The 541127-nt window shown below is 50.0% G+C and overlaps 15 protein-coding genes and 2 pseudogenes across 40 annotated transcripts; 9 read left to right on the top strand and 8 right to left on the bottom strand.

The window, feature by feature from the left end:
- The first annotated feature begins 29564 nt into the window (after positions 1-29564).
- RTP3 (receptor transporter protein 3) lies at positions 29565-36261 on the top strand. Of its 2 annotated transcripts, XM_015065676.3 has the most exons (3): positions 29565-29971; positions 31824-32031; positions 34787-36261. In XM_015065676.3, exons 2-3 carry the CDS (start codon positions 31877-31879, stop codon positions 35517-35519), a joined length of 888 nt encoding a protein of 295 aa, XP_014921162.2. In that variant the 5' UTR covers positions 29565-29971; positions 31824-31876; the 3' UTR covers positions 35520-36261. The 2 variants fall into 2 exon arrangements, with proteins under 2 accessions (XP_014921162.2, XP_014921161.2); XM_015065675.3 differs by lacking the exon at positions 29565-29971 and having other exon boundaries at positions 30992-32031.
- A 2886-nt stretch (positions 36262-39147) lies between these two features.
- On the bottom strand, positions 39148-75868 carry LRRC2 (leucine rich repeat containing 2). Of its 2 annotated transcripts, none has more exons than XM_027038538.2 (9): positions 75717-75868; positions 65177-65320; positions 57856-58063; positions 55989-56145; positions 55122-55258; positions 50280-50425; positions 48351-48506; positions 44154-44290; positions 39148-41253 (listed from the first exon to the last, which is right to left on the bottom strand). In XM_027038538.2, exons 2-9 carry the CDS (start codon positions 65299-65301, stop codon positions 41204-41206), a joined length of 1116 nt encoding a protein of 371 aa, XP_026894339.1. In that variant the 5' UTR covers positions 65302-65320; positions 75717-75868; the 3' UTR covers positions 39148-41203. The 2 variants fall into 2 exon arrangements, with proteins under 2 accessions (XP_026894339.1, XP_026894340.1); XM_027038539.2 differs by lacking the exon at positions 75717-75868 and adding an exon at positions 74368-75178.
- Positions 75869-90438: 14570 nt separating this feature from the next.
- TDGF1 (teratocarcinoma-derived growth factor 1) lies at positions 90439-93836 on the top strand. The gene is made up of 6 exons (XM_015065617.3): positions 90439-90458; positions 91224-91282; positions 91366-91503; positions 92135-92249; positions 92348-92457; positions 93612-93836. Exons 1-6 carry the CDS (start codon positions 90439-90441, stop codon positions 93725-93727), a joined length of 558 nt encoding a protein of 185 aa, XP_014921103.1. The 3' UTR covers positions 93728-93836.
- Positions 93837-112104: 18268 nt separating this feature from the next.
- Positions 112105-127235, top strand: FAM240A (family with sequence similarity 240 member A). 3 transcript variants are annotated; one of them, XM_053219531.1, is made up of 3 exons: positions 112105-112273; positions 122151-122296; positions 126511-127235. In XM_053219531.1, the coding sequence occupies exons 2-3, from the start codon at positions 122154-122156 to the stop codon at positions 126641-126643; spliced, it is 276 nt and encodes a 91-aa protein (XP_053075506.1). In that variant the 5' UTR covers positions 112105-112273; positions 122151-122153; the 3' UTR covers positions 126644-127235. The 3 variants fall into 3 exon arrangements, with proteins under 3 accessions (XP_053075506.1, XP_053075505.1, XP_014921010.1); XM_053219530.1 differs by lacking the exon at positions 112105-112273 and adding an exon at positions 125567-125681 and having other exon boundaries at positions 121744-122296; positions 126511-126650; XM_015065524.3 differs by lacking the exon at positions 112105-112273 and having other exon boundaries at positions 122114-122296.
- A 9242-nt stretch (positions 127236-136477) lies between these two features.
- Positions 136478-167100, bottom strand: ALS2CL (ALS2 C-terminal like). 7 transcript variants are annotated; one of them, XR_008297161.1, is made up of 27 exons: positions 163079-163204; positions 162153-162345; positions 161787-161852; positions 161144-161309; positions 160477-160608; positions 159798-159917; positions 158545-158603; positions 158340-158406; positions 157722-157918; positions 156619-156684; positions 156097-156195; positions 155833-155994; positions 154980-155091; positions 153812-153889; positions 152823-152953; positions 151454-151627; positions 151185-151281; positions 150825-150982; positions 150237-150305; positions 149203-149376; positions 147956-147998; positions 147458-147519; positions 147200-147349; positions 146794-146890; positions 138023-146396; positions 137624-137713; positions 136478-137046 (listed from the first exon to the last, which is right to left on the bottom strand). XR_008297161.1 is itself a non-coding variant. In XM_027038540.2 (26 exons), exons 2-26 carry the CDS (start codon positions 163179-163181, stop codon positions 146316-146318), a joined length of 2856 nt encoding a protein of 951 aa, XP_026894341.1. In that variant the 5' UTR covers positions 163182-163204; positions 167006-167100; the 3' UTR covers positions 136478-146315. The 7 variants fall into 7 exon arrangements, 2 of the variants coding, with proteins under 2 accessions (XP_026894341.1, XP_053075503.1); XR_008297159.1 differs by having other exon boundaries at positions 136478-136990; positions 137101-146396; XR_008297160.1 differs by having other exon boundaries at positions 137624-146396.
- Positions 167101-172117: 5017 nt separating this feature from the next.
- TMIE (transmembrane inner ear) lies at positions 172118-181372 on the top strand. The gene is made up of 4 exons (XM_027038543.2): positions 172118-172390; positions 175880-175997; positions 179277-179426; positions 179733-181372. Exons 1-4 carry the CDS (start codon positions 172295-172297, stop codon positions 179834-179836), a joined length of 468 nt encoding a protein of 155 aa, XP_026894344.1. The 5' UTR covers positions 172118-172294; the 3' UTR covers positions 179837-181372.
- A 797-nt stretch (positions 181373-182169) lies between these two features.
- On the bottom strand, positions 182170-187685 carry PRSS50 (serine protease 50). The gene is made up of 6 exons (XM_027038542.2): positions 187206-187685; positions 186935-187126; positions 185505-185667; positions 184175-184458; positions 182891-183057; positions 182170-182533 (listed from the first exon to the last, which is right to left on the bottom strand). Exons 1-6 carry the CDS (start codon positions 187312-187314, stop codon positions 182303-182305), a joined length of 1146 nt encoding a protein of 381 aa, XP_026894343.1. The 5' UTR covers positions 187315-187685; the 3' UTR covers positions 182170-182302.
- A 149-nt stretch (positions 187686-187834) lies between these two features.
- Positions 187835-214301, bottom strand: PRSS46P (serine protease 46). Its single transcript, XM_015065674.3, is given in 5 exon segments — positions 187835-189256; positions 207741-207895; positions 208703-208962; positions 209143-209320; positions 211502-214301. Coding segments are annotated over 5 exon segments (915 nt in total). The 5' UTR covers positions 211584-214301; the 3' UTR covers positions 187835-189016.
- A 5586-nt stretch (positions 214302-219887) lies between these two features.
- On the bottom strand, positions 219888-251862 carry LOC106969108 (serine protease 45). The gene is made up of 16 exons (XM_053220300.1): positions 251248-251862; positions 250752-250908; positions 249867-250129; positions 248794-248954; positions 233590-233674; positions 233112-233268; positions 232188-232453; positions 231029-231192; positions 230241-230471; positions 229890-230018; positions 227659-228289; positions 225775-225849; positions 222555-222702; positions 221717-221991; positions 220718-220881; positions 219888-220381 (listed from the first exon to the last, which is right to left on the bottom strand). Exons 1-16 carry the CDS (start codon positions 251474-251476, stop codon positions 220148-220150), a joined length of 3369 nt encoding a protein of 1122 aa, XP_053076275.1. The 5' UTR covers positions 251477-251862; the 3' UTR covers positions 219888-220147.
- A 22477-nt stretch (positions 251863-274339) lies between these two features.
- MYL3 (myosin light chain 3) lies at positions 274340-279790 on the bottom strand. Of its 2 annotated transcripts, none has more exons than XM_027038550.2 (7): positions 279593-279790; positions 277319-277346; positions 277033-277182; positions 276070-276243; positions 274906-274983; positions 274743-274785; positions 274340-274627 (listed from the first exon to the last, which is right to left on the bottom strand). In XM_027038550.2, the coding sequence occupies exons 1-6, from the start codon at positions 279722-279724 to the stop codon at positions 274757-274759; spliced, it is 591 nt and encodes a 196-aa protein (XP_026894351.1). In that variant the 5' UTR covers positions 279725-279790; the 3' UTR covers positions 274340-274627; positions 274743-274756. The 2 variants fall into 2 exon arrangements, with proteins under 2 accessions (XP_026894351.1, XP_014921003.2); XM_015065517.3 differs by having other exon boundaries at positions 274340-274558.
- A 13749-nt stretch (positions 279791-293539) lies between these two features.
- Positions 293540-320250, top strand: PTH1R (parathyroid hormone 1 receptor). Of its 4 annotated transcripts, XM_027038552.2 has the most exons (16): positions 293540-293693; positions 295899-295954; positions 298291-298413; positions 308900-309002; positions 310945-311079; positions 312686-312796; positions 312900-313018; positions 313174-313268; positions 313468-313663; positions 314170-314323; positions 315853-315913; positions 316294-316360; positions 316636-316730; positions 317350-317491; positions 317609-317650; positions 318156-320250. In XM_027038552.2, exons 3-16 carry the CDS (start codon positions 298339-298341, stop codon positions 318531-318533), a joined length of 1773 nt encoding a protein of 590 aa, XP_026894353.1. In that variant the 5' UTR covers positions 293540-293693; positions 295899-295954; positions 298291-298338; the 3' UTR covers positions 318534-320250. The 4 variants fall into 4 exon arrangements, with proteins under 4 accessions (XP_026894353.1, XP_026894354.1, XP_053075500.1 ...); XM_027038553.2 differs by lacking the exons at positions 293540-293693; positions 295899-295954 and adding an exon at positions 297038-297244; XM_053219525.1 differs by lacking the exons at positions 293540-293693; positions 295899-295954; positions 298291-298413 and adding an exon at positions 298949-299035.
- A 14799-nt stretch (positions 320251-335049) lies between these two features.
- Positions 335050-388677, bottom strand: CCDC12 (coiled-coil domain containing 12). 2 transcript variants are annotated; one of them, XM_015065516.3, is made up of 7 exons: positions 388522-388677; positions 355544-355611; positions 338559-338638; positions 336924-336985; positions 336669-336703; positions 335518-335594; positions 335050-335422 (listed from the first exon to the last, which is right to left on the bottom strand). In XM_015065516.3, the coding sequence occupies exons 1-7, from the start codon at positions 388615-388617 to the stop codon at positions 335340-335342; spliced, it is 501 nt and encodes a 166-aa protein (XP_014921002.1). In that variant the 5' UTR covers positions 388618-388677; the 3' UTR covers positions 335050-335339. The 2 variants fall into 2 exon arrangements, with proteins under 2 accessions (XP_014921002.1, XP_053075501.1); XM_053219526.1 differs by lacking the exon at positions 388522-388677 and adding an exon at positions 379359-379635.
- A 2402-nt stretch (positions 388678-391079) lies between these two features.
- Positions 391080-420865, top strand: NBEAL2 (neurobeachin like 2). 10 transcript variants are annotated; one of them, XM_053219501.1, is made up of 55 exons: positions 391083-391368; positions 399426-399514; positions 399597-399725; positions 399829-399910; positions 400001-400125; positions 400335-400417; positions 402035-402120; positions 402217-402499; positions 402661-402767; positions 403286-403366; positions 404771-404854; positions 405283-405381; positions 405820-406421; positions 406500-406632; positions 406724-406843; positions 407061-407382; positions 407598-407680; positions 407787-407879; positions 408089-408263; positions 408385-408518; positions 408880-409039; positions 409243-409345; positions 409510-409663; positions 409775-409933; positions 410083-410242; positions 410429-410514; positions 410691-411203; positions 411858-412036; positions 412132-412291; positions 412524-412661; positions 412753-413118; positions 413207-413356; positions 413494-413651; positions 413807-413931; positions 414021-414156; positions 414596-414756; positions 414856-414989; positions 415065-415172; positions 415278-415373; positions 415731-415855; positions 415942-416082; positions 416263-416393; positions 416493-416602; positions 416703-416820; positions 416922-417019; positions 417547-417663; positions 418303-418392; positions 418477-418586; positions 418738-418910; positions 419010-419104; positions 419309-419425; positions 419524-419682; positions 419759-419907; positions 420154-420289; positions 420374-420865. In XM_053219501.1, exons 1-55 carry the CDS (start codon positions 391318-391320, stop codon positions 420473-420475), a joined length of 8178 nt encoding a protein of 2725 aa, XP_053075476.1. In that variant the 5' UTR covers positions 391083-391317; the 3' UTR covers positions 420476-420865. The 10 variants fall into 10 exon arrangements, with proteins under 10 accessions (XP_053075481.1, XP_053075482.1, XP_053075480.1 ...); XM_053219507.1 differs by lacking the exon at positions 415731-415855 and having other exon boundaries at positions 391082-391368; positions 415339-415373; XM_053219498.1 differs by having other exon boundaries at positions 414856-415172.
- Positions 420866-421009: 144 nt separating this feature from the next.
- On the top strand, positions 421010-424438 carry LOC106969034 (death domain-containing membrane protein NRADD-like). 2 transcript variants are annotated; one of them, XM_027038560.2, is made up of 5 exons: positions 421010-421318; positions 422571-422711; positions 423386-423569; positions 423681-423823; positions 423922-424435. In XM_027038560.2, exons 2-5 carry the CDS (start codon positions 422621-422623, stop codon positions 424239-424241), a joined length of 738 nt encoding a protein of 245 aa, XP_026894361.1. In that variant the 5' UTR covers positions 421010-421318; positions 422571-422620; the 3' UTR covers positions 424242-424435. The 2 variants fall into 2 exon arrangements, with proteins under 2 accessions (XP_026894361.1, XP_053075497.1); XM_053219522.1 differs by lacking the exons at positions 421010-421318; positions 422571-422711 and having other exon boundaries at positions 422718-423569; positions 423922-424438.
- Positions 424439-427008: 2570 nt separating this feature from the next.
- Positions 427009-525080, bottom strand: SETD2 (SET domain containing 2, histone lysine methyltransferase). The gene is made up of 20 exons (XM_027038561.2): positions 523410-525080; positions 517162-521531; positions 513866-513997; positions 510396-510524; positions 508016-508139; positions 506975-507052; positions 504936-505033; positions 502284-502410; positions 494405-494539; positions 494033-494152; positions 491805-492467; positions 467829-467877; positions 464833-465016; positions 457846-458515; positions 451607-451741; positions 448952-449091; positions 446530-446641; positions 430181-430261; positions 428187-428288; positions 427009-427843 (listed from the first exon to the last, which is right to left on the bottom strand). Exons 1-20 carry the CDS (start codon positions 523449-523451, stop codon positions 427682-427684), a joined length of 7653 nt encoding a protein of 2550 aa, XP_026894362.2. The 5' UTR covers positions 523452-525080; the 3' UTR covers positions 427009-427681.
- LOC106969036 (sterol carrier protein 2-like) lies at positions 483358-484450 on the top strand (annotated as a pseudogene).
- LOC106969104 (phosphatidylinositol N-acetylglucosaminyltransferase subunit C-like) lies at positions 511056-512333 on the top strand (annotated as a pseudogene).
- Positions 525081-541127: the final 16047 nt, after the last annotated feature.

Below are 541127 nucleotides of genomic sequence, written 5' to 3'. Positions count from 1 at the left end.
GGCTCCATCCACAGAGGAAGCTGATACAAGGGAGGGATCTACCCAAAAGACGACGAGGTTCAACTGATGTATTATCAGCATTCATTCATGCATGTCAGAACTGGTGAGTTCCAGGAGGGACACGGAGAAGAGGGGGCTGTCCTTGCCCTCAGGAGCCCACAGCACAGTCAAGGAGCGGGGGCCAGGCACAGGCACCTGGGAAAAGGCCAGGCAGCATAAACAAAGTGAGGGTGCGGACCACCTGGGTGGCTCAGCGGGTTGAGCGTCCGACCCCGGCTCAGGTCATGATCTCGTGATTCATGAGTTCAAGCCCCCCATCAGGCTCTGTGCTGACAGCTCGGAGCCCGGAACCTGCTTCGGATTCTGTGTCTCCCTCTCCCTCTGCCTCTCCCTCACTCGCACTCTGTCTCTCGAAAATAAATAAGCATTTTTTTTTTATCTTAAAAAAAAAAAAAAAGGTGAGGCTGGCAGGAGACATGACCGACCAGTTCCCGTCACGAGGGTTCCAGAAGAGTTCAAGGAAGAACATTTGACCCGGGTGCCTGGAGAAAGGACAGCATTTCTGTAAGGAGAATATTCAGGTGGAGGAAACAGCCGAGTAAAGGCTCGGGAGCGTGGGCACGCCCTGACCAATTAGCTGAGCGTGAGGAACAACGGAAAAATACTCGGGGCTTTCTGGCCGGGAACTCTTCTTGCAAGAAGGATTAACAAAGTCACCTCCTCTATCCTGAGCGCCACACCACGTGTCTGTCTGCCTCTGAACCACTCCTCTCACAGGGCCTGTAGGTACCGAAATTCGGTGCGTCTGAAACGAAACTCATCCACCCCCTCCAGCCCGGTGTCTTCTCTCGGATTTCCTACCACCCTCCACCAAGCCCTCCAAACAGAGAGCCTCAGAGTGGTCCTCAAATCCTCTGACGAGCTAGCCCTGTATGTGTGATGGGCAGCTGATGATCAATACTGGTTGAATGAATGCGTGAATGAATGGGGAGGAAGGCCAGGAAGTGGGGGAAGGATCCTGTTGGCAATGTGTCGAGTCTGAAAGACAGCGAGGCCCAGAGCTGGCTATGCCAGGCTATGCCAGGGCCTCCCCAGAGCCAGTGTGCATGGAGTCATTAATTTGCCCGTTTGCCCGGCGTTGAACAGCGGGGCCAGATCGTGCACAGCCTGCAGGGAAGCAGGGGACGGGTTTCCCAATGCTGAGACGGAGGCATGGCGTGACTATAAGGAGTGTGAAGCCGGGTGGCTATGGTACAAACCGCTGGGCGGTGGCGGGAGCTGGTGTTTGGCAGGCAGGCGAGGGAATTCAACGAACTTCTCCCGCATCCTCGCTTCCTCTCCACCCCTGAAATTCACACGGGGACCCTTGGCCGGGACAAGGACTGGCACAAGGTAAGCCCTTCCCCACAGGCATGCCGTAAGCCCCACACCTTGCCCTCTATGGAGTCCTCTAGCTTCAAACCCAAGAGGAGCTCTGGGAAGAACCCCCGATCTGGGCAGAACCCACTCTAGACAGAATAGACGAGAGAAAAGGAGTTCTTGAGATAGCTACTCACCCGGGGGCTCCAGCCTGGCCAACAGGAGAGACCCCAGACCAGGGATCCTGCCCCTGCCGATGTGTGAGGTTACCGGCTGGGCAGAGAGCCACCTGTTAAATATTTAGGAATTTCGTGGCGGGTTGTTGGACCATCGGCAGCTTGAAATCATTCATGGTGGGAGGATTTACACCATGGAAACTAGCAAACGCTATGCATCAGGGCCTTTTTCCCTCCTGGGAGCCAGTTCACAGCACATCTCTGCCTGGGTCTGTCCCTGTTTGGAGGCGTGCAGTGCCCACGTTAGGGTGGGTATCTGGGGCTGGGGTGCCATCCCAGGAGAGAGACAAGATGATAACCCAAAACCCTGAGTCTCCCCTGAGGCCCACAACCAATCCGTCACCCTCAAGGGCCCAGAACTCCCTGAGAGCTCAGGATGCAGAAGCCGAGATCCGGGGATACCCCTAGCTCTTGATCTCGGCAGGAAGGAAAACCCACAGGTCCTGAGCGCCTTCTGTGGAGCAGAGGCACTATCCAGATGCTTCCGCACATCGGCCGGGGCTTTCGGTCCTCATCGAAGCACCGTGACCTGCCTCATTAGGCCTGCTTTCCAAACGGGGCGGAATCAGGCAAGGCAACTTGCTCACGGTCACCCAGGTGGTCAGATCTAGAAATCCGCCACGGACCCCTGACCCTTATCCAGTGATCCTCTATTGCTATCGACCCTTCCTTTGCTGACCGCCCTGAAGGGAGAGCAGAAAGCGAGCAAAACTGAGGATGAGGTGGACAGAGAACCCCCTGCTCGTTGGCCAGTGTGATGGTCATGATTTCCAGAACAAGGCCCAAACGTTCGGCCCCAAGGCGGCCCCCTGCATATAGCCGAAGGCCCTGGAGAGTCTTCAGGTGTGTCGGTGGGCGGTGGGGGCTGCTATGGGGAGAGAAACTGAGCTGAAGGGTGGCGGGCAGGAAAATGGTGGCTTTATTAACTAATATGTCTTGTTGCCAAACCTTGCCTAATTTACAAAGAACCCACAGAGACAAAGCTTCTGTCTCCTTGGACAGCACTCTTCCTCCTTCTCCTCCTCACCTACCTCCCCTCGCAATCAGGACCCTCCCTTCCTGGGACCCTCCCTGCCCCTCTGGACCCTCCCTTCACAGGGCCAGCACCCCACAGACCTCCTGAGTGCCACTGCACCGTTCTGCCCGATGGTCCAAGGGGCAGTGGAAATTGGCTTTTCCACTTGCAGATTCCCATTCTCCCGGCCAGAATAGAACCCCATGTCCCTGGCAGAAATCCCAACTCCACGAACGCCTAATCACTGTATCCACAGAGATGAGAATGCGCAGCAGGCCAGGCCCAGGGAAAGTCTTCCTGGAAGGTGCCAGCCAAGGGCAGCCTGGAAGGTGGCAGGGGCTGGCCCAGCGTCAACCATGCAAATTTCTTCCCAGCAGGAATGAGGTCCCTGCCAGAGAAAGCCCCGGGGAAGGAAGCACCTGAGCCTGAGGCCACCGCAGCCGCCTGTCCCAGGGGGCCGCATTCTGGCGGGAAGGAGAAGGAGCTTGAGCGGGCTCCCGGAGGAGCCAGGAGCCACTGTCGGTCTCCATCCCGCTGGGCAAGGCCAGCGCTGCTCCTCCCCAGCTCCCCGAGGCCAGGAGTGGCCAGCCCCACCTGCTCCAAGTAGACGTCTCTTCCGCACCCCCCCATTCACTGCTTCACCGGACGGCCTCTCGGGCCAGCGGGCACAGGGACACACGGTTAGAAGCATGGGAGAACCGGCTCCACTCTAAATAGCCACCTGGACCCGTGCTAGTCTCGTAACCTGTCTAAGCCTCAGTTTCCCCACGGGTCAAAGAGGCATAAACATGATACCCACCTCACGAAGTGGGCAGAGTTAAAATCTGGTGCTTGAGATGCTTACGAAATGCTCAGCAGACACTCACGAGGCCCCGATGAGTGGGCTTTGGCTGGGCACGGGCATCCGGGGGGAGCAGGCGGGCAGGGGGAGGTGGCCCCCGGAGCGGAGACCAGGGCAGAGTTATTTTTCCCACATGCCCCTCCTTCTAACAGAGCATGTGGCTGCCCTCAGCTGCCCGCATTTTCTCGAGTGTGGGTCTTACCCCGCCCTCCTCTCCAGCTTCTTCTCCGCGCCCCTGTCTGATCCCGGCCTCTTCCCCTCTCCTCCCTGCCGACCCCGGCTGAGCCTCCTTCTGTCGCAGTGCTTCGTAGCACTGACTCACCTGCCTGTACCTGCCCCCGGATGCCAAGCTCTGGGAGGAAAGGGCTGCAGCGGACCCATCTCTGGATCCTCAAGGACAAAGGTCCACTCATGGCCTGGCTCAGAGGAGAGCCTCGCGGCGGGGGGGGGGAGGGGGGTGATGGGAAAAGCTGGGGGAGAGATTCCTCCATCATGCCCAGCACCCGGCCCCCTCTCCTACAGGGAGGCTAAGACCCCCTTCTACTGAAAGCCCTCTTCCCTCCCCCACAGCCTGAATCAGCTTCCAAAGACGAGGCAGGGGGAGCACCAGGAGAGCACCGGGGAAATAGCAGACATGAGCTGAAAGGACTGCGGAGGCAGGGGGGCCAGACCCCCCCCAGCTCTAATGCACCCCCTTTTCCAGGCCAGAGATACTCTTATTTTAGGGAATTGGTTTGCAGCCAGAGGCCTATTGGCATGACCTCTCCTTCTAGCTCCTTCTCGGTGCTCTCGTCTCTCCAGGGACACCCACCCTTCCCGTCCCCTCACCTCTCCCTCCCAGCTCCAGAGTCAGTCCCCTTCCTCCCCCCCCCCCACCGCCCCCCACCTACTTTGGTTCAGCTGAAACCAGAGGTAAAGCTTGCACTAACCCAGGTCCCTATAGGGGGTGCCTGCACGTGAGGTGCGATATTCAATCCTACAAATGGATATTATCACTGAACTTGCACTCTGCCAAGGGTGCAGAGAGCACTAGCCGGGTTCTCTCTGGGTCACCCTGTTTGCTCCTCCTTAACCTCCTGTGTGCTCACGTGGAGTGAAAGGAGGGGCAGAGGCCGGGAGCAAGATGCCCCCTTTTCCGGATCCACCAAATGGGTCTTGATCCCAAGCAAAATCTTCCTCCGTAAAGTATTAACAACTTCCAGAGAAATCCATCTGGGAAAAGACAAAGCTCAGCCGCCTGCTTGGCCCTCTTGAAGAGAGAGCTGAAACCAACCCCCCATCCTGGCGTGTGTGGTGTTTGAGGGAGGATTGGGGGAAGCTGGGGGGGGGTGGGTGGGGGCGGGGTACCGGAGCAAGGCTCTGACCAATAACATTGTTGCCCAATGTTGCCTCATTCGTAAAGGAAACTCAGCAATCAAAGAGCTTCTCTCTGCTGGTCCTTCCTGCCCCTTCTCCATGCACTCTTGCCCCCTTATAGCTTTCTCCTCCCTCCAGTCTGGCAGGCCTGGGCCTGGCTCCCAATCTCCCTAGATCAATACTTGTGTGTGTTTTCAGATTCCCCCTCTCCTTCACTCGCTCGGTGCCATCTGCCTCCCAAATGCACCCGCATCCTGCCTCTCGTGCCCATGCGTCCCTTTCCATTCTGTGGTCAGGAGATGGTCCTGGACTCCTGCCTCAGCTCTTGACACCCTCCCGCCTCTCTCGACCCCAAGGAACTCTCTGGAAACCACAGACCTGACAGCGGTTCCAAGGCTTCTTTCCCTGCCCCTCCTCTCTTCTCCCTAGGCTCTGTCCCAGAGGAAGCTCATCCCCCCTTCTCCTTTGGATTGAACTACCCTCTCTGTGCTGAACGCTCCCAGGACTGCATTGCCCACCCAGAGCTCTCGTCTCCCCTGATGGAGGTATGCTCAACCATGAGCTGGGCAGCTCAGCCTGGGGGTCCCAGCAGCACCTCAAACCGGCATGTCCGCCTTCCAGTTCTGGATCAAGATGAAGCAGACACATCTCTCCCTACCCCCCCGCCCCAAGTACAGCCAAAAACCCCTGGGGAGGATAGCTATTGTGGCTCAAAACAACACAAATTTATCATCCTAAAGTTCTAAAGGTAGACGTTCAGATCACCCTCAGGGAGCTAAAGAACGCATAGCTGTGTTCCTTCTGGAGATTCTCGGGGGAATCCATTCCCTTGCCATTTCCAGCCTCTAGAGGTTGACTGAGTTCCTTGGGTCTTGGCCTCACATTACCCCTAATTCCGTTCCCATCGTGACACCTCTGTCTCTGACTCCCCTGCCTCCTTATAAAAGCACTGTGATCCCATTGGGTCCACTTGGATAATCCAGAATACTCTCCCCAGCTCAAGATCTTTAATTTAATCATACCTGCAAAGTCCCTTTTGCCACATAAGGTAACATATTTGTCGGTTCTGGGAATTAGGACATGGACATCTTTGGGGACCATTACTCAGCCCAACAAGCCAGTGGATTATGATAAATCGTGTATGCAAAGTAATTCCTAGAGCGACCACTAAGTAAACTATACAAGGAGATACACTCAAAAACACTACAGATAAATCAAAATGGAATTGTGAAAAATGTTTAAGTCACCCACAGGACGGCAGGAAAAGAAAACAATGAAAACGTAAAAACAAAGGAAACAAAAAAATAAAATCGCAGAGGTAACCCTAGTATATCAATAGTTATATCAGATGTAAATAAACACTCCAATTAAAAGACTACGATTGGCAGAGTAGTTTTAAAAAAGACATAACCCAGCTGTCAGCTGTCTATAAAAAACTCATTAGAAAATATAACAACCTAGCTAGGTTGAAAGTAAAAGGATAGAAAAAATATCTATCATGTAAATATTAATAAAAAGAAAGTAGCAGTGGCTGTATTGATACCAGATAAAGTTCAATTCAGAGCAAAGAAGACTGTTGGGGGACGGAGGGACACTGCATGATGATAAAAGGGTCAATACACCAAGAGATCATAGCAATCTTAAACGTGCATGCACCAAAAAACAGGGCTCCAAAATACATGGAGTAAAAACCAATAGAACCGAAAGAAGAAATAGACAAATCCACAATTATAATGGGAGACATCGAACCCCTCTCCCAACAACTGAGAGAACAAAGGGACAGCAGATCAGCAAGGGTGCAGAAGAACCCGACGTCACCATCAACCAACAGGACGTAGGCAACATTTATGAAGCACTCGGCCCAACAGCAGCAGAACACAATTCTTCTCCACGGCACGTTCACCAAGACTAGGCGTGTCCCGGGACACGTAAAACAAACTTCAACAAATATAAAGAAATTGAAATCGTCCAAAATATGTTCTCTGATCAAAATCAAATCGAGCTAGAAATCAGTAACAAAAAGAAGAAAATCTCCAAACCCTTAGAGACTAAGCACTCAAGGGGGGGAGAGAGGGGCCCGGGAGGGGGAGGGGGCGCAGGTAGGACCAAGGACAGAGTGGGAGCTGCTTCCCCACCATCTCCCTCTTGAAGCTGAACCAAGCAGCATGTCCCCCATGCTTGACCCAGGACATCTGTCTTTCTGATCCCTGGTCCCATCCTGTTATCTGTCTGTAACTCTCTGTTGTTCCCACATTCCCTCTCTGGTATCACTTCTAGCTCTTTCTCCATCTTCAGATTTCTCTCTGCCTTGTCCTCTCACTACATCTCTCTGTCTCACTTCACCCCTGCCCCCTTCCTTCAGCCCCACAGCCCCAGTCACTCTCCTCGGCAATGTCTGGTCTATCTCCCAGCCTGCTGCCTCTCGGCTCTCAGGTCCTGCCTCTGCTCTACGATGCCTTCTCCTTCCCACTTGCAAGCTTCCCCGAGCTACGGGGGAAGCTTTCCTGGAGCCCTTGAGGCCACTTGGTTTCTTCCCCAAGAGCTGAAGTTCACTGTATTGGTGACTAAGGACAGGTGACGTGCTTTGCCCATCAGCAGGCAATGGCAGGGGCCATGGATAGCGCCAGGGACTGGGTCCAAGTGAGCCCATGTGAGTCCAGGCCCCGCTGGTTCTCAACCACCGTTCCCTGGTCACCAGGGAAGTGACACCTTGATGGGAAAGCAGCGGCAGGATACAACACAGATGCCAGAGGGCCACTGTGAGGACATAAAGGCAGATGACTTATAGAACGAGGAAGCGGTTGGCAAAGTAGATGGGGACCTGGTAGACGAAGCAGAACCTGATGGCTCTTTGGAAATGGAGGAAAGAGCCAGGGAAGTGAGCAATTTCCAGGATATTTGGAAATATTTTGGCTTGACGTTGCGCCCATGAAATAAGCTGACCAGAAAATCAGACCCTTTCAGAGCTGCATGGCTCCCCTGACACCATTTTAAAAATGGAGCCTCTGTGCACAGAAGGGGCATGTGGCCTCCCCAGACCTGCCCGGGTAGGGCAAGGTGGACTCTGGCCTCCTGACCTCTTGCACGAGGTGGAGAGAGGAGAGTGGGGAGAGGCAGGGTTCCCTTCAGCCAAAGACGTCCTCACAGAGCATTTGCTCTGGGCCAGGCCCTTGTCAAGTGCTGTAGGTCATCAACACGCATCAGACTTGATCCCTGCCCCCAAGGATGACAGACAAGAGTGGTACTGGGGCAGCTCCGGAAAGGGCTGGAAAGCCCTCACACTCCCCCACCCTGGCATCTTCCAGCAACCTCCACACGGTGGGCCTGGTTAGAAGCAAGTGAGCGAGGGAGAGGTTACAGGGACCAGGAATTGGGGGTCCTTGAGAGCAACCGGAAGAACTTTTGCATTCACTCTGGGGGAGAGAGGGGCCTTTGGGGGGCTGGGAAGAGACTAAGGGGGGGGCAGGAGGGGAGCAGAGAGACTATTGTGGGGGCGGCCGGAGGAGCTACAAGAACAGATTCGCACTGCTGAGAATGGGAAGACTGCAGATGGGGAGTGGTAGACCGGAAGTCCCAGAAGTTTTGCACGCTGTCAGTAAGACGGACCTTCAGACCTCTGGGCGGGGGGTGATGGGAGAAGCCCCCTGACCCCCTCCCACCCAGAGTGGCAAAGATAGAAGTCTGGCACTTGACTTAAAATTTACTCTGGAGCATGGGTCCATTTTCTCCCCCAGGATAATGCTGCTGTCTAGCGACGCAAAATACCATTTCTGGCTGCAGGGCTCACGAAACACTCCGCATCCTGTCCGTGGGTCGTTGTCACGGGCTGGGCGTCTGGGGCTCCGCGGCTTTCCCGACCACTCGTTCAAGCCCCACTCTGACCTCCGCGCCCCCCGCCCCTCCCGTGCCCGTGGCCGTGGGGCGCAGACAAGCTCCCGTTCCGGCCTCTGGCTCATCTCACTGGTCACGGACGTCGGTTCTTTCCTTGCACAGGAGCTCCGGAGAAGGCTGAAGTTTTCTCCATCCGGCCCGTGTGGAACGCAGAGCCTGTCTCTTCCGGTTTCACGTCTAAAACTTGTTCGTGATTGATTATTGACCCCACCGTAGCCTCCGCATGAGAGAAAGAGCAGGAAATGGCCACCCCGGCCGCAAGAACAACGGGCACATTCACAAGCCTCAGGGGCTTGTGTGCATTTGGGGACAATGTTTACTCATTAGGTACGGGCCACTCGCTGTTGCCGGAGGATGTCAGTGCACAAAAGAACGTATTGAGGCTGGAACTGAGCGGTGATGCGCAAGACAGGAGGAGTGAACGTGCAAGAGAAGGCTTGAGAAGGAAACAGCTTCCTCAAACCAGGCTTCTGCCCCAGGGACAGCCCCCCTCCCCTCCCCTTTCGAACCCTCGGGGCCATCAGAGGGCGGCCCCCTCCAGGAAGCCGAGCGGCCACGCCTGCACCCCCACTTCCAACAGCGGCCCCGACGGAAGCGGTATTTGCTCATGGAATCTGTTGCCAATAATCACCAACCAGCCCACGTCGGCTTGTTTGCTCAGCCGTCGCCTTAGTTTCTAGGGAACTGCTGGTCCTGAGATGGGGGGACAAAGTACAGCGGAGTTTTGTTGTTAAAAACCCACCAGCAGACACAGACACGGGCAGAACCGTGTTTCGGAGAAGGGTTTGGCAGGCCCGGTGGAACGCGCCCTCTGCTCAGCGCCAGGCAGATCGGCGCTTGATCACGGCTGCTTCTGGGAGTGCGGCTCCAACAAAACCACTGGGGGGCTCATAGTTTTGTTTGTGTTACAATGTAACGCGAAAGAGAGACGGCCTGGAACGTCACTCATTCGTCACCGATGTGAGCAACTGACTTCTCTCCAGACTCAGGTCACGGTTTCCCGAAACTGGAGAGCCATAGCCTGCCTTGCTGCGCCAGTCACAATGTCACCACTGTGGAGGTAGCCCCCTCCAGAGCTTAATCGGCATTATCCACATTTGCTCTATCACCCTTCCCTTAGTCTGACCCTAGACCATCAACCAAACGAGGCATCTATTAAGCCTTGACCGGTAACATTTGCCGAGTGCCGCGGTGTAAAACCTCCCCCGTGGCTGGTTTCACGCCACCGACGTGGATGGTTGTCTCCGAAGAGGGGGCTGGAAAGAGAGAAGTAATATCACCTTATATGGCACAGATACAATAGGCGTAAGCAGCCTCAGGAGCCCCAGGAGTTCAAGGGAAGGAAGGTGAGAAGGGGGCAAAATCTTGCAAATTCTTGACAGTCTAACAGCAGGTTCTCACGAGCCAGGAGGGGCCGGGCCCAACACAGCACAGCTCCTGTCGCAGAACTCCGCCCGACAGACGTGAGCATGCGAGAGCACCCAAAAGGCAACAGGAGGGTGCATCAGAGCTTTCCCCCAACCATCCGAAACGTCTGTGAGTGATAGGCTTGAAAAGACATAAATGATAAAGAAATCAGCAAAATAAATAATAATACTATAAACTTGGCCAGGAGCACGAGGCCCTTGCTGCTACCTGCTACTGTATGGCTGAATCTCACAAATACAGAGCTGAGCAAGAGAGAGGGGACAGAAAGGGGCACTGTCACCTTCCTGCGTCTACAAAGCTCAAGGGCAGGTCAAATCAGCCTGTGATGTCACAAGATACAAGAGTGGGAGGGGAGCCTGGGGGGCTCCGGCGGTTAAGCGTCCGGCTTCGGCTCAGGTCATGATCTCGCGGTTTGTGGGTTCGAGCCCCGCGTCGGGCTCTGTGCCGACGGCTCGGAGCCTGGAGCCTGCTTCGGATTCTGTGTCTCCCTCTCTCTCTGCCCCTCCTCCACTTGTGCTCTGTCTCTCTCTGTCTCTCAAAAATAAAATAAATGTTAAAAAAAAAAATTAGAATAAGACCTGTCTGTTTTATTGACCATCAAACAACCAAAGATGATCTTTAGACTCCGTCAGAGACATGAGACTAAGATATTCTGTTATTCAGAAGACATATGTGCTGGATGTGGGGGGTATGGGTCAGCACATTACACACATTTGGTAGCAGTTACTAGAAAAACTAAACAAGTTGGATTTCTCTAAACAAATTGACCTTCACATGTCAGATAGCTTTCCAGGGAATATTTCAAGTGTGGGTGCTGATTTTCATAGCCCTTGACTATACTATATCAAACATTTGAAATCTCTCTGGATCATCTTTTCATTTAGCTTTAGTTTAGTTTATTTTTTAATTTTTTTAATGTTTAATTTTGAGAGACAGAAAGAGTGTGAGTGAGGAAGGGGCAGAGAGAGGGGGAGACACAGAATCCGAAGCAGGCTCCAGGCCCTGAGCTGCCAGCACAGAGCCTGACGTGGGGCTCGAACTCACGAACCGTGAGATCATGGCCTGAGCCGTAGTCAGACGCTTAACCAACTGAGCCACCCAGGCGCCCCTCATTTAGCTTTGTTTTAGAAGAAGGTTTTGGGGAGCCTGGGTGGCTCAGTTGGGTAAGCGTCCCACTTCAGCTCAGGACATGATCTCGTGGTTCATGGGTTCGAGCCCCACGTCAGGCTCTGTGCTGACAGTTCACAGCCTGGAGCCTGCTTCGGATTCTGTGTCTCCCCCTCTCTCTCTGCCCCTCCCCTGCTTGCACTCTGTTTCTCTCTCTCAAAAATAAACCAACGTTAAAAAAAAGAAGAAGAGTGGTAACTTTGGGGAGTAGGAGAGCAGGAAAGTGATTGACGGGGGCAGGAGTGGGGCTTTGGGGTACTGGTAACATGAGGTACTTGGGTGGTGATCACATGAAGGGATTCATGTCGTGATAACTCATCCAGCTGTACAAATATTAATGATGCGCTTTTCTAGACATTTGTTATACATCAATAAAAGCTTATTTTTAAAAGCCACCAGCGTGAAGGCATACGCATGGCTGCAAGCCTGGCCGCGGCCTCCTTGGTCCCCCACAGGTGCTGCCCATGTTCAGGATGTGTCAGAAATGCTCCTCCAGGAGCCCTCTGGAAACTGCAAGCAAAGCTTTTCCTGAAAAACCACCTCCTCCCTCAAATGTCAACCCTTGCCAGTGCCTGAAGACAGAAGGGATGGGTGGGAGAGAGTAGGGATGAATATTTGTAGATGGACACAAGTTATGGTTGCCCAAGTCACAGTGGGATGGGTGCTTGAGCTGGGGCATGGGCTCTGGGGAAGGAAGGAAAGAAGGAAGGAAGGGAGGGAGGGAAGGAAGGAGGCAGGAAGGGAGGGAGGGAGGGAAAGAGGAGGAAGGAAGGAAGGAAGGAAGGAAGGGAAGGAAGGAAGGAAGGGAGGGAGGGGAGGGAGGGAGGGGGAGGGAGAAGAACAAAGATGTTTGGCAGACCCTGGCGAGCCCCTGAGCACAGGACCAGGCACTGTTTTGGACACTGTGCTTCCACTACTCGTTGGGTCCTTGGCCACCCCTGTGGGGTAGATCCTGCCATCATTCTGCCCATCTCACAGATGAGGAGGTTGAGGCTTGGGAATGAGGGAAGGCTGAAACGTCCCCCCAGACAACCGCAGGTCCCATACCCTCCCCCTACTCCCCTAGAAAACTGCACATCCCTGCTGGGAAGTCAGTGCCAAGAAGGGCCCGAAATGTTCTGCCCCAGAATGCTCTGCCAATGTCCACACTCCTCCCACACTCACACTGAGCCCTTACGATCTGGGGCCCCCAGGATATTGTTGATCAAGATTAACTGTGGTCGATGAAGCAGGGACTTCAAAGGAGCACACAGGAGGAATAAGGAAACAAACGAAAGAAAAATCAGAGTCAAATGTTCCCAGCAGGTGCTGACACCTGTTCCCAGCCAAGGCTGATCCCCGAAGGCAAAGGCACTGTCCCATCTCACACCCCACCCCGGCCCACCTCCTGGGGCAGGGCGAGAGCCTGCGCCTTAGGGCAGAGAGGACAAGACTTCCGCACACTTGGGGGCTGCTGAGTGGGCTCCAGACTGGAAAGAGTCACCATGACCTATGGGTCTGTCCCCTGGGGCCATGCTTCCTCCCAGGCCAGCCTCCAGCTCTCCCGAGCCCAGCCAATTCCGGGAGGAGCCCAGCCAACTCCAGGAGGAGCGGAAGAGCGTGCCTTCTTTCTTTCTTTGTTGATTCAATTCTGAGTCGGTTGGACCTCAGTCCAGGCCCCAGCTGGAGTTTCAGGGAGTAGGAAAGGAGGAAGGTCAGGGGTACAGGCGGGTTGAGCCCGAGGCAGATGGCCCAGAAAGTGATGACAAGTCGGGCTGGCTGGGCTGCAGGCTTTTTTCTCCCAGGTTCCGGGTTCCAGCTGTGCTCTGGGCCCCTGACGGACCCACCGTCCACTGGGCTCCCTGCTGGGGAGGAGTCATGAGCAGGAATGGGGTGCTGGGGCAAGGAGGGAGGCCTGGTGGGAAAGAGGGGCTTCTCCGGCGCAAGATGTCCACCCACAGTTCCCGTGACAGCCGCCGGTGGCTGTGGAGGACGGTTGCCCGCTTCCTGTCAATCACAGAGACACTGAGGTCACAGACAAGGCTGGCGGGGGTGGGGGAGGCTTCCGAGGACCCAACACAGCTCCTAGGGAGAGTCATGGGCCTTCTAGAGAAGAGAGCGGAGGAGGTATCCACCGCCTAGAAGGCCCTCCGGCCTCTCCCTTCCTCTGATTTTACAGAACCCACTCCTGCTGGCTGCCTCCTTTATGCCCATGGGTGTTGGCAGTCACACCCGTAAAGCGGTTATTTAAACATCTTCCTCAAAAGGTCAGAGTTCGTTGCAGTAACGCTGGGAATTTATGGTGCATTAACTGCGGCCACTATTGGCTAGGAGTAGAAACAAAGGCCCAGTCAGGTGGCTGTCGACCCGCCGTTGCCGGGGCCGGGGTCAGGGTGCGTGCTGTGGCCACCGGGTGAAGACCTTCCCTTGGGACTGCGTGTCAGGTCTACACTGCGGGCTCACTTCTCGGATGAGGAGGAAGCTGGGAGGCCCTGGGCGTGACGCACAACGGGACCGCCACCCTCTACGCAAAGGCTCAGGAAGGAGCTCAGAAGAGCAGGTGTCCCAGAGAACCGTCGGGAAGCTTCGGAGGGCACCTGCAGCCCTGGGAGAGGAAAGACAGAAAGGACAGGAGTGACGGGACAGAGCACACGTGTGTTCGTTCCTTCAGTGAAAGGAGGCCGCGGTGTCAAGAAGGAACAGCACATCTGTGCCCAGAAACCCTCTCTCCCGCAGGCCACACTACAGACCCCGGTCCCCTGGCAGGAACAAGGAAGCTCCAGGGATTCCTGCCTCCTGGCCCGCAGCAGTGCCCTCGTGGGCTACGCGGGAGGAAGGCCCAAGGCAGAAATGTTGCCAAGGGTGGGGAGGGATGATCTCAGGCGGGGCAGTCACCCAGAGCCTGATTGATGTAAACCAGCCACAAGGTGAATAGCTGCCTTCAGCTTCCATTGGTGCATCCGGTCCTACAGGAGTGGCATTTCCAGTTTGCCAGTTGGGACCTCAGTTTTCTCACCTCTAAAATGGGAACAGTAATCTCCATGGTGGTGGTGAGGATTGGACAACTTATAAGAAGCTTAACATGGTGTCTGGTGCACTGAGGAAATGTTGGTTCCAGTCTTCCTTTTTGTCCCGTCTGCCGGGCACCCAAGCTATATGCTGCTAGGGTTTCACAACCACTGGGTATAAGAATGAATCAATCAATCAATCAATGAACGAATGAATGAACGAGTGATGAATGCGTCAGTGAATGAATGAATCAACCAGTCAGTAAGGGATGAATGAATGAATGAATCAATGAATCCACGAATGAGTGAGTGAATGAATGGATGGATGGATGAGCAAATGAGTGAATGAGTGAGTGAAAGGAGGCAGGGAGGAAAGGGAACAAGGAAGAAAGGGAGGAGGGTAGACACTAGGAATGCCAACAATACAGATTCCACTTCCAAATTCCTCAGAGCCTCCCTGGGAGTTCCAGGCTGAGCCAGGGCTCCAGGGCCAGGGCTGTTCCCCACCCTGAGCCCTCCCCCTGTCACACCTCAGCCAGAGAGCCTGTCAAAGGCCTGCAAACTTTGCTGAACTTTCCAGGGGGTGGGGGAGGTTCCCAGCAAGAGCCAGGCTGCATCACCCAGAAGCACAAAAGTGCTTGAAGTTCTCAAAGCCTCAATAAATGTTTCTTCGCCTCTGTTGTGGCCCCACAGGTACCCAGAGGGACAAGGGCTTGAGGGACTAGGTCTGGACGGGGTCTGGTCGGCTTTGCAGAAGTGTTCTGTAACTGTGCTATGACTCTCTTTCTCCCTCTCCTCTTCCCAGGCACCCCCCTCCTCCCTTGTCCTCCCCCTCTCTCCCCTTCTCTCTCAAATAGATCAGACACCCTTCCCAGAAGGCAGAGAGCTGTAGGCCCCAGAAGCCTGGACCCCCGCAGGAAGGGCGGCCACAACTTGTCTCTAGAAGGACAAGCCGAAGTCCTATTCCCGATGCCCTCAGCAGAGGGGCTGGAGGCTCAGGCAGCCAGGATTCAGGAAGGTTTTAACAGCAAAAAATAGAAATCTGAAAGGCCTCTCCAGCTCAGCTAGTTCCCTGAAGGTAGAGGGGAGGAACAGGGCGGCTGGCCACCTGCTCTCCTTCCCTGGGGCTCAGACACAGTGGGGGGGACTCCTGCCATCCACTCACTCAAGTGGCATTTAGCAAGTACTGGGCTAGGCGGAGGACCTACCAGTTCGAACACAACCAAAGTCCCTTCCCTCTAGCGGACATTCCGGGCCCAGTGAAGTGGGGAAAGGCAGATGACATCAACATCCTAGGGCAGAAACATGACCGGAACTCTTGAAAGATAAACTAAGGCTGGGGCGCCTGGGGGGGCTCAGTCGGTGAAGCATCTGACTCTTGATTTCAGCTCAGGTCCTGATCTCCCAGTTGGTGAGTTCGAGCCCTGCCCCGGGCTCTGCACTCACAGCGCAGAGCCTGCTTGGGATCCTCTGTCTCCCTCTGTCTCTGCCCCGCCCCAGCTCACATAATCTCCCTCCCTCTCTCTTTTTCTCTCTCTCTCAAAAATAAGTAAACATTAAAAAAAAGATAAACTGAGGCATACTAAAAATTTTAAGAGTTTATCCGAGCACAAATCCTCACCAGGCGGGCAGAGCCAAGCCAGAAGGGGTTAGGAATGCTCCAGCGACAGGAGCAGCGAGCAAAGAAAGGAAATTCTTGAGTGGTTGTAGTTGAAAGTCTCGTTGGCTGTTTGTGATGGGTTGTCCTTATCATTTCGTTGTTTGTTTGTTTGTTTGTTTGTTTTATTTTAGAGACAGCGCGTACAAGCAGAGGAGGAGCAGAGGGAGAGAGAGAGAGAGAGAGAGAGAGAGAGAGAGAGAGAGAGAGAGAGAGAATCCCAAGCAGGCTCGGCCAGCATCGCAGAGCCTGACGCGGGGCTCGATCCCATGACCCAGGATCACGACCTGAGCCAAAGTCAAGAGTCAGACACTCAACTGACTGAGTCCCCCAGGCGCCCGTTCCTTATCATTTTGACTTCAAAACCTTGAGGACTTCACAGGCTCAGACTTTGGATTGCTGGTATAAGGGATGCCCCAGCACTGGAGCCACCTCAGGCTGGTGGCCCCCACGGTCTCAATGCTGCCACGGGGTTTCCTGCAGGGGGCCGTAGCATGCTCACTCAGCATCTCTCTCCACCAGCGGGGTGTGGCACATCCTGGGGCACACAGCCCGAGGCGTGGCAGCAGGGGGGATCCCCGTTGTCCTCACTCACAACTTGGGGCTCTGTCCCTAGAAGGGCTGAGGCTCTATTCCCTGGAAGTAAATCCAGCCAACCCAGAAGAGGGGTGGAGGGACCAAACCAAATCTCACCTCCTGGAGGGGGGTGGGAATCTCTACATATGTTCCTGGGAATTCTTCTGTAAAGATTGGTCTTTCGCTCGTATTTTCAATCCGCCCAATCATCTATTTCTATCAGTGTGAATTCATGTGTGTTTATGTTATACTTTGGGTTATCATCCAATGCTATGCTACTTTGTGGCTCAGATCGTCCCAGCTTTGGCCTTCGGGAGCTCAGTCAGGTTGGTCCCCACCGTGCATCATCTTTCTGGTTTTTAAGCCCTTCCTTACTTTCGGGCACTACACGATGCTCCGGGCTCATCTTGTATTATACATTTCCTACCACCTCACCAAGGAGCCGCCATTCTTTTACTAGACAATGGTATTAAAAACCAAGTTGTGAGCACTGGGTGTGCTTGCTGCTTCCAGAACCTTCCGCAGACCGGGCTGGGTGGATGCGTGCATGGCTAACAAACGCAAGTCTGGACACAGACATACGTCCTCTGTTTCTGCATCTACCCATCTGAGCACACACTGAGCTCCCTGGGACCGTCTCCAGTTCCAATCCAGCCCTCAGGATTCATCCCAGCCTTCTTCCAGCCTCCCTCTCCTACAGTGCGAACAACCTGGCCCCCACCTCTGTCGTCCGTGTACTTACTTGTGTGTTGCCCCCGCCCCCACCCCCACCCCGCACGCCTATGAAGCAACTTCAGAATGCTCCCCTCGGGGAACCACACTCAGCAATTAGATGCGATACCTGCAGACCCTTTCAGCTTGAGCCCGACCATGCCCGGGCAAAAACCTACTTTCCAAACTCAGTTGAATGGGCACTTTTTCCTCCAGGGGCTTCGGGGAGGTTCTGTCACGCATTTGTAGAAAGTTTGGGTCAGTCCTAAAGGAAGGCTCCCACCTCTGAACACACCCTTCAGCGTCCTTTGGAGGGAGCGCGATCACCTTCGAGTAAGCTTTCTCGGTAGAGGGCGCTGGAGGGACACGGCAGGAGGAAACCCTTCAGCCATCTCCAGAGTGGAGGGGGGCGGAGGGAGGGCGGATGTGAGGACTGGCCTCGGGGCTGCCACTTTACAGCCTGGGTCGGGTGCTAACCCAGCAGCCCTCGCAACTCAGAGCTTGGAGCCCCGTTCGACTTGTGTGCCCCGCAGGCCTGCCGAGCGCTGGCACACAGGCTCCCCCCCTCAGGAAGTTCCGTGTGGCCTGCACGCAGTGACCTGTGGCCCCAAGGGTCACAGGGTCACCTGCAGCCCCCCCCCCCCCCGTACAAGCCTCCACGTGGCCCAGGCACCCAGAAGACCTCCTGCCCCCGCAGGTGCCCAGTGAACCACACCTTCTCCAAAGACACCTGACCCCTTCCGAATATGTCCTTGCTTGAAAGTCTCCTCCCGCTCCGCAGTGCCATAGAGAGTGGCCCTCTACCTATGGTTAGTCTTGTGGTATAGTTTATGTTTCTGTATCAACTCCTCTACTACCCTAGGGGCATTCCCCCCCCCCCCCCCCCGGGAGAGAAGGTGGGTCTTGGGCTCAGAGGAAGCATCCTAATTTAATAAAGCTGCCCAAGTATGGCACCCACCCTTAGGTTGTATGAATTTCCTTATGTTTTAGTGCAAGTGATTCCCTACACGACATAGACTACCCTGCTGTGGGGTTCTGTTCTTCCTTAAGGGGTATCATACTGTATCTATTTTCAGCAACTTGAATTCTTTGCTCCACACTACGATTGGGAGATAGGTCCACGTTGATATACGTAGCTCTAGTTCAGAGGTCAGCAGTAAACGGCCAGGTAATAGGTATTTTTCGCTGTATGAAAGGCAAAATGGAGGGTATTATGTATGTGTTGATGTAACAAAAGGGAAACCAGATTTCTACAAAACTTTTCTTGATGCAATTCAAAAGGTAATAATAGTTGAATAAAAATTGTAATATGGGTCTAATAAGAAGACTGAAATTCTCTTCTTTTTTTTTTTTTTTTTTGAGCCACCCAGGCACCCTGGTATTTTTTATTAAACTTTTAATGTCCATCATAATCAATCTGTAGCGATGATGTCCCCACTTTCATTTCTAATATGAGTAATTTGTGTCCTCTCTCTCTCTCCTTTTTTTTTTTGCTCTGACATAATCGTATATTTCCATCTTTGATTACAAAATAAATGCGCATATGCTTAAAAACATCATTGCAAATCTTACAAACATTAAAAAGAGTATTAAGGTAATATCAACATCTTTGTGTTATCCTGATCCTGAAAACATATACACCAATTCTAAGGAGAAAACTATAATATTCCTTCACATAAATACAATAATTCTCAAAATATATTATCAAATCAAATTGGAAAAATGTAGAAAACTAATACCGAATTACCGGTAGCATTTATCCTGGAAAGAAATATTGGTTTTATATCCATTATATACTTCATTGGAATTTGCCACTTTATTTTATTTTTTTTAATTTAATTTAAATCCAAGTTAGTTAACATATTGAAATTCTTTTAGATTAACATCAAAGTTAATGTTCCCTATCTATTGCAATTGTTCATCTTTATAAACCATTCTTGGTTCTTGGGTTGTACAAAAACAGGTGATGGGTCAGATTTGGCTGCAGGTAGTAATTTGCTGACCCCTAGTTCATTCACTTGTACTGCTGTATAAAATTCCATTGGGTGACTCTAAAAAATGCATTCATTTATTCACAGGGAATGGAGGAGTTACAGTTGTTTGATATTAAAATGCTATTTCTACAAACCGTCTAGTTTGTATCTGTGCATTGCATGTATAAGTGTTCTTCTGGGTAGCATACATAGAAGTAGAATTGCCAATAGTTGAATAGGGCATGTGGATCTTTAATACTGAACTGCCTTCCAAGGTGGGTATACTAATTTCTATTAAGTCAGCAGTGTATATGTATACGTGCTGGGCCACATGCGTATAAACACTTGGTATATTATCAGTGTTTTAGGTTTTCCAAATATGTGTATGATACTATGGTATTTTTACTTTAATTTTCATTTCTGGATTACAGGTGAGGTTGAATATCTTTTCAAATGCTCGTTGACCTTTCATACTTTCTCTTCTGTAAATTGCCTGTTCATACCTTTTGCCCATTCTTCTATTGAGTTGTTTATATTTTTCTCATTGATTTGTGAAAGTTCTTCATACATCAATTAACCCCTTTTTAGTTCAAATGTGTTTGTGGCTCTGTGGCTTCTATTTTCCATGTTCAAGAGTGTCCTATGAGGGAAAAAGCTTAGTTAAGTGCATAGCTCTTCTTCTTGTGTCTTGTTTAAGCATGTACTTGAAAAAGTTTTGAAATTTTCCTTTTCATATTTAGGTTCTTAATCTACAGGAAATTAAGGTAGGGATCTAACTGAATTTATTGGATAGCACATTGTCCTGGATAAATGGATTGGTAGCTCCACCATTTCCTAATAATCTTTAGGGCTGTCTCTCTCATATATCACATCTCTACATATGGGTGGGTCCATTCTGGGCTGTCTATTCTGTTTCATTAGACAGTTGGTGAACACTGCTTTGATTTACTAGTTGTGTGTGTTTTAATTAAATGTTGATACCTAATAAGGAGAATTCCTGCCCCAACTTGATCGTCTTTAAAATGGTCTTAGTTACTTCTGTACAAATTTTAGAATCAAACTTGTCAAGTTCTATGAAAAATCTTGTTAGATTTTTTACTGAAACTGCATTAAGCTTTTAGATTAATTTGGGAAATCATGACATTTTTATGCAGACTTACCTAACCTGTTCATATGTCATAGTTCTCCTTTGGGAAATATTTGGGTCTTTCTAAAATGTCTTTTATAAAATTATAGAATTTTTCCATAAAATTTTCAACATCCTTTATTAGATTTATTCCTAGGTCCCTTAATTTTTTATTGTTACTGCTGTTGTAAATGTCACTTTAAAAAAATCTTTTTTTTTTAAGAGCCTCTATAGAAATGCACATAATTTGGGTCTGTGCACCCTATATGTAGAAACCTTGTTGAACTCTTAATAATTCTTATCATTTATCTATAAATTCCTTGGGGATTTTTTTCCCTATGTAAACAATCATACTGTCTGTGAATAATGGCAGGTTTTCTTTCTCTCTTCCTAATCCCTATAACCATTTTGTTAACAACTTATTGGGCTGCCTAGGGCCTCTATTACAATGTGGAATAGAATTTCACATGTTAAATGATGGCTGGTACCCTTGTCTCATTTCTGATTTTTAAGGGTAAACTTCTATTGTTTCAGCTTGGAGAATGATTTTGCTGTTGAGTTTTATTAGATACTCTATCAAACAAAGCAATTCCCTTCTATTCCTAGTTTGCTAAGATTTTTTTTCTTTTTGTCTTACATGGATGTTGGGTTTTACCAAATACCATTATTTTATTTTATACTATTTTGAAGATTATATGTCAATCAGGTGAATTACAATAATAATTTTCTATTAAGACATTCTTGCATTTCTAGCATAAATTCAAGTTGGTCAAGATGCATTTTACAATACATTGCAAGGGTGACTTTGCTGGGTTTTTTGTTATTATATATAGGTTTTTTTTTAAATATATATATGTTAAGTTCTCGGTGACATGGCCTACAATTTGTCTTCTTGACTGTTTTTTAATCAACATTATACTGCGCTAATAAAATGAGTTATCAAGTGTGACTTCTTTTTCTATACATGTAAAAAAAAAAATGTGTAAGGTTGGAATTACCTTTTCCTTGAATGTTTTATAGAACTCACCTAGAAAACAAACGTAGATCACATAACCTAGTCCCAGTTTGGGTGGCTTTCTTTAATAATTATCGAAACAGTCCAATGCTAACTGTGATGTTTTATAATTTTGGCCAGCTATTTGTTTCCTCTGTTTCTTTTTATTTTATCTATTTTAGGTAATATGTATTTATTTTATTTAAGTTTAATATTATCAAAATCTCCAAAGTAGAAAGCTGAAACACATATGTGTCACACACGTAGCTGAAAAAGAACGAATATGGAAGATATATATATATTTTTTTTTTAATTCCAACAAACCAACAAAATAAAGTTAAACCACTCAGTTTTCAAAATGAAGTAAAAGAGGAACCTGGGTGGCTCAGTTGGTTAAGTACCTGATTCTTGATATCGGCTCAGGTGATGATCTCACGGTTGGTGAAATCAAGCCCCATGTCTGATTCTGCACTGTCACCTCAGACAGAGCTGTTGGTACAGCACCTGCTTGAGACACTCTGCTTGAGATTCTCTCTCTCCCTCTCTCTCTGCCCCTCCTCTGTTTGCTCCCTTTCTCTCTCTCTCTCAAAGTAAGCAAACATCTAAAAAGAGTTTTAAATTAAAAAAAAAAAAATGAAGAAAAGACTTGACCAAGTGGTTCAGAATGAGAATATCCAAATTGTCCATCAACATTATGCAAAGATACTCGATTTTCAACAATAATCAGGCAAACATAAATTTAAATCATAGTGAGATATTTCTCCATAACCGCTAGAAATGTCACATTTTAAAATAACAATATCAGGGGCGCCTGGGTGGCCCCGTCAGTTAAGCGTCCAACTTCGGCTCAGGTCATGATCTCAACATGTGTGAGTCCAAGCCCTGCGCCGGGCTCTGTGCTGACAGCCCAGAGCCTGGAGCCTGCTTCAGATTCTGTGTCCCTCCTCTCTTTCTGCCCCTTCCCCACTCACTCTCTGTCTCGCGCCGTCTCTCATAAAATAAATGTGAAAAACAATCTTTTTTAATAATAACAATATCAAGTGTTGGTGAGTACTGACACAATTGAAATATTCATAAACTTTCCAAAACTGTCGTATCTACTGAGGGTTCACATATGCATACTTTATAGCCAAGGGTTTCCACTCTTCGTTGTATACCCACCAAAAAGGCATAAAAAGGCACAAAAAAGATATGTCTAAATATACGGATAGTCTCATTATTCATAATAAGCAAAAACTGGAAACAAACCACACAGGCAACAACAGTAGTGTGGATAAATATATTGTCGTTTTCATTCAATGGAATATACAGGGTTGAGAATGGAATGGAACAGCACGGATGAATCCCACAAGTACACTGTTTTGTAAAAGAAGCATTGAAAGATAAACTGAGGTACACTAACATTTTTCAAGAATTTATTTCAGCCTATACCAATTCCAATCAGGCAGCGCACAGATGCAAAGTGGCTACAAGTATGCTCCATCCACAGGAGCTAGGGGGGAGGTTTTTATAGAGAAGACTGAGAAGCCAAGCAAAGGAATTATTTGATTGGCTATAGCTTAAGCAGTGGCCTTATTTGGGAAAATCTGGTTGGCTGTGCTACATAATTCTGAAGTTTCACTTTCTCAGATTCCAGTGCATTGACCCTGACTTAGGTTTCAGTTTGCTAATATATGCTACCAAAGCATTGAGCCACCTCAGTCTAATGGCCTCCTCATTTAATTAACAGAAGCAAAACAGGGCCCCTGGGTGGCTCAGTTGGTTGAGCCTGTGACTCTTGATTTCTGCTCAGGTCATGATGGCAGGGTCATGGGATCGAGCCCCGGGTCAGGCTCGGTCCTGAGCCTGGAACCTGCTTGGGATTCCCTCTCCTCTCTCTCTGCCCCTTCCTCTGGGTGCTCTTTCTCTCTCTCTCTCTCTCAAAAATAAAGAAACATTTTTTTTAAAGTTCACTGGTGGCCTCTCATTGACTATGCTTGCCATTTCTGGGCAGAAAGAGGACCTTCCTTCCTCTTGCTGGAACTAGGTAAGCTATGAGGAGTGGTAGTGCATGAGAGCGCTCCCTTCATGGCTTCCTAACTCAATTTCGAGTAATATTCTATTTTTTGAATTTGGTGGTATTTATACAAGTATTTGCTTTATAATTACTCATTATGCTCATATATATGTCTTACCCATTCTTCTATTTCATAAAACACTTTTGAAAAAAATAAAAGTCAAGATCTTAGAAGCCACAATGGACAGATATGAATGGCCTAAAGATGGGTACTCACACCTATTTTCTTAAAATATGGTCACAACGGGGATATTCTAGCTGTATTTAGGACAACAACAGCGACTGCGGGCTCAAAAAGATTTAAAGTAGGATGAATGAAATATATCAGAGATTAAACTGGACTGGCTTTCCAGGAGCCAACAGCAGGTGAACTGGGAGGTGTGGCGGTGAAGCCGTGGGCAGTCCCCAGTTCTCTAGCTGGGGATGAAACACCGTAAAATACCTTTCATTCTCTATGCAGTGTTTTATTCGCTCTTCAACCAGCCAAGAACATGGTTAAATCCTCTTTGCTTAATCCTAATAGTGCTGATTTTCATTTAAAAAATTTACTGAGAAAAAAATGTGTTATTTTGTGGAATATGCGTATCTTCAGAATGTCCGTTCTACTTCAGGACAAGTTACTGCAACAGGTGAGGCTCCGCTTCCGGCGAGAGTGGGATGAATATCAAGGGGGCCTGTGAATCCAGAACTTCAGTCCCTTCAATCTGTAACCGGTGGGGACGCAGGTGGCGCGGGGGAGGGCCCGCCAGCCCTCCCCTGCAGGGGACCTGAACGCTGCCTTTTCTTCCCAACGCCGCGAGGCTTGAAGTCTGTTTTGTGGGGTGAGAGGGCACAAACCCTAAGACTTGAATAATCTGAAATATTACGTGTGTTTTGTTCCTTTACGTAGATTCTGGACCTCAACTCATCAGCGTACAGTTCAAATGGAAGGGTCCTGGCTTTTCCCCTTGTCTGAGTCGGTCCCCAATGAGGGTCCTTGGCTCAGAGGGCCAAGCAGCACGCTCCAGCAGCTACTACACACCGCCCCCGCTCCGCCCCCCGCTCCGCCCCCCGCTCCGCCCCCCGCTCCGCCCCCCGCTCCGCCAGGCCCCGCGCGCGCCCCAGCACACTTCCGGCCCGCCGGCCGCGCCCCCTCCATACTTCCGGCCCGCCCCCAGCCTCCTCCGCCTCTCGCGCGACTCCTAGCGAACGCCCCGCCCCCTCGTCCGCCGCCGCTGCCGCCCCCAGTGGTGGACCCGGATCTTTCCTAGGGTGACAGCGAGGGGCGCGAAGCCCCTCGACTACCGTCGCCCCATTTAGCAGCCCAAAGCCAGCACCAGGACCCCCGACTTAAATTCCAATTTCAGACCAGCAGCGAATCAACTAACTTTAGTGTAAAATTCGCTAAGAATATCATTCGTTGTTATTGAAATTGGAAGTTCAGATCCAGACGACCCTGTGTTTCACCTGGCAGCCCCCCCTGGGATCGGCGGGACCAGCGCCCAAGGCTGCCTTGCTGCCTGCCTGGTGCTCCACTGCGGCCGCCCTGTCTCTAGACTATTTGTGGGTGCCTGGGGGGGGAGGAGGGCAGGGAACTGCGGTGAGACCTGTTACTACCAACATATTTTTAAAATAATAATTATTATTATTGGTGTTTGGCTCCGTTTTTCGCCATTAACAACTGAAATAAACGTGTGTTTTGAATTTTAAAAATAAGAAACTTGAAGCCCAAAGATGCTCCAGGAGGGGACAAAGAGACTGAGCAGCGAGGACCACTGCCCACCCTGGGGGTCCCCGTCCTGTGGCCAGCGTAGGCCAGGAGCCGTGCGAGTCAGAGGCCTCGCGGCCTCAAGCACCCCTGTACCCCAGCTATAGCCTGTACACCTTCTTGTCCAGCAGTTCCAGCGTGAGAGGCCTCTGCCTGGGGGGGGGGGGGGGGGAGGAAGCAATTCCTGTGGCCCTGCCCAGGGTTCTGAAGTCACATGGTCTCACGCTGGTTCGGGTCTGTTCATTACCTAAGCCCCGGCCCGGGCTGTGAACCCAGGGGGCTGGGGAAGTTGTGTCAGTGAACAGGTAATCAGTAATGGAAACTTTTACGCTATACCGGATAAGTCAGCCTGTTGTCTTGAAGTCATGAATTCTCTGTTGAATAATAAAACCAGTGGTTCAAATGGAACTTTCAAAAGCCCCAAGAGTGAAATACAGGGATGAGGAGACTGATGAGGGTTTTTTCTCAATCTCTAGAGGAACTAAATTGTCTCTTAAAGGTCTGTTTTGGTTTTATTTTCTCTCTTGCATTCAGCACAGGGACAGCGCAAAATCAAAGAAAAATAGTGGAAGTCATTTTAAACTTGACTTAGCAATTTCCTTGGGGAATGAGATCGCAGAAGCCAGAGTGGTCAGGTTTGAAAGAGAAGAGAGACTTACTTTGACTAAAAAGCTGGGGCTGTAAAAGGGCCTCACCCTTGAAAGCATTTTGTACTTATCCTAATGCAGTACCTACACGCCCGGGGGAAGTGGGGACAGGTACTAGACAACATGGGACAGCCTGTATGCCCAGGAGCCCAGGAAATTATTCAAGTTGGCCAATCTACAGTGAGCCCCTGAAACCTAGCTAAGCCCGCCCTGCTCGCCATATACAAACTGCCCCTTACAGCTCCAGCTTATTGTTACCTTGCCCCCCCGGGGGTGCAGCCCTCTGGCAGCCTTCTGAACTGTAAATCACAAAAAATTCTGCCTTTCATCTGAAGGTCCTCGTGTTGTACCATCCAAAGAAACTTTAAACCATATAAAACAGATCTCATCTCAAGATACTTAATCTAATTATATCTGCAAAGACCCTTTTTCCAAATACAGTCGTATTCACACTTGGGGGGGGGAACACAATTCAACCCCCACTCTACCCTCCTTGAGAAACTTTATATCTCATTTCTTGGATCATCCTCCTCTTCCCAGCTCTATGCAATGGCGGGGGGGGGGGGGCGCGGGGTGTCTCAGGACCGAGCCCTGTGACCTCTTCGTCTCTCTGTGTCAGCGCTCACTGCAGAGATAACCTCATCCACTCCCACGGCTTTAAGACTGTCTATATCTCAGTGACTCCCACGTTTGTATCTTCAGTCTTCAGTCTTCAGTTTGTATAGCTGGGATTCCTATATCCAACCTCCTGCTTACTATTGCCACCCGGGTGTTTAATATACATCCCAAGCTTAGCATACCCCAAACCAAACATCTGATTTTCCCCTGCCCATCCTGTTTTAATCCTTCAATGTCTGCAGCTCATCAAATGATACTTCCATTTCATTTTTCATTTCTGGCTCAGGCCAAAAGGCTTAAAGTATCCTAGACTCATCGTGCTCTTAACATGCTACATCCAAATCATCAACATACCTATAGGTCCTACATCCAAAATGCATCTGGATGACCATGACCTCTGGCCATCTCCCCCATGACCACTCTGGTATACATCTCTGTGGCATCTCACCTGTCCCCCTGCGGCAGCTTCCTGGGAAGGGGGGGGGTCTCCCTACTTTGTCCTTGACCCACTAGGCAAGTCCATTCCGTCCTCAGCTCAATGAGGAGACAGCAGAGAGCCTGAGTGCACAGGTCAGACAGCAAAGATCGCCACGGGAAGTCAGGCCTTATCGCCCTCCTCCCCAAAACTCTTCAGTGGACTCCCGTCACGCGTGGAATAAAATCCTGCAAGTCCCTGCTACCCTCAGCTGTGTCTCCAAACTCATGTGCGCCTTGTCTGCTCGCTTGATTCTGCCCACGCTCGTTTTCCTGCTCCTGCACAGACACACCAGGCTCACTTCTACCTCAGGGCCTTGACACTGGCTATCCCCTCTGATCTGAATGTGCCTCCCCCACATATATGCTTGGCCCAGTCCTTCACTTCCCACAGGTCTCGGTTCAAATGTCATCTCACGTGGCAGCCTTCTAGCACTGCCCCCTTTGAGCAGCCATCCCTCCTGCCACCCAGTCCACGCTCTTCCTCTTTCTAGCCCCTCACCCTGCTGTTTTCCTCCATAGCACTCACGGCTGCCTGACACGACCTTGCACATTTGGCTCACTGTCTGTCTCTGTGATGGCAGTCTTAGTTTTCTTTGCCACTGTACCCGTGGGGTCTAGAACACAGAAACTGACACTAATATATTTGGAACAACGGAGGAACACTCTAATGACGTCTCTTGGTGTCTTTTCATCTACCACATAGTGGACAAATGAGGGAGGCTCCTAGGGTGTCTGTCGGCACCTTGTGACATCACACAGAGGATTTCTTTCTTTTTTTTTTTTTAATGTTTATTTATGAGAGACAGAGAGAGGCAGAGTGCAAGCAGGGGAGGGGCAGAGAGAGAGGGAGACACAGAATCCGAAGCAGGCGCCAGGCCCTGAGCTGTCAGCACAGAGCCCGGCGTGGGGCTCGAACTCACGGACTGTGAGATCACGACCTGAGCCGAAGTCGGACGCTTCACCGACTGAGCCACCCAGGCGCCCCACATAGATGATTTCTTGGGGGATTGAGCAGAGGTTACAGAACGCTCTGCTGTTTGGGGAGAGAGCAGAGAGCACCGCAGGGGAAATGATGATACAAGGAACCTCCAGAAGTGGCCGGATGGCCTTTGGCACAGGGCTTGGAAAGCCCTAAGCTGAGGATGGAGAGGACTTGCTTTCCTGGAATATATAAACCACCACTACCCCCCACCACCCCCCAGATTCCAGGCAATTTGGTACACTGTAGTAAAAAGAAATTGCAGTCTGAAACGGCTAGATTCAGAGTTCCCGGTGCATTCGATCAGTTATAGCCAAAGCGAGGGGTGCACCTTCGGTTAACCACCGGTTCAGAAGCCTGGCTGGTAAGAAAGTGGCACTTGGGTCTCTGGGCCTCAGACTCAGGACAGGAGCCAGCAGAGGGCCTGGAGATCCGGCAGGGGCTAATACTAGAGCTAACTGCACGCGTCGTCAGCAACTTTCTGGACAAAAGCTGGGTACCAGGGGAGGGCAAGGCTCGGAAGTGATTTCGTTTCCCCAAAGCAGCTCCCCCGGTTGAAGGGTGGGAGGGAAGACAAACCACGGGGTGGACAAAGAAAATGCAGCCCTTGTCGCGATTTGCTGCGGTCATAGTCCGTAAAGGTGCCCAAAACACTGGAATAGCAAATGCTGAACCATCGCTCCCAGGGGAAATACAGACTTAGGTTCCCGCCAGCGTCTAGTACCGTTGTGTTCAACTGCTCAATACAGAACCTTATGTTGCTTCTGTCTAAAGACACCTTAGGTAGCAAATATTGTTAATTTATTGACGCTGAACTCGCGGCCGTCGGCACGAGAACGCGTGCCCGAATGGAGCTTATCTAACACGCACATTCTCTCCGTGAGGCGCATCCCAGCCTGCTCGCGCTTAGTGCACTTGAACTTAGGGGCACCAGACAGAGCTTGGGCACTACGCCTCGTGGCCACTTCAAACCACGAAATCACCAACCCCAAACCACAAAACTCTGGAAAACATGGCACTAGTAGACCACGAAAAGGACATTTGTGTTCAGCGCGAGAGCTGGAGCAAGAAGGCAGAGGGTCGTCTTGTTCAAGGTCAGCGGGGCACATCCCAAGCTTTCCGACATGGCGGCCCCCTCCCAGCAGCAGAGCCAGGGCCCAGCCGACGGTCAGAAAGAGTGACAGCAAGGGTCCCTGACCTTTGGGACCTTGGGAGGAGAACGGCCTCTGGGTTAGAAGCTGGGTGTGAGGAGGGACGCGCCCCAGCCATTGCCCACGAGGAAGGGAGGGACAGAACCCTTGCCAGGCAGAGTCAGTGAGATGAGCTCCTGTTTATACACTTAAACCCCCGTTTCCAGAGTGGAGGGGTTTCCATGAGAGTCACCGGCCCAAGCGAAGTCCTGGGAATTGGTTTTGTAAAGCTTCAGGGACCAGCGGTGGCTGCCTTCTGGGCCCTTCTCTGCACCAGGCATGCCTAGTATCCTTCCTCATAAAAGCCCAAAGTGACTTGTCCACCGTCACACAGCCTGTCGGAGCCCCAGACCAAAGACCTGACCACCAGCGCGATTCTGTCCCCTGTCCCCTCACCTGCTTTATAAATCTTCTCTCCAGCTGCAGTGAGGCCAGGAAGGAGGTTGCCAAAGTGGCTTCAGCAAACCCCTCCTGCCTCACCCCTCCTACCTTTCCTTTTCCTCCTTCCCTCCCCTTCCTCTCTCCCACCCCACCCCTGCCTCCTCCCCACAGCTCAGACTGCCAGCGACCCCGCTGGTGGATGCAACCAGGCGGTCTTAGGACAGTTTTAGGCAGTCTTAGGCCTGGCTGATTCAGGCACAGCACTGGGCGGGGGCGCAGGGATGGGGAAAATCTCTGCCTCTGAGTCTGCGATTGCTGGCCAGGACCTGCCCGCGTTGTCTTTCCCTTCAGCCTCCCTGTCTCCATCATAACCAGGCCTTGGAATCGCTTGAGGAGTTTTCAGAAATCTGAGGCCCAGACCAGTTCAATGAGAACTTCGGGGCTGGTCCAAGGAATGTGAATCTCTGGCTGTCTTCAGGCCTGCTCAGTTTATGTGCCTCTTCCTAGGCCTTGACACCCCGCTCCTGTCCCAGACACCCAGAATTTTCTGGAAGATCAGGTAAATGACGTTACTCACGATAGTTAGAGGGAAGACATTTAGCCTATGTTAACGTAAATGTGACAAACTTTCTCACATCATTAAATGCCTGTGTTCACATACTTATATCATTTAAGAATTCAGAATTTTCCAGTTAGAATGTTCTTATTGATGGGGCGCTGGGTAGCTCAGTGGGTTAAGCATCTGACTTCGGTTCAGGTCATGATCTCATGATTCAGGAGTAGGAGTCCTGCATCGGGCTCAACGCTGACAGTGAGGAGCCTGCTTGGGGCTCTCTCTCTCCTTCTCTCTCTGCCTTGCCCCTGCTTGCACTCTCTCTCTAACAGGACAAATAAAAAGAACATTTAAAAAAATTTTTTTAATAAAATAAAATAAATACATAAATAGAATATTCTTAGTAGAGCAAGACGCCAAAGGTAATCTTCACAGGACATAGAAACACCGAGCCATCTGGGGATCTTCAAGGTCTCCTTGCACACTGGCTTTCAAGGGTAGTTTTAACAACACAGAACCACCTATGACATTTTCACACAAGACCTCATACCAGACCCAAAAGTTAAGACAGGCCATTGTCTCAGTACCCTCTGGTCTCCACCTCCCTCTGAATCACCTCTGTGATGCAGAAAAGCATCTGCATTTATACAACTATCCATGGGTGAGATTTCTGGTGTGGGACCTGGGGGTGGGGGGAGGGAAGAGGCGTGGAACACGGAGGATGCTCTATTAGGCCCTGGAACTGGACCTGGGGCAGGAGCCACGTCAGCGAAGGCAGGTGCTCTGCGTGGGGCGAACGTGAGCACAGGACGCGGGGCTGGGTGGCACGGAGTGAGGGGCTGTGGCTTAGGGTGTGGGGGTGGATATGCGCTTGGGAGAGGATGGGTTGGGCAGGGCCAAGGGTGGCCTGTGAGGGCTTCAGAGGCCATGCTGAAGTGCGCTGTGCGCGTGGGGCCTTCCACTCCTCCCCCAGCTGCAATGCGGAGAGTGGCTGGAGCTGGAGTGACTGTCCCCCCCCCTGGGGGGGACACCAGGACAGAGGCTCTTGTGCCGCGAGAGGCTGAGGCCGAGGCCACGCTGGAGGATGGCCAAGGGCGGGGCTTTTCTTTTGGAAAGGAGAAAGTGACGCAGGTCAACACCAGGCTGGCCGGGGAAGAGGTCGTCCCCAGAATCTCACCCACCCTCCCTGGGCCGTTGCCTGCCCCCTGCTCCTCTGTCCTTCCTTTTCAAGCCTCTCCTCCAGGAAGTGGGGTCGGGTGTGGCCCCTGGCCTCTCACCCCCTTGGGGACCTTGCAGCCTCATCTGGACACACAGCTTTGTTTGTGTCAGCTTTGTTTTCTAATGGGGAGGAAGACGAGCCTCAGGAGTCTCCTTAGACAGCTTGGGGGCCGTGAAATCTGGTCCTATGAATGGAAGCAAAGAGCACAGAGCAAGGATGCAGGGAGCCAGGGAGGGACACGATGGCCACGGCCCTCTTCTTTGTGGCTCTCCTCCCCAGTCGGGAGCACAGCAGCCCAACGGATAAGGACTTTCAAGTGCTAGAACCAGAAAGAGCCCGGGGAAGCCTCTATCCATTCCAGATGAAGGGGCAGGTGCTCAGAGCCAGAGTGAGTCCACTTCTCCCAACCCAGGGTCCCGACCTTGCCTTTGGTAATATTTTGTTGGCCAGACCATGCACGCCGCGTCTTTCGAAATTCCCTGTGGAGGCTAGCACTGTTCTCGGAACTGGAAGCCAGACTCGACTGACCTTTGACCTTGAGGCAAAGAGCTGGTCCACGGGCCCAGTTCAGGTCCACAAAGGGAGAGTGGGCCCCAGCCCTTGCTCTGTAAAGCTGGAAACCTCATGTCCTGCTTCCAGATCCAGGAGAGTCCAGGAGATCCTGACGCACCCGGCTCTCCACAGCAGCGGCGATGGGTGAGGACGTGGAGGTATGGAAGCAGGTGTTCCAGGAATTAATTCAGGAGCTGAAACCATGGCACAAATGGACCTTGACACTAGACAAAGACCTTCTTCCCAACACCCTGCAGCCAGGGTGGTCACAGTACCAGCAGTGGGCCTTCGCCAGGTGAGTGGGGAACGGGAGGGGACGTATTCCAGAACATTCTTGTTTATTCGTTGCTGTGTATACTTGCTACTTTTCTTTCTTATTTATTTTTTTTAATGTTTATTTATTTCTGAGAGAGAGAGTCAGAGACAGAGTAAGAGCAGGGGAGGGGCAGAGAGAAAGGGAGACACAGAATCCAAAGCAGGCTCCAGGCTCTGAGCGGTCAGCACAGAGCCCGACGCGGGGCTCGAACACACGACCCGTTAGATCACGACCTGAGCCGAAGTCGGACGCTTAACCCACTGAGCCACCCCGGTGCCCCTACTTGCTACTTTTCTCATTCCATTCTGTGCTTGCAAATTGAACGCTACAGGAAGTAAGATGCCCATCACCCAAGAAGCTTTAGCTTCGGTGAAGGCTTTTTCCTTACTACAGTGAACCTCACACCGTAGCAGGACTGGGCACTGGTGTAGGCAGACGCCTTGATGCAGAGAAATCGGGGGAGGGGATAGCAGTGAGGAAAACTGAGAGAGCTACGTTCCCTGCATACGCTCCCTGCCTCGGGGGACCTGGGGCTCACGACGGAGCCTAGGAGGAAGAGGCCTGAGGAGCCCCTCTGGGAGAGGACAGAGGATAGGGGTAGCTGAGGAATATGCATCTTGTCCCCTCTGCTCCAGGCTGATGGATCCTTCTAAACTAAGACCCTCAGGAGTCCATCCAAAGCCCCACCCTTTTATCCGGGTGGGAAAGCAGAGCTCCAAGGGTCAGGTGGGTGGGGTTGCCCACCTGTCAGAGGGTGGGAGCCCGGGACTTTCTCCTAGGACTGGGGCAGGGGCTCGGTCCCTGCCCACTGCCCTCCTCTCCGGGGCAGGGTCTGGGCAGAGGAAACAGAGCTCTCCTCTCCTGGTGGCCCACGGCTTCCCAAGCCAGGAGCACCCGAGCAAAATCTCAGCTCATTTCTTCTTCCTTCCTTCCTTCCTTCCTTCCTTCCTTCCTTCCTTCCTTCCTTCTTTCCTTTCTTTCCTTTCTTTCCTTGAACTCTGAGCTGGCACATGAGCAGAGCAGCATGACCCAGAGGGAGGGACAAGGGACAGCAGCCAGAAGAGCAGAGCCCAGCGCCCCACCCCCCACCCCCCGAACCACAAACTGTCGGTGATTTGACCTAACACATGGTCCCAGGGTCACCAAGGCGGAGGAAGAAGAGTGAAGCGTTTTCCAAGAGCTTCTGCACTAGATTTGGAAGTAGCCCATGTCACTGCCCACCTCCCATTGGGCAACCGGTCACATTGCCCAACCTAACTGGGCTGCGAAGCAGGAGAGAGCACACAGGCAAGCTGATCAGCATGAGACGGCCCTGCCACCCTGCAGCTTCTGTGTCTCCCATGATGCCCATCGTGGGGGCAGCCATGTGCTTCCCTGCCTCCTTCCCCTCTCTCCATCTCTCCTGCTGTGCGTGTCCAAATATCTGAGCTCAGGAAATTGCCCTCTTCCCTGTGGAGATGAGGTGTCATTCTCTTGTACCCTGAGACCAGGCACACACAGAACCCAACTGGGTTGGAGGGGCGTAAAAGGAGAGACAGCTGGACACTGTGATCTCCCTGTAATACTGGCAGATCAGGGACCCTGGGCAACAGGGCAGAGAGCAATGTTTTTCCTAGGACACTAGACCCTCCCTGATCTGTGGGGCTATGACTTATTGCCTTAGTCTGTTTGGGCAGCTATAAAAAAACAAAGAAAAACAAAAAAACAGAACAGAGCAAAACAGAGGCACCTGGGTGGCTCAGTCAGTTGAACATCTGGCTCAGGTCATGATCTCTTGGTTCATGGGCTCGAGCCCCATGTCGGTCTCTGTGCTGACAGGTCAGAGCCTGGAGCCTGCTTCAGATCCTGTGTCTCCCTCTCTCTCTGCCCCTCCCCTGCTCACGCTCTGCCTCTCTCTGTCTCTCAAAAATAAATAAACATTAAAAAAATTAAAAAAAGAAGAAACAGACTGGGCAGCTTATATGCAACAGACATGATTGCTCATGGTTCTAGGGGCCGGAAGTCCAAGGTCAGGGTGCTAGCTGGTCAGGTGAGAGCCCTCTTCTGGGTTGCAGACTTCTGTTGTATCCTCACGTGGTGGGAGGAGCTGGGGAGCTCTACGGGATCTTTTTGATAAGAGCACTAATCCCATTCGCATGGGCTCCCCCCATGACCTAATCACATCCCAAAGGCCTTCTAACATCGTCCATCACCTTTGAAGGGTAGGATTCCGGCATGTGAATTGCGGGGAGGCATAAACTTTCAGATGGTAACACTGAACCAACACCCATTTGTACCATTGGTGGATTTTAGTTCAGGGTTCTTGGGGGCTGATTTAATGGCTGCTGTTGCACCTGTAGCTTTTTGACTCACTTCTGTCTACATTTGAAGAAGCCTTGGTTTGGGGCCAGGAGCCTGGAGGTCTAGTCCTGCTTCTTACGCCCACTGAGTCTCTGCACACGATTAGTTCCAACACGTGCCTCATCTCCAGCGTGATCGAGTTGGACTTAGAAAATCCCCTCCAGCGCAGACACCTTGTGATTAGCTATTTTCATGACAGACACCTGTGGGTCCCAGGGCATGTTGGCAACACCATGGAGGCAGGAGTGAGGGGCTCGCTGAGTTCTTTCCCCACTCACCGCAGCCCCGGTCAAACCACATCTGTGTGTTGTTGGGTCCCCTTTCTTCCCTCTGGCCCAGCCCCCAACTCAGCCTTCCTGGGCCAAGCTGAGGGCCTCATCTTCTGTCTCCACAGGTTCCAGTGCTCCCTGTGCTCTCGTCGTTGGGCCTCTTCCCAAGTTCATGTCCTTTTCCACATGCACAAGAGTAAGGGGGAACCCCAGGGCAAGGTGAAGATGAGGGTCTTTGCCCAGAGATGTCGGAAGTGTTTTCAGTCTCCATTTGAGGTTCCTGAGTTCACCACAGAGAACATCTCAAGGATCCTGAATAACTTGGTGTTCCGAATTCTGAAGAAATGCTACAGAGAAGGATTTAAGTCGATGGAGGAGCTTCCTATGATCAAGGAAATCTCTCTGGAGGGGCTGCATGACAGTAACAACTGTGAGGCATGTCTACAGGGCTTTTGTGCTCAGAGTGGGGTGGGTCCAGCCGTGCAGGCACCGGTGTCCCCGGCACTTGCCTCCATAAGCTCACCTACCTTCGGGACCATCATTCCCATGCCCTCTCACGCAGGGAGTGGCACCAGAGTGGACGCGGTGAACACCCAGGCCAACAAGGGAAAGCCTTTACCCAGACCCTCATATGCAGGGCCCACGCAGGCTGCCAGCCTCCCCACCCACTGGAGCCCGAGAGCAAACACCTACCACCACGTGGAGAGGCGAGTTCAGGTCACCCGCTGGCGTGAGGGACTCTGTTCCCACAGAGCCCCGAATCCCAGGTGCAGGTATGGGAATGTTTGCTGTTTTTGCCTCGTCCTAGTCATCGTGGTGGTGATTATCGTAGAGACTATTCAGTGGATCTCAACGTGACGCCAAGTTCAAAGTCATGTAGTATGATCCCAAGGATAAGAAATTTCCAGAATAGGTAAATACAGAGACAGGGAGCAGATTGGTGACTGCCAGGGGCTGTGGGGAAGGGGATTAATCTGTACGGGGGCTTTTTTTGGGTGGGGGGAGGTGGTGAGTGGTGATGAAAATGTTTGGCTCAAGATGGAGGAGGTGGTTGTACAGCACTGTGAATGCAGTAAAGGCCATTGAATTGTTCATTTTTAAATGGTTGATTTCATGTGAGCTTTAACGGTTAATTCCATGTTAATTTCACCTCCATTCAATGTTATTTAAAAGACACTGAAATCCTGCTCATTCTCTGTAGACCGAAACCATTATAGCCCACAGAACCATCTGGAAATCTCAGGAGACCCGTGGGTCCTCTCACCAGAGAAGCTTGCCCAGACCCTGTGACATCAGTCTGTGGAGGCACTTGCTGTGGTTTTCATTAGGCTGAAAACCTGGGTCTCAAAGCAGTGGTCTCCACAGCAGGGTCCACACAGCTCAGGGGGGACCAAGGCAGGACCACCTGTGTGGTCAAGGTAGGACCATCTACCCAGGTTGGGGATAGAACCTTCAAACTCCATTTTTTGTTTCTTTCTCCTTTACTTTTTCTTGTTGTGTGGCTTATAATGTATGTTGATGTATGAGTAGAACGGTATTGTGACACAATGTGTAAATAAACAAATATACACCCACTTGGAGCACGTGCTCAGCTTGTCACTGACTTCTTCATTTTCAGAACTCTGTACCCATTAGACGACAGCTCGCGTTTTCTCCCTCCCTCAGTCCTTGCTAACCACCATTCTTCTTTCTGTCTCTGTGAATGTGACTTCCCTGAGGACCTTATATAGGCAGACTCATACAGCGTTTGTCTTCTTGTCACTGGTTTATTTCACTTAGCGTAATATCCTCATGTTTCCTCCACGTTGTAGCATGGGAAGGATTTCCTTCCTTTCTAAGGCTGAATTATATTCCATGGTTTGTATATACCGCATTCTGTTTATCCATCTGTAGAATCCGGGTGGCTCCCACCTCTCGGCTGTTGTAAGTAGTGCTGCTAAGAATGCAAGTGTATCAATAGCTCTTTGAGACCCTCCTTTCAACTCGTTTGGATACACACTCAGAAGTGGAAATGGTAGAACATACAGTAATTCTATTTTTAAGTGTTTGAGGAATTGCCATGCTATTTTCCCTAGTGATTCCACCATTTTACACTCTCACCAACAGGGACAAGGGTTCCAACTTCTCCACATCCTCACCAACACCTTATTTTCTGGGTTGTTGTTTTCTTTATAATAGCTATACCAATGGGTGTGCTAAATTTCTAGAAAATGCAATTTTTTTTTTACAATGGAAGTTTTCTTTTAAGGAAAGATTTTTTATTGTTTTTTTTAATGTTTATTTTTTATTTTTGAGAGAGAGAGCATGTGTAAACAGGGGAAGGGCAGAGAGGGAGGGAGACACAGAATCCGAAGCAGGCTCCAGGCTCCGAGCTGTCAGCACAGAGCCCAACGCGGGGCTCGAACTCACAAACCATGAGATCATGACCTGAGCCGACGTTGGATGCTTAACCGACTGAGCCACCCAGGCGCCCCAGCAAGCTTACTCTTTCAAGGCAATATCAGAAATAATATTTGTACATCTCAGCACAGACAGAAGTATTGGGAACACAAAAGAAATGTGTAGGCAAATTCTTCTGGGGCTTGCTATTTGTTTTCAAATATTTGAGCCCAGTCTGTATACCTATTCAGCAAACTCCAGAAACTTAAAATGTGATAGTGGACAAGACAGTTACAAACACATGTCTAAGGAACAAGCGTACCTAGTAGCCCCATAAACAGCTGGCAGCTGAGTGACCAGTGAGGTAGGAAGGACATGGTGGGTCGTTAATACAAAAAGGGGTTCTGGGGCACCTGGGTAGCTCAGTTGGTTAAACATCTAACTCTCAGTTTTGGCTCAGGTCATGATCTCACGGTTTTGTGAGTTCGAGCCCTGCATCAGGCTCTGTGCTGACACTGCAGAGCCTGCTTGGGATTCTCTCTCTCTCTCTCTCTCTCTCTCTCTCTCTCTCTCTCTCTCTCCCCCACCCCCACCCCCAGTCATGTTGTCACGGTCTCTCTCAAAATAAACTTTAAAAAAAAATTTTTTTAATTTTTAGTGGAAGGCAAGTCATAAAATGTTTAAGATAGAATCAGCCTTAGAAATTGTCTTCTCGGGGCACCTGGGTGGCTTAGTCAGTTAAGCATCCAGCTTCAGCTCAGGTCACGATCTCGCAGTTTGTGGATTTGAGCCCCGCATCAGGCTCTCCGCTGTCAGCACAGAACCTGCTTCAGATCCTCTGTCCCCCCCTCTCGCTGCCCCTCCCCCACTTGCTCATGTTCTCTCTCTCTCTCTCCCTCTCTAAAATAAATAAAACTTAAAAAAATAAAGATTTATTTTACTTTTTACTTCTTGAGAGAGTCCTGGATCCCTGAGTCCCGGTGGTGACCAGACTGCAGAAGAGCCTGGAACGGGCACGTGCGTGTGAGTCCACGTTTGCACAATAAAGAGATTGCAGATACAGGGAGGTGGGAAACACGTGCCGATATCCCTCCCAGAAAGACTCTACTGTATCCAAAGATAGGCGGGATGGGTGGAATGATTTAGTGTATGTCAATAAGGAAAACAAACTAGAGCATGGTAGAAAACTTAGATAATGGGGACATTAAGGGAAGCGGATGTTGAACAACTTGTAAGCTCACTGAAGACTAGAGTCAAGAACTTTCATTTCAAGAAAGAATTGGAAAGTACGTTAAAATCCTAAGAAGTGTTGTTACATGATCAAAAGTTACCCTGATACCAAATATTGCTACTGACAAGTAGGGTGGGGGAAACTATTTGCTGTCCCTGTGCATCAGGAATGGAGCAGACTTAGGACACGGGAAATTAGAACCGAGTAAACCTACACCCACCATAAAACAGTACCTCGAAGTGCGTTTTCCTTCCCGCTCAGGAGTAGTGAGAGATTCAAGAGACACATTGAGGTGGGAAGGAAAGGATACAGAGAAGGAAAGACAGTAACTGATTTCTGGACCTTTCTGTTCGCCATCGTCACGAAGTTACCCTAAACTGGAGTTTGGCAAGCACGCCAACCGGTCGTTCTAGAAAGCTCCAGTCAAGAAATGTGATGAGGACCTTGCTAGTAAGTAAAATGCACTACCGAATGATTTCACCTAAGTGTCTTTGTCCCTTTAACGTCCAATGTATGAAAACGGGTATACTAATAAGCTTTTGGAACCAGAGCATTTTTCTTCTAAGAAGTACATCTTATTCCTTTATTCATATAGCTTTAGTGCTCATACACGTGCCCCACAATGGAAATTCCTTTTCCAAATTATGAATCAGTTCATACGCATCACATCAAATTTTCAAATCTCTAGGGTATTTCCACTAAAATACATATTCTGTGCTATAATCTGGCTGCATTTTTATACATATATGAATAGATTAAGTGGTGTCCTACAAACGTCATATTCAAACAATATATTTGGTTTGGGATATTATGTAACATGAGATAATTATATATTGGTGCAGTACTTTTTCCCTTATATGTAACACCAACACAAGGTTTTCACACAAAAGACTGGTTTTATTGAAATAAATTTTACATAAGTCATGGACAATTTTCATGAAAGCCCCATTCCCCCCCCCCCCCGTTAAGATTTATTTTCTATTTGACTATCTACAACATATACCTTGGCATGAAACAAAGTCTCAAACTTATTCGAGTAGTTCAATTAATAAATTTCAGTCCCATTTTTAAGGAGTTAAAAAGAAAAATATAATTGTTTGCTGTTCACTTGAAGTGATTTCTCATTTTCCTACTCTTTTCATCTCTTAACCTACTTCTCAGAGTTTGTTTCTAACTTAAGGCAATCCTCCGCTGAAGTATTACCATGTGATTCTAGAATGCTCTGCCCGTTTTACATCTGTTGAGGATAAAACACTTGGAATTTTGATTCAGTCTACCAAGACAAAATATGGGGGGTGTCATAGTAGCCCTTCTGATAAGAGAAATTAAAAATAACCCTTTGTTTCTTCCCCCAAAATCCAACTGGCTAGATGTGCGTGTTCAATATGGTAGCCACCTGTGGCAATCTAAAATTAAATTTAATTAAAAATTCTAAATTAATTAAAAATTCCTCAGTTATGCCAGTCATTGTTCAAGTGGTCAAAAAGCACATGTATCTGGGGGTCACTACATTTGGACAGCACAGATATAGAACATTTCCATCACCGCAGAAAATTCTACTTAACAGCACTAAACTAGACCATGTAGGAGTTGATTCATATATAAATATGTGAAATATGCACTTTTTCCTTCTTAGTCACGAGAGCTACTTGTTAAAGCTTATCTTCAACCCACAATCCTGTTGATTTTAGCTCAAGACAATGGTATAAAAATAGATATTTGTACAATTTCTCCAAATCATACGATGTGTTGTAAGAGTCCAAAGCCCTAAAATGAATCCCATCTTTGCCACCATAAAACAGTTTCATGAGCTCCCCGCGGACCACAGCATTATGGCCATGGGCAGAGTTCTCCTGTGGCATCTGCAAGGAAGCCTTGCTAGGGGCTCCTCACCAGTGTGGACTAGCCATCCCTGCTACCCTGTGCAGCCACCTTGGAGGAGGAGTCCCTAAAGGTACTACCTCTGCTCCCTGCTCTAAGGTGGGTCCCAGGACCCCCAAGGTTCCCACTCAGGGCAGGGGGACCATCCATGCAGCCCACGTAAGGCTTCCCAGGACCAGCCAGACCCCGACTCTGTTAGGGCCCCCAGTGCACCCTCTGAATGTCCTGTGCCCAATGCACGGGCAGACAATCCAGCCCTTCTTTCTACAGTCAATGCCCAAATTATGCCCAAAGTCTCTCCCAAGACCCTACACTTACAAAACATCATTGAAACATATGAAAATAGCAGTTTGTATAAGCCCAAGGAAAACTCTCCTCAGGAAAAGAAATCACACATTAAAACTCCTTCAAAATAGGGGTGCCTGGGTGGCTCAGTTGCTTAAGCGTCCGACTTCAGCTCAGGTCATGATCTCACGGCCCGTGTGTTCGAGCCCCATGTCAGGCTCTGTGCTGACAGCTCAGAGCCTGGAGCCTACTTCAGATTCTGTGTCTCTCTTCCTCTTTCTGCCCCTCCCCCATTTGCACACTCTCTCTCTCTCTGTCTCTCAAAAATAAATAAAACGTTAAAAAAAATTTTTAATAAAAAAATAAAGGTAAATAAAATAAAATCTCATTTGACTAACCCAATACAAATGTTCTTTTTACCACCCCTTTCTTTATTCCTGGATTCTTAAAATCAGTGCGATCAACTTCCTAATTTGGTCTTTGAGTTATAATTTTTAAAACAAACGCATTTTCTAAAATATTAAAGGTGGATTGTTTGGAAATAAATATATGCCAATGAACCCTTACATATTACTTCTATAAATCCGTCTATCAACTCTCCAGCCCCCAGAGAGAAGTATTCACAAATGTGAAATTTGAAAACCATTTTTCCTAACTATGACTGTGGTGTCTAGACTTTGTCCTTACGCACAAACCGTTATTCCACAACACGAAGATTGCTGGCTCCACGGGACAGGGAGATTCTGCAGTCTTCTGATGGATGCTATTAAAGCTGAAGACTGAAAGATACTTTGGTGGTATAGCTGGGAACAGATTCTGTAACAAGAGGAACAAGTCGATTCAACCAGTCCCCATTTTATCACCAACTGTAGCTACAAGCCATGGCTTAGGTCACCACACAAGTTACTACTTCATATGTTAAGGGTAGAGATAAATGCACTCTCCTGTCCCCATTAAGGGTGACATTTGCCTTCACCAATCCTAGTCGTGCATTAGAAAACATTTACATCTAGAAGAGAATTCTTAACCCTCATTCTTTTGCAATCTCTCCAACAGACTCACACAGCTGCATCAGGATCTGGGAACCTTTATGACCCTAAAATAATACCAACTGACAAAAGAGAAATCAAAGGCCAAGGACCTGAGACCGTGGACACCAGGTAGAAGGGAAGACGGTTCGGGAGCAAAGTTGGGGCTATTCCTAAGCCAAGTAGGATCTTAGGAAGTATGCCTTTTCTTAGTCTTGCTGTTGATACAGGTTACTGCCCACTCTGTCTTCACAGCCAAATTCTGTCAAAGGATGGTCTAGACCAATGGCTCTCCAGGTGAGGCTCCCGGACCCAAGGCATCAACATCACCTGGGAACTTGTTAGAAATGCACGTTCTAGGCCCTACCCCGGACCTGGCGAGTCAAAATCTCTGAGGGCGGGGCCTGCAGGTGATTTTTTAGGTTCACTAATGCTCAGGACCAGTGAGGAGTTTCACTTCCTCATTATGCTTGAATCACATGACGTTGGAGGGTCACATGTCTCACTAAAGCTACCCTTTTTCCTTACAGCTTTGGACTCTGGGTCTGACTCAGACGTTAGAGTGAAGGGGAAGGAGAGAAAAGAGGGAAGACACCACGATGAAGAAAAGCAAACAAACTTTAAGAATATGCCCAACCACATATAGGTTGAACTGTTAAGAAACTGTCATTTTGGGGGATGCCTGGGTGGCTCGGACAGTTAAGCATCCAACTTCAGCTCAGGTCATGATCTCATGGTTCATGGGTTTGAACCCCACATCGGACTCTGTGCTGACAGCTCAGAGCCTAGAGCCTGTTTCAGATTCTGTCTCTCTTTCTCTGTCTCTCTCTCTGCCTCTCCCCCACTTGCGCACTCTCTCTGTCTCTCTCTCTTAAAAATAAACTTTAAAAAAATGTAAAACAAAGAAATTGTCATTTTTACAGGTAAAAACCAGCTGAATATTGGCAATGTCCTGTGAACCAACATGAACAAATGAAGGATAGAATCATTATAATTATTTAGAAATAAATGAATGAGTTCAAAAGCTATCATCACTAGAGGAGCCTGAGTGGCTCAGCTAGTTAAGCGTCTGACTTCGGGCTCAGGTTCTGATCTCAGGGTTCATAAGTTCAAGCCCCACGTCAGGCTCTGTGCTGACAGCCCAGAGACTGGAGCCTGCTTTGGATTCTAGGTCTCTCTCTGTCTCTGCCCCTCCCCCACTCATACTCTGTCTCTCAAAAATAAACAAACATTAAAAAAATTAAAATGAAAAAAGCTATCAACACTAAAGTTAAATTTTAAAAGCAAATTATGTTATCGCTGACCAACAGATCCAAAGCTAAATACCTGTGTTCTCTAATTCTTTCCTGCATTTTTAAACAATAACTCTAAAATGTAACTATGAACAAATCAACAAAATACAACAATGAAGGTTTACCCAAGAGGAAAATTATACAATCCAAAGATAAATTTTGACGAAATAAATGGTTCTCTATTTGTTTCATGTTTCACACAAATTTCTAATTTATTTCACAATATTTGGTTTTCTCAAAGATTTTTTAGTGTTTATTTTTGAGAGAGAGAGAGAGAGAGCAAGTAGGAGAGGGGCAGAGAGAGAGGGAGACAGAGGATCCGAAGTCGGCTCTGTGCTGAGAGCAGAGAGACCATTGTGGGGCTCAAACTCATGAACCGTGAGATCGTGACCTGAGCTGAGGTTGGACATTCAACCGACCAAGCCACCCAGGCGCTCCTATCTCATAATATTTCAACATCCAAGATTAGGGATGACCGAATAGATCGGAGGTAAAAGTTTTAATTTGACAAATAAATGGTGTCTTCCAGTGCTGTCATGAAACCCCTGAATAGCTACATGTGACCAATCATCTTTAGTCCATGAATGGGGGGTGAGGGGCGGGCAGCAAGCCCACATGCAAATTTTCTGAGGGTGACCGAGGTGCACATTTTCAAAGCTCTGGGGGCCAGGGCCACCTCCTCCCTAAATCCACCTGCGGGACATCTTTCTGGCAGGTCCCTACCTAACTCACAAAAACAAGGGACCTGGAAAAGTAAGAGAGATCTCTCAGGCATCCATACCCAGGAAGCAGGTGGCGATTAGAAAAACAAAGAGTGACTTATGCCTTTTTCCTGTGTTTGTGTGCTTGTGGCAGAAAGAAGGGCTTCTGACATTCCGGAAAAGTCTTTGGAAAACAGCCACTGGGGAAAAGGCTTCCCGCCCTTTCCTGAGGTCCTGTGACCGCCCGTGCTCCTCTGTAATATCACCACCCGTGGGAAAACCAGAGCTAACCCAACCTAGGTACCAGTCTGCCACCTCGCGTTTCTCCTTGTGATTTTTATATATAAGTGGACCTTGATTTATGTAACCCAACTTTTCTAAAGTTGAACTTAAATGGACTTTGAAATGGAATCTTACTTTCCCATTAACTAGGATAGCCTTTTGTCAATGTCATTTAGTTAAAAACTCATATACAGTCAGTAATGCCACGTCTGAAGTGTATGCTCCCTGGCCTGTCAAATAGTTGATGACAAGTACACTAGAAAATGTTAGTATTTTAGAGAAACTATAGATATTTGGTACCTGGAAAAATAACTAATTAGCATGCTGTCGATGAGACTCGTGTCAAATGTGTCGCATGAGCGCAAAGAATCCTGTATATTCATTTAAAAGAATTTTAAAGGTGATTGACGTACCTCTTTCTTTAAGATCTTCAATATAGGCTTTCAAAAATTCTTTATCAAAGTGTTGACGATCTTGTTCACTTTCCATCACTTCCACACCGTCTTCACACTGGGTATTATCAATAGGATTGTCCATAAGGCTTACAAATCTATTCGAGAAAATATGGACAATATCACATTTTCACCTGTGCATTTTTAACCGCAACATTCCTCTCACATGAAGTGAAGTTTTGTGGTACCGAATCGCAAGTTCTTGGTTATCCTTGAATGTCCAACGTGGAGAGAGCAACAAAGTTGTAATTTCCTTTGCAAGCTCTTTCATTGAACTAATTTTATCACCCTTCGCTATCCAGGAAAAAAAAAAAAGCCTGTAGGTTATCATTCTTCAATGTTTTATCCAAGTAATTGCTGTCTGTATTTTATTTTTTGCTGTTTATTTATTCATTTTGAGAGACAAAGAGAACAAGAGCAGAGGGGAAGAGAGAGAGAGAGAGAGAGAGAAAGAGAGAAAGAAAGGGAGAGAGAGGGAATCCCAAGCAGGCTTAGGCCATCAGCTCAGAGCCCGACACAGGGCCTGGATCCCATGAACTGTGAGATCATGACCTGAGCTGAAATCAAGAGTCACACGCTTCATCGACTGAGCCACCCTGGCGCCCCTGTATGTATTTTAGAATTTGATAGGCACGAGGATACTTTTTATTGAAAGCCATAGTCTCTCACCCTGCCTCTGTCTCTCAGATCCCAGAGGCAAGCTCTTCCATTTACTTAACCTGCCGGAAATCTCTTTTACGCAGGACAAATACTTCAATGTTGTTACATCAAGTGGAGGCATCCCTTCTCTTCCCTTCAGTTGCCCGACCCTCCCACCTCCCAGTTTTTACGATCCATACTTCTCCTTTTTCAACATCCTAGTATGAAAATTTTCCAACGTTCAAAAGGGTCGAAAAAATTTTACAGTGAACACCCCCATACCCACCACCTAGGTTCCATACGTAAGATTTTATGGCTTTTGCCTTATCACACACCCAGCCGTCCTCCCTCCATCCACTCGTCAGGCCGTCTTATTTTTTGATGCATTCAAAGCACATCGCAGACATCACGTACTTAGCACATCGCAGACATCACGTACTTTTTACTTTCGCATTAACACCAACGCTGTCCGCATTCTGATCCAAAACCGTATTTAACTTTTCTATCTTGCCTGAAGTTTGATTCTAAAGCTGAAAAATTTGTATTCTTGGGACAATTATCTGGGAAGGCTTGGTGATGCCTTCCCCCTGGGGAGGCTCCAAACACAGAACTCCGGGGTCTTTCCCCCAGGGCCACCCTAGAGGAAACCTCAGGCTTTTGGTCAGGGGGCCAGACTGCGGGGGGTGAGTGGTCTGCCGGATGGAATCGAGGAGGAGATTGGAAGGTGGGGGGGTCATCTGTTTACATGAGATTTTCCTTTATTTTTAGCACCATGTCTCAGGCTGCACCAACACGTGCCTGGAATTTCTGACCTCGAGCTTCTTCGGAGTTCTCCAGGGCAAATGGGCTCAGTTTCTTGGTTTCTAAACTTGAGGCTACTCCATACAATTTTTATCAGTCACCACTGTTCTGTCTGCCATTTGTCTCCCAAAGTTGTGTTATTGTCTCTCATTCTGGGAAAGCCTTCTCCCGCTTTCTTGATCATTGTCGATTGTAGGTTTTATTATTTTCCTCATCTCAGCGGGGTCTCCAGAAGGATAGGTGTTAAATACATGGTCAATCTACCATAATTAACATCTTATTCTTTTTATAGTTTTCTTTTTATATTTAATCTGTGGCTTTCTCTATATGTCTTCCTACATGCTATATACGATATACAGTACCTACGTGGCTATGTGCCATAAGCTGTCTTATGCTATAAAGTGACGAACAGACTTTGTCTTTCCCTGAGTAGCCAACTTCCTTAATGGCGTATTAAGTCACTCATACCTTCCCCACTGGTTTATGAAAATCCCTGTATCATATACTAGGGTTAATTTCAGTACTACCTATTCTGTTCTAATAATTCACCTATGAATCATTGCCTAACACGACCTCATTTTAATTATTACACGCCAGTTTTTTGTTTTTAGTTTATTTATTTATTTTGAGAGGGAGAGAGAGAAAGAGAGAGAGTGAGCATGGGAGGGACAGAGAGAGAGAGAGAGAGAGAGAGAGAATCCCAAGCAGGCTCTACGTTGTCAGCATGGAGCCCGATGCGGGGTTCGAACTCACAAACTGTGAGTGACCTGAGCTGAAACCAAGAGTCGGACACTTAACCCAACTGAGCCACACAGGTGCCCCATTATTCTACCTTTTAAACCCATCATAATTCTCAGTAAGGCAAATTCTGCCCCGTCACTCTTGTTTTCCAAAGTTATCATTACTGTTCTTAGCTTTTTGCCTTCTAGGTATACTTTCACATCAGCTTTTCAAGTTCCAAAAAAATAAATTCCACTGGAGTTATGGTTGGGATCATATTATACACTTAAGTATAATTTTTGGAAGAAATCATATGTTTATAGTCTTTTCATCCAGAAAAGACAGTATGTCTTTCCAAATATTCAAGACCTCTTCGATAGGCTTTGGGAGCACTTTTTAGTTTCTTATAAAGAGCTATTTTGCTAGCATTTTGTCTAGATTTCTTTTTTAGGTTTTTATATTTTTGGCTAATACTATTACTGTCATTATTCCCTTCCACTATTTTTCTATAGGATATTTATAGAAGTCTTAATGCAAACTTATATCTAGGGTTTTTTTTATTAAACTTTTAGGGGCGCCTGGGGGGTTCAGTCAGTTGAACGTCCGACTTCGGCTCAGGTCACGATCTCACACTTCGTGGGTTCAAGCCCCTTGTCAGACTCTGTGCTGACAGTTCAGAGCCTGAAGCCTATTTCGGATTCTGTGTCTTCCTCTCTGTCTCTGTCCCTCCCCCACTTGTGCTCTGTTTCTCTCTCTCAAAAATAAATAAACATTAAAAAAAAATTACACTTTTATTAATTCAAAGAGCTTCCATCTGATTCTTTGAGATTTCCAAGTCCTACAATTATTATCGTTTGACATGACTTTAGTTGCCTGCACACAGGTCAGTTTTACCCTGAGCGGAAGTCTCCTGACCGGAAGTCTCCCTCCTCCCGTGCATCCTTGGTTGAGAAGCTGTCACGCCTGCTCCCAGCTGGCTGAATGTGGAAGGGGCTTAAGGGTGGGTCCTGCCAGCCCTCTCACCAGGGGGCCCCTTCTCATCCAGAAGACATTCCTGGGACAGCCAAGGACAGGGGAGGACCCATTCCAGTGGAAAGAGTATGGTGGGGCAGTGGGGAGATGTCATACCCCATTCATCTTGTGATTACACAGTGATGGATGTAGTCTCTCTCTTTGCAGTTGTCAACTTCTTTATTTCTGTCTGCTAGGCATCTTATTGCCAGGATTGGAAGACGAGGAAGATTTATGCTGATAGTGAGCATTTACCACTGGAAGAATTGGGCGCCCCTGGGAAAGAGCCCCTTGAATGATGGTCTTAGCCAACAACTGGTACTCAAGGCAGGTGGACACTCTGGACACAGTGATGAAATGGCTGTCACTGGAGTGGCCTCGTGTAAAGCTTCCTGGAATGGGTCAAAACGGGCTCAGGAGAGAGGTGATGGGGGGACCCCCAAAGCCTCAAATTCTGGCAGCCGGGAGCCGAGGGGATGTGCCCTGGGGTCAGCTTCAGGAGAGGGTGGAGCGGGGGCTTTTCAAGTCCACTGCCAAGGTAAGAAAGACCGTTCAGTGTCTCACGCCAGATTGGAATCTGTTTGTGTCACATTTGCATGGATGGTTTTTCTGAGCTTGGGGTGGTTTACACATACCTTTAAGGAAACCAGAGAGCGAGGCCACCAGGAAACATTCAAAGCCACTGACCCTCCAGGCTCAACAACAGACCAGGGAGCCCTGGACAACTGCCCTGTCACGCTTCAAACAGCGGTAGCATTTGCCCAGAAATCCTCTGAGTTCTACCTCCCCGTGCCAGTGGCCAAAACCTTCAAAATCCTGTAAAAAGGCATCGGAACCTCTGTGAACCTCTGTGAACAGGGATCAGGTCCTCAGAGCACAAGAACCACCTCATCTGGTTCCTGAAACAGGAGGGCACCCAGGCTCCAGGCTCCAGGCTCCAGGCACTCCTTACCTTGTGTCTGACTGTCTCTATTGGGATCTACTCACTTTAAAGGTGTGGACGAGTCACACAGGGCCGTGGGGAGCTCCACCAAATGGTCCCCACTGACGACTAACAAGGCCAGCTTCTTTAGGTTAAGCAAGGCGTACGGAAGGTAGGTCAGCTTGTTCTTATACAAGATAAAGGTCTGCAGCTCTTCTAGCCTAAGAAGGAGCAAAAGGCAATAAAATCAGGACTGACTTCACAGCTGAAAAACCAAAGCGAATGACACATCAATTCTGGTATGAAATCCCTACGCAGTTTACCTTGTATAGGCGACCCCTGCGAGAATAAGCTGACTTCAAAATTTAAATAGAGTCATGCCAGGTGACATGAATTTTAAGTTTTCGCTGGCTTAATTGGCAGCCGAAGACCCAAAGAGAGCAGCGGGATAAGCAAACTGCACAATGTGCACGAGGCCGAGAGGGGGCCTGACACCCGGTCATCCCTCCAAGGAGCCGTCGTATTCCCCGGGGTCAGCGGGGCGTGGGAAAGGACCCGCCCTGGAGCTGGGCTGAGAACGAACAGATTTGGGCAACATATTGCCTTGTGCACATCTGGAAAGCACAGTATTCCTCCCCCGTCTTATTTCCTATCTTTGAAATGGAAAAGCAACCCGCAGAATGAACAGGAAACGAGCAAACTACGCTCCAGCTGTGTTTCACTTCTTTCCCATTTTATTCTAACTCAGTGACACCCCCCCCCTCCAGCTTTTTCTTGCATTCACTTGCAAAACCTTGACTGATCCCACAAATATTTCAGAGTTCCCCTTGTGTTTCAAAGTAGAGCAGTTCCCACTTAGTCTCACAACCTGGAAAGCACCGATGCATTACAGGTGCTGAGAGTACAGAAAGGTCATATGAGTGACCTTCAGAACTGAGCCAGTTTTGGCCTCTGTGTCATAACAGCTTACTTATTATTATATACTTTAAGTATACTTAGAGTAGTAAGTATTACTTACTTATTACGATATTGTTATAATGAAGACTGTGGATTTAAAACCATGTTAAACTCTGGACCAGCCATGCAGGAGCCTAATATTATTGGTGGAATGAATGAATGAATGAATGAATCTTACATGATCCAGTGTAATTTTTTTTTTTTTTTAAGTAAGCTCTACACTCAACGTGGGGCTTAAACTACGACCCTGAGATCAGGACTCGCATATTCTACTGACTGAGCCAGCCAGGCACCCCAGTGTGATTATTTTTTTAAAAAATGACAGGGGCGCCTGGGTGGCGCAGTCGGTTAAGCATCCGACTTCAGCCAGGTCACGATCTCGCGGTCCGGGAGTTCGAGCCCCGCATCAGGCTCTGGGCTGATGGCTCAGAGCCTGGAGCCTGTTTCCGATTCTGTGTCTCCCTCTCTCTCTGCCCCTCCCCCGTTCATGCTCTGTCTCTCTCTGTCCCAAAAATAAATAAACGTTGAAAAAAAAATTTAAAAAAAAATGACATACAAGTATATAATTGGAAAAAACTTACTAACCGTATCAATTTCGTTTGAAAGATTTGGTACAATAAACCAATAAATAAAACCAATAAAAATGATCCTTACTGATACTATAAACAGAGTGGTAATATGTATAAAAACACAGAGTGACAGGTTTCTATTCCATAGATAATAAGCATGCTTTTCCGTTTCTGCGGAATAAAAGAAAGCTAATGATAGCTTTCTATTGAGGACAGAAGTAAATTAAAGTTCACCAAGACCATGAAGGTGTGTTCAAATGCACATCTATGTGCACACACACGTATGACACAGACTGGAAGTTGTCTTATTATTTCGCACAGACACATCTCCCAGAAACAACAAACTCTTGGGAAGATTCGTTGATTTTGAAGACCATTCATGGGTTACACATGTTTAAAGTGGCGATGGTGTTTAAGGCGTTAGTCACTAATGCACACACACCTCACCTTCAGAACGCGAGTAGCTACCTGTCTATATCTTGGGGCAGGTCGGTCAGGCTATTGTTGCTGATATCCAACCACTGCAAATTCGACATCCTCAGGACACAGATCGGGACACTGGCAAACTTGTTTGCCGCGATATCTACGAATGTCACTTGCTTCAAGTTACTTAACTAGAAAGGAATAACAACAGGTATACTCTAATTACTTTTCTAGAATGAAGTTCGACTAATAATTTCTAGGTGATGTTTCTTCTCAAAGGCACCTCTAGAAATCTACGCAACACGGACCCATATAACATGAATTTTGGAGCACCTATGGATGTGCTCCATGCTGGAGGTACTAAGATCGACGGCGCATAGAGGGCTGCCCTCAAGGAGTTCACACTTTCCAAAATAAGCAATGCAATTTTTATAGCAAGAACTAACGTGAAGAAGGTTTCAACTGGCAGTGTTCGGTAACACAGACATAAGTGGCTAATATGCCAACGTCAAGGTGGAGTAAGGGTCAGGGGTCAGGAAAGACTTCATGGAGAATGGAGTATTTGCACTGGGTCCTGAGTTTCCTCGACAGGTGGGAAGACAGGGAAGGCAACTCCAGGTGGGGAACAGCCTGTGCAAAGTCCCAGAAAACAAAAAAGCACAAGCTTTCAAGAATAGAATGACTTGAAGACAGCCAAAGGAGTTCCAACAAATCTTAAAAAGCCTCAGAAAGGGACAAGACAAATGATCAGAGATCTCTACTATTTCAGGGTTTTTTTTTTAAATATAATTTCGATCTCTACTATTTATGTCTTATCTCCATAATCTGTGTTTTTAACATGGTGACTGAATCTGTAGGGGAATATACTTTTTTCAGTTTATTTATTTATTCTGGGAGAGAAAGTACGAGTGGGGGAGGGGCAGAGAGCGAGAGGAAAGAGAGAGAGAATCCCAAGCAAGCCCCATGCTGTCCGCGCAGAGCCCAACACGGGATTCAAATCCACAACCATGAGATCACGACCTGAGCTGAAATCAAGAGTCGGACGCCCAACCGACAGAGCCACCCAGGCGCCCTGGGAAATAGACTTTTTTTCTTTCAAATGCAAATCTATGAACAGCGAATAAAGCAGGAAAATGTCTCTCATGTTTGGATTTGGTTTTGTAAGTCAGGTCGTGACTATGAAATACATAATAAGGAGCTACCTTTTACTGGCTTATTCTGAGAGTCCACAAATAAAACCTGAGCTGCCTCTCAGAATACATTTTCAAAACGGTTCCACAATATGGGACCAACTGGACCAATAGGAGGAATTACTGAAAAGTAGAGAAGAAAGAAGCAGTAGGTTTATGCCTCTATTTACCTGAATGTAATACCTAATTCCATATTGCCAAATTCGCCCAAGCGAGGCACAGTCCAAAGTGATCCTATTGAATGGGCACATCCTAATTTTGCTCTTGTTTTGAATTTATAAAAAGAAATGTGAAGGGCCACCTGGGTGTCTCAGTTGGTTGAGGGACTAACTCTTGATTTCAGCTCAGATCATGATCTCACAGTTCGTGAGTCTGAGCCCCACATCGGGCTCTGCACTGACAGTGCGGAGGCTGCTTGGGATTCTCTCTCTCTCTCTCTCCCTCTCTCTGCCCCTCCTCCCCTTCTCTCGAAAAAATAAAATGTGCAAGGTATCAGAAAAGGATTTGGGGAACGCCTTAAAAAAATGAGCATGAAGACAGTAATGTGACAGTCAAAGAAGATGCTTTGGGTGCCCACGATTCAGTCTGAACTTCCTGACTGTGTGGCCAGGGTTATCAGATCAGCAGAAAAATCAAGACTGAGCTACCCTCGGTCTCTCGTCTTTCTTCTTTTTACGATAAACGTAGAAAGTACATTTTTTGGACTGTAAAATAAATTACTGGGGATATTTAAAGGAAATAACGTAAGACATCTGTGAAAATTAGAATAAGGAAAGTCACAGTGGTATTCAACTAGCAAGGAGACAGAAGGCCCAGTTCTAGCCATTCCCCACTAGCTACTTTCATCAAGGGCAAAGCAAAACACTCACAAACTCTTTTGAAAGGTAATTCTATTTGTCTGAAAATTCCAGTGTTGTCCAGATAAAAATCTGACGTTCAGTCATAATAAATACAACACGCATTTACACAGCAGTTTCATTATCTTTACCTTTGTCTCAAAATTCCTGACAGTTCCTTCCCGTAACTTTCTATACGTCATTTATCCTACTCGCTGTCTATTTGAATTTGAATTCAGGATTACGTCAATTATTTGTGAGAGAAGCATCCTCATGAAGGCAGGGCACAACAATGTGACGGCATTGAACCCTACTGAACCATACACTTAAAAATGGTCATGATGGGGGCGCCTGGGTGGCTCAGTCGGTTAACCATCTGACTCTTGATTTCGGCTCAGGTCATGATCTCAGTTTGTGGGTTCCAGCCCCACGTCAGGCTCTATGCTGACAGCTCAGAGCCTGGAGCCTCTTCGGATTCTGTGTCTCCCTCTCTCTCTGCCCCTCCCCTGCTTGTGCTTGCTCACTCTCTCTCTCTCAAAAGTAAAAAATGAACATGAAAGAGAATTTTTAAAAAAATAATAAAAATGGTCATGATGGTAAACATAATGTTAGTTTTTTAACCAAAAAAAAAATTTTTTTTAATGCTAGCATTTGGATATGGCATCCGGGCAAACAGTGGTTTCCTGAGTTTGTAGACATCAGAACCTGGGGTGCTGTGTGCTTCCACTGGGTAAATACAAGTTAGACACGTGAGGCTGAGATGCCCTCACAGATGACACTCCCTTTAACATGACCGTGCAGCCTGTCTTCAGGTATATGGTTTTTCATCTATCTTGAATAAACCACAGTTTGAACAGATAGTTGACAATGATGGCCACTGAGAACCATTCAGGAATGAATTCGCGAAGTTATAGATAAGAAGAATCAGGGAACTATTAGAACGCAGCCAACTGGGGAAGCATAACAAATACTGTGCATTTATGGAATCCCATTCAAAGCAAAGAGCCTAAAAAATCTATATCCAGAGACCATTTGCTCCCGCGGGTGTCAATATAGTTTAGGTGAACCAGGTGAAAAACAACAACCCAAATGGTGATTGCCTGGTGCTGCCTGATAGGCCAGCTCATGGGGATTAACTTCGAGGAGGCAAGACAGAATTTCGAGGGCGAGATCGAAATATCCTACAAGTGAATTCGGTGGATCGTACACTTACAATGGCTGAATTGGGGGCCGTATGAATTATATTTCAACCAAGGGGGCAGGCGAAGAGAAGGGACAGAGAAGCAAGCCTAGGAGGCTAGGTCAGGTGATGGACAACACGGGCTTGGACTAGGGTGTTGGTGGCAAGGTGCTGGGCGGGGGTCAGATACAGAATATATTCTAAAGGGCATGCTCAACAGGACTTATTTACAGAGTGGTTACAGGGCGTGGGAGCAACAGAGGTCAAGTTGACTTGGCTTGCTTCCAGCCTGGACAACCGAGAGAAGACTGGGTCCCTTTCTTTCTTCCTTCCTTCCTTCCATCCTTCCTTCCTTCCTTCCTTCCTTCCTTCCTTCCTTTCTTTCTTTCTTTTTTAATGTTTATTTATTTTTGAGAGAGACAACAGCACAAGCGGGGAGAGGGCAGAGACAGAGGGGAAGACGCAGAACCCGAAGCAGTCTCCAGGCTCTGAGCTGTCAGCACAGAGCCCGACGCGGGGCTCGAACTCACAAACCGTGAGATCATGACCTGAGCCGAAGTCGGACCTCAACCGACTGAGCCACCCAGGTGCCCAGAGCCATTTTCTAAACTAAGGAGGCTTGGGGAATGAGCAGTCTTATGAAGGGGGTCACGCCCTTGGGGGGGCACCCCTCACCTGGACCACTGCCGGGCATTTCCTGGGGCGACAGTAGAAGCGACTACTTCCTCCCACCCAGAAGTTTCCAGGCAAGGACAATAACACCCCATCTAGGACTATAATCAGTGGGCGTTGGCAGGACCACATGAGCACTACTGTTTCCGGTGTGTTCATTACCAGTTCGTTACCATGAGATCCATATCTCCCTTCAGCATAAGAAGCCTGTTGAGTTTTATTTGGCAATAAACTCTGCTCCCTTTCAGCTGTTCCATTTTATCAGAATATGATGTTAAATCATGAGTGAATACAGACCAAAAGTAATGAACTTAATTCATTTGATTTCGATTAATGAACTTTTAAAATCCTATCTGTAAGACAATTTTTGTTACCTCTAAGTTTTGATGAATATATAAACTTTAAAAAAATCTTACCCCCTTTATTCCCATTTCTGATTTATTTCACCATTGCAGATAAGCATTACAGACAACAGGAATCTTACATTAAATAGGCATTAAATAAAAATATCCTGTGTGAAAATAGGACATTTTGCCTAGTTTTGTGTAGCTTTTTATTTGTTTTGTTTCTTTTAAGTTTATTTATTTTTGAGAGAGAGACAGAGAGAGTGAGCAGGGGAGGGGCAGAGAGAGAGGGAGAGAGAGAACCCCAGCAGGCTCCACGCTGCCAGTGCAGAGCCCAATGTGGGGCTCAAACCCACAAACCGTGAGATCGTAACATGAACCGAAACCAAGAGTCGGACGCTTAACCAACCGAGCCACCCAGGTGCCCCAGTGTTTGTTTTTGTTTTGTTTTGATAGCTTTTCCGAACTTAAATTCAGCTCCTGGTCTAGTGTAAGAACATTTTCAAGGACCTTCTAATTGCTGGTATAGTGATTGACATGTCAAGAAAGTGTGATATAACAAAGACAGATTTCATCTTGTAAAACATCTTACCCACGTTATAGATCATCCCACGTCATAAGTCAAATAAAAGTAAATCATAGTGCAAACGTGATCGCTTTCTTACTTCAAAGGGGAGCTCAGTTAATTCCAGATTTCCGGAACAATCCAGTTTCTCGAGATTTTCGCAGTCCCCCAGCTCCAGAGGGATGCTCTTCAGATGGTTGAAACTCACATTGAGTTCTCTCAGGTTCTTCAAACGACCTGTCATCAGAACAAATGAACATCCATGGGGTAGATCCCTTATGGTTTTTTAACGGCAAAAGCAAAACAAAGATACAACACGTTTGTACAAATGGTGGGGGGGGGGGGGGAGACAGGAAACATAATTTTGTATTTGTTTTTTTAAGCACTTCACTAAGTGCCAGTTCGTCTTTCATCCTGAGCATGTTGGTCCTTGATCAGAGCGTTTTTTGCTTATTCTCTGTTTAATCCTTCATCCAACTAGGCAGCCGCAGACCTTCACCCCTCATACCCCAAGACAAGGAGAAGCAGTAGTGGTCATCCGGTCTTCATTTTCAGCTACTGATGGAAATTTATCGAATGTTGATCAAAATGACCTACCAGGCTACACGAAACTCATCAATGGACTAATATCCGGGACCGACTATTGTAGTTTATGTTTACAGTGAACATGTCATTGCACGTTTGTCCTTCTAAAACTGAAAGAAAATAGACACGAAGCTCCCAAACACGGCACTGCTCACTCGTGACACTTCTAGCTTCTGCGCAACTGGCCCACGTCTGCCTGTGCCGAGTTCCGCAGGCAGGACGGTGGCGTCGCTGCCCCAAGGGGACACTGCAAGCAAGCCAGCGGCTCTGGGAACACAGGAAACAGCCCCGTCCAAGCAGCCTCCCGGAGGGCCATGCTGCCTGCCCGCCAGCTGCCCGCTTCCCAGACCAGAACACCGAAGGCTCCCGCTGGGGAACATACCAATTTCAGCCGGAAGATGGGAGATTTGGTTTTTTGGCAGATCCAGAATTCTCATCGCTTGAAACAGCTCGATATAGGTAGGAATGATTTGAATCAGGGTATTGCTGATGTGCCATTCTTTTAGGTGTGTCTGCTCCTTCAACGAATCCGGGAGCTCCTGAAACAAAATGAACGACGTCAGTCACAACAAGTTCCTCAGCGTGTTGGGGCTGAGGGGCAGCGTGCACAAAGCCACGTACATCGGGGCATCGATGTAGAAGATGAGAGAGCACGCGGGAGAGCGTCAGGCCTGACCTTCGCCAGCTCAACAGCCACTTCACGAAGCCACTTTTAAGACTGTGTAGGAGCGCCCGGGTGGCTCAGTCGGTTAAGCGTCCGACTCTTGATTTCGGCTCAGGTCACGATCTCACGGTTTGTGGGTTCGAGCCCCACGTCGGGCTCAGCCCTGACAGCGCAGAGCCTGCTTGGGGTTCTCTCTTTCCCTCTCTCTCTCTCTCTGCCCCTCCCCTGCTCTCTCGCTTCCTTGCTCTGTCTCTCTCACAAAATAAATAAACATTAAAAAAAAAAGAAAAGAAAAGAAATCCAGACAGGTACCCAGTACCCACAGATCTCAATGATGGGGGCTCAGGAGAAAGAACACTAGAGGCCATACAGTGATCATCTCTCCCAGCATCAGAGGGCAGTGCAGCTAAGAAATCGGTGTCAGAAAATATCCACTCATTTGGTCGCCGCAACAGCCCTCACGGGGGCCGACACAAGCATTAGCACCGTCTTACTGGGGGGGACACAAAATATGTAAAAGTGGGGTAAACTGCCCCAGGTCACATGGCCAATAAAGGACGGCCCCAGGATCACCCCCCAAAATTTAGTCTCTCGGCCCAGAGCCCCTTCAGCTAGAAGTTGGGGGGATAGAAAGAGATGAAGGGTAGGTCCCAGAGAGCCCTGTCCCCCAGAAAGGGACCACAGCCCAGGTTCACCTGCCCACAGCACAGCAGGTGCCGCTTCCACGAGTAAACCTCGGATCACGGGGCAAGCCCTGGAGGTGCCTCTCCAAGCAAAGCAGCAGGTCAGGGGCGGAGGGAGCAGGAAGCCAATGTAAACACCGGAGGAAAGAAAGGGGGCATCTTTGTCCTGGCCTCAGAATCTCAGAGGAAAAGCAGCTCAAGGGTCTGCCGAAATTCCTTTACTGCTCTGCACACCCTGACACTTCAGCAAAGTCACCACCACCCGCTGGGAAATGTTCGGTGAAAGTCACAGTTCATTTAAAACAAAAACAAAAACAAAAAAAGGCAGGAGCGCCTGGGTGGCTCAGTGGGCTAAGCGGCTAAGCCACTGACTCAGGTCATGATCTTGTGATCTCGTGGTTTGAGCCCCAGAGATGGCTCTGGGCTGACAGCTCAGAGCCTGGAGCCTGCTTGGGATTCGGTGTCGCCCTCTCTCTCTGACCCTCTTCCGCCTGCACTTTCTCTCTCTCTCAAAAATAAATAAACATTAAAAAAAAATTTTTTTTTTTAAGGCAAAGTGATTTTAAAGTCTGGGGGAGAGACGGCAGGATTAAGCATTTAAAGGCTGCGCCATTCTGGGGAGGGCCCACTCCCCCCTCCCCTCCCCCCCAGGTCCCAGCCCCTGCCAGCCTCGGAGGGATCCAAGGGGATCCTGCTGCCCCCTCCAGCAGGACGACAGGGTCTTACACAGAGGGAGGGATGTGAAAACCCGGTTTGGTTCGAAGCAGGCAACAGCCTCCTCCCCATCCAGGGGAAAGCTCTCTAGGGGCAGGAGTGCTCTCTGGGTCAGGGCCAAGGCCAAGGCCAACGCCCTGAGCTCAGCTCAGCAGCGCTCACCGGGCACCCCCTCGCTGCACACTCACCGTCCACTGCTCCCCCGAAAGTTCAAACACAAACGCACTGCTCCGTTTGTCTCTCTCCTTGGAAAGCAAACTCTGCCTGGTGAGAGAGTTCCTTTCGATCTTTTCCAGAAGCCTCACGCTGGTGTCTACGAAGCCATTCTTGCAGTACACAGCCTGGGGGATGCCTTTCCTCCTGCACTCGGCCACGAAATTCCACTCTTCCTTTATCCTAGACGGGCAGCAGAAGCCACAGTCACTCTCCTGGGGAACCGCCCTCACCTCCCTGGAGCAGCGGGCAGGTCAGCCTGGAGCTGGCACAGTCCCTCCCCGGGCCCCACAGCCCCAGCCCCCAGCCCCCAGCCCCCAGCCTAGGGGGACTTAATTCCCTCAGAGATGGGAATTAGCAACTCTGACTTAAAAAGTAGACAAGGTGGGTGGCATGGAAATCCTCCCCAAAATTTCTACCACGTTTACCTATGCATTTGATTCATTACAATTTCCTTGGATATCATGTGATGCTAGCCCAAGTTTTTTGTTTTCGTTTTGTTTTTTTTTTTAACGCAGGGCGAAAAGAACATGCTGATCTTTCAAGGCCATCTGATTTGAACTACACAGGCAGCCCCGGTTCTCCAGATACCTGACAGGCTTTGACAACTCTGTAGAGACCGAGGTGAACTTGTAGAAAACCGACAGCAACACAAATACTTCCCGAGACGGCGGGCACACAAATCGACTCTGTCCGGTGGACGGACGGCCCTCCTCCACCTCGGGAGACAGTCTGTTCTGGGCACGGTTGCGTTTCAATTATCCTGCCACCTAAATGTGTGTGTCCTCTGGGCTCCCCTTGGACCCGGCTGTAACACCTTACTGCTCGTCCTTTTGTGCAACCGTGAGAAAAAGGGGATTTTTAACACACATTCCTTTTATATCTATGGCAGCGCGAGGGCTTCACCTTTTTTAAAAGATGAACCTTTATCACAAGGTGGGTGTCCTCTGAGCGCTCGGGGTTTCAAAGGCTGGGCAGGGGTGCGGTGAGGCGAGAAGAGGAAGCCCAGACCCCTTGCCCTCATCCCTCCTCGGAATGGGACCGGCAGGGCCCAGAGAGTCGTGATCACCTCCTCATTTATGTAGTTTCAGCCGCTTTCTGTCCTGCCTGGCTTTTGTTTGACCCACCAGGCATTCTGTATTGGTTCTTCACTTCACACGATCCTAACTGCCCGCTCCTGACTAAATGCGCTGTGCAGACCCGAGAGGATGAGCTAGCAGGGAAACCACGGGCAAAGCCGCGGGGACGGCGCAGAACTGGCAAAAGAGACCTGACTCGGGGCTGGGACCACGCTTTTTAAGGAATCGCACGTGTTGAAATATCCTAGTAGGTGCTTCACAGACTCTTTCCTCCAGTCAAATGTTAGGAGTGTTAGCAGAGCTTGGTAGCAGGACTAGTGTGTCATTAAATGTCAGTAATCCCTGGGGCGCCTGGGTGGCTCAGTCGGTTAAGCGTCCAACTTCGGCTCAGGTCATGATCTCACTGGCTGTGGGTTCGAGCCCCGCGTCGGGCTCTGTGCTGACAGCTCAGAGCCCGGAGCCTGCTTCATATTCTGTGTCTCCCTCTCTCTGCCCCTCCCCAGCCTGTGCTCTGTGTCTCTCCCTCTCAAAAATAAATGAAAACATTAAAAAAAAAAAAAAACCCTCAGTGTGATTAGCCTGAATGAAAGAATCCAGACCAAAAAAGGGAATGATTCCATTTATAGACAGTGATTCCATTTGTATGGAATATAATAAATGCAAAATACTCTTCCGTGGCAGGAAGGAGTGACTGCATGGGCACTGGGGGCGGGAAGTGAGAGGAAGGAGTCACCAAGAGTGAGAAAGGGGCTTGTAAGGTGACGGATAGGATCCTATCTGGATTGCGGGGATGGTTTTACAGATGTATACCTGGGCCAGACTTTTCAAATTATCTACTTTAAATGCGTACAGTTTATTGGGTGTCAGGTATACTCATCAATAAAGCTTTTATAAAATAAATGTCATGGGCCTCGTTTTAATCGCCTCCTGCATCCCTCCTCGACCCCCTTGCCCCTCTCTTGCTCCCTACTGTGCACTTGGACAAAGCTCAAACGGGTACCCGCTGCTCCCCTGCTCCGCGCCTACGCCCACCCAGTACTCGGGCACAGGGGAAAATTCGCAGCCTTGCAAACTGGCCTCGCTTCGGCCCTCACTCCCTTCGGGGCTAAACCCAGCCCTCCAAGACTCAAGGACTTTCTGCAGGGGCTCTCTCTCTCCTCAGTGTTTCACTTTGGGAGACCATTCCCATCAGCGCATGAGCACGCGGTTACCTCTCCCAGCTTAAAGGGCACCCCCCTCCACCCCTGCAACCTCAGGTCTCCCATGGGGCCCGCTTCTCTGCTCCACCTTACAGTCAACCCTACGAAAGAGCGGTGCTGGCTCACACCCACAATCCTTCTTTCCCACTCCACCCCACCCCCGTTCTCTGTTGAACCCCCTTCACTCACCATCACGGTTCTTTAGAAACTATTCCCAAGGTCATCATGACCTCCATGTTGCCAGGCCCAGCGGTCAAATCCAGTCCTCATCTTCGCGGACCCATCTGCAACATTTGACACAGCCCTTCCTCCCCCGTGAAGCCTGTCACTTGGATCTCAGGACCCCTCTCTCTGCTGACTCCACTCCTGCCTCTCCAGCGACTGGGCTGCCTCCCCCCGCCCCCCATCTCTTCCCAACCTCCAAATCCCCAAGGGCCCAACACCCAGCCCTCGGGCCTCTTCTCGTCTCTCTCTACACTCATTCTTTGGCTGTCTTTCAGTCTCATGGCTTTAAATATATCTGTATGCTATTGATGATCAGTTCTGTTTCTCTAGCCAAGACTTCCTCGCTGAATCCAGCCTCTTTGCTCCCCTGGAGCTTCACCTGAATGTCTAAAAGGCGTCCCGCAAACAACATGTTCCAGACCAAACTCCCGATCCTCACCCTAAAACCTGCCTCTGCCCCATTAAAGCCGTAAAAGCCTTTCAGAGGCTCTGGCTACAAACCTCAGGCTCGTCATTGGCTCTGTGCTTTTTTCATACCTCGTAGCAAACCCGTCGAGGGATGTGATCGGTTCTACGAGAATCTGCACGCCTCACCACCTTCCCTGCTTCCATTCTTGCCCATGTCCCCATCATCTCCTTGCAGGCACCACTGTTGTCCCCCCTACGGTCCAAATGCACCCAGCGGTTCGAGTAAGCCCATCACAATGCCCCCTATTCCTAATCTCACACAGCAAAGCAATGTCCTACAGCACCGACAAGGCCCTGCAGGTCTGTGCCGTCACCTTGCCTGTCTGGCCACTGCACAGTCACTTGCTTTTTCTGGCCCGCACGCTGGCCCCCTTGCTCTCCCTTGAACTCCCACACCAACGCGTGCCTCAGTATTCACATTGCTGTTGTGTCTGCATTGGAACATTCGTTCCTGGATTTCTGCAGAGCTGGATCCCCAGGTTTCTGTGCAGACTTTTTGGTCTTTCAAAACTTTGAGTATCATTGGAGTTTCAAACTTGCCATTAAGCTGGGAGAAAGGGGAGTGTTTGAGAAAAGTATTTCGCCGATGGCCCTGGCTGGCCCAGCTGCCACCCTACCCAGGTCCTAGTCACTGAGCTGAGCTGAGGATAAGCACTCAGCAACCAAGTAGGTAGGGCTTCGGGTTCTACAAAGAAGTCTATACATAATGCAATAAAAGCAACAAACTTAAAAATACCCGCACATGGAGAGAGATGAATTTAATCCTGGGGGAAAGTGATGGGATTGGCTTGGCATTGTTACTTTTCATGATTAGCTCTTCTGCATAATGTAAATATTTTAATACCTGTGATAAAAAGAAATGCAAATACCTGCCCACAGATCTCCATCTGATTGTAGCAGTCAGGGATGTGGGCAGACCCTGGGTCTAAGACATGCTCCCTGAACGAATAGAAGAAATCGCCCGAATTGCCAACGAGCAATAGTACAGCCATCGCCAGGTCTTGGGTCCACCAAGTACTTTTCAGGCTAATGCCTCCAGCTTTTCTACCCTCATTTCTTAGACCAAACCTGAAGGGATGCCCTGCCGATGTAATGAAATGATGCCCATTAAGCCCTACAGAATACACCCTTTCTATATTACACGTTACAAACCGACGTAAGTAGGTCACATATTTTGGTACAGCCAACATAAAAAGGAGAAAAAAAGGATATCAGACAGATTTCATTAAAAATAATCATTTACCACGGGGTGCCTGGGTGGCTCAGTCGGTTAAGCATCCAGCTCTTGATTTCAGCTCAGGTCATGATCTCATGGTTTGTGAGTTCCAGCCCCGTGTCGGGCTCTGTGCTGACAGTGGGGAGCCTGCTTGGGACTCTCTCTCTCTCTCTTGCTCTCTCTCTGTTCCTCCCCTGCTTGTGCACGCGCTCTCTCTCTCTCACTCTCAAAATAAATAAACAGACTTTAAAAAGTAAGCATACACCAAATGTTTTTTGGATTTCTTTTTTTTTTAATTTTTTTAAATGTTTATTTATTTTTGAGAGAGAAAGAGAGAGATAATGCAAGCAGGGGAAGGGCAGAGAGAGAGAGGGAGACACAGAATCCAAAACAGGCTCCAGGCTCCGAGCCGTCAGCACAGAGCCCGATGCAGGGCTCGAACCCACGAACCGTGAGATCATGGCCTGACCCAAAGTCGGACACTTAACTGATTGAGCCACCCAGGTGCCCCATTTGGACTTCTTTTTAAATATTTTATGTCTCATTCCTTCCAAAACCTCATAAGAATATGAGCCCTTGTTTAGTGAGAGTCAAGGTGAACATACAAACTTTTTTTAATTCCATTCCCTTCCTTGAGAGTAATTCAAATAAGTAAGCTGTCTAGCATAATGTATAGAGTTGTCGAATCACTACATCATACACCTGAAGCTAATGTGACATAGCATGCCAGTTACACTTCAATAATAATAATAAAAAATCCGATGGGGAAAAAAGATCAAATGATATCAATAAACTGTCATTGTGTTTACACTTTATCACCCATATAATTGAATAACCTTCCCCTTGAATCAATTTTAATAGAACGTCAAATATGAGCCAAACACGTAAAACAATGCCCTTAGGGTCCTACTAATTAAATCGATCACGTGCAAACAAAACGTTGCAAGGAGCCTCGTTGGATGAGGAAATCATCCCTCGGACCCTGACAGCGACTCCTCTCTTTCTCTCCATCAGTGATTGGATTTCATTCAGGTAGGGATATTCTGTATTATGTCTCTACTTATAACTTCTAAGTTTTGATACATGCTTCATGGAACAAATTCAGTCTTACAAAATAAAGTACCATGAAGGGAGGTCACAGAGCAAGCCGCAGGGTTTGGCCGTTTTCGTGAAATTAAATTAACCAGATAATTGCCTCTTACGATAAGGCATTCATCAGTTTTTCGACGTGTTAATGTCCTCGCAGGAAACAGATCTTGAGAGACTCAAGATTAACCTTCAGATAGTATTAATAATCACAGTATGAATCATATGATGGAAACTCAGCTACCTGCATAAAAAGGTAAATTTACTACCTGTTTTGCAGGTCTTGGGAAACCAAGAAGCTTCCTCCTTGAACACCTACGTTCCTCCCTCCACCATCACCACTTCCCCCTCACCTGCCCAGCCAGTTGGATGGCTCTTTTTCTTATCTTGAGCTAGAAAAGCCTAACAAATCCCTAAAAGGTTTTCTGTTCTTAGGACAAGATAGGACACAGCACAAGCCCAATGACCCCAAGCCCAATTCAAGGCCTACCTGGGGCACAAGAGACATGCGCACCTGTTCATGAAGGCATTTAGCACCACAATGAACGACAGAGTCCAAGAGGCAAACACCACTCCAAAGCAACTGGGAGAAGAGTCTGTGGACCCCAGCTCTCTGCAGATGGTTCCTGCTCCCTTAGAATCCTCGGGGGGTTACATCAGCTACAGACACTTTCCCCAAAACCCCCAGGGCTTGGGTCCCCATTCAGCAAGTTGTCCTACCCTAGGGTAACCCCAGATGCTAGGAGGGAGGAGGAGGGAGGAGAGGAACAGAGCTGAGAGTCACTCTGGGCTCACAGGCCCCTCGTGTAATTAATTCGTGCTAGTGTAGATAATTCGTGCTCGTGTAGATCGCTCAGACCCATTGATGCCTACTCTGAGGTTCTCGTTCTTAAATTCAAGATTCACATCATATTGGATAACCTCAGACGAGTGCAAGTGAAAAGAACATCCCAACTCTCTGGGATTACAGCACGATGCAGGGGGAAGAGCTTGGCCAAATCCTCCCCTTACCAGCTGTATCAACTTGGGCAAAGTCACTCAGGCCCCAACCACCTTGTCTTCAGACTGGGGATAATGATATCCCCCTGGGACAGCGGTGAGGCTTACAGCCACAGCGGAATTATCAAGCATGGTCAGAACAGGTATTTGTTGCGTCCAAATAGTTCAGAAAAATGGAGAGCCCAAGATAGAGAGACATTGACACCTTACGCATTTTGTTTTTTAGCTTCAAGCATAGAAATAGGTCACCAGCTGCCAACTTGAGACAGGGTCATGGACCTCCCCCGAAAATGGGTCTGCCAGTCGGAATCCCATTCTGCCTTTCTTAGGTAAGTCACATCCTTAACGCATCAGCCAGGAGCACCGGTTTGGGTTCCTCCGTGGGAAATAAAAAGTACAGACATGCAAATCCACCCCCATGTGCAACCTTTCCAGCTTGTCATATTCAGACTTGCGCAGTGCAGAGTCCTTTGTGTGGCTCATATTTTTTGTAAATGTAGTTTTTTCCAAAGCACTCGACTTAATTTCATAGACAAGTAACTCTCTTTTCCTCAGACTTCATGAATAGACACGAATAGTTAGTCCAATCACATCATCTCAATTGGAGTAAAAAAATGCACTGATACAGGGACGCTTATGCAGCCTTCAGTCCAATAGGTGAGGGCTGAAATGCATGACGGGGAGTGGCCTTGAGCTGCCCCGGGGCATGGTCACAGGGGCCGCCCAGGTGTGGAGAGCATCAGATGGCCTAGTGAGGCCAGCCTGGCAGCCTTCCACCAAGTTCCCTGTGGTGTCCTGGTGCCCAGTACCGCGCCTGGAAGGTATGTGGGTCCTTATGACACTGGGGGTGACTGTTACAGGAATCGAACGTTCACTAGCCAGGCAACAGCGTGACAGCTCTGAGGTCCCGTGAGCAAGAGTCACTGACTGAGAAATCCCAGAAGAAAGGCATCCCCCTCCACTATGCTGCCTGCCAAGCCCCCGTGTCCCCGAGAAGCCACAGGCAAGTACAGAAAACACATACTTTTCCAAAGCGCTTTTCTCAAGCCTTTCTGCCTCCTTCTTCTGCCAGGCTTTGTGCTTCTTGACACGAGTTTCCCACAAGGCTCTGACGACAGAAATGTCGAATACGACCACTTTGTGTCCCATTTCGGGCGTGTGAAATTACCTGTTTAAGAAACATACGTTATGTCAGCTTTGTACACACAGAGGGAAGAAAATAGTTGTAGCATGAACTTTAAAATGAAACATGAGGGGTGCCTGGGTGGCTCCGTCGGTCGAGCGTCCAACTCTGGATTTCAGCCCAGGTTATGATCCCAGGGTCATGGGATTGAGCCCCACATTGGATGTGGAGTCCGCTTGAGATTCCCTGTCTCTGTCTGTCTCTGTCTCTCTTGTCTCCCTCTGTCCCTCTCCCCCGTTCACACACACACAGTCTCTCTAAAATTAAAAAAAAAATTTTTTTTAATGAATGAATCAATTCTCTTAAGCAATGATGAAATGCCTGTTACTTCCAGGATGGCAGTTTGCTAAAGTTCTTAAAGCCTGATCGTACTCTGGGGAAGTCAAGTTCAACATCACCCTTCAAGCATCTATTCTAGAAGTTCACACTTCTGCCTTTGCCTCTCAGCTGAATTGTGGGTTCCCAGAGCCCCCTGGGCATTCCTTCCTGAAGCCTCATGGTTCTGCCTTCTATTGAATTTCTAGCAACTAATCTTCCCACAGGTTGGAACATACTCAAAGGGAAGTTCGTGAGTTAATCAGAACACACACACACACACACACACACACACACACACAGCGTGTCGGCTGGCCAATAGCAGGGCTGTTGAATACTCTCTGCTCCAGTTCCAGATGCTTCTAAATGGCAGTCAGTGGGGATACAAAACCAAATATTTAATCTTCTGACTCAGCTGTGTCCTCGCCATAAACAGCCTGCCAGTCCGAGGGGGGGACGCAGCTTTCGTCTGTGCAGCCGAGCGCTGAGGTGCCGTAATTTCCGTCTAACGAGCTGAAAATGCTGGCCCCAATTTATTTCCGTCTTTCCCTTCATTTCTGGCATCTGGGACTGTCTTTGGTCTCCCTTAAAACTCTTTTACCTACAGGAGATTTCTGATTCAGGTGCAAACGGCGCCCGTCTTTGTACGGACATGTTTTCGGTTCTCTTGGGTAACTACGTGGGAGCAGCTTTTGGAGGGTCGTCTGATAACTAACTGTGTGTTTAACCTTTTTAGGAACCGCGGGACCCTTTTCCAAAGCAGCTTCATCATCTTACGGCCCCAGCAGCCTTGCTTGGGGCTCCAGCGTCTCCACATCCTCTCCACACTCGTTCTTCTGTTTTCTTCCATCAGAGCCGTCCCAGTGGATGGGAAGTGCTAATTGTTTTGATTTGCATTTGCCTGACAGCTAATGATGTTGATCGAACACCTTTCTATGTGCCTGTTGGCCCTCATTATACCTTCCTGGGCATGCAGATCCTTTGCCAATTCTTCAATTGGGCCATTTGTCTTTTTATTGTTGACTTGTCATAAATACTTCTTTATATAGTCTAAACACAGGTCCTTCGTCACATAGATGATTTGCAAAACTTTTCTCCTGTGTTCGGAGTTGTTTTTTCACTTTCTCAATTCCATCCTTTTACTTTTAACCTAAGTACGTATACGGTTATATTTGATGTGAGATTTTGCAGCTAGAATCTTTTGTTTTTGTTTTTTGTTTCTTGTTGGTAGGCTCCATACCCAATGTGGGGCTCGGACTCCCAACCCTGAGATCAAGAGTCGCATGCTCCACCGACTGAGCCAGCCAGGCTCCCCTGTAGACAGAATCTTGTCGGATCATTTATTTAGACACACTCCAACAGTGGCTTTTAATTGGTGTGTGTGGGCAATTTACATTTAATATAATGCCTGATACTTTGCATTTAGGTCTACATTCGTTTATTACCCGATTTCTGCATGACCCCTCCTTTGTTTTCCTCTGCCTTCTTTTGTGTTTCACGCCTTCTAGTATTCAATTTAGCTTCTCTACTATGTTTTTGACTATGTTTCTCTGTGTCCTTCCTCTTCGTTTTCATGGCTGCCCTCCGGAGGATCAACTCTGGCTTCCCTTCTTATCTCAGTCTATCAGAAACAACATTTCACCACTGATAGTGAGCCATAGACACCTGACTCCCACCAAGGTTCCCCTAGGCTCTCTCGCCTTGGTGCTGAGGTTTTTCCAGGCACCGAACCTGTCAGTGTTCTATTTTTGGCTTCCAATCATGAATCTTATGTTAAAGAATGCACTAGGAGGACGCGAGCCCATCACGTCTACCCTGATATGTACCATATCTGTTGTTCCTCCCACATTCCTGTGGTCCCGTGTCCCCTCAGACAGGGGATGTCTGCTGATAAATGTTCTGTCCTCCCCCATTTGAATATCTCGTTTTCACCTTTACCCTGAAGATTGTGTTGGCTGCCTCTGGAACCCTGAGATAATGCTTTTTCTTCAGCACCGTATAGACACTGTGCCTGTGTCTTCCGGCCTCCGTGGTTTCCCAGGAGAAACGTGCAGTTGTTGGAACCATAATTCTCACCAAGGTGACACATCATCATTCTCTCACAACTTTTCTAGAGCTTTCCCTTGTCTTGGGTTTTCCTCGGTTTAATTATGATTAATCCGGGCATGGATTTCGCTGAGTTTATCCCGTGTGGGATTTGCCTTGCTCCTCTGGTCAGGAGGTTTGATCTGTTGCCAAACTGGGGGATTTTCAGATCTGTCCCAAACTGGGGGATCTGTTGCCAAACTGGGGGAAAATCTTCAAAGATTTTCTTCTGCCCTGCCCTCTTTCTCCCCTCCTTCTGAGACTCCGGCAACACAAATATGAGCCCTTTCACTATTGTTTCGTGGATTCTTGAGGCTGTTCATTCTTTATAAATTTCTTTCCCCCTTTTTTCTCAGGTTGGTATTATCCAGCAACCCATCTTCAAACGTCCCACTCTTCCCTATACCATATCATCTCCAATTACGTTTATGAGCCTATCCAAGGAATATTTTATTTTATTTCTCAAGGTTCCATTTGGTTCTCTATAGTTTCTGTGTCTTTGCTGATACTTCCTACCTCTCCATTCACACCAGAGGGCAGAGGGAGAGTAGCCCAGAAAGGGCAAAACTTGGAAGGGCTTCAGACCTCGCTTTCGTTGTCGAAAGCAAGGAAAGTTTTCTCCACCCTCTGGGGCCTGTAACTCCTCTGATCAGAATGGAAGGATCCCCTTTCTCCAAGCTTTGGGTGACCGAGGTCCTCTGCTATCAACCTTCCCTGTCCCTCCTGTTACCGCAGAATCCTTTGGGGGCTGAAACGTGACAGGATGGGGAAAAGAAGAACAGGGATTTGTGCCCACTCTCTGAGCACTAGGAGTCCCCTTTTCTATTCCTGGAGCACGACTAGGAACCGTTGTGCCCAATTCTGGGCTCCAGGCTGCCTTGGGTCCAGGCTGCGGAACACTGGAGGGGAAAATGGGAAACACACCTCAGGTTCCTGGTACTTGGAATTCTGGTGTCTTTCTCTGATTCTCTTGCAACCAGTTACTTTTCAGAGTCTTCATATTCCATGTATTCCGTCTGGGTTTTATGGAGCTGCCTTTGGTGGGAGAGACACAGCAGAGTATGCCTAACTCCGTCTCACCCAGAACCAGAAACTGCTGCATTTAATTTGTCTTCTATCAGTTTCCTTACTGTCATCTTCAGGTCCGGAGCGCCTAAGCTACCAAGGGCTTAAGGTTTTGGTTTTTGACAAAAAAAAAAAAAAAAAGTTTCCATTAAAACATGCGAGGCACCAGCCTACAAACGAGAGCAAAAGCCCCCTCCTGAAATGGAGAAAAATTCAAAAGAGAGAAAGAACCAGATAGACTAATTGCTTTGAGGCGATCTCTACACATAAACCAAGTCTACACGGAAAAACAAAGCAAAAAGGGGGCGCCTGGGTGGCTCAGTCAGCTGAGTGTCCAACTTCGGCTCAGGTCATGCTCTCACAGTCCGTGAGTTCGAGCCCCACGTTGGCCTCTGTGCTGACAGCTCCGAGCCTGGAGCCTGCTTCGGATTCTGTGCCTCCCTCTCTCTCCGCTCCTTCCCCGCTCATGCCCTATCTCTGTCTCAAAACTAAAAATAAAACATTAAAAAAATACATTAAAAGCAATGCAAAAACTAAAGTAAAGGGAACTTTCTGAGCAGCGTGGACAGCCCAGGCAGTCAAGGGTACTTAAAGCTGAAGGACAGCGTGTGTGCTCTAGATCAACCAGCCGTGACTCGGCCTCTATTGCTGAGTGTCTGTCATTTTCTTAGACCAGCAAATCCTTGGGGAGTAGCCAGATCTGTACCTTAATTGCCCATGCATTAAAACACAAAACCAAAAACCATTGCTCATTAGTTTCCATGCATTCATTTGGAGAAATATGATTCAAGTTTGCATCTTAGAGGAATGGTCTCTTCTTGATGCCTTTGGGTTCTATTTTTAAATGGTTGTAAATCAGTGTTAGTGTCAGTGTTTTGGTGGGAAAGAGTATATCCTGTCTGCCATCCAACCACGTTCCCCATTTCCCCTGCGTCTTGCAAAGCAGTGAAGGAGGTTCTAGTCTTCAGTTAAGAGGGTTTTGAATGTGCCGGGATTTTAAGTCAAGGTCTTGCCGGTGAGACGTTCTGTTTGCAAACGTGTGTGACAAAATGTGGAAGCTCTAAGAACAGTAAGAGATGACCACATTCGCTAGGGGTCTACACATAATGTGAAATCCAGGGAAGCTAAGAAATACCAATGCCTGAAGGCCATGTCCAGCCCAGCCCCTGGTGTCCTGTGCGGGCCAGGGCAGCACGGAGGCCTCCCTAAACAACCGGTCAGGTTCAAAGTTAACCCTTCAGAGAGTAGCTCTACGGATGTGTGCCAGATCCGAGAAGCGGTTTTACAACAAAGCCCATGAGTCATTGAAGGACAGGTAGGAGACCCATCCAGGGACAAAGCCACTTTGGGGCAAGCAGAAAGCAGGCAGATGTCAGGGACCCATGCAGGTGACAGTCACTCAAGAGGTTCAGGAAAGAGAGCCGGTCTCAGGAAAGAGAGACAAAGCTAATCTCTTCTTTGTAGCATGAGTTCTAGTCAACACAACCTTTCCTGCAAATACGCAAAATGTAATTTCCTGAGCATTAACTTTCTCCAGAACTATAGAAATAGCACCATGGTAGACTCTACCAAAGCTGGAGCACAGAGAAAAATTCACCTCTACAGGATCCAGTCTGAGAGACCCTCGTTTCAAAGAAAGCAATATCCTCCTAGAGAAAACTCCACATCCGAGTAGACTGTCCTGAGGCACCGTAAGAAACGCAGGGCTTTAGCGTGAGCCCTCACTGAGTTTTACAGCAAAGATTCACGAATCTAAGAAGACGCCTGATCCCAGTTCCCTGCTGGAGATCTGGCTTTGCACGGTTACAGCAGAATCATAAAGGAACACAGATCCCTAGATTTGGGCTACATGGTCCGCAGCCACAGGGCATCTTCCCGACAAGAAACCACATGGGACTGGAAGAGAGCAGAGGATAAGCATGACGTCACTCATGGCAACAGAAAGGACACTGGGACCGAGTGTCGTCAGGCTCATTTGTGTACCTCTCTTGGTGTCCCGGGTCCTGAGCGGAAACGTCAACAATCAGAGACTCTCCAAGTTTGGATTCCTAGTGGAAAGGAAAATTCCTCCTGGAAAAATCTTTCGCTTTACTCTAGGGGTCAGCAAACCTTTTCAGGAAAGGGCGAGAGAATAAATGCTGTAGGCTTTGCGGGCCAACCGGCAAAATGGAAGATATTATGTAGGCGCTCACATAACAAAAGAGAAAGCTCCTGGCCTGCCCCTCCCGGCTGACTTGGCCATGGGTTGCCCCAGCCTTGAGCTTGCCTCCGTGTTTTGTGATCAGTTGCCACCTGCTGGAGACATACTCAGGACACGAGCCACTGGCCCAAGAGGGAAAGGCCCCGGCAGGCCAGCACGCGGAAGGACGGGGAACGGGGACCTGCTGTGCTCGGTTTCCCTCCCGGCCCCTGTGACGCCCAGATGCTGGTCTGTCCTTCTCTCCTCTGTGTCAGCTCAGGTTGGGTAGCTGGCTGGAGGCTAGGAGGACTTGCTAAGTCACCAGCCCCTGAGCAGAGATTCCATGCTTGGTGCCTGGCATTTGCAACTACAGCGAAATCTCCAACATGTAGGTGGCGACCAGCGTGGGCTTCGGGCAGCCGCGAGATACAGCGGGCCAGGCAGACAGGCACTGAGAATGAAGGGGAATAGGGGGAGGCAGGGGGCGGGGGGGGGAGGGGACTCCAGCTCGGTCTCCATGGCTCGCAGCACCAGCCCCCTCCAGCAGTGCCCGAACGCCATACAAAAACGTGTGCCAGCCCTGTTTGTGCTTCCCGGCTTCGGTGAACAATAAAATGTATTTTGTTTTGTGGAGGTGATGGCTTGCAATTGTACCCACAAATTCCTTGACATTCTTTCCTTTAGATGGGTGGAGCTTGGGGCGCCTGGGTGGCTCAGTCGGTTGAGCATCCGACTTCAGCTCAGGTCACGATCTCGAGGTCTGTGAGTTTGAGCCCCGCGTCGGGCTCTGGGCCGACGGCTCGGAGCCTGGGGCCTGCTTCGGATTCTGTGTCTCCCTGTCTCTCTGCCCCTCCCCTGCTTATGTTCTGTCTCTGTCTCTGTCTCTCTCTCAAAAATAAAAAATAAACATGAAAAAAATATTTTAAAGGGTAGGGCTTGGGGCCCCTGGGTGGCTCAGTCCATCTGACTGTTGACCTCAGCTCAGGTCGTGATCTCATGGTTCGTGAGTTCAAGCCACATATCGGGCTCTGCACTGATAGCATGGAGCCTGCTTGGGATTCTTTCTCTCTCTCTCTGCCCCTCCCCTGCTTGCACTCCCTCTTGCTCTCTAAAAAGGGGGGTAGAGTTTCATTCCTCCCCCCGCCCCCCGAGCGTGGGTTGGATTGTGACTCATTTCTAATGAATAAAATGTGGTCAAAGTGATGGCGTGCAGCTTCTGAGACTAAGTCCCACCAGGCACTGCTCTCTCTATCTCTTGGGTCACACGCTCTGGGGGAAGTCAGCCGCCATGTTATGAGGATGTTGAAGCGGCTGAATAGAGAAGCTTCCTACGGGAAGGAGTAGAGGCCCCCTGCCAGCAGCCATGTGAGCAGAAGCTGTCTAAAAGCAGGTCCACCAGCCCCAGTTGAGCCATCAGATAGCAGCAGCCCCAGAAGACATCTTAAGTGCAACTTCACGACAGACCCTGAGCCAGGACCGCTCAGCTAAGCCATTCCTGACCCTCTGAGAGAGAGAGAATACGTTTTTTGTACTAAGCTGTTAAGTGTCAGGGCGATTTCTTATGCGGCGATAAATAATGAATACAGCGGACAGTGAAATAAGAGCCACTTAAAAGAACTGGTCTCAATCTACAGCGACCTCTAGGGCCTGGATCGCACCGCTTCCTTGACATATCCACCTGGATGTCTCCCACATTTCTCGAAGAAACACAAGAGTTACTCACTTGGAATCTATCCGTCCCCAGCCGCCTTAATTCCTCACCTTGACTCCACCGTTACCTGGAGGTCACTCCTTTACGCCTTCTGTGTCCTCACCCCTCCCGCCATGTGGGCATGAACTCATACACAAACACACACGTTCATTCACACATCCGATCTATCACCCAAGTCTTAGAGGGCAGGCATTTCTCACCACCGATTAGTGTCACAGCTGGCCCCGGTCGTGCAAAATCCTTACAGCTGGCGCCCCGACTTCCCACTCACCCACGTCCAATCCATTTGTCACCCAACAGCGAGAGCCATTTTCCGACGAGGGTGAGATCACGCGGCCACCTGGCTCAAGTGCTCCAGAGACTTCCCTTTGGGATGAAGGGGACATCCCAGCCCCTCACAGGCCCCTGGCATGTCCACCCTCGACTGCTCTCCTCCTCAGTGCCTCGGCCTGGACCCCTTCCCTCGTCCACGGGACTCCCCTGCACCCCATACCCTGAACTCAGTGTTCTCTCCTTGGCGTGGCCTCTTCCTCTAAGCCAGAGCCCCCTGTTACTTTCTCCCTCAGACTGTTGCTTGTTTACCTCACAGCACACAAGGCAAGTTGAGTTGCCCGCTGGTTGGTTGAAGTTCGCTTTGTCCGTAGACCGCACTGAGAAGGGCCCCGGTTTGCTGACGGGAGCAGCCCCCAGAGAGGCCCCAGAGGTGGGCTCCGAGTCAGGCGCGTGCCCCGAGAGGTCACCGGGTGAATGATGGTAGCCCTGGAGGGGGGGTGCAGCCAGGGTCCGGCTCCTTGACCTCAACACAGAAACCCTGCGTATTGGCCCAGCTCCCTTGCTGTGCATTTCTGTCCTTTGATTCCTGGGAACCCCAAGTAACTGACATTTGGGAGCACTCATCAAATGCAGAAGGGTGAATGTCACTGCATCAGAGCTCTCCCCCTGGAGAGGGGAACAGAGGCTCAGAGAGACGGATTTGGCGTGGGGATTTGACAAGGGCGGCTGGATAGACACTGTGGAGGCGGGTTAGGAGGGAGGCCCTCAAGTGTGTGTGGAGAGTGGGGCTCGGGGAAGCGCCACGGGACCCTGAGGAAGGGGAAGGGGACTATCCGTGCAGGTTTGCTTGAGTAATTGTCCACGCTCCCTCTGCAAGCCAGGCACATGAGAATCACTTCGCAGAACCACCCACCGTCCGAGCCAGAGGGCACGACTGGAAAAAACACGTCCCCTAGCACCAGAGCACGAGTCCCCACTCAGAAGACGTATGCCAGCGTTCCAGGCGGGAGGGGGGTACTTTCTTGTCACCTAGTCCTCTCCCTTCTTGTCAAACAGCAGTCTGGACAGAGAGGGGGCAGGGGGTTGGGTAGAGGGCTCCCATCTCTGAGAATCTAAGGTGCAGAGGCCCCGGGGGAAGAGACCCCGCAAAGCCCACAGTGCAGGTGCCCAGCCATTCTGGGTGCCAGGCTGGGGGAGGGACAGTGGCAAGTGTGGGGAGGTGGGGAGACAGGGACAGAGCTGAGGTCAGGAGGTCACCTGAACAGCCATGGGGAGAGGGGCCCGGCCCCTCACCCCGACCTACTCTTCAGAACCCCCGGGCCCCCTCTTTCCCTTGGGCAGACCAGCTCCAGACCCTCCACAGCATTCTTCCCAGTGTATCTACCTCGGGAAAAAGACACCCACCTCAGCCCCACCGGAGCTCAGGGAACAGCCACAACCAGTGGGAATTCTTGGCGACCCCAACGCACAGAAGAGGCAGTAACGTGGCCAACAAGGGGCTTCAGCGTCGCACAAATCCCGTTCTAGCCTCACGTAAGACTACTGCCTGGACCCCAGAGCTGGCACCCAGAGTGAGTTTTCGGCTAGAAACAGTAGGGTTATGAAGGGCTAAGTGCTCAAGTGAGGTCAGTACCGTCAGGATAGTTCAGCCAAATTCTGAATTAAATGACATCTTACGTCACAGGGTCAGAGTTTCCCTGGGAGCACCCATTGCTTTCCTGGTAACTTGTTAAACCAGAAAATCCAAGCAGGGAGGCAGAGGCCACCGGGCATGGGATTAAGAGGAGTCAGCCTGCTTGGGCTGGAGTCCCGCCTCCTCCATTTATGGCTGCGCGCCCCTGAGACAGTCACCTAACCCCTCTGCCCCCCGGTGTACTTCTCTGAACATGGGTTGACAGGGGCACCCAGCTCACGGGACTGGCGACTGGAGCGCGTGTGATCATTTCGGTCAAGTGCGTAAGAGAGTATTTGGCACCCAGTAAAGCTCCAAAAATGTCAGTGATTTAAAGGAAAAAAAGAGAAGAGTTGAAGACGGACAACATCACTTATTAAACGTAAGACACAAACCAGGGGTCCGTGAGCACCCTTGGATTCTTGTGCCCAGGGCATGGTCAGCGGAGGTTTTCTGGGAGACGGCCCCAGCCCCTGAGTTTCCGGAGAGGATTTGGTGGAGAAGAGCCACCAGCACAGCTGAGCCGCTCACAAAGCCAGATGGTTTTCCTCTGGGTCTCCGATCCCTTTCCCACCCTCGCCCTCTCTCTCTGGAGAGCGGGGAGACAATCCCCAGAAGGAAAGTGTCCCCCACCCCCACCCCCAGATGTCAATCATCCCTTTCAGGGCACCGAAGACACAAACAAAGTTGATTTATCTCCCCCTAGACAGCACTTTGGACCGGAACATTTTGAGCTCAGCCGCGGGCACCAGGGCGGTTTCCTGGGAAAGACTCACAAACCAGGAGCAGGAATCTTGGGGACCCCCCGCCACAGCGGCAGCCTTTCTGGGCACCACCCACCTCTGCCACAGTCTCTCCTTCTCCATTCAGTTCCATTTCTTGCCCTAAAACGCAGATAAATTGCTAATCCACCCCCCCCCCCAATGTTCCACCGGGGATGTTTGCCAGGGTCCTGCCATGCACGGCACAGTGGGAAAGATATAAACAAGGAGGCACTGCCCCCCAGCCTCCCACCAGCAGGTGCACAAACCCCCTCGTTCCCATTTCCCCCCACGTCCCCACGCCCACGACGGCCACCTACCCGTGAGAGCGCCGCAGTCCTGGCCCCTGCCCGCTGCCTGTCAGGTGGAATCCGGGCTGTGGAGTATTGTTGACACCCACAGCAGCCACACACACTGGAGCCTCCGGCCTGTGCGCTAACGGGCTATATTTGTCAGTCGAGAATATGATCTGTAGGACATGTGCTGATAAACTATCTATCTATTCTATGTGACTCAGCCCGGCATGAGACAAAACACAGTTCAGAGGGGAGGGCTTGGCCCAGAGCAAACGACGAGCCGGCCAATTCGAGCCCTGTAACCCAGGATTACCGCGCCTCCCGTACAGACCGCACGGCCTTTTGTACGCTAGCCATCCTGGAGTGCATCGAGCCCAACAGGCCAGAGAAACAGGGAAGGGGCCCCGTGCTCTTAGCACTCCAAGCTAAGAACCGAACAAAACGGGGGATCAGAAAGGGATAGGACCCAGGGAAGGTAAAACTGTTTTCCGTGTTTGAAGCCACAGACATCAGAGATCTGGATTTCCCCTTTTTTTCTTTTAAATTTCCTAAAACAGGGGTGCCTCAGTGGCTCAGTCGGTTAAGCGCCCGAGTCTTGGTTTCAGCTCAGGTCATGATCGTACGATTCGTGAGTGCAAGCCCCTTGTTGGGCTCCATGTTGATGGTGTGGAGCCTGCTTGGGATTCTCTCTCTCTCTCTCTCTCTCTCTCTCTCCCTCTGTCCCCCTCTCTCTCCCTCTCTCTCTGCCCCTCCCCTGCTCATGCACCCTCTCTCTCTCTCTCAAAATAAATAAATGAACTTAAAAAAATAAATCAATAAATTTCCTAAAACATATGCGAATTTGGGTTCTCTTTGGGGATCTTACTAATTGGACAAAGATGCTTTGCTAAGAACCAACACTGTGACAATTTGACCATCAGTTCATCAGGAATTGCTCTCACCTCACTGCATCCCCCACCCCCCACATCCCCCACCCAGCCCCTATGCCTGCCTGTTCCAAGAGGTCCATATAACCCCCAATTCATGGCCACAGACTCCTCATACACTTTCATCCGAAACAGAAAAACACCTTTTGCCTACTATAGACAAGATAACTCTAATTACAAAATAGTTGGGTTTTGAAAGGACTATTTTCTGTGTGCAACATCTTCTATTTGTTGGCATTTATAATTAAATTATCATTTTATTGGGGTGCCTGGGTGGCTTAGTCGGTTAAGGGTCCGACTTCAGCTCAGGTCATGGTCTCACAGTTTGTGAGTTTGAGCCCCTCATCAGGCTCTCTGCTGACAGCTCAGAGCCTGGAGCCTGCTTCGGATTCTGTGTCTCCCTCTCTCTGCCCCCCCCCCCTGCTCACACCCTGTCTCTCTCTCAAAAACAAATAAACATTAAACAATTTGTAATTATCATTTTATTAATGCAATCCCTATCCAAATACCAACAGCATTTTTCACAGAATGAGAGCAAACAATCTCAAAATGTGTACGGAAACACAAAAGACCCCAAATAGCCAAAGCAATCTTGACAATGAAAACCAAAGCTGGAGGCATCACAATTCCAGACTTCAAGTTATCGTACAAAGCTATGGTCATCGAAACAGTATGGTGCTGACACAAAAGCAGACACCTAGATCAATGGAACAGAATAGAAAGACCAGAAACAAGCCCCCAGTTATATGGGCAATTAATCTTCGACAAAGCAGGAAAGAATATGCCATGGGAAAAACACAGTGTCGTCAACAAGTGGGGCTGGAAAACCGGACAGCGACATGCAGGAGAATGAACCTGGACCACTTGCTACACCGCATACAAAAATAAACTCAAAATGGGTTCAAGACCTACATGCGAGGCCTGAAACCATAAAAATCCTAGAGGACAGCACAGGCAGAAATTTCTCTGACATCAGCCCTGGCAACATTTTTCCAGAAAAGGAAGGGAAGGGAAACAAGGGAGGCAAGGGCAACAAAAGCAAAAATAAACTATGGGCACCTCATCAAAATAAAAGCTTCTACACCGTGAAGGAAATGATCAAAAAACTAAAAGGCAACCTAGGAAATGGGAGAAAATATTTGCAAATGACATATCCAATAATGGGTCAGTATTCAAAAGATATAAAGAACTTGTACAACTCAACACCTCCGAAAACCAAATAATCCAATTAAAAACGGGCAGAAGACATGAACAGACATTTTCCAAAGAAGACAACAAGATGGCCAACAGACACATGAAAAGATGCTCAACATCACTGATCATCAGGGAAATACAAACCAAAGCCACAGTGAGATACCACCTCACACCTGTCTTAATGGCTAAAATCTAAAACACAAAAAAACAACGAGCGTGGGTGAGGATGCAAAGAAAAGGGAACCTTCATGCGCTGTTGGTGGGAATGCAAACTGGTGCAGCCACTCTGGAGAACAGTGTGGAGGTTCCTCAAAGCATTAACAGTAGAACTACCCTACGGTCCAGTAATCACACTACTGGGTATTTACCCAAAAAATACAAAAACACGAATTCAAAGGGATACATGCACCCGCTATGTTCACAGCAGCATTATTTACAATAGCCAAATTATGGAAGCAGCCCAAGTATCCCTGGAGAGATGAATAAACAAAGAAGCAGTGACATATATATATATATATATATATATATATATATATATATATGATGGAATAATATTTAGCCATAAAAAAGAATGAAATCTTGCCATTTGCAATGACATGGAAAGAGCTAGAGAGTATCATGCAAAGAGAAGCCAGTCAACCAGAGAAAGACAAATAGCATTATCATTTCACTCATATGTGGAATTTAAGAAACAAAACAAATGAGCAAAGGGAAAAGAGAGAGAGAGAGAGAGAAACCAAGAAACAGACTCTTGTCACTGGAATCTACTCCTGAAATCATTATTGCACTATATGCTAACTAACTTGGATGTAAATGAAAATATAAATAAATAAATAAATAAATAAATAAATAAATAAATAAATAAAATTTTTACACGTGATCTTAGCCAAAAGGCCGAGAAGCAATAATAAATAAAATTTTTAAAAAAAGAAATAGACTCTTAACGATAGAGAACACACTGACGGTTAACCAGAGGGGAGGCACATGGAAGGATGGGTGAAATAGGTGATAGGGATTATGAGGACACTTATGGGACGCCTGGGTGGCTCAGTCGGTTGAGCGTCGGACTTTGGTTCAGGTCATGATCTCGCGGTTTGTGAGTCTGAGCCCTGTGCCGGGCTCTGTGCTGACAGCTCGGAGCCTGGAGCCTGCTTCGGATTCTGTGTCTCCCTCCCTCTCTGCCCCTACCCCACTTGTGCTCTCTCTCTCTCTCAAAATAAATAAACATTTAAAAATTAAAAAAAAAAGAGTACACTTATGATGAGCACTGAGTAATGGTGTAGAGAATTGTTGAATCACTATATTGCACATCTGAAACTAATATAATACCACATGTTACCTATATTGGAATTAAAATATTTTAAGGTTTTTTTTATTTTACTAGGCAAAAAAAATCTTAATAAATTATCATTAAAAATGTTTTTATTGGTTATTTTTGAGAGAGAGAGAGAGAGAGAGAGAGAGAGAGAGAGAGAGAGTGTGGGGGAGGGGCAGAGAGGGAGGGAGACACAGAATCCCAAGCAGGTTCCAGGCTCTGAGCTGTCAGCAGAGTCCGTCTCGGGGCTCAAACCTAAGAACTCTGAGATCATGACCTGAGCCAAAGTCAGACGCTTAACTGAGCCACCCAGGTGCCCCAATAAATTATCCTTTTAAATTGTATACCAAGTTGATGAGAATCAGATAAATCTTTGCAACAATATACTTTTTTAATGTTTTGTTTATTTTTGAGAGAGAGAGCAGGTGAACAAGGGAGGGGCAGAGAGAGAGGGAGACAGAGGATCTAAAGTGGGCTCTGGGCTGACAGCAGAGAACCCAGTTCAGGGCTGGAACCCACAAACCACGAGATCATGACCTGAGCCAAAGTCAGACGCTTAACCAACTGAGCCACCCAGGTGCCCCAAATCCTTGCGACAATATTAAATCATACCAATCACGTGCTGGATGTGCTTCTCATTACTTAGAATTTGTACGGTATCCTTCTCCTTTGATACATAATGTAAGTTACCTATTTAGTAATGGTTTCATTTGTTTTTTTTGTTTTGTTTATGATATTCTGAACCAAAGAATATAAATTGAAAAAGGTAGTTGCAGTTCAAACACTGCTAAAATACTTTTTCAATTTATGAGAGGGCTACATATTCAAAAGCTCGATCATATTTAAAGGGGAAAATATTGCCCCCACCCCCAAACACATTCAAATACAATGGGCTTCCTTTATGATGCCAGGGTTAGAGAAGCAGGCCACTGTTTAGCCCAGGCTCCTTAGTCTATAATGTGCACCCAACTAGAACTCAGGAATTTAGCAAATAAAAATACTTTCAAGTTACGTTTGAATTTTGGACAAACCACAAGTCATTTTTTAATATGAGTATGTTTCTAATGTTGCATGAGTCATACTTAGAAAGTATTTGTGGTGTATCTGAAATTTAAATATGACTGGGTGTCCTGTATTTTATCTGGCAACCCTCCACCCAAACCACCTAGGATCTTACCGAAACGCAGAGCCTGACGCAGGAGGCCAGAGAGGGGCCGAGAGTCCGTCTCTCTAATAAGCCGCAGGCGATGCCAAAGCTGCTGGTCTGGGAGGACCACACCACAAGTGGCCCTAAGGACGTGGAATTAGCACAGTCTGGTGCAGTGGTACCTGGGACTGGCTCCTTGGGGGCTTGGCCTGGGTGGACCCCTCCCCGCTGGGAGGTTCTGACTCAGTAAGTCTGGGGTGAGGTCCAGTGGTCCATATTCCAGCATGTTCCACAGAGCCTCTCATTCACAGGTAGCGATATGAATCAGGAAGTATTTTAAAGCACAAAATGCACTTCTGTTAATACAAGGAATTATTATTGTATTGCACTCACCGTGTGCAGATGGCCGCATCTCTCGGCTGTGTCCAGAAAGCATTTCCAGCTTCTGAGCTTCCCGGGGGCAGCACGTAAGACTGTGGCCTGCGGTCTTCACCCGCCAGTGTCCCCCTGAGTCCCTGACTCTCGCATGGTCTTTGTTTTGGTTTTTTTAAATGTCTTTTATTTATTTTTGAGACAGAGACAGAGCGTGAGTGGGGGAGGGGCAGAGAGAGAGGGAGACACAGAATCCGAAACAGGCTCCAGGCTCTGAGCTCTCAGTACAGAGCCCCACGTGGGGCTCGAACTCACGGACCGTGAGATCATGACCTGAGCAAAGTCGGACGTTTAACCGACTGAGCCACCCAGGCGCCCCAAGTTTTCTTTTTTCTAATGTTTATTTATTTTTGAGAGAGAGTGAGAGAGTGAGTGGGGAAGGGGCAGAGAGAGAGACAGACACACAGAATCCGAAGCAGGCTCCAGGCTCTGAGCTGTCAGCACAGAGCCTGACCCGGGGCTTGAACCCATGAACCAAGAGATTATGACCTGAGCTGATGCCAGACGCTCAAACAACGGAGCCACCAGACGCTTGTTCGTGCAATTCAGCCCCCGGGGGCCTGGGAGCCTCTCACGACGTCCACAGACCGCAGCTTCAGCGTCTCCAGGGGAGGCCTACATCTCTGCCTCGTGTGTGAGGGGGTCCCACACGCAAGCACACCCAGGCACCCCCAGGGACTAACTCCATTCCTCACCTCCATTCTGTGGGGACACTGAGTCACACGTACCTCGAAGCCTTCTTCCAAGGAAACCTCTGGTGTCACAAGCCTATCATTCCCGTTTCATGACACAATGATAGAAGGATGAAAAACCCCAAATGGTATAAACTGTTTCATTCTACTTCGGCGACCGTTGCAAAATGCTTCCCACTGACGTAGGGGCGCGCAGTGAGGGCCCAATTCACGTGCCCCGGCCCTAGAAGCCTCAAGCATGGCGCCCCGGGCTGAGGAAGGCTTCCCTGGCCCTCGTCTTACAGTAAATCATACTAACTACGTGATCAAATGCTACTCTCTGGGATCAATTGGGCTAAATTAAAATATATTATGGAAGATAATTTTTTTTAAATGTGTATTTATTTATTTTGAGAGACAGAGAGAGAGAGAGAGAGAACAAGCGAGGGAGGGAGGGGCAGAAAGAGAGGGAGAGAGAGAGTCCCAAGCCGGCTCTGCGCTGACAGCGGGGCTCGATCTCACGAAACATGAGGGCATGGCTTGAGCTGAAATCAAGAGTCGGATGCTCAACCGACTGAGCCACCCAGGCTCCCCATGAAAGTTAATTTTACCCGATTCTCTGCACTTTGCCGAGGTGGCTAGCCAGAAAAGTGAAAATCCCACGTGAGGCTGGCGTGGCATTTCTATTGGGCTGCACGCCCCAAAGAACAGAGCCTAGACCCAGGTGACCCCAGCGGGCCATCCTGATGGCCGCTCCCCTCACCACCAGCATGGGCCACAGAGAGCGCTGAGAACCCAGGATCGGAAAGCGGCACCCTCTCGAAGACTTTCACGGGGTTAGTGTTCCTCTGGGAGGAGGCCAAACCTCTTCACAAATACAATTATTCAACGGCAAGAGGCCAGAACTCAGATCTGTGCCAGGTCCACCGCAGGGAGTCGCGTCATCTGTCATCTGTATGTCGGACGAGAACAAACAGCCCTGTGGTCCACCGGCAGTCAGTGTTGCTGACCAGCGCCCCCTGGAGGAGAACTTTGCCAATGCATCGGCTCTCTAGAAACTCAGGGATGCTTTGGTGGTTCCCACTCAGCCAATCTGTAATTGTCAAGAACGCCAGGGGCGCCTGGGTGGCTCAGTCGGTTAAGCGGCCGACTTCAGCTCAGGTCATGATCTCATGGCCCGTGAGTTCGAGCCCCGCGTCAGGCTCTGTGCTGACAGCTTGGAGCCTTGAGCCTGTTTCAGATTCTGTGTCTCCCTCCCTCTCTGACCCTCCCCCGTTCCTGCTCTGTCTCTCTCTGTCTCAAAAATAAATAAATGTTAAAAAAAAAAAAGAGGAAACACACAAAGTCAAGACAAAATGACAAAACACACTCTTTGGGTGCCTACTATAGGCCAGGCACACACAAATAATTGAGTTTTGGGTGCCTACTATAGGCCAGGCACAGTTCTAGGTGCTTTATAACATATCTAACCTTGGAAAATACCAAAACAAAACAGGAAATAAAATGTACTGCTGTCCTTAACGTGGCAGAAACAGTTCTAGGTGCTTTATAACATATCTAACCTTGGAAAATACCAAAAACAAAACAGGAGATAAAATGTACTGCTGTCCTTAACGTGGCAGAAATGACATTCAGCGTTTTCTGTTCTCTGGTCACATGCTGGCCACGAGACACTGGCAAAGAAGCACTGCTCCGTTCATTTCGCTGACCAAGCTCCGAGGCCCAAGGATTCCCTGTTCTCAGGTGGACATGGGCCCCGGTCTCAGGCCTGTGATGCACAACGCCAGTGACCTTTCTGACATACTGTATGGTGTCCAGAAGCCTGTTTGTGCTTATTTTATACACGAATCTCTTTTTTCTTTTTTTCCTAAGGTTATATATTTATATTTGGGAAAGAGAGCGGGGGAGGGGCAGAGAGAGAGAGAGAGAGAGAGAGAGAGAGGGAAGCCCAAGCAGGCTCTGCATTGTGAGCATGGAGCCCGATGCAAGGCTCGAACTCACAAACCATGAGATCATGACCTGAGCTGAAATCAAGAGTCGGACGCTTAACTGACTGAGCCACTCGGGTGCCTTGAATCTCTTTTTCCTATGCACTTAGGAAACTAGAAACTGCACATTGCCCTTAAAATGCATGACCACTCCCTCCCCGACCCCATCGAATCCCGGCAGACCCTGCAGACTCCACCTTCTCGCCCTCATCCATATCTGCCACTTCTCCAGGCGCACAGCTGAGCATCACTCGAGGCCTCTGCATTTCCTGGCTGCTCTATTGCAACAGTCACCTGGAAGAACTTCTGCTACCAGCCTTAGGTCCCCTGACGCCTAAGAGACCCCCCTAAACACGCAGACCAGCTCAGGTCACTCTCCTGCTTGATTCTTCATAGTGCTACATCGAAAGGCAGATTCATGGGGTACCCAGTCTCTGGGACCCTCCCCCTGCTGGCCTCCCCCTGCCACTAACGTCACCGTCACCGGCCCCCATCACACTTCTCCAGCTCCACCTGCCCTTCCAGCCTCCTCCTTCAGCCAGGCCGTCATGCTTCTGCGCCTTCGCTCTGCAAGTGCCTGTTCCCCTGTCCGACTCCTCCGCCCCCTAGAAAAGTGGCCCCTCACTTCTTCCTGCCACCGCAGCATCATTAACACGGACTCCCTAACGTTGATGAAACGTGCTTAATTACATGTCCATTTCCTCTTGACTGCGACGGCCTGAGGATGGCAACCATCGTTTGTTTGAATCCTGAAAGGCATCACGCCTCGCTCGTTACCTGGCACACGGTAGGAGTGAAGAGTGAATGAATGTGGGACCATCGGTCCACCTGCCTCAGGAGGGAGAGAGAGATAGAAAGGCAGTGACATATGTCAAGTGCCTACATATGCCGCAACTCTAGTAGGTGTTTATCTTTTTTCTTAATGTTTCTTTATTTTGAGGGGAGGCAGAGAGAGGGAGAGAGAGAGAGAGAGAGAGAGCACGAACAGGGGAGGGCCAGAGAGAAAGGAAGAGACAGAATCCCAAGCAGGCTCTGCACTGTCACTGCAGAGCCCGACATGGGGCTCAATCCCACGACTATGACATCATGACCTGAACCGAAATCAAGTCAGATGCTTAACCCTTAACCGGCTGAGCCACCCAGGCGGCCTGATAGTAGGTGTTTTACCTGATAAAGATAAGATAAAAGACAGCTTAAAAATATAAAAAGCCTGTAGTCGGGCATCTCTGTGGGGCAGGTGTTCATATGCCAATTTTATGAGGATAATGCAGGATGACGAAGCTGGGGTTTAGTAACCTCTTCAAAGCAGGTTAAATGTATGCACTCACCTTCCTCCTTTCACCGGCATTAAACGTATTTGTTGAGAAACTCCAAGAAGCATGGCCTTGGGTGTTGGCATCAGTCTGGCACAGCGTGACCTAGAACATGGACGAAAAGAACATCTGCAAATACTCCTTCCTAAACAAGGTCCACGTCAATGGCCAATCTTGATCCAACTACGCCTGAGCCTGTACAGAGCCGGGGGAAGGCGGGGGGTGGGGGTGGGATCCGCTCAGGAACACCTGAATGGCTTATCTAGAGACTGGATAAGACAATGGACTTGAGATCTGGTGATTTTCATGAGTGGATAAGGAAAAAGGTAAATACATATTCAGAAACCGAGATGGGAAAAATGCCCTTTTTTCCCCCTATTATTAAAATCTTGAATTCACCATGGCCTTGTTCTAGCCTGAAGGATCCAGTTCTGGACCAGCTAGTCTGCTTGGTGTCCTGTGCTGTCTTTCCGATTAAGTCCCCTTGTGGCCTTACGCTGTCAGATTTATCGTCAGTGTGTCTGTTCACATACTGTCTCCGTCTGTTCAGGCTGCTGTAATAAAGCACTGTAGACGGGGTGGCGTATACACAGCAGAAATCCATTTCTCACAGCTCTGGAAGCTGGAAGTCCAAGGTCAAGTTGCCAGCATGGTTGAGGGGTGGCCCTGTTCCAGGTGGCAGACTTCTCATTGTTGACCTTGTATCCGATACCCTTGTGAAATCTACTTATTATGTAAGTTTGCTAAGGCTGCCATAGCAAATACCACAGACTGAGTGCCTTAAACAACAGATAGGTCTTTTCTCACAGTGCTGGAGGCTAGAGGTCCAAGATCAAGGCGTCGGCAGGTCTGGTTTCTTCTGAGGCTTCTCTTCTTGGCTTGCAGATGGGCATCTTCTCCCTGGGTGCTCGTGGGATCCTCCCTCTGTGTGTGCACACGCCTCTGCCCTAATCTCCTCTTCTTATAAGGACACCAGTCATACTGGGTTAGGACCCATTCATGTGAGATCACTTTACCTTAACCGCCTCACCAAAGGCCCTGTTTCCAACACTCATTTCTGAGTTAGTACGGGTTGGGACTTCGACATATAAATTTTGGGACAACTTAATTATGCTCAGAACACTTATCAAGCCCCACAGTTCATCTCTAGATTATTGTGGGTTGTCTACATGTAGAATCATGTTATTGGTGAATAATATATTGTGTGTGTGTGTGTGTGTGTGTGTGTGTGTGTATTCTACAAGAAGAGACAGAGACTAACCAAACAGAATAAGGCAACAGAATCAGACATTAAAAAACAAGCAAACAAACAAACAGAAACATGTGAACAAATGATTCCTGATGAAAACAACATTGTAGAGGGGCGTCTGGGTGGCTTAGTCGGTTAAGCGTCCAACTTCAGCTCAGGTCATGATCTCACGGTCCATGGGTTCGAGCCCCACAACCGGCTCTGTGCTGTAACAGCTCAGAGCATGGAGCCTGCTTCGGATTCTGTCTCCCTCTCTCTCCACCCCTCTCCGGCTCACGCTCTTTCTCTCTCAAAAATAAATAAAAATTTAAAAAAGAAAATGGCATTGTAAAGCGGAAATGTAAGAATGATCTTTTCAATAAGTGGTGTTGAGTCTTTGTGCAGATTCAGTGCAATGGATATTATACAGGAATGAACATGAGCGAAGTTCTACACCCAGCCTGGACGGATCTCACCTGCATGATGTTGAGCAGAGAGAAGCAGACATACATACTCACTTATGATCACATAAAGTTCCAAACCCTGGAGAAACCAATCTTTGGGATTAGGAATGAGAAAAGTAGTCGGCTTTCGGGAACTGGGAAGTGGATTTCTGGGGTTCTAGTAGTATTCTTATTATTTTTTAAAAAATTTCTTAATGTTTATTTATTTTTGAGAGAGACAGAGACAGAGTGCGAGAGGGGGAAGGGTAGACACAGAATCTGAAGCCGACTCCAGGCTCTGAGCTGTCAGCACAGAGCCCAACGCAGGGCTCGAACCTATGAACCGTGAGATCATGACCTGAGCCGGAGTTGGACGCTTATCCGACTGAGCCACCCAGGCGCCCCAAGCAATAGTCTTATTCTTGACCTAGGTAGTAGTTATGTGGCACTTTGGAATCATTTATTAACCTATAACCCTTGGTTTTTTGTACATGTTTATGAATGCATGATATACTTCAATTTAAAAAAAGTCTGAAAGTGTTTGCATTCCTTCTATATTGCTGTGTAAGAAATTCTCACAAACTTACTGGGTTAACACAACTTCCAGTGATTGTGGATCACAATTACCATAGGTCAGAAGTCCAGCCTGGCTCAGACGGTTTCCAAAGCTGGGCAAGCTTCAGAGTGCCCAGGGTCATTTGCATAGGGGAAAGCTCACTTTAATCCATTTCTGATTCGGTTTGGGATTTGCATTTCGGCCTTCAACCTCCACTTGCTTTTAATCCACTTCAAAACCATTCAGAGCTGTGAAGAATGCCCGGATGCAATCAAATCCAAAATCCACTTAAGAAGCGCTTTGAAATGAGATTCTCCAGGTCTTGTGACCCCCCCACCGCTCTGCTGGAGCCATGACTCGGTCGGTGTTCCCTCTCCATCAGCATTTTTTTTTTTTTTTTTTTGGAAACTAAAATGGCACTTGGCGTAGATTTCTGGGCTTGTCTTATGACGGAAGGAGCCGGTGATTAGGGTGCCGGAGGTCTCTGTCTCCCCCCCTGCGCTCAGCACACAGTAGCCGGTCAGTCAATATTTGTTGAATTTGATTGGCAGAACAGTTTTGGTGGGAAAGCATTCTAAACCGTAGACATGGCTAAAAGCCTAAATCAGACTTCCGGTAAGCGCATCGAGATTATCTTGTCTTATATACAGTCAGCTGTCCCGAATAAGTTGCCCGGAATCAGCAGAGCGTGGAGCACTTAGGATTTCCTTTTCTTCCCTTCACTGTCCGGGGGAGGGGCATGCTTTGTTGGACTTCCCGGCTCGAGATGAGGCAAGCAAGTTGTCCTCCTGTGGTGCCTCTCAAAGACCTTGCCCTCGCCCCACCCCACCCCTTCCCGAAGCGACGGCTGAGACGTATTTCTGTCACCCAGGGATGGGGCAAGCGGAGTGAAATTGGCCGGAGGGAAGGCAGCCCAAGGTCACGCTGCACAAGAGGCCGGGGAAGCTGCAATGCTGGGCTGACCAGGTCTCTGGACTTCCTCGTCTGGGGAACTAGGCACTGGGGGACGGGTTGGTGAAAGACCTGAAAACAAGCAGCTCACAATACAGTGTGGCTAAGACGAAGTCAACTCCAGCAGCGGGCCCCGGGTCGGGGCTCCGGCCTAACCGGAAGCCAGGGAAGGGAGGACTGTCCTCAGGAAAGGGCTTCCCGGAGCAAATGGCAAGAAAGAGGTCAGTTCAAGTTCGTTCTAAGAACTATCTGGCAGCTCATAGAGAAAGAAACACAACATCCAATAAAACCTGGAGACGATGTGAATGCAAACCACGAGATACTATTTTCGGACGCAGAATTGGTACAAATTAAGGTGCTTTCTGCAGCCAGCTGGCGAGGACAAAGGGGAAGGGAGCCTAGGTGGGCGGGGGAGAGGAGACTGGTGCAACCTTCCTGGGAGAGGATTTGAAGCGCCCACCCTTTAAGCAGGCAATTCCAGGGCCAGGCATTTCCTGGCTGGGAAAGCTTTCTCCCTACCAGCTTTCGTATCATCCGTGTGTCCCCTGGAGGGGCACCTTTCATTGTCCTTCAAGAACTTTTCCTTTTTCCCGTCGCAGTCACAGCTTGGCTAACTGTTGGGCAAAGGAGGCTTAGCTCTCGGCCTATGTCGGCTTTGGACACGCCTTCTTCGCTAAGCGTTTGATTTGAAGGGAAAGACACGGGACTCTTCCCTTGAACACTCAGAGGCCACGGTAGGGTTATTCACTGGCCTGAAGTCAATATTGTGTCTCAGGGAACAGGGAGGCCCGAGGAGAGGGAGAAAGACGGACGGGGGGTGGGGGGAACCACTGGCCAAAGCAATGTTGCCAAAAACCTTCAATTTGTTTAAAAAAAAAAAAAAGGCAGTGTCTGCAAAGCGCCCTGAAGCGAAGCGTGAAAACAGGAGGTGTGCCTGTCTGTACTTTCTTTGCTTCCTGGCAGTTCCTGGGGTTGGGTGATTAGCATTCTCCTCATCGCTGCCCTCCCCCCACATCCAGCTCCCAGAGCTTCCAGCTGAGGCCCCCGTCCTCAGGGAAACTCAGCGTGTCACCCGAAGCATTTAACAAGTCAAAAGACCACACGTCGAGCTGAAGCTCCGAGAGAACTGAATAGCCCCTCAGGTGACTGGGCTGCACCCAACCATTGCTCCGGTGGGGCCCTTCCCCCCCCCCGTAAAAAAAAAAAAAATATGTCAAATTTAATTCCCCCAAGATGCAGGTGTGGAAGCACACAAGGGCGCCTCTCGGCACCTGTGCCATGGCCTGCGCGCACAGGGGACACCGATGCTGAAATGGCCCCGATGCTGCCCACTCCTGCCGAAGTATGAACTCAGTGGACAGAGAAGGGTGAAAACAGAAGCACAGAAAAGCCTCTCACCTGTGTGCTCGCAACGTTAGGCAAATGGCAGGCTTTTCCTTTGGAAATGAAGGGTAGTTGGAAACTACCCATGACTTTGTATGTATTTAGTACATACATACATACATACAAAGTATGTATTTAGTAACGAACGACATCATCCGGGGCACAGAGATGTTAGGTGGGGACTCCGGCTCTGGGACGCGCCTCTCCGGCCGCAGGGTCTGGGGCTCTGAGGAACCACCAAATTACGGCTGGTGGGGTAACACAGGACGCGGAATTGGGGTAGGGGGTTAATTGCAGTGTCATGGGGAGCCCGGAGGAGACTCCACCCCCAATTTGAGCCGCCTGGAATTTACTCTTCCCCGCAGGAGGTCGGGAGCCCCCAGGGACCCCTGGCGACCCTGAACTTCCCCTTTGAGAGTTTCCCCGCCTTTCTCCTCCCACTGGCGGAGACACACCCAACCGGGCCGCCTAAGAACACCCAAGGCCAAGCACTGGACTCAACACACCTTTTTTGGGGGAAACAAAGATGAAAGCAAGTTTCAGGTAAAACCTGACAATTAAATGTCAAGCTCCTTGAGAGACCCATCCGAGGTGTTGAGGGTTTCCTGATTAAAGCAGTCCCTTTCCACTGCTCCTCCAATCTGGAATCACCTACTGGACAGAATAATTGATTTGTTTTTGTTTGTTTGTTTGTTTGTTTGTTTTAAGAGTAAATCTGTTGTTTTTAAATGGCAACTAATTATAGAGGCCTAAGGGTTAGTTAACCAGCTTTATAAGACCCCACCTTTTCTCTCTTTGTCCCAGGGCTTCACCGCCTCCTACCTCAGCCCCCGGGAGGTTTCCATGGTAATGGGCTTGGGTCTCCGCCTCCGAGCCCACCTGAGGGCCCTCCCTGGCGCCCTGCGTGGTTGTTGAGGAAGGAGAGCCCCCAGCAAGGCTGATCCCCGGCTTAGGTCAAAGCATTCCTCAGGACCGAGCTCGGCGATGAGCCCCCAGTCTCCCCGGACATCCTGGTTCCTGCTTCTCCTAAGAACTTCTGGGCAAAGTGTAATTCTCATCTGGGATACCCTTCTTTCTAGATTCCCATTTTTGCTTCAGGAAATCCATGTTTTCCTTTAGGTGTTCTAGCAACAGCTGTGAATTAAAGTCATGCTGACATCGTCCCCCCTAGCGTGTTAGGAGCTGTGGACCGCAGAAGCATGGAGCGCCTCTCTTGCAGGTATGAACCCATCTTGAATGTGAACTTTTGATCGCTAGAGCTTACCAGCTTCAGAGATAATGGTCTGCGCCTCTCTGTCATTTGACTTCATCCTGCTCGAACCTTAAAAGGGCTGCCAGCGGTGATGCTGTTTTTCCCGAGAGACCTGGAACTTCACACTTAAGAGTTCGATCCAGCGTTGCCTGTTGGCTTTGAACTTTTTCAATGGGGGTAATGGCGCCATCTATCAAATGACTAGGGCTTTCCTCTCTTGTGTAAGAAAAGCTCAGTGTCACAACCAAATGAAAAATCTGCTTCTAAAAAGTTGAAAGGCACAGACAGATTCGATACTTGCAAAACCCTGAAGAACGATGGGGGTGGGGAAGGGATTGTCCTAACCTTAAAGTCTTCTAAGTGACTGGTTTAAGTGAAATAGTTTGCGAGATGTGATTCATCAATTGCACAGAATGTTATGGCGTCATTTGTGAAATCGAAGCCAAGAGATTTTCGCCTGCTTAAAATTATGTGTATATGAGGACAGAGCCTATGAAGTCATAATACATATTGGAAGGAACTGGCTTTTAGGCGGCTTTTATTCTCAGCATTCTTTCTGCTGTTTGATGAATTAGCCATTTAAAAAGAAAGGAAAGGAAAACAAAGGTGGAGTTCTACATTTTCTCCCTAGTGGTCTGTGGTCTTGTCCTCGTGTTGAGAAAGCCCAGGTGGTAACTCGAAGAGCTTGATTTGCTTTGTTTTGCTAACGGATGTTTGATTTCCTCCTCCCAGTGTGATTTTGATCGTGGCCATTTCCAAAGCGTTTGAACCGGAATTCGCCGCCGCAGCCGGTGAGGGAAACTTTTATTTTGATCGGTAGCAAGTCTCACGTGGCCTGAAATACTGACCCCACCGAGCTAATTTTGTCCTTCAGGGTTGGGCCACCCCCGTGAACTTGCACGTCCCCCTCAGGGAGACCCCGCCTGGAGAGATAACGGCCTTCGGTCCCTGGAGGAGCCTGCAATTCGCCATCGATCTTTGCAGTTGGTGCCGTCCCTAGGAATCCAGGACAGTAAGACATACCTGCCTTAGATCTACAGCGCGCTCTCCCCCTTCTGGTCCCCCGTGCTTCCTGTCTTTCTGATGCTCTTTCTCCTGAGTGGCCACCTGACGCTGGAGCCAGGTGGATGGTTGGACTGAACTTGGCTCTGGAGGCCAGACCAACAGTGTGCATTTCACCTCCCTGGGACGCGGTTTCCTCCCTGCTTCTCTGGGAACCACCCCCGGCCTGAGCATGAAAAAAAGCAGAGGCGCGATAGCAAAGCAACATCAAAAAAACAGAGTCCTGGGGCGCCCGGGTGGCTCAGTCGGTTAAGCCTCTGACTTCAGCTCAGGTCATGATCTCACGGTTTGTGGGTTCGAGCCCCGCGTCGGGCTCTGGGCTGACAGCTCAGCGCCTGGAGCCTGCTTCCGATTCTGTGTCTCCCTCTCTCTCTGCCCCTCCCCCACTTGTGCTCTGTCTCTCTGAAAAATAAATTAAAACAAAAGAAAACAGCGGAGCCCTATTTTGTAAGGTTCACAATATTTAGACCTCGCCAAGCACTGGGAAGACCAAGACTTCAGCACTGTATTAACCTTTGCTTTTCCAGGACCTCAGCTTTTCAGTTCCCCCACCCTCTCGGCTGCCTCCTCTTCCATTTCAGGTAAGGAGCTGAACAGAACCTGCTGTCTGAACGGGGGAACCTGCATGCTGGGGTCCTTCTGTGCCTGCCCCCCCTCCTTCTATGGCCGGAACTGTGAGCACGATTCACGAAAAGAGTAAGCAAGCCATTAAGGCAGGGGCTGGGGGGGTGGGTGGAGGGGGAAAGAGGTGAGGGTGAAAACCCATATGCGTCACCTTATCTGTTCCTTTTCAGGAACTGTGAGTCTGTACCCCATGGCGCCTGGCTGCCCAGGCGATGTTCCATTTGTAAGTGCTGGCACGGCCGGCTTCACTGCTTTCCTCAGACATTTCTACCCGGGTGTGGTAAGCGGATAGTCCCCTCTTTCGCGCTTTCAAGTTAGGTGCCTGTGGCCACTGGGTTAACAGGGTCTCTCCTCTTAGCTCATGGCTTGCCAGACCCTGGCAGCCAGATTGTGCTTGTGAAAGCACCGAGGACCCCAGATGGGGTAGGCGCGTGCACGTCCTTTCTATTTATTTTATATTCACTGCCTCAGAAATGTTGCCTGCGAGGTGGAGACAGTTATTTCAAGCCTGTTTGACATTTTATCGTATGTGGACTTCTGCGAAAAGTAAACAAGCAAACGCTTGGCCTCTTAAACACCAAGAGATGCTCTCCATTTGGGCAGGGAGATCCAGGCAAGCCCCAAGCAGACAATTCAGTGCCCACCCAACTCCACCTCACGCCCTTGAATTCCACCGGATGCTTGACCTCCCTCTCGCTCCTTGAGAAGCTCATGGATCCTCCAAGGCCCCCGCGTGGCTCCCCCGGGTGAATGGTCTCAACCTTGTCACCTTGCTGATTTGTATTGATTTGAGGAAAACAATAACAAGAAGGGCAGGGACCCAGGGGAGGACAAGAGTTGAGAGGGTTCTCTCCTCGCCCTGACCTGAGCCAGATTTCTAGGTGCACCCAAGTTCAGAGGCCTCCCGTATTCTGACCGTGTAGATGTTAGAAACTGCAAATGGTCAAGTCCAGAAATGAAATGAAGGCAAATGCTTCACTTGAGTACAAGATGGGACCCCCGACCCAGGCGGGGATTGTGGCTTTTCCATTTACATCCTGGATGTCAGGCCCAGGATAGGTAAGCATGGATAGGTGGAGACCATATTTTCTTCCTGGAACTTAGGACCCAAAACGTGCTGTCTCCTTAACATCAGCGCCTAACCAGGTTCGGCTGCATCCGTGCCATTGTCACCGGCTGGGGTACTTTTCCAGGTGTGAGGGCATGTGTCCAGGGAAAACCAAGTTAACGGGAGACCCATGTCAACTTGTGTTGAAAGATGGTTTTTCAGGGGAGTCTGAATTCCACGTAATCGGTACTGTTTGGTCCCATGAGCACCCTGTACTCGCCAAATGTGGGGTCCCAACTGATTTTTGGCGGGTGTAGACATGCCATGTGCGCAGGATCAACTGCAGGAGGGATTTCCTTTAATGACCAAGTGTCCTTACTTTTCAGATGGCCACGTGATGGATGAGCACTTCCTGGTTTCCAGGACTCCAGAATTAGCACCGTCTTCAGGCATCACTTTCTCTCTAGCTGTCATCTGCCTTGCTATACAAAGTTACTGTTAACAGACACCAGCATATGGGGTATTTCCATGCAAACCCCATAACCTGTAAAGGCCGTCACCCTAATGTCCTAACTGGAAGATGATCATTTGTTAGTTGCCTTGAAACAGCGGATGGAGGGGCACCTGGGTGGCGCAGTCGGTTAAGCGTCCGACTTCAGCCAGGTCAGGACCTCGCGGCCCGGGAGTTCGAGCCCCGCGTCGGGCTCTGGGCTGACGGCTCGGAGCCTGGAGCCTGTTTCCGATTCTGTGTCTCCCTCTCTCTCTGCCCCTCCCCCGTTCATGCTCTGTCTCTCTCTGTCCCAAAAATAAATAAACGTTGAAAAAAAAATTAAAAAAAAAAAAGAAACAGCGGATGGATTTTCATCACGGTCGGTAACACTTTCTTAAAGTCCCAACTACTTTCCTCTGCCTTCTCCTCTCCAAAAAACTTTTGTGTAAAAAAAAAAGTCAACCATATCTACACTGTGACCAAGTTCTGTTTCTTGATACATGTTTCTTTACCAAGGGCTTCCTGTTCCCTTTAAACAATTGAATTCTATCTTCAGATTATTAAAAGCTACTCCTATTGTGGAACTGGGGCTAAACTGAGGAGTAGAGTTGACCAAAATCAACCAAGATCTCACCTTTAGGGGCACCTGGGTGGTTCAGTCGGTTAAGCGTCTGACTTTGGCTCAGGTCATGATCTCACAATTCATGGGCTCAAGCCCCGTGTCGGGCTCTGTCCTGACAGCTCAGAGCCTGGAGCCTGCTTCCGATTCTGTGTCTCCCTCTCTCTCTGCCCCTCCCCTGCTTGCGCTCTGTCTCTCTCTCTCAAAAGTAGATAAACAGTAAAAGAAGAAGAAATTATGTTTTCTCCACACCTTGCAAGTATTCTAACTGTTGTAAAAAGAAAATGTCCACAATACATGTATTTGGTTGTAAACCAGGTGGTAAAACTATTTTGTTGTAACTATTTGTTGTAAAGTCCATTTTTAGAATAGATTGTGTGTGTGAGTATGCCCAGTAAAAATGGGAAATCTATGGACCAGAAGGTGACGTGTGCTTATTTCTAGGCAGTGCTGACAGGTTCTTTGTGGTGGTGGGTTTTTTCCCTCGCACCTTTGTGTTTTCCACAGCAAGGGTGTGCGCCGTCTGTTTTCGTGGGGAGGGCCAAGACTAACTACATCACACTCAAGGGCTCAGACCCAGTGTTGTCTCTGGCTTTGGTGTGTGTGCTGTGCTGTGAAGGACAACATTTGCTTCCACTATTCAGGTACCGCTTGGTCCCCAACTCCTTCTCCACCTTAATGCCTTTGCAGATACAAAATCCCAAAGGGGTGGGATTTTTTTTTTCAGTGTCCAATGGCTAGAAGATGATGTGGGGTCAGCAGGAAGCAGTGAGGGGCACCCCAGAGACCTCAGCATGGGGGTGAGCTGCCTGGTGTGGAAGGGTATTCTAGCCCCGCACTGGCTATGGGACCCAGTGTCCCAGTCTGTGCACCTGGGCTAGTCCCTACACCAGTGTTAGAATTAAGAAGCTAAAGCAGAGCACTAGTACAGAAATTCTCAACAAATGTCACAATTCTTCGCTTTGTGCTTGTTTGTTTACTAAAGCGTTTTTGCCCAGAAATGGAAATTAAAAAAAAAAAAAAAGGCAACTTCAGAATATTGAAAAAGCCTTGCCATTTGCATGCAAATAACCTGTAACCACACACCAGTGAGGCTGGGACAGTGTTTTCCAAACTTGGGTATCGCATGCCACCTCGATTTGAGCCACATCATCTGTTTATGATTTTTTTATGATTTTTTATAATTTTTATATACATATATATTTTAAATATACATAATATAAAAGTTAGCATCTCAACCGTTATTAACTACAAAGTTCAGTGGTACTTTTCAGTACTTTCACATTGCTAGGCAACCGTCCCCACTCATGGGGTTTGGGGTGATGGTGGGGTCCGGAGCCGATGGCCGAAAAGAATTTTTGAAGACGTCTTTGGTGCAAAAAGGTGGTTTTATTAAAGCACGAGGACAGGACCTGTGGGCAGGAAGAGCTGCATTGGGGTTGTGAGGGAGAAATGATCATATACCCTGAGTTGGGAGGGGGGGTTAGGGGTAGAGTCAGTCTCTAAGGTATTTGGGAAGCAAGGTTTCCAGAACCTTGAGGCTAGGTGTTGTTAGGAATATGCTATTTATTACCATTTGGTAAAACCTCAGTCATGAGACCCTTCAGATGTATATCAGGGACCATATGTTTGGGGTATGATTGCCAGCATATGTCTTGGGGGAGTTGAGATAAAGGAAGTTTCCAAAGAAATCTTTATATGTTAAAGTAGACTTACAGGATCCTGGGGGGGGGGGGGGGTCAGGATAATTTGAAGCTAAGATTCCCTTTTGCCCCTAGCAAAGTGTCACCATCGAGGCAGCTGAGCTCCTAGAGGGAGGTCACTTTCATTGGGAGGGAATTTCATTTTTCGTTTGCCTTAGTTTCCCACATCACCATGGCAAGCCCTTAAACCCCTTTCCTTTGTTCTTGGGTAGCCAGGAGTGTCCGAAGAAAATCACACACATTCCCCTTGGAGGGAATTGTGAGGTCCTAAATGATTTACACAAGTCTTGAAATTCAAAAGCAGTAATAATGAATCATAACATTCACCTGTACGCCATCTAAAATCATACACCAGATGTACATGTTGGGGAATGGTGCCCCAGGGGATACAAATGACGAGATTCTAACTTCAAAAAGCTTTATAGGCTTTTCAAAGCAAAGTGCCCATGTGATGAGGGCAGTTCCAGACCAGGCGCCCAGACTCTGGGGGAATCAGTGTCATTCATGGTCCTGAGGAGGGAATCCAGGCTTTTGTGGCCATCAGCCCCTTGTGCTGTTGATTCCACTTCCTCCAGGATTCAGATTGGTCCTGGAAGAACTTTAAGAAAAGGATTAGTGGACCAGGCTGCAATCTCCAGGCTCGGGGGCACAGCTGGCTAAGGCAGCCCTCTGCTCCCCCCTCCACCCATTCTATATTCCCTTACCCTGGGCCAGCACAGCTGCTACTTTATGTGGCTCACCTGGTGGAGGGGCTTGGCCCTCGTCCCTGAAGTCTGTGTCCCTGACCTCCATGCCCTTCTCACCTGTGGCTGCAGTATTTGCCCACTGACCATCTAGCTGGGCAAGGAAGACCAAGATATGCCTCCGCGAGTCACCTGGGCTTTGGATCCCCCACAGCAACCAATTGTTAGGTGTTCTGTCCTGGGGAGGAAGCATCTCCTTGTTCTAGGTGGTTCCCTTTGAAAACAATTCCCAACAAGACACAGCTATGAGCCGGCACTCTTTTCTGATTCATCCCCCAGGGAATCCTGCCTCCCCACTCCCCACCGCCTTCTCCAGAAGCACCCACTCAACACTGAGTGGGTCTAGCTGCTTCAGTAACTGTAAATAATTGACTCTTCCCTACTTAATTTTTAAAAATATTTATTTATTTTTTGAGAGAGAGAGAGAGACAGAGCGTGAGCAGAGGAGGAGCACAGAGACAAAGGCACAGAATCTGAAGCAGTCTCCAGGCTCTACGCTGTCAGCACAGAGCCCGAAGCGGGGCTCGAACCCATGAGCCATGAGATCATGACTTGAGCCAAAGTCGGACGCTTAACCGACGGAGCCACCCAGGTGTCCCAACTCTCCCCTATTTATAACTCCAGTGGTCCATAATTATTTATCTTTCTGACTCATTATTTTATGGAACCAGGTGCATATCATTTCACCTCAGGACTTCGCTGGCGATGTTCAGCAAACAATCATTCAACAATAGATGGTTAATTTCCTTACCTCTTTTCACAGCTTAGACATTCATCGGGGAGCATGAGCTACTCCCAATTATTAGCCGGTATCCTCCTCTAGGGATCCCTCTCTCCCCGCAACAAAGTCCTAAAACAACCAAAAACAAAACAAGTAAAAAGGGGGACGGGAAATTCAGGGAGTCTGACCACTCCACACTTTTCCTGCAAGAAGAAACCCCCATCCTGAACGCCCCCACGGCAAGGGTGCTGTCCTCCTTCCTTTCCTCACTAGGCTATAAAAGGGACAGCAGGAACACAGCCTCTCAGGGCCAGAGGTGGGGGGAGGGGGGGGCCTCCAGCTGTCTTCAAACAGAACGCAAGTACATGAGACCTCACTGTGTGGGCTTGGAGGTGCTTGTTTGTTTGTTTGTTTGTTCGTTTTGAGAGACAGAGAGTGTAAGTCGGGGAGGGGCAGAGACAGAATGGGACAGAGGATCCAAAGCAGGCTCTGGTCTCAAACTCAGAAACTGTGAGATCATGACCTGAGCCGGGGTCAGACGCTTAAGGGACTGAGCCACCCAGGTGTTGCTTTTTTTTTTTTTTTTCCCTAAGGCTTCGCTTAAAAAAATTTCCAAAACTAACAGAATCCTTTGGCTCTACGTTGTTGTCTGCACCCGCACTGGAAGAGTATTCAGCTGTACTGATTTTGTAAACCGGACACATGATTCCTTTGATTTAAAAAAAGCAAAAAACATGAAAGAACACTAACCCTGTTTATTAAAGAAGCCAACAGGAGAGAAAGGGAAGGCTCTGGGGAGGGCAATGCTAGAGCCAAGGACCCTGCAGAGCAGTTCAAGGACAAGGCTAGGCATGGCCACCAACTCTTTGCTAAGGAAAGGGCCACGGGCAGGACCAAGGGCAGCCCTGATGAGCATCCGAGACCAGGTGGAGGAAGGAGCAACCCTGAGAAGACTGCAAGGTGGAGGAAGCTTCCGGAAGGGTGCCAGCCATACTAAGCATGACAGAGAAGTCAGGAGGGAATGGATTTGAACCCCGATTTAACCAGGAGAGGCAGCCCATCGTGCACAACAGGAAAGTGTCCTGGACCCCCACCCCCCCCCCTCCCCCGGCCATCCCAGGACTGACAGCCTCATGGGCTGGCCAAAGAGCCCAGCAAGAATAAATTCTACATTCTAAAAGCTGGCATGGATTTTGGTAAGCCTTCAGAAGTGGTCACAAACTTTAAAAATGTAACGCCGCCCCCCCCCCCGCCCCCGTTCCACCCCGTTCTCTCCCCTTCCCAGCAGAGGGGCTGGCCCTGTGTAATCCCAGCATGTTGCATCTGGGAGGTGAGACAGGATCTGGAGCTCCTCAACCCCCTCCCAATTTTCCTCTCTCTCCCACCCCCACCCCCACCCCCACCCCCCCAGGACTGACCACATATGAGCTGAACCCCTGCCACGACAGGCCTCTCAGACATTCCAGAACACTCCATCACGCTGATTTGTTTTCACATCTACTGCCCCCCCACCCACCCCCACCCCCCATTGGTCCCTGAGCACCCTCAGCACCTGTGTGCCAACCGCTGGGGAACTAGAGCTGCTGCGGACCGAGTTAAGGAAGGACAGAGAAGAAAAGGGAGGGACGGAGGGAGGAAAGGAAGAGGGAACGGAAGGCAGGCAGGGAGGTCTTCCTCATTCTCTTCTTTCTCATTAGCAGGTATTCTGTATAAGACCATTAGCACCTGACACCGCCTCCTCCATCCCGCCATGGAGGGAAGATGATAAGAAGGGAAGAACAAGGCAGAGTGCCATTTGGCCAAGGGCGTCCTCAGCATGGCCTGGCACTTCTTCCAGCTCCGGTCGCCTCCCGGAGTCTCTGAGCTTCCTAGCAGACTTGGCCAGCTTCATCCGCCAAGTCAACCCCCATCTGAGAAAAGAAAAAACTACATGGAGAAGTGGACGCAGAAGAGGGAGCTCACATTCTTCTCTTAAGTGATACAGCACCTCTAAGCGATGCGGTTTTTCTTCCGCTGAGTGCATGATGTAAATGAACTGTGCACGGATCGCCCTCTGCTCCTCACAGGAACCCTCTCCATAGCGGAGACAAACACTAGCAATTGAAAGTGAGAAATTACCTAATCCCAACATTCAGGTTTCTTGTTTAATTGGAGAGAAAGAAAGAAAGAAAGAAAGAAGAAAGAAAAGAAAGAAAGGAAAGAAAGAAAGGAAAGAAGGAAAAAAGAAAAGAAAGAAGGAAGGAAAGAAAAAGAAAGAAATGAAGGAAAGAAAAGAAAGAAGGAAAGAAAAGAAAGAAAAGAAGGAAGGAAGGAAAAGAAAGAAAGAAGGAAAGAAAAAAAGGAGGGAGGAAGGAAGGAAGGGAGGAAGAAAAGGACTACAAACTAGATAAATCGGCATATATTCAATGTCAATCAGAAAATTTGACAATCATTAATACAGGATTTTTATCTTCAAAAAAGTCAAATTGACTTTTTGGATTTACCAGTCTAGCCCGTCAAAATAAAACTGGTGCCATGAAAAGAAAACCCAAATCTCATTTGGTTTTGTGAAAGGCAAGACTGGCTTCTCCCTAGTACTTGGAGGTGTTTGGGTAAAAGGTATTTCCCTCTCCGAATGGGGCCCAGGGACCACAAGTTGTACAAAGACATCCACCGCACAGGACACAAGATGGCCTCAGTTAGGTCCCTTCCACAAGAACCTTCCCTTCTCTCCCCACTCAAAGTTGCTGACAGTGAACGCCACCTAGCCCATCTCAGTCTGCCCAGGTGCAATCTCCCCAAGGGCTTCGATCGCCCAAAGTCTAGGACATCGCCCTCTCCTGGCCGGGGAAGGAGGAGGGAGGTCCACAATGCGGAATAATGACCAATAGTTCTGCAACTCCGTGAGCTCCTAAAAGCCCCATCAGGAAGCATCCCATAGATGAGAAGAGCAGCTCTGCTGTGCCCTCCTCCTTCCTGCCTGACCCCCACCCTTCCCTCCAGCCCAGGAAATGTGGGGAAGCTCATCCTCTTCTGGGCCAAAGTCACCCTGAGCAGCTCTTGGGAGCTAGTTCTGAATCGAGCTGTGCGTTACATGGCTTCTTAGGAGGGGAACTACAGCTGCCTCGTGTGCCCTCTGCAGAGCCCAGAACCACACCTACTGGGCAGATTTGGACCTGATTTGACCCTCCTCCCACCGATGGCCTTGTTCCTGGTTGCCAGCCTCCTTCCTAGAAACTGCCTGGTGGGCGGAGTTGATTGATGTTCTTTGAAATGGATGTGGCTCTTCCCCTGGCTTCTGCCCCTCACTGGGGCGGGTACTCTCACCGGGAAGTGAGTTGTCCTAACCACCCACTTAGAAATGGCCCAAAGTAGGGGCGCCTGGGTGGCTCAGTCGGTTAAGCGTCCGACTTCGACTCAGGTCATGATCTCGCAGTTTGTGAGTTCGGGCCCCGCATCGGGGCTCCGTGCTGACGGCTCGGAGCCTGCAGCCTGCTTCAGATTCTGTGTCTCCCTCTCTCTCTTGTACTCCTCTGCTTGTACTCTCTCTCTCTCTGAAAAATAAGTAAACATTAAAAAAAGAAGAAGAAGAAATGGCCAAAAGAAGTCTCAGAACCGTAAACAGGTCAATATATACACACATGCACACACATACATGCACTCATTCGTAAGTGCCCCCAGAAGCCATGCACCAGCTCAGGCAATTTTTTACGGAAGGAGCGAGCCCTCTCCTGGCCCTCGGGGAGAGAACCCTCCTTGTTGGGTTGGGCCTCTGCTGGGAGAAGGAGTAGAAAGAAAGAAGGGTCTTTAAAGAGACAGAGGGGAGCAGGGAACCGCAGACACATCTCCAGCTGCCAAGAGCTGGCCCACCCGACGTTGGTCCTTTGCCCAGCGCAGTGGGTTTGGACTCTGCCGGCCTAAAAACAATCTCAGCCCCACCCAGTTCTAGCAAGCCTCCGAATGGCCTGCGCTCCTGGCCCGAAGGCGGAATGAGGGCGTGAGCGAGCTGTTCGGCGCGGTCTCCCAGCCGTGCGGGTATAGAAGTGATGCCCAGTAACCGTTTTGAATGGGAGGCCAGGGAAGGTCCAAGCGCCGCGCTTCCCAGTAATCCCAGCCTCTTCCCCATAAGCCTCTTCCAACCACTTTCCCACAGCCTTTCTCCTACGTCTGGGCTAAACACCACCCCCCCCCCCCCGCCCACCCCAGGCAAATCACCAGGCGGCATTGAACCCGTGCCCTGGTTCCAAAGCAATGGCTTTAGAAAATAAGCAGATATGGAGAACCTGGGTGGCTCAGTCGGTTAAGCGTCCGACTGCAGCTCAGGTCATGATCTCAGGGTTCACGAGTTCGAGCCCCATGTCGGGCTCTGGGCTGACAGCTCAGAACCTGGAGCCCACTACAGATTCTGAGTCCCCCTCTCTCTGACGTTCCCCTACTCCTGCTCTGTCTCCCTCTCTCTCGAGAATAAACAAACATGAAAAAAATAATAATAACGAATTTTTTTAAATTATAAAAGCAGGCCCTCTTAGAAGTTTGTGGTGAGAATGTAAGATCCTGAGCCAGGACAAGCGGGCAGGACCTGCCTTTGATTTATGTGGCTACGCTTTGATCTTGTCCCATTGAAAGAATTGCACACGTGCATAAGGATGTGCATAGAAGGTGACATAATTCTTAAGAGCAAAATTCTGGACACAGTCCCAATGCCGCTAAGTCAGGGAACGATTACACAAAGTAGAATATATGCACAATGTGCTTGCCGTGCACCTGTTATGAGGAGAGCATCGATCTGTACGCACAGACATGGAAAGAACTTGAAGCTGAAGCGTGCACGTGTCACATTTCATTCGTATCTTAAAAACCACATGTCTTATGCCTACATTTATTTGTACTTATGCCTAGAATGGTCACAAGGATACACACCAGGGGTTTTGTCGGATCCCCTTGGGAAGGGTCATTCCCTACCCACATGCAGCATAAAGGTCAAGAGCTTGGCCTTTAGAGCCCCGATGCCCACCGTGTGACCTAGGGCAAACCGCTTACCCTCTTTGTGTGCCTGAGAGCTGACGTGAGGCCTGATAGAGAGCAAGAACAGTACTTGGCCTAGAAAGCACGCTCTGCAGGTATCATTGTCACTGGGCCCTTTGCAGCTTTAAGGAAGCTATGGCCTCTATTCGGAAAGAAGTGAACATAGGAATGTCCATACCAGGGCTTTCCAGACCCCATGAAGCCTGTTCTTAACCCAAGGTTAAGGACACTGAAACCACTGTGTATTCAAGCTGGAGATGACCTTGAAAGCCCCCCATTTCGCCAGAGGACGAAAGGAGTTTCCAAGGCAGTGAGACCAGCCACACCTTAACTCTGGACTCTCCCACCTGCCCGGTCCTCACCCCCAGACGCCCCCAGCACAGACGTGGATCATCAGGAGAGGGTCAGGCCCCGGGGTGCACCGCCAGTAGGCTACTGGCCCGGGGAGGAGCTTCGAGAACACAGGGTCCTGTCCAAACAGCGGTGGCCCTTCAGTCCTACTGCTGGCATCCCCTGCTGCTCATGTCACCCATAGAACAACAGCTGTCCTCCAGACACAGGGCGTCAGGGCCCCGTGTCCTGCAGCCGTGTTCTCACTCGCTCACCTGCGTTCCTGGAGGAGGAGTGGGAAGGAGTCCCCTCACGCAGTCACTTCAGCCCAAACCCTCTTCCACGAGGCCAGCCTTGGGACTGGCCAGAGAGCCGTTTGCTCTGTGGCCCCCGCTGCCCTTCCCGGGCTGTATCCTTGAAACAGTGAGGACGTGCTTGGCCAGGCGTGACTGGGCTCAGCAGCCTCATTCTTAGTATCTGTAAAGACCCCAGAAAGTCCTTGCTCAAAATAATCTTCCCCCTGGCGCTGCTGGAGAATCTTCTCTGTTCTCACTTGTCTTCAGAGAATGCCCAGGAAGGCTGGTGAGAATGTGAGGGTAATCCAGGGAAGCTTGCTCTCTGGCACTGTCCCCGTCAAGCAGGAACAGCGTATCCGAAGGTAATGGGACACAGATCACATTCATAAGGAGTGGGAAAGGTCAAGCCAGAGAGTCACAAGCCCAGGCCTGGACAATTTCGCAACTCTTTATCTTTTGCAAAGCATGGTCTTATATCGTTTTAAGTTTATCTAAAAAGAGGGTGGGGGAGGGAAAGAGAGACTCCTAAGCAGGCTCTGCACAGTGCAGAGCCCCATGCTGGGCTCGAACCCATGAACCGTGAGATCATGACCTGAGCTTAAATCGAGAGTCGGACGCTTAACTGACTGAGCCACCCAGACGCCCCAGCAAAGCACGATTTTAAATGAAGTCCTTGAAGATAAACCCCTAGGGGGACAGACTTCAAATTCCCTACAGAGTAGTGCATCACAAAGTGGTCCGGCACGCCTGGCCACACGAAGGCCCTAGGAGGGAGGCTTCTGTCAGTTTACAGAGGACATCCCTCAGAGAAGTCTCAATTCCTGGCTCCGGGCCGATGGCGCGTGCGGTGGGCAGGGGTCCTGGCAACCAGAGGCTGTGGGCCAACACCTCTGTCTGTCACATGCTGTCCTGCTTCCACCCAGGCTGTGCTGACCTCAGGGACCTACCCATCCACACACCTATCTCCTCCTTCACTCCTCAGGGACTTCCCATGCTTGCCTTATGTCTCTTATCATTTTTATTGTACTTCTTATCACCTTCCCTTGGTAATTCACTGAAGTAGACAATGGAGTTGAAAGCGCTTTGTAAACTAAAAAGGGTCCCACAAAGTCAGAATTAACTGTTTAGCTTTGTAGGGTCACAGTCGGGACTCAGACTCGTGACACCTCCATCAGCTCAAGAGGAGCCTGGAAGTAAGGGGTCAGGAGACAGAACTGTTGAGAGAAGATGGAGGAGACGAAGGATACTCCACGGCTTCCCATGTCACCACCATGGGTCCCGGTGAGGGGCCAGAGAGAGCAGAGCAGAAGATGACACAACCCTGTGTATACTCTTCACACAGCTTCCAGACTTCCCTAGATTGGGCCGGGCCATGCAGAGACCTCTTTGCTTATGGTGACCATGTTTTGCAAATGGAAGGAAGGAAGGAAGAAGAGGGGGGGAGGGAGAGAAGGAAGGAAGGAGGAAGGAAGGGAGGAAGGAAGGAAGGAAGGAAGAAGGAAGGAGGAAGGAAGAAGGAAGGAAGGAAGGAAGGAAGGAAGGAAGGAAGAAGGAAGGAGGAAGGAAGGAAGGAAGGAAGGAAGAAAGAAGGAAGGAAGGAAGGAAGGAAGGAAGGAAGGAAGGAAGAAGGATGGAAGGAAGAAGGAAGGAAGGAAGGAAGAAAGGAAGGAAGGAAGGAAGGAAGAAGGGAGGAAGGAAGGAAGGAAGAAGGGAGGAAGGAAGGAAGGAAGGAAGGAAGGAAGGAAGAAGGGAGGAAGGAAGGAAGGAAGAAGGGAGGAAGGAAGGAAGGAAGGAAGGAAGGAAGGAAGGAAGGAAGGAAGAAGGAAGGAAGGTGGAAAGAAGGAAGGAGGAAAGAAGGAAGGAAGGGAGGAAGGAAAGTCTTTAAGTAGCAGCATCCTTTAGGGGTAACAGTTTGGAATATTTGCCGTCAGGCCTGTCTTCAAACTATCACATGGGAAGGTCATCATACCTCTGTTGTGCACTTTTTAGCCATCTCTGCTTGGTGGTGTGGTCTTTGGGCTATACGCTTATGAGGGTTTCTTGGTTTCCTGTTCAGTCCTTGGCCACGTCATAACTGAGATAAAGCACTGTTCTGCGTTGCACAGCTAATGCAGTTGAGCTGTAGGAATCATATGGAATAAACTGGCCTCCAGAACCCACAGTCTTAGATGCCAAGCCCTCACTTTCTATTGATCAAGCCCCAAGAGCACCATGCTATTTGGTCATTTACTTGGTCATCTGTTTTTTGTTTTGTTTTGTTTTCCTTTTTAACACTTATTTATTTCTGAGAGACAGAGACAGAGCATGAGCAGGGGAGGGACAGAGAGAGAGGGAGACACAGAATTCGAAGCAGGCCCCAGGCTCTAAGCTGTCAGCACAGAGCCCGTTGTGGGGCTCGAACCCACGAACCGTGAGATCATGACCTGAGCCAAAGTCGGACACCTAACCGACTGAGCCACCCAGGCGCCCTGGTCATCTGTTTTTTAACTGACCACATTGGCCGTATGTATTTTGTATTTAAGTATCAAAGGTTTACCTTTGAATCCCCATCTCCTCCCTGTTAAAATGATAACCAGGCATGTTGACATGTCTTGGTCCCATGTGGCTCGAACTACACAATGTTAATCAAGTTTTATGTGGATATCTACAATTTATATCTTATGTGCCCATTATATGGGCCAATCTCAAGCAGATACAGACACACCAGCTTCAAGAGCGTTTGCCCTGCTCTGAGGTCAGAACGACCCAGGTTTGAGCGTCAGCGGTGGGACCGGGGCCTCACCACCCAGTCCCTTAGCCTTGCTTTTCATGTCTGTAAAACAGGATGGCAGCTGTGTGTGAGACTGTCAGTGAAAGACCAGAACCGAAGGTAAAATCCTCCACAGTGTAGCATGCAGAAGTATCAGTTTCATGTTCCCCTTCCCCTCTAGCCAAAAATCAGGTTTCTCTGCCCACATTGAAGCCTTCTCTCTTTTTACCAATTTGACACGCCTTCTGGCCACGAAGTGTTATCACACTTCTCATAAGTAATGTGCTATGTATAAAGTACTGGGAGCGAGCTCGTGGAGGGAAGGGGGCTCACTCTAGAGAGCCATGAAACAAAACCAAATAGCAAGTGAGGCATTTTACAAAAAAAAAAACAGGCCTATCGTCTTAAAAAACATCAGTGTTGCAAAAGACCAAAACCAAAACCAAACAAACAAAAAGGTTGAGGAAATGTTCTAGATGAACCGAGATTCAAGAGACAAGACAAGTGAACGCAGCGTGTGCGATTGGAGACGAGATCCCATGGGGAGGAAATTGTTATAAATCGCATGGAAACAAATTGAAAAACATTTGTATCTTAGATAATAATTGTTAAATTTCCTAAATTTCGACCACTAGATGATGGTTACATAAGCGTCCTTATTCTTAGGGAAGACTCACCAAAATATGAAGTGTTCAGAAATAGAAGGGCATTATGTTTGCAATGTCCTTTCTTTTTTTTTTTATTTGTTTTTCATGTGTATTTATTTGTGTGTGTGAGAGAGAGATACAGAGCACGAGTGGGGGAGGGATAGAGAGAGAGGGAGACACAAAATCTGAAACAGCCTCCAGGCTCTGAGCTGTCAGCACAGAGCCCGACGCGGGGCTCGAACCCACAGGCCACGAGATCATGACCTGAGCTGAAGTCAGATGCTTAACTGACTGAGCCATCCAGGTGCCCCTGTTTGCTGTGTACTTTCAAACAGTTCAGAAAGGAGATAATAATAAGTAGAGAGGTGATGATAGATAGGTGATAGACATGATAGGTAGATGATAGATAGATAGATAGATAGATAGATAATAGACAGACAGATGATACAGACAGAGATGTAGAAAATACTATAGCAAATGTGGTGAAATTAACATTTGGTTAATCTTGGAAGATTATGGGGAATCCTCTGTGCTGTTCTTACAATGTTTCTATTAAGCGTGAGATTATTTCAAAACAAAAAAAGTTTTAGAAAGAAAGTAAAACATAACAAGTGAAAAAGAAGATAGTGAGTAAAATACATGCCCAGGGGGGTGGGGAATATAAAATGGCACAGCCACTCTGGAAGACCATTTGGCTGTTTCCTGCCAACTTAAACTTAATATGACCCAGCAATCAAATTCTTGGGTGTTTGGGTGTTTAGCCCAGAGAAACGAAAGCTTCTGTTTGCACAAAAAAAGCCTGGACACAGGTGCTCAGCGAAGCTTTATTTGTAATAGCCCAAAACTGGAAACAACCAAACATCCTTCAGTAGGTAGACAGCAGTCCGCTACCCGGGAGGCAGCCCCCACCCAACCACGCGAGCGCCCTGATCTCGGGCTTCAGCCCCCTGAACTGTGAGACTTAAATTTCTGTTGTGTATAAGCACCAACCCCCCCCCCGCCAGCCCCCGTTCATGGTACTTTGTTTGAGCAGCCCCCAAGTGACTGGAGACAAGTACCCGAGCAAAACCAAGGTTTGGCCACAAGGAAGAAGTGGACAGGGGCTCTCGGGTCAGTAATCAACAGCTGTGCCGTGATGGCAAGGAGGCCTCCTCTCACCATGCAAAGCACCTTCTCCTTCTCAACAGGCAAGCTAACAGTTTGAGGACTGAGCCACAGTGCAAACTGCACACGGGATAGGCCAGGGCGGCCGGTCTTTGACAATCACACGGGACATCTGCACGTTTGGGTCAGGACAGGCCAGGTTGTGATGCCACAACGAGGCAGTACCAAAATCTTCGAAACAAGCAAGAACAGCCGGTTAATCTCTTGTTCCAAAACCCCACCACAGGTACAGGCAACTTTGCAGGGCCACCCAAGGTCAAACACAACATCCCTGGCTTATGCAATCGTCTGGCATCTCCCTCTCAGCCTGAGGCTTCAGGCTTCGCAGCCTGGGAGGAGCAAGCTTGGAGAATCTCAGCCCAGCCCGCAAGTGCTCTGGCCTGGAAGCGGCCAAGTGAGACCTCCTTGTCCGAGCCCTTGGCTCGTGCTGGCTCCGTGGCTCTGCCCAGCTGCAGGCAAGTCCAGAAAAGGGAGGGGAGCCAGAAATATCGGTTCGTTCTGGAAAAGTCAACCACGTGCCCTGCCCAGGAAGCCACAAAGGGGCTCCACTCCAGCTGAATGCAGGTGGCAGAGAAGGAACAGGGAGCCAAGAGGCTGGCCCCTTCTTTCCTTGTAACCCTCACTTCCAGTAGGTTCCCTGTAAGTCAGTAGGAGCCCAGGGGGGGTGGGGGGCGGGGAGGGGACTAACTAATTAACCAGAACAATTTGAAATTAAGCCTCAAAGAAACAAATGCAAAACTTTGCAAACACACACACACACACACACACACACACAGATAGAAGCATGGTAAATTGGGAAAGTAGTGGTGCCCTATTGTCTCCAGGCCCCTTTTATCTTGTGAGCCTTGTTAAATACAACTTCAAATGTTTCTTAGCCTATAATATGAATAATACCGGTATTAGAGCAGAAAGGACCTGGCCCTAAGTATCTCTTTCTCCCACATGACCATAAACCCTAAAACGTGAGAAAATACGTCAATGACAGGTCCAACTGAGTGACCTTGGCTCCAGACGAACACATGGCCAGAATCAGTGCCCCCCTCCCCGCCAAAGATAAGCTTCATCCTATCTCTGAAGTCTTCTTAAACTTCCCAAAGAAAGTCTGTATATGGCCTGGGTCCTGGGCACACCCTCATTCTAAATAAGATGCTGGGTTTCACTAGAATGAAGAATCTGATTGAATAGGAGGAGGTCTGTCCATTAAACAAATTACGAATGACAGAATGAAAATTTGGAAATTCAGAAGGCTGTCCATTCAAAATTCGGTTGGGTTGGGAAAATCACAAATGTCTGTCCTTCGACATAAACCAATTATGGATGCTTTGAAATTCCATGCTGGGGGAATGAATAGGTTTTCAGATTGTTGTGAGCCTGGGGAGGGGGCACAACACTCAGACGTTTAACTTAGTAAGTTTTTTCTTAAAGGACGTGTGAATGACTTCAATAAAGTTTGAGGAACCCCATGTAACCAGGAAAGCTTTGCCAGCACTCAGCAGTGGAAAAAAAAAAAAATCCTTCAAGATAATCTTTCACCTATGAAATATTCAGTTCCTGGGAATGCAAGCTGGTGCAGCCACTCAGGAAAACAGTATGGAGGTTCCTCAAAAAACTAAAAATAGAACTACCTTACGACCCAGCAATTGCACTAGGCATTTATCCACGGGATACAGGTGTGCTGTTTCAAAGGGACACATGCATCCCCATGTTTATAGCAGCACTATCAACAATAGCCAAAGTATGGAAAGAACCCAAATGTCCATCGATGGATGAATGGATAAAGAAGATGTGGTATATATATACAATGGAGTATTACTCGGCAATCAAAAAGAATGAAATCTTGCCATTTGCAACTACGTGGATGGAACTGGAGGGTATTATGCTAAGTGAAATTAGTCAGAGAAAGACAAAAATCATATGACTTCACTCATAGGAGGACTTTCAGAGTCAAAACAGATGAACATAAGGGAAGGGAAACAAAAATAATATAAAAACACAGAGGGAGACAAAACAGACGAGACTCATAAATATGGAGAACAAACTGGGGTGAGGGTTATGAGAGGGGTTGTGGGAGGGGGGATGGGCTAAATGGGTCAGGGGCACTAAGGAATCTACTCCTGAAATCATTGTTGTACTAGATGCTAACTAATTTGGATGTAAATTTTAAAAAATAAAAAACAAAACAAGTTAAAAAATATTCAGTTCCACTGTGGATTTTTTTAAAGAGGAAAGGGGTATTTTTATTTTTATTATTATTTCTTAAATGTTTATTTTTTTTTATTTTTTTTCAATGTTTTTTATTTATTTTTGGGACAGAGAGAGACAGAGCATGAACGGGGGAGGGGCAGAGAGAGAGGGAGACACAGAATCGGAAACAGGCTCCAGGCTCCAAGCCATCAGCCCAGAGCCGACGCGGGGCTCGAACTCACGGACCGCGAGATCCTGACCTGGCTGAAGTCAGACGCTTAACCGACTGCGCCACCCAGGCGCCCCTTAAATGTTTATTTTTGAGAGAGAGAGACAGACAGAGTGTGAGCTGGGGAAGGGAGACACAGAATCTGAAGCAGGCTCCACGCTCTGAGCTGTCAGCACAGAGCCTGACATGGGACTCGAACTCCCCAACCATGAGATCATGACCTGGGCCGAGTCGGATGATTAACCAACCGAGCCACCCAGCTGCCCAGGGGTACTTTTTATAAGTGCAGTAGAAATGATTTTTTTCCCCTTCCCTTCCCCCATGGTCTTCTGTTAAGTTCCCCAATTTCCACGTATGAGTGAAAACATATGATATCTGTCTTTCTCTGACTGGCTTATTTCACTTAGCATAATGCCATCCACAGAGAGGGAGGCAAACCATAAGAGACTCTTAAATACAGAGAACAAACCGAGGGGGTGCGGGAGGGCAGGGTAGAGGGGAAAATGGGTGATGGGCATCGAGGAGGGCGCTTGTTGAGATGAGCACTGGGTGTTGTATGGAAGCAATGAATCATGGGAATCTCCCCCCCCAAAACCAAGAGCACACCATATACACTGCATGTTAGCCAACTTGACCATCAAGTATATATAAAATAAATTTATATATAAAATTTATATATATATATATATATATATATAAAATTTAAAAATAAAATTTAAAAAATTTTTTTAAAAAGTGCACTAGAAAATATTTTACTAGCCTTGCTATCCTACCCTCTCTGCTTGCATATTACACTTACCGGCAGGAACGCACAAGGAAAACAGGTATTTTTTTTAAGTGTATTTATTTATTTTGAGAGAGAGAGAGAGAGAGAAAGAGCGAGTGGAGGAGGAACAGAGAGAGAGAGAGAGAAAGAGGGAGAGAGAGAGAATCCCAGGCAGGCTCTGTGCTGCCAGCGCAGAACCCAACGCGGGGCTCAAACTCACGAAACGGCGAGATCATGACCTGAGCGGAAACCAAGAGTTGGACACTTAACCAGCTGAGCAGGCGGCCTGGAAAATGGGTACTTTTATCTTTAAGTGTGCTTTGGGGATTTCAGTGTTCTCATTGTGAAGAAGGGGTGCTTCGAAGAGTGGCTTCCAGGCCTACCTCCCTCCCTCCCCAGGATAAGCCCCACCCGCTGCTCCATCGGGCATCCACGTGGGTACGGAGAGCCTTCCTGAAACAGCTCCATAGAGTCAACGTCGGTGACGCCACCCGGCTTCTCTTTCTTTCTTTCTTTCTTTCTTTCTTTCTTTTTGGGGGGAGGAGGAGGGGGGAGCTTCACTTTCTGAAGATTCACAGCAAAGGATTGAGCTTTGACACTGTGACTCTGGTAAGTAAGTCACACGCACCCATGCATGCTTAATAGTGACCTAGTCGGGTTGAATGATGAGCTGACACTGTTCTCAGGCAGGGACGATTCCAGATGTTTCACCCAAGGACACAATTCAAAATGGCGTGAAGGTCCCTTTCAGCTGGGCAGCCCTTCCCGGTTTGGTGCCCTTTTCTGGAAGATACTCACTGGTGGCCAGTTCCTGCTCTCCCAGGTTGGGGGGGGGGGGGGCGGGGGGGGGGATCCAAGCAGACCTTAAAAGGCTGTCACCAAGTGCCACGTGTGGATTAGCAGCTCCAAAGGACAACACGCCTCTCTAAGTCGTCCTGTAAAGTGACCTCGAAGTGTGACTTGTCACGCCGTCCCGGGCTCTCTCACCCTCCGAGGGGTGGAGGGCGGTTTTGCCTGCTGATGCACAGCAGGTTTGAGCTCATGGATAATCCAGAACATGTTCTGGACAATAACTCCGCTTCCAGCCAAGTCATGGTCCCTGCAGGGCCTGCCAGAGCAGAAGCTTGCTCGCCCTGGGGTGGGTAGGGGGAGCAGGCGATCGGGGCTATTTTTCGCCAGGAAGGAGGCCACCGTGTCCCTGGCATGTGACCTCGGTGATTCTGCTACTGATTGGGTGCACATAACCTTGAAAGGTTGAGGCCTTTCTGTAACTCCTCCGCTCGGCATATAAAGGGTAGGGACCCTGAGGCTTCGGGACCGGGCTGTGACCTCTGTAACCCTCAGAGCTGCAATATTTGCGCTCCTTTCCACCGGATCAAGACAGGCACAGATTCATCTCAAAGGTAAACGATGTTGAACTTGATTGTGCCGGAGGCTGGATGTTCATCTTGCACTTCTCTGGGGCAAGCGAAACGGATATACCCCTTGTGAAAACCTCTTTTTCAGCCCCTGCGATGTATCTTTCCCTCCTATCCTCCTACCTTACCTCTGCTGGGGAATGACTTAGACATCCTAATGGGGCTTTTCCATATCTAAGATATAGATTTAAATGATGCATTCAAAATGAGCTCAACCCGGGGCTCCTGGGTGGCTCGGTCGGTTAAGCGTCGGACTTCGGCTCAGGTCATGATCTCACACTCCGTGAGTTTGAGCCCCGCGTCGGGCTCTGTGCTGACAGCTCGGAGCCTGGAGCCTGCTTCGGATTCTGTGTCTCCCCCTCTCTCTGCCCTTCCCCTGCTCATGCTCTGTCTCTCTCTGTCTCAAAAATAAATAAAAACATTAAAAAAATGAGCTAAACTCTATGAGAAAGCCAGAAATCAGTACCAGTGTTGTGTTCACTTAACATGGCTCTGACAAGACGCAATACTAGAAAGAAAACAGTGCCTGTTGAGGAAGAGATGTGGAAACCTCCAGAACCAATATCCTCGAGGAATATTTAAACAGAGATGCTCAGCCACAGGGGGATTCTCAGAAGGCTGATGCTTAAAAGCACGGACTAAATCTGGGGCTTTGTAATTCTGAGGCAGAGCTTCTGAAACTTTAACATGCACGTGAATCATCTGGGGATTAGGTTAAAATGCAGGGTTTTTTTTAAAATTTTTTTTTAATGTTTATTTATTTTTGAGACAGAGAGAGACAGAGCATGAACGGGGGAGGGTCAGAGAGAGAGGGAGACACAGAATCCGAAGCAGGCTCCAGGCTCTGAGCTGTCAGCACAGAGCCTGACATGGGGCTCGAACTCACGGACCGTGAGATCGTGACCCGAGCCGAAGTCCGACACTTAACCAACTGAGCCACCCAGGCGCCCCTAAAATGCAGTTTTTGATTCAAACCTTGGCCTTGATGAATTCTGCATTTGCAGCAACTTCTAGGTGATGCCCGTGCTGCCGACTCATGGGACAATTGAGTTATCAGGGTTCGGTGGTGTTTCAGGGACAGTAAATGATTTTAAACAATCAATGGCTGAATCTTATCAAATCAGCAAAAAGTTGGGATACATTTAAACCAAAATTTTTTAATGTTTATTTTTGAGAGAGAGAGAGAGAGGATGAGCAGGGGAGGGGCAGAGAGAGAGGGAGACCCAGAATCCGAAGCAGGCTCCAGGCTCCGAGCTGTCATCGCAGAGCCCGATGCGGGACTTGAACTCATGGAACCGTGAGATCATGACCTGAGCTGAAATCGAAGAGTCGGACGCTTAACCGACTGAGCCACCCGGGGCGGGGCGGATGTTTGCCAGTTTTTACCCGTTCGCTCACTGAAGGACTGTTAAGTTGTTTCCACTTTGTGGCAGTTATGAAGGGAACTGTGCACAGGCGTATAGGCTGTTGCTAGAACATAAGCTCGCATTTCTCTAGGCTCAATACCCGGGAGTGGTGTTGCGGTCTTCGTTTCGCTTTGTAAGAAATAATTCTTGTAAGAATGATTCTTGTACCACGTGGCAGGGGCGTCTGAGCCTTCCAATCGCTTCACACCCATCCTGTCTCGCACTCCATGTTGTCAGTGAATCTTATTTGGGCCAGTCTTGGGTGGGGGGGGCAATGGTATCTCCGCCTGGTTTGAACTGGCATTTCCCCAGTGGCTAATGATGTTCAACGTCTTCCACTGGACTTACTCGATATATTTGCATCCTCTTTGATGAAGCGTCTGCTAAAGTGCGCTGCCCATCTGTTAATGGGTCGTTTGCTTTCATCGTGTTGAATTTTGAGAGTTCTTTATATATTCTGGATACAAACCCTTTGTCGTCTCTGTGATTTGTGCATATATATATATTTTTCAATTTGTACCTTGTGCTTCATTCCCTTAACTGCCTTTTGCTGGACAAAGTTTTTAAATTTTGATGAACCCCAGGGTGGCGATTTTTCCTTTCTGGATTAGGCTCCTTTTGGTATCACACTTAAAAACTCTGCCTAGCCCCCGGGGCTCCTGGGTGGCTCAGTCAGTTAAGCCTCTGACTTGGGCTCGGGTCATGATCTCTTGGTTTACGGGTTCCAGCCCCGTATCGGGCTCTGTGCTGACATCTCAGAGCCTGGAGCCTGTTTCCGATTCTGTGTCTCCTTCTCTCTCTGCCCCTCCCCCTTCACGCTCTGGCTCTCTCTCCTTCTAAAATAAATAAACATCAAAAAAAATTTTTTTTAAACTCTGCCTAAGCCCAAGCCCCAAAAACTTCTCTTATCTCTGCCCCTTCCCCTTCACGCCCTGGCTCTCTCTCCTTCAAAAATAAACATCAAAAAAAATTTTTTTTAAACTCTGCCTAACCCCAAGCCCCAAAAACTTCTCTTATGTTTTCTGCTAAAAGTTTTAGAGTTTTATATTTTATATCAGACCTATGATCCATTAAAAAAAATTTTTTTAATGTTTATTTATTTTTGAGACACACACACACACAGAACGCAAGCAGGGGAGAGGCGGGGGCGGGGGTGGGGGGGGGGACACAGAATCCAAAGAAGGCTCTGAGCTGTCAACATTTCGTTCATCAGCACTTTGCAGTTGTTAGCAAACGTACTTTGTACGTGTTTTGTTAGATGTGCCCCTAAGTATTTCATTTCGGGGAGTTACTGTGAATGGTGTTGTGTTTTGAGTTCCGGTGTCCAGCTGTCCGTTGCTGACGTGTATTAATTTTTATGCCGCCATCTCCTGTCTTGCACCCTTGCTAAGAATTAGTTCTAGGAATTTTTTTTTCCATGGTTTGTGTCATGTGCACCAGAAAAGAATCTGTGTTCTGCCACCCTGGGGTGGAGAGATCTATAAATTACACTTAGACCTAGCTGGCTGGTGATGCTGTTCGATTTTTCCAGATCTGTGCATGAATTTCTCTCCGCTAGTTCCCTGTTTCGGTCAGATTCGTGCGCGGGCAGCCCAGAGGCCAGCTTAGGCGTCTGTAAGTAACTTTGAAGTAACTTGTGAGTCCACCCACTTCCATGGTATCCCCGGTAATTTCCAGTTCCCTGGACTCCCCTTTTCAGTCCTTTGGCCCGAAACCTAAGCTTTAGTTACCTGGTCTGCTGAGTGCTTCTGGTGCTGCACTTCTATCTGGGGTCAAGTGCAGAGGGGGCCAAGAGAAGAGCTGCAGGGGTGGCTCCACCAAGAGTACCACAGCCCCTCCTGGCGGACCCAAGTTGTGCTGCCCTCCGGGTTTTGTCTTGATATTGCCAGTGGTCCATTCCACCGCCACACCTCCCACGCCTCGGAACCTCCTGGAGACCAAGAGACTAGAGAAAGGAAAAGCACGTAATTTCCCTCCTTCCCTGAGCATTACGAGTGTCCTTTCTCCCTAAAATCAGGGGATGGGGAGCTCTCTCTGGCTGTGTTCCTGCCTGGATCCCACAGTAAAAACTTGGTGCCATTCAACGGTAATAGGAATTCCGGTTTTCTCAGACCCACCTGCTACCGTTTCCTCTCTAGCGTCTTCCATCAGCTGCCCTGTGTCTTCGTCTACTGTCTCTGGAGCTGCATTCTCTGGAGAGACGGGGGAAGAGCGTTTCCTCCATTTATCTGGGGCCAGAACCCTCCGTTCCACTTCAAGCCATGACCTCCACGAAGCTTGTTGAAACGTGGTGGAAAATTGTCACAAAATGGCCGCTCTTATCAGGTGTCGGCAGCGTAAGAAGTAGCTTGGTGGCACGTATGGTCCGCCATGTGCAACAAGCTGCTCTCGCCAGGAGTCCTGAGAATGACCAGCATAAGCCAAAATTCTTAATAAAAAAAAAAAAAAAGAAGAAGAAGACTCACATTCCTCAATTTAGGTTTAATCCTCCCAGGAACCTGAGGCCTGGGATAGTAAACAGTTTGCAGGGTGTCAGGGCTCACAGGGAACAAGTGCACCTTTGTTCTGGGTGACTCTAACACCAGCTGGCCTTCCATGCAGCACAGAAGCCTCACCGACGTAGAAGTTCCGTACAATTCGTGGAACCGAGGTGCTGTGAAGGGGTTATGTGCCGTCATTCTCCTCGAGCACGAATTGATTTTGTGACCTAAAGTTCGCCATTGGCCCTGAAGTTACGGCTTTTCCGAGCTGGTGACGATCGGCTGGAAATAATGTGACCAATTCTCTCAGTGGGAGTGCACTGGCGATGGTATTCTTGGTGGAGGAGATGGAGAGAACAGAGCCATTTCTTTCTTTTATTTTTTTTTTAAGGTCATTCATGTCTGAGAGAGGGTAAACGGGGGAGGGGCAGAGAGAGAGAGGGAGAGAGAGAATCCCAAGCAGGCTCCGTACTATCAATGCCGAGCCCGACACGGGGTTCAATCCCACAAACTGAGAGATCATGACCTGAGCCGAAAGCAAGAGTCAGAGGCTTAACCCACTGAGCCCCTCACGCATCCTGAGCCGTTTCTTTATCAAGGACAATGCCCTCTGTTTCTAAAGGGTTTTCCAGCTATTCATATTTTCCTTGCCTCGTCCTCAAGGTACAGGAGCTGTATCCATTTTGGAAGCCAGGAAACGAAAACACACACACGCTCACAGGAACACGTGTTACCTGTGGAGCAAGGGGCTAACCCCCCAACACTATGTGCCACCAGAGTCTCCCGAGAGGTTAGAACCAGGGAACTTGGATGCATCTCGAGTCCAAAGGCAGAAGACATTTCTTCTCGGCTTCTACTGAGGCATCACCTATGTGAATAAAATACACCCGGTTCAAGTGTACGATTTGATAAGTTTTGGCAAACCATCTCTAGAAATAAGCTATAGAACATTTCCAGAACCCTAGAAAGTCCCTCATGCCCCTTTGCAGTAAGTCCCCTCCCCTCCCCCCCCCAGGCCACGCCCCTCTGTCTCAGTCGGCTCTGCTTCTGGGGGCTCTCATCACCGGCTTCCACAGGACCTCCTCCCCGCACCCTGGGTGCTCCCACCCACTCATCCTGCAGGCCCTTGAACCCCTCAGACCGGGTCAGGTGACTCTTCCTGTGCCCCACCCCACCCCCATTTCAGCTCCCGTCACAGCTCACCCCCTGTTACACCTGAAGTCCCCTGAGGGGACCCTGAATCATCCTAGTATCACCAGTCCCTGGGGTTGGGGGGTTAGGAGTCCCAGATGTCTTTAACTCCCTCTCTCCTCTCGTAGTTGTGTGTTTTCCTAAAAGTTGTCATTAATTTTGCCTCCTTGATGTTACACAACTGGTTAACGGCAGCCGCCACCATGCTGGTCATATCGGGGATGATGGCTGAAAGTTAGGAAGAGGATGAGGTAGCTCGTCCAACAGCAAGATGCATTTTTTCTTAGAGAGCCTGCTCCTTTGCACCATAGTGGCGTCGGCGTTTTCCAGCAAAACAGCTGGTTAGGTTGTAAAATAACACGGTGGAGACAGAAGTGGAGATAGACGCCAGCGTTCACCCCAGAAGGGACTCGGTTCTCCCTTGGGAACACACGATCAGATCTTCCTTCTTACAAATGTGGGCACCCCCCCGATGAGTGGGCGTGGTGAGGCTCATCTCCGGTGTATCAGAGGTGAAAGGACATAAGAATGACACCGGTCACAAGCTTTTACCAAATGCTCCTCTGAGCGTGACCCTAGATGGGACGTTGTCTAATCTAAAAACCTGAGAAGCTTCTGCCTTGTCATCTAAGTGTCCCTACATAGGAGCCCAACAGACCAGGAACAAAGCCAAATGAATCCTAGCCACGTACGTAGTCCAGAGGCCAAACATTCGATATTACGTACATATAAGGAAAAGTGACACTTAACTTAGGGTTTTCGAATATGCTCTATTCGCCATGGCTAATGACGTCCCTGTGCCCGGCAACAGCCTGAGAAAATCAGAGGGCCACCTAGAAGGATGCTGGACACACGTCTCTGTGAGGCATTTTCAGGAGCGTGATCTGATTGAACCTTCATAAAAATCCCATTTCACAGAAGACAACACGGAGGTGCAGGACGCATAAAGGAAACCCCGAAGCTCTGAGGGGACCGCTGCAGGGTGCCCGTCCTCCTCTCTCTTACCCTCCCGCCTGCTGGGTGGGGAGTCCGTGTCCCGGGAGTGAGCAGGGAACACCGTGCGTTAAGCGGGCAGAGCAGGTACACCCGCACACCCGCTACAGGCGAGAGGAGATTTCACGAATATCCGACGCCGGGAGCTGCGGGGACAGGAGGACAGAAGAGCAGCAGACCAGGACAGCCCTTTGCAGCCCAGGCACAGGGTGTGGCTCAGGGAGGGAGAGGCGGGAGGGGCACCCTGAGTCCCTCTGTAACAAAAGAAGAGAGCTAGAGCGCGCAGGGCGCGCTGAGGAGGGCTGGGGAGCGGAGGTGGGCGTTTGCAGACGGTTTGGGGGGCCAGCCCTGGAGCACAGCGCCGGCACACATCTGAAAGCGGGGTGCAGGGCATTACGTTTATGGCTGCAAACAGGCCCAGTGGGGCCCAGACCCTCTTTTTCCTGCGGCCAGCAGGGTCCAGGAAGAAGTGTTTTGATAAGAAATTCAAAAAAATTTTCAAAAGGGGGCGCCTGGGTGGCTCAGCGGGTTAAGCGTCCGACTCTGGGTTTCCGCCCAGGTCATGATCTCGTGGGTTGTGAGTTCGAGCCCTGCATCGGGCTCAGCGCTGACAGTGGGGAGCCTGCTGGGAATTCTCTCTCTCCCTCTCTTTCTGCCCCTCTCCCACTGGCTTTCTCTGTCTCTCTCAAATAAATAAAAAAACTTTTAAAAAACACGTTTTGAGGGGCGCCTGGGTGGCTCAGTCAGTTAAGCGTCCGACTTTGGCTCGGGTCACGATCTCACAGTGCATGGGTTTGAGCCCCGCGTCGGGCTCTGTGCTGACAGCTCAGAGCCTGGAGCCTGCTTCCGATTCTGTGCCTCCCTCTCTCTCTCTCTGCCCCTCCCCTGCTCACGCTCTGTCTGTCTCTCTCAAAAATAAATAATCACTGAAGAAAAAAAAAAGAGAGAAAGAAATGGAAGCCTGAGGCTGGATGCAGACTGTGCACACAGAAGGGACACTTCACAACTGCTCGCCAGGCCGCACTCGCTGTGTTTGGGTCTGGAGGCTGCCCAGACGCAGACAGGCAGAGAGACAGGGAAACCCAGAATGGAAGCAGGCTCCAGGCTCTGAGCTGTCAGCACAGAGCCCGACGCGGGGCTCAAACTCATGAACCTTGAGATCAGGACCTGAGCGGAAGTCAGACACTTCACCGCTAATCGACTGAACCACCGGGCGCCCCAAGAGCCTTCCCATTTTCTTAAACATTAAAAAAAGAAAAAACAACTTCAGAGTAAAAATGAACCCTCCAAATTCTGTGGGAAAAAAACTCTAATGAGCATTTACTCCCCCAAACTGACTCTCCCCTGCACGCCAGAAACTTCACATGAACTCACAATTCTCAGGATCAGCGGGTTCTTTCCTTTGCCCTCCCCGAGAAACATGTTCTGCAGCCACATTCGCTGGCCAGGTCCACCAGGGCCAGTGGGCAGGCAAAGTGACGTGACAGTGTCCCTCTTACTGTCCCTGCAGACTTCCCCTCGATGCCCAAAGCACTGCAGAGGAATCACTAAAGATAACTGGGTGGGGGGGTGGGGGATTTCGTCAATTCAACAAGTATTTATTGAGCACGGCTATGCGCTCAAGACATTGAGATAAAACAGGAAAGATCCGTTTCTGAAAAATTCTGCTCTGAGGCAGGGGGCTCACTGCAGTCAGTGAGCCCTCTGCTATATTTCCAGGAAAAGTACGAGATCACTGAGTACTTCCGGGGGTAAGAGAGTCACATTCCTCCTCCATGGCCAACAGCTAAGGGCAGTGGATGGAGCCTGGGCCCTGAGTAGGACACCTGCCCCACTCACCCTCTGAATGACTTTGACGAAGTCAGATGGCTACCTCTGAACCTCAGTTTTCTTACCTGCAAGATGGGAAAATAGTGCCTACTTTGCAAGATGGCTATGACTGTTATACTCCTTAGGCCTCTATGCCCAGCCCTCGTCACCTCGGCTTCCTTGGACCCAGCGCCGGACAGAGATGTGACCACAGCACGAGAGGACAGGATTCAAGATGGCAGTTCTCACCTTGGCTGCACCCTGGAATCACAGGGCGGGAGCTTGAAAAATCCCTGATGCCCAGGCCACACCACGGGCCGCTGAAATCGGACGCCCTGGGGATAAAGCCCTGGCGTCAGGTCTTTGTAAAGCTCCCCAAGAGATTCCAACGGGCAGCCAAGGTCAATAGCCGCTGATCCAGAAGGAGAGAGAAGTGGAATTCTTTCTTTTCTATAGAGAGTTGGAGGAGTTATTATTGCTGTTAATTATAGTATCATGCCCTGTGCAATCTAAGGTTGACGAACTATAAACGTTGTCTTTATTCAGAAATTTATACAGTGCTAAATAGTTTCACATCCACGATTACATTGTGATCTTCAGAGAAATATTTTATTTTTTAATGTTTATTTTTGAGAGAGAGAGAGAGAGAGCACACGAGCGGGAGAGGGGTAGAGAGAGAGAGAGAGACAATGAATTAGAGGCAGGCTCCACCCTGTCAGCGCAAAGCCCGATGTGGGGCTCGAACCCACAAACTGTGAGATCACGACCTGACCCGAAGTCGGACGCTCAGGCGCCCACTGATCTTCAGAGAAATTTTAAAGGTGAAGAGACTGAGGCCCAGAGAAATTTATTGACAAGCAGAAGGTGTGAACACAGGTCCACGGTCAATGTCTGGGTTCAGACCCTCTCTCCTTCCACCCCGCCCCACCACCCCAGTCCGTCTCCGCGAGAAAGCTGTGGTCCAGACCAGCAGGCTGAGATCCGGACCCTAGGTCCAGATGCCCGTCTCCCTCTTCCCCCGGGTTGGTAGCACCCAGGCATCTCAGATTCTGCCCGGCATGGCTCAAGGTCCCTCCCCGCGAGCACCCCTCCTCTGCTGCTTCCCATCTTTGCACAGGCGTCAGAGTCTCCACCGACAGCCTCTCACCCGCATTTGGCAGGTGGAGTTGGCCACCCCCCAAGATGCCTTGTGAACCCATCCATTTTCCATTAACCTGGCCTCCACCGCACGGTCATTGCGTCTCTCCGGGCATTTCCAGTAACCCGCTGCTCCTCACCCTGCACCCCTCTCCCCTCCGGTCCCTGCTTCTGACCTGTCCCCCGGACCCAGTGAGGTCTGGGAGTGGGTCAGAGTTTCTTCGTGTAAAACAGCGATCGTTCTTGAGTGTCTGACCTGGAGCGTTCCACACCCAAGTGCATGCACCCACACCCACACCCCCCCCACACACACACCTCAAAGCTGCCGGCTCCACGTGTATCAGACACTGGGACCGTCACATGTGACAAACCCCTTTAGTAAAGGGCTTGAAGACACGCAGAAGTATGCAGCCTGCCTTCTGTTAGATACAGTCATGGGGACACAGGCAAGTTCTGTAACTGGTCACACATCCCCCCTATAAAATGAGGAGGGTAACGCCCACTCACGGGGGGTGCTGCGGGCATCGATAACGAACTAGACTGTGCATCCAAGCCTGGCACGCGTCACCTGCTGATGCAGAGTTGAGGAGGCCCACTCTTCCGGAAGGAGGACGGAAGGGCAGAGGTCTCTGCCCGGCCTCGCTCCGCGGGGGGACTTCCGCATTCACACCACTGTATCCCAACGACAAGCCGTGTGGCCAACCTCACCCCCCACCCCCGTGAGGTTCTGCCGCTGGCCAGGACCCCCTCAGATAAGTGGCAGGGGCTGGATTCAAATAGTCTGTACCCCCCAGAGTCTGAGAGAGCGTGTTCCACGGGGGTTCGACTGATACTTTCCTTTTCAAGGGGATGAACAATCAGTACGTCCGCCGGGAAGTCTTCTGCGGAAACACCTGCCACGAGCTCAAGCGTTTCTGGGAACGGGAGATCGGCAAGCAGACCTACTACCGACAGTCGGAGGAATATCGCCTGGGAAAAAGCGCCCTGAGAAAGTACGTGGCTCGTTTGTCTTTTTTTTTTTTTTTTTTTTTTTACTATTCATTCGATTTTAAGAATAGGCATTCATTTATTTACTTTTGAGAGAGAAAAGAGCATGAGCACGGCAGGGGCAGAAAGAGGGGGAGACAGAGGAGGATCTGAAGCGGGCTCTGCGCCTTCAGCCCGGAGCCCGACGCGGGGCTCGAACTCACGGACCGTGAGATCATGACCCGAGCCAAAGGCAGACGATTAACCGTCTGAGCCACCCAGACGCCACTAAAAACAAAATAGACTTTATTCTTTAGGGCAGTTTTAGGTTCCCAGCAAAACTGAGCGGAAGATAGAATTCCCATATCCCCTGGCCTCCCAGGCACAACCTCTCCGCTGTCAGCATCCCCACCATGAATACACATGGGCGAAGCATTACTGCCCTTGTTTGTCTATTTTTTTTAAAGCAAAATTCATTTCCCCAGAAGAATGCCAGATGGGCATCTTAGAGAACATCATTATTTTAATTTTCCCGGCGTATGTTCCTGCCATCACCTATACTTACGGGCAGCAATTTTTTATGTTTGCTTTTCTTTTTTTTTTTTTAATGTTTATTTATTTTCGAGAGAGAGAGAGAGCACGAGAGTTGGGGAGGGGCAGAGAGAGGGAGACGAAGATCCGAAGCAGGGTCTGCACTGACAGCAGAGAGCCTGATGCGGGGCTCGAACCCACAAACCATGAGATCATGACCTGAGCCAAAGTCGGACGCCCAATCTACTGAGCCATCCAGGCGCCCTTGGGCAGTAGTTTTTAAAATTCTTCTACATTAACAAATGTACCCTTTGATCCGTATCTTTAGAAATGGAAATATCTCCCCTCTGGCACCATTTCTAGTGCATGAGGGTCACCCTAAATTTGGGGAGCAGGTCAGCAGATGAGCCCGTAAAGAGCAATCAAGCAAAGGAGACCGTGACCGATTCTCAGGGCTCATCTGGGTGAAGACATGGGACACCCTGCGAGGTTCTCTGAGGGGGGCTGATGGGCGGTCACCCCTCTGCCGGGCATCCCTCAGGCAGCCAAACCAGTCCACCCAGGGCAGAGCGGCAACTCCTTTCAGCAGACCCAGGGCCGCCATGGCCGTGGGGACCTCGGCGGCTCACCACCCGCACGCGCCACCTCCACTTCGGAGCCAGTGAGGGGACAGGCCCATCTGGGTCCTCCGTCCCCATGGAACAGCTCAGCTGCCGTATGTTTGCAGAGGGCACAGCTTGTGTATGGCCAGGGGGATCAGCCCGACGTCAGGGCCCGTGACTCCACGCTGCCAGTGCGTGCTTGCTGGGCCAACGACATGCACCAGTCTGCGCGACTTAGACTCGCTGTTGCCTTCCAAGCGCCCTCCTGAGTCCCAAGGGGAACCCAGCGTCTTGTACGAATGGAGAGCTGCTGGGCCTCATTCCTGGCCACGGGCAAGGGGAAGCGGGCTGTCCTCGCTGCTGGAGCGCCGTGTTAGGGTGTCTCCTCCGGGGATTGTCTGAGAAGCTGAGGTGGGCGGTCAGTCATTTCCGTGGTCCCTACCACCTTCCTTCCCCAGGCCAAGCCACTCAGCACGCCGTGCACGCGTGTGTCTCCCCCCCCCCCCCAACCCCGGGGAGCACGCAGAAGGCATCAGGTGCAGTGGAACTGCCTAAGGAAGATGCAGAAAGTGAGGTGCACACCGAGGGATGAGCAAACCGGCTCCAGTCTGTTAAAGCATGACAGGGGCACCTGGGTGGCTCAGTGGGTTAAGCGGCCGACTTCCGCTCAGGTCATGATCTCGCGGTCCGTGGGTTCGAGCCCCGTGTCGGGCTCTGTGCTGACCGCTCGGCGCCTAGAGCCTGCTCCGGATTCTGTGTCTCCCCCTCTCTCGGCCCCTCTCCCTGCTCACACTATTTCTCAAAAGAGGAATAAATGTCAAAAAATTAAAACATGACAATGTATATGCGCAGTGTCCGTCTATGCAACTTAACGGAAGACCGCAGGGGGACGCTTTCTGGCTGGTGGGACGGCGAGACTCGAATTTGTTCATCCTTCTCCTCCTCTTCCCATTTGAACCCGGTGGTCTCCTCCAGAGGGTCTCTGCTCTTACCGGGTAATCCGTCTTGTCCCGGCACAAAATGGAGGAGATGGCCCAGTTCATTAGGCCGTTCCGAGGCTGGACAGGATAATGTCAGTTCCTTCTCCCCCGCCCAACCCCCAGCCCCCCCCCCCGGCCCCCGCACGTGGCCACTTAGTCCAGGATTAAATACAGCAGAGACCAGATGCCAGAGGAACGGCCCCAGCCCCTGTGGTCTCTGGGTGAGCCCGCAGATCTCCCCGTGCCTTCATTTTCTCCTTATGACTTTTCCCACGGACACTAGGAGGAGAGGGCTGTTGGAGAGTCCCCGCCTTTCACCAGCGGGGAGCGGTCGGTTGGTAGTGTTGTTCAGAGTTCCACAGCCCTACTGAGGTCTTGCCTCTTGTTCTGAAATGTGGGTATTGAAATCCAGCTGTCGTTGCAGATCTGTTTATGTCTCCTAACAGCTCTGTCGCATTTCGTTTCGTGTATTTTGAAGCTCTGTTTTCACACAAATGTTTAAGATCGTTACATCCTCTTGATAAATTGACCCCCTTGTTGCCAAACGACCCTCTTTCTCTTTGGTGATGTTCTTGGCTGTGAAATCTACCTTGCCTGATATTACACTCCAGCTTTCTTTGATTAGGGTTAAGATAGAATATTTTCCCCTCCTTTTGATTTTAACCTATTGCCACCTTCATATCAAAGGTGACTTTCCTAAGCGCCTGGGTGGCTCAGTCAGTTCTTGATTTTGGCTCAGGTCATGAGCCCAGGGTTGTGGGATCGACCCCCAAGTAAGGCTCTGCACGGAACATGGAGCCTGCTTGGGATTCTCTCTCTCCCCCTCTCTCTCCCCCGCTCTCTGCCCCTCTCCCACTTGCTCGCACTCTCTCTCTCTCTCAAAATAAAATAAAATAATAAAATAAAACAAAAAGCGATTTTCCCGTAGGCGGCCTCTATTTCAATATCATTTTTTATTCAACTCAACATCTTTTCATTTTAATCAGCGGTTTACATCTTCAACGTTAATGCGCATGATTGGGTTTACATCTGCCAGCTTGCGATTTGTCTCCTGTTCGCTCATCTGTGCTGTTTTTCCTTTATCTCTTTTCTGCCTTCTTTTGGGTTCACTAAATGGCATTTTATGATTTCATTTTATCTCCTCTGTTGGCTTTTTAACGCCATCTGTTTGTGTTATTTTCAGGGTCGCTTTAGGGCCTCCATCACCGTGTGCCTTCGAGGGCCGCCTGGTCTCCCGGAGGGAGGGTGTGGGAGGCTTACGGTGGCCCAGCCCCCCGCTCCCCCTCCAACGGTGCAAAGTAAAGTTTCTCTTCCACACACGTCATAAACCCCACGTGACGTCATTGACAGTTTTGCTTTCAGACACTATCTTCTTTTTTTTTTTTCAATTTTTTTCTTTAATGTTTATTTTTGAGAGAGAGACAGAGACAGAGCGCGAGCAGGGGAGGGCCAGAGAGAGAGGGAGACACAGAATCCGAAACAGGCTCCAGGCTCTGAGCTGTCAGCACAGAGCCCGATGTGGGGCTCGAACTCATGAGCCGTGAGATCTTGGCCTGAGCCAAAGTCGGACGCTCAACCGACTGAGCCACCCAGGCGCCCTAAGGAGCTTTAAGTAGTGAGACAAAATTAGTGACATGCACCCACGCGATCGCCCTTCACTGAATTGCACAGATCCCGACTTCCATTTCGGGCCATGCTCCCTCTGCTTGACGGGTTTCCTTTAACATGTCATGTGGGGATAGGCTGCTGGTGCGAGTTCCTCCCGTTTTTGCATGGCTGAAGACAGCTTTACTTCACCTCTGTGTTTGAAAGAAAGCTCTGCCGAGTGAACAATTCTAGACTGAGAGGTTCCCCCCTCCACAACTCTAAAGATGTTGCAGCCCCAAAGGGAAAGTTTGAAGGGTCAAGATTAGAAGAGACTGAACAGAAGTGAGAGCTAAAGATATACCTACAAAATATAAAATATGCATATATTTAAATTTGCAAGTGCTCTGCATACCTTTTAAAACCTGAATGCACACACAGACACCTCCAGGGGGGCAAAAAAAAGGGGGGGGAAGGAAGCATCCCTGAGCCAACAGCCGTGGAAATGGCTGCTCCGTTTGCGTGTTTGGTGTCTATTTCCAGGCTCAGAGAAGGATGGAGGCAGAGACTGGAAGCAAAGCTGAGACTTCAGAACAGCCCAGATGAGACCAAAAAGCGGGCAAACGCTGGCCGGGAGCATCTCGCTTCGCTGACCCAAGAGGATTCAAAGCACTGAGGTCACTGCGCCGGGAGAAGTCCATGCAAATGCCCGAGTCCCTGAGCTATGCCACACAGATGTCACACTGCCCCCGACCCGTGACGGATCTACCCGCATGTCCTCCCGGGTGCCAACTGGGAATTATCAGCCAAGTCGGTCCCCTCCACGTGGGGGCCGGCATATTATCCCAAGTGTCCCTAAAGATGAGGTTATTTAATACCAGAGTTCCATGCAGCATGCTTCATTTCCGTATCGTTACCTTCCGATTTTGACGTCTACGTATTTTAAATTCTAAGCCCACGCGGGGTGCTGATCTTCCTGGTCACACTTTATAAACACCGCCCAGCAGTGCTGTTCCACATCTCTCCCAGAAACAGTTTCATGTGATCCTTTCCCTTGTTTTCTTTTTATGAGACACGTACCCATCTGCAAGAAAAGCAATATTGTGAATAGCCGTAAAGATAAGGTTTGCCCAGAGATTGATCTGAGGCTATTTCCCCCGCATGTGAATTTAATTGGCCTCCTGAACCGTTCGATCAGATCAGGATAACTGTAATAAAACTTGGTTGCCCGGCCACCACGGATGTGCACGCCCTGTGTTTCATTGCTTTATTTTATTTATTATCATCTTTTGATATTTCGTTGTTAAGTGATCTCTACACCCAACTCACAACCCCAAGATCAAGAGTCACGCACTCTTCCAACTGAGCCAGCCGGACGCCCCTCATGGCTTTGTTTTACGTCCCACACGCTGGCACTGGTTAGCTCTCTGGCTGAGGTATATCTGGCCAAAATGTGTTTGCTGTATACATTCCGGACTTTGAAATGGCACAGTCACTCCCCGGCAGAATCTCAGGTCTCCGGTATAGCGTTGCTGCTTCCAGAAGCACAGACTGAAACTGGGCCTTGGCAAGAGTTTCCGGCCAGGGCAAGGGCTCCGAGAGACCATGTTGTAACGTATCTGAAAGCTGGAGGCACAGTGTTACCATGCCACACTGAGGGCAAGGTAGGGACAATTCTGAACAGAGCAGATATGGTGCTTCTGTCCTCTAAGGGCCTTCATGTGCCAGAGAGTGCTTCCATCCACACCCCCAGGGAGCCCAGAAGGCTCATCCTGGCAATGGGAGCCACCTGAAGTTAAGAGGTGCTGGGAGAGGGGCGCCTCGGTTAAGCTTCCGACTTCAACTCAGGTCACGATCTCGCGGTCCGTGAGTTCGAGCCCCGCATCGGGCTCTGGGCTGACGGCTCGGAGCCTGGAGCCTGCTTCGGGTTCTGTGTCTCCCTCTCTCTCTGCCCCTCCCCCGTTCATGCTCTGTCTCTCTCTGTCTCAAAAATAAATAAACGTTAAAAAAATTTTTTTTTTTAAAAAGAGTGCTGGAAGAACATTTGCCCAGGTCCCTTACCCACATGATCCAGAAAACAGGGCTCAGAGCCCTTCCTCCCTCTACAGTATCTCATTCAACATGGGATTCAATTCAACGAATAAACTACGAATTCCAGCTGGGTTCATGTGAGAACACGGTGATGAAAGAGGAATTTTCACGGGGTAGGAGGAAAACAGGAATTACACAGAGGGAAAAAGAGAAGTCAGGGCTCGAAGGCGAGAGGCTCTGGGAGCAAAGCCTTGTTTTCATGAACTGCGGTGGGGCTAAATGCAGGGGAGTGAGGCAGGAAATACAGGTGAAGGTTCTTTCCATGACTCCTCTCCCACGCGTCAGGCACTGTGCTGGACAACCAGAACACCGCAGAGAAACCCAGAAGCGCTGGCCCCGGAGGCTACAGGCTGAGCAAGATGGCAGAAAAGTCAAGGCCATGGAGTGCAGGGGACTTTCACACTGAGAGCCACAGCAGGCAAAGGTGCCCACTCTCTAGGCAACCCGTTCTTCTGGTGTAGGGAGGACGTCTTTTATTTCTTTTTTTAAAGTGTATTTATTTATTTTGAAAGAGAGAGAGAGCAAGTGGGGGAGAGGCAGAATCTCAAGCAGGCTCCACACTGTCAGTGCAGAGCCCGACACGGGGCTTGAACTCACGAACTGCGAGATTGAGCCCTGAGCCAAAATCGAGAGTTGGCCACTTAATGGACTAAGCCACGCAGGTGCCCCAAGGGGAGGCTTCTTAAGAACAGGCTAGTTAAGGGGCATCTGGGTGGCTCAGTCCGTTAAGCGCACAACTTCGACTCAGGTCATGATCTCGCGGTTCGTGAGTTCGAGCCCCGCGTCAGGCTCTGGGCTGACAGCTCGGAGCCTGGAGCCCGTTTCAAATTCTGTGTCTCCCCCCGCCCCTCCCCTGCTCAAACTCTATGTCTCTCTCAAAAAAATAAACGTTAAAAAAATGTTAAAAAAAAAAAAAAAAGCTAGTTAAGTAAACACGACCCGGGTGAAGGTGAGGTTCGGGCTGGTGGGTCCTGACAGCAGAGCTAGGCTAGGAGTGAGGAGAAAGGGTAGCGGGAGCTGAGTTCGCAGAAGTCAGCACCCGGCCTTGCTGGCTGGGAAACCTGGAGCTTTTCCCGAGGGTGTCGGCAGGCGAGTGCCACAACACCTTGGTTTTGGAGGGTGTCCCCGCACCGGAAGGTGGGGAGACAGGGAGGGGAAGCCACCAGGAACTTCTGCAGATACTTCTGCAGATACCTTCTGAGAAGCGAGAAGGTCTACACCAAGGCCTCCGTGCCCTGGCCGTGGGGGGCTGGGAAAGAAAGGGGGAGAGAAGCAGGAATGCCATCTTGTCACGGTGCCGGAGGCGAGTCCACCATCTCAGGGCCAGCGTCGTTTCCTGCCTTGCGGACCGCCACCTTGTCACTGTGTCCTCACATGGGCAGGGGATGAAGGGGAAAGTTCTCTGGGGCCTTTTTAATGAGGACAGCAATCCCATCACCGGGGCCTCACCCTCCTGACCTCACCCAAATCTAATCACCTCCCAAAGGCCCCATCTCCCAATATCAGCACATGAGGGGTTAGGGCTTCAACACATGAATTTGGGGGTGGGGGTGGGGAGAGGAGAGGCCACAGATCCATGGCAGAACGGGATGCTTTAAATCAGAGTATCAAGTCCTGGACACATCCCATTTATAAAACTGACCAGGATCAACACAGCAAAAGCTTTGAGAGCTCCGCTTTGGTGTGGAATCCTGCCCGGGTTTCAGATCGGCCTGTGGGTAACACACAAGCAGCAGCCCAAAAGAGCATAGCAAAGGCTTTGAAAAGTAATTGACATTCAAAACATAGCCCACAAAAGGGGGCCAGGACATGCGTTCCTAATATCAACAGACGGACTGCCTGCTAAAATAGATACGTAAAAAGGGGAGAGTCTCATAACCTTGTCCTCCAAATGCCCAGGATACCATCCAAAATCACTCATAACAAGAGCCAAGGAAATCTCATACTCGAATGAGAAAGGATAATCCGCAAATACCAGTACGGAGACAACACAGATGTCGGAATTATCTGACGAGGATTGTGAAGCAGTTATATAAATGCTCCAACAAGCAATTACAAGCTCTCTTTAAGCAAATGGGAAAAGTAAAAACATCTCAGCAAAGACATGAAAAAGACAAAGAAGAACCAACTGGAAATTTTAGAAGTCAAAGATACAATAACTAAAGTCAGCAAATGACAAAAATAACACTGGCCGAGCGTAAAAGCAGGGTGGAAAATACAGAGGAAAGGATCAGCGAGCGTGCAGATAGCTAATAAAATTATCTAATTTGAACAAGAAGAAAATCATTTTCTTTTTTTCTTCTTTTTAAGTGATCTCTATGCCCGACATGGGGCTCGAACTCACCGCTCTGACATCAAGAGTTGCATGCCCTACCAACTGACTGAGCCAGCGAGGTGCCCCAATAATTTTCATTCTTTTTTTAAATTTATTTAATGTTTATTTATTTTTGAGACAAGGAAAGAGAGTGAATGGGGGAAGGGCAGAGAGAGAGAGAGAGAGAGAGAGAGAGAGGGATAGAGGATCCAAAGCAGGCTCATGGTGACAGCAGAAAGCCCAATGCAGCGCTCAAACTCACGAACCGTGAGATCATGACCTGAGCCAAAGTCAGACACTAACCGACTGAGCCACTCAGGTGCCCCCCCTCCAATAATTTTCTTTTTAAAAAAAGGAACATAGTCTTAGGACCTGTGGGACAATAACAAAAGATCTAAACTTTATGTCACTGGAGTTCCAAAAGGAGAGGATGTCTGCCTTCACCACTTCTATTCAACATAGTGCCACATCTAGCCAGAGCAATTAAGCAAGAAAAAGAAATAAAAGACTTAATCTCTGTTCACAGATGACATGACCTCATATATAGATAACCTTAAAGATTCCACAAACGCTTAAAGATTCCACAAACACACAAAAGAAACTGTTAGAACTACTAATAAAGGAAATCAGAAAAGTTGCAGGATACAAAATCAACATGCAGGGGCACCTGGGTGGGTCAGTCAGTTAAGCATCCGACTCTTGATTTTGGCTCAGGTCATGATCTCACGGTTCTGCCAGCACAGAGCCTGCTTGGGATTCTCTCTCTCTCTCTCTCTCTCTCTCTCTCTCTCAAAATAAATAAATAAACATTAACAAAATCAACAAGCAAAAATCAGTTGCATTTCTAGTACACCAACAATGAGCTGTCTGAAAAAGATTATGAAAACAATTCCATTTGCAATGGCATCAAAAAGAATAAAATAATTAAAAACTAACTTAACCACAGAGGCAAAAGACTGAAAACTACAAAATACTGCTGGAAGAAAGTAAAGAAGACACAAATTAATGGAGAGACATTCTGTGTTCATGGGCTGGAAGACTTGGTATTGTTAAGATGTTAGTACCACCCAAACCAAACTACAGATTCCGTGCAATCCTTTAAAAAATCCCAATGGTATTTTTTTATAGAAATAGAAAAATCCATCCTAAAATTCATATGGCATCTCAAAGAATTTCAAATAACCAAAACAATCTTGAAAAAGAAGAATAAAGTTGGAAGACTCACACTTCCTGATTTCAAAACTTTTTACAAAGCAAAAATAATCAAAAAAGTGTGATGCTGGCATAAAGACAGACATATAGGCCAAAGGAATAGGATAGAGAGCCCAGAAATAAGCTCCCACAGATGTAGTCAAATGATTTTTGACAAGAGTGCCAAGACCATTCAATGGGGAAAAGGACAGTCTTTTCAACAAATGATGCTGGGAGACCTGGATCTCCTCACACAAAAGAATGAAGTTGGACCCTTACCTCACACCACATACAAAAATTAACTTGAGGTGCCTGGGTGGCTCAGTTGGCTAAGCGTCCAACTCTTGGTTTCAGCTCAGGTCATGATCTCACGGTTTGAAAGTTTGTGCCCCACATCGGGCTCTGCACTGACAGTGCAGAGCCTGCTTGGGATTCTCTCTCCCCCGACCTCTGTCCTGTGCTCACTCTCTCTCTCTCTCTCTCTCTCAAAATAAATAAACTTAAAAAAAATTAACTCAAAATGGATCAAAGGCCTAAACGTAAGGGCTAAACCTGTAAAACTCTTAGAGGAAACATAGGGGGGAAGCTTTATGACATTGGATTTGGCAATGATTTCTTAGATATTACTGTAAAAGCACAGACAACAGAAGACAACAAATTTGCCCTACAACAAATTTTAAAACTTTTTTTACATCCAAGGACACAATCAACAGAGTGAAAGGCACCCCATGAAATGGGAGAAAACATTTGCAAATCATACATGTGATAAAGGGTTAGTATCCAGAATATACAAACAACTCCTATAATTCAACAGCAAAAAATAAACAACCCAGTTCAAAACTGGGCAATGGATGAGAATAGGCATATTCAAGTGGAAATTCAATAGCAGTCTCCAAAGAAGATACACAAATGGTCAATAAGTACATGTAAAAATGTTCAACGTCACTAATCAATAGGGAAGTGCAAAATAAAACCGCAAATGAGATACCACTTCACACTCATAGGATGGCCACTATACCCCAAAAAGAAAAAAAAACAAAACAAAACAGGAAATAAGATGTGTCCGTGCGGATGTGGGAATTGAAACACTTGTGCACTGTTAGAGGGGATGTAAAAGGGGGTATGATGTTGCTATGGAAAACAGTATGGTGGTTCTTCAAAAGAATTAAATATAGAATTGCCATAGGATCCAGCAATCCCACCTCTGCATATATGCCCAAAAGAATCGAAAACAGGATCTTGAAGAGATCTTTGTATACCCACATTCCTAGCAGCGTTATTCCCAAGAGCCAAAAGGTGGAGTCAACTCAAGTGTCCATCAACGAATGAATGAATTAAGCGAAACGTGGCGCATCCATACAATGGAATATTGTCCAGCCTTAAAAAGGAAGGAGTATCAGACACCTGCTACAGCATGAATAAACCTATAGGACATTATGCTGAGTAAAATGAGCAAATCACAAAGGGACAAGTACTGGATGATTTCTATCAGGCCCGCATGCAATGGAGAAGGAGCAGTTTCTGAAATAAAAAGTGGGAAGTGTACTGAGTATAAAATAATGACAATCCCCACAGATCCAAGGGGACTGCGACCAAATGGCAAGCACCCACGGGACCTCAACAGACCTCCCTACTGGGGCCCAGTCTCACTCCCACCCTCATCGTCCTGAGCAGACTCTGCCCAGGACTAAACTCATGGGCTGTGTGGCCCCCACAGCAGCCATGTTTGAACCACCCAGCTCGGACCTGACTTGGGTTCAGAACAGAGCATAGGACAGACTCAGCAGACATTTCCCCAGACGGTGGAATGCGACCAAGAAAGAATCTATTCTCTTCCGGGCACCTGACCCTGTTGGTTCATGGAAATCTAACAGCTCTAGGGACCACCGCTGTGAGTGGAAAACTGGAAAGCAGAGAAGTCTAATTGCTAGGAAACAGGAGGGAAGGAGATGCCTGGAGAAAAGGCACAGGAAGGGGAAACAGTACCTTCCAGGCTTCTGGGCAGCTTTCCACTCCGGTGCTTTCCAGGAGTCTGGCTGCTTTCTGGCCTCGGGTTCCATGAGGTACTGCTGAGTTCATGGGATGAATTCCTTTCTTGTAAGCTACCTGAAGTTGATTTCTCTTACAAAATCACAAATAATATAGATTAATGGGGATTTCAGGGTGTTGATCAGGAAGGAAGGCTGTTCTTTGTTGTTGTTGTTTTTTAATGTTTATTTACTTTTGAGAGAGAAAGAGAGAGAGCAAGTGGGGAGGAATGGGGAGGCGGGGGACACAGAATCCAAAGCAGGCTCCAGGCTTTGAGCTGTCAGCACAGAGCCTGATGATGCAGGGCTTGAACTCACAAGTGGTGAGATCATGACCTGAGCTGAAGTTGACACGCAACCAACTGAGCCACCCGGGCGCCCCTGCAATGGTCAAGGCTTTAGGTTCTTTAGAAGCAGGGCCTCCCACATCCCCTGTGACATCAGCCGGAACACGAGGCCCCAGGCTTGGGACAATGGTCTAGGACACCAAGTTACAGCTTAAGGGGAAAACATCGGTCTGAGACATCTGGTACGAGGGGATATTCCTGGGAGGAGACCACCCAGAGTCTGCTCATCCTGAGGACTAAATTCTGTAGACATACTCCTCCTAGTTCCATCTCAAGGGAACCAAATAAGCTGGGCTCTCCAGAGCAATCCCAACTTCAAATGTGCTACCGATATCCAACCCTGTGTCAACATTTTTGGTGAAGAAATATGGTCACCATAAATCTATCCCAAGAGGCTTCCAAAGGTTTTTCAAAGACATCTCTCTCGGGGTGCCTGGGTGGCTCAGTCGGTTAAGCATCCAACTTCAGTTCAGGTCACAATCTCGAGGTTTGTGAGTTCGAGCCCTGTGTTGGGCTCTGTGCTGACAGCTCAGAGCCTGGAGCCTGTTTCAGATTCTGTGTCTCCCCCTCTCTGCCCCTCCCCCTCTCTCAAAAATAAATATTAAAAAAAAAAATTTTTTTTTTTTTAAAAAGACATCTCTCTCAAGTACATAGTACTGCTTACCCCCCAGAGAAAGGACCTGGTGATCAGAAGATTCTGGATGGCAGGTATTTCACAAGGACCAGGGAGCTAGTGCTGCTGTTAGTTTTGAAGCCAGAAAGCACCTTCTGTATTGGGCTAACTTTTTATATAATATAAGTATACAGGAAGAGAATGTACCTTGCATATTGTACATTAAGCTAGGCAAACCGACAGTGACAGTGAGAGGGTAAACAACTGAACAGATCGCGAAGCTTCCATGAATGATAATGTTCAGAGTTACCAAAGGCCTTCCAGTGAGCGCACTTGAAGGTTGCCCCTACATTAGGCTTTTAAAATCAAAGCATTTTTTTCTTCTAAGAAGGTTTTTCCAGAAAGCTTCTCCACCCCCCACCCCCAACTTCCACCAACCCCCAATCTCATTCTCTCTGTAACAGGTGCCCCACCTGCCCAGATACCCACACCAAAACCCAATCACCCCCACGCCCTCCCTTCTCTTAGCCCTCCCCTCTCTCGACTACTCACAAATCCGCAGAAGTACCTTCCAGATGTCAATTCTACCTCCTAAAGTTTACGAGGTTTAGAATCGAGCCACTACACCCTTGAACAAGGGTGACAGTAATTTTAAAGCAGTTGAAATGTATCATTTTTATGCCGCTTAATTTATCAAAGAAGCTCAGAGTCCCCTGTCCTCACTTTCTCCGGGCAGTTGCCACCTCATTTCCGTGAGCCCCTCAGAAGAGATACAAAGGACTGGCCTGGTGGGTCATAGACAGTCACTCAACAAACTTTGTGGAAATAGTGTTTTCAAAATGGAGTGTTTGCTGTTTGTGGGTTCGAGCCCCATGTCAGGCTCTGTGCTGACAGCTCAGAGCCTGGAGCCTGCTTCGGATTCTGTGTCTCCCTCTCTCTCTGCCCCTCTCCCACTCATGCTCTCTCTCTCTCTATCTCTCAAAAATAAACATTACAAAAATAAAATGAAATGAAGTGAAATGAAATAAAATAAAATAAAATAAAATGGAGAGGAATATGGAGGAAGAATCCTATTCCCAAGTCACTGCTCAGACAGTCTAGAACATTACCTCCTCAGGACACTGTTTAGAAACTATAAAAATGGATATCTCAGAGCCTGTCTGTTTGGATGTCTGTCTGGTCTTCTAAATGGGGGATGGAGACTTGGCACAAGTCTTGGCTGCTTCCATGCTGGTCTCCAGTGCAACATGTGTGACCCATCAGAGAGAACGATGAACTCATGGCCAAGGGTATGATGAGTGTGGAAATAGGAGTTTTGGATTTGGAGACCCCATTCCCATGGGGAGGGTTTTATTTGAGGTGTGCTGACAAGTGAACCTGTTTATAAAAGTCCTGTTTCTGAGTATCAAAAAGAGATGCCTAGAGGCGCCTGGGTGGCTCAGTCAGTTAAACGTTCGACTTCGGCTCGGGTCATGATCTGACAGTTCATGAGTTTGAGCTCCGCGTCGGGCTCTGTGCTGACAGCTCAGAGCCTGGAGCCTGCTTCAGTTTCTGTGTCTTCCTCTCTCTCTGCCTCTCCCCTGCTCGTGTTCTGTCTGTCTCTCTCTCTCTCTCTCAAAAATAAATAAACATTAAAAAATATTTTTAAAAAAGGAGATATCTATCTTTTGAAATACCCAAGAATTGCTGACCTTGGGGGCTGTCTCCTTTTCTCAGGCTGAATCTGTACTGAAGAGATTTTTATTGATTGGTATGTTTTGCTTACAAATGTTTTAGATGCTTTTTTTGTAAGGTGCATAAATCCAAGCAGCATGAAATTGCTCTCATAGGACTGATACATAAAGTAAAATGTTCACGTCCACTTGTACGGATGTAACCCATCATTCTTAAGGCTCTGCTGGAATTCTCTTCCAGAAAAAAAAACACATTTTTTTTTTATGTTTATTTATTTACTTTAGAGAGAGAGAGAGCAAGCATAAGCAAGGAAGGGGCAGAGAGAAAGAGAAAGAAAGAATCCCAAGCAGGGCCCACACTGTGAACACAGAGCCTAACTCGGGGCTTGAACCCATGAACTGTGAGGTCATGACCTGAGCTGAAATCAAGAGTCGGACGCTTAACTGACTGAGCCACCCAGGCCCCCCTAAAAAAACATGCTTCTTTGGAACCTGGTTTAGTTCCTGAAAAATAACTGATGTATAACACAGGATTCCTTTGTTCAAGGTCAAAAAAGAGCCTTAGAAGATGTCTCACCCCTTGAAGCCCATCGGTTTCGTTCTGTCCCATTGGCGTGGTGTCTTCTCCGAGGTCTGAACAGTCCTGATTGTTGCTCTTTGGGAAACTCGGCTCCCTGGAGGTGAGGAGACACGGTCTCCTCTCTCTGATGTAGGAAAGGGCCACCAGGATAAAGCACCTGCTGGGCTGGAGGCCAGCTCTGGGAGAACTTGAGAAATGCAGTGGGAGAAGACCTTGAAGGGAGGGTCCAGCTACATGGTCTGGCTATGGGGAAGGGCAGATAAAGTTAGCATGGGGCCGGGAGGGGCCGGGACCCACCTCAGCGGGGCTCAGAGCCTGAAATGGGAAGGCAGAAACTTGGGCTGCCTTGGCATCCGGTACAGCCCTAGGGTCTAGAACAACACTCACAGTATGTTATGAGACACAAAACGTATCCGGTGGATGAATGAATGGAGCGTTTGCCTATAGCACAAGCACCCTGCTTTAGGAGAAACTCCTAAATATAATACCCCATTCAAAGCAGCGCTGATGTCACTCGAGGCTTACTTCCTCCTGCTCTGAGCACATTGCTAGCTCAGTTTGTCTGAGGTAGTCAGCATCAAACGGGCTAACGTTAGTTGCTAAGCCTCAGAGGCTTCCCCCTTTTACAAGACCACTTCCTGACCAGGAAGCTTTCAGTGTTTCATAATTGTCCCAATGTTTCCATTTGGAAACGCCTCTAAAGTAAAGGGCGTTACAAGGGTGTGATGTTTCTGGAAGCTTCCCACAACCTTCCCACCTCCAGGTGTTCAGCAGCTCCTCTGCCTGTAGTTAACAAACAAACGTGACGGGACATTTGTACCTTGAGAGGCTTCAGTGATGGGTCGTCTGTGCCCCATCTTCATGACAGCGACCTCATTCAGATCCTACCATCCCCAGAGTCTGTACAGAACTCGAGACAAGAAGAAGGAAAGGTAGTGAAGAAGGCAGAGGAGAGAACGAAACTGAGGAAGATAAAACCCACAGAGGAGAAAGCTGGCTTCGTTTTCTGGAAAGACTCTCACACAGGAGTTAGAAGAATCCATTCTTGACCCGATTCATCTGACTGACAGAGGCTAGCCAGATTCCTTTAGTTTGATTAGTACAACATGCAACTACGCCAGCTGTGAACAGGACTTCAAGCCTCAGGATGAAGCCATGTCGTCCAGGGTCCTGGACGCAACCAGCGGAACGAATCCCATCAACCGTCAGGGATTTCTACCTAAGAAAGCAGGCGGCTCTCTCCTGAAGTTTCTGTATTGACGGTTCTTGGCCCGAGGGTATTAATCCGGGCTTGGCAGAATCCCGTAGCAACCGCAGACACGTCTTAGCCTGCAAGGAAGAAGGCCAGGGAGATTCCACCATCCAGACCAACCCGGCCAGTGAGCTGAGGCTGCCCTGAATGTCTTCGAGAGCCGAGGAAGTATCACTGATCACTAGTTGATCAGCTTGTCCCTGATCAACTAAAATCAGGGACAAATGTCATATCATCCCATCAGGACTCAAACCCAGATCAAGACCACCATCTCCCAAAGAAAGCGGCTTTCCCGGTTTATCAAGACCCCACGGGGACGGCTCTGGCCCCCACAGACCTATGCTTCTCTGTCCCCCTGGCTGCGGTCCTTGTGGTCTCTGTGAAGGACCAAGACTTTCCCTTGGTCAAGGCCAACGACCAACTCTCAGCTACATCCTGCTCACCTCCCTTTTCCTGTGTTTCCCCTGTTTCTTATTCTTCACTGCCCTCCCAACAAAAGCACCTGCACACTTCATCTGCGCTGGATGCAGTAAGGGCTCTGTCACTGCCTTCTACGGTGTCCAGGGATCTCTAGGCTCCGTGGCCCCGGGGAGCACCGCTGGGGCTCTCCTGGCCAGGAGTCTGCCTGACCCCGTCAATGAAGCCAAGTTCAAGCATGCCGGTGCCCCACAATGTCTGGGTCACCTCCCTCCTCGTCCATCACAGCACCAAGGGGAAGGTCAACGGGGCCATGGAGATCCTTTCTGTCTTGGCCTCCAACGCAGAGCTACTAGGCTGCCTCTTTGCCCCCGAGGGCTTCCTTATTATTTTCTTCCCAGCTCTGGTAAGAACACCCTGCAAGAGGTCCCAAGGAGGATGATCACCCGTTACACGAACAGAGAATTTCACATAGAAGTGTTAACCAGGGTGTGTGTTTTCTATTGCTGCTATAGCAAGCTATCGCAAGTTTAGTGGCTAAAAACAGCACACATTCATCATCTTTCAGTTCCGAAGGTTAGAAATCTGACACAGAGGTCATTGGGCTGTGCTCCTTTCTGGAAGCTCTATAGGGCTTTCTTGGCCTCTTGCAGCCTCTACAGGTTTTCGGTCCCGCCCCCTATCTCTCAGGCCACTCCCCCTCATCACATCTCCCTCTGATCTTCTTCTGTTTCCGACTGCCGCTTTTAAGGACCCTTGTGATGAAGATGGGGCCCACCCAGATAACCCAGGATAGTCTCCCCATCGCAAGTCCTTAACTTAATCACGTCTACAGAGTCCCTTGTGCCATGTAAGGCAACTTATTCAAGGCCCTGGGGATTAGGTCATGGATATCTTTGGGGGACAATTATTCTGCCCACCACACCCAGCAACTGAAGCACTGAAAAGGCAAAACAAGAGTTCTCCAACAATTACAGAAAGCCGCCCCTCTCCCTAGGGCTGGAGGAGGAAAGGAAAGAGGCTAAAAATATTAAAACTTGGAAGCCTGGGAGAGGGGCAGGAACCCAGAACTCTGACAAAGGGGTGCATCTCAGCTGGAGGCGGAGTTCGTGAGGGGGCTCGGCAAACTGGTTCTGTAAGTGCTGGGAAACCCCCAGCTGCACACACCGCCCCCCTCCCCGGGCAAAGGCAACGGTACCAACCTAGATGCTGAACACCCAGTTCTGCTTCCTGCGTTGCTCTATACGATTGCCTCCCTCTTATCCTCATTGATGATCGACTTCCATGTACGTAGGGATATGAAGCTTCCCTTCTTAATAAATCCCAGTGTTTAAAAAGAAGCATATAGGGAGGCTCCTGGGGGGCTCCGTCGGTTGAGCGTTCGACCCTTGATTTTGGCTCAGATCATGATCCCAGGGTGATAGGATCGAGCCCTGCATCAGACTCCAAGCCTAGCTTGGAGCCTGCTTAAGATTCTCTCTCTCTCTCTCTCTCTCTCTCTCTGCTTCTGCCCCTCCCCCTTGCTCACATTCTCTCTCTAAAATAAAAAAAAAATTTTAAAGTCAGATGCTACTCATGCAATGAGAAAAAACTTTTTTTTTAAATGAAGCATATAAAAGTGTTTTTAATTAAATGATGAATAGTGGATAATGGCGAAAGGACTGTTCCGTTCATTTGTTGTCACATTAAAAAGACACCCCCAAACCGTGGCTTGAAACACCAGCGCTGTTTGGTTTGCTCATGAGTCTGGGGCCCACTGGCTAGGCCAGGCAGCTGTTGTTTGTAGGGGGGTCTCCTAAGGTTCCAGTCAGAGGGCGGCCAAGGCTGCAGTCACCCCAGAAGTGTTCTCATTCACGTGCTCAGGGTCTGGGCTGGGAGACCCAAACAACCAGATCCCCGATGAGCTGGCTCCACTGGGCGTCCACCTCTCTCTCTGTCTGCTGTCCCCACACGGTCTCCCCACATGGCCGCTCAGGGTGGCAGACTTCTCTCTCTGTGGTGAAATGCTCCCAGCACGGATGTCCGGGGAACCGGCAGAGGCCACGTGAGCTTCTGGATCCCAGCCTCACAAGGCTGGTGGCCTCTGTCCCACTGCATCGTCAAAGGCCAAGGTTTAAGGGCAGGGGTTTTTGCCTCCGCATCTCGATGGGAAGAGGGAGAAAGAATTGCTGGGTGTTTGACAACCATCATGGGGACAGAGGACAACATCGTAGGAGGGCGAAAATCGGGAAATGTGGGAAAAGGCCCCCACGGGTTTTGCAAGGCTTTCTCACCTTGGGTTTGCCTGACTTCTCCTTGATTCGGTTCCCCGTTCTCCACATTCTGGGAAAGCCGGGCCCTTCTCCACTTCCCGGCCTCTGTCCCTGCCTTTCCTTCTGCCAGGCGTGCCAACCCCCTGCCTGGCAAATTCATCCCTCGAGTTCCAGTTCCACGGTGCCATCTGCCGGGACACAGCCCTCCCTTCCTGCCCTGACCACGAAGACTGAGTGCCTCCTGGGCTCCTTCTGCAGCGAGCAGGACCCCACGCAGGACGGGACACCAAGAGCCACCCAATCACCGATGCCCCCCTTCCTCAGAGGCAACGGCAAGGTTCAGTGTGCAAGCACAGGGTTGGTCTCAGCTCAGAGGCTGGCACCTGCGTTTATCCCTGAGGATCCCTGGGGCCTGGGACTGACCCTTGGCCACACCCAAATGAAATGCACGAACTCGTGATTAAGAGGGTCCTACACTGGTGTCAGAGACAGACCAGAGGCTGCCAGTAAACAGCCTGTCTGCACCATTTACAGAGCGGGCACCAACTGATGGGCTTTTTTGGGTTTTGAGAGAGAGAGCATGTGTGAGTGGGGGAGAGGGGCAGAGGGAGGGAGACAGAATCTTAAGCAGGCTCCACACCCAGTGCGGACCCGACGCAGGGCTCAGGTCCTATGACCCTGAGGTCACGACCAGAGCTCGTATCAAGAGTCAGATGCTCAAGCGACTGAGCCACCCAGGCGCCCCCACCAACTGACAGTTCGCACCTGGTTCCTCTTACGTTCTTTTGGTTCCTGAAACTGAGCCTGGTGCGGCCGTATGACCAGCAGGGTGTAGAAGGTCCCTTTGGATGAAGCAGTGGCCCCGAGACCTGGGTCTCAGGGAGGTCCCGTGTGCATGGCTGGTCCCCTGCTCTCTCTTCCCCCACCACTCGTCTCCTGAGGACTGCAGATGTGGGGGGTGGCAGGGGAGCGCTTGCCTCCGAAGGCAGGCCTGGAAGTGACAGTTGGAGGACTGGGTAAGACGAGCAGGACTGCTAGCCCTTCCCCACACAGACCCAGGCCCCTCCCCGTCCTGGGCATAGCCGCCCCAGCTCAGGACACACAGAGGAAGAGCCTCGATGCTGCCCTGGGCAGACCAGCCTCTGCAGGTCCTTTCTAGCCAGCAGAGCGAGGGAAGGGGTCACTGTCCCCAGGGAAAATCCAGGGGGTCATCTGTCCCCAGCCACCAGCAGCCTTCACCCAAGGGTACCCCAAGCGCTCTGGCTAACTCTGTGTCCCCCCCACCCCTGCACTGCCCAGCAAGCGTCACAGGACTGCTTGGCCCGGGGGTGAGGGGGGCAGCTGAATACTCCCTTAGACCCCCCTTCCCCTTCACAGCCTCTCCCTGTTCTCTGCCCCTGGGGTTCTGATTTGCTGATGAGCCAAGGCTGAGAGATCTCCTGTTTGGCAAACCTCAGATGCGAATTTCGGATAGATACGAGGCTTCAAACCCTCCTTACCACCCCCCGCCCCTGGCGCCGGGGGAGAGAGCCCAGACACCGGCCGCTCCCCAACACAGGGGACCAGCGGGTCTTGCTTACTTCCACCCGTTTGGAGTCCCAGCCACGCTCAATGAATGTTTCTGTTTAAAACCGCAACAGGACGCTGCAGGGGCCAGGCCGTAGCCCCCAGCCTCGGGTGGGTCATGAATACTGTACTTAGTGACTCCAGCCCCATTCTGCAAACTGAGCCCTTCTCTCTAGCGGCACCAGCACCACATCTGGAAGGGGTCGCTGCCCGGGCACCTTCACGGCGCCAGACCCCCAGCCTCACCTCTTGCCCACTCTTCCCTTCCTTCCCCGGATGGCAGAACAGTGGTCTTGCATAGTGAGGGTTCTTAGAGACAGCAAACAAGACCCAGTCTGGGGAGGGACTGGGCCACGGTCACAGGGACACCAAGGCCTTGGCAGCCTGGCCCCCACCCCTGGTTCCGGCCCACAGCAAGAGTCAAAGCCAGAGCTCACGTCCACACAACCCTGGGCGAGGCCAACCAGTAAAGTCCTGACCTGGACCAGGACCCTGAACTGATCTGAACCTGACATTTCCTCTCACTCTAACCTTAACTTGAACTCCAACCTTGACCCTTATTCTAATCTGACACTGACCTTGCTTCTGACCTTAACCCTAACCCCTAACACTGACCTTGACTCTAACCCTGAACTTACCCCTTCCCCAGTGGCCACAGGAGGGCAGTCGCTGCCCCTCACTGGTCCCACGGTGGGCGGCCATCCCTCTGGGAGAGACGACAGCTGAGGCCACGAGGCTCACTTAGGTCCCCGCTCAGGGAGGGCTGGCCTCCCGTCAGCGTTTCTAAGGCTTCTCCAGCAGCCCCGCGCTCCTCTGGCTGCCCCCCCTCCCCACTCTCCCTCCAGCCTTGTCCAAGGCTGCAGGGGGCAAGGGGTTTGTCTGGGCCATGCCCTGGCTCCCAGCACCCTTGGGGGCAATCAGAATAGAGGCCTAGTCAGAACTGGCATCCCTCCAGATGCCCGGCAGCTCCCGTTTTCAGTAGCTGTGGACTCGGCTTCTCCCGCTTCCTCTACTCCCTGCCATTGGTCCCTTTCTGGGAGGACAGCTGGCCCTTCTCACCTGGGGCCTTGTCGGCCACGTCCCAGATTGTAGCCTGTGCAGGGAACGGGGCTGGCATCCAAGAGGCCCCCTGGTGAGGCTCGCTGACTGAGGGAGGGAGGCGGGGGGCTTCGTGGGGCCCCTCTGTGCCCTGACCGATCTCCACCAGCCACAACTGGTCAACAGGTGTAACCTGGCCGCCTCGTGACATTTCCTGCTGTGGGAACGCAACACCCGCAACAGATTAGCGCCCGGAGACAACCTGCTGGACTGGCCACATTGCTGCCGGGTGTGGTGCCCCGGGGACAGGAACCTGAGCCCCGGACAGAGAGGGCGTTGTCTTTTCCCCCCTTTCTCTGACGGTTTGGCAACAACTTCCCGGCTGCTCCTGGCCTGAGCGTGGCCAGCCCTCCGTTCCACGTGGGTCCCTGCCTGTGCTGGTCACACCCGAGGGGCTTCTGTTTTCACAGATGCCAACCCGGCCAGTCTTGAATGCGGACCCGGCCCGGGGCTGGGGTCCTTCACAGTCCAACCTTTCCCAAGTCCACCTGTTTCCACCCTCACGCTCACTGCCATCGCTGCTGGCCCAGGGAGAGGCGGAGGGCGTTGCTGTGCCTGGAGATCGAGGGCGGGGGAGCAGGCACCCACCGTCAGGCACCAGTAACACGACTGGGCCAGGGAGCGGGCCCTGGAGCGGGGCCGGGGGGCTCATTCCTTGGGACATGAGGGCCTCACGTGAGCTGGGCCTGTGAGGATGGAGCAGCCTGGGACCCAGGGGACCGGAGGAGGGCGCGTGTGGGGCACAGAACGACGAGGGGCAGGAGCTGGAGAGCAGGCGGAAGGGAAATGCGGGTGCAGGAAGCAGGAGTTGAGGGGCTCCATGGGAGGCCGCATGTAGGCCCAGGGCTGCCGTGGAAGAGACGGGGTGGTCAGGCTGTGACTCCAACACGTCTGCTCACTGAGAGGTCATTTAATGTCTCGGGTGTCTCTCTCTCAGCCCCAAACCCAGGCCCCCGGGGACAGGGCTGGTGCGGCCCCATGCAGCCTGTCAGAAAGCCACCTGCAGGTGTCAAGGAACGGGGCCCCCTTGGGCTCACAGCTCTCCGGCACAGGGGATCATGAGGTCCTGGTGGGCAACCTGACCTCCCGAGACGTAGGACCCTGCAGCCAAAGGGGCTCCCGCAGCAGCTGGGAGAGGTCCTCGCTGGGGTCCCCGCAGGTGACCCGTCTCCATCAGCCTCCCGAGGCGCCCACGGGGCAGGCTGGCTGCCCGGTTCCAAGCGTCTCTTCTGTGAATGCAGCACTGACCTCGGCTGGCAATGTCCTCACTGTCTCGGGTTTTGGCTGCCACAGCGCGGCCGCCCTCGGCCTCTCCTGTCCCTGTCCAGAGGCTCCAGCTCCGCTGGTACTGGGCAAGGCCCGGCCACAGGGCGGGTGGAGGGGTCCTGGTGAATCGGAGCTACAGTGAGGGTTCTCGGATCCTGACGGAGGCCGGGTGGTGGGGGGGGCTGGGAGGCGCTTGGGGGGGCAGCCTCTGGGGTGAGGCTGCAGGCGTCCTACCACTCAGGGCCGCCTTGAGGCAAGCGTGTTCTACTCGTCAAGGGACAAGAAGGAGCTGGTCACCGTTGAGAGGATTAAAGTAGCAGTGGCAGCGTCCTGCGTAAGCTCGAAGGCCCACGGCATCCGGATATCCTCACTCTTCCTGCCCTCCATCCTCTCAGGGTCTGTGGGTGCCCCCAGCCACCACCAGCCCCCCACCCTGAGACTCCTGGGGGGCTTCCGCCTGGGGCTCAGGAGTGGCTGGGCTTTCTGAGAGCCTCCCTCACGGGCCTCGAGGTCAGTGCTCATTTATGGAGAGCACACCTGGAGCCAAGGACGGTGACCTGAGTTGCTCACGATCCGGGGCACGGTGGCAGGGCGGCTGTGGCGGCTGGGTCCAGCTCTCCCTCCAGGGCTACATCCCTGCATAAATCCACCCTCTCCCCATGCTTCGCCCCTGGACTTCTTCAGATCAGTCACCCCGCTTATTGTCACACGTCTCCTGTGACAGGGGAGGGGGAGCCCCCGCAGGTCACCAGGTGGAAGCCCCTCGATGTGGGGAGAAGAAACTGAGGCCAGGCAGGGGTGAGGCTGCCCCAAGACGGAGCTCCCGTGTCTCTCAGTCCCACACGGAAACCATTGTGGGAACAAAGTCCTCCCCTCCCCAAGGCCCCTGAGACCCCCTGTCCTCCCCTTGCACCTGCAGGGTCTTGAGCCTGGACAGAGCACAGATGGCCCCATGCCACTGCTGTCCCCCTGCACACGGGCCCGTAGGCTCCAGGCGTGTGGCTCTTAGGACCTTGCGGGAGGCCACCCAGCAGGTCAGGGTGGACTGGGGTTTGTCCAGCCCCGCAGCCCAGAGAGACCAGCTCAGTCCCGGGGCAGAGTCAGAAACGAGGCAGGACCCTAGGAGGCCACCCCTGGACAAAAGGCCTCATGAAAAGCGGCCTCACCAGCAACGTGGAGCCTCTGACCAGGAAACAGGGAACACCACCGACAATGATGTGAGAATCTCAGCCCGGCAGCCTAAAAAGTCAAACTTCCAGAAGGACTCCGGGATCCAGCAAGACAGGCGGAAGGCCCGTCACAGACCATCTAGTCCGCTGGTAAACAGACGGCGACGCCGAGGCCCCGCGAGGTCCGTGTGGGAGCCAGGCTCGGGCAGCAAAAAGGCCGGTGAGCCGCAGCAGGTCAGGGAGGTCATCCGACACCGACCTAGGGGCAGGGCGAGGGGGAGGGGGAGCCCCCGGCTCCGGGCCCACGCGTGTCACCCTCGCCCTCGGCCCACTGCAGGCAGCAGCAACGTCTCCCTGGAAGAAACTAACTGCCCCTCCTCTCCGGGAACCGCCTCCAGGGGCCCCTCCTGTCCTCCGCTCTGTGGGCGACGAGGGCCAGGCCAGACCATGGCGGCCCCTCTCAGCTCTGCGGTCGGCCCGGGAGCGGCCGGGCTACCAGGGCCGCCTGGAGTCCCCGCGGCGGGGAAAGCGGTGCAGCCTCATATCTTCCTTCTGGATGTGCTCGTAACAGGACTGGCGGGAAAGAGGCGAGGCTCAGCGGGGAGCTGGCCTGCCAGCCCCCAGCCCCACACAAACACAGCCCAACACCAGGGAGCACAGCCGCCTCCCGGGCCGGGAGCACCATGTCTCCAGCTCAGCCCCCAGCCACAGTCTGCAAGGAAGTGGGGCCTCCCTCTCCCGGTCCGCTCAGGGATGCAGCCTGGAACATGCCCAGGGTCCCGGGGCCCCGGGGCTGGGGTGAACTGCGGGGCCTCCCCCCCCCCCAACAAGGGCAGGCCCGGAGGCTCAGTGAGGCCCGCCCCACAGAAGCACACACGAGCAGTGAATTTGGGTTCATCCCCACCATGCGCCCGGGTCTGTCCCACCGACCAGGGTATTTTGGCCCCAGTCCACCACCTCTGTCCCTCACCTCCAGGGCCGTGAGTAAGAAGTCATACAAGCCTCCCGTGTGGATGGGGTCCATCATGTCACGGATCAGGTGGATCTCGGCTCCCAGGTGCTGGATTCTGGAGGACATCCACCCCCGCAGTGAGAGGGAAAAGGGGCCCATCAGGGGCAGGCACCACGCGGCTGGGGAAGGAGCCCCGGCCTGGGTGGCTGGACACCTGGGAGGTGATCCCCACTCTGCTCCCCACCCGGGACCCGGGGCGGGCCCCTCTGGGCCTCCGCCTCCCGCTTTGTACCAAGAAAAGCTGTGCTCAGAAACCCTGATGTTGAAGGCTTCAGCCTGTGTCCTGGCAGGGGGCCGGGCAGGGTGGGAAGGGATCGTCCTGCAGCCCCCCCCCACCCCAGCTCCCGGCCTGGCCGGGGCTCACCGGGCACGTGACACCACGTAGATGAGCAGCGGCAGCAGGTCGTCCATGGGCAGCTTGTGCTCCTGGCCCAGCACCCGCGACACGGTGGCCTCAATTTCCCCGTATGTCCTCTCCAGCACCTCCAGCTTCTCGCGGGGGTCCACCGTGGTGCTGCAGCAGGGTAGCGGGCTCCAGATCGAGGCCCCCGGGTTCAGTCCCCACCAGAGGCCCCATCACTCCCGCCTCTGGTCCCCCACCCTCCCCAGGGCGCAGACTCACATGATCTTCTGCAAACACTCAGTGGCTGACAGGAAGCACTTGTCCCTGACCAGGGAGAGTCTCTGCATGGGGCGGGGGGGGGGGGGGGGGGGGGAGCGCAGGTTGGATGAGGCCACGGTCTGCCCCCCAGCTCCGTCCCTCTGGCCCTCCCGGGGCTGGAGCTCTTGCCGCCCACCTTTCCCCATCACTGGCTCCAGCACAGCCCTGCCCAGAAGCTCGAGTGACCCAGGGTAAGTCACAGCTCCACTGTGAGCCTCAGTCTACTCAACTGTGAAGTGGGATAAATGGTCTCCAGGAGGTTGGGGGGACCAAAATGGATAGAGAAGATAATTATTCCAGTAGCCGATAGTCACTGGGTCCCTATGGGTACCTATTTCGGTGGCCCCCGGACCCAAGGGCTTGTTGAAACACAAAGAGGCCTGAGCAAACCGTGGGGGGCCCAGCTCAGGGTTCAGGCCTCCCCCCTACCTGGGGCAGCTAACGGACCCACCTTCTCACCTGATTGGTCGTCAGCGTGAGGTCCTTGAGGGGCCACAGGTGCCTGAAATTAAACAAGTATGACACAGAGCCTCTGCCAGGAGGAGGGGGCAGGGTCTGAGGTCAGAGGGCAACCCCCCCATATACCGTGTCCCGTAGCAGGACTGAGCGCAGGAAAGGGGTCCGCAATGGCACCTTGGAGCTCCCGCATGGAGACCAAGGCAAGGGAGGCTGGGACAGATCCCTAGAGAAGACGGCCCCCCCAAAACTTGGATAGGGGTGAGGGGCAGCGCTGTGGGCCAAGGGACCCTATGAGCGAAGTCCCAGGGGTTGGGCCAGACAGAGAATGACAGCAGAAGAGACTGTTCTGGAGGCTCGGTGAGCCAGTGCAGGCTGGTGAACAGGGAGGGATGTGGGTGCCATGCAGTGCAGCACAGGGCAAGGACTTGGGGAAACAATGGAGCAGGGAGGCCAGCATGGAGGAAGCAGCACAGAGGCAGCAGCAAGAGTTGGGGAGGAAGGAAGTTTGGGAAGCGGTTGGCAACCAGGTCTGGGCTGGTGACCAGTCAGATGCAGGAGACATTCACGATGAAAGGGGAAACAGGGTTTTGGAGGGGGTGGGTGGGAAACACCATCGCGGTGTGACAAGGGAGACCAGGTGTGGAAGGAGAGGTCCCATGCCCCCCATTGGGCAGGCGGTCACTCATAGTATCGACGGATGAGAAGGGGCACTGAGGGTAGAAGGGACCTGCTCCCAGAACAGTCCTCAGTTTCCCCTTGAGGATCTCCCTTCCCCCCACTCTCAGTCCAGCTGCTGGGAGCAGGACGCCTGCCCCAGCCCCAGTGGCAGATACTGAGGCAGGCTGGCCGCTGTGGGCCACAGCCAGCATTTAGGGGCAGGCTCCAGACCCCAGCCAAGCCAGTGAGGGACAGCTCCCGCCTGGAGCTGGGAAGGGGACACCAGCTCCCTGGGGCACAGTGCAGGGACTGAGCTGGTAGAGTATAAACCTTGAATGGCTGGTACCCTGTGTTTCACCATAAATGGGAGCCAGAGATACATCAAAAGAGACGGTGTTTCCCTTCACCCTGAGGTGAAATAGCTAGATCCAGCCACACCTGAAACCCGCCACACCAGCATAATCCTAGAACTTCATGGGCACCCGAGCCAATTAGCACCACCCCCTTTTTTGCTAAAGACAATTTGAACTGCATTTCGTATCCTGTGTACATGGGGGCCCTGGCAAACATGGCAAGGAGGGAAGGCTTACTTCTGCACGTCCAGGAACTCAAGCAGCTTGGTGTCGGGGAAGAGGCTCAGGTGGGCAATGCCCTGGCTGTAGAGACCATCCTCCGTCTCATGGAGAAGCAGGTAGAGCGTGAAGAGCTCCGAGTAGAAGCTGGGCAGTATAAGGGGCAGCACCAATCCGTGCACCTGCATGTCCCTGAGTGAAAGTGGCCAGGACAGGTTGGGGCCAGCAGGGTGGGAGCCTAGGGGGTAGGGACCCCTACTTGGGCTGCCCCTCAAAAAGCCCACAGAGCCCCTCGTCCCCCAACAAAGTGTCCCCGCCCCCTCCATTCTCTAGAAAGCCCTTCCTAAGTCTGTTCTTGGTCATTCCCTCATTCGGTTGAAATCTGGGGCCTCCTGATTCTCTCATTTGACTCACAACCAAAATGGCAAGTGGGGTGGGATTTGATCCCCATTTGACTGAAAGCAAAACCCGGGCCCTGGACAGACAAGGGACTTGCGGCAAAGCACTCAGCCGTCATTCCAGGCTAGTCCAGTTCTGCCGCCTGGTTTTCTAGGTTTCCTAGGACTCCAGAGGGGAAGTTCTACCCAACGTCTAGCCCCGTTTCCCACGCATCCTGCAGTGCAGTGACAGGCCTCCCTGATCAGGATCTCTCGGCCTGAAACCTAAAGGCAGAACGGGAAGGTGTGGTCTTGGGGGACTAGGGAGACAGGCTTAATGACACAACTCCCACTCTGCGCGACCTCGGGCTCAGCCCCTGCCAGACCTGTCTCCCCATCTGTGTGCAGGGAGGAGGGTGCCCGGGGCAGCTGCTCACCCCCTGCACACCCGAGAGAGGAGGCTGGGATGGCACATTCTGAACAAAGATGCATTTGAGGCATTGTGGCGGGGCCTCCTCCCAGGTCGCTCAAGGAGCAGAGGTCGTGGGTCATTCTGATCTTCGTGGTCAATGAACAATGCGTGGTCGATAGCATGAGCCCCGAGATTTCCCCAGAAGCCCCCGCCCCCCATCCTCCGAAGGGGCTAGGAGGACCTAGCCCCAGGGGAGCAATCACCTTGTCTCTGTATCTTCGTCTTCCTCTGGAGCCTGGCCCTTGCGCTGTAAGGCCACCTGCAGCAGACCCCTGCAAACCAACGACAGGGAGAGCTGGGCTGCCACCTCCCACGGAACCCGAGTCCCCAAACGACAGGGCAGCAGGCTCTGCATCCGCCCCCACCACCAGAGCCGTGGAGCGTGAGGCCCAGAGCCCCGGCTCCCCAGCCTCTGCAGTTAGGAAGCTGGGAATACAGGGCGTCAGCCTGACAGCGCTGGAACCCCACAAGAGAAGGAACTACAGCATCTAGGGCCCCCATCTGTGACATGAGATGGGGTCTGAGTCCAGAGTCAGGCTCAGCCTGCAGGGGGCTGGAGCTCCCCTGCGGTCAGGGGTCAGCTCAGGGCCCGTTGAGGCTCCGACTCTGGCTCCAGGAAGTCCGTGCTATAATCTCCCTGCCTTCTAACCCCTTTGCTCGGCCTCCGGTTCTTTCTCAATCCAGAGGCACCGTTCCTGCCCAGGGGGCTAGGCAGAGCACCTGACATCCGGGAAGAGCAGAGCTCTACCTCTATAGGGCTGTGGCTGTCCCCAACAGGCCACTGAGCTCACCTGTAGGCGGTCCAGAGTTCCCGGGCATGCTGCTTCACCTCCTCCTGGGCCAGCGCCTGCAGGTGCTTATTGGCCCCGATGCCGGCATACGTGGCCTGGAAGGTCAGCATCAGCGTCCGGAGCAGCTTTCCCAGGGGGTGCAGCGAGTTGCTCAGAGCCTGGCAGGTGCAAAGGCAACAAAGAGGTGACCGGGGCCAGGGGCTGGAGCCCAGACAAGACTCCCAAGAATGCTCCCATTTCACAGATCAGAACACTGAGGCCCTCTGAGCAGAAAGGGTCCCCGGGCTGGCCCCTCAGGCCAGTTCCAGGGGCAGTGAGGAGGCCCCCTCCCCGCAGACCCCCCTGCCCAAGGGCCCTCACCTTCCTGAGGCACTGCCGCAGGGCTCTGGGCTCCCGGTGCTGCAGCAGCTCGTCCAGGACGTCTTCCATTCTGCCCGCGCGGTCCTCGGGCTGGGTCCTGGGGCACCGCGCACACACATCTCTCACCCACACCTGGGTCCTGGCCTGCCCCCTCCAGGAAGCCTTCCTCCCCAGCCCACGCGGGAGTCCCACAGACCCCCAACCCCAGCCCTCCGGATGTCCCGCTGGGCGCACGCGTGCCTGCACTCATGCACACGCCCGCGCCTCACCTCTCGCAGCACAGGTACTCCTGGGACTTGCGAAGCTCCCTCGAGTTCTGCACGTGGAAGCCCAGCAGGGCCTCCTGCAAGTCCCCAGGGCAGCCGGCGCTAACGAAGTCCCGGAAGGGGCCGTAGACGCCCTGCCAGCGGCTCTCCGCGGGGAAGGCGCCCACACCTAGCTGCCTGGGATGGAGGTGGCGGAGGGTGGGAGGCAGGGATTGGAGCCCTGGTGGGCAGGACCCCGTCCGGGCCCTCGGGGAGAGGGGGATGTCCCACCTGGCCTAGAGTCGGAGCCCAGGAACAGGGGGGCGGACTGGGAGGGCTGACCTCCAAGGCTCCAGGAAAAGAAAGGAGAGGCAGAGAGAGGGACAGAAAGAATCTGCTCCCCGGTGGAGAAGAGAGAAAGGGACACACAGGGCCCTGGAAAGGAGACAGAAAGATCTGAAGAGCTGGAGGCCAAGTGCAGACAGCAAGGTCTGGCCCTAAGAGCTAACGGGCCCAAAGTCCAGGATCCCCCTGCCTTGAGACCCTGCTCTCCCTCCCACCCCACCTGGTTCCTTCCTGAGCTTGGTCTTATCTCGGCCAACGGGCCCGGGGGTCTGGCCGCATGTGCCCAGTGGAGCACTGTACTCGCACATCACGCTCACAGATTTTCCTACACCTGCACCCCACCCAGGCTTGGTCAGGCCTCTGGGGTTTGCTGTCTACTCCCAGGTCCTGCTGTCAGGGAGAAGAAGCAAGCAAAGAGGAAGGGTCTAGTAATCAACTCTTCTCCCCGCCCCCCACCCCCACATCTGAAATGCTGTCTGTGATCCGTACCTTGACAGACACAGCAAGAGTCGCCACTTGAACTATGGTCCTCCAAGGAAGAACTCTGTCTCCATGGGAAGAAGTCTATCCTCTTCTCAAATACCCCATGAGAGTGACAATAAGTCCACTTAGCAAGTTTCCTTCTTCACCTTGGCTACCAGGGAACTCAGAGCCAGGTTCATGCTCAGCCATAACCACTGTGAGGCCTATCTGTATGTTTCTTTCCTTGAAGTCCAACTCGCACTTTTATTTTCCATTTTATTCTTGTCTACATGTGTTATTTTACAAACTGTCTTGTAAAAAAAAAAAAAAGCAGGGTGGAAGCAAAGCCTGTGCCTAATATTTTTCTCCGGTTTTGTGGTGTATGAAGTTAGGCCATAGCCCTTGATTCCAAGAGTCTCTGACTTAAGGGCTGTGTGACCTGGGCCCTCGGAACTGAATAAAGAACGAAGAGAACGTACAGAAAAGGCCCTCTGACGAGACCTGAGCCCTTGGGGTGGAAACAGACACACACAGACACACCCCAGTCAGGCTCCAGAATGCACGGGCCGGGCGGCCAGGCTCTTACCTCTTACGGGTGCCACTTGGTTCTGGCGGGAGGGCGGCCGTGTCCAGCAGGCCCTGGGTATGCAGCCCTCCTCCTGGCCCGCTGCCAAAAGAGCCCTCCAGGGTGAAGCCATTGGGGAAGGTGACCTTGCCCTGCAGCCAAGGAAGGAGACAAGGATGCCTGTCTGTCCGTCCAGCTGCCTTCCCATCCAATCATGGCAGGCCTCCTGCTTGTGGGTCACAGAGGCTAGCGTCTGGTGGGTGGCCTTCCCACCATCCGTTCACTGTGCCCCACCCTGAGGGGCTCCTAATCCCCTCACCTTAGAAGCCCCTGACCTAGAGCCGTGCCAACGGCCCAAAGGGTCACCTCAGGTGGGAGACTGGCAGGGAGAGAGAAAGGGACTCTCAGGTCACAGCAGGAGAGCCACTACTGTGGGACTTGGTGGCGGGGGACAGGAGGAGGAGGTAAGTCCAGAAGTAGGAAGAGGCCTAGGCAAGGCCTGAGGGCTTGCTGGCCCTGGGAGGGACAGTCCCTTCCTCATGAGTGTCCCATTCATAGCACTTGGGGCCCACCCATTAGATGACCTTAGTGCCCTCCAGTCACCAGGAGACTGAAACAGCCCCACATTCCCAAAGGTCCAAGCAGGGACCGAACTTCCTTCTGCTGGGTCAGCCCAGGCAGGCACATTCTGAAGGACACTAACTCCAAGGCGCCAGTGCTGGTGGAGGGGGTGGATTCCCAACGAGGGGCCTGTAGGGAGACACGGCCAGGCCGCCAGCACCCTGTGCACCAAGGCAAACCCACCTGTCCCCTCTTGACTCTGACCAGGGTTCAAAGTCCACTTCCACGGCAGGGGGTCACTGTGCCCACCCTCTGGACGCAGTGGACATGGGAGAGGCACCTCCCTACCTTCACCCACCGCCCACACCCTCAGCCCTGGGTCCAAGTGGGGAGATTACAGGCTCCAGCCAAGGCTTGACCAGGAGGGGATAGGTCTCAGTGGCCCTCACCTTCCCCACAAGGGTCAGGTCCCTGGTGAAGGTGCCCTCATACAAGGAGTCGTCTTCAGAGAGGAGGATCCCTGGGCCCTAGGGAAGGAAGCCGGAGAGAGTCAAAGCAGTCAGTTAGGAAGGGCCAGGAGATGGGGCCCGGGGAGGTGCCAGCAGGAGGAGAGGAGGCAGGCATCAACCCGGGTCCTGAACCCTGTCACACCTCCCAGGACCGTGCCTAGGTGGGATGCCAGCCCTTGGCCTGCTAAGCCCCGAGCACCCGTTCCATGGACCTCATCCCTGGGTTATCCTGAATGACTCCCTGGGACCTGGCTCCTCCTTTCCAGTGGCCTCTCTCAGGAGGCCTCCTGGGTGACCTCCCTTCCCCACCCACAGCTCAAGAAGCCCTGGGCTTCTCCTCACCCATCCCGACTTCCCTATCACTGACCCAGGGGGCACAGTGGAACCAACCAGGCTTCCTTGTGGCACTGGCCGCCAGGAAGCTCAGAGCCAAACAGGATCCAATTTGTGTCCTATCTGAATCTATTTTGTGTCCATTCTTATCTTATTGTCCCCCTTCAATCCTTCCCACATAAACAAATGCACAAGCCATAATAACAGTAACAGTCACCAGGCCAGACATGGAGCAGGGCACCTGGCAGGGTGTGAGTGAGGCAGGAGGCAAGGGCTGGTGTGCCCGGGCTCAGGAGACCTGGTGACACTAGGCAGGTTCTCTGACTTCTCTGAGCCTCACATCTGTCAGTCATACACTGGGGACGATGACATGATCCGCGGGACCACGGGGAGGATCCCACGAGATCGTGCTGGGAGGCTGAACCCAGAGCTGGGTATCCAATTAGGAGTCTATCAATGTCAGTTGCAGTGACTGCTGGCATCATCCTCACCATGCACCTCATTCTTGCTGATTTCACTGTGCTTACAGTAAGTAGTTAACCTGAGGTGCTGATGGGGAAACCGAGACGGGAGGGGCAGGGACTCAGTCAAGGCCAGGGTAAGTGGCAGGCAGAATCCTGCTTAGGTTCTGTCTCCCTCTAGCACCTAGGAACCCAGCTTCCGCCCCATCCAGCGCCGCCCAGCCTCTGCTTAGCATCCGGACCCTCAGAGCCGGGGGCTCAGCCCCAGTGCAGGGAAAGGGTGGCTCAGGATACACGCGGGTCACCCCACTCACCACCATCTTGTCCGCCTGGAAGGTGCCCTGGTAGCAGACACCTGCCTGGGTGACCATGACCCCTGGGCCATGGCGCTGGTCAGCCTGCCACATGCCAATATAGCGCTCACCCCTGGGGGAGGAGCCAGAGTTGGATCAGAGTCGTTCCTGGGCACTTTTAAGCCGGCAGGGCTGGGGTCAGGGGGTGAGGGTGGTGAGCGGATAAGGAGCAGTGATATCGCCTGAATCTACTCAACTCAGACATGGGGCAAGTGAGGTCAGGACCTCCAAGAGAAACAGAAAATGGGGGAGGGAGGGAGCCTGCCTGCGGGGCGGGGCGGGGCGGGGGGTGGTATCCTGGCAGGCTTCCTGGGGCGAGGTGGCAGGAAGGATGATGGAATGCAGAGCCATGGAGATAGGAGCCTACAACAGGTACGACAGGTACAAGGGGACATTCAGTGGTCTAGAAGGCTGGTCTAGGAGGGGCACGCAGGCAGCACGGCAGGGGTGAGGTCAGAGGGACAGGCAAGCCTCAAATACAAGGCCAAGGACCCCGGGCTTCCTCTCACAGCCCAGAGAGCCTGGACGGGCTGTGATCCCTACACGGGACTAGACTGGGGGGTCAGAAAGTCCTCCTGGACAGCGCGAGGAGGGGCCAGTCTGGGAGGCTCCTTAATCAAGGAGGTCAGGGCTCCCTCATCCTGAGCCTCAGCAACAACCAAGGCCACGGAAAGGAAGTGAGTGACTTCAGAGAGACTCTGAGGGAGCAAACGGACGGGACGCACTGACCACAGGACCCACGCCCTGCTCAGTCTGGTGTGGGGGGGTCTCCTGAGCCCCCTGACCCTGCGGGGGGCGGCCGTGGAACGCTCACCTGTCACCATCCTCCTCGATGCCGTAGCCGCTCTTCTGGCCCCTCTCCCAGTGGCCCGTGTACTTGCAGGGCTGCGGGGCCTGTGGGGGGCTCTCAAGGACCCCGAATCCGTGCCGCAGGCCCGCCTGGAAGTAGCCTTTGTACACCTCGTCAGTGCTGTACCTGCAGAGGGTCACCAACAGCTGGCCCTGCCTCCCGGAGCTCGGCCCAGGGGACGTGCCCGCCCCAAGAGCCCCCCTTGCCATGGCGCCAAGGGTCACTTACTCACAGATGCCGTAGCCACACATGCTGCCTTCCCACCAGTGGCACTTGTAACAGTCAAACTTGTCCTCGGAGGCCTGGGGCACCAGGCGGATGCCGAAGCTGTCAGTGTGGGTGCGTGGGGGGGGCGGTCAGCACCAGGCTACCACCTTGACCAGACACCCCGTGACACCCCTCCCTGCCACCAGAAGCGTCCCCACCTCCAAGGGGCCTTCTCAGACAATGAGGAGAATCGCCCAGGTGCTCAGCCGTCTTTTCTTCCCAAGGGCCACTCTGAGGACGCCTCCCCCTGTCCCGCCCCCCTGTGCATCCTGGGAGCACCTTCCGGTCCTGACCACTCCTTCCATGACCCACCCCTCCTCGGGGCTTTGGTTTCCCAAAGTGCAATAAGGGGAACCAGACCAAATGGCCTTAAGTTCCTGCTTGAGGTTCGGGGATTTAGGATGGGGCCAGGCTGGTGACGGTGGCGGGGGCGAAAACCACTCCCCCGCCCGCCACATTCTCCCGCATCAGCCCCAGCCTTACCCGTGCTCCAGGCCCTGGCAAAAATTCCCCACGTGATTCCGGCCATCTGGCCACTTCAGGGTGCCCCTGGAAGACAGTTGAAGGGCACACACATCAGGCCCACCCGACCCGTCCTTCAACACGCACACAGCCCCCAGCTGACCTCCACCACAGACACTCTCAGAGCCCTAGCTCCCCCCAGACTGGATTCCCTGCCCCCACCCAGCCCTTCTCTCTGAGCTCCATGACCCGCAGGGGGCTCTCAGTCCTTCTCAACTCCTGGCACAACTAGCCCAGCAGCCTCAGGCACACTCACCACACCCCACAGGGAAAGCTCTGGAAACATCCAGGTTCCCTTTTTCCCTTGACCAACAGGAAGCTCAGAGCTAAACTTCAAGCTTAAGTCAAGCGCTAGCCAGTGGCTTCTAGCATCCTCCTCCCCTCTTCTGACACGGCATTGTTTTTTCTGGTTTTTTTTTTTTGTTCATTTGCTTCCTCAAGTCCTTTCTGGAAGCAGGCAAGGTATCAGAAACTAACGTGCTTATGAGCATAACCTTGGCAAGTCCCTTCTGCTTTCGGGGCCCTGGCTTTTCCAGCTGGAGCATACGGTGGGGCCACAGGGTCTTGAAAAGCCCACCTCCCTGTGACTGAAGCCAGACTCACCCTATAACCTGCCCTGAGGCCTTGGGCAGGTCATGCCAGCCTCTGGGCCTCCAGAACGGGTGATGACCCTCACCCAGGGGGGTCTTGTAAGGGCTGGGGGAGGCCGGGTATCTGCAAACCATTTCCCCCACCAGACGGTGCTACGTGAATATGAGTATTATTCTCCCCCCGCTTCCCCAGAACAGTCACTGCAGCCCTGCAGGCCAGCCGCCTGAAGCCTGTCCCATGCCTTCTGGTGTCATCACCGTCACCAAGACTCTACATGGCACAGACCTACTATGGGCCAGGTCCTGTCCAATAGAGCTTAAGAGAGACCGGGGGACAAACAGGCTTGACCAACTGATTCGGAGCAATAGCCTTTGGTTCGTGCCCTCGGGTGATGAGGTCCATGTGGGTCCCATCTGTCCTCAGACTCCCACAACGACCCCTGCCTCGCTCGGCCCGGAGCTCCGGTCACTCACTTGCCATGGGGCCTGCCCCGGCACCACTCGCCCTCGTAGGTGGCCTGGCAGAGCCGACCCTCGGCGCGGAAGGTGTATGCCACGCAGCGGCAGGTGGGGGGCTCGGGGGACTCCAGGCCCGCCCCCAGCATGGGGAAGTCCTTCTTCCCACGCAGGGCCTGGCACACAGCCTGAGTTACCTTCCACTGCCAGACCATCTGGTGGGGACAGGGGAAACACAGGATAGGTCACTGCTGTGGAGGCAGCCCCTTTAGGAAGCTCCAGATAGTACCCCCGCCACGCCCCTCCCCCTCTGTTCTGTCGTCTGGGGGAAAAGCCAACTAACGGCTCCATGCTGCTCCCTAGGCCCTGCATCAGACCTCGTGTGCAGTTTCGGTGCCTGCCGGGGGAACCAGACAGAGCCGCGGGGCAGGCACCCGCAAAGGCCCCAATCCCGGGCTGTTCTCCACGGCACTCTGAAGCCCGACCCGGGCTGACTGCCGACTCGCTGTGGCCATGGTCCCAGAGCCTCCGGGGGGGGGGAGGGGGGTACACCTGTGCCCTCCCCCTGCCCTCCTGCTGCCTTCCCTCACTCCTCTGGCCCCACCCCGCCCCGATTCACAACCCACCCACACTCACCCGGCCCTGGGGGTCCTTGGAGCAAAAGGAGAGCTCTTCCTCAGGTGTGAGGAGATCAAACGTGCACCTAGACAGATGAAGGTGACGAGTAGGCCCCAGCTCCGCTCCGGAGGGTGTTCCGGGAGGCCCAAGCCCTGGGGTGCGGGCAGTGTCAGGTGGGTGGAGGGAGAGAAGGCCTGGGGTGTGATTGGAGGGGGCCGCTCACCCGTCCTGCCCAGGATCCACCCACACCAGCTTCAGATCAAAGGTGTGGACGCTGTGGCCCTGGAAGGAGGGGGCACTGGTGTCACCCAGGGCCCAGACCAGACGCTCCCCTCCTGCTCTGGGCCAGTCGTGCTCCAGGCACCAACCTGCTGCCACGCGGCCGGGCGTCCCCAGGCTACTCAGTCCAGCTCACCCAGCCTGCTCCCCATCTCCCTTCCCATCCAAGGGCCTGGCTGGGAACCCTGGAGCAGCCCCTCCCTCGCCTCCGGCTCCATCCATGACCCTGTGCTGCTCCTTCTATCTGGAACGCCATCCCTGCTCGGAGAGTTGACCAACGCCCCTTCCTCTACAAGATTGCATGCAGCGACCTCCTGCCTGACTTAGGTCACTGCCTCACCACCGCAGGGGGAGGAGGCACCAGGCCCAGGCCCGAAGGGCAGGAGGAGTGTGCCAGACACAGGCAGGGACAAGAGTGGGCCTGGTACAGGACATGCAAAGGTCCAGAGGTAGGAAAGGGCACAGAGCATTGAAGTATCTCATCGGTGTACCTGGGGCACAGAGTGGAGAGGAGCTCAAAGTGAACCAGATTTCAGGAGATACAGGTTTAGACAGGGCAAGTAGCAGCCCCCGCCTCCCCCCAGGCCTCGGCCTCCCAGTCTGCAGGGGAGCCCCAGCCTGGCATTCTGAGGGGACAGAGAAGACAGCGCTATGGCTATCACAAGGGCCATATGACTTCAAGGGTGGGGGATACTACAGGCCAGGAAACAATCCCAAACCCCAGCCCTGGCTCCCCCCTGACTTCTGCAACGTCCAGAGCCCAGGCCCTGGTTCTACACAGTACTTTTTTCTAGAAGCCTCATGTGTGCCTGGATCCATCCAGCCCTCCTCAGTCACCAAAGGCCACCCCTGGCCTCCCATCTGGGGCTCCCCTCCTAAGTAAGGAAGAGAAAGAACCAAGAGTTGTCCGGCACCTGCTGAAGACCAACTCACTCACAAGTGTCCCGTTTTCCAGATGAGGAAACCGAGGTACAGATGGTTAGCAGCGATGGCAGCCGGGACTGGGACGCACTTCGCGCGGCCTTGCCCGATAGCTCACCCTGCTCCAGGGATGGTGGGGCCTGCCGCCCCCCACCCCCAGCAATGACTGCCTCTCGGCCCCCATCAACGCCCCAAGTTCTCGCTCCCCACTCCTTTCTCAGCCAGGCCCCCGACCCCCGCTGTGGCCCCAGGACCTCTGGGCAGCCCCACCCCAACCTGCAGCAAGACCAGGGCATCATCGAAGAGCAGCACGCGCTCCGCCCGTAGCAGGGTGACCGTCACAGGTATGTCCTGGCTGTCTTGCAGGAGTCTGCGAGCAGGGGTGCAGAGCACATCCTGGGGAGGAGGGCGGGGAGGCACAGGGCTCAGGCGCCCCTGTCCCCCACTCTAACCATCTCCCAGAGGCCCCCAGCTCTGTGACGACAGTGGGGCTCCAAGGTCTGGAGGGGGTGGGGGCAGCAAACTTGTCTCAGAGCTTCGCTTTGAGGCCCGTCCCACCTCGAGCCACTGCCCCCGCGGAGCCCCCCACAACACTCACCGGGGCTCTGCGGTCCCTGCCTCTCGCTGGCGATTCTTGTCCCCTTTCTCTGTTCCCCTAATTCTCTACACTGGGTCCCAGGCCTGCCACACCCTCTCAGGGCACAGGGGGCTCCCCCGCCGACCCCGGTAGGGGCAGTGCGTGCCATAGTGGGTGGTGACATGAGGACATGATCGCAGGGTGGCGTCTCAGGACAGAGTCAGTTCTGACTGCTTTTCCCCAGAGCCGGCTCACGGCCTGGCCCAGGAGGCACTCAGCAAGTGCCTGAGGACGGCTAGACAGAGGGACCTCACAGCCACCTGGCCCCTGCCTGATAAGAGTCCCCTTTCCTGACCCGCCCTGAGGCCTCAAACTCACTCTCAGCCGGCTGCTCAGGGTGTGCCAGAGGGCCTGCGTGGCAGTGGCCTGGTCCAGCGCCTGCCTCATGAAGGACTCTAGGTTCCCAAAGAGGGTGGCTGCGTGCACCACCAGCTCCCGAGTGGGGTGACACTGCAGGGACACAGAGCAGCTGGTGAGTGGGGGACGGGGGTGGGGGTGGGGGGGCCTGTCAGAACCTTCCGCCACCGTGTGATGGTTGCCCCGGCCCTGGCCTGGCCCCAGCTGGTCAGAAGGTCTGGATCTAAGCCAAAGTTTGTCCTTTTCTCCCTGCCAGCCCTTCCTTGAGGGAGAGGCCAGCATGAAGGTGCTTCCAGAGGACCACTGGGTGACACGCCCCCCCCCCAAAGCTGGACCTGGGCCAGGTGTCCTCACACCCAGTACATGATTCTCCATCTGCTTCCCAGGTCTCTGCTGGCTCCACTACAGCAGGGCCATGTACCTCAGACATGCCAGGGCAAGGCCATGTCCCTGCGAACCCCCCAGAACAGGGCCACGTCCCCAAAAGCATGGCTGTGTCTTTCTCAAGCCAGGGTTCCTGAGTCAGATGGGTCCCCTGAGCCAGGACCGTTCCTCTCCTCCCCAGGCATCCCTACAAGTGACAGGCCTATTGAGCAGCACCTGGTCGCCCGACCTCCTTGCTACCTACCTCCCCAACGGTGTCCCCGAGGCTCAGCAGGAGGAGCACGTACTGCTGCACGTGATGGGCGAGCGGCTGGCGGAGCGCCTGGACCAGCGTTGTGCCCACGGAGGCCTCTGAGCTCACGCCCGACAGGAGCTGCCGCAGCGCCTTCCGCTGGCCCCGCCAGTACTCGCTGAGTGGAGGAAGGGCCACACGCTTCCTTCATCCCCCTCCTATGTTCCGTCCCTGCCACCATCCCCCACCCAAACCCAGCTAATGCCCCCAGATCTCAGGAGCAGTCCCAGACCCCAAACCGCTCTCATATCACACGAACACGGTCGCCTGATTGGAGGAGATTCAACGACAATATCTCGGGGTGAAGGGATCATCGAGGACAACCATCCACCCTGAACAGGACGGCCCCTCCTTCCCCTTCCCAGGGTCGGCCTTGGCTAGTGGATATCTGGATTTGGCTCACAGCCTCCATAGACATCCCCCCCGCCTTCCGGTGTGGATCAGCGTGGAATTGTTAGAACCAGGAGTGTTCAGGATGAGTCATGGGCTGTGACACGGGCTGCTGTGGCCATGGGACTTCCCCAGCCTTCCCTCCCGGGCACCCCCACCGACTCAGAGCCCCCACCCCCCCATCCCCGCAGCACCCTGTGCTCACCTCCTCTTCTTTGCTGCCTTCTGAAAGGCCTGCACCACCACGCAGCTAGTGTAGGCTTCGATGTACCTACAGACAGCACAGGAGACACCCTGCAGGCCTAGCCCACGGCCTCAAACCCAAGCCCCTGCCCTTCCGGGGTCCTCGGACCCCACTCACCGAGTCCCCGCAGCCCTGGCCCAACCAGATAATTCTAACTCAGTCTTTCCTCCCTGGGAGGCCCCAAGGCTCAGGTCTGGGGTGTCTGTGATTGTGCCAGGCTAAGGCCCCAGGCCCTGAGGCTGACCCACCCCAGACCGAACCCAAACCTAAACCTGACCCGGGAAGCCCTAGGCCCAGGACGATCCCCCGCCTTCCTCGCCGCCGTACTCTACGTGCACCCGTAGAACGCGGTCGGCGCCGCACAACAACAGCAGGGATTCCAGCCCGGCGGAGTCCTGGTGGCACAGCCTCCTCCTCAGCGAGTGCAGGCTCTCCTCCGTCACCTCCCAGAGCTGCTGGGAGCTCCTGTGTAGCTGCTGCAAGAGCCGCAGGCACTCTCTGCCCTGGGGGTCCGAGGGCTCTGGAGGAGGGGGGGGCGGGGCAACCACGCTGTGAGGGGGCAGGGCCTCTCCGCCTCAAGGGGAGGGGCCCCCACAGCCCAGGAGCCTCGGCCAGGGTTCTGCATCCTCCTGGGGTCTTTGGCTCTGGATAGGAAGCTGATGTGGCCCCCTGGAGCTCAGCAGGGACAGGCAGCCGGAGAGCCGGGCAGCACCCTTGAGGAGTAAGTGGGGCACATGTCCACCCCCCCACTAAGCAGGGACACCACGTACACTAACTCCCCCGAGTCTCTGGACTTCCTGGGGTCTGGGATGCGGGGTCTGTAAGGTCCTATGGTCCCCTCCCTCTCACAGATGAGTGGACAGAGCCCCTCAGTGGAAGGCACCTGACCAAGGTCACTTCACAAGTGAGACCCAAACTGGAAGTAAAAACTCAGCATCCTGCTTTCCAGCCGTGCCCTGGGTGAGAGCAGGCTGAGAATCCAGGCAGAGCATCAGGCCTGTGCCATGGAAGAGGTGGGACTTTGACTCTATGTACAGCTGAGTCTGGGCTAGGGGTCCGTGGCCTGGCCCCTTGGGGTCCCTTTGAGAAGGGAGCAGCCAGCGACCAGAGGCGGAGCCCCAGTCCCGAGTGTCCCCACTCCCGTCTGAGGCTGAGCAGGCTGTGCGTGCCTCGAACAGTCTAACGAGCTAGGTCCCGGGGTCCCAGGATGGTTCCTGCGTCCCCCGCCCTCCCACTGCAGAGCTGAGACTCACCAGCCGTGAGCAGGGGCTGGAGGACGAGGCTGTTGATGCGGGCGAGGGTGGAGGAGAAGACCTCCTCCAGCCGCAGCAGGGCCTCCTCCTCAGGGCTGCACATGGCCAGAATGCTGGACTCGGGGCCTGCGAATGGGGCACAGACCAGACAGAGGGCGCCAGCGAGAGCACGGTCAGTGCCACGCTCTCGGCCCACGTGCCCGGGACTGCCCACAACAGAACGGAGTGGTGAGCCCGGGGCCGCCTCAGAGGGGAATGCCCGGACCAACCACTGACCCCTGCCCTGCTCTGCACCTGGGCCCAGCAGAGGGGACCTGATGGAGAGGCAGTGAGGGCTCAGAACTGCCTAGGGAAACACCTCTTTTTAGCCCAAAAGGCAGGTGCTCCTCAAGCCCAGTTCTGGCCTGCTCATTCCCCTGCTCAAACATCCACCATGGCTCCCGAGGTTCAGAGTAATATCTAGTGGTGCTCTGACCTAGCTCCCCCTCCACAGAGTCTCTGGAAACAAGGACACACTGTCAGAGGAACCCAGCTTTTTTCTCAAGGCCATGGCTCAGGCCATGCAGATGGGCACAGTGAGAGCAAAGGATCATGGGCACAGTGAGAGCAAAGGATCACGGGCATGAGGGCCCAGGCTCCATGCGTGGCCCACAAGAGTGGCCTACGTGGCCAGTGGAGGAGTTATGGAGGATCTCAGGGCAAGGGAGCGTGGTAGGACCCAACATCAGACTTGGGGAGATGGATGTGGTGACAGCTGGAGAGGAGACGGGGCCCAGCAGTGGCAGAGTGAGGTCAGCAGGGGTGAGAGCCAGACCCTCCATGCCCCTCAACCTGGCTGACCCTGCTGTGCCCAGAGGAAAGAGGTAGGGGTTGTGGGGGCGGGCAGGTGGGCTTGAGTCTTTGGACTCCCCACCATGGAGTGACGGACCCACCAAGCAGGCAGGGATCCCCTGAGAGTGTGGCTCTCTGACGAGAGGGAGGGTCAGCAAGGGGCCTGGGCTCCAACCCACCCCCACAGCCAGGCCGCAGCCTCCAAACAGACACAGCGCTCTCCCACCAGAGCCGGGTGCCCTCACGGAGCAAACTTCATCTGCCCAAAGGACCAGACCACACATCTCAGGGTCTCTTAGCCTGAGACCCTCAAACTGCCTGTCCCTGGCTCTGACACTCAGAGGCTCTGCCGTTAGCTGACCTAGGTGGGGTGGGAGATATCATCGGGGTCGCCGGAATGGGCAGGTGACACAGGTGGAGCCCCAGCGCCCTTTCCAGGCCCCTGACAAAACCTACAACTCCCAGGGAACAGGCTCTGGGGCAGCAGGGCGGGTGTCTCAGAACTCTGGCCAAGGGCCCAGGCCCCGGCATTCCTGCCCCACCTTTCCTGCTGCTGCTGCTTCAGGAGGGCGAGGCCTTGGGAGGGACCGACAGGAAGGGGAAGCGGCCAGCTGCCCAGCTGTGGCCTGCTCTGTGGGCCCCTGTGGCAGCCCCAGTACCTCCCCCCACCCCACCTGGGGCAGAGGGACAGGTGGCTCCACGTCAACTCAGGCAGATCCGCAGAGCTCAGCCGAGGGGTCAGGGGTACAGCAAGTGGGGCCCGTCCCCCCCCCCGACCCTCCCCCATAGCTCCAGAAACTGACAGAAGGGAAAGGCCCTTTGGGGGGTGGGGTGACCTTTCCATCCTCAATTGGCAGCCAGTCAGTAGGGGGTGTGAACTGAGAGGCGAGGACACTGGCTAAATAAAGGTGGAGGAAGAAGGTGCAGCCAGGACAGGAGGTGTGGACTAGGAACCAGATCAGGGCGAGTGGGGACCTGCAGTCGGTAGCTCGAGGCCGAGGGGCCCTGAACACCAGGCATCCCCCACACTCACACTGACCTGGGGTCCACCCCAGCCACGTTGCACCCCAGATAGAGCTCTCTGCCCCTCTCCACCTCAGGTGTCCCCCACCCTTCGCTGGGGGGCTGGCAGCTACCCTTACCCTGGGCCCATGGCCCATACCTCAGCTGCTCCCACAGGACCCCCTGCCAACCCCCTACCCACTGCTCAGTCCTGGCCATGCTTGTCCAGAGCCCTGCTCCCCTCTGGGCTTCAGTCACCTCCTCTGTGAAATAGGGGTGCGTTTAGATCAGAGCTTTCAAACTATGTGAGTCCTCCTTAGAAATGATAAACTGGTGTGGGGAGTTGCTCTGGGTGCAGAGACCTGGTCCTCAGCCTCCTTCACCGCTCAAAGCAGCCTAGGGACCCTCCGGATGAGTCTTACAGACCCAGACTGGCATTTACTCCAGGACCCTTCCAGATCTGTGGCTCCAAAGGGACGTCTACCTCTAAGGAACTGAGGTACACTGCTCAGAGAAAAGGCCAGAAGTTAAGCATGGCTGGCGAGGCAGTGGTGGGGAAGGCTGCGGCTGAGGTTGGGGATCTGGTCTGGTGGTGCCCAGGTCCCCGCTCCCCAGCTAGAGAGCTTGGGCCTTCATCCCGGAGGCAACCAAGAGAGTGAGAGCAGGGAGCAGACCACGCACGAGTATGCAGGAGTGTGTGTGTTTGGGGGTAGGGGGAGGTGCTGAGCCATAACGTGAGAGGGACCCAGCAGGAGTAACCCCTGCTCAAACCCATCACACCCCTAACCCACCGGGCTCTGGTCACGAGTATGGCCTCCATACCCTCTCCCTCCACCCAGTTCTAAGGTTCCTTAGTGTTAGGCTGCACATGAAGCACCTATGGAGAAACTGAGGCCAAGGAAGGCAAGAGAGGGCTGAGACGCTATCTGTAGAGCATGTCTGTAGAGCATGTGCACTGCTCAGACCCAGGCCTCTGGCTGCCGGTCCTGCCGGGTCACCTGAGTGAGGTGGTTCAGAAAGGCTGGGCGACTTGCCTCAGGGCACACAGCAAGTTCCCAGCAGGACCCAGCCTCCTACCTCCTCAGGCAGCCTTGGTGCTCACTGTGGGGCAGGGTGAGGACAGAACTGGCTAGTCTTGGCGTGCCCAGGTGAGTCAGCTGCCCTCCCCCTGTCGATCTAACCAGCCGCCAGACCTGCTGTCTCCCCTGCATTCCTGGCCTCTCTCCACGCCTGGTCGCTCTCAGGCAGGGTCACCGAAGCCTCCCTTGCCCTCTCCAAGACCTGGCCCCCGGGGCCCCTCAGGCCCCTGGGCCACACCCTGTCATGGCACCCACTCTGGTATTTCCTGGTGTGGACAAGCAAGGAAGTTTTGCTTGCTCTGGACGTTTTTTTCCTGGGCTGCCCCAGAGACCCCTAAAACAGCCCAGTGGTAGACACAGGACAGAGGAACTGCCCCAGGGTGGGGGTGCTCAACTGTCACAGCTGACCCCTCAGTCTCCACTTTGGCTTCTCCCCCCAGCACTCCTTCTTGGGCTCTCCATGCCTCTAAGCTTCTTGTCCTATACGCCCCCACCCCCAACCCTTCTCAGTCTCTGACAGCTTCCCTGCCCCTCCCTGCCTGGCACACGCACAGTCGCTGGAGTTTCCCAAACATGGGATCCTGTCCCAGCCACCAGGCATTGCCCATGCCGGTCTCACTGCAGGCGTCACCTCCTCCTGGCAGTCTCTCAGGCTGGATGGGGTCCGGGGGCGGTCCTCGCACCCCAGCCCGGGACCGATCCCCTGCGCGGTGCACGAACCCCAGGCGCTATCTCTGCGCTGCCCGTAAATCCGAGCCGGGTAACCGCGGGGCAGGGAGAACGAGGCTGAAAGGCCGAAGGGCCCTGGCACCGGGCGGGGAATGGGGAACGGGGCCGGTGCCTTGGGACAAACTCAGACGGCCCCCATGTGAGCGCCGCCTGGGACCGAGGAGCCGTGGAGGGACGGCGACGCGGCGGCCCGAGGGGGCGCTAGGCGAAAGTCCCACCTGGAGTGAGGGGCAAGCGGGAGCACAGGAGCCCGCCCACAGACGCGCGACCTCCGCCCCGCCCTTACCTGCGCGGTGCCGGTGCCCAGAGCGGGGAGCGTCGCCGCGGCCGCTGGCTCCCCGCCGCCCGCACACCGCCCCCTCCCCGCTGCCCCGGAGCCCGCCACGCCCACTGCCCCGCCCCCTCGCCACGCCCCCACCGCCGGCCCCGCCCACCCCGGGTTGTTGCTCGAGGAAGCTGGGGCGTGAGCCGACCGACCCGACCCGCCTAGCGATCTACGCGACCCCCGCACCCCCGCCCGAGGTCTAGTCCTGAGGCCTTCCCTGGAGACCTCCGGGTCCGAAAGCTCCTGGGACCCAGTGGGAGTGGGAGGTAGGGGCCTGACCCCCTCCGCCGCCTTAAACACACACACACTCACTCACTCAGGCCCAGGCTCGCCTAGCTTCCCAGGAAGGGCTCCCAGGACCGCCCGGCAGTGTCCGGGAAGCGGCCTCGCTTCTTCGTCCTTGCGGGGCCTTCCCGGGCATCCGCCCCTATTCTGACCGCTCTGGGCCTGGGTGCAACCCCATGACCTCCTCCACCCGCACCGAATCCCAGAGGCCAGCACAAGCGCAGCGCTGGGTGGGCTTGAGAAACGTACCGAAAGTGGGGTAAACCGAGGCTGCCCCGCACCCCCTTGGGCCAGATGTGTATGGCCAGCGACCATTTCTTTCTGTGTGACCTTGAGGAAGTCCCCCTGCCCCCACTCCTGGTTCTCATCATGGCCCAGTAGAGCATGCAGCCTGCGCCGGTCTGCTCCAGGGCCTGTGACCTTGGAAAGGGTGGCGGAAGCCTAGTCCCAGGAGGGGGGGTGGGGGCCTGGGAGGACAATGGTTCAGCCTGTAACAAAGGATCCCGCTGTCTGCTGCCTGGTTCCCCTCCAGCCACCATGCCTATGCCCCCCCCCCATCACTTCCCGCGGTACACGGGTTCCAGAGGGTGACTGGAGTCATTTCCCCTTTCAGGGTTGACAACACTGAGGCCAACAGGCCCCATACGGACAGTGGAAGGGCAAAAAGGGTACCCCACCAACCCCATACTCAAATCTGAGGGGGTGGAAGTCATGCCCCACCCTGCCAGGCTGAAGAAAGATCCCCAGTGGAGGGGGCACATGGCAGTTCAAGGGGATCCTTCTCAGATGAGCAGGGTCTTGGTGGGTCTGTGGGTCCTCTGGCACGTGGGTGTGGTCAAGCAAGGGGTTTCTGGGGCTTGGGGGGAAGGGCCAAGGGCCATGGAGACATGGCCACATAGAGCAAGGTTGTCCAGGAGGGTGTGGCGAGCAAGGCAGGCAGGACAGAGCCCTGAGCAGGAGGAAGCAGATTCAGTGAGTGGTGTCTCTGCAGCAGCCCGTCCCCTCTTCGGGCCTCAGTGTCCTGATCTGTACCTACAGCTGAGGGCAGCGCTGGCTGGGCTCAAGCAGGAAGGGAAGGGCCCCTTCAGCTTCATCTCCACAGCCCAGCCTTCCTGTTCGGCCACATCTAGGGGAATCGGAAAGCTGGGGACATCTTCCCTTACCCCCCCCCCGCCACCGACCCCCAGAGTGGGTGACCTCACCAGCATTGCCAAGCCCGGTTTTACTATCTGCCAAGTGGGGCAAGACCTGCCAGGCCTCGCTCCCTCTCTCTCTCGGCCAGGGCCAAGTAATCTGTAGTCCCCTAGTAGTGCCCAAAAGACAGCCTCCACTGGGTCCACCCACCCACACAGCCAAGGGCCCTTGCCCAATCCCACCGCAGATGTGCACACACACACCCACCCCACTCTCGCATGCCCCGCACACGTATGTGATTCCACAGTCACAGGAATGTGCGGCGTGTACATTTACTTGTGCCACACAGACCCATCTACTATGAACACACTGGCAGGACTTCCAAGTTGCACAGCCCAGGAGGCAGCCCTGTACGTGGGCACGGGCAGACGCTGTGCACATCCACATGGACACAGACTTACATACTGCTCCATGGAACACACACTAAGACTCACAGACACACAGAGAGGCAAGTGCAGAGTGTGCATGCACTCCTGTGCACACGAGAGCCTGGGACACGAGCGCATGCTTCTGTATACACAGGTCTCACCAGGCCCGGCCCAGTCCCAGAGCTATTCTGGGCCAGGCCTGGGGCCAACAAGGTCAGAGATTGCCAGCTCCCAGCAGGCCCCAGCCACCGCGTCTCAGGCCTAGACAGCCCAGCCCCCACTCTCAGCCCAGGCCAAGTCCAAGATGTCCTGGATCCCAGCCTGGCTCCGTGGCTGGGAAGATACCTACTCCCGACCCTCTGCTTCCCCAGAGCTGAGCCTTGAGCCCTGGCATTTCTGGCTCCAGGAGAGAAGTGTTCACAGGTTCCCCTGGCCACTGTCGACTGCACTGCCCATGGCTTCCAACCCAGCGGTCCTAGAGACTGGACCGGGCCCCTACAGGAAACCCACAGGAGCTAAAAATAGCACCCAAGGGACAAACAGGGTTCCGCAGGCCAAGCATTCATGCCACCATGCATGGAGGGGACACTGTCTTCCAGGGGAACGAGGCTGGGAAATCTGGGCACCTAGAGCTCTGCCACCCCAGACCTGATGGGCCTTACTGGTAGTAGGGTGCAGGAGAAATCAGGGACCTCATAAGAAATAGAAAAAGTGGGGCACCTGGGTGGCTCCGTCTGTTGAGCATCCGACTTCGGCTCAAGTCACGATCTCACAGTTGGTGAGTTCGAGCCCCGCATTGGGCTCTGTGCTGACAGCTCAGAGCTTGGAGCCTGCTTCGGATGCTGTGTCTCCCTCTCTCTCTGCCCTTCCCCTGCTCACGCTCTTCTCTCTCTCAAAAATAAATAAACATGAAAAAATTAAAAAAAAAAAGAAATAGAGAAAGTACTGGACAGGGGACAGAGGCCTGGGTTAGGGGCCACAGACTGAGTTTGAGGCCTCAGTTCCTGTGTGACCTTATGCAGGGCACAACCCCTCTCTGGCCCTCAATTCCTCATAAGTCCACAGAGGAGAGGAAGAAAAGCCTTCGAAGATGGAAAAGGCTTTAGCTTCAAGGATGTTTCGCTCACTGTGGTATTTCACCTTTTGGAGAATTGGAAAAAACAATGTTTGACAACAGGGAATTGAGACAATACCCACAAGAATCATAACGACTAGCATTTCCTGAAGGCTTGTGATGCACAGGTGCTGTGATACCATAATTATACCCATTTTACAGATGAGGGATTGAAGCTCAGAGAGGTTCAATCTGAGGTCTGAAAGCTGTCGATGTGATCATGCCCCAGGAGTCTTAGTTTTAAGCTTCAGTACCTTTAGAAGTTATAAAGTTTAAAGCTACAAATCTATAGGAAACCTAATTTGAAAGTTTGATTTCTTAAAATTTCTTCGTGCTCATTTAGTTTTGTGAATTGGAGATAATAACTTCAGTTTTGTTCAGTCAACTTTCGCCGCCTTCAGAGAGCGAAAAAGGAAATTTAAATCATTTTTCCAAGCAGGGAAAGCTAGCAACTCAGCACTCCATAATCCTTAGTTCAATATAATCCTCCTAACAGCCCTTTGATGAAAGTCTTGCCCTCTCCATTCCGTAGACGAGAAGTTCAAAGCAGAGAGCACAGAGGGGTAACGGCTTGCCCACGGCCACTTTCAGGCCCACTAACCTCAGCCTAGTCCAGCCAAGGCCTCTCTGACCCTGTGTCCCAAGGGTGACCTCCCGGGTGGTCAGTGCGGCTTTCCCTAGCCTGGCCCATGACAGAGGCATGAGGAAGCAGACGCTTCAGCAAGTCATTTGGGCTTTAATAGAATCCCTATTTGCCTGGCTGGGGCAAGCCTGGGGAGGATGGGGTGGCCCAGCCCACTGAGACCCCAGACTTCGCCACTTACTGTTGAGGATCCCTCAGGCCAGCTGTCCTTTGCCAGTGGCTCTCTTGTTTCCCTGCCCGCCTGTGATTTCCCACCCCTGTCACCTGTGGGTGTCCATGGCTGGCCCTCTGCTCTCTGCTGTAGCTCTCACCTTGGCCCTTGCCATCTGCTGCACCTCGAGGCAGGAGCCCTACGAGGCTCTGAATCTACAGGGTCAGGAAGGAAGGAAGGAAGGAAGGGGAGGAAAGAAGGAAGGAAGGAAGGAAGGAAGGAAGGAAGGAAGGAAGGAAGGAAGAAGGAAGAAAGGGAGGAAGGAAGGAAGGAAGGAAGGAAGGAAGAAGGAAGAAAGGGAGGGAGGGTGGGAAGAAGGAAGGGAGGGAGGGAGGAGGGAGGGAGGAAGGGAGGGAGGAAGGGAGGGAGGAAGGAGAGAGGGAGGAAGGCAGGGAAGAAGGAAGGGAGGGAGGGAGGGGTGGAAGGAGAAGTGAGAGAAAGGATGGACCAGAGGAGTCTCCCCACCCCAGACCACCCTCCTCCTCCTCCTCCTCCTCCTCCTCCTCCTCCTCTTCATCCTCCTCCAAAGCCCTCTGGGTCTCCACAGCTTCTCAGACCCTCCATCCCTGGGTTGTCAAGGCTCATCCTGGGGTCAGGACCAGAGTACATGTGGGCCAGGTTCAGTGCGAGGTCAGGATCATGGCTCAGACTGCAGTAAGAATTGGGGATCAGACTGGGGCAGAGGCTCAAGGTCGGCCAGAGTCAGAAAATGGTCCTCCAACCCTTCCAGGGGGAGTCGTCCCAGTCCCGTGGGGCAGCAGGTGCTGGCTTCTTCAGGAACCTTCCATAGCACCCGGAACTAGCAACTCTGACCATACCATCCCCTGGTCCCCAACCCCCACTCTAGCTCTGGTGTCCAGAGTGACCAGAGCCATTTCTGGGCAGGAAGCCAGCCCAGAAAGCCCAGGACATCCCTGAGCGCCTGTCACTATGGCAACCTGCCTGCCATACCGTCCCCCCACCCCCACCCCCACCCCCTCCGCCAGCCTGGGTCCAGCAGGGTTTTTCAAATTCAGAACGTCAGACTGGGAAGGGCCTCCCAGATCAGCAGATTCTAACTCCTCCCCTTGCCCCAGATGGAGAAACTGAGGCCCAAGTGGGGTAGGGGAGCTGGGGCCTGTTGTTCAAGGACGTGGCCCCAGCCTGTCACTCTCACTCCTCTCTGCCCAGCTGGATCGGGTTAGGGGAGGGAGACCTGGACTCGGATCCACCGGGAGGGGTGCGGGCCCTCCATCCGCGGTGATGTGGGGGCGGGCGGCAGGGAACCAGACACCGACGATGAATAAATGATGCCCACTCGCGGCCTGCGACCAGATCGTCACCGCGAGCGCCGGCTGCCTGGCGGGGCAGTCACCGGGCCAACCGCGCCCGGCCCCCCGCGTCGCTGGCTCCCCCCACCTGCGGCCTCGCCCGCCCGGAACCGCGGGGCGCGAAGATGGCCGGGCAGCGGCGAGGCGCGGGGCCCCTGTGGGCGCTGGGCGGCGTCGCGCTGGGGGTCTGCCTCGCGGGGGTCGCCGGGCAGCTGGTGGAGGTGAGGCGGGGCGGCGCGAGGGGCTCGGGGAGGCTGTGGCCGCGTGGCAGAGGGCTGGGGACGCCCTTCTGCCTTGGGAGCTGCCTTTTTCCCTTCCTCCTGCCCTCGGGGACCTGGATTAATGGGGTGACACAGCCCTCCCCCGAGGGCTTCCAGGCTCCGGGGGCGGGGGGGAGACTCAGCCCCCAGTCTTAGGGTCCCTGGTCTAATGGGAAGGCACAGCCCCTGACTTCAGGAACATTAGTCGGGTGGGGGAGACTCACCCTGATCATAAGGATTCCAGGTCTGACTGGGGATACAGCCTTGCTCAGTCGCTGGGGGACACAACCCTTATCCTCTTGCCTTTGTCCTAATGAGGGCGGGGTATGGGGGGGGGGGTGTAGGGAGAGGCATGATCTTTGGTTTCAGTGACCTCTATCTAGTCTGATAGGGGAGATCTAGTCCCTGATCCTAGGGTCTGCCAGAGGAAAGAGCTTCTGCCTCCAGAGATCCTTCAGGGTCCCCTGCCTAATGGGGGAGACATAGCCTTAGGAAGCAGGCGAGGGCTTTCCAAGCTGGAGGGGAGGGGCAGGAAGAGGAGGAGACCCTTTACAGAGCAGCGGTGTGTTGCGTTCAATTCCATGTGGAGTACTTGGCCCTGGAGGGGAGAGGCAGGCAGGCCAGGACCCAGAGACTCACTCAGGGGTCTTACTTGGTCCTGGTGATAATGGAGAGTTGGCAAAGGTCTCTGAGCAGGGGAGAGTTGTGATGGGTCCTGGTGTGGAAGGAGGAGGGTAAGTGGGGAGCTGCCGTGCGCCCAGCAAAAGGGAAGGAGGACAGCCGGGGGGTTCGGGAGCTCAGCTGGGGCCAGGCAGGGCGGGGAAGGCAAGAGTCGGGGCCACCTGCAGCCTCCCTGGCCCCTCCGTATACCCCATGCTTGCTGAGCTGAGCAGGGGAGCCAAAGAGCAGGCCAGACCCAGAATTCTGAAACACGAGGCCGGAGGGAGAAGGCCCAAGAGGCAGGGCCAGGGAGGAGTGGGGGTTAGAGCCTGTGCAGGCAGAAGCAGAGAGGAGAGGCCAGAAAGACAGAAAGGCAGGAGTCAGCAAGGTGCCCAGGAGAGCCCTCGGGGGCAGGTGCCAGGAGACAGGATGGAGAGGGAGGACAGAGCCTTATCCTGAGGGTCTAAGAAGACACAGCCCTGAACCTGAGGGTCCGAGGGACATGAAGACAGAGCCCTATACCCCGATACTAGCCTGTCCCTGCTGCAGACCAGGGGGTGTGATCAAAATGCTGGGCTGGAGTCGGATGTCAGCTCCAGTGTCCCTGTAAGGGGAGCCAGGCTGGCTTGGGCCCCGCAGAGTGTACCTGGGCCCCTTAGTGGCTGCCCTGAGGCCTCCGGTGCAGAGTTGAGCTGGCCTGGGTGTGGCAGAAGACTGAGGGTGGGTGTTGCATCACTTCTGAGCCAAGGACTCTTCCCCTCAGCCCCCAGGAGCACATCTTCTCCCAGCTCATCAAGGAAAATTGCATTTGGAGTCCATCTGCCTGCCATCTGCCTACAGCCTGAGCAAGGGCCTGGCTGAGCCCAGGGGACCCAGGGAAGCACCAGAGAGATGGGGAGGGCTGAGTCCACGGTACCACCCACCACGATCCCTACAGCCATCATCCCCCATCTGATGGAGGCCGGAGCTCCCAAGCTTTAGAGTTCAGACCCCCCAGCAGTGCCCACCACGAGGAGGTGCCCCACTCTTACGTGTTACCCTCTACGTGAGATCCCTATCAGGGAGAGATCGTAAGCTCAATTCCACCCAGAACAAGGCTGGAACAAGGTGTCAGAAGTGGGCTCTCAGCTTCCCCAAGCTCAGAATCCAAGATCTCTTCTCTGGACCTCGGAGCCTTCCAGCCACACAGCCCAGCCAGGCCAGACACACTGAGCCTTAGGACCCCGGCCCTGACTCTACAGACATATGTCTGACCACACGCTCGTACTCCAACCACACGTGTGCCCTGTACCCACAACTATGTGCCCAAACCCTATGCGCTCCAACCCACACACATGTGCCCTGAACCCCCAGATGTGCCTGACCCCACACACATGTGTCTGACCCTGCAAACGGATCCAGGCCCCTGGGAGGATGCTGAGGAGGGTTATCTTCTTGTCAATTTTCCCACTCTACTTGGGTAGAGAGAGCTTCCCAGAGAACCTCGGAACCACCCCACGTTTAAGTTACAGATGGAGAAACTGAGGCCTAGAGGAAAGGAAACTCCCACCCCAGTTTACCCTGGTTAAGAGAAAAAAGCTGAGGAATCATGTATCAGTCCCAAGCACAGAGATGCCCTGTGTTACCTGGGACAGGTTGCTGATCCTCTCTGAGTGTCCCCAAACATGCCGAAGGGTGGTGTTCATTAGATGAGGAGCTTGTGGTAGGTGCCAATCCATGCTCATGTGCCAGGGGAAAGACTGGACGGATGGTTGAGTTGTGAGTTGCCTTTCCTTCCCAGAGAGCCAGAAAGGACTCCTCAGGTCGGTCCATATTCAGTTAATCAGGAGACAATGAATTCCACAGATGCCCCAGGGTCCTCTCTCCCTCTAAACGTTAACCGCCTCCCCCTCCATCCCTCAGCCAAACTTGGTGACAGAGATAGGGTCATATCCCTCTCGGCCCCTTAGGTCAGGGAGAGGTCCTGCCTAGACCCACTAGGACAGGGCTGTGTCCCCCAGGGCAGGGCCTTGTTCCCTTAGACCCCCAGGGCAGGGCTGTGTCCCCTCAGCACCCCAGGGCAGGGCCGTGTCCCTAGACACCCAGGGCAGGGCTGTGTCCCACTGGGAAGGTGGGAGGTGGCCTGCTAAGCTCTGCACAGGCTTGTTCCAGTCATGCTTATAGCTTTCGGCCTCTAGGTGTCGCTGCCTCATTGCAGACAATTTATCTGGTCCTGTCCCAGGAGACTCTGGCCTATCCTTCTGGTCAGAAGAGGTGACTCTGGCAGGATAGGTGACTGTTGAGGTCACCTGGTGGGGGTCCTGGCCAGACAGCCGAGCCACGGGCCCTGAGTCCAGCTCCACAACCCACCCCACACCGAGGGTGCTTGAGAGCAAAGTCCCCCAGGGCAGCACAGGCCTTGCCTTGCCTCTGGCCTTGGTCCTGAGACCCCATCTGCCTGTGGGGCCCAGGACTGGAGCAGGAGGAGACCAGCAGGCTGCCGGAAGGGGCCTTGAACCTCATTGGGACAAGCCATCCACCTTTGCCCCTTCAGGCCTTGGTGTCCTCAAGCATCCCAAGTACCCTTGTACTCCAGGTCCCTGGCTCCATGGTTCTGGAGCTGCTTTCTTCCCTTGCTCTAAATCCGGAACTTCCCAAGGTCTAGGACGTTGACTGTGAATGTCGAAGACTCTAGATTCTAGGAGATTCCGAAACACTTGCGCTGAGTCCTTGCTGAAACCTGGGCCTCTCTCGGCCCAGCCCCAGCCCCCGGCCTCTGCCTGGCTCATTCTTCTCTCTCCTGACCTGCAGCCCAGCACGGCCCCGCCCAAGCCCAAGCCGCCCCCATTGACCAAGGAGACCGTGGTGTTCTGGGACATGCGCCTCTGGCACGTGGTGGGCATCTTCTCGCTCTTCGTGTTGTCCATCAGTGAGTAGCTGCTCCCCGCCCTCTACCACCCCACGCCACCCCCTGCACCCCGCCCCCGGCACCACCCCCAGGGGCTCAGAGCAGCAATTCCGGGCAGTACAAGCAGGCCAGTCGCCCGCAGGAGGCCCACTGTGGTTTCTGGCACCTCCTGATCTACACAAAGTCCCTGTGGAGGGCTGACAGGCTGGTGGTGACCTGAAGTATTCTGCCCAACTGGGACACAGCCACATGGCAATTACGGTAATTACAGGGGACTCCACTGAACCAGGATGAGGACGTGTCATTTTTCCCTATCGCTGGCCTCCTGATGCTTCTCCTGCTGTTTGGCCAGGCTTAAAGGGCCCACACCCAGAAGCCCCAGCAAGGCCATCCTTGGCCGCAGCCCAGCCTGGAGGCTCCCCAGACACCCGGCAGATGTGGCTCCCAGGCTGCAAACCCTGCCTTGTCAGATCCCGTCCCCCTGGAACGACTCACACCCGCCTCCGTTAAGAGCAAGGGACCCCTTCCTCTCCTGGGACTGAGTTGCTTGACTCCAGCTCGCAACAGAGATGGGCTTGGCGTGCCCCCTTCGGCCCTTCCAGAGCAGGGGTCTGGAGTTGGAGAAAGAGGGCAGAGAAATGTCGGTGGATAGGGAGACCACCAGGGTGCAGAGCAGAGTCTGACGAAGGTTCCTACACGTCAGAGGTTTGGGGGAGACGCAGGCAACGAAGGGACAGAAAACCCCCTCGCCCTGCACAAGCTTCACGGAGGAGGGTCCTCTCCACTGCGGATGCGTGCGGGGACGCATGCGGTTTGGCTGGGTAGGCTGCCCCCCAAGAATTCCAGGCAGAGGGCATGGTGCGGGCAGAGCAGGGACGGAATGGCCTCCACACAAGGTCTCAGGTGACCCCTAGAGGACTTTTACTGTGTGCCCCCCAAGTCGGATAAGTTCGAGCTGGAGCTGGCTCAGGATGAGGTCCCCTGGAGGGCAGCGCCACAGCAGAGGGCCCACCCAGATGTGAGGACTCCGAGGGAGACAGGGACATCTGATTTGCATCTGTTTCTCCTGGCACCAGAAAGGCCCTCCTTGTGGGAAAGTCTCCACGCACACCCCCACCACCATTTCTTCATGGCTGGGGTGGGAGCAGGATCTGAGCAAGGGGCTGCATTTCATTCCTGGCCAAGGTGAGAATCAGTCAGGCGTCTCTCTGGAGGCCCTACTGACACACCGTTGTGGCTACAGCCCCAGCCCAGGTGCTCAGAGAGGAAACCGTGCCCCCCAGCCCGCAGCACCAAGAGCATCTGCCCATAAGGAGCAGTTCAGGGTGCGTGTCCAGGGAGCAGCTCCGGGGCACTCCACGGAGCAGGGGTGAAGGCACTGAGGGGCCTGTAAACACAGAACGGCCTCTCCAGACTCTGCTGGGCCCCGGACAGTGGAGGTGCCCAGGGCCACACAAGAAAGTTTCAATGACAGACCCGAAGAGGGGCTTGGACATGAAGCACGCAGACCAGCCCCTACTCCTCACCCTGCTTCCTAGGAAAGAGGAAGGGAGAGGAAGGGAGAGTCCCAAAGTCTTCTGAGCAGCAAGGCACCACTTGTTACCTTCCATGCAGGGCTCCATGCAGGGCCCTGCGGAGTAGGGATGGCATCTCCCGGAGAGGAAACCTCTTTCCTGCTTTCCCGGCTGCTTGGGCCCAGAACCTCGTGCAGAGGGGCTGGGGTTGGGTGGGGGTGCCTCTGGAGGTCCTTCCAGCCTGGGGACTCACATTCCAAGCCCCTGCCTGGGCCCTGGGACTCGATCCAAAACACATGGTTTTTTTCCCTTCGTTGAAGAGAAGTGACTGGGCCAGGCTGGGTGGGGCAGGCAAGGGGCGGTGTGTGGGCCCTGCTCCAGCTGCCAATGGCTGAGCTCCCTTCAAAGCTGAGGCCTCATAGAGCCTGGGACCAGCCTCTGTGGAGAACTTGAGTAAGCACGGTCAGAGGACGTGCCTGGTGGGGTGGTTGGAAGAGACGGCCCAAGCCGGTAGGACTAGGGCCATAGGCCTACACACAAGGGTCTGGAGAAGACCAGAACCCAGCTCTCCGGATAAGAAAGGTTTGCCGTTTACCCCTGGACAGCAAGGTACAGACCTACTGCTGGGGCCTCGTGCAGCCCCCCAGAGTGCCCGGATGCTGTTAGCTCCCCCCACCCACCCATTCGGGAGTCTAGTTCTGTCCTCAGCAGCAAAGGCTTCGAGGCCATCTCATGCATGTATGCATTCCTTCCTTCCTTCCTTGTTTTTCATTCTATGAACCTGGGGGAGACTTAGCGGGGCCACGATATTTGGCTGAAAGAGTCACACCAGTTGACTCCAAAGGGTGCTCCAGCCCTGGCTACATTGGTCTGATGCATCTTCCCTAAAATAGGCCTGGCTTGTCCCGCTTGGCCGTCCTGCCCCCAGGAGTCTGCCAGGAAGTGATGTCTTGTCATCTGATTTATAATAGGAAGCAGCCCCGTCCCCTCCCCTGAGGCTGGGGCCAAGGTGGTCAGACTGTGGGGCCTTAGAAAAATAAACTCAGTCCAGCCGGGCCCTGGCAGCCCAGCACTGCCCTGCCCATCACTAGACAGTCCAGCTTCGTTCCCTGGCCCAGCTCGCGTGGGCACAGCTGCCCTGAGCCGGAAAACCGCTCCTGGAATAACTGTGGGAGGTGAACGCCCCAGGGCAGGGTCTGTACCCTCTCGTGGGCTCTCGTGGGCTCTCACGGCCAAGAGGAGCTCAGGCTTGTCCTCAGGGGGGTTGAGGAGGACACAGCTACATCCTCCAGTGTCTGAGGTCCTCTCAGGAGCCTGGGGAGGAAAACCTAGGAATTACTAGGAGCTGAGAGACCTGGGTGGGAACACAGGACAGCCTCCAGGTAGCTGTAGCGTGAGTCACTGTGCAGTCCTCTGCCCTGCCCTCCAGGGGCCTCAATCGAGTCAGAAACTGAGACCAGTGACATGATTTAGGATCCAGGGCAAAACGAAAGTATGAGACCCCTTGTTCACAAATTGCTAAGAACATTGACAGCAGAGCATTAAGCCAAGTGCGAGGCCCTTCCAAGAGCGGGCCCCTGTGTGAAGCCAGTCCTGCTCTGGAAATTGCTGAGCTGACCTCGGAAACCCCAGAGCCCACAGGGGTTCTGTCCAAACACAGAGCCTTCTGCCGGAGTCTCTTGGGTGAGACACATTTAGGTAGATGAAGGCAGGTCTGCAATGTGGGCACCATTCCTGGGATGTCTGAGCTCCAGCCTCGGCCAGGCCTGCTCTGTCGTCCCTACAGTTATCACTCTGTGCTGTGTCTTCAACTGCCGTGTGCCACGGACCCGGAAGGAGATCGAAGCCCGGTACCTGCAGCGAAAGGCAGCCAAGATGTACACGGACAAACTGGAGACTGTGCCGCCCCTCAACGAGCTCACAGAAATCCCTGGAGGTGAGCAGACCGGGGAGGGGCCCCCAGCTGCACCACCGCCTGTCCCTGACGAGCCAGCCAGACCCTCAGTCCTGCCACCAAGAGTGGCCCTGCTCCCCGCCTCTGCCCCAAACCTGTCCCTGGAGACCAGAGCACAGAAATGGGCCCGAGTGAGAGAGACCCAGAGGCAAGTAACACCCGGAGCTCTTCTGCAGGCAGGAGAAGTTCGGTAGGAAGGAAGAAGAGAAGGGCTGGATGTGGGAGGCTCTGGTGGGGGCCCTAGGACCCTGCCTCACTCCCGCTACCTGCCTTTCCTCTACCCCACAGAGGATAAGAAGAAGAAGAAGAAGAAGGATAGTGTGGACACAGTGGCCATCAAGGTAGAGGAGGATGAAAAGAATGAGGCCAAGAAGAAGAAAGGAGAAAAATGAGAAGGGCTTCCTGGAGGTGGCAGCTGGGGCTGGATAGCCCTGGGGCTCAAGTCCAGGCCAGGGTCCAGGCATCTCGGACTCCAAGCTCACACGTGGACCACAGAGGTTGCAGAACACCCTCTTCTCAGCTCCGACAGGGTGGCTGAGGCCCCATCGTTACGGCCCGTCAGGGGCAGAGACAGGACTGCCTCAGGTGTCCTGCCTCCCGGCACGGACTCAGCTCCTGTCGCCTCACCCATGTGGCTGTTCAGCCAACGTGGTCTCTGGCCACTGTTGCCCTGCAGATCCAGATCACACCCACCCGGACGTGCCTCTGTCCCTTCCATCAGGAACAGCAGTGGCTCTACAGGGTTGACGGGAAGCAGTTTCCTCTCTCCGAAGGGGATGGCCAAACTGGATGGGCTGCAGTGTGAGGCCATGCCCAGAACAGCCACAAGGAGGCAGAGGGTGTCTGGGGGAAGCTTCAGCTCTCAGACCTGGCTAGACAGCAGCCCTGGTGGCCAGAAAACTGTTCTAGGCCCTGTGGGGGTGCTGGCCAGGATGGTGAACAGAGAGGCCCAGAGGCAGGGGCTCCAGCCCAGCAGATACCCTGTGCCGAGCAACTGCCATGGAGTGGAGGCTGCTGGGGGCCTGAGCGGAAGGCCTGGGGGCTCAGGGCTGGGAGCTGCAGGGCTGGGTCAGGGGTGCAGAAGGCTGAGACCAGCAGGCCAAAGGGAGAGGGGAAGAAAGCTGGTACTTGGGCCCCATCTTGGGGATCCAGGGAATCAAGAAGCCCAGGGGAGGCTTGGGCCGTGCTGGCGGTCCCTTCTCTGTGGTGGCGGTGGGGAGGGGGTGTCAGGGCCCTAGGGGATCATCGCAGAGGGCAGTTAGGGGCCGGCCACCCCCCCGCTTGTGAAACAGAACAGCACACAGCTTCCTCCTCTACCATCTCAGCTCTCATGCCTCAAAACATCACTGCTGTCCCGAAGGGGAAGGCCCAAATACCACCTAGAGACTGAATCTTTGGGGACGGGACACTCAGAGGGGTTTCCAGATGGCAGCGAACCTCTGCTGAGGCGCTCAGGTCTGAGCCTGCAAACCAGAGGCTCCTGAGCTGGGGAAGCTGCTGGAAAATCTCTCGCTGCCTCGGCAGCCTGCAGACACTTGTAAATAAAGCTGAGTGCCTTCTCGTACCCGAGTGACCTGAGATGACCCCTCAGGACGCCCTATCCCTGAAGCATTTATGTGCAGGGTGACGTGGCAGTGACGGGTGGCACCGGCCAAGCTGAAGCTCCCTCCCCTGACTATTCTCCCAGCCTGAGTTAGGATGAGCCGGAGGGAGAGGTGGCGGCCGAGAGAGGCAGAGGGACAGCTGCAGCCAGCTGGGCCTTAGAATGGGGGAGGAAGCCGCCCACTCTGCTCTCCGCTCCCCTCCCCTCCACTTTGTGGCTTTCAGTAGGCCTTCCGTGGCCTGAGCCTTGTGCTGGGGACACGGAGGAGTCAAATCTGGATTCTGACCTACAGCTGGATCACTGTTCTACAAGAAGACGCGAGTCTACAGGCAGACACGAGTCACGGAGCAGCGAGGGGGCAGAGAAATTGCAGAGGACCCGCTGTGGGCGCTGAGAGCTCAGTCCGCCAGGCAGGAACCCTGACTCTGCCCTCAGGGTCCAGCCTTACGGGCTTCTCATACAGCAGGTTCAGGCTGTGGCAAAGGTCATTAGACCCATACAGGCCAGGGCCCTCCTGTGTGGCCCAGGCAACAGAGGCCCAGAGGAGCAGGGGCCACTTGAAGTCAAACAGAGAACCAGCTGGTAAAGCCTCGGGGGTCCAGGCCTGAGCTCCACCTGCCCTGCCAGCTGCTCCCTGGCCTCTGCCCCGGGGCGTCCGCTGCCCTTTTATGGACAGGCATGGCTGCTGGCGGATAATGTCTGGTCCCAGTGGGCACCTGCCCCAGTCTCTAGGCAGGGGGCGGGGCCGGACGATCAGAGTTCACTATGGTGCTTCAGGACAATGACAGGGTGTGTTCCAGCCACCGAAGTCAAGCAAAGTATCACAGAAAAGAACACACTCACCTGCGGGGCCCAGACAGAGCTGCACCTTTACCCCAGCCTCACTCTGCGTCCTGGCAGCCCAGCTTGAGCCCGGACAGAACACTCTAGGCCATCCATCACCCCAGCATCGTCCCTATACACTCCCACCTTCTGCAAGAGCCACCCCAAACCTAGAGATGGAGGCAGACCCGGGGTGGGGGGGGCTCTGCGCTTTTCAATAGAGACGGTCTGGAGTCCCCCCATGAAACCCCCGTGTGGCTTGCTCACCTCCCACTCGAGCGCACCCAGGAAGGAGGAGGCTTGTGGAAGAAAAGTGTTTAATTGAGCAGCTCGTCTCTGCTCCACTTTGCGGGGCTGGGAGAGCTACACCTGCAGCATTCTGGGCTCAGAGGGGGAGGACGGCACCCCCCCCCCCGGGGACGGCACGAGGGTGTCAGAGGGCAACGAGGAGGCTGAGGGGCAGCGCTAGCACCAGGAGCAGGGCCCTGGACGGGGCTGGCAGGGCCTGCCCATTGACGCGTTCCCAGATCCAGTGACGGTAGGAGGTGACCTGTAGGTAGATGGGCGGGGCCTTGCTCTTTTCGCAACCTGGGCCCCAGCTCACCAGTCCCACCAGGTACCACGTGGTGTCCACAGGACAGACCAGGGGCTCACCGCTTATCTCCTGTGGGGAGGGGTGGTGGAACAAAAAGGGTCAGGGGAGCCAGGTGTGGCTGGAGGGAGACCTGCCCCAGCTCAAGGACAAGCAGGGACCTCGCAGCACATCTCTCCCACAGCCCCCCACCACCCTGCCCGGGGGGTGCCCTCGAGATCCAGACTCAGGAGACCCTCCCTCAGAGGGGTTCATCTCCCCTCTCTCATGCCAGGTCCCGACCCCCCGTCTTCCCACCGCCCCCCCTTCTCTCTCACCCCTCCCTCCGTGCTCCTGTCCCTTCCCCTTCCAGCCCCGCTGCCCTGCACCCCAGCACCCCTCCTGGCCATGCACCCTTGGAGGTGAGGGAGCACGAAGAGGAGCACTCACATAGCAGAAGTGTTCCCTGTCGGAGTCCTCGGCACAAACCATCTGGGAGTCCACGATCTGGACCATAGAGGGGACTTTGGAAAACTTGTGGTAGAACCGGTTGCATTTTTTGTTGCTCAGGATGGTGACCTCCTTCTCCTGAATGGTCCGGAACTGGGGCCACATGCCTGTGGGGCAGGCCCCCCCCAGCTCAGGCTTGGTGCTCTCACGGCTGCAAGCCTGGCGGCCCTCCTCCCTGCTCCTGGCCGCTCCTCCAACCTCTCAAACGGCCCCCCATGGACAGCTTGGAACAGGCTGCCCTCAGTCTGGCCTTGTTGGGTCTGCTCTCACCCCGGCAGAGTCCAGTCCGCGGGGCCCGTTCCTGCCTCAGCGGCTTGGCTTCTGACCCTTCTGCTCCCAAGGCCTGCCCGGCCCCACGCCGGTCCAACTCTCCGCTTTGCTCAAGCCCTCCCCGAAGGCCTCTTCTGCCCTCACTAGCCCAGACCCCCCTCTGTGGGCCCCAGGCACTGTGTGCTTCTCTCTCTCCTCCTCCTCCTCCCCCTCCTCCCTCTCACCAGTGTGTCTTTGTCTCTAGCCAGGAGCCCCTGGGGGACAGACTTCCAACCATCCCCAGCCGTTCCCCAGACAGGCCACAGGCAGGAAAGACAAACAGCCACCCCCACCCCCAGGGTGGAGCTGCTCTTTTTAGGCAAGTTGGCTCGGTGAAGCCACAGGCAAGAGCACCTCTCTTGTGAAAAAGAGGAGCTCCCTAAATGGACTGGGCACTCGTCAGACTCCTAAAGAAATGCCCCCTGGGGGGGCCTGGGATGACAGGCTGCTCTTCGGGCCTTGCTCCATCCCTTGGGGGGACAAAGGGAGTGAGGCCCACTGGGGGCAGGAGGCAGCCACACGTGGATTCTGAGTGACTCCCAGCCTTTGGGTGCGGACTGCCCTTAACCAACCATGTGAGGCGTCAGGGGATCTTTTTACAGAACCTCGTTCATGGCACTTCAAGATGGCCTGCTTCAAGTCCTGATGTCCTACGACTGCGTGCAGTCAGCAAGATATTACTCTCCACTCCCTCTGCCTTCAAGGAAGTCCTGTTTACATGCCCCGGCCTGGGGCGGGGGGTTCATGGGCACCCTGGGGCCTCTAAGGCCTAAACGGCCACGGCGCACTCACTGCTGAGACCCCCAAGGGGAAGGAGGTGAGAGCCGGACAAGAAGATGTCTCAGACCCGGGCCTGCACCTGGGTCCTCTCCCACACGCTCCCCACCCACCCAGTCTGGGGAGGCTCTGACTCACCATCAACCCTGGGGAGTCCCCAGCCTGTCACAGTGCAGACAGAGTGATCCTTCACCTGGAAGTCCAAGTTAGGCAGGCAGATGGGCCAGACGTACGTGTTGTACTTGAGTGCCCATGCAAGCTTGACAAGGGCAATGTTGTTGGCCTGGCCCACCCAGGACCAGTACCGATGAGACTGGTACCTCTCGTTCACGATGACCTGGAGTGCTGGAACGTCGGCGGTAGTCTGAGATATCTGGTCAATCCTTGGGCTCCCTGCCCGCACTGAATAGATAAAATCATTCCTGGGAGAACCACGAGGGGGGTCTGTCATCAGCTCCAGGCACCCCACCCCCGCCCCCACCCCACTGTTGTACTCTGAGCAAACCCAGGCAGGCCACCCACCTGCTTCAAGCCCCCCGGGCCTTTCTCTCACGACAGATGTGGACAGGGCCCTGCGCACAGACCGTGTGGTCCAGCTTTCACAACAACCCTTGACTTTGTGGAGAGGAAAACCGAGGCTCAGAGGAGCCCAGCAAACAGCTCAAGGCTACACAGCTAGGAAGTGGCAGAGCTGGGATGTGGACCATTTTTCTCTGGTTCCAAACTCTGGACTCTCTGTCTGGCAGCCCGTGCTGGGCCCTGGAAGTGACAGGGGCCCAACACACTCAATCAAGGCAAGCATCTGTGGCCTCGCCCTCCAGCCTCCTTTCCCGGCATGCCCCTGAAGTCTCCACCTCGGCCTTCAGGCGTGGAGCATGCTTTTCCATGGTCAGCCCTCGAAGCCAGCATGGATGTTGCATCCGGGCTGCTGCCCTGGCCCCCTGGAACATGTGCAGCCCCCTCTCTTGTCCCCACACTGCCCAGACTCCCCTGTCTTCTCATCTGTGTTTCCTGGCACCCCAAGAGGAGTGATGTGTCCCCTCCCTGCCCCCAGCACCCAGGCCGGGGCCTGGCTCCAGAGGAACGTCAAAGGCTTTGAGTCGAACGAGGAAGAAATGAGTAAGTAAAGCAAAGGGTGTGAAACAAAAGAATTGGGAGCTCTTTTCCGTGGACAGGAGGAAGGAGGCCTGCCCTGTGGCTTCCAAGCCCCCCCCCCCCACCCCCGTCCTATCTGTGGCATGACAGCTCAGGATAGGGGAGCCAGGTGAGGGGAGCAAGCACCCGGCTTGAATCCAGAAGGAATCTGCAGGACTCAGCCTCCACCTGCTAAGAGCTGAAGTGGGACTGAGGCTGGGCCCATGGGGTTCTGCAGAGGCCACAGTTGCTGCCGAGGGACCAGCTGCCAGGAATGACTGGGCCCCAGTGGCTCCAGACGCCTTTCTACCCACCAACCTAGGTCCCGACTCACCGGATCAGGCAGTGGGCCACGGTCAGCACCCACTGGGAGGCAATGAGGGTGCCTGCACAGATATGTGTGCCATTGGCCCGCACACTGACCATCCACGGCCACCGTCGAGCCATGGCCTCTGGGTCCCTGAGGGTGGGGTCTTCCTCGAAGGAGGAGCCGCAGGCTGAGGAGGAAGGTGAGAGTTTGATGCAGGATGGGACCTTCCAGCCCCATCGCAAGCCGCCTTCCCACCCCTCCCCTCAGCCCGATTTCCCGCCTCTCGGGCTGCTGGCCCACGCTCATACGGTGATTCTCTTTCCCCGCTGGTCACCCTGTTATGATGCTGTGCACGTGAGGACTGAGGTCTGCAGTCTCCAAAGGGCCTCAGTGCTCCTCAAGTAATCCCTCTCTCTGGTCCCAGGCCCCAGGGCATTCCCAGCCACCAGCCTGGTGCAGCACTGGCCCCTTTGTCCTGGCCGAGAAGCCCCTGAGCTCTGGCCAGAACCTCCAGAAACTCATCCATGTTTCCATCTGGCTCCCCCTACTTTGGCCAAAGCAGACCCCTCTCCCTCCTCTGGGAACCCCTCCTGTGAGTCAGCGAGGAAAACAAACCAGACGACCCAAGAGAAAAAGGAGCCACGTGCATGAACAGACACATCCCGAGGAGGGAACCCCAGCAGCCGGCCAACACAGAAGCTGTTCAGCCCTGTGAGTCCTCAGGGAAATGCAGACTTGCATCACAGTGAGGTTCCGCTCCACCCCACCTGCCAGGCCAACTCCAGGGTCCCTGACACCATGTATTGGTGAGGATTACCGCCCCCGACCGCTCACTCCCCGCTGAAGCGACTGTCAGTGTGTGCAGCCACTTTGGAAAAAGTTTTCAAACTGAAGATGCACATCTCCGACCTCACAGCAGCCCCCCTCCAGGGTTTTTCCAGGGAGATTCGTGGATTGTGAGATGAGGGTGCATGGGCCAGGACCAGCGTTTGCCAAGGCTAACATAGGAGAGGGGAGGTCTGCACGCACTGGGTCCTGTGTGAGAGCCTTTCTGTGGCAGCTAAACTGTGCGCATGGAGTTCCATGGAGTTCCAGGATAAGGAGTGATTCCGCGGGTCTCTGTTCAACATGCTGGAGGGCCACTGCTGCAAGGCTCCCACCCCAAGGCTCCCTGAAACCTATCCTGGAGATCCCCTAAGTCCTTGGCTGGAAGCCTGGGTCAGTTCAGGGACGCAGGGACATGCAGCCCGCCGCAGGCTCCGCCAACTTTCCTGGCCTCCGACCTCACCAGGATGGGGGCCTGGCCCACGGTAGATGCTCAATGAACCCTTGGAAAAGGAACGTCTCTTCCCACTTCTCCCTGCCCTTCCTCCTCCGCGCCCTCCGTCCCTAGGGGTCAGAGGTCCTCAAGACTGCCCCGCATCCTCCTCCCCCGGGGAGTCCATGGTACTCACTGGGAAATAAGCTGATGCCTTCTTTAGAAACAGGGCTGGTCTGGAGGGTCAAGGGCGGCGACAGGACGGTGGGGGCCTGGCGAGGAAGGCGAGGCCCGCCTGAGGGGCAGGTGGCAGTGGGTGCACAGGGGACGCCAGGGTCGGCCGGAGCAGGCTTGGAGGGTGCCCCGGGAGTCTGGTCCGCCAGGCGGCCTGCGGAAGGACACAGAGGGGTCAGACGAGGCCCGGTGAGGGCCCGGGGGAGGGGGACGGGGAGCGGGACGGGGCTTACCAGCGGGCCTCAGCAGCAGCAGCACCAGCAGCAGCAGCAGCACAACGGCAGAGGCCCTGCGGCCCTGGGGGCCCTGCCTGCGGGCCCGCTTCCTGCACTGACGCTCCATCGGGAGTAGCCGCTTCTGCGCCGCGGTGCTCCTCTCGCGACGGCGCCCCCAGTCGGCCTCCCGCGCAGGCGTCTGCTGCGTGGGGAATGCGGGCGCCCCCCAGTGGCCACCCTCGGTGGCGCTCCCCGTGTCCGCCCGGCCCGCGGGCGCCCCCTACTGATTAGCCTCCCTTCCACCCGCACTGTGTCAGGGCCCCAGGGCGCGAGCTGCCGCTGGCGCCGCGGGGCCACGCGCTATCTGGAGTCCCTCGGGCTACCCACAGCCAGTTCCTGCACCTCCTCCCTCCTGCAGCCCACTTGCCCTGCTGGGGCCTGCTTCCACCCTTCCCCTGGTGACATGAGACCCGGCCCCTGGGGCTGGCCTCCAGGGTCTTCAAGTGGCCCGCCTGCCCCTTAGCCTGCTGACTACTGTAGGGCTTTGCCCCCGGGGCACTGCAATTGATCAGATGGAAAGGTTTTCAGGAATGATTTTTTGAAGATTAAAATTTTAAGCAGCAACCCCCCCCCCCCCCCCCCCCGACCATTCAGCAAATGCTCTTCTCTTATAGATCCATCCGCTTCGGAAAGACGGCACAGGAGGTAGGTGAGGTTTCTCCTCAGAGAAAGAGTGATGGTAACCAGCAGAGCCGCTGGGAGCAGAAGGCCACTTGAAGGTGGGTTGGAATTTGGGGAACATTTTGATGGCTCCGTGACACAGACAGATAACACAATTAAAAAGTGTCGTGATGAAATCCTATGGGGGGCTTAAAACTGTTAGGAAATTCTAGGTGACAGTGAAAGCAAGTCAGGACATTCTAACTTTTGCCAGGACCCGCTGTCTTGGGGGACACTCAGGCTGCCCGTTCAGTGCCCCAATCTCTGCGAAGACAGCAAATCACACCCGCTACGCTTTTGGCGCCCAAAGGGCAAGGGCTCTGAACCTGAGGCCCACCGGGTCTGAGCCGACCCCACGCCTACCTCCGCACGGAGGCAGGGCTCTGGCTCCCTGGGGCGTTGATGGAGGTCACTGAGGCGGCTTGGGAGCTCAGGGCGCAGTCACCTCACACGATTCATCCCAGCAAGTACTCTGCCTCCCCCCCCCCCCGTCACCATCCACCTCTGCCAGGGAGGGAGGAGGAACCGGTCAGCTTCTGTAGACCCTTAGGAGGATCTGAAGGGTTGGGAGAGGCTCACAGGTTCTGGAACAAAGTCCATAAATAGATCTGGTCATTGTGAGTTTCTTGGGAAGAGGCCAAATTCTCTTAGGAAGGCCCAGGGAAACTCTCGTCAGAGGCCCCAGGGAGGGCCATGGGGACCCGGGGAGTTGCTGAGGTGGTGACAGGATTAAGCAGGGTTTAGGGGTCACAGAGTCCCACCCCAAAGTTGGCAGAAGGGGAGAGCGCAGCCCCGAGGAGGGAAACATGGCCAGCACAAAGCACAAGTAAGCCCCTCAGGAAAGGCTCCCCTTGAGAGGACAGACAGGCCCCCCGGGGCTGCGGAGGCTCCGGAGGGTTCTGGCCACAGTCAAGAAGAAAGATGATGATTTCTGTGGCGCAAAACTCAAGAGCATCTTCATTGAACAACTCTGAACACAGCAGCTCTTGGACCCTCCCCCAAGGGCGCTCTGCCCTGATGTCACGTGTCCCCTGGGTCTCCACTTCTCCTGAGGGCAGACGGAGGGAGGAAGAAGTGGCCTCCGGGTGGGCCTGCCCTGGAAACACCACTCACAGGAGCCACATGGAGCCCAAGGACACCAGCAGGATGTGGCCAGTGACCGGGCTCAGGAAGGCAGCGCTGGCCCTGCTGATGAACCTCATGTCACTGATCTGCTTCTGGGTCCAGTAGGTGAAGTGGGGGGTGCTGGTATAGATGCTTGGGAAGCGTCGCTGGTTGCAGCGAAAGCTCCAGCTCACCAGGATCCAGGAGTTGTTCACCTGACACACGAGGGGGCTGCCAGAGTTAGCCTGTGGAGGGGAGGGGGGAGACGTGAGGGAGGCGGCAGGAAGGGAGAGCCTCGCTGCAGGCCCTGCCGAAATTCACACCTTCCTGGGCCATAGGCTTAGCATGAGCTGCGTTAGGCAAGTGCTGTCCCTGGTCACATGGCTATGAGCCTGCTCTGTGGCACAGAAGCTCGGCACCGGGGCCCTGGCTCAGGACCACACTGGCCTCTCTCTCTCTTCTCCTGCGACCTCTCTGACCAGAAACCCCGGGTCCTCTACCTCTGTCCTTCCTTAACTCGTGGGAGGCCTCCAAGGTGTTGCCCTTGACCACCTTCTTTCCTATACTCCTGCTTGCAGAGTGAGCGGTTTGAAATGCAAACCAGCCCCCTCCTTGTTGTGCAAAGCATTCTAAAGTTGATATGGAAGGACACTGGGCCATGAATTCCATGACAGGTCTGAGAAAAAAGAGCAAATTGGAGAGTCCGGCTGGTGGTAGATTTGACCTAGCAGAGAGTTAGATATATTTCAAAGCTGTGATTACAGAAACCGGCACTGGCATAAAAATAGGAAAATTGACCAATCATGCAATGGAGAGCCAACCTGATGTCTGCATGTGAGGAGATGTGGCACATGTTCCAGAAAGTTCTGGGAAAGGTGGTCTCTTGTAATGGTGGGAAAACTGATGAAGAAAAATGAACTTGGGTCCTGCCTGCCATAACAAAACCTCAGAGGAATTAAAACCCTCAATGTGAAAAGTTAAAAAGGTAAAGCTCATTAAAAACATGTAGGATCATGACTTTGACTTAAGATGAAGCATATGGTTTTTTAAAATTTTTTTTAACATTTATTCATTTTTGAGAGTGAAAGAGACAGAGCATGAGTGGGGGAGGGGCAGAGAGAGAGGGAGACAAGGAATCCGAAGCAGGCTCTAGGCTCCGAGCTGTCGGCACAGAGCCCGACGCGGGGCTCGAACTCACGGACCGTGAGATCATGACCTGAGCCAAAGTCGGATGCTTAACCAACTGAGCCACCCGGCACCCTGAAGCATATGTTTTAAAACAAAACTCGGGGCGCCTGGGTGGCTCGGTCGGTTAAGCATCTGACTTTGGCTCAAGTCATGATCTCACGGTCCGTGAGTTCGAGCCCTGCGTCGGGCTCTGTGCCGACAGCTCAGAGCCTGGAGCCTGCTTCGGATTCCGTGTCTCCCTCTCTCTCTGCCCCTCCCCCACTCATTCTCTCTCTCTCTCTCTCTCTCTCTCTCTCTCTCTCAAAAATAAACACTTTTTTAAAATTACATAAGACTCAAAACCCACAAACTTGAAGAAGGGAGATGTGTTGGGCTTAAGTACATCAAATTTATGACTGTTCAGTGAAGGACACCATATCGCATTGAAGATAGATGATGAATTAAGATAGGGCATTTATTCAGTCTAAAACCAACTAGAGGTCAATATTTAGTATATGTAAGGACACCCTGAACAGTAACAAACAGAGAAAGAGACTTGGGAGACTTCTGGGGAAGGTGATGGGAGTAGGAGGATCCTGGGCTCACGTCGTCCCATGGATACACCTAGAGAACACCCACATCAGAGTAAATAAACCAGAAAATGACCCAAAGCCTGGCAGAACAGACTCACCAGAGCTAAATGCAGAGAAAAGGTCACCTTGAAGAGGGTAGGAAGGGTGGACAGCCAATCAGGAGCCAAAATGACCTGCAATACTGTCTATGGGAGGAAGGGATGCCACAGGTGCAGGGCAGGGAGAGGAGCAGACCCCACACCAGGCACCCCAGGCATAGGGGATCCCCACTGGGAAAATGAATCATCCTCATACATTTGGCTTTGAAAACTAGAGGGGCCTAACTTTGTTGGTTCTTGCAAGCAGTAGAGCTTAATAGAACTTTAAAAATCAGTGGCTCAGCTCTGGGAGAGCCAGAGGGTAATAGGAAACTGAGTCTTTGCTCTTAAAGAGATGGCATAACAAACAGCCAGGGAGATACAGCACAGAAGGAGCAGCTTAAAAAACACCTAGGGTATATGAAAAGGAGACGTACTTACTAATCTCAGAGTGTGTGCTGGAGGGGCAGGGATCTTTGGGAGACTTCTCCAGGAACAAAAGGGCTGGCAGGTGCCGCCTGCCTCTCCTACCCCCCAGCCTAGATATACAGACACCTGCAGGAACCAGCTCATTGAGAACACTCTCCACCTAGTTTGCAAACTAGGTGCAAACCCCTGCATTCACCCCTGCATTCTCCTATGGACACGCCCCCTCTATCCCAGCTGGCCTCAGCAGTTTTCCCAGGCAGCCACAGCTCACCCTCCTGCAGTGACGAGCACAGCCCTTGCCGGCATTGGGCACCCCACATCACATTCTCCTATAGACACACTCCCTCCAACACGCCCTTGGCAGGAGACAATCCAAAGCAGTGCCACAGCCTAGCAGGGTGCCAGTACCACTCCAAGGTGACTCCTGCCCCAGGGAGAGGGGAAGATAACCACACATACCAGTCCATCAGCGGTCCCAGCAGTGGACTGAGGGCAGACATCTGATCTGACAGCAGGCCCCACCCACTGATGAAAGTTTTCAGGGGATGACACAGGGAAAATACCCAGCGATTCAGTGCTACCACAGTTCTTGCAAACGCCTGGACTGGCTCAACTCAAGCTGAAGGCAGCCCCAGACTGACCCACTAACAACACAGAGACCAAACCCTACCCACAACAGGCAAAGAGGGCCATTGCAGGTGACTGGACTGAAGGCAAACATGGCTCAGCCACAACAGTCGGGTGCACACAACACACATAGGGGACACCCCTGAAATGCCAGGTTCTGGTGAACAGGGGATATTGCAGTGCAGGGCACAACAGGACCTCTTCTTCATAAGTTTGCTACTTTCAAGAACAGGAGACACAGCTGACTTTCCTAACACAAAGAAACAGACACAGAGAGTTAGACAAAATGAGGAAACAGAGGAATATGTCCCAAGTGAAAGAACAGGAGGACAAAATCACAGCAAGGGAGCTACACAAAATAGAGATAATATGTCTGATAGAGAATTCAAAGTAATGGTCATAAAGATACTCATTGGACTTGACAAAAGATTGGAGGACCCCAGTGACCCCCTCAACAAAGAGACAGAAAACAAAAAAGAATCCATCAGAGATAAAAAAAAAAAAAAACACTCAAATAAATGGAATTAAAAATACATTAGAGGGAATTAATAGTAGACTAGAGGAAGCAGAAGAATGGATCAGTGACCTGGAGTACAGAATTATGGAAAGCAATCAAGCTGAACAGGAGAGAGAAAAATACAAGTGGTCAACAGACACATGAAAAGATGCTCAACATCACTCATCATCAGGGAAATACAAATCAAAACCACATTGAGATACCACCTCACACCAGTCAGAGTGGCTAAAGTTAACAACTCAGGAAACAAGAGATGGTGATGAGGATGTGGAGAAAATGGAACCCTCTTGCATTGTTGGTGGGCATGCAAACTGGTGCAGTCACTCTGGAAAACAGTGTGGAGGTTCCTCAAAAAATTAAAAATAGAATTACCCTACAACCCAACGATAGCACCACTAGGAATCTATCCAAAGGATACAGGAATGCTGATTCATAGGGGAACATGCACCCCAATGTTTATAGCAGCGCTATCAACAATAGCCAAATTATGGAAAGAGCCTAAATGTCCATCAACTAATGAATGATGTGGTATAGGGGCCCCTGGGTGGCTCAGTCGGTTGAGCATCCAACTTCGGCTCAGGTCATGATCACGTGGATCATGAGTTCAAGCCCCATGTCAGGCTCTGTGCTGACAGCTCGAAGCCTGGAGCCTGCTTCAGATTCTGTGTCTCCCTCTCTCTCTGCCCGTTCCCTGCTCGTGCACTGTCTCTATACTCTCAAAAATAAGTAAACATTAAAAAAAAAGAAGGAGATGTGGTATATATATACAATGGACTACCACTAGGCAATGAAAAAGAATTAAATCTTGCCATTTGCAACATCATGAATGGAACTGGAGGGTGTTATGCTAAGTGAAATAAGTCAGTCAGAGAAAGACAAATATCATATGATTTCACTCACATGTGGAAGTTGAGAAACTTAACAGAAGACCATGGGGGAAGGGAAAGAAAAAAATAGTTACCAACAGAGAGGGAGGCAAACCATCAGAGACTCTTAAATACAGAGAACAAACTGAAGGTTGATGGGGGTGGACCACCAAGCTAGCCCTATACGAAATGTTAAAGGGGATGCTTTAAGTGGAAAGGAAAGACCATAGCGGGAGTAAGAAAAGTACTTACTTAAACCACAAAAGCAGTAAAAACTATATCTATAAAAATCAGTCAAGGGACTCACAAAATAAAAGGATGTAAAGTATGACACCATCTACCTAAAATGTGGGGTGCTAGCGGGGATAAGAAGAAAGAATGGGTTCAAACTTAGGTAACCATCAACTTCATATAGACTGCTATATGCAGAAGATGTTACATACAACTCTAATGGCAAACACACATCAAAAACTGGTCATAGATATGCAAAAAACAAAAAGAAAGGAAGCCAAGCATATCTAAAAGCCAGCAAACTGTGAGAGAAGAGAGTAAGAAAAAAATCAGAGAACTACAAAAATCATAAAACAAGTTAACGAAATGGCAACACATACACAGCTACCACTAATTACTTAGAATGTAAATGGACTAAATGCTCTGTCACATTCAGTGACGGAACAGACAAAAAAAACAAGAGCCATCTGTATACTGCCTACAAGAGACTCATTTCAGATTGAAAGATGCATGCAGATTGAAAGTGAGGGGATGGGGAAGCAGTGATCATGCATATAGAATTGGGGGAAAATGGGGCACCTGGGTGGCTCAGTCAGTTGAGCGTCTGACTCTTGGTTTCAGCTCAGGTCATGATTTCATGGTTTGTGAGATTGAGCCCCACGTCAAGCTCCAGGGCACTGGTGTGGAGCCTGCTTGGGATTCTCTCACTCCCTTTCTCCTGCCCGGCTTGTGCACATGCCCTCTCATGCTCTCTCTCTCTCTCTCTCTCTCTCAAAATAAATAAACTTAAAAAAAAGAGTTGGAAAAAAAAAAAAAAGCTGAGGTAGAAAAAGAGTTGAGGGAGACACAAGAGTGTCCACTCCAGTTGCCAGCTCCCTGACAGTTTGGCAAGGCAGGGAACCCCTCATCCCCCAGGAGCACTAGAGGAGGGAGATGTGGTCGAACTTGGCAAGGTTTAAATCAAATTGATTTTTAAATCGAGACTTGTAATCAGACAGGGCGTATAGTAACTAAAAGTGACTGAAAACTGTATACTCTGCCCCAAATGATGTTTGGGGGAGGGAAGAAGCTTTGACATAGGACATGTGGAGGGGAGTGACTTGAAAAAATAAAACCATTTCATGTGGATTCTCTAACAAATTGAGACTCCTCAGCAAACAAATACGGGAGGGGATATGTAGCACAATATCATTTATGCAAGTTAAAATACACATTCAGCAACACTATGCATTTTTCAGAGATGCAGACATCTTTAAAGAGATGTAAGACAGAGATTTGAGTAGGTGCCTTTGCAGGGCAAGAATATGAAAGATGAGGGGAAAATCAAGACACTGATAATCAAGCTAATGATAACGTGAGGGCCGTTCCCCAAGAGAGATTTACTGGACTCTGGGAGCTCAGAGAAAAAGAGAACTCAGAATAGTGGAGAGAGAGAGAAATCTCAAAAATGGACATTCTCTTACCACAATGAAATAAAACCAGAGCCCATAACAAAATGGGAACTACCCCATCAAAGGAAAAGTTAATTTTCAAAAATGTTGAAGTAAAAACAGAATTAAAATCCACGATTGTTGTGTAGGGCAAAAAGAATACCACGTGTGGCAAAGTCCGGGGGATAGGGGCCTGAACTGCACACGGAAGAGTCCCAGTCTAAATATTTTTACCGAACAAGAGAGAATGAAACTAAGTTATTCATTATTATCATCAATTATGTATCCCTGCACATTCAGCTCAAGACACTTGAAAAGGAATTAATAAAGACAGAAAGGAGAACATCCATGCATTAGAAAGCAGAAAATCATAGCCTTGAGAAGTTAAATCAAGAGGTCATTCTTCAAAAACAACACAATAGCGGGAGGGCGGGTGGCTCAGTCGGTTGAGCGTCTGACTTGGGCTCAGGTCATGATCTCGCGGTCTGTGAGTTCGAGCCCCGCGCTGGGCTCTGTGCTGACAGCTCGGAGCCTGGAGCCTGCTTCAGATTCTGAGTCTCCCTCTCTCTCTGCCTCTCCCCTGCTCACGCTCTGACTCTCTCTCAAAAAATAAACACTAAACAATTTTTTTTTAAACAACAAAATTGATTAGCACCTTGTAAATCTTTCCAAGAAAAACAGAAAGAGAAGGAGATGCAAATACTTTGTGGCATGAGTAGAAAAGAGGCTAGAACTGCATCCAGGGAAAATACACTCCCTCAGAATCTGAAGAGTGTAACTTCCTCTTTACGTATTTAAATTCTGGATGAAATGAGTAATTTCTAAGAAAATGCAAATCATGTAAGTCCAATAACCATGGGCAAAACAACTTGAAATACTGTCCACAAACTACCCCTCAAAGGAAAACAGGCCCACGTGGTTTCCTGGGTAACTTCTCCCCGGCATTCAAGGAGCAGGTAATTTATGTTTTTCAAATGTTCCAGAACATGGACTAATTATTTTTCAAGGGAAGCGTAGTCTTGATTCTATGCCTTGATACAGGGGGTGCCTTTCTCAACACGCCTTTAAAAGGAGCCCAGCCTCACTGGAGGAAGAAGACAAAACACAAAGGCCGTGTGGGTCGTGCTGTGTGGATGGTGCCCCACGGGACCCTCCCTTCCCAGGCCAGTACCCTTCCTGGGCCCTGCACCCACACTGTCCTGTGCCTGGCCCAGGGCCCAGCACGGGGTGTCTGTTGGATGAAGGAACAAATGAAACACGTTCTAAAACAAGACATTATAAATCTGAATCCGACCTATGAAGGAAAAAAAAGTACACCATGAGCGGGGAGGGCGATCCTGCACGCGGGGGACACAGATCTGAGGGAATCTGTTCATGGAGCTGACTCAGCACATCCCATCAGAGCATGGAGTCATCCTGACAGCTACAGAAAACACATTTTAGGAAGCAGGGCATTCATTCCTGAAGTAAAAATGCCATAGCGGAACAGGAAGGAGTGGCTCTCTCCCTGAAAGACGATATGCCAGATGAGCACCACGCTTCATGATCAAGTGTGAGAAGCGCGTCCAAGAAGGTCGGCAACAAGAAAAAACACAGCTCCATTCCAGGTCGCTCAGAGGAGAAGTGCCCAAGGCAATGAAAAAAGTAAATATCGTGGAAATAAAAGAGGCAACATCATTGCTAATGGCAGCTCATAGGAGTGTAGGCCTGGAAAGCCCCAGAGAGTCAACTAAAAACTCTTAGGTAGAACAGAAGAGCTCAGCTCACCCTTTTCAACAAGAGGAGGAGTCTGGGGATGGAAGTGAAGAAAGTGAAAGTGAAAGGAAGGTCTCATCCTGCTGAGGAGGAAGCTGAAGATGCCAATGAACTCTGGGTGTTCATATATTAATATTAAATGTTAAATATGAGCACGGAAAATGCAAGGTGACCGGTAGCAGACTGAAATTGAGACATGACAAATTGCAAACCAACAGCAGAAAGGTGGAGTGGAAAACAAAATCAACCCAAAAGGCCAGGTGGGGGAACAAAATGCAACATTCTTTTTGGTAAATGGATTAAAGGATATTCTCCAGATGTACCAACAAAAACAGCATCCAGGTTTATGCTGTTGAACAAGAAACAAACTTAAAACAAAATGGCATATGGGATGCCTGGGTGGCTCAGTCAGTTGAGCATCCAACTCTATTTTATTTTTATTTTTTTTAATGTGGATTTATTTTTGAAGAGAGAGAGAGAGAGATGGAGCATGAACGGGGGAGGGGCAGAGAGAGAGGGAGACACAGAATCTGTGTCAGCACAGAGCCCGATGTGGGGCTTGAACTCACAAACCGTGAGATCGTGACCTGAGCCGAAGTTGGATGCTTAACTGACTGAGCCACCCAGGCGCCCCAAGAGTGTGCGACTCTTGATCTCAGCGTTGTGAGTTGGAGCCCCACAGTGAGTATAGAGACCACTTAAAAATAAAACCTTAAAAAAAAAGAAAGAAAAAAGAAATGCCCCCTTTATTATATCCTACATTCCCATCTTGTTTTGGTCTGTTTCTGCCTCTTGCAGTCTCATTCCTTTGCCAACACCACTCTTAAATTATTGTAGCTTTTGAATTCTTGTTTTTCTTTTGTATGTGGTAAGGCAAGTCCTCCTTCATTATCCTCCTTTTAAAGAATTTGCCTGGCTGTTCTCCCACGTTCATTCCAACTGAACAATTTTAGAATAATGTCAAAAAGAAAATCATGTGGCAATGTTGGTGGAAATTAATAGATTAACTTAGGGAAAATAGACTATTTTGTTCTATTTCTTTCTGTCTAGAGTGAGGGGTTTACAGCTTTCTCCATATAGTTACTGCCTGATGCTGCTTAAGTATATGCTTATGTGTTTTGTATGTCTGCTGTGAGCAATATGTTTTCTTTCATTATATTTTCTGCTTAAATATATATACATTTATATATACATATTTATATATATACATTATATATTTCTATATATGTATATATATACACACAAGGTAAATATATTATAAGGTAATATATATATACACAATATATATGTATATGTATATACAAATACATGTATATATATACAAGGTAAATATATATATTTAAATATATATAGTTACAATATGTATATATTCAAGGTAAATATATATATATTTAAATATATATATTTACAATATGTATATATACAAGGTAAATATATGTATTTACAAATGTGTGTGTGTGTGTATATATATATATATATATATATATATATATATATATATATATATAGTGTGTGTGTGTGTGTATTTACCTTGTAACAAGCATCCTTTCTGGATCTAGTTGATTCTCTTTAATTTTGTAGGTCCAGAGACCATCATCTATAAATAGTAATCAATTTACCTCCTTCTTTTCAACATGTGTACTTCTTATTTTTCTTGTCTACTACAGTGTAAGAACTATATTTCAGAACAATTAGTCTGTCTTCCAGGAGACACTGTGCCTTTTTTTTTAAAAAGGAACTTTGTTTTATATTTTAGAGAGAGAGAGCAAGTGCGAGCCAGGGAGAAGGGCAGAGGGAGAAAGAGAATTCCAGGCAGGCTCCACACTCAGGGCTCAATGCAGGGCCTGATACAGGGCTCAATCCCACGACCCCGAGCTGAAATCAAGAGCTGAATGCTCGGGGCACCTGGGTGGCTCAGTCGGTTGAGCATCTGACTTCGGCTCAGGTCATGATCTCATGGTTTGTGAATTGGAGACCCACAACGGGCTCTTAGGCTCTGTGCTGACACAGATTCTGTGTCTCCCTCTCTCTCTGCCCCTCCCCACTCACGCTCTGTCCCCCGTTCACGCTCTGTCTCCCTTTCTCTCTCAAAAATAAATACGCATTAAAAATTAAAAAATAAAAAAAAATAGTCGCACACTCTTCTGAGCCTGCCAGGCTCCCCTAAAGGGGGCATTTCTATTCACTGCCCCAAAACACATTAAAAGCATTCAATAAAAGATAATTTACATAACTGGCTATGTTTAGAGAAAAATAAAATGGATGCCTTCTCTCGACCTTCCAGATGAAACAAAATTAAAATATTTAAAGAAAAGAATTGAGAACACGTATGAGTGAATAATTTGTCTTAGGGTGGGAAAGGTACTTCTAAGCATAGCACAAAAATCACTATCATCAAGGGAAATAATGATAAAATTTTAAATGACCTATGGAAAAAAAATCCACACTGAAAAAAGGCAAATGATGGACAAATAGGGCAAAATATTGTGAACCATGTTATAAATGGTTAAAATTTCCAGTTCCCAAAGTTTTTAATAACTTTTTTATTTTGAAATAATTTGAGACTCACAGAGAAGTTGCAAGTATAATATTTTTACCCAGATTTACTAATTGTTCATGTTGTACCATATTTGTTTTATAATCTTTCCCCATACGTGCATGTGTATATGTATGTATGTATGTGTGTGTGTGTGTGTATAGATACACATATATATATACACCATTTTAAATTAAGTTGAAAAGACATGATGCTCCTTCCTGATAATTACTACAGCATATAATATCCAGAATGTTTACAAATCAATAAAAACAAAAGTAGTTTAATAGAAAATCGTGAGCCAATGGCAGGGAAAAGTGTAAATGGTACACTGAACACAGCAAGCATCTTTATCTAGACTCCCTTTGTCATTTTACAATTGATTTAGAAGGTGAGTTCTTTCTCTGACCCTGGGTAAACACTTGGGCAGAACCAGAAGGTTTTGCTCCCTGTGATTAATGTAATCATAGGCGCTATGAGGACACTGTCTCATAAACATATCTCCGTTCAGAAATCAGAATATGCGTTCCCACACAATAATTACAACGCCAGACTTGATTTAAAGTAAGAACTTTTCCCCACTGCTGTCTAAGGCTTTTGGACGCCTGGGAAGGAGGAAGCCAGATCCGCTCCCCTCTCCCCCCCCCTCCCTTCCTGCTCCTTCCCTTCAGCAACCGCTCCAACCCCATCTTGCTAACCTGTTTCCTGAACCTGCCAAAGTTAAAGCTGGAGGGTGGGGAAACAAGAAAACCAGCTTATCCCCCAGGTACTTCCTGCTCTCTGGGTCTTGAGCAGATTGACAGCTGACTCTGCCCCTGAGTGGGCACATATCACACTCCCTGAATGATCTTGTTGAAACCCCTCCCAGGAGATCTGACACCCCACCCCCATCCCTTAAAGGGGGAAGGGTGAGCACACGGGAGCAGCTCTTTCCAGAGAAATCCTCCTCATAAAATCACCTCCCACTCTACTCTCTTGACCCTTTGGTATGTACACATAGTGGAATGTCACACAACTCTCTTTGAACCCTGATACATACTGTATTTTGATGACTTCACTGAAACTTCCTATTTAATATCCTGTTGCACCAGCAATTTACAAAATTGCTTGATTTCATGAAATTAAAGCAAAAATAAAAGTTTTAGTCTCCCAGAGGAACAAAAGTTAAAATAAAAATAATGCCTAATGCTGATGATGATGTAGAGAAAAGGGCACTCATATACTGTTGGTATTAGTGTAAATGGGTCAAAATATTTGAGGAGGCTAATTTGTCTGTATCTCTTAAAATGTTAAATGTGCATACAACTGCTCTTGTAATTACACTTCTAAAAATTTATTTTAGAGAAATACTTGAACAGATGTGCAAAGATCTATGAACAAAGATTTTTACTCTAGCATGGCAGAAAAATATTGAAATGAGTTCAGATGTCTATCAGTAGAATGGTTAAATAGATCATGACACAGCAATATGAAAGAATTACTATTCAGTATTCAACGAGAATGGAAGGCATTTATATAGATAGTCCAAGACAGTCCAAGATCTATTTCAAGTGCAAGTAAAAAAGTTGAATAAAATTATAATACAATCTTTCATTAAAAATAAAAACTAGAGGGGCGCCTGGGTGGCTCAGTTGGCTAAGCGTCCAGCTTCGTTCGGGTCATGATCTCACGGTTTGTGGGTCTGAGTCCCATGTTGGCCTCTGTGCTTACAGCTCAGAGCCTGGAGCCTACTTCAGATTCTGTGCGTGTGTGTGTGTGTGTGTGTGTGTGTGTGTGTGTCTTTGCCCCTCCCCCGCTTGCTCTCTGTCTCTGTCTCTCTCAAAAATAAATATTAAAAAAGTTAGAAATAAATAAAAACTAGAAAACAACCCTAAAACTTATTTAGGGTTTCATATATGTATAGAAAAGAAATGTTAAGGATAGAAGCTAAATAACTTAGGGTGGAAATTTCTGGAGAGTTTGATTATAGGAGAGTCTCATTTTCTAATTTTTGCATTTATGTACTACTGTTTAAAGGCAATGCATCCATTTCCTTTCAAATCACACCCTATGTATATATTCTTAAGTAAGGTAGTGATAATTGAATTCACAACAGTACAGAATTTAAGAGATGAAACCAACGTTTAGTTAAAAGATAAGTTTTGGGCACCTGGGTGTCTCAGTTAAGCATCTAACTCTCGATTTTGGCTCAGGTCATGATCATAAGATCAAGTCCCGTGCCAGGCTCTGCACAGGCAGTGTGGAGCCTACTTGAGATTCTCTCTCTCCCTCTCTGTCCCTTTCTCTCTCTCTCTCTCTCTCTCTCTCTCTCTCTCTCTCTCTCTCTCAAAATAAATAAAATTTTTTTAAAAAGATGATTTTATGGTTTTAAATACTTCAAATGCAAAACTAGAAAGGGTAAATCCTTTTGTCCAAGAAGACAGAAAAAGAAAACCAAATCAAGCCCAAAGGAAGCAGAAGAAAAATTAATAGAAATAAATAATAATGAAATAAATGTTTAAAACTTAACTGCATACCAGGCTGCCAGGCAAGTTACAACATATTCCATTTAACTGGTATCGCCATAGAGCCTATTTTATGACCACACAGAAATTGGGTTGGAAATCATTAACAAAACAAATAAGTACACATGTATTTGAAAATCAAAAAAACACACTTCTAAATAAGTCATGGGTCAAAATGAAATAAGAATGGGAATTATAGAAAATATTTAGAGCCGGATAACAGTAAAAATGCTACATATTAAAATATGTGGCATTAGGCTAAAGCATTTACTAAGAGGGGAATTGGTATCCTTAAATACTTGTATTAGAAAAGACAAAAGTAAGGGGCACCTGGGTGGCTCCGTCAGTTAAGTGTGAGGCTCTTGATTTTGGCTCAGGTCATGGTCTCAAGATCTGTGAGTTCGAGCCCGGCATAGGGCTCCATGCTGACAGTGCAGAGTCAGCTTGGGATTCTCTCTCTCCTTCTCTCTCTGCCCCTCCCCCACTCACACGTGCTCTCTTTCTCTCAAAATAAGCTTTAAAAGAAAATTAAAAAGTCCAAAACTACATTGGATGTCTTCTTTATCTATTCATCTATGGATGGACACTTGGGCTGCTTCCGTATCTCGGCTATTGTAAATAATGCTGCAATAAACATAGGGAGGCATATGTCTTTTCAAATTAGTGTTTTCACTATCTTCAGATAAATGCCCAGCAGGAGAATTAATGAATCATAGAGTAGCTCTATTTTTAACTTCTTCAGGAAACTCCATACTTATTTCCACAGTGGCTGCACCAGTTTGCATTCCCACCAATGGTGCAAGAGTGTTCCGCTTTCTCCACATCCTTGCCAACACCTGTTGTTTCTTATGTTGTTGATTTTAGCCATTCTGACACGTGTGAGGCGGTATCTCATCGTGGTTTTGGCTTGTATTTCCCTGATGATGAGTGATGTTGAGCATCTTTTCATGTGTCTGTTAGCCATCTGTATGTCTTCTTTGGAAAAAAATGTCTATTCAGGTCTTCTGCTCATTTTTTAAATCAGACTGAGTTTTTTGGAGGGTTTTTTTTGGGGGTGGGTTTTTGGTTTTGGTTTTTGGTGTTGAGTTGTATGAGTTCTTTACATATTTTGGATACCAACCCTTTCTCAAAAATATCATTTGCAAATACCTTCTCACATTCAGTAGGTTGCCTTATCGTTTTGTTGATGTTTTCCTTTGCTGTGAGAAGCTTTTTTAGTTTGTTGTAGTCCCAAGTGCCTTAATTTTGTTTTGCTTTTGTTGGCTTTGCCTGAGGGGGCAGATTCAACAACAAATTGCTAAGACTGATGTGCAAGAGTTTACTGCCTATGTTTTCTTTTAGGAGTTTTATGGCTTGGGGTCTTACCTTTAGATCTTTAATCCATTTGGGGCTCATTTTTGTGTATGTTGTAAGAAAGTGGTCAAGTTTCATTCTTTTGCATGTAGCTGTTTGGTTTTCCCAACATTATTTATTGAAGGGACAGTCTTCCCCATGGTATATTCTTGCCTCCTTGGATTAACTATTGATTTGTATCTATTTTTGTTTCAGTACCATATTCTTTTGATTACTCTAGCTTTGTAGTATAGCCTGAAATCTGGGATTGTGATACCTCCAGTTTTTTCTTCTTTCTCAAGACTGCTTTGTCCATTCTGGATCTTTTGTGGTTTTATACAAATTTTAGTATTTTTTATTCTAATTCTGCAAAAATTACTATTGGTATTTTGATAGGGATTGCATCAGATCTGTAGATTGCTTTGGATAGTATGGACATTTTAATGATTAATTCTCCCAGTCCATGAGCATGGTATATCTTTCCATTTATTTGTGTTATTTTCAGTTTCTTTCATCAGTGTCTTATAGTTTTCAGAGTACAAGTCTTTTACCTTTGGTTAAATCTATTCCTAGGTATTTTATTCTTTTTGATGCAATGATAAATGGAGCTGTTCTCTTAATTTCCTTCTGCTACTTCATTTTTAGTGTATAGAAATGCAACATATTTCTTTAATTTTGTATCCTGTAACTTTACTGAATTTCTTTATTAGCTCTAATAGTTTTTTGATGGAGTCTTTAGGAGTTTCTATACGTAGTATCATATCATCTGCATATAGTGACAGCTTTATTTTTTCCTTACTAATTTGGATGCCTTTTATTTCTTTTGTTTGTCTGATTGCTGTGGCTAATCTTCAGTACTCTGCTGCATAAAAGCAGCAAGATAAAGTAAAAACCAGGTGAAATTTTTAAAAATAAAAAATAAATAAATTGGCAAGTGAACATCCTTGTCATTCCTGACCTTAGAGGAAAAGCTTTCTCTTTCTCACCACTGAGTAGGATGTGCTGTGGGTTTGTCATATATGGTCTCTATTATGTTAAGGTATCTTCCCTCTATACACACTTTGCTAAGAGTTTTTACCATGAATGGATGTTGAATTTTGTCAAATGCTTTTTCTACATCTGTTGAGATGATCATATGATTTTTATCCTCCATTCATTAATGTGGTATATCATGTTGATTGATTTGCAGATACTGAACCATGTTTGCATCCCTGGAACAAATCCACTTGATCAGGTGAATGATACTTTTCCTGTATTTTTTAATTCAGTTTGCTAATATTTTGTTGAGGATTTTTGCTTCTATTTTCATCAGGGCTATTGGTCTGTAATTTTCTTTTTTTATAGTGTCTTTGTCTGGTTTTAGTATCAGGGTAGTGCTGGCCTTGTAGAATAAATTTGGAACCATTCTTTCCTCCTCAACTTTTTGGAATACTTTAAGAAAGATAGGTATTAACTCTTCTTTAAATGTTTGATAGAATTCATCTGTGAAGCCATCTGGTTCTGGACTTTTGTTTGTTGGGAGTTTTTTGATTACTGATTCACTTTCACTACTAGTAATCAGCCTGTTCCAATTTTTTTTTCCTTCCTGACTCATTCTTGGAAGATTGTATGTTTCTAGGAATTTATCCATTTTCTTTGTATTTCTGTGGTGTTGGTTGAACTTCTCTTTCATTTCTGATTTTATTTGAGTCTTCTCTCATTTCCTTGATAAGTCTAGCTAAAGTTTATCAATTTTACATTTTCAAAGAGCCAGCTCTTAGTTTCACTGATCTTTTCTATTGTTTCTTCAGTCTCTATTTTATTTATATCATTCCAATATTCATTATTTCCTTCTACTTTGTTCTTATTCCTTCCTTTGTTCTTATTCTCGTTCCTTCCGGTGTAAAATTAGATCGTCTCAGATTTTGTTTCTTGATGTAGGCCTGCATTACTATAAACTTGCCTCTTAGAACTGCTTTTTAAAGCATTCCCAATTTTGTTTATTTTCTTTGGAAAAACTGCTCATTACTTTCAGTGTTATGTTATTGTTTATTCCGGTCTCTATTTATTTCTGATTTTTTTATCTCCTTCCTCTACTAAATCTCAGCTGTTTCTTCTTTTTCTGGTTCCTTGTGGTGTAATGTTGTTTATTTGAACTTTTCCTCTTTATACAAGCATTTATAGCATAAATTTTACTCTAACATCTGCTTTTGCTGCATCCCATAGGTTTTGGAATATTGTATTTTCCTTTCTTTTGAGACATATTTTAATTTGCCATTTTATTTCTTATTTGGCCCATTGCTTGTGCAGTAGTGTGTTAATATTTACATATTAAATATTTAATATACACATTGTAGATTTTCCAGCTTCGTTTTACCGTTGTTGATCTTTAGTTTTATACCACTGTGGTTGGAAACTATCCTTGGTATGATTTCAGTCTTCTTAAATTTGTAATATTTATTATGTCTCTTTTTGTGGGATTTAACCAGAGGATTCTTCTATGTGTACTTGAGGAAAATGTGTATTCTATTTTTGTTGGGTGGAATGTTTTATATTTATCTTTTAGAACCATCTATTCTGAAATATGCTTCAAGTAGAAAAAATGTTCTTGTTGGAAAAAAGCGGTAACTTTAACTGAGGGTATTCATTTAAAATAAAACATGTCAGAGGGGAGGTGGGTGGGGGGTGGGTGGAACAGATAAAGGGGATTAAGAGTACACTTATCATAATGAGCACTGAGTCATGATGTATGAAATGGTTGAATCACTATATTGTACACCTGAAACTAATATAACACTGTATGTTAACTATACTGGAATTAAAATTAAACACTTAATAAATTTTTTAAAAAACTGCTTTTGCTGCATCTCAAAGATTTTGAACCATTGTATTTCCATTTCCACTTGTCTCGAGGTATTTTTTAATTTCCTCTTTGATTTCTTCATTGACCTGTTATTTATTTGGTAGCGTGTTGTTTAGCCTCCACATTTCTGTTTTCTCCAGTTCTGGTTTTGTTTTGTTTTTTTTCTTGTCACTGATCTCTAGTTTCATACTGTTGTGGTCAGAAAAGATGCTTGATAGGGTTTCGGTCTTCTTGAATTCACTGAAACTTGCTTTGTGGCCTAACATGTGATCAAGCTCTCCTGGAGAATGTTGTATGTGCCCATGAAAAGGAAGTGTATGCTGCCGTCTTTTGTTTTTTGATGGAATGTTCCATATATATTTTTTTTCTGTATATTAAGTCCATCTGGTCTTGACTTCAATAAAATCTAAACTGCTGCTCAGCAAAGGACAGTGTAAACATAATGAAAAGATAAATTAAAGAACCGGGACAAGATATTGGCCATATACACAAGGAACACGGAACCAAGATCCAAAATATAAAATACAATAAAAAGAAAAAGGCAAACAATAGAAAATGTGCAGAACAGCTGAGTCAGTGATTCATAGAAGAAGAGTCACGAATGGAGAATGCACACAGGAAGCGACGCATAGCTGCACTGGCCACTGGGGACACACGCTGCAGCCACAACGGGATACTATTGCTCTGTTTCTCATCTAACAGGATGGAAAACGTCTTATAGTCTGACAATACCAAAGATGTTGCCAACAATATGGAGCAGAATTCTCAAACACTGATGTAAGAATATGGATTAACACGATCCCTTTGGAAAACAACTGGCAGTAACAATTTTAATTTTTTTAATGTTTTATTTATTTTTTTGAGAGAGACAGGGACAGAATGCAAGGAGGTTAGGGGCAGAGAGAGAGGGAGACACAGAATCCCAAGCAGGCTGTCAGCACAGAGCCTGATGCGGGGCTCGAACCCACAAGCCGTGAGATCATGACCTGAGCCAAAGTCAGACACTCAGCCAACTGAGCCACTCAGGCGCCCCTTAATATTTTTTTTCTATTGAGAGAGAGAGAGAGCAGGGAATGGGCAGAGAGAGAGAGAGAGAGACAGAGAATCCCAAGCAGGCTCCATGCTGTCAGTGCAGAGCCTGATGTGGGGATCGAACTCATGAACCACGAGATCATGATCTGAGCTGAATCAAGAGTCAGATGCTCCACCAACTGAGCCCTCCAGCGCCCCAGCAAAAACTATTAAAGATGAAGGCATGCACAGCCTATGACCCCCCAGTTCCCTGCAGGACACATCCTGTCGAGAAATTCTGGAACACGTAAATAGGGAGATGTGTGTAAGAATATTCAGAGCAGCGGTTTGTGATATGAAAAAAAACCCCTGAAAACCACCTCAATGCTATAAACAATAGAGTGTATAAATTGTGACATGGTCACAAGAGAATATCCTAGCTCGAGATGTCAATTAATGAATGAGAGCTACACTTTTCAATAGGGATAAATCTCAAAAACAATGTTGAACCGAAGATGCAAGAGACAGACACACGCTTACGGAACGATGCCATTTATGAAAACCAGTTCTGCCAGCACCGGGCCCCCATCTGGGCATGTGACTGATGTTCAGAAATGTCCAAGAGACCTGAAGAGCACTGCCATTATTACCATTATTGTGGACAGGCACAAGGAGTTTTTTCACCCTATTTTACAGACTTGGAAACTGAAGGCCAAGGAAAGGAGACCTTCCTCAGGTCACCCAGTGCCGTGTGAGAAGGAAGACGCGATCCCTGAAAGTCCCCTGCCTCCCCTGGGCCACACACCCTGCACCTAACAAGAGTCCATGCCCAATTCTGAGGAGGCACACAGCATGTCCTTCCCAATGAACTTCTCTTTCTTCAAGAAGAGAAACTGGTACTGCTGACGGCAGATACCGTTGCTAACGATCCTGACGGCCACAAGACTGTAGGGGCTACTTGAGGTTTCTGAAGAGACAGAGAGAGAGACAGAGAGAGACAGAGAGATCCTGCCTCATCATCCCCTCAACTATCTGACACATCTCCGTCTTGAAGTTGTCCACATTCACCAGGGTTGTGAGACAGGGCTACTGTCCCGGGATGGTGATTTATAAAGGCCCCATCCCACAGCCTGACTTTTGAAACACCCAAACTCCTTAGAAAGACCAAGCAAAAGCCTCCCAGGGGGCTCAGAGCAGCATCTAAGCCCTGAATGAGGACCAGGAGAGACTACTGCAATAGTTCAGGTTTCAACAAGGGTGAAACCCTGCTCCACGGCTACCTGCCAAGGTGTCAAGACCCAGGAGCCCAAAATGTGCCATCCCCTGGAGGGCAGGATCCCACAAACACTCCTCAATTCAAGGGCTCTAGGGTGGCACCAACCAGGGATTATTGGTGCCTCGAGGTAACAAGTATGTATGATGGCTGTCCAGTGCCTCAACACTTCCTGAGATCATGGCCCATGTGCCACTTGTAGACAGGGAATCCCATTAGTGGCCCAGGATTAATTTCCCTGCCATGCTGCAAGGTGAGGGGTTGGCACTGGATTTAACTCTGGGAACTGAGGCCCACATAGCCCATGTGTGTCCTTTACACTAGAGCACTATGGATCTCTTCCTATCAGCAAAGGTCAGGATAGTGTGTAGCAAGCGTAAGTGCTCGGGAATGTTCGCTGAGGGACTGAAAGAGTGAAGAAGGGAATGAACAAACGAGCCCACGTCAGAGCTGTGTTCCGAAGAGGCTGCAGTCTTGGGACCTCTGCCTGCCTTTACTCACCTTGTTCATTTTTATGTCCCCACCCGATCACCCAGCACATGGTCCCGAGCGAGAGCTTGAATTTGGTGTTGGGTAGGCAGACAGGCTGGATGAGGGGGGACCAGGAGATGGGGTCCCTGAGCTTCAGGAGGGCAATGTCCTGGGATAGGAGGTTGTGGAAATCCTCGTGGATCACGATGCGAGTGAGCAGGAGCCAAGTGCCATTTTCTGAGACCTGCTGGACTCCCACCCTCACGGAGTACTTTTTGGGGTCCTTGGATCTACAGGGCCATAGGTAGGAGGCAGATTGCCAGCAGTGAGGCCATACGTGGTTGCAGACACACAGACTGAGCACAGGGTAACCCAGCCAGGCCCCTACTCCCAGATCCCCAGATCTACTGGGCACCATCCCCCACGCCAGAAAGCAAAGCCCCTGGGAACGGCTGGCCACCCCGACTGACCTCTCTAGGCAGTGCGCGGCCATGAGGACCCACTGAGGGTGGATGAGGGAGCTGCTGCAGATGTACGCGCCCAGAAACAAGATGCTCACCTGCCATGGCCACTTGCCTACCTCTACCAGCTTCCCCTTCACCATCTTGCAGGCGATGTTGGTGTGACCACAGGCCTGGAACCAGGGATCTAAGGAAAAAGGTAGAAAGGGGGCCATGCCAGGCCCGTGCAGACTCTCAAGACCACTGCACACGGCAGCAGACTATCGAGGAAGAGAGAGCCCCATTCTGGCCACCACACATGTGGGGAAGGGCTTCGCATACAGCCCTGCAAATGACAAAGGCCTAGAGGCAGCAGATGCCCCACATGTTAAAGCAGTCCCCCACACAATGGGAACTGGACGGCCACCACCCCCAGGGTTTCTCTCTGCCCGCTCGTTTACACAAGCAGATGGCTAGGGGAGTGAAGGAGGAGACTCATCTGAGGAGCAAGTTGCCAGTCAAGGGATAAGTGATGGGGCACGAGTGAGCAGGACGGCTTACGGCTGTGGTCAGAAAGCAATGGACAGTGATGTCGCCTGGTACAACTCCAGCGCCTGCCTTCGCAGGTCACCTCCCCAAGGTGTGCTCTCTGTGACCATATGAGAAAGTGAGTAGAGATGCTTGTCAACACCCTCCTTGCCCCGCCCCACCCCCAACAGCAGGAGTGGGAGAAGAGGGAGCTGCGCTGAACTGGTTTAAGACTGAGATCTTGAACTGGACCATCTCGGACTGGTATTTAATAACTGAACATAGAGGACAGGAGAGGGAGAGATTCTGCAGCAAAGGTTGGAGACCAAGATTAAAGACAAATAAAAAGGGTTTTTTGGATCTAGCCTGCTGTCAAGGTTGGACTGGCCAACAAGCTGCTAACATGCAGTCACAGATCCTCATGGAGGCAAAGCTAGACATGTGTTTATGACGTCAGAAGCTGGCATGATTCCAGAAAGTCTGTTTCCCTCAGCAGCTCAGTGTGCAATGCCAAGCAGGGCATCAGGGACTCAGAAGCAGTAACCAAGGCCTGTCCTTGCCTAGGGAGGGTCCATGACGGCGGTGGAGGGGTCCACTGATAAACAGACAAGGTTAATAGCCTATGATGACCCCGACACATTAGTGGAAACATCTGGTGTGCCCTGCCTCACAGGAAACCCCCCCCCACACACACACACACCATTGATGTTTTGGCTCATTCTGCTATGTCCCAGGGCTCCTGGTACCATCAGGTGTAGATGGTCAGCTCCCTTGCCACAGACTTCCGTGGCTAAATACCTTTACCCTCAACCAGGGTCTTCCCCACGGGCCCCCACATCTTCACTGAGTTTTGTCCTGCCTTGCTTTCTCAAGACTCCACTCTTGCCCATGTCCCTATCCAATGGATTGCTGTCCTATTTTCCATTTACCCCCAAGGGGGTGCCGCATTTCCAGCTCTTCTCACATGCTGTGGTAGGTCCGTGGCTACCTTGTGATTCGGATTACAGCCTGCCCCGATGGGGGCTGTTCCACTTTGGGAGGGAAGAGGAGTTCCAGAGGCTTGCCCTCTCCTTTCTCACAAACCTGAGGGCCCCGTGGAGCTAGGGTCCTGCAGAATGAGCCTCACCACCTAAAAAGTGACAGTCCTAGGGGGCGGGGTTGGGCTTCACCGCCACACTCCGCACCCTCAGTGTGTTCCCCAGGCTCGGGGAACAACACTCCTCAGAGCTCACATCCAAAACACAGACTCCCACCTCCTTACAAAGGATTTGCAGGATTCAGCCTGGAGATGCCAGCACCAAGGACAGCGGTTCAGTCAGAGGGGAGCCATGATGGATTGTTTCGGGGTGTGAGGTGTCGCGGATCAACCTCGCCATAGACACGGCATCACCATCACACACACAGGGAACACTCAGTGGCTAGAGTCTACTGAAAACCAGTATTGAACCCTGGCTCCACAAGCCACCTAAGTCCCCTGGGCCTTGGTTTCCCGTTGTGAAATGGAGACACTGGTAAAGGCCACCTCACAGGGTGTTGAGACCTTACAGAGGGTGAACAGTCACTCATACCTCACACATTGTCATCCTAAGTCCTGGTTCTCCTAGATTGCACCTCCCAAACAAGCTCATCTGATCCCCGTCTGTTAGCTTGTTCCCCGATTTCTAACAAGACTCTTCCCTCGTGTTCATGGTCACCCTTGCCAACTGGAAGTGCTTCGACACTATCTGGGCCCCTAAGTTGGTACGCTGTGCAGTCTGGTGAGGATGTGCCCATCAGGATATGGGCAAATTCAGGAAGGAGGACAGAACCCAGGCAAAGACACCCCCTCCCCTGCCCCTCTCCCATGTCCCAAAAGCCCTACCTTCTGAAAAGAGGGAATTTCCAAGTTTGGCAGAAGGAAATGGAGATGTGAGGCTCTGAAGATCTCCTGGCCCACATGCCATGGCTAGCAGGTGCCTGACCTACACTGGCCCTCATAATAGGATGTGGGGGCAGGGTGGGGCAGAGCATCTCTACTGTGTGAGAATTCTAGAACTCACGGTTTGTTTATTCACGGTAGCAGGGACTGGGTCTCTGCCCCAGGGTTTGGGGCTCACTCAGCTAGGGCAGCGGCAGGATCCTGAGAAGGAGACAGTGCGGTCATGGCAAGGTCCCGCTGGGGCCACAACGGAGGCTGCTGCTAGGCACCTCCCTGGAATGATGCCTCTGGTACCCTGAGCCCATGACAGCACCTGCCATCTGGCCCACAACAGTACCCCCCGGGCTCAGCCTTGGTCTTGATGCTGCCCCTCTATGCCCAATCCTGAGCCCATGACAGCACCTGTGGACCCCAGTGCCCAGTCCAATGTCCTTCATGAAACCCTCTTCAGGGCACCCGGGAGGTGTGGAAACTGAGGCACTGAGAAGGAGATGGCTAGTTCCTGCTGTGGGTGACTGAATAGAACTGGAGTTTTCTTTTTCCCACAGGCTCTGCATTTTCAAGAAAACAGCTCCTGGGTAGAGGGAGGCCCAGTGTTTGGGGCCGTGGAACATGGCTTTCTAAGAGGAAGCAGCTTGTAAGCCTGGGTCTTCAAGAGTCATCAGAACAAATGACTTGGGTCCCCTTCCCACCACCCCACTGAGGTCCCTCCCCAGGGCTCCCATGCTCCTCACACTGTCCTTTAGGACCACTCCCTTCTGCCGCACCCCATCACCACTACTGCCGAGGGCTCAGGGTAACGAAGCTGCTCCCAACACTGCTGGGGGAGGGGGATGGTCCAGGCCACTGCTGTCCCCACTCTGGGATCATTTAGTAAAGCAAAGTATGTGCCCCACAACCTGCATGTCCCCTTCTGCTTGTGTGCCCTCCAAACAGGCATGCACAGATACAGCAGGAAAGATCCAAGAGATGGCTCACGGCAGTGCTGCTGGATAGAGCCCCAACCGGAAGCTACCCGACAGCCATCAAAGGTGGGATGGAAGGGGCGGCTGGGTGGCTCAGTTGGTTAAGCACCTGACAGTTCGTGGGTTCGAGCCCCATGTCAGGTCCCATGTGCTGACAGCTCAGAGCCTGGAGCCTGCTTCCCATTCTGTGTCTCCCTCTCTCTCTGCCCCTCCCTGCTTGCTCATGCTCTCTCAAAAATAAATAAACGTCAAAAACAACTTTTTTAATTAAAAAAAAAAGGCGGGATGGAGGCTCACAATTATTCACCCAAACGAAAGTGGACCACCACACGCAGCAACACAGCCAATCCCATCAACGTACTGCTGAGGGAAAGAAGTCGCACATGAAAAGGTACATACTGTATGAAACCAAAAACAGAGACACATGGCAGAAAATCAAGGAAATGATTATCCCTACAATCAGATTTACCCTAGGGGGAGACGGAGTAGGAGGGAGAGGGGGGGAAAAAAGAAGAAAGAAAGAAAAGAAAATCCAGAGAAGAAAAACCCTATCTACTCTTCTGCCTTTGTGGAAAATAATACTCTGGGGGGATCAGTCAATGAAACAAAGTAAGACAATTCAATGAAGACCATCATATCTATCATCATTACCAATGTGAATACAACCCTCTACTTTTAAAAGTAAAAGATCTTACAGTGGGTAGGAAAAAAGTCTACTCATGTGCTACTTATCAGGGACCCACCTAAAACATACTGACACGAAGCAGTTGAAAGCAAAAAGACAGGCAAAATATAGTAAGTATATACAAGTGAAAATAGAAATGGCAATGTTTATCTCTAGAAATGTGATTCAGGGGGTGCCTGGGTGGCTCAGTCAGTTAAGCGTCTGACTCTCGATCTCAGCTCAGGTCTTGATCTCAAGGTTGTGAGTTCAAGCCCCACGTTCGGCTCCACACTGGGTGTGAAGCTAAAAAAGGAGGAAAGGCAGGAGGAAGGAAAGAAGGAAAGAAAGAAACAAACAAATGTGATTCAGGACAAAAGCTTCAAACAGAAAAAGAAAGTTACTTTGTGTTGGGAAAAGATGAAAATGCCAATGACTACATAACACCATAGAGTTCTGTCCACTGATCACATTGCATCAAACCTAGAAAGCAAAGTCAATCAGCGTTGTGTGACAAACTGAAAAACCTACCTGTAGGGGACAGCCTTCTCCAGTTCCGTCTTTGGGGGATGGAATTTCTATAAAAATCAACCGCACACTAGACTACTAAGAACATCACAATAACTTCCCTAAAAGCTGAACAGTTTGGGCCACACTTTTATACCATGATGCAATCAATGAAACAAAGATTTAATAACAAGAGTGAGCAACTTATCTGAAGTTTTTAAAAATAAACTTCGTTAACTTATTTTGAAGAAATAACATTCTATAAACTCTTTAGAAAAATGTTAGTAATTAGAGCAATGCGTTAAAAACTTACTAGGTGTGTTCAAGGCAAATCCACAATCTTAAAGGTATTTATTATTGAATAACAAAGAATGAAAGTGAATTAAATGCTCAAACCAAGAAACTACAAAAGGTCTAAAATGAATCCAAGGAAAACCTTTAGGAAACATATACAAAACATAAAATTATATATCCCCTCATCAGTTAGAACAGCAGAGTTAGGAATGGATTCTATGATCCAGATCTTTGAAAAAGCAAATACCATCAAAGGCAAATTTTATATGGATAGGGTATAAGCCACCACAATGGTACAGTGAACATGTACTTTGCTCTCTTAGCAACATAGCTTTGAAAGAGAAAGCAAGAATTGCTAGAACTGAAAAAAGAAGTCTTTTTTTTTAATGTTTATTTATTTTTGACAGAGAGAGAGACAGAGCATGAGCGGGGGAGGGGCAGAGAGAGAGGGAGACACAGAATCGGAAGCAGGCTCCAGGCTCTGAGCCGTCAGCCCACAGCCCGACGCAGGGCTCGAACTCACAGACTGCGAGATCGTGACCTGAGCCGAAGTCAGAGGCTCAACCGACTGAGCCACCCAGGCGCCCCTAAAGAAATCTTAACTCTTGTGGTAAACCTCTCAGAAATCAACTGATTATATAGACATAAGATATCTGAAGTGTCGAGAGGATCTGAATAATACGATCAACAAACCTGATTCAAGCAGTTATGGCTAGAACTTTGTTTCAAAAGACACAATGCTTTCATTTCAAACACACATGAAACACTCACTAAAAACTGACCAAATACTAGGCACAAATAAAACCCCAATAAGTTCCAAAACACAACAGTAATTAAATCCACATTGTGATACGAGTTTTAATAGCGGAGAAGAAAGGAAGTCCCCATCCTCCCCCAAACAATCCATCAGGAAATTAAAGAGCACCTTCTATGTACACCTTGCATTAAATAAGAAGTATAGCATGAGGTTTAGCAACGATATTTACTGATAAGTTTTGCCTAATTGTTCCCCGTGTAATCCCCAATTATAACAAACCATCACTTTTTCAGATTAATAGGATATGGTGGAAAGTCTGGGTTGCAAAATATTTTGAAATAAATTCTATACAAAAAATAATCATTCTTTTTAAAGTTTATTTATCTATTTATTTTGAGCAGGGAGGTGCAGAGAGAGAGGGAGAGCGAGTTTCCCAAGCGGGTTCCACGCTTAGCACGGAGCCTGCCATGGAGCTCGATCTCACAAACTGTAAGACCATGACCTGAGCCAAAACCAAGAGTCGGATGCTCAACCGAATGAGCCCCCCAGGCGCCCCAAGAATTACTTCCACATAAAAGAAGAAATATGACTACAACTGCATGAAACAAACATTACATAATAAAGTTTGGATAAAATCTTCCTTAAAAATGTATGTCGCGTGAAATTAGAAACAATATAGAAATGAATCAATGAGGTCACTACCTACCAAATCCTGTGAAATATGGTCAAAGTGAGAGTCAGAGGAGATTTCACACAGTTAAGTGAAAATATCAGAAATCAAAGAAGTCTGTAATAACTGACTAAGCACACTACTCAAGAGGTTAGAAAAAGGACAGTAAAATAAGTCCCCCAAGAGTAGACGGTTAGAATTACTAAAGCTAAAAGAGCTTTAATGAAATAAAAAGCGGCAGCAGATTTGAGCACTAAAACCCAAAGTTAGTGTGTACCATTCAGGAGTCCCCAAATAAGAGGCTTAAAATTTGTCTCCTCTCCTCATTGGTGGTGGCTTCATCCTGAGTTGGTTCCTTTGTTGAAAAACAGTTTGCCAGGTGATGTACAGAAGTGCCGAACCACTATATCGCACACCTAAAACTAATATTACACTGTATGCTAACTCACTGCAATTTAAATTAAAACTTTAAAAAAAAATGGTTGTCAACAGCCCACATCCTTCTGCTTCCTCATCCACATTCACAGAAAGAGTGTGCATGCCCCTTTTCTAACCATGCCTTACGCTGGCTGGGTGACCCAACTGGGGTCAGGTGGCGGGGGCACTGCACTATGCTAACTCGATCAGACCAATGAGCCACTCCTTCTGGGAGCTGGGAGTGTGATAGCTTTCCCCTAAAGAACATGAGCAGCACAGCAGAGGGGGTGGGCCGCTGACCAGGACGTGGGGTAATATGAGGGTCGGATGGATACCATGAAGCTAAGTAATAAGGTATGCCAGATGGATTTCTAAAAACACCTACGAAACACAATAAGCTGGCAATTGTAATCTTTAAGTATTAAGAAAAGGTCAAGAGTACATATATAAATGTTAGAAATGGGAAAGAAGCCATAGGTTCAAATTTTATACATCAGTTTGAAATGTAAGAATCTAAGTTTAAAAAAAAAAAAGAATCTAAGCTAAAGTAAGTGATTATACTAAAATTTATGCAAAAGGAAATGAGAAACCCAACTCAGCCAATAACTATACAAGATAGTTTTTAAAGAGTCAGAGATTCGTTTGTCCTTTAAAAAGCTATTAGGCCCAGTGAGTTTTATGTGCACAATTTATCAGACCTAAGGAATAGATAATGCTGCTGTTACAGACACTTCTCTGGGACATAGGAAAATACCAGAAAGCTTCTCAACATGTTTTAAGAGGCTAGCACAGCAATGACACCAAACTTGAAGAAACAGTACAACAGAAAGGAAAGGTGTAGACCAATCTAACATTGGGGAAGAACTTCTAAACAAGATTCCAGCAAATTGAATTCACAATGTGTTATGGAATTTACCTAAGAAATCTACTAAGATCTGGTAATGAATTTCATTATGAGAACAAATTAAATAAGAGAAACCATATAATCATCTTAATAGTTCATTACTGCATCCGCAGGGCCCCAAACAGTGCCGGACACAGAGAAGTCTCTGTGAAACAGACTAACTAGGAACTATCTGTGAAACAGACGAATACTGAGATACACACATATCCCCCACCCCCCACATCGTGGCTATTTCACACTGTGTTGAGGGTCACAGGCAGAGATGATGAAATAAATGGTACAATTTTCAAAAAGGACAAGACGTAGCTGTCACCATTTTAGGTAATTTGATTAGCCAAAAATAAGGCAAAAGAAATCAACTGAGAAACTGTTGAATTAAGTCAGTTTGGCAAGATGACCAGGAATCAAGATCACTATTTTTTTTTTTTTTAATCAACAGCTTTAGGGGCACGTGGGTGGTTCAGTCCATTAAGCGTCTGACTCTTGATTTCAGCTCAGGCCATGATTTTGCAGTTCACAAGTTTGAGCCCCACATCGGGCTCTGCGCTGACAGTGCAGAACCTGCTTGGGATTCTATCTCCCTCTCTCTCTGCCCCTCCCCCACTTTCTCTCTCTCTCTCTCTCTCTCTCTCAAAAAAAAAAAAAACAACTTTAAATAAGTAAATAAATAAATAAATGGCTTTAAAATACCTAACATATAAAGTTAGAAAACAATAAGGGTGCCTGGGTGGCTCAGTCAGTTAAGCCTCCAACTCTTGATTTTGGCTCAGGTCACAATTTCACAGTCCATGAGTTTGAGCCTTGCATCAGGCTCTGTACTGACAGTGAGAAGCCTGCTTGGGAGTCTCTCTCTTCTCTCTGTCCTTCCTCTGCTCATGCGCGTGCTCACTCTCTCTCTCTCTCTCAAATATTTTTTTTAAATATATAATGGGAAAAGATATCACCCACAATAAACATAACCAAAATTTGTAAAAACCAAACTCAGTATGTTTCCAGACATCCTGGAGTAGAAGAGCTGAATGAATGGAGACATATACCACACCCCTGGCTAGGAATTCAACATTGTGAAAATGATAGTTCTCCCCGTATTAGCCTGTGTGTTTAATTTCAATTCAAATACCAACAGCACCTCTAATGGAAATTGACAAACTGATGTAAAGTTCACATGGAAGATAAACTGTAGATTAGGCAGTATTTTTTTTTTTTAAAGGGGGAGCTTTTGCTACCATTTCACAAAACATAACATAAAGCTATTTGAAACAGTACAGCACTACCCTAGGGACAAACAGATCACTGGGAAAATAACAGAGGTTTGAAAAACATACCATGAATAGATTAAGACTTCCTTATTGTGAATGCAGATTTTCAAATCAGCAGGGAAAAGACAGACTCTACAAGAAATAGTATCAATGGAACTGGCTCTCCAGTTGGAAACAGAGTCAGATCCCCACCTCACACCACACATAAACAGAAATTTCAAATGGATTACAGAGTTATACACACAAAAAAATAAATTTATCAAAATAATAGGAGAAATATGGGAAGACAGCTCTTATAATCTAGAGATGGAGACGGCCACCTTCAGCTAGGTGCAAAATCCATAAAGAAGTAAAGACTGACAGATTTGACTCCATAATAATTTTAAAGGTCTTTATGGAAAAATTCCATAATTCCATCTACTCCACATATTTCCAGAAGACAAGACAATATTTGTAAAATAACTGAGCAGGGCTCAGTATTCAGAAAAGACAAACCCTTTCATAAAAGAAAAGCAACCCAATCTTAAAAATAGGCCAAGTATATGAGTAGAGGATTTACTAGAGAAAAAGTATATCTTTGCATGAGCAAACACATGCAAAGATATTTTTCCAATCAAGAAAATCCAAATTAAAACAGCAATGATACAGGCACCTGGGTGGCTCAGGTGGCTGAGCGTCCAACTTCGGTTCATGATCTCACAGCTCGTGAGTTCAAGCCCCACGTCGGGCTCTGTGCTGACAGCTCAGAGCCTGGAGCCTGCTTCGGATTCTGTGTCTCCCTCTCTCTCTCTCTACCCCTGCCCCACTCATGCCATGTCTCTCTCTGTCACTCAAAAGTAAATAAACTTTTTAAGAATTTTTTTAAATAAAAAAGGCAGCAATGATACAACTTTCTATCATTGGATGGGCACATTTTTAGAAGGTTAATAATATCCATTTTTGGCAAGAGGGGAAATATTCACCCTCCTGTACTGTAGATATGAATGTAAACAGGCTCAGCTTTGGGGAGGAATACATCTGGTAGTACTCATCCAAAATTATTAAATTTGTGTTTCCTTTGATGACCATCCTCCCCTCAGCCCCTCGGGAAGACAGCTGCAGAAATGTTTCAGAGCGTACCATCCCCCACCCCCACCACGCACACGCACACGCAGGAGGGTGTTAATGGCAGCACCACCATCATGCTGACAAGTCAGGACAGCCTAAAATTTGGTGCTGGTTAAATAACGTATGTCACACCCGCGCAGAACCCAGGCAGGAATGTAAAATTATGAATAGCCCTAGGTATTGACATAGAAAGTGTTTTAAGGTGTGTAATTTTTTAGTGTAGGCTATTAATAATACATATATAAGATCTCATTTATTTTTTAAAAATCATAAAGACATTTTATTGAAGGATGCCAGCAGAAATTACTCCTGGGAAAGGCAGTGGCATGGGTGGCTGAGAGGGGGGATTCTTTATATGTATTTCTGAACACTTTCAGTAAATCACAAGAATGTATTCAGATATTACTTGTAATCTTTAAAGAAATTTTTAAAAGCAAAAAAACATGTAACCCTAACCCTAACCTTAATCCTAAATTTTTATAATCAGTTTTTAGTGCCATTTTTAAAAAAAGAAAGCAAGCTATATTTGGAGCACTTTATGTGGGACCTTCCTACTGTCAGCCTACAGGGCATGCTTCGGCTGCCCCCTTCCAGCCGGCCCACTTTACAGATGAGGAAACTGAGACCTGAGGCCCAGGCCCTTTCCCTATGGCCCTGGACTAGTGATATAGCAAAAACCATCAGCCTCCACTCTGGGGAGTCTGCTGGCAGAATGAATTCTAGGAGGCCCTGCCCTCCCACCCACCCTAACCTCCCAGGGTCGCCCAGAAAAAAAGAACAGAGCCAGCTCACATTTGCACAAATTTAATCCCGGCTATCCTGGTCCCCAATTCCAGAGCTCTTCTAGGCCACACGTCCCTTTTCCTGGTCACCCAAGGCCTAGTCATCCACCGCATCCCTCCCCATGGGGAGGCCAAAGCAGGGCCCCATCCTCCCGGGGGCCACTCTCCCCACCTTGACTCTTGTTGAATACCGACACAGGAACTGGGTCTGACCTTGACCTGGACCCATAAAGTACAGGCAAAGCAGGGAGAAGAGAGAAGAGAGATCAGGGGCCCATCTGGGGCTGCAGCAGCCAGAACAGGAGTAGAAGCCAGGCAGAGGTCTGGGGGCCTGAGAGAGCCCCATTACTTATTTGCTGCTTGATCCATTTGCTGTATTTGGTGACACGGGTGTACACGCCAGGATTCTGCGCTTTGGCACAAGCCTTCTCCCAGGACAACACCCCAGCCAGAATCCACTTGCCCTCGACTTCACAAGCCAACGGACCCCCAGAATCCCCCTAAGGCAAAGAGAGAGGAACAATGGAAGCCCTGGGCCCCGTGGGGACCCAAGACCCCAGAGGACCCAGAATGCCCACCCTGAGTTCTGTCTGGAAGATTATTTTGCTCCTTGAGGTCCTCACTACATGGGGCCCTCCTCCTTCAGCTCCTCAGTTGTGGACCGATCCCAGGGTTATCAGGCAAAGTCAAAGTCACAGGGGATGGGAGCAGAGCATTGCCTGGTGATGCTGACAGACAGGGAAAAGCCCAGCAAACCCCTCCCCAGGAACTTCCCCTGCCCCCACCCTGGGAGTCACTGCCGAGAGAAGAGCTGCCAGAACCGCCCAGAAACTCACAGAGCACAAGTTTTCTCCATAATTGGTGGCACAGATCATGTTCCCCAGGACAAGGGGGACAAGGTGGGGGATGAGGGACTTCTTGCGGTAAATCCGGTTGCACCTCTTGTTGTCCATGATAAACACCTCAGCTTCCTGCAGCTCTGGGGTCAGCGTGGAGTTGGCTGTGGAGGAGCCCAGTGGGGTGAGAAAGAACTTCTCACTCCACTCAGCCCTGGCCTCTCCCCAGTGTCCTATCACCTCCATTTCTGACACTCGGCCAAGCCACATCCTTTCACACCCCCGTGCCCACCTTCACCTGTCTGTCTCCCTCCAGCGCGGACCATGTCTGGCAAGCCCCTCACCCTCTGAGGCTTTCAGGATCCCTCTCTGTGGGCAGCAGCTGCTTCTGAACCGAGCAGGCCACAATCCAAGTTTCAATGCAACCACTTACAGCTGGAGACCCCAGCCCCATACTGCTTCTCTCCGGCCTCTGAGCTTGGCACCGGCTGTGCCCTCTGTCACCTGATTAACAGTCGCTCCTCCTTCAGGCTTCTCAGACGCTCCTCCCAGATCCCTCCCGGCTGGATCTCGAGATCACCTGACCAAGTCTCGGCCTCCTTCCTTGCTAGCCTGCGCCCCCACCCCCACACTCAGTTATGATGCCCCGCAGGTAGGGCTCGTGTTCCCAACGCAAGGGGGCTGGGGTGCGCCAGACGCTCGAGGCTCGTCAGGTGAATGAATGAGTGAGTGAGTACATTTATGATTCCCTGACTCTGAGCTTCTGTAAGACACAAAAGATTGTGCCCAGCGCAGGCGTCGCTAGACCTGCGTTAGTGCCCACAGCAGGCCCAGTGGTGTAAACCGTGAGGACCGTCCTAACACATCCAAACAACTGCCCAGAGGTGGCAGCCACAAGCTTCCTGAGAGGCACCGGGAAAGGGTCTAGCAGCCGAGGCCCCAGAAGGAAGGCAGCACGCCCTCTGGTTCCACACCCCACCCTCAGCCCATCGTGCTCACCTGAGAAGCGCTGTTTCACCTGGCCCCAGCCAGTCTCCCAGCACTGCGCCCCAACCTTCAGGTTGTAGCTGGCCTCTGGGAGGCAGATGGGCTGCACGTACTTGCCGAAGATGGCCGGAGTCCGAAGCTGGAGAAGGGCAATATCGCCCATGATGAAGGTCCGGCCCCGGTACTTGGGGTGCATGATGATGTCCTTCACGGGGATCGAGACGCCCTTCGGGAAGTCCACGGGCTTCAGCTTGGGGGTGCCGAGAATCACGGAGTACTCTTTGGTGCTACGGGAGACACACGGCCTCGGCCAGTCGACGTCAGGTTTCCAAACAACGCAGTGTTCCTACCTCCGCCGAAGACCCTCTCCCTCAGCAGAAGCCCTGCCCGATGTGCTCTGCTCTTTCCATCTTGCTAATCCAGCCTGGAGGCCGTCAGGGCCAGGGATGCTGCTGCCTCCTCATTCCCTGTTCCAGTTGATTCAAGCTGGCCTCATCTATGTATGGTGTATGCAAGCGTGCAAGTGTTGCTATACGTGTATGTTCTTGTGTGCATGGCGGGGGGGGAGGTGTCTGAGGACTGGGGGGGGGGGGGGAGGCAGGGGAGTGTATGCTGGGTTTTCCTGTCACCTTGCTCAGGATGCAGTCATGGCTGCTTTGGGCTCCTGCCTCAACTCAGCCCCTGGCGCCCTGTGAGACTTTGAGCAGGGCTCTTCCCCATTCTGGATATCCCTTCCTACTCCCCCTTCAGCTCCCAACTCCCACATTGTTTCACAGAGGAAATGAGGAGGATGGGCTGGGCCCATGGCAACCCTGGGCCCCCAGGCCGTGGACACAGGGGCCACACTCACCCTTGGATGCAGTGGGCAGCAGTCACCACCCAGCTGGGCTCAATGAGGGCCCCTCCACATATGTGTTCATTTTCCAGCCGGAGGCTCACCTCCCAGGGCCAATGTCGGGTCATGTCCAAATCTTCTGACCACCAGGGTCTGCCACAAACTTCAGGAACAAGTGTGCCGGGGAGACACGGTGACCACATATTGGAGAATGAGGCCACCCGAGACCGAGATGCCCCCCCCCCCACCCCAGGACAATTTGCACAAAGCTGTAAATTCAGGGTCTTGTTCTCATTTCAAAGATGGGGAGACAGGGTGAGAGAAAGGCACTGCGCTAGACAAAAAAATGACAATGATAGAGATAAAAGGCTTCAAGCCAGAGACATAAAGACATCACAGGAGAGAGAGAGATACTGAGACAACAGGGAGAGATTAGCTGGGAACCTCAAAACAAGAGAGAAGCATAGAAAATGCCCCAGGACAAGAAATACATTCTCTTGGATCTGGGAGAAGTCCCGAGGCCATGTTCCTAAAAGGCCATAAGCTTGCTGTATCTCTCAGATGCAAAAGGCCTCTGCCCCCACACTACTCAGAGCTAAGAAAAGCTCCTGACTTCTGTGTCAGAAATCTGTACACAGGCCATTCAAGAAAGAGCCTCCACATGGAGCCCACGGAGCCCCCACCCACAGCTTACACGGCCTCAGTTTACACGTCCTTCCGACAATCAAGTTGTACGACTGTATGAGTGAACACAGACGCAAAAATTATAAATAAAATATTACTCAACGCTGTATTTTGAAAAAATGCCCCACAATCATGTAGTGATTGTCTCGGGAGTGCAAGGGTGGTCCCACAATGGAAGAGCCCTTAGTGTATTCTCCACATAAACAGTTCTTTTTCTCTCAAGAGAAAGATCCCATGCTTTTCTCAGTAGACACAGAAAAAGACATTTGAAAAACTCAACACATACTAATGACTAAAAAAAAAAAAAAAAACCCAAAAACCACCTGTTCCTTAGCAAAGTAGGAACGGAAAGGAAGTCCTTAACAAAAGTTACATGCCACAAACCTATAGCAAACACCATATAACATTAAGGAACACACAAGATGACACTATACTGTCAGAAGCCAGGAATGATGGTACTTTGTGGGCAGAGGGCAGGACAATCACCGAGGGAGTAGAAGGGAGCTTTTGGCTCCTGGCATTGTTCTACTTTCTGACCAAGGCAGTGATTACACAGATGTATTCTCTACGGGATAATTTCTTATGCTGGACACTTATAATTTGTGTATTTTTGTGTACGCAGGTAATACTTCAACAGCGGACTTTCGAAATCAACGACACTTCTCTACTCCAGCACAATCCACTAGAAATTGTATTCGAAACAAGATACATTCTCAATAACAAAAAAATCACAGGCACTGAGGAATTAACCTATCCAACACTACGTAAGATTTCTGTGGTGATACACTTTAGACTCTAATAAAGGACACTGAAAATGATCAGCATAAACAGGGAGCCAGCCCTTGTTTTTACATAAACAACTAGACATTTCAGGTGTCATTCTTCCCAAAGTTAATCTATAAAGTCATTTTCCAAGTTAGGATTTTAGGAAACTTTACACTCTACAACTGACATAGAAAAACAAAGGTCCCTGAATAGCTCAGTCTCTGAGAGAGTGGAACATAAAGGGACACTTGTCCTAGCAGATATCTAGACACACACCAAAACCATAATAACAAAAACAGTGTGGTATTGACAAGGACTGACAGATGGAAGTAATGGAAAAGAACAGAGAGCCTGAGGTTGTTCTGGGAACATAGAAATTTAATGTAAATAAAGGAGCCACCACCATCGGTGGGTGGAAGATGCATGTTGAGTAGACGGTGCTGGGAAAACTGACTCACTATAAAGAAAATAAGAAAAACAAAACTGGATTCTTTCCTACCAGCACTCGAAGACTTGGAAAGTGAAAATGTAAAGTTAATGATGAACTGTGTGACATGGGGCGGGAAAGGGCTCCTTACACAAAACTTCAAAACACAGTCCACAGGGGCGCCTGGGGGGCTCAGTCGGTTAAGCATCCGACTTTGGCTCAGGTCATGATCTCGTGGTTCGTAGGTCTGAGCCCCACGTCGGGCTCTCTGCTGTCAGTGCAGAGCCCGCTTCAGATTCTCTGTCTCCCTTCTCTCTCTGCCTCTCCCTGGCTCGCACTCTCTCTCTCTCTCTCTCTCAAAAATAAATCAACATTTTTTAAAAATCCATAAAGCATCAAACTGATTACTTTGATTAATCAAGTTAATGACAGACTGGGAGGCAATATTTGCAATTATCTAAAATCAGCACCAGACTTTCATTAGGAACATACAGGGAACTCTAGGAAATCAACAAGAAAAAAAGAACAACAGACAATAGGCCAAGGATAAGGGCGATTTATTAGAAGAAGAAACTCGAGAGGCCAAAAGCACATTGAGGCATGCTGAAACTCCTTAATAATGAGAAAAATGTCAATTAAATCAAGAAGCCATTTTTCATCTGTTAGATGGGCAAAAACAGATAAAAGCTGCATCTAGTAGGTCTGTTCACAAATGGCTGATAGGAATGCAGAGGGCTGACCAAATGAGATTACGGACGACAGATAAAAGTATGGTATCCATGTAAATGTGTGAAGTTGATAAGTGGTTGATAAGTAATAAGTTGATAAGTTGATACTACGGCTACGTAAAGGAATATTCTTAGAAAATACACACCTACGTATTTAGAGACAAGGAGTCACGGTGTATGTTACCCTCAACTGATTCTGAAAAAATGATGCGTGTGTTCCTTGACCTATCTGTATTCGCACAGTGTTCCATAAGTTGGAGGAAACAGAAAGGGATCTAGAGAAACACCATTTAACGTAAGTTAAAAATACACGCACACAAAACCACAACGTGTATTTTGACGAGACTACGCACAAGCAGAGATATGCACTGGACATACAGGAAAGGCTGGAAGGACGGGGAGGGGAGGATGGCTGTGGGGCATGGACAGAAGCAGGAAGAGGTAACTTAACTGAACAATTTGTAACAAATCAGGGAGGACCCGTGACCACAGAAGGCCTTGAACAGCAGGAGCAACCCACCATCCCCGCCGTCTAAGGAAAAAGGCCCTTAGGAAAGCAGACAGGTCAGACTAAATTCCAGCTTCCCACACACCCAGAAACACTATCTGTGTGACCCTCTTCAGAACACACCCTCCCAGGAGCTGAGGTTTTCCTGGCGCAGGGGCTCACCCTCCCCACCTGGTATGGAATTGTTTTCTTTATAACCTGGAGGAGAAAAGGGGGAACAGAAACGAAGGAAGAGGTCATGAATCGGTTAATTTGTTCATTCGCCAAATATTCCCTCCCCTCTCATTCCATTCCCAGCCTGGAGCCCGAGGCCAGGGAGGGGACAGAGCGTATCCAACAGATACAGGCTGTATGTGCCCTCTAGGAACACCCTGTCCAGCAGGGGAGACAGGAGTAAACACACACAGTCGCCTGTGTGCGATCAATGCAGGGACCAGGTCACAGGTGTCAGGGGAGCCCAGAAGAAGTGGTGGACAAGGACGCTTCTGAGAAGAAGGGTGACTGTGCCAGGTCTTAAAGATGAAAAGAAGGTAAAACAGAAAAGTGACAATGACATTCCGTGCGAAAGAAACACCACGGTGTGTGCCAGAGCCTCCAGAGGATAAAGGACAAGGCTCTATGATGACAAGAAATGATGCCGTGGAGGAAAGTCGGGGTCAGTCACGGAGGCGGGGAGGCTCAGAAGCCAGGCCAAGAAGCAAAGAGACCCTCTGGGAGGAGGGAGGCCAGAGGAAGGGTGACATGGTCAGGCTTCTATTATGAAGAGGAAGTAGGAAGATGACCGACCAGGCAGTGAGATCCCACCAGAGGCTCCGCAGGACACAGGCAAGAAAAGAGGTGGTCTAAATGAGGAAGTGGCAGTGAGAACACGCATGGAGAGCTGGATGTGGGGTGCTGGCAGATGGCTAGGTCTTGGGTAACCCTTACTTTCGGATTTTAGGGAACAATGCCTCCTATCCACCGAGCTGAGGAGAAGAGAATAAGAGAACCCAGTTTGTAGTCAGATGAGAGCCTCAGCTTTGGACCCCAAGGAGTTGGGAGCAAGGGAGTTACCCTGAGGCAGAGAAGAATCAGGAGTTATGGCTGGAGAAACCAAGGGACTGGAAAAAGTGAAAACGGAGGAAGTGGTAGAAAAGTCAGGGACAAGGACAGAGGCATGGCCGGAATGGCTACGGATTACGGGAGAAGCGAGGAAGCAGTGAAGGCAGCACCAAGTGGAAACTGTTACTTGGAGAAACCTGGCAGTGAGGGGAAGGCGCGGGGAGAGGCAGCTCGGCAGACAGGGAGGGAGAGGTTGGAGACCTCCAAGAAAATGACCGAGCAGCGCAGCGCGGATCCAGAGCAGGGTCAGCATCCTGACCTTGAACAGGAGGTGTATCTCTGATAAAGAAAGTGGGGGGGGGGGGGGGCTGAAGAGTGGGGTTCGGAGGGGCCTCTGGGGGCTGGAGGCACTCAAGGAGGACAGCACCTGGGGGCCTGCGTCTTCGGAGGACAAGAGGGGCGCCAACGGGAGGAGTGGGCCGGGGGCAGAAGAGGGGGACGTTGCATCCCAGTTTCAGTGCACGGAGACCACGCGCCTCTGGCCTGCAGCGCCTGCGCAGCGGCCTGGGGTCGGGGAGGCCAGACCACGCCCGGTAGGGCGGCTCGGTCTCGGCCACCAGGCCCGCGTGGACTGGGGAGGAAGTGGCTGCGCATCGGGAGAGAGGAAATGCAGGGGGCCCTCTGCCCTGCAGGTCCCCAGGAGGCGGCAGGGCGGGTGGCACCTGAGGGAGGCCAGGGCGGCAGGAGTCTGGCGCCACCCTGAGGGGTGGCGTGGAGGGCGGGTGACCGTGGGGAGGCGGGGTCCACAGAGTCCCAGGTAGCCAAAGATGGGGCCAGGCCGAGGGGCCGCCCTCAAGGGGGGGGGGGGGGGTGCTGGGAGGAGCAGAGCGGGGACTGGGGAGGGGGAGGTGGCAGAGGACACACGGACACACGGAACGCACGGCCGCAGAGGAGGCTAGGCCTCACCCGAGTTCAGCAGCGGCAGCGGCAGCAGCAGCAGCAGGAGGAGGCGGCAGCTCAAGCCCCAGGGCCCCGAGGCTCCAGCGCAGCTGAGCGGCGGCGAGGCGGCCATGAGGCCCGGGAGGTGCCACCTGCAGGCCCAGGCACGCGGCGCCGCGAGTCCCGACACGTGAGGGCGCCCCTGACGCCCGAGGGCGTCCCCAGCACGTGACGGGGGTCCGGTCACGTGATGGGGCCCCCAGCACATGACAACGCGCCACGCCTTCCCCAACGCCCACGGGCGCGTTTCCGGCATCTGCGCTGGTACACCTCGTGCCTCTTCCTCGAAAATGACCTCGGAGCCCCTGATCTGTGATTGCCCCCCGGGTGGCCAAGCCCATGAAAACACTCCCAATTGCTTTAAGCTGGTGACAGCGTCCCCCCCCCCCCCCCCCCCAGTCTGGGTAGTGAAGGCCCGCCCGAATTCCCAGGACCTGTGAGGCCACCTGGTTGCCCAGCCTCTGACCGCACCCTTGGTCCCCTCCCCGGGCTCGGTGCATTCGAAAGGCTGACAATTTATATTGATTTGAGAGTCTGAAAAGATACAGAAAGCACAAGAAAAGAACATTAAGGCTAGGCAACCCGGGAAGGCGGCATTTCAGCCGGACCTATGACTGGAACAAGGACTCTTGGGGAAGTCGTGAGAAGGAAATACATGCCTCCTCTTCCACAGACCACCAAGGGGATGGTCTTGAAAGAGATGATGGCTTATACCGGGCCTTGGGCCTTCACAGAGCATTTTTCCAGAAGGATATGGTCTCTGCATCCGCTGGGTGTGACAGAGATTGGGACCTGACCACCAAGATTCCACCTTCTCTTGTCTAGTTGGGGGATGGGGGGAGGGGTCCAGCTCCTGGGACCACGTTCCCCTGCCTGGTATCTAAGGGGGTCCATATAATGAGTTCCCATGACTAGCAGGTGAGTAGAAGTGATGTGTGTCACTTACATGTCAAGGCAGTCAAGAAGAGGCTGCCTTCTCTCCTCCTGTTAATGACAGCAGCGTTCTCCAGAGCAGCAGAGGCAGTGCTTGGAACTTGTTAGAGATGTGGTTCTCAGGCCCCACCCCACACCTACAGGACTACAAACTCTAGGAGTGGAACCAGCGATCTGCATTTAACAAGCTCTCCGGGGAAATGTGATGCAGTTAAAGCATGAACCACAGGGCTGAGTGGAGCCTTAAGATGGGGGAAAAGATACCTGCCGACCAAGAACACTTGATTAAGATGTTTTAGGAAGAAGAAGTTAAATTTATTGGGTTAACCCATTTATATTCAGTGGCTTCTTAAAGCTGATGGTTCAATACTTATTAATAAGCTCGGTCCCAACCCCACCCTTCCTCCCACAACATATAGGATTGACACAGACTGCCCTCTGAGCCCACGGATGTATGGGATCTAAAACATTGACCCCTGGAAGGACAGGGGACAGGAGACTGGGAGGAGTTGATCAGAAGCCAGACACAGACAGAGAGATGCTGGGACACCGGACCAGAGAATAAGGGTAATGAACCAGTGCCTCCCACACCGAATCTCCCTTGCCTTCCTCCCTCTGAGAGTACAAATGCTTGTTAATAAAATGGGCAGTGATAGCAGCAAGTGGAAGAAGCAGAAGAGAAGGAATATTTCTCATGCCCTAACTTCATTCTTGCTTCCAGTTTTGGTCTCTTGTGATCCTCTCTTCTGAGCTCCAGGGGCTGTTAAATTAAGCTACAAAGCTCCGGGCAAACATACTGAGTCCGGGGAGCAGGACCCAGCGAGCTAAAACCATGCAGAGGACTCCCACCCGAGCAGGTGGGGACTTACGGCTCCCTCAAGGGCTCCATGAAAACCACGAATAGTTTCTTTGCCACATGGGAAACTAGTTTCTCTACAGAGTATGTCATAGGCAACCCCACAACGTTCAGGAGACCGGAACTTCAGAACAAATAAGAATGCACTGCAAATGTTTATTCATTGACATCTAAGATCTCCACAGTCTCCGCACGACTTGGGGTGAGCCTGGACGTGGCCACTGGGTACTCAAGAAAGGGGGCCCCATCGCGGGGCTGCCCCAGCAGGATCCAGGTGGATCCGCACTGGGTAGGGGGGAACTTCGCCCAGTCCCAGACACCTGGGTCGGATGCGGAACCCCCAGGCCTCAGACCTCAGCAGGGCTGTGGTGACACCGCCTGGCTGTCTCTGCACAATCACCAAGCTCACTGTCAGGTGAAAGCCTGAGACCACAGCCACGTCGAATGCTGTCTCACTGCTCATGAGGTCTCTTCTTTGGTAGAGGCTCTCCAAGGCGTCAGGGAAGCACCGGGCTCTACCTGCCAGGTCAGCTGCCTCCTTCCCGGCAGGCAGAGCACAGCCAAGGTGTGGGTGTGGCCGAGGCAGGTGACTGGGGCATCAGGCTAGGACACTTTCAGGGCTGCGGGCTTACTGCCACTCTCTACTGGGTAGCTCTCTACGGGGTCAGTGGATCCCAACCAGCATTGGAGGAAAGGGCAATGAGGAGGAGGGGCCTCGTGTGAGAGTCAGAAACAGGAGGGGAGTGGGCGGGGGTGATCACGGGGCCACCAGGATGCCCAGGGGCAGCACCACGCACAGAAGTATGAAGAAGTCTGCTGAGTCCCAACAGCAAGCCTGACTCAAGTGATCAATGACCCAGTCCTTGTAGAAACTAACTTCTGTATAAACTCCGGGAAAATTTCTGCGACCACAGCCAAAGCCCCAGCTCACAATCCCCACCTGGACCCATGTTTCATTAAATTCACAGGCCATGGGGCCCCCAGAATCTCCCTGGAGAAAGAGGAGAAAAAAAAAAAACACAGGGATGAAACAAATCAGTATCAGAACTGGCTGATTACACTGCCGGGCCTGGGGAGACGGGCATGCATGGGGTTTCCCTGGGCTTCCACCAGCCCTAGGTTTCTGGGGATATCAGATCAGAGAGTTGAAAACGTGAGCAAACAAAATGCGTATACACACTCAAAAAATCGTGTATAAAGAACGGAATATAAGCCAAGGAAATGGACACACTCTGAGGTAATCATAAGGAGTGAAGTCTTCACCCAAGTATTGCCTGTCACATTAGAAGGGGTTCAAAACACGTGACTGGCATTACTGGTATTTTCTGCCTGAATCGCCCGTCCTCTCCCAGCTCCCTGCAGGCAGCGCAGGTCCTACTGAAGGATCCAGTCGGGCCAGCCTGGCCTTGGCAGTGTGTCCCCTGGAACCCCCTTGACTTGAATGAAGGGTGACCGGAGGGGCTGGTGGATAACACGGGCCCCACTGCCCGTGAAAGAGGAAACTGTGGCGGAACAAGATGCTAAGATAGCGAGGGCCCGTGAACTGACCTGGCAGGTGTCCTTTCCTCGGGAACTGTAACCACAGACAGCCCCTTTTTTCACTAAGTCACTACCACTTTCCATCTGTTCCTTGAGTGCCCTATTGCACTCCTCGTAACGTACAACGTTTAGCTTGGCCTCCTGAAGTTGTTCCGGAGCATCTTCGGGTTTATCTATAGAGAAGATTTAGGAGTTGGTGGATCTGCCTAGCAGACCAAAACCGGAGCCCCGGGTGTCCATTCTTGGTCTCCATACGGTATGTTCACATACAGACACCCCCCGCGGCAGTGAATACTGTCCCCATTTGACACTGGAGGAAAGGAGGCCCAAAGTGGACATGGGGAGGGGAGGAGGTGAGAATCAAAACGAAGACAGGAGGGGCGCCTGGGTGGCTCAGTCGGTTGAGCGGCCGACTTCGGCTCAGGTCATGATCTCACAGTCCGTGAGTTCGAGCCCCGCGTCGGGCCCTATGCTGACAGCTCAGAGCCTGGAGCCTGCTTCAGAGTCTGTGTCTCCCTCTCTCTCTGCCTCTCCCCTGCTCACACTCTGTCTCTCTCTCAAAAATAAACGTTAAAAACAATTTTTTTTTTCTAATGGAGATAGGAGGAGGAAGAACAGATCAGGAGAGAAAGAGGCCTTACCAGCCATGAGAAACCAAAACCAAATGTCTGTCACTCAGGATGCTTAGTAAGAACGGCAGTTGTCCCGTGCATCAGCAGAGTGGCTTTCCTTTGGAGCAGGACCATAAACTCTTGGACAGGTAGTGCCCCAAAGGTACTGAATCCAAACTCTCCCCAGGGACAGGAGGCCCTACCAGCCTCACCAGGAGTTAGTTCTCACGTCTCTTTTCACTCACAGGAAGCCCTCCATCCACCATCACCCAAGCTGGCTTGGGACAGCTCCCATTAGCAGACAGATCAACACCCCCTGGGCTAAAGTCCACCCCAGAGAGAGTCCACCTTGCTTGTCACCCAAGACCCCAGGTCCTGAGATTCTAATCGAAATCTGTAACACCATCAATCGCTCCCTACCAGCATTCTGCGGCCTCCTCCCTTACCCTCTTGCTAGAAAATGGCCTCCCCGCCTCCCCCTTTAGCTCATAGGCCAACCACGGGGCACCAGGCAGCCTCTGGCCTGGCCTGAGCTTAGAGTCTTGCTCCAGTCTCACCTGTTTCTTTTCGTTTTCCCCATCCAGTCACCCAGCACTCCATACCAGCTTCCACCATGAACATCTTTTCAGGGAGGCACACGGGCTGGATGTGCGAGGAAAAATTCACAGGGAACTCCAGCAGGATGAGGGCAATGTCATTCTCAATGCTTCCAACAGGATTGTAATATTTGTGAATAACGATGTCCCGGACCGGCACCTGGATGGCCATCCTGGAGGTATGGTTCACGTGGACGTCTCCCATCTTCACGGTGTACTCCACGTGGCTGCAGAGAGATCCCGGAGGGTCGACACCCCCCTTCCGCATCTTCTGGGCCTTCCCAGCCTGGCCCTATCTCCATCAAACCACTTCCCTCCCTCCAAACCGGGTCCCATCCCCGGACCCGTGGCCAATCCATCCAGTGGTGCTCCAAGGCGGGTTCGCTGGTGATGCATCAGCATCACCTGGGAACTTGTTAGAGATGCGGATTCTCAGATCGCATTTCTGATCTACTGCATCAGAGACACGGGGGGAGGGAGTGGGGACAGGCAATCTGTGTTTTAACAAGCTCTGCAGGTGTTTCCATGCTCATTAAAGCGTAAGACCACTAATCTGGCCAAATTGGTTTCCTACACTCCACTCTTCTTAAGTATTCCCCCTTGCCGGTCTTTGCCCAGACACTGCCTCTCAGCTGGCATCTTGCCCCTTTCTTGCCACTTGGCTTGAAGACTAATTGGCACAAGCTTTGAACCTGATTTGGGGTCTTGCCTTTTCAGGCTACCAAGGGCCCTGCCATCACTTACCTCTGCCTGCAGTCTGAAGAGCAGGGACTATGACCCCCTTCTTCAGATAAGGAAGAGGAAGCTCAGGGAGGGGGACAAGACGGGCTACAGGTCACAGGGCCTGCTGAACAGGAGCCTAAGCCCAGAACCCCAGACACTCACCCAAGTATGCAGTGGGCAGCGGTCAGCACCCACCGGCTGGCAATGAGGGAGCCTCCGCACGTGTGTTTATCCTTGATCTGCAGGCTCACCTGCCAGGGCCACTTCCTCTCTGGGGCAGGTATTCCACCAACTATCCTCATAGACCTGTGGCCACATCCTGGAGCAGGTCAAGGAAGGGAGGGGACTGAAAGTAAAGCCATGACAGCCCCACCAGCAGAGCCGGATAATCCTCAGAAGTCTCAGAACCCTCAAAGCAAGGTCATGTCCCCTCAGAACCCCCCCCCCCCCCCGAGCAGCTCTGTATCCCCCCAAGACAATGGCCATGTCCCCTCCGAGCTCAAGGGCAGGGTTGGGACCACTCAGAGCCTCTCCTCCCCTGGGAAAAACCATCTTCGCGTGAGACCCTCCCCTAGAGCAGAGTCCCATCCCCCTGGGCCCAGGCCAGTTCTCCGCGGCAGGGCCTGGCCCGAAACATCACCTGCAGGAAACAGCGACCTTGCCGCTGGCTGAGGAATGGCCGCAGCCCTGTAGGAACCAGGGTCAACTGGGGTGACCGCCGCCATCTGTGGGGAAGTGGCAGCCTCTTGGGGCACGAGGGTCGCAGAAGATCCTGCAACCCTCGACACGCTCTCGCGGCGGTCCTCGCGGCCGCCCCCGGAGGGGGACGGGGAGGGTGGGGACGGCGCCGACCCGCCCTGCGCCCCACCGAGCCGCGGCTGGAAGAGCAGGAGCCAGAGGAAGAAGCAGAGGGAGCTACCACCCGGGGACGCCATGGGCCCGCCGGCGCCGCGCCTCTCGCAGCGCCCCCTCGCGGCGGCTGGCGGCCCTGCCCTCGCGTTGGCGGGAAACTGCGTTCCGCGGAGATCAGGGTCCCGCCGCGCCCGCTGGGTGGCCTGACGGGTGGCGCAGGCCGCGGAGTCGTGACTCGGGGAGGCTTTTCGTCCCGACTTTGCGAGCCTCCCGGGCACTTGGTGCCCGGGCCTTGGGCCCGCCACAGGGTGCCACCGCTGACCCCGCAGCCACGCACCTGCAGCCCCGCGCTCGGCGTGCAGCGCGCCTCGCCGCTCCTCCCCCCCCGCCGGTTCACGGTCAAGATCAGGACTGCTCAGCGGATACGGACACGCTGCCCTCAACGGCACCCACCACCGCCTTGGAGATGGCAGTGCCACCTTTTAAAAATCAACCTCCACCTAGGGGCGCCTGGGTGGCTCAGTCGGCTGGGCGTCCGACTCCGGCTCAGGTCATGATCTCACAGTTGGTGGGTTCGAGCCCCCCGCCCGTCGGGCTCTGTGCTGACAGCTCAGAGCCTGGAGCCTGCTTCAGATTCTGTGTCTCCTCCTCTCTCTGCCCCTCACATGCTCATGCTCTGTCTCGCTCTGTCTCTCAATAATAAATAAACGTTAAAACAAAAATTTAAAAATCAACCTCCACCTGAACGGAGCCGTTAGCTCAGGACAAATGCAAACCACGATGAGATATCACAACACACCAGCAGACTGGCTAAAATAACAGATCTTGACAACCCCGCTTTGTCAACAAATCTTGACACGGGTGCAGAGGTACACTCAGACATTGTGGTAAGAATGTAAAAATATTACAGCCACTCTGGAAAACAGACACTGGCAGTTTCTTATAAAACAAAATGTGCAATTAGCATACGAGCCAGTAATTGCATTCCTGGGCACTTACCCCAGAGAAATGAAGCTGTATTACACACACACACCTATAGGAATGTTTTTAGTAGCTTTATTTTTAATAGCCAACATCTGGAAACAACCCTGTAATAGACAGAATACGGGCAACCCAAAGATGTCGGGGTTCTAATCCCCGGAACCTGTGAATACATTACCTTATGTGGCAAAAGGACGGTGATTAAATGAAAACTCTTGAGCGGGGAGATTATCCCAGAGTGCACACATAAGAGCGGCCGCAATGCTCTGTAGTTCCTCCTATGAAGAAACGAAGTCAGGCTGTACTAGCCTATCACTTGGGCTGTGTGACCCAGCAAACCCCATCGAGCTAGTTTGCTGGTAAGATTAAAATGCGGTAAGGAGGTAAGGAGTCTCTGCTCTGTCCTAATTACAGAGAGACAGTATAGACTCCCACAGTACTGGAACGAGACCATACTGTCTGCAGCAAAGAAATTGTGAAATTGTACATTCTTTGAAAAGCAACTCCCGGCACGCCACCGCACCCTAGAAAGAAACTAACGGCCAGACCATGGGACATGAAGTGACTGAGAGTCCCATGCCTCCTCTCATAATGTAGATATTTAGCCAGACTCACCAAGTCATAAACTCAGCCACACAAAGCAATTCATCATTCAATGAACATGATATATGTGGAGTTGGGTCATGATAGGTCTTGAAGACAACAAGTAAATTGCACAAAAGCAATGGCCTAGACCTTCATATCACCTACTTGTATTGAATTAAAGCTTCTCTCTCAGTTCATACCCATAGCTTTATAAGGGGTGTCCTATCACCAGCTGATGAAAGAGTAAAAACCTGGGCCTCCCTCACAGATGGGCTCAAAATTTTGGTGCTAGCTGAAAACAGACCGCTGTTTCACTAGAACCTCATTCAGGAGTGGCCCAGAATGACAGCGATGAGGAGAAATCCTGTGCATAGGGCTTCAAATAGTGCACTTGGTCATCAGCTTGCTGCAAAAGGAGAAGTGGCCCGAATAAGAATATAAATGAGCCCCTGAACAACGATGAATGGCTTGTCTGGTTGGTCAGGGGCTTAGAAAGGCCAAAACTCCACAATTTGGGAAAGACGTACCTGGATGCACCTGTGGCAGTGGAAACCACTGAGCCCACCAGTGAGTATCCACTGCCAAGGAGCCACTCAACGGCCAAGTGGATAAGATGACGCCTCCGCTGGAGATCGGCTAGCACTTGCCCTTGTCAACCTCCATGCTTGCACTGTGTCCAATAACAGAGTATTTGTGTTGGCAAGATTGGAGAATATTCGTCCACCCAATAAAACAACATGGGGTTCCTCTTACCAAAGCCGATGTAGCTGCTACTGCTGCTGGATGTCCAACCTGTCAGCATCAAAGGTCAATGCCAACCCTTGAAATTCAATTTCAGCCTTAAGATTTGCTACATCCCTAAAGGAGACCAAGCAGCTATTTGGTAGCACGATTATTATATCCATGTATTTGCACCCTGGAGGGCTAGTGGTTTGCCCTTTCAAGACTCTGTGGGGCAGTATGTGAGGGGGGATCCCACGATGATAACGCAGACGCTCCATGAGTCACTGACAGTGTGCTGAACAGGCATTCTAGGCAGCCAACGCTTTCCAGCTTTCCGATACTTAAATACTTTTCTGACAACGGTAGTGGTAATATAAGTAATTGTGATTTTTGATATTGTGTCATGAAATGTGTCAACAGCGAACCAATATTTTCCGACGATTTTACAAAATTATGGTTGAAAGATCCATTCGAAGTGAAAGACCATTTGATCTTTTCTTAAATTTTTTTCACGTTTATTTTTCGAGAGAGAGAGGGAGACAGAGCGTGAGAGGGAGAGGGGCAGAGAGAGGCAGAGACACAGAATCTGAAGCAGGCTCCAGGCTCTGAGCTGTCAGCACAGAGCCCGGCATGGGGCTCGAACTCATAAACTGTGAGATCATGACCTGAGCCGAAGTTGGACACTTAACCGACTTAGCCACCCATATGCCCCAATTTTATGTTTTTTTTAAGCTTATTTATTTTGAGAGAGAGAGAGAGAGAGAGAGAGAGAGAGAGAGAGAGAGAAAAGCACAGGTGGGGGGAGGGGCAGAGAGAGAAGGAGAGAGAGTTACAAGCAGGCTCTGCAATGCCAGTGCAGAGCCCGACGCGGGCCTTGAACTAACCGTGAGATCACGACCTGAGCCAAAGTCAGTCGCTCAACCGACTCAGCCACCCAGGCTCCACAAGACTAGTTAATTTTAACGTAATGAGTACAAAAAGTTCAAAAAGTTGCATGTTCTACGCTGCCATAAATTTAAAAATGGGAAGAAGTCTTTAATGTTCCCTAATAAAGCTTTTTCGGGCCCACCTCATTTCTTTGCACAGACCAGTTTCCATCTGATATCATTTTCCTTCAACCTGAAGAACTTAAAATTTCTTGAAGTCCAGGAAGGAATTCTCTCAGCTTTGGTTTTTAGAAGTCTTTACTTCAATTTTATTTTTGAAAGGTACTTTCATTTGATGTAGAATTCTACACTGACTGACTTACTTTCAACATTTGAAGATGACCCTCTCTCTACTATCTTCTGACTCTCATTGTTTCTGAAGTGTAGTCTGCAATCATTCTTACTTTATTTTTAAGTAATCTCTACGCCCAGTGTGGGGCTCAAACCCCCAACCCTGAGATCAAGAGTCACATGCTCCACTGACTCGGCCAGCCACATGCCCCAATCATTCTTATCTCTGTTCCTCTGTAAGTAATATGTCTTTCCCCCCCCTGCTTTTAAACTCTATCCCTAGGTTTTGAATAGCAATTCAATTATTATGCTTGGCAGTGTGGTTTTCTTTGCGTTGGCTTGGGGTCCACTGTGCTTCCTGAATCTGTGACTTCTAGTTTTTAATCAATTTGGAAAATTTTTCGGCAACTATTTTTTCAAATTTTCTTGAAGAATAGCATTTCTTCAGGTATTTCTGCTCCCAGTTTTCCTCCACCTTCTGTACTCCAATTTCCTCACATAAGACCATTTGATATCCCAAAGGTCAACTCATCATGGTCTGATAACTGGTTTCAATCTTTTTTTAATCTGTGCTTCAGCATGAATAGTTTATACTGTTGTGCCTTTGATTTCACTAATATTTCCTTCTGCCTCCCAGGCATGGGTCTAGTAATTTTTAATGAACACTGAAGGCTATTAATGTTATGTTGCTATTTGAATTGTATTTTCCTTCTTTAAGGAATGTTGAAATTTGGCAGGCAGCTAAATTACTTTCAGCCCACCTTGGTCCGTTTGAAGCCGGTTTTTAAACTTTGTAGGATGAGTCTTAGAGTAGCTTTTATCCTAGGATTACCCTAGCCTTAATACTAAGGTGTGAGCCTTGTGGGGTACCTCCTGATTGCCTGGGTATTCAGCGAGGTCCTTTCTCCGAGTGGATGAAGCTTGACCCTCCCAGCACTGTGTGAACTCTGTGAGTTGGTCCTCTTCTAGCTCCCTGGCAGTTGTTCTTTGCCCAGCCTCCTGGAAATTTAACCTGTGTATGTGTAGATTAGTATTCAGCCAAAGACTGAAAGGGATTGTTCTGCAGATTTCTGGAAGTTCTTTCTTGGCATATCTCCATCCTATACAGCAGGGATCAGCAACCTTTCTCTGTAAAAGACAGTAAATATTTGAGGCCTTGCAGACCACATGTGGACTCTGCCACATGTTTTCTTTCCCCTTGAGGTGGGGGAGGGGCAGAGGGAGAAAGAGAATCCCAAGCAGGCTCCACCCCCAGGGCAGAGCCCAACGCAGGGCTTGATCTCACCATCGTGAGATCATGACCTGAGCCGAAATCAAGAGTCAAACGCTTAACCGACAGAGCGGTTCTTTTTTTTTAAAGCAACTCTTTGGGGCACCTGGGTGGCACAGTCGGTTAAGCGTCCGACTTCAGCCAGGTCACGATCTCGCGGTCCGTGAGTTCGAGCCCCGAGTCAGGCTCTGGGCTGATGGCTCAGAGCCTGGAGACTGTTTCCGATTCTGTGTCTCCCTCTCTCTCTGCCCCTCCCCCGTTCATGCTCTGTCTCTCTCTGTCCCAAAAATAAATAAACATTGAATAAAATAAAAAAATAATAAAAGCAACTCTTTAAAAATGTGTACATCATTCTTAGCCCTGTACAAAAACTGGCTATTGTGGAATTGGCCCACAAAGCGTAGTATGATAACATCTGCTCTACGGTATTGTGACCCGCAAACTCCAGATGCCTCCCCTTCCTGAGTTCCAATCTGTCTCCTTAACTTAGTGGTGCCATCGTGTTCTGTTTGGGTTCCTTTCCCCATGCCTTCTGAAAACTGCCTGTGCTTAGGAAGCCAGGACCCTCATTCCCCTTCTCTCTGGGGTCGTAGCCCTACGCTGTCCTACAATGCTAACTCTTAACAACTCTACTTTTCCAAAAAAGCGGAACAACCGGTTTTCCATGCATAGTATTGGCATATTTTCACTTTTGATGATGAGTAACTCTGCTTCATTGTGTGTCTTTTGAATGAGCTGTGTCACCAGAATGAGTAATGACCTTGGATGTCAATGATTCGTGTGGAAATGTATTCATTTTGATTTCTTGGTTCATAATGCGAGTTCTCAAACTCATTTCACCAAATGACACTCCTACCATCAGTTTATGGCTCTTCCTGTCACTCTACACGACACTTACTGCCACAGTTCTGTCTTTTCCCACATGGCGGGCATAAAATTATACCTTGTTATGGTTTTCATTTGCATTTCCCTGGAGTATATTCTCATATCTTTTCTGGCCATTTGTGCTTTCTTTCTATAAAATGTTTGTAACGTCTACCCAATTTTATATTTGGGTTGCTTTTGAAGTATTTCTCATTTAGCTTTTTTTTTTTTTTTTTTTTTACGTGTTCTCCTTTGTGGGTAATGTGTGTTCCAAATATCATCTATCATGATTTGTCTTTTCACTTTATTACATCTTTTTTTTATTACATCTTTCGAAGAGCAAAACTTCTTAGTTCTAACGTAGTCAGAAATAGCAATCTTTTCCTTTATCATGTATGTTTTTTGTGTCTGGTTTTAAAAAGCCTTCCCTATCCTGAGGTCTTAAAGGCATCATCCTTTATTTTCCCCTAAGATTTTAAAGTTTTGTTTTTCATGTTTCATCTTGTATCCACATTTTTTTAAATCTGTAGTGTGAGGTAGGAATTCAATTTCATTTATTTTCCATTTAAATTTTTTTTAACATTATTCATTTTTGAGAGACAGAGAGAGACAGAGTATGAGTGTAGGAGGGGCAGAGAGAGAGGGAGACACAGAATCCAAAACAGGCTCCAGGCTCCAAGCTGTCAGCACAGAGCCCGATGCAGGGCCTGAACTCACGGACTGAGAGATCATGACCTGAGCGGAAGTCGGACGCTTAACGGACTGAGCCACCCACGTGCCCACATTATACTTTTATTCAACAATCTTACCAAATTATATTTTCAATTTTAATAATTTGTAGATTCTTTTGGGGTTTCCTATATTGACAACCAGGTCGTGTACAAATAATTGTATTTTTTGTGCAGTGGATATGTCCTCCTTGTTCTTCTTGATACATTCTCTCATTTTGTTGGGGTTAGTCCTGTCTTGATTTTAAAAAGAAAAAAGAAAAAAAAAGCCTACAAACTAGAAATTATTATTGTTTTACACAGTCATGATTTTAGGTATTTGTTATTACTTGTTTCTTTTTTTTAATTTTTTTTAACGTTTATTTATTATTGAGAGACAGAGAGACGGAGCATAAGCACGGGAGGGGCAGAGAGAGGAGGAGACACAGAATCTGAAGCAGGCTCCAGGCTCTGAGCTGTCAGCACAGAGCCCGACGTGGGGCTCAAACTCACAAACCGCGAGATCATGACCTGAGCTGAAGTCGGACGCTCAACCGACTGAGCCACGCAGGCGCCCCAATTACTTATTTCTTTACTCACTGTATTTGTTTGGGTACAGGCTAAAGTGTGTTAACAGAGCTATCTCAAAAAAAAAGTTTATTTCTTACTTAACAGTCCAAATCAAGCCCTGATCGAGGTCTGCCACCCTTAACATGGGCTCATATCTCTGAGTCCAAGATGGCACCTCCACCTTTCTATCTTCCCTTTAGAAAGGGACAGGGCCAAAATGCATACCTGTGTCCCTTTGAAGGGCATCCCCAACAGCACACTACTACTTACATCTAATGGAACATAACTTAAATACATGGGCACCCTAAGCTTCAAGGGAAGCCGAGAAAGGCACTTTTTAAGTGGGTATCAACCCAGATTGCCTGGGATCCATTTTACCTGTTTGGTGTACCTATCTCCCAGCTACTCTGGGCACTGCTGCTAGAAATTCATAGGAGCTTCTTAGGAGGCTTGCCCTTGAGCACATGGAGCCACATTACAAAAGGTGACGAGGAGTTGCATTCTTACCTCCCTACCTCCCTACCTCCCATCCCTCCAGTCAGCCTGTGGCCAATGACATGGTGTTGCAGGGCACAAAAGCCCAGTCTCCCTTGCCTTAGGTCTAGATGGATTCTCTAATGTACGCAGACTCCAGGATCATGCTGAGCCTAGACTTCACCTCTAATCACATTCTTATTAAACTCCTTTGCCTTTCCTATCTGGCTTCCCTCACGTCCATACAGGTTCTTCCTGAAAATAACTCTCTTAATAGGTTACTTGAACATGGATCCCTGTCCCGGAATCTGCTCGTGGAGAAACGACCCAGCGAATGCTGGAGCTGGCTCACGAAAGCCGATTGCAAATCGTCGGGACTTTTATGAGCTGGCTGTCAAACACGGTCATTATTAAAGTTTTAATTATAAAAGCTGTCATTAAAGAAATTACACTCAAAACAGAGGTAGTAAATACTCAAAATTCATTACTTCCTAGTTATTTTCCTGTGTTTTATTATTACCTGTGCTCTTGAGGTTAGGTCTACTGTAGCTGTTATGGTAGAACTCCTTTAGAACGGTGTACATCTCTTCCCAACTCCAGATTCAGTAAAGTCATGTTGGTGTCTCGAAATCAGCCATGGTGGAAGTATTTACACCGTGGATATCTGCAAATCTTATACATCAGGGTTTTCCCCCCTACAGAGCTGCTTGTTCAATATTTGCAGGCACAACACCAGAATGACCTAAGACATCAGGCCATTGCGTAAGACACATATTATGGAAGAGGAAGAGAATGGACGTCGGAGCCAAACTAGAATGTGTCACATTAACCTATTTTTTAACTGAGGAAAAATCTGCATATGGTGAAATACGTAGACCTTAAGTGCACAATCTAATGTTTTAATAAATATACAGATCCATATAACTACCACCTCAATCAAGCTATATACGATTTCAAAACCCCAGAAGGTGCATTTGGGCCCTCTTCAAATCCATCATAAGCAACCACTGATCACCTGTTGTGCCTGTTTGGTCTTCATATAAATGGAATCAAAACTCTGTATTCGTTGGGTCTGGCTTCTTTCACTCAACATAATGTTTTTCAATTTCCATCCATGTTCTTGGGTCAATCAGCAGTTTACTCTTTTTGATTGCCAAGCAGTATTTCATTGATTAGCATTCATCTGTTGATAGACACTTGAATTGTTTCCAGATTCTGGCTATTAATAATAAAAGATGCTATGAACATTCATATGTAAGTCTTTGAGTGGACTTTCTATTTTCTTCCTATTTTCTTTCTGTGGCTTCTATTTTCACTTTCTTAATGGTGTCTTTCAGTGCCTTTCAAAGAGCAGAATATAATCATTTTGATGAAATCCAATCATTGATTTTCTTGTATAGTGCATGCTTTTTGTGTCCTATTTAAAGAATCTTTGCCAACTCAAAGGTCACAAAGACTTTTCTTCTAAGTTTTCTCTAGATGTAGGTTTTACATTTAGTTCTATAATCCATTTTCAGTTAATTTTTACATATAATGCAAAGTTAGGATTGAGGCTTTTTTTTTTCCTTCAGTAGGAATGTCCTATTTTTCCCGTATCACTTACTAAAAAGACTATCTTTCCTACAGTGAATTGCCTTGGCAGTTTTGTTGAAATCAATTGGCCATATATGCAGAGATCTATTTCTAGACTCTATCCTGCTCCACTGATTTATATGTCTGCCCCCTCATGCCAATGCCACACTGTCTTGATTATTACACTTTTATAGTAAGTCTTAAAGTACAGTAGCTCTTTGTTTTGGTTATTCTACATCCTTTACTTTTCCATACACAGATTAGAACCAGCTTGTCAATTTCTACACAAAGCTCCACCTTGAAAAACGTGAAAAAATTAGGAGGTGTAATGCTACCAAATTTCATGACTACCTATAAAAGCTACAGTAATTAGAACACTGAAAAGTTGGGGTAAGAATATACAAATCACAAAAAGGGGGTACCTGGATGGCTCAGTTGGTTAAGCATCCGACTCTTGATTTCAGCTCAGGTCACGATCACAAGGAGATCAGCCCTGAGTAGGGCTCCATGCTGACAGTGCAGAGGCTGACTGGGACTCTCTCTCTCTCCCCTCTTCTCTGCCCCTCCCCTGCACACGCACACACACACACACACACTCTCTCTCTCTCTCTCTCTCTCTAAATAAAAAATTTTTTTATAAATTTAAAAAAGAATAAACAGATAAGGAACTGAATAGAGAATCCATAAATAGATGCACATATACACTGTCAATTAATTTTTGGTGAAGTACCAATGCAAATCAATGTGAAAATAAATGTATTTTCAACAAATGGTACTGGAAGTGGATAAACATTAAAGATATGGAAAAATATACTTGGATCCTTATCCCATACCATGCCCCCAAATGAATTTGTAGAGCACAAACATAAATGTAAAAGCTAAAAGTATAAAGCTTAGGGAAGAAAAAAATAGAAGAAAAATCTTCACAGCCCCCAGCTAAAAAGTGAAAAAAGCAAGTGACAGACTTAGGATTCTATTCAGAACATAAGAAGACTACTTATAAATGAGCAATAAAAAAAAATAATAAGCATCCTAATTAAAAATGGGCAAAAGAATTGAAAACATACTTCACAAAAGAAGATACGCAGATAACCAATAGCACATGAAAAGGTGCTCAGTATCATTAGTTACAGGGAAACACAAATTAAAACCCCAATGAGATACCACTTCATACCCATTAGAATTGGGCAAATAAAAACACCGAGGACGGATGAAGATGTGGACCAACCTGAACTCTCCTTTGTTGCTGGGACTAGCGTAAAACAGTACAACCAATTTGGAAAAGTCTTTGGAATTTCCAATAACGTTAACCATACATCGATTTTATGAGTCAGCAGTTCCGCTCCTAGGTTTATTCCCAAATGAAGTGAAAGTGTATAGATACAAAAAAGTCTTATATTAGAATGTTTACTAGCAGCTTCATTCATAGTAGCCCCAGACTGGCAACAACCCAAATGTCCACCAACAGGAGAATAAACCAACTGTGGAATATTCATGCAAGAATATTACTATTCACCAATAAAAAGGAATGAACTAATGGTACATGTAGCAACATGAATGAATCTCAAAAACAACACGTGGAAGGTAAGAAACCAGACACAAAAGAGCATTGACTATATTATTCCATCAATATGAGGTCTAATGACATGCAAATAATCTGATGATAATCAGAATGGTGGTTATCTCTGGGAGGGGCTGATTAGAAAGGGACACATAAGAGAGCATTCTGGATTAAAACAAACGTTCTCCATCATGATTTGGAGATGTTGGCATGGGGTATACCTCTCTTAAAACTCATAGAATTGGGGCGCCTGGATGGCTCAGTCGGTTGAGCATCCGACTTCAGCTCAGGTCACCATCTCACGGTTGGTGGGTTCCAGCCCCGCGTTGAGCTCTGTGCTGACAGCTCCGAGCCTGGAACCTGCTTCAGATTCTGTCTCCAGCTCTCTCTGCCCCTCCCCCACTCACGCTCTGCCTCCCCCGCCCCCCCCGCCTCTCTCTCTCTCAAATATAAAAAATAAACATTAAAAAAACTCATAGAATTTTCTATGAGTGTACATATATGAGTGTGCAGGGTGTACATTTTACTATAAATTATACCTCAATAAATAACAATACGGAAGTACATTAAGAGATAACAGTCATTCATCAACATAAGCTTTTAACCTTATCAATTTTAAAAACTGAATAGAGAAGGAAGCAATGGTGTATATAGTCAAGTAGGAATTAGAAAGAATTCCTTCTAAATAAATGACTTCAAAAGCTTATATTCATAAAAATCCAGAAATAAAACTCCAGATGATACCAACTGAATTAGTTAGAATGAGGTTTTTATATGAGTAACTGAGACTGAAGATAATAATGGCTTAATTTAAAAAGAAAAAAAAAAAAGAGTGTATTTCTCTGTTGCATAAAGAGCTGTGAGGGCAGAGCGACAAACTCCAAGGAGCCAAGTTCCTTCTAAATTCCTGTTCTGTGCCCTTAGCATTGTTCCTTCTGTCCCATATCACCCGCACAAGCTCTGGTCACCGTGCACACACTCCAGCCAGGAGAGAGCAAAGAGATCTGAAGAAGGGGCTTGTCCTCCATGTAAGGACATTTCCCACAAATCACACCCAGCACTTCTGTTTATATTTTATTGGCCAGGACTTAGTGCCACACGAGCTTAGGCACACAGAACTTAGTGTCTCCCTTAGTGGAAGGCTTGGAAACACAGGCCTTATTAAGGGATGAGAGGTGTCAGAGCAGAATTATCAGTCTTTACCCCAGTCCGCTTCTTTATCCACCCAAATAGTCACCTGGCACTTTCTTCTCACATGCAAAATGCTCTAATCCCCTCCCAAAAGAAAGGAACTTCAAAGTTTCAAGAACAGGGAAGGAAATCTGGAGCGGGGAAGTGCTCTGCATCTCTGCATCCGGACAAAGAGCTACTCTTGGGACCACAGATAATGCAGGACGTGAGCCAGCAGAGACCCAGGAAGCATTCAACCTGTCCTCTCGCTGAGTCTCAGCCCGGCACTCTTCACAGGCCAAGGGAACCTGGTGCTCAAGGCTCTACATAACTCCAGGGGAAGCAGCACAAACAGGCAGAAAATAAGGGTTGCAGACTGGGTGCAGTGCCCTGACCTTTCTCTTGCTTCCACTCTCTCTCACTTCCTCCTCCCTAGAAGCAACGGCCAGGGCCAGCAAATTCAACTACAAAGGTCCCTGCAGAGCTGCTGGCGGCCATGAGGGGCACAGCAGCAGGACCCAAGAGCTAGAACCATCTGTCAAACTCGAGTCGAGGGCCCCCCCCCCCCTTCCCTCTAGGGTTTAAAAAGCATCATGTCGGTGCCTGGGTGGCTCAGTCGGTTGAGCATCCGACTTCAGCTCAGGTATTGATTTTGCAGTCCATGAGTTCGAACCCCACGTCGGGCTCTGTGCTGACAGCTCATAGCCTGGGGCCCGCTTTGCATTCTGTGTCCCCCTCTCTCTCTGCCTCTCCTGTTTTAAATTTTTTTTTAATGTTTATTTATTTTTGAGAGAGAGACATAGAAGGCAAGCAGGGGAGGAGCAGAAAGGGAAACACATAATCTGAAACAGGCTCCAGGCTCTGAGCTGTCAGCACAGAGCCCAATGTGGGGCTTGAACTCAGAAACTGCAAGATCATGACCTGAGCCGAAGTCAGACATTCAACCGACTGAGCCATCCAGGCACCCCTAAAGAAATGCTTTAAAGCAACATCAACACACTCCTAAGTTAAATGTGAGATAACTTCTCAGTGTCCCCCACAGCCCAGACCAGGAGATATACAGAACACAAAAGCAACTCTTCAAACATTTATTCAGTTGACATCTGAGATTTCCACACTCCTTAATGTCTCCACACAACTTGGGGTGAGCCTAGACGTGGCCACTGGGTACTCAAGAAAGGGGGCCCCATCGCGGGGCTGCCCCAGCAGGATCCAGGTGGATCCACACTGGGTGGGGGGGAACTTCGCCCAGTCCCAGACACCTGGGTCGGATGCGGAACCCCCAGGCCTCAGACCTCAGCAGGGCCGTGGTGACACCGCCTGGCTGTCTCTGCACAATCACCAAGCTCACTGTCAGGTGAAAGCCTGAGACCACAGCCACGTCGAATGCTGTCTCACTGCTCATGAGGTCTCTTCTTTGGTAGAGGCTCTCCAAGGCGTCAGGGAAGCACCGGGCTCTACCTGCCAGGTCAGCTGCCTCCTTCCCGGCAGGCAGAGCACAGCCAAGGTGTGGGTGTGGCCGAGGCAGGTGACTGGGGCATCAGGCTGGGACACTTTCAGGGCTGCGGGCTTACTGCCACTCTCTACTGGGTAGCTCTCTACGGGGTCAGTGGATCCCAACCAGCATTGGAGGAAAGGGCAATGAGGAGGAGGGGGAGGTTGGAGGACAGGCCTCGGGTGAGAGTCAAAAACAGGAGGGGAGTGGGCGGGGGTGATCACGGGGCCACGAGGATGCCCAGGGGCAGCACCAGGCACAGAAGTGGAATGAGGAACACCACTGGATACAAAGAGGCAGCCCGGTTTATCACTTCAACTATCCACTTGGAGTAGGCAGCAATGTCTGTATAAACTCCAGGCACATTTCCACGACCACAGCCTAAGCCCCAGCTCACGAGTCCCACCTGGACCCATGTGTCCTTAAATTTACAGGCCAAAGGGCCCCCAGAGTCTCCCTGTAGAAAGAGAAAGAAACAAACAGGCATGCAAGGCCATCCAAGTCAGAGTAGGCTCACTGCCCTGCAAGGCACCAGGGACTCAGGCACATGGGGAAGTTCCCCCAGGCACCTATCAGGCCCAGCTTTCTGCAAATATGAGAACTAAGAACTGAAAAGTTAATGGGCAGGGGCACCCTGGATGGCTCCATCGGTGGAGCATACAACTCTTGATCTTGGAGTTGTAAGTTCAAGCCCCATGCTGGGTGTAGAGATTACTTAAAAGTAAAAACCTTTTTGAAAAAAATAGAAAAGTTAATGGGAAAACTTTAATATCCTCAGGAGGATATTTTAACTGGTCACTGCCCAAACCACAGTGGCTGTGAAAACATTTGGAATATCACCTCTTCTTGGCAGCCCCCTCAATCCATCTATCTAGCTAACAGTTTCTCTAGGACTCCTAACCCATATAGCCAGCTGCCTCCATATTTGAAGATCCCCTCCCAGACATCCCGTATACCCCCCCACCTCACCCAGAGCACCGCACGTCCTTCCCAGACCCGCTCTGATGGCCCCGCACCAACCAGCTCAGACAGAAACAGACAGCCCTCCTAACCTCTCCCTCGTCCCCTCCCTCAACAGCACTCAGTTACCCAAGATTCAACGTCGGACACACCTCCTTCACCCCCTCATCCCCCCACGTCCCGCTCGGGACTCAGCACCATCGCCTAGATGATGGAAACAAACGTCTAGCCCACAGTCCTGCCCAGACGGCGTCTAGAAACTCGGACCAGCACCCCAGGCCACGCGTACTCTGACTCCAACCCTCTTCTCTGGCCACATTTGCCACCTCATTTGGTCCAGACCTGGAAAACATTCCCTAAACGTGACATGTTCCCTGGGACCTCTAAGCTGCTCCACATGCTGATCCCTCTCCCTACAATGCTGTTCTCTTTCCAAGAAATCCAAACACTCATCCTCTAGGAGTCCTGCAAGCACCCACGGGGGAACCTGGAGCTGACATCTTTGGACCTCACCTCACCTGTATAATTGGTACGATGTCTATGCCGCGGGGTTATGATGTGGGTTCACAGAGCTAGTGGGGGTCAATAACCACACTGGCTCACACCGTAAGTGCCACAGAGGAGGAACTGAATTAAAGGGACTTCTGTTATTAGCGTTACCTGCCCCAGCTTCCCCACACCGTGGCAGTGCCCCCAGGCCAGCAAGGACTGCTCCCCTCTGAAGAAACAGGTCAGGCCAGCTCAGGGGAGTCACAAGGGAGGAGAAGGCCGTGCCACTTGCGAATGAGGAAACTGGGAGGGAACAACCTCGCTACAGAGGTAGGAAAGGGTCCGTGAACTTACCTGACATGAATCCTTTCCTGCACCTTTATAGCCACAGAGCATTCCTTCCAGTACGACATCCCTAGTTGTTTTCATGGCTTTCTGAATCATCTCATTACATTTTTCATGGTGGATGATGCCTTGGTCGACCTCATGGAGAACAGAGGTAATAAGGTCGCCACCTACAAGTAAAGAAACTCAGCAGTGGGTGGTTGTGCGCAGATGGACAGTAAGCCCCTAAGCACCTAGAACCCCCTTTGAGAAAGGCAGGGCGGTGGGTATCGTCCCCATTAGACTCTGGAGGAAACTGAGGCCTAAAGTTGACACGGGGATTAAAAGGAGGTAAGAACTAAAACCAAGACAGGATAAAGAAGAACTGATCTGGACAGGAAGAGGCAAGGCCTTACCAGCCTGAGAAATGATCATCAGGCATCTGTTACCCTGAGTATCAGTGGTAATCGTGACAGGTATTCCGTGCATCAGTAACGTATCTTTACTTTCGAGCAGGATCACAGACTCTCGAATGTGCCCCAGGGTTACCAGTCCAGACTCTTCCCAGAGATGGGGGCCCTATAGCCTCAGCAACAGCGACCTTCTGGCTCTGCCTGTACTCAAAAGGACAGGAAGCTCCCTAACCACCAAGATACTTTCAGAGAGGGACAGCTCTGGCTGGCAAACCACTCCTCACCTGCTGAGCAGAAAGCCACCCTGAATAGAATTCCATAGCATCTGGCTCGGTCCCCAGGGAACCTAAAAAAAAAAAAACAACAACCCAAGCCAGCCAGGCATGGTCCCTCACGAATCTCCATAAAGAGATTTCACCCCTGTATTTCTCCTCCTGAGAGTAGCTCCAGTTCCCGGGACCGGTGCCTTTCCTAAATGGCTACCATGAAATATTTGTGTTGCAACAAAAGTCCTCAATCAGTGTCCTCAAGCCAATCAGGAACCATCACCCTGGCTGCTGCTAAACCGCTGTCCCCTCGCCCCTCTGCCAGGCCGTCTGCTTCCCTGTCCCTCTCTTTAGCCTGTTTGCCTAATGCAGGGCTAAAGCTGTCTCCCTCTTCCTGGGCCGGCTTCCTGCCTCACAGTCTCACCATATTCTTCTTTTCTGCCCCAACCGGTCACCCAGCACGTGGTCCCAGCTTCCACCCGGAAAGTCTTCTGAGGGATGCATATAGGCTGGATGGTCATGGTGAAGTTTACAGGGTAGAGGAGCTGGAGAAGGGCAAGGTCCTTTTGAATGGTTCCAACTACTGACAGCTGAGGGTGGACAATGATGTCTCGGACGGGGACCACCACACTTGTGATTTCTTTATAGACACTCCGATCTCCCATCTTGACATTGTAGTGGAAACGGCTGTGGGAGAGAAGAAGATGTGCCCCCTCAGAGAGACCCCAGGAAGCATCCCGTGTGCCTTTTCCACACATGGCAGATGTTTCCCAATATGGTCCCAACCTCCCTCACCACTCTCTCCACTGGCCCAACACCAGGAATCCCTCCTTACCGACTCTCAAAACTGGTCTGCTCATCCAAACGATTGGTTTTGTTCTCCGAATTAGTATTCCTGGTAACCACACTCCCAGCGCAGACCCCACCCATTTTTAGTGGGTGTGCTTTGGCTGGGTTGGGTTGGGCTTGGGTTCTGCCAACTCGCCAGGGCAACAGAACCTACTAGGTATTTGAGGAGAGCAGGACTGGCTTCAAAACTCTCAAGTCTCAGGGTGCCTGGGTGGGTCAGTCTGTTGAGCATCCGATTCTTGATTTCAGCTCAGGTCTTGATCCTAAGCGGGGTGGGATTGTCCCCCTCCCCCCTCCCCCCCCCCCAACAATGCCCAGGGTTCTGCGCTGAGCGTTGAGTCTGCTTGGGATTCTCTCCACCTCCCCCCAACTGCCCCTCTCCCCCCTAGTGCACTCTCTTTCTAAAATAAAATTTAAAAAAAACCCAAAACCTCTCAAGTCTCCACTTGTCACTCCTCACCTTAAAATACAGTGGCCTGCAGTCAGTACCCACTGCTGTGTGATGAGGGAACCTCCGCACACGTGCTTGCCTCTGATCCTCACGCTCACCTGCCAGGGCCACTTCCCGTCTTCAGCCTCCTGTCCTCCCAAGATTTTCGCATTTACCTGGCCACACCCTGGGGTGAGAACAGCGCAGGGGGAAGAACCTCAGAGAAAAAGGCCCTGCTCCCCAGGCTTCCCAGGAAAGGCCCAGGTGCCCCTTGGACACGTGAGAAGGCCACGGCCTCCTTGACTCCAGGACGGTGTTATGACGTCCCCAGGACACGTACCCGCGAGGCCGAGTGGCATCCCGCTCAGACTCCACAAGCGGTGCTGCATTCCTCAGACCACTCCCTCCCCCCCGGGGGGGGGGGGGGGAGGTGGAGGGACCCTGGCTCCCCCACACTCCCCGAGAGCACTGGTTCCCACTCTGGTGCCTCAGCCACCTGCCCAGGGCCCCCAACGCCAAGTGTCACCTGGGATCAATCCCACCAACTGGGAGACTGGGGCAGATTCTTGGGGCTCGGGGGGCATAGACGGTCCCGCAACCTTCCACACGGTGGCATCGGGGTCCTCGTGGCCGCCTCCCAAGGGCGAAGGGGAGAGTGGGGATGGCGCCAACCTGCCCCGCGCCCCACCGAGCTGCGGCTGGAGGAGCAGGAGCCAGAGTAGGAGGCCCGGGGAGCCGCCAGTGCGGGACGCCATGAGCCGGCTGGTACGGCGCCCCCTCGTGACTCTCCTCGCGGAGGCAGGTGGATGGGTCTGCGCATGCGCGCGAGCGACGGACCTAGAGGCTCCCGGATTGGGGGCCCCACTGGCATGCCAAACGTCGCGCACTGGGTTCCACCGGGGCCCTCTCTCCACTCCGTGACCTGCCTTTCAGAGCGCAAGTTAAAGCCTACTGTAGCTGGAGGAAGAGAACATAAACAACTTCTACTCCTAAGGAAGGAGCCAGATCAGACTCTCTCGCCTATGCTGGGAGAGAGTCAAGATCACTGAGAAGGCCTCATCTCTGAGAGCCAAGAATATAGCACCTGCCAGACGGTGAGGCGCTGAGCCAGAAAAACAAAGAATGTCCCACCTCCTCCCTCCCCTACTAGACTAGCAAGTGTCCAGGAACAAGTAACCGCAGTTTACTGCTAAAGGAGGGGTAAAAGTGTGGAGAGACGCCCTCTTTGTCACATAAGCACAGAGAAGACTGTCCCGAGTGTGGAACAGACACCGAGAAACAATCCAACAAATCAACCACCACTCTAAGCAAAAAATAACATAAGAATTTCAAGCCTGGTACACATGGAGGGTAACCATACAACAAAACTGGGCATGACTGTCTCAATACTCTCTACTAAAGAAAAGACGTGACCATTTCTTTTTTTGCTTTTTAATATTTTTATTTATCTTTGAAGGAGAGAGACAGACAGAGCATGAGCGGGGGAGGAGCAAAGAGAGAAGGAGACACAGAATCCGAAGCAGGCTGCAGGGTCTGAGCTGTCAGCACAGGCCCGATGTGGGTCTCGAACTCATGAACCCTGAGATCATGACCTGAGATGAAGTCGGTCACTTAACCGACCGAGCCACCCAGGTGCCCCAAGACATGACCATTTCTGAGCACAGTGTTTACTTAAGTCTCTGTTCGCCTACACAAAATGACTAGTTTTAACAAAAAATGATGAGACACTCAATGAAAAGAAAATTAACAACATGGTGTCAAGAGACAAAGCAACCAACAGAACGAGATGCAGATATGACATGAGGTTTGGAACTATCACACAGGGAATCCTAAATACTCTGATGAACATATTTGAAGACTCTAGTTCAGAGGTCAATAAATGTTTTCTATAAAGAGCCAGAGAGCAAATATTTTAGGATTTTGAGATACAACTGAGGATATTATGTAGGCTTTTATATAAAAAGAAGACAATTTTCCATAAAAATATAGTAATAATCGGGGCACCTGGGTGGCTCTCAGTTGGTTGAGTGTCTGACTTCGGCTCAGGTCATGATCTCACAGTTCATGGGCTCAGGTCATGATCTCACAGTTCATGAGTTCGAGCCTCATGTCAGGCTCTGTGCTGACAGCTCAGGGCCTGGAGCCTGCTTCGGATTCTGTGTCTCCCTCTCTCTCTGCTCCTCCCCTGCTCACACTCTGTCTCTCTCTCAAAAATAAATAAAGATTTAAAAAAATTTTTTTAATTAAAAAAATATGTAGTAATAATAGTAATTGGGTATAATATTTTATCATACAAATCTACCAGTGAGAAGAATGGGATTATTTGGGGGGAGAATAACAATTTACCTAACTGGGTTTAAAATTAGTGTTCTCCAAAAATAAACTCAAAATGGATGAAAGACCTAAATGTGAGACAGGAAACCATCAAAACCCTAGAGGAGAAAGAAGGCAACAACTTCTTTGAGTTCAGCCACAGCAATTTCTTATTTGACACATCTCCAAAGGCAACAGAATTAAAAGCAAAAATGAACTATTGAGACCTCATTAAGATAAAAAGCTTCTGCACTGCAAAGGAAACAATCAACAAAACTAAAAGGCAACCAATGGAATGGGAAAAGATATTTGCAAATGACATGACAGATAAAGGGCTAGTATCCAAAATCCACAAAGAACTTAGCAAACTCAACACCCAAGAAACAAATAATCCAGTGAAGAAATGGGCAGAAGACATGAATAGACACTTTTCCAAAGAAGACATCCAGATGGCCAATAGACCCATGAAAAGATGTTCAACGTCACTCTTCATCAGGGGAATACAAATCAAAGCCACACTGAGATACCACCTCACATGGATCAAAGTGGCTAAAATGAACAAATTAGGAAACTACAGAGCCTGGCAAGGATGTAGAGAAACGGGAACCCTCTTGCACCGTTGGTGGGAATGCAAACTGGTACAGCCACTCTGGAAAACAGTGTGGAAGTTCCCCGAAAAATTAAAAGTAGAACTATCCTATGACCCAGCAACAGCACTACTAGGAATTTCCCCAAGGGATACTGGAGTGGTGATACCTAGGGGCATGTGTACCCCAATGTTTATAGCAGTGCTTTCAACAATAGCCAAATTATGGAAACAGCCTAAATGCCCATTAACTGATGAATGGATAAAGAAGATGTTATTTATATCTACAATGGGATACTACTTGGCAATAAGAAAGAATGAAATCATGCTGTTTGCAGGATCGTGGATGGAGCTGGAAGGTATTATGCTGAGTGAACTAAGTCAGTCAGAGAAGGACAGATATCATATGTTTTCACTCATATGTGGATCTTGAGGAACTTACCAGAAGACCATGGGGGAAGGGAAGGGGAAAAAATAGTTACAAACAGAGAGGGAAGGAGGCAAGCCACAAGAAACTCTTAAATACAGAGAACAAACTGAGGGTGGATGGCGGGGGTGGGGGGGAAGGGAGATGGGCATTGAGGAGGGCACTTGTTGGGATGAGCACTGGTTATTGTATGCAAGCCAATTTAACAATAAATTATATTCATAAAATAACAAAATAAAAAAAACTAGTGTTCTCTATCATCAAAATCAATTGCATATTTCTGTTAATGGTGATCTATAATATTTTATGCATTTAATTTTTAAAATGGCTTTTCATGCAGCGTTGCCAAATGCTGATATTAATCCATGAACCTATAGCTTCAAGCATATTCTTCCCTTGGAAGGCTTTAATGAGCTATTTTAAGTTTTTCTCTTGATACTTGCCTTTCATCATGTCATTACATCGCAAATTAATCACTTCACTGGAATTGAGGTACAAGCCCCTCGACTTTACAGTTAAATGGGTTTGAAATATGTAAATTTCCTTTGCGGCACTTAGGCAGAGGTCCAGAAACTGCTTCTGGAGTGATAGCAGAAAGCTCAGAAAATATATTCACTGCAAATTTGTGTGGGCATGCATATCTTGCTTAGTTTAACTTTGAACAGCACAAGAACTGTATAAAGCAGCTTGACATAACTTCTGATGCAAAAAACATTAGCTATCGTCCAAATGATTTGACTATAGCATAGACAACAATAGAAAACTAATACAGGAATGAGAAAGAATAGAGAGGATACTGTTATAAGGTCCTTGCACTTCCTGAAAAGCAAATAGTATTATTTGAAAGAAGAGGGCAATTAATGAAAGATATATACTGTAAACTCTAGGGAAATCAGGAAAAACAGTTACATAACTATCAATAAGACAACAGCAAAGATAAAATAGAATCATAAAAAATACTCCATTAATTTAAAAGAAAGCAGGAACAGAGAAAAAGAGAAACGACATGGTACAAATAGAAGGCAATTGGCATGATAGATTTTAATCCAACAATATCAACACTTACACTAAAGGTGAATGTTCTATTAAATGAATTAATGCTTCTTTTTTTTTTTTTAAGTAGGTTCCACACCCAGCGTGGAGCCCAACATGGCACCCGAACCCACAACCCTGAGATCAAGACCTGAGCTGAGATCGAGAGTTGGGACATTCAACCATCTGAGCCACCCAGGCGCCTTGAATGAAAGCTTCTATTACGTGAATTAAGACAGTCAAAGTGGGTTTTTTTTAAAAAAAAACACAGCTCAAATATATAAAAACACAGCTTGGGGCGCCTGGGTGGCTCAGTCGGTTAAGCGTCCGACTTCGGCTCAGGTCATGATCTCACCGTCCATGAGTTCGAGCCCCGCGTCGGGCTCTGTGCTGACAGCTCAGAGCCTGGAGCCTGCTTCGGATTCTGTGTCTCCCTCTCTCTCTGACCCTCCCCCGTTCATGCTCTGTCTCTCTCTGTCTCAAAAATAAATAAACATTAAAAAAAATTTTTTTTAAATAAAAACGCAGCTTAAATATAAAAACAGGGAGGTTATAGGGAAAAGGATGGACTATGATATACGGTGCAAACACTAGCTAAACAAAGGAGTGGCTCTATTACCAACAGCCAAAGCCAACCTCAGAGCAAAGGATATTATCAGGGATAAGCAGAGACATTAATTACAGATGATAAACAAAATTCTAAATGTGTATGTACCTAAATACACCTAACAACAGAGCTCAGAATTTACAGAGCAAGGAGAAAAAGACAACCTAACCAAAATTAGAATCTGGAACTTCAACATGTCTTTCTAAAATACTGATAGAACGAGTACACAGAGAACTAGTAATCATATATAAGATCTGCAAAATACTATCAATGAGTTAGACCTAATGGACATTTATAGATATTCTATCCTAGCAACAGCAGGATACACTTTTTTTTCCCAGTATTTGTGAAACATACACCAAGAGAGACTGCATTATGGGCCATTAAAGAAGTGGTCATAAATTTAAAGAACTGAGACTGTACAAATTACATCATGCAGATACAGATCATAACAGAAATTAGAATAACAGAAACATGTCTTGAAAGTTGGCAAATGTTTCGAGTTTTTTAAAACTTGGAGTTTGGACTTCCAGAATGGCTTCGTGAAGAATTTGGTTGATTCTCTCTCTAGAGAAAAAGCTACTTAACTGGTGAAAGTTATTTTTTAAAAACCATGATGTCAGGTGTCTGGAAAAATCCTATGGGCATACAAAACACTGAGAAATATTTATACGAGAAAATCCACAAAACTTGCTAAGAACAGCAGGAACCCAAGGCATTTGAGCCATAACCAGCTCTCATCCCCCCTCCTTAGCTCCATTTTATGGAACTCTGCTATGAATAAGCGGCCAAGACAACGGGATCTCCTTCTCCCCCGGCTAAGATTTCACCTCAGAAGAAGGAGGTAGCTCGTGTCTCTCCTTCCCCAAAGTCCATTTGCAGAAGCCCTGTTCCAACAGGCATGCCCAGGAGGACTGGAGCTCCCTTTCCACACTTTGCTCCTACTCACAGGGCAGAAGGTCAACCCCAGGCACAGCGGGCTGAGAGCACTGGGGCTTCGGGTGCCCCATCCCAGCTCACTCACAGGACAGAGGTTCCACCTGGGGAAGGGCCAGTGAGAAGCCCCATGGATTCCATCTGTTTCCCAGCGCCCACTCATGGAACAGGAGTTTCACTCGAGGAGAAGCAGGCTGCCACCCCCATCCTCGGCTCTGGTGCAGCAGCAGCACAAACATTCTGCCCAGGGGGACAGGCAGGCTGCAAGGAGGGCACTGCAGCTCTGTCTGAAATAACTGAATTTATTTGGAACAGACGTAGAGAAATTCGTACCTAAGGGAGTTGTTTAAAACATAGAGATCTTCCTGATTAGCAAGTAAGAGAGGGTTGATCGCTCCATAACACTGGCCGCGACCAGAGAAATGGCAGACCGGCTGGAAGTTTAACAGAGAAAACTAGTTCAGAAAACTAGAGAGAGCCAAAAAGACCATGCACACACCACTGTGCACAAACTATGTCTTCTAGGGAGTGAATGGACAAGGAACTCCCAAGCTACTAGTCCCTGGCTGAACATGTAGGGGAAAAGTAAATTCCCTAAGCTGTGAAAGCAGTCTCCAAGATAAACACACATATTCAACAGTAAATAGTGAAAATAAAACTGACTAAAGGCGCTTACACACGACCATTGACCAATGAGTGGCTTATGCTGATTCAGGAATCAACCCTAAAATAAGGGGGGGGGGGTGCAGGAATCTGAGCAAGGATATCTCAGAGACTGCAAAATGGAAGGGAAATAGACTTCACAGAATTATCTTACCCAAGTCACTAAACAAATAAACAAATGACCAAACAAACGACATGGCCATAAGTCCGGGGTGGGGCCAGGGGGCACAGAACCAGTGTCCAGATTTGCTACAATATATTACCTGTTGTCTGCCTGTCAGTGAAAAAATTGCAAGACATGCAAAGAAATAAGAAATGCACAGGGAAAAAGGCAGATAATAAAAACTGTCCTTCAGGGGACATCTCAATTGAGATGCAAGAAAGGATTCCACAAAATGTAACACCTTTTCGTGATAAAAACATTCAGTAAACTAGGAATAGAGAGAAATGTCCTAAATATGATAAAGGCCATATATGGAAAACCTACAGTGAACATCACACTCAGTGGTGGAAGATTAAAAGCGTTCGCCTAAGATCAAGAACAAAACAAGGATGCCAACTTTCACCACTTCTATTCAACGTAGTACTGAAAGGTCTAGCCACAGCAATTAGGCAAGAAAAAGAAATAAAGGCACCCAAATTGGCAAGAAGTAAAATTATCTCTGTTCATAGATGGCATGATCTTACCATAAAGGTTTCACAAAAAAGAAGAACCTGTTAGCAATAATAAACAAATTCAGAAAAGTTGTAGGATACAAAATCAACCACAAATATCTATTCTCTAATGCATACACTGACAGTGAACAATCAAAAAGGAAATTAAGAGGGGCGCCTAGGTGGCTCGGTTGGTTAAGCATCTGACTCTTGGTTTCTGCTCAGGTCATGATCTCATGGCTTTGTGGGTTAGAGCAACGTGGAGCCTGCTTGGGATTCTCTCTCTCTCTCTCTCTCTCTCTCTCTCTCTCTCTCTCTCTCTCCCTCCCTCTCTCTCTCTCCTCTCTCTCTGACACTCCCCCACTCTCTGTCTCTCTCAAAATAAACTTTTTTAAAAAATGAAATTAAGAAAACAATCCCATTTACAACAGCATCAAAAAGAATAAAAATAGTTAGGAATAAATAAATTTAAGCAAGGAGGTGAAACAACTGTACAATGACAACTATAAAACACTGCTTGAGGAAATTAAAGACTTTAAGTAAACAGAATGACATCCTCTATTCATGGACTGGAAGACTTAATGCAGTCTTGTTAAAATGATAATATTATCCAACGCAATCTGCAGATTCAATGGAATCCCTACCAAAATCTCAGTGACTTCTTTTGCAGAAATAGGAAAACCTATTCTAAAATTCATATGGAAACTTAAGAACCCCAAATAGCCAAAACAATCTTGAAAAAGAAATCCAAGCTGGAAGACACATTTTCTGATCCTGAGGATGGCAGAGCACAGAGGAGTGAAATATAGGTCCTGGCTGTACGCACCAAAGCCATCTGACATCTGGACTCCTGAGGAACAGCCATCTACTAGTCTCCTTTATACTCAGAACCACATGACATCAGTGTTCTGTTCCCTATCACAAAGCCTCTTCTGATTGTCACAGACATTCTTTTGACTTCCCCTTCTGGAGTCTGTGTATGACCCTCCCGGTCCCCACATCCACATCCAGGTTCCATCTGGGGACAAAGCCTTCTGCCCCTACCCCGGGGGGGGGGGGGGCATCAAAGGTACATGATGGAGATACCTCTCATCAAGTCTCTTTTGAAAATTTAAATTCTCATTTTTATGAGGGGAAAGTAGGAAAGTGGGGAGAAGAAGAAAAAGCAGGGGAAGGAGGGAATTAAATGTGAAGAGTGGTGAAGGGAGGGGAGAGGAGGGAAGGTAAAAGGGGAAAGGAAGGAGGTGAGGAGAGCATAGGGAGGCAAGGAGAAGGGAAGTGGAAGGAGGGAAAGAAAGGAAGAAACTGAGTCATATGCAGGTAGGAAGATACAGAAGGCACTTGCCTTCCAAAACAAATCCAAATGAACCAACTGAAAAATTAATAAAACTATAAGAAAATAGACTAAGAGGGCTGGGAGAAAAGATCAATATACAAAATCAATAACTTCTATCCTGCAGCAATCACAAATTAGAAAATATAATAGAAAATAAGCGATTCCACTAATGATAGCCACACCCATTTTTAAAAATACCTATGAAATGGGGTATCTGAGTGGCTCAGTCGTTAAGCAACTGACTTCAGCTCAGGTCATGATCTCACGGCTCATGAGTTCAAGCCCTGCATCGGGTGTTCACGAGAATTCTCTCCCCTTCCTCTCTCTCTCTCTCTCCCTCTCCCCCTCGCTCACTTGTAGCCTCTCTCTCTAAAAAAATAATAAACAAACAAACAAACCTAGGAACTGACATTACACCATTAGCCCAGGACCCTCTAACCCTTTCCAATCCCTCCCCTCCTCACTAAAGGGGCTCCAGCCTCACTGGCCTCCTTGATGGGCCTCATGACCTCCTGCCTCCTGGCCTTTGTACTGGCTGCTCCCTCTGTCCCCAGATATCCAGAGAGTTCATTTCCTCACCTCCTAGGTCTATACAAGGGTTGGCAAACTTTTTCTGTAAAGGGCCAGATACGAAATATCTTAGGCTCTGTGGGCTAAGAGACAAAATCAAGAATATTATACACATACTTAAATAGAACAGAGAAAACAAACTTCCACAAAATATTTATTGATGAAATTCAAAATATAATCACAACTGGGGTGCCTAGGTGGCTCAGTCGGTTAAGTGTCCAACTTCGGCTCAGGTTATGACCTCACAGTTCGTGGGTTCAAGCCCCATGTCAGGCTCTGTGCTGACAGCTCAGAGCCTGGAACCTGCTTCAGATTCTGTGTCTCCCTCTCTGTCCTTCCCCCGCTCATGCTCTGTCTCTCTCTCTCTCTCTCTCAAAAATAAATAAGCATTAAAAATATATATATATATAAAATAAATAAAATTAAAAAAATAAAAAAATTTTAAAAATTAAAAAAAATATATATAATCACCACTGAGTACTATTTTTTTGTCTTTATTTTTTGGTAATACAGGTTTACCAAGGAGAAAGAATGGAGTTCTTTTAAGGGGATACCATCAGTGTTAAGTGTTCCGGATCGTGGAATTGACTGCAAATGCTCTTCTGTAAGAACCACTCTCAGCTCAGAGGTGGCAGGCCAGATTTGGTCTGTACTCAAATGTCACCTCCCCGATGAGGCTCTCCCAGGACACCCTCTCAAAAGCTGTGCCCTCCACCCAGTCTTCCCCCCTTATCCTTTGATGATCTATGCTGCACTATGTGTTTCACTCATGTATACATCAACCGCCCTCCCCTTTCACGTCTAAACGTTCCGCCTGCAGGTTCGTCTTGCCACTGCTATAGTCCCAGCCCCTGGCACACGCCTGGCACCTGGTAGGCACTTGATACACGTCTGAATGAAAACACAGAATCGTAGCGCAAGAACGTAGATAACTCTCAAGTGCTTAGAGAAGTGCCTGGCTTGTGCTGTGCTCAAGAAGTATTAGTCACTATTATTGTCATTTGCAGGAGGGGCCCAAGCATCTGGACGGTGCAGGCCCCAGAGCCGACAAACAAAATTTCTAGCCACCAGCCACCGCCATGTCCTGCCTACCTGCCTGCGGCATCTCCTCTCTCTGTCTCCCTGCTCCCTCTGCGGCTCCTAGTCTCTGTCCCTCCACTGGATCCTGCGTCCCCCTCTGGCTCTCTCAGTCTTTGTCCCTCGTTTACAGAGGGGACTTCAGGACCAGCTCCCAGGGCTCCTCGCCCCTCAGGCAGAGGCCCCACTCACTACGGAGATGCCTTAGCTCCACTCTCCTCCATTCTGTCCCCCACCCCACCCCCTTAGTGCCTAAAGATTCTGGCCCCCATGTCTCCACGTGACTAGGTGCACCTCTCTGCTGACCCTTCACTGAGCACGGTGACTCTGCCAGGACACCAGACTTGTCCCTATCTACCCCAGGCTGCCAATTCCCCAGGCCCTACCCCTGCCTCGGCCACCCTGCTCCAAGAAGCTCAGGCCTGATCCCTGCCCCCCAGCTTCTGAGAGCCCCTCCCCCTGCCCTCGGGAAATTTCTCGTTGCTGGGGTACAGCCGCTCTCCCTCGCTGGTCCCCTCTCTAATCCCACAACAGCCCCGTCCTACAAGAGAGGAAATGCCAGGTGAGGGGTCGAGCACTTTGCCCACAAGGAGGCAGGGGTGAAGCAGGACCCTGGGCAGGGCTGGAAAGGGCTTCTGGCAGTACAGCAGACAGAAAGCGACGGCAGACAGAAAGATGGACAGATTTTTGGGTGAGCGGCAGCTGAGCTGGGACTAGAAGCCGGAGGCCCTCCTCCCCGCCCGACTTCTCCGCAAGACCAGGCGTCAGGGGCTCACCCGGGAGCCGGCTCCCGCCCCCTGGCCCAGCGCCAGCCGTCATCCCCGTGAGGTCAGCCACCGGCCCGCGATTTCGGGGAAATACCAGCTCCTTATTAAAACCAGGCGGTGGTCAGGCCCCTGCTGCTTTCCCAGTAGAAACTAGGGTGTTTGTTCCGAGAGCAACGAGAGTGGGCAGGGCCTGGCCAGCGCCGCGGGCGGGAGGCGGGAGCCGCAGCACCTACCTGGCCGGGGGTCCGGGCGTCCCGGGGAGCCGGGCAGGGGGAGGGGGCGCACCCCGAGGTGTGGGCCAGGGCCGCGGTGGGGGGCGGGGGAAGCACACAGCACAGGAAAGCGGGGCCGACCGGGGAGGAGGGGCGTGGGCTGGTGGCCGGGAAAGCACGCGGGAGCCGGCGGGACAGCCCCCCCCACCCTCACCCGCCGCGGCTCCGACCGCGGGCGGGGGGCCTGAGGCCCTCCCCTTCCGGGCGGGCGGTGCGCCCCGAGCCGCCCGCCGCTCCCTGCAGGGGGCGCCCGAGGGCCGCGCTCCCGGCCCTGCCGCCGGCATCTGGAGCGAGTTAGGCCGGGGAGGCCGGCGGGCAGCGGCGTGAGCTCATCCCGGCCCGCCCGCTGCGGTCCCGGCGCTGGAAGCGAACGGAACAGAAGCGCCGCGCCGCGGGCCGATCGGGGCAGCGCGGCGGGAGCGCGACTCCGCCCGGAATGTGGGTGCGAGTGGAGAGGCGGTGTTGTGTGTGTCGCTGGCGCGCCGCCGAGGGAGGGCTGAGTCCCGGGAGCCGGCCGCCAGCGTGTGTCGCTGTAGGTCACCGCGTGTCGTGGCTTGTGAGGGTGTGTGTGTGTTCCCGTGGGGCAAACACCGCGTGTGACAAGTTACGCGCATCCCAGCACACAGTCTTCATTCTACCAAGTGCGGAGAGGGGAGAGGGCCGGCTGGACCGCACAAAGCTGGGTCTCCTGGCTCCCTGCCACTGATCCCCTTCTCCGTGTGTGTGCGTGTGTGTGTGTGCGTGTGTGTGTGTGTGTGTGCGTGTGTGTGCGCGCGCGCACGCAGAACAACGAGCCCGCCCACCGTGCCCCACAGTGCCGGCGTCCACCTCCCCTCTGCCCACACACAAACTTACCCTTCCTGGTCACTGCCCCAGGCCCCCACCCCTGCATCCTCAGGCCCTCTCCTCCTTCAGGAGGGAAGGAGAGACCACTTCACACCCACTTCACACCGGGGTCACGGTCACGGCTAACAGTGACACACAGAGACCACACGAGGAGACCTTCATATAAGAAACTCCTTCCTGTTAGCAGGGCTCCCAAGTGGGAGAACCCACAGGCAGGTTGCAAGGTTGTTAGCAGCCTAGAGAGGTCCCTTGGGGAAATGCGCTCATCCCTGCCAACAGGGGAGAGGGGAGCAGGAGAGGCTGGAGGTCACTGAACCCTGCAATGGGCCCTGGGGTTACTGCACAGGGTCTGAAGGGCCTCCAAGGCCCCAGCACCCCCAGGGCCAGGAGCCAGGGTGGGGAACATGGCATTGTGGCCGTCCCCAGACACAGAGTGGGGAGCTGGGGCTAGAGGAGATGTCTCTGAGCATCCAGGGCTCCCCTGACCCATCAGGCTGGTCCTGGCCTTTGACCCTCACCTAAAGGATCAGCTGTGCCAGCTTTGGGTATCTGTAGCCCCAGCTGTGCTAGAGACCTTAGGGGGGTAGCCCTGGCCACCCAGCACCCACCAGCCTTCCTCGCGGGGCTTGCAGCATTGTTATGCTCCCATCCTCCTCCCTTCACCCCACAGCTGGGCAGTGGCTCTGAGACAAGGACCCTGCCTGCAAGATGGGGCACAGGAGTCTGTCCCCCTTCCTCACCAGCTGTTGCTCCTGGGGCCCAAAGTACACGTTTGCAAAGGGTTGGCCAAGAGCTCCAGGCCTCTGAGTCACCTCCGGGCCTCCACCTGTGAGACGAAAGGATGCCGTGGCCTGGCTACGCCTCCACACAGAGTGTAAACTCTAAAGGGACAGGCATCTACTGTAGCCAAAGGGGTCCTCAGCTCCCAGGACACAGGCTCAGCTCTCAAGACACTGGGGCAAGCTGGGTGAGGGTGGTTTTTTGTTGTTGTTGTTGTTGTTGTTGTTGTTTTTAACTGGAATGACTCTGGTTTGTATAACCAGAGCTTCCAAATTACTTAGCAAAACATGTTTGCTTTTTAATTAACATGTGCTTGCAAACAATGGTTTTAATTAAAGTGGGTGGGGGGAGGGAAGGGACGTGGGGGAGAATATTTCAAGGAGCTCCAAGTCCTGGGCCAGACTTCTTAAAAATAAAGTGGGGGGGGGAATGGGGCACCTGGGTGGCGCAGTCGGTTAAGCGTCCGAGACTTCAGCCAGGTCACGATCTCGCGATCTGTGAGTTCGAGCCCCGCGTCGGGCTCTGGGCTGATGGCTCAGAGCCTGGAGCCTGTTTCCGATTCTGTGTCTCCCTCTCTCTCTGCCCCTCTCCCGTTCATGCTCTGTCTCTCTCTGTCCCAAAAAATAAATAAATGTTGAAAAAAAAATTTTTTTTTTTAAATAAAGTGGGAGCTTTGCCCCAAGCCAGCAGAAGCTGGGAGGCCAGGCTCTTTGGGAAGCTCCAAGAACACCCCTACCTGCCTCCACCCCTCTCCAGCTCTTTTGTTGAGAATTCACCCTATTGCTGATGGTTAAGTTACTCACGTACCTACTGTTCCCTGGGCCCCCTGGGAAGGGGTGGTCTTTTAGAAGGCCATTTTGCAGGTAGATGGAGCGGGGTCCACCAGATAAGAAAGAGGGGACAGCATGAGTGGAGACGTGAGAGTGTGGGCTTTGTTGGGGGAATATTAAGTTCACTGGGGAGGGAGAGAGCAGAGGTGGGGGAAGGTGACCTGTGAAAAAGCCAGATTCCCCAGACTGGTGGACTGAAAGGGTAGTGCTGGACTGGGAGGCACTGATGTCCAAGTCCCAAGGAGAGGTGAGCTGGGGCCAGGGTGGAAGGCTGCTTTGGGCAGAGGGATTGGTGGAGGAAGGGGAGGGACTGTGGAGACTAGAAGTCAGGAGGTGGCCTGGAATCAGGGGCCTGGGGCTTGCTGGTCAGAGGCGGCTGCTGCAGGTTTGGTGGGATCCAGCAGGGGGCAGCGTGGGCCCCCTCATCCTGGACTCCGGATGCACCCAATCAGTGCTCTGTTTAGGAAGAGTGAGAATGAAGAAAGAGATGGTCCCTCCAAGTCAGCTACACTTTCTCCCTTTTCTGACTTTTAGAGCCAGTACTGGAGTGCAGCCCAGGGTCAGAGGTCAGCACCGGGATGGGACAGTGCCCCCACCCCCTCTCACATGCAGACAAAGGGAGATTGAGAGGAAGGTTTTGGGGAATAAGGGCACCCACCGCCAAGGCTCAGGTCAGGTGGCCCCTGGCTCCAGATCCCGGGGGCCCCACCAGGACCCTGTTTCTCATTAGGGGCCCTCTAGCCTCCCCCAGCCTGCGCCCCCACATGAAACGTGCCTCCCTGTACTTAATTCATTACGCCAGGCAGGGTGGGAGGCCCAGCGGGTGGGGGTTATTTTTTTCCCCTGAGCTCAGACATTCCTCGCCTTATTATTCTCCACATTTCAAAGCAGCTGTCGCCTCCCGCCGCCCCCCACCGCCCCCAGCCCGTAGCTCAGAGTCCAGAAGGGGCCTCTCCAGGGCTCAGAACGGCAGAGGCTTCCACACCTCCAGCCCAGCACAGGAGAGAGACTGAGGCTCGGAGCTAGAGCTCCAGGACAACCTGCAGGGACCTCCCCCCACAGTCTGCACCTGAACTTACCTCCCCCCAAGCTTGGATCCCCGCTGCCCTGTCACCCTCTTGTAACACTGTCTTCCCTGTCTCTATTCACCCTCTCTGGGCTACCTTCCACACTGATGACCTCAGAGGCCCCCTCTACAATGCAGAGCCGGCCCTGGCGTCTCCTGCCTGGAGCAGGTGCTAGAACAGCCCTCAGGGGCCCCGCCCTGCTCAGGGCATTAACAAACCGAGCTCTGGCTGGGTCAGCAACCTTACAGAGGGCAAGGCCCATCCTGGATCAAGGGATCAGACCAGAGGACGGCAGGGCTGGGGTCAGCCTAGAGAGTCACCTAGAGGCCAGGCCGGGGAGCAACAGTTCTAAGGACCCAGTTTTGGAGAACTAGGAAGGCCCTGGACAAACTGTTGCCCCACATCAGGAAGCTGCCCACTCAGCAGAGACGCCTCAACAGGGGGTGAGTTTCCTGTTGCTGGGGGTGTTCAAGCAAACAGCAGCTCATCAGACTCACCCTGGAAGAAAAGAGGTTGGCCCAGGTGTCTGAGGCCCCTTCCTGCCCAACTTTGAGGTCGGAACCCAAGGCCGGCAGGGAAGGCACCCATTCCAGATGAATGGAATTAGAGGTCCCTCCTCACTCATTCCGGGATGGCAAGACGGGTCTGGAAGCATAGGCTGAGCTGTCAGGACAGGACACTTGAGAGCGGGGCCAAGACCAGAGCAGGACCTGGCAAAGGCATTTTCCTTGTCACCTCACCACAGTGTCCTGGCGCCTGGGGGAGAGCTGGGAGCACAAGCAGGTGATGGTTGTGTCCTGATGAGTTAAATGGGGTCTGACCCAGGCCCTGGTCCCCGAGCCTGCAGGCTTCAGGGCCTCCACCTAAGAGAGGGACTGTGACCTCGGGGGAAACTGAGGCAGGAGCCTAGGCAGGGCAGGCAACTCCGGGGGTGCTGAGGACTGAGTGTGGAAGCCACTCTTTTTTCTGTTTTAATGTTTGTTTATTTTTGAGAGAGAGAGAGAGCACGGAGAGAAGGAGACAGGGGATCTGAAGCAGGCTCCTCAATGATGACAGAGAGCCCTATGCGGAGCTCAAACCCACAAACCGCGGGATCATGACCTGAGCCGAAGATGAACGCTCAACCGACTGAGCCCCCCAGGCGCCCCTGGAGGCCACCCCTGATACCATCTCGCCGCTGCTGACCCGAGAGCCAGGCATGTCCACCCTACGTGTGGGGCTTGATGACCGGATCCTCAGATTCTTCAGAGGGTCAGAGTCACTCTGTGATGTGGCCCTGGAGGGTTCGCGCCTTCCACCCAAGCCTAGGGGCCCAGGGCCTGCCCACACCCCCAGCTCTACTCTTCAGACCTACCCCAGGGACCCCCTTACTACAAGGAAGACACCCTCTGGGGCATGGACTGCACAGAGCCTGAGCTCCTGAGACACGGAGAAGCTATCAGTTAGTCCGGAGCTGGCTTAACCTGCAGCTGTGGATCTGGGTGTGTCTCCCTCCTGGGGGCTCCCAGCCCTGGGCCCCTTTACTCAGATCAGGCCGTGCAGAGGGAACCCCTGAAGCTCCTGGGATGTGCTCAGCTTCCCCCCTCATCTGTCCCTCAGCCCTGAGCACTGTTTCTCTTCCCCGAGTTAGAAACCATTGGACATGTGCCGTCCTGTCTCTGCAGCCACCATCCCGCCCCTGTGCTGCAGCTAGAGACAAGGGGCTGTGGCCACTGGCTTCCCACTCCCAGCTGCAGGTGGGAACAGGTATAGGCATCCAAAGATTTGGGGACACTCCGAATCACAGGGTCCCAGAGTCTGCAATGAAGGGAATGGAAGCGTCTTCCCCCCCTTCCCCCCCCAACCCTGTGTGCCCCCTCCCCCAGCCCCGGCCCCGTCAGTGCCCGTTTGTCTTAAGGGCTCATCTGCACTGCCCCTGCCAAGTCTCCACTCCCTGCTCTGTTCCAACTGGCAGGGCCAGGCCTCTGTTAGCCATCACAGAGGGAGCACAGGCATCTGATGATGACAGGACAGGTGGATGAGTGAATGAGTGAATGAATGGATGGATGGATGGATGGATTACAATGAGCCTTAGACCTAGAAAGGCTAGGCCTCATTCAAGGGTTTCTTTCCAGGGGTTGGGGGAGATGTCGATTGCAGATTTTTCTCTGTGAGATTTTCTCAAAACCTAAAAATTGACTTGTAAGGTCTTATTTTGCCAACTAAAGACATGAAAACAACAGCCACCAGCTACCGTCAGCATTGTTTTGTAAACAAAAGGATATTCTCAAGACAAAAAAAAAAAAAGGAGGCCACATGAGATCTTGGGAGAAAGACAAGCAGGCCTTAAAGATGGATAAATTGAGCTTCATGGAAAGGCCATGGGCCACCAACATGGGCCTTACTTTTTTCTCATGAAAACGTTCTTGGATATTGTCACAAGCTGGGCCCTGGGGCTTGGGGACACCCCAATGCTTCCAAACTCTACCAGCACAAGAACCCCTTTGGCAGCCTTCCTGACTAGAATGGGTTTCCCTGTGCTTGCACACTCCTTGGGGCAAGGTGCTCACTACCTCTCCCAGTTGGCTCCAGAGCTGGGGCTGCCATTCTGGAGCACCTTTAAGTGGCTTCTAGGCTTACCATGGAAGGAAGGGAGGGGAAAAGACCAGAAGACGAACGAGGTGAGGTAGAAGAGATGCTGAGGGGAGGGAAGATCGAGGCCTCCAGACCCAGGGTATGGGACTGGTGGGGGAAAGGGGGAGCTCATCATATTCAGCTGGACCAAAGTATAAAAATCAGAAAGTTGGCCAAGACCTAAGACTTCCCAAGGACCACTGTCTTCCCATCTCTGGAGTTCCAGAGTCTTCCGACATTCCACCCCCAATCCTCTAGAAAGGCTCTGGCGCGCTCATTCCCACCAAGACCTCCCCGGATAGGTGGGTGAGGTACCCAGACCTATAGGCCAGAGAAGGGAACACAGATTGGAAGAAAACTGTGGAATTCCAGGCGTCCTCAGCTAGGCAGGGGAAGAGGGGGCTGGCAGGGGCCCCCTCCCAGCCCTGACCTTCTAGGCCCTCCCCTGTCGGAGGGGCCCTGGGCCCTGGCTGCTGAGACCAGAGGGGGCATGTTGGGCGGTCGGCCCCAGGGAGCCTCATGTACACACACTCACACACTCCCCACATTCCAGCTGTGCTCTGTCAGTGTTTGGGCAAACCAGGATTGTGCGGCTTTGGGAAAGCGGGAACAAATAACCCCCAAACTTGGGTGAGGGCGGGCCTAGGGCTGGGTGGAAGGGACCTGGGAGAACCCCAGGGAGCCACTTCTGTGCCGGGGTCACCGGGTTCAAGGTCTGGGGTTTTCCTGCTGTTCTCTGAGGCGACCGGGCCGGCAGTCCTGGGGTGTGGCTAGGCCGGCACCCACAGGCTCCTCTGCGCCCCCTCCCCTCAGCACTCCCCACCACCCACAGCTTCAGGACGGACAGCAGAGCCTCCCGCCTGGTGTCCCCAAGCACATACTTTCACAGCAATGAGGGCTGCCTGTCACACCCGCCACCGCCTGATTTCTTTGGCCTCTCTTCCTATCTCCCCCACATCCTCCCCCTACCCTGCCTCTGATTTCATACACTCTGTGGCTTGGACCCTTTTACTCCGCCTCTGATTTCTCTTAACATCTTCATCAGCTTTCTGTCGGCCCCTCTGCCGCTGAGTGCTTTGAGCCCTAGCGTCCCCTTTCTCATACCTGCAGCCTGATTTCTTTCCTTCTCGTAAGATTTTCCTTCTCGTAATATGTGATGTCTTCAAGACCCTGCCCGACTTCATTCTACCTCGGCCTGAGATTCTGGCCTTCTCAGCCCCTCACTTAGTGCTATCTGACCCATGTCCCCGTGGTGACCTCACGATCCCTGAGGATGGTGTTTGGAGAGAGGACGCAGGGCGTAGCAGGCTACCAAGAGCCGGAAGCAGCCATGCAGGGACGTCAGAGCAGAGGAGGGACAGTTGGTTCTAGGGTCCTGAGGCTGAACTCTGCCCCTGGCCCCCACTTTTCCCTGGCTGCCCCACTGACTCTCTGGATCGGCCTGGACCAGGACCGAAACCAGAGGGGAATATTCCTGCCACCTTAGAAAGACCTCAGAGGGGGCACCTGGGTGACTCAGTTAAGCATCCGACTTCAGCTCAGGCCATGATCTCACTGTCTGTGGGTTCAAGCCCTGCATTGGGCTCTGTGCTGACAGCTCAGAGTTCCTTCGGATTCTGTGTCTCCCCCTCTCTCTGCTCCTCCCCTGCTCACACGCTGTCTCTCCCTCTCTCTCTTTCAAAATAATAAATAAACATTAAAAAAAATTTTTTTAAAGAACAACCTCAGAGATCAGGCCTCAGACCAGATGGGGTAAGTGAGCCATAGAGAGACCCCAGATCAGGCACTTGAGACATGGAGGGGACCAGGCCAATAAGGGGGCAAACCCTTTGCCCCCTCCCATCCCTTGCCACCGGCCACAGGGCCACAGGCTAGACCACCCTGCTTGAGGGGACAGCTGGGACAGTGTTTGTGCAACTGTGGGAAGGCCACAACCCGGCTGGCAGTGCTGCCCCCCCGGCCCAGCACTGACTCGGCAGAGCCCCCTAGCACATACGCACTTTAACATGCATGCAGACACACACAGACATGCACACGCGGGGGAACACACACGTGCCCATATGCACAGGCGAGCAGCACACACATGTACAGGTATGCACACGGGCAACTCATGCACTCACAGGCACAGACACAAACACACAGGCCCACTTGTGGGCACACGCATGCGCAAACACACGGGGACACACAGAGATACACATTCCACCCAGCCAAGGCAGGGGGGAGAGGGGATGCTGAGTGAGGAAAACTCTCACCCCTGCAGCTGAGTGGCTCCCCTAGAACCCTCCACCCATCCACTGCGACACTTGTACCTATAGCTGGCGGCCGGAGCCCACATGTGGTCAGCACAGCCATATACAAGAGGCAAAAAAAGGCCCAGAGGGGCAACATGACCATGACTGGGATAGAGACATATTCCGAGGGGAGTCCCAACGAGTGGGACCAAACCGCCCCAGCCAGAGCTTATCAGACACAACAGCCCCTGCTGTACCCCGCCAGCCACCTCCAGCCTGCCCCCTCATCCACACAGGAAGACCGGTGGGTTCGGGCTGCAGAGTGTCTTAGGGGAACGCGTGGGACGCTCCCTTCCACTGCCAGACCAAGCCGAGGGGGGTGGTAGCTCCCAGGAACTAAGGCAGGCTGGGAGCCCCGCAGGACCATTCTGGAAGGGGCAGGCATTCTTGAGAGAGCAATGTATCCCCTGGGATCCAGGAGAGACATGAACTTGGAGGCAGGGTCGCTTCTTGCCTGGAGATGACAGGTGTGATCCCTGCCTGCAGGACTCCGGCCCAGGGTGAGCATCCCCAGAAAGAAAAAGCTGGGATGTCCCAGTCCCATGCGGCCCCTGGAGACTTCTGAAAGAGAGCTCAGCAGTTCCCCGGCTTGGCGTCCGGGAATGAGGTGGCTGGGGCAGGCAGGAAGTGGGGGCTGCCCAGAAGGGTATCGGTCAGTCACGTGGCTCCCTGCCCTGATTGTAACCAGCGGGAGGCCCTGCTTTTCTGTGAGGGTCCTCAGCCACCATTTGTCCTGGGAGGCTAGCCAGAGTCCAGCGAGGTCACACGTACTCGGGAGACACCCCCACTAACAGAGGCCACCGCACGCTGCCCCACCAGCCAGCCAGACTCCCCGCCATAAAAGAGCAGGCCCCAGTCCCTCTCTTGCCGCCCCAGACAGGATCTGGGGCTGGGGTGGACTGCGTTGAGACAAGTAAAGGAACCGGAAAGCCTCGAAATCTGCCCAAGATGTTGTTGAGACTGGTTTCAAAGTGACCTGCAGTCTGACTGCCTCTCATCTCCACCGGGCCAAGCTGCTGCCTCTCATCTGTTTTCCTCTCCTGGACCCTCCTACCTTATCACGCTGTTTCTGCTAGTGTCCCCCAGGCTATTCTCCACGTGGCAGCCAGAGTGATGCTGATAAAACATCTCCCCGCAGCACCCACCAAAGCCCATCCCGTGGCCACAGGCCCTCTGTCACCTCTCTGACTTGGGTCCCACCACCTCCCCCATGGCACCGCCTGCTCCCGCTCAGCGTCCTTGTGCCCTCTGCGGGAATGTCTTCCCTCGATGCTGCCCGGGGCAAATGCCGACGTGCCCCACGCGAATGTTCCAGCCTGCCTAGGAGGCCTTGCCTCAACCAGTGAGGACAGGAGTAGCTGGATAGCCTGATTCCCTTATCCCCTCAGTAGGACAGCCAGCCATCTTCTGGAGGCCCCCAGTGGGGCTGAGCCCCCACTGTCCACAGCGCTCTCTGCTCCCAGGCGCCCCACAGAGACTTCCTTTCCTTCCAGCTGCTCTCCCATGCTCCCTGGGGTCACCTCCCAGGGAGACCACTTGCATTCAGGCCCCTGTCTCAGCTGAGACATTCCATCTCTCCTTTCTTGTTTTTTTTTCCTCTTCTTTAACAACTCCCATTCTCCTCTCCCCCTGTAACCGCGTTCTACTTTCTGTCTCTATGAATTTGAGGACTCAAGGTACCTCATTCAAGTGGAATCACACAGCATTTGTCCATACCTGGCCTATTTCACTCAGCAGAACATCCTCAAATTTCATCCATGTTGTAACAAGTGCCAGAATGTCCTTCCTTTTTCGGGGCCGAATAACAGTCCATTGTGTGTATACACCATTCATCCGTCCGTGGGCGCTTGGCTGTTTCAATTCTTTCGGGCATGTACTTAGAAATGGAATTGCTGGAATCATATGGCAACGTGTTTTTAATTTTGCGATGACCCTCCGTGGCGTTTTCCACAGCCGCTGCACCATTTTACATTCCCACCGACAGCACCCACGGGTCCCAGTCTCTCCACATTCTCGCCAACGCTTGTTGTTTCGTGGGTAATCGTCATCCTAATGGGCGTGAAGTGGTATCCCATAGCGGTCTGGATTTGCATTTCCCCAATTAGGGATGTTGAACGTCCATTCACATGCTAATTGGCCATTTGTAGACCTTCTTTGGAGGAATGTCTATTCAAGTCTTGCCCTGTTTTGTTTTGTTTTTTAATTTTAGAGAGAAAGAGTGCCCGTGCGGGAAAGAAGGGCAGAGGGAGAGAGAGAACCTTTGGGGCCCCATCCCAAGACCCTGGGATCACGACCTGAGCCAAAATCAAGAGTCAGACGCTCAACCGACTGAGCCACCCAGGCGCCCCAAGTCTTGCCCATCGTTGAGGCAGGTTATTAATTATTTTGCTGTTGAGTTGTCGAGATCCTTTATATATTCTGGGTATTATCTCCTCTTTTTTTTAAGTCGTTGTCCAACTATTACCTTCTCCGATCATCACCGGCCTCATTATTTAACACGTCAACCGCCTCCTAGCTCTTACACATGTGCACGCACGTGCACACACACACACACACACACGCACACCGCAAAGCCTCTTCCCCACTTTGGGTCCCTCCTCAGCCTTTATCACGTGTTGACACACTTTATGGTTGGTGACTTTGTGAGCTCCACGGGGCAGAGGTTTTGACACTTTCTCCACAACGGTGTTCCCGGGGCCTAGGCGAGAGCCTGGCAAACAGTCGGTGCTCAATAAACTCTGAGAAAATGGAAGGAAGATGAGTGAGGCTCCTGCACACTCACCCCCTCATACATACTGTCTCACACGCGCTGCGGGCGCACTCCCCACACGCGCTTACACTGACAACCCCAGCGCACTTGCAGACAGGACCCCCACCACACCACACCCTCACGCAGCGACTCACACAGCCACAGGCTCACCTCACATGCTGACGCACTCACATGCACAGGAGGCCATGCAAATGCACCCTGATGGCGCTGCCCTGACCTCCTGGGTCCTCCTGGCCTGCGGGCTGTTTCCTACCCTGTGTGGCCCACTCCTCACTCTGAGCCCCTGATCTCCCCCACACCCCCGGTCTCTAGGCCCCCAGCCTCTCTGCAGGGCGTTGCTTTTCCTCCCGATCAAAACCATGTGGATCACCTCCTCCAGGAAGTCTCCCCTCACACTCCCCACTGAACTCCAAGGGGAGGGGAGGAGCCCTAGCCCCAAGCAGGGTGTGGGCAAAGGGACTGGGTTTGCAGGCCGTGTATGTACCTCCCCCTGTCATTTCAGGGACTGTACACTTATCTGCTGCTGAGAAGCCCAGAGCTGGGGAACCCACCAGGGACCCCGGATACTGCCCCAGTAAGGCCTCTTCCTCTGGCCTACAGCCACAACACAGGCAGAGTGCCTCAGTTTCCCCATCTGAGTCAGGCAGGGGTCTAAGGCCCCTTCCATTCTGATAGCCTGGAAACAAAGTTAGCTCCTGCCCTGCCATTCATTCCCAATGTGACTCAGTGTGACTGCTCTGGGCCTCAGTTTCCCCACCTGCGACATGGGCGGCCCTGGGCCCATGCCCCGTGAGTCCCCGATTACTGGTGGTGGGAGGAGACAGTTCTGACACCCCAGTGGCATCCCTGTGCTGGGGGCTACAGCACAGCTCCCACCTCCAGAGGGGAGAGGGGGAGGAGGAGAGGACAAGAGCAAGGGGTGGGGGGGCACCCGGGCTTCTTCCAGCTCAGCCCTACTCCTACTGGTGTCCCTGGACGCAGGCGCAGAGGATTTGGGCACACCGGACAGGATAGTTTGGAGGGGAGAAAGGAGGCAGGATCTCAGCATGACCGCCCTCATTTTGTCCAGGGCTAACCATGTGGGGCTCATACATATTACAGAAGTCAACCAAAGGGCCACAGAGGGGAAAGAAGGAAGGAGGGAGAGAGGGAAGGAAGAAAGGAATGAATGAGGAAGAAAGGAAGGACAGAAGCCGTTTATTCATGAGGCCCCTGGGGTGAAGACAGAGAGGCACAGCTCATAGAGGGAGATGACAGGCACACGGAGATCTGCAGGGCGGTGCGGAGGGAGCTGGTGTAGGAGCCTCGATGCCCTCCCTTGCTCCCCACAACTCCAGGCCACTGGTGTCAGCGCTGAGAGTGGGGGATGAGCGGTCCCCAGCATGGCCTCCCTGGGCTCCCTGAGAGCAAAGGCGGTCACTGGTTACAGAGGACAGGGCGGAGCGAGGCAGCAGGATGCCAACTGAGAACTGGGGTTGGTGGGGATGGGGAGGTAGCGATAAGGGATCCGGATGACAGCGCGTGAGGCCATCTCTGCTCTCAGCAGAGGCCGCAGCTGGTTTGGAAAGAAGTGGGGGGTCTCACCTGCGATGGGAGGCTCAGCTGGCCATGATGTGCTTCACGAATGCTGGAAGGAAGGGGGGAGAGTGAGTGGCAGGGCTCAAGCACTGGGTAGCCAAGGACGGGAGCCTAGGGTCCCAGTCCCCACCCCCGACCCCCCACCGGCTCCTGGCCTGCTGAGCAGCACCTTCGTAGTTGATGCAGCCATTGGAGTCTTCCTGCCCCGCCATCAATTTCTCCACCTCATCTTCCGTCAGCCTCTCACCTGGCGGGGCGGGAGGCTGAGTCAGCACCCCCGGAAGGTGCGAAGGGTGCGGGGACCCCCTGAGCCCCTCTGGGTGGTGGGTCTGCCTCCCTAGTGCTCCCACACCTCACTTTGGCACGGCCATCCCGGCTCACAAGGCCTCGGCCATCACCCCCATTTCCGATTCCAGGGGAATCAGTGACAAGTCAAAAACGGTGGAACCTGGGGTGCAGGCCTGGTGCCCCCTCCAAGCCTGGGCTCTGTCCTTAAAAAGCCAGCTTGGCGTTCAAGTCACCAGCACGCACTGTCCTCTTTTTTCGACGGGCTGCTGGGGGTCCTCCCATCATGAGGAGGCCAGCCCCACCATGTCCCCAGAAGCAGTTCCCCAGGGCGGCCTCTTGAGGCTCGAGGAAGGGCCCGTGGGGTGAAGCTGAGGGCCTTGAGGGGTGATGGTGGAGGAGACCAAGAGACAACACCTCTGTTCTCCAGACAAGTCTGCCACGCTCCTGCCTCTGGGTTTTGTGTGCTGTGTGGGTTCCCTCACTGCGGTGGGGGGCGACCTCCTACCCCCAGCCACACACACAACCCAGAGACCAGCACAGGGCTAAGCACGCAGTAGGAGTTCAGTCAACGTTTGGTACGGGGAAAAGCTGCTTTGAGCAGACATAGCAGGTGCTCAATAAACATTTGCTGTACAAAAAAGCTTCTTTGAGAAGGGGGTGCCCCTGCCAGCCAGATGATGGGGGTCTGGATGTCCAAGAGGCAGGCGCCTAACCTACTGGGCCACTTAGTTGCCGTGTCCCTGGAATGTGACCTCAAGACAACGAACACCGGGACTGAGTTGATCCTGCTAGATATGCCATACTGCCCTACCCTGTCCCCAGAGCTGTCCTCAGTCCCCTGGGGTTCTGTGAGCTGCACCAACACATTCTCTTCCTCCCTACCTAAGTCTCTAAATTCCCCACATTGCTGTCGCCTGCCATAGAGGCTTCTTGACTGTCACTCTCTCCATTTCAGACATGAGACACAGGCTTGCCTGGTGACGAGTGGTTTCTCCCAGGATGCCCCGCGAGGGAGGAGTGGGGGTGAGGAGGACGCGGCCCTCACCTAGAGTGGCCAGCACGTGGCGGAGCTCGGCACCCATGACAGTGCCATTGCCCTCTTTGTCGAAGACCCGCAGCCCCTCCACAAAGTCCTCATAGGTGCCTGTGTCCTTGTTCTTGGCAATGTGCTGGAGCATGGGCAGGAAGGTGTCAAAGTCCATCATCTTGGTGTTAAGCTCTGTGGAGAGATGGTCTTTGGTCCCACGCTCTGAGGGGCGGGATGGGCACACCCTTCCGCTGTCCCTTATGGTGAAGGGCTGTGGCCCTCACACGGTCCCAAAGCACTCTCTACACCCGTTAGCCATTCACAAAGCACTTCACCATCACGAGGCACTTCACAGTCAACGGAGAAATGCATTGTTTACATAATCCTTTGCTGTCCACAAGGATGGCTGGCTGCAGTGCTCTGTCTAGCGCCTCTGCTCTCCTTTGGGGAAACCCTCCTAGATAGTGTCATTTTCAAATAGACCCCACCCTCCCCACAACCTGTGATTGGCCAGCAGATTGGCCAGGGGCCAATCAGAGACCTTCCCTGGGACTTTTGAACCTGGGGAGAGGGCTTAAGTCTCACTCCCTGGGGGCAAAGTAGGCAAACCTCTCTGGCAAAAACGGTGAAGGAATCTGGGGCCCGGAGCCCCAGAGAGACGTGGAGGAGACAAGGAAGGGCCACTGAGCAGAGGGTGGCCAAGGCTGGGTGCCCCCCCCCCCCCCGGCCGCCCTCACACCAGCCGCTGCAGCTCATTTGCACTGTCAGTTTCCTATCTGGCAAATCAGCGTGGGGCCAGATGGCCCAGCAAACTCAATGCTTGTTGCCTCGTCGGCATCGCCTGAGACCAGCTCAGTGTCCTCATCTGGACAATGGGAAGATGTCAAGAGAGCGCAGAGCAGGGAGGGTCCCACGTTGTCCTACCACAGACGGCGCCCCCCCTAGCGGCCTCCCCGGGGCCTGGCACTCACGCATACCAACCTTCTTGCTTCGGTCTCCCCAGGACGCGGAGCACCTCGGCCTGCGTAGGGTTCTGGCCCAGCGCCCGCAGGACATCCCCGCACTGCCCGTATGTGATCTTCATCTCACACTTGGGTGTGCGGTCGAACAGCATGAAGGCTTCCTTGAACTCTGCCAGGAGAGGGCGTGAACCGGGGACACGCCCAGGGTCAGCCCACCCCACTCACGCTGCGCTGGCAGGCAGGACTCTCAGGCTGGGAACCCTGGGCCCCACCCTGCCGCCCTCGGGCTCAAGACCCTCACTCACCTTCAATCTGCTCCGGTGTAAACTCGATCTGAAAGGAGACCCCAAAGATTCTGAGTGCCTGGCTCAGAGGGTGGGACCAGGCCTCCTCCCAGGCACTTCCAGGGGCACAACCCAGGCCTCAGCCTCTTGGCTACCCGACTTGTCCCCGTTCCAGCACCCACAACCTCCTGCCATCGACCCTGGCACCTTCCTGCCTCCTTCCCCCTCCTGACCTGTTAGAACGAGGGCCTTCAGTCTGCATGTGCTCAGACCCTGATGGCGGTGGGGGGAGGCGGCGGGGGGCCGCATCTGGGGAAGAGGTGAGAAGGCTGGCCCGGTGCCCTGAGTCCCCAGCTCAGCCTAGGCCTTACCTGTCACCCCTGGTCCTGGACAGAGGTGTCTGAAGCCACAAGATTTGATCAGACTGGCTTTGCCCCCACCCCCAGCAGGCCTGGGGGCCCAACGGGCAGGACCATCCACAGGAGAGAGACGGGAGGCCTCATCTCCTTGTGGAGGGTGAAAGGAGGGGGAAGGGGGAAGGTCCAGGCCAGATCGTTTCTGTCAGCATGAGAGCATATCCACAGGAATGCACGCGCGTGTGTGAGAGAGATGTACGTGTGTATATTCACACACGTGTGTGCATCTGCAAGTGTTTACATGCGCCTGTCCCGCACAGGGCCCTCAAGGCTAGGCACTGTCACTCACATGGCCCCGCTCTACAATGGGGTCTTACCCACCCCTTCCATAAGCCCGAGGCCACCCCCACCGAAGCAGAGCATGGGGCCAGGGGGTGTGGGTGAGTGTTTGCTGAGGCCACATCAGAGCCACCTGAGGTCAAGAGGCCTCCTGGGACCTGGTTTCCCCCTCCTCACCCGATACCAAGTCTATTTTTATCACGGCAGTCACTCGCCCCAAAGTCAAGGTCACAGGAGGGAAAAGAGCTTGGGGGAGGGGGCGTGACTGGCACCTCTTCCACTGCTGCTCCCTGGGAGCCCCACCGACCTCCACCTCCACGGCACACATCAGCGCAGAGGAACCCTGCCACCTTGTCGTGCTTGTCCCCACCCAGTGCTGGGAAGAACAAGTTGTTGCTCCCGGCCCCCTGCGAGCTCTCTCAGCACCAGGAAGCCTGCTGACATTAGGCTGCCTGGCCTCCTGGCAAAGCCTCCTGCCCTTCACTGGCCGGCCCGAGGGGCTCCCTACACCCTCCTCTCGGAGGGGAGTCTGTGCCCACCGCAGATCCGGGGAGACTGGACAATGCCACCTTGGGCCTGGAGTGGTCGGACCCCAGCAGGGGACCTGTGGGACACGAGTTTGGACACAGGGGGGTGGCTGGGGCTCAGGGAGCCAACTCCAAAGAGCACGTTCTGTGAACAGTTCCTGGTAGCCTGCAAGGAAGGTTTATTACCCCATTTCACATCTGGGGAAACCGAGCCCCAGAGCAGTGAACAGGAGGGAACAATGTTGGGATTTGAACCCGGGTCTTGAGGGACAAGGTAGGTGCCCCGGGAAGGGCTCACGAACGGGAGACGGTTCTGTGCAGTTGGGCCACAGGTCTGGCTGGACAGCAGGAGCTGTGTAGGGCTGGGGGAGCTCCACAGGGCAGGGTGGCAGTGACCGGTGGCCAGCCACGAACAGGGGACAGGCAGGACACGGGGGATGTGCCACTATGCAAATACCACAGGTGGGAGTCATGGCTCTCCCTCCAAGTTTAGACTCTGAAAGAGAATCTCTGGTTCCACTGGTCACGGCTCCAAGACCAATTTCCTACATGATCTACTCAGCCTGTGCCTCAACTTCCCTACCTAAAAGCTGAGGCTTGACTAAGTCTGGGGCTCGGCCACTCTGGTAGGGGTGAGTGTGACCCAGCCTGGGCAGGGGCCTCACTTCCTCATCCTCTCCCCCCAGGCCACCCTGGGGGACTTGGCGTGGACGAGACCCCGCTGCTAGACAAGGAAGATCCCTACTTGGCCACAGGGTTGGGTCCAGGCAGCTCCGGGATTCTCCAAGGATGTGAGGTCCAGGGACAAGGGCAAGAGACAGTTTCCAGAGCCACCAAAAGACTTGCCCTTCGGCGGCACTGGGGGAGTCCTGCCTGATGTCTGACAACCATCCCTCCTGCTGCAGCCCTCCGGATGCCTGAAAGCCCCCAGGGCCTGTCTGACCTCTGCGTGGAGGCTTCCAGGGTCCCCTCAGTGCTCACTTTCTAGAGTCTGGCCTGCCACTGAGTAGGTCCGCTCTGGGATCCACTGACTTGCCCCGTCCTTCCTGCTGAAACCCAGCTCCCACACCCACCTTGATCTTGGAGGCATCAAACTCCACTTCCTTGGGGCGCTCGGGCTCGGGTGCAGGTGCGGGCGCTGGCGCGGGAGCCGCCTTGGCTGCTTTGGCATCGTCCTTCTTGGGGTCTGGCTTTTTGGGGGCCATGGGAGCTGTAAGCACAGAGAGGGATGTGGAGAGATGGCAAGCAGAGAGCAGGGTAGGTGAGGCTCCCAGGCCTGGCCTTTATCCTGTCCGGACACCTCCTGACCCCAGTCCCCCCCACCCCCACAGTGCACAATAGGGACAGGGCCATAAAAGGACATTGGCTAAGCTCAGGGGCTATTTCGGGGCCTGGGGAGGGCATTGTTCGGGCTCAGGAATGGGTGGGGAAGAGGGAGGGCCCTCCCTTCCTCCCAATCACCTGTTGGGGAGAGGGAGGGGGAGGAGAGGACCGAAGCCACTGCTCAACACACACCACTCACCCTCAAATGCACACGCACCCATAGGCACAGCAACCCTGATGCCCCTCGGCAAGTCAATACACTGAACAGGACCCGAAGGCTGGACCGGAGCGTGTTGTGTCGGGACCAGAAGGGCTGTGATCACCTAAGGGCACCTCTTGAGTTAAATTTCCCATCTGTGCACCGAATTCCCGTGTGTGTGTGTGTGTGTGTGTGTGTGCGCGCGCGCACGCATGTGGCTGTTTGTGTATGTCTGTCTGTCTACAGTGGGAGGCGTGTATCTGTGTGTGTTGTCCAGGTGTCTTCATGTTTGGCAGGGGAGGTCCTCGTGTGCGCCTCTGTGTCTCGTGGGGAACGGCCCGTGCCCATCTCCGTGTTGGCTCTGTGGGTCTGTCGGGGTGTTTATACATACGCACATGTCTGTGTGTATCTCTGTGAGCGTGTCTGTGAGTGTCGCTTCCATGTGTTTGTGTCTGGGTGTTTATAAGTATCTGTGTGTGTCTGCTCAAGGCTTGCAGGCAGCTGCGGCCCCGGGCGGGGCAGGGGGGGGCTCCGGGAAGGCCCCAAGTGGCAACGGAATGTGCTGCTCCTTCGAGCACAGTTCAGCAGCCCAGCGGCCCCCACTGCCTCCTTCCTCGGCACCCGGCTGGCCCCTCGCCAGCTCCTGTTTCACCTCACTTCCCATCTCCTCTGCCCCCACTGCCCTCTGCCTGTGGACCACTTTATGCCTCTGAGGGACCTCAGGGAGCCAAGCGAGATTTGCAACACCCCCCCCCCCCCCGCCCCGGCACCCACCCCATGCCCAGGTCTCATCAGAGGGCAGTGACAGAGGGCAGCCTGGCCAGGCCACCACTTGGGAAAGCGGGGGAGGTGGGAAGGCTGAGCTGGCATGAGGCCCCTCCGGGCCCAGAAATGTGAGAGTGGGGACATCTTGTGAGCACATTGGGCTCCCTCCCTCTGTGCCGGGGGTGGGAAGGAGGTGCTCCTTGTTATTTTTAAGTGCCCGGAGCCTTTGATAGAAACTTCAGAGGCAATGCCTCACCCATCCAGACCCCAGGGGGGATTCCTGGGTGTGGAGAGGGGCTGGGGCTGGAGCCGGGGGGGGGGGGGGGGGAAGGATTCACAGGGGCCTCCCCCTGGGGCCCCCCCACCGTTTACCTGCTGAGCCCAGGTCGCTCTGATCCTGTCACTTGTCCTCACCAAGAGGGGGAGAGCAGTGGGACAGACGGGGCCGGGTCCCCCCCCCCCCAGCTGGAACACAGGAAATGCCTCCCCTCATCTGGAGGACAGAACACCCCACATGTGGAAATCTGACAACATCCGGTGCTGTGGGGGGGGGACAAGTTTTTCACTTTCCTTCCAGATGTTTGGCAAAAGTATTGAGAAAAAAAGGGGTGGGGGGAGGGTCCACAGAGACAAGCCAGAAATACCACAAGAGAAGACAGCCAGAGGAGGACACACAGAGAGAGAGGCTCTTGGGCGGCCCTACTGCCCAGGCCCGATGGCCCTCAAGACAACTGACTCTGGATGTCCCACGGGGACTCCAGCCACCCACAGGCACAACCAGTGAGACACTACCCAGTCCCCTTTCACTCATGATGGGTGAAACCAAGACCCAGGGCAGAGGACACACTCAGGGTCACCCAAACTTCTGATCTCGTTCCTTTCGTCCACATATGACTGCCATCTCTCAGAAACCACTCAACACCAGCTTGAACAGGGGTAGGTGAGTGACATAGGGCTCCTGACCGGCAGCTGCCAGGTCCCTGCTACGGGGTGGGACAGGCTGATGCAGCCAGCCGGAGCCACACTGCACCATGTCCTCTGCTTGGGAGAATGTCGGGGGGGGGGGGAGGGAGGCCTCTGTCCCCTTCCCTCATGCACAGGGCAGGTGCGGTCCTGCAGTGGGGACATTGTGCACAGAGCCACCTTCCACTGCCTCCCGAGGGCTTAGACGGAGGCAAGGGCCAGGTCTTTGCTGAGCTCTGGTTCCTGGGAGCCACAGCATCCCCAGGGCTCACCCTGAGGGACCTCTCTCAACCTCAAGCTAATGCCCAGCCCCCAGCAGGGGCTCTGCAGGGATCAGCCTCCTCCATTGCCAGCAGGACAGGCTGTTGAGGCCAGAAGCAAGGCAGGGGGTGGGCTGGTGGGCAGGCAGGTGAGCAGTAAGGAGGGCCACTCTAAGGTTTGGCTCTCCAATCTCTCTCCCAGGTCCCAGCCTGAGCTCTGTGTCCCTTAGGAAGGACAGCCTGCAGGCAAGATCCTGGCAGGGCCTGTGGGGTCTGGAGAGCCTGGCTCTTACCCCTCCAGTGCCCCCAGCCCTGGTGTCTGAGTGGTGACCGGTCTGATGCAGACTCACAGGTACTACAGTCCAGAGCCTTCTGGGGGCAACTACCTTGCCCCCCTCTCTCTCCAGCCAAGGGGAATGCTGGAGAAGATATGGGCCCTAACTTCTAAGGGGCCCACGGATAGAGGCAGAAGACCTCAGGCCACACTGGCCTCCTTCTCAGTTATTTCCAGCCCGCATACCTTTTGCATAGGTTGTTTCCTCCCCTCGTCTGGGACCCTGGCCATGGCTTGCTCCTTGTCATCCCCTGATCTCAGTGATATGTCACCTCCTCTGCGAAGCCTTCTCAGACTACCCTGGACCTGCTCCTTCTTCCTTGTCTTTCACTCAGACTCCCCATCGCGGTGCACCCTAAAACGAGGCTGTTTCTTTGTTGTTTTATCTCTTATGTGGATTCCCACCCTCCCCCCCATCCCATGAGGGTCAGCTGGCACGGAGGAAATTTTGTTCTTTCACATCTGTATATTCCCAGAGTCTACGACAGAGCCTGGTACACAGTAGGCACTCAATAAATGTCGGATGAGCAAATGTCCCAAAACATCTCAGTTTTACCCATTTCTCACACGGGGACTGGGACTTATTGCTAAACTCCACCCATGGGGTGGTGTCAGGGGAGACTGAGGAGGGGGGATTGGCTGGAAGACTGGTAGGAGCCTGGGTCGCTGCAAGGGGCACCCCAGGACAGGAGTACAGTCAGCAGCTGCGGCCACCTCAGCCCAGGCCTGCGCCGTCTGCCACTCCCACCCACCCGCTGGCTGGGACTCCTGTCACTAGCCTGAAGAAACACTGTGACCCCGTGCTAGAGGCAGTGACTTGACCATGAAGACCAGCCAGCAGGGGGCGTAAAAGGGATAGAAACCAGCCAACCCCCAGGACCCAGGATCCCGAACCAGAACCCAGAATCCAGAACTGGAACCTGGAACCCCAAGCCCCGACTCCGGTTTCAAATCTCAGGATCTGAACCCCAAAACTAGAACCTGGAACCCAGAGCCCAGGACCTGACCCCACTGCGGAGACCCAGACTTTAAAACCCGGCATGCCAAACCCAGACCCTCAATCCAGACTCCAGACCCAAGACCCCAGGCCAAGGAGCAGGACTCTCAACCCAGAGTCCAGACCCAGGACTCAAGACCCAGGACCCAGGACCCAGGACCCAGGACCCAGGACCCAGGACAGGGGCTTGCTGGCTCCCCAGAGTGGCACTGCCGACATCTCTGTGTAGACAAGGGTGGGGAAGGGGGGAGGGTAAACGCTTGGCAAACAGCAGGGGTGAGTGCTTGGCAGACCTTCCTGTAATGTTCAGAGGGGCATGAGGAATGTCCCTCATCCTGTCAGAGCCAATTCGGGAGCTCAGAATATGGTGGCCACGTGGAGAGGGTGGTGGAGGGTGACGGGAGGGAGGGATGGACAAGGCCTGGCTGTCCTTTGGGCTCAGGAGCCAGAGGCAGGGAAGGAGGGTCGGGCTCTTGTCCCCCTGGCCACAGGCTCCACAGGCCGTCCTGGCCCGCCCCAGCCCGCCCCTCCTGGCCTGAGGCCTCTGGGCTGGGACGCAGGCCCACACTTCCCGGAGGAGTCGAGAACGCGGCCTGGGCCAGACCCAGAGCCTTAGAAGTAGGTCAAATGTTGCTGTGCAGCAGGTCCTGGGGACCCCGTCCAGGCGTGGGCAAGCCCACAGGCAGCAGCTCACCCACCAGGGCACCCGTGTGTATCCACATAGACGTGAACCCACCACCACGTGTTGGGTGCCCATAAGCACAGACCCCACGCAGGGCCCCCGGTCCCTGCCCAGCTGCACAGATGGGGGCACTGAGGCCCCCCCCCAGAGGGGCAGCAGCTGCCCAGCAACTCTGGCCAGAGGTGGCACGAGGCAGACACGAGGACCAGGAGGACAGGAATTTCTGCACCATTCCATGGCCCTGGAGCCTTGGGTGAAAGTCTGACTCCAAAGAGGACTTCCCAGCAGGGCTGCTATGCCACCAACAGGATGTGGCCTGCTTCCCGGAGCATAGCCCCAGGCCTTGAAAGACGGGAAGGAGTGGCCAAGGGGGAAGCAGGAGACTCTGTACGCTCTTGTGACCCAGGCTGGTCCTGGCTTCTCTGGGCCTCAGTTTCCCCATCTGTACAATGGCCATGGTGGGGCGAGGTGACAGTCACTGCCCCAGAGTCCCAGTCCATCCTCACCACCCCCACACCACACACAGACAACTCTGTCCTCGTCAGGCCAAACACAACCCTCAGGCCCCTCCCTCTGCCCACTGTGCTGACGGGGACCAGATGCTCCAACCTTGTGGTTCTGGGGTGGGGGTGGCAGGACCCAGCGGGCTGGCAGGCAAGCCCTGGGTTTGGCCCAGGGACCTATAATCAGCTCCTGCCCCTCTGATCCCTGCCCAGGACTGACGCTTGGGGCTGTGGTGTCCTGGCCGGCTGTGGCCACGGCCGCTATATTTGGGAGCCCAATTGAGCATGAGGGAGGGGTGGGCAGGCAGGAGCCTCCAGGGACCAGCGCCTCGTGGGAGGACAGACTGGGGGACTGTTGGCCAGGCTTGGTCCGTTACAGAAGGAGGGCAGAGCCCTGACTTTAGGGGCCCGGTGTGAGGGGCGTGCTCCGCTCTCAGAGGCCTGGCCTGGGGGGGCATCGGTCTTGCCCTCCGCAACTGGTCTGAGGAGGTAGATTGGAAACGGGTCCGAGAATACCGAACCCCTTATTTAGTCCAAAGAGTCAGACTGCAAGTTGGGGCCGGGCATACTGAGTGTGTGGGAAAGGGGTGGGGGCTGACAAGGGTGAATGGGAGTGGGAAGGCTCTCCGGGGGTGAGTTTGGGGCTAGAGGGGTCTCAGATGGAAGGGACGGGAGGAGGGGTACCCCTGAGCCGAGCCAAGGAATGGAGAAAGCAAGGCCCGAGGCAGGGGTCCGAAGGAACGGGGCCAGGTGCCGCCCAGTCCCTCGCCGGCATGGCCTGTGGCCTCCCTGAACTGCCTTGGACATTCCCGCCGCTGGGCCAAACCCTGTACCCTCCCACCAGCAGTTTCCCAAAGAGCAAATATTTATTGTCCTTGGAAGAAAAAAAAAGAGTCCCCTTTTAGGATCGGGGTCTGGGAACTGGTACTGAGGCTTACAGGGGCTCGGCGGCGGCCCCAGATGACCAGAGGCCCCACCTAGACAGGCTGAGGGTGGAAGGAGCCCGGCACGGAGGCTGGCCTCGGAGGACAGGGGTCATGGCTGCCCCTGGGCTGCGGGGTGGGGGCTTTGTCCAGGCCCATTTCCCCAAGGCTTCCCCAGAACAGGTCTGAGGGTGGACAGACACTGTCACCGTGGCAGGAAGTGTGAACACGTGCGTGCAGATGTGTGCCATCTCGTGTGCTCACGCGTGTCGCGAGAGGCCGTGACCACACGCGTGTATGAGCGTGTCTGGGGGCGTCCCTCTGTGAGCCTGTTCATCTGCTGGCATGGGGCAGGGTGGGGGCATGTGGACACAACCTCTGTTGAATGGCCAATTCAGTCAAAAATGAGAGTAAATTTAGCAGGGGAAAAAAAAAACCCGTCAGTCAGATGAGGAGTCTGAATTGGGCGGTTGTTTGACTGGATGGACCGACTGTCTCAGGCAAACAGTCCCTGCTGGCTGGGAGGGGGAACGGGCCCCCCCCACTCCGTGCCCATGCAGGCATGGGGGGAAACTGGAGGCGGGGACCCCCACCGACCGCAGCAGAGACGTGACACGGGGACTGAGACAGAGATGGGGACGGATTCAGAGACAGGGCAGGGAGGGTTGTGAGGCAAGCCAGAGACAAAGAGAGAACCCAGGGTGGGAGCAGCTTCCCAGGGCCACCAGACGAGGTGCGCGCGCACCAGGCCCTCAGCTGGGAGCCGGGATACGGCAGGTTCGGCCTCACCCGCGAGCAGCCCAGAGTGGACAGGAAAGGGGCCCCAGACCAGGGTGCGGGAAGAGAGCGCGGCCACAGGCGGCCGTGACAGCGGGGGTGGTGCCGGGAATGTAGGCAGCGCAGGGTTCAGCGATGGCGGTGGCGGAGGTGACGGCAGGAGGGTGACTAGGGGGTGATGGTGGTGATGGCAGAAGAGGCAATGGTGACCGGGAGGGCCTCCCTCCCCGTCCCCTTGCACACGCCACCTAGTTGTGGTGGCCGCACCAGACCCACACACTCCACCCAGCACCAGCTGTGTCCTTGTGCCTCCAGTGGCCACACAAACACCCTCTGTGGCCCAGGGTGTGGAACTGCATAAAAATGGCCCAAGCCCCCAGCCAGGAATAGTTAGGGTCAATTCCGGTACCTGCCTCTGCAGATATTTATATATCCGCCCCACCTACCCTGTCTAAAACACAACACACTCACTCACACACACACACACACACACACACACTCAGAAATACCATAGTCAGGCTAACCTGCTCTTGCTGTGAGTCCCTGTCTGTCTGGAAATACTCACTGGGCCCTAGACACTCCCCACACCACGTGGTCCCTTTCCACCAACGCCAGGGCCAACAGGAATCACACGGAAGCGTGTATGTGCGCACACGCACACACGCCCCGTCCATGGGGGCTTGCACCAAGAGCAACCACGCTCCCATGCGCACACCTGTAAACATAAATCCTCACACAATATAGATGCGTTTGCACAAATGTTTATACACATGTGTACATGCCTGTGCTCACACATGCGCCCACACATATGCCTGTCGCACACATATGCACACACACTCGTGTGCCTCTGCATACACGCACACCTAGCACATCACACCTCTGAGCTCACTGGAACAGAAAGAGTTCTGGGTGGGAATTAGGAGCAGCGAGAAGCAGGAGAGATCAGGGAAATCGGGGAACCACAGCAGGCCTGCCTGATGAGGTCTGGGAGATCATGTGAGCACACATGAGTGTGAGTGTGTGTGTGTGTGTGTGTGTGTGTGCGCGTCCAGGTGTTTGGGACCTTTTCACTGCCTCCTCCCTGGCCCCCACCCCCACCCCTGTTCACAGAGGGAAAATAGAGGCCAGAGCACAGCAGCTGGGCCTGGGGAGGTCAGCGTCCCCAGGTTTGGGGCTCTCAGGCCTTAGCATCTGTGTTATTCTTGGCAAACCCAGGCCAGATAAGCACGGGGGTCAGAGCTCGGCTCTCGTGGGAAAGGACTCTCTGGAAGTCTCCCGACCCATTCCTTTCCCAGAACCTGGACCCCAGAGCAGGCAGGGGTGAGGGCAAAGGGAAAGAGCAATGGCCGAGGGACAGGCAAGTCCTCATCAGGCTGGCCTTGAGGGCCAGGGTGGGAGAACACAGCATGTTCAGACACTCACAGATGCCCAGGAATGTGGAGTGACCCCTCAAACCAGCCGAGGGATGCCCAAGTGCACAGCCGGAGCACAAGGAGAGGGGCAATGCCAGGCACCCAGCTCTCTGCAGCGGCAGGACTTGAGCCCCTCTGCTCCAGGGGGCTTCATGAGGTTTGGAGCCAGGGCTAATGGAAAAGCTATTTTGGGGAGATGGTTGGGATGTTAGGGGACACGAAAGCATCATGCCCCATCCAAAGCAGATGATGAGGTGCTGGTCCTGGGATTAGTTATCTGCTCCTGGTGTCATCACTGACTCCTGGAGCCTCTTCCCTCCAGAGACCTCTGGGTACACACTGGCAGGATGGGGCGGGGTCTTGGGTCAGCTCAAAAGGCAAGCAGTGTCCCCAGCATAGTCAGATCGGGGCATGCTCGGCCCGAGTCTCCTCCGTTCCCCACTTGCACCAACTTCTGCCCACCCACCACCCTCCCCCTCCCTGCACAGGTCTCAGTCCCTAGCAGAAGGCTGAGGCTTCTCTGCTGGAGCTTAGAGCTCAGAGCCGAGTCATCAAGGGAACAATCAGCTGGAATTCTGCACAACTATAGGGCTCGTCCAAGGCTGCAGATAAGCAAGAGGCACTGGGGGCTTCCTGCGCCCCCTGCCCTCAGAGAGCCTTGCCTGATGGCAAACCCCGCCCCTCCGAAGAGGGGTTCTGCCTTCAGGAGTTCTGGTCAGAGGGGATAAGCAGGCCGCTCCCACAGCCCACCCCCATCAGCACGCTCTCTCCCCGGCCTGGCCTCTACTGGCTGTAGCAGTCTGGGGTCAACAACCACGAAGAGACTCATTGATTGCGGCTGCCAAGAGCACTCGCCACCTCCGGCCCCCGCTTGCCTGACCTTGGGGTCCAGAGAGAGGGCATGCCAGTCTCCCCACCCCCATCACCCCACTGAGGACAGCAGCCACAGGGACAGCCGGGTTGGCCTGCACTGGAGGACTGGGGCGGCCCCTCCCTGCAGTCCCCCAGCCTCCCAGGTTTCAGTCTCCCCTTTGGGTTTTGGGCTCCAGTCACCTCCAGCTTGATGCTTGGGCTGCTCCCTGATTTGCTAAGAATTCTCCATTGGACGGGTTCAGTTTCATAAGGCTCCCTGGAGGAGAACTTTCCAACACTGCATGACAGGGACTTGTCCAGGGGCCAGAGGAGGACCCCTCTGAGATCCTGGGATTCCCTTCCTCCCCGTGGGGAAACTGAGGATCAGGAAGGGAAGGCCTTCCCCATAGCAGATGAGAGATGAGAGGGGACAAGAAGGAGCACAGTGTTCAAAGTCTAAAGCTCCAGCCACTAAACCCCTTCCTGCAGAGATACAGGACAAGATGATGGTTTTTTTCTACCACGGAGGACGCAGCAGGACAGAGATGACCCAGTCCCTGCCCTCATGGGCTCACTGTCTCTTAGGATATGGCAAGAATCAGGAGAGTGAGGTCCCATTCTGCTGGGGAGTGGGGGGGCGGGGGCAGATTCAGGAAGACCTCGGAGAAGAAGGGACATTAGAAGAGCATAGGAGAGCCTCCCAGCCGAGAAGGGAGGGCAAGTCAGACTGGAAGAAGCAGGGGCCAAGGTGAGAGCTCACTGAGGGTTCAGGCAACGGGAATCCCAGTCCAGGGGGGCTAACAGGGAAGTAGCTCCTGGAAGCAAAGCAAAGCCTCCACATCTGGGGGCCCAGCCGAACACACAGTAAGCTCTCAAGTGTTGGGGACTGAGTGATCTGATCCAAGAGGCCACAGGAAGGCATTTGAGCAGAGGAGTGGCCCCATCAGGGCTGAGCTTACAGAACAATTCCTTTCTCTCTCCTCCAACTTCTTTCTTTGCTAGGTCATCACTCCCTTATCCCCCTGGGCCCCTCAATAGCCCCGTGTGGTTATGCTTAAATCAGAACAGCGGTGTGGAGCACTGAGTGGGAGAGGCAGGGCTTCCCTCCACGTGGGGCCCAGCTCAGCTCACTAGGCCAGGAATGGTTCCTGGGGTTTCGAGCGGGGACAGGACATGCTGGACGGCCCAGGGGTCAGCATGCCTGCTCCCTGCCTCTGCATCCCCGATACGGCTCAGGAAGGCGGGAAGGAAAGGGGTGCAGTGGGGGTCCAGGACCTCTGCTTTCCACCTGGGAAGTGAGGCTTGAGTTTTTCGTTCACTCCAGAAGAGGTAGAGGTGCCCCAGAGATAGAGCAGTGGGCCGGAGCAGGCAGGGGCTCCGTATGTGACTTTGAGCGCCCTCCCTGGGTCCAAGCAGCTGCTGGAGCCCTTCCAGCTCTGGGGAAGTTTCTGATGTGTGCACAGTCACTCTCCTGTTATCTCTGGAATCTCCTCTGAGGTGGGGACCCACTGGTCCCCAGTCAGGACCCTTCAGCCTCTCCCACAGCCAGCGGGGTCCTGGGTGTTGGGAAGACCTGGGTACTTGGTCTGAATGAGCTTGATGACCTCTGGCACGCCATTGCCCCTCTCTGGACATCGTTCTCCCACACACGGTTTTATAAACTTCCCCAAGTGCTTCCTCTTTCTGGCCAGTTCAGCCAACGTCCACGGCGCCTCTGGGCCAGGCTCTGTGCCGGGTGCTGGATGGCCAGACAGACACAGTCTGGTCCCAGCCCAAGATGTTCCCAGTGTCATTGCCAGCTCATTGCTTCACCCGGCTAGTGTTCTCCAAGGCAGGAGAGGAAACTGAGGCCCAGAGAGATGGCCCCGCCGTCCTCAAATGGCCCAGCCTGACCAAGGACCACCCACAGAGAGCACCCTTCCAGTCCAAGCAGGGCCCAGTATCAAGCCCTAGGGGTCCCCGACCCTAGATATCCCCAGCATAACACCCAGCCAGGACCCCGTGTCTGAGCTAATCCCCTTCTTTCTGTGTCTTCCTTCCTGGCCCCCTGTCCCTTCAAACCGCAGGGCCCAGCCGGCCTCTGGAACGCGTGCCCAGGACCTCGGTGATATTTTGAGTTTAAGAAAACTTTGCAGTCGGCAGGAGCTCTTAAAAGTTATAAATAGCAGCAGCGGGAGCCCATGCTGGGAGAGGCGGAAACACGTGTCAAACACGCCTGGGAGGGGGGTATTCCGAGGCACAGACACCCCCCCTCTCCAGGGACCCACCAAGCTTCAGGGGATTTTACAACCACTGGAGTGGGAAGTCACACCCCACCCGGAAGGCGTCTGGGAAAGGAGACTCCATTCTAGTCCCGCCTCCCCCACCAGGGTCCCAGAAGTTTGGCCAGGTTGCCCAGGCATGTGAGGACGCTGTTGAAAGGCATCTGGGGTGGGAGGGCTTGCTCCTACCCTGCCCTTTCCATCACCAGGTCCCCACCCAGATGCCCAGCATGGGAACCCTAAGGGCTTAACCCCAGCCAATGATGGCAGGGGTGCGGAGGGGGTGAGAGCTGGTAAGCCTGGAGTGAGGAAGGGACTATTCCAAGGTCACACGGCAGCTGGGTGGAATTTAGACCCCCAAGCCACAGTTCTTCCCACCTAACAAATACTGCTGCTGCCTCCCTTCCATTTCAAGGGACCAGGGGACAATATTTGACCCCATCCGACTAAAGCGGAGTTGGAAGCCTGAAGACAGCGTGAGGCATGAGCTATCCCCGTCCTCACCTGGGGGTGGACGGACCCTGGAGCCTCATTCCTGAACGCCCCAACCAATCCTCACGCTTCCACTTCTGATGGAGACCTTCTGTTGAACAGATGAGGACCTGTGTGCTGGAGAGAACAAGGGTCCCCCTCCACCGCTGTAGGATGTGCACCCACGCCCACCCCAAGGCCAGGTGTGGGGTCTCAGGTTTGCCTTGAAGGCCATGGGCTTTGAGGACATGCTCTCAGAAGCCTGGCGTGATGGGACACAGCCTCCAAAGCCCCCTCGATTTTCTCAACTGCTCTGCAACACTCATGGGCAGGAACCATTACTCCAGCGTACAGGTCAGGAAACTGAGGCTTGTCCAAGGCCACCCCCAGGCCTGCCTCACCCACGCCCCACCTGCTGCCCATGGCCCCCAGCAGGTCCAGGGGCGGTAGCCAGTCCTGGCGTCCAGGCGCTCTGAACCTCAGGGAGCCCCAAAGGGTTTATGGGGCTCCCGATGAATGGGCCTGTTGAGCTCAGAGGGGGCCGGGCCCGAGTAAACATGACTGGGTCTGAGCTGCCATTCTCCCTTGCCTCCTTCCCGAGGACCCAGGACCAAAATACAACTTCCTGTCCCCGAAGCTGAGGGCCAGACTCGCCCCTCAGAGCCCTGGACTGGGGCTCACTGGAGGAGCACAGCCAGGCCTGCACAGGCGGCCCCCAAAGGGAGAGAGGTCTTCAGGTTTTCAGATTCATAGATTCCAAGCCCTGAGTGCCTGCACACTTTGTGGAGCCCCTTCAAGCCTTGAACTGGCCTGTGAATGACAGATCAGGAAACCAAGGCAGGAAGGGGACCCACAGGTCAGGGCAGAACAGGCCCCAGCCTCCCACTCCCCTGGCCAGAGAGAGTGGGAACAGCAGGAAGAGCAGAGGGGCGTGTGGGGCTCAGAGGAGGGAGAGGCTCCGTGAATGGAGAGTCAGGCAGCGGCAAGCTTGACAGAGGGCAGAGGAAAACTGACCTGCAAAGCTGAAATCTGGTCCCCATTGTGCACCCAGGGATCCCCCTTGGTGCTGCGCTCCTAGGAGCAGCCCAGCACCGGGGGGCAGGAGCCCCAAAAACACTAATTTGTCATCGTCTCACTCCAGGCCCCTGGCCATCCTGGTCTACCCCCTCAGCCTCATTTCTCCCACCCGGAGGCCAGGTATGGACAAGCTCTCTACCTCCCTCTCCAGCCTGTGAACTAGAAAGTGCTCTGGAAACTGTAAATTGTGGTGTCCTCCCCAGGAGCCTGGAAGACCTGGGGAAGGGTCTCCCCTGAGGATGGGGGCCCCAGGAACGTGCCCCAGCTGCTGGGGTTGGTCTGGGGCCAGCCACCTCACGTGCCAGGCGCTGGGGGCTACTGCTGGAATGTGCTGAGAGGCAGCAGCCACGTGAATCATTACACCTCGTCAGGCTCAGCCTGGGACTTCCAGACACAAACCAGCTCAGGCTGGGCTCAGGCAGAAGGGCAGCCTCCAGCCAGGGTCTCCGGGTGCAGGAGCGAGGCTCCAGGGTCTTGCATGGCCTCTTCCACCCCATCTGTCCACGTCCTCGCTCTCGGTGTCGGGACCCAGCCCTGGTTCCGACACAGCTCACTCCACAGAACCACAGAGGAAGGTCATCCTGTCCACAACCCTGCCTCCATAACAGCATAAGCAGACCCTGAGCCTGAGTGGCACTGGCTGGTTTCATGCCAAGAACCCACATTCCAGTGGGCAAGGAGTCAGATACGGAGCGGCTATGGGGCTGCAGGATTAGGACAAGGGCTGGGTGGAATGAGTGTCCCCACGTGTCACCTCCTGAAGAACACTGAGCACCCAGTGCTGAGAGGCGAGGCCTTCTCAGGTCTGTTTTTCTGCCTGTGAGCTAGGTATAAACTACCTGTAGCCTCCATCTGATTCCTTCAGGTGCCAAAGACTTTAACAAAGTCACTCAGAGGGGCTCTGCTCATACCTCACGGTGGCCTGAAATTTCTGAGACATGGAAAAGGCCAGGAGAGGCAGACAGGGACACCAGAACAGACGGAAGAAGAGTTAGCCAGAGAGAGGCTTGGAAGGGCAAGGAGAGGACCACCGTGTCACATCCACACCTGAAGGGCTGGGCTGGCCTGTGTCACACCCATGGAGGTGGGGGAGGGCCCAGTTCAGGGCACGGAACACAGGTACACTTGGACCTCCCTCTGCTCCCCCACCAGGCGTCTGGGACAAAGTCCTGGGCTGGTGCAGGGCTTGGTAAAAAATAATTAATTTTTCTTTTCAAGCGAAAGCTCTCACTTAAGCCTTTTCCTGTCCCCAGCAGCAACATCCTTGCTTAGGTCTGAAGCAGAGGCAGCTCAGACCTATCCATGGCCTCTCCATGGCCGACCTGAGTCTGCTCTGTGTTTCCAGGCCCTACCCGGAAGACCTTGTGGGCTCCAGGTGAGTGGGATCCAAGGCAACGCTGGGACCCGAGCACAGCTGGGAGTGGCAAGGCTGTTTTGCCCCATTGCGTTAGCACATGTGTTTGTGTGCGTGTGTACATGTGTGTGCCTGTGTTGTGCTGTGGGGCAGACAAGGCATGCCTGCGTGGAGATGTCTGTGGATCTGGCGTTACTGCAGGAGGGGGTCTCTGACAGGAGGCCCCCCCTCCTCCAGGCGCCCCAGGAGTGCTCCCTGCCTGGGGCAGAGCCTCCCAGCCCCCTGCCCCCAGCTTCTCTCCCTTCGCCTTCCTGAGAGGTGAGAAAACCAGGCTTCCTGCTGCAAGGGGAGGGGGCTGCCCGAGCAGCTGCCGTGGGAGCCTCCAGTGACTCATCCGGGTGGGGGGTGTTTATGAGCAGGCGAAATGGCTGTAAAAGTGGCACCTCGGTTCACTTATGGCCTGGCCATCCCCACCCCCACCAGCCCCTTGCCTTGAAAAACTTCCAGAGGGGCCTGGAACCAGGGAGAGGTCTGAGGCTTGGTGGAGGCTCAGCCTGGGGTCAGGGTTCAGCTAGGGGTCAGAGGTCAGACTGGGATAAAGACTCCGTGTGGGGGATAAAGCTCAGTCCGGGATCAGGGTTGAGATAGGGATTCAAGCTGACTTTGGAGCTAGGATTGGTGGATGAAGTGTTGAGGGTCTGCAGGCCAGTTTTCCCACAGAGCTCCCAGAATGGACAAGGGGTTTTCTGAGGGAGTGAGGCCAGGCTGAAGAGCTAAGAGCTGAGCCTCTGTCTTTCCTTCCTGAGTCTAGTGCCCACCGTGGCCCTAGGGTCTGTGTAGCTTGGCCAGAGCCCTACTCACAGCAGCAATGGCAGCAGCAGAATCCAGTTTAGGGTCACTGGGCCGGAGTCCAGTCTCTGCTCCGGTTCTGAGCTCCAGTAACCATCTTGGCTCTTCCCCATCAGAGGCAGGAATCCCTAAAGGCAGCTCCCTACCCCCCCAACCAGACCTTTTCAAACCACTGAAACTGACCAGAAACTGACCCTGGGGCCCTGGGGCTTGCCTATCAAAACGGGCAGGCTGGCTCTGTCAGGCAGGCGGGTGCTACCAGTTAATGTGTGACACCCAATCCCCATGGTGGTACTTTAACCAGAGGCCTAGAGGTGACTTAGGGGATCAGCCTCACCCACACTGGTGGAATATCCAGCAAGGGCTTCTGGGGTGAGGCACAGGAGTTATGGCTAGAGGAACGCCCTTAAGGGGCCCACCGCCCATCAGACCCCTCTCTGCAGCCCTACCCACAGCCCACCCCGGTCCTCCCGAGTACAAATATTGTTTGTTTCCCAATCTCAAGCTTTCTAGTGTCAGATCTAAGGCCTCCCTACATCAGCCCCTAGTTCCTGCAATCCCTCCATGAATGTTCTTTTCCTATCACAGGGCAGGGGTGGTCAGCCATAGAACCATAAAACATAATAGAATGCTTTAGGAACAGAGACATAAAAGTGAGACTATCAAAATATAACCCTGAAGAAGCACAAATGTTCCTTAGGTACCCACTCTGGGCTCCTGGGCCTCTCTGTCCCTGTTGCTAAGTAACCCACACACCATAGGGGGCAGCTCCCAAATCACAGCCCCCCCCACCGGCCCCCCAGTAATGGAGAAGATGGTGTCACAAGGAGGGAGGGATGTTCTCTACACCAGGCATAGCATGATCCTAGCACAGTAAACTACAAAGGCCGAGGGCTGGGGAGTGAGCATGAGCAGGCCAGGAGTCTAGGGGACAGTACTTGTTGGGGAAAGTCACCTCTGGAGGAAACTGCCTCAAACAGCATAGTCCTTAATCACCAGGACAAGAAATTTGAGGGTAGTGGGATACAGAGGAGGATGTGGCCACAGACTCATATGAAGACAGCTGTGCACACAGTATGGGAGATGGGTGGGTTTGGGCCTGAAGAAGGGTGGGCTGACAGAAAGGCTGGTTGCAGCTGGATTCCAGTAGTCTGAGGGTTTAGGCTGGCAGATCCATTCACATGGGGGGAGGGGCCATCCCTGAAATGTTGGGGCGGGGGCGAGGGCCGGTTTGGGGGCTCTGAGGAGCTCAATTTCCACAGGCTGAGTCTGGGAAGCTTACAGACCCCATGGGTCTGGCCACCCACCCTCTGCAGCACGAAAACAGTAAAGTTAAAAGTGCCCTTTGAATCAGCTGGCCAAATCCTCGGTTTACAGATGAGGCAACTGAGGCCCAGACAGCAGGAAGTCGTCCTGCGCAGGATATACCACAGGTGAGTGGGTAAGCAGGGGCTGCCACTCCACTCAGGTATTTCCCAGGGCAGCTTCCCCCAAGCCATCCCTAAAGCCATTCGCTCCAGGCGTCCCAGGCCCTCCCCAGCACCTCGGCTTCCCTGCCAGATACTGAAAGGTGGCAGGCTTGGGGTCCGAGATGCCTTCCTCTCGGCGCTACAGCGTCCCCTCCCGGGCATGAGCTCGTAACCCCGCCCCCACAGACTCACCCCGCTCTTCCCCCAAGTTGGGGGTCCCCAGTGGACCAGAGCCCGCCTGGGGTGTTTGGAGATGTGAAGGGGTGGAGAGGGACGCGGGGCTCCGGAGTGGGGGTCCCGGCCGAGCCCCGGGTCTCGCGGCCTGGAGCCTCCCGGGGTGGAGTCAGGGGCGGAGCTGGAGGGGTGGAGGCCGGGCCGGCGTCTGGAAGGGTCGAGACTCTGAGAGACCCGGACCCGGGGAGAGACCGGGGAGGGTGGGAGAGGGACGTGAGCCCCGAGACGCGGGCAGGGGCGGGGGCGTCTAGAGCACAGCGGACCTACCCACTAGGGAGTTCCCGAGGCCGGGGGTCCAGGCGAGGGCGGGGCGGGAGAGCCGTGGCGGCCGAGCCAGGCTCGGGGCTGGCGGCCCGGCAGCCTCCCCAGGGACCCCGGTGCAGCCCGAGCGGGAGTCCCGCGGGCGAACAGACAGCGCCGCGGCCGGGGGCGCGCGGGGTACCTCCCGTGAAGAGGTCCTGCTTCGCGGCTGAGGGTCCCTATTCACGGGCCCGGGCAGGCCGATCAGAAAAAATAACGTCTGTGCCTCCCGGAGAAGAGAATGAAGCGGCGGCAGCGTCGCGGGCTACGTTCCCGGGCCCCGATGTCAGGGCTCCCTTGGCCCCGTCCCCTCCACACTCACATCCCGCCGCTGGCGACCCGGGGCGCGGCCTCTAGAGAGACGTCCCGGGGCAGGGGCAGCGGGCTCGGCTCGGCAGCTCCGCACACCCGTGGCGGAGGCGGCGCGGGGGGGCGGGGGGGCGGGGGCGGGAGAGGCCCAGGGAGGGCGCGGGGGAGGGAAGAGGCGCCCGGCCGCGGGGGGGAGGGGGAGCGGCAGACGCCGAGGCGAGGGACGCGCGCGGCGGGCGGCGGCTCCGAGCGGCGGCCGGGCGGGGGGCGCTGGAGGCCAGGCCGGCCAGAGGGGATCCCGAGAGCCCCATGAAGTGCCCCCGGGGCCGCGGACGGGGCGCTGTCCTGGGGAGGCTGTCGGGGGGTCCCCGACATCCATGGCTAGGCGCGGGCCGCGGAGGCGCGCTCGGAGTAAGTCGGGGTCGGGGGCCGGCGCCTCGGGGAGGGGGGCCGGCGTTGGGTAGGGGTGACGCCGGGCCTGGCCGGGGCGGGCGGGCTGGTCCGTCTCGGTGTCAGTCGGCGGCGCCTCCTCGGAGCCCGGTGGAGCCGGCGGCCCCGCGCCGCTCGGCTCGGTGGCTTTTTTGGAAACTTGCAAATGTTTTCGTAGAGAGAGGGAAGGGGGAGGGGAGGGAGGGAGCGAGGGAGTGACCGAAACGGAGCTCGGGGCTGCTGGAAGAACGGAGGCCAAGGCTGGGGGAGCTAGAGACGGACTGACAGACAGGCCGACAGGCAGAGCGTCCCGGCCGCAGGCGTGCTTCAGCCGCGCGGGCGCAGGCGGGGCTCCGGCCCAGGATGGGGAGAGGGTGCGGGAAGCGGCGGCGGACAGGATGGGGATCCGAGGGGGCTGAGGGGCAGGGAGCCGGCGGCCCGATCGCCGAAGGGCTCAAAATGTGGTTGCAAAGTTGGGATCGCGTCCCTAAGCTGCACGCCCGCCCCGAGCGGCTCGAAACGCGCCCCCCGCCCCGCCCCACCTCCCCTCCTTGCGCTGCCCGCGGAGCTAAAAATAACAGCCCGGTTCGCCCCCCGCAGACCGCGACCCCAACCCCTCCCCCGACCCCTCCCCCACTGGGCGTGGGGCGAAGCCACAGCTCCTAGTTCCCCAAAAGAAAAAAAAAAAAAAAAGAAAGAAAGAAAAGGCGGCGCGGGGTGGGGTGGGGGGGACGGGGGGCGGGCCGGGGGCGGGGGGCCCGGCCATATGGATGTGATTTCTCCGCTCCGAGGCAGACGGGCAGCTCCGCAGCGCTCGGCGCCCGCCCGCCGCCCGCCCGGCCCCCGGCTGCCTCCCTTCCTCCCTCCCTCTCTTTCTCCTTTGCGCTCGCTTGCTAGCCCTCGGCGCATGGGCCCCGCGCCGGGCCCCGGGGCCTCGGGCCGCCGGGCCTCCGGGGTCCCCTAGGCCCGGGCGTGGGCGGGGCAGCCCGGCCTGACGCAGCTCTGTACCCCACCACCACCACCACCAGGGCCGGCGGCGGCGGCTGCCCCGAGGGACGGGGCCCTAGGCGGTGGCGATGGGGGCCGCCCGGATCGCGCCCGGCCTGGCGCTCCTTCTCTGCTGCCCGGTGCTCAGCTCCGCATACGCACTGGTAAGTCCCTCACCCGCACTCCAGGACAGGCTGCGGGCTTGCTCTGCGGTCCCTGGGGTGGGTCCGACCGGGGCGCAGAGTCTTAGGTTCCCTGAGTAATCTGAACTCTGGGTGAGCGTCCTCTCTGACCCGAGATCCTGGGTGCCTGCTGTCTCTGGGGTGTCTGGACCTGGTGCCAGATGCCTAAGGTCTCGTAATTTCTGAAGGCTGGGTTTGGGGTCCCAAGTCTGGAAATCTATGGTTGGGGTTCCCCTATCTTCTGCTTCTGCCAGCACCACTCCCGTGGCTGTGTCTCCCTCAGAGATGACAATGTGGTCTCGCTGTAGACCGGGCTTTGGCCCTAAGGTAGGGTCCCACAGACTTTGTTCCAAGGCCTCTGTTTTCTGCAAATGTTGTTTGCAATCCAGCACACGGGGCTGTGAGTCTGAGGTCAGAACCAACCAGGCAGGGGGTAGGATTTAGGGGTCCCCTCCAGCTCTCACAATCACATGCGTGCACACACCGCGTACGCTCTTGCCCAGGGAGGCGGTGTGTGTGGCATGGAGGAAGGATGGAGGTCCCCTGAAGGAGACCGACCTCACAGAACACTTCTCCAGGAGAAACGTGCTGGAGGGGGACTCTGGTGAGTGAGGGACAGAGCAGAGGCCAAGAGGGGACCAGAGGGAGAAGAAGAAAGAGGCTGGGAGATGGGCAAGAGAGACAGATGGGGTGGGGATGAGGGCTCCCCAGAGCAGAAGCAGCAGACAGACCAACAATAGCACAGAAAAGCAGGCACTGGCGGAGGCCAAGAGCCGGAGACAAGGAGGGAAGCATCATCGTCCGGGGCCAGGTCCCGGGGAGTCGGTCAGATCCCTCAGCAGCCCTGTCCCGGGAGACTAGCTCATTGCTGAGGAGAGTGTCCGCCTGTGTGTCCCACTTCAAAGCCCCTGCTGCCTCCCCGGTACCTCCCGGGTGGGGGCATCTGCCTTCTAGAGAGACAAGCAAGCAGGCAGGCAGCTGCCTCCCCCCTCACCAGCTCCCTACCCAGGCAGAACCTTCATCGGGAAAGCAAGAGCTCTGAGATTCCTCCAGCTGCCTAATGCCCATGTGACCTTGGCCATCCTCCACACCTCAGTTTCCCCATCTGTGAAAAAAGAGCAAGAACTATTTGGCTAAGAATCCCCTGATCTGAGGCTCTCTTCTCCTCTGGGGGCCTCAGCACGTTCCATTCCCTGGTGCCTGTGCCCTCTTAACTCTGGCTCCCCAAAGCCAGAGACCTCACCCCATAGGAGGACTTGCAGATGGGGGAAATCGAGGCTCAGAGACTTGTGCGGAGGCAAATGCAAGGACCCAGAGCTGTTTCCCCACACCCCCCTTGGGCCAGGCTCACGGTCCCCAGGGCCCCTTCCAGGCTGTGTGCAGAGCCAGCCCGCGGTCTGTGTGCACATATATGGGGTAGACAGGAAGGTGGGTGTGAGTGTCCTGAGAGCATGTCTGTGTGTCAGAGCAGGGCTGAGCCAGACTCGGGGCGTGCTGTTCTCCGGGTCCCCGTGAGTGTGTGTCTGAGACGCGTGTGAACTCACATGTGTCTGAAGTTGGGTCTGCACATCACTTGCAGGGACGTGGTTGTGCATATATGTGCATGTGCTTTTGTGAGCACATGTGCACCCAGGTCTATTGTTTCTTATTTCTATTTAATAGATGCTTTTGTAGCACTCTCTCTTGCCAGACACTGTTCTAAGCACTTTACAATATTAACTACTTTAATCTTTCCAACAACCCTCTAAAAAAGGTTCTGTTATTGTTCCCATTTTTAAAGTAATCTGAATCACGCAATCAATATGACCATTTTTTATTGCATGCCAACCTGGTGCCAAGCCCTGTGTCTCTGTGGGGAGGGGGTAATGGGTCCCCAGGGCCCCTCACTGCTTTCTGGGGAAGTTGAGGCACATGCAGAGAACTGGCCTGGCTTAGCCCCGGTGCAGTTCTGAGGGTAGGGCAGGAGGAGGGATGCCCTGGCTGGGTCTGCCCTGAGACCTTGTCGGGACAGCAGTGGCGGGATACTCGGACTGTGTATACCCTGGACCTTCCCGAAGACCTTCTAGGTTTTAGGTCTAGAGGATGTGGCCCAAGCGTCACCCAATACCCTGTAGGCCCCCTGGGCTCAGCTGGAGCCAGCGAGAGACTGACAGCCTGCCAGTTTCTTCTTCTGAACCCCGGGGTGACTGTTCCCACCCAGATCTGTGCTGTGGCCCACTAAGCCCGCCAAGCTCAGCGAATAGTTCCTGTCACCAAACCTTCATGCTGCCTGCCTAGCCAGTCCCAGAAGTGGGCTCCCAGGGACCTCAGGTTTGGGGGGGCCAGAAAGCGCCCCACTGTGAGGACATCGGCTATGGCCAGACTCAGCTGGTCCATCTTGTGCCTTATGGGGAATAGTAGCCGCGAGCTGGGGGTCAGGTGGAGTGGATTTTGGAGGAAGGGACGGACCCACAGATTGTGAGTAGGGGGCAAAACCATCCTTGGGGATGCCTCATCCTAAGGACATGTGAACGAGAAACTGCAGGTCAGCATGGGGGGCAGGCCTTGAGTGCAGAGATGTGATGCGACCTCAGGGTCAGACCCAGGAGGGGCTGTGGTGGGTGGGAGTACAGGTGAGCCCTCCTAGCCTGCTCCAGAGCCAGTGTGGCCATGGACCCTCTTTTAAAGACAGGAAGGAACCACCACGTGTTGAACAATGGCTGTCCTCAGATTCAGAGCTAGAAACTGTCACAAATGTTTTCTCATTCCATCCTTTCACCAGCCCATTTTATGGGAAAGAGCCCTGAGGTTCAGGCAGTGAATCTGTGGCAGAGGTGGGTCTTGAACCCACATCTTCAGACTCTTGCACCAAGCTTCTTCCTCCAAAGCAAGATCCCCGTGTCCCACTGTGGGTTATTTAATTTTCCTTCCTTCCTTCCTTCCTTCCTTCCTTCCTTCCTTCCTTCCTTCCTTCCTTCCTTCCTTCCTTCCTTCCTTCTTTTCCTTCTTTTTTTCCCTTTCCCTTTTCTTTCTTCCTCTCTTTCTTTCTTTCTTTCTTTCTTTCTTTCTTTCTTTCTTTCTTTCTTTCTTTCTTTTTTCTCCCTTCCTCCCTCCCTCCCTCCCTTCCTTCCTTCTCCCTCTTTCCTTTCTTCCTTCCTTCCATAAAATCCTTGTTATTTTACTTTTTTTAAATTTTTTTATTGAACAACTGATACTTGAATATGTTCTTCTTATTTTTTATTGAACAACTGATACTTGAATATGTTCTTTCTTATAAAAGAGTCACATAGTACAGAGTAAACAGAATTCACCCTTGATGGCTCCCAAGCCCCAGGGCCCCCTCTAGAGAAGATCATTTTTAACAGTCTGGGTCCGTGGGTGTCCTCCCAGACCTTTTCCTGTATATTTCCAAAAGGTACTTTTTTGTGTACATATAAAGCAGATAGTTTTGTTCTGTCGTTTTCTGCTTGTTGTCAAATGAATGGTGTCTGTTTGTAGGTAAAGCTCTGCCATGTGCATTTTTTTTGCCTAAAGGTAAAGATCTTAGAGATCTTCTTACCAGGAAACATAAATCTATTTTTTAATGGTGCATAGTATTCCAAAATCTGGGATGCATTAAGCAGTCCCCAGAAATGTATATTTAGATCTTTTCTGCATAGGGGTGTGTGTGTGTGTGTGTGTGTGTGTGTGTGTGAGATTCCAGATGGGGGGCAGAAGAGCTCCTTGAAACGCCCTCCCGTGGCCCCGTGTGACCATTTCTCTGCAGGGTATTTCTAGATTCTGTCATTGCTGGGTCTGAGAACATTCACGTTTTTTTATCTTAATAGACATGGCCAAACTGGCTTCTAGAAAGCTTGTGCAAGTTTATACTCACAATACCAGGAGGGACCAGGAGGGTCTCTCCCCAACACCCTCTGTCTCACGAGGGAAGCATGAGGATTTTCACCTTTGCCATTCTGGTAGGTGAAAAATGGTGCATCTTGTCATTTTAATTTGCCAATTACCCGTAAGCTTTGGGACTTTACGTTGGTCTATTGTCCCTCTTCTAAGAGCTTGCACAGAGCCATTACTCACTCCTCTTTCCATAGCTCATTTGTCTTTTTTGTATTGATTTGTTCAAGCTTTTTATATCACCTGCCTTTAAACACCTCCCCCCCCAACACACACACCCCAGCTCTGGGAACGGCCTGTGGACAGAGCAGGAGGAGGGGAGCCGAGCCCTCCCGGGAACTTGGGTTTTCTTCGGAATGTTTTAATGAGGCGTCAAGTGGCCTCCCCCAGATTCCTGTTGTGGGCCTTCTGGGGACACTCCCTGGTCCAGCCACCGCATCAGGAAAGCAGCTCTTTCAGAGAGAGAGTTCCTAGGAAAAAGAAAGGGTGGGGTGGGGTTTTTGCAGACCCCTGAAATTGTCTGCAAAATACGGTGTGACTGAGAGAGGGTGCAAAGCCTCCCTCAGATTCTCAAAGACACCAGAAACCTCCAAACCCTAAAGACCCCCAACTCTGGGACCGGCCTGTGCGGAGGTGAGAGCTGGTGGATCCTATTCTGCTGACCAGGCGTACGGTTAAGTTAGGCTGTACTATCCTTCTGGGCCTTGGTCCTCCGGGCCAGGTAGAGGCCGCCTGTGAAGATCCACCGGGTCCAGCAGCCAACTCCGCCATCCCAGGTTCCATCCCACCTCCTGCCCTGAAGGCGTCCACGCTGGCCAGGATGAGAGGCGTCACAGTGCCTCCCCCCCCCCCAGCCCCTCCCAGCCCTGAACACAGGCAGCCTGTTCAGGAAGGCCTGGAGAGGGGGAGGAAAAGTCAGCACTTGTCAGCGGTGGCGGGGCAGGAGTGTCCCCGGCAGGGAGCCCGTCCCAGCCTGCTCGGGCCAGCCGGACAGACAGAGGGCAGCAAGGGGCGGGGAGCAGTCCCTAGCCAGCTGGCACGGGAGACATCGAGGGGTGCCAGCACAGGTCCCAGTAGTGGAACCTGGAGAAGAGGTGCAGGAAGGCCAGGAGGTCACGAGGGGGTCTCCTGTGAGCCAAGGTTTTCCCCTCCTGGCTTTTCTGGAGGTACAGCTCTCCTCGCTCCGAACACCAGGGCGCAACTGTCCTCTGTCCCATTAGAGCCGAGCACAAGATGCCATCACCAACGCCATCACCGTGTGGTCGCCTCTGTTTGCCCCCACCCCTGAATTACCTTTCTGCCTCGGAGCCTCTGCTGGGAGGCTCTTGCCTGGTGCAGCAAGAGGTAGAATCCAGAAGGACTCTGGAAAGCCAGCATTGAGGCTTGCACTAGGGGATCCATGGGGCCTGGTGCTTCCTCAGGCAGACTGGCCCTCTTCTTTTTAACTGTGACTCTCGGCCTCAGTGTCCCCATTTGCCAGATGGGGATGTGGTGGAAGATAAAGGAGATGTAGATAAAGCTCCACGGGCAACAGGGTGGGTGCCAATAGGCAGAGGGGCTAGACGGATGCCAGGCAGGTCTGCTTTCTCTAGAGGTGATGAGGAAGCCGACAGCCACCTTCCCCCACGGGACCAGGGCGAACCCTGGCAGAGGGATGGGTGAGATGACCCAAGAGGACATCTCGAGTCTGACACCACTCAGTGGAAGAAACCCCTTTCCCAAAGGCAGGGGTGTCGGCAGCTGAAGAAGTAGCCCTTGTATTTCCTTCTTAGTTTTGCCTGGAGGAGAATGTAGGCATGTCTGGGATCACAGACAGCAAATGTGTGGAATTTGGCAGTTAGGAGAGGAGCTGAGAGGAGTGGCCCTCATTTGGTCAGTGGCGTGGAACTGGCTCTCTCCACCACCGCTGTCACCGTCACACCTCCATCACCACCCCTGGCCTCCCCGTCCTCACCTCCACCCCCACTGCCACCACACGAGGACGCTCATCCCCAACTGGGAGGCTGTCCTCAGTGGGACTTCTCTGGGAGCTCAGGTAGAAGGAACTGCTACCCCCATCCCCCCCCCGTCCCCGCCCCAGGGGAGGGGTAATGAGCAGATGGCCTTTTCTCTTCGTCTGGGCTTCTGAACTCAGGAAATGAGAAACACATCCGGGCCTCTTGACCACACACTAGTCTCTCCCTGGGACAGCAGCTTCTATGTTTGTAAATAACATACTGGCTTCCAGCCTCCACCTGCACCCTGCCTGGAGCCCCACAGACACCAGCTCATTGCTCCCAGGCTGCCCTCTCCCTATTCCTCCAGCTCAGGGCTGAAGTCAGGGCATCACCCCACCCCTTGCGTGTTCACAAACTGCACATCGTGCACACATGTGCACAGAGGAAGGCTCTGTGTTGGGGGGTCCACCACGGGGAGTGTGCTACAGCAAGGGGCACTGAAGCTGAGCCGTATATCGGTTAGGTGAGGAGAAGTCAGCCCTGACTCCAGACCATAAGAGGGATGTGGGAGGGGGGATTTGGGGCACCTGGTGCTGGGGCTGGGTGGCCCCCTCATTGGTGGGTGACCCCTGGCTATGATCCATCCCTGGGTCCCTCAGTCCTCACCCCTGACACCCAAGATCTGCCAGTACTCTAGATCTAAACTGAGTCCACACTCAGTTTATTTAAACTGAGCCAGCGTGAGTCCCCCGCACCAGGAGCTGGGCCAGAAAGACCTGAACTCTGCTGGGAAAGGGGAAGAAGGGCTGGTTAGGTCCGGGGAGGGAGGAGCAGACAGAGTCAACAGGCCAGGAGGGGAAACTGAGCTGCCTTCGCTTTCCCCTTCACACTCGGGAGATAAGGCCTCCTCAGTCAGGGCAGAGGCAGATGAAGGACCCTGTTACCCGCCAAGCCCAAGCCTGGGGGGCCTTGCAGTGACTTGCAGTCTTACTGGGAATCCAGCTTGGATCGCCCCAAAAACTCACCAGGCACACTTCACCCAGCAGGCCCTCCTATACTCCCTCCTCCCCCACCTTCTGGAGTCCCGCCTCCCATCCACCCCTCACTGTGGGTCCCTGAACTTAGTCATCTACCCGGTCTCCCTCTGCCATTCTAGGTCCCCAGCCTGGAGCCACCTGCAGTGCCCAGCAGCAGGGGCCCATAGCAAGTAGGAGAGCCACGACTTGGTGGTGGTGGCGCTGCTAACGGGAGCAGTTATAGCGACCAGCTCAGCCCCGACCCAACCCCTGTCCAGGCTATCCATGCAGTACCTCACTGAATGCTCACGACAGCCCTATCATCCCCCTGTTCGCACAGGTGGAAAACTGAGGCACAAGGGTTAAGCAACTTCCCTAGACACACAGCCCATCAGTGGTGGAGGTGGGATTCAAGGTCCAGCAGGATGTCCCTGGATGAGGAGAGGGCACAGCTGGAGGGAAGGACGAACGGGGGCACTGCGGGCAGGGGAGCTGTACTCAAGGGCAGTGGGAATGAACTTGGCATGGAACTGTCCTCCTTTCCTTGGGAAAGTGCTTCCTTGATTCTGGCTTGGGTTCTTGCTGCAGTGGCAGTCCTGAGTGGCAATGGCTCCTACAGCTTCAGGGAGGTCAGAGGTGGGGCCACCATCCCTGTGGATAAATGGAGAAGTTTGGGGGCCATGAGGTGCCTCCCTTCTCCTGAGTGTCCCCTCCCCCACCGTGGAAGCCAGACTCCAGAAAAGAGGGGTGCCCCCCCTTGGCCATAGAGAGGATAAAGCAGCAGCAGTAAGTGGAGGCTGAGCAGACGCCTTCCTGTGAGGGAGCGTGTGGTTAGTTCCCGGTCATCACCCAGCCAGCACGCTTTGCCGAATGGGCAGTTTTCAACCCATGACTGCTCACATCAGTGGGCTAGTCTGTCTATTAGGAGGGCTGGTGTGCCAGCCTTTGGGGACTGGTAGGAGCTTCAGTCACTCAGGAGCTTTCCATCAGCTGGCAAAAAGATGGGGCATTATCTGTTTGTCTTGAGAGAGATGGAGATGGGCAGAAGAAGGGGTGGGGAGGGGGGTACGGTGAGGGAGTAAGGATAAAACAATGGTAGAGGTGGTACCGACATTGGTTATGGGGATGGTGGCAATAATGGTGATGGCAGTGATGGTGCTAATGTTGCCTTTGGTGGGGATAGCGACAGCGGTGATGGTAATGATGCTCTACTGGCCGGGATGGTGCTCGTGGTGGTCATGGCGGTCACACTGCTGGTAATAATTAGTGCTCGTGGTGGTAATGGTGCTGGTGCAGGTGGCGGTGGTGATGGGGGTGGTGATGGTTTGTGTTGGCGTTGTCGGTCAAGGTGATGATGGTTGTTGGTGGTGATGGTGGTGGCGTTTATTGATGGAGGTGCCAGTTGTAATGATGGAAATGGTAGTGAAGGGGTGCTATCATGGGTTGGGGTGAGCAGCTCAGCTATGCAGGGATCAGACCCCTCAGGAGCCTGGACCCCCAATGCCAGAGGCACAAAGAGAACTTCTGGTTAACCTTGGAGCCCCGTGAACTAGGGCAGGCCCAGTTGTCCTCCCTCAAGCCCCATCCTGCTCCGCTGCAGCTCAGGGAGGAGCGTGTAGAGCCGGGAGGAAACAGGAGGTGTGGGGGCCACTAGGGAGCACATGACAGTCTGCCCCAGCCCTTCCCGGGGTGCCCTGGGCACTGGATCCAGCTGAGATCTCAGGGTCCAACTCAGACTGCAGAGACGGAGCACGGACATCTGATAGACACCCCCCACCCCCCCGTAAGGAACCGCCGCATGACACACTTGCAGGGGCGCACACGCGGACCTTTGCCCGGGAACACATGTACACATGCATGTTCCCAGACACCCGAGGCTCACGTCCCAGATGCATGCGGGACAGTCCCCACGTGAGAACGCAAAGAGACAAGGGCGCACACGAGCGCGCGAGCCGGCCCGCAGTGGGTGCGCGGCCGCTGGACGCCGCGCCGCCCCTCACGCGCACGCGCACAGACGCGCACGCGCTCCGCTAAGTAAAACCAGCGGAACCCAAGTCCGGCCGAGCCAATAGGAGACTCCTTGGCCCTGGAAGCCGTTGCTGCTGCCACCGAGAGACGCGGTCAATTAACTTCTCCCAGCAGCCGGGCTCTCTGACCCGCCCCGCCCGGCCAGCCCGCCCCTTCCCCAGCCCGTCTCCTTCCTCCCCTGCCTCCCCCTGGCTCTCCGCCTTGCAAAGCTCCCCTCTGACAAGGGACCGGCCCCGCCATGCGTTGGCTGAGGGGCAGCAGCTCTGCCTGTTGAGAGGCTAAGGGAGCCAGGCTCTGCCCTGTGGAGTGTGACGGGACACAGCCCTGCTCTTGGGGCTGAGGGGTCTAAGGGGACAGACATGTCCCTGTCCTGGTGTCTGAGGGGACCCGGCTCCAACTTGGGGGGGGGGGGAGGGGGATGCGAGGGGAATGTATTAACCTCTGTGGGTCCCACTCGTGGAAGTGGCTAGACTTGGTCACACTAAGCCGTCCCCAGGGCAGCATGCTGCCTTTACTCTGACCCGCTTCCAACCCTGTAGGGGGCACACAGCTTCAGGGTGTGACCACACCCCGATGCCCGTGATGATCTTGTTCTCCTCCTCAAAATGATTCCAGGGAACCCCAGTGGGTGGTAGCGAGTGCCCAGGGTGCACAGGTTGGAAGGAAAAGAAGGAAGTATATTCCAGAGGAAACAGTGGGAACTGATACTCTCTTGTTGGCACCGTCAAAATACAGGGTCAGTCGGGCACCTGGTGGCTCAGTCGGTTTAGCATCTGACTCTTGAGATTTCAGCTCAGATCATGCTCTCACGGTGCGTGAGTTCAAGCCCCGTGTTGGGCTCTGCGCTGATAGAGCAGAGGTGCTTGGGATTGGCTCTTTGTCTCCCGCTCTCTCTCCCAAAATAAGTACACTTAAAAAAAGAAAAAAACACAGGGTCGGCTTGGGTGGAAGGAGCCTCCAGATAAGCAGTGGGATGTGGGTGACTCCCACCCACAGCCCGCACGGGAGTGTCCGCCCAACCAGACCACTGGCCAGCAATTCCTCAGTCCTCTAGCTTCTGGGACCACAAGGGTGGGAGCGGCTGAGGCACTCACTCACCATTCACTGCAGAGAGCAGTGACTGGGGAGAGGGCCAGGATGGAAATTGGTGACTCCGGAGGTCCCCCAGGGCACTAGGGCTTGAAAGAATCCAGGGCTGGTTTATTTCCCCAGAGTTCACCACTCCTTATCCACCCCCTCTCCCTACCAGGTCCCCAACAGACAGGATCCTGTGAGGATCCATCCCGGGACATTCCATCCCTTTCCCATGTACCCTTAGGGAACAGACTGCATAGAGAGTATCAGTGGCTGCAGCCTACAGGGTCACTAGCGGACAGGCAGGGGACATTCCCCTCCCTCTTTTATCCTTCTGGTGGGACAGGCCCTACCCTTTGGAGCTGCAGATTCCCATCTGTAAAATGGGAGCTTTGTAAGGCAGAGTTCCCAAATTCTAGACTCAGGGCCTTTGGAAAGGGTTGGGGCAGGGGGTGCGGGAATCCCTCAGGGAGGTTGGGATGGTTGTAGGACCTGCCTCTGAGCTGGTAAGTCCTGCCTGCAGTCTGACGTTCAACTTGGTAGGTGGATGCAGATGACGTCATGACCAAAGAGGAGCAGATCTTCCTACTGCACCGTGCCCAGGCCCAATGCCAGAAGCGGCTCAAAGAAGTCCTGCAGAGGCCAGGTGGGGGCGGAGCCGGAGGGAGGCGGGGCCAAAGAAGGAGGGTCTGGAAGCGAGGTCCGAGGGAGGGAGGGTCCAAATGAAGATGAGAGCCTAGGATGCGGAACCAAGTGGCACCAGGGAAGGGGTGGGGGGGGGGGGGTGCTGGAAGGGGAGGTCAGGCCAAAGTGGGGTGGGTCAGGTGTCATCAAAGTCAGCAGACTGAAATGCACTGAGCCTTCCCTCCCGTGGCAGGGTTAGGGCGGTATGAAGGCAGCCACAGTCCGAATCATCCCCACAGGCTTAGATCTGGCAAGGCACACTAGGATCAGGGGCACTGACTAGGGTGCCAAATCCCACTGGGGCGCGCTGGGACAGCTTCCTGGAGGAGGAGGTATCCAAGGAAGGTCCAGAAGGATAAGTAGATCTTTGAAGAGGGCCACCTGGTCAGAAGACGAGGCTGAGGTGTCCAGGGTCAGGAGAATTGGGGTGCATGGGGCTGGACGGGGAGGATGACAGAGGGATAGGGATGGGTACCTGGGACTCTGAGTCATAGTTACTGTCCGGGAGAGGGTGTTTGATTTGAGGTAGGGAGGGCTGCTGCCCACCAGTGCGGCCTCTCCAGGGACCTGTGCTAAGGTGAAGGGGGGGCACTCACCTTCCGTCCTGCCTCCTGCCCTATCCTGCCCTGAGTCCATTTCCTGGAAGCGAAGATGGGAGCTCATTAGCACCCATCCGGGCCTCTGCCGCCTGTCTGATCAGTCTCATGGACCTGGAAGAAGCCCAGACCCACCCTCCCCCCCGCCCCCCCGACTGGCTGTCAAGAACAGTTTCCTGTCTGGAGCTGGCTCTCAGACTGCCGGGGACCCAAGCACACAGTGACACACTTTGTAGCACGTGGACTTTGCTCACAGTCACAGGGATTCACATGGTCTCTTTGGTCACAGCCCTGTCCACACTGGCCCCACTGGTGACTCCTTGGTTCCCTGCCCCGGTGACTTCAGGGTTTGGGGGTCAGGTGGGCCCCCTCTCTTTGGGTCCCAGCGCTCTTCCTAGTTGTGGAAGCCTGGAGGCACCTTGCCCCGCCCCAGCCCGCCCCATCCTGATGGAGCCCCTCTCTTCCTGGTCTACGCCATCTTGCTACCCCCTCCCTGCTGATGCCCCAAGGATCAGGCACAGCCATTCCATCCCAGTTGGGGCGTCTGCCCTCAGCTTCCCATTGCTGCCACAGACCCTGACACGGGAGGGCCAGGGGCCTTGCTCAGGCTGTCACTGAAGGGACACAAGTCAGAGAATGAGGGAGACTTTTCAGCGAGGGAGAGAGATCTTGAACATCTCTCTACTGGAGAGAAAGGCCAGCCCAACTCAGTCTCCGGAGTCCCTCTGTGGACCCTGTGAACCCTTAACTCAAGTATCTCAGGGCAGGGGACGGACGGGTAGGTAGACTTGCCTGAACACCCTTGACAGCTGCACACCCTTGCTGTTATCGTCCACACCGCCAGCTTCCTGAGCTGCACAATGCTCTGGCCAGGCTGCGTTTTCACAGTTTAACCTCTCCGTTGACATCACCCCTACCGTCCGCTTTTGTCCTGCGCCCCCTGGTGGGGCCTCGTCCTCCTGCACAGGCTCTGGCTCAGATTCCTGGGTCGGAGGACACCGCCTCTGCCCGTGCGTTGCCCACGTTTACTGCTCATCCGGCTAGTTGATCCCACGCCCGCGTGGTGTTCGTTCCCATTTGAACCTCCTGTTGACAGTCTCCATACCCTCTGCTTACTTTGCACCTGGCAAGTACTTTACAGTTTGTAAAGCGCTTCCTCACCTGTTACCTCAGCTCTTTCAATGGCCTGGGCTGTCAGCAGGACAGGGATGAACCCACAATGCACAAAGGGGGAGTCTGAGGCAGGAGTGTGCCCTGGGTCTCCTGCCGTAGGACAACTGATAGCCATGACTGCCCTGATTTCTCCAGCTGACATAATGGAATCAGACAAAGGATGGGCATCTGCATCCACATCAGGGAAGCCTAAGAAAGACAAGGCATCTGGGAAGCTCTACCCTGAGTCCGAGGAGGACAAGGAGGCGCCCACTGGCAGCAGGCGCCGAGGTATGTCTGTGCTTCCATGCATCCATGGGAGACCACCTAGGACCCACCCACCCCGCCGCTCGATCCCCGGCAAGTGAGCTCATGCTCTTCAGCTCTTGTGGAAAAGATGAGGCTGTGGCCCCCTCCCTAGGAAAGCAGGGGAGGGGCTGGGAGGAGACAGAGCCCAGGAGGTATGGTGTGGAGGGGGCCGGCAGCTGGATGGGCCTGGACACCCAGGAGATTTGGGCAGAGAACTTGCCCCACATTACCCCAGCGGTGGCCCCAGGGCTATGGCCCCTCCCATGGAGAGAGATGACAGAGAACCTGGGAGACAGAGGGGCAGGGACAGATACAAAGACAGGGAGAGACAGACAGGGGACCGGGAGGCACAAACTGGGACTGGGACTCTGTCAGAGGAGGGTCCATCAAAAATAGTATCCTGGGCCATAGACACAGAGCAGGAGAGGATGGTAGCCACGGACGAGTGGGGCCAGAGAGAGTGAGACAAGGAGGGGAGAAGAAAAGAGAGGGAGGAAGATGCAGGGCAGTGTTGTCCCTCAGGAAGGTAAGGAGAGACAAACGCAGAGCCCAGGCTGCAGCCACAGGGCCGGTTTGAACCGGCTGGGTGGGCAGCAGATTCCAGATGGGCCACATCTGGGAGGCTGTGGTCACCCTGTGGCTCCCCAGGGACCAGAGGGAATTGTGGGCCTAGCCAGGCGGGGCTGGGAATATGGTGCCCAGGACAGAGAGCCTTTCACCAGGCTGGGGTGGGTCCAGCCATCAAGGCAGCCTTCCAGGATGGCTGGAGAGTCCTGTGGCTGGAGCCCTGCAGAGGGAAAGAAGGGAGCTGGGGGGTGGAAAGTAGAAGATTCAGAGGCCGGGGACCCTCCAAGGTCACTTAGTAGCTCTGCTGTGAGGCTGGAGCCCTAAAGTAGGGTAGAATCCCACAGATAGCACTTAGATTTGGGGGGATGATACCTTCCCTACGAATGATCATTGGAGTCTTGTAGCAGGTGCTCAGGGTGGGTCTGGGATGGGGGTGGAAGCACAGGCTGATATGGTCAGTCCCAGCTACCCGGTGAAGAAGCTGGAATACAAAGAGGGTGGACATCTGCATGAGGTCAGCTGGCACTGGAAGCTAGTCCTCCTGCCTCCTGTCCATGGTCCCTGGGCAACGATCACACGGAAAGCATTCTCAGTTGAGGGAATTAGTCTGGGAACTTCCCCTTCTCCGGGGACACCTGGAGGTGGGACCAAGAGTAGAGGAAAAAGAGAAAGGCCCGGCCAGGGGCTGAGTCCCTGAGGAGGGCAGGGCCCTAGGCTGTATGACTTCAGCAGATCACTTGTCTCTCTTGGCCTCCACCAGTCAATCTAGAAAATAGGGCCATGCCAGTACCTGCATACAGGGGCTGTGGGTGAATTCTATGAGGCCAGGTGGGTGCAGGGCACAGTAGGTAGTAAGGCTCAATACATTCTCTCCAGAACGCTCCAGGCCTGAGTTCTCCAGTCCTGGGGCACACCTGTCCCTGAGGGAGCCAGCGACCACAGGTGTGTTCATTCTTCTGGGTCACTAACCATGGACTTGACTGGTGTCCCCCACCTTGTCTGTCTGTCTCTGTGGGCACAGGGCGCCCCTGCCTGCCCGAGTGGGACCACATCCTTTGCTGGCCGCTGGGGGCACCAGGTGAGGTGGTGGCCGTGCCCTGTCCCGACTACATTTATGACTTCAATCACAAAGGTAAGGCAGGCTGGAGTAGGGTGGGGACCACAGGGGTGCCAGGACTTGGAGCTCAGGGCTCCAGACCTCTCTGCCTGCCCTGACCCTCCCCATGGACCCGCAGGCCATGCCTACCGTCGGTGTGACCGCAATGGCAGCTGGGAACTGGTGCCTGGGCACAACCGGACATGGGCCAACTACAGCGAGTGTGTCAAGTTCCTGACCAATGAGACTCGTGAACGGGTGCGAGCTTTCCCCCTCCCCAACCTGACCTGGATAAGGTCACCCTACCCCATTGGTGACCCCTGAGCTAGGCCTGACTCCTCCGGCAACCTTCACTGGCCTCTTACCCTCCACCTGAGTCCCAGGGCTCTGACGGTGTGTCCCCACCGGCACAGGAGGTGTTTGACCGCCTGGGCATGATCTACACCGTGGGCTACTCTGTCTCCCTGGCCTCCCTCACCGTGGCTGTGCTCATCTTGGCGTACTTCAGGTGGGCGGGGCGAGGGGCGGGGCCGCGCTCGGTGGGCGTGGGCGTGGGTGGGGCCGAGGTCCGGTGCCTCCCTTCCCCTTACCCGGGCTGGGCGTCCCTGCCCGCCGCGCACAGCCTGGCTTCCCGGCCACCGCCCCCCCCCCCCCCCCCGCCGCGCGTCCCCGTGCCCTCACCCACGGTGTTGTCGCGCGCCCCGCAGGAGGCTGCACTGCACGCGCAACTACATCCACATGCACCTATTCCTGTCCTTCATGCTTCGCGCCGTGAGCATCTTCGTCAAGGACGCGGTGCTCTACTCGGGGGCCACGCTCGATGAGGCCGAGCGCCTCACCGAGGAAGAGCTGCGCGCCATCGCCCAGGCGCCCCCGCCGCCCGCCGCCGCCGCCGCCGGCTACGTGAGTGCCCCTCCCTCTCACCGGCGGCCCGCGCCCCCCTCCCCACCTCCCCACCTCTGGCTTCGCGGGAGACCCACCCTGCCATCCCTCGCCCGGCACCTCCACGGGCCGCTAGGCCCTCCCCTCTGCCCGTCTCCTCCTGCCATGCCACTGGAGTGAGCCACGCACAGCCACCCGGCACCCTCGACCCCGCTTCCAGCCCCTGCTGCCGTGGGCTTTGTGACTGTCTCCCACCCGGCACTTTCCTCAACACTCCTGCCTCAGCCCAGCACGCCCACCCACCCCACCTCTTCACATTGCCCCCTGCCACTGTCCTGAGTGCCCTCCTGCCCCTGGCGACGGCTTTCCCCCTCTCCCTGCACCCCCAGCTCTGCCCTTGACCAGAGCCTGGCCCTTCCTGCCCTCGTGACCAGCACCACTTGTCCTATGTTATGAGCAGCCCTCAGCCCATCTCCAACTTCTGCACATGCAGGCCTGCCTTCTGGCTAACACCACTGCTCTCCTAGGCGGGCTGCAGGGTAGCTGTGACCTTCTTCCTTTACTTCCTGGCCACCAACTACTACTGGATTCTGGTGGAGGGGCTGTACCTGCATAGCCTCATCTTCATGGCCTTCTTCTCAGAGAAGAAGTATCTGTGGGGCTTCACGGTCTTCGGCTGGGGTAGGCAGGCGTGGGGGACAGCGGGGGCTGGGGCAAGGGTGGGGCCATGGGCAGCAGGGTCAAAGGGTCAGGTGCCCACACAGCATATGCCATCCCATCCACCCTTCTGCGAGTCTGACCCCATCCCAGATTCAGGCAACAAGCCTTGGCCAGGGGTCAGGGTTCACCTGGGATTGGCTCAGCCCGGGGTTGCGGTTCACTTGGCCTTGAGGCTCAGCCCAAGAGAAGGAGGGGGTCTTCTCAAGTTAAGATTCAGGTCAGGATCAGAGTGGGATCTCGGGTCAGAGATCACACTAGGGCCAAGGTTGGGATCTGGGGTGCCCCCTCCACCCTGAGCCCTGTTTCCCTACCGATCCCCCTCACTGCCTGCAGGATCCATGACCCAGAGCCCCAGGGCGGGCTTTCGGCATCATCTGAGCTTCAGCAGCCCCTCTGCAGAGTGGGTTGCTGGGGCTCTGCACGGCTCCCCCACGGGCTCTGGGATTGAGTTACCGATAATTGTCCATTATTGTTGGCAGCTCCCGAGCTTGGCTGGGCTCCGGGGCAACTGGCCAGACTGGGGCGACTGGCCAGACTGCAAAGGGGTAGGCCCGGTGGCTGAAGCCCTCCTCCCTGCACTCAGCACCCAGAAGCTCTCAGGTCAACAGCCACAGCCCCTTGCCACACCCTGACCTTGTCCTCACCCACAGCAAGCCCCAGAGCTGGGGGAGATCTGGGCCTGGTTCCAGGAACTGACATGGGCTCTGGGGCTAGAGGGTGTTAGGGTGGGCAGGAAACACACAGATTGGGAGCACACAGAGCTTCATGACACAAGAATGTCACAGCTCTTTTTCCCACCATAAACCCAGGTCGCACCCTGCCCCTCCCAAGAGTTCACCTGGCCTAGAATGAAGTGTGAGGGTCTGGAAGGTGGGAACCTGGGCTCCCTTCTAGAGGCAGAGCTCACTGAGAGGTACCATGTGCATTCTGAGCTGACTCGGGCCTGGGAACACCAAGGTTCCCCTGTGGACTTTACTCAGCCTGGAACGACGGTTGTCACTCCATCCAGTCTCATCCGTGGGGGCTAGGGCCTTTCACGCTGGGTGTTGGGGAGGGGGGCGTGCTGGGACAGAAGAATGCTGGCACTGGGCCCCCTCCCCACAAGAGCGCCCTGTGCGGATCACTGCCCTTGAGAGCAGTGGGGAATGGGCTGGGCACGGGGAAGTCAGCGATGCCTTCTTTTACCCTGTGCCTGGCAGGTCTGCATGTGTGGGTAGGAGACGCAGAGCCAAGATGAGGGCAGAGGGCTGAACTGGGCGCTGGGCACTAGAGCCTTCAGAGGAGGCTGTTGGGGAAGCAGAGTGGCACATGCCAGCCTGTGGCTCTGTCGCCAAGCAGCCCGTGGCTCCAGGGTGAGGGGGGTCAGGGACGGTGACTGGTTAAGCTAGGGGTCCTCAAGGATGAGAGGGGTCTGGCGAGGAGGGCTGAGGGGGGAGACATCGTGGGCAGCACCTACGGTTCCTCACACGCTGCCCCCTCTGCACCCACAGGTCTGCCCGCCATCTTCGTGGCCGTGTGGGTCAGTGTGAGAGCCAGCCTGGCCAACACCGGGTAGGTCCAGGTGGAGAAGGGGGCCAGCGGGGGCGGGGGGGTTCCGACACAGGCCAGAAATACCCCTGGAGCCCTCTTCCTCTGTGCGGTATGTGAGGGGGCTTCCTGTACCCCGGCCCTGAGTGGGCCCCACTTCAGTTTTGTATCCAGCGTTGAGTCAGGTGCCCCCTCAGGGTCACAAGAGGCTGCTGCAAAAGAAGCAAGAGGGTGCCCCCTCAGGGTCACAAGAGGCTGCTGCAAAAGTGTGAGGGTGGCCTTAGGCCTGGCCACCCCCAACATTCGGCTGTCCTCTGTCAGAGCAGACCAGCTCTGGGGCCACTCTGTGGGCAGGCTCAGGGTGGGAACAGGGGGGTGGGAGCTGATGCCTCGGCCTCCCCCAGGTGCTGGGACTTGAGCTCCGGGAACAAGAAGTGGATCATCCAGGTGCCCATCCTGGCCTCCATCGTGGTGAGCAGGGGTGGCAACAGGCCCGGGTGGGGGTATGTGCCACAGGCCCCAGTGCCCAGCCCCTGACGGGGACCAGAGGCTTCCCTGGACCCCAGGACTGGAGCCACAGGCCTGAGAAGCAGCTGCCCCCCACCCCAGTCCGCTGGGGAAACCAAGGGCCCACCTGGGGACGCAGTGGCAGAGCAGAGTCCGGGCAGGGCCGCGTGCCCCGGGACCCTTGCCCCCACCCCCGGCTGGGGTGCAGCTCGAGATGCAGCCCTCCCTCCCTCCCACAGCTCAACTTCATCCTCTTTATCAACATCGTCCGGGTGCTGGCCACCAAGCTGCGGGAGACCAATGCCGGCCGGTGCGACACGCGGCAGCAGTACCGGTGAGCTGTGCCCGGCAGACCCCGGCTCCTCAGAGCTCAGGGGTCATCAGACCCCGGCACCATGTGAAAAAGCAAAGACAGAGGCCCCAGGAGTGAGCCTGTGTCAGGGGGAGAACCCAGCTCCTGACTCCCTGGCTGGCCCCAGGGATCTCACCCCAGAGCCAACCTGGGCCATTCGGTGCTAGGCCCTGCCCTAGAGCTGGGGTCTGCAAGGGTGAGACAAACCCAGACCTCTCCTTAAAGAGCTGATCATTCAAGTCTGAGGGACCTGAGGGCCGTGGGTGGCTTCGAGAGGGCGGTGGTTCAGCTAAGACCTGAGGAACCGGCCGTGGGATGAAGAAGGAAGATGGGGGGGGGGGGGGGAGCGGGGGGGCGGGGCGATGAGTGTGTGCCAGTAGGGGGACCGGCAGGTGGAAGCACCAAAGGGCCCTATTAACGCTCTGCCAAGACAGCGAAGGGTGGTTGTCCCAGGTTAACTGGATTGTCCTCCGCCCTGGCCCGAGCCTCAGGTCCCGTAGTGGCTCCCGAAGCCTGGAGCCTAGGGCTGGTGGGTGGGGACGGCACCGTGCCTACTGAGGGGAAGGGGCTTGTTCCTGACCCGCGTGCCCTGCCGGCCCAGGAAGCTGCTCAAATCCACGCTGGTGCTCATGCCGCTCTTTGGCGTCCACTACATCGTCTTCATGGCCACGCCGTACACCGAGGTCTCAGGGACGCTCTGGCAAGTCCAGATGCACTACGAGATGCTCTTCAACTCCTTCCAGGTGCGCAGGCCCTGCCCAAGGCCCAGCCAAAGGTGGGGAGGGCAGCGGAGGGGGGTCCACTCCCACCCTCCCTGGATGCGGCCTCCGGGCCCTGACCCCACGTGCCTCTCTCCACAGGGATTTTTTGTCGCCATCATATACTGTTTCTGCAACGGCGAGGTAAGCGGTGGGCGACGTTGGTACGAGGCAGGGAGGACGCGAAAGCGCCAGGGGCCCCCCAAGTCCTGTCCTTCCGTTCTTCTGTTCGGCTCCTCCTATATTCCTCCAAGAACATCCCTGAGGACATTTGTGAAAGCAGAGTCTTTCCAGATGATTCAGGCTTGGGACGTCCTAGGATTTGTGGGCTCTTCGATCTCTGGCATAGCCAGTGTCTTCCCAAGCCCACAGTTGAATCTCCGTAATCCAGACTGAACAACTCAGCCACCCTTGGGGCCATTTGAGCCTTGTAGACTCTGGGCGTGTCAGCTGCCTGAAGCCAGGCACCATGTTCTGAGGATGACGGGATTTTACTTGGCCTTGGAATTTTCCAGTGATATCCCGTGCCTTCGGTTCTATTCAGTGCTGAGTGCTGTAGGGGCAGGGAGGAGGGCACGGCTGGGCCTGGTGGGGGGACACATGTGGCAGAGGGGTTACCTGATGGCCTGCCCTCCTCCCGCCACCCCAGGTACAGGCTGAGATCAAGAAATCCTGGAGCCGCTGGACACTGGCACTGGACTTCAAGCGGAAGGCACGCAGCGGAAGCAGCAGCTACAGCTACGGCCCGATGGTGTCTCACACGAGTGTGACCAACGTAGGCCCCCGCACAGGACTCGGCCTGCCCCTCAGCCCCCGCCTGCTGCCCGCCGCCACCACCAACGGCCACCCCCCGCTCCCCGGCCACACCAAACCGGGGGCCCCGGCCCTCCAGACCACACCACCTGCCGTGGCTGCTCCCAAGGACGATGGGTTCCTCAATGGCTCCTGTTTGGGGCTGGACGAGGAGGCCTCTGCGCCGGAGCGGCCACCTGCCCTGCTGCAGGAGGAGTGGGAGACAGTCATGTGACAGGGGACCTGAGGGTGGGACCCATGGACATGAGGGCCGACAGACGGACCAAGAGACGGGTGGTTGGACGGTTGCCCACTCAGGGCTGGGGCTGGGAAGACAAAACAGGAAAAAAAAAAAAAAAAGGGAAAAGGAAGCAGCGTGTAGCTTCCTGTGGTCTGAACTGGGGACTTGGGAGGGGAGGGGCAGGAGCATCGGAGTTCATGGGTGTCACCTCAGGAGGGACTCTGGGGGCCACAGGCACAGTGGAGCAGGGAGAGGAAAGACCTGGGAGAGGCCTACAGTGGCTGGAGTTTGCTGGGGTCACACAGGGACCCGGCGGAGCCATGCAGGGGCAGGGCCCCAACCTTTCCCTGCCACCCTTGGATGCTTCTGGTTGGACCGAGGCCCCCGGGGGGACCCAGGCTCCTCTGGGCCAGCTCTCCACCTGCTGCCCCAGTCACTGTCCACCAAGGGCCAACCGCATATCCCTAGGTCCCTGGCCCTGCTCCGGGCCCCTTCCTGCCCCTCTGGTGGCCATACTGGGCCCCTTGGAGGCTGGGGTACGCAGGGAGCCCTCCATACATGGTCCCAGCCCCCACCCCAGATGTGACACACTCCTGGCAATCAGACTGAGGGTGAGGGTGCGGGGAACATGCCGAGGCCATCAAGTGAAGGGTGGGCTGCGGCCTCTGCTCTGGCCTGGGAGCTGTGGGGTAGCCTGGGGACAGCCCACAGGTCTGGCTGGGCTGAGGACCTGCAGGACTCAGCATGTCCACTCCCTGTGCATCCGAGGCTGTCGCTGAGCATCCCCCTCCGTCACCCATCCACTACATTCCTTGCCCCCTTGGCCCCTGCACTGCCCAGTCCTGGGCCCCAGAATGACCTCCTTGAGAACTGACCCAGCTGAGTGTCCATCCCGTGCTCTGACCAGCACAAGCTTCTTTCTCCATTCCGAAGGCAGCCCTGCCCGACTCTGGGCTTACACAGGCCAGCACCCCTGCCTGGCCCTTCCTTCAGCCCAACGCCACCCGTTTGTTCTGCTCCATGGACTCAGCGTCTGGAAGGCGCTCCCATCTCTAACAGCACCGCCACCACGGGGGGCTGGGTGAGGGGTCATGGGGGAGGGACCGCAAACTCACTTGGGCAGCGGGTGGCACAGGTGTGCTCTGGGCAGCCTCAGGCCCGGCCCTGCCTGTCCTTCTAGATGGTGGGCAGGGCAAACAACTGCCCAAGGCCTGGCACACGCCTGGAGCACCATGTGGTGTCATGTGCTTGGAATGGCGTGAGACGCACGGGCCAGGACCTGAGCCAGCTTAGGCATCGAGGACTCCCATGAACACTGGGCACCACTGGAAATCATACAGGGAGAGCAACAAGGTCTGAGCCACATTTAGAAGAGTCCTTGCATCAGTGGAGAAGCCGGAGGAAGTTAGGGGTCAGGGGACAGGCAGCCTTGTGGGAGGCAGGTGGCGGGCCAGAAGCACCCTGGATGAGGTGCTGGCTGGGAGGAGGCCCAAGCAGAAGAGAACCCCCATCCCCTTCCCAGGGGTGTCCGTGTGATGCCCCTCTTCAGGGCTCAGAGCTATGGGACCTCTGGACCACTGGGCTTTCTGGGAAACTCGTCCCACCCACCCCACAGGCAGGCACTAGGCCTCTAGTGGGCTGGGCCCTGGGGCCCCACCGTCTAGCCCAGACTCCTCCCGGGGAGGCTTCTGAAATAGAGTCCATGAGGCCCACTCACCCTGAAACATCCCCCTCAGACTAGGCATGCCCCAGAACAGAGCTGAGCCTCCTCTTTCAGATTGGATTCCCTCTAGGACAGGGTTTAGTCTCTTCCTACAGACCAGGGACCTCCACCCCAGGACAAGTCTGTGCTCACCCTTCAGGTGAGATACCCACAGGACAGGGCTGTGCTCCTCAGACTATATACCCCCACACCCCTACCCCAGGACAGAGCCAGGCCTTCCCCTTTAGACTGGGAACCATTCCTGGGATGTCCAGGACCGGACTGGACCTTATACCAGTCCAAGCCCCTAGGCCAGGACCCTCCTCTCTCAGACCCAGAGCCCCTGGGCCAGGGCCGGGCTTCCCACTCAGAGAGGCCCTTGAGCAGCGCCTGGGCCATCCAGGTGTTGGCAGAGGAAGTGGGAGCCCTCAGTGGGCCTGGCAGGCAGTCAGGACCCTGTTTGCCTTGAGCAGGGGCTGGAGCCAGGTGGTCACTTCTCCCTTCAAGGCCTCCCAGCGCAGCCAAGCCGCAGGGAACACGTAAACAGCAGGCAAGCCGGGAGCAGGCAGGCAGGGGGGAGGGCACGGAGACCCCGGCTCCGCAGCCTCCTTGGCCACAGCAGCTGGCACCTCATGGGCTGCCATCAACTCTGAGCTGGGCCAGCGAGGCTGCCTGCAGCTCCCACCTGTCCTGAGCGTGTGGAGAGGCCCTGCCCTCTCTGGCCTATGTTCCTTCGGGCAGACTGGGACAGGGACCTCTGAAGAACATTGGAAGGTACCCTCTTAGGGCCCCCTGGAACACAAGGCCAGGCCTCTAGGCTGGGTGAGACCATAGCTCCCGGCTCAGAGTGGGGCCTAGGGGTCCAGGGGCACCAAAGAGACGGCCCTGCTCACCCTCAGCCTGCAAGCCTGTTGAGAACCAGGATGGAGCAGGCCCCCCATGCCCACCTGGAGCGGGCAGGCTGGGAGAGCCCACATCCTTCTGCTCTCACCCTGGGAAGGTGGGAGGGGGCAGGACACAGGGGAAATGGGACTGAGTTCTCTGGAAGTTCAGAAGGGACACGACCCTGCCCTAGAGGGTCTTAAGGGGACACAGCCCTGCTCTGATGGCGTGTGAGGGGCCGTGACCCTGCCCGGGGGTCTGACAAGGTCCTCCTCTGCCTTGGTTCATGGAAGAGGTCTGGCTGTGGGGGTCCGTCGGGGGGGCAGGAGCAGTGGGGCTTGCCGCTCAGCTCCGGCACACAGGCTGGGCTGGGTCCAGCTGCCTGTACCTCATGCCTCCTCAGCCAATTCCAGGAGAATGATCCCCGCCTGAGGCTACCATGGCCAACTGAAACAAGCCTTGGCTGGGGCGGAAGAGCCTCCTCTCGGGCAGAGGAGGGGACTCCAGAGCCAGGCAGGGGCCTGGACCCTGGCTGGCTCCCGGTGTGCGCTGTGTGATCCCGGGCAAGCTGCCTTCCCTCTCTGAGCCTCAGCTTCTCTTCTGTGGTCAGGCCCCTGTCCAGGTCTCCAGGCCTGTGTGGATTCAGTAGTCCCACTCCTCAGTGGGCCCCCAGGACACAAGGCCAGGATATCCCCAGTGACTGGTTCCCTCCTTCGGTATATCACAGTCCTGCAGGCAGTGGGGGCCAAGAGATGGTGGGTGTGGATTCTGGGCAGCTCCTCCTGTCTGAGGGCCGGGGGAGCGGTGAGGGGAAGGGGGCCAGGGTCTCAGAGGCAAAAGAGGCAGAAGACCAGATTCCAACCTTCCCTTCTGGCCTCAGCTCTCCACCTGTGGGGGGAAGGGAGGCAGCTGCATTAATGATGTGCCTCCTGTTCAGGCCCCCCGGCCCCCAGCAGTCTTTGTGGGGGTAGAGAGGTGAGCTTCCCAGGGAACCGCTGGGGGTGGGGTGGGGTGGGGAGCTGTGCAGATGAGCAGCCCCCATGGGCTCCTGCTGGCTTTGCTTCCCAATGGGGAGGAGGAGGGGACGAGGCGAGGCTGGGAGGATGGGCTTCCGGGCATGGGAGGCCTGGCCTGGGGCCACCCAGCACCTGTGGCTGCAAACGCTTCAGGTGCTGGCATTCGAGGCCCTTCCCCTGCTCCTCCCGCTCCCCACGCTGTGCTCTCCTGGCAGCCCAAGGCAGCTGGTCCCTCCTGGGAACCGTCCAACCCCAGCATGTTATCAGTCCGGGGACAGCCTTGATGGGAACCACACTCTGGCCCCGCCCAGAGGCCACACTGGCCAGCTGGGTGCCCCCAACGAGCTCACCATCAGTGATAGAGGGATGTGCTGTGGGGCTGTTATGTGTGTACATATTTGTGTGGGTCTATGTTTATTTGTATTTGTGTGTGCATATGTGTCTGTGTATTTATTAGTATTTATGTATGTATATTTATAAACGTGTGTGCCTGTTCATATATGTGCCTAGCCATATGTGTCTGCTGTGTCTTAATTGTATTGTCAATTTGTGGTTCTATCTGTATATAAACGATACCTATCTGTGTGTGTGTGTGTGTGTGTGTGTGTCCATTTGCGTGGCTGTATTATGTGTCTATTTGTATTTGTGTGTATGTCTGTGTATACGTGTGTGTCTGTGTGTGTGTGTCTGTGTGGACCTGTGGTCTGAGAACGCCGCCTGTGGGTGGAATTTGGCCCAGAGACGTGTTTGGTTTGGCCCCTACAATATTTTCAACGTCTTGGGCCAACATTTAAAAATCAGGATATTTCACATAAAAATTCAGCTTTTCAGTTTCTCTTAAAAATTCAGAAGCCCTGGCAGCCTTGGGCCTGTGCTCCCATGAGGCTGCTCTCCTCCAGCGCCACACACGGGTGCCCATCCTCCTGCCCTCCGCACCCTCCCCACTTACCTGCCTACCGGCACCTTGAGGATGACTCAGTTTGTGACCCCAGAGTGTGCGGTCACAACTGAGTGCGAGCCCAGCTGTCCGGGAGCACGTACCTGGACTGAGTCTGCAATGTGGGGCTGTACATGTGAATGCATATGTGTGTGTGAGGTCAGTCTGTGTGAACAGGTAAGTGTGAAGGCATGAGTGTGTGCATCAGGCCAATCTGAGTGCACGGGGGACATGCGGGTGCCTGCGTGTGCATGTGGGGGTATATGTGTGTGAATGCACGCACGTGTGTGCGCATGGGGGGGGTGTGCGTGGCTGTGTTCGTGGCCATGTGGAGTGTGTGGGCCACTGTGGTCTGGCATGCTCTGCATAGGGGCCTCTTCCGGCCTTTGATGGGGAATTGGATTCCCAGCTTCTGGCTGGGCTGCCTTGTGGGATTTATTTCTGTCTCAGTGCCGACCAGAGGCCTGAGTAATGGGAACATTTAAAGAAAACCAGTAAATACATAGAGAAGGGGCAGGCTGGCCGGGAAACTCTGCCTGGACACCCCTGCCCAGCCCACAGCTGCCAGAGGCCCTGAGGCCAGGCCTGAGCCGGGGAGGGAAGCAGCCTTAGGACCTAGCATGCACATGCACCCCGTTCTGTGGGTTACCCACTTCTGCCCACCCAGGCCCATCAGGTGAGGGCTGTGCTGCCCAGATGGCCCCTGGGACAAAGACAGGCATCTTGGGAACTTGGCTTCAAACGAGAGATGCTCAGGACCGGCTCAGAGGATGGCAGAGGATGCCATGTGAGGTCTGGCCCAGGGGCTAAGGGACCCTGACCTTCCTTCCAGGCGAGTCCCTTTCCCAGCCAGACTATACAGGGCCCACATCCCTGGGTATTCTGTACACGCGGGCCTCACACAGGTGCAGACCCTTCCCCAGGAGGAATGAGGCTGCCTGAGACCTGACAGGGCTGGTGCGGCCCCTAGAGCTGTGGTGCCTGGTGCCTGGAACCTGAGTAAGGCTGGTGTGGACGGGGGGCCTGGGGTGCTGTTCTCCTAGCGGGCCCCCACAGTTCTGGGCTTCAGGTCGACAGAGCACCACTCTTGGGACCATCTTGGACATCGGTCATTTAAGTGACATATCCCCTGTGGGAAAGGAAGGACTGCTTTCCCTGGTGGCGAGATGTGCATTACACAAGACCCACAGAGCAGCAGGAAAACAGGCTGAGCTGACCCACACGCCCTCTCAGGGGCCCCGGGTTGATGTCTTCTGCTGCCCCCCAGTGGCCATGTGAAGATGGGGAAATAAAGGCCGCCCGGAGACTTGTCCACGCAGTCTCCAGGCTGAGTGGACTTGCGGGGCCCTTGAGGCCCCAGATCTCACCACTTACGATGCCCCACTAATGCCTAGCCAGAGGGCTCTGGGGGAAGCGAGGAATTTCAGACGGGTCTAAGGGAGGGAGTTTGGCTCCCACCACCGGAGGAAGGTCAACTCCTAGAGGACAGGGTATCATCGGATTCACAGCCATACAATCAGCCCCTGAAATAGTGCCCAGCACCAGGTGGGTACTCAGGGAGCAGATCTGAATCCCCAGATCCTATAGGGTGGGCGGCCTTGCAGCAGGTCCTGGACATGGCTCAGAGCCCCGCGGAGAGGATGCCTGGATGAAGGCGAGCAGACATCTCACACTAGAGCCCAGCAGTGTGAACACTAGCAGTGCTGGTGAGCAGCAGTGTGGAACCCCAACAGGGGATTTGGCCGCAAGGCCAGGCCAACTCCACGGAACTAGATTTGCCCAAACTGGGTGCCTTCACACTCTTGACTGCAGCCTGCTGGGCTAGGCAGAATCTTCCCTCGTAACTTGAGGGGCTGTGCCTCCCTCTGACCCCGTCGGCTATTCCTCACTGTGGTATAGGCCCTGTACCAGCTCCCGGGGACCCATCCCTGCAATCCCAGGTCCAACTTCCTCCCAATCCTCTTGCTGCCCTTCCTACCTAGAGGCACCAAGCCTGGGTCTCTGGGCCAGCAGGCCTCATCCCCCTGTCCTCTGCTGGGGAAGGGGTGTTGCAGCTCAGGCCCGATAACCTCTCCAGAGATGACCCAGCGGCAAGATGTCCTCAAGGATTGCAAGCAGGAGGGGCATGAAGTGTTGGGAGGGCAGTCAGGGCTGTCCTGGGGAGGTACCTGATGAGCTGGGCAGCAAGGGGCACACCAGAGCTCCCTCCATGCACAGAGGTGGACATTGCCACCTGTCATTCCCTCAGTCCTGTGATACGGGGGCTGCTGGGGCCCGAGAGCCCCCAACCTGCCCCTCCAACCAAGGCCAAGATTCACTATGACCAAGTCTGTGGATCCAGAAAACTTGTGTCTTATTTTTAAAGTGCTTCTTAAAAAAAAAACACACAATTTATTAACATGTGTTACCATTTTCTTTGTTCACCACTAAAGACATCTTAAAACTTTTCGACAGAATATAAATTCAGAGGAAGTTAAAAAAAGATAGTACACCACAGTCCTGTGTACTGTTCACCCGGTCTCCCCTGATGGCTACATCTTCTGAAACTATAGCATAATGTCAAAACCAAAACCAGGAATCTGACATTGGCACGTGTGTGTACAGTTCCATCCCATTTTACCACATATATAGATTTGCATAATCACCAGTGTGACCAAGAACTATTCTATCACCACTAGGCACTCTCTCAAGCTACCCTGTCATATACAGCCACGCTTGCCCCTTACCATTCCTAAACCCTTGCACCCACAAATCTGTTCCCTATGTGTAGGATTTTGTCACTTCAAGAATATTATAGATAGGGAATTGTACAGCATGTGATTTTTATAAGATAGATGCATATATGTATATTTCACTCAGCATTAATGCCCCCGAGATTCATCCAAGCCACTCACTTTTATCAAGTTTGTTGTTCCTTTTTTACTGCTGAGTAGTATTCCATGGTATGGATGCACCAGTTTAACCAGGCACCAGGACATTTTGTGGTTGGTTAATTTCTTTTTTTCATAGAATAAAAACTTACTTAATTTTCCATTCCGTTACTCCCCGAAGTACAGGACCAAGTGAAGTAATGCCTTCATCCACTGCCGTAGGTCAGAAATGTATTACCACATATCCTTATTTCACCCCTTTTTGCATAATATTTTAATTCCAAAATGAAGGATGGGGAGTTATACTAAGACCTTGATCTTCATCTGATGACTTGGAAACCTCCATTAAACTGGAGATCTGGGCTGTTTTGTTGTTGTTGTTGTTGTTTTTAAGTGACATATCCTGGATGGACAACAAATTCAAATGATCTAGCATTCAATAAGCCACTAATACTTGTGAGGTTTGGCTTTTTTCTAGCTTTCGGTGATTATAAATAAAGCTGTTATGAACATTTGTGTGGACAGGCCTTATTTCTCTGGAATAAATGCCCAGGCGGAGCGTGGTTACTGGGTTACACAGGAAGTGTATGTTAGTTTCTTAAGAAACTGCCAAACTGTTTTCCAGAGTAACTGTACCATTTACAGTGCCACCACCAATGTACGAAAGATTCAGCTTCTCTACAGCCTTGTCAGCATTTGGTATCAGCACTCTTTTTGGAACCTTGCTGATGCAGGGCTCGATCACACAACTCTGGGATCATGACCTGAGTGAAACCAAGAGTCGGACGCTTATCCGGCTGAGCCACCCAGGCGCCCCAGCACTCTTTTTTAGTTAAGCTATCCTAATAGGTGTGTTATGATGGCTCATCATGGCCTTCATTTGCATTTTTCCTTAACGGCCAATGATGCTCTCCTGTGCTTATCTGCCATTTATATACCCTCTTCCTTCCTTCTGTTGTGAGAGTTCCTTATATATTCTAGATAGGAGTCCTTTAGCAGATATAGGGTCTGCAATTTAGTCCGTAGCTTTTCATTCTCTTAACATTTTTTTTTAAAGTTTTTATTTATTTTTGAGAGAGAGAGGGAGAAAGAGAGCACAAGGACAGAGGGGCAGAGAGAGAGGGAGACACAGAATGTGAAGCAGGCTCCGGGCTCTGAGCTGTCAGCACAGAGCCCGACACAGGGCTCGACCCCACAATCCATGAGATCATGACCTGACCTGGAGTCGGATGCTTAACCGACTGAGCCACGCAGGCGCCCCTTAACAGATTTTGTTGAAATAAAAGCTTTCTGTTTCAGTTAAATCAAATTTCGATTTTTTTTCTTCATGAATGCGCTTCTGGGTCTCGTGTCTAAGAACTCTTCACCGAGCTCTAGGTCCTGAATGTTTTCTCCTAAAAGCTTTTATAGTTTTACATTTTATGTTTACACCTATGATCCACTTTAAGTTTTGGAACTTACGTTTTTAAGAATAACCACTGGGCTTTAGGTTGGGGCTTTCTTCGGCATGTGGGGATCCAATCGCTCCAGCACCATTTGCTGAAGAGTATCTTGCCTCTACTGAGCTCGTTTTGCACCTCTGTTAAAAATTAGGGATGGGGCGCCTGGGTGGCGCAGTCGGTTAAGCCTCCGACTTCAGCCAGGTCACGATCTCGTGGTCCGTGAGTTCGAGCCCCGCATCAGGCTCTGGGCTGGTGGCTCGGAGCCTGGAGCCTGTTTCTGATTCTGTGTCTCCCTCTCTCTCTGCCCCTCCCCCGTTCATGCTCTGTCTCTCTCTGTCCCAAAAATAAATAAAAAACGTTGAAAAAAAAAATAAAAAAAATTAGGGGGGCATCTGGGTGGCTCAGCCGGTTACGCATCTGACTTCGGCTCGGGTCATGATCTCACGGTTCCTGGGTTCGAGCCCCATGTGGGGCTCCATGCTGACAGTGCAGAGCCTGCTTGGGATTCTCTCTCTCCCTCTCTTTCTGTCCCTCCCCCGAGCACACATGCTCTCTCAAAATAAGTAAACTTAAAAAAAAAAAGCAAATCAGTCAGCTGTTACTTGTTTGGGGCTACTTGAGTTCCCTACTCTTTCCCACTGTTCTCTGTGCCTATCTTTCCACCAACACCACCATCTTGATTACAGGGTTTTTTTAAGTCAGGAATTCAATATCCTTAGTATAGAGCTATGCAAATTATTTCATCTTGGGTGAGCTGTGGTAGTTTGTGCTTTTCAAGGAATTGGTCCATTTCAGCAACTTTTCAAATTGATGTGGATATTTACAGTATCCCCTTATTGTCTCTTTGAGGTCTATGGGGTCGGTAGTGACAGCCTTGCTGCCTTCTGAATATTCGTAACTTGTGTCTTCGTCAGTCTTGCTGGAGGTTAGTCAATTATTGATTTTTGCAATGTTTACCAGTTTCTCTGCTTACCACTTCTTCCTGCATCCTGTGGCAGGCACTGCTGGCTGCCTTCCCAGGACTCTTTCTACCCTTCTTCTTTTCTCATGGAACCTCAATTCCAATCACGGTGGCAATGTGCCCAGCTTAAAATACCCTTACTCCCCACATGTCTGCAGTTCGGGCTGGATCGGACATGGTAATGGCTGGTGGATGTGAAGGCGAGCCTGGTGGACCGGGCTTGAAGCCAAAGTTTCCTTAGTTCGCTTGCCCCTTGCCCTTCCCCCTCCTGCCCGTAGTTGCAACCCGGTGGTGCAAAGACTCCTAGGGGAGCTAAGGACGGCAGCTGGGGAGACAACGGGGAACCATGTCCCTGGAGCCACCGCATCCCCATGGACTTAACACAAGAACAGCAAAGCCTCCTGGTTGAAGATCCTGTGTGTGAGTGTCCACCAGACGTAGTCCCGATTCTCTCCTGCTCTCCCAGCTCCTCCCATGCTTCCTCTCACTACAGAGCATTCCTTTCGAGTTCTTCCAGCAAAGATCTGTGCAGAGTAAACACTTGGTATTGGAAGCCCGAAAATGTCTGTCTGGTGCTATGTCCGATAATTAAGCAGATGGACATTTGTTTCCTCAGCACTCAGGAAAATGTTGTCTTGTAGTATCTACTACTGATGAAAACACAATGCATTCATTCATAGGTTGTTTTATCTTCCGTGTGCTTGTATGATTTTTCTCTTTACCCCCAGTGTTCTAACCCAGACCATTGTAGTGAAATTGCAGACGTGGTCATTAAAAAACTGCACTTCAGGGGTGCCTGCGTGGCTCAGGTGGTTGAGCGTTCGACCCTTGATCTCAGCTCAGGTCTTGATCTCAGGGGGAGTTCAAGCCCCTTACTGGGCTCCAAGCTGAGCATGGAGCCTACTTAAAAAAAGAAAAAAATTGGGGTGCCTGGGTGACTCAGTCGGTTAAGCGTCTGACTGATCTTGAAGTTCACGAGTTCAAGCCCCGCGTCTGGCTCTGTGCTGACAGCTCAGAACCTGGAGCCTGCTTCCGATTCTGTGTCTCCCTCTCCCTCTGCCCCTCCTCTGATCACACTCTGTCCCTCTCTCTCAAAAAATAAACAGTAAAAAAAAAAAAAAAAAAAAAAAAATTCCATTTCACACTTACCGAATAATTTGGTTGTGAATTCTGGAGACCTCTCTCCTTAAACAAGTATGCATGTGACATACAGAATATATACCAACAAAGTATATAAAACGAACGGATAGAGACTAAAACGAATTCCTGCCACTCAAGCCAAGTTAAAGAACATTATCAATACCTCAGAGGGCTCCTTCCCGGAGTGAACTGCAAGCCTAGTGTTGAGGACTGTCACCTTGCTTTTCTGCACCCACTTTACCCTCCGTACGCGTACCCTTAGAGAGTATATTGTTTCACTGCCTGTTATGTAACACCACAGAAGTGGCTCATACTCCCTTTCTTCTGGGACATGACATCGCATGTAGCTGTAGCTCACTTCATTGCCAGAGTCTTCCACCGGACGAATCACAGCTTATTACACATGTGTTTCAATGTGGTGGATGTGTGCACATGCGCTGTGATGAATGACGCTCCTGCAAGCGTCACACCCGTGCCAAGGTCCCCCAGGACACTACTTCTGGAATTGCTGCTCACAGCTTGTACACGTGTTCCGCTTCTCCAAAGTGGTTGCACCCTTTGGGCGGCAAGTGACAGCCCCAGTGCTGCACAGCACATTCACATAGCTAATACCACTTCTGTCCGAACGTCTGATGTTACCCCAGCTACCTTTGTTGGTTCTGGGCTTGATAGAGCTTTTCTAATCCTTTCACTTTCCATCTTTCTTTGAGTTTAGGTTTGGGTTTAAGCTTTTTTTTTTTAAACAGCATCAGACTGAGTTTAAAAAAAATAAGGTGGTTTAGTACACTGATGTATTTTGGATTAATTTACTTGTCTCACACTTTTCTCTCTTTGCCTTCTTTTGGGTAGTTTTTTTTGTTTGTTTGTTTTTTGTTTTTTTGTTTTGTTTTGTTTTGTTACAACTGCTTTGGAAGTGGTACACTCTTGTTCTATTGTTAGGGTCACTGCAGAAATGTCAGCCTGCCTGTGTAGCAGAGTCTGAGTCTTTTGTCTCTTCACCCGTGAGCTTCGTAGAGAGCTGTAATTCCAATCAAGAGTATGTACCTACCACTGCTGTTACATGTTCTCGTAGCCCTTGTCTTACTTTCACTCCATGGAACATTCTCATTTTATAACCTATTTAGAGTTCCACCTTCTTTCTCTTTGTTCCTACTTCTAGCTCAGATTTTCCATCTGGGATCCAGTCTCATTTCAATCTGAAGACATCCTGTAGAACTTTTTTTTTTTTAAGAATGCTTATTTATTTCATTTTTAGTTTTTTTTTTTTTAACATTTATTCATTTTTGAGAGAGAGACAGAGCATGAGCAGGGGAGGGGCAGAGAGAGTGGGACACCCAGAATCAGAAGCAGGCTCCGGGGTCAGAGATGTCAGCATAAAGCCCAACATGGGGCTCAAACTCACAGACCATGAAATCATGACCTGAGCTGAAGTTGGACGATTAACTGCCTGAGCTGCCCAGGCACCCCTATTTAATTTTTTAACAACAGCTTGAGATATAATATACACCTCATACAATTTGCCCATTGATAGTGTATAATTCAATGGCTGTTAGCGTATTTCCAGATGTGTGCAACCACCATAATCCACTGTAGAATATTTTCATTACCCCCAAAATCGATTTTTTTTTTCATGAGGGTCTGCTGGTAATAGATGCTCTGGGCTTGCTTGTCTGAAACTATCTTGTACTTGTAAGATATTTTCTCTGGGTATAGAATTTTAAGTTGACAATTTCTTTTCGTCCAGTTAACAGATACCAGAAGGTATCTCCCCAGTTAACACTGGTTGTGGTTGAGACATCTGCTGTCTTGCTCATTAAAAGGGAATAAATCTTTTCTAATTTTAACATCATTTCTGCTCTTTTCATTCTGCCAACTTATTGCACTGTGTCTGGGTATGCAGTGGTTTTAAACTACATCCACAGATCCTTAGACCTCCCTTCCAGAGGTGGAACTAATTCTCCTTTGAGTGTGGTCTGGATGTAGTGACTTGCTCCTCACAATATAATGTGGCAGCACATCACTTCCAAGACCAGGTCATAAAAGGCTCTAAAGCTTCCACTTGCCTCTGTCTTGGCTCGCTCACTCTGGGGAAAACCAGTTGCCACAGCACGCAAACACGCAGGCAAGCCTGCCAGAGAGATCCATGTGGCAAGGACTTGTGCACACGGCATGCTTCCATGAGCCTTCCTGGGAGTGGAAGCCATCACGAAAGCATACCCCCCAGCCTCGGCCAAACTTTTGGGTGGCTACAGCTCTGGGGGATGTCTTGACTGCAACCTTAAAGAGACCCCAAGCTGGAACTACCCAGGTGAGCTACTCCTGCATTCCAGACCCACAGAAACCATCCAGTAGTAAAGGTTTGTTTCAAGCCACTGGGTTTTGATTGTAATTTGTATACAGTGATGGAGGATTGATCCAAGAAAACATTTTAAGTAAACTTGCCTACTGAGCTTTAACACACATACAAAAAGCATACAGATCATATGTGTGTGGTTCGACGAATAGTCATAAAGTGAATATACCTAATTAATCACCATCCACATCAAGAGATGGGACATCTCAGTGTTGGGTTTCTTTTTTCTGCCCTGCTTGAGATTTGCTGGCCTCGCTGAATCCGTGGACTGGTGATTTTGAAAAGTTCACAGTCATTTAAAAAAAGTGTTTCCTCCACTCCATTTTTTGTATTTTTTTTCCTCTCCTGGGACTCTGATCACACATCATGTCGGCTCTTCCTACTCTGTCCTCCATCTCTCTTAGCTTCTTGTTTTAGGTTTTATCAATCTGTTTATCCTGCTACATTCTGGAAGACCTCTTCAGGCCTAGCTTCCTGTACATGAACCGCTTCTTTAGTTCTAATTCACAGATGCAGGGCTTTTAACTGCTATAATAATTTTTATTTCCAGAACATCACTTTGGTTTTTGGCAAATCAGTTCCTATTTTCAAGCCTGTCTTTTAATTCTTGCATCATTTTTAAACATTTAAATCATCTACCTGGTCATTCTAATGTATGAATCCTTTGCAAGTCTGATTCTACCACATCCCTGCCCATGTCCTTTGCTTCTTGTGCCTTGTTTCCTAGTAGATTTGGTGGGTGACCTTTTCCAGAAGCTGCTCACTTTTCCTGAACTTTATCAACAGGCGTTCGTTAAGGACTGCAATGAATCAAGGTTCATTCAGGTAGGATTTGCATTTCTATCAAGCATCTGAGACCACCACATTCTGGAGCCATTTATATTCTTGGCTGGAGGTTTCTCATGAGCAAACCCACACGAGGGCCAGCTCAGTTCTCAAGGGAGACCTTTTTTCAGTTCAGTCAGCGGCAAGGTTCAGTTTTCCTTTGGGATGCCAAGACAGCAGATTTATTATTTGTTCACAGACGGAGCTGCCCTTGGGGGCCCCAGCTTTCTGGAGGGCTCTCCTACCAGGCCCCTCATTATGCACAGGCATTGCGTTATCTTAGCCCCAGGCACCGAGGACCCCCAAAACCAAGACTGGTTTCACCTGGTTTGTTACATATCTTCAAGGCAAAGGTCAGTCTTCCGCATTCTGCTGCTTCTCTTACCTACTTGCTTGAGTGTTCCTGACTTTCTTGCCAGATCAGTGATGCATTTAAAAAGTATTTGTTGTAATGACTTATTTACCTAGTGTTTTTAGCTGTTTGCAAAGGGAGGATCACTTCAGGCAACTATTCTACTGTGATGCCAGAAACAGACGTGGTCAGCCATTCCTTCTTCAAGTACCTTCTGTCTCCAGGTTTCTTTTCTCCATCTCCTGTCCACTAAAGGCCATCGAGCAGTACGTCAAGGTTCTCAACCCGCCCTCTCTCTCTTCTTTCTCTCTCTCTGCCACCTTTTAGAGCTTCAGCTTTCCCTTCCAATTTATCAATTCCTTCTTTGTTATTATTAGTTCCTCCAGTGAGTTGCTGAGTGTGTGTGTGTGTGTGTGTGTGTGTGTGTGTGTGCGCGCGCACGCTGCTTATTTTCATAAACATTCTTTGTTTCCAAGATTTCTAAACAGATCTTCCTCGTGCCTAATCCCTGTTCCTGAGACATGGGGCTCAGTCCCTCTTTTATCTCTGTGGTAATAAAACAAACACTCATTTTAAAAGCCTGTTAGGATGTAACTGTTTCAGCTCCCTTGGGTGTAAATTCTTCCACATGTTGGGATGGTAGCCATTCTTCAAGGTGTTGGATTTCCTCACATATTTTGTAATGTGAGTCTAAGTGCCCATCGTGTGTGATGGTTTTTGTTCTCCTCTCTCTCTCTGCCTGGCAGTTTTCTATAGGCATAGAGAGCTGTAAATGCAGAAGGAAACTTCTCATCAGCACTCGGGGCTCTTGTTCTGTGGGGCTGGCCACACTCTAGTCCTGGTGGGAAGCTAGCCGCCAGTCACCACGTGTGAGTCTCACACTGTCACGGACGAGCGCCCCACTTCCTACAGCAGTCCTGGGCCGGGGACACCTTCTTATCCTTTATTCCCAGGAAGGGAAGCCCAGCTCCAGACGCTGCTATGCAGAAGGAGTGTGGCTTTAGACCTGACACCTGTGGGCATGTCTAACCCCCACTGGTGTGGGAACCAGAGTGCTGGGTTGCCCACTGCTCAGCCAGCCACCTGCCACTTTAGCCCTATCATCCCTGCAAGTTTCTGCTCCCTTTCTGCACAAATTACCTTCCTTGGGTAGCTGCGTACTTTTAGCTGAAAGCATTTACTTTTTTGTATGAGCATGCTGGTCTCTGTGTGCACACACTCACTCCACCACTATGACCTGGGTCCTTGGCACTGTCTGCCAGAGCCAGGCCATGTGTTCCTCCGACTGAGCACAGAGGGGACGACACCCTGGAATGACACAGGGCGGGGGTGGGAGGCTCAAGGGGAAACCCTGAAGGAGACTCAAGAGTGTAATCATTCTGGTCATGAAATTCTAGCTGGCCACAGGTACTTGGACTCGGGAGTTGTGGCCAGCTAGTCACTCTGGAGAGTCAGCTCCAGAGAAGGCTCACGGTCCTAATGCCAGGACCCTGGGGACCCAGGGTCCATGACCACACTCAAAACCAAAGCTATGATACCCTAGTCTATGTGAGCCACCCTCCCCAATACAGGGGCCCTGTCCCAGAGAAGCCACAGTCTAGCTCCGACTGTGTTGTGGGGAGAAGGGCTGCCTGGGGTTGTGCAGCGTGAGAGAGAACAGCACCAGGGGCCTGGAATCTGGAGCGGCCCAGAATGGAGCCTTGCCAGGCACAGTGCACCCCCTCCACACCCCCAGCCTCTCTCACACTGTGAGGGAGTCCACAGAGGACCAGGGTGGGAGCCCCTCCACGCTGTCCCACAGACTGCTGTGAGGCCCAGGCCCGCGAGGCTTCTCTCAGACTCGGTCTCTGTCACCTGTGGGTTTTGACACGACTACCTTCTGGACTCAGAAGGTCAGGCCTGGGCCTTTTGCACCCCTCCAGCCTCAACATGCCCAGCCCAACACAGCACTTACTCATACTAAGCTTCACCTCTGCTTTGCCTTGGGGCCCAAACCCACAGCGCCCCAGGACTCAGAATATATTGACAGGTTTCTGGCGCACATACAGGTCTGCTTGTTTCTATTTCTAGAGATAAAAGAAAGTTCAAAATACATACATATGTACAGACACACCAAGCCCACAGGGTTGCTGTCAGCTCTGCCCCTGTCGGGGTGACGGGGACCACTTAGGAGACAAGGAGCTGACCTCACCCCACGGCAGGGGTTTCAGGCTGACGGGGCGGTTTGGCTCTGGAGGTAACAGCACGCCGAGCCCCACCCTTGCCCGAGACTACCCACCCACAGGACAGGCCTGACAGGGGCAAGGGGACATGGCGTGCCTCAGTCAGAGTCACAGGCCTCTTGCTCGGTGGTGGCGTCCACTGCAGAGGCCAGGCTGTCCTCTTGGCCTTTCAGCCTCTCACCTGGATGAGGGACAGACAGAGGAGTGGGGAGGGGCCCTGTGCTTGGGCCACCACCCAGAGGGCAGGGATCCCGCCTCGCCAGGCCCTGCACTTACGGATCAGCTCGGCAATGGCCCTCTGGGTCCGTTTTTCTAGCTTCTCTAGTTTCTTGGCTACGTCTCTCTTGAGGTCCCTGGAGCAGGCAGGTGTTAGGAGGCCGAAGTTGAAGACTGGCTTGGTGTGGCCTTGGGACCCTCCCCTCCCAAAGCCCCTCTGGCATTAGGAATCACACTCAGCTGCCTGAGGAGACCACCGCGGGGAGGAGACCACCCCGGGGAGGAGGCCAGGAAGCTCCTCTCTCCCTTTCTGCACCCTCCAAAACCCAGCAGCAGTCACCCTTCCGTGTCCCGCTGAGGCAGCGACTGATGGCGCAGACCCACCAAACACGGGACCGAGTCAAGGTGTGCAAGGGTGGGTGGTATCTCAGGGTCCCTCTCAGCCTGGTTCCCTCGGTCACCATCAGGGAGTGACCTGCCCTAGCCCACTGTGGGTCCTGCTCCTCCTCTAGCCGTGTGCTCACCCTCACCACCAGGAGCTTCCAGAAGTGCACACACAGCCTATTCTCCCTGCCCAGGGATTCGGAGGACACATGCCCTGTGCTTCTGTTTCGACAAATGAGAACACCTTCAGTGGTGCTGTACTTGTCACAGAATCGCTGGTGAGGGATGTGGCCTGTACCTCTGGCCCAAGGTCAAGTAGAACACAAGCCCCAGGCCACATGGCCCCTCTCTCCCCCACTCTGTATCAGCCTGGTCACAGGGGCATCGGGAAAGGATGAGCAGCCCCATTTCACAGAAGAGGAAACTGAGGACAAAGCAGAACAGGCCAGTGGCAGCAGAACTGGGACAGCAATCTATACCTGCCCTCCCCATCCTCTCGCCTCCATCCTGTGGCTCCTTGAGGGCCAAGGCCGGCCTTGCTCAAATGGAGCTCTCTGAGGTGGCCGGACCCCCACCCTTGCAACAGGGACTTCTTCAAGGGACTGCTGCTCCTCACCCTCCTAGAGCCCCTCCCCCGCCCTCCAGGTGTCACCCCCATGGCCACCCTCTCATTCTCCACTTCTGTCCTGTCAGCACGTCCTTTGGACAGCAAGTGTCCACACTGTCCGTCTCCCTGCTGTGAGGTGGGAGAGGCCCAGCCTGAGGGCCGCGTCTGGCACCCAGAGCGGCCGGTGGGTCCGCGCGAGTCCTGCAGCGGCAGCACTCACCAGTCAGGCTTCCGGGGCGCGAGGTTGGCCAGGTCCTGGGGAGGAAGAGACACGTGTCAGGACCGGAGGGCCCCCGCTCCAGGGCACGTGGGCAGACAGGGGACTGAGGCAGAAAGTGGGAGAAAGGAAGGGAGAAAGGAGGGGTGTGGGAAAAGGGGGTGGAAGGGAATGTAGAAGTGGAGAGGAGGAAGAGGGAAGTAGGAGGGAGGAGAGCCGTGGGGGAGGAGAAAAGGGCCCACGACGGGGGCCACTCACCACTTCCTCGATGACGGGCTCTGGCTTGGCGGCCTCCAGCTGCTCCTTCACCTTCTCTTCCACTAGAGGGCGCAAGACAACAACACAGGCCTTCGGAAAGGGGCCGCCACTCTCCCTGAGGCCCACGAGGCACACCCGGCACCCCGCACGGGAGAGGGGGAGGGTGCGGAACGGGCTCCCCCCGAGACCCTGGGCTCTCTCGCCCCCACCTCTCCCGGGGCACCCAACCTCCAGAGGCGAAGACTCTGCAAAGGCAGCCGTGGAGGCAGGCCTGGGTTTCCCCGGATGACAGCCAACCTGGGGTGAAGGAGGGCCGGCAGGAGGCAGACGGCTAGAGTAGACAGAGCCCAGACCTCCAGCAGGGAAGCATGGCCAGTATTCTCGGCCCTTCTCCCCAGCTGGGAAATGAGAGAGCTGCCTTGGTATATCCACAGGATGGTTCTGCGAAGAGCTGTGAGGACTGGCTTTCCCACAATCTCCAGGGGCTCCTGGGCTCTGAGAACATCCTCTGGGCCCTGGACTAGCTGGGGCACAGGTGGCTTTTCTTCCCATCCCACTTGGATATGTGCTTGCAAGGATACGTGCTCCCCACCTTGGGGAGCCCTGACCTCACGTGCCTCCCAGCTATGCCCAGCGGCTGACGGCACCCTAACCCTGGGTGGGGAGAGCAGGAGGGCCGGCCTAGACCCAGGCGCACTAACAAGTCTGGGCTCCGGGCGCTTCCTCAACCACCCCCACCGCCACCACTCCCCGTCACTGTGGCCACATGTTGCCTCACCTGCCTCCAGCCACAGATGCTGAAGCCACGGGACGGGACCACTCCCCGCCCCTCTCCCTGGTCCCGCCTACTGCCCCCACCATGGGGGCCCAAACCACGAAGCGAACCACCTAAGAAGCACACGAATCTTGAGGTGAACAACTGGGGAAGTAGACGAGGGTGGGGCGGGGGTGGCTGAATGGGCAACAATTTGCTGTCTTCAAGATAAATGTACTTATTCATTTATAATTTGTATAATTAGAAACCGGTAACAGACACGAAGGATAAAAACAGGGCCAGGGGTCTACGTGGTAAGTGTTCTGCATCTCCAGTGTGGAGCATCTCCAGAAGCTCCCGGCTGCTGTGCTGCTCCCCACGCCACGAGACCGGGCAGCCCCACGGCCAGGCCGCTCACACAGGGACACCTGCCATCAGGGACACCTTCTCCATCCTCTGCGCTCTGGCACTGCCACGCCTCGCAGCCGGCGGGCACCTGCCCGCCCGCTGCTCTCTGAGCACCTGAGTGGTCAGCTCTTCTCCAGGGTCTCTCACTCTGACCCCCAAGTGCCCCCAGGATCCATCCCCACCTATGCCCCTGCCCCTGTTGCCCCTTCCACGTCTCAGCCCAGAGAGGTCCTTTAGGGGAATGGGGCCTCTTCTCTCGCAGGTCCCCGGAAGGCCCTCCAGCCGTGCCCTGACCACCTCTCTGCTGTCACTCAGCACTGACCACTTCTGGATGGCTGTGAGACATTGCCAGGGGTCCTGGAGGCCCAACTTCCAGGCCTGGCACTGCCAGTTACCCTCCAAGAGAGGACAACACCTGACAACGTGGAGGTGGCTGACGGCGCCTCGGAGGTGGAAAGCTGCGGCCCACCTACCGGCGACTGGCTTGGCCTGGGGCACCCTCCTCCTCTTCAGGTCCTCGTCCTCTGGCACGTAGTTCCGCAGCCTGAGTTCCCTACGAGAGGAGATGACAAGCAGAGATGGAGCGAAGCATGTGGCAGTCTCGTTCACCTTGTACACCTGGAGGTCGGACTGTGAGGAAGCCACACGAGCCGGTGACCTCTAGACTTTTCTCCGGTCTCTCTGGAGACGGCCTGGTGAAGAGGGAGAGCACGGGAACAGAAGGACCATAGGGACGGGCCCCCCTCTCCATGCAGCCCCGTCATCTGCCGGGGAGCAGCTGGGCGGGTCACTCCGCCAAGGCCCCGCCCGCACCATAGGTTCTCGCCCAGAGCTGGGGCCAGGGATGCCCGGGAGCATTCTCTGGCTGTCTCTCCTGGATGAGCTCCATCTGACAGCCGGGAGAACTGAGGGTCAGAGAGACTGGAGCATTTTCATAAGGTCTCACAGCAGTGGCTGCAGAGTCTGACCCGGAGTCAGGGCCGGAGCTCCCGGGCTGAGTTTCTCCTACAGGACAAAGCCGGTGGTCACCCACTGTTTCTCCAAGCCTGGCTTCCTTCTTAGAGCCTTTGTGGCCTGGAGCCGCTGGCACAGACCTCAGCTCCTGGTGGCAAGGGTGTGTGCGTGCGAGGAGTAGCCGGCAAGGGTGAAGGACAGGCACGACAGCATGCAAGGCTGGGACAGCGGAAGAACTGCATGGCCCCTCGGCCACAAGAGGGCTTTAAAACGCTACTGGGCAGACCCCAAGACCTCCGTGAAGGGAGGGGAGCTGTGAGGGACCAGGATCACACACTGGGCCCGGCCAGCAACAGCGCTGTTACTTTCCTCTCACGTCAGTCCCCTTGGGCAGGGGTGGCCTCCACACCAGGCGTGTGCTGGGGTCTCCCTGGCTCAGCAGCTCATCAATCCCGACCCCCACACAGGGAAGCTTGACCACAGGAGAAACGGCCCCAGGCTCCCTCCACGGGCTGGCAAAGTGACACTTTGCATGTGGGGGCTGCTGCTTCATAAAGGCAAGACAGACTGTGGGACAGACCATTTCCACTCTAGGGAAGCAGAACAGCCCCCTGACATGCCAACCAGGTGAGCCTGGGAGGTGGGTCCTCCTTCACTATGTCTTCTGAGCCCCTCAACAGCTGCTGGCCCCTCAGAAGTCCAGGGATGGTTTTCCCAGCAGGAGGGCTCCCACAGTCCGTCACCTACCAAACCCTCTGTGCCGGGCAAAACCGCTGCTGGGGTCCCCTGTGCAGGCAAGCTGTTCTACAGATGAGGCAGCAGGTGTCTGTGGCCACACACCCAGCAAGTGGCAGAGGTCTGAATCTGGGAGCTTTCTGTTGCCAACCAGTCCCTATCACCAGCTCTGGCAGCCCCCTTCTCTGCCAGGGCCCCATGCCCAGAGTCCACGGCGCTAAGAGCAGGACACCCACCCTGTCCTCTACCCTCTAGCGCCTCCTGCAGGCCTGCTGGTAAATGCCACGGAAGCCCCAGCAGAGAAAGTGGGGCATGATTCGGTACACTGACTTTCGTTCACAACAAGGTAGTGAGAAAAGCAGAAGAGAAACTGGGTGTGGGAAGAAAACTGCATGGACTAGTGAGAAAAAAAAAAAAAAAACTATCGCTCTCAGAAACCAGCTTCAGGGTTTTGTGAGAAATCAGCAGGAGAGGGGAGTCTGCTAGGAACTGGACCCAGAGCTCGAAGCCCCAGGAACAAGTACCTGCGCCCCAGCCGCCTTGCTGCCCAGGCTTCGTAAGATGTTGGAACAGGGAAGACACAGCAGGGGGACAGGGAGAGGGCAGCACAATAGGAAAGACCAGCACTGGCGGGGGCGGGGGCAGGGGCGGGGGGGAGGAGGCTGGCCACACAGCGGCCCCATCCCCCACAGCAGTGCTACCGCCCAGCGTCCCCTGCTCTCCCTGGGAGCTGAGCACCAGTCCAGCAGTCGAGAACACCTGTGTCCCAGTCACTGTGGGACCATCCCATTCTCGGCCTCAGCTTCCACATCATTAAACAAGAAGGCTATGTCCAGCTCCGTCAAGCTACATCCAAGCCCTCTCTGATTCACTCTGTGAGAGCTCATGAAGAGATAGCCTCTAATGAATGCCCAGTTACCTGCCCTGCCCTCGGCCCCCACCCCAGAAGGGCAGGAGTCTCTGTGACAGGTCATGGGGGCACTGGGTTCTGCTCCAGGGCCTGGCTTTTCCAACACAGAGCCGAGGTTTAACCCCCTGCTTCTGAAAATGGCTGAAAACACCTGACAAGAGACATACTTTTATTTATTTATTTATTTTATTTATTTATTTGTTTGTTTGTTTATTTTTACCGTTTATTCACTTTTGAGAGAGAGAGACAGAGCGTGAGCAGGAGAGGGGCAGAGAGAGGGGGAGACACAGAATCCGAAGCAGGCTCCAGGCTCTGAGCTGTCAGCACAGAGCCCGATGCGGGGCTCGAACTCACAAACCGTGAGATCATGACCTGAGCTGAAGTCGGACGCTTAACCAACTGAGCCACCCAGGAGCCCCGAGACATATTTTAAAAAATCTGTTAGCCTTGGACAAGCCCCAAGGCAACCAGGATCTGAGGGACTGCAATCATAGGAAGGGCAAGTGTGACAGGTAAGCCTGACACTGGGCACCTCATCTCCCCTAAAGCATCTGTCTATTTACCAGCAGAGGCTGCACAGCTGAGACCCCAAGGAGAGCTCCCTGCAATCTCATGTGGCCGAAGAGATAAAAGTTTCCATCAGTGCAGGAAGGAAGCCTCTTCCCCAGTCCTGAGAGGGTGGGTCAGGGCACCCCTAGTCTAACTGCCTGCCCGAAGCTCGAATACATCTTCCCTGGAGGAAAATAACTGATTCAGAACCCCAGATTATCTCTAAGATTTTTCCTACACAACATCCAGGATTCAACCAAAGCCATGAGAAAAGAAAAGGATAATAAAGGTGACAGAAATACACTCACAGGAGATCCAGATATTAAAACGATTAGAAATGAAATATAGGGGCACCTGGGTGGCTCAGTTGGTAAAATATCTGACCTTGGCTCAGGTCATCATCTCACAGTTTGTGGGTTCAAGCCCCGCATAGGGCTTTCTGCTCTAAGCACAAAGCCTGCTTCAGATCCTGTCTGTCTTTCTGTCTCTCTCTCTCTGCCCCTCCCCTGCGCTCGTTCTCACTCTCTCACTCAAAAAAATAAACGTTTAGGGGCGCCTGGGTGGCTCAGTCGGTTAAGCGTCCGGCTTCAGCTCAGGTCATGATCTCGTGGTTTGTGAGTTAGAGCCCTGCATCGGGCTCTGTGCTGACAGCTCGGAGCCTGGAGCCTGTTTTGGATTCTGTGTCTTCCTCTCTCTCTGCCCCTCCCCCGCTCATGCTCTGTCTCGGACTCTCTCAAAAATAAATAAACATTAGAAAAAAAAAATCTAAAAATAAATAAATGTTTTTTAAAAAGAAATGAAATATAAAATAACTGAAATTTGGGGGTGCCTGGGTGGCTTAGTCGGTTAAGTGACCGACTTTAGCTCAGGTCATGATCTTGTAGTTTGTGAGTTGAGCCCCACATCAGGCTCACTACTGTCAGTGCAGAACCTGCTTCGGACCCTCTCTCCCCCTCTCTGCCGTTCCCCTGCTTGTGCTTGCTCTCTTTCTCAAAAATAAATAAACCTTATAATAAAATAAAAATAAAAATAAAATAACATAACACGTTTTTTAAAGTTCAGGAAGATATACCACAAGGTGGAGAATTTCAGCAGAGTATCTGAAACTGTAAAACTTAATGAAATGGAAATTCTGCAACTGAAAATCAACCAAAGTTAAGAACTCAATAAATGGATTTAATAGCAGTTTAAAACAGCTAGAGAAAGGGTTCGTGAACCACCAATAAGTCAGAAAATACCCAGACTGAGGCACAGAGGGAAAAAAGTTGGAAAACAGAGAAAAGAACATAAGAAACCTATGGGACACAGCAAGAAGATCTAACATACATATAACACAGTCCCAGAAGCAATGTTTAAAGAGATAATAGCGGGGGGCACCAGAGCAGCTCAGTCAGTTAAGTGCCAACTCTTGATTTCGGCTCAGGGCACAATCTCACAGTCCGTGAGTTCAAGCTCTGCATCAGGCTCCATGCTGACAGCGCAGAGCCTGCTTGGGATTCTCTCTCTCTTTCCCTCTCTCTCTGCCCCTCCCCTGGTCGTGCCTGTACACTTTCTCTCTCTAAAAATAAATAAAAAATTAAGAAAAGAGAGAGATAATAACTGAAGATTTTACATAATAAGTGGAAAACATCAAGCCATACAATATACACAGATTAAAGAAACACTATGAACCCCAAAGAAGAGCACACCTGGGCAAATCATTATCAAACTCCTAAACACCAAAGACAAAGAGAAAATTCTTAAATTCAACAGACACCTGATCTTCAAAGGAGAAATAAAACGGACAGCTGATTTCTCGACAGAAACAATGGAAACCGACAATGGGGTGATATGGCCAGAGAAAGAAAAGTTGGCGAAACTGGTTGTCAGGGAATCTGTTCTTTACTAAAGGGAGTGCTTTTGACAGAAGGAAAATGACCTCAGATGAGAGCAATCAAACTGCAGGTAGGAATTAAACGCCTCAGAAAGAGTAACTATGTGGGGAAATCTAAATGAATATTGACTGCACAAAAGAGTAAAGATGACTTGTGGGATTGAAAATGCAGCAGCAATAGCACTAGAGACGGGAAGAACCACCCATGGTGTGAGAATGTTCTGCAGTCCTGGCGTCGCACGGGAAACAGCACAGTGTTACTTTATGTTGGACTTCGGTAAGTTCAGGATGTATGTTATATCCCTACGGAAACCCCTAACGGGAAAAGGAGTATATAATTAACAAGTTATATTAACAGGAAATGGAATGATTAAAAACAAAACAAAAATCCAAAAAACCAAAATTGAGATAAAAAAGGAAAGCTGAGAAACAACAGGTTCACACACAAAACGGGCCCAGGCCGCCATCCTGGGGGCTCCCCACGGCGGCATCTGGCGGTATCCGGAGCTGCCACAGCTCTGGGAGGCTGGGAGATGGGACTACACCACGCCAGCCGGGCCCCTCGGAAGCTGCCACAGTCACTAGGCAGACAGTGGCATCTGGAGCTCACTCTTCCAGAGGCCACTGGAGCCACGCACAGGTTCTGCTACCCTGGTCTTAGAATGTGGAGGCCGCGGCGGGAGGAGGTGCTGGAGCCAGAGGCTCCTAACAGGGTGACCTGGGTCCAAATCCCAGCTTTGATGCTTCCGAGACAAGGATGGGAAGGGTCATGCTCTCACTGGCTTCCACATGTCTTCCACAAAGACATCTTGATTTCATGAGGCTGTGTAAGGGATTCAAGCTGTGGACATCGATACTGAACAGAGTAGTGCCCTGCAGCAGAGTCAAATCTCCCAGGAGTGCCTTGTTCTCACTCCACAATGCTGCCCCAGAAGCCCCGCCCCATACCCCAAGGGCTCCACCTGCCAGGGTGGGAATATGGCAGACTGTCCCAAGATGGGACAGTTAGCCCTCCAAAGCCCAGAGAGTAACCCTCGAGTGCAGCTGGGAACAGCAACCCAGCAGACACATACGTGGCCTAGCAAGTCTTCTCAAAATACCCCCATGAGCTAGGGTGCCTGAGCAGATAAAGTGGTCCTTGTGTGGCCCACCGGGTGGCAGAGATGTGCCTATTCCTGCACACCACACACCGAGTGGCAGGATGGGCCAGGACATACCATCAGCAGTTGAGGGCTAGCCAAAGAACAGAAAACTACTCTCTCCCTGCCTGCCTCCTCAGTGTGTCTGGTCTCCACGAGCCCGGCCTTGGTCACGAGTGAGTCCCGGAAGCGGCGCCAGCCAGGAGCCTGGCTTCTCTTCTCTTACTTATCTCTGCAGCCCTCTCTGCTCAGAACCGGGTGTGGAATGGACCTGGACTGGACTGAAATCTGCGGATAGGGCTTAGAAGACAGGCTCTGAGGCAAGGCCTAAGCAATAGGCCATAGGCAGGGTGGGCTGGCCCCAGCCCCAGCCCCGGCCCCGGAGGAGCCACAGGCAGAGGCGTGGGAGACGGCCAGGCCAGAGGAGTGCCCAGAACTTTTCCCCAGCCATCTCCGGGCCTGAGGCTACAAAACACATGAGTCCTGAGCTAGGGGCTACAGAGGACACAGACTTGAGCGCCCCTTCCCCGAGCTAACCCTCTCCTGGTGGGGAGAGAGCGCTTCACGCAGACCCTGGCCACATGCCCTCTGGCCTGTATCAACAACAGAATGCCACAGGACCAGAGGGACAATGAAGATGCTCTTTGTGACTTTTGTGGGATGAACGCCATGATGTGCTACTGCTAGACTAACCAGAGCAAGGTGAGGAAGAGTAGCGTGCTGTCACATGTGTAAAAACAAGTGTGCTGTTTGGCGGGGGGGGGGGGGGGGCGGGTGGGGTTGGACATACCAGCATATTTTCCTATCTGTGTACCGCCTACCTCTGGAAGATGCCAAGAAGCTGGCCCTAAAAAGGTGGTCTTAGGGGCACCTGGCTGGCTCGGCTGGTAGAGCACATGACTCTTGATCTCAGACTTGTGAGTTCAAGCCCCACACGGGGGCAAGGAGCCTACTGAGGGGAGGGGGGAGGTTGTCTTATAAGCAAGAGTTGGGAGTGAATGAAGAATTTTTCCCCGTGTGCCTTTTAATACCTTTGAATTAGGAGCCACGAATCCCTTACATAACTAAAATTAAATGTGTAAATATACACCCAAATAACTACAGACGTCAGATCCATCACTGCATAACCACTGAAAACGTTGTCTGTGAAAGACTGCCCTTAACACGCAACCGAACAATTAACAGAAAGACAAAAACAACCAAACGCTGACAGTGATTATCTAAGCGATTTTTTTTACTTGCTTCTCTGATTTTCTGTAGTTTCTAGAGTTGCTAATGTAGTTAATATTCTGTCTGCACAGAAACAGCCAACCAATTAGACAGAAGAAAACAAAAAAAGAGGCAGCAGGCAGAGGGGACACAGTGAGGCTGACCCCCAGGATCAGGGACTGTGGTGGGCTCAGCACCCGGCAGCCATCAGCGCCTCTGGCCAAAGAGAAGCAGAGGCCAAGACGCGCTCCGGAGGCTTTTGGCCCTGGAGTCTACGGACAGGAGGACAACACAGTGAGCCCAGTGCCTTCTAGGACTCCACCCTTTGCAACCACGTGTCCTGGGCCACCCACAGGCCCCTCCATGGAGGCAACTGGCATCTGAGTTTAGCCTGTGGTCTGTCCCATGGGGAAGACAGACACAGAGGCCACCTGGGAACCTCTACTTTCACCCTCTCTGATCCAGGGTCCCCAGTGTCCCCTAAACAAGACTAAGCCTCTTAGCACAGTCCTGGCCTCATTCCTCATTGGTCCCTACAGCCTGTTTTCCAATCAAATGTCCCCTGGGTCACTGCCAGCCCTGTCTCCTACACACTCTGAAGCCCCTTAGGCTTCAAGAGCTAGCTCAACAAGATGGCACTCTGGGCAGCCCAAATGTCCCCACTCACCCCAAGACAGCTGGCCACTCCTCTCCTGTGCTCCCTCTTTGCCCTACATGCCCCTACCCTCTACTCAGCAGCCCTCACACCCCACTGCACATGGCCCCTTTGTGGCTGTCCTGCACACCCTGCCTTACAAGTGCCTAGGGACTGAGCTCCAGCACTAAGCTCCCAGCATGCGCTTGCCCCCGGCTCGATGGAAGAATTCAGAGAGGGCACTGATGGGTGGCCAGGGGCCCTGTGGACCTTTTAATGCTTGGGAAGACAATATAGGAAGTAAAGGATTTGTGCCCAGGAGATTCAAAAAAGGCAGGAATGTGTTCTGGTCAAGGCAGCCAACTCCTAAGTGACTTCCATTGTCTCCGTGGCAAAGCAACAGTGATGCCCAGGTCCACATTCTATGGAGCCTCCTTAAATTGGGGGAAATGTACCCTTTCCCATCTCCTCTCTTCCGCCTTCTCCCCAGGCATCCGAGGAGACCTATCAAGTGCCCGAGCAGGTTTGGTGACCGCTGAGACGTCTTCCTCAAGACCAGCTGCAGGGCCCCCAGGCGTGGGCTGGCTGGGAGAGCCCGGGGAGAGGACACGGAGGTGCCTTTTCACACCTTCCATGTGTGCCATTCAGGGGAAGGGAGGAGAAAGCTGGCATTCTCTGTAAAGTGGGAAACTCTACCCAGGAGTAGAGTTCTAGAATGTCCAAGTGAAAGGAAATTTCCAGATGATGTGGTCCAAACCACTCCCTGGTGAACAGGCATCAGAGAAAGCCCACTGCTCATGGAGGTTTCCTAGCCCTGGCCCACTTCACCCCCCTTCATCCATGCTACCAGCCTTACCCTCTGGGACACGAGCCTCTCTTCTCACCTCGCACGCAGCCCCTGTCCTGCACCCCTGGAGAGAGGCCGGAATGGGGCAGTCCCACGTGGCCTGCTGAGAACACAGCCCACCCCACCCGGCTACCTTGGTCCCTCCTGGACCAGAAAGAGGGCTGTCTCGAAGCTCTCCCCCCAGCCACTGACCACAGGGAAGGCCAAGCCCAGGAGGGACCTGCGAGACCCTGGAGGCCAGCACTGGCTGAAGACAGCAGCTCTGACCGCAGAGGCACACAGTGTGCACATCTGGGGTACAGAGACGCAGGGCTCTTCCAGGGACACACACACCCCAACAACCTTCTGGGTGCCTTAGGCTCTGCACACGGACGACACTCACCTCCGTGTCCCCAATACAAACAAGGCCTCGTTTCTTGCTACCAGTGGCCAGACCCTGGAGACCCATGAAAACAAGGTGACAGGAGACCATCTCAATTGGTGTGCACAAGGGCTCCAGAGGCTGGGGGTCACTTCCCTCAAGACTGATGAAAGTGTTCAAACCTCATGACCTGATAAGCCTGCTCGGGGGAACTTATTCCGTAGAAATAGCAACAAAACAGGGACAAACAAAACACAATGTTCCACACAGAAATGTTTCTGGTAGCACAATCTGTAGCAGCCCTGGGCAGACACTTGTGGCTCTCTTCTGGCAGAGTCCCCCAGAGGATGAGCACCCTTCCAGATGCCGGCCAGGACTGGGGGTGAAGGTGGGTGGGAATGTCCAGCTCGGGACAGTGCAGTCACAACACCTAGAAACTTCACTATAGGTAAAGTGCAAGATCAGCGTGGAAACTGTTGGGCTATGGTGATGTTTTTGTTTGGTGGCTGCTGAACAGTTTAACCCAGGACACTTGGATACTTGATGGTTGGCTTAAGAGCGAATGAAACTTTTAAAGAGCCCAGCGGCTTCCCCACTCATGGGCAGAAGACATAGGACTCCAGCTGTCCTCCCAAAGGATGACTCTGGCCACACCATGGGGACAGACTACAGATAGGGGACAAAGCTCCCTCCCCTTCCATCCGGCCAGCTCCGCCTCCACGCTGCCAACCACCCCAGGCCTCCTGTCCTATGACAGGCAGAGAGGATGTGGCACAAGAACCGACCACGTGCTGGACGGGGCCACATCACGTGGACAAAGCCTCTCAAGTGACCCCTCAGAGGGCTTCAGGGAAAGCAGTGGGAGCTCCCGCATCCGCTGGTCCTGCCCCAGCCCCAAGGCCCAGGCGACAGGCAGAGAACGGGATAATGCTTGCTTCTCAACAGGAATGCCCTCCACATGCTGCCCTTCAACCTAAGGTGGTTACTGACACGTTCCAGACGTGGAAATCAGTCCAGAGAGGCTCATGGATGCGTTTGAGGCATCAGAGTGAGGGAAAAGTCAGAGCCAGAATCCAAACCCAGGTCTCTGGCCTTCAGGCAGACCCCAGTCCCCCTCACTGAGCTCCTCAGGGACCCGCAATCATGTGGAAGAGTAAAGGCTTCCTGACCCCACGCCTGGGAGTCCTGCCCAGGGCTGCAGTCCCACTTGCAGTGCAAGTGCTCTGAGCCCTTGGTGTTCCTTAAGGGGAAAACGCATGCTAGGCACCCCCCACCCTCCCGCTCCAGGAGTGCAGCCCACAGCGCCATTCTTGAAACCCCTCTTCCCTCTCCAAAGCCCATCCCCTCAGCTCTCCAAGCTACCAGGACCCCCACTCAGCTCCTAAAATCACAGTGGGTCACAGGTGTTAGCGGCACAAAGGGCTTTAGAAATACACAACAGAAAGGCAGCCACGCCTTTGCCTTAAAAACAGGGAGGCCACGGGGCACCAGAGCCGCTAGGGATGGGACCCACATGGGAGCCCCACCGAGACAGACTGACAGCTATGTTCACCCAACTGTGTCGGCCCCAAGGCCCACCAAGAGCACCAGATGCCCAGCCCCTGATGGTTCAGAAGAGCCAGCAGCTGTTCAAGGCAATGCCCAGGGCCAAGGGTCAGGTCCCTGCCCGGCTCGAGCTGCCGGCACAGCAGGGTCATGTGGCCTGCACCCGCTCCCACCCAAGCCTCTGCAGAGCCCAGACCACGTTCTCTGGATTTCCAGGTTGGGCTTTGTACCCACCCCACCTGAAAACGCACAGCTGACGGGGACGTGAAGCACCAGAAATGGCTGAGGTACCAAAAATCAAGAACTGAAAAATAAATTATGAGTAGTACTCTCAAAGAAATATTAAGCAGCCATTGAGAATCTTGTAGAAGAGTATTTATCAATAGATGGTCGGGCTACAGTACGTGAAAACGGTAACAGCAGGATATGCACAGATACATGGTGGTCTGTATTTTCTAAGTTTTCCACAACTGAAAGAAATATATAATTTAAGTACTTTATGTCAATTTAAATTTTAAAAGAGGAGGAGGGTAAAGGCTTTGGCAGCTGAGCTGAACCCCAAAGGGCCCACAAGACGAGGCCAGACACTGGCCACACTGGCTGTCTGGGGCCAGACAGGACTGGGGAGAAGGAGCCTGCACAGCCCCTCGCCCCCCATCCTCCTGGGGTCCAACCCGTCGCACAGGCCACACGGTGGATGGCGCTCAACCCCACTAGGCTGCCCTGGGCTGTAAGCTGCCAGCCTCTGCTGCAGGCTGCCAGAGAAACCCTTCTCTTCTCGCCGCACAGCTGCCTGGCCTCCCTGATGCCCACCCCACCGGCCCCGGCCAAGAGGGCACGTGGTACGGAGGCTCTAGCACCTCCGTGTTTGGGAGCAGCGCTAAGGGTGAAGGTCATGGAGCAGAACCAGGCCTGGCCTGCCTCAGGAGCTGGCAGACAGAGGCATCTGGGGGGAGTCCCAGCGCTGTTCCGCTTGCTCTCAGGAGGGAGATCTTGGACAAGTCACTTCATCTGCATGAAGCACAGCTTCTTCACCTCACGGTGCACCACACCTACCCCCAGGACAGGGGGATTTACTGAGAAGGGCTTTGGAAGCACTGATGATCATGACCTACGAGATCAGGACTTCTTTCCATGAAGAAAGGACCCAGCCAGCCTCCCACCTTTCCCTGACACAGAAGGGAAGTGCCTGGCCTGGTCTCATGGTGAACACTGCCTTCCTTCAACTAGTTCTCTCTTGGTTCATTCTCCCACATTCCAGGCCTATTCCTGAGCAACAGGGTCAGGAAAAGCAGAGTGGCCGCAGGTCTTTGTGCTGGTGCCTCAGCACGAGCCATGGAGCCACGCTCCCTCCCCAGTGCCACGGATGGGACAGCCCCAGGCCCGGAGCGCAGTGAGGGAAGCCAAGAGGAGTGGGTGAGGGCCACTCTGGTGGTTACCGCTACAGTGGAACAAGGGCCACTGAATCAAGCGGATGCCACGGGTCTGTGAGCACGCCCTGGCATACAGACACCGTCCTGGGGACCCAACTCGCAGACAAAAGAAGGCCTGCCATTTGCCAGCCTACAGGGTTTGGGCACCAGGCCAGGCCCAGGCTGGGCCTCAGCTGGGATGGGACCTCTCTCCACACGGGAGTGGGAGAACTGGTTTTCCATCCTGAAGAAGGAGGGCCAGTGGCCCAGTTTCTTCAGCAGCAGTGTGTGACACGCACTCCAGAGTGAACCACTGTCCCCGAACGGTGACTGCTCCAGCTGGATGCAGACCTTGATCCAAAGCCAGAGGGAGGTGGTGGCTGTGGAGGCTGAGGGTTTGAGGCTTGCTTGTTCAGGCACTCAACAAGACACGCTCCCCTGCCCCATGCCCGGTAGAGTGTGCAACACCTCCCCTCTCCTCCCACCTGGCAGGGTGGCTGTGACTATCAGCCACGAACCCTACCCCAGGCACCCCTCTATGGCACATATGTCAGCTGACTTGCCATCAGAGGAAGTGACTGAGGGCTTGAAAAGAAAAAAACAAAAGCAGCTGACAGAAATACCCCTTTCTGTGGGCCAGCTTTCCAGGGCCGCCAGATCATCTCTTATCTAGGCAGCAGGCAAGGAGCTGTGTTAGAGATGAGTCATGGAGGCCCCTCAGAGTTAGCTACAGGGCAGGCTGGCTGGAAGAGGGCGGATCCAGCCCAGAGAACAAGCAGGACCCTTTTCTGGCAATGCAAACACGTCTTTCCTTCCCACAGAACGTGGCTCAGGCTGGTCCCCCTTCAAGGGACTGACTCCCCACCCTAGTGGGGATTTGGTTGTATGGGGACAGGGCAGGGTTTATCCTGAAGAGAGTAATACAAATTTTTAAAAAGCAATTTTGATCTACAGGTTCCAGGCAATTCCAATCAAAATCCCAGCAAGCTTTTCTCATAGATACGAACAAGCTGATGCTAAAATTTATCAGGGAGGGCAAAGGAACTAGAACAGCCAAGATTCTGAGAAGATTCCTTAGGCAAATGGGCAGGAGCACGGGCAGAGAGGAAGCTGGGTGAGTCGCCAACATGGCTGGTGAGGGGCGACGTCCTGTGGTGCCTGCCTTCAATCCTGTTGGGTTTTCCTGTTTCCTCAGCCACATACCCTACCCCCCACGCCCCTGCATGTGCAAAATGATGCCGCTCAACTTCTTTGCTGAGGATGATCTGTACCAAGGAAGGGAGGCCCCACAGAAGACCTCCTAACGATTCATTTCTTGGCCAATGTACTTACTTCTATCCTTATCCACCCACCTCCGTTTCCCCCATGACTGCCCTATTTGCAAAGTTAGCATAGCCTACACAAACATTAGTTCTGCCTTTTCCAGGTGTGTCTGGAGTCCTTCAGCTGGCTCAGGAGGGCCTACAAGTGTCTTCTTCCTGCCCACAGCCCAGTGACCGTATCTGCTGTGCTCATCAGGAAAGCAAGTGTTATTTTTCTCCCCATCTTTCAGTCAAAGAAAGCCTCGGGTGAGGCTCACTGAGGCAATGTGACTTGCCAAGGTCAGAAGGCTCCTGAGTGGCAGTCCTGAGGTCTCACCATCAGCCTAGTTCCTACAACTTTGGGGCCGCTGCTGCACAAAGAACTGCCTCAGCCTTTCTTATTTTGCTCAGTCCTGCCAGTGTAAACAAAGGCACATGACGACCTAGTGAACACCAACTGAAGAAACAGGCTGCGTGCCACGTGCCTGTGCAGAGCCTAAAGGCCACCATATTAAATCCTCCTCCCTGTTCCAGCGATCTGTATAAAAAGCCCGGGCTGGGGTCTACAAGCAATGGGTCAGAGGATGTCTGTCCATGCCTCTCCAACAAGTGGCCATCCCACTCGTCCTTTCACCCTGCTGGTTTACACCTCTGGACCTTCTCTGCCTAAATCCTACCCACTAAGATTCCAGACCTAACTCAAGAGGAATGTTCTCCAGGAGGCCTTGTCCTGCTGCCCTGGGCTGAAGGCAGCCTGGAGTGGGCCCTGCGTTTCTCTCAGGACACTTCAGAAGGGCTGGTGCCCACAGGGCTGCCCACCTGGCACCTAGGCTCAGTGTGCGTGGACCTGGACTGAAGCAGACTATTCTTACCTCCCAGGAGCCAAGGAAGCTGAGATGCCCACCAGTTAACTGGCCTCAGAGGTCATCCCTGCCACCCGCCCCCCCCCCCCCAGTGGACCTAGAAGGTAGCCCCTTTCTCCCCATTGACAAAGGGGGCCATGGCAGGGGGCTGTGGCCTAGGGGCTGGAGCCTGCTTTCAAGCCGTAAGCATCCTGCTGGGAGTTCCTTTCTAGACTTGGGGTACAGATGAGCAGAAAGGTCCCCTCTTTCCTGGGAGAGACACTGACAGATTCTGCTGCCTCATGGTACTTCTGGAAAGCCCACACCCAAACCCTGGACCCTGCAGTCTGGGGTCACACCCACAAGGGTCTGGCCACTTGGCACAGGGACTGAGGCCTTCCAAGATAAACCCAGACAAACCCTTTACTCTATGCCTGTTAAAGTGAGGAGAGTCTGTTTTTCCTGGGGGGCCACAAATTCAGTCCTGGCTAAGGCTGGGCTTCCTGACAAGCTAGGCAGTGACTGAGCAGCAGAGGGACAGCCACTGAAGTCAAGCCCCTGCCTACTAGGCCGGACTGGCCCACCACACACCCTGCCTTAAAGGAGGCAGGGTCAGAGGAAAGTGGAAGAACAGGATAAGCTGAAGCAGAACCCAATTCAGTGTCTTCAAGTTTGATCCCTGGGCTGCTAAGAGCAAAGGAACAGGGACCCTGCATTTGCTCACTGAGGGGGATCTCACAGCGGGTCTGGAGCTTCACTACAAAGGACTCTAGCAGGTGAACAGGGTCTCTTTGACCCAGAGCTCCCGCACAGGAACCTGGAACCATGCGCCCTTCACTTTCTCTTTCGCATTGCTTTCATTATGAATCTCTCAGGCACATAGGAAAATTCAGAGAATAACACAATACTTGTACTCACTTCCTCCAGAGTCAACAAAAGCAACATTTTGCATTTTTTGAGACAGGTTTGTCCCCCACCCCCCACTTTGTTGTTGTTGTTAAAGAAATCCTATGCTGTAGCCGGTGAAAGCCTTTCCCTAATTCTGTCTCCTCCCCGCTTCCCAGCAGCTAATCTGAGGCCAGGAGCTGGTGCACCTCCACCTGCGTGTTTACACTTCTGCAGCTCCCGCTTCATAGCCCTTGACAGCTTAGCACACACTTGCTTTTCTGTGAAGTCTGTCTCCCTCTAGAGAATGCCAGCCCCCTGAGGGCAGCGCCTGTTTCGTCCACTGCTGCCTCCCAGGCCAGGAAGGATGCCCTGTGCCAATCAGACAACCAGCCGAGTCAGGCCTTGTTGAACGAGTAACACCTCTATCGCTGTGGGGGCTTCTAAATTTGATATACACGTTCCCACCCTGTCTGTTCTCAGTTCTGAAGCCTGCTTTTTCCTCTATCAACACCATGCTTGAGATTCAATCGCACAGTTCAACAGTCAAGTCTTCTACTCTATGACCCACCCACCTGCTAACCAATGACCCTTCTCTTTCTCATCAAGGAGGACGGAGGATGAAAGCAGGGACCTTCCAGCAGAGCCAAGACAGCCCAGGACTCAACGCTCTAGCCAGTGACTGAGAACCTAAGAACAAACCAGAAGAAAACCAAAGGTTCCCCCAGCAGTTACCACAGAACAGGGGAAACTGTGCAGGTATGCACCCCCAAACCACACAAGTGGAGTCACCTGACAAAAGAGCAACCACCTGGCCTTTGTCTCTGTCACCAGCCAGGCTCCCTGAGGTGATGGGGGGGAGGGTGGTCCCAATAAGAAAGCACAGAGCCCACTGGGGTGGCGAGGGTCCCAGCACCACCAACTGGCACCACCAGCCTCTCAGCACAGAGTTGTTACCATCTCTGATAATAAGGGAGGTGGCAAGGACCCCACAGGGCTGCTGTGAGGACAGTGTGAACCCACTGGGTAAACTGTGAAGCCACACTCACACGTGCATGCACACGCGCACACGCACACACACACCCCTCTGTGGACCTGGAAAGCCCTACCTCATTTGAGATCAGCTCCAGATGAGGGGTCTGCTCCTCCTGAGTTCCCACTCACACTGGTAAAGACAACACAAGGCTGTGGCATCAGGAAGGCCTGCTCCCTCCTCCGGGTAGGGTCCCTCGCTCCTGCTATAAACCCGCAAAGCACAGTCTGCCCAGGTAAGTTTTCTGAGGACCTCAAGATCCACTCCCCCAAGTGAGCCAGTGCCGTCAAGCCCTGTGCCTGCTTGGGACAGAGGACATCAAGGTGACCTGTCCATTCGGAAACCAAGTGTGATCCTAAGCACAGCCCCCCAGCTACCCTTATGGCCCCAGCTCGGTGCTGGGTGTGGGAGGGAGGGCACGAGACTCAACGCTGGTATGGGAAGCGCTGGGCAGACATGAAGGTTCTCCCCAGCTCATGAAGACCAAACACAGAGCTCCTGCCTGCCCCACGCGCTAGCTCTGCAAGTGGCTCCCGGGTATTTCTGATGCAAAGCAGCACCCAGGTCGTGTGGAGGTGCCAGCCCTCGAGACTGGAGGCAGACCATGTGCCCGCAACCACAGGGGAGAGTGCCAGGTTCAGGGAAACTACAGTTGACTCAGCCAGAAGACAGGATTTGCAAAGAGGAATGCCCGCTATGACCTGAGAGGGGTGGGGGAGCACAGACAGGGATGAAGAAGTGGAGGCCTCTGAGCTGAGCTCCACATGAAGACCGACAGGTCAAAGGCAGAGATGAAAGGAAAACGGAGATGAGGAGGAATCCAGGCTGAGAGAGGATGCCGTCAGGAGATGCTGAAGGGCCAGAGAGGTTATGGGGGGACTAGGTTGGACCAGGCTGGTGGCCTGGACAGAGCTTACACACCAGGCAGGGTCTGGGCCTGATTCTGCAGGTGCCGAAGAATCATGCCGCGAAAGCGGTTTGACGGGAAGAGTGATAAACCATAAGGAGGGTCGGGGTGGCTGAGTACGAGCCAGCGGGCCAGCAGGGGAAAGGGTACAGAGCAGGCTCAGGCTCCGACTGGGGAGAAGGGCGACACTTTCAGCTCTGAGCAGGCAGCCCGGGGCGGGGAGGAAGGCACGGGGTAAAGACTGTGAACAGAGGTGAGAAGACACAGAAACCGGCAGGTGTCACTGGAGCACACAGGGCAGAGCGCGGCACATGGGCCTCACCTGTGCTTCTCGCCTTCCTCTTCCCCTTCTCTGAGCTGCTTGGTCTTGGGCTCCCCATCTTCCTTGTCCTGCAAAGGAAGGGAGAAAACCACTTGGTCACATGCAATCCTTGATGCCCAGGCACCTGGCGAAAAACGGGACTCCCTGGCCAGGAGCAGCCTGGTGTTGCAGCCCCCAAGTGGGGCACAACACTGGAGCCTCCCTCTCCCCTGTCAGCCTTCTACCCTCCCAAGCCCCCTCTCCACCCCGCCAAACTTAACCACCGGTAAGCCCAGGCCAGACCCCCAGTGGCCCTCAGAGAACACCAGGAGGAGCTAGAAGGTTTTCATGGTGAGTAATGAAGCTGGCCAGTGTCAGAGGCCCACTTCCTGGGTCTGGAGGGAGTCCCCTGCTGAGCTGGGAAGAGTAGTGACCAGCAACAAGGGTGGGGCAAAAGCTCAGGCCTCCGGACTCCCCTTCCAGGCCGGACTCCCCTTCTCCAGAAACACCTATTTGCTTACATTAAGGAGGAACCACAGCTCAAACTAGAACTGGGCTTGCAATATGACTCCCACAATGTATTCAGGGGATGGAGGGAAGGGGAACTAATTTGAAGTTTCTATAGGAAAAATTCTGAATCGTTTTTGTCTTTCTCCTGCCCCCCATCTCTTTGCGAGTCTAAAGAAGTCATGTTCATGTCACACTTGACATAGCATACTTGTTCTCCAGATCCACCAGGAGCCACAACAACGGATACCACCATGCCGCGTCCACCTGTGGAAGCAAGTCTTCCTGGACCTTCTCCCTTACTCCGTTAGATCAGACTGGGGACAGACAGACATCCACGGTGTGTGCAGTGGTCTGTGCTCAAATGCATGACCATGCTCTCTGCTCTCAGTGCATGTCCTGAGAGACTACAGGGTCTCCCTGCCTGCCAGGGCTGACCCTCCAGAGGGTGTCACTGTGTACTTCATTTCTGGCAGCAACGTGCCTTCGACCATCTCGCTGGGGCAGTGTTCCGAGAAGACATCAGTAAGGTGCCACAGGGAGCTGGCTATGACATAAGAAAGAGCTGGTGGCAGGGATGGAGGTGGGGTAGGGGGGTGGGGGTGGGGTGGGGTGGAAGCATCTGTCAGGCTTCGTCAAAGGAGCATGAGATTCTTGATCTCGGGGTTGTGAGTTCAAGCCCCATGTTGAGTATAGAGATTACTAAAAAAAATTAGCTTTAAAAAAAAAAAAAGCTAGAACTGACATAAATTACAGGTGAAGTAGCTGGTGTACTAGCTCTCCTAGAAGTCTGTTTATGCCGCTGATGATTGCCTCCCCAGGAGTGGCATTTATTTTATGAGTCACTTCCTAACAGTGATCATCGTGGAGACTCAGAAAAACCAGACCCCACTGTTCCTTGGCCTCCCACTTACGGGGAAAGGAGACCACCAAAACCAGCCTAGAGGCTTTTGGCTCAAAGAAAACCTTAGGTGATGTGATCAAGATAATCTTTTGCTCTTTCAACCCAGGGCAGCTTAGTCTCTTGGGGACGAGGCAGGAGGCAGCAGGGAACGAGTGACAGCAGCAACAGGAGAGCGGTCAGCATGGTTTTGTGGGGTGGGGAGGGGATGGATGGGCAGAATTTGGGTGTTACAGAAGTAGGAAAGGCATTCCTGGAGGGGAGCACAGCTTGAGCCAAGGTGGGTGTGGTCAGATGAACACCTAGGTGGTTGCAATAGCAGTCATGGTGAAGGTGAATGCTGGTAAGGTTGTCAAGGCAGGTGGGGTCAATCACAGAGGGCTCTGACCAGTGTCCTAAGGCACTAGGAGCCCAAGGAGAGGCTGGGGGAGCTGCTGGCAGGACCTTTCCTAAGAGTCTGGCAATGGCACTGGACAAGTAAGCCCTGGGGCAGAGAGGCATTCGTTTGGCGATGGGAAAGAGGGAAGGGAGAACAGAGTACAAGTTCTTTTTTTTTTTTTTTTTTTTTTAATGTTTATTTATACTTGAGAGAGACAGAGACAGAGTGTGAGCAGAGGAGGGGCAGAGAGAGAGGGAGACACAGAATCCGAAGCAGGCTCCATGTTCTGAGCTGTCAGCACAGAACCCGACATGGGGCTCAAAATCACAAGTTGTGAGATCATGACCTGAGCTGAAGTTGAATGCTCAACAGACTGAGCCATGCAGGTGCCCCCAGAATACAAATCCTTAAATAAGAAACAAGCTAAAGTTCTCGGGGCCTCCAGGGCTGCTGGGGCCTGGGGAGGACCCTGCACAAAGGCCCAACAGACACATGCACACCCCCCCCCGACAAAATGCCAGTGGATTATTCAAGCCATAAGCCTGGACAGTCAAACAAAAGCTCCTTCCCAACTGGCAGCTAGCAGACACCCTGATGGCCATCAGTGCCTGCCTCCCCTTGGTGATGAAGGACAGAGGTGCAAGGGCAGAAAAGGCTCAGCTTTCCCCAAAGTGGGCTGGTGGGCAACCCCACAGAAAGGCTTCTTTTCCACAGGGCTCAGTTAACCTGGACTACCTCGCAGAGGAGGGTGAGGACTAAGGAACAGCCTTTGGGAACCAGTCCTGTGCAAACACCATGCCCCTTCTCAGCAGCTACCACAGCCACCGCTGTCCTGGAGTCCCAGAGACACTCAAGTGCCTTGGCGCAGGCCAGTTATTCATTAACAAATGAGAAAACACCCAACTACCTAGGTGACATTTTAAAAAATGCCGGGCAGTCTGGTGGGCGGACTGTGTCATCACCTCTGCGCACAGTGTGAGGTTAAGGATGACCCCAGCCTGGGCTGCTGTGGGAAGGGCAGGTGCTCCAGAACAATAAAGATATGCGTGTGGGGCAGGAGCAGGCTGACAAATACACAGGCCACATAAACACAAGGACGAGGTGTGCTCCAGTCTTCCCACTCAACAGCGATTCAGATAAGACCATGAGTGTCATGAGTAGCGTAACAGCTTTTGGGCCATCCTGGCCTCGGTCACAGCAGGGATGTGTGACCTGGGATGGCAGCAGGAGGTGCACACCAGCCTCACGCCGCCGCCCCCCCCACCCCCCCACCCCGCCAGCCTAAGAGACTCAAAGGTCCTTCTGGGGCTGTCTTCCAGGTCCTCCATGCAATCCACAGGGAGTCTGGTGAATGGCCATCAGGGAAAAGGGAAAAGACCTGACCAAGGCCATAGCGCCTGACAGTGGTGGCTGCAGGTCTGGATCAAGGTCCTGACCCCCACCCTGTGTTCGCCAAGCAGATGAGAGATAGTGTGTCAAGAGTGGCATTCAGTTTCTAAAAACAGCGCTGATCCAGCCACCTCTCCCGTGCCTCCCCCCACCTCCCCACCCCCGCCATAGTTCAGACCTGGTTCAGACATGGCTTGGATCCGGCCACGCGCACTCAGACTGGCCACAGCCAGCTCGAAGTACACCCTGCGAGTGCAGGCACGGCTCAAGAGGCTCAGCATCCCAGGGAATCTGGAGACACTCGCCCACCCGGAGACCATTAAATCTGACTCACCACTTAACCCCTCCCCCCACACACTCTTCCCCAAATCTCCCTTCTTTCTCCTTCTTTCTCCTTCCCAGTCCCTGTTCTGTTCTCAGTTCCTTCCCCTCTCCCAAGCTACCTCCATAGGTCCCCACCACAACCCAGTCCACAACCATCCCTGCCCCCCTTGTGGGCCAGCCAACCAGCTGCCCCTCTGCCCCTCTGGAGGATGCAGCTCCCTGCTGCTCTTCTCTCCTTTTCCTCTTCCATCTCCCCAAAGACTCTCTCCACCTTACCATCCATGCCCAAGATGCTGGTCACATCTCCTGCTCCTCTGCTCAAAGCTCTTGTTGGCTCCCCAGACCCTCGGGACAACTGCCATTCTCAAGATGCAGTCTCACAAGGCCCCAACACTCGCCCTGCAGCCCATTCCAGAATACCCTGATGCTAGACTCTCTGTCTCAAATCCTGACATGCCCATTCTCATAACCCTGAAGAAAACCCACCCTCTGACCAATTCTGGAGGCCAACCCAAAGGCCACCTCCTGCAGGCAGCCTTCTAAGGTTCACAGGCAATAAGCTTGTGGCTCCTCTGGGCCTAGAGCACATCAGGGTCTGACCCCAGGCCCAGGACACAGTCCTGGGTTCCTCGCTATTCATGTCCAGTCCCTCAAGTCCTTCACGTCTTCCTCAAGTGTGGGGGCATTTCCTGGAGCTCCTCCTGGCCTGGAGGAGACAACCTTCATCAAATGTTTGCCTATTTAATTACTCTCTCCACCAATTCCAGAAGAGCCAAACTCTTAGAAACACTGGTGGAGGAGGGCAGGAAAGCCATGTCTTGGACTAGGATCCTCCCCGCAGTCCACTTGCCTGTTCCTGGAAATACCCCCCATTTCTGACCCCAGCCCAGTTTCCACACCTAGGCCTTGACCCTGCTGTCCTCACTTGTCCCAGAGCCTGCAGGAGGAAGGGGCCTCGAAAGCAACACTTAAGGGGCTCTCAAAAATAGCCCTGCCCCAAACAGGGCCTGATTGAGTGGTTTCACACTGTTAGAAATCCTTTTGCCAAAACCAACATTTTTACAAATAAAATGAGGGTTGTGCAAGACTGGTATTTCTTCCTTAAGTCTACGATAAGACTTCGGTGAAGCCATCGTGGCCCAAAGTTTTCTTTGTGAGGTTTTAGATATGGGGCTCTACAGATTTTATTTCTTCCTGTGTCAGTCTCATTAATTTGTATCTTTCAAGGGATATCCATTTCACCTAAGTTACTGAATTTACTGGCATAAAACCGCTTATAATACTCTTATTATCCTTTCAACGTCTGTGGGATCCATAATGATAATCCATGGACACTGACAACCTGTGTCTCTTCTCTTTCTTTATTAGACTAGTTGGAGGGGTGCCTGACTGGCTCAGTCAGTACAGCATGCAAGTCTTGATCTCAGGGTCATGAGTTCAAGCCCCACGTTGGGCACAGAGCTTACTTAACAAAAATAATAAAATATCAGATCAGCTGGAGGTTTATCAATTCTGGGGCATTCCAGACTTTGTGTTTTAACAATGTGTTTGTTCTTCAGTGCCCTCCTGGAAGAAGCCCTCATTAGCTGAGTATCCCTGCAGGGGGTAGGGGGTGCGCATCAATCCCTATTTGCCTGAATCCTATTAGAAACTCAATCAGCCCTCAAAAATGCAGAGGGCTGGGGGTGGGGGGGGGGGGGGAGAAAAGCTGCTGTCTCCTGCTGCTGCCCTCCCTTTCCCCTTGTAACTCTGGTCCCCTGTGTGTGCGCTCGGTCTGCCCCTGGTCACAAACATAACGGAAACAAGAGCGCTGTCCTCAAGGACCTCAAATCCACACAAAGGAACAGAAAGAAAAAGGTAACTCTGTGTCACGAGTGGGTGGTAAGGAAAACTTTATTAAATGTTTTGTATGCTTGGGGAACTGGCAAGGGATAGGTGTTGTCAGAGAAGGAGGTAACCCTTAAACTCAATTCTAAATGTCCAGTAGAGGGAGGGTTACCAAGCAGCTACCAAGCTGGAATGGTAAGTGCTCGGCAAAGCCATGAGGGGAGAGCCAGGGCACTGTCCAGGCCTGTGGGGCCGTCCCACGTGGCTGGCTCAGCCAGGATTGGGCGAGGTCAGGAGCAGAGGGGGCTGATGAGGCAATCCTCCAGGGCTGCGGACAGGCTTAGCCCAACTCGCAAAGGGCGCTGTGGCAGCCTCGAAGGGGAGTTATGGGAGAAGACGGGGAGACCAGAAACCAGGTGAGATGGTCCACTCCCAGCCTAGACCTGTCCCGGCCTGCGGCTGTTGTGCATCTGTGCTGGTTACGATCACACAAGGGTGGGAACTGCCACCAGGGCAGCCTGCTGAAGCAGGGACTCTTTTGCTGAGGACAAGGAGCAAGCTCCTCCCTCATCCTAAGAGAAGATGCTGCCCAGGGTTCTTCCTTCCAGAAGAGGAAGAGGGAAGCAGGAAAGTGTTAACAGACACTTCAACCTCTGATCTAGGTTCCCCCTACCATCAGCCCGTTACTGAAGCAGCTAGAGACCCGACAGGAACTCACAGGTACAGAAACCCTTTCCAGTACCCAGATGCCTCACTAGCTCTGGGTGTGCCTGCTGAGCTGTTCATGGAAACAGCCCTTCTGTTCAACAATCAAGAGAGAACAAGGCCCCAGACCCAGTCCCCTAAGAAGAAGTGAAAGTGACCCCAGCTTGAGCCTCTCCAGTTGATTTGGGCCCAGGGCGGGGAAAAATCAAGGAGAGGTAGGCACAGAAAGGGGCGGAGGGGGGACAGACAGGAAGGGACTGGCTGGGGGCAAAGCTGGCAGGTTTCACAATTTCACCCTGTTGCCCATCCTCAGAAGCAGGGCAGCCGCATGTCAGGTGGAGAGACTTCCTGTGGGGTGCGGCTGCAGCAGGCGCTGTGCTCCAAGGGCACTCACGGGGTAGGGCAGTCACCCAGGGTCTGACTCACCCTGAATATGCAGTGATAAGCCCCGGGCTGAATGCCACCACACTGGGGCACAGAAACTGCACAGTCCTCTACTGCCCAGGGACTAGGGAAAGGGTGGGGAGGGAGGTTCTGAGTCTCCTGGGCAGGCAGTGATCCCCACAGAGCGGCACTCTGGTCTGGGACTACCTGGCCTGCTATGCCCACTCTGTCCAGCAGGTGGACACTCCCTTGAGGGCAGGCACTTGTCTTAACTGCTGTAGGTAGAGCGCAAGGGCTCTGGGCCGAAACCCAGCTCCGTATTCGCCCTGATGTGTGACCCTGGACAAGTTATTTGACCTGTCTGGCCTTAGTTTCCTATTCTATGAAAACAAAGACTACCACACTGACATCATGGCACTGTCACAGGAGTGGAGGAGGAGCCAGGGAGGAAGGAGAAGAGCCTGCCGCTGGCATGGATGAGGCAGCAGACCTGAAGGGCAGGGAGGACCGTGCCAGGGCAGGAAGGGCAGGGCCACAGAGAAACCACAGGGCTAGAGGCCCAGACTGCCTGCATCTGCAGAGGTCATGATAAGCTTTCACTTTCATCAATCCTGAGAGTAGACAAGAAGCATGACAGTGTCTGCTTCATGAAGACATCAGAAGACGGGTGACAATCTGTGCCGGGGGACAGATCTTTTGATTCTGCGTTCAGTGCTTCACCAAGAATCAGACTCACAGCGTCCAGGAACAGAGAGCCACTGCTCTCCCGGGGGTGCAGGCACTCCCTAAAAGCTTGTGAGCGGCGAGAACAAAGAGAGGGGGGCACAGTAATAAACTGGAGATAAGGGCCGCAGATAAGAGCCGGAACCACGGCAGTGGTGCTGAGACGGAACACGGGGGTGCCTGAGCGCTCTGGGGGACAGGGCGAGGTCAGATAGACGACTGGCTCCAGGCTGTGACTGAGCCTCATGGGGAGAAGAAGGCGCCTGTGACACAGAAGGTAGCCGTGGTGAGGGGACTAAGAGAAGGGAGCAGTGGCTCTCAGGCAGACGAGGGTTAGGCTGATGCCTGCAGTCTGACGAAGGCCAGTGTGGACGCGGGCCAAGGGTCCAGAGCCTGTCCAGGCGTCCTCAGCAGAGGCAGGGTTGGCCCCACCATCGATGCCCTATTACATGGCCCCACCCCAGAGGAGTGGGGGGAACTGGCCCCATGCCAAGCCTGGTCCTATTCTTGTCGCAGGTGCAAATGGGAAACCGGCTGTGTTCAAAGGAGGCAGCAGATGCCCCGTCCAGCAGATTATTAGTTAACAAATATTGACTGGCTCCCTCGTGCTAGGTACGCCACATTAGGTCCAGAGGAGGAGAAAGAACAAGGAGGCCCCTAGTGTTCAGGGACCAGGGTGGGAACTCTTAGCCTGGGTCCATGGACAGGATCCCAGAGCTCAGCGATCAGACACACACACAGGCCAGGTGTGAAAAGGCTCATTCTTCTGGAGTAACAACCCATAGCTCTTCAGAGTCTTGAGGGGGTAGTGACCCAGAGGAGGAAAGGGAAGGCGTCAACAGCATGGTGCTGGTGGGGAGGCACACAGAGTTCTCTGGGTGGCATTTGAGGTATCCGGGGAGGCTCTCCAAAGGAAGTACCCCCTGTCCTGCACCTTAAGGAGTGGGGGCAAGGGGAAAGGGCAGCAGAGGGAACAAGTAGCACTGTGAGGTGCAGAGGCTTGGGACGACCCCCGTGGGTCCCGTGTCCCCAGCAGGAAAGAAGCCCTTGAAAGGTCCTGCTGAGGGCAGGGCAAAGACCAGGCGCCCCCTTTCCTTCACACACGGCCAGCCAGGGCCAGTGCCTCTGGGCCGCCAGAGGGGAGGGCCCTATGGGACGAGGAAGCCCAGGCAGCAGGGCTAGACCGGCAGGTGCAGGCAAGCCACAGCTCCACAGCTTAGAGATGGTGGGAAGCGCGGCAAACTCAGGACCTCTCCAATTCCTCCCCTGTTAAAGCAGGGCCGGCGCTACTCCAGCAGTGATGTCAAGGATTAAAGAAAGTAACCTGGGTCCGCCTTCTGGTGCAGGACCTACGTGCCAGGCCTGGCAGCCAGGGGTGTCTCCCGAGTCCCGCCGTCATGTCCATCGTGTCTGCACCCGCCTGGGGAACCAGCTAGCTGTTCCCCGTTTTCATCCCCTCCACCCCTTGCTCTGACTGTACCCCACACACACCAAAAAACCCCCAAGAAAGTGGATAGCCAGTTGAGTTCTGGGCACCAAAACAGACTTAACAGGTACCCAGGGCCCAGGGCCCAGATCCAGGCTGGGAAACAAGAGACCAGTTACTGTCAGTCCAACCCGCAGAGAAACTGATCTACCTCTAACCTTTTCAAACGTAGTGATGGGTGAATGGAAGGCATCATCCTTTTCTAATGTCGCTTCTTTATTTTTTTGCCAAGTTTCTGTAGGTGACAAACGTGTCATTTTTAAAACTGAAGCTCAAGGTAAGAATGACCCATCTGATCCCCTCGGGGATGAGTGACAAGGGCCCCAGGCTGGAAGGACAGGCACCACCCGCGGGAGGCTTCCCCACAGAAGCCATCGCTCTGCACATACCACCCAACTGCAGGGCAGCTGGCAGACGGCAGGTGGGCTTCGGCACGTCCCCCGCTGTGTGGGCCGCAGGTCACACCCCTGTTCAGCAGAAGGGCTTTCTTCCCCAGGCAGGCCCTCCACTGATAAGTACCCCAGACACTGGATTTTACCTGGATTTGCCAGCATGCGATTTTATCATCTGTCTTTCCCCCCTAAAGGGGGCGCTCTGAGAGGCCTCTCCATCTCTGTTCCCCAGCACCTAGCACATTACGGCAGCGGGACTAACAGCAAAAGAGTGAATGAGCAAGCCAGCGGAGGTAGGACACACATGCTAATTCCTCCCCTATACACAAGGTTCTCCTCCCACAACTTCCAGGCATCAGGGGTCAGTAGGTTTGTCTCATGGACGCAAAGACTGAGGCTGGGTGGCACCTAACTCAGGTCTGTGCACGTCAGACCCCTACTCTTCCCACTGCTTTGGGGACACAGCCAGAAGCCCAGTTCCCTGCTGCCACACATGCGGTTCTTCCCACCACACACATCTGCGTGTTCACCACTCAGCTGTCAGTGCTACACTCCCCTCCGACAATCACCTGCACCTCTGCTTCTCCCCTGTAGATCGAGGGCAAAAATCTCAACCGTGCCCACTTCCTAGGAGTGTGGGAAGTATCATATCTAACCAGGTCCATCAAATGAGAAGACTTCCCAGTGGAAGGTGAGCTCCGGGAGGGCGGGACCCGACTGCTCCTCATCCCTGCTCTACTGTATTTCCTACAATAATAGCGGTCACGACAGCACGTCAGGCAACCGATGATTCAATTAACTGAAATAATTATTACTTGAGTAGTCGTCATAAAAGTCCAATAAGGTCAGGGCTGCTTGCTTGCTTTCACAGATTAGAAAAATGCGAGTCTAGAGCCCACCTGGAGTCACACAGCTCAGGTCCCAGGGTCCAAAGGGGAGGGTGGGCCTCAAGTCTAGGCTGCTCCCCATAGAACCCAGCCCTCTGCTCCGGCCACACGGCCGCCCCCACCTCACACACACACACACACACACACACACACACACACACGGGGTCTCATGGGTGTATAACAGCACGTCTGCATCAGCATCACACTGCCTCCCGTCTCTTCCCGGTGTAGTTTCAGAGAGATGTGACCCAGACGGGACCATTTCTGAGCCAGGAACTTCAATTCCAGAAAAGCACCACAAGGAGAGAAAAGAGCAATGCGCAGAGAGGTGCTCACAGCTAGGTTTCTCCTAACAGGGAGGACTGGAGCTACGAGGGGAGTCCAACCTGCTGGTGCGGCTAGGCCACGCGGTCACGGGAACGGCACCACAAAACAGAACACACGGGACCGTGAGAGGCACAGAGCCCACACACATAGCCGTGAGCCAAACCATGGCAACAAGACACAGGCGGTGGCCTGAGACTTCACGGGCTCACACAGCACGACTGTGGGTAATGTTTTTTCCATTTCCTTTCATTCCGTCGTCAAAGTGATTTAATAACAAAATGATCTAAAACAGCTAGAGGAACCCAGCTGTGTGTAGCTCACTGTCTGGACTGTCCTCACACCCTACACAGACTCTCCTGACCTTCACCCGGCTCAACGGGAAAGCAGGAAACCAAGGCTGGCCTTCAGGCCCAATGCAGCCTCGTCAACGTTTAGTGACCTCTGTCAAGCTTAAAAACACACAAAACCCAAAGAACCAGCATGCCATGGGAAGAGGAGGGCAGACGCACACTGGCGTCCCTCTGCAGCCCAGGACTGGGCCCAGCAGCCAAACCAGCAGCTGCGCTGCAGGACGAGCACCCTCCAACGAGGCCAGACAGCTGCCCAGCTCATGACAAAAATTTCAGTTAAGAAACCAACTGATGGTGAGCGGTGAGGTTACCTCCCCACCCTCTCACCCGGCCTCACCATTTCCCGTTTTGGGGAGGGAAAACGCGTCCTCTGCCACAAAGCAGAACTCGCAACCACCAGGACTTCCTCACCGTGATAAAGCCCACGGCTGGAGCAAGAGCAAGCGAATCACAAGGCAAACAAGAAGGTCCGCGAAGCTGAGAAACCCCCTGCCCCGGTATGAGACGGCCTCGTGTGGCACTGGGAGGCTGGCCCAGAACCCCCGTCCCGTGCTTCACAGTGGACAGCAGAGTCACAAAGCACTGCAACGGGAGCCCAGCTGGCTGTTTCGGGGGGATGGAACAGCCACCCAGAATCTCCGGTCCTGAGGCCGTACAGCTGGCACCTGACCCTCACCAGATCTGTCCGACTACAGAGCAAACAGGCTTCCCCTCTGCACATGAACCCTGGATGGTGGACAGGATTCTCAGCCTGAGCCCCCGAGGGAAGAGGGAGCCCACCTATCACGTGTTCACCATCCTTGAATCCAAGGGAAACGGCAAGCAAGGGCCTGAAAACCCCAGTAAGTGACCCTGAAAATTACTCTTCTACCTCCCCCTCCCCACCAGGCCCATGTGCCTGTTCACACCCGTGCTGGGTCCCCCCAGGCGTTCCCTGACAGCCACCAACAGGGTCCCCCCAAGCGTTCCCTGACAGCCACCAACAAGACCACATCAGGGTTCCTGCTATCCACATGACACCACTGGCTTTACTCAAAGCGTGTGATCAACCGGGATGCGCCGCTACTTTTCTGCGTGGGCGGGCGTCCAAGCGCCCCAGTCCATGCCTGAACAACCGACTTTGGAAACTGTGTGGTCTGGATAGACTTCGCACACAGTGCAGTTCATCTGGCAGGTATGGCCACAGACTACAGACTCTTAAGTAAAGGCAACTCTGCTTCTCCCTGAGAAAAGTCTCAGCCCGGCCAACTCCCAAATCCACGTGCCTGTCTAGTGGCCTCATTTCTTCATTCAACTATTTTCAAAGTGTCTCTGAGCCTTGTCCTCTGTGAACAGAAAGGTGAGGAAGACATGACTGCTGCCCTCAGGCGGACGGGGGCAGATGAAAGGGGAAGGAGACAGGTGAATGGATAGTCATCACACGGCGTGAGCGCTGTGACTTCCTGGGTGACTAACAGCTGACAAGATGAAACCTGAACTCACCTGCAAGAAGCGTGAGCTGTCCGTGGAGGGCAGGGGCATGAGGGGAACTGGAAGGAGCAGGTGTGCTAAGCCTGAGCCCCGTCTCTGTGGAGAGGAGGGAGACATCCAAGGTGCACTGGGGCTGCGGGAAGGAGGCGCCAGCATGGAGGCTTGCCCCAGGGGCTACAGACATTAGCCCGCGGGGACTGAGAAGCCAGGAAAAGCCAGAGGACAGGCAGGGGGTAGCCACAACGTGACTACAGAGTGTGATTTATAAAGAGCACAAAGAAAGGACCAGAAAGGAAAGGGCGAGGGTCACCGGGTGAAGCCACTGAAAACTGAGTCAGATATGGGTCAAGAGAGCCACTTTCTCATCCCCAGGGTGGCAGAGGGCAGCTGCCTGGGAGTCTGTGTGGAGGGGCAGCCCGTTCCACCTGCACAGTGCACTGCCCACACAGCTATTCACGTCTCCCTCTCACACGCACATAGGGCCTCTGGCCCCACAACTTCCCTGGGATCAGGTATGGTCACCCCCTCCGTGCAGTGAGGTTTGGAACAACGAAAGGACTTACTCAATGGTTCGCAGCTAATAAAAGATAGGTCAGCACTAAAGCTGAGGTTTTCTGATTGCATCATGCTTCCAAAACTTTCAAAATAAGGCTTGGGTGTGTGTTCTGCATAACAGCCAGAGAAGTGTGACCATGTCCATTCTTACCAAATGAGAAAAGAAAGAAAACCACAAACTGTTAGGGCTGCAAAGGCCTCAGATAACATCAGGTACAGGATGAACCAGATCCAGTGGCCCACGGAACCTGTTATAAATAGAACCTACCAAGTCACAATCTTCCCGGTAAGACCTGGAAGTCTGAATGCTCACAGAGCCTGCCCACTCCCGGGTCACACTTCTGCCACATGGTCCACCGGAAGAGCCTCCGAGTCAGACCCCGTCCCTCCTCTTAGAGAGGCTGACCGAGGAGAGGAAGTGAGCGGTAGGAGGCCGCCCCAAGCTGCAGTGACCAGGGTGGGCTCTGGACAGAGCAGGCAGGATGAGGAGCAGTTCAGACAAAGCGCTCATACAACATAAACATCCTGAGGGCAGCAGGAGGTCCAGGTGAAACGTGCAGGACGAGAAGGACAAGAGCTAGGCCTGGACCACAGTCTCCTGACTTCAAGCTGACCGGGCTGTCTACACTATCAGGTTGCCTGCAGCCATGGAGGAAGGAGAACGGACCCTGAGTTCCCAGGTCACTCTATGGGCCGCCCAGTGCCTGTGCCCCCGCTTACGTGGGAAGGCTCTACCTAAGCCTGGGCAAAACAGAGCCAGCTGCACAGTACAGAGGCTGAGAGCGCCCTACACTCACTTTCCGAGCTTGGAAGGGGGCAGGGGGCAGCAGCACAGACTTCCCTTTGGCAGCAGCTGCAACAGGACTGCAGGGCCGCAGCCGAGCCCACGGCTGAGTCTAGTACAGAGGCAGGTAGGCAGGTAGGGGAGGCACTTTTCACAAGAACTGCTGGGCTTCTTTTTGCCTGCATACCTCCAAGACTGGCTCTTGTTTTCTAAACAAACAAAATAGATTTCTGTTGCTTGCAACTAAGTACCCGGGCTACACGTGACCCTTTATAGCAATAACCTAACAGTAAAGTATGTGCAGGACTTTCAGGGCTCAAAATTGTCTTAGGTCCCACAGCTCATTGGATCCACGGGGAGACCTTGGGAGGTAAGCAGCATAAAGGTTCTGACGCCCACTTTGCAAATGGAGAAGCCGGGCGCAGGATGTCGGGTGTTCTGTGTACTTGGCCCCAGCACCCCCTCCCCCCAGCCAAGTCCACCACAAAGGCCAATGGCTGACGCAGGCAAGGCACTCAGCTGGCCTGGGGTCCGCCTCCCCATCCCTCCATCCCAACAGGGAGCTGAGCGTGCAAGGTACACAGCCCCAACACGAGCAGGTTGGAAAAGCAAATTCTTTGCACGTCAATTCCCAAGCAAGTCAGCACTTTACAGAGCGACAAAGTGTGCTGAGGCTTCTGGGCGACTAGAAGCTATTTTAACCTCTGATCAGCTGCTTCTCCAAGTGTCACAGTCTGGGGAGAAGTAAAGGTAAGGCAGCTGTCTTCTCTCTGGTGTGATTCAGAAGTGATAAAATCCTAATTGAAACCAAATTTAAACTATAAGTCAGAACTGGCACATTTATTTGTGGGCGGAAATACTGCTTAAAGGAGGTCTTTTAATCCTCACCTATACATATTTCCTCGAGAAGCCAAGAGTACTTTTTTAAGCCATGTGCTGGGCTGAGGGGCTGAGAAGGCAGAAGCACACGAGGAAGCAGCTGGGAGCTGACCGGCTTGCCGTGAACTTGGTCGATCACTAGCTTTGCGGGGCTACACCTTCCTCGGCTGCGGAGAGCTGATAACGAGAGTCGACACGGTGTGAGGAGCCCTGTGCCGTGGCCCGCATGGAGTAGGTCCTCAGTGAGGAGGCGCCAACCACAGTGATGACGGTGGAGCCCCAGCACAAGGCCTGTGCCCTCAAAGCGTGAGGCCCACGACATCCCACCCCCCTGCCCAGCGATGTCCACTCCCCTCACCCCACTGCCAAAAAGGGTCACAGAACAGATCCCCGCACGCATGCCTCTTTCCTTCCCTCAGGTCACCCAGAGCGGCCGCCAGCATCATCCAGTGGGCGACCAAGCTCTTGCCCTTGGGCCGACCAGTTCAGAAGGGCAGACCCTACATGCACGCAGAGAATGTGAGGCCAAGCCAGAAGAGACCAGCCACAGTGTGCAGGGAACCGGGGGAGGCAGGCGGTTTCCACACAGGGTCTTCCCAAATTTGGACCACCTCCACACCTGCCAGCGCTGCCCCACCCCTCCTCTTCTTCCATGCCTCCCCATAGCTGTCATCCTCCATGCCCTGCGCTCGATCCCTTCTCAGATGTTCTCTCAGCGCCTCGGCCAGGTCTCACTCCAGTTGGAGAGCTACACAGCCTGGAACACAGAGCCCAAATGGGGACAGCCCCATAAGCTAACCAAGGAGATCAAGTGGGATCAGCACATTCACAGCGGGTTCAGAAGCTCTCTCCTCGGCACAGCGCACCGTGTATGGAGTACAAGTGCTCCCAGCCCTCCCTCCAGGACTCTCGTGGCTCTGGGACACCCCTCCCCAGTGTATAGCGCTGTGTTGTCTTATAATTTCTTTTTTTTTTTTTAGTTTTTTTTTTTTTAACGTTTATTTATTTTTGAGACAGAGCATGAACGGGGGAGGGTCAGAGACAGGGAGACACAGAATCTGAAACAGGCTCCAGGCTCTGAGCTGTCAGCACAGAGCCCGACGCGGGGCTGGAACTCACGGACCGCGAAATCATGACCTGAGCCGAAGTCGGCCGCTTAACCGACTGAGCCACCCAAGCGCCCCTATAATTTCTTATATTATTATTATTATTATTATTATTATTATTATTATTACATTGGTGGGACACGGGTCCAGTCTCCCCACGGGGTCCCCAGTCTGCCCTTGCTGACCTCAGTCCCCAAGCCCTACACAGGGCCTGGCACATAGCAGGCACTCAACAAGAAGAGTGATGCTGGCCGGGTGCACAAGGAGGGCTCAAAGGGCTCAGTGACCTACTCCCTGTCCCAGAGGGCCCAGTGCACACGTCCACTCCTGAACAGTTCTGGGCTCCTGGACCCCCGGACCCCGAGCAGGGAAAGTTCTCTCATCTGATGGCTTCCTCACCCAGGTAGCAAACACAGGTGCATTTTCTTTAGGATTCAATTACCCGCTCCCCCCTCTCCCTCCCTGCCCCCCCCCCCCGCAAGAAATTTTGGGGCGCCTCGGTGGCTCCGTCGGTTAAGCGTCCGACTTCAGCTCAGGTCATGATCTCACAGTTCATGAGTTTGAGCCCCACATCAGGCTCTGTGCTGACAGCTCAGAGCCTGGAGCCTGACTGAGATTCTGTGTCTCCCTCTCTCTACCCCTTGCCTGCTTGAGCTCGCTCTCTCTCTCTCTCTCTCAAAAGTAAATAAACATTAAAAAAAATTTAAAAAAAAATCTGGTGGTACCAGGCCCAGAACACAGTGTGGAGGCAGGAGGGAAGGGCTGTCCTTGAAAGGACAAATGTCTTCTGCTCCAGCCACTCACACTTTCTCCAGACAGAGCAGCTCTTTAGAAGCCTGAATGAAAACAGCCCTCGTGTGTGGATTTTTACTCCCCACGGGGCATCGTTACCACAGTGACTGTTTTTCCTCTTGGAATTCTTTCAAGAGTACAAGCCATTGCTTCCCTCCTAAACAAAACTGGGGAGAAGCCAGGCCACCAAGGGTTAAGGGAAGGGCCCTGAAGGAAGCAGGGCTAGACACATTCAAGCCACATCAAGCGCTGCAGTGGGGTCTCCTGAACCTCTACAGCCGCTTAGAAATGACAAGCCCCTCCCAGCTGCTGAGCGTGTGTGTAGCAGGGGAGTGTTGAGGGAACAGTGTGTGTGGGGGGGGGGGGGGCGGCTTGTGAGTATGGGGGAGTTGTGTGTGTGTAGTCTGGGGAGGTACGGGTTGTGTGTAGTTGTGTGTAGGTGTGGGCTGGAGGCACTGGGAGCTGGGGGTGTAGAGGGAGTGGGGGTGTGGGGACTGGAGGGTGGGCAGGTATACTATATATGTGTATGCATACATGCACTGGGGGTGGCTTGGGAATCTCGGGGGGCATGTGGGGAAGTGTGTGGGTGTGGGTTGGGGAAGTGTTCCTCACTATCCCAACATGAAACACAGGCCACATCTTCCCCCTAAACAAGAACGTGAATTGCATTTCAAATCAAAATTATAATACTTAGCACTACAGATCGACCACATCCTGGCCCAAATGTCCACAGGGGCCAAATGTTTTGTTTTGTGTCTTTTTTTACTTTTTTTTAACATTTTTTTACTTTTGACAGTATGAGGGGGACGGAGGGACAAGGAGACACAGAATCTGAACCAGGCTCCAGGCTGTGCGCAAGCTGTCAACACAGAGCCCGATGCGAGGCTCAAACCCATGAACCGGGAGATCGTGACCTGAGCCGAAGTCGGACACTCAGCTGACTGAGCCACCTAGGCGGCCAATTTAAAGCACGCAGCCCAAGCCTGAAACAAGTGACCTAGAAGCAACTGTTTGAGGCAACTCCTATTTCTTTTCAGAACACCCCTGCTCAGTTGGTCCGGGGCATGGATGGCAGTGCCAAGCAGCTCTTGAGGAACTGGCTTGGCGGGTCCCTGCCCACCCTGCAAGTCCAGCCAGTCCTCTTTTGATGCACAAAGCCCAGGGAGCTCAGAGTCATGGGACACAGAGCACTCAGTAAGGTGCCATTCGGGGGGGTGGGGGGGGGCGCCACTGGGAGATGTTAAGTAAGTTTAGGAGTGGTCGCCGCCTACAAGGAGCTACCCGTCTACTGAGGAGCTGGCAGAAACTGGGACTAACATGCCAAAAAAAGCCACTACTACTAGCTACTGCTACTATTATAATCACCACAATTATTATCGAGATGTTGCGTGAGGTTAGCAATATCATCAAGGATGCTGTGCCAACCATTTACAAGAAAATAGTCTTCTTTCTTTTTTTTAAACATTTTTTTTTCAACGTTTATTTATTTTTCGGACAGAGAGAGACAGAGCATGAACGGGGGAGGGGCAGAGAGAGAGGGAGACACAGAATCAGAAACAGGCTCCAGGCTCTGAGCCATCAGCCCAGAGCCTGACGCGGGGCTCGAACCCACGGACCGCGAGATCGTGACCTGGCTGAAGTCGGACGCTTAACCGACTGCGCCACCCAAGCGCCCCAATAGTCTTCTTTCTAAAAAACAAATGCCAAATAACGAATAGTGCTGAGTCACTGATATCCACGCTGGGGGAAAAAAATCCTGACTCCTACCTCACGCCATGCAAAAACAAAGAAATTCCAAACGGACTGGAAATCTAAAGGTGAGGGGTGCCTGGACAGTCAGTCGGTTGAGCGTCTGACTTCGGCTCAGGTCATGATCTCACAGTTCGTGGGTTCGAGCCCCGCATTGGGCTCTGTGCTGACAGCTCGGAGCCTGGAGCCTGCTTCGGATTCTGTGTCTCTGTCTCTCTCTGCCCCTCCCTGGCTCACACTCTGTCTCTCTCTCTCTCAAAAATAAATAAACATTAAAAAAAATTTTTTTTTAACTCTAAAGGTGAAAGGTAAGACAATAAAACTTCTAGAATATAGCATAAGAGAACATCATCATGACCTAGGAGTATACAACTACTGCATTTCCTTAAGCAGGCCACAGAACATATTCAGAAAAAAAATTTTTGATGAATTGGACTACATAAAAATAAAGAACGTCTTCTGTTCATCAAAGAAATCAATTAAAAGGATGAAAAGTCAGGGCACCTGGTGGCTCAGTCGGTTAGGCATCCGACTCTTGGTTTTGGCTCAGGTCGTGATCTCGCGGTCCTGAGATTGAGCCCCATCAGGCTCTGAGCTCTGCACTAGGCACGGAGCCTGCTTGGGATTCTCTCTCTCCCACTCTCTCTGTCCCTCCTCCGCTTGTGTGCTTGCTCTCACACACTTGTACATGTGCACATGCTCTGTCTTTCTCTCTCTCTCAAAATAAATAAATAAACTTAAAAAAAAAGCATGAAAAGTCAAGGCCTAGAGGAGGAGAAAATGCAATACATCTACAGAACAAAGGACTTACTCAGAACACGAATGAAGAACTAGAAATTAACAGGAAACAGTATCAGGCAACCCAATAAAAAAGGGGAAAAGGCAAAAGGCTTGAACAGGCACTCACTTAAACATATGAAAAGATGCTCAACCGTATTTGCGAATTTAAGCCGTAAAGGGATACCACTACATCCCCACCAGCATGGCTCACATGAAAAAGACTAGCCGCTGGGAGTGTCAGAGAGGAATGCTCAGACACTGCTGGTGGGAATGTGAAATGGTGTAGCCACTGGGAAAGCTGCCTGGCAGTATCTAGCCATGACCAAGCACTTCTACTCCTAGGCATATACATACCCAGCAGACATATGTACACAAGTCCACCAAGACATTCACAAGACCGGGACTAACAGCACAGTCCATTATGGCTCCAGCCTCAAAACCTAGAGGACAGATCCCATGGGGTACATTCGAATAATGGAATACTGCACAGCGGTAAGAATGAACTGACACCACACCCAATGGCTCAGACACAACAATGAATGAAAGAAGTCAGACCCCAAAAGACTATGTACTTTATGCCTCCCTTTGTATAAAGTTCGAAAGAAAAGCCAACCAACGGTGTTAAAAGTCCCAAATGATTAATCTTGGGGCGCAAGCACCCGGGCAGGGAGCAGGAGGGGAATTCTGGGAGGCTGCCATGTTTCTTGATCTGAGTGACTGATTACATAATGTGCTCGTGTGGTGTAAAAAAAAAAAAAAAAAAAAAAAAAAAATCACTGGGCTGATTTGTCTCCTTTTCTCTATGTACAGTACACTTCAATTAAAAGAGAATTTTTTTTAATGCCACTACAGAGTTGTCAAAAATAGAAGTTAAGCCCATATATAAAAAAAAAACACATTACTAAAATCGAAAGAGAGGACAGTAAGAAGTCAGTCCCCAAAGAGAGGAGTACCTCAGGTCCCCGAAGCACACCCAGAGGACGGCTACCTGGAGGGAAGCACACGCCCTTCTGCCCTCCTGGCTCTAGGAAACAGGCAACAACAACTGAGGGATTCACCACCAAGGTCACAAAAATTCTTTTGGAAAAAGCTTTTCCATTTTGGAAAATGGAAAAATGAAAAACCAGCTTGAATTTCAAGATTCCTTTGCTTTTCAACCCTCTGTCCCCCATTTGTAGGCCTTGCAAACACCTGGTTACATCTTGTCACGCCACAGGAGTCACTCAAAGGGAAAGCTGAGGCCCCAACAACGTGTCAGTTGTGTAGCAAGAAAGAGGGACCTCATCTTACGGCCTCCTGCCCAGGGCTGCTTCATGAGGCTGCCTCGGGTGACAGGTGAGCTAAACAGCGAAGGATCCAGAACAGCATGCATCTACCTCGAGAAGCCCTGCCCTCTCTCTGAGGGACACTTAGAGGCTCACCTCTAGCCCAGGCCAGTAGTGTCTCCCCAGAATATGAGACCAGTTTGCGGGAAGGTCTCCTCCGCTTTGAGGCAGCCACTGCAGGGCCCTCCCTGCTCGGCTCCCAGGGGAAGCAGGCACCAGTTCCACGCCACGGGCAGAGCACCACGGGACTCGGCCAGGAGGCGGTGGGCTCCCCAGGGAGGTGACCAAGGTCAGAGGATCAGGGTGTGGGCCCTGTCTCGGTCTCTGCTGTCACATCTGTAAAATAAAGGGGTCCTCACTAGGGGTAAAATACAAGTGTAGCAGAAAGGACACATGCGCACACACCATCTCACTTCATCTTCATCCCGGGAGGCAGGGGTTACCATGGCGACTTCTGGCCAAAGACTCACAAAGCTCGGGAACATGAAGAGATTTATCTCTCCCTTGATCTCAGGGTTGGCAGAGCACGGTGGCAAAAAGCAATTGTTCCAACAACCCCCGGTGCAGGGGGCTGACTCTGGCACAGCATTCAGCTCCCCTGGGAGCAGCCCTCAGGGCCTGCCCACCTGCAGGGGAGGGGGTGGGGAAGGCTGCCCACACCACAACAGCGGGCCAGCCCAGAGAGCAAGGCCACAGGAGCACTGCCTCAGCCTGGTGCTGCCTCTCCTGGGAGATCAGGGAGTCTCACAGGTGAAGGCTGGCGTGGCCTCAAAGCAGAGGACAGGCCTAACCCACGGCGAGGCTGTGACCAGGACCCCCCTGGCACCTTCCCCTCCCGCACACACTTCCCGGAAACAGCCGGACCAAAATCGCTTGCCCATCACCTTGTCGGGTCCAAACCCATTCTGGTCCTCACCTGGCTTCTCTCAGCCCCCCTGACCCCCATCCAAGTTTCCTCTGCTAGTGCCTCTGACATGCCTGTTCCCCCAGCCTTCGTCTCTGCTGGCTAAACCGGCACCTAGGGGACCTCCTCTAGCCCCAGGGCTCCAGATCCCATCCACACAGGCATCTCTCTGCAGTCCCGATGCCCGCTTGACAGGCTCTCTCCACCTAAATGGCTAATAGGCCCGATGTAGCCACACCACACTCCTGATTCCCCTTCAAAACCACTCTCCCTGTACCTCTCACCTCAGGTACAGGTGCCACCATCCCCCCAGCCAGCCCAGCCCACCTGCCAGGATGTCCTGCGACCCTCACAGCTCGCCCAATGCAGCAGCCTCCTGCCTCCACACAGTCAGGACAGGGCCCAGCCCTCAGGTCTCCAATGGCTCCCCACTGCCCCTAGAGCCCAGCCCCTGTGGCCCCAGCCTCGAGTTCCTGCCCTACCTCCCCAACCCTTCACTGGATGCGTGCCACGCAGGGGTTCTTTCTGCCCCTCAAACAAGCCAAGCTAGTTCTCTGCTCAGTTTAGAATGTTCTCCCCTAGATCCTGGCATCCCATCCCTCCTCTGCAACCACCACCATCTCCAATCTCCCCCTTGGAGGGGTCTTCCTGTCTTACACACAGCCCCTCCTTACACACACACACACACACACACACACACACACACACACGCCCCGCCACTCACAGGTTCCTGACACTATTTTCCCTGTTCACACGTATACTGTCTCCCACCCCTCCTAGAGAAGCCCCTTGAGGAAGAGAAGCAGTCTTATTCACAATCTGGATCCCCAGGCCTGGCACACAGCCAGTCCTCCATAAATACCTGTTTGATGGCTGACTACAGAGTTCCTGCCATGAGGATGTGCAACTAATGCCCCAGGGAAAGGAGGTGTTCTCCTTCCTTTTGTCATGGGAGAATGTCAAGGAAGTGATCAAAGATTTGTGTAAAAAAGAAAAAAAAAAATGAATCATCTGGGGATCTTTAAAACTGCATGATTTCTAGGCTCCATACCAAGATCTCAACAGGAGATTCGGGGTGGAGCCAAAGAAAAGAATGCACCTTGTCTCCCCAGGTGATCCTGACACACAGGTAGGTTTGAAAACCTCAGACTGATCTGACACCTTCATTTCACACATGACAAGTTAAGGCCCTCTGAAGGGATGACTCCATCCAAAGTTGCAACACTGGCTCATCAACAGGTGTCTGTGTTGAGAGTCCCAAACTTCCCACCCACAAGGTTCTCCCTGTCACTGGCTCCAAGATCTCAGGGTCTGAGCAGAGCTGGGGAAGAGAAGGTTGGTCCTCAGGAAGAATGGGGAACACACACACACCATCTTGGCTGTGGCTCTGCAAATCTACTTGTGTTAATCTAACACTTTGCACTAAACGTGAATTCCACTTCGAGGAAGAAGAGCTAGGCTGAGGAAAGCCGGGGGGACCACCGAGATGTCCTCTTCGCTTCCCTTAGAAACACCAGCTCTACCCACTGTCACCCAGCAGTGACACCCAGACTTCCTCACTTTGACAGGGTGGGTGAGAAAGGACACACATCCAACTTATAAAAGGCTCGTGGGTAAGACCTTGAACTAGCCACTTCATGGACCTCTTTCTCTGTTCTTCTAGCTACTTGATGAGGTCAGAAGCCATGTCTCGGTTTTACAGACAAGGCCAGGGAGGCTCAGAGTTTTAAAGATCCACTCTGGGTCCCACAGATGTGTGGAACTGAGATTTAAATCAGATCCATCTGGGGGCACCTGGGTGGCTCACTCAGTTAAATGTCCAACTCTTGGTTTCAGCTCAAGGTCATGATCCCACGGTTCATTGAGTTGCAGCCCAGCATCGGGTTCTGTGCTGACAGTGCAGAGCCTGCTTAGGATTCTCTCCCTCTCTCTCTTAGAGAGAGGATTCTGTCCCTCTCTCTCTCTCCCCTGCTCCCTTGAGCTCTCTCTCTCTCTCTCTCTCTCTCTCAAAATAAACAAACTTAAAAAAAAAATCCATCTGGCTCCTAAAACTTAAAACAAACCAAACAAAACAATCCATCTGGCTCCAAAGCCCATGCTCTCCACTATACCACCCAGCGTCCACCAGGCGGCCTGATGGCAGTTTCTGTGTGTGATGGGAAGGAGACCCCATCCTGGGGGCTGCTTCTTCCCAAGCATCTGGGGGTGCGAAGCAGAGAGGGACACAGGGCCAGGGCTTCCTGGTCTACGGAACAGGGATAAACTGTTTTAAACCCACCTCAAAGGGCTGCTTGTGGATTGAGCAAATCAAGAGATCCCCTCACAAGCTGCCACGTAAATGTTATGACAGCCGATCTGCAAGAGGCTGTCAACATGGAGGCAGTGACTCTTCTATACTGGGCATGGGGATATGGCCACATGAGGTCAGGCCAGCGGCAACTTCCTGACGGATGAGCAGGACACAGACAAGTCTGACTCCTCACCTAGAACACTAGGCTCTTCTGCACCCCTACCCCACTCCACCCCACCCCACCCCACCACCCCACCCCTCACTGTCCCCCCACCAACAACTGCCAGCCCTTCCCTCCGGCTCCCCCTTCCACCCTCAGCCCACATTGGCCAAGACCCTCCCCGGTGCACCCAAGTCTGACATTATCAACGTGCTCCCCTCCACCTTGGCGCTGCTCTACTCTCCAGACTGCCAGTCTCTTGAGCACATAACTCATAACTGTACCTCGATGAAATGTCAGCATTTAACTCCACCGGAGTTTATGCACACACAGAGAATAATGCACACAGAAATAAGCATCTGCTGCAGACAGCGGCCGTGAAGACTGACAACCTCAAAGCCCTCTGCCGCAACGCTAGGCTCCCCAAGGCTGATCTCATGGTCATCTGGGTTTCCACTTACCCTCTCCTTCATAGCTCTCAATAAATAAGGAGTTCAGTCAGAGACATGGCCTCTTATGAGTTGGGCGAGAGGGAACAGGTCCTCCAGAGATGCACTGTCCAATAAGACAACCCTAAGTCAAGTGTGGCTGTTTAAATACAAATTAACTAAAAACGAGGGGGGCCTGGGTGGCTCAGTCATCCGACTTCAGCTCAGGTCATGATCTCACAGTTCATGAGTTGGAGCCTTGCATCGGGCTTTGCACTGACAGCTTGGAGCCTGGAGCCTGCTTCAGATTCTGTGTCTCCTTCTCTCTCTCTGCCCCTCCCCTGCTCGCACTCTGTCTCTTAAACTGAATAAATGTTAAAAAAATTTTTTTTTAATTAACTAAAAGTGAAAAAATTTAATGTAACATCCTGTTGGTCACATTTCAGGGGCCCAAGAGCCACATGTGGCTATGGCTAGGGTACTGGCCAGCACAGCTTCTGTGCAGAACACTGCTGTGGCCACACCAAGTCCTACTGCTCCGGTCCATAGAGCCGGGTGAGAGACAGGCACCACTGGGCAAGCTGCAAGCTGACAGCCAAAGCTTGCTCCTGAGCTCATGAGCAGCCCGAGGAGCTGGCCAGCCACACCACGAGACTCCCTGTCACGGGACGGAACGAGACAGTCCAATCCAGGCTAAATGCTCAGGAAAGCCGAGAGCCAAGGGCAAGTGTTTGTGCCAAGTTGATGACCTTTAGGAGCCTCCACCTGACTGCTGAGAAAGACATGAGAGAAGGACGAAACGGCCTCACACTGCCCTGCTGGATAGCACCGTAGAGAGATGCCACAGAGTTTCCTCTACACAGCTCTGAACTGTTCACCTACTCACCCAGCTTGGAACTTCTGCATGAGCGCCAAGAAATGAGGCTCAAGTACAATATAGAAATATGGGTGGCTGCCCTCCCAGCTAGAAGCCTGGGCTCCTGCAGAACTTGGCCACCAAAGCACCCAACAGCACTTTCAGACCTCACCCCTACTGCAATCACAGCCAAATGCTCGCTGTCAAACCCTCTGGAGCCTCCCCGACTGTCCCCACTGTTCCCCCCAACTGTTCCCCCCTCTGAGCTGCTCCCCTGGAATACTCCTTTCCAGCTACCTCAATATTCACTTCCCAGTCCCATCCTCCAAGCCTTGGCCCAAATGCCACTGTGCCTTCTCATGAAGCGTCCCCAGACCCAGCCTGGCTTTCCCAGAAATGACCCCCAGCAATACAGTCTAATAGCTTATGTTTTCTTCCCACCTATCAGCCTGGGCTGGCTGACCCACAGGCAGTCCTGCACCCTTGCATGGAATCCTCTTCTTGCAGGGGTTCGTGCATGCTGGAATCCAGAAGTCACTTATGCTCCTTAACCGTGGGCACCCTAGCATCTCTGAACCTCTTGACTGCCCCCCCCCCCCCAATCAGCGGGCTAGCAAGGAAGTACTTTATAAGACTGCCAGCTGCACAACTATAGCTGAACTCTACAGCTGAATAACATGCGGAAACCTTACAACCCTGATCTTGTCTCCATTTGTCACAATGTCAGGATTGGCCCTCCCCCATACTGTCACCAAACCAAGTTTATAGTCTGCTGCAGGGAGGGGAGGAAGCTAACACCATGAGGGGACATCAACCCCATGCAGGAAATCTTGATGCCTCCAGCAAAACCACGTGCCTACAGGTATCAGTGAGAGACCTGCCACTGAGTTGTAGGGGACCAGCAAGGAGCCATCCCCTTGGGGCAGACAGGTACTCTCCATCAGCAGGGGCAGGCTGAGAAACTCAGTTCTCGTCTTCACCTCAGACAACTGAGCTGCAAGTGGGGAGCCACTTCCACTCTGCAGGAGGGGAACCCCTGCTCCCCGTCTGCCCACAGCAGGCCAGCCTTACTTCCTTCCCAGACTCCCCACTCAGATGGCTCACAAGAAATGACTGTGGGCTGGAAAATTAACTCAAACTGGAGACCCTTGACTGTCTTTCTCTCAGGCATTGACCCTAAGAGAAATATCACTTAAGAACTGTAGATTAGGGGCGCCTGGGTGGCTGAGCGTCCGACTTCGGCTTAGGCCATGATCTCACGGTTTGTGGGTTCAAGCCCCGCATCAGGCTCTGTGCTGACAGCTGGGAGCCGGGAGCCTGGAGCCTGTTTCGGATTCTGTGTCTTCCTCTCTCTCTACCCCTCACCCACTCATGCTCTGTCTCTCTGTCTCTCTCTCCCTCTCTGTCAAAAATAAACAGACATTAAAAAAAAAAAAAGAACTGTAGATTAAATCTGACGCTAAAAGCACTCTTACAAAAAAAAAATAAATAAAACTTAAAAACTTGTGCATCAAAGGACACTACCAAGAGAATGAAAAGACAACCCAAAGAATGGGGAAAAAATACCTGGAAATCCCGTATTTAATAACAGTTTAATACCCAGAATATATAAAGAATTCAACTACAGCTCAATAACAGAAAAGCAACCCAACTGGAAAATAGGCAAAGGATATGAATAGATATTTCTCCTAAGAACATATACAAATGGGAAATAAGCACATGATTAAATGTTCAATGGCACTTACCATCAGGGAAATGCAAATCAAAACCACAATGAGATGCCACTTCACGCCTACTAGGGTAACTATCATTTTTTTTTTTTTTTTATTTTAGAGAGAGACACCCATGCAAGTGGGGGAGAGGGGCAGAGGAAAGAGAGAGAATCCCAAGCAGGCTCCACACTCGGCACGGAGCCCAACGCGGGGCTCGATCTCACGACCCTGGGATTATGACTTGAGCTGAAATCAAGAGTCGGACACTCAACCGGGCTACCGGGCGCCCCTACAATTTTTTTTTTTAAGGAAAAATAAGTGTCGGCAGGATGTAGGGAAATTGGAATCCTCAGGCACTGCTGGTGGTAGCGGAAAATGGTACAGCCACCATGGCAAACAGTGCGGTGGTTCCTCTAAAAGTTAAACATAGAATTACTATATGACCCAGCAATTCCACTCCTTAAGTATATGTCCAAAAGAACTGAAAACGGGGACTCCAATAACACTTATAAACCAGTAAGTCCACCAACACGCCAATGCCAGCATTAGTCACAAAACCCAATAGGCATTCATCAGCAGACGAATGAATAAACATCCATTGCAAGTGATAATCCACACAGTGGAATATTATGCAGCCTTAAAAAGGAACGGAATTCTCTTACATGCTAGAACATGGAAGAACCTTGAAAACTCATGCTTATGCTAAGGGAAACAAGCCAAACACAAAAGGACAAATGTTCCACCTGTATGAGGTACTTAGACTGGGCAAATTCATCAGCTTTGAGGTTGCAAGGGGCTTAGGAGAGGGGAAGGGGGAAGAGTTACTACTGTTCTATGGGTGTCACATTTCTGTTTGGTGTGATAAAAAAGTTTTGCAATCAGTGGTGGTGGTGGTACAACACTGTGAATATACTAATATCACTGAAAAATGTTTAAATGGCAAGTTTTACGTTATATGTATTTTACCATTAAGAGAGAGAGAGAGAACTGTGGCGAATAAGGCTATACCCATCCTCACCAGGGGAAAGGAGGGCCAGAAATCAGGATCCAGAGGGGATTAAGACCTGTGTATAAGGGCAGCCTGGACTTGGGACCTGTGCTCTTTTTCCAGTGTTGTGGTTTTTTGTTTTTGTTTTAAGCATGTAACTCACAAAACCAAAAGGTATCAGGAAGTATACAATGAAGTTTTTCAAGCCACCCCTACCTTGCATCTGGGCAACCAGTCCAAGTCAGGGCATAGAAAGAGTCACCACATGTTCTTGTGGCCTCTCCTAACCTTAACACTCACTTGGGATACCTCCTAGCTACGTGACCTTGGCAAACTACCTCACATTTATCAGCCTCAGTGCTTCCACCTATAAATTAACCCTCTTCCTTTCTTCTCAGGGTGGTCATCCAGACCTAGATAAGATAAAGCAGGCAACAGGCACCGTTACCATGTTAAAGTTGAAAACACTGCTGTCTTTAGTAAAGGAAATCAAACCATTAGGAGCTACAGAGAAAAACAGGCACACTATGTACTCTCCATCTCCCTTCTTTCCCTTTCTCCGTAGCACCTTCTCCGTCCAACACTACATGTTGCCTGACCATCTGTCTCTCCAGCTAAACACAACCTTCTTGGGGCAAAGACTTCTATCTGCTTTGTTCACTGTTGTACCTCCAGGGTCTAAATTACTGGCATGCAGTAGGCACTCGGTGCACGTCTGTTGAAGGAATGAATTACAAGCTCCAACAGCCCATTCTGAACCAAACCAAACCACATTTCATCACCTGGCACTGATCCATCATTGACACCACAGCCCGCAAACTAAAGAGTCAACAAAATATTCTAACTCCCCCTTTGCAAGAAAAGGACTAGAGAGGGTAGAAAAATCAGGAGCTCCTGGATAGGAAAGATGCACCAGGAAAGGAAAAGGCTTCCCAATGGAGTCAAGAATGTAGCCTCACAATAACTCTTCCTTAAAAAGAATGGAAGGAAACTCCAAAAGCCAGTGAACTCTCAATTCCAAGATAGAAGCCATGTGATTTCCGACAGCACATTTTTTAGAAATGAGTTCACAGCTAACAACCTTCTGAGGCCAGAACTGTGAAGATTAAACCCAACTGAAGTAGCAATCCGTACACTAACAAATTGGATAATCTAGATGAAATGGACAAATTCCTAGAGATACACAATGTACCTAAACTGACTCATGAAAAAATTATAAAATTTGAAAACATCTATATATCTATACATAGAAAAAAATCTGAATACATCTATATGTATCTAATAAGGAAACTGAATAAGTAATCAAAAACTTCCCAACAAAGAAAAGCCCTGAGCCAGATTGCTTTACTGGTGAATTCTACCAAACATTTAAAGAAATAACACCAATCCTTTTTCAAACTCTTCCAGAAAATTGAAGAGGAGGGAATACTTCCTAACTCATTCTAGGAGTTCAGCATTACCCTAATTCCAAAGCCAAAAACACTACAAGAAAAACTACAAACTCATATCCCTCATGAACACCGATGCAAAAATCCTCAACAAAATACAGCAAACTGAATCCAACAATGATGAAGGACCAAGGGGAATTTACTTACTCCTGCGATGCAAAAATGGTTCAACATACAAAAACCAATTAATGCAATACAATAATAAGAATGAAGGGAAAAAACTGCATGATCATCTCAACTGATAAAGAAAAGCATTTGACAAAATTCAACTCTCCTTCATGATAAAAACACCCAACAAACTAGGAACAGAAGGAAACTTCCTCAACATGATAAAGGCCATATTTGAAAAACCCACAGTGAATGTCACACTTGACGTTAAAAGACTGAAAGATTTTCCCCTTTGATAAGGAACAAAATAAGGATGACTGCTTTCACAACTTCTAGCCAACATAACACTTAAAGTTCTAGCCAGGGCAATCAGGCAAGAAAAAGAAAAGCCATCCAAACTGGAATAGAAGCAAAACCGTCTCTGTTCACATACGATACATCTTTATATGCAGAAAAGTCTAGAGTCCACGAAAAAAGAGCTGTTAAGATAGCAAACAAATTCAGCAAAGTTCCAGGATGTTGATTTTGTAAATCAACAGACAAATATCAGTTGCATTTCTACATACACTGGCAATGTACAATCTGAACAGGAAATTAAGAAAACAATCCTATTTATAATAGCACCAAAAAGAATAAAATACTTAGGAATAAATTTAACCAAAGAGCTAAAGGGCACTGCTGAAAAAAAATTAAAGACTTAAAATGGAAAGACATCCCATGCTCATGGACTGGAAGACTTAGTATCGCTAGGATGGCAACGCTTCCCAAAATCATCAACAGATTCAGTGCATTCCCTATCAAAATCTCAATGGTGTTTTTTGCACAAACTGAAAAAAATCCATTCTAAAATTCATACGGAATCTCAAGGGATCCCAAAAGCCAAAACAATCCTGAAAGAGAACGAAGTCAGAGGACACACACTTCCTGATTTCAAAACTTACTACAAGCTATAGTAATCAAAACAGTGTGGTACTGGCAAAATGACAGATGTATAAACCAATAAAATAGAACAGAGAGCCCCTAAGTAAGGTTATTCAACAAGGGTGCCAAGGCCACTCAACAGGGAAAGGACAGTCTTTTCAACAATTGATACTGAGAAAGCTGGATATTCACGTGCAAAAGACCGTTATTAGACACTGCATAATACTATACATAAAAATTAACTTGGAATGGATCAAAGACCTAAATGTAAGAACTACTACTATAAAACTCTTAAAAGAAAATAATGGGGGGAAAGCTTTAGGATTTTGGATTTGACAATGGTTCATTTGGTATGAAAAGCAGGATCAACAAAAGAAAACTGGACTTTATCAAAATTAAAAACTCTGTGCATCAAAGGACACTACTGGGAAAGTGAAAAGACAATTTTGGAAATGGGAGAAAATATTTGTGAATCCCAGATCTGATAAAGGGTTAATACGCAGAATATACTAAGAACTTGTACAATTCAACCACAAAAACCAATTAAAAAATGGGCAAAGAACCTGAATTGACATTCTCCAAAAAAGACATACAAGTGGCCAGAGGCACATGAGAAGATGCCCAACGTCACTCATCATTACAGAAATGCAAATCAAAACTACAAAAACTACAATGTGATACCATTTCACGCCCATTAGGATGGCTACAATCAACAAAACAGAACGTAACAAGTGTTGATGAGGATGTGGAAAAATTGAAATCCATGTGCTGCTGGAAATGTAAACTGAGTGGCTGCTATGGAAAATATGGCAGGCAGTTCCTTAAAACATAATCCAAAATTTCCAATTCTGGGTACATACCCAAAAGAACTGAAAAAACAGAAGCACAAACAGATTATTTGTACATTCATTACCCACAACGGCCAAAAGTTAGAAGCAACCCCAAATGAATGGATAAACAAAATGTGGTATGTGTACAAAGTAATATTGAGGTTTAGATAGGAATGAAATTTCACACATGCTACAACACGGATAAACCTTAAAAACATTACGCTGAGTGAAATAAGCTAGTCATAAAAAGTCAAATAGTATATGATTCTACTTATGTAAGATACCTGAAGTAGTCAAATTCATAGAATGGTGGTTGTCAGCGGCTGGGGTGAGAAGGGAATGGGAAGTTATTGTTTAACGGGTACAGAGTTTATATCTGGGATGATTAAAAAGGTCTGGACATCATGGTAGAGTTATACACCGTTAAGAGCATATTTCAAATAGTAAATTTTATGTTATGTGTATTCTACCACAATAAAACATTTTTGAGAAAAAATAGCAATCAGGACATATTTTCAGCCCATTGAGAGAATTCCACTTTTTTTTTTTAGGTTTATTTATTTATTTATTTATTTAGACCATGAGCTGGGGAGGATCAGAGAGAGAGAGAGAATCCCAAGCAGGCTCTGTGCTGTCAGCGCAGAGCCCAACATGGGGCTTGATCCCAAAAATGGTGAGATCATGCTGTGAGCCAAAACCAAGAGTCGGTTGACTGAGCCACCCAGGCACCCTGAGAATCCTTCTTTAAAAGCCAGTGCTCCTGGGCACCTTTTCCATGGCAATGGGCCCTGAAGATGCTACGTTGTCCTTTGTATTCTGACCTCAAGACCAGCCCCAATAATGTGGGCCCTAAATACAACCCAGCAGCACAGACTGGCTACCCACTGAGAGGCTGAGGCTTGAGCTTCCCTAGGTCAGGCAGTTTTTGAGCACAGCGATCTGACACGGCCGACAAGTTGCCAACAAAAGCAGAAGCCAATCTGGCTAGTTTTCACTCTCTATTACTTCCCCTTGTACTTTCCCTCAGGATACCAGACCGCCCTGTAGAAAGGAAACAGGGGCCAGATTGGCCAGTCTGATTCTTTAAAGTTGGAAAGTTGAGTCCCTGTTTTCCCCCATCCCTCGAAGGTCTAGATATTTACCATCCTTTGTACTTTGTAGAATTGAGAGAGGAGTTTTTGCTCATCCAAGGAGAGCAGAACTGACAACCTCCCCGCTCTGTGGTCTCTAGTGCTCTTTCATACAGATGATCCTGTCAGATCTCAAAATAACCCAGCAAGAATTAATATAGAGGGGTTGCTATCCTCCACTGCAGACATGAAGAAACAGGCTCAAGACGCGGCTCCTGGGTGGCTCAGTCAGTTAAGCATCCAACTCTTTGTTTCAGTTCAGGTCACAATCTCATGGTTTTGTGAGTTAGAGCCCCATATCCAGCTCCACGCTGATAGTGTGGAGCCTGAGATTCTCTCTCTCCCTCTCTCTCTGCCCCTCCCCCTCTCTCTCAAAAATAAATAAACTTAAAAAAAATTAAAAAGAAACAGGATCAAGGAGATGAAGGCATTTGTCCCAAGTCCCACGACCCCAAGTGACAGGGACAGGGTTATGAACTTCGCACAGGTAATGAACTTCAGAGCTCTCCTTCCTCCTGATTACTCAGAAAGATCAAGAAAGTGGAAATGTTATCGGACTATTTTGGTGTCAAACAAAAGCAAAGAAGAGGCTTCCAAGTTTGGCCACTAATAGGACTAGGAGATCCATCCCCAGAGAAGTAGCCTGGGAAGTGTTCCCCCCTTTCCCTGAGGTGCACCATGACCAAGAAATTGGGCTTTTCTTTTTAGACTTTGTACTCATCGACTCCAGCTCAACGCCCAGAGCACAGTCTCGTACTGCCGTGCCCAAGGCGCACTGGTGGGCAGGCGTCTGCCAAATTCAGTGAATTTCACCAGAGATGGAAGGCCGGCTGGGTCGTGGGGAAACGGATGATTCAGGGCGCTCATACGCGAAAAAAAAATCACACCCAATCCAACGAGCATCTCCAACTTAGAAGTTGCCCAGGAGACCCACGCGAGAAACACCAGACAGTAGTGAAGACCGTAGCGCGCTCACCACTGCCCGCCCCACCCCCGCGCATGCGCGACCACAGCATCAGCGCCAAGAGTCCCAGGCAGTTAGCACAGACTTGGTAGGCGGGCTACGACTCCTCGCGCATGCTCCAGACGGGCGCGCATGCGCGTCCTTAGCAGCTGCCTTTTCTTACTCTCCTGTCCTCTCGTCCCTGTTCTGGATCCCAACGCTGACTACCTCATCCACGGCCCTCACTCCGCATTCCTCACCTTGCGCCCGGTTTTTTCCCGTAGGGCTTTCAGCCGTTCCTTTCGCCGCAACGCCTCTTCCTCTAGCCGGCCCACACCAGCCGCAGTAGCGGCCATGTTACCCGCCCGCCTCTTCCCTCGTCCCGCAATGCGCAGGCCCAAGGAGTAGATGAACCTCTGGTGGCCAATCCAGGGACGGGAATGGGAGAACAGGAAGTCTTGAAAGCCAATCAATACCGAGTTGCTATAGGAGGGCCCGCCCTATCTTTCCCCGCGACTCTCTTCGCCTGTTGGGGGAGGGCACGGCAAAGAGAAAGGTTGTAAGGCTCGATTCATTCAATGCCAATCAGTGAGAAAGTAGCAAGTGGAATCAGACCTGAGTGAAGGAGGATAGAGCGCGTCGATCGCTTGGCTTTTGCCTAAGCATGCGCAAACCCCAGCGCGCTCCGTATCGGCCACTTGGAATGCGCTGACCCTCCGTATCCACTTGTCCTGATTCTTCAAGGCCCGAATACCTTCAAAGAAGTCTTCCCTGACTCTCCACTCCCATCCTAGTTTAATAAGAGATCTGCCTCTTCCTTCCTCTGCTGCTATCAAGTGGCTCCTGATGCACTTGTTCATGCGCTTCTGTGTCTACTACTCTCAGGACTCTCCGCTCCTGCGCAGTGGCCATTTCCTCGGCCTCAAGGATGATCCCCTCCCACCTCCAAGCACCCTGAAGCAGCAAAGTACTCAGGGTCAGACTACCCAACCTGGCCCAGTGGGCCCCAGGAACCTCCTGAGCTTAGTTCCTGAGAACTAAGCTGAGAGTTGGTTTGGCCTTGACTACAAGTGGCCAAGAGGTGCACTGCTGCCCAGCAGGAGCCGCCAGGGTCTTTCCTGCATTAACCAGAATGCCCTGACAACCAGGAGACCACTTTGGCTGAAGTCAAGACCCTTTCTTTTTTTTAAAGGTTTATTCATTTTTGAGGGAGAATCTGAGGACAAGCAGGGGCGGGGCTGAGAGAGAGGGAGACACAGAATCCAAAGCAGGCTCCAGCCTCTGAGCTGCCAGTACAGAGCCTGATGCAGGGCTCAAACCCATGAACTGTAAGATCATGACCTGAGCCAAAGTTGGGCACTTAACCGACTGAGCCACACAGGTGCCTCTGAAGTCAAGATCTTCTGATAGGATGTCAAGGTCCCAAAAGCCACACAGAGGCCATGCCCCCCACCCCCACCCCCCACCCTGCCAACACATACCACAACTTGTCTCAGCAAAGCTGTTTCCTGCTTGGGGCCTCCCTTCCCAGGCTGGTAGCAGGTGAATGCCCACTCCTCCCAGTTCCCCTCAAAGGCTCCTGTGCCACAAGACCTCTGTTCAGTCCCTCCAAAACAACCCTTGACCTCACTAGCCTTTTGGTGCCCTGTTCCCCTGCATCAGGAGGGGTGACTTGACAGAACCTCATTCACAGGTAGTGAGTGCTCAGGAAATGTCACCTCAGAGGTAGGATGGACAGAGCAGGAAAAAAAGCCAGAGTGGAAAGGCTGCCTAAGAAGCCAAGAGGACAGAAAAGGATGGGAATGGAGACAGTCTGTCTTCTCTTGGCCACTCAAGGTCTAGGGGACTCCAGACTCCTAGAGTTCCTCTAGCTGATAGTACCTTTCTGAGCCTCACAAACTTCCCAACTCCAACACAGGGCCTGACCCCTGCCCAACACCAGGGGACCCCTCACCTCCAGGGCAAGGTGGTTTGGGGAGGAGAGAGGGGTCCAGTGGTGATGGTGGCAATGGCCCAGCAAAGAGTCAGTCAGGCCTCCATCCCTGTCCACGCTGTCCCTGGCTACCCAAGTGATTCTCATTTGGCTTATCTGGGCCTCAATTTCTCCATCTGTAAAACAGAGGCCTGAGACATCCTCTTGCCTTTAACCTCTTGAGATTAAAGAAAACAAAAGATGTGATGCCAAGTACTGAGCCCTGGAGTGGAGGATGCCTCCACTGGAATATCTAGGAGGATCCTTTGAAGAGGGGATCCGTGAGGACTGCCTAAATCTTCCAGGGATCTGCCTGACAGGTGGAGGGCACTGCTTCTCCGGAGGTATTTTGGGAATGCCCTGCTGCTTGCGCTCTGATTTCCCCCATCCTGCTCCATAAACAGTAGAAGCAAAAACATTGCATATTTGGTCTCCCCCATGAAAGTGCTTAGAACAGCACCAGGCACGTGGTAAACTCCACAAGTGTCATCGTGGCTGTTGTTACCATTATTTGTTGACGGAATCTGGCCATCTGAACGCATCCCGCAGTCCCCCCCCCCCCCCCCCCCCCCCCCCCCCCCCGCCAGACCCTGTTCCTCGCACAAAAGGTGGCAATTCCAGCTAAGCGGGCTGCTCCGGGGGTGGATCTAGACTAAGGGCGAGTCTGGAAAACCTGACCCCGGCCCTCGTCAGGGAGACTCAGATTGGCCCTTTTCAAGGCACTGTTAGGGGATGGCTGCGGCTGCGAGCTGGGCTGCGGGGCGCCCTCCGGGGCCGCCCTGACCTCAAGCTCCTCCTCCCTCCGGGCTCCCCGCCCTTTGCACGGTCCCGGGAGAGGCGGGGCGGCGGTAGCGGCAGCTAAGTGCAGGAAGCCGGGCGGCGGCCGGCCGCGAGGAGGAGGAGCGTGCAGACTTAGGTGGCTCGGCGCGGCGGGGGCCAGTACTACTTCCCCGAGTAGTACCGCGCCGCTCCGCCCCGGAGTGACGCCCTCCGCCCATGGGCCTGGCCGAGGGCAACCGGCGGGCGGCGCGGAGGAGGCGGCAGCGGCAGGTGGCGCGCAGCAGGGCCGGAGCCGGGCCGGGCCATGGCCGCCTCGGAGCGGCTGTACGAGCTGTGGCTGCTCTACTATGCTCAGGTGAGCCCGCCCCACGCCGTCCCGCTGTGCCCCCAGCTCCGCGAGCCCCGCGCCTGCTGCACCTGCGCCCCGCGTCCCTGGGGCCGTGTAGATGAGCGCGCGCCAGGAGGACTTGGGCTCCGCACACACGTGTGCGCCGCCCCCGGCCCGCCGGTGCCTCCGGCACTTATACCTGGGGGATGACCCTCGCGGGCGTGCACCTCAACAGAGCCTCTGGGTTGGGTACCGCGCAGCCTCGGTCGTGCCTGATGAGGAGAGGGACCCGGATACAGACGGCTGGACACTTCCCCCCTTTTACAGATGGTGAAACTGAGGCCCGGAAAATAAACGAGCGACTGGGAGGGTTGGGAGAGGCAGGAAGCCTTAGTTTGCATTTGGGCTTGCCCCTCCTGTGGGCGAGGCCCCATTGGGTGGTCGTGGTCAATGGGTCGGAGTGGACTCTGGGTGCCAGCAGACAAGGTGGAAAGGTAGGGTCCTGCTTTGATCTGATTTGAGTCAACTCAGACTGCTCCCCACCAGGGCACCAGCAGTGATGAGCTCCTCCCTGACCCTGACTGAGGAGGCCCCTACCTCCTGGGGGTCCAGCCAGAAGGAAAGATTTGCCTTGGATGCAGAAGGAGGGGGTAAGGGAGGTGAGCTAGGAGGGATGTTTGAAAGGGATGGAGGGAAGCCCTCCCCTCCTGAGTTCCCTGTCCTGTCTCAGAGACTACCTCAAGTGGCCTCTGAAGGTGAAGGGAGTGACTCTGACCCAGGTGTCCTGTCAGAGCTGAAAATCTGGTGTCCCCCAAACTCTGTGTCTCACACACATAGGCTCCCACTTTCCTTCTGCTTTCACAGCAGGGAGGGATTCCAGGGTAATGTCCCCCTCCTCTTCACCTAGCATCAGCCTCCCTCCCTACACCTGCCTGGCATCATGCTGCTGGCTCAGGTGTGCCCTGGGCACAATGGGCTATTGTGTGCCCCTGATCTCGTCACTAGGGGGAAGTTCATGACCAGATCAGCTGGCCCTCTGTGAAGAGGCTGGCTGACTGTCTCCTAGGACTGCAGGCTGGATCTGGGGGGCCCTAGGGACCTAGAATACAGGCCATAAGTGCCACAGTTTATTGAGTCCCCTTAGGTGGTGAGAGGTCCAGGCCCCTAGCAGGAGGCAGCGTGTGTGACCCAGGGCAAGCTCTTTACACCTCTGAGTCTCTATCTGTAAATTTGGCACACCCTTGATCTCAGGGTAGCTTAGACTCTGCAGAGAGGTAGCCAGTATGGCTTGTCTGAACCAGAGAAAGTTCCTGCTTCCTTGGGTTCCCTTATCCAGGCCTCTCTGTTGACATCTCCAAGGGTTGGTCTTTGGGAAGGGAAAAGATTCAGAAGGAAATCTGCCCCTGGCCCCCATGCGTCTAATTGCCCGTGTGACTGTGGGCAGGTTCTTGGTCCTCAGTTTCTTCCCCGTGGTGACCAGACGAAGGCGGGGCGGGGGGAGGGGGCACTTGAACCAGATAATGAGTCTGAGGGACATTAATGGTGGGTCTTCAGGTTGCCTTGGTACTGTCTCCCAGGACTGTACCTCCAGCATAGCGTGGTTGCCTACCCTTCTAGTTGAGTTCTGCAAATGGTCAGCCCCCCTATTCCCTCGGGGGGGGGGGGTGGTTAGCACTCATCTGTGCCGAGTCCCCTCTCCCTTCCAGCTCCTCACTTCATCAGGGCAGGTCTGGGGCACAGGCTGGCTGGTTGTCGCCCCAGAAGCCTGGGCAGTCAGGGGGTGGCCTAGGGCCGAGCAAACAAATCCAGGATGTGAGTATGAACCGGAAGCTTCGGCCAACCTCCCAGTGCTGCCTTCCTGCCCACATGGTCCTGCTCCTGCTCTCGGAACAAGTCCCCACCCCTCCATGCTGGGCTCCCAGGGAGTGGTGGCTGTGCTACTTTGAGCCCTGCTAGGGACCTATTGTGTGTGTGTGTGTGTGTGTGTGTGTGTGTGTGTGTGTGTGTGTGCGCGCTTGGGGGAGGGGTAAGATAAGGTAAGACTGATAGAGGGTGTTGTGTTAAGAGACCCCTCAGCTGGCCAGCCACCCAGTCAGAAGGTTCTCCCAACAACCGTGCCCCTCCCCTCAGCAGAGAGCTGACATCAGCTGGCAAACCTGTTTTCCCAGTTGTGGGTCTAGGCCCGCCCAGGGGAGCACCCCCCCTTTCTGCCCTTCCTTTCTCCTCACAGACCCCAGGTTCAGACCCGCCCACCCCCCTCCCTCTAGGGGCCACAACTGGGGAAGGAGCACTGCTGAGGGAGGAGTAGCCCTTGGACATCACTCAGTCTGAGCCCCTCGGGGCCCTGGTAGGGAAACCAAGGCAGGGTCATACCAAGGTCATCGGACACATTTGGGGCAGAGTCCGGCAGAGTTCTGACCCAGTCTCTGTCCTGGGAAAGGTCTAGTTCTGTGCGCAGGACTAGTGGGTCCTGCACCCTGGGACAGCACAAGCTGTTTCCTCTGCATGGAGTCTTCTCCTTCCTGTTTGGGGGGGCCTTTGTCTCCTGTCCCCCTGACTGGGATGGACCTCAGATCAGGCAGGTCCCATTTTCACCCTCACTGTGCTTGCTACTTGGCAGTTTCCCCCCACCTCACGTTTCGCAGAGGCTCCGCAGGTGTTAGCTGAGTGGCTGGATGCAGGAGACAGGCCCCACAACAGTGACCTGTCATGCCATCGGAGGCTTAGTTTGGGCCTTGTGGGCAGAGGGGATGGGAGCTCCAGGAGCCAGCACAAGGCAGTGGGAAGCACGAGAGGCCAGTTGTCAGGAGTGAGGGGGTGCCTAGGTGATAGGTGGGGGCTTCCCCAGGGAGGGCTAGCAAGAGGGTGAGGACAGGAGGACTGGGAACAGCACCCAGCAGGCTGGCAGTTGGGCAGCATGTAAAAGTCATGCAAAATAACACGCACACGAGCAGCCCCTCTTTGGGCGGAGCAGTAGTGTTGCTCAACAGCCCCCCAGTGAAAGGGAGTGCTGGGGGGCATGGCATCTGGGGGCGCTCAGGGCTGCCAGGGTCAGGACAGGTCAGACATTCAGGTTACAGGTGGGGAGCCCAGGCTGAACTCTCCAGTTATGCCTTTGAGGACTCGGGGTTCCAGGGAGGTCAGGTTGGAGCTGGAGGTGAGGTTGCTCTGTTCACCCCTCACTGGTCCTTAACCTGACTACTGACCTCCACTGCTTCATGGAAACCTGGTCAGGCCCTCTGCTTCCTCTGGGACTTTAGCTGGATCATATGCCTCCCCGTGCCTCAGTTTACCCTCTTCAAATGGGGAAAAGCGAGGCAGAATAGCCTCCTTAGTGCTTATACTTCAGAGGAGCAACCAGGGTTTCCTCTTCCCTGCCTTTATTCCTAAGGCATCTGACGGGGCAGGACTGAGGTGATGGGGAGAGTAGCACAGAGCCCAGGCGTGGGGGGAGGGGCTGGTAATCCCTGGAGTTGTCATGGCAACTGGGGAGCTGATGTGGAAGTGTGGGGTCCCCATGGAAACAAAGTCGGTTACTATGGGGACCCTGGAAGGAAATTCTTGGTTTCCATAGTGATAGGACAAGGGGAAGGTTAAGCCCTAGGGGGCATTATGGAGACCAAAAGGTCCACCCCTTTCAAGACCCCATCCTCAGGTAAGGGGGAGAGCCTGGTCCAGCCACCCGGGGAACTTGTAGCACTGTGCCTCAGTTGCCATTGCCTCTGGCAAAGTCCCCATCTTCCTGCTTCATTCTTTGACCTGAGGTCCTCCAAGTCTGACCTCCAGGCCCCATGGTGTAGCCAGAAGCCACCTTCGGCTTGACGTTGCCATCACTCTCCTGATGCTGAGCGGGAAGACCCCCAGGCCTGAAACAGTTTATCCTGACCAGACCCCACCCCGTCCCATTTCTGCTTGCCTGTCCCTGGAAATGGGGTGCTCACTACCACCCAGGCAAATCTGACCAGGAGCGGTCACCCACTGTGGAGCTACAATCCTCTCTCCTTACCCTGTTCCTGGCTCTAACCTGGGGGCCACCAACAGACTCCCATTCTACCCACCTGGGACAGCCACCCGTGAGACCTTGGCTCTGCTAGTGAGCCAAGGTCCGCCACTTGTTAGTCACTCACCGAGGTGTGTGGGGAGAACGTTAGTGCTGCTCTAGCGTGCCAAGGGCTTGGGAAGGCAGAGCCCCTGGATTTGGGGATGGAGCTCCCCGCTCGCTTTACCTGGTGCTGGTGGGTGTGGCTAGCGAGCCTTTTGGGGCAGCTGAAGCGTAAAGAGATTAATGTTGAGTAACAGCCTACTAAATGTGAGAACCGGGGCTGGACTCCAGAACCCGTGCCCTCAGCCCCTGACTGGCAGCCCCAGCCCCTGAATCACCAGACAGGGCTGGGTCTTGAAAAAGATGCTGGCTCTGGGGAGCATTCAGGCAGAGGAGGCATGGAGGGCAAAGCTGTTACAGACCCGTGGGCGTGGGGACAGAGAGTCATGCCTTGGGGCTGGGCCATCCAGGGGGTACGGGGTGCTGTGACATGGGAGGAGGCCGTGGACTTGCCTAAACCTCGTGCTGGGTGGGTGACTGGCTGATCAGACAGTGGCGGCCACTCGTGCGTACCTGAGGCACACTGGACGCCAGACGCTGGTTAAGGAATTTTTGCGTATTGCGCCACTGTAAACTCCAAGAGAGGTGGTGATGGGGAGAGGGGTTTGAAGCCAGGTCTGGGCCCTGAGGTGACACCCAGGGCAAGCCACGGCCGGTGTTGGGCTTGGGGCAGGGCAAGCAGGTCAAAGGGCAGCGCGGTGTCAAGCAGCTTGGTCGTCCCTGTCCCCTGGCAGACAGCCCCACCCACCCATCCACGCCAAAGCTGCCTGCCCTCAGCCCTCCTGGGTTACCTCAGAGTTCTGGGGAAGTGGTAGTTCAGTGCCCACCCAGGGACTATTTGGGCCCAAATAGCCCTTGGGGTCTCCCCACCCCTAGTACTGAGTGTCCTCAGGGCTGGCCGGGCATAGACTGGGGCTCCTGCAGACGTGGTCGTGAGTCCCCCTCATCTGTCCCGGGTCCACTGACCTCCCCCTCCCCGCAGCTTGCTCGCCTGCAGCAGAGCCTCATTACCACTTACACATGAGCCCCAGGGCCTGAGGAGGAGTGTGGGTGCTCGTGGGAGAGGTGGGGTTGGGCCCTGGCCCCTTCAAGTTAGGGACTGGACTGGCCCTGCCCAGCATTCCTGCTCTGAGCTGGGAAGGGAGGGAGGAGCCAGTGGAGGCAGAGTGTGGGAAGCCCAGGCACCACAGCCACCTCTTCCAGCTCTTGGAGCCCTTGGCATTCAACACTGCCACCGTGACTGTGAGCCCCGACCCCTGCAGGGACCCCTGTGCCCCCGAGCACCGCAGCCTCATGTCATGGGGCTCAGGTCAGAGGTGAGAGAGGCAGATACTCCTATCCTCCCTAGTCCTAGGCTTTAGAGAGACCCCTTATGCTCCTTCCAGAGCCATGAAGGCTACATTGATTGCCTCAGCCCTGAACCCAGCCCAGCCTGGACCTGCTGGACGGGCCCAAGGGTGTGGTTCTAGGGATGGAAAGCAGGAGTGTGCTGAGTTTGAGGGGCCCACCCAGGTTCTGGGAGGGTCAGTCCAGGTGATGGCCACGAAGAGGGTGGCAGGTTTCTGCTTAAGTACCAAAAGCCCAGGTCACAGATGGCAGCGGGGCATGGGGTGGATAGAGGCCTGGACTGGAGGATGTGGTGCAGAGCGGACGGAGAGCCTGGAGAAGCAGGTGTGATTGGACTGGGGGCCTGGAATGCCAGGCTCAGTTGAGCCCTTATCCTTAGGTTGGGTGGGCGGGGTGGAGGTGGGGTGGGGTGGGGGAGGGGTGGTGGACACGGTCAAACTTGGGTTTTCAGGGGCTCAGCAGAGCTACAGTGGGCAAAAGGGACTCACATTTTAGGTGAGAGATGTCTGTGGCTTACCTGAGGGTGGTTTGGGGGGTAGAAGAGGAGAGGATGGTGTTGGGCCAGTTTTGAAGGTAGACCGGGATCTGTGGGGTCGCTGAGGCAGGGGCCACATGGTCAGTTTGGATAGGCTGGCCAGCAACCATGAGTGGCCCCGGCCTAAAACAAAGATCTGGCTTTCAACACCCTCAGAAGAGCAGCGGAAGCGGTTCTAGTGGATGAGACATCCTCTCTGGAGCTCCCCTTTTCCCCCAACGCAATGGGAAATGTTCAGAAGAAGTGGTCAAAGAGCCTGGCCTGCTCTGGTGTCTCAGGGTTGGGCATTTTGGTGTCATTGCTGATTGGTGGAGAGAAGGGGTGTGGACAGAGGTAGGGGAGCAGGAAGGCTGCCAGTGGCAGCGGGTGGAGAGGTCACCGAAGGTAACTGACAGAGAAAAAGTCACGGTGGTGTGGGCCTGCACCTTGGTAGTCCCAGCCCTTCTCACAGTTGCCAGGCCTCGGGTCTGTGACAAATGCACAAGTAAGGTGCCCAGCCACAGGGTGAGGGTTTGCTCTGCCTGGGTTTCTTGTGCTCCTGGCCCATTCTGCTGAGGTCTAGCCCTTTCCCTGGGGTCCATTCAGTCCCTACCCTGTGGTCTGGGGTCTGTAGGCAGCAGAAATGAGCCATCCACCCGAGGTAGTTCCAGAAGTCCTTGGGTTGAGGTCCATGGCACCGGGGACGCAGCACCTATGATGTGTCCCTTGCCCCTTCAGCCTTCTCCAGTCCAGTCCCTGCCCTACCCCTCTGCCCCTGGGAAAGAAAGCTGCCTTCTGGGCTCAGCTGGTTTGGGGGTGGAGCTGCAGATGTGGGAGGGAGGACTGGGTAGGAGGAGGAGCTCCAGGCCACCACCCACTCTGTGGCCTGGGAGGGGCATAGCGGTTAGAGCCAACTGGGGCTAGGCTAAGACCTACTCAACTGTGTCCCTGGGGTAGAGACCAGTAGGGCCAGGTGGGAAGTCCAGGACACAGGGAAGGGGGACAGGGCAAAGGTATGACTGAGTCCTCCATAATCCACATTGTTCCCTGGGCCTGAAGTGTTGGATCCGGGTGAGGAAGCTCTGAGTGCCTTGAATGAAGGGCCCCTATAGCATCAGGGATCAGAACCTGTCCCTAGATAGGCCTGCCCTGACTCCCCAAGTCCAGACCTCATGCCAGTAAAACGAGTCCCTGGTCTCCAAGCCCCTCCCAGAGCAGGGTGACCACGCCCCTCTGCACTCCAGGCCCCGCCCCCATTGCTGGGCCAGGTCCCTCGCAGCTTCTCTTGCAGGGCCCTGGGTGCCCCCGGGGGGGGGGGGAGGGGGGCCCCCACATCCCTGCGGTCTGCCGGGAGGAAGCGGCCCCCCTCCCCCACCGTGACTCTGCGCTTCCTGCCCCTGCCGGGGCGGGAGGGGACATTTCCCGTTCACACCAAAGTTTCCCTGGCGGCGCCCAGACTCGGGCTCAGCCGCTGCCCCTCTTGCCCATGGAGCCGGCTTTGGGGCCTGGGGTCCAGGTAACCAGTCAGGGAGGGCGTTAGGTTCCCAGGGCGAGGTAGGGCATTCTGCTTGTACTTGCGGGGAGTGTGCGTGTGCATGGGTCTGCCTGACCCATGGTGTACATGTAGCACCAGAGCCATAGTCAGGGAAGGTCTCCTGGAGGTAGTGGCGGCTGCTGAGCTGAGAGAAGGTGGAAGGCAGAGGCCAGCCCAAGGCTTTGGATCAGGGGTGGCTGGAGGGTGGAAGGCCTTCAGCCCCAGCACCAGTGTGGGCCATGGCCACATCCCAGGACTGTGCACACTTAAGCCCCACCCTCCCCTGCCTATGTCAGGCTTGCCTGAGTCCCAGGAGTTAGGGAGGTGGGAGCAGAGACTGGGGAAAGCAGACAGGGAGCCCGTGAGAGCTGTCAGTATGCGGGGTAGTCCTCTGATGCTGACCTTCCAACTTCCTATCCTCCTCCCCTCCCCGTCCCTCACTGTCTCCACCTGCACTGCTCTGCCTCCGACCCCTGTCTACCCCACGTCTACCTCCATTCGTTGCTGTCTACACCCCCTTGTCCTTCCCATGTGCACTGAACCCTCTCTGTCTCCCACTGCTCTTCCCCCCACTCCTTGGCCTGCAGAAGGACCTGGGCTACCTGCAGCAGTGGCTGAAGGTCTTCGTGGGTGCCTTCGAGAAAAGCATCTCGCTGTTCTCTCTGGAGCCGCGCAGGTGAGGCTGAATCTCCACGGAGGGCAGGGGCGGGGCAGGGAGACGGAGGGGCCTGGTGCCCTAGTGACCCCCCTCCCTGCAGGCCAGAGGAGGCAGGCGCAGAGGTGCCGCTGTTGCCGCTGGACGCACTGCACGTGCTGGCCGAGCAGCTAGACAAGGGGGACCTGGAGCAGGCCCTGCTGCTGCTCAAGCTTTTCATCATTCTCTGCAGGTGAGTCCGTGTTGTTCTCAGCACGGGGAGGTGGGGGGCAGCTTGGAACTGTGGGCCGAGGTGGGGCTGGCCTGTGCCTGTGACCTCTGTGACCTCTCTCCAGGAACCTGGAGAACGTAGAGGCGGGCTGGGGCCAGGTGCTGGTGCCCCGGGTGCTGGCATTGCTGACCTGGTTGACGGCAGAGGTGAGGTGGGCTCTACCCTGGGTGGGGAGGTGGTGGTAGGCGGTAGCCAGGGCCCAGCTAACCCCCTCCACCCTGTCCCCATACCTACAGCTGAAAGGAGCCCATGCATCGCAGGAGGACCGTGGGCCGCAGCTGGAGAACGTGGCCCTGCATGCCCTTCTCCTCTGCGAGGGCCTCTTTGACCCTTACCAGACCTGGCGGCGCCAGCATAGTGGGTGAGAGCCAGCCCACCGCAGAGGGGGCTCTACCCTCTAGCCACCCCTGATCCCCAGAGAAGGCTGGGGAGAGAATGGGGGGAACCGCTTTGGCCAAGGTGTGGAGGTGGGAGGGGGCACGGGTGTAGGCTGGTGAAGGAGGATGGCCAAAGAGGGGTGGGGTGCCTGGCCTCACCCGGGCCCCTGCCCATCCCCCCCCCCACCCCCAGGGAAGTCATCACTTCCAAGGAGAAGAGCAAATACAAGTTCCCTCCAGCTGCTTTGCCCAGTGAATTCAGCGCCTTCTTCAGAGGTCAGGCCCCGCCCCTCCCCCCCCCCCCCCCCGCAAGGCCCCACCTGGCCCCGCCCCCAAACCTGAGCCCCTTCCTGCTGTCCTGCAGTTCCCCATCCCAGAGGCAGGATGGGTTGTGCTTAGTGGTGGCTGCAAACAGGGCTGGGAGCACCACGGGAAACTGAGGGGGCCCCTGGCGCGGGGAGGGGCAAGGAGGACTTCGGGGGCAGAGAGGAGAGAAAGGGCATGTCGGAACAAAATGAGTAATTTCTTTTCTGGGATGGAGTGAAGGCCTCCCATAAGGTGGGGGAGATAAGTTTCCCTTCCCCCTTCCCCCCCACCTCTTGGGTCCCCATAGCCACTTGGACCCCACTCTGATCTGGACCATCTGAAAACTCCCTGGTCCAATCCCTTTGTCCCTGCAGCCTCCACCCCTCTTCTAGGTAACGTCTACACTAAGTGTCTCTACTTCCTGTTCCCTCGGTCCTGGGGTCAGTTCCTCCAGGACCTGTGCCCCCTGGGAGCCCTCTTCTCTTAGGTCCCCTCTTTTCCTCTCATTGGAATAAGAGTGGCCAGGACCTTAGATGGGACAGGGCAAGGTGTGCGTGGACAGGGGCAGGCCAGGCTTGGTAAAGTGGTGGCCTGTGGGGACAGAAAGTGTCTAAGTGTCTCTGGGATGTCCCGTGGAGCTGCAGGCCTGGCATCTGGAGCAGGGGCAACAGCCCCAAGAGAGGAGATGCCCCTGGGGAACTCCCTGCCTCCATTGTCCCACAACCTGAATGCACTTCCCAGCACAGACTGGATTTTGTTCCCATTGCCCTAAACCCCTCACTGGTGGCCTGGCACCTCGGGATCAGATCCTGCTCCTCCCACAGCCTCCCTTTCCAGCCCCACTTGCCCTCTGCACCCGGTCTGCTAGTCCTGGAATGCGACTAGTTACCACGTCTTTTCCTACTGTTTCCTTTCCCTGCCCAGGCCACCTGCACTCTCAAATGCCCTGTGTCCAGGGAACTGTCCCACCCCATCCCACGTAAATCTAGTGAGCCCTGCCCTTGCCCCCCCCCCCCCCCCCGCCATACACACCACTCATGTGACCCAGGGCTGGTCCTTTCTGCTCTCGGGGTTTCATTCTGTGGCCTGGCATCCTGTCCAGCTTTGCTGGAGCAGGGCCAGGTGGGCCTCCCACATATGAAGCTGTGAAAGCCCCTAGAAGTCCCCAGCAGGCGCATGGGTGGGGGTGGGGGGGCATCTGTATGGTAGATACAGCAAAGTCCCCAGAGCAGGTCACAGGAAGCTCCAACCGTCAACAGGGTAGAGGGACCAGATTTGTATCTGAGAAACTAAACCCTGGGTTGCCATGGGGAAGTGGGGTGGGGTGTGTGTGTTTACCCTGGGGTCCCCACATTGGGGATTAAGGATCTGGGGAACTGGCCAGGCTCTCCGGGCAGGACCACGTCCCTTCAAGCTCCCCAAAGAAGGGCTGTGTTTTCCCTAGACACCCTGGCACAGAGCCATGGCATCTTAGACCCCCCAAGTACAGAGCCAGGTCTTTTCTCTCAGCCCCAGCCCCCTACCCCCACCCCAGGGCACCTGCAAGCTTGGTGACATTGTCCTGTCCTGCCCACTCACCCTATCCAGAGAGCCTGCAGGATGCAGATGGCTTGCCTCCCGTGCTGCTTTTGCGTCTCGTCCACCTCTTTGGTGCTGTCCTTGCAGGAGGGAAGGTAAGCCAGGAAGAGCCTGTGGACCAGAGGGTGGCCATCTCAGGGTCTCTGCTGGTTGAGCGCCTTGACCATTGCCATCTCTGCCCACACCTGCAGGAGAACGGGCAGATGGCTGTGAGCGCCGGCTCTGTGCAGGGCCTGTTGGGTGTGGTACGGGGCTGGGACCATGGGCCAGCCCAGGACCCCCGCCTAGTGCCCCTGGCACTGGAGGCACTAGTGGGTGCAGTACATGTCCTGCATGCCAGCCGCACACCCCCTCGTGGGCCAGAGCTCCGAACCCTGCTTGAGGGCTACTTCCGCATCCTTAATGCCGACTGGCCGGCGGGCCCAAGCCCAGGCCCTGAAGAGGCCCTCGTCACCCTACGGGTCAGCATGCTCGGTGGGTATGGGCTCCCAGGCTCTTGGGGAGGTGGCTCTAGCAGGGAAAGGTCTAAAGGATGATGGAAGGCAGGACTGGGAAGCATGGGAAGAAGGTTTAAGGCCGAGCGGAGGTGTTGCTGACAAGGGATTGAGCGGGGCTGACCCTAGATCCCTCCACAGATGCCATCCCCATGATGCTGGCATGTGAGGACCGGCCGGTGCTGCAGGCCACCTTCCTCAGCAACAATTGCTTTGAGCACCTTACTCGCCTCATCCAGAATAGCAAGGTGGGCTGGGCCCGGCTGGGGGGGAGGGCCTGGAACCCAGAGGCTGCTGAGCCACTTCTGGGGACTGAGCTGCTGCTGAGCAAACCTGGGCTGGACTTGGCTGGGGCGGGGGGGGGGGGTTGTGGCTGGTGGGATGGCCTAAAGCTCAGGATGGCTCTGCATGCCATAGGAGGGGGATGTCCTGGAAGGACCGGAGCTGCCCTGGCCCCTGGTCCCTCCTTCCCCAGCCCCAAGTCCGAGGGCAGGAAGAGGGCTCAGCTGTTTTAGATACAGTTCCTTCTCCTGCCCACTTATCTGCCCCACCCTCCCCGACTCTGTTCTGAGCAGGGCATGGGCAGCTCAGATTCCCCCATTCTTCTTAGTGCCTGGTGGGGCACTCGGCCTGGGGCACACAGAGCCTTCCCTTGGGGTGGAGCTCTAGCAGCCGCCCCAGGTCCTGCTCTAACCCCACCCCTCCCCCCATCTTCCTCCTCTTCTCCTCTGCCTCCTATATCTTGTGCCTTCCCCCTTCCCCACAGCTGTACCTGCAGGCCCGGGCGCCCCCTGAGGGGGACAGTGACCTGGCTACCCGGTTACTGACCGAGCCCGATGTCCAGAAGGTACCACCTTGGGGCTGACCAGCTCAGGCACTCACCTCCCTGGGTCCCCACCCGCTGTGGCTCCCTCTCTAAGCCTTTCCTGCCTATGCAGGGGGAATGAGCAGACATGTGTAAGGTCTGGTGCGGCCTAGCGACAGGGCTGGGTCCCCCATGCTATCTTGCCCACCTTCCCTATCCTTATCCTAGGGAATGGGCAGGAGTGTTCTGTGCCCTGCCTAGTATTTGTATTGGGAGCTAGAGTTTGGCTTTGCCAAGCTGGAAGGAACCTTCGAAACTCAACCACCTACCCCCATTCCCAGAAGCGGAGACTGAGGCCCAGATACTACTGGATTTGGCTATAGTCACTCACAGAAAAGGAGGTCCCCCACATGGGGCCATTTCTTTCCATGGGTCCTTGTCCCTGCCTTAAGCAGGTTACTGGGAGTCCCTTGTCCCCTTATGATGTGCTGCCTGCCTCACCTTGCATGAGGGCTGTAGGAGGCTGCAAGCTGTCAGTTAGGGGCTCTGTGTGGAGAGCCTTCTCTCTGGTGGTTTAACACCTGGGCCCCAACCTCTAGAGTCTCCCAGCTTTGTCTTTACGAGGCAGCCCCCTGTGGCCATTACACTTGCCTATTTTCTGAGAGCCTGCATATCTATTCATCTACTAAGCAGGCAAGGCAGGTGAGACCCCCGGTTTTCACAGATGAGAAAAAAATTGAGGCCCAGAGAGGGGAAAAAGGTCATGTGAAGTCACTTAGGGAGTCAGGCCCCATGGGGCCCAAATACAGCCTGGCCCCTGTTGACAAATTCTCCAAGCCATGCTGACCCCTCAGTCCTCAGGGGTAGGGCAGGGCGAGTGAGCAGCGCATGCTTCTAGCTGTCAGGTTCAGCCAGGGTGAGCCTCAGTGTCTCCGCCTGGATCTAGGGGCAAGGGGCAGGGTAGGACTCAAAGGTCTCGAAGGTTCTTCCGGTTCTAACATCCTGTGATTGATGGTCCCTAAATTCCCTAACCCCCTGTCAATCATCATGGGTGACGGGGCACTTGCCTGCCTGCACATGTGTGTTTAGCTTGGGTAGGGATGGGTGGGGGCCCGTAAGCCTACCAGACACTGGGGGATAAAGAGTTATGGCGAGAGGGTCCCCTGTTGATGTGTCCCAGTGAGGCACTTCCTGGTCTTGGTTTCTTCCTGGCTTCTTTGTCAAAGTGGGCCTTGCCGAGCTCCTCAGAGGGGGCCCTGGGGTAGGGTGAGGGTCATAACAGTTCAAGCAAGGAGGAGGAGGCCTGGTACCTCTACTCCCAAAGCCTCCAGCCAGCTCAGCTATGTGCCTTGGGGCACCTGCTCCTGGCCCTACACCAGGAGCAGGGGGCTGCCAGCTATGACCCCCTGGCCCCCGCTTCTTCTGACTGATCCTCCCCACCCCAAGGTACTGGACCAGGACACAGATGCCATCGCGGTGCACGTAGTCAGAGTACTTACCTGCATCATGAGCAGCTCCCCCTCAGCCAAGGTGAGGACACGGCGTTCTGGCTGTGGTAGGGGTGGGGGATGGCAGTTAAGCTGACCTCGTGCCCCCAGAACTAGTCTGGTTGGTGGCTGTTAGAGGAAGGGAGCTGGGGAGGTGACCGTCTTGCCCTCTGGGGTGCAGCTCAGCCCATTGGGCAGACATGGTCATCGGTCAGTGCTGGCAGCTGGATATCCTGGGTCAGGGAAGCACTAGGGAGGATACTTGTGGGCTAACCACCATCTAGAGCCTTCTGAGGGGGACCCTTGCCCCCACATCCACCCACAGCCCCTTGCCCTTGCTAGCACTGAGACCCAGAGGCAGAGCCGGCGGGGGAGCCCTGGAAGATGACGCTTCCTCCAGGGTTTCCGTGGGGTGTGTTTGCCCCGGGGCCCACACACATGCTCACTTTTTCCCCACACAACCCTGCACAGGAGGTGTTTAAAGAGCGCATTGGCTACCCTCACCTGCACGAGGTTTTGCAGAGCCAAGGTCCCCCCACCCATCGGCTGCTGCAGGAGCTACTCAACATGGTGAGGGCAGGGGCATTTTGGCGTCAGGGTCCCAGAGGCGGTCAGGACTGAGGGTTTCCCTGGAAGGGGAACTCTCCACCTTGGGGACTGTGTTGGCTGTGGGCAGTACATAGTGTGACCTGTGGCCTGAGCACATGTGTCAGTTGCACTGGGGTGAAGATTCTGGTACGTGTGAGCAAGCCCCAAGATCATCCTGGGAACACGCCATTGGGGCAGGCCAACCCAGACCAAAAGTCAAGGCTCGGGAATTAACGGTGCTCGTCCTGAACTTCCCTGAACTTTCCTGAACCTGAGATCTGCCCGTGAACAAGATGGGGTAGCACGTGTTGCTTTCCCATGCCGAAGGCAAATCCACTGAGGCCAGGGAGTCCCACTGTTGGCAGGGTGGCCCGTCCCATGCCAGTTGCCCAGGAACTATGCTGTTCTCTCTTCCCATAGGCTGTGGAGGGGGACCACAGCGTATGTCCACCGCCACCGATCCTGAACGAGCAGCCCGTGCTGATGCTGATGCAGTGGCTGCCGGCCCTGCCCACGGCGGAGCTGCGGCTCTTCCTCGCGCAACGCCTTTGGTGGCTCTGCGACAGCTGCCCCGCCAGCCGCTCCACGTGTGTGCAGGCGGGTCTGGTGGGCTACCTGCTGGAGACGCTCAGCACGGGGGTCGCCCTGGGGGTCCGCTGCCAGGAGCAGCTGTTGGCGCTGCTGCAGGCATTGGGCCGTGTGTCTCTGCGGCCCTTGGAGCTTCGTTGCCTGCTGCGCCCCCTGCCAGGGCTGGACTCGGGGCCGGGCGGAGCGGAGGCTGGGAATGCCCGACACGCCGGTGCCATCATTCGTGCATTGTCAGGCATGGCCCGGCACCGGGGCCCTGCACGAGCCCTGCACTACTTTGACCTCACGCCCAGCATGGCCGGTATTATGGTACCCCCCGTGCAGCGATGGCCAGGACCCGGCTTCACCTTCCATGCCTGGCTCTGTCTGCACCCCACGGCTGCAGCACCTGCCCCGGCCCCCTCACGGCCACTCCAGCGGAAGCAGCTGTATAGGTGGGTAACTTCCAGGGACCGGGGTGCAGGGCCAGGGTGAGGAGAGCAGCAGGCATAACTGGCTTGGCCTCCCCCCAGCTTCTTCACCAGCAGCGGCTCAGGGTTTGAGGCCTTCTTCACGGCAGCTGGGACACTGGTGGTGGCCGTGTGCACCCGGAAGGAGTACTTGACCATGAGCTTGCCTGAAGTGTCCTTTGCCGACTCTGCCTGGGTGAGCCTCTACCCTCGTGTGGTCCAGGGGGAGTGGGTGGAGGAGGCCCCCAGTGCCAGCCCTTGGCTTGATGTTGTGGCTTCTGTTCTAGCACTGCGTAGCCATTGTCCATATGCCTGGGCGCCGGCCCTTCAGCCAGAACCTGGTCCATGTCTACAAAGACGGCCATCTGGTCAAGATAGCACCCCTCCGCTGCCCCTCTCTCAGTGAGGTGTGCCAAGCAGGGTTTGGGGAGGCCTTGGGTAGCGGGAGTGTCTTGGATAGGGTGAAGCCTGCAGCCCCTGTGTTCCCCACCCCCACCCCACATAGACCTCAGACTTCAGCCTCTGGGGTCTGTGCAGCCTTGGGGGTCACTGTGAGGAACCGCATGCAGGTGGAGCCCCAGGCTCTGCTGTGACCTGACCACTCCCCCAACCCTGGCCCCGCAGCCTTTCTCCTCCTGCTGTATCGGCTCCGCTGGGCACCGCACAACGACCACCACCACGGGGCTGCCTCCGCCACCAGTCCCCGCTGCCCTGGCTCACGCTCACCCCTCCCTGTCCCGCTCCCAGTCGGTCCCGGCTACCGCAGGGCTTGGCTGGGGGTCGGGGCTGGTGGCCCCCCTGCAGGAGGGCAGCATCAGCTCCACCCTTGCAGGCACACAGGACACTCGGTGGGGCAGCCCCACGTCTCTGGAGGGTGAGCTGGGAGCCGTGGTCATCTTCCACGAAGCCCTGCAGGCAGCGGCCCTGCGGGCCCTGAGCACCTTGGGTATGTATCACCTGCCACGCACCGGCCCAGCCCCACCCCAGACACGGCTGGTTGGGGCTCATGAAGTGCCCTGGCCAGAAACTAGGGGTCCAGGAGGGGAGGGAGAAGGTGTCCCTAGGCATACATGTCCTCTGATCGGACAGAGAAGAGGCGGGCTCTGGATGGGGTTTGGCCAGAGGCCCAGCCAGGCCTGAAACCCCCTGCCCACCCCCCAGGGCCCAATGAGATGGCACCCTTCAAGCCCGAGGGGGAACTACACGAGCTCAGCACCAAGCTGCTCCTCCATTACTCACCTCAGGTACTGGGTGGGAGGCAACTGGCTCGCCCCTGCCGCCGTCCCCCCGTGGCTCCCACACTCTGTGTGCCGCCTCCTCTCTCAACTGACCCTTGCCGCCTGCCTGCAGGCCTGTAAGAACAACATCTGCCTGGACCTGTCTCCTGGCCACAGGCTGGATGGCCGCCTGACAGGCCACAGGGTGGAGACCTGGGACGTGAAGGTGTGTGTGCCCATGTGGGCAGTGTGTGCAGGGAGTGTAAACACAGGCACGTGTGTGTGTGTGCAGGGTGGGCTGGGAGGTCTCTGGGAGACAAGCTGTAGAGAACAAAACTCCCCTGGACCCAGGTTCCCAGACTGGAAGGTCTGCTGGGGTGGAACGGGGCAGGAAGCAACAGGCAGCTGCCCTCACACGGCCAGCACTTCCCCTAGGACGTGGTGACTTGCGTGGGAGGCATGGCTGCCCTGCTGCCCCTGCTGGAGCGAGTGGCCTCACAGCCCCAAGAGGCCGAGGCGGGTCCAGCCGAGACACATGACCTCGTGGGGCCCGAACTGACCTCTGGCCACAACACCCAGGGCCTGCTTCTCCCACTGGGCAAGTCCTCCGGTAAGCGGCCCTGGTGCCTAGGTTGGGGTGGCGAGGAAATCTTGCCATGACAAGGAGGCCAGAGTGCTTGACCGCTGGCAGGCCCTTGACACACATCTGTCCCCTTCCTGGTGGCGGGTAGAAGAGCGCATGGAGAGGAATGCAGTGGCCGCCTTTCTGCTGATGCTGCGGAACTTCCTGCAGGGCCACATGGTGAACCAGGAGAGCCTGGTGCAGTGCCAGGGGCCTGCCATCATCGGGGCCCTGCTGCGCAAGGTGGGGCAGGCGGGGAGGGGGCTGCCCTGTCTGACCAAGTGGACGGGGTGGGGGGACTAGGAAGGGGAAGCTGAGTCTGTTGAGGAGAGCCTCCTGGGAAAGGTGGTGGCGTCTGAGTGGGGCCTTGCCAGGCGTGGCAGGATTTGGCTGATGGTCTGGTGGAAGCGTCAGCACCTGCTGGGGCTGGAGACCTGCATAGCAGGCTGGGGGCCTTGCGCCTCAGGCAGCGGGGAGCCAGCAAAGGGTTCCGAGTAGGCAGGATGCTCGTGTCCATCTGCCTGTGCAGGGCAGGGTGGGTACCGGGAGGCTCAGTAGCACGCAGCCAGGGCCTGCCACCTCACCCTGGCTCCTTCCACCCCAGGTCCCCAGCTGGGCCATGGACATGAATGTGCTCATGTCTGCCCAGCTGCTGATGGAGCAGGTGGCAGCGGAGGGCAGTGGGCCCCTCCTGTACTTGCTCTACCAGCATTTGCTCTTCAACTTCCACCTGTGGAGCCCCAGTGACTTTGCCGTGCGCCTGGGTAGGTGTGGGGCCTTGGATGAGGGACGCCACCGGGCAGGGTGGGGGTAGAGGTTCTGAGAAGCTCTAGCCCCGCTTCGGGTGACTTGAGGGGACCTGTCTTCCCCCGGGGCATGTGAGGGGAACATGGCCCTGTCCTGGAGGGATAGCTGAAGGGGCTCAGCTCAGCCTGGTGGCCTGAGGCCTCTGGTGATGCCCGCTCAGGCCACATCCAGTACATGTCTAGCATCATCCGGGAGCACAGACAGAAGCTGCGGAAGAAGTATGGGGTTCAGTTCATCCTGGATGCGCTGCGCACCCATTACAGGTGAGGCTGCGGGGCTGACACAGCTGCCTCTGGCCTTGCGGATGGGGTCGACCCTCCCCCCCACCCCCTCCAGCTCACCTGCCCACTGCCCTCCCTGTTCTCTCCCCTCCACTGCCCTGCCTTCTCCTGGCCCTGGGTGGCTGCGCTTGCCGGGACCGGCCCAGCCCACAGCGGGAGCACCCCCTAGCGGCTGACGACGTGCGCACAGTGCAGACCTCACTCCTCGGCCTGGTGCGGGAGTTCCTGGTCCGGAGCTCCGCCACTGATCACTTGCAGGTCACGCTGAGCTTTCTGGCGGCTACAGGCGATGATGGCCAGGTAGGCTGGAGGCTGTTGAGGGTGAGACTTAGGTGCGGGGTGGAGTGTGGACCGTGTTGTGGGGAGCGGCCGGCCCAGAATGAGGCTTTGTGTCACTTGCTGTGTCCCCAGGTGGCGGGTGCTCTGGACCTGCTGCTGGCACTGCTGCAGGGCTCACCAGCACAGGAGGCTCTGGCTGTCTTCCTGTTGGAGCAGGGGAACCTTGAGGTTTTGCTGGCACTGCTGGTGCAGCCAAGGTCACTGCCCCTGCTGCCCGACCGAGTCTGCAAGGTACACCCAGCCCACCCCCCTAGCATCCATTTGACATGGCCCCTGCCTGAGGGCCAGGGAGGTGTGACTTCCCCTCCTCCAGTAACTCCTTCCCCAGTGATAACAAACCCCTTGTGACGCTTAACTGCCCCCCCCAACCCCGGCCCCAGATCCTGCGCAGATTGCAGCAGAACGAGCGCTTACCTGAACGGAGTCGCCAGCGGCTCCGGCTGCGAGAATACGGTCTCCAGGGTCTCATCGCCTGCCTGCCGGAGGGGGCTGCTTCGCCCCAGCTCTGCCAGGGCCTCTACAAGCTATTCCTGGGGGCAGGTATATATCTCAGTTGGGGCCAAGAGGCAGGCCAGGCGGAAGGGTGTGATGGATTCAGGAAACAGGGCAGGTGGACATAGGAAAGGTGTTGGTACAGGGGTCAAGGCTGGGCCAGCAGGGCTGGGGTCAATCCCTCAGAGCCTTCCTGGGGTCAGTCCCTCAGAGTCTCTCTGGCCATCTTCCCAGATTGCCTGAACCTCTCAGATCTGTTGGCTGTGGTGCAGCTGTCCCTCCAGGCTGACCTCGGCGTCCGCCTGGACGTTTGTCGCCAGGTAAGTATGGGAAGTAAAAGCTTGCGGAAGAGGGGGCTTCTACCCTGGGGGCTTCGCTTTACCTTCCTGTGAGGAGCGCTCTCTGGAGGCCTCCCCCCTGCGAAGGCCCTAGGACGGGAGTCTGGGGGGGCAGACTGCTGGATGAGTCTCTCACTTGTTGTGCCCTGGCCCGGCAGCTTTTCCACCTCATCCATGGACAGCCAGACGTAGTGCAGCTGCTGGCCCGGCAGGCCGGCTGGCAGGACGTGCTGACCCGGCTGTACGTCCTGGAGGCTGCCACAGCTGGCAGTCCCCTGCCCTTTCCCCCAGAGACACCCACATCCCCAGAACCAGCCTTATGCAAGCCACCCACCGAATCACCTGAGTCTTCAGATGTCTTCCTGCCCTCGGAAACCCCCAGCCCCGACCCTGACAGCTTTTACCACGCTCTCTCTCCATTTTGTACACCCTTTGACCTGGGCCTGGAACGGGCCAGCGTGGGTTCGTGCAACAATGCGGGCAGTGGCAGTGGCAGTGGGACTCTTACTCCGGCCAGCCAGCCTGGCACACCTTCCCCACTGGATGGGCCCCGGCCCTTCCCTGTGGCCCATGGCCGCCATAGCTCTAGTCTCTCCAACGTGCTGGAGGACGGCAGCCTCCCAGAACCCGCCATCAGTGGGGATGATACCTCAAATACCAGTAATCCACAGGTGAGGCGGGTCTGCTCTCTGCCACTGCGGCACTCTAAGGGACACCTCTGGGACACAGGGCAGGCAGTATAGACTTTCCAGAGGTGGGGTCTTGTCTGACATCAGGGCTATAGGTGCTGGTCAGCCCTGGTGCTGCGGCCTCATTGCTGTCATCTGCAGTTGTGTTCCCGGGGTAGGGGGTCCTAGAACGGGACAGACGATGCTGAGCCAGAGTGGAGGCACCAGCCAGGCTTTGGAAAGTCCTCAAGAGAGCCTGTAGGGCAGACACTTCACAGGGCCTGTGGGCATTATAGTTCTAAGGAATCTGCCTTGTGTTTCCAGGTTTGGGCATGGGTCTCTGCTTATTCTATGGCATTCCTCCAGAGAATTCCAGTATGGTTCTTGGGCCTGAGATTGCTGTGGGGCAATTTGTGAGCCAGCTCATCTGTTCTTAGGAGTCCTTGAAACCCCAGGATTCTGTCTAGAATATTCAGGTAGTGGCTAAGGCCCCTGCGCCATTCTTCCAGGCCCCAGGGTGTCTGCTGGCTGAATGCTCTGCCTCCAGCTGTCCCTACTAGTGGTCGGCAAGGCAAGGGGTGCTCAGCAGGGATAGTGTAGGAGCCAGCGCCTCCCTCCCACCCCCGCCCACACCCCCACATCCTTTTGTGCCCACAGCAAACCCCTGAGGAGGAGTTGTGCAACCTGCTCACCAACGTGCTGTTCTCGGTGGCGTGGCGGGGCGTGGAAGGCAGCGATGAGGCCGCCTGGCGGGAGCGTGGCCAGGTCTTCTCGGTGCTCACCCAGCTGGGCGCCTCAGCCACGCTGGTGCGCCCGCCAGACTGCATCAAGCGCAGGTGAGGAGACAGCTTGGCAGGGCGAGGGGCCTCTGGGACGCCTGAGGGGAAGGAAGACAGCCAGGCGGACACCTGAGTCCCTTGCCCACCCCCAGCCTCCTGGAGATGATGCTGGAGTCAGCCCTGACCGACATCAAAGAGGCCCCTGCTGGGGTCCTGGCCAGCCTCACCCAGCAGGCGCTTTGGCTGCTGCGCCTGCTGCAGGACTTCCTGTGCGCCGAGGGTCATGGTAATCAGGAGCTGTGGAGTGAGAAGGTGCGACAGCTCAGGGGCCTGTGAGGGCCACATGAGTCCGCGTGTTCACAGGAGCCTGCAGGCATCTGGCGTGGGAGGTGGGCGAGTGCACATGTGCACTCACGGGTGCGTCAGAATGGTGTCTGTGTGTGCAAACCCTACCTGGCCCCCAGACTTAAGCCCTACCTTGCTCCCTCCCGGTGGGCTTCTGGCCTCCTCTGGTGGCGGCTGCCTGGAATGTGTTGGGCTGTAGCTCTTTGAAGGCGTGTGCAACCTGCTGGATCGCATGGGAGCCTGGCCACACCTGGCCAATGGCACAGCAGATCTGCGAGAGATGGCACAGATTGGCCTGCGCCTGGTGCTTGGCTACATCCTGCTGGAGGACCCGCAGGTGAGCACGGGGTGGGTTGGGGTCTGGCAGCGGCAGGCGTAGGGAACCCGGGGTGTGCCTGGACGCCACCCACACCTGCTGCCGCCCACAGCTGCACGCCCAGGCCTATGTGAAGCTGCACTCGCTCCTGCAGACAGCGGTGCCCATGCGGCGCGAGGAGGCCTGCTACGTGCTCTCCAAGCTGGAGTCGGCGCTGGCTCGGGCGCTCAACACGCCCACCTCAGAAACGCCCACCGAGGAAAGGGAGCCCTCAGCTGCAGCTGCAGCTGCCGCAGGCACAGAACGCTGCTCGTGGCTGGTGCCACTGGTGCGCACGCTGCTGGACCGTGCCTATGGGCCGCTGGGGCTCCAGTGGGGGCTGCCTTCCCTGCCGCCCACCAACGGCAGCCCCACCTTCTTCGAGGACTTTCAGGCCTTTTGTGCCACACCTGAATGGCGCCACTTCATCGACAAGCAGGTATTTGGAGGTGGGGGCCAGGGAAGAGAAATGGGGGGCTGGGAACCCACGTAGAGCACTGGTGTCCTCTCCCTGCCCAATCCTTCAGGTGCAGCCCACCATGTCACAGTTCGAAATGGACACCTACGCGAAGAGCCACGACCTCATGTCGGGCTTCTGGAATGCCTGCTACGACACGCTCATGAGTAGTGGACAGCGGCGCCAGAGGGAGCGGGCACATAGTCGTCGGGCTTTCCAGGTGTGCAGCCCGGGGCGGGGGTGGGGAGCTGCTCCACTCCTGTGCCCAGAGGATAGCTGGTGGGACAGCGTGAAGAAACCTGACGGGACAGGAAGCCGCCGGCGGGACTGACCCATTCCTCCACCCCCACTCCCCAGGAGCTGGTGCTGGAACCAGCACAGAGACGGGCACGCCTGGAAGGGCTGCGTTACGCGGCGGCACTGAAGCAGCAGGCAGCGCAGCACTCCACGGCTCTGCTCCACTGGGGGGCGCTGTGGCGTCAGCTCTCCAGCCCCTGTGGGGCCTGGGCCCTTAGGTGGGCGGGGCTCGGGTGGAGGCCGGGAGGGGCGGGGCGGGGCTCCGGGAAGGACCTGGACAGCGAGACTGCGTTTGGGGTGAGGCCTGGGAGGAATAGGGACTTCTACAGACTTCTGTGCGCACCCATGACCACCATCCGGGACGTATCTGCAGGGACCCACCGCTTCCCCGCTGGAAGTTGTCCAGTGCCGAGACATACTCGCGCATGCGTCTGAAGCTAGTGCCCAACCATCACTTCAACCCTCATTTGGAAGCTAGCGCCCTGCGGGACAACTTGGGTGAGAGAGGGTGTCCTGAGCTGGATCTGCTCAACCTCAAAAGCCCTGCCCCGCCCAGCTCTTGCTGAGCACCCTTGGGCCTGTTGCAGGTGAGGCCCCCCTGACACCTACCGAGGAGGCCTCGCTACCTCTAGCGGTCACCAAGGAGGCCAAAGTCAGCACGCTGCCAGAGGAGCTTCCGGAAGACCAGCTCGGCGAAGATGAGCTGGCCGCGCTGGAGACCGCGTGAGTGGGGCTTGGAGAGAGCTGACCAGGAGTGGGGGTAGGGGTCTGTGCCAGGACTAAACACCCCGAACGGGCTGTCCAAAATCAGGTGGGGGGTTGGGGAGAGCTGTCTAGAAGAATCGAGAGTGACTCTTTCGTAACTAGACACCCCCGGGCAGGACTGAGACACACAAACCAGACCAGCATGGGGGCCCCCAGAACAGGGGGAGCCAGGGGTGGGAGTTGGTGTCATGGCCAGACATTTAGGGGCTCTGGTTTGGGGTGGGGACTGGGGTCAGTGGGCACTGGACCCGGGACAGTTCCTCCCTCTCCTCTGGGAAGCATGAGAGTACGTTCCTCATGACGTGGCAGCACTTGGAGAGTCTGGTCCTTGGGCTTATTCGGAAGGGGGGGGGGGTGGTCCTAGAGCCTTGAGCCTGAACCAGGTGCTGGCCCCCAGGATGCAGGCAGCAGAACTGGACGAGCAGCATGAGAAGCTGGTGCTGTCAGCGGAGTGCCAGCTGGTCACAGTGGTGGCTGTAATCCCAGGGCTGCTGGAGATCACCACGCAGCACGTGTACTTCTACGATGGCAGCGCAGAGCGTGTGGAAACTGAGGAGGGTGTGTCCTATTGGAGCTGGTTAGAAGGGCGTCAGGGGATGGCTTGCCTCTGGCGGGGCAAGGGTGAGTGACTCCTGCCCCTGATGTCTGTCTGCACAGGCATCGGCCACGACTTCCGGCGCCCACTCGCCCAGCTGCGTGAAGTCCACCTGCGGCGTTTCAACCTGCGCCGCTCAGCCCTTGAGCTCTTCTTCATCGATCAGGCCAACTACTTCCTCAACTTCCCGTGCAAGGTGGGCGGGACCACAGCCTCATCTCCTTGGCAGGCCCCCAGGCCCCAACCCTGCCTCATCCCACCCCACACCCAGGTACGGAATCAGGTGTACTCGTGGCTCCAGCGCCTGCGCCCCCCAGCCCAAGGCTACCTAAGCAGCCGCTCCCCCCAGGAGATGCTGCGTGCCTCTGGCCTCACCCAGGTGAGAGGCTTCAAGTGTGGGGGGCGGGCAAGGTCAGAGCCCTGCGGTTGGGAGGAGAGCCGGACAGCCCAGCTGGCTCACCTCTTGCCTGCCCCTGCCCCCCAGAAATGGGTACAGCGTGAGATATCCAACTTCGAATACTTGATGCAACTCAACACCATTGCAGGGCGGACCTACAACGACCTGTCTCAGTACCCTGTGGTGAGGGTCCACTCCTTACCTCCACCCCTACCCCTCTGGTCTGCCAGCCCTGGTTTGCCCCAGTGTAGGTGCTGTGGGGGCGGGGCGGGGGGTGGGGTGCCGCCTGACAGCTGGCTTCTGTTCCCTGCCCCTCCTCCCGACATACCCACACCCACTCTCCACCCTCCCCCGCTGGCCTCTCTTCTCCCTGAAGGGAATCCTGTTTATGGACTGTCTGTCCTGCTTCCCTGGGGTCCCTCTAAGTGGTGTGCCCCTACCTGGGGGCTCTGCCCATCTTCCTGAGGGTGAGGGTGGGGCAGGCTGGGCAGATAGGCCATCAGGACCCTCATGCAGCTCCTTCCCTGGGTGGGCGGCCAGTTCCCCTGGGTCCTGCAGGACTACGTGTCCCCAACTTTGGACCTCAGCAACCCGGCCGTCTTCCGGGACCTGTCCAAGCCCATCGGTGTGGTGAACCCCAAGCATGCCCAGCTCGTGAGGGAGAAGTGAGCGTGTGGGCAAGACCGGGCTTGGGGGCTGGGATGGGCCAGGGCAGGGCTTCTGCTGACTCTCCCGCTACCCTCGGCTGCAGGTACGAGAGCTTCGAGGACCCTGCGGGCACCATCGACAAGTTCCACTACGGCACCCACTATTCCAATGCGGCGGGCGTGATGCACTACCTCATCCGCGTGGAACCCTTCACCTCCCTGCACGTCCAGCTGCAGAGTGGCCGGTGCGGCCCGGGGGGTGGCCGGCAGGTGGTAGGGGTGAGGGTGGCTTGCTGCAGAAGGGGGGAAGAGGCAGGTCCTCCAGGTATCCTGGGCCCTTCGGCTCCCTTCCTTTCCCCAGCTTCACGCTCGCCCTCCCTGTCCCCACCCTCCCCACCTCACTTTGGCCTGTGCCCCTCCCCCAGCTTTGACTGCTCCGACCGGCAGTTCCACTCAGTGGCGGCAGCCTGGCAGGCCCGCCTGGAGAGCCCCGCCGACGTGAAGGAGCTCATCCCAGAGTTCTTCTACTTCCCCGACTTCCTGGAGAACCAGAACGGTAAGAGCTGGTGCGGGGCCGGGAGGCCTGGGCACGGAGCACGCAGGCTGGGGGTGGCCAGGGAGCAGGTGACCGTGAGACAGCTGACCTCCCTGCCAGGCTTCGACCTGGGCTGCCTCCAGCTGACCAACGAGAAGGTGGGCGATGTGGTGCTGCCGCCATGGGCCAGCTCTCCTGAGGACTTCATCCAGCAGCACCGCCAGGCTCTGGTGAGGAGAGGAACACAGGCGGACAGCCAGGGTTGAGGGTCAGGGGTGGGGGTGGGGGGTCAGCCGTCCCTGGACTGACTGGCCCCATCCCCGCCCCCAGGAGTCGGAGTATGTGTCTGCCCACCTGCACGAGTGGATTGACCTCATCTTTGGCTACAAGCAGCGGGGACCGGCCGCGGAGGAGGCCCTCAATGTCTTCTATTACTGCACCTATGAGGGTGGGCATGCGCTGGACTCAAGTGGGGGCTGGGGCACAGGAGAGGAGGGCTGAGGGCAGAGGGCAGAGAGGGAGCCCTGACTGCTCTGCCTACCTACCCAGGGGCTGTGGACCTGGACCACGTGGCGGATGAGCGGGAACGGAAGGCTCTGGAGGGCATTATCAGTAATTTTGGGCAGACTCCCTGTCAGCTGCTAAAGGTAAGGCCAGCTTGGAGATTAATGGTCAGATATGGGGTGCCTGGGTGGCTCAGTCAGTTAAGCGTCCGACTTCGGCTCTCATGGTTCATGAGTTCGAGTCCCATGTCTGGCTCTGCACTGGCAGTGCGGAACCAGCCTGGAATTCTCTCTCTCTCTCTCTCTCTGCCCCTCTTTCACTTGAACACGTGCACACAATGTTTCTCTCATTCTCTCTCTCAAACTAAATAAATAAACTTAAAAAAAAAAAAAAAAAAAAGAGGGGCGCCTGGGTGGCTCAGTCGGTTAAGCATCCGAGTTCAGCTCAGGTCGTGATCTCATGGTTCGTGAGTTCAAGTCTCACATCAGGCTCTGTGCTTAAGGCTTGGAGCCTGGAGCCTGTTCAGGCTGTTCTGTGTCCCCCTCTCTCTCTACCCCTCCCCTGCTCATGGTCTGTCTCTCTCAAAAATAAATAAACATTAAAAAAAAAAAAAAAAAGATAATGGTCAAGGATGCTCATGCCATGGTACTGACCAGCCACTTGTCCACAGGAGCCACATCCAGCTCGGCTATCAGCCGAGGAAGCAGCCCAACGCCTTGCACGTCTGGACACTAACTCACCTAGCATATTCCAGCACCTGGACCAGCTCAAGGCCTTCTTTGCGGAGGTGAGGGGAGGCAGGGCTTCATCTTCCTACTCTGTGAAATGGGTTTAACTCCACTGTCCTTACAAACTTCTTGGGGCAGATGGAAAACCTACATCAAGACCACTGGTGTCAGACACCTTTGGAAAAGAGGTAACAGGAAAGGAATGTGGGAGTGGGAGTGGGGCACCTTCTCTGCCAAGGCCTGGACAAGGTGTTGACTCGCCTAACCGTCTCTGAAAACCTTAGGGAGACCAGAAGTAAGGGTCTTGGCCTTGGATGTTTCTTTCCTCACCTTCATGCTTACATCAGAATGCCTCCCGGCCCGACGTTTTTAGTTTATCCTCTCCTGCTGCCAGCAGGCTTGGGAATATGAAGTAACAGTAACAGGATCGGAGGACCAAGGTTGAGACCAAGCTTGAGATTCTGAAGGACCATCCTTGTCCGTCCCTGCATCTCACTTACTTTCTGAGATGCCCTCCTGAAAGCCCACTGATCTCTCTTTGACTGTTTCTCAGAGGGACCTCTGCCTCTATGATGCCTAGTCTGTGGCCACTGGGGGTTGAGAGGAGAGGAAAGAATGGCAGCCCAGGCTGTAGGTACGGGAGTGGGGCACCCGGCTGACCACGCAAGCATAGCTAGCCTGGTACTCTTACTCTGTAGGTCATCAGTGATGGCGTGCCCCTGGTACTGGCCCTGGTTCCCCACCGGCAGTCCCACTCCTTCATCATCCAGGGCTCCTCAGACCTGTTGGTAAGTGCACCAGGCAGAGCCCATCTTAGCTGCACCCCTCACTGACTCCGCCCCACACCCACCTCTGCCCCCTCTTGCCCACAGGTGACCGTGAGTGCCAGTGGGCTGCTGGGCACCCACAGCTGGTTGCCCTACGACCGTAACATAAACAACTACTTCAGCTTCAGCAAAGACCCCACCATAGGCCACCCCAAGTAGGACACAGGGATGTGGGCAGGGGTGGGCTCTAAATACCCTGTCCCCTGACTCGTCTTCCCACCCAGCCAGAGCGTGGGCCGGTGGCGGGGTCTGAGGGCCTGGGTCTTCTTGGCCTGGCCTCACCTGTCATCCCCCTCACTGGGTCAGGATGCAGCGACTGCTGAGTGGCCCGTGGGTGCCAGGCAGTGGTGTGAGTGGGCAAGCCCTGGCAGTGACCCCCGACGGAAAGCTGCTGTTCAGTGGTGGCCACTGGGATGGCAGTCTGCGAGTGACCTCACTATCCCGGGGCAAGCTGTTGAAGCAACTCAACCGCCACCTTGGTATGGGCAGCCTTGGAGGTGGGGTGGTGCGGGTGGGGGTAGCTGGCCAGGGGGGGTGTGACTACTCTGTTCCATTCGTACCCTCCCCTCCCCATGCAGATGTAGTGACCTGCCTTGCATTGGACACCTGCGGCATCTACCTCATCTCAGGCTCCCGGGATACCACGTGCATGGTGTGGCGGCTCCTGCAGGAGGTATGCTGGGTGGGCAGCCCCGTGGGGCCCCCGTAAGTCCAGACCTGCCCTTCTCTCTGCTACCGTGAGCAAGGCTGGGGCTCCACGACCCTCCAGCTCTCTGGCTTTGGACGAGGCCATCACTTTCCTGAGCCTTAGCCTTCTCACTCAGGGGCCAGGGTAGTGAGATGTCCCCAGTTCTGAGCCAGCCCTGGCTCCCTACAGGGCGGTCTCTCGGTGGGACTGGCATCAAAGCCCGTGCAGGTCCTCTACGGGCATGAGGCTGCAGTGAGCTGTGTGGCCATCAGCACTGAACTCGACATGGCTGTGTCTGGATCTGAGGTGCGTGTGCGCCTGTGCCCAGGGGAGGCCAAGTTTGCTAGGCAATGCCCCTGGAGATTAGAGACCCCTGCCCAGCACCCTAAGCTGCCTTCCTGCAGGATGGAACTGTGATCATCCACACTGTACGCCGCGGCCAATTTGTGGCAGCACTACAGCCCCCAGGGGCCACGTTACCCGGACCTGTGTCCCACCTGGTGCTGGGGTCAGAGGGCCAGATTGTGGTACAGAGCTCGGCGTGGGAACGTGTCGGGGCTCAGGTATGGAAAAGGGGTGCTCAGACAAGAAAGGGGTAGTTGGTGTTCTGTCCTTGCTGACACCTCTTGCTTCTTCCAGGTCACCTACTCCTTGCACCTGTACTCAGTGAATGGGAAGTTGCGGGTTTCGCTGCCCCTGGTAGAGCAGCCCACAGCCCTGGCAGTGACAGAGGACTTTGTTCTGCTGGGCACAGCACAGTGTGCCCTGCACATCCTCCACCTGAACAAGTGAGTGCCACTGTTTATGAGTTCACGGGTCCTCAGGGTGGTAGTCACTGTAAGAAGACACCCAAGAGGTGCTATCCCCCAGCCCACCCCCACCCCTCTCTGGTGTGCACCCACAGCCCCTTACCTGTCTGTGGGCACATTCTTCATGGCTGTCTCCTGTCCCACAGTGGGCAGAGAAGGTACCTGGGAGAATGAAGAGACACAAAGCTAACTTGCACTTGAGAGCATATCCCTCCCTCCCTGCAGACTGCTCCCAGCTGCGCCTCCTCTACCCATGAAGGTGCCCATCCGAAGTGTGGCTGTGACCAAGGAGCGCAGCCATGTGCTCGTGGGCCTGGAGGACGGCAAGCTTATCGTGGTGGGCGCGGGGCAGCCCTCTGAGGTGAGGATAAGGGCAGGGCGGGCCTCGATCGGGGTGGGGGGCCGACAGTCCTGGCCCACTTCTCCCCGATCTTACTTCCCCCAGGCGCGCAGCAGCCAGTTCGCGCGGAAGCTGTGGCGGTCCTCCAGGCGCATCTCCCAGGTGTCCTCAGGGGAGACAGAGTACAACCCTGGAGACGCGCGCTGACAGCCGTCACGCAGGCTCCTCCCCCGGCGGGCCCCGCCCTTGGAGGCCCCGCCCAGGAGTCGGCGGGAACCCGGAGGAGGAGGAGACCAAGAGGCTGCGGCCGGGGGGTCGGCCCGGCTCCGGGGGTGGGCGGGACCCCACCCCCGCCCAGCTCAGGGATTGGTGGGCGATTCACTCCAGGAAGTCCCGCCCCTCGCCGGCAGAGGGGCCGTCCGGAGCCTGGCACTGGCCTCAGCGGCAACACAGCACTTTTTTGCACAGTGTGGGGCGGGAGCCCAGGCTCCCCAGCCCCCCGTCCCGGCAGAGCACGGGGACCGGACTGTGGCCTTAATCTCTAAAGGCGGCCCCTCGCTCTCCCGGTCTCGGCAATAAACCTGGCCTGGTTTTGTAGCTGCTTCGCCTCCGAGTATGCATGCGCGCGGCGTCTCCGCCTGCCTAGGCCACCGTCCGGGCCTCGTGTCCCCCTGGCCCGTAAGCCCACCAGGGCGACTCGTTCCCTCCGCTTGGCCTCCGTTTCTCCAGCCGCGCCGTTCCGGTCCCTGTGGGCCTCAGCCACCTTTTCTCCCCTGCGGATGGCTCCCAGCTCTCAGCGCGCTCCCGCAACACCTCCGCACGTGTGCGCGTCCCTGCGCGGGGCGGGGCTAAGGGCGGCCACGCCCCGCGCGCCCCCGCGCTCGGGCCTAGGCGGCTCCTCCGCGGGACCGCCCGCCTCGCGCCGGAGCTGGCCTCCCCAGGGTCTCCACGCAGCCGTCCTGGCTAGCCCATGGTAGCCTGGCAGCGCGGAGCTCCGAGCCCCGCCAGACCGAGTGGATCCCGGGAGCCTCCGAGGGACGGCCGCTCCAGGTCAGGAGAGGGGAGGGGACAGAGCCCCGGTCTCCCTGGACCGGTAGAACCGAGGGCTGCTTTTCTGTTCCCCCACCTCGAGGCCCGTGATCCTGCGGATGTCGCCCGTCGTCCGTGTGGGCATGTACGGGCGTATTTTGTGGTCTGGAGATGCGCGCGCGCACGTGTGTGTGTGTGTGTGTGTGTGTGTGTGTGTGTGGAGGTGGGGATTAGGGAGAAGAAGCTCCAGCCCCGCAGCAGCGCGGGCAGGGGGGGGGGGGGGGGTCGGGCAGACACGGGCCTGGCTGTGGCTAGGCGCTCTAGTCACGGGCCCACCTGCCAACCAGGATCCGGGAAGGGCCCCTTATATGGTAAGCGACCCAGTTGTACAAGCCCCACATGTGGCAAGGGCCACCGCCGTCTCTATCCCAGACCCACTTGCACACTGGGTGGGGAAGTGAGTTTGGAGACAAGGCCGGATGTGGTGGTGGATGTCGGGGAGTTAGAGGGCCTTCCCCCAGGTTTCTTGTCCGTGCCTTCCGGACAACATCCCTCCTCAGCCCAGAGGAGGCTTCTCTTACCCAGACCTTAGGAAGCGGGTCCCAGCAGGATCCGCCCCGTGGTCTACATGGGTCCTGGGACTGAGTAGTCCTGGCTTTGAGGTTTCTAGCCTCAAAGGCCTCTCAATTCCCAGATGAGCAAGGACAAGGGGGCCTCTGAGCCCATATACTCTGCCCTTGCTGAACCCACCAAGGAACCTTCCTGTCCAGTTTCTGAGCAGGAAGTGAGGGCTAAATACCGATCCTGGAGAAGTGGGGCCACAGTCGCTCCAGGGAGCCCTGTTTTAGAGACTTAGGGTGTGGGGTTCCCAGGCTCATGCTGAGAAGTCTGGGGGAGATTCCCACCAAGTAGGCCTCTGGTCTGGCTCTGGCTGAAGTGGGGATGGGAGTTGCTCGTCCTCCAGTACCATCCCTGGACTCAGACCAGGGGGGTTGCTAAGGTCTTTGAGATAGGGAAGTTTCCAGCCTGCTCTCCTCCATCCTGAGCTGCCGGCTCCTCTAGCTTTGGCCAGTGGGGGCTTAGCTCTGTCAGCCCCACCCCCATCTGACACCAGCGGAAACTGGTCCAGGTTGGTAAGTGGGGAAGTGGAGGGGGCGGTGGTAACCAGCCCTGGGGTGAATCAGGATGCAGTGAGCCAAGAGAGGGGGACAGAGTCTACCAGGGGACTCCTGACATCAGGCCTGAGGAATTTCTCCCGTCTCGCTACACATAGCCCCTTTTGGACTCCGAGAAGTGTCCCAGCTCCTTTGCCTGAGTGTTGGAATGACACTCCAACATCTTCTCCAAGAGATGCAGTCCATGGGAGCACTGCTAGCCAGCAGAGCCATGCTTCACAACTCCAGCCACAGGGAAGGTAAGCTCCACGTGGGTAGGTAACTGTCAATCGAAGTTTGGGGGCACTGGGTAGGCGGGTAGGTCACACACAAGTCCAGTTACAAGTTCTGGAGTCCCTGTATCTTGTGCCTTGCCTGCACCGGATTGTGGAAATAACTGGCGTCCAGGCAGAAGTGAGCAGTAGCATTTACTTGCCTTCCAGCTCAGCTTTATTTTGTACAAATCTACAAGGTCTCGTGTGCAGAAAAGCCCCCGTCGGGACCACCATGAATCCATTTGCTCTCCCGGACTTGGTGGGAGAGACAGGACACACAGTCTAATGCCCCAGTAGACAGAGGAAGTAGAACAGGAGCCAGGAAAGGGAGAGACTGGAAGAGATCAAGGAGGTCTTCCCCAAGTAGGCGGTGCGGTACCTGCCAGTGTGTCAGATGGAGAGGGTACAACCACAAGAGCAGACGTCTGGAAACCTAGGAGAAGGGTACACCTGGGAAGGGCTAGGTGTCCAAGAGTGGCGAGCAGAGGGGAGGCTGCGAGAGATGGCCAACCAGCTCCTGATGCCATGCTATGAGTTTTTGACTCTACGTAGTAGGGATTGTCGTTTCAAACCTTTGGGGCAGCAAAGTCTAAGTGAGGCTACCAGGGATCCTAGCCTTGATTCCTTGCCCTTGATCCTGTTTGTCCTTTCCTCTACAGATAAGACCTGGAGGGTACAGGGCAGGGACAGGGAAGAGGTATGGGGAGGGGGAGCCCTGGCCCCCAATACCTCCTCCCCATTCCCTCCTGAGCCTCCAGGGGCCTCAGGCAGCATTATCCCTGTCTACTGTGCCCTCCTGGCCACTGTGGTCCTCGGTCTGCTCGCCTACGTGGCCTTCAAGTGGTAAGTAGTCTGGGCACTGCCCTGTGGCACACCCTCCCCAGCTGGACTCCCAGCTAGCTCCCTCTCAGTGAAGGCTGGAACAGGTTGGCGGGTCCCCCCTGCTCCCCACAGCTGGCGCTCCCATAAACAAAGACAGCAGTTGGCCAAAGCTCGGACTGCAGAGCTGGGGACCTTCGACAGGGACCAGAGGCACGGAGACAGCATTGTTTTCCTGGACAATCCTAGCGGTCAGGAGCCCTGCGCCCCGAGTCAGGGTGAGCCCCCTTTCCCAATCTACAGACTTTCACACCTGGCTGTGCCGTAGCACCCGGCCCACCTGACCCTGTTGTGCCCCTCACGTCTCCCACCCTAGGGCCACATCCTGAGCTTGGCTGCCGCCTCTACCTTCACCTCCCTCAGCAGCAGCAGGAGGAAGTGGAGCGGCTTCTGGAAGTCTCAGACGAACCTGACAAGGGCTGGCAGGGTCTGGCGGGCCGCCTGGGCTACCAGACTGATGCTGTGGAGGTCATGGCCCAGGACCAGGTGCCAGCCTACACCCTGCTGAGGGACTGGGCTGTCAAAGAAGGCAGCGGTGCCACTCTCGGGGTGCTAGAGGACGCCCTGGCTGCCATGGGCCGCGAAGACGTGGTCCGGGTTCTGCGCCCCCCAGCTGAGGGCTGCTCTGTGGTGTGAGCGGTGCCGGCACAGCCCGGCCGCTCAGGGAATCTGCTTCGGTGCTTTTCCTTTCTTGGGCTTCCTGGCACTGGTGGCCTTAGCCTGCCTTGCTCTGGGGGAACAGAGAAGATCCGGCCACCACTCAGCTCCCCTTGTCCGGCCTTCCTCCAGGACGGGGACCAGGATGTGGGGGGGTCAGCAGTGAGGGGTGGTCCTGCCCTCCTCCCTGCCCCACCTCCCTGCCCCACCTCCCTGCCCCACCTCCCCTCACTTAGCCTCAACTGGTTTTTCTATTTTTGTATCTCGTATTAAAGGCAACTTTGGACTACTGTGCCGCCTCTGACTCCTTGGGCCTGAGAGACGGTTGGGTTGCTAGGAGGCAGAGGCCCAGAAAGAGAAGAGGGTCCGCGGGAGGTGGGAGGAGCATGTGAGGTGCAGGCAGCATGCTCCTGTAGAAGATGCGAGCACTCTGGAGGCACAGGCTGGAGTTCACATCTGCACCTTGCCATTCGCTGGCTGTGCGTGTCAGGGAGCGATTTTTACCTTTCTAAACTTGAGCTTTCTTAGCTGGAGAACAATACATAGAATGGCACATTTGGTAGTCCCCCCCCCCTCCCCCCCACCGCCCCTAGACTCTCAAACTGGCACTGAGGGGCCTGGGGTTTGAGACCATTTTGTGACTTCTGCTGTGACTGGCATCAAGAGGAGACTGGAGGCAGACTGGCCCTGGGAAGCCAGCTACCGAGGGCCTCAGGTCACTGCTAGTTGAGAAAAAGGAAGAAAGGTCTCCTCGTAAGACCCATGCTCCAGGCTCCGGAGGGAGTTCCTAACATGCTTCCATGGCTGCTTCCGTGATTTCCACACAAGCCAAGGGCAAGCAGGTCATCCCGCCCACCTGAGGGGCAGTTGAGAGCAGGGCAGCTGCAGCCAAACCGCCTGCACCCCATGCATCCCCTCCCACCCTGAAAGGAGGAGTGGGCAGGCTGGTACCGGCCTTTGGAAGGGTTTCCTATGACGGATAGGCCCTGCTCAGGAAGGAGTAGGGGCCACCATCCTGACATCCATGAGGCTCAGGGCACGTAACCAACACAGCCACCCGAATTCAGGAGTCGTGGGATTCCGTGGTGGCCTAGGGAGGCCTTGGGGAGATCCTGTCCTCTGGCTGACAGAGGTGACTGGGGCTGGCTGCTTAAAATAAGGAAGGGGAGGTTTATAGCCACCTCCAGCCTAAAACGACCCCTGGGCAATAACCCAGGAGGGAAAGCAGGAAAGGCCCAGCATCCAGTCCGCTAAAGTGAGACCGGTGCACTCGACCTCGCAGCTACTTGGGCAGGGAGTCGCCCACCCACAGGGCTCTCAAGGATTGGACTGGCGATGAATGTGGAAGCCTGTGCTGAGGGGCACCGAACAGCTTCTGCATTAGCTGGTGCCCCTTCTCACAACCGAGGGGATTGGAGTCTGAAGTGTCAAGAGGTGTGTGGAAGGGGAAAGATTTTGGGAACACTAAACAGGGAGCTAAGATAACAGAATTCCTCTTCAAAGGTGTCCTGTCTGAAACTCTACAGCTCCCTGGTCACCACCCTTTAATGGGAGGCCACCTAAATTTCCTTAGAAAATCTGAAACCTGGAGCCTCGGGTCGAACCATGAATTTGACTTGGTTGCATGCGAGCAGCAGCAGCAGACAGGGCCGCTCCCCTGCACCACGAGCCCACCCAAGAGAGAAACGCTCCCTTTTAATGTGCATGTTAACTGAAACATTCTGAATAACTCTCAGATGTTAAGAGGGCTGAATCAGAGTCCATCCATTCGATATAATATGTGCTTTAAACAGTTTTGAAGGCTGCAGTAGTAGCATGGGAAAACACTTTGTCTATATTGTTAAATAGTGGGTCTAATGATTAGGACTTTAAATGGGGGTTTTTCGCCTTCATTAACAATGAGGATCTGAGGAACCGAATTTTCCTCATCCAAACAGCACCAACTCCCGTCCTCAGGGTCGTTAAGGATCGAATGGGCACGACCTGAGCACGAAAAATGCCCAGCATAACCCGTGTAACCCGCAGCAGGTGAGTGCACACTGAGTCCACACTGATCCACTTGGCCCAACCGAGACTTAGCAGGCAACAGCCCCTTCCCCAGGGGCGTTGCTGCAGGAAGCAAAAGAGCCCTGGTGAGGAAGAGATGGGACCAGTCTCTTTGTAAAGATAGCCCCAGATGGCCTGAAGCCTTCGGCTCTCCTCACAACGCTGACAACTGGTGCATCAAAGGGTGGCGGGAGGGGGTTTGCCACTGAGCCCTGCATCCTCCAGGAGCTGCCCACTCTCACAACCCGTGCACTGTACCCCGTAGTGTCCAAACCCAGTGTCAGGATGCATGGTGGGGGAGGTCAGGGAACCCAAACATCAAAAGAGCGTCCCAGTGAGCTTGGGGAACTCAAGTTCTGGAGGGAAAAGGGCCAATGCCCCTCCTCAGCCAGGAAGTATAAAGGGGAATTCTCATGCCCTTCTCCAGACTGACTTATTTAAAACTGAAGTAAAGAAGCCCAGAGGCCCACCTCCTTGCTCTGGAATACATGTTAAAGCTGATTCCACCCTGTATACAGGCACAAGATCCCAGGGCCAAAAGTGTCAGTCACAGTGAGACCTGTTGGGGACAAGGCCTGTGATGAACTCCAAGTTCAAGGATTAACTTTGGACTTCACACACCTATGGTAACCGTCGCTCCTTTCTCCAGTGACACCACCATATAGAGACATGCTTGACTAGCTTTTAGGGAACACACGTGTCAAGTTCTTTAATTGATTTTATTTTTTACATAAAAAGTTCAGTAAAAATTGGATAAAGTAAAGTGATTTTAAGCAGTAAATCAATCTTATCAACATAGCACAAGGCTGGCCAAAACCACAAGGCAGCCTGCTTTGGAATATTTACATGATAACAAATTAAACCTTGCAGGAGAACTTAAACTGTCCTTACAAAGTCTTCCTGTGATCTAGCACGTAGAGGCTAAAAGCAAAACGAAAAACAAACAAAACCAGGAAAAAACAAATTATTTTCAATATATTCACATATACATTAAAATATAATACAGATCATCAGGGTGAGGGGTCGTGGGTGGGGACGCGCATGGGTCTGTGCGCTGACAGCACCGCCAAGGAGGAGACCCAGGTTTGGGAGTGGGGCTAGGCCTGGCCAGGATCTTAGCAGGGTCCTTCCCTAAGCCCTTGCCTCTGATGGGCCTCCAGCCACACCCCAACGGCTAGTGATCAGGGATCACTTGTTGTAGATGGAGCTCATTTTCCTGGTTTTCAGTTGAAAACCTGTGGGTCTGAATTCCCCAGGGCGACACGTCACCGGTAGCATAGCCCTGACAGAGGGGTGGGGCGGTGGGCCCGCAGGATTTCTCCGAGTCTGTCCTACCTGCTCGCCTGTCCTCCCACCCTGGCCCCACCAGTCAGTCACTCTAATTCAGTGTCCTCTTTGGGTTTGTAAACAGCCCCAAACTTCTGCATGTACTTCTTAATATACTCCTTGGTTTTGTGTTTCACATTCTCATTGCACTCCAGGTCCTCAGGGTTCTTACAGTACTTCAGCTCCTTATTCATAACGCCGTGAGTCAGCTGTCCAGGACACAGGAAGAGAGACCACAGTGGAAATGATTTTAGCGGGGGAGGACCAGCCTGGTGCCTCAGGGCCCTTCTCACCAAGACTGAGGTTGAATCAAGAGACAGGCTGGGGCAGGCTGGTGCTGGGGTCAGCAGAAAGGGGAAGCTCAGCTCTGTAAGTCTGTTAGAAAACACCAACCCTATCCTCAAGTAGGGTGCCCTCTCTTCCCAGACCTTCCCTCTCTCTTCCTGGGTCCCCAGCCCAGGCTTCTGGCAAAGAAAAGCCACTTTCTGTGGTGAAAGGTACACGGTTTTCCCAGAACACTGCCAGACCACAAGCAGAGGGGAGAGGGGATACCTTGCGAGCTAGGTGTTTGAAGTCTTCAGTTGTGGTGATTCTTCCCACTTTGCAGTCAGGTTTCCGGTAAGGGTTCAGGCACTGGACGATGAACTGGGACATCTGCAGGCAGGAGAAAATGCACACACTGCTCAAAGTCCAGAGAGGGCAAGGGCCTGTGCTGGGGAAATAATCAGACAGCCAATCCTTCCCTTCTCACCACTCAGGCTGGCTGGTTTAGACAGAAGGATGCTACTCTGCCGGGGAGGGGCGGGGGGAGGTGGCAAAAGAGAAGATGACCCTAGGTTGGGCCCGGGAAGGAAAGTGCTTCCTGGGGTAGAGGGAGCAAGCCTGACTTTGAGCAGGAGGGGGAGAGCCAGGGCAGGACTCCTCTGCTGCATCTCATGGTAGCCCCAGGTTTCAGCTAATAAATCTCAGGTGCTTGGCACAGAGTGGAACTGAGTTCTCTGAGCCCTGGAGGCATAGCAGAGAGAGTGTGCAAGTGCTACCAGCAGGAGGCTCAGCAACCCCAGAAACACAGGCATTTTGTTATAGAAGGTCACTTAGATTCTGTGTGAACTTCTTTTAACTTTTTTTGTTTTAACTAGGCTCCACGCCCAATGTGGGGCTTGAACTCAGGATCCTGAGATTAAGGGTCACAAGCTCTGAGTCAGGCGCCCCAGCGTCACACTTCATCTGATTCCTACAACACAACGTGAAGCACATGGAAGTGCGTGTGGTGTGACAGCTGCTGGGAGAGGACCCAGGGTAGGACCCTCTTCAACACACAACTCCAGTGTCCTCCCGAGCTGTAGCGTCTGTCCTACCCAGTGGCTCTCAAAAGAGACCCTGGCACAGGACCTCCAAAAGTATCTGTGGTGCTAAGATCCCAGGGTACAGAGGAAGCAAAGAGGTCAATGACAGCCATTTGGTCAGGAGGCACCCTGGACAGGGTCTACCCATCCCTGAAACTCAGGGAAGCTTCAGATGTTCAAAGAATAAGGCTATATCACGAGGCAGGCACTAAACAAAGCTGCTGGTGGGCTGGGCCAAAACACCAATAATTTCACTCAGGGACAGCGAGAAACTAAGTTTTATCCCTGGAAAGGGCTTTTATTCAACGTGTTTCTACGGCATTCTGGCCTCCATACTCTCTCGCTTCAATCACTTCCCCAAGTATAGCCAGGGAATTCCTTCTTCCCAGCTTCAAGTCGGCAGTGGGGCCCTGTGACTCCCAGACACACAGACCCTGTATGAAGAAGCACGAGACTGTTCAGTCTCATCTTCCAACACCCCTCACATACCCTGTGCAAAACCCTCAGACTACTTAAAATCCCTTGGGAGGGACGAGGCTTTCTTTTACTCCTGTACATTCTACAGCCTGAAGTTCTATCCCTCCTGATCCACCCGGTCCATTCCTACCTGCTACACAAGAGCCCTTCGTGACACCCTGAACAGTGACCTCTAGCCCTGTGCTGGCACACTCCTCACACAGCTGCCATTACTTATTTACAGGTCTGTTTCCTCCAACAGTCAGTGAATCAAAACTGGAGTTTAGAACCTAGATGCCCGAGGCAGACCAGGCTCGTGGGCTGACAGCGGGAAACACACACTTCCAGTAGCATGAAGAGGAGCCGCTTTCTCCCAATCCTGTGAGGATAAGGCAGCCACCAAATGAGAAGTCGTAGAAACAGGACTGGACTTTGAGCCAGAGGGCCTGAATTCAGGTTTTCTGTCTAGAACTTGCCTTGTCTGAACCTTAAGAGGTCTACCACCTGTGTAAGAAGAATGACAATTCCTGTCTTGCCTACCTCAAGAGCTGTTACAGGGATGAAATGACAATGGATATGAAAGTGCTTAATACCTACCTGTAAAGGACCATTCCAACGTGCCCTCATCACGTGACAACTATACAGTCACAGAAGCAAGGGAACGCCCAAAGGCATTAGGACAAGAAAGGAAAGGGCTTAAGCTTAGGCCTACAGAGCTTAGTGCCCACACCCACTAAACCTTACCTCTTTTCTGAATACTTCTTTGCTTTTCTTAGCCAGCTCACTGGAGGTGTCTGCTTCTGCTGTCTTAGGCTTTTTTGACGTCTAGAAATGCAAAAGAAAACACAACAGTGGTGGCATGAGACGTCATGTCAGTCATGCCCTGCTGTTCCAGAGCCCTCCTTTCTTTCCCCAGCTGGGACACCTGACCCCATTCAGGAGCCTAAGTGGGCATGGCTTGGAGTCAGCTCGGCTGCTGTCACCCCAGTCTCACCGCATGTTTCAATCCTGGCATCTGGCTCTGGTCTCCTTCCTGTAAACCAAGTTCTTTGCCCAAAGTCAAAGTTACATCCTTGATGTAGCTATACATTTCCAGTTGTTTCAGAGTCCCCTTCCCTGAGGAGGAATGTGCTGTGTGACAACGGACCACTCGGGTCCCTGTTCTGCGCTTCAGTACCCACACTGTCAAGTGAGGCTGGGACTCGGTGAGCCCCCACCTCTCCTGGCTCTGACATTCTGTGATTCCAGGACAAAAGAAAATGCTCTGAAGACCTTTCACCACACAACTGGAAGGTCAGACCACACCACTGCCCTCAGCCAGGCCTTTCCACTCTCCATGGATACTCGTCACCTCTCCTCCAAAGGCAGAACCAGCCAGACTGCAGGAAAACAGTCTCAGCATGCAGGGGAGGCTCCCTGGAGGTTGGGATCTCCAGCTCGGGAATGGAAAGCCTAAAGACATATCGTAGTACTGGGGGGGGAAGGAGACCAGGGTTATCCAAGTCAGTGAACAGATGAGAGGATGCTAAGACACAGAAGATACTCCATCCGAAGCTGGTAAGATGACGACAAACCTAAAAATACTCCCTCTTCCAGCTGTGCTAGAGTCAAGGCTGCCAAGTTCCCCCTAACTGGGCACCGCCAGGAGGTAAGGGGCCAGCAGCTGTGGCATTTGGAGCACCTGCCATGCAAGGCCATCTCCCCATACCTTTGCCCACCACCAAGCATCAAGCCCCTCGCTATTAAATGTGCTTTTCCACGGAAAAGATCTAGGAGCATTCCCCTTTGAAAGATTTCAGATGGACATAGCAGCCACAGTTGCTATGACGGGTACTTCATGTTTTTGCCAGCTGCTTAGAGCAGAGAATTTTTCTACTCCCAAACCATCCCCCAGTTTGGATTCCTCCGTTTCCATAAACAGTATGAAGGCGCTGGTGATGAAGGAGCTGTTCAGCTCACTTTGCTCTGGACCGGCTCCAGAGAAAGGTGAAACTCCCTTGGCTTTGGGCTGCTACAAATCTGCTTTCTCTGATTTGTTATAAAAGCTTTACATATTTTCCATTTTTCCACTTTCTGAGGCTGTGGGAGCAGGAGGGAGAAGGCAGGGCAGAAAGAATATTACAGATTCAACCTGTTTTCAGGAAACAAGACCAAACAGCACACTGTAACTCTATTTTCAAATGTTTTGCTTTGGGATTTTGTGGTTATTTTTTCCAGTAGTAGGGACTGTGGCTGTGCTTCACAATAAGACCTCAGGTAGCAAGGGATCAAGAATTGCCTGACTGCGCCAAGGAAACTTCCAACACACCCTCAGCTGTTCTCTTGTAGCTCTCGGAAATGAGTAGCAATACCAACGGCTACAGAGAGCCCCTGGAGATGACAACCATCTCAAGGCTCCTGATCCTAGAGAAGAGGCCAGGCTCTCAGTGAGGGTACTGTGCAAACAGAAATGTTCTGCTTCCCTCTGAATGCGGTATGTGTTCAAAAGCTAAATAAATCTAGCATATATTTAACAGCTTTCTAATTGAATCTCTGACTTGGTGAGGTTGGGAGGGCTTTAAAAACACAGTTACAGAGCACAGTCCACTGAGCTCTGTCTAGGAGATTTCGTGGTCCTTTTGAGTGCTGAGCAACTGGGACTGAGAAAGGAAATGTTCAAATGAAGGGTACCTAACTTTACATCACAGAAATCATACACCAAAATGAAGTACTCTAGGGAGTACTGAAATTCATGTATGCCTCTTGGTCTGTGGTCTGCAAATGGCATGTGAAATGATTTCAGAAACTGGTTAATGCTTACTTCAGCCCAATGCCAAGCAATACCTGGAGCCAGAGTCAGAGCCAAGGACAGCACCTGATGGACACTGACATGAAAAACCTCCTTTACTCCAGAAAAGTCCCATTTAAAATATTAGCATCTCTACAATACATAAACTTTTAAAACAAGTGTTAGTAACCTTCTCAAATGCCTATTGCCAAATAAAAATCCTTTAGCACCAGAAAAGACCATTAGCTTATACCAACGGTCCCAAACATATAACAAGCTATCTCATGGGGTAGAGAACATCTACCTAATGCAAGTGGTCTTGCTGAGATCCCAGGAACCCATCAGAGAGGGGAAGGCACTCTGATGGGTGCAAAAGCAATGTTTTCCCAGGGCCTCAGCAATAATCAGCCTTTTCCATCTGTTGCCTCATATGGGGCATCAGCCAATGGAGAACTGTGGTGGGAATCTACGTGAACAGTGGCCAGATGAGAACACACAATGAGATGCAGGCAGAGGGCTCGGCAGACAGCCAGAGCTTCCTGCCTTGAGCAGCTCACCCTGCTGTCGGCCTTCATCTGGGACATGTCTGGATTCCAGGGAATCTGGTTGGAATATGATCAGACATGAATATAACAAGGAAGGCCCAAGTACCTTCACATTACCTAAGGTGAGGCTTCAAGTCCTTTTGGCTTAGAAGGGAATGACTTCAAGTTTTTTGGATGGCTCTGATAATCACATACTGGCTGTGTAACACAACAAATGCAAACTCCAATCTTTATTATACTGACAGAGATGACCATGTCACAAAGCCCACACGCCTTGGAACTTAGGAGTGTGGGGTTGGCTGAAATGAGTCCTGCCAGAGAGAGAGCAGGATATACCCACCTAATGCTTCTCTCTTCCTGAATTTAATTTAAATACTACCCCTTGGAACATGAAATGTAAGACATTATTCAAGGAGGAACTTTATCTTTCAGGGCAGCATGAATCCAGAAGAAGTTGAGCTTATCAGAAACACTGCACATGATTCAACCAAAATCCTGCAGTGTGTGACCCTGTATATGTCAACTGAAAATAATAAAAGCTCAGTATATTCTGTTTTGGAGCTGCCACCACCTTTGGTAGCAAAAAGAGCAAAATTATTTCAATGTTTGGCTCTAGATAAGGCGCCACACTTCATTCTGTCAAGGAAAAAAAAAAGGTACTCGTTAGGGAAGGGAGGATTGGACAGGAACAAAAAGATCTTTAAGGCAGTTTCTAGAAACAGTGTTTCAACAGTCTGACTAGATTACACATAGGCTGCATCTATTTCCCTCAGAAAAGTGGAACTGAGAAAGCTGGAACGAAGGTCCTAAAGACATCTCTGAGAACCAGAAGGCCCCCTACTCTTTCCATCTGGCCCTGAGTGCAGCACAGCCCTGGAGGCTTCTCTCTGGTCCTCCAGCTAGCAACCAGGCTGTACTTATTGGGCAACTTAACTATCTGCTCTGCAGAGATCTGGGCTCTGGTTTCTGACAGTCCTCTCTCAAATGTGATTTCTCTCTATTGCTAGGAAGTGATTTCATGTGGCATCCTTTTGCAAACTGCCCCAAAGCCAAAGATAGGACCATCAACTGAGGAAAGACTCATGGCCCCTGATCCAATCCTCTTCCAATTCCATCAATCCAACAAACACTCTACAGCCACTCTTTTAACATAACATAGTTACACTCAGGACATCTACTACACTGTGTCTGAGTGTTAATTAAAAGCCAGAAGCCGCTGGTAAAAACTGCTGTCTCTCAGTCATGCAAGAAGTCAGCAATGATTCATGTCTCAGGCCTCAAAGGGAAAGCTGGACTTCACACTCACCAAATGAGGGATGATGGAAGAGAGCACAAGATGACCAAGAGGAAGGAACAACACTGGAGGAAAACAGAGAAGGAGGGCTCTCACAGACGTTTACTCTCAGCATCAAAAGCTTTCAAAACCACCCATCCAGCACCACATAGCACTCTTCAAATAATTCTCTGCCCATTACACACCTCCCCCGTGTAGATATCATAAGGTTTCAAAAAAACACTAATTTACTGATGTCTCAAACCTAGATACAACTGCCTACCGGCCACCATTCCTACCCTGAATCTTGTAAGGAGCTCGAATCCACAATGAACTTATTTCCAAACCTCTTCCTGATCTTTCCTTCATCTCCTAGACTGAATTAATGGGATCTTATGCCACCAAGCAATAAATGAGGATGGTGGGCCATCCTTGCCTCTTCCATACCCACTTGTTTGCAAAGCCTTGACCACAATGCCTCTCAAATGTCTTTGCATGAATCCCCAACATCTCCACTCTTAGTCCCTCACTTTGCCTAAACTATTCTTAATACTCTCCAATCTGATCTCCCTGCTACCAATCTCAACTTTTCAAATGAGCCTGTTTCGCTCAAGGGAAACATGAGACTACCTGATTCCCCTGCTTTAAAAGCATTCACTGGCTCCCAAGTACCTATCATACTTATAATAATCACATCAGTAGCACACAAAGATCTTAAGAGAACTTAAATAGGACTTTTCCATATTTTTTGTCTTGTTCACTACCCCATATGCACCAAACTCACCACACCCAAATATATTGTTCCCTATATATACGGTCTTGTCCTCACCTTATGTGTTTGCAAAAACTGCTTTCTCTACCTAGAATGCTCCATCCTGCCCACACTGGCTATAAGGTAAAGTCATGTTTTGTGACATTTCACCGATGCATCTTCTCAAACCATTAATCACTGTGCTCCCATAGCATTTTGTACATACTTTTTATTTTTTGTTTTATTTTAAGCAGGCTCCATGCCCAACATGGGGATAGAACTCACAACCCTGAGACCAAGAGTCACATGTTCTACTGACTGAGCCAGCCAGGCGCTCCTGTACATACTTCTAATATAGCAATTATCCCACTGTGTTCTTGGTTTATATATGTGGCTACTTCTTTAGAATGAACTTCCTGAAGACTAGTATTCAGTTTTATTTCTTTTTCTATCCCTAATACCTCACACAAAACATGTAAATTAATGAAAATTCACAATAGTACAATCTGTACCTCCAAGGGAATTAAAATCTATACAAAAGCCCTAAAGATGAAAAAAAAAAAGTTGGCCAGAGAAATAAAAACACTCTAAAGGCTTCCTTCTCCCGTCTTTTGAGATACTAGCCAGATGAATGCAGTTGTAAACTGGTTAGGAAGGTTGGATCCAAGTAAGTCCCTAGCTATCCAAGTCAGAGTACATCTTAATGTCAGAAACTATGGTCTGGAAAGGGGTACAAAGACTGACACCTCAAGCCTTTGGTCTTTCAGGACAAGTTTGGATGGAAGATCAAAACTCATTTGTTCTGTCATCTGTTATATCCAGATCAAAGGGTTAATAACAGAATAGATGACTTTTGTTTACATTTTCTCATAGAAATACTAGAAAAGGTAAAGCTGACAAATCAGAGATAAAAGGCTAAGAAGCTAAGATACAGGGTGAATATCCAACGAGATTTTGCTGGAAGCACATAACAGTTATGGGGTTTTTCTCTGGGTACTTGTTTCTATAAAAACTCTCCTACTGAACTTTCACATACTGCTGGGGTGGAAATGTACAATGATATAGCTACTTTAGAAAACAATTTGACAATTTCTTAAAAGTTCAACATAAATCAGACATATGACCCAGCAATTCCACTGTTAAGTGCCTACCCAAGAGAGCTGAAAATGCACATGCAATGAGATACACAGATATCCACACAGCATTGTTCCTAACAGCCAAAGATCAGGAACAACCCAAACATCCATCAAGTGGTGAGTGGCTAAACAAAATGTGGTCCATCTATACAAGGGAATAGTGTTCAGCCATAAAAATGAAATTCTGATATATGCTATAACAAGGATGAACTTTGAAAACCTTACACTATGTAAGAAGCCAGTCACAAAGACCATGCATTATATAATTCCACTTATATGAAATGTCCAGAAAAGGCAAATCTATCAAGAAAGAAACAGATACAGGGCACCTGGGTGGCTCTGTCGGTTGAGCGTCTCACTTCGGTTCAGGTCATGATCTCATGGTTTGTGAGTTCGAGCCCCACATCAGGCTTGCTGCTGTCAGCCTGTCGGTGCAGACCCTACTTTGGATCCTCTGTCCCCCTCTCTCTGCCCCTCTCCTGCTTACACTCTCCCCCCAAAATAAAATAAGTAGAAAGGAAAGGAAAGGAAAGGAAAGGAAAGGAAAGGAGGAAGGAAGGAAGGAAGGAAGGAAGGAAGGAAGGAGAGAGAGAGAGAGAGAGAGAGAGAGAAGAAAGAAAGAAAGAAAAGAAAAGAAAAGAAAAGAAAAGAAAAGAAAAGAAAAGAAAAGAAAAGAAAAGAAAAGAAAAGAAAAGAAAAGAAAAGAAAAGAAAGAAACCAGATCTGTTGTTGAGCTGGGGGTAGGTATGGGGATTAACTGTAAAGTGATATAAAAAAATCTTATGGGGGGGATAAAAAACGTTCTAAAAGCGTATTATAGTAATGGCTGCATAATTGGTAAATTGATTAATTTTTGACATCTACTTATTCTTTTTTTTTTTTTTAATTTTTTTTTTTTCAACGTTTATTTATTTTTGGGACAGAGAGAGACAGAGCATGAACGGGGGAGGGGCAGAGAGAGAGGGAGACACAGAATCGGAAACAGGCTCCAGGCTCTGAGCCATCAGCCCAGAGCCCGACGCGGGGCTCAAACTCACGGACCGCGAGATCGTGACCTGGCTGAAGTCGGACGCTTAACCGACTGCGCCACCCAGGCGCCCCTGACATCTATTTATTCTTGAGAGAAAGACTGAATGTGAGCAGGGGAGGGGCAGAGAGAGACAGAGACACAGAATCTGAAGCAGGATCCAGGCTCTGAGCCAAAGTCGGATGCTTAGAGCCACCCAGGCACCCCACAACTTGGTGAATTTATTAAGTCACTGAATTGTAAAACTAAATTTTATGGTAGGTATGTTTTACCTCAATAAAGTTGTTTAAGCCCTTCCACAGTCTTGTGCTTCTTGGCCATGGCAAGTTAACTGTTAATGAACTATCCCTCTTACTGTAAACAACCAAAACACTAGGCAAAATACATGAAAAAACAGTTGCCATGCATTGGACATTAGGCAGCACTGGATTACCATACCAGAAACAAGGGACAAAAGAAGGTATGCCCTGAGTATCCTGGCTTTCCTTGTGTACCAGACCCCAGAGCAGGGAGGAAAACCTAAGCATAGCATAGCATGCTGGTCTCATGAGCTGAGGAGATAAGACTGCAGCTCAAAGTGTCTGAGATGAGCTATAAACTAACAACTGCCAGAGCTCACAGAAGACTGGAAAACATCTGAGCTTCTACCAGTCGGAGTGAAGAGACCTTGGTGTGAACCTAAGGCATTCAGTGAAGATCCAAGAAAGACCACCTCTTGGATAGTGGCAGTCATCCCAAGAGAAAAGACTACTCTGGACCCAACCTACCAAAAATTAACAACAAACTTCTGAAGAATCAAACTGATCTTTAACTGCCTGCCAAGAACAAAGTCTATCAGTCTTTCATAGACAATAAAACTCTGAAACTCAATGATGTAACAAGCACAATGTCCAGTGCTCAAACGAAAATTACTCGATGCACGTGAAGCAGGAAAATTTTAATCAGATAATCACAGGAAAAGTCAGTCACTAGAAACATGCCCAGAAATAAAAGTGAAGCTGAACATTACGAACATTCAAGGATCTAAAGGAAAACAAAGAGCAAAGAAACTGATACTATTAAAAATAATGAAACCGAAATTTTAGAGCTGAAAAATATAATTGAAATAAAAAAATCTATTTCCATATTTGATGAAAAATATCAATCCACAGATCCAAATGGCTAAAAAAACCAGAGAGGTTAAACAAAGAAGACAACACCAAGGTACATCACAATCAAATTCTTAAAAACCAATTTTAATGAGAAGATTAAGACTTTTCTCCATGCAGACAGAAAGGAGGAAAGAAATATCATATTTGGGGGAACACAGAGAAGTACATCCTTCTTATTAGAAACAACTGTAAATAGGGGCACCTGGGTGGCTCAGTTGGTTGGGTGTCCGACTTCAGCTCAGGTCATGACCTCACAGTTTGTGAGTTTGAGCCCTGCATCAGGTTCTGTGCTGACAGCTCAGAGCCTGGAGCCTGCATCAGATTCTGTGTCTCCCTCTCTCTCTCTGACCCTCCCCCCCCCCCCCCCCTACTCACACTGTCTCTGTCTCTTGAGAATAAACATTAAAAAAAAAAAAAGAAAAACTGTAAATAAGGAAAAAATGGAATAACATCTTTTAAGTGTTGAAAGGGAAAATAAAATATCAATTTAGAATTCTATATCCAGTGAAAATATCCTTCAAAAATAAAGGTAAGAAGGAGTCTGGCAGCTTCTCACAAAATTGAACATACTCTTATGATCCAACAATCATGATTCTGGATATTTACCCAAATGAGGAGAAAATTTATGCCCACAAAAAACTTGCACAAACTTGGAAGCAACCAAGATGTCTTTCAGTAGCTAGTTAATGTATACATGAACTGTGGTTAATCCAGACAATGAAATATTTAGTGCTACAAAGAAGTGAGCTAGCAAGCCACGGAAAGATCTGAAGGAACCTTAAATATATAATGCTAACTAAATGAAGCCAATCTGAAAAGGCAACACACTACATGAGCCCAGCTATATGACATTCTGTAAAAAGCCAAACTACACACACAGTAAAAAGATCACTGGTTGTCAGGGATAGTGATAAGGGACGTGGACAAGGAGGGTAGGATGAACAGGGGGAGCACAGAGGATTTTTAGGGCAGTAAAACTATCCTGTATGATACTATAATGGTGGATACATACCATTATACATTTCTCAAACCCACAGAGTGTACAACACCAAGAATCCTAATGCAAACTATAGACTTTGGGTGGTAATGATAGGTCATTGTAAGGTCATTGTAGGTTCACTGACTGTAATAAATGGACTGCTCTGGCAGGCTATTGATAGTGGGTGAAGCTGTGCATGTGTGGTGACAGGGTTATAGAGAAACTCTGTGCACTTCCCACCCAATTCTGACGTGAACCTAAAACTGCTCTAAAAAATAAAGTCTGTTAAAAAGAAAAAAAAAAAAAAAAAAAAAGGACAAGAACACTTTTCAGACAAACAAAAACTGAGAGAATTCATGACCATTAGACCTGAAATACTAGAAATATTAAAGGAAACTCTTCAGTCTAAAGGAAAATGATTCCAGAAAGAGCTCAAATCTCCATGAAAGAATAAAATCTGCCAGAACTGGTAACCATGTGGGTAAATATAAGACTTTGCTCCCAAGTTTAAAAAATTTAACATGTAATGAACTGTTGAAAGCAAAAACGTAACAATATATTCCGGGGTTCATAGCATATGACAGGATAATAAGAATGTATGGTAACAGTACAATGGACAGGAGGGGGCAAAATATAAGTAGGTTCTTACAATTATAGATAGATACAATGGTACTTGGCATGAGACTATAAGGAGATAAATATTCATACTGTAAACCACAGACCAGCAGTTCTTAAACTTTTAGGTCTCAGGATTCCTTTTTTGCTCTTCAAATGTTTTTTAAATGTTTATTTTGAGAGAGAGAGAGTACATGTGCACACGAACAGGTAGGGGGAGAGGGGGAGAGGGGAGAGAGGGGGAGAGAGGGGGAGAGAGGGGGAGAGAGGGGGAGAGGGGGAGAGAGAGAGAGAGAGAGAGAGGGAGAGAGAGAGAGAGAGAGAGAGAGAAAGAATATCCCAAGCAGGCTCCACACTATCAGCATAGAGCCTGATGCAGGGCTTGATCCCACGAACCGGGAGATCACTACCTGAGCCAAAATCAAGAGTTGGACGCTTAACTGACTGAGTCACCCAGGCACCCCTGCTCTTCAAAGAGCTTTTGCTCATATGGATTCTATCTATCCAAATTTACATTAGAAATTAAATGTAAACAAAAAATATTAATTTTGAAACAGCATCAACATACCTATCATATGTGAATATAATTTTTTTTTGTGAAAAGGTAACTTTCTTTTCCCAAACTAAAGAAATTATTAAGAGTGGCACAGTTTTATATATAGAAATCTCTTTAATGTCAGGCTTACAGAAGACAGCTGGATTCTCATTTCCTTCACATTTAATCATGTCATGTACCCTTTGGAAAATTCCATGGTATACTTATGAATGAATGAGAATGACAAAGGAATATGATGTTTTAGTATTACTATGAAAACAGTTTTGACCTCATGGCTCCCTTGAAAGGGTCTTCAAGTCCCTAGGGGTCCCCGCACTACACTCTGATAACCACTCCTTACAGAAACTACTAAAAAGTTAAATAAGGAAGAACGGATAATAAGCCAATAGAAAAAGATAAAATGAAGTATTTTGGGGGAAAATGTAGATTTATCCAAAAAGAAAGAAAAAAACACACAGAAGACAGATGAAAAAAATAGAAAAAAAATGAGGGGGTAGATCTTAAACCCAACGTTACTGACACATTTACTAAATATTAACAGATTAAACACACCAATTAAAAGGCAGAGACTGTCAGAGCCATGGGTAATGAAAAGGTAATGGGTAATAAAACCATCCATAAGAGTCTGAATTGCTTTGCATCAGTGCTTACCAATTCCTCTATTTGCAGCCTCATTCTGAATTTTAGGGCCTATGACATAAGCCTTAAGACAAACACTGTAGAAATCAATGAGCTACTCATCTACTCCCCTGATAGATTCATTTCATAAATATTTTATTAAGTACCTCTATGTCATAAACTGAATAAACATCCTTCTTTTGTTCTTGATAGGTAAAGAACCTAAAGCCAAAATCTGTACCTTTCTAAATATTTAACTTGCAAAAAAATTCGCATATAGTTTATTTTTTCTCTGTGAGTAGATTCTGAAAAATCTCTGAAGAACAGCTCTCATACATGGCCAAAAGTGCCCTCCACTAAGTAACGTAAACGTTCCTAAAGTCAGGCGGTTTGCCCCATCACTGCCAACACAGAGATTTCCCATATGTAGATGGCAGCTTCTGCTGCAGGTGCTGGTCAGCCTTCTCCCAGCTTCCACGGGTCCACAGCACTTGAGTGGATTTCACAAGTACTCTCTTCTACCTTCTATGATAACTGACCAAAACAATGCCAAAATCTTGCTCATTATTCATACTTAAAGATCATCAAAATCATTTAAAAAACATTTTATGTTTATATTTTTGAGAGAAAGAGAGAGGGAGAGAGAGAGAGCATGCAGGTGAGGGGCAGAGAGAGAGAACAGAGGATTCGAAGTGGGCTATGTGCCAATAGCAGAGAACCCTACGCAGGGTTCAAAGTCACAAAGTGAGATCATGACCTAAGCTGAAGTCGGACACTTAACCAACTGAGCCACCCAGGCGTCCCCAAGATCAATTTTCTTAAGAGCTGAAGGTGACTCAGCTCCCGGCTATATAGAAACTAATCTGACAGATTCTATATGTGAATCACTGGCTGAAAATCCAGGACAGTTAACACAGGAGTCTCAGTGATCTCCCCATGATCAGGTAAGCTATTTGGGTGGTAGGGACTCAGGTCACACCACTATCATCCCTTACTTACCCTTACCCAAAGCATGGTGCTTTATGAGGACTCCTCCAACAATCATTGAGCTGTTCTTAAAAGAATTTCCAGATTTGACTCTGACTTGTTTACACATAGAGAGGAGAATCAGAGATTATAATAAATCTGACACCATGATCTGAGCCACAGAATCTAGCTATACCTAAAGCCAATACCACTCTTGACTTTCAAGTTATACAAGCCAATGTCTTTTTTTTTTTTAATGTTTGTTTATTTTTGAGGGAGAGAGACAGAGCGTGAGTGGGGGAGGGGCAGAGAGAGAGGGAGACAGAGAATCCAAAGCAGGCTCCAGGCTCTGCACTATCAGCACAGAGCCCGATGTGGGTCTCGAACCACGAGACCATGACCTGAGCCGAAGTCGGACACTTAATTGACTGAGTCACCCAGGCACCCCCAATATGTCTCTTTTTATGTTTATGCTGGTTTCAGCTACATTTTTGTTATTTACAGTTGAAAGCAAACATCTGCAAATACAAAGGTGTAATATTAAATGTGCTGCAAACAATAAAGTGTTTTATGTGAGAGAATAAGGGAGAAAAAGTTTAGACAAAAGCAAATAGCCACAGAAAGTTTTCCTTTCTTCTGAATTACATGGCTAGAATGTTTCAAGCTGGTTACCAAAGGTGTCATTTACATAAAATCAACCATTAGGTATAAAACCTCCTCAAATTGATTTTTATCTTCTGCTCAGATAGAAATGGTACAACTATTTCATGAACAGGTCAAATGTACTCAAGAAACTGAAGATATAAGCATTGTTTTGGTTTGACTATGATTCTATTTAGGAGAAAAGACACCTCTAATCTTCAACTATTTGTTCACAGCAAGAACTACACTTGGCAGCCTAATTACATTGTGCACCCAGATTATTATGATTTGAATTCCAAGAGAGTTATTTATGTATTTGTACTTTGGTAAAGAAGAATAATGGAAACATTTCTCTCCTATTTTCTCTGAAAATTGACATCTTTAAATTTCCATTAGAAGTCTCACTATGTAACATCTCTGAGGCAATTAAGAGCTAGGAGGAATGTTTCCTCTTTATAATTTCCCACTTTATAATTTCTCATCTTTACATAAGCACCAACCCCCATCCCAACATATAGGAGCATACCTATACAGGAGAGTTATTTCTGAATTAAACACTGGATTTAGATTTGCTTTTGCAGACCCCTGAATGGACTCCTTGTTGTCTGTTGTTCAACATTCCTGAAATAATTTAATGATATAATTGAAACAAATGTCAGGAGGCTAGCCTTTAAGAAATGCTAGAGAAAGGCTACACTATGTGGGTTGATTGGAGAAAATTCTGGTACTCTTACAAATACACATTACAGTGGAAGTCCTTCAGTCAAACACCTCTCTGCTACAAATGCAAATATGCTGATTTCTTAGCTTTCCTAGTCTGTCCCTCTAAACCAAATGAAGCACACCTTGGAGAATGTAATACACACTCACATATTAAAAAATAACAGTATATAGTTCAAGTATCTTGTTCTTTCAGAAGCCTATTACCAGGTTTCAAAATATATTAAAACCACATAGAGTTCTTTCTGATCTCTTACTAGTGGCGTTAAAGTCAAGCAATCTCTTTTAATAGTGCTAATGAGTAGTGTGGTACAGTTATTTGAAAACAGCAACTATTTTTCCCTCTCTTATCACTGACATTTTAGAAGAGCACCAAGGAACACTCTTCCATTAGACAGTGGAAATCCCACCACCTTAGTCATTCCCAAGTAGAATTTCACCTTGGGAATCATCTCTATTATCTCGCTACACAATGAAAACAAAAATCATAGTTTTTAGTTGGTTTAAACTCCTAAGTAGAGACCCTGTGAGAAAACACTTCTCTGCTGCCATAGAAAGTTCCTTAATCACAGTCAAGTTATATCTACCATACTCCAACCGATTTCCTGGCTGAGGTCTGGCCCTTCAAATTTCATACAGGCTTTCACGATGTAAGCATGCAGTAAGAGCTTCATATTTACAATTCACGAAAGGGATATATGATACGCATCCCTATACACCCCACCTGTGGACTGAGTATTCTCTCCCAACTTTCAAATCTGATCAAACTAAAAGTCTGTTATTTTGCCTTCTATTAATAGCAACAAAAAAGTATTAATTCTAATCCTAACTTTGAACTCACACTCCAGTATGTTCAGACAGATTATAAAGTAGAACAGTTTTCCACTAAAACCTGAATATCATGTTAATTTAGGGCCTTGAAGCTTTTCTGGGATTCAGTGTACTTATTTACTATAACTAATCCAGGGCAGGAGTTGAGAACCCACAGCCTTGCCTAGAACACGTTACTCACTTTCTCTCCATGTTATCAGATACAATCTGATAAACAGACTCCCCAAGTGGTATGTATACAGTGAGCTTTTGCAATTATACTTCGCCTACAGTCAATCAAACAGTATTCTACACTAGACCAAAACACTGAATCATAATTAATGGCTAAGGTGCAAAAAGTAAGGTCTCTTGACATGCTTTATAAACTTGGTCTCAGAGCTCAGCTGTATTCCTACACCAGGGATCTCTTCTCAAACTTTGTTTATTTTTCAAAGGATATAACTAACAGAGCTACAGACGTCTGCAAAGAGGGAGGTGTTGTGGTTTTTTCTTTGTGGTGTGTTAGCTTCTGGATACTTTAAATGGCAGTTGCCTAACAATCCTGGGCATATTCCTAAATGATTCAAGAAAATGTGACAATACCACAGTTACAGTGATGTGGTTAAGTGACTCCAGTGATTCATTCGAAATTTAGCAGGCTCCACGTGGACTTAACTGAAATGCTTGGTTTTTTGGAGAATGGCAAATATATGCTGAAGGAAGGAAAATGCTTCCCCCAAGTGAATAAAATGACAGAAAGTACATTGTTTCCACTTTGATTCTTTCCTCCAACCTCCTTCCTTTTTGCCCTCTTCCCTCTCTCCTACCTCTCCACTGACTTAACTAGTTAAGTGCCTCTTCTCATTAAAAAATTTTTTTGAATACTATTCAGATCTTAGGACACAGAAATATGGTCTTTGATTTCACTGAAGACACCTTACTCCAGGAGATAGTGGGTCTTATTATAAGCGGACAGGGATAAAAATGGTTATAATTCAGTCACTGTGTATTTCATTTACTTGACCTCTAATCCTAATTACTGTTTTGTCAGAGGGAGAGAACAGGGATAAGCTCTTTTTTGCCTTGTTTCTAAAATAATATTTCCATAGTAAAATATTTGTCCCAAATCTTAAAAAAAAAAAAAAAAAAGTGTGTGTGTTGGGGGGAGGTGGTGGAGGATACTCCTTTGGTGAGGTTGTAAACAGTTAACTTTTTCCCAGAACTATGAATCCCAAAATGGCAGGACATTGAAACACACCATCTATGTAAAATTTCAGTCAATGAGCTAAAACATTTAAAATGAGACACAGTGCATCAAAAAAGGATGCAGCAGATCTACAAGGAAAGAGCTAAGACAGACATATTTTTTAAGGTTTTATTTTTAAGTAATCTCTACACTTAACACGGGGCTCGAACTCACAACCCCAAGATCGAGAGTTGCATGCTCCAACTGACCCAGCCAGGTACCCCAAATTGCTAAGAAATACTAAAGGAAGTTACAATAGAATATAAATACTATGATTCTATTTGTGTGTTTAAAATGAAAAGTAAGGAGCACCTGGGCTTAACCAGTCAGCTAAGTGCCTGACTCTTTTTTTAAAAAAATATTTTAATGTTTATTTTACTATTGAGAGACAGAGCAAGACAGAGCATGAGCATGGGAGGGGCAGACAGAGGAAGAGACACACAATTTGAAGCAGGCTCCAGGCTCTGAGCTGTCAGCACAGAGCCCGACGCAGGGCTTAAGCCCACCAACTGCGAGATCATGATCTGAGCCGAAGTCAGATGCCCAACCAACTGAGCCACCCAGGCGCCCCAAGCGTCTGACTCTTTAAATTTCCGCTTAGGTCATGTTCGCACGGCATGTGGGAATGAGCCCGATGGATGTCTGCGCTGACACGCGGAGCCTGCTTGGGATCCTCTCTCTCGCTCTCTCTGTCCCACCCCTGCTCATGCGCTCACTCTCTCTCAAAATCAATAAACTTTTAAAAACAAACAAGCAAACAAACAAATAAAATGAAAAGAAAGAAAAACACTTGTGTGTGTACATTTCCCAGAAGGGTCTGGAAGAACACACACCAAAGTAAAGTTTCACAACCTTGGCATTATTAACAGTTTGGGCCAGTTCTTTGTTGTGGGGGACTGTCCTGTGCATTGTAAGATGTTTGGTGACTTCCCTTGTCTGTAGCATTCCTTCAGTTTTAACAACCAAAACTGTCTCTAAATATTATCAAATGTCCTTGAGGGAGCAAAATTACTCCAGGTTTGAGAACTCCTGTACTGGTTAACAGTATTTATCTCCAGAAAGGGATGATAGGAGAGCAGCTGGAAAGAAATTAAGGGCTTGTATTTTTTGCTTTACATACCATACTGCTGTACTGTTTGGATGTCCTAGGCCTCTCAAGCATTTACTACATGTGTTAATTCTCCAGAACAATAAGGAAAATAGAATCACAAGACCACATGGCTATTGTTCCAGCAAGATGACAGGATACAGACTCCCAGATGATCCGGAAACATGTGTAAGCCATACTCACCTTCATGGGGTTTTCATCATACGTTGGGGTCCCCAGGTCCATCTCAGCTTCATGCTCAAGGCTGGCATCATCTCCTGGGCTTTCCCAAGTAGGAGGATCCCACTGAGTCTGCCTAGAAGAAGGTAAGAACAGCCATGCTATCGTGGCCAGAAAACAGAGAACTCTGGCACAGGCATCTCTGCCATATACACATAAAATACAACATTTGTAATGAGACATAGAGGAAGTCTGCTTCATAAGATAGAAACATTCTTTTGCTATCTTCCCAGCAGCAGTGATTCTATCCCACAGACATACATTGTTTAGCCCACTGTATTTCTCTAGCCAGTGAGGTGGCGATGTTTGCCTTGTCAAAGAGAGTAGTAAAACCAAAACATCCTGTCTGTTTCTCACTTGGCTCTTAATGTTCTGAAAATAGGATTCAGCAAAACCTAAAAAGTACATGGAGTCAGTGCTTGCCTACACCTCCCCTCTGCAGGTGAAGAGATCAACAGCAACTGTACCCAGCATGTACTTGGAGCAAATAAAATAAATCACAACACACTCCTAACAATCCTTGGTCACATGAGAAAATGGTTCCTTGCTTTGGGAGCCTTCATGGAAAAGACTTCAAGTCAAAAACTTATGCCCTTGGTCCCAAATATTCTCAACTGACTGCAAGAAGAAGGGTTCTACCATGTTAACTCATTCATTGCATGCTATAGTTGTTTTGCAAATAAGAAAGCATTGTAGTTTTGTTGTTGTTGTTTTTTTTACAGCTAGATCTGTGAGGTAACAACTGGAAGTAAGGAAATTCAATTCAGGAGTCTGAAGTCAGCTGTCACAGGGAATGCTATAAGGAGAATCCCTTAAAATGTCAAAAGCCTCAGAGAACTAGCAACGTATCTGGTGGGTCAATCCTGCCTTTGCAGTCTTGTGCTTTCCTACCACACCAAACGTTTGTCAGAAACGTTAGAGGCGCTTGAAAAACCATAAAAGAAAATATTTGTATGAAACTTTTTAAACTTGTAAGACATTACAAACAAAAACATTTGCAATAACCTTGATAAAGGGATCTAATAATAATGACAGAAAATGGGTACATGCCCCAAACAAGCAAATCACAAAAGATGTAAACGGCCAACAATAAAGATGGTTCAATAATAAAAGAACTGGAAATGAAAATAAGATGTCTCACCAATTACACTTACAAGATTAAAAGAAATTACGTGAAGAAAAAGGCACTATTGTACACTTTTTGTGGGAGTCTACAATGGTACAGTTTTTTTCATGGTAAGCTGACAATAATTATCAATTTAAAATGTCTTTTTGACTGACAATTCTACCTCTAGAAATCTACCCAAAGAAGGTAAGATTAGTATCTATAAGGATGTCCAGGGTTAGAGTTATATATAAAATCGTGAAAATCCATCAATTAGGGTGGGTTAAATAAAATTTTATATAGCCATACAAAAGAACAGGAGTTGGCAAACTTTTTTTCTATAAATGATCACAGAGTAAATATTTTTGACTTTGTGGGTCACATGGTCTCTGCCACAACTATTCTACTCTGCCACTATATTGTGAAAGCAGCCATAAACAACTCCTAAATAAATGGGAGTGGCTGTGTTCCCCCCAAAACTTCATTTGCAAATACCAGTGGCCTATGGGCATAGTTTGCTGATCCCTCAAAGTATAAGCATGCACTAAAAACAGTGTAGTTCTATATTAATTGATAACGTTCTATACAGATTGGTAGAAAGATTATAAAAGACGTATCCCAACAACTCACCTAAGATTATATACCAATGAGTGTGTACACACACACACACACACACACACACACACAAAATTACATATATTCACATAAAGCTATCTTTTGTCTAAAAGACATATGTATTTTTTAAACTTCTAAGAAAAAGATAAATTGAGCTTTCTATAAACAGCAAGGGTCACCAAACTATGGCTCACGGACCAAAACTGACCTATTGCCTATTTTTGTAAATGAAATTTTATTGGGCAGACATGACCATTCATTATGTATGGTCTATGGCTGTTTGCACAACAATGGCAGAACTAAGTAATTGTGTTTGGCTGGCAAAGCCTAAAACATCATTTGACCTTTTACAGAAAAGGTTTGCCCAGGACCCTCAATACCCACAACGTTAGATCAAGTCATTATCTTTTTATTTATTTATTTATTTTTTTACAAACTCTTTAATTTTCCGCAAAAGAGTCTTGTAGATTAAAAATATATCAAAATTTATCTATCTAAAAAGGCATAACATAACATTTAAGACGTGATTCTGGAAATCTAGCAGCCCTCAAGCATAGTGAACACCAGCCAATGACATCAAGCCAATAATCATAAATCTCCCCTTATGATGGCAGCTTCTTTGACCAACTGAAACTGATTTGGGGATGCCCACACAGCCTTTCTTACCTTGTGATCACGTGGTAGTAATAAATCTTCCCTTCTGGATCTCGGGCTGTCTTCCAGTTGGGAGGTAAGACAATGGTTTTTGGTTTGGGAGGAGAAGGGGGTGGCAGATCCAGAAGATTATTTGTCACTACCATTTCAGGCTAAAAAGAAACACACACACAGACTCTTCATCAGTGACATCTCAAAAAGGACAAAGTAGCCTACTTAAGCAATATGTAAAAACATACCTCTATCTCTATCTTTTAAAAAAAAGATAAAAAAAGGTTCAATCTGGGAAATGATCAGAGACAGAGTATATAAACAGCTTTAGGGGATCTATCAGAAAATTGACAGTTGGCTCCAAGTTCACCATCCAACATACCACATTTAAAAATATTCAGCAGCTCACTATCCAGAGCAGTATCTTTCAACCTTAAAAAAAAAGAATAAAATAGAAAATGCTAGGAGCGCCTGGGTGGCTCAGTCAGTTAAGTGTCCAACTTCAGCTCAGGTCATGATCTTGCAGTTTGTGAATTCGAGCCCCATGTCGGGCTCTGTGCTAACAGCTCAGAGCCTGGAGTCTGCTTTGGATTCTGTGTCTCCCCCTCTCTCTTTGCCCCTCCCTGCTCAAGGTCTGTATCTTTCAAAAATAAACAGGGGCGCCTGGGTGGCTCAATCAGTTAAGCATCCGACTTCAGCTCAGGTCATGATCTCGCGGTATGTGAGTTCGAGCCCCACGTCGGGCTCTGTGCTGACAGCTCAGAGCCTGGAGCCTGCTTCAGATTCTGTGTCTCCTTCTCTCTCTGTCCCCCCTTGCTCATGCTCTGTCTCTCTGCCTCAAAATTAATAAAAACATTAAAAAAAATTAAAACCAAAAATAAACAAACATGTAAAAAATTAAAAACAAAACAAAACAAAACAATGCTAAATGGCATATACCAACTTCTGGATCCTGATTAGCTGAATTAGCTTTAGATGTATCTTTTTTAAAGAAAAAAGCTGAAAAGCAGTATGACAGAGTATTACCACTTAACCCTTATCTATTTTTCTGTACGTTTTAAACTGCATATTTATAAAAATTTAACGTCACATTTTGAAAAACACGAAAACCTCACAATCCCTGTCTAGGGACTGAACCGTATCCCCCAAATTCCTACGTTGGAGCTCTAACTCCCAACGTGACTATATTTGGAGATAGGGCCTTTAAAGAGGCAATGAAGATTAAATGAGGTCAAAAGGGTAGTTTCCTCATAAGAGGAAAAGACACATTAGGGAACGTAAATATATAGGGAGACGGCAGCCATGTGCAAGGCAAGGAGAAGCCTTAGAACCAAACCTCACCAACACCTTGATGGTATAGACTTCCAGACTCTAGAGCAGTGAGAAAATCAATTTCTGTTAAACCTCTTGGTTTGTGGTATCTTGTTATAATAGATCTAGCAGACTAATAATAAATTACTATAAGAATATATGCCCTTAATTCTCATTCTGTGTAAGCCAATTAATATAGAATACTTTTTCCAGTTTTACCTCTGCTTAAGCAGTCAAAGAGGGACCGGAGATCCCAGGCTCAGATAAAATGGGACCACTTTTAAGCAAACACAGGTCTTTGAGCATCACTGTTTTATGCATACCACTAATCCTACTTCATGTAGCTGCTTTTTTTGGTGTCCTACTTCAGTTCTACCTGTAGTCCTCCTTCCAGCCTATAAAGTGACCTCTTTGTCCTAAGCTTCTGTGTCACTAAGAATACTTCGAATCATTCAGAACTTATTACTAATCCTTCCCACACTTGGGAATGATTCTTTCCCTCCTCAAACTATCTGCACCTTATGTGACACTAATCTCTACTTTTAGTATTATTCATTGTGATCCTCAACTCTCTTATTGGAATGTCAGCTTCTAAAGATAGGAATGGAGTCTTAGGTTTGTATTCAAAATTCCTAGGGCCCAACTCCTAGCAAGCCCTCAAATACCTGCTGTAAGAGCACACTGTCTCATCTCCCAACTGTTCCACATGTAGTCTTTATACTCCATCCCCACTAACTGTACTACCTGTCTAAAGCCGCCATCACTCACCAGACTGCTGCAGGAACCTTCTCTGGAGCTGTCGCAACTCCAAAGTGCTAATGTGATCAAGTTATTCTGTTCAGCTTTTCAACGGCTTCCAATGCCAGCCATTTCCGACTTCATCAAGATTTCACCACATCCTTCTCCATATGTTACAGAATACCAAACGTTTCTCTTACTACATATTGTACAGCATGTACAGTGAAGTAGTTCACTTCTGTACTCCTAGTCCACGGGTCTGATATAGTATCATATTCCAGTACTCCATAAAATACAAATAGCTACTCTATAAAACTGTTACTTTAGCAATTCATAGCAAAGTATAAAAATACAAAGTCGGTTTAAATTATAAATAAAAAGGATATCGGAAGCAAAATATGTATCAATCAACATAGGGGTAAAATCTAGAGAACTTTTTTTTTTTAATGATTGAGTAATGCTTCCTCAGAGACGCAGCCCTTGAGTGAAATTGGGGACCAAAGTTAAAGAAAAAAAAAAAACAAAACCAAGTGAAAGAAACAAAAATAAAAACCTAAACCAAAAGTAGACCTTCTAAAGATAAGGTACACAGCTAATGAGTATTTTATCACCTGAAGGGTTTCTTACCGGCTGTAAGGGCTGAGGCTGCCCTGGTGTGACTATCGCAGTCACGGCTGCAGCTGGCTGTACGACCACGCCTTGCGGATGAGCTGTGAAAATCTGCTGTCCTTGGATGTACTGAAGACTTGGTTGGGCATAACTCTAAAGATAAAATGAAGAAATTCATAATTTATACTCTTCTGGCTCTAATAAAGCAGTAACTGTCTTCTCAGTTGGCATTCTCTTATTGGAATCCATGAATTTTAACTTTTAGTAAAGAGTATTTCGATACAAATGTGTAAAACAATCCTTTATTTCAAACACAGAAGTTTCTTTTTTTAGTAATTCCCTAGTCATTTACTTACTTTGGTTTTACCATTAAAATACAAAAAACAAAAAAACAGAAAAGGCTGGGGGGAGGTGGGGAGGCTCCTAAGAGCTGTCCAACTCTTTAGCCTCCAGGGAGACCACAGTAATAACAACTGAAGTGCCGCACCTAGTATATCCAAGACAGCTCCACAGGGCTCTTTTAAAACAGAAAGCCTTCTTACTACCAACTCCTAAAAACTAACAGGTTGTTCTGACTGGAAAAGGTCAAAGAGAGTGAGTGATTCATAGCAGAGGAAGTAAGACAGTGATCTAATTACAACTCCCTCTGAGAGGAAGGAGGGTCTCTCTGTCTGAGAAAGACAGCAGAATTCATTCTAGATAAAATTCTTACCACACACTGATTTATACAGTGCCTCATGACGCTTAGAAAGCCCTTTCATGTATATAATCTCATTTAGTCCTGACTACCATCAGAGGTGAGGATCTCCCCCACCTGGAGTCACATAAGAAATTAAGGACCATGGCTAGGACTTAAACTTATAAGTCCAGAACCTGGAATTAGTTCTCAGCACTAGAAACACTCTTAAAGAAGAGGTGACAACAAGCCCTGAAACACAACCCTGTTGTCTCAAGAGGTGATGACTACCAAGGAGGTGAACAGAGATAGATGCAGCCTGTACTTGAGGACAGATTTTGATCCTAGGGACTGAGATTCCACCACATAAAATAATTTCAGAAGTATTAACTGGTAAGTGCTCAAAATATAAAATACAATCATTCCAAATGATACCAGTAAAGACCCAAAGAGTCCGATTAGGCCAATGGAACTACCAAAGAGATTTCTGGATAAGTACCGAGAGGGCACAGAGAAAAAGAGGAAGAATACAACCCAGCTGACCCTTGAACATGTGGATTTGAACTACACAGGGCCACTTATAACAGATTTTCTACAGTATAGTACTGTAAACGTATTTTCCTTATGATTTTCTTAATGTTCTTTTTCTCTAGCTGACTTTATTTTAAGAATACAGAATATAAAACATGTAGCATACAAAATATCGGTTCATCAACTGCTTATGTTATTGGTAAGGTAACAGTAGTGAAGTTTTGGGGGAGTTAAAAGTCATATGCAGATTTTTGACTGAGGAGAGAGGTTTGGCACTCTTAACCCCTACATAGTACAAAGGTCAAGAGTACTTGATTCATTATTCTGGAACAGCTTAATCTACACAGAACAAAAACCCACACTCGATGGTCAAAGCAGAATTATTATCAGAATACTATCACAAAATAGAAATGCTTTCATCTCTAGGTATTTGGATATAAGATGGGAAATCTGTGCAACATCAAAGATTTTGTAGAAACAAATTTTACTTCCCCACCTAATTCCAGCTTCAAAGACTGAAATGTGGTTGAACCCAAAAGGCTTTTTAACACTGATGCATCTACACCCAGACAATACTGAATAAGAGGTCAGTACAAAAAGAGATATTAGCAAAAAAGATGGTAAAATAGTGTTTAAGAAATTTAAAAATGGGGCCCCTAGGTGCCTCAGTCAGTTAGTTGAGAGTCCAACTTTGGCTTAGGTCATGATCTCATGGTTCATGACGTCAGGCTCTGTGCTGACAGCTGGGAGCCTGCAGCCTGCTTCGGATACCGTGTCTCCCTATCTCTCTGCCCCTCCTCCGTTCATTCTCTGTCTCTCTCTTTCAAAAATAAACATTTAAAAAATTAAAAAAAAAAGAAATTGAAAAGTATAATCTCAGAGGTGAAGTATAAATAACTCTTATAACATTCAATTTCAACTTTGCTAAAAATAAGCTATAAAACAAAACATATCTAACTGGGGTCTAGTCTATGATCTAGTGTATGATCTGGAAAGTGAATCTGTAATGGCCCTGATGCCCGAAGGAAGCATCCTGAAGAGTGGATACAACAGGCAAGTTATTGTGCATGTAGGGAGTTAATATAAATGTGCTGGTATGTCTGATTGAGTAAAAACAGTTTCTGGGAGGCTGAAGAAAACAGTAAACTGATAAACATGTTATCTTCATAGTGATCAGGAGATTAAGCACCCAAATCTACAACAGAAAGATGCTAATATTTTGGAGGCTAAAAATTCTTTTGACTCTCAGTTAAACTTTGTGCATGGAGAATTTGACAAGATCAGAGCTAATAAGTAAGGCTCATCTAAAGGATTTGATGACTGGAGTTTTAAAGCTATAGTCTCCTTGAAATGAAGACTCTGGCTCCAAATGCTGGCTGTGAGGTAACTTCTGACCTGAAATGGCATTATCCAGCTTGAGCCCTCTATTTACCAGATGAGGTAATTTACCAGATGAGAAATTTCCAGACAAATTTCACCTGTTTCTAACATGCAAAGATATATTTAAAGGATAATAATTTATCATCAGGAAGGAATGTGACACATACTAGAAATAACTTCCAAAGGAAATGCCAAAAATATCTGAACAACATCAGCCTGGCTGGACTAAAAACAAAAAAAAAAAAAGTCACCCAAGATAGCAGTAATCATTTAGAGGTACAGTGTTTAAAACTCAGACTGTCAAAAAGAAAGAAAACGGGGCACCTGGGTGACTCAGTCAGTTGAGCGTCTGACTCTTGATTTTGGCTCAGGTCATAATCTCACGGTTTGTGGGATCAGGCCCCATGCTGGCTCTGTGCTGTCAAACACGGAGCCTGCTTGAGATTCTCCCTCTTCCTCTCTCTCTCTGCCCCTGGCCTCCACCTCTCAAAATAAATAAGCTTAAAAAAAAGAAAGAAAGAAAGAAAGAGAGAGAAAGAGAGAGAGAGAGAGAGAGAGAGAGAGAGAGAGAGAGAGAGAGAGAGAGAAAGAAAGAAAGAAAGAAAGAAAGAAAGAAAGAAAGAAAGAAAGAAAGAAAGAAAATGAACATTCTTCAGGGTTCTATTAAATTATCTATCCAAACCAGCTGATAATCACATGGCAATGCCAAAACTAACAATAGTAATAAAAAAGGGAAACTGACTTGCAATTCCACTGAAGTTAGTATGGAAGATATACATACTTGTGAGATGTATCTAAATAGCATATGCCTATCAAGTCTCTCTTTTGCTGTGGGGAAATCTGTAGGAGATTGGCTCTCCCCTTCAAGAGACCTGAAATTACATGAAAGCTAATTTCTCAAACATAAATACAGTCTAGAAATAGCTTTAAAATGGGACTTCTAATGGGAATTAGAAATCTAAGGAGGTCCAAAATGTTATAGAAAACATAATTATTCTGCCCCTACTTCTAGAGGGGAAAAAAAAAAATCACTATTACTTTATATCTGAGTCACTTCACTTTATAATGTGAAAATTATAGTCTTAGGACTCAATTTTTTGAGATGTGATTTAGTATAACTTTGTAAGAATAGGTCACTTAGTAATGTCACAAAACCACTACATATCAGGTGGCCTCAGCTGAAGTTGAGTTTTTACATTTGATAAGCAATTGTGGCAAAAAATGAAAGTCACCTTCTGATAACATATCTGCTCCAAATGTGAAAGATACTGCATATGTGTACACATACACACACACACAAATTTATATCACACCACATCACATACTACTTCACTGTCAAAGTTATCATATCTTGCAAATTCTTAGTAGCCCATGATGGTATGGTCAATACTACACTTGAACACCACAGACCTCAAGGTCTCCTCCTACTGGAGGTTAGACCAGATATCAGATAGATGACTTTGACTAGGAGCATTTCACACTCCACAAATGTCAACACTCTGTCGACATCATTAAGGTAACTATAATTAAACCTTCAAGGTAAATGGTGCTTTAATTCTGTCATTATTAATATCCATTATCTCATGCAAACCTCAACCATGCTGAGGCATTCTGCTCATCTCATAGATAAGAAAACTAAAACTGAAGTGCCACCTGGGTGGCTCAGTCAATCGAGCATCTGACTTCAGCTCAGGTCATGATCTCATGGTTCGTGAGTTTGAGCCCCACATTGGGCTCTCTGCTGTCAGTGCAGGGCCCACCTCGGATCCTCTGTCCCCCTCTCTCTCTCTGCCCCTCCCTCGCTCATGCTCTCTCTCAAAAATGAACATTAAAAAAAAAAAAACAAAAAAAAAAACTTTAACTGAAGAATATAAGCTAAGCACCTGTCCCCAAGACACACATTAAATGATGGACAGGGACTCAAAACACATAAACAATAACAAAATGCTCTACATTTCTCATAACCTAAAGCCCAATATCATCTCTGATAACTAATCTCACAGAGAAGTAAAGGACAATTTGGACTATCTGAGTCCATTCATCTGCCACCTAATACACACAAAATAGATTAGGGAACCAACAAATGACTCCTTGGTAGGAACAAAATGGAAAACTGTAAGCAAGCAAAATTGTGATGCTTGAGTCTTAAGGCTATGACTAAAACTTACAGAAAATCTTTTGCTCCATGGGATAGAAAAAATAGATTACTTTTTATAAGAATGGCCAAATGACCAGTGAAATCTCTCCTGGAGAGTCTTCAATAAATATCTTCCACTGCTATTGCTTAGGTTCTGAAACCTAGGTTAAGAACATACTTCAGGAATAGAAATGGGAGAGAAGTAGACCATGTTTCTTATATCTGATACACATTCTCAGGGAAAAAACTCAAAATAAATGGTTTGGCCCAAGAAAGAATGTGGCAAGACAGCAGAAGTTAAAACCTAAGAAATCTGTTTAAGATACTTAAAACACACACACACACACACACACACACACACACACAGATACAAAGTAATTTGGAAAAATGGTTAAGAATCATGTTAAGTAGAAACCCATGGGAAAAAGTTTCAAGTCTTCAAAATTACAAATACATAAAATATAGATATAAGCATGTGGCTCAAAAGATCATACAAAATGAATGTAGTTAGTATACTTAAGATTTTAGGAATTCAAGCTGGATACTTTGCCATGGCCTTACAAACTAAATTTTGATGCAGCTTCATCACAAAAATACTAACAGAAGTAACTGATCAGTACTAGGTAATGTGTGCAGGAAGTATCCCTGACAGTCTCTCTCATCCACGATAATTCACCTTTAAGGAGCGATATGGAGTGATGTGACGGACATCAGAATGTGGTGAGGATGATGCTTTAGATATATTTTTTGTTTAAGCTTAAAATGTATTGCTGGGTTCTATAGAAAAGAAGCTTGATTAAAAAACATAAAAATACACCTTGAAATACAAATTCAGTATACTCAGCTTTTAAATTTAACATTATATTTACTACCATAGTAAATATCCTTAGGTTCACTCTGGCAAACTTCATGACAATAAAATGTAGGGGATATAAAATAATACACAAGCTGGGTCTAAGAAAAGGGCAAGCCACCTCCTGACTCAATTACCATGACCAGAGGGTTTTCTGTTTGTGAGCATATAAAAGAATAAACTGTATATTATTCACTGTCTATAAGCAAAAAGGAGAGGAGTAACCCATAAGTCTCTCCCTGACTACTTGACTTTGCGGGAAGTCAGCTGGAATGTGGTAAGCAGCCCTATTAAGAGGTTCATGTGATGGTAAGAAACCGAGGCCAGTTAACAACCACATGAGTGAGCTTGAAAGTCAATCTTCCTTCCTCTTCCTAACCTTCGATGACTACAACCTTGGTTAACAGCCAGGCTGTATGTAATTTAATGAAAGACTCTGAGCCTGAACCACCCAGCCAGTCAAGCTGCTTCTGAATTCCTGCCCTACAAAAACTAAGAAATAATAATTACTAGTTGTCTCAAGCTGCTAAGTTTCGGAGTAACTTGTCACACAACAATAAGTAACTAATATATACACAATTCATCAATATATAAGTGAGCAATGGCAGGTTTCCCCTTCACAACAGATTTAATATCCTATAAACAGACTGTAAGACAAGAGAGGTTCCAAAATTAGTTACCTGCACAATTGGTGGAGTTGTCTGTGAATAGGGTGATGTCACACCATAGACAGCTGGACAAGTCTGTCCTTGATAATATATGGTTGCTTGAGACTGTGCAGGAGAATACTGCTGGGGGACACTGACAGACTGTTGGTTTGAATCCCAAACACCATAATTCTGTCCCTGAACTGGGCCTGGGGCTGGCACTGGCAAGACGGTGACGCTGGAGTCTTGGTGTACCACACCATCACTTTGGGCCACATACTGTGAACTGGAAACTTCCACAGGGGCTGCCACATGTGGCACCACTGGTACAGGTGGAGGGGCAGCAAGGGGTTCTGTAGAATGTCCCACCAAGGGCTGAGAATGATCATAAGGAGCAGGAGAACACACGGGGTCCATGCTAGGTGTGGGGAGGAGCACCTTTCCAGCATTAGGGTTGCTGGGATCCACATAGGCCTGCATGGGATAACCTGGTGGGTAGCCAGCAAAGGGGTGATGAGGGGCATTGTAGCCCAGAGAGTCATAGGGCAGTGGAGATGTCATTCCCAGGTTCTGCATCTGCTGCTGTTGTTTCTGAGCCTCCCGCTGAGCCACCTCTTGCTCAAACAACTTCCGGCGCTCCTCTGTAGAAAGTTTATTGCGGTCTTTAATTCGTACTTTCTTCTTAGAAGTTGGTGTATCGTATCTAGAAAGAAAATAGTAAGAGCATCACAAACTTTTTTCCCTAAATCAAGGGCATAATCAAAGCACTAATAAATGTTATGTCCCTCAATACTCAACCATTAACCACACCAACTCCAATTTGGCATTGGTTAAAAATCAGTCAAAATTACTTAAGGAGTCTTGCAGATAGTAGAGAATCCCAAAGAATCATTTAGATGAAAATAGTAACTTTACTTTTATATTCAGGTTCTAGAACATCAAATTAAAGATATATATAACATTCTAAACAGATTCTTCTTTACAGTTGGGGACACTTCTGGATCTACAAATTCGGACATTAAAACAAAGTACACTAGTAAGAGCTACAGAATTTGATGTACGTCTGACCACATACATTAATGATAAATATCAACAAAGGATAGTTGAATGAAAGATGATAATGCACACATAAAAATATGGGGAGCTCTATTCACATACTCTTCTCTGTGCAGGATCAAGGATAATGTTTTACTGCTGAGCTTAATGCCCTGTGCTGGTTCTGACAAGGCCCACTGGAAACCATCAGCTCTAACATTCAAAAGAAAAAAACTGAGGGCTTAAAAGATTCTGCTGCCAAGGTTTATGGAGTGAATCAAACTTATGAGAAAGTGCTCTTGGCAAAAATTAAAAACTGACAACTAACTTCAAGAGGTTTCACTGCACAGAAACATCTAAGAACATCTTCATGGACAAGGGCATAACATTTATCCAAACAACAAAAAAACAAATGGTCTAAAACCTCCATACTGACAATTTCCTTTAAAATGTTAATGGTATGGTAGTATCCTTAGTTGCTGGGCAGAAACAAATGCAAATTAGTCTACAGAACAAAGCACCTTAAGCCCAGGCCTCAGTGAATTCCCACAGATCAAATTCTAAGGAACATGATGAGTTCATTAGAAAATAAAATCATTATTTTATATAATTACAAAATTATACACGTATATATATAAACAAACGAGAGGACAAGACCCACAAAAACTACTAGTACTGGAATGATCCAATACAAACTGAAGAGACATTTAGTATGTTTAATGAATATCAAAGAGGCAATCAAAAATATCACTAAGGAATAGGAACATAAAAAACTATCAGGTAGATTTGAAAAAGAACTCCATGAAACATCTAGAAATGAAACAGAGTGGAAATTAAAACTCAATTATCATGTGAAATTGAGCATGCACATACCTGACAATCTGACAAGTCTGGTCATTTACCCAAGAGACACTATTGCACATGTACATCAAAATTAGATAATAGCACTATACATAACTGAAGAAGCTTTACAACAAAATGTTACACAAAGCAGTGAAAATGAATAAACTGACACATGCAATTATGGGTAAATCTTAGCAATACACTATCAGGTGAAAACAAAGTACCCCCAAATTAAATGCAGAATGGCAGCCTTTTCATAAAGTTAAAAACCAACATATTATTTAAAAACATGTATTAGACAACATAAAACTGTATTTTAAAAAAGGAAAGCCAGGGTATAATGAACACAGGATGCAAGATGATATCATCTCAAGGAGTAAAGGCAAGGGACAGTATAGGAAGAAATGGCTTAGCCAGATTTATACAGTGGTTAAGATCACAGCACAAAAGCATTATAATATGTGGAGAAGAAGTCTATGCATAGAAATGTGTCATGAACCAAGAAATAATCCAACATTCAATCCAATGTCCCTAAGATCCATGCCATGGTATGGTTAAGTAAGAGATCAGATCTGAAGAGAATTAGTAATGTGGAAGATGATCTTCAAATTCAAAAAGTTAAATGAATTTCAACCAGTTAAAATAAAAAGAAACCCTAAACAGAGGGTAGTGATACTGCAGAACACCAAACACAAAGAGGACTCGTAAAAGCAGACCAAGAGAAAAGCCAGATTACTTAAAGAACAACAATTAGACCAATAAAGTTTCATTAACAACAAGGGAAGTTAGAAGACTGAAGAATAACAGTTTCAAAGTGTCGAGAAAAACTTGTTAACTAAGCAAAACTTCCTTTTAAAAATGAGAGTCAATGTTCACATAAAGACTCATACATATACAACTCTTCTAATATTCTATTTTTTTTTTTAACGTTTATTTATTATTGAGAGACAGACACAGAGCGTGAGCAGGGGAAGAGCAGAGAGCGGCGGGAGACACAGAATCTGAAGCAGGCTTCAGGCTCTGAGAGGACAGCACAGAGCCTGACGCGGGGCTTGAACTCACGAACTGTGAGATCAACGACCTGAGCCGAAGTCAGACGCTTAACGGACTAGGCCACCCAGGCACCCCCTAGTCTGGTAATATTCTTAACAGCCATCTGGAAACAATCCAAATGCCTATCAACTAATGAATTTGTAAACAAGCTATGTTGTACCTATCCGATAGACTACCCACTCATCAATAAAAGGAACTACTGAGACATAACAACATGAATGGATTTCAAATGCAATCTGCTAAGTGAAAGACAGATTCAAATACTATCTAGACTATGATACTATATGTATCACATTCTGGAAAAGACAAAAACAGAGCATCAGAAAGCAGAGCAATGGCTGCCAGCAACTAGGGGTAGGCAAAGGGGACTGACTCCAAAGAGCTCAAGAAAATTTTCTGAGATGACAGAAGTGTCTATACCATGACTGTAGTGGTGGTTACTTAACTGCATGCGTTTGACAAAACACTTTGAATTATACACTTAAAACTGAATATTTCTGTAAGTAATTTTTATCTACTGATTAAATAAAACTGATTTTTTAAACTGAGGGTGAGCAATGAAAACCAAAAAGATTTTTCAGACAAAATTGAAACACAGTATGAACAAAAACTCATCAAGGAAATCTTTTGTTGTTGTTGTTGTTTGAGTGAGAAAGAGCCAGAAAGAGTGAGAAAGAGCACAATCTGGGGAAGAGCAGAGGGAGAGGAGAGACGGAATCTCAAGTAGGCTCAGTGCCCAGTGCAGAGCCCAACACGAGGCTCAATCTCAACTCAAATCAAGAGTCGGACGCTTAACCAACTGAGCCACCCAGGGTCCCCTAAAGGAAATCTTTTAAAGGAAGGCCTAAGGAAAAAGAAAGGAGAACAAAAAAACCCTAATTAATGTAAACAAACTAAATAAATCAATTTGTGTACATATAAAAAAATTAACAATAATTGACTGGGAAGGAGGAGGAACAAGAAATTATAATATTGGACAATAATGGCATATAAATTGGGAAGGCTGAATGATCAGAGTTAAAGTATCCTAAAGTACTTATGTTGTTTAGGATATGGATTAAATTTAGATTTTATTAAAGTGAAACTAGTTAAATACCACAAAGAATTAAAATATCAATCAGCTATAAACTATGTATGAGACACAGAAAAGTTAAAAGTAAAAAGGAAATAAAAAAATTCAGTTAAATCCTATCAATAGGAAGATAGCATACTTCTATTAATATCAAACAAAACAGACTATACAGCCAGTCTCAATAAAATTCTAAGAACTGGTAAAATACAAACCAATGAATGGCAATTAAATTTGAAACTTAACAAAAGAAGGGGGTGCTTGGTGGCTCAGTCAGTTAAGCATCTGACTTTGGCTCAGATTATGATCTCGTGGTTCACGGGTTCAAGCTCTGCATTGAGCTCTGCGTTGACAGCTCAGAGCCTGGAGACTGCTTCGGGTTCTGTGTCTCCCTCTCTCTCTTCCCCTTCCCCACTTGTTTTCTCTCTCTCTCTCTCTCTCTCTCTCAAAATAAACAAAAACTAAAAAAAAAAAAAAAAAAAAAATGTAAACAGACTGTAAAGCCTGATAGTATTTAGAACTAAATTATGACAAAGCTATACTATCACAAGAGTAGTTCAATGGTACTTATGAAGAAATTAAAATCCTCAAACACTTTCATTTGAAGACAAAAAATGCTGAAAATTAGGGAGCTAAGAATCCCAATTACTCCAATTAGTATGTATGTGTATATATGTGTGTGTGTGTGTATGTGTGTGTATATATATATATATATATATATATATATATATGTCCAAAAGAGTGGAATAAAACATGAATAGCAATCAATTACCAAAATAAAAAATGCTGTTATTCTGTGATTTGTATTGGATGTGTTGCTAGTAAAATAACAAGAACAAAGCAAAAGGATTAGAAAGGAAAAAAACCAAATTCATAGGATATGGACTGTTGGCAAAGACCCCAAAAAAGGGCAAAAACCCCTACACTTTGAAATATCATTGAGAGTTTTGTATGGTTGCCAGCATGAGATCAATATACAAAAGTCAACTGCAGTATCTAAACACAAGCAACAAACTGAAAATGTAACAAAAAAGTTAATGTTTTCAGAAAAGAATATACCAAGATACGTTAAGTCTTTATAGAGAAAATGTAAACAGGAGATTAATGAAGAACTTAATCTTTATTTAAAGTATTAAAGAAGACCTAATTAAACAGAAAATATCTGAATACTCAATTTGAATATAGGAATAGGACTCCTTAAAACTGTAAAGATGTCAAGTCTTCTCAGAATCATCTTTTGGGTGAGATGGGTGAAGGGAATCTGACAAGCAGATCTGAAGGAGAACAAGTCTGAGAAAAGACATGACATCCCAGAAGATCAAGGAGGGACCTGTCCTACTTGCTATCAAGACTTAATATGAGCTACAGACACATTATGAGCCCCAAACCAGATCCTCCCACATGTGAGAACTTGTTGGAGAGAGCGTGCTGCAGATCAAGGAGAAAGGATGGGCTTTCAAGTAAATGGTACAGAGACTGGGTATTCACTTAGAAAAAAAAAGAAACCATAAACCTACCTCACAACATACACAAAAATTAATTCCCAATAAATTAAGGACAAGAAAGAAAGAAAAGAGTATCATTGCCTCAAGAGTAGGGAAGAAATTTTTTTTTTAGTTAAAAAAATTTTTAAATTTATTAATTTTGAGAGAGAGAGAGAGAGAGAGAGAGAGACAGGCAGGCAGGCAGAGTGTGAGCGCAAGCAGGGGAGGGGCAGAGAGAGAGAATCCCAAGTAGGCTCTGTGCTGTCAGTGCGGAGCCCAACGTGGGGCTTGCTCCCACAAACCATGAGATCATGACCTGAGCCGAATCCAGAGTCAGATGCTTAACTGACTGAGCCACCCAGGTGCGCCAGGAAGAATTTCTTGACAGCCATCTGTTGTTTTGTTTTATTTGTTTATTCATTTATTTATTTTTGAGACCTAGAGAAATAGAGCATGAGCGGGGCAGGGGCAGAGAGAGACAGAGACAGAATCTGAAGCAGGCTCTAGGTTCTGAGCTGTCTGCATAGAGCCCGACGTGGGGCTTGAACCCACCAACCGTGAGATCGTGACCTGAGCTGAATCCAGAGTCAGATGCTTAACTGACTGAGCCACCCAGGTGCCCCAGAAAGAATTTCTTAAAACACAGTAAAAGCACTGACCATGAAGGAAACATACAATATGTGTGATATATTCAATTATACCATAATTAATAAATTCTGTATATCAAAAGACACAAGAGTCAAAATGCAAGCCACAAACTGGGAAAAAAATATTTGCAAAAATTATCACCCAAGCAGAATTATATTTAGAGTATAAAGAATCTTAAAAAAAAAAAAAAATTCCTAAAACTCAAAAAGGTAAATCAACAGCACATATGAAAAGACACTTCACAGAAGAAACAGGAATGGCCAATAAACATATGACAAGATGTTTAATCTGTTTAGTAATTAGGGTAATGCAAATTAAAATCATGATGGATTTACTATTATAAACCCTGACAACCCAAAATTAAAATTTTGGCAATTACACTATATGAATGCTAGATCTCATTTTTTCAAACAAATAAATTTAATTTAAAAAGAACTTCTCCGGAATAAATGTTTTCTAGTCCCCAGTGACCGATCATGCAGCTTGTTTTTCTACAAGCGTGAGGAAGATAGCCTCTGACACAGAGATCAACCAGCATTTTGACTGGTAAGGCACAAGATTCACTAAAAAAAAGTTCTGACTTTAGAAGATTTATCATTACCTCTGAAGAGTTATCTCCCACCCACCTCCACTCCCTTGAAAGAACAAGTCTCTGGCTCGTCAAATAACATTTAAATGTTATCAAGTAGAAACCATTCAAGTACTGAAAATCCACTAGTCTTCACTGTCAAAAGAGACTCTGTCTCAATATTTATCAGTGAAGTTTTATACTCATTTATCAAGAGAATATACTTATTCCAAAACCCCATGGTGCCCCAAATCAGAAGTACTGACTTGGGAACTTTCTGACTGGCTCAGAAAAGAGAGTAACTCACACAGGCCACTTACCTGTCATCTGGCCTTTTTGTTCCCCGCTCATAGGCAGAAGAAGGTGGTGAGAGAGAGCCCCTTCGTTTCCTTTTCTCTTTATTTTGAGTTTGCTTGTCTGGGTCTCTCTCTCTTGACCTGTTAGGAGTCTTTGGGGCAGCTGTTTGATCTCTGAAGCCAACAGCATCCCTTCCTCGTTCAGTTACTAAGGGAAAAGGGTTTTTAAAAATTTACTTGGCAGACTCTTCTCCATCATGATAGCACGTCAACTGTAGAACACAATTTCTATCCAACAAATGCATCTATGGATTCCTCCCTCATATGCCCATCCTGAATTTGGATGAGAAACAAGGTGTTGTGTGTGTGTACACTCTACTTCCTGAAAGTCTCTGCCATGAATTCTCTTTTCTACCTTTCCCAAACTCTCAGTCCAAGCCTTCAGCCTTTCTAACAAGTTCTGTGGAACACATGCATGTGAGATGTTCCCGTTACCTTTAACAAGGCAGTCTGCTTGCAGTTCAAAATGTAAAAGCCTTCTACTGTCCCTGTAACTCTGTGTATTTACAATTTGTAGAAGAGCAGCCTGGCATGCTAAGCATAAAAACTTCAAAGGGAAATAAATGTCTTTTTAGTTTAACAAAAAAAAGAAAAAGAAAAACGGATTAGAGAATTTTTTATGAACTACCATTTCAAAATGAAAATATTTCAAACACAAATGATAATAGCTGATCACTCATGAAGTTATCAAAGCCAGAGTTACATCTTCAAAAAAAGAATGCCATCTTCCTACTGAAAGATGATACTATTAAACTTTTCCACTCAGCCTCTTTACCTAGAATGGTCTTCCCCAATATCATTGTCACTGTTCCTAAAAGCTGTGCTAAGTGCTACTTTTCACTGACCACACCTCCTAGTTTCTCATCTCCCTAAGAAGTCTAAATCCCACCAATGAATATTCCAATACAAATTAACTGGTATTATATGCCTCTGCTTTGTGTATGTTAGCACTGCTGCTTGATTAATCAGATTGCTCTTGTCCTGTGGAAAGAATTTCTTATAAAATATCTCTCAGAGCACAAAGCAGATTCTCAATAAATACTGACTGTTTTTTCTTCTCACCTCAGAAAAACATGCTATCACTTGTTTTCTTCCCTGGCATCACGGTTAGTTTACATATGCCATTCTTGCAGTTCTCCTTTTAGTGGGCCAAAAACTCCCACTAATTTGTTTGCAAAACAGTTACTAATCAATGGCCACTTATGAGTATTTGTCAGTGAGAAGCTCACAGAGCTCATCTACACCACACACTGGTAGAAAACACTACACAATTAAAACAATTGTTCCAGCTCACAAGGTATTAGCACCACATCCTTCTGCCTAGTTTCACCTGGATCTGCCCACGACTACTCTATTTCCTTCTTACAACAGGTTCCATGTACTGATGTTAACTTCCTTAAAATGTGACTATTTCTCCACTATATCCTGGTAAAATAAGAAAAGGAATCATACTAACAGTTCATATTCTGACTCTGCATCTTGGAATATGTGAGGCGGATGTCATTCCATTTATTCAGGCTGATGTTTTCATATCATAAAACGAAAGTAAAGCTAGGCTACATATTTCCCAAAATATTTTACAGTTCTTAGGAATTTTACAAGTTCTAAGCTTTTTAATTTCTTGCCATTGAGGGTTAACATAGAAGCTAGGCTTGAATTGTAAGTATTTCTTATAAAAGACTGAGACTGGTTGGGGCTGGGGCACATATGTGAAGGAGAAACTGAAGTTGGCACACAAAAGGCTGCTTCCTGAAAAGATTAGTCTTCCATTATAGATGCCTCTCAAAGGGCATCGCTCTCAGAGGGCACCCCAGAGTAGATATTTGCAAAATATTGGCGGAAAAACCCCATAGAAATTTAAGCTTTGCCCATCCTGCTATTGATTTCAGCTCAGTGAGCCCAGAGAAGCTAGCCTCTGATGATCAAGCTTACAGTGGTGCCACTGGTTTTGCCAACCAGCACTACTCAACCCTGCCTTCTTTCTTATGGGAGGAATTCTTTCCAGCCCAAACTAGGATGTTTGGCTATGAAGACACTAAACTAATAGAGTTAAAAATATCCAAGACAAAAACAAAACCCCAACAACGGTACAAAGTACACCTCACAGGGCATTAACCTATATGATTATTTAACCATTAAGTTTTAAGACTATAAAAAGCTCTTCATGCCAAAAATAAAGAAAAAGAAAAAAAGAAACAAAAAGAAAAAGACCAAAAATACGATCACACTGGCTCCTTCACTCTATATTGGGTCAATACTGGAGGGCTCAAGAGATCAACAACAGCCACCATAAGATCCATTGTTTTCATCTTTAAAGAAGTACGCTGGAAACACAACTAAGTAGTAAAACCCAGAAACCAGACTACCATGGCCTCCCTGTTACCTTTTCTGGAATGATTCTTTTTCTTTTTTTTTCGAGATTTTATTTTTAATTAATCTCAAAACCCAACATGGGGCTCGTACCCACAACCCCGAGATCAAGAGTCATGTGTTCCACCGACTGAATCAGCCAGCTGTCCCTGTAATGACTCTTAACCTTTTGAGGGATCACTGAGTCCCTGAGAACCTGATGAAAGTTTTGAATTTTCCCTAGAAAAATGAATGTAAATAAAGGATTCTGCATATAAACATCTACAGGTAAAGACTTATACATTTAGGAGTACAGGTTTAACAATGCCTGTTCTAGAGGGACAAATAAATGGAAGAAAAGCTACTAAAAGCAGTGACTTCAAGGAAAGCAACACCAAAGGTAGTGTAAAGGGACATCTCTTTTGGCAAAAATTCACTAAGAAAGAATAAAAAGGCAAGTTCACAAACTTTTACACCAAATACTTCATTCACCTAATTACATACTGTTGGGTTTCAAAAACAAAATAGCTAAAATTCTTATCATTTACCTCTGCATATTTCCAAAAGAGTATTTGTAAAGCCATATACACAGAGTACCTCTGAATACCTACTTGTGTTCTCCTTTTCAGTTTGACTTTTCTTTGGAATTCGATAAACCTCCTGCAATTACAAAAAAAAAAAAACAAAAACAAAAAAACAAAAACCAAAAGAAGAGTTATTAGTATGGAGTGGAAGTGGTGATTGCTTTGAAGCTGATTGACTTCACATGGCAAGAAAGAACTAGGAAGGAACAGACTGGTATTTAATTATTCTCCAAAATCTGACTTACATCTAGCTTTAAGAATAGATCCTGGTCCCTCAGAAATAAGAACTTATATGAACTCATGTACATACACACATACACACACACACATTTATTATGTATATGTATGGTTTTTTAAACACCTACCAGGCTTGTCTGATCTCATCAGCCAAGTGGCAGACTAACTTGGACATTACATTTCTGGCAGGAATATACTTCCTGATAATCTTCATTTCTGCAAAGCTTCTGCACATAAAATAAACTCATCTAAAGTTCCTTTATCGAGAGTATTCATAAGAACAATTCTAACCTCTCACTTGCCATCCCTACTTAAGGGAAAAAAGGTTAGTAATTACTCAGCTATATAAAAACACCTCTGAAAAAACTTATGTCTAAAGACAATGCCCATTATTCATATTTTTATATAAATGCAAAACCAACTTGGCTAATGGCCAAATGTAATATCTACTTACGTATTGTTATTTTTAAAAAAGGAAAGGTAAATATTAGATCACTGTCATTCTTGAAATAGCATCAATGCTGTACCAAAATTGTTCTCTACAAATGTAAACTATTTTTCAGCCCTGAATACCTTTTCTTGCTATATGAATCTAAGGCCTAGAACATGTCCTGTTCCCTGACAATCCCTCACTTTCTAGTCCATCAAGTACTTCTTGGCAAGGCACAACATTCCCTTATTCAGTCACCTTGGTTAAGTGGGCAAATGGCAAATCTACACATCCTCAATGGTTTATCACATGATACCTCCACTTTATAGTAACCTCATAATATTGACCATACCTATACGAGCTGGTAATTCCATTTGTTTAAGCAACTGTACTCCAAAAAAATCAAAGAACTCCTCTTTCCACATAATTGTCAGTTCTAGCAATTATTTGTGGAAAACGAGAAATAACCCACATGCTATACAACTGAAGAAGGGTCAAGATTTAATATTCAGCTGTGATTAAAAATGACAAATATGAACCACACAGATAAAGAGCAATCTATACGAATGTAGATTTTTTAGAAATAATTATTCAACACCCCATGCGTGCTGACAAATTATTTAATAAAGATGTCCTAATTAGATGTGCACTTATCCTGTGTGCCAGGTATCACACTAGGCATTTCAAACACATTACTTTATTTGAGCTTCAAAACAACTCTATGAATTAAGTACTATCATCTCCATTTTTAAGGTTATGATGCTTTCAGATAGTCTGACTCCAGAGCAATTTAATCTCCTGTACTACACAGGAAATGGTGAACGGTGGCATTATTTGGGAAGGAGTACCACTTTAGGGACTCACACATAAATGCAGGTGGCATTCTCTATTCCCCCAGTCCCTCTTTCCTGTGTAGGACTTCCACTGGAACTCTGGCTGCACAATTAGACTGCTCCAGGAAACTTTTATAGAAATACCATCCCAGACAAATCTAAAATTCCAGGCACTGGTCCCAAGTATCTGTATTTTTAAAAATTAATTTGTTTTGGGGGCAAGGGGAGGGAGGGAGAGCACGCACGTGCACACGAGTGGGGGAGGGATAGGGAGAGAATCCCAAGCAGGCTCTGCGCTTGACAGTGCAGAGCCTGACATGGGGTTCAATCCCACGAACCATGAGATCATGACTTGAGCCGAAATCAAGAGTCTGACGCCCAACCAACTGAGCAACCCAGGGGTGCCTACGCTTTTTTTTTTAAAGCTCTCTAGATGATTCTGATGCCTACAGAACGTTGAGAACCACTGAACTACTAGCTTCTCTTAGCAGCCTTCACACACTCTCCTCACAAGGGAGAATTTGAGAGAAAGAACTGTATATGCCTGTCCTCAGCTCAAAGCCACCTGGGGGTGGCTCCTCTGAGGGATGCTTGGAGCTGTCGAGCTGTCAGTATCCAGCTATAATGGTGAATCAGGAATAAAGACAGAAAGGACAAAGCTGACACTCTTAGCTCTGTCGACTCCTTTGTCCACCTCTCAGAGGGGTTATCAAACTTGGGAAAAAGTAAGAATGCCACTCATCACCACCTACTCACACTATAAGGAAAAACACATGTTCTATTCATTTTTAAAGGCTTCAAAATGACTGTTGCATTAGGTCCTCTGTAAATTTAGGTACTCCAAAAAGATAACATGTTCATTCACAAAGGGTGCTTAGAACAGACACAGAGATACAGAAGTCTGTGTCAACTAAGGATTACAAAATTTTTACCTATATAGTTTCTTTTGCCTAAGGTCTTGGGCATTACAAGTATTCATTACAAACGTTTATCATAATTTATTACACAGACTTCAAGTTGGGACCTATTCTATGGTGGCAGTTAAGGTACCAAAGAAAATGTTTCTCAAAAATATATTCCTAACTTCATTCAAAAGTTTAGAGCAACTACTAAAGTAGAAAATGCATTCCAATGTTCACAAAATGGAAGATTATTACTGACTCATGACCAAAAGCTATTGACTTTTACTGTGTGCCTCAAACTATGGGGAGTAAATTCCATTAACAGGCACCCAAGCACTTGGGAGCTACTAACTGGATCCTCGTCTTCATATAGTTAAAGCTGTATATAAAATTAAACTGGAAACTCAGATTGTCTATTTTGAGGCCCTGAATTTTTCCAAAGCCCCACAATAATGTAAACTGAGAAGGAAGCAGTCATGTGAAGATTACTACACTATTTCTTAAAATCATTCTGTCTTAAGAATAAATAGCAATAATGGTAGCTTATGTAATATGGAACCCGAGAATAATGTCCTATCTGCAGGCCACAGAATCCACTGAAGAAAATGTTTGAGTTGGCTTCATTCACACTAACCCTCCATGTAAACTTACTTTGGTCTGCTAAAAATTCTACTCAAAAGACTAGCATGTTATGAAAGAACACTAAACCATGAGTCAGGAGACCTGGGTTCAAGGACTAACCCTGCCTTCAGAGGGGCCGAAAAGAATCTAGTTCCCCACTCCACCTAATATTCTTTACCTATCATCCCACTTTACTCCTTTGGTGTCTACGCTGCCGCTCCTAACATATACACATACACACTCAAAGCTGTAATTCTTAAGGGCCAACACTATCTTACTCTTTGCTCTATCTCTAGTACCAAGAAAATGTCTGACACAAAGGCAACACTCAATTGTTTGTTGATTGGACCAATAAGTGAAATTCTACTAATAATGTGCAGAAATCAACCACACAGTGCTAAAGAAATTCAAAGTATTGCATAGCTCTTTTTTTTTTTTTTTTTAATCACTAAATCTATACCATCATTCTCTTTCATCCCTGGTAAGAATGCTACTTACAGGCCTATATAACCATAGACTAGACATTGCATATTTCCAGGGTCAGACTAGTAAGTGCGCCTCCACAACATTTTGAACTCTTTTCAGTGCTTAGAACAGCTTACCCTTAGTCTATCAATCATTCCTCTTCCATCAAAGGCTCTAAATCAATCTCCAGAAATTGTTCGATAAACACTGAATCACTAATAAATTCATGCACAAGCAATGCATCCAACATCCCTTATAAAAGCCTGTAAATGTGTGTGGAGTTGTTTTTAATTTATAGACAAAGACAGCACAAGTTCTTTGATGGCTATTTGTGGAATTCTGGTTTGCTCATTTATACAGCAAGTATTTATGTGTTAAAAGCACATATTAACGGTCTCCTATGTTTAAAGGACACTGGAGATCCACAGTAGCAGCCATCAAGGAATTCACAGGCTAACAATCATGGCTGACAATTCTTACTGTGTGCCATGTCCTTTAATTGCATTCTCATATACTTTTACACTGCTATTAGAAGTATCTTTATTATATCTACAGTACATACTCAGGTTAAATAACTATACTAGGGTCATACATGCCACAGTGAGCTCTATACTGGACCTCGGATCTAAGCCTAGATTTGTCTCTGTCCAAAGCATACACTTTTAACCACCACCACTACTACCTCATAGGCACTCGAGGAAAATAGAAAGGAAACATATACTATCTTATACTAAAACTGGCCTTAGGAGAGAGGACTGGAAAAAGCATCCTGAAGGAAATAAACATCCGAATTGTCTTAAAGGATGACGAGGAGTTGTACGTAGAAAGAAAGAGGCAGAAAACAAAAACATGGAGACAGACACATGTGTTTATTCCAGTTCCATCCTGAAGTCCTATACAATGACAGTGGAAGACCAAAAAATATATATATATATAAACCCATCTGTGTTATCTTTTCTTTCTAAGAAAGGAGTACTGAATGTACATGCATTCTTACATATCTTATTCTATTCCATGTACTGTATTCTCTTTCATGTGCTTTTGTCTGATGCTTCATAAAGAAAAAATAATACTCTATCAATGAAGTAAGATGCTATTAAAAAAAGACAGCAAGATAGGAACAAATAAGAACTGTGATGGAAAAAAGAGCTTAATGTCACCCAGAAAGCAGACCAAAAAGTCAAGAAAGAAAGTGGAAAACCAAAAAACAAAATTAGAGGATAAGCGCTAGATAACCTACATCTAACACAGACATGCCAGAAAGCATGAGAGAGAAAAATGAGGAAGTAGGAAAAAACAAAACAAAACAAAACACCCTAACACACACACACACACACACACACACACACACACACACACACAGTTTTTAGAACTTAAAGACATGAGTCACCAGATGGAAGAAATGAGAGCACCTACCACAACAAAGGAATCGAAATGGCATCAGACTTCAATAGACAGCAACACTGTAAGCTAGAAAATGATACAATGTCTTGAACATTTTAAAGAAAAATTTATTTTCAAATGATAATTATGATTTGCCTAACAAGCAAGAACAAAATAGAGGCATTTTTCAGATCAACAAGGTCTCAAAATTTTTCTACCAGAAGAGAATGTTGAAAACCAAGACTATATGGGGCACCTGGGTGGCTCAGTCAGTTAAGCGTCCGACTTCGACCCAGGTCACGATCTCGCGGTCCGTGAGTTCAAGCCCCGCGTCGGGCTCTGGGCTGATGGCTCAGAGCCTGGAGCCTGCTTCCGATTCTGTGTCTCCCTCTCTCTCTGCCCCTCCCCCGTTCATGCTCTGTCTCTCTCTGCCTCAAAAATAAATAAACGTTAAAAAAAAAAAAAAGAAAACCAAGACTATGGAGGGTCTAAGATTCAAGATTCTCAATTCTGTGTCAAACATTTATTAATTAGCTACAGTGTAAATAGTACCACACAAGATACTTTAAAACAAAAGCAAAAACTAACAGTTCCTGAGAGAGTGATGGGAAAACGCTGAAAAGTAATGTAAATGAATTACTTAGCACTTAGAATATGATACAGGCATATATTAACATATATTTGCATATAAATTCAACAAGTGGGCATTTAATATAGGTCAAGTATCCAAGCTCTACTTTTGTGCAAATAACCAGAAGTAGTGGCTGCTTAACATAACACCTGCAAAAGATGTAAAGATGTCATTCAAGGGGTGCCTGGGGGGCTCAGTTGGTAAGCGTCCTGACTTCGGCTCAGGTCATGATCTCACGGTTTTTGTGTTCGAGCCCAACGCGGGGCTCGAACTCAGAAGCCGTGAGATCATGACCTGAGCCGAAGTCGGACGCTCAACCGACTGAGCCCCCCAGGCGCCCCGAAAATGATGATGCTTTTAATAAAAATGTACCTCTGAGAATGATAAACCAGCATGTAAGAGAAGATTATGAACTTGTATCTAAAAGGCAAGTGGAGGAGTCAAAAGCAAGCTGAAAATATATATCTGAAATTTAGGAAACAGGCTAAGGAAAGAGATCCACAATTTGGGAACATCTTAGGAGATCATAACTTATATTGTGGTACTTAGGAGACTGCCGAGAGAGAAAGTACATAGAGAAAAATAGGCTGACTAGAAGAAAATAAAACTTAAAGGTGGAAGGTCTTTATACTTATTCATACAGTATGTTTTCTATTTTTTGATAAACATTTGCCAGCCATTCCACTTCCGGGTATATATCCAAAGGGAATGAAAACAGGATCTCAGAGAGCTGCAGTCCCATGTTCACTACAGCATCATTCACACTAGCCATGATATGGAAACAACGTAAGTGTCCATCAATAGATGGAGAAGATACAGTGTACATGTACATGATGCAGTATTATTCAGTCATGAGAAAAAAGGACATCTTGCCACTTATGACAACATGGATGATCCCTGAGGATATTATGCTAAGTAAAAAAGTGAGGACGTAGAGAAATTAGAGAAATTAAAAACCTTACACACTGCAGGTAAAGGTAAAGGTAAAAACCTTATTACATTGCATTGTAAATGGTACAGCTATTGGCGAAAAGAGTCTGGCAGTTCCTCAGAAGTTAAATATAAAGTTACTATGACTCACAAGTTCTACTCATAGGTATATACCCAAGAGACATGAAAACCAGTTTCACACAAAAATGTGTACATAAATATTCACAGTAACTGTATTCCTAACAGTCAAAAAGTAGAAACAACACAAATGTCCATACAAATGAGTAACAAAATTGGGTATATCCACACAAGGGAATAATACTATTCAGCTATAAAATGGAATTAAGTACTGATACATGCTACAACATGGATGAATCCTGGAAACATTATGCTAAGTAAAGACCAGATAGAAAAAGCTATACTGTATGATTCCATTTATCCTTATTCAGATTATGCAAATTCACCAACCCACTAAAATTTATTTGCAATCTCCAAATCAGTAAGCTAGAGAAAACTTCTCCAATTCTTCCCCAAAAAAGATGAGTCAACCACTGATATTTTTGGGTATACTTTTTCCAAATAATGGACTGATTAAGACGATGCCACACTTTTTGCCCAAGTCTCTTAGAATCCTTTCATTACTCTTTCTAAAAATGCTTCCAGTACACTACTACTCTTGTATACTATTTCTTCAGTATCATTTTCACTGACTTTATGAAATCAATGCATTTTTATTTTGTAATAGATCTGTACTGTATTTGTACTACATTGCCCAATTTTTAGAACAGTGAGACTTTGGCTAAGAAACACAACAACCCTAGACAAAGACAGATGCTAATGTTAACAGAGAAGGGATGTTTGGATGACAATCTTTTAGTGTTCAGTTCATCAATTAATGTTTTGTGTCACAATGTTTGTTTTCTAAGCAATTTTAAAACCGTGAAAATTAAGATACTAAGAACACCGTATACTTGTATATCTGTGTGTGTGTGTGTGTGTGTGTGTGTGTGTGTATCCACATGCGTGGATCCACATCCACATATATATATATATATATATCCACATACGTGCGTATGTGTGTGTGTGTATATATATATATATATACATATATACATATATATACATATATATATACACACACATATATATATACACACACACACACATACACACGCATGTGGATTTATATATTTAATTACACAAGAGATAAGTTTTTTTAAGTATTTATTTTGGGGAGAGCACAAGTGGGGCAGGGGCAGAGAGAGGGGGACAGAGCACCCAAAATGGGCTCTGTGCTGACAGCAGAGAGTCCGATGTGGGGCTTGAACTCACGAATCATGAGATCATGACCCGAGACAAAGAGTGTCCCGAAAGATAAGCTTTTCCAGGTAACTGAATGTATTTGAAAAGGATTTCAAAATATCCCACCATATTCTCAGGATTTTTGGGCATCTATGAAGTTTTAGTGTCAAAAGCAAACATGCCAAATATTTATCTGATTACTGAACACTGAAAATTTAGAAAAAGAGGTAAGAACTTAGAGAAACATACAACAACTTTGGGTAAAATAGGACCATGTCATGCAACCTGATTCACATTCTATACACTGGCTTAAAGATTAAAAATCCAGTTTCTCAATTAACAACAAAATCAAAAAATGAACACACAACATAGAACACCTCCATGTCTACAGCCCTACACTACCTCAAGGCCCAATCAAAGAAAATAAACCTCCTGGACAAATACTGCTATGTACCATAGCTCCTTTCCTGTCAGCATAAATTCTGTGAAATACCTTCAGTGGTAATGGCTCTATAACCAGGATTTAGTTTCCTTTAACAGAAGGAAGAATTATTTAACTCCTATCATCATGTCCCCGGAGAGCATAAGAGTCTGTGGTTTTACCTCACAAACTGTATTATAAATGGTAGGAGTAGAGGGGTCTCCATCAGGTCACAGAGCTCTTAAAATCTGACTATAAAGAAAATTCAGAAGAGAACATACACGTCTGGAGACTTCATAAAATCACACACTTATGAGGGGCAGAGGAAGGGAGAGTAAAGGAAAGAGGGAGTATAATAATTTTATTTATTCCTTTAACTCCCTAAAGAGACACTCTTCTAACTTCAGACAAATGGGCTCCCGTGAAATGGAAGGTAGTAAGAATCAATCTCAGTTTTTAGCCATTCAGAAAAATAGACAAAACATTGACTGAGTCAAAGTTCTTAAAACAGGAAACAAAAATGTAAAGATATTGAATACTTCATGCGTAAGTGACATGCAAATTAACACTTCAATAATTTTCCGTCTGTGCCAGTCTGACCAAGATAAAGTTACACAGTACCTGTGCTGACCAGAGTGTAGTGAGATAGATGCCTTTGTGTACATACACTGCTGGTGAGAGTTAAACTGGTACAGAAACTATAAAGATCAATCTGTCAAGACCTATGAATATGACAGAAAACACAGACCAGGACTCAGAGATAATGCTTTTAGTAATTTCTCAAACATGTATATTCCCACATATGTAAATGTGTTCAAAATGATTTATATAAAAGTTATGTGCTGAGCTTTAAAAAAAAAAAAAAAATCAACTGAAATGGCCAAAATAGGGAACTAATTAATAGGATTAAAAGGATAATGATTACGGGGCGCCTGGGTGGCTCAGTCGGCTAAGCGTCCGACTTCAGCTCAGGTCACGATCTCACAGTTCGTGGGTTCGAGCCCCGCGTCGGGCTCTGTGCTGACAGCTCAGAGCCTGGAGCCTGTTTCAGATTCTGTGTCTCCCTCTCTCTCTGACCCTCCCCCATTCATGCTCTATCTCTCTCTGTCTCAAAAGTGAATAAACATTAAAAAAAAATTAAAAAAAAAAAAAAAGGATAATGATTATAAGGGGCACCTTAGTGGCTTAGCCAGTTGAGCATCTGACTCGATTTCACCTCAGGGCATGATCCCAGGGTCATAGGATCAAGCCCTGCATTGGGCTCTGCATGGAGTGTGGAGCCTGGTTGGGATTCTCTCTCTCCCCCCCCTCTGCCCCCTTCCCCTCTCACATATGCTCTCTAAAAAAAAATAAATAAAAATTTTTAAAACGGAAACTGATGATTGCATACCTTTACAATAAAATACCATGCAGTATGAAAGCTAAGTTCTGTAAATTGGCATGAAACTAGCTTCATAATATATTAAATAAAAACAAGGAGCTAAAGAGTGCTGCCAGTTTTATAAAAACAAGGAGCTAAAGAGTGCTGCCAGTTTTATAAAAAAAGAAATACACACACACAGTATGCACACATTATCTCTGGAAGGATATACAAGAAGCTGGTTGTGCTGGTTGCCTTCAGGGAACAGGACATGGGTCAGGGGTAGGAGCAAAACACCACACCGTATGCCTTTTGAACTTTGTATCATGTACAGGAAAGGCCTATTTAAAAATTAAAATAAAAAGAGGAGAAAAAGATAACACGCCTCAGAAGAATCCCCCGACAAAGTACCAAAAAACTTTTTTGGCATTACTGCTGTATTCATGGTAAAGACCACCACCTGAGGGCTATGACATCTCAGGCTGAGGCCTCAGGAACCCAAGACAACTTCTAAATGCTGCTCTTCAGCAAATGCCATACCTTAAAAAGCCCTCCCAGTTCACTGTTGTTCACTTTAAACTTGTCCCCCGGCCCCTCCTTCTTCTCCAGCCTTAACCAGCTTGACGCTAATTCAAAGAATCTACCTTAGCAATGCTCAGTTTTATTCAACACACACCTAAAATGTGCTGGGCTTATGCTAAAAAAATACTGAAGCACAAGGTGAACAGGTGACACAAGTGCCTGCTTTTGAGGCCTCTCTAGGCCAGTAGTAAACGCGTGTAGAAAAATAAGGGTTTTCGTGTTAAGTAATCACTGAAGAATAACCAAGATTATGATGATTAAGTGTGTCTCATTTTCAGAGTTCTGTTTTCTAAGCAAATTAAGTCCAAATCTAAGATTTTTTCTTACACTTTTCAAATGTAACCATCTCTTCTAATTAAAATTTTTCAAACTTTAAAATCACCACAGCCCTCCAAGTGACTGCACTGAAGTTACAGGTTGTACTGGTGAACCCAACGCTGCAGTGACGAGTAGATGGTCATTATTTAACATAGTACTGGAAGTGCTAGCCACAGCAATCAGACAAGAGGAAGGAATAAAAGGCATCCAAATTGGTTAGGATGAAGTAAAACTTTCACTATCTGTGGATGATATGGTATTACATATAGAAAACCCTAAAGACGCCACCAAAAAACTACTAGACTGATAAATGAATTCAGTAAGGATGCAGGATACAAAATCAACATACAGAAATCCGTGGCATTTTTATACTAACAATGAAGCAACAGAAAGAGAAATTAAGAAAGCAGTCCCATTTACAATTGCACCAAAGATAATGAAATACCTAGGAATAAACTCAACCCAGGAGGTGAAAGACCTGTACTCTGAAAACTATAAAACACCAATGAAAGAAACTGAAGATGACAAAAATAAATGGAAAAATAGTCCATGCTCCTAGATTGGAAAAACAAATATTGTTAAGATGTCCATACTACCCCAAAGCAATCTACAGATTTAATGCAATCCCTATCAAAATACCAACAACATTTTTCACAGAAAACAATCCTAAAATTTGTATGGAACCACAGAAGACCCAGGACAGCTAAAACAAACTTGAAAAAGAACAACACTGGAGATATCACAATTCCAGATTTCCAGTTATACTACAAGGCTGTAGTAATCGAAACAGTATGGTATTGGCACAAAAATAAGCACACAGATCAATGGAATAGGATAAAAATCACAGAAACAAATCCACATTTATATGGTCAATGTATCTCTGAGAAAGGAGGAAAGAATAGGAAATGGGAAAAAGCCTCTTCAACAAATGTTACTGAGAGAACTGGATGGCTCCATGCAAAATACTGAAACTGGACCACTGGCTTACTGTATACATGAAGATAAATTCAAAATGGGTTAAGAACCTAAATGTGAGAACCTAAAACCATAAAAATCCTCGGAGAGCACAGGCAGTAATTTCTCGGACATAGGCTGTAGCAACATTTTTCTAAATAGGTCTCCTGAGGCAAGGGAAACAAAAGCAAAAATAAACTACTGGGACGTCATCAAAATAAAAAGCTTCTGCCCAGTAAAGGAAACAACCCACAAAACTAAAAGGCAGCCTACTGTATGGAAGAAGATATTTGCAAATGACATATCTCACAAAGGGTTAATGTCCAAAATATATGAAGAATTTATACATTATACAACTCAACACCCAAAAAACAAATAATACAGTAAGAAATGGGCATGAGACATGAACAGACATTTCTCCAAACATCCAGATGGCCAAGAGAGATATGCTTAACAACACGCATCATCAGGGAAATGCAAATCAAAACCACAATGAGCTATCACTTCACACCTGTCAGAATGGCTAAAATCAAAAACATAAACAACAGTGTTGGCGAGGATATGGAGAAATAGGAATCTTCCTGTACTGTTGGTGAGACTGCAAACTGGTGCAGCCACTGTGAAAAACAGTATGGAGGTTCCTCAAAAGTTAAAAATGGAATTACCTTACGATCCAACAATGACACTATTGGGTATTTACCCAAAGAATACAAAAACACCAATCTGAAGATATATACCCACCCCTATGTTTATTGCAGCATAATTTCCAATAGCCAAATTACGGAAGCATCCCAGTATCCACTGATAGATGAATGAATAAAGATATTATATACATTTACAATAGAATATTATTCAGCCAAAAAATGAAATCTTGCCATTTGCAACAATACAGATGGAGCTAGAGTATCATGCTAAGTGAAATAAGCCAGTCAGAGAAAGATAAACACCACATGATTTCACTCATATGTGGAACTTAAGAAACAAATGAGCAAAGGAGGAAAAAAAAGGAGAAAGACAAACCAAGAAAAAGACTCTTAATTATAGAGAACTGCAGGATACAAGAAGTGGGTTGGAGGGTGGGTGAAATAGGTGATGGGGATTAGTGCACTTAACATGATGAGCACCAACTAATGTGTACAATTGTCAAATCATTCCATTGTAAACACTGTATGTCAACTATACTAGAGTTAAAAACTTAATTAAAAAAAAAAAAAAAAAAAAAAGATTAGGTGATCAAGCCAGTACTCCAGTTAAGAGTAGGAAACCTCCTGGGGCGCCTGGGTGGCTCAGTTGGTTGAGCGGCCGACTTCGGCTCAGGCCATGATCTCACAGCTCGAAGTCTCATGAGTTCGAGCCCCATGTCAGGCTCTGTGCTGATAGCTCAGAGCCTGGAGCCTGCTTCGGATTCTGTGTCTCCCTCTCTCTCTGCCCTCCCCTGCTCATGTCCTGTCTCTCTCTCTCAAAAAAATAATATAAACATTTAAAAAAAAAAAAAAAAAAGAGTAGGAAACCTCCTGAGGTCCAGATCATCCAGAAAATACTTTTTGGACCACAGTTCATTCTTTTCCCAACTCACACATATACACATCTCTGTTTGACAAGCTGCTCATATTCATGGACCCCTGCCCCAGAAAAACTCCAGTTTTGCATATGATTTCAGGGGTTCTGAAAATGCTCTGAAGTTCAATCATAGATCACAGTTTGCCAATCTCTGCAGCACGAAGTAAAACAAAACAAAACAAAACAAAAAAAGAAACCTTGAATAAAACACTAAAATGGTAGTTTCTAAGATTTCAGAATGAATTTGGACTTATTAGTTTCTAACTCAGAAGCAGATTAAGAGAAATCTGAAGTATTCACCAAAGGTACATAATTATGTAAATTGCCTCGCAAAGATATAGAAGTCACTATTAGATCAGCAAAAGGGAATGGAAAGAATATGGGATTTAAATCAGAAGACCCAAGTCAATTTTCAGCTCTGTCACTTAGAAGCTAAGTCACAACCTCATGGGCTTATTTGTTTTCTGTTTTACAGGGAATAAAAACACCACCATGTATATACTTCACAGGGTTGTAAAGATTATATGACACTCATTCAAATATTTTCTGACCACCTATCAAATAAAATACACACACCACAGTTTCAAGAAGCAGTGTGATACCATGGGGAAAGATGAAACTTCTTCACACCTTCATTCAAATATTTATGAAGTGCCAAACGACATATCCTGGGGAGACTTGAATGACCAAGACATAAGCATTCTTTGCCCTCACACTCCGTGCAAGTACGAAAGAAATATTATGTGCTGTGATTGGAAAGGAGGTTATGAGACCATACAGAAAGGGCAGAATACTCTTAGAGGAATGGGAATGGCTTTCCTGGGGAAAGGATGAAACTTACACAAGAGACATCCAAACAGAAGTAAGTGTCTTCAGGAATGAATGAATGTGTGTTCACGTGTGTATGAACATTAGTAGCACAGACCCACTGGGGGGGCCAGAATGGCTTGATGTGAGACTGCATAAATAAATAAGGACCAGACTATATCATGGTAGGCAAACCTCATGAAGAAAAATGGATTTTATTATAACAGTGTAATAAGGAACCATATAAAAGTTTTAAATAGGACACTGACATGATCAGATCTTCATTTCCAAACAGCACTCTGGCTACTGATCATAGGGGGCACATAGTAGTCATTCACTACTATTAAGAGGTAACTTATTATTATAACCACTATTTAAATGATACCATAATAAAAGTAACCTTTACTACAAAAATCAAGATATAATCCTTGCCCTTGAAGAGCTCATGGTCCAGTGAGGGGACTAAGCAACTAATTTTAGTAATCTGTTAAGATTACAACTACTGTATAGAGAAATACAGAAAAGGACAAAGTATCACAAAGAATGAGCTGCAACTGTAAGTCCAAGTAAAGGAAGATAAAAAAAAAAAAACGGAGAGAAAGAAGAAAAGATATTGCAAGCAAAAAGAACAGCATGTACAAGGCCACGGAAGGGTGAGTACGTATGAACAGCCTGATGTGATTCATGCACTGAATGTGTAAGAAACACTGTTGGGCAAGAAAGTTAGATAAACGTAGAAGTACCTCTCATGCCATACACTAAAGGCTCTCTTCTTGAATTAATGGGAGTCTCTGTGATGCTACTAGAGGTTCCTGTTGATACATCTATTTTTTTTTAGTGTGTGTGTGTCTGTTTTTTTTTGAGAGAGAGACAGAGACAGAGAATATGAGCAGGGGAGGGGCAGAGAGAAAGGGAGACAGAGAATCCCAACCAGAGAAAGTGCAATCTCTGCACTTTCAGTGTGGAGCCCAACGTGGGGCTCTAACTCACGAACCGTGAGAGCATGACCTGAGCCAAAAATCAAGAGTCGGATGCTTAACCAACTGAGCCACCCAGGTGACCCAGATCACATCTATGTTTTTAAAAAGATAACACGATAGCATATAAAGGAAAATATGAAGGGAGGGAGGAATGGGAGCAAGAAGGACAAACAGGAGGCTGTTCCAACAGTCTAAGCAAGAAATGACAGGAGCCTGAATTAAAAATGGCAATGAGAAGACAATGTGACCTATTTAACATGTAGGACAAAAGAAATCTCAGGTGCTGCAAGAAATACCACCTTTTGAGGGATAGGCAGAATAGTGAAAATCACAGGGAAATCCAAATGATTCAGACAAGGGTGTGGTCTCAGATTAACAGGAGGAAGGCGAGAGAAACGGCAGGATGAGTAGTACATTATGCGTTCACACATTTACTCATACACAGAAATACACATATGCGTATGTACGTATAGATATGGTCTGGTGACAGCCCCTACAAGCAATGCCCCAGTAGCAATGACTTCATCTAGAGCCCAGATCTTGGTTTCTTAATAAGAGTTTCTGTTTGTTTGTTTCAGAGAGAAAGAGAGCAAGCAAGCATGCAGGGGAGGGGCACAGAGAGAGAGAGAGAGAGAGAATATCCCAAGCAGGCTCTGCACTGTCAGGACCAGGGGCTTGATCTCACAAACCATGAGATCATGACCTGAGCTGAAATCAAGAGTCAGACAGGTAACCAACTGAGCCAGCCAGGTGCCCCCAGATCTTGGTTTCTCAATCTCACTTCACATCATAGAAAGCAGAGTTTATTGGACAAGCGGCCGATTCCAGGGCTGGGTAAGGGAAAGTGCAAGATAAGCCTGGAATAGCATGTCGTTCCAGGTTAAAAAACTGACGGCAACCTGTCAAAATCACACAGAGGGAACCTAAAGGGTCTCTCACACTGGCCAAACAAGGGACAATTTAAGCAAATAAATAACAAAATTAATGGATAATTCACTGAATAAAACAAGAACCCAGGAGGCTCTGCAGCATAATTTAGGCACTGTAGGAGTTGTGGTTGTCACACTGTACAAGATGGGTTTTCCTGAAGCTGCTGGTTCTTTTAGAACTCATCAAATTAAGGCTGCTCCAATTGGCTCTGCAGTTGGTAGATTTAAGGCAAATCTTGTCTTCAAGGAGACTGAAAAGAAGCTTAAAGAGGAAGGGGAACAGTTTGTGAAGAAATTGGTAGTATTTCTGCCTTCAAGGTAAAGGATGGCCCTGGGGGTAAAGAAGCCACCAGGGTGGTGGATGTGACGAACAGCAGTTCAGTGCTTCCTAACTCAGATAAGAAGGCTGACTGCAGAGTCTCAATGGCTGACCTGGACTTGCTGGCTTTAATGACTGGTAAAATTAATCCTCAGTTGGCCTTCTTTCAAGGCAAATTGAAAATCACTGGCAATCACTGGCTATGAAGTTACAAAGTCTTCAGTTTCAGCTGAGCAAAACTAAACTGTGAGGAATCCCCTCTGCCTACCTTTGAAAACTAAAGATGAGATATATAGATTTATATCCATATATTTCATTGTCAGAACTTAGAAATTACACACTGGCAAACAGTGTGAGATTTGTTTTTAATGGCTTTTTAAAATTTTTTATTTTTTTAAATGTTTTTTAATGCTCTACATCCAACATGGGGCTTGAACACACAACTCTGAGTTTAAGAGTCACATGCTCAGGGCGCCCAGGTGGCTGAATCGGTTAAGCGTCCAACCCTTGATTTCGGCTCAGGTCATGATCTCACAGTTCATGAGTTCAAGCCCCGCATCGGGCTCTGTGCTGACAGTGTGGAGCCTGCATGGGACTGACTCTCTCTCTCTCTCTCTTTCTCTGTCCCTCCCCAATTCATGCATTCTCTCTCTCGAAATAAATAAGCCTTAAAAAAAAAAAAAAAGAGTCACATGCTCTACTAAGGGAACCAGCCAGGTGCCCTTAGATTGGTTTTTAATGGCTGTGACCCAGGCGCCTGGTGGCTCAGTTGGTTAAGTGCCGGCCTCCTGATTTCAGCTCAGGTCGTGATCCCAGTGTTGTGGAACTGAGTCCTGCATCAGGCTCTGCACTGAGCTCTGTGCTGAGTGTGGAGCCTGCTTAACATTCTCTTTCCCCCTCTGCCCTTCTCCATCTCACACAGGTGTGTACACACATGCTCAATCATTCAATCAATCAATACATGCCTGTGACCAATTCTGTTTTTCCTAAACTCTGAGGGAACAGAGCCTGAGGTATACTACTGCTTTGCTGAACTGCATACAAGTGTACATTACAAAGCTAATATGGTTTGGCATAAAATTGAGTTTCAGAATAAAATTAGGAAAAACAAAATCTAAAAGTTATATAAACAAAAGCTCTCATTTTTTATAAAGTATATTTAAGGATCATTCTGCTGAAGATTCAATTTAAGGTTTCCTTGGGAGAAGCAGGGAGGAAACAGAATACCAGTACCTTGCCAGTAATTAAGTGTTGCGCAGTTAATGTTCTTCATTTATTTTCTATTAATAGTTTTAAAAGTTCTGTACTGGGATGTTTAAAAGAAAACTTTTCCCAAATCAAAATAAATCTGATCAGAGCTTGGTGGGCGGGGGGGTGGGGGGGGGAACTATAGCTGAATGCAGGACTATTTTTAAAATAAAAAAAATTTTTTACTGGGTTTCCTTCTTGAAAAATAAGTATTTTTGTTAAAAAATAATTGAACAGAGGCATATGGGTGGGTCAATTGGTTGAGTGTCCAACTCCTGATTTTGGCTTAGGTCATGATCTCACAGTTTCATAAGATCAAGCCCTACACTGGGCTCTGTGCTGACAGCATGAAGCCTTCTCTCCCTCCCTCTCTCTGCCCTCCCCTGCTCTCTCTCAAACATTAAAAAAAACTGAAAATAGTAATAACTGAGCAAATACACGTTTGCTCTGAGATGCAGTTTTCAAATTAGAATCTCCTATTTAACTAAATGTGTAAAGCTCTGTCCTTTGTTATAATTTTCCTTCTTTATAGAAGAAGAAGGAAACATTTATCGTTCTTCCTAGTTTTTCTAATGCCAATGTTATTTCTTATAACTGTAAGATACAGGGTAAAATAATGCTTTGGAAGAATGTTTAATAGAGAATTAAAATAAAAAAATAATAAAAAAATGAGAATGCATGAGCCTAAACTGATAAAAATCAATGAATACAGAACTACATGGGAGAGCAGGAAAAGCTCGTGCTTACAAGAGGGCTACAACCAAAACAGAGGGGAGCAAAAGGAATGAGAGGTTAGAAAATCACCACTTGGCAACCATCACAGCTGTTAAGTGATTTGGGTAAATTCACTGGATGTTGAAACTAATGAATAAATCTGATAAAAAGCAGTTATTTACACACTTCCAAAGGTGCTCCTATAGGATAATTTTTAATGATAAGGATCAAACAGTAACTTTATGTTGGAAAACCTGGCAGACACCACTTTAACCAAGGGATTGGAGTTGACAGTGCCAATAGTGGAACAAATCAACATCATGTGAAGGATACGCCTTACTATTCCAGACAAAAATGTATAACCTGAACCCAAAAGAAAACTTCAGACAAGCCCAAAATGAGGAATATTCTAAAAAATTTCAAAATATTTTAAAAATTTGAAATGTATAAAAAGCAAAGATGGACTTAGGAACTATTCCAGATTAAAGGATACTAGAGAGATACAACCCAACATAACACTTTAGCTCCAATTCTGGATCAGATTTTTTTTCTTGCTATAGACATTATGGGTACAATTGGCAAAGCCTGAAGGAGATCTGTTGGTCAGATAATAGTATTTTGTCACTAATCTGCTGATTTTAACAAATATACTGCAGTCATATGGAATAATATCCTTGTTTTTATAAAATATGCACTAAAATATCTAGGGGCAATGGATGTCACATCTGTAACTTATTTTAAGTTAAAAAATTTAAGAGAAAATGATAAAGCATATTTGGTAAAATGTTAACACTGGGGAATCTGGGTGGAGGAATAAGAGGAATTTTTAGCTTTTTTTCTACATTTGTCACTAGAATGTGTATCACATACAGAATACATACACAGAATAGTATCCTTGCAGTTTTCCTAGAAGTCTGAAATCACATCAAAAGTAAAAGGAATATTAAGAAAAATTTATACATTTTATTATGGTTACATGTAAGACTAGATTGCACCAACTTATCTATACTCAAAACCTCCCTTAAGTTTCCAACTAACCTGATCATGGTCCTGAGGGAAAAACAACATTGCGTAAAGGTCTCTTCTCTCCCACTTCTCAGACAGCCTTACATCCAAATTAGTCAAAGTAACTTTTCCCAGAGTCAAGACTTTTTTTTTTTTCAAACTAACTTCATGAGCTATAGAACCATAATCATCAAGTCTTTAGGGAAACAGAATTAAGAGTTCATCCATAAGAATAAAGTATCAAAATGACTTCACTCAAAATCAGAATGTTTCAAGCAGCCAGACTCTGAACTTTACCACAGTGCAAAAGCAGCCATAGACGGTATGTAAATGAATGAGCATGGCTGTGTTCCCAAAAATCTTTACAAAAACAAGCAGTGGGACAGACATAGCCAAGGCATGATTTAGATTAAAGGACCTATCCAGTAATAACAAAATGGACTACTAATAAGCTTTAGACCATTTTTGCCTTTTACTAAGTCTGATACTTGTAAAACAAATTTTGGGGCGCCTAAGCGACCCAGTTGGTTGAGAGGCCAACTCTTGATTTTGGATCAGGTCATGATCTCACGGTTTGTGGGTTCAAGCCCCACACGGTGCTCCCCACTAGCAGTGTGGAGCCTGCTGTCTGGGATTCTCTCTCTCTTCCCCTCTGCTCTGCCCCGCACATACTCTCTCTCTCTCTCTTTCAAAATAAGTAAATAAACTTAAAAAAAAAACACAAAACTTTCAATGTAGCAGTATCTAAGATTGCTTCTTTGGGGGCAATTCTAAATTTTAAAGGAGGGGCGTCTGGGTGGCTCAGTTAGGTAAGCATCCAACTTGGGCTCAGGTCATGATCTCATGGTTCACGGATTGGAGCCCCGTGTCAGACTCTGTGCTTACAGCTCAGAGCCTGGAGCCTGCTTCAGTTTCTGTGTCTCCCTCTCTGTCTGCCCCTTCCTGCTTGTGCTTTGTCTCTCTCTCTCAAAAATAAATAAATGTTAAAAAAATATATATATTTTAAAGGAAAGGGTAATATTGATCCTTATGGATACAGAATAATCTCTACAAAAGATTTTGAAATTTATTACAGAAACCCAGGGTACATAATTTCATTTTGAAATGTTGCATAGCAGATTCCACATAGGATATCAGTTACAGGCTGAATTTCCAAGTAGTGACTTTAACGTTTTCAGCTGAGTAACCCTATGTTTTATTTAAACTTTCTGTAAAGAGTTTAATGCTTAACTTTCTAGGCAAATAATATGTTTGTTGAATTAAAGATAGTCTTGACATAAGCATGAAGAAGAGTATTATTAAGAATAGTCCAACTTATCACATGTACAGAATGGTGCCCCTAAATCATCTAAACCAGGTGTAACTGTAACTACCCAGATTTCATTATAAGGAGAGATGCATATCCTGCAGTCTAAGTGTTTACAAGAGAGGCTCTGGAATCACTAGCCATCATAAGCTACTGGGTGTTTAACTGAAAAAAAAAACTGCCAAATTCACAGGAACCTTACCTCTTCTTCTCATGATCCAAATGAATGAGGATTTTCCAGTCAAGTTATAATCAATCACCACTTATAACCAACTGTTTTGCCCTGTGAAGTCTAGGGTATATTTTCAGCATGAGGGGTGATGTACAGTAATTCCTTTTGCAAATAGAAATATATGCACATGTCCCTGCTGAAAATGTAGCCCGATAAATTTGCACGTGAAAATACATGCTCATGTGTAGTAGCAATGTGTTAGGTGATGTTTCTTGTTTAGGTCTACTTTAGGAGTCAAAATGTGCAAGCCCTGTGGAGCCATGGCAGCAGTCCTGTGTATAGAGGTATAGAAAAAGTAGCTCACTTAATCCTTTCTCGCCAGGAGTCGGGATTTTCCCGGAACGACATCCATTGTCGGCAATGGACGCACCAAAATAACGCCGGCGCCAGTGAGTTAACCACCTCTGTCCTCTTTTCACCTATTATATTTTTCATGCATCATCCAACTTCCCAACCATCTTCCTGTTTCTTCACAGAATGCACGCTAGGTTCTCGTTTTTCTTCAGCACGAAGTTGAAAATGGAGTTGAGAAAAGGAGACACATGGTCAGCTGGTGATGTTAACAAGCTCCTTGCTGCCCTGAGAAGCTAGATGGAAATGGTTCAAGTTACAAGGGGGATCATCATCAGATCTGGGAGGACAAAGAGTAATTCATGAAGCTTCATTCCCTTCCCTCCCACCCTCTTTCATTTACTGATGATCCCTATGGTCTGCCTTCACAGCAAAAATCAAGATTAAGGATCTGAAGCAACCTCTTTCAGTTCTTCACTCCATCCAATGTGTAGAAAGGCCAAGTGGAACACATGTCCAACAATGTTACAGTGGCCCCAGAAGGTCAGGGAAGCTTGGAGTGGCTAACATAACCACAATCTTAGAGTAATGCTTTTTTTAGTACGATCTTGGAATTAACATCAGCAACTAACCCAGTGCTTGGCAATAGGTGCTTAATAAAGGTTGGTTGAATAAGACATTGTCTTTTCTGCCAACGTCTACTTGAATACATAGGTGGAAGTCAGACAGAAGTAGTTAACTCTTTCAATGCCGGGATAGTATAGGTATAGTGTAATCACATCAAGTCCATGTGTTTATCTAAAACATGTTCAAATTATGGGTTTCTGATTTCAATGTTCTGATTAAATGCTGGCTAAAGTTCTTTCTTTCTCTTTCTCTCTTTCTTTTTTTCTTGACAACCATAATCAGAGTTTTGGAATTAGAATCATGGTAAATGTTAAACAGAATGATAGATGAATTAAGAGCCCCAGCACCAATGTGTAACAAAACATCACAGTTCAGTCAAGTGACAACATTTCTCAGTCATGCAATTCTAGGTGAGTAATGATTCCAGAGCAAACTAAAGTTTGAAGAAGGAAAATCTCATTCAATGGCTTCCTTGATGCTAAGAATCAGGATACATCCAAAGTATGAAAGTTAAGAAGGATATATTTTAAGTATGAATAAAATTTTGAGCCTCAAGTCAAAAGGATCATCAAGCTACATAGTCCTATGCAACTGCTTTGATCTTTCAGACAGGAGGAACGAGGACAAGCAGGGGAAGAAATAATTTGGTAGGACTCAAAAACGTCTAGAGTGTGACTTTAAATGACCAGTTACAGCTAACTGAGTTAAGGATATCCCAGAGAGTAATTCATACCACTACCATTACAATAAAAAACTACCATAGAGAGAAACGAAAGTATTACTTTTTCCAGGTTTTAAGAAGAGACAGGTTTTTAAAGAAATGATGCTTAAATCTCATTTTTTTAAACTTATGTCAACCAGAGATTTATCAGGCAAAAGTGAACTACTGGGTCTGCCACCCCATTCTCACTCTGTAAAACTATGTCTGTAAGGCCTTTTCTATGCCCATTCGAGTACAGGTCTCCATTTCCACCTTCCTTATGAAGCCAGTCATGCCACAGGCTGTACTAGCCTCCAAACTCAAGAGGGACTTCTTCCACACTCCTGTGCCCTCACAAAGCAGGCCTTAAATGAAGGTCCACCCACGTGACCATCCCAGCATTTCTTTCTTTTAACTGCAATTCTGGTTCCTGCAGTTCACGTGTTGTATCATAAGCAGATTTACTATGAATTCTTCCTTTTAGGTTTATAAAAAGGAAGGATTTCACAAGGTTTATTAATAAGGTTGAGTAACAATAAACTCTAAGTGGTGCAAGAGTAGCAAACAGGTCAACGAGAACTGAAACCACACCATACTTAAAGAAGAGTCTCAACACAGCAAATTACAAATGCCGGAAGTAAGAATAGTGCACAACCAATCAACTACTCCTTTTGTTCAGTGTGAGGTCAGTTCCATATGGGTCAAATCGCAGGATCTAATGGGTGAGTTTTGTAATCATAATTGGGGACAGGTAGGATTCAGTTGTCCATCTTACTGCAAATAAACCTGTACTGCTGGTTTATCTGGTTGCTTCACTTCTGACAGAAGAAAGGAACAGAAAAATAGAGGCTAGGAAGTAACCTGTTCCCACAGGGTCCTCAAGACCTGAATCCCAGATACAGATCACTTACAATCAAAATGTATCACATCTCTCCTAGGCTCATCCTGTTATTCACTTCTGTGTTTATCCAAGACCCAGACTGAGTTTTCTGCAAAGCAAAACCCTGTACAACTTGCTACGTTCTTTAATGACAGATTACGTACGTATTAGGCGTAAGGGTTCCACACCTCTCTATTTTCCTCTAGATAACATCTTTTGACCAAAGAAGTAGGCATTTAAAGGCAGACCTATTTCAGAAACAATAATGGAACTGAACACCAACTAGCTCCATATAAAGTTGTTTTACTGGAATAGATATTTGTGTTCAATCATTTTTGATAAGAAGTTGCTGAATTACCTTGGTTTTCCAGTTATAGTTAGTTTTTAAAAATTAATTTCTAGTTAATCCAATATATTAATTTCCAATTACTTTAAACACTGACTTTTTTTCTTACATACACTCTTACAAAGAATTTTCAAATGTAGAATCATATGTTTGTAACTCAACGTATTTCTGGTTTTGGTTTTAATGTAAGGTGCACTTAAATAACTGAAGTCACTGGGGCACCTGGGTGGCTCAGTTGGTTAAGCGTCCAACTTCAGCTCAGGTCATGATCTCACTGTTGGTGAGTTTGAGCCCCACATTGGGCTCTATGTGATCAGCCGGGAGCCTGGAGCCTGCTTCGGATTCTGCGTCTCCCTCTCTCTCTGTCCTTCCCCCACTTGTACTGTCTCTGTCTCTCAAAAAATGAGTAAATGTTTAAAAAACTACAAAAAAAAAAAAAAAAACTGAAGTCACTGCTGCGATATGCTTTTCTAAATGAAGAAAAGGGGATATCTGTATATTAGTTTGGCTGGTATATCTCTTGCCAAGGTTTAAAAGATTTGAGACATTTGTAATTAGTTATCAGTAAGAGAGATGGTACTCCATTTTTCAAATATATGTATAGCTAGAAAAGTAGGTAATTCAACTTAAGATTTGTGGAACTCTAGACCTGAGTAATTCAGGTTAAAATAAACAGAAATGTTTCCTTACCTTTAGGTCTTTCCAACTATCCAGGAGCTTGGTAGCCAAATCACTTATATCTACTGTTTTATCTGGCTGTTCCTGGCTCCTCTCACTCTCCACATCAGATACACCCTCCTCTTCATCTTGGGATGGTGTTTCCTCAGCAATAGTTTCTTCCAGTTTCGTGCCATTGCCCTCTTTAGGCTCTATTTCAACATCAGCCTCTGGTTCAGATATGGGTAGCTTACTGGCTTCCATGGCGATTTCACTCTCAACTTTAGACTCAGGCAGCTGTTGTGTGAGTAGCTGTTGTGACTGTAACTCTTCCTCTTCTTCTACAGGGACGTGTTCTAACTGGTCAAGGTCCTCTTTGCCATCCTTGCCTTCCAGCTCACTGGTAGCATCAGATATTGCACTGTCCATGCTATTTTCACTTATAATTTTAAGTCTGCGAAACATGAGCTTCTTGGGGGTATCTGTGTCAGCTTCTGTGCTTAGCTTGGTGGAAGGATCAGGAGTGTTGAGTGGTGTGTGAGCACGTGACGTATTCTCACTTGAATACCCATCTCCTTCACTCAACGGAGGAATGGCAGTTTTGGTCTGAGACCAGCGTTGAATAATTGGAAGTACTTTGCTTTCCTCCAACATATTTTTAGTAGGAATGGGTAAGTGTTCCAAAGTCTTTATAATCTGATTAAACACAATAAAAAAAAAAATCTCATCACTTTACACAGTTGACTTTTCAAACCTCTGGATGGGACTCAGATCATTTTTGCAAGAGCAGCGGGGTTTCTTTACTGTCTTATTCAGACCAAAGTCTTTATAACTACAGAAGGATTTAAATGTCATAATATTATTTTCCTCCAAAAAGGAAAGAAAACTGTTTTAAGACTGACCAGCAAAAATAAAAATGTGGGCAGGTAACTGCTCACAATATTAAACAGGACCAATTAATATCCTCCACCAGTGCTTCTCAAACCTGAGATTAAAAAAAAAAAATACACACACACACACATATACACACACACACACACACATATACATATACACATACATATATACATATATGTGTGTGTGTGTGTATGTATATGTATGTGTATATACACACACACGTATATATACATATGCTAGTGGACCTCATCCTGGGTATCTTTTTCTAAAAAGTTTCCCAAATGACTGTGATATAGGCTTGGGAACTATGCAACAACATATATTTAAATGATGTCTCACACACACACACAAAACAATGCAGATATTACTTACCTCGTTTAGCTTTTGATAAATAGCTATCTAACAAAATGAGACTCTCTCTTCAGAGATAATCATCCCCTCCATCCGGAAATCCAAGAATTTCTTCTAAAGTACTCCCTAATGTAGTCCTACAGAAACCCCAAGGATAGGGAGTTCCCCTCCACTTGCTCGATAGGATGCTGCCCAATTCATAAATCATTTAATAAAGTCAACTAGATCTTGAAGGAAGAAAGGAAGGAAGGAAAGAAAGGAGGAAGGGAGGGAGGAAGAGAGAAAGAAAGAAACCAACCAACCAACCCACCCACCTACCCCAAGTCCTCCTCAACTTCTACTTATTGCCAAATCTCCTGGGAGAAGAATGGAGACAAGATAACCACTTATTTGCTTATTCCTGATGTTTTTAAAAGTGCATTATTTGGTATTATCTCTCTCTCTCTCTCTCTATACGTAACACGCAACACTTTGGTATTATATTAAAAAGAACTACATTTAGACTAGGTTAAAAAATATTGCTTATTTCATGGGGAGGTATAAACATCACAACTCCACTAACAATGCTGCAATGAACATTTATTTAGATCTTTAAAACACTTATTGACTCCTCAAAATGTTCTTACTCTGGTCATCCAGAATTCAGCTCTTCACTAATTTTTTAGAACACCAGAATTTAAGTTTCATATGGCTTCCTATCTGTTTAAAACTATGGCTTTAAAACTATGGCTTTAGCAACGAACTAGATCTTTCACTCAACTATGATATTGTATTTTGCTCTTGCAGTTCCCAGCTACACAATATCAACTATAGGGATTCTATAGCCATAGGGCAAACTCACTACTAGCAAGTTTTAAGTAAAGGTTATAGTTACAAGAATGATACTAAGATAATAAAATTATTTAATACCAGTAGTAAATATAGTGCTAGATTCATTACCACTGATATCATTGCTCAACCTAAGTAATCTATATAGTGGTTTTAAAAAACAAGCAAGTTGAATGTGAACTGACCTCTTCTTGAAGCTTCTGGTTACTTTCCCGGCCATCACCTAGCTCTGCCATCCAGATCCACAACAAAGACAGCCCATGACGTTCCAGAAAGGACTTCAGGCAAGACTGTGAATGCGTGTTCTTCCATGGGGGAAGGGAAGCAAGATGCAGGGTATTGGGATGGGGTTGGGGTGGGTTGGGGTAGGAAATACCAAACACAGCATTAAAAAGGGTCCACAAAGAGGAATAAAATTTTTGTTTATATTCACAAAACACCCAGAAACTTTGTTTTGATTGATGCAAAATAAAAGTGTACAAAAAATAAACGGTTTAAAGTTCGATGCCCCACCACAAACTCAGAAATAAAAAACAAATTAGTATCAAAGAGCTCACCTGTATGAGCTCAAGACAGGTAAGTTTCTGCTCCAAAGTTTCAATTCTAACCATTAGCCGGGATAAGCTGAGCACCTGGTTTTTATCAGAGAGACCCTCACCATTCTCCATCAGAGCTTCTAGCTCTCCATCCACCTGCCACAGCAAAGAAAAATATCTGGTTATAAAAACAACAAAAACAACAAACCCCACTAATCTAAGAATCAAACAGCCTAAAAAAGATGCTCAACTTTGTCAGTAATAGGGAAAATGCAATTAGACCCAGAGTGAGAAAACATGTTAAATTTACTAGATTAACCCAGGAAAAAAAAAATTAAGAAGTCTGATAATATCAAGTCTAGGCAAAGATGTGGATCAAAAGGCACTTTTTGCACTGTTGATGAAAGTATAAATTAGTATGATCAATTTGAAAAGCATTTCATTCTCTCATCAAATATTTACCAACTACTTATTATATGTCAAATATAATCCTGGGTGCTAAAGACATTGCAATGAAGCAAAACAAAAGTCTGCCCTTTTTGGGAGACAAACAACAAATTGTTAGGTGAAAAGTATGCCGGAAAAAAAGAAAGCACTGGCTTCAAAAATAAATATTTGTATCCCCTATGCCTAGCACTGCACACCTAAGAATAAACCCTAGAGAAACCTCTCCACATGTGTCCTCAAAGAGTCCAAACAATGTTCACTGCACAGCCCTTATAACAGCAAAAAACTACCAACAATGCAAACATCCAGGTTGTATAAACCAGCATGTTCATACAACGGATCATTCTACCACAGTGAAAGGAATAAAGTGCAGCCAAATGCAACAACATTCATCAATCCTATAAACATAATGTTGTATGAAAAAACTTCCAGATTACATGCTGTATGAATCTGTTTTTGTAAGCCTCAGAAACAAAAATTTTATAGATGCATGTCTGCAAAATTAATTTTAAAAAGGCAATGGAGGTAAGACACAATTCCAAACACTGGTGTTCTCCAGGGGCTAAGCAGGGAGCAAGAAGCAGAGACGTTCTTTTATAATTATACCTTATAACTTACATCTATTCTCTGCGTGTTTCAAATATTACATTTAAATAATGGGGGAACAACAACAAATCAACCTACCAACAGTTGTTTTCCAGCTGTGTTATAAAAGGTATAAAGATGGCTTACAGAACTTACTCTGGGGGAGATAAAATTAATTCATGTGAAAACAAACAATGAAGCATTAAATGTAAATGTTAAAAACCTAGAGGCTTAAGAAGGAAGGCATCGGTTTAGAATGAGTCACCAGAAGGGGACTCACAGAAGCAGGGTTAGCAGGAGGTAAGATAAAGGGGAGAGTGAAGTAGAGGGAAAATCATGAACACAGGGAAATGGAAAATTAGGATAGTGCCTAGCTCCACCTGGCTGGAGTAGACAATGCGTGTGGTGAGGAAGTGAGAAAAGCCTCATTTAAAGGAAGGCTTATTAGATCGGAAGATCTCAGAGGTGATATAAAAAAATCTGGATTTGATGTGACTGAGCAAGAGAGCTCTATTACTGAATCCAAAAAAAGGGGAATAATCTGATTGAAATGGAATTTGAGAATAATTAGTGGAGCAATAACAGAACAAAATTTACACAAGATAGTGACCGATGCAGAAGAGATACAAAGATGGCATTAAACTGACATGGCCTAAGATGAAAGAAGTCCAGAATGTGCTGATAGACGAAAGCAAATCTGAAAGAGAAGAATCTTGAGGAAATTTTCTGTTACGTAACTTTTAATCATCTCAATTTTAGGCAATGCACTGAACACTTCCTTTTTATATGATACCACAAACTTCACATAACATAATGGTGAAGAACAAAAATAAATAAGAAAACATGAGATGCTATCTGCGAGATGAAGAAATGTAAATTCATTTTATCCCTTCCAAATGTACATTTAAAGCTCCTTTCTCATTTCCAGTATCATTTATGTTTTGAACAGATTAAGTATTTACACAGAAAAATCAATTTATAGTTAAATATTAATCCAAGACCATTTCCTTGAGGATGTTTTTCTCCTGTATATCCTAAATATAGAACTTCCTATGTCCCAAACTCTAGAGGATTAGAGCAGGAAAGACAAAGGGCTTTAAAATTACACTTTCCGGGGCACTTGGGTGGCTCAGTCGGTTAAGCGTCCAACTCTTGGTTTCGGCTCAGGTCATGAACTCAGTTTGTGAGTTCAAGCCCTGCACCGGGCTCCGCGCTGACAGTGCAGAGCCTACTTGGGATTCTCTCTCCATCTCTCCCTGCCCCTCCCCTGTTCACTCTCCTTGTCTCTCTCAAAAATAAATAAACTTAAAAAAATAAAAAAAAAATTAAATAAAATTCCACATTCCCCCCCCCCCCCCAATGCAACAACCAGAACCTCACTTTGGACAGAGTTTCAGATGCAAATACTACTGGACTAAGCGATGGGGTTTTCTTTTCATATTTAGGCATGAAAGGATTCTATAACTCTGAACATTTAAGAGACAAAATGGAGCATTTTGCTTCATTGTTTGTTTTCACATAAATTAATTTTATTTTTCATTTAATAAACATTTATCGAATAGATACTATACCATAGAAAGCTCCACTGGGATATAAAAACAGTAGCAGTCTTATCTTAAGGAAATAAACAGTAAAAATGTAGAAACTAAAGTAAAAATAACAAAATTTTGCAAACAACACAGAAGGTGAAGAACCTTTGAACATTCCCACTACAATTATAAGATTAATAGTCGTATTGTATACCTAAAAGTTATCATGCCAATCCCAGTAACATGCTACAGCTTCCATAATTTGGGGTACTCAAGTGGACAATCAATTGTGGAATTAATAACTTTTGGGGTATCTGGGAGGAAGGGAGCCAGGGGACCAACTGACCGCTCTCATTAATTTACATTTACTACAAATATTTATTTTTAATTTATGGGTCACAACCTACCTGAAAGGATTTGAAGTAACTATAAGCTAACATAAAAGTATAAAAATGATTAAGGAATATGTTAATAAATTACTGATAATTGAACATTTATACATATATGCATAATTCTATAGCACTTAAAAATTCATTCTATTGAGTACTTAATCCAAGAAATTATTTACTCTTTCTTATTTAAATACTTTAGTCCTTTTGGCCATGAACTATCTTTAATGGGTCTAAGAATTTTTAATAGTTTCTGATGAAACACAACACACATAAAGTATATAAATGACCTGTAAACAAACAGATTTAATAAACAGGTGAGCAATATCCATGCAACCAGCTTGCAGGTTAAAAGCGGGGTGGGGGAACAACACTGTCAGCATTCCTGAAGTGCTCCATGGGCCCTTCCCTTGTTCTAATACCTCCTCTTCTCTGCTCTCAAGATAACATCTCCTAACTTTTTAGGAAATCATCGTCTGATTTTTAAAACAGATTTACCATCTGTGTATAAATCCCTAAATAATTTTGTCTATTTTTCATCTTTATGGAAATCATACTGGACAAAACTTTTGTGTCATGCTCATTCTACATTCATCCTTAAATTTTAGGAGCCCTCCATACTGTTGCATGCAGTCATAGTTCCTGCACTTTCATGACCAGTTTTTCATTGTAGGATTACATTATGAATTTGTTTATATTAGTGTTAACAGATACTTGAGTTGTTTCTACTTTTTCTAATGTTTATTTATTTTTGAGAGAGACAGAGACAGAATGCGAGTGGGTTAGGGGCAGAGAGACAGGGAGACACAGAAGCAGAAGCAGGCTCCAGGCTCTGAGGTGTCAGCACAGAGCCCGACGCGGGGCTCAAACTCAACAAGGTGTGAGATCATGACCTGAGCCGAAGTCGGACGCTCAACCCACTGAGCCACCCAGGTGCCCCTCTACTTTTTCTAATAGAAGCAGATGCTGCTGTGACTCCTGATGCACATACATTCACTTTTAGTAAACAATTCCAAAGTACTTTCAAAAGTGGTTGCACCGATTTACACCCCCACCAGCAGTGCAGGAGATCTCCTGTTCCTAGGAGTCATCAGACTTTTTACCAATCTGATGAGTATATAAATGACATCTGATAGTTTTAATTGATACTCCCCTGATAATTAATGAGGTTGACATCTCTCTCTGTTTATTAGCTATTTGGATTAGTGAAGTATCTGGATGTTGTCTATTTTTCTTTTGTGTTGGCTTTTTCCTTAGTGATTAGTAGTAGCTCTCTATATACTCTGGTTACTAGTGCTTGTGTGTTATGTGTTGAAGGCAAATATTTCCTCTCTTAGGTGTCTTCTTGCCCTCTTTATTGTGTACACTGGTTATCAATTTGTTTCGCAAACTTAAACAAAAGAGACTAAGGGAAGGTTCAGACTATTTACTGTTTGTACTTTACAAACTACAAATATCATCAGGTAATAGGGAATTATTATACCTCCATCTGCTAAGTATTTAATTACCTGATTTGTGACATCCCCCCCAAAAAACTATCACCTTCAACTGGAAAAGCTTATAGTTTTGTTAAGGAGATACGCTGTATAGAGATGCAATCATAAGATCAATTAAAAAAAAAAAAGTTTACCAATCAAGGGATAATATGGGGATGCAGACTATAATGCTATTAACATATTCTTGTTAATAGTTACAATAATCAAAACTATATTTTAAATTGTGCTATCTTATCCCTTCCATGGCCTCCTCTACCCAAAAGAATTCCCAAGACTTTCAACTGTAGCTGACCGTAATTCAGAATCTAGGCATGCAGAAGGGATTTTCAGTAGGAGACAATCCAAGTAAAATTAACTTGAGTTCAACTCTTCATTACAGCCAGGGCAAAGAACCCCTCTACGGAACTCAGACTCATTCCTCTATCTGGGCAAAATCTTATCCAAATCATTCTTGTTCCAGAGTAACTTCAAATTCATAGCTGGAGCAATCCACAATGACTAGATTCATGCTACACCAAATTCCATCTAGAATACCAAGGCCTATACTGATATGGGACACAACATTACCAAAATAAAAATAAGCAAAGAAAAGGAATGTCTACACTTTGGTGCCTTGGGATTGTTCTTGAATCTTATCAGATAGAAAGCCATCTGATATTGGTATGATGGAGGTGTAACACTGCCTAAGAAACCATCATATTACAAGGACACTCCCCACCAACAATAAAATTTAAAAAAAAAAGTTTATTCTGTAAGTTTTGAGAACAGGAAATAGCCAAAGGAAGTTTTTATGGAGATTTTAACATAGGTCAACATGTTTAATGACTATTTTGTGGCTGCTCTGACAAACTATCAATTATAAGTTAGAAATAAAAGCAACCTTAACAAAGTTGAGAGAAAAGTTTCCTGCAATACTCAAGTCAAGAAGCCTAACAGGCCTTTAAGGTGGATACACCTTAAAGAAACATGCGCAGAAGAGACATATATAGATACAAATTATGACATTAAGAGAAAAGCTTAAAAACACTAGTGTCCAGGGGAGCCTGTGTGGCTTAGTCGGTTGAGCATCTGACTTCAGCTCAGGTCACGATCTCATGGTTCATGGGTTCAAGGCCCACATCGGGCTCTGTGCTGACAGCTCAAAGCCCAGAGCCTGCTTTGGATTCTTTGTCTCCCTCTCTCTCTCTGTGCCCCTCCCTTGCTCACACCCTGTCTCTCTCTCTCTCAAAAATACACATTAAAAAATAAACAAAACACTAGTGTCCATTAGGAGGGCTATATATAAACTGTTACATGATGAAAAACTTCACAGCAGTTAAAAATATGTTTATATATATAGGGGCACTTAGGTGGCTCAGTCAGTAAGCCTCTGACTTTGGCTCAGGTGATGATCTCAAGATCATGTATTGTGTGTGCTGACAGCTCAGAGCCTGGAACCTGCATCGATTCTGTGTCTCCCTCTTTCTCTGCCCCTCCCCCGCTCGTGCTCTGTCTCTCTCTCAAAAATAAACAAACATTAAAAAAATTTTTTTAATATGTTTATATATAAGTCAATGTGGATCAAATTTTAAAATAAGAGTAAAAAAAAGCAAATTGCAGAAATGTACATATTATACCATTTCTAAAATCCTATACAAAACAACTTAATAAGTTTTAAAATGCAGAAATGTTGGCTGTTATGACCGACCACAATGGTCACCAAGTTGGGAGAAGATAGAATTATTCTCTACAATTTGCAGTGCAACACAATGGTCAAGAGCAGAGACCACAGCAGAGACCGTCACCTACTGGGTGATGCCTCAGTGTTCTCATCTGTAAAATCCTTGCACCTAATTTCAAGGCTTGCTATGAGAATTAAATGAGTCATATGTCAAAAGCTGAGCTGAGTGTCTGGCACACTGCTACAGAGTATATGCTCTCCAAAAACAGAGCGGAAGTACACACAATGCTCAAAAGAACATGTGTTCGTCTTGGGTGGTCTACCACCATGGCCATTTGTTGAAGCTTTCCTTTTTGGCACTTTTTAAATGGCCTTTTTTTTCAACTGCCCTTTCCAATGCTTTTTGGTTCTTACAGAATTTAATTTGGGCTTAATGACATCACCTTTTAGCCATTATACTTTTATCCCCTCACCCTATACATCTTCTATCTACTCATCTAAACACTAATTTATATGTAACTTAAGCATTTATAATTCTTAATGTATTAGTTCCTGAAAAGCTCAGGCATGAGCTAACTGCTAAAGAATCACAGGGGAATTTGCTAACCCCCTCAGTACCCCCCCCCCCCCCACTAAGATTCACAGGTCTGAGGATGGACCCAGAAATGCGCTTTTTCACAATGGACCCTGCCAGGTGATTCGGAGGCTGAGAAACGCTATTCTGGTGAAGGAATCCTCAGAAAAAAGGTTTTTTGTTTTTTTTTTTTAATGTGAAGCTCTTGTCCCAGTTAAGAGTCCCTTCATTAACAAGATAGCTCCTTCCTCCGTAGTAACTGAGGTGAGCTGGGGTAGAAAAAAGGTTATCAATCACCATTTTTTTTTTAACGTTTATTTATTTTTGAGACAGAGAGAGACAGAGCATGAACAGGGGAGGGGCAGAGAGAGAGGGAGACACAGAATCCGAAACAGGCTCCAGGCTCTGAGCTGTCAGCACAGAGCCTGACGTGGGGCTCGAACTCATGGACCGTGAGATCATGACCTCAGCTGAAGTCGGGTGCCTAACCGACCAAGCCACCCAGGCGCCCCTCAATCACCATTTTTTAAAAAGACCATTTTCACTATTTCATTTTCACTCCTGGGTTGCCTATTACCTCTCAAAACTCACCTTACACCCCTCCAAAGAGGGTTTTCAGAGATTGTAAGAACACGTGCAAACTTTAAGAGTTCCAAACAAAAAACAAACCAACATTAAAAGACTAGGAATGTAGATCAGACTTAAGTAAATTAATAGATAAACATCTTATTTGTACGTAGGATTAGGAGTTTTACAGGCTCCAAAAAAACTATCAGTCCATTGTTTTCAATATGACTTCAGTAGTTCTTAGCAACACCTAATTCTAATCTCTATGAACCTGAAATAAAAACAGCAACCAGGGCCACCTGGGTGGTTCAGTGGGTTAAACATCCAACTCTTGATTTCGGCTCAGGTCATGGTCTCACAGTTCATAGGGCTGAAGCCCTTTGTCAAGCTCTGCGCTGACAGCACGGAACCTGCTTGGGATTCTATCCCTCTCTCTCTGCCCCTCTCATGCTTGTACTTGCTCGCACTCTCTCTCTCTCAAAAATAAACATTAAAAAAAAAAAAAAAGCAACCATACTTCTTTCTCTAATGGTCTCCTCTGATTCTGAATTTCTCTGTTGTTTGGCTTTTCAAATTTTAATCAGAAAAGCTACCTCCCTCCTTTAAAGGTATATGGTAAAAGTTGAAAAAATAGGGATGAAAGAAACACTTACTGAATCCTTCTTACGAGATCGTTCCTTCTTCATTTTTCCTCCTGCTGCTCTGATACTGACTCTATTCTCTCCTCCCAGGTAACCTCGGCAATTAGCTGACCCACAGAAACATTTCTGAGCTTCTTTTCTGTTCAAGGAACATAGGAAAGATGTCAGTTACGTGAAAGTACACCACATAAAAATGTCAACAACCTAACAATCACATACAAGAAAGAAGTCAATTCAGCCTAAAAACAATTATTTTAAAAGACTCCAACAAACCTAATACCATGTAATGGAAATGCCTGAAAACTGCTCTTAAAAAAATATTCTTTTTCTAATCCTCCTTTATTAGCTAGACAAAATTAGCCAGGAAGTTAACGAGTAATTTCTCCATTTTATGAGTACCTACTCATGTATAAAAATTAAGGATTTTTATACTTATATGTGCATAAAGAGATATATAAAGGTAGACATGTGTAAAATGTATAAAAATAAGAGATCATATATATATTGAGCTAAGAATAAAACTGCTTAAATAGTTCAACATCTCTCATATGTAAATATTTAACTGGCACCAAGAACAACAAATATATTCTTACAAATAGATGTACACAGATACGAAATTCAGTATGTACAGGATACTTAAAAGGAAACACATGATTATTAAAAGTTATCACCACTTAAGGATGAGACTCTAATAAGAAATTTAGTAATAAGTAAATATAACCGTGGAGTTCAGGAAAAGTGGTAGAAACAACACAGGCCTAACTCTACAGGCCTGGGTACAAACCACCATGGCCATTTATTTATTCTACGATCACAACTACCTGAGAAAAGCAAGAAGAACTATACCAAAAGGAAACTGATAGATTTAATTTATGATGGTAGCAATCAAAGGCATAAAAATAAATTATTCAATAAATAGAGCAGGGAATCACAAACAGCACCTGCAGTTTTCCTTCCTTCAAATAGGACAGTGCAAAAGTAAGAGGGAGAAAGCATGGAGCTGTACACAGAACCTGGTCTGCACTCATCCCCGGAACGCTAGGTCACTGCCTTGATGCATTAGTTCACGAGGTTACGCAACACGGTGATACCGTTACTACTTCATTCATTAGCACAAAAGAACCTCCAAAAGAAGAACTTCCTCTCATCAACTATTTGGTTTAACCTGAAGTAGAATTCACTTGGGGAAAGCAGGATAAGTGTTTGATTTTTTTTCCCCCTTTTCTGACTTTTAAGCTACTTTATAAAAATCATGAATTGGTTCCCTTCTATTATGACTAATGCAGTTTTATTTTTAAAGTATCATTAAATCTCATGGTTTTTACATCATACGTTTCAAACCACTGCAGTTATTATCCTTTCAATGCTTAAGTGTTAATGAAAACTCTCCCACTGTTGTTGTTTTTTGTTAATGTTTACTTATTTTTGAGAGAGAAACAGCACGAGCAGGGAAGGGGAAGAGAGAGAAGGGGACAGAGGATTCAAAGCAGGCTCAACGCTGACAGCAGGGAGCCCCTTGTGGGGCTCGAACTCACAAACCACAAGATCGTGACCTGAGCCAAAGTCAACCGACTGAGCCACCCAGGCACCCTTCTCCCACTGTTTTTTTTTTCCATGTTTTTTTTTTTTGGGGGGGGGGGACAGAGAGAGACAGAGCATGAATGGGGGAGGGGCAGAGAGAGAGGGAGACACAGAATCGGAAACAGGCTCCAGGCTCTGAGCCATCAGCCCAGAGCCTGACACAGGGCTCGAACTCACGGACCGCGAGATCATGACCTGGCTGAAGTCGGACGCCTAACCGACTGCGCCACCCAGGCGCCCCCTTCTCCCACTGTTTTGAGAGCCTATTAAAGCTAGCTCCTGGGACCCTTTGACAAGAATCTCCTAATCTTTCATAACTGGTTTTCTGGTATGACAAAATAAACCAAAATCCCCTTGTCTAATTCCTGTCTTAACTTGAAATCAGACACTTCTCCAAAGAACCCTGTTCCTTTTAGTGGGATTCTGTGAAACCACAATATAGATGCTAGGGGTATTCACTGTTATTGTATCAGTTATTATTTTGGTTCAAAAGAACGTAAATTATTTTTCATAGTACAATGTGGTGCAGATGAGAAAAAATTAGTCATGAGTTGATAACTGACAGATAAATACACACTTATACACACACTGTAGACATTTCCAAAATTTAAAGGGTTTTCTAATTACTTAAGAAACATAAATATATAAATAAGACAGCATGAAGTTCAGAAGAAAATTATGTAGTTCCTGTACAAATCCTTTAATGGCTGGAAATGTCACAGTAGGAAAAAACACAGAAAACTGAAAAAGTAAAGAACTGGTGGTACATATAACTTTTTTTTTTTTTAACCTTTATTCATTTTTGAGACAGAGCGTGAGTGGGGGAGGGGCAGAGAGAGAGAGGGAGACACAGAATCCGAAGCAGACTCTAGGCTCTGAGCTGTCAGCACAGAGCCCGGTGTGGGCTCAAACTCACAAACTGCGAGATCGTGACCTGAGCCGAAGTCAGATGCTTAACCAACTGAGCCACCCAGGCATCCCCATATAACTTCTTAGTAATTCATATCAAAGTTTTATATCTCTGTATCTGAACAGTCCATTTCCCCACCAGAAGCAGCGAAACAGAATAAAAACAATACTCACCCGTATCTTTGGAACTGATAGTCAAATGTTAACTCCGAGCCTGAAGGAACTAATTTGGTGGTAAAAAACCCGACCCTCAGTTGTCCGTTCACAGTCCACTGAGAAGTTGTTTTTAAAAGAAAAGAAATTTGTAACCGATTAATCTGTGTGTTTTTCTTTAAAGATCATTTGCCTTAATAATGCATGAGCCTCTTTTGACAATTAAGAAGACTTTACCAAATAGCAAATAGGAAACTTTTTTCTTGAAGTAAACTACCGTATTTAAGTGTTAATCTTATTTAATAAACTACCAGGTTGAGTATCACCTATAATTTGTCTCTAATAAAAGTAACTGCTACTTATACCTGTCTTAATACACATTTCCACACAGTAAATATTCACTTGTACTAAAAATAAGCAGATAGAGAATGCTTGGTGTCATTGACTGTTACTGGCAAATTCATATTATTATGTTAAAAGTAACTATATTCCAAGATAAGGTGAGGCATGGAACCAGGGAAAGAATGATGCCAAATGTTTAATTTCATAAAGCAATGGTCCTATGACTGAGTATAGGGAAAGGGAAAGAAAGCATGACAACAACTGCATAAAACTCAAGAATTAAAATGGGAGTAAATACACAGGGGTTAGAACTTGTGGTTCCAGAACATGTAAGACGTAACTCGACTGCAGAGCTCCTGTTCAGATCTTTTGAGCACATTACTGATGAAAATCCCCAGACTTAAAGAGATGAAGGGACACAGTACAAGTGGAAATCTCACAGCTAGACACATGGCCACCAGATGCAGACAAAACTAGAACAGAACTTACATAAAGTGATCATGGAGTGTGTTCCCCTATTCGTTATATGGCTTGGCTCCCAGAAGAGCCGTATCTAAGATCTATTAGTATACAGGTCAAAAGGACAAAAAAAAATATCCAGGAGTTGAAAGCACGATTTTATTAATTAATTAATTAATTATTATTGTTTTTAACGTTTACTTATTTTTTGAGACAGAAAGAGACAAGAGCATGAACGGGGGAGGGTCAGAGAGAGAGGGAGACACAGAATCTCAAACAGGCTCCAGGCTCTGAGCTGTCAGCACAGAGCCCGACGCGGGGCTCGAACTCACAGACCGCGAGATCATGACCTGAGCCGAAGTCGGCCGCTTAACCGACTGAGTCACCCAGGCGCCCCAAAAGCACTATTATAATATGAGAGGGAACCATTGATACTACTTTTCTAGGGTGTGGGTCCATAGCTTTCTTAGCCTAAGAAAGAACCAATGTTCTAACGTTTGTGTGTGTGTGTATTTTTTTTTTAATCTAAGATCAAAACACAAATTAGAGAGAATACTAAAATTATCTCAAAATGTTTTACCAAATTCAATAAATGAATTTATCAAGCATCAACTATGTGCCAGGCACAGGGACAAAGAGAGGAGCATGACCCGGAGTCTGGCCTTGTTGAGGAGAAGCAGTGTCACTCCATGTACATGATATATGATCTCTCTTATCTGTGGCCATTCAGCCCCCCCTTACATTATTAAAGCAGCCAAATTTGGCACCTGGATTAAGAGCTGATAAAAATCTGAATAGTACACACTGGACTTCATCAGAATTCAATTTTAGTTTTGTATTTTGGCACCTTTGAAATAATAGTTAAAACTTATGGGCAAAGAGAGGTGACAATTAAGTGCAATGGGAGTTCCTGGATTGGATCCTAGTCCAGAAAAATGACAGATGGCAAAATATGAATAAAGACTTTAGATTAGTTAATAGTTAACAGTATTTCCTGGATTGGATAACTGTATGATGGCTATTTACAATGTGAACCTTTGAGGAAGCTAGGTGAAGGATGATATATGGAACTCTGTACTGTTTCTGCACTATTATTTTATAAATCTGAACTTAATTCAAAATAAGATTTTTAACAATAGGAAAAAACAATTAAAATGATTTAAAAATAAAATCCATGGGAAGCCTTGATATGGATTCTAAAATTAATACAACATCAATCTTGAACAAAGATCCAAACTTCTAAATCTACCTCAACTTACTTTTTGAGTCTCACAGTTTGGTTCACAGCTGTGATTCATGAAACGAGAGCAGTTTCCTTTCTGAGTGGCATCTATTATCTAGGGAAAAGGATCATTTAAGAGATAAAAATGAGACCTAAAATATACATATATTTTGCAAAGGAAAGGCATTAGGCAAATGTAAGATCTGCATGCCCAACCCCGCCTCCTCTTTCACATACAGACACATCCAAGTGACAAATATCTAACTACTTCCTCTGGGACATCTGCTAACTATAAACATCTTACAGGCAAAACGATCTCCATATCTATCAATGTCTCTTCCATTTACTTTTAGCTACTTCTAACATCCTCTTATATTCCAATCTCACTTCATGTGTATAAAACTCCATTTTAAAGTGCATGTTACATCACAGTGCAGGATCTCTCCAACTTGAATGTGTATCTGAATTCCCTGGAAAGCATGTTAAAACTCCTGCTGGACCCACCACCAGAGTTATTAGATTCAGCAAGTCTGGGGTAGGATCTAGAAATAGGTTTTCCAGGACTGAATGTAGAGACAGATATAAGAATCTAGCTAAAATTTATCACACCAGACATTAAAGAGATTTGTAAAAATGTAAAACAGTTGCACTCCTCACTAAAACAAAAATATTTTGAAAATTATTTTCATAAAAACATGTTATTTATGTCAACATATAATTGACTTGTTACTTTAAAGTGGTTTAACAAATATTTTTCAGTTTTTCAGCTTTAATTTTTATGTAAGTATTGACAAATATAACCCACATTAAAAAAACTCTTCTAGGGGTATCAGTAATTTTTAAGAGTTGTAATATGAAGCTCATAGGTTTACATTTACATGTATATGTAAACATCTCCCTCTCCCTTTTTGTAAACAAAAACATCTCCCTCTCCTTTTTGTAAAGAAAAGCTATATATACTATTCTGTCCCTCTTTTTTGTCACTTAATTTATTTTCAAGATCAGTCTGTATCAGTGACCCTTCCAAACTCAACAATTTCCAGATCTGTTTCAAAGCAAATACATTTGTGCCGCTCACCTCATCATTCTTCAGGGCCATGAAATAGTAGTGGATGTTTTTGTTTCGTGCATACTCCTTTACCCGGGCTTTAAACTCTTTATGATCAAGTACCTCTCCACAATATTCCAGGACAAAGGTGTTCCTGGCAAAACAAAAGGGAAACAATAGCACTTCCTGCCTAGGAGCTGTATGGAAAACACATATATCTATGCAAAAAAATAGATTTAAGGAAATATTGAAAAGAATAAATACGGTCTTATACAAGATATAATTAAAATATATGTAAAGTACCTAACATCTAACTGAGGTTTTCTCCTTCCTAATACTTTTTTAAAAATGTTGATTCTGGGGCGCCTGGGTGGCACAGTCGGTTAAGCGTCCGACTTCAGCCAGGTCACGATCTCGCGGTCCGTGAGTTCCAGCCCCGTGTCAGGCTCTGGGCTGATGGCTCAGAGCCTGGAGCCTGTTTCCGATTCTGTGTCTCCCTCTCTCTCTGCCCCTCCCCCGTTCATGCTCTGTCTCTCTCTGTCCCAAAAGTAAATAAACGTTGAAAAAAAAAATTAAAAAAAAAATGTTGATTCCAAGATGCTTTTATGTTTATACATACTATCAAAATGTGTATCCTTGCTCTAACTAGACATTAAAACAAACACTCAAATCTGGATTACAATGCTATGAAAACAGTGATTCACAGCTGAGAAACAGCTCTGAAGAAATCAGGAGGCACTGAAATATTAGAGGCTTTATGTTCTAAGAAAAAAGATAATTTAAATACAGCAGCCCTTCTACTGCCTTTATTCAAAGACCTCTAATGATGTCAAAGGTCAAGCAGATCTTTTCTCCTGAGGCACGTGGATGGCTCAGTTGGTTAAGCATCCAACTCTTGATTTCAGCCCAAGTCACGATCTCACAGGTTTGTGAGTTCAAGCCCAACATCAGGTTCCACACTGGCAGTGCAGAGCCTGCTTGGGATTCTGTTCTCTCCCCTTCTCTCTGCTCGTTCTCGCTCTTAAATAAACTTAAAAAAATTTATAAACCCATCTTTTCTCTGACTGCATTCTCTGTGAGTTTTTTCTAGCATTTATCAGTAATTATGATTAATCTCTCTCCTTGGCTTCTTTCAAGTTACCTTCCACCCCTGACCAGTCTTTCCTCAGTTATTTAGTATCTTCAGTAGAGAAGAAACAGGTACAATATACAGAGAGAATGTCATGATATTTAACACTAACTAGCAGATTTGTTCCAAAGAACTCCTCATCCTATGTATATCGGACAATGTCCCTGTTCAACGGGAATGAATACTCTATTCGTGAACATCTACATAGTTTCGAACTAAAAATTTATGAAACCAGCACTACCATTAGCATATGGAAATTAAAGGAGTAGGAAAATATGGGAAACCTGAAAATATCCAGTCTAGGGTATTTTACCAAAGCAGGGTTCTTCGTGAGGAGCTTAAGAAAGCTTTAAGAAACAGTTTTATTTTCTTCCTTTACTCCTTTTACATATTTAAAAGACTTTTTCAATCATAAACACATGTAATCTGTACATATTTAAAGAAAAAGGTACTCATCTTTCATGATACTTAAATATGCTTTCCATAAAAAACTTACTGTTTAAAGGAAACACTAAATATGGTAGAAAATAAAGTGAACCTTTTATTGCATTATGTACAAAAAAGTTACAGGAATTAGGTAGAAAGCAACATTTACTCATTCAATAAATGTTTATTAATTGTTTTTAATCCCTACCTCAATCATCTCAGATACTCTCTTACCCTCTTACTCCAAGGTTTATCTATTTAATTATTATTATTTTTTAATTTTAGAGAGAGAGAAAAAGAGAGCACAAGGAGGGGAGAGGAAGAGAAAGAGAGAGACTCCCAACCAGGCTCCACACTCAGTACAGAGCCCAATACAGGGCTCAATCCCACAACGCTGGGATCATGACCTGAGCCAAAATCAAGAGTCAGACAATCAACTGAGCCACCCAGGCACCCCCTCTCCAACTCAGTTTTATATAAACTAACTAATCAATTCTGTCCCAAATCCTTACAGTTTCATAGTGATTCTGGGGGTCTACAGCAAACACTGGTAACTGCTTGGAATTAAAGGAAAAGTAACTGTCATACAAAGAAGGACCCATCTGGTCCATATGTCACAAATGACAAAATGCTCTTCATATACAGAGACAGAGGAGTTTTTTTTGTTTTCTTTTTTTAATTTCCTAAAAGAAATGGGAAAAAAAATTTTTTTAAACTAGTTACCAGGTGGTCATTCTACACAATAAACATTATTAAACTTCAGTATAATAGACACGTTATTTTCCTTCCTACAAAGTAGCTAACCAACTTCAACAACACAAAAAGGAAATGAAAGATGATTACAACGTAACTTACGAAGGAAGGTCTTTCGCAGCTCTCAAGCCCCAGCCTTTCTTTTCTGTGAGTATGACTTCCACATCTGCATGCTGTTTTCTCTGAAACCGTCTATTGGAACAATAATCCCCATTCGGACACCGAGAAGAACTGAAATGAGAAACAGAGAAAATCAATTCTTCAAAGCAGAATCTCTAATGACAATTAGGATGTGGATTAACAAACAAACAAACAAAAAAACGAGATACCACAGAGCTTGCCCATGTGCAGAAATAGGAAACAAGGCCCACCTGGAAAGGAGACTAAAACAGCTGAGGATGACTGATAAGAAAGGTGGATTGCTGGAAGATGGAAAGGCAGGTTGTTGATATACGATGAAGAGCTCTGCATACCAGGCTAAATGTGAACCTAATCCTGACAACTACTAGAAGTTTAAGTGTGAGAAACATGAGAAGAAAGATATCCTATACTTCCTATCTCTTTAGCAAGGCTGGCAGGAAAGTCAGAAGAACGCAGAGACCAGAGCTACACTGTCAACTTAGGAGAATAGGGCTAAGTCTCACGTCTCCTCTTCTTACATGCGTAATGTCATCTCTACTTTCAATTTAGATAAAGGAATTGCCAAAAATGCTTTCTCTTTAATTTTCTGAGGTATAGGTTTTGTTCTCATAATACTTGAACATGAGCAAAACCAAAATCTGGGCCTTGAAAGAAAACAGTTCAGCAACCCCTGGCGCCCCGGATGGGGAAGGAGGCAGGCGGCCGCCCTTCCCGGCCACACAGCCTGAGGAACTGCGGGCAGGAACTTGGCCGTACTGTCCTGCCTCAGAGAACAAACTCATCTGTTGCAGGCCTAGCCTGGGTTGCTGCCTTTGAAAGCAAGGGAAGGTCGGTGCAGTATCAGCCACCACCCAGCATGGGATTTCCAGAGAGGTCTTATTTCAGAACTTTGTAAGGAACAAGAACCACGTGGACTTCTGCGAGGGAGACTGAGCTGGCCTGAGTTTGAGGGAGAGGGTAACGGGGACCCAGCCTGTAGCTGACACTAAGCAGGCCAAGTGGCAGGTCTTGTACGAGCGATAGCCATTTCCCGATAACCACGTGGACCGGCATTTCCTGGAAGAGCTCCGGAAAAACATCTACACCCGGAAATACCAGTACCGGGCTGTGGTCTTCGAGTCGAACGTGGTGATACAGCAGTGTGCAGTGTCTGTGTGTTTGTGGTCATCTGGTGGTATATGGATGAGGGCCTTCTGGCCCCCCAATGGCTCTCTGGGACTGGCCTGGCTTCTTCACTGATTGGCTATGTTTTGTTTGATCTCATTGACAGAGATGAAGGATGGAAGAAGAGGGGGCGGACCCGGTGGGCTGACTTGAAGAGTGCCCTGATTTTCATTACTTTCACCTACGGTTCTTCCCCAGTGCTGAAGACCCTGACGGAGTCTGTCAGCACTGACACCATCTATGCCATGTCAGTCTTCATGCTTTTAGGCTGCCTCATTTTCTTTGACTATGGTGCCAATGCTGCCATTGTATCCAGCACACTGTCCTTGAACATGGCCACCTTTGCTTCTGTCTGCCTTGCCTCATGCCTGCCCCGTTCCCTGCATGCCTTCATCATGCTGACTTTTGCCATCCAGATTTTTGCCCTGTGGCCCATGTTGCAGAAGAAACTGAAGGCATGTACTCCCTGTAGCTACATGGGTGTCACACTGCTTTTTGCATTTTCAGCCTTGGGAGGCCTGCTGTCCATTAGTGCTGTGGGAGCCATCCTCTTTGCCCTTCTGCTGGTTTCCATCTCTTGTCTCTGCCCTTTCTACCTCATTCGCCTGCAGCTTTTTAAAGAAAACATTCATGGGCCTTGGGATGAGGCTGAAATCAAAGAAGACTTGTCCAGGTTTCTCAGCTAAGTTAGGAACTTCCATTCGGTCTTAAGGGAAGTGGATAGACTAGCCTCCCGACTCATACAACATTCGAAGGCAGAATCCCATTCTGGAAGCAACATACTATTGTGGGTAGGGGAACAGAGATCAAAAGAAAAAGCTAACCAAGAGTGTGAGTGGTGAAGGTGCTTTTTCTTTCTGTTATTTTGTGGATGAAAAAGCTTTCTGGGACCCTCTTGAATTACTGCCTCATTACTGATGTAACAAATGAAGTGATGTGGTTTCTATTAAAAAAAAAACCAACACATCCAAAAAATAAAAAGAAAAAAAAAAAGAAAGAAAACCATTCATCAACACTGAAAACAAGGTATCTACACTATAAATCACCTTAATATTCTTTCCATGTTAAAAAATAAGGATACTGGGGCACCTGGATGGCTCAGTTGGTTAAGCGCCCAACTCCTGGGTTGGACTCAGATCATGATCTCACGGTTCGTGGCATTGAGCCCTGTGTCAGGCTCTACACACTGATAGCTCAGAGCCTGTTTGGGATTCTCTCTTTCCCTCTCTCTGCCCCTCCCCCGACTCGCATGCTCGCTCGCTCGCTCTCAAAACAAATAAACATTAAAAAAAATATTAAGGAAACAAATTTTTCATAAAATTGGTAAAAAATTTTAATCACACAATTTTCAGTGTAAAGATGTTTACCGTTTATAAGAAAAATGCAAAAGCAGGGGCACCTGGGTGGCTCAGTCAGTTAAGTGTCCAACTTTGGCTCAGGTCATGATCTCACAGGTCACGAGTTCAAGCCCCGCATCAGGCTCTGTGCTGACAGCTCAGAGCCTGGAACCTGCTCCGGATTCTGTGTCTCCCTCTCTCTCTGCCCCTCTCCTGTTCACTCTCTCTCTCTCTCTCTCTCTCAAAAATAAACATTCAAAAAATTTTTTTAAAAAAAGAAAAATACAGAAGCAAATATCTATCTTTGAAAATTAATAATTATGAGTTAACTATAAATAGACTATATAAAGCAGCCAAGGGAAAGATTTAGCTAAGTCTGCATGTGTAGCACTGAACAGGTCTCCAAAATTTATTTAATTAAGAGTGTATGAGAGTGTGTGAGAATGTGTGAGAACATGTGTGTTTGGGCCAAGGTGAGGGAATAAAACTCAAAAAAGTACATATAGAAAGATTTCATTTCTATACATAAAATGAGGAAATATTTTGGTATAGGCATAAAAATTATCTGAAAAGACTACAAACAGAGGGACTGAGGTTTGGAAGTGGAAGACATTTTACTTTATACCCTTTTGAAATGCTAGGGTTTTATCTTATTTGATAGTAAAAGCTAAAAAAGACCAACATTTGCCTCTCAGGACAAACATAAGAAACAAAAGGTTAAGGGCTACTTTACAGAGCACTTAAAATGTATACTATAATGAATAATGCAAGGGAAATTTGTCTCCTTATAAATGCTATTATACATTGGAGATTTTATTGCTTATAAATAATACTAGGTAAAAGAAGAAAGGTTAAATTTTATTCATTACTAATTAATATTTTGGGACATTTAACAGAATGAGCAAAATCAGAGCATTTCAATTTACTTACCATTCAATCATGAGGAGTCGATTAAGACAATCTTCCCCACATGCTATTTCACCTTGCGCTCTTTCATCTTTAGAAAGAGGTGCACACTCACACTGCATTCGCTTAATATCCCGATGTGATTTATTCTTCTTTCTATTAGATAAAATTTTATAAGAATTGGTTTAAGAAATCTCCTGGTAATGATACAATGTACACAATCAAATATGTGCTAAATCTCATTAGTTTCATATTTAATGATTCTGGTTAAGTTAAACATTCAAAAGGAAGAAAACATCTAATCACTAGCAATTGTGAAACTGAAAACACTAAGAATTATGTTACACAAACAAGAGGCAACCTGAGCCCTGGCAAGTGGGAAGATAAGAGTTCAAGTCTATCATTTTGGACTGAGCCCTCATTTCTCAGTCCAAGTCAATTAAACCTCAAATTCTGAGCAATTTCAAGGGTCAACTGTCCTACTGGGCTCAGGAAAAATAAAACACAGGAAACTCATGAGGATCAGAAAGTAACACAGCTGATGAAAGTGAAGTTTAAGAATGAGTCCTCCTGGGGGTACCTGGGTGGCTCAGTCAGTTAAGCGTCCAACTCTTTTTTTTTTTTTTTTTTTTAACATTTTACTTATTTTTGAGACAGAGAGAGAGACAGAGCATGAACAGGGGAGGGTCAGAGAAAGAGGGAGACACAGAATCTGAAACAGGCTCCAGGCTCTGAGCTGTCAGCACAGAGCCAGACGTGGGGCTCGAACCCACGGACCACGAGATCATGACCTGAGCCAAAGTCGGACACTTAACCGACTGAGCCACCCAGGCGCCCCTTAAGCATCCAACTCTTGATTTTGACTCAGGTTATGATCTCACAGTCATGAGATTGAGCCCCAATCAACACAGAGCCTGCTTGGGATTCTCTCTCTCTCCCTCTCTCTCTCCCCTCCCCTACTCTCTCACTCTCTCAAAGTAAACAAACAAAACATATAAGAATTAGTCCTCCTGGATGGACAAATAATGGTTGAGACACAGCAAAGAAAGAAAGGCAGAGGAAGAAAAGGAGTTGCTAAAAAAAATAAATTTAAAAATAGGTAATTTTTAATTAAGAGTTTAACTCAATCTTTCAGAGAGAATCTTTCAGTAACACTGTATTTCTAAAAATCTTGTTTAAAAGAAAACTGAATAAGAAAAGAATGAAGTATAATTTATAGAACTGTATTACAGAATAATCAGGTATTACAGAATAATCAGAGGACTAAACTTTCCCAACCGACTAACTGATTTGGGAGTAAAAGGGGAAACTGTTCAAAATGGGTTAGGTTCATAAATACCTATGCCAGAGTTTGCAAAGAAAAAGTGAAAATGTGATTATTTCCTGGCCTTTGTGTTGAACTTTTTGTTAAAAAAAAATCAGAAATGAAGAAGATCTCCTTAAGATTAGGGCAGTCTGACTTACTCTCCAACTATCAGACAGTGAAGAGCACCGCTGTTCTATGTGGCTGTCTTAATCTCCTAACTAATCTGCTTTCATCTTCAACATATGTTCAATGTTTATAAAGTACCTGAAGAGTGTCTTGATGGTTTCAACTACCTATGAGTAAAACAAGAATGACTCAGCTGTTTCAAGATATAATTCATTAATGAGTATATGAATATTCTCAGCCTGAAGAAATCAGGACTGAAGACAAACAAAGTATCTGTTTACAAGTACTTTAAGAATTGTAATTCTGAAGAATCAGCAGTAGCTTTATTTTGTATTGCTCCATAAGGTCAGATAAGGACTCATGGCCACAGATTCAGGTAACCCTATTTTCATTAGACCTAAGAAAAATTTTTTCACCATCTTCAATACTATTTTTCAATAATTAGTTTTCTTGGTGGCTCCGAAAGGCCCAGCATATAACAATAGGCTCTTTAAAAATGTTCCCACTCTAAAAAGGCTCTCCAATGTTTCCACCAACTAGATCTTTTTTTTTTTAATGTTTATTTTTATTTTTGAGAGAGACAGAGCACAAGCGGGGGAAGGCAGAGACACAGGGAGACACAGAATCTGAAGCTGGCTCTAGTTCTGAGCTGTCAGCACTGACCCCAATGTGGGGCTCAAACTCACAAACTGTGAGATCATGACCTGAGCTGAAGTCGGACACTTAACCGCTGAACCACCCAGGTGCCCCCTCCACCAAACCAGATCTATAATGCATATATGCAGGTGGTAGATTTATCTGGATCTCAGTGCTGAGTAAATCCCAGAGGGTTGGGTTGATTAGTTTTACTTCTATTCTTTTACAAAGACCCTGGAAGCTGCATCAATGTACTCACACAATTCCTAAAAACTACTACTTAAAAGATTCAATATTTTAAATTTAAACCTAATTTACTAGATAGAAGAGGCTCTCTATATCATAAAAAGGTTTTTGTTAAAATATGAAAAACTTCTCATGAGACCTAATTTTACCTTAACCAGTGAAAAAATTTCATTAAACAAAAAAATTTTTAACGCTTAAAGGGATGATGGTTAAGCAGATTTTCAAATAGAGGAGAAATTTCCAAAAGGAAAATGGATGTAAGACAGATTTTTTTCAAAAAGGCATATTTCACATATATTCATACTAGAAAAATGAAGAAACTGTCGAGGAAGGGTGAAAGAAAGCAGACTGAGCAGCTCTGCTTTGAAGGAGTCTGTCTTCCATTACTCCTATTCTCATTATCCCCTTGTTTCAGGTTAGGGGTCTGTAGGAAACCACTATACCACTTATTTCTAAAATACTGGTTATGCTATTGCCAAATGTAATCAATTAGCAACAGACTAAAAACTAATGAACAGAAAATGATGTTCTAATGTGGTTCCCGCTTTATAAAGCATCCCACTTTATAAAGCATCCTTCAAAGATACTTCATTATGAACATTTTTCAAAAGGAAAAAAATCCAGCACAACTACTTTTTTCTTAAGAGCAGACTGTTTTGCTGGGACTTTATTTTGTGTTTCATCAGTTTCACATGTAAAAGGAACTTAAAAATAGGGCTGGCCTAAATCATACTTTCAGAACCGAAAAGATAATGAGACCAAAAAAAAAAAAAAATTTTTTTTTTTAGACATCCCCTTCCTGTGGGGGGTGGAGGAAGGGATACTGAGGGAAGGATTCTGCCATCAAATTTAAATAGGTGAATAGGCTTTTTAGACTTTTTAACTTATATCCTATTATGCAACTGTATTTCATACAATTGACCTCAATATGTTCTGAACTGTTGAAAGCTAACTTTTTCAACAAAAAGACATTAAAATTTGTTGGACAAGCATTAATTAAGCTTACCTTTCTGTTAAATAAACATTTTCTTCAATCAGATCAAAGTAACAGGGCATCTTCCCTTGCTTGGCACATTCTTTCCATCGCTGTGGGTCCCTGAAATCCTCCATGACACAGGAAGGCCCAACCAGTGCTGAGCCTGGGGGCACTGCCGTTTCTCCCTGCTCTACTGCCACTCGAACTTTCTTTCTGTCCTGAAGTTCACCATCGCTTTCAGAATCACTCTCCAATTCCGGTCTCCTTTTTTTAGGAGGTCCTCTATCTTTCATATCATTTTTTTCTAAGTTTTTTGAAAGATCTTTCTTTTCATTCACAGCTAAAGAGTCCTTAATGGAATTGCTGCTTATTTCAGGTGCCTGCACAGACCCCTTGTCCTTCTGAAGGGATAGAAAAAATTTACTGGACTGGCTTGAAAAGTGAGACCCTGCACATTGATCCCAACTGTCCTCCTCTTCACGGTCATCTGTTAAGGAATCTGGTACCTGCCCTTGAATTCGATCATACACAACCCCTGTTCCAGGAGGTCTACCTGCTGATCTTGGATCCCAGTAGCCGTTACCTTGCCAGTAATTACGTGTCCCACCATAATGTTCTGCACTTTGCTGATACTTGTGTCCACCACAGGCTCCATAGCTGCTGTCAGGTTGCTGATATGTGGTAGTAGGCTTTTCTTGTTGAGAGAATTCCCACCCTAGGTTCCTGAGCTCTTCTGATGAGCGGAAGCCATCCACTCGGGAGATCTCACAAGAGGAAGAAAAACTCAACTCTGTTTTTCCCAGTCTACTATCTGGCCTGTTAGGGAAAATGGTTTGTTGCCGAGACTTATTCGGGATGTCTTCAAAATCGTCAGAAGAATAAACTGGCAGCTCTTCTTGCTGCCTAGAGGCTATTTTGGCTTTTGCTGTTTCCTCAGAATTTGGATGACCTAGAAAGTCAGATTTCACATCTGTATGACTTGTACTATCAACCCCGTCACTCTGAGGATGAACAATTTCAGACAGGTGGTTATCTATCTGTTTTCTGCTGGGGTGTGTAAAAGAAATTTCCGGATTCTTCTCTGTTCCTTTATGATGGAAGAACTTCTCAGTCTGAGAACAGGGTTTACTTGCTACACTGTCAAATTTTTCCTCATATGAATGTCTCCTCGACTCCAATCTCTCATCTTCCCAGTGGTCAGAATAGTGTCTGTAACTTTGACTACTCCGAGAAGAACACGGACTGGTTTCTTCCGTGGGCAAAGTGGAATTCTTTGGGACTACCACAACAGACTGAAGACGGTTTCTTGGAAAACTGCTATCATCAGAATCTGTATCTTCAGAGTCACTTTCATCACTTGAGCTTTCAGAAGAACCAGAATAATCTTCATGGACAGTGGATACGATCTCTGAGGCGTGACCACTACTGTCACATTTTAAGGTATATGTTATGCCATCACTGTCCTCCATGGTTAAATTCAAGTCACAAGAAGAAAATACAACTTCTGAGTCATCAGAAGTATGAGCATGTCCTCTCCCTCCTTCTTCATCTAAAGAGATTTCTGACCTTCCTCTTCTCTCAAGCACTATGGAATTCCCTTCTTCTTGAGCCTCTTGCACACATTTCCCAGAGAGCCCATTATTATGCCTGTTTTCCCAAGAGGCAAATCCCCTTCCTGAATCAGGAAGGCCACTACCTACTTCTATGATGGTTTCTTTCTCTGCATGCTTTACAAACTCTGTGCTTTTACTCTTCAGCACAGCATCCAAAACTGGAGATGCGTTCTCTCCACACTGTAAGAGAGTTAAACTGTCCACTTTTACTCCTGGTGGCAGACTCTGAAGAGATGAAGCAACGCCTGAACTCTCTATCGGTTGATATATGTCATCAAAATGATTAACAGAAGCTGAACTGGTGCTACCAACGCTCTGCTTATATTCTTCACGTGCAAATTTTGAGTGCTGATCTGTCAGATTTCTATTATCGCATATAACTGTTTTTGATTTCAAATGCACATTCATAAAGCTATTTGAAGAAATCTTCATAACCGAAGGCTCAATCTTTTCAGCTTCAGAATGACACAAAGAAGGGTTGTTGTCATTTGAAGTACAGTATAGATCTGAATCTTTGGTTTTACAACAAGAAACTGCCATATCGACTGGTTCTTTAATTACAGTTTTGGAATAATCTATAGTCGTAACTGGCAAAGACATGAGTTTATCTTGGTGTGGCGACACTGTAGGTTCTGTTTCTCTAAATGGGCTTCCTGACTTACTACGCAGCATGCATGTATTGTCTGAGTCTTTCTCTTTACATCTATTAATATTCTGAAATCCATTTGATGAAAGCATGCATGCTTTGACCAAAGGGGATACCTCTGATCCAGTCACACTGTCATCAGAAGACATCAAAACAGTGTCAGTTTTAGAAGTGCAAAATGTTGCCAAATCAGATTCTGCCCCAGGAGATCCATTTATATTTAATTCTATGGGACAATAACTTCTTAACTGATCATTCTTCACTTTAGATAAAGAGTCTAATTCCTTAATACTATCATGGCTATCATGTCCTATAAATTCAGATTTAAAAATAAGGGATTCATCTAGCTTTTTAAAAGTAGGTGAATCATTTAATCGATTTGATGGTGATGGAGACCCAGTCTTTTCTCTTTCAGGAATTTTACTAATCATTCTTAATTCACTACCTTTTGAACAAGGAGCCTGTAAATTAAAAGAATGAGATGATCTGATTTCCTCATTTAATTCTGTACAACAGAAAGAATTCTTAAATTTATCGGACTTGGATACAGACTTTGAAAGGGCAGATTTGTAACGGGAAGCACTGTTATCATGCTTGGAATAGGATGAGCCCCGTCGGAATCCCAGTTCATTAGGGGGAGAACAACATCTTTTCATTGCTTCATTTTCTGAAGTCCTTTTGGATTCTCTTTCTACTTTTGAAGAATACTTTCCTCTTTTCTCCATTTCTAAGTAAGAGGACTCAGTTTTGCAGTCCCGATCAGATTTAGAATAGGATGATGATGTCCTTAGGTCTCTGTAAGAGAAGGAATGGGATGAGGTGCGCCTTGAGTAGGTCTTCTTATACTCCTCTTCTGAGTCAGAACTCTCCCGAGCTCTGTTATCTGTATATGGCCGAGAATAGCGAGCCCTCTCTCGGTAAGGGGAACTCCGATGGTAGCGACGATCAGAGTCATAATAATGGGATCGTTCCGACCGGGAATAGGATAAACTAGTTCTAGAGCCTCTGTCAGATCTTGAACGAGATCTGCTCCGCCTTCGCTCTCTCTCTGATCTACATCGAGAAGATATATACCGAGTATCTCTTTCAAGTTTTGAGTAGCTAAAATATTTATCATCTCTCTCTGTTTTAGATCGTGAAGATTTCCCTAAATCCTCACTTTTTAAAGGTGCTAAGCTCTTTTTTGAATCTCTCTCCTTTTCAATGCTTGCTGAAAATTTTAAATCGTGTGATCTTTGACTTGAGGAAGTCCGTACAGAATCTTCATCAGATTCTGAAGCAAGAAAGGTGCCTTCGGATTGTGAGGATTTCTTCTTAGAACCTGTTTTTTTAGAGCCCAGATTACTCTTAGAACTATCTGGAATTTCTTCTTCCTTCCCAATATGGGAATCTTCTTTTTGTGAGGGAGTATCTGCTTGCTCATTCAAACTCTGAGTTATGTGTTCTTCTGAACTATTAGATACAGCGTCCTGCTTAGTGTCCACATGTGAAGATTCTGGTACAGTCGTAACTGGTGGTTCCTTCAGTGTTCTAACTGCTACATCTACCGGTGCTGTCATCGTAACTGGGATTGGTGTGTGTGGCAAGGCCACTGGCTCTGTTACTGGTGCTGGTGCTGGTGAGGGTGTCGTGGCCTGGGGAGGTGGAGGTGGTGGAGGTGGAGAAGAGGGTGGTGAATCTACAGTTGTTGATTCTGCTATGACTGCTGGTAATGGTACTACTGGAGGAGGTGGAGACACCACTGCTGTGGCTGTAGTCAGCAGGGGCCTGGACGTCACATGAAGCAGGTGTTTCTTAAAATGAATTTTGCCCAATTCTACCCTTGATTTTGGTGGGGAAGATTCTTCTGTAGTAGATAAGGTATCTCCAACGTCCATTTTAATTTTAGGAGTCAAGTCTACTTGAAGAGGTCCAGCTGGGGAGTTTGGAGTATCATTTTGCTTTTCATTGCCAAGTGCAGTCAGAAACCTATTCTGCAAAGTTTTCTTTGTAAGGCTGAAGCTGAAAGACACCTTTTGTCGTCCCTGTTCCTCCAAATTAACTTTTGTCTTGGTGCCTTTAGGTAAAAATCGACTAGAAGCAACACCTTTGAACATTGGTCCTTTGAAGAAACCTGTTTTCTGCACATTTTCAATCTTTGCCTATAAGTGAACAAAACAAGCAGTTACTACAACAATAAAGTTACTTTCAAATGGCTAGCATTATAGTTTAAAATGTCAGGAAAATGAAAAATCCTCTTTAAGGACAGTATGAATTTCACTAAGCTAGATAAAACTTCATTATAGAAAATTTGAAACATACACAAAAGTATAGAGAATAGTATAATAAACCCTTAAGTACCCACCCAAGTTTCAACAATTACCCATACTTTCCTATTTTTGTCTCTTACATAAAGAATTTATCTGTTTTGGGGCACCTGGGTGGCTCAGTCGGTTAAGGGGCCGACTTCAGCTCAGATCATGATCTCGCAGTCCATGAGTTCGAGCCCCGTGTCGGGCTCTGTGCTGACAGCTCAGAGCCTGGAGCCTGTTTCAGATTCTGTCTCCCTCTCTCTCTGACCCTCCCCCGTTCATGCTCTGTCTCTCTCTGTCTCAAAAATAAATAATTGTTTAAAAAATATATATATATATACTTTATATATATAAATATATATATTATTAATTTTATATATATATATATATATATATATATATATATATATATATATATATATATATATAAATAAAAAAGAATGTATCTGTTTTTATAACTTTTTTTTCCAGGCAGACTTTTTAACGAGAATAAAAAAAATAAAAATCCAACATGTACTTCAATATAGAACACAAAATGACATGTAGATAGAGAGCAATAATTAACATCTCAGTGTGGAAAATAGTTTGTTCCTGTGTTCTGAGAAGAAACATCAGAAGCCATTATAGTGGTGTTCTGGCATCACACAGAATCACTTAGGTGCTTCATAAAATACAGATCTGCAACACAACTAGATCTAAGGCAACAAAGTATGTTTTGTTTGGGTTTGTTTTTGGAAAACAAGCACATGAGACAATTCTGATGGACTTTACAGATCTGAAAAACCACTGGTCTAGAGCAGTCTCCTATCTCGTTTTATAGATGAGGTAAGCAAATGAGGCCCAGATCTTTCTGCTTTACTATAAATTACTCTGCCCTGGCACACTACCACTGTCTCTGCCCGGGCCTCACACACTCAGGCCATGCTGATTTATAGTCCAACCCTACTCTAGGAGCAACAACTACAAAGTATATACCTAAGAAAATTTTTCCTTCCATCATTTGCCAAACCACCAAAGGAAATGGTAGGCTTTAGAAGTTAAAGGCAAAACCTAGTTGGTAGAGAGAACATCAGAAAAATCTATAAGAAACAAACACAAGTCTAAATTAAAGATGGTACACTGGTCATCCGCAATATTTTTTTAATGGATGTTCTTTAATCAACTCTGGTTAAGAGAATAGTTTTCTCCTTCAATATGGTAAAATCTGCCATCAGTTTTAAACATTATACACTAATCAAGTGAGAAAAAAAAAATGTTCTCTCATGCATTATCATAAAGCAGTTGTCTTCAAATATTTTTTAAGAAACAGAATGCACGTGTCAAATGAAATCTTACATGGTAGCTCAATATATAAAAACAGGTAAATGCTGTCTCCAGAGCTCCCAGCTTCCTCTACCTTGCCTAAAGCTTTTGAAGCTCCATTTTAAAAACCATTTCCTTGAGATATACAACATTCCTCCTTGGAATGGAGTTACTACAGATTCAAAAATTCAGCAAAAACTATTTCTTCATTTCACATTGAAAATAATAGCTGGAGGCACCTGGCTCTCAGTCAGTCAGTGGAGCATGCAACAACACTTGGTCTTGGGATTGTTGAGTTCGAGCCTCAAGCTGGGGGTAGATAGTACTTAAATATAAAATCTTAAAAACCAAACAAAACAAAAAACATAGCTAAATTTTGAGTTTTTAATCCAATAATCATTGAATAACTAGTTAAATTATACTTACCTCATTTTCTTCTTCTCTATTGCCATCCAGCCAAGAGAGCATGCAAAAGAATAAAAAGAAATCATAAATACTAAAAACAATTGAAATCAAAGTTTTTTATTATTAAAACCTAGGATACCGACAGCCTATAGGTTTTTGACATGAGCTGTTCATTCCTTCAAAGTTTCAATTACATTTAGTACAGCAAATATTTATTGAAGATAATACCAGCACTGTGAAATAAAAGGTGAACACAGTCCCTGCCCTTAAAAAGCTTAATGTCCTGTAAAACAAAATACAATTTTGTTACAAAGTAATTCCAACATAATGGAATAAATACAAAGAAATACGCGCAGTGTAACAGCAAAGGGAGAAAATGCAGTTTAACAACTCAGTTTAGTAGAAGAATAGGAAAGCAAAAAAATCCTTCCTAATAGAAGAGTAGTTCCTGAAGATACATTTGTAGGGAGATCCCAGGCAGAGGAAGATTCCCCACAAAGGCAAAGAGATTAAAACGCAGAACAACATGTGCAAGAAAACTATAAACAGTTCAGCATTACCGGAGTATAAAGTGTAAGGCAGAAAGTAGCCAATATAGGGGACAGTAGCCAAGTCCACAGACAGGTTTCTCATAAGGAGAAACACAGTTCATTTAATGGATTAGGGGTTCTCAATCCTTTGTGGTGTCCATTCAGCAGTCCCTTTGCTGAACACAAGGTATACGCTCTGCTCCACATCACAGCATGTGGCTCTCCGAGCTCACAGTTATGTTCTAAAAAAGGTAACCACACTGTGTCCTGAGACTGAGGAATCAAAAGCCAAAAGTCTGGTGTACACCAGTGCGCCAAGGCATCCTGGGGAAAAGGAAGCTACAAAAGGGCTTTGGATGATGACAGCCAGATTAGGATTTTAAGCAGACCACTCTGCAGGCTACATGGCAAGACTGGAGTATAATCATCTGTTTGAAATGTCCCTTAAAAGAAATGTACAAAAACCTGGTCTCCAAATGTAGGCTTCACTCCATCATAATTCAGTCCATTCACCAGTGTCTACATAGCCATACAAAAACCAAGTAATGAAGAGGGGGAAAGGATGGCAATACAAGGATGAGATTGGAAGCGAGGTCAAGGTTAAACACTTTTTTCCTATTCCAAAACCACTAAACACTTCACAGATGCAATCTGAGAACAACTATATTTCATTAATTCTGTGAGGTACATTTTCCCCACATATAACACCTCTGCATCATACTATCAATAACATCATAGTTTGATTGGCAGAATGTTTTCCTTTCTTAGTGGTTCATAAAATAGTTGTGTCTTAACAATCCATGACCTACTAGATTTGATTTAAATTAGTATCATGTGAAATTTTTTCAATAACATAAAAGGTACCTGGACATGTCAGAGCATTTGGAAGGTCATTCCTATTTATACTCCCCTTTTCAGTGGATATTCAGAGAACTGCTTGACAGAGATGGCAAGACATTTCCCAGAACTTGATAATAAGATGTTTGTAATAAAAAGAATATAAGCATGTACAAAAAATATGGGGGGAAATATAAATTTCCTTTTAATTTTCTCATGGCAAAAGCATTTCAATAGAGAAAATTCAAATTACAAAACAAGCAAAAGGAAGAGTCCACAATCCAACATCCAGAGACTGCTGTTAGTTAACACCTTAGTCTACCGAGCCCTCTAATGCTTCTTTTGTGTACATGGTTGTCGGTGGGGGCGGGGGGGGGGGGGGGGGTGGTGGTACTTAAACACAGATCTTTTTAAGTATAGCAATCATACCATACAAGCCATTCTGTATCTTGCTTCTCTCCCTCATCACAAATAGAGTAGGTGAGCAAACAAGGTGTTTAGATCACAAAAAGTATGGAATCACTACAACAGATTGAAGGGAATGATCTTGAAAGAAGGGGACACAGGGGCACCTGGGTGGCTCAGTCGGTTAAGTGTCCCACTCTTGGTTTTGGTTTGGGTCATGATCTCATGGTTTCATGGGTTCAAGCCCCATAACAGGCTCTGTGCTGCTTGGGATTCATTCATTCATTCATTCATTCTCTCTCTCTCCCCTCCCCCCCCACTGCCCCTCCCCCACTCACTCTGTTTCTCCCAAAATGAATTAAAAAAAAAAAAAAAAAAAAAGAGGGGCACCTGGGTGGCTCAGTCGGTTGAGCTTCTGACTTCAGCTCAGGTCATTATCTCATGGTTTATTGGTTCAGGCCCCACGTCGGGCTCTGTGCTGACAGCTCAGAGCCTGGAGCTTGCTTCGGATTCTGTATCTCACTCTCTCTCTGCTCCTCCCCAACTCACACTCTCTCTCTCTCTCAAAAATAAATAAAGATAAAAAAAATTTTTTTAAGAAAGACAGAAAGAAATACAGATAAGTGAAGACACAGTTAAGTTTCAAAATAAAGTAAGCATTTCTCTCTCACATCCTCAGCTGAAAGTGGAGAGAAGAAACAGGGCAAAATACTTAAACAAAATTCAAGTGTAAGAAACAGAAATGGAAGTGGACTATATTACTAATTTATATAAGAGCTTATCAGCACACTTATTCTACTTGGCTGGCAGCATTAAACTATCTAGAAACAACCAGAAGAAACAACTGGTGAGTTACTCCAGGAAGATGGATGGGACAAGAGAGGTAGAAAGCAAGCAAGATGAGAGAACTGAGGGCATTCCCAAGAATACTGAAATGACTGACCTAGTAATCCATAGATAACAGAGAAGAGAGAAATCTGGAAGAAGCTGATAAACTGAAGGAACAGGGTAAGGGCAAGATACTTGAAGCTTCAAAGAGTAAATGTGCTGGAAACCAGAAAGTGAGGTAAAAGGGTGAGGTGAAAGAACTGGAAATTCTGGTCAGAGTAACAGAGTTAGGGTACATTTCCAATAATGACAATAGCTCGCTGTGGTCATGGAAGCAGACTGCTACTGCAATAAGAGGACAAGACCTTTTTGAAGAAGTGAAATTGTGAGGCCACAATTAATAGCAAGAATCAGTCACAAACGTTTAATAACAAGGAAACTTGTTTTGGTAAATAACATAACATCATGTCAAGGGAAGGCTGACGGAACAAAGGTATACAGAGTCCCCAGGATCTCTGACATGAAAAATAATGAGGCATGCGCAAACAGGCATTTAACTCTTTAGCATAAGATTGTGCTGGAACGGCCTTATTTCTTCTTTTGAAAAGCTACTACAGAAGAAAAATCAGGAATATTGAAGCAAGCTGTCAAAAATGTACAGGACAAATATTTGCAGCTTGCCGAGGAACTGTTTCAAGAATGTTGATTAATCTGGGTCAACATGGTGACAAATCTCAATGAGGTCACAGGGCACATGTGGAAAAGGAATTAAGAGATTTCATCACAGCAGTTCGAAGATCCAAAGAAATGACATGATTATTAAAATCAACCCACTAACTACCCAATCTCTCTGGCTAGGACACAAAAACTGAAGCCTCCAAAGGGAAGCCTGGTATGAGAGAGACTTGACCATATCAAGAATATTCATAAATATAAACAAGTTGGATAGCAAGGGAGTCTATTCTGGATATCAGGTCATACAAGAAATAGTTATAGTTAAACAAGTATTTTTATTTAAAAAAAATTTTTTTTTAATGTTTATTTATTTTTGAGACAGAGGGAGACACAGAATTGGAAGCAGGCTCCAGGCTCTGAGCTGTCAGCACAGAGCCCGAGCGGGGCTCGAACTCACGGACCGTGAGATCATGACCTGAGCCGGAGTCGGACGCTTAACCGACTGAGCCACCCCGGCGCCCCTTAAACAAGTATTTTTAGTTACACTGGGGAAAAGACCACTTACAAGACCACAGTGATTTATTTATAAAATATCAGAAAACTTAAAGATAAAATAGTCCTATTTTGCACAATTCCAAAAGTTGGACCTGTGACCAACAGAAGGACAGAATGACAGATCTTAGCTCATTTTAAGTATGAACATTTTAAATTCATTTTATTTGAAAAATACACACACCCACAAGAGAAATTCATAATACAAAAAGATATACAACTAAAATTAGATGTCTCTCTCCGGTGGCAACTATTGTTAAGTTTTGTATATCTTTCCAGAAATTGTGTGCATATGTGAGCATATGTATCTCTTTTTAAGGAGAAAACACACAAAAGGAAACATACCTTTCTATACCTTGTTTTTGTTCATTTAAAGCCGTAGGTATTATATATCAACATACAACAGACATAGCTTCATTTTTAGTTCTACCATCATAATAGCTTTTTCATGTTTGTAAGTCATTGGTGTTTCCTTTTAGCTGGGAAGTGCTTTTTCAGGTCTTTGGCCAATCAGTTGAGTTGTTGGTCTTTCTTACTGATTTATAAAAATCAGATGTGATACATCTGCAACTAGAATGTGTCACTGTACAGAGCACTTAAGTTTCGTCCTCATCAGAAATGTTTACGAAGAATCTGGATAAGAACTTACCTCAAATGAGACAGAATTCCTGCCCTAGATGTAAAGCTAAAAGTGTGATCCTAGAAGGTCTCATTCCAGGCCTTCAGTTCACTGAATTTCCTGAACTACAAATCAGAAGCAGCACTTATTACTTTATGTGGATTTTAGTAACACTTTAAAGATCCACTCCTATCTCATTTTTAAAGACTTCTTACTAAAAACTCATATAATCCTGGGACGCCTGAGTGGCTCAGCCTTTGAGCACTGACTTGATTTTGGCTCAGGTCATGATCCCAGGGTTGTGGGATCAAGCCCCGCCCCACATCCACGTTCAGAGTGGAACCTACTTAAGATTCTTTCCCTCTCTTTCCCTTCCCCTCTCCCCCACTAGTGCTAGCTCGTTCTTTCTCTCTCTCTCTGAAAAAATAAAAAACAAAAAATAAAAATCAGATACTCCTCAAATGCTCAGTGTTTCTCACATTTGAGGGATACATGGGTCTTTTTTAAGAAGACAAAAAATTGTCAGATATCTAAGGCTAGATCTCAAGAACACTGACCTAAGAAAATTAATGTATTAAAATATTAAATAATACTCTTTTAATATTAAAATTCATATGTTATAATTTATTTTACTTGAAAGTTACCACTGGAAAGTGGCAGTTTTCAGGAAAAATAAATTTCAAAATTTAAAACTGGTCAAAATAATGTTTAACGTTTGTAGTTAGCAAACAGAAATGTATCCATGTTAATTTCTCAAAATTGATAATTGTACAGTGATTATATTAAGGGAATGCCTTTGTTTTTGGCAAGTACACACTGAAGGATATGGGGGTAAAAGGCATCATGACTATAACCATCAAACATTTCAGAAAAAAAAAAGCAATGTATGTGTGTAGAAAGAATGATAAATGATAAAATGTTCACAATGGGGTGAAGGGTATATAGGAAATCTCTGTATTGTTTTTGGCCATTCTGTAAGTTTGACATTATTTCAAAACTAAAAATTATTTTTTCAACTTAAGATAATCAAATATGAAAAACTTTTAAATACCCTCACAAAATCTACACCCCATAAGAATTTTTTATGAAAAACACTGTATGGACTCTTCAAGATCCTAGAGCCTCAGCTAGAGAAACACTACCTCAAATGTTCCAAATTCATATTCTGGAAAGCAGCGATGAGGATAAGCTACATCAAAACTAGACCCTATACTAGACTGAAATTGCAGACACAGGGTAGTGTGAAGAACTAAAAACTTAAGAGAAGTGTTGATAACAAAAGGAAGGAAGCCACCAATGACAAACTGAAGACCATTTCCCAACACTGCTTGTAACACAACCCCACCCAGAGGTATACTCAAGTAGTACTCTGAGCTCTCTGGAAGAAAGGTAGCTTGCCGTATACACCCAGGTCCAAGGAAGGGTCACAGCGCTTCTCAAGTACTAAAGTCACTATCTCCACCGTTAGGGAAGACCTGGAACTTCATAGCTTCAGCCACTCTCCTCCCCCCTCCATTTGTTTCCATTTCAGGTTGCTAAATCTGTGACCCGCTCCCTAACAAGTACAAACAAAAACATCTGTCATGGAAAAAGAAGTCTGAATGCACTGAAGTCGGGCAGGTTTTGACATTTACACAGTTTAGGCACTTGCAGTGTCACACATTTAAGACTTTAAATGCCTCAGATATTCAATGATATGGAAAAGTAATACACCGGAGAGAAAGTCTTCATAAGTAAAATTTTTATTACAAAAGATCATATCTACCTAGCTCACAGCCACAGCCTCACCTATGGTCACACACATTTGCAAACCTCTTCTCAACAAACTGAGTAATCCTTTTGTAGGCCAAGGTTTTCGTACCATGAGCTAGCGAGGCTTAAGGCAAATGTGGAGACTACATCACAACATGTCTTTCAACAGCACACAACCACACTGATGGATTGCCCAACGACTTATTTTAGAAAGGCAACACTTAACTACAAGTATCAGTACTCTTATCAATCACAAGACTATTTGTTCAACAATTATTTAAGGATCTATCCTTCTGAAGGCAGTGTTAACTCTGTTAGGGCAAGATATCAAGTTCATACACAGTTCCTACCCAGAATTTCATCTTTTACTTGAAGTAATATGGCACAGAGGTATACCAAATAACTATAATACAACGTAATAATAATTTCCATAAATGAGAAGGCTAATGGGGGGGGGCTTTCTCTTTAATTTTCCTTTTTCAGCTCAACCTCATCTCGATTTCCTGATTGTCCTTCATGAAAGCATACCTTCTTCAGCATTTATTACTTTGCTTATTAGGATGGCAATGTAACACAGCAAAAAAGATCAAACTTTGATAATTCCTAGGTCGGAATCCTATCCCTACCATTCACTATGACTTGTGCCACTCAATTCCCTTCCTTACTCTCCTAGGTACCTGTTTCACACATCCCCCTACCCCAAATCTCCATCACTACCATGACCCTGACCACTCTCAATTGAAGATCCCATCACTTAACTCTATGCCCCATCCTCTTGCCTTCTCAAAGATGTATTTCCTATTTCCTTTCCTCTATCATCTGTATCTTTTTCTTCACTCTCATTAGTCAAATAGCTTTAAAGATACCTTACCTTAAAAAAAAAAAAAAAAAGGCAGGAGGGTGAATTGTCATTAAGGACCAACATCCTAAAAGACAAGGGTCAATTTTTTTTTTTTCAGGGAACCCATTCTCCTGTTTTCCTCCTACCCTCACTGGCGACTCCCTCCCTAATCTCTATTTGTTGGCTCTTCCTATTCTACCAGATGTCTTCAAGTTGGAGTACCCAAAATTTTGGCTGGCCTTCCTTCTTCTCTTCTCCATCTACTCTTTTCCCTCCTACCTCATCCCATATAGATTCATGGCTTTCAGTATCATCTGTAGATTGGTGACCCGCCCCCCATCTCCAAACCCAACCACTCTCTGCACTTATTTACCCAAGTGCTCACTGAACATCTCTACTTGGATCTCTCAAAAGTATCTCAAATGTAACATGGTCAAAATGGAGCTAATGACAATTATTCTACACATGTACCAATCATAATAATTAATATATACACACACATTATAAATTTACACACACAACAACCAGATGATCTTTCAAAAGCTTAAATCAGATCCTAGCATATACCTGCTTACACTCTTTCTGACCTTACCTCTTTTCACAATCCTTCCTCATTCCCTAGGTTCTAGCCACATAAGCCCTCTTTCTGCACCTCAAACATTCCAAACTAATTTCTGGTCTTTTCACCTGAAGGTGCCTTCTTAGAATACTATTCCTCCTAGATTTTCGACAGACTGCTTCTTCTCAGTAAGATGACAGCTCAAATGTTATCCCCAAGATTCCCCATCACTCTATCATATTTTATTCCTAACATTTATCAAGGTGAGATTTTTTTCTTTGTAGAGTCTGTTTCCTTCCACTAGAATACAAGCTCCTTTGGGACAGGAGCTTGGTTTTATCTTGCTGACAGCTAAGTGCCAAAAACACTACTCGGAACATAGGAAGCACTCAATAAATATCTGACAACATCATTCCCACTTTCCTATCCAGCTAAGCTTTCTTTACACTACTCCTCAGAAGGAATTTCAATAGGTAAGATGGTCTCCTCCAAATTCATAGAGATCAGTCTTGAGTTCAAGAAATTTTCCATACTGCTCTTCATTCTACCATCTTCCTCCCTCTCTCCCAGCCTCCACACCCTTATATCACCCCTCAAACCCTCAAAATTTAAAAAAAAAACCCTTTTTTTAATTTTTTTTAACGTTTATTTTTGAGACAGAGAGAGACAGAGCATGAACGGGGGAGGGTCAGAGAGAGGGAGACACAGAATCTGAAACAGGCTCCAGGCTCTGAGCCTGTTTCACCACAGAGCTCGACGCGGGGCTCGAACTCACGGACCATGAGATCACGACCTGAGCCGAAGTCGGACGCTTAACCGACTGAGCCACCCAGGCACCCCCTCCCCCCCCCCAAACCCATCTTATTCATCCTCTCAGCCACTTTGGTCTCACCTTCATTCACTTGCCAATTATCAAGTATGTACTCAGTACTGTATGCCCTTTTCCTATCCCTTTCCTTACCACTCCAGACACTACCACTAAACTCAACCCCTACACCATGTACTTTGCAGAGTGACAATCACATACAACCTTGACTTCCATTTACTGTTTCTGCCTTCCCAACTAGGGTTTAAGTTACAAAAAGACAAAGGCTACTCTTGTCCTTAGTGTGTAATCCCCCCCTCGGTTTACCATCCCTAGCATAAATTCTCATTACTTTTTGAATCAAAGAAATTCCTTAACAAGAGTACCATGTTTTAACTTTCTCATCTCAAGCAATTCTCAAAGGAAAAGAGGGAAACACCTAAAAAGTGACCTTAGAAAAAAATAAGCCATACAGGCCATAAATTAATTCATAACATTTGCCCTACTCTCTCATCCGAAAAACAGGACCCAAGAGGACAAGTGAATTAAAACATTGATGAGAGGGGTGCCTGGGTGGCTCAGTCGGTTAAGTGTCCGACTTCGGCTCAGGTCATGATCCTGCGGTTTGTGAGTTCGAGCCCCGCATCGGGCTCTGTGCTGACAGCTTGGAGCCTGGAGCCTGCTTTGGAGTCTGTGTCTCCCTCTCTCTCTGCCCCTCCCCCATTTGTGCTCTGTCTCTCAAAAAGGAACAAATGTAAAAAAAAAAAAAAAAAATTAAAACACTGATGAGAAATGTGTGACTTATGTAAATAATAAAACCATGAATACCACACTGCTTTTCATGAAAGGCCTAGAAACTTTAGGCAAAGCCCTTTGGGATGAATATGCTAGCCTGAATTAGTGCCAATGGACCTGATAAACAGAAGCACTATTTCTCACTCATTTTAAGTCCTCATCTTCAACTATCATAGTATCTGAAGCATACAGAGAGCTCCAGATAGAGGCTCATGTATACAGATTAAATCTAGAAAAAAAATTAATGAAATGTTATTCAAGTTACAGGCAAGAAGATTCTCACAGGAAATAATTTGATCAAAACAGAGAGATAGATAGATATAGATCAAAACTGCATCTCTCTCCCCCAATATCATACCCATCAACTATTCTTATATCCCAAAAGCTTAAACTTTAATACAGAATGCCTACAGGGGCGTCTGGGTGGCTCAGTCGGTTAAGCATCTGACTCTTGATTTCAGATCAAGTCATGATCTCGTGGTTTGTGGGTTCGAGCCCTGCATTGGGCTCTTCTCTGTCAGTATAGAGCCTGCTTGGGATTCTTTCTTTTTTTCTTTCTCTCTCTCTCTCTCTGCCTCTCCCTGCTCATGCTCACTCTCTAATACAATAAACTGTAAAAAATAGAGAACCTACATATTATGATGATTAAAGCTAATAACTTATTTTCTTTAAACAAGCAATCACTTTGTAAACAAACACAGCTGATCTTTAGAGCTCCATAGTCACTGAGGGAAGGTAAGAATATCATCCCAAATGTTAACAATTGTATATTTACCTGAAATGTTTCTAAATTTGTCTTCCAAATTAGTTTGCAGGAGCACCTGCATTAAGTGAATTATGTTTTCTTCAAGCAATCTTTTTCCAAAACCCATAAACTGGGGTGTATGGTGATTTTGAACATTTTAAGGCCTGTTACATACAAATGAGTTTCACAGGGCACATGGATGGCTCAGCCAGTTAGGTGGCTGACTCTTAATTTCGGCTCAGGTCATGATCTCACATTTCATGGGACTGAGCCCCACGCAGAGCTCTGCACTCACTGTGCAGAGCTTGCTTGGGATTCTCCCTGCCCCCAATCCTCCACCCCCCCCCTCCTGCCCCTCATTGCACTTGCATTCCCTCTCCCTCTCTCTCAAAATAAATAAATATACATTTTTTTAAATAAATAAAAACAAATGGATTTCACTACCTTTATTCACTATTTGGGGTTAAATCTCAAACTACCTGTTTTATTTTCCTCACTGAGCAAATGTGGGAGGGGATACCCAGTACCAAACAATCTTTAAAACACAGAAATGCATAAATGCTGAAATTCAATTTTAGTACCAGGCAATGAACCACAACAGAAAGAGTGGAAGATAAGTTCTTAGTGAGCTGGTCACATTACACTATTGTCTTACAGCCCCATTAGACCACCATCACCACTACAAGCAGCTAACAGAATGTTTCCTATTTTGGGGGTAGTAGGTTTAATGCTTTACATACATCTAGCTTATCTTGTCCTCAAAACTATGAAGGGTGTACTACTTGTATTCTCATTTTGCAAATGGAGAAACCTAACATCATAGCTAGCAAAGTGACAGAGACAAGTATCCAGGCTTTTTTGACTGCAGAGCTCTTGCTCTTTAACAAATATTTATTAGCTATTACCCAGAACTGGGAGTAAAGGGCAAAAAGTTTCAGAGAAATATATTTTGACTCAGTGTACTAATAATTTATCTACCTAGCAACAGAAGGGGCTGTATCGTGAAACAGAGTAACAGTCCTGATGGTCATGTGTCTATTACAACCCCTAAATTGGATGCAAGAAATCATTCGGGTTTTTTTCCCCCATCTCAACTTCAGACTAGATTCTTCTATGAAGAGCTACTATACTGAAAGGTGTGTCATACCAAGAGTCTGAGGGAGATGGCTAACTATAAACAGACCTGTAGGATATAAACTAGTTAATGTTTAAAAAGCTGTACCTATCCTGTATTTTAGCAGGTGACTACTTAATGCCAGTCTTCCAGTCCTATTCTTGCTTAACCACATTAAACAGAAACAGGAAAATAGATGGTGGTCAGTTCCTTCATGTGGTTATAGATGCTGATGCAAATTGGCTCTTTAAAATCCACTTTCAAAATTGAAACAATGAAAGTAAAACATGTGATGTGATTAAATCTACACATGAGACAAAAGAGGTTTCTCTTTTTATACACAAATAATTCAGGATCTTTCTCTTTCATAAATCTGCTTTCTTTTGTGTTAATATTAAAAGTGCTTCTAAAAATAATTTCATTTTTTCATGTTTCACATGTTTGTTATAAATCTAAAAAAAAAAAATCTACATGGGCTGCGTTTAATTTTGGTAACACAATGAATACAGCAACTCAGAAAGTTCCTAGAATAAATTACCACCAGACCAAAACCAAAACACACCAAAAAGGTATAAAGGTCAGTTTTCTTCAGCAACACCACCTTAAACATAATAGCCACCATTTATTTTCTGACTGTTGTGAAGTTTAAGTATTTTCCCCAAAATAGCAAATTAGTGCTTGAGGTGTAAAAGAGAAAGGTTTCAAGTCAGCTAACACAAGTAGAAGTATGGCAAAGATACCCATGCCTAAAAACAAAAACAAACCCTGAAATACTTACTCTTACAAGGCAAAGCTGATGATAATGTAAGATCATTGTGAATTAAATGCACTTTAAAAAAAAAAAAAAAAAGCACCACCCCTCACACTTTCATGCATGGAAAATGAAGGTTAAAATAAAATGCAAAGGTTATCCATGTGATAGCAAAAGACTGGAAATAGCCTAAATGTTCATCAAAAGAGTGTTTGAGTAACTCTCCCACATCCATTCAATGAAGCAGTACACAACATTAAAAGCAATAATGAAGAGCTCTGTATACTCTTCTGGTATGATCTCCAGAATACATTGTTAAGTGAACAGCAAGACACAAAACAGCATGTTTTGTGTGCTTCTATGTTCAAAATGGAAGACTCAACCAAAATTAAACATAATTATTACATGTTAAAGGACATGGTAAAAAAATAAGAATGAAAGCTATGCCTCTTTGAACATTCTTTTATTGCAGTAACTTTGGAATCATGTAAAATGATGCATTTTTTTAATGAGAAAATAAAAAAATAATTTCTAGAAATTCAAACTATTAAAACTATACCAAATTGGTGACTGGCACAAACATGAAGAAAAGTTGAACTATTTTGACTAAAAATACCTTCCTGGAATATATCCTGAAGGTAAAAAAAAAAATCATAAAGAAATCTTACACTGTTAGTAGTCTGTTATAATAATACTGGTATTACCACTGAAACTGTCACATAAAAATGGATAAAGCAAATAAGCCATTCCATTAATGTCATTAGGAACTAAGATTTTCAACATAAAAGTGGCATGTTTCAAAATAAAAACACTAGGACACCTGGATGGCTCAATCAATTAAGGGGTAGACTCTTGGGTCTCTGCTCAGGTCATGATCTCATGGTTCAGGAGTTTGAGCCACGTGTTGAGCTCTGCACTGACAGCGCAGACCCTACTTGGGATTGTGTCTCTCCCTCTCTCTGCCCGTCCCAGCTCTCTCTCTGTAAATAAAAAAAACTTAAGTAAATAAAGCTGAAAGAGTACTACTCTATTTACTTCAAAGAGAGGATCAAGGAGAACATCAATTTAAAATCCTCCATACGTAGGGTCACCTGGCCAGCTCAGTAGGTGGACATGCAACCCTTGATCTCAGGGTTGTGAGTTCGAGCTCCATGTTGGGTGTGGAGATTACTTAAAAATAGAATCTTAAAAAAAATAAATAAAATCCTCCATATAGTGCCTGGCACATAGTTAATACGCAAAATAAATGGGCATTGTTAGCAATTTGGATACATATTTGTAAGATTCTTTAACAACAGCATTTACTCATAATGCATAAAAATATAAATCACTATGATGTACACCTGAAATTAATAAGATACTGATGTCAATTACAGTTCAGTTAAAAAAAATAGTTTCGGGGCACCTGGATGGCTCAGTTGGTTAAGCGTCCGGCTCTTGATTTCAGCTCAGGTCGTGATCTCATAGTTCGTGGGTTCGGGCACTGTACTGGGTTCTGTGTGGACAGTGCAGAGCCTGCTTGGGATTCTCATTCTCTCTGCCCCGCCTCCCCTACCCCACTTGCTATCTCTCTCAAAATAAAAATAAACTTAAATAGTCTTGGGGCGCCTAGGTACCTCAGTCAGTTAAGCAGCCTACTTCAGCTAGGGTCATGATCTCTCGGTTCATGAGTTCGAGACCCGCATCGGGCTCTGTGCTAACAGCTTGGAGCCTGGAGCCTGCTTGGGATTCTGTGTGTGTGCGCGTTGTGTGTGTGTGCGCATGTGTGTGTGCGTGTGTGTGACTTGTCTGTCTCTCCCCCACTCACACTCTTTGTCTCTCAAAAATAAACATTAAGAAAAAAAATTTTTTTTAATAGTCTTGGGGTACTTGGGTGGCTCAGTCAGTTAAGCTTCCAGTTCTTGATTTCAGCTCAGGTCATGATCTCTCTCGGTTCATAGGATTGAGCCCCAGGTCAGGCTCCACACAGATAGCATGGGTTCTGCTCCAGATTCTCTCTCTCCCTCTCTCTCTGCCCCTACCACCCCACTTGTTTGCATGCTCTTGCTCTCAAAATAAACTTAAAAAAAAAATAGTCTCCACTTTTAGAAAATAAGCATAAATAGCAAAGACCTTCCTCATTTTTATATCCCCAGGTCTTGTCACTAAAAAGGTGCATAGTAAATAATTTTAAACAAATGAATAGAGACACAGAAGTAGGAGGTGAAAGGTAGAGAGAGATTGAGGAGAATGGTAAAAATACAGAGTAGCTACAGAAGTTGAAAAGTTACACTTAACTGTAGTCTTTAGGCCAGTGCCATCTGGCTAAGTTTGTTACATATCTACAAGTACAGAAATTGAGACCAGAGTTTGGAAACTTTTATAGCAATTTGACCTTGACCAGTGATCAGTTGGCTTACACTTTTTTAAGCTTTTTATTTTGAAATAATTACAGATTGACAGGAAGTTACAAAAATAGTACAAAGAGTCTCTGTACACTTCACCCAGCCCCCTCCAATGGTGACATCTTACGTAGCTGGGGTCCAATATCAAAACCAGGAAATTTACATTGGTACATTACTGTTCACCAGATTAGACCTTATTCAGTTTTCACCATTCTTTTTAACCTGCATTCATACTCATTTTTGTGTGCAAGTAGCTCTATGCAAAACTATTCATGTAACCACCACCACAATGAAGATACAAAACTGTTCAACCAGTGGCGTTGGATTCTTAATTTTTCACTTCATTTTTCTAGGACTTCATTTTTATTGTATGTTTTTAAGGTATACCAATCCATGATAAACTACAGGCAGTTTGAGAAACACTAGATGATGTGCAAATTGGCTTTATCCTATTTAGAACCCCTTATTTCCTAATAATTGATAACTGGACTTACTCTCCTGTTAGGTAATAGAAAATCCAAAACTGAAGCATATACAAAAAGTCCCCATTTTTTATATGTTAGGGTTTTACTGCTATCTAACAAAGTTCAGATATTCTTCATTCCTACAGACCAAGGTAAACAAAAGCCAGGATTTTACTTTAAAAAAAGAATGTGTGAGGAACAGATATCAGGACCTTAAAAAAAAAAAAAAAAAAAAAAAAAGACCTCTACACACACTTCATGATGCTTGTCCAAAATTTCCTTTTGGGGCATCTGGGTGGCTCAGTCAGTTGATATTGGCTCAGGTCATGATCTCACAGTTCGTGGGTTCAAGCCCCGCATAAGGCTCCACACTATCAGTTTGGGGATTCTCTCTCCCTCTCTCTCTGCCCTTCCCCCTAGCAAACTCTGCACATGCTTTCAAAATAAACTAAAAAAAAAATCGGAGCACCCGGGTGGCTCAGTCAGTTAAGCATCCAACTTCGGCACAAGTCATAATCTCACAGTTCGTGAGGTCGAGCCCCACATGGGGCTCTCTGCTTGTCAGCGCAGAGCCCCCTTCAGAACTTCTGTCACCCCCTCTGCTGCACTCTCTCTCTCAAAAATAAATATTTTAAAAAATATATCAAAAATCTTCTTTTTGGATTTCTTTTTTACCTTCCCAGATTCCTGAAAACATACTAGAATCATTTCTTACCTGGAGCTTTGAGAAATGTTTCAATATGTTTAGACCATCTGTCCTCTATTAAGATACTTTCAGCTCCCGGCCCACACTTTCTACACTCTTGTGACAGTAAACTACATTGCTCCTCTGACACAAATAGCATGTGCTAGAGGAAGACTGAAAAGCTGGAAAGGTAGGAGGGAACTTGTTCCTTCCTACTGGGCACAGTTCCCACATGTATTGATCCACGAATACACTTCTCCCGGGCGCTGATGGCAGTTTCTACCTTTCTTCCATAATCCCAGACCAGCCTGACTGCAACTCCTCAGACACCAGCATGTCCAATACCCCCTTCCTCAGAGATCTCAGCTCAAAGGGGCCCTACTCCAAGCTTCTGGGTTCTGAGAACCACACCCTTTTTCCTCTCAGCGCTAAGATGGGTAGTTACTTCCTGCCTTTCTATCACTACTACCTTCAGAGTCCCCTTTTCATTTTCTCAGTTCTCCAAAAACCCTTTTGACCAATTCCTTACATTAAATTCTATATTCTGACTGATATAGAGAAAAACGTGAAAGTTTAAAGCTTCTTCTTAAAAGTTTATAATAATTTAGAATTTTAAAAAAAAATTTTTTTTAACGTTTATTTATTTTTGAGACAGAGAGAGAGCATGAACAGGGGAGGGGCAGAAAGAGAGGGAGACACAGAATCTGAAACAGGCTCCAGGCTCTGAGCGGTCAGCACAGAGCCCGACGCGGGGCTCGAACTCACGGACTGTGAGATCATGCCCTAAGCCGAAGTCGGACGCTTAACCGACCGAGCCACCCAGGTGCCCCTAATTTAGAATTATTCTAATATCACTGTGATATTCATCACTAATGCCAAGTTGGGGTACAATGAGCTTCTTTCCAAGACACTCTAAAAAAAGCATAAAACTAGGATGGGCCATGCTTTCCTGAAAATTTAACCTATCTTAAAACTTTAGATAAGCAGTCTTGGAAATGATTTTTTTCATCAGTGTTCTAGAGCAAGTATAGGCAAATTTTCTATTAAGAGCCAGAAAGTACATATTTCAGGCTTTACAGGCCATGCAGTCTCTGTCACAACTATTCAACTCTTGTGTGAAAGCAGCCATATACAATAACTGAATGAGTGTGGCTGTGCTCCAATAACTCTATTTACTGACATAAAAACTCCAATGTCATATCATTTTACATGTCACAAGATACTATTCTTTCAGTTTTTTTAAGCACTTAAAAGATATAATTATTATTAATTCATAGTCTGTACTAACACAGGCAAGGCTGGACTTGGCCCACTGGCTAGTTTGCCAACCCCTATTCTAGACCACACCTCTTACAAAATCAAAGTATGATATTTGTTGATGAGCTCAAAAGCAATTTAGTTTAAACCTAGGCTTAAACTAGAACTAATCTGAAACTCCATGGAGAGAAAACAATGTTACTTACCCTCTTCAAACTTTCTTTTGATGAAAACAAAAGATTAGAAAATTTACTAACCAAGAAATTTCATCAAAGTATGATCTAGGCTCAATTTAAGCATTCACCAACCTTTTATATCTTCTTTCTATCTACATAATACCATAAAAATAAGCACTGGGTTTTTTTGGTGGGGCGGGGGGGGGGGGAGGTTGGTTTTTGTGTGTGTGGCTGCGTTCCAACAAAACTTCATTTATAAGTAGTAAAATGTGAATTTCATATAATTTTCATATGTCACGAGGTATTCTTTTGATTTTATCCCCCACCATTAAAAAATGTAAAAACCACTCTTAGCTCATAGGTACAAAATAGGTGGTCCACCAGACTTGGCTTGTGAGCCATAGTTTACACCAACCCTTGTTTTATTTATTATTATTATTATTTATTTATTTTTATTTATTTATTTATTTTTTTACTTTTCAGCTCCATGACTTAAGCACTGGTTTTTAAATTAACCTTGAATGATACAAATTCCTGGATCAGAGAATCATTAAGTTAGGGTCTTGGTGTTCAAATTAGAACAAGTTAAGAGTAATAATGGTCTCATTTCCCAAACAATTCAAATAGAAAAAATATCTATAGACATCTAAGCAAGCTACATACAAGTTTATTTCACAGTAGCCATGATAACACAGTCTCTCCCATTAAGCCATAACTACTTTGATTCCCTAGTGTCAGAAACAAGGAATGATGTCTCTTTGGCATCTTATGGTCTCACAAATATGTTCATTATCACTACTTGTGAGATGTGTCCATTTGTCCCAAAACCTTGAGTTAAAGTCCTAAGAGAACCCTTGAACTAGAACTACCTCATCACTTGGACAGAGCATGAACTGGTAAGGCAAATGCACAAAGAGCAGTGCAGTATTATGCAGGACACGAAGACAAAAATAACTACTAGCCCT

Source organism: Acinonyx jubatus, chromosome A2, assembly GCF_027475565.1.
Source record: "Acinonyx jubatus isolate Ajub_Pintada_27869175 chromosome A2, VMU_Ajub_asm_v1.0, whole genome shotgun sequence".
In the NCBI taxonomy this organism is placed as follows: Eukaryota; Metazoa; Chordata; class Mammalia; order Carnivora; family Felidae; genus Acinonyx; species Acinonyx jubatus.
This window is presented reverse-complemented; position numbering and strand designations above follow the sequence as displayed.

Bases quoted from the DNA above. Each gene is read 5' to 3' on its own strand.
- FAM240A (XM_053219530.1), top strand. From the start codon at position 122,154: ATGAACAATCAGTACGTCCGCCGGGAAGTCTTCTGCGGAAACACCTGC. The intron at 122,297-125,566 runs GTACGTGGCTCG...TGTTATTTTCAG, and splicing joins GGAAAAAGCGCCCTGAGAAA to GGTCGCTTTAGGGCCTCCAT. The intron at 125,682-126,510 runs GTAAAGTTTCTC...GTCTATTTCCAG, and splicing joins TCCCCCTCCAACGGTGCAAA to GCTCAGAGAAGGATGGAGGC.
- LRRC2 (XM_027038538.2), bottom strand. From the start codon at position 65,301: ATGGGACACAAAGTGGTCGTATTCGACATTTCTGTCGTCAGAGCCTTG. The intron at 50,426-55,121 runs GTAAGAAAGCGA...ATTCCTTTCTAG, and splicing joins TAACTGAGCTCCCCTTTGAA to TTAAGTAACTTGAAGCAAGT. The intron at 44,291-48,350 runs GTGAGTAGATCC...TTTCTCGAATAG, and splicing joins GACTCGTCCACACCTTTAAA to ATTTGTAAGCCTTATGGACA.
- NBEAL2 (XM_053219498.1), top strand. From the start codon at position 391,318: ATGGCCGCCTCGGAGCGGCTGTACGAGCTGTGGCTGCTCTACTATGCT. The intron at 418,587-418,737 runs GTAGGACACAGG...TCACTGGGTCAG, and splicing joins CCCACCATAGGCCACCCCAA to GATGCAGCGACTGCTGAGTG. The intron at 419,426-419,523 runs GTGCGTGTGCGC...GCCTTCCTGCAG, and splicing joins TGGCTGTGTCTGGATCTGAG to GATGGAACTGTGATCATCCA.
- RTP3 (XM_015065676.3), top strand. From the start codon at position 31,877: ATGGGTGAGGACGTGGAGGTATGGAAGCAGGTGTTCCAGGAATTAATT. The intron at 32,032-34,786 runs GTGAGTGGGGAA...CTGTCTCCACAG, and splicing joins CAGCAGTGGGCCTTCGCCAG to GTTCCAGTGCTCCCTGTGCT.
- PRSS50 (XM_027038542.2), bottom strand. From the start codon at position 187,314: ATGGAGCGTCAGTGCAGGAAGCGGGCCCGCAGGCAGGGCCCCCAGGGC. The intron at 187,127-187,205 runs GTAAGCCCCGTC...GTCCTTCCGCAG, and splicing joins GCTGCTGCTGAGGCCCGCTG to GCCGCCTGGCGGACCAGACT. The intron at 182,534-182,890 runs GTGAGTGCTCCT...CCCTCCCCACAG, and splicing joins ACAGGGAACACTTCTGCTAT to GAGATAAGCGGTGAGCCCCT.
- LOC106969034 (XM_053219522.1), top strand. From the start codon at position 423,121: ATGGAGAGGGTACAACCACAAGAGCAGACGTCTGGAAACCTAGGAGAA. The intron at 423,570-423,680 runs GTAAGTAGTCTG...TGCTCCCCACAG, and splicing joins GCCTACGTGGCCTTCAAGTG to CTGGCGCTCCCATAAACAAA. The intron at 423,824-423,921 runs GTGAGCCCCCTT...CTCCCACCCTAG, and splicing joins GCCCTGCGCCCCGAGTCAGG to GGCCACATCCTGAGCTTGGC.
- LOC106969108 (XM_053220300.1), bottom strand. From the start codon at position 251,476: ATGGCGTCCCGCACTGGCGGCTCCCCGGGCCTCCTACTCTGGCTCCTG. The intron at 250,909-251,247 runs GTGACACTTGGC...TTCTCACCCCAG, and splicing joins GTTGGTGGGATTGATCCCAG to GGTGTGGCCAGGTAAATGCG. The intron at 230,019-230,240 runs TGATCACCCCCG...CCTGCCGGGAAG, and splicing joins TGGGCATCCTGGTGGCCCCG to GAGGCAGCTGACCTGGCAGG.
- CCDC12 (XM_015065516.3), bottom strand. From the start codon at position 388,617: ATGGCCGCTACTGCGGCTGGTGTGGGCCGGCTAGAGGAAGAGGCGTTG. The intron at 355,612-388,521 runs GTGAGGAATGCG...CTTCCTTTGCAG, and splicing joins GGGAAAAAACCGGGCGCAAG to GACAAGGAAGATGGGGAGCC. The intron at 336,704-336,923 runs GTGAGTGGCCCC...CTTCCTCCCCAG, and splicing joins AGCCCGTCATCGAGGAAGTG to GACCTGGCCAACCTCGCGCC.
- PTH1R (XM_027038552.2), top strand. From the start codon at position 298,339: ATGGGGGCCGCCCGGATCGCGCCCGGCCTGGCGCTCCTTCTCTGCTGC. The intron at 312,797-312,899 runs GTAAGGCAGGCT...ATGGACCCGCAG, and splicing joins TTATGACTTCAATCACAAAG to GCCATGCCTACCGTCGGTGT. The intron at 313,019-313,173 runs GTGCGAGCTTTC...CCACCGGCACAG, and splicing joins CCAATGAGACTCGTGAACGG to GAGGTGTTTGACCGCCTGGG.
- ALS2CL (XM_027038540.2), bottom strand. From the start codon at position 163,181: ATGTGCAGCCCTGAGGAGGAGGCCCTGCTGCGGCTGGAGGAGGTCTTC. The intron at 161,310-161,786 runs GTGAGCACAGGG...TCCTCCACTCAG, and splicing joins AAGGCAGCAAAGAAGAGGAG to CGAGTACTGGCGGGGCCAGC. The intron at 150,983-151,184 runs GTGAGGGCCCTT...TGCACCTGCCAG, and splicing joins TGCGGCAGTGCCTCAGGAAG to GCTCTGAGCAACTCGCTGCA.
- TMIE (XM_027038543.2), top strand. From the start codon at position 172,295: ATGGCCGGGCAGCGGCGAGGCGCGGGGCCCCTGTGGGCGCTGGGCGGC. The intron at 172,391-175,879 runs GTGAGGCGGGGC...CCTGACCTGCAG, and splicing joins TCGCCGGGCAGCTGGTGGAG to CCCAGCACGGCCCCGCCCAA. The intron at 179,427-179,732 runs GTGAGCAGACCG...TCTACCCCACAG, and splicing joins GCTCACAGAAATCCCTGGAG to AGGATAAGAAGAAGAAGAAG.
- SETD2 (XM_027038561.2), bottom strand. From the start codon at position 523,451: ATGCTCTCTTGGCTGGATGGCAATAGAGAAGAAGAAAATGAG. The intron at 492,468-494,032 runs GTCAGTTCACAT...GTGTTTAATCAG, and splicing joins ACCAGAAGCTTCAAGAAGAG to ATTATAAAGACTTTGGAACA. The intron at 449,092-451,606 runs GTAAGAAACCCT...GTTTCTTTTTAG, and splicing joins AGCCTCAGCCCTTACAGCCG to CCTGAAATGGTAGTGACAAA.
- MYL3 (XM_027038550.2), bottom strand. From the start codon at position 279,724: ATGGCCCCCAAAAAGCCAGACCCCAAGAAGGACGATGCCAAAGCAGCC. The intron at 276,244-277,032 runs GTTGGTATGCGT...ATCTCTCCACAG, and splicing joins GGGGAGACCGAAGCAAGAAG to AGCTTAACACCAAGATGATG. The intron at 274,786-274,905 runs GTGCTGCTCAGC...CCTTCCTTCCAG, and splicing joins TGGCTGCATCAACTACGAAG to CATTCGTGAAGCACATCATG.
- TDGF1 (XM_015065617.3), top strand. From the start codon at position 90,439: ATGGAGCGCCTCTCTTGCAG. The intron at 91,504-92,134 runs GTAAGACATACC...CTTCCATTTCAG, and splicing joins GTCCCTAGGAATCCAGGACA to GTAAGGAGCTGAACAGAACC. The intron at 92,458-93,611 runs GTAAGCGGATAG...CTTACTTTTCAG, and splicing joins GACATTTCTACCCGGGTGTG to ATGGCCACGTGATGGATGAG.